This window comes from Peromyscus maniculatus, chromosome 3 (assembly GCF_049852395.1).
Source record: "Peromyscus maniculatus bairdii isolate BWxNUB_F1_BW_parent chromosome 3, HU_Pman_BW_mat_3.1, whole genome shotgun sequence".
NCBI classification, from domain to species: Eukaryota; Metazoa; Chordata; class Mammalia; order Rodentia; family Cricetidae; genus Peromyscus; species Peromyscus maniculatus.
The window spans coordinates 53,955,253-54,531,968 of record NC_134854.1 but is presented as its reverse complement, the minus strand read 5'-3'; the positions used below and the strand labels follow the sequence as shown (position 1 = coordinate 54,531,968).

The 576,716-nt window shown below is 42.0% G+C and overlaps 2 protein-coding genes across 6 annotated transcripts; both read right to left on the bottom strand.

The window, feature by feature from the left end:
* Nucleotides 1-4,290: 4,290 nt before the first annotated feature.
* On the bottom strand, nt 4,291-89,329 carry Ptn (pleiotrophin). The gene is made up of 5 exons (XM_006996658.4): nt 88,934-89,329; nt 25,208-25,324; nt 24,118-24,291; nt 21,288-21,449; nt 4,291-5,092 (listed from the first exon to the last, which is right to left on the bottom strand). Exons 2-5 carry the CDS (start codon nt 25,320-25,322, stop codon nt 5,037-5,039), a joined length of 507 nt encoding a protein of 168 aa, XP_006996720.1. The 5' UTR covers nt 25,323-25,324; nt 88,934-89,329; the 3' UTR covers nt 4,291-5,036.
* Nucleotides 89,330-122,830: 33,501 nt separating this feature from the next.
* Nucleotides 122,831-574,977, bottom strand: Dgki (diacylglycerol kinase iota). Of its 5 annotated transcripts, none has more exons than XM_015989976.3 (34): nt 574,592-574,977; nt 427,557-427,665; nt 411,097-411,192; nt 383,607-383,681; nt 382,290-382,346; nt 373,478-373,543; nt 354,344-354,415; nt 350,802-350,918; nt 344,646-344,720; nt 344,034-344,132; nt 335,048-335,130; nt 332,972-333,032; nt 318,438-318,551; nt 316,664-316,801; nt 313,478-313,556; nt 301,493-301,548; nt 300,260-300,322; nt 295,849-295,922; nt 294,125-294,236; nt 280,939-281,138; nt 275,800-275,862; nt 253,854-253,954; nt 217,911-217,990; nt 215,415-215,459; nt 202,728-202,797; nt 199,469-199,509; nt 198,533-198,660; nt 195,579-195,701; nt 178,663-178,688; nt 150,126-150,163; nt 145,701-145,821; nt 135,710-135,746; nt 134,034-134,133; nt 122,831-130,655 (listed from the first exon to the last, which is right to left on the bottom strand). In XM_015989976.3, exons 1-34 carry the CDS (start codon nt 574,975-574,977, stop codon nt 130,539-130,541), a joined length of 3,222 nt encoding a protein of 1,073 aa, XP_015845462.1. In that variant the 3' UTR covers nt 122,831-130,538. The 5 variants fall into 5 exon arrangements, with proteins under 5 accessions (XP_015845462.1, XP_042128992.2, XP_015845463.1 ...); XM_042273058.2 differs by having other exon boundaries at nt 344,034-344,129; nt 574,592-574,933; XM_015989977.3 differs by lacking the exon at nt 275,800-275,862.
* Between the last annotated feature and the right edge of the window lie 1,739 nt (nt 574,978-576,716).

Here is a 576,716-nt window from a genome sequence, read left to right as displayed (position 1 = left end):
AAAAAAGAGACCACGCAATGAAAGTTTCTTTTTACTTGTTAAAAATAACATTTCACTTCACAGGGCATAGGGAAAGTCAACACTGTGATTGTGCCACAGTGTAATTCATGATGTTATCAAAGCCCTCAACCACTACATACTGTAATTGTTTAATACATTTATAAAATCAAGCTGATATGAGTTCACAGTTTGGAAAGAACAGGTATTCCTGGAATGTGGTACACCATGGGAGATAAATGTGCAAATCTAAAGACGTTTGTGAGAAATGAAGGCAGCCTGACAGCACTCAATAGACCTTAACTATGGTATGTGCTATAGTTAGGAGATCTAAAGAGTTTTCCTTTGTAAGACCAGATAATTTTTTTTTTGTAAATCTTTACTGCTTACTATATGAACTCTCAATGTTTCACTGATATGTCCTCCTCATACACAAACTGCCTGTATTCTTTCCAAAGAGTGTTTTTGAATAATACTAATTCATTGTCATTAGATAGATCTTACTTGACTTGGTGAGCACCATGATAGATGGTAGATAGATAGATGGATAGATAGATAGATAGATAGATAGATAGATAGATAGATAGATAGATAGATTAAATAGGTGATTGATAGATGACAAACAGTTAGAGAGAGAGTGAGCACATCTATTTGTCTCCTTTATTGATTGTTGTGAGGCTTTTCCTTCCCTCTGGAATGACGTCCAGTACTACGCGTTTAGATATAATATTCAATATTTGTGATGCTGGCAATTTTAAAGATAGGCCCAATAATTATGAGCCCCTGCAAATAAGAATAATGTCTACATATCTTCGGATAATACAGTTCTTATGAGTGAAACTGACAATATGAACAATTGTTCTTATATTCAAGTTTGTGTTCATTTTTCAAAGTTAATTTTCCTGATCCCTCAAGACCTGGGATTTGTGACAACATTCCCCCTATAGTAAATAATAAATTAGGTATTTTATAAACCTGACACTAGAAATGTAGCTTGACATATTACAAGCTCATTTGTGGGTTTTTTTTTTTTTGTTTTTTGTTTTTTGTTTTGTTTTGTTTTTTGTTTTTTGTGGGTTTTTTTTGTTTTTTTTTTTGTTTTGTTTTGTTTTTGTTTTGTTTTTTGTTTTGGTTTTTCCAGACAGGGTTTCTCTGTAGCTTTGGAGCCTGTCCTGGACTAGCTCTGTAGACCAGGCTGGCCTCGAACTCACAGAGATCCACCTGCCTCTGCCTCCCAAGTGCTGGGATACAGGCATGCACCACCACTGCCCAGCTGTCATTTGTGTTTTAATGTCAACATATACAGCATTTGGAGATCCACATCTTCCCTATATATCTGTATCAATGAAGGTTCAAATAATTTTCTCATGAAAAAGTGGAGCCTATAACTAGATTTCATACTTGTCACAAGTAGGTAAATCCAGTGATGCTTGGAGATTCAAGTGCCAGAAAGATTATTGTGGAAAGTTAAGGAAGCCCCAACAGAAGATTCATAGTAATGTGTTTGAGTCTCTGTTTCAGCTACAGGTTTACCACACAACAGCTCAGAGGAGCAGTGTATCAAGAGGATATTTCTCAAGGGGTCATACTGTAACCAAAGGCAATCTTTGTTTCTCCTATGCATGAAGAAAGAGGGAGGAAGGGAAGGGGGCATTGATAAAGCACAGAGAGAGAGAAAACCTAATAGATGCCAAGAATTAAATTCTATGGATACAGCTGAGACCTAAGCCTCTCCATCTACCTATTTTACCAAACTTTCCTTGGGAAATACTCAGAGATAAATTCTCTGTTATGTTCCTCTCCAACAGAGCTAACAAGACGTGAAGTCATTCTGGGACGATGTAGTCACACTGTTCTTACAACAACTCTCTTCACACCTGAGGATAACAGTATCAAACCTTCAGGATCTCTTGGAAAGTTGGAGGATCTGCACAATATACTGAGCAAAGAACCTTTCTCTTCCATGGGAAGTTATATTTTTATCAGGGTACAAGCAAGGCGGCTTAGCATCTTCCCAAATATAGGATGGAAATCACTTCTTTAAGAGTTTGAGGAAATGAAGTTGGCTTCCTTGCATTTCTCTTCCCATCTTTCAGTAACAATAAACTTTGAAATATCATTGATAAAAAGTGGGGACACTTAAGGAGAGGGCACTTTCTTGGCACTATATACAGTGAGTGAGTGGCAGTCTGTTGTTTTCCTAGTTGTGAGCACCATTGATTTGGTGAACAGTTTCTTACACCAGTTCAGTGCTTCTGTGCACTTAACATCTTAACAAGATGTTCAAAGTTCTCAGAACGTAAGGAGAGTTGAATGTGTGCGTGGTGAGGGAGTGAGGATGATTAGGACTGCCATTCCTTTTTTTTTTGTTTTGTTTTGTTTTTCTTTACAGTGAATCAGGGAGTTGTTATATAGTATCCTGAGAGTCCTGGTTGACATGGCAGAGAACCCTGCCTGCTTGGATTCCTGCCTTGTCCTGTGACTAAAGGAGCACTTCATGGTTATTTTCAGGGCTGCCTTTCCCTTGGGAGACTCTGTTCTAGTTCACCTTAATTCATTATTGATTCATGGTCTATTGCTTTTCTTACATGATGATGACTGACAGAGTTAATCTGGAGTCTAACAAAACTTACTGCAGACTCTTTCATCATCCCGCCCTTTTGTAATATGCTGTCAAAACCCCACTTGAGACACTGCTTTTCTATCCTCTTTTCCATCCATCCCCATGAATACCTTTTCCTATTAAGGCCAGCACATAAAAGGACTACATTTACTATTCACGTTTCTGTCAGTTGTGCTTTACAGGGTACTCTGATTTTATTAAGCACCAATACCTAAGATGCCTACAAGTTTATCTTTTTTAAGTTCTCCACTGGCAGCTGGCTTTGTCTTGGTGCTGAAATAGACTTTTCAGCATTCCTATGCTGTGGATGTCTTCCTGTATGCTGTGAATATGTGTTGCTCTGATTGGTTAATAATAAAGCCATTTGGCCTGTGGCAAGGCAGCTTTGAGGCAGGTGAAAAATCCAAACAGACAGACAGAAAGGGAAAGGAGAAGCAGAGAGACACCATCTCATCATCCAGGGAGCAGCATGTAATGGGATGCAGGTAAAGCCATGGACATGTGGCAATACACAGATTAATAGTTATGTGTTAATTTAAGATATAAGAGCTAGCTAGCAAGAGGCATGCCATAGACTATACGGTTTGTAAATAATATAAACCTCTGTGTGTTTATTTGGGACCAAGCAGCTGTGGGATATGGGTGCAAGAGATTCATATCAACCACAGGGCTGGGGCAGGACCAGAGAAATCTTCCAACTATATTCCCAGCTCAGGTGGAGTCTTAGACAAGAAGGCCTGCATAGTTTAGCTGCTAATATCATTGGCTGCACATCACAGCCACATGTAATTAGAAGTTCTGTGGCTATCCCATGATATGCAGAACTACCATCTCTGAAAAAGGGTTTGTAATCATCTTGTTAGACAGGTATCTGCTTATCAAATCTGATTATGTCAAGACTTTGTATCACACTCAGCAACTTTCCAGAGACTTTCTTTCCTGAAAGGCAGAAGTGTGGGCTTGTTTACTCAAGACTGCACTTTGATGTCAGCAAAGGAGGGAGCCCTCAAACTCTTCTGGATTTGTGGTACATAACAGAGTGCAAATTCTTGGTTTCTGGAAACCCTCAGTTTGCATTTTGTCCCTATGGTCTTGATCTGTTTTGTATCAAGCTAGCCCAAACTCATTCAATGGATGAACCTTCTTCTCTTGCCTTAAACACTAGACTAATTGAAGCCTTATTGAAATTTGTTGAATTCCTTAATGAATTACTCAATACTGATACAAATCAAAAGTCTCTTATCTAAAGTGTTTGGAATGAGGTGTACCAGATTTAATCTTTTTTTTTTTAACTTCATAATTTGGCTGCACAACATGAGATGTCTCAGGAATGGGATCTGTCACTAAATATTGATTTGTTTCTTATACACCTTGTACACATAATCCCAGGTAAGTGTATGCAATACTTCTATGTGCCTGCATTTCTGCTGAGTCTTCCCCAGAGCCATGGGTGCAAGTTTCCATGTGTGAGGTCAGGTCTGTGCACAAAAGTGTTGAGGCTTTGGTGCACATCAGATTTGGTGTTTGGGGGTGCTCGGCCTGTACAATTTACCAAAACACAAAAGAAAAGAAAAAACACTTGAGTAACATTTGTGCCCATGAGGAATTTAACTAGCTTGCATGATGGACTTTTACAGCATGGCTGACAAAAGGAGAATTACAATATGAAATTACTGCACGCAAAGCACCTTTTATTCAGCATCAATTTGATTTATTTCCCTAGATTTTTTTCCTCGGATGGAAAAATTATTTCATCAAGAAACCAAAGTTTCTGCCAAAGTGAGTTTCATATTTTAATGCTTTTCTTATAAAACAAAAATCAACATTGTACTACATCATTGTTTTGCCTTTCTCCTTCTCTCGATTTGCTAATTTTTAAAGAAAACATCCACCAGCAGAAAACAATGTATTTCTCTCCAATAGAATGATTATATTTTATTGCTGCTTTGTTTAGTTTATATTTTTCTCAATTGGAAAAAAAAAGTTTAGGTGAAAATCTATCTAGCAAGAGAAGTAGTTTACATGGTTGTAACATTTAAATTGCTGCCCAAGAAGGGGAAAATGTAAAAAAAAAAAAAATTTAAAGAAAAAAAGATTTAACTGTGAAACATCACATAACTTCAAAAAACTTACCTCAATTGCCTACCACCTATCACATACTATAGCTCAACTTCCTAAACAGTATTACAGTCCTTTATTATAAGCCCCTATTGGGTCTATGGTATACATTTTTAAAAAAACAAAACAAAAAAAAAAAACGCTACTACAAAAAATTTTCTTTTCTCTGTTTTTTTTCCTATCACATACTTAAGCTACAGATAACAGTTGAATAAAAAGCCTACAGTAGGTATAAATGTAATAGTTAACTATCCTGTTTGCTGATGTTCTTTTCCTGGTCCACGGAAGGTGGCACCTTTTAATCCAGCATCTTCTCCTGCTTCTTGCCTTCCTTTTTCTTCTTCTTTGATTCTGCTGCAATTTAAAAGAAAAAGAAAATAGCATCAAGGTACTAATCTATGAAAGGAACGCCAATTTTCTTATAACTGGCCAAGATCAACACACAAGATGTTTGCTCCCGTGAAGTTGCCAGTATGTGTGCATGTGTACAAACAAGAGTTGGGGGAGTACATATAAGAATAGGCAAGAAGAACACAGCCTATCTATGTGAATAGTTAAACATGCTTGTTACCTTGTTGGTTGCCTCCATTTGGAATGTCAAACATGTTTAAGGGTCCTGCTTAGAAAACTTATGTAGCAGGCTGGCCTCTCTTAGGAATAAACCAGGCCTCTTCTTGATGGAAGGCTTTAGTAGCCTTGCTTAGTTCCAATGCTTTCACAGTCCCTTCAACTGGAAATGTTCATTAACATTCACTTTTTTTCTTTCTAAGCAAACAGTTCCAATGTGCATCTAGTCTGGATCTTGACAGCTACTAACATATTCAGGCAGCTCTTTATAGTAAAACTATGGACCATATAGTATGTAGTCGAAGGGAGCTTTGTCTAAAGGATCATACAGAGTTGAGTAAATCAAACAGAGGGTATCAACCCCCTTTATACTAGATCCACTCATAAACCCATTAGGAATTGCACCAAATGGCTCCATCCTTTTCTTTTCAATCTTTTTACTATCTCTCTTTTACTGATATGAGAACATAATGAGTCACATTTGGAAGGTTAACATTGCTTTCTTATTTTTAAGAATGAGACCTGAATTAACTCTGTGGATAAAGTCAGTTTCATTTCAGTAGTCTTCAAGGTGACCATAAGACAAAGCTTTGGTGTGATCATGAGGGTCCCCACTTGATCTAGGGCAGAACTTCACTTGGTAAAATCAAGTGCTTTATAATGATCATGCAGTGGCCACTGTGCAAAGCATTAAGAGCCAGGAGGATCCAGACAATGATGTGTAACAGTAGGGAACCTTAGTTCACATTGAACAGAACCAAGTGGTATGACATACCAAATGTTAACTCAATCCCCAGGCTCATCATCACTTTCTCCGTCCTGCACTGAGACTGTGAAGCAGACATGCTTGCCAGAAAATGAGCAACTGTGAGACATGCAAGAGGAAGGGCTACCTCCTGGAAGAATGTCTGCTTTGTCCCTTCAGTGATACCTAAGGGACATCCTTGTTCCAGACATTTTAAATGTATTATGGGCACATGTAGACAAAAAGAGACATGCATACATCATGGCTACACACTGATGTTTTAGCTCCCTGGGTTTGTAAACTCTCATCCTTTCCTTAGCCAATGACTAAGTTTATACAGGATAATGCTCAAAGTTGGGATGCAGACACAAGATGATTGTAGCTCTGTAGCAGTTAGCACTATTACATTAGAGATGCTATTGTATTTGCAATGTGTTGGAAAGTGTTTCTAAAATCCTGAGGCTTTCTAACAAAACAGTAAAATTCCAAATGCCTCCTATTGCTATGAATCATGAATATAAGCTTCATCATTATTATGGTCTCCAAGAACCAAGAGACTTATTGCAAAGAATAGCAACTACCTGATGTTGTCTACTGTGTGAAGATGTATTGCTGTGATTGGTGTAATGAAGTGCTGAATGGCCATTAGCTAGACAGGAGAGGATAGGTAGGATTACATGGGAAAGAAAGGAAGAGGAGGAGGAATCTAGGCATGAGCAATTCACCAAGGAGATGCAGAGGAAAGCAGGATGTGCAGTATGGAGATGAGGCAAGAAGTCACGTGGCCAAACATGGATTGAAAAATATGGGTTAATTAAGTTATAAGACCTAGTTAAAATCAAGTTTAGCTAAATGCCAAGCTTTCATAATTAATAATAAATTTCCTTGTCACTATTTGTAAATTGGCAATCTGAAAAAAAAAAAAGGCCAAACTAGAACTATCAGTAGGAAAGACAAAGGAAATAATAAGAATGGGGAGGAATGATATGAGCCATATAGCAATCCATCCTGGGCCCATTTTCTCCATGCAGAAGCACTGAGACTTTTGTTAAGAGCATACCAAAAAGCAAGCGCCAACTTACAGCATTGCTTCCTGTCACTGTCTGACATAGATCAGCCCTGTGTTGGGGAAATCAGTCAATCTGCATTTGTTTTCTGCCAATTGGTAAGAATAAAGCCTGCATCCTCATGGAAGAATATGGGGAGTACTGTGTGAGATGATGGCCTCTGAGATCCCACTTCACTACAACTGCCTCCCAAACATCCATTTATTCAGTGAGAAATAAATATGCATGCCATCTCCACTATAGATCAGATGCAGCTTGAGATTCTCCCATGTGAAAGTGAAAGGTGAAAGGAACAAGCTGCATCTTCAAAGAGTTGACATCACAAAAAATCCAAAGAGAAATGTTTTCAAGATTGTTCTATGTGTATATTTCAAATGTTTAAAGTATTTTAAAGGCCACACTTATGTTAAAGATCATGCCAGGGTTTTAATAACTTTGAGGCCAATTTTCCTTGCTAATTTACTGCAAATGCATTGCAGATTCCTGTGACATGAAATAGAGAGCATCCACAAGGAAGATGAATTACTAAGAAGAAAAATGTTTATGAATACTAGGCAGTATGAAAAAAAGATCATTTCTCCCCTCTGAGTTATTTCATCATTCTTAGAAATATTAATAACTTTCCTGTTTTTAAATGTAGCATGAGCTCATGTAGACAATATAGAAACATTTACATGTTAACAAGAGTTGTCCATCATTTCCCAATATGGAAACAAAATGGTTATTGGTAAATTCTACTTGTATTTCTTCCTATTGTTTTTTATTAGGAATGCACTGAAAACTGTGAGTGCTAGAGAGATGGCGCAGTGGTTAAAAGTATTTGCTGCTCTAGCCTTGGACCTGGGTTATGTTCCCAGCATCCACATAGAACTCCAGTCCCAGGGAATCTGATGCCCTCTTCTGACCTCCGTGGGCATATGTGTAGACAAAACACTCATACACATAAAATAAAAATAAATAAATATTTTAAAATCTGTTGAATCGACTTTCTGCAATACTTGTATAAACCTTGAAACATGACCAAGTAGAATTCCCTGACATAAAATAAAGTAACCCTTATTTTTAACAGTTCTTCTTTTGTAGTTCATTTGGATTGCTGTCATCACTTTTGTTGTTTTTGCTCACAAACCAAGAAGCTTTAAAATTTCTGTCTGAGTATAGATAATAAGGAGAAGATTTCCTGGATAGAAGAATAGAGCATTTTGAAGCTCCAGATCTGTATCACAACTTCACTTCTTGTGAGTTCTAACCTAAATTTTTATCAGCAGTTTCTATGGAATCTTATCACAGTCAATTTGCTCCACAAAACTGAATAATCAAAGAACAGGAGTCATCCCTTCTTCCTCTCTCCCCAGTCCTTTAGGAACAACTGCTATGCAGTTGACGGAGTAACTTCTAAACTATTCTCTATACTAGGAAAATGAGAGAAATGGTGTCAGAAGGCAGCCCTGAGGGAGTAACAGCCATTTAAACACTTTAAGGACCAGTACTTCCGCATTAAATTGAAGAGGTGAGTATTCTGGGGCAGATTTATCTCAGTTTCATAGCAAAAATGACAGGGAAGAAGAGAGGTCATGTGGTGGTTAGAATAGGAATGGCCCCATAGGCTCTTACATTAGAATGGAATGCTTGGTCATTAGGGAGCCTCACTACTAGACAAGGCTTAGGAGGTGTGGCCTTGCTGGAGGAAGTGTGGTACTGGAGGTGGGCTTTGAGGTTTCAAATGCTCAAATCAATCCCAGGGTTTCTTTTGTCCTGTTGCCTGTGGATCCAGGTGTATAAAGTGCAGCTCCTCCAGAGCAATGTCTGCCTGCTTGTAGCTATGTTCCCTCCATGATAATAATGGACTAAACCTCTGAAATTGTAAGCCAGGCCCAATTAAATGCTTTTCTTTATAAGAGTTGCCATGGTCATGGTATCTCTTCACAGCAATAGAACACTGGCTAAGACAGTATAAGAAGAATGAAGAGGAATTATATGAGCCATACTATGTGGTTCTTGTATCTCATATGGCTATTAAATGTACATAAAACTAAAAAGGAAATTATGAGAGAAATGATGTCAAATATCAGCCCTTGTTTCCTGTTGGCTTGAGCTAAGTAGCTTTGGTTCAGTAAAGCAATGGGAGAAATCAATGACAACAACAGAAATAAGTCACTCTATCCTAGTGGATAAAATAAAAGACTCAAAAGTGCATGCTGTGCTTTCAGAGTTCAGGAGTCTACTATGAGTTTGTTTGGGTCAATGAATTACAGTAACCTACCAAATGAATAGGAACCTATCACTACCATATAGAAAAATCATAGTGTAAATACATCCTGAAGGCTGGATATCATCAAAATAGTTAATATATTTGGTAGACCTATTTAAAGTGACTCACTGGCACTTAAGAATGAGCTACCTCATTCACAAGAAATGTATGATTTCTCACACTGCACCTCAAAACTGACAATGAGCTTTGTGGACCCAGAAATGCATGACTCTTTTTTTTTTACCTCAATCCAGGTTCTAGTTGCCTGAGCTCTCCAAAAATGCTGACTTTCATTAAATTCTCACTGAGTTCCACTTGAATTATATACATATACATATACATATATATATATTTGTATTATATATATATATTTATATTACAAACATAAATATTTGCTGTGGAATAATCCTTTATACACTGTGTGAATACATGTCACTGTGATTGGTTTAATAAATAAGCTGACTGGCCAGTACCTGAACAAGATAAAGTTAGGCAGGAGAGCCAAACTGAGAGTGATAAGATGAGAAAGGACAGGGTGAGAGAATCACCAGCCTGATGGAGAATGAGTCAGACATACTAAATGGGACAGAGGCAAAAGCCATGAGCCTCAGTGTGGCACATAGGTTAATAGAGCTAGTAAGAGCTAGTTAGTAACAAGCCTGAGCTATTGGCATTTGTAATTTATATTAAGCCTTTGAGTGATTATTTGGGTGTAGGCAGTTGGGACAGGAAAAATCACCTACAAATATTGTTAAATATTAAAATATATTGATATTAAATCATTATAAAGTCATTTAATAATATATGCTGTTAATATGATTAATAATATATAATATATTAAATATTATACACAGTTGTATAGTACAGGAAGATTATTTATTTCAACCAAATAGAACCAAGTTAATAAAAGTCCCTAAAGAAGTTAAGTATTTTCCAAAGGAACTCACACACCTATCATAAACTTATAAATAAATAAACAAATATCAATAAATAATGTGAATAGATAATAATGACAAATAAAATAATGTAAGCCAAGTTTATTTTCCTTTCTACAAGTATCCCAGACTCCTTTTCCTGCCAACTTACCACATTTTTTGTGTTTGAGGGGAGGGGACGGGCATATTATGTCTTCATTGCTTTCTCAGTAATTTTATAATGTACTTTCTATGTACAGTTGACACAAGAGAAAAGCCAGCCATGTGTTCATGTGTCAGAGTCACTGACTGGCTTGACACTTGAATATATCAGGTAGAAAATGGACAATTTTTTATTATTATTTCACTAATGTAATTGCATAACCCTCATATTTTAACCACCTATTCACACACACAGATTTTTCTGCAAAATTCTCTCCTCTTTCCTGAGTTGGTGAACCACTGCCATGACCTTGCACTCAGCAATGCCTTCCCTACTGACTTCTTCCACCCTGAGGCAACAGGGAAGATATCTAAATATTTAATATATTATTTCTCAAACAAGGACTCAGGTAGAACATTTGCCATATTATAGATGATAAACAATTATATTGATGGGATCTGTTAGAAATGTCACATTTCCACTTAGCTCACTATTGTTTTCCACCACCATACCTGATAAATACTCTAATATAAGAAGATCAGCACCAATAAAAATAATTATGATTCACAAAATGAGGAGAAGCTTGAACTTCAGGATGTGAAGATTTTTGCATCCTAAAGTATAACCCTCTGAATTGTTCCTTGTTTGCTTCCATATGAATTTTTCTCAGGGGTTCAAAAAATCATTGGCATGGATTAAATGAGGGTTTTTATGGGTTAAATGTGTTCTCCAAAGTCCATGCTAAAATTTCAATCCACGTATCTCATAGAGCCAATATATCTGGAGATAGAGCCTTTGCAGGAGTAATTCAGTCAAAATGAAGGCCTAATCTGGTGACTGCTGTCCTCAGAAGAGACAGTTCACACACAGTGAGGACACTGGAAGAAATCAGTCATTTCCAAGCCAAATGGAGAGATGTCAGAAGATACCAACCTACACAGATCTTGTTCTCTTACTTGTAGCTTCTAGAATCATGAAGAAATGTAAATGTGTTGTTTAGGGTGCTGAGTCTGGGATGCTTTGTTATAGCAGGTCTAGTAAATTAATACATCACTTAATTATTACCAAAGCAGCTCATGTATGTATATCCTTAAGACCCACTATAGAAGGTCAAAATATATGTCTCTTGCTTTTTTCATTTGGCCTACGGAAGAAGAGACTATGCTGCAATTGTAACGTACTGGTGTTGAGGACAAAAGAGGCTGGGCCTGGGAAGGTGGACCAGCAGGCAGGATGCTTGTTGCAAGAGTATGAGGACTTGAGCTCAGAGCCCTAGAACTCACGTACAAGGACAAGCTTTGCCAGGATGGTCTCTGCAGTGCGTGTCTGTAACCCAGCATAGGTAATGAGAGAGAGAGAGAGAGAGAGAGAACATAGAGGGTCATTGCCCAGGCAGCCTAACCAAATTGGTGATCCTGGTTCAGTGAGAGATCTTGTCTCAACAGACAGGGTGGAGAAGCTAATGAAGAAGACAGCTAACTTCACCCCCCACCTAGCACATGCACATGTACACACCTTAAAATATAAAGAGGCTTATAGAGGAGGGAGAGCGAGAACCACTGTGTGTCTTCTGTCATATTTAGAATCCAAATCTATATATGTAGGTGTGTGACTTATGACATAAAAGCAAAGGGGGAGACTATCTGAGGGAGGGAGGTGACCAGAAAGAGGTGGAAAGGTGACATGGGAAGTAATGGGAGGTGAAGTGAGCAAAGCATGTTGTCATATGTGTACAAAAATGTCACAGTCCAATCCATTATTTAATTACAAATATTAACACTGGAAAATTTATGTCAGATTTTGTGTTCAATAATGGTCACACAAACACACACGACATTAGTCCTGTTCTCACGTCTCCACACAGGTACTCCTGGTTCCAAGTGGATGAGACCCCAGGACCCATCTTTAACACAGTCAAGACTAGATCTTCATCGCTCTCTCTGAATCTTTCACATTCTCGACAGTAGCTTTTGTAGCAGCTGAATTTATTATTCTTGTGTGTCTAGATGAAAGTCAGAAAATAAGGAGTTTCGATTTTTTTCTAGAACAAAAATAGGTTTTGAAAGTCTCCTAAGAGTGAATACTATGAACACTTTAATCAATGAAAAATATCTCCAGACTTACCCTGTAAGGAGCCCAGGAACACTTTTACCTGCTCCCAGCCTTTGGATTTCTGATGAATTTTCCCATGAATATTGCTTACTCTTCTAGAAAAAGCCTTTGTTTGTTTTCTTTCCTTTCACTGCCTCTGCGTCCTGAGCACCAGCCAGTCTGCTTTGATTTCCCTATGGGCTCCTGCCAGCTCTGCATCAGTGCAGAGCTGAGGAGGACTGCGGGGAGTGTGGATGAGTCAGTCCCTCCTGACAGCCCTTGTTACAGGACAGATATGCTGCAGATAGAGAGAGAGACCAGAGCCTCCACGAAGCTCACAACAGAATCGAGACTATCTGGTTCTGTCTGGGAGATCACTAGTATGGCAGGGTGGCTTGATCTACTATTCCTCACTTTAAAAAACTACATCCTTCTTGTAGGGCCTCAGTTGGATGAATACAGTACTAAAAGTTGCCCTTTGGTTTCAATGCAATTACTATATACAAAGAGAAACTTAAGCCAGGAATTGTCTGATTGGATTCAATCATAAATGGCCCCAAATGTATTTATATGGCTGGCTGTTTTAAATCATCACAAAAGAAAACAAGAACAAATTATCAATTTTATTTTTATAAATTCTTCTGGGCGTCCTTGGTATAGAAATCTCAACTTCAGTTTCAAGATTGGTCACTTACTGGGAGGGTCAACTTATACAAATTACAATTCCTAGACTATAAAATGTGGTAAAACTCCTATAAATTGTTATGAGGATTAAGGGAGACAAGCCACGCCAATAAATTAGCATAAGGCTTGCCATATAACAAATATCCAATAAATAAACTACTTGTATGATGCTCAAGAAAAGAAATAACAAACTACAAAAAGCACAAGAAGTAATTCTTGATTCAGAAATTAGAAGACAGAAATACAAAAGCTTCTGGAGAGGGAATACCCAATATCCTCAGCCCAAAAAGTAATTAGTGTGAACGTTGTTCGATTATGCTGCCTTCTTTAGTACTAATTATTATAGAGCTGCGTTCTGTGTGCACAACTAATGAGCCTCCAAAGTGTGGAATTTACCCAGGGAGATGAAAGCAGACATCGAGTGAAGTAAACCCTACAAATATTTATAGTTCTTCGTTCCTATGTATGCCTTGGCAAGTAGGACCAAAAGTTCTTGACTTAAGGACAAGATCTAAACACCCAGGAGAATCTTCTTCCTGGTGAACTTTTAGCAGTGATTCCTCAGCAGATGCAGGAAGCCAGTGGGTGAACAGTGTACCTCAGTGAGCCAGGTAAGACAGTACAGGTGGATATACCATCCATTCTTTCATCCATCCACTCCAGTCATGTCCCATCCATCTATCTCCTGAAGTTTGGACCTTTGGCTTGACTGGCGCAAAGCACATAGACAATGTGTGGAGCAAAGATCAGGGAAAGTCCAAGCAGGATGATTCTCAGGAAGGCTGGTAAAGATTTAGGATGTGTCTGAAATTCATGACCTTTTTTACACAGGAGTCATGACATCTATACTGAATTACACAGGGAAAAGCTGTATGTGGCACAGGAGATCCCTACTCAAACTACCATGTGTCTAAGTCCACAACTCTGCTGGTTAGGATGGAATCCTGCTCTAAGTGCCTGGCTTCCCTACAGCTTCAGCTTCCTCGGCTGTGAAACCGGAAGTTGCAGGTTGTAATTGAGTGTTTTGTGCCTATTCAGTAGTAGCAGATACACACTACGCTAAGCTGTGAACTACACGAGAAACTCATGGCTAGTTACTACTGCAATCACCACAGGTCTTCTTACACTGGAGGTGTAAATACCCACTTCAACATTGGCCATGGTGGTGCACTACCACGCAATACCACCACTAAGGAAGGTGAGGCAGGAGAATTGTGAATTCAGGATCAACCTGAGCTCTGAGCTATACAGTGACTTCTAGGCCAGCCTGACCTCATTGTGAGACCCGCCTTGCTTAAGAGAGAGAGAGAAAGAGAGAGAGAGAGAGACAGAGACAGAGAGATACACAGAGACAGAGAGAGAGAGGGAGAGAGAGACAGAGAGAGGAAAACAAAGAAAAACCACTGAAAATGCCTACATGAACAGGATGTAGAAAACAGGAAAATAGTGTCAAAATTATTGCACATTTATCAAGCACATTACTTATGGTCCTCATTTTCATTTTTCTTTAATAATATTCTTTGTTTATTTTGGGGGAATTTCATATATATGTATAATATATCTTCATTTCATCTTAACAGCAATGCTATGTTGTATTTACTGTCTGCAGTTTGGAAGACAAAACACATCACTTTGACATGAAAGAAACAAAATCAGATCTTGCTTTGGATATAATATTATATATCCAATAGGAAATAAAGATGTAGGTGCTGTTGAACATTTCCATAAGCAGAATAGCCACAAAATGAAAATCTGAGCCCAAACTGAAAAAGAGGGTTTCTCTCTGACCAAGAAGCATGGAAGTCCTACAATGTACCCATGCTGCCTCTCCTGCTGTCCAAATGGAAGGACAAAGGTCCTCAGCACCCCCTTTTCCAGCCAAAGAATCTCAGGGGTGCAGGCAGGTCCTGAGCCATCCTGCATGGAGATTCTACACCATAGACTCTCTCCACGTGGTTAGAAGTCCCAGAGCCTCGAAAAGTCTGTATGCACAGTACAGCTATGCCTCTTTCTGCTGGATGACAGAGCCTCCCAAAATGGGGAAAATGTTGAGGAACTTCTTTTATCTTCAAAAGAACAAACAACAGAAATCTATTTGATGGAGAGAGAATGGAGAATGCTGGGAATATCACTTTACTGACCCATTTTCCCATTCAATAGTCAGCTGCCAAAAGCTGTGCGCTGCACACAGCGGAGCCTGGCTCTGAGACAGTGGCCTTTCTTTTGATCTGTAAAGATGAATCATCAAACCTAAGAGAAAGCTAGGCAGCTGTGCCAGACAGAGCAATGAGATGGAAAACTTTTAGAAATAGCTGGAGGAAAAAAAAAAAGAATGGGCATTATCATGAGTGGAGAAATTCAACAAGCACCTGGTAGCAGATTGTGGATTGTAACAGAGCTGGCTGACCAACTTCCATTCATTTCCTCAGTCACCTGCAGGACAGACATCTCACTTTGAGCTTGCACCATGGACCATCCCAGAAACATTTTGGACAAGCCCCGGGTGCCAGACAACTTAAAAGCCAATGGCCACCCTCCCAACTAAGCAAGCCCTAAATGAACTTCAAGATATCACTAATGCTTCTAATGTAAAAAGCAACTGCCATATCCAAAATCCTTGAATAGTCCAAACTGGTTAAGCAATATCATTTACAACCCACAGAAAATTCATAGCTCACTGAAGTTCCCACATAAGTCTCAGTTCCAGGCCCCACATGCCTGTGCTAGCTAGAGGATGATGTCTGTTCCATGGGCTGCAGTCCTCACAAAGATGACGCTGGTCGTAGGACCCTGTTTCCCCGCAGAGGGGTCCCTCCCAGGACCCTTGCTTGTCCCAGTCATTTTCTAATTTCTAAGTGATCCAATCATTTAAGGGGACCCTTGAAACACAAGATTCAGGAAATCTCCTGAGTTCTTTGCTGTGGTTCCATCTGAATAGAATAATTTTCTTCACTGTTAATACAGCTCAATTAGTTCCATGAGAGGAAAATAATGGTTTTTTCAAAAAGAAGAGACCTAACCATTTTAAATATGTTCATTGTCTTGAATAAAACCTCTGTAGGCAATGCTGTAGCCATGGAATGGCAGCAATACTTCCTCCACTCCAAGAAAAGAAGGGTGCTAGTTAATGATATAGACTCCAACACATTGCAACACTCCTGCCCACTCTGAAAGATCAGTCCACTAAGTACTAATTCAAGACTCTTGTAGCAGGCCATCCTGTGCTTATAGGTAGAATCTAAAAAGCCAATTATATTTCCCAAACTCCCTTGCAGCAAGATTCTGAGTTATATCTAATATTTACCAAGCAAATATATTTAAATGAGATATGAAGGTATACATGATATGTGAGTAACACACAACAGGGACCAAATTTGGAGATATTGGATACCCTCCCCCACGCATATATACACACAAGAGGGTGGGGGAGGTAGAAGGGTCTGATTTGGTGAGCAAGCTATGAAGCTTTTCAGGCTTTGAGTCATTGCATTGTATGCGCTGAGTAGGGGGTAATTTCAGCAGAAGGGTTTTTGCAAGAATAATCCCACGTTGGGTAGTGAGATATTTTCCCCATATCTGTTGCTTTTGGCTGTATTGTTACTGACCTTGCACTATCCAGGCCAGATCCACTGGGCTCCTGGAGAGTCTTTGAACTATGTAATACCCTTGAATAAACTCCCTTTTGCTTAGCCAACTGGTGTGGATATTGATGCATCTAAAATCACTGGCCAATGCAGAGTTTTCCTGATTAAAGTAAACTTGATTAATTAAAACTCTTTTGTTTCCTAAGCAAATACAAGCTGTAGTCTCCAACACATTTATTCTCTCAGTCATCACTGCTAGGCTGGCAATAATTAAGTAAGTTCTGATTATATCTGCCAGTGCTCAGAGCAACACTGCCTGGCTGGAACCCTAGGAAAGCTATACCCATTTAATGTACCAAGTATATCCCTCTCTTCTTGTTACCCCTCTTTTCTTGTGGGTAGACAATGCTGAAGTTGTCTTTGGTTTGAGTGTTTCCCACATGCAAATTTAAGGAGATTTAAGAAGATACTCGATGCCCTTGAGATTGTGGGCTGAGCCTGAAAGCAGATTTTGCACAATATTGATAAAGCAGCAGTGAGTACCCATTCTACATTTTAGAGGCTGTGTTGCCTGAATGTGCTGGAATGAATTTCAATGCAATTTTTGCCTGAGTGGAATGTTAGCAGTTTTCTAATTGTTTAGATGGGAACTCTAGACATTATAGGTCCCTTTACTTTCCAATCATCTATGCTAATTTTTTTTACCTTACTAGCAACAGTCAAGTCTCAAAGATATTTTCCAGTTTTCTTTCAACTTAGTAGTGAGTATTGAAAGTTCTACCAACAACCATGCTGTATTCTGATATCTAATTACACAGTCTTCATATTAACCCAAGAGAATTTTCTGAACTAAACTGCAAGAAAGGAAGGAGAGAGAGAGAGAGAGAGAGAGAGAGAGAGAGAGAGAGAGAGAGAGAGAGAGAACAGGAAGGAGCGGAGGGAGGGAGGGAGGGAGGGAGGGAGGGAGGGAGGAAGGAAGGAAGGAAGGAAGGAAGGAAGGAAGGAAGGAAGGAAGGAAGGAAGGAAGGAAGGAAGGAGAGTACTAAACAAGCAAATAAAAACAATGTAAAACTAAGCCTGGCTGTGTGATTGATGACAAAGCTAATGACTGAGAGAATGGAGAATCGAGCCATGACCTCAGAGACTCGAGTATTTGAAATAAGTAAATGTGTTTTAATGATTATTGATCTTCCTCAAGACCACAATATCACATGTTATTTATTTTGGAAAGTCTGAAAGTTATTAGAGAGTCCCTTTCAGGTAGGTCTCATGTATGAAAGAAGAAAATAAAAAAAAAATGTACCAAGAAGACAAACAAGAACAAAACTTAGAACTCTGGCTCTGCTGATAGCCACCAGACAAGATGGCTGTGGCTGAGCCATCAGATTTTTGCTGTATTCATTTGTTACATGAAGGCTAGATCAGATAATAGACAACTTCCCAGAAGCTCTGCCACTTAATGCGTCTAGACAGAAAAACAAAATACCTCACATGATAAAAGTTTCATGAGTTGACAAGTGCAACTGAAAAGGCAAGGCATCGCTGTGTCCATCTGATTTCCTGCTCTGTGGTTTACAAGCTAGAGAGCCTCTGGCATTATCACTGAACCTCTCGGAGCCTGTTCTTCCAGAACTCTTAGAAACAATGTCTGTGTGTGGAGGGACAGGTACTGTCTCCCATTCAGCCCACTGGCACGGGACTTTACAAAGATCGCTTTCTCTTAAATCAAAGGAAAATAAAACATCAGAGCTTAGTTCATATTAATGTGATTTCAGTAATGTATAAACAGGTAGAAAAGGGGGTATGAATGCAGAGCTTGCCAAACCCTGACTCTGTCATTCCTAAGAGATATGGCATTGGCCACATCCATTAGGCAGGTTTTTGTCTCCTCTCTAATAATGCTGCATGGGACCTTATGATGTAGTGTCTGTACAGTACATAGAGCAATGTGTGGAGGGAAAACATGATAATCACCATGGAGGTTCTGACTTAGTATCACCTGCTTTTTCACTGATCTGAAGAAAATAAGCTACGATGCACAGAAGGAAGCTGCAGTCTCTATGCACCATTATTTGAGAAACAGTATGGAATCCCAAGTGTCACTAGTTGCATTTTATTTAAACAAAGAAAGACACATCACAGAATGTGTTTGTGTATCCCATTTAATAAAAAAAAGACTCCAGTCTGACACATCTTCCTGACTCATCTTCTACAGTAACATTGATTCTTTGTGCAAAAAAATGTGTAGTGCCAAAAATGATTTTTATAAAATCTTTTACTGTTTTAGATGGGAGAGACTGGTTACTTTTAACTAAGGCATATTAGGTGTAAGGGGAAGATTAGATTTGCATAACTTATGATCTACAAAATGCCTAAAAAGTATTCTGAAGCATGAGGCTAGTCCATTTTAAATAAATTACATACCCGCATTATTTAATATGGATAAACATGATAGAATGTCTATCCACTTGAACTATTTTTAACCACCATATTGAAAACTGAATGTGAAAAACCCATCTAGTCATCAACTATCACTAAGTAACAAAAGGAAACTAGCTGAAATATTCAACAGTCCAACTAAAAGGAAGGCTTCTTGTATTGTGTTTACTGAATACCCTTAAGGATCTTTTTTAGTTGTGGACTACTAAGTTTTTTGACAGTTTTTATATTCACCAACTCCACCATCACCCTAGACTCCTTATTTTTACCCCCTTTTTATCAAACTTCCTCTCCCTTCTTCTTCCACCTCCTCAGGGATGATGTGTGTATGCACATCTTTCCTGGTCACTGGATCTCATACTGAAACAGGACTACCTTTCAGTTTGGGAAGTGTAGCACAATCCTCTAAGGATCATTCATCCTGTTAGAACCACCAGTGGTGATCTGGTGAGTCTGATAAAGTTGGGGCAGTGGGAATTTTCTAGGTTCCTGTGGAAAACTCTTGCATACAGCTCAGGCAGAGAATCTCAATGCTGGAGCACAGAGGACACCTTGAGTTCTCTGCACTTTGGTTCAATTGCTGCTTTGAAATTAGTCTGTCTGAACACTGAATCTCTGAACTTCATTTCTGAAAACACCTCCTGCTTTTTAGCTGGTCTTGTCTAGCTAAGCAACACGTTGGAAGTTGGTACAAACTGCCCTGGAGGCCAGCCAAAATCTCAGACCCAACATCTGAGGTCCCACACTAACCAGCTGCTCTGAAGATGGAGGTAGCCCTTTCCATTGCCAACTACATCAGAAGATGGAAAACTTGGCATGTGGAAAGAACCCTCTCTGTCGTCAGTATAAAACACCAGCCGTCCTCAGTGTCTGGGGGATTTCTCTCTCTTATTTTGGCTAATCATCAGCATTTATCTGAATTTCTCCTTACAATAAATCTGACAGCATGAATTTTCAATTTTATTTTGAGAGTCACATTCAAGGAGAGGTCAAGGGGGTATTTTACTTTGGATTTCATTGAAGCTTACGGGCGTGAATCGTCTGTGGGAGCCACATGAAGCCCCACAGCACAGGCAGCTTAGAGAATAGACATGCACTCTCTCACCATTCTGGGGACTGTAAGTCTCAGATCAAAGTGTTGGACTGACCTGATTTCCAGTGAGACTTCTCTCTGTGGCTGGCACTTCTCCCCTTGTGTCCTCACATGGCTCTCCCTCTGTGTGTGTCTGTTTTCTAATCTCCTCTTATAAGAGCATCAACCATATCAAATTGGGTCCCATTCCTATGACCTCATTTGAACTTAGTTAGCTCTTAAAAGTCCATGCTTCTAGATATATTCACATTCTGAGATACTGGGGGTGGGTAAGACTTTATAGATTTGGAGTAGACAGAATTCAATCTATCTACCCATGAAATGAAAGGATTTGCCACCTCTTTGGCCTCCTCCAGCTGGCATCCCACCTGCATGAAACCATGACTACCTGCTTTACCATCTTCAGCATGAATGCCGAGCCTGGCATTCTGGGAACAAGTACTCTGCATAGTTTTAAAATTCCGTGATGAATTGACTTCGAAAACTGAAACACTTCAAGCAAGTAAAGGCTCTAAAATAATGCAAAACATATAAAGCCTATCATCTCATGCAGTAGAAGAAAGGAATAAATAGCATATCTTTCCTGATGCTGTGAAAATTATATTGTAGATAATCTGAGAGAGGTTTGATTTAAATTTTCTGCATTATGAGTTCTATAAGTTTATTTATCTTGTCCAATTTGAATTTTGAGACAGATGTTATCCATGCAACAGCCATCTCAATTAGCATGTTTTGCTGAGGCTGAATTCCTGTTTAGTTCCTAACCACCAAGGTACAGAGAACTTCAACTTGAAGTCAGAGACCGCCTACAGAAAGTACACTGTGGCACTTGCAAGTGGGCATTTTTTAGTCACTGTCCTACAGTAACTCATTTAACATTCTCTCCTGGAATAATTGGGTTTCGCCTGAGTCTCCCAGTATATTAAAGCTGCCCTAGTGACAGCTTCTTACCTTGAGGCTTGGGCTTGGTGAGTTTGCCACAGGGCTTGGAGATGGTGACAGTCTTCTGGCAGTCAGCATTGTGAAGAGCTCGCTTCAGACTTCCAGTCCTGGTCTTCAAGGCAGTATTCAGATCACATTCTCCCCAGGCCTGGAACTGGTATTTGCATTCAGCTAAAAAGCATAATAGGATGAAATAAATTTTTTTAGAGAGCTTATTATGGTGATAATAAGGGCACAATTATGATGTTAACTTTTTGTATTTAAGCCATTGTACATTCTTATGCAGTTATAAGAAATAACAAAGGGACATTCCATAACTCTTCACCCAATTTCTCCCAGGTTTGGCATCTTGAATGATGGTGGGCCTGTGTAAAAATTGATGCATTCTAAGAGTGTAGTCATATTTCATCAGTCTTATGTGCATGAACACGTATAATTCCATCAAGGTAAATGCATGTGATCAGCACCATCAATGTACATACAATCCCAGTGCAAGGGATCCACTGTCATCTTCTGTGGAGTCACAGCCTCTTAAATTCCTTACAACCACAAATCTCTTCTCCAGCTCATTTCATACTATAAATGAGATTTTAAACTATGTAAACTTTTGTGAATGGCTACTCTGGTGCCCACAGGATTTAGAAGATGGTGTATTATCCTCTTGAACTGGAATAACTAATGGTTGTGAGTTACTATATGGGGGTGGTGGGAACCGAACCCAAGTCCACTGCAAACACATGTGCTCCTAACAACTGAGCCATCTCTCTGGCTCTGGGACTGGCTATTTCTTTACTTAGCATAAATTTCTGGCAATCAGCTCAACTTGTGCCTATCAATAGTGTATGCTTTTATACAACTAAGTAACCTTCCATGATATAGATATATCACAGTTTATTTACCCATTCAGCAGCTTAAAGATGCCTGGATTGCTTCTATATTTTGGCTAAAATATATACATATGTAAATACTATATATTCATATAAGGGGTTTTGTGAATAAAATTCTATTTTCTCTGAGGAAAAATAAAGTCCTAGAAACTGCTGAGTTACATGGTAAGCTCAACTCATGTTTAATTTCATACAAACATAAAATAAGCAACCCCTCCGAAAAGTGATATTCTTTTTTAGTATGGCTGTGCCATTTTATATTTCCATTGACAGTAAATACATGACATAGCATCTCTGCATCTTCACTAGCATTCAATATCATAATGTTTTTATTCCAGTCATTCTGATGGGCACATAGTAATATGTCACCAGGGTTTCAATCTCTCTCCCCTTAATGGGACAGAGAAATTGAATATCTTTCCAGGTGTTTATTCATTACTATATATTCTCCTCAGAAAACAAGTCTGTTGATATTTACTAACTCTCTTCCTGGATAGTTAGGGTTGTTTGTTTGTTTTAATTCTGTATTATTTTTTGAGATTTATATAGATGTTCACGACATGAGTCCTTTAAGATACATCCTACAAACTTTTTACAAGTGAGTCTTAACAGTGCTCCATACTATTTAAAGTCTAATTTATATGAACTCTATTGCTATTATGGCAGTTACTGCCATTCATAAAAATGTACTCCAAAGTTACAGAGGAAGTCAAGACTACACGTGCACATATTCATTCTCTATCTTTACTCATATTTAGGCCATGGTGTGTTTCTGTATGGCATAAGTAGGACTCTGGTCATTATGCTCCATGATGGTCAGGAAAAACACAAAGTGTGTGATGTAGAAGAAAAAGGCACTTGGGATTTTTAAATTGGGATAGGAGCACTCTGGAGATGCTGTGGATAAAGGGCTTGCCTCAAATACACATGAAGATCAGAGTCTTGGTGACCAGAACCCACATAAAAAGCTGGGCAGATGTGGTAACCCACCTGTAATTCTAGTGTTCTGGAATCAGAGAGAGGGATCCCTGTAGCAAGCTGGCTACCTTGACTAGTAGAATCACTGGGTTCCAGATTCAACAAGAGACCCAGCCTCAGAAAATGAAGAGGAGAGCAATGGAGAGAGATATCAACACCAACCTTTGGTATCCACACACATGTAACCTGAACATATATGCACTCACAATCACACAAATGCACATGAACAACATTACACAACAAAAAACGCACACATGCATGTAGATGAATGTATATGGTTAAAGATGGAAATGTTGATTAATGCGTGAAAGATGAAATGCTGAATATTGAATTAAAGTTGGAAGTGTTGAGAAAACTTGTCTCAAGTAGATCTATCAGAACAGCATGGAACTGACTAGAGTTAGTCAGACAAAAGTCTACGAACATGGGCTATGATCATGCCTGGTAGAGTCAGTGAGCGAATCTATAAACATATGCGGAGGATGGGAAGGAGTCAAAAGAAAGAGTAATAACAAGGGACATGAAGAAGGAGAATAAGTACGAAAGGGGAAACTGGAAAGTGAAGTGGAGGAGAAGATGGAACAGAACAATTATTGGGAGGGCACCAGTGCATATTCTATGCCTGTATAAGGATTGATGCTTAACTACAAACAGTTTTGACTACCAAATGACATTTGGCCAGTTTTCCTGGCTGGTAGAGCAGGTTGTATTATGGTTTTAAAAAATTAGATAATAAGGATGTTGCTAAATATCTTATAATGTACAAGAAAGAAAAAAAAAGACAATAAAAATCCAGCCCCTGATATCACTAGTGCTGAATCTGAGAGGCAAGCTCTCTGGTCACCTTGTGTCTAAGAAAATACACTTATTTAATTGAATATAAACATGAGTTGGCCTTGAAAATGAATGATAGAAATATTCCAAAAGTATTTCATATAGTGGATGAAAGGTATAGGACACAGGATGAGACTGACCTCCAAACTGCTTCTTCCAGTTGCAAGGGATCTTACATCTCTGGGTCTTCATGGTTTGCTTGCACTCGGCGCCAGTGCGTGTGCCCTCCCGGGTGCCCAGTCCACAGTCACCACTGGTGGGCACGCACACACTCCACTGCCATTCTCCACAGTCAGATTTTTTCACCTTTTTTTCTGCAAGGAAGGAAGCAAAAGCAATCACCATCCAGGACTGTCCTGAACTTCTAGATATGGCTAAGTTCACTCCTTAGCATCTCAGTTGTGGAGTCTATGACTTTCACCTCTATCTGCATTTTCCAGGAAGACAATTGGAATATGCCAGATGTCTTCTCAATGTTCAAGCCAATGCATGGTTAAGAGGAGAGAGAAAGAAAACATGGGGGTAGGGAACAGAACGAATACTACTAAATCATGTGTGTGATAGAGACTGTTTTAAGTAAATCACTAACGTTTCCTTTTAGAAACAAGTATTTCTGAGTGAAGGCATTGCCTCTCTGCCTGCTTCCTGACCACCATGATGTGAGCTGTTCTGCCATACAAGCTGTGATGGACTTATCCTTCTAGAACGCTAAGTGAAATAAAGCTGTCTTCTTCTTAAGTTCACTCCTCAGGTGTTTGAATGCAGCAACAAACAGCTAAATAACACACATGTACCAGATGGAATCTCGAGATTTGTATATTAAATTGTATAAAAAGAAGGAAATATTTTTGTAAAAATAAACAAGTCTACGTAGCTTATAAAAAGCTTGAAAAAATGAGGAGGAAATGTCTATTAGAAGTAATAGTGGCCAGATTAACAATTTCATTGAAAATTGATGGTCTGTTTTTTTTTTTTTCTGTAGATAAAAGCCATAACAGAAATGTGGTATAGGTCACGGACTAAAAGAGACCTCCAAAACCACAGCCCACTCATGACTATTCAAGGGCATATTCATTCAGGAGTAAAATGGGGCAACATGAGACAAGTCTCACTTAGGGTTTCCCTAAGTCATTAAAAGGAAGTTAGAAATGGTGGGAGGGACTAGAAGTAGGTAGCTAGGCTACTTGGGTACCATCCAAGGAAGCATCTCTCTGTGACTCAACTGCTTACCCGGCTTCTCTTTCTTCCCAGCCTCAGCAATGTCCACGGCTGCCAAGATGAAAATGAATGCCAAGAAGGCAGCTGCAAATTTTCGACGTTGCTGCTGGTACTGTTGGGATGACATGTCTGGGAGGGAAGAGAGAGAGAAGAAGGTGATTTCAACCTAAGTTGAAACAAAGATTCAACCCTCTGATAAAGCACCCTGTAAGAAGCTTCTGGAACACTGGGTTTTATGAAAATTGTATCGATTATTGCAAGTAGAATTTTATCATTTCTGCCCAGCAGCTGCAAAAAGCAATAAGTTACATGGTCATTGACAATATTCAACCATTCTTCATATCGGACTCCACAGCCATTTGTCATGTATGTATGCCTCTGGGTTGTGAAGGCAAGGGAATCTCAAGCAAATTCCCACAATCAATCTTGTTGCTTACATCACTTGGTAATGGCGACTACACTCATCTTTAGGGTGCCTGGAAGTTCCTGGAAACATTCACGGCGTTGCAGCCACAGGACTCTCTGGTATGGCCATGGCAAGTGATGATGTACAGTAACATGTACTGACTGTGTTTTATGTTTAGGTACATTTGCCGGTGAGCAGCATCTCTGATTCTTATCTATCCATGTTCACTCAAACATAGTATCATTCCATTATTTATTAGTGTGAAACACAGAAATAGAGCTGGCATGCTATGATACTAACAATTTATTAACCGACTTTACTCTAGAACCATTAAATCTTCAGATCTGGGGAATGGTGATTATACTTGCTCAGAAATCAAAATGCTTCTCATCAGACATAAATAAAAATCCCTAGATAACACTAGAAAGATCCCTGCTTTATTTAAGGATACTTGTGATAACTCTCTGCCAAGATGTTTGCCTTGCCTAAACACCCCCAAGGAAGCCATTGACTACAAACTTACTTGATAGTCATTTACCTCCATTGGCTGTGTTAATGGTGTTGTGTAGATCACATGAAAGTGTACAAGTAATCTTTGGTTATTATTAGTGTGGCTGTTTTCTTTTTTCCAAAACTGGCAATAGACTAGTTTTTAATGATTTTACAATCACCTTAGTGAATAATAAGACTACTCTTGTGTGTGCACACTCATGTGTGTGTATGTGTATAATGTGTGTGTGTGTGCAATGTGTGTGTGTGCATGCACATGTGTGTGTTGGTGATCACTCTATTCTGTAGCTTGGTTTTCTAATCCATAAATATCTAAAAAACGATACCATGGTTACTAAGCTTGTAGCAATTCCCATGACATTAGAATTGTCACTTATTAGAGTAGTATTTTGTTTTGCTATCAATGACTAGATTCGATAGTATGAATAAGCATATTTTGACTATAAACTAAAATTCACTTTTTGTTCACTTAGCCCTTTAAAACATGAACCCTGCTTTGCTACTCACTCACCATTTCCATCCCCATCTACAATCCAGGATTGGCAGCTTTGCCTTTCCAAATGCTGCATTCTTATGATGCTCTCACTAAAATGTCCCTAGAAAATAAGAGGTGAATTCTAATCTCATGAGGAGATGTAGAAAGCCAACTAGACTCACTGACTTGCAAGCTTGTCAGAGTTCTCAGAGATGAGGTCTCTGTGCACCTATATGATGTACTTTTTCCTAGGACATTCAAGCACCATTTAAAATGGTTAGGCATAAAGTGAGCCAGAGTCCTTGCTTTCCCCAAAGGCTGCCTAAGCACCTTCTTTCAGTGCCTAAGAACTATGGTGAAACTTTTGAGAATTCATAAAAGGCAAATTAACTCTTTCATCCAGGACTTTTCAACATAGATTTCAACTTATATTTTGCTTTCATATGTAAAAATTACCTGTAAATTACTTTAACTATATTGTTATGATATAGATAATTGTGAGAATCTGAACATTCCCACTGAGAAAGCACAACCCTGAAGAAAACTTCCTGACCAAGCAATGGGGTGATGATCCCCTGGTCTTAATAAATGTAGTCAATGAAGAGGTCAGAAGTCATTGTGATTAAACCAATATCTTAATATCTCAGTTTTTATGGGAGTATAAAAAGAATAAAGGTATAAAAGAAGAGACAAAGAAACAGAATGAATAAAATTACCCAAGTGCACCAAACAGTATTTAATCCTATTTGAGTGCTCAAAAAAAAAAAAAAAAAAAAAAAAAAAAACCACTCAGTTAACTTCTTGGCAATAAATATGTGGTAATTAGTATATGTGCAGATAGCAGCTTGCATGTTGTATCTGAATAGTTGACTATTTATTCTCAGCATCAAATAAAAGCAAAACCTTTTCCTGCACATAGCTTCACTGTGCTTGTTCTCCAACATGCTGGGTACCAGATGAACATAGAAATAAGAACAAGCCCCCCTCAGACACACACAGCAATTAGGGAAGCAGCTAATTATTTTTCACACTGAGAAAAAGAAACAATGAAAGGGTAAAACTTACTAAATTGGCTGAGTTCTTTTGAGAAACTTCTTTATGTCTTCCCACCTTCTGCCATCGTTATTATATTTGACCTGACAGCCGTAATTCACTGGGTTTAACAAATTGGAGACTACCATAAATGGATGCTGGGACATAGTATATACTGTTGAGTTATCTCAATGAAGCCTGAAACTCGATGACAAATAAAGGAGCTCACTGGAGAAAAGCATCCACTTGTTACACTTCAGCCTCCTCTGAGACAGGGCTGATTAGAATGCAGGGAACTCCTCCTCTCTAAACCATTGTAATGGGGTCTAAGATTTTGAAAATTGCAACACCTGATGTAAATATAGACAAGGATACTGGACACTGTCCCTACTTGCCCTGTTTAGATAGACTAATGCACTATCTGGAGGCAGAACTTATTATTCAAACTTTAATTCCACAACTGATTTTACTTTTGTCTTCGAACAAACTCAGAATGTCACAACTAATCGAATCGGTTTGGATATCAAGAGAGTGGGAGTAAGTTGTAGGGCCGATAATAAATTAACTGCTGGAGACGCTTCTCATAAAAGCTACCGGATACAGACAGAGAGATAATATGGAATATTAGGAATTACATTATCAGCTTGGCTCACCTCTACAGCTCTGTGGTTTGCATATAAAGTGTCCTTTGCAAATTAGAAGTTTGGTCCCCAAATCTAGCAATTAGGGCTTTGAGGAAATGAGTGGACTGTTAGAAGGAGTCTGTCTCTATCCATGATTCAATCCATTGATGTGTTAAAAAAAAAATATGAGTAGAGCACTAAGCGACAGTAGAACTGTAGAAGGTGGAGCGTGTTGAGATGGTCGGTCATGGGACATGTCTTTGAAGGCCGTATCTCACCCCACCCCCTTTCTGTTACTTCTCTCTGTTTCCCCGTCTCCGTGAAATGAACAGACAGACATGCTTCTTCAATATTCTGTATCACCTTGGCCCCCCAAAATAAAGTCAGCCAACACACATTAAAATATCCAAAGCTGTGAGTAACAGAAATACTTCCTTCTTTAAACTATTTTGACTGTTTTTCACAGTGTTCAAAACTCTGACTAATACAAAAATGCTCTTTTTTTACTGAAAAAAATATAACAGACATCAAACTTGGCATTTTTGTATTATATAAAAGCAAAAATGTCACGAGACGGAGAAATGATTTAATTAAAATCAGCTAAAGTCTCCTTCAGCCTTCACAGGCCACAAATTCATTCTGCCTTTATTTTTTGGAAGCATAATACAAATTCAAGAAACAACTCATGATGTGTCCTTTGAATCCTGAGCCCAGAGTTGAAAATTAGTGACGATGTCAGTACAATTCCACGGGTGTGAAGTAAGGAAAACCCCCTCAGTTTACAATTATATTCTATGCCCTTCCACATGGAAAAACATTCCTTTTCCATCTTTTTATTTGGCTAAGACAAAGAGAGCCCCAGTGCTTAGAAGTTGCTCCTAAAACTTTGATCTTGAAAAAGTCACAGAAATATAACTTAAAACAGAAGAGTGAACTTCTAAGCTAAAATAATATCTTAGCCATCTGGACCACAGGATGTACAACACATTGACTCTGGGCTGGAAACAACCATTGGTCTCTCCAGAAGTGTATTGTAAGTAAAAACAATCAGCAAGCAACTGGAGATGCATCTGTATCCATTCACAACTAGAATATACTAGATATTTTGTGCTCTACTTGCTTTAACTTTTCTGAAGTAGTATTTTTTTTAACCTTGTGAATTGTAAAAATGAAACGTAAGACATTGAAAATCATGCAAAGACACAGACTGAGTGAATTTTTATAACAGAGCACTTTTCAGGCTATCAAGAGACTTAGCACATTCCTTGTCCCAACTACAGCTCATCCCTCAACAAGTAATTCACAAAGAAAATCTTTCCTTGTATTGTTTGAGGGCTTTATTTAAATGTTTTAGATTTACCTAATTAAAAAATCTGAATGCCTTTTAACTTGCTTTTAACATACATGATAGCCATCCTCTGACTTCCAGTTCTTGCTTTTTACATTCTGACAAAATATAAACCATTTAGTCAATATATCTCACATTCTGGATTTTGGTAATTATACATTTAGTTAAATTCAGTATTCCTGTGTTCAGCTTAAAATTAGCAACGGATAAAGAAACCTTCCCAGAATGACTTCTAGAATTCAATAATTATCCATTTATGTCTCCTGTTTGACCTTGTTCTGACTCTACTAAAATCTCTTAATGAGTTTCCCTAAGTTTAACATCATCTACTTGTTAGTTCACTAAGACAACTAATCAAACATAAAAGACTTAACAGTTCAAAATTAAAACAAACCAAATATATTATACATTTAAGTAATTTTTACCTTTCTAAAGAAAAAAAAATGAGGACAACCATGTATTTATTTAGACAAAATACCCCAGGGATTTCTCTCATGTGTTCTGGCTTGGTAATATACTAAGAAATTCCATTTTGACTAAAAATGTGTAGCCTTTCAGCTCTGGCCCCTATCAGTCTCTACAAAGAGTGTAAGTTTCTTGAAAATTGCTGTCTCAGTCAAATTTAGCTCTAAGTACACAGAAGCATGCAATAATAAGGAAGGGAAAACAAGTCGACTACAACAAAAACTCTAGAGAAATGAGTATATTTGATATTTTCTTTATAATATAACTGGTACCTAGATGTGTTTGTTAATTATGTGGTGGATCAAACTAGTCAAATGGCTCAAATTATCTGCATTATTTCTTTACTGCTTTGACTTATATAATCAAAGCAAATTAGAGTTTTTTTGTTTTTTTTTTTTTTGTTTGTTTGTGGTTTTTTTTTTTTTTTTTTGGTTTTTCGAGACAGGGTTTCTCTGTGTAGCTTTGTGCCTCTCCTGGAACTCACTTGGTAGTCCAGGCTGGCCTCGAACTCACAGAGATCCACCTGGCTCTGCCTCCCGAGTGCTGGGATTAAAGGCGTGCGCCACTACCGCCCGGCGCAAATTAGAGATTTAATTTTAAGTTTTTATAATTTTCTGATTTCTTTATGAGCATTTTAATGTTTATCTACTGCAATTAGGTAGAGGAACAATTAAGATCATCTTATGTTCTTTCTCTTTGGAGCACACGGGTCCATGCCCAGTCTAGAAACTCTGACCACAAACAACCCCTGAATGCCATAGTCAAGTGTTATAAATTCTGTGAAATGAAACAGGAAAAACTGGAAAGAAAATGCTGCAAGCTCTCATGACCATTCAATTTAGAAAGAAACACATTTAGGCAAACAAAATATAGCTTATAAGTAAAATAAATAATGTGAAAAAACAACCTGCTATCCACTGTGGCAACTGATCGTGCATCTAAAGCAACACACACACACACACACACACACACACACACACACACACACACACACACACATGTTTCCTCACCTGGATTTGTTTTCCTACAGTACAGAAATGAACTTTTTGGTTGTACTAAAGCTTTATTCTTGTTTACTAATTGTATGTCTATGTCCAGAGGCCATGCTTTGTAGAATTATAACACATGCTGGCCATAGAAGTCACACTGAAGTCTGGAGGTGGGAGTATGCAGACACATAAGAACACATCCCAGGGAATGTGTAGAGGACAGCACTTTTCTGCCAGCAGAGCTAAAATATATCTTATTTTAGATATATTTTTGCCTTTTTTAAAGGCCAAAGAACCTGGACTTTTAAAAAACAAAATTAAATTCATTTCCCCCACTGTGCTTGGGAATCTTTTTGGGACTGGATTATTGTAAATTGAAGATCTGTTTAACAAATACAACACCCTTCTTTTATCTTTATACCTTACAAATTTACTGAACGATAGTTATTTTTATTTTATAATTTGATTTAATTTTATATATCAGCCACAGATTCCCCTGTCCTCCCTCCTCCTGCCACCCCCCTCTGCCCGCCCCCTAGCCCTCCCCCCATTCCCATCTCCTCCAGGGCAAGAACTCCCCTGGGGATTCAGCTCAACCTGGTAGATTCAGTCCAGGCAGGTCCAGTCCCCTCCTCCCAGGCTGAGCAAAGTGTCCCCGCATAGGCCCCAGGTTCCAAACTGCCAGCTCATGCACTAAGGACAGGACCCGGTCCCACTGCCTGGATGCCTCTCAAACAGTTCAAGCTAATCAACTGTCTCACTTATCCAGAGGGCCTGATCTAGTTGGGGGCTCCTCAGCTATTGGTTCATAGTTCATGTGTTTCCACTAGTTTGTCTATTTGTCCCTGTGCTTTTTCCAACCCTGGTCTCAACAATTCTCGCTCATACAATCCCTCCTCTTTCTCGCTGATTGGACTCCTGGAGCTCCACCTGGGGCCTGGCCATGGATCTCTTCCATCAGTCATTGAATGAGATTCCTAGCACGACAGTTAGGGTGTTTGGCCATCCTATCACCAGAGTAGGTCAGTTCGGGCTGTCTCTCGACCATTGCCAGTAGTCTATTGTGGAGGTATCGTTGTGGATTTCTGTGGGCCTCTCTAGTACTTTGGGTCTTCATTTATCATGGTCTCTTTTTCCTTGTTCTCCCTCTCGGTCCTTGATCCAGCTGGGATCACCTGCTCTCCTAAGCTGTCTTTCCCTCAACCTTGCCCTTCATTACACCCCCTCACTTCCAGTTGATAGTGATTTTGTTGTTTCCTATTTTACATATGAGAATTGTAAAATCTCATATGTAAAATCCTAAAGTAGATTTTTATAGTTTGGGTTGTGTTTTTCCTTATTCTTTGGTCACTTTTCTTCCTACATTTGTATTAACTTCACACTGGTCTATTGTAAAAAGATCTGACCATTTCCTTGGAATCATACCATCTCTTAAAGCCGCGTATCTGACTTATGATATTGCTAAGTCTTCACTTACTCTAACCTTCTTGGACTTACATAGTCAAACACTAAGTCTTAAAAGAAAGTGTCCCAAGTCTGAGCCCAAAACCCACGCATAGAGAGGAGCCCAATAGTCCATGCCTACTGCAATCATGTACATATCAATTAGACTGATAAAAACAGTGTGTTCATTTAATTTTATATGACCCATATCCTAAAAACAGGAAACTCTCAGATGAACCATTTCAATGGTAGAATTGCACCTGCTAGAGAGTATGACAGTTTAGGACACATTCATGCGTGATTGGTCCCCAGTTCTCATGGCCTCTATAGGAAGTGGTTGTGTGCTATGTGAGATATGAACAGTGAATGTGAGACACATTTCTCCAAAGTAGCCCTGCAATGTGGGGATAAAGGAGAATTGAACAAATATGATGCTCCCTGTGGTAAATGTACAAACAGTCCTCTCTGAGTACACAAACCCAAGGAGTCACACTGCTCAATAGGATGAAGGGTGCTAGAGAGTTGGGACATGTTTTAGTTATCGATGTACACGTTTACTTACATATTTATTTTGGAAGAAGAAGGGAAATGAGGGAACTTGAGGCAGAAGGGCCACGAAACCAGTGTTTAGAGGTGGCATTTGCAAGGTATTCAGCCATGTAAAGTAGACAGCAGCACACAGCAGAGAATAAACCACCCAAAGGAGACTGCAGCAACGACTAAAATTGATATCCTTTGTGAGATATAAAAGTGCTTTAAAAAATCAAGTGATTATGACTTTAAAAATGTAGTCTGATATTCTTGGCAATGTCTCATTGTGGGAAATTGGAATGACCTTTCTTATTTGGGGTGTTAAAAAGCAAAGGAAGGTATTGACAAGCTGAATCATTATCTGGATGTAAGAACCCCTATTAGTAACAAGTCATGAATAAATGTCTTAGATTGGTTGAAAACCAGGCTCTGCACTCATGCAGCCCAACTCAGTAAAAGAGCGTGTCCCAAATTATGTAACCTCGGCTACACAAGGAAAGGATTACTGTCAGAAGTGTTACTCTGCTTCCATGTTATTCTAAAACAATCAGGGTGGCTTTACGAACTACTGTGTTCAGGCAACACTTCTAATAGCTGGTGACTTTGCTCATTCAGGCGAAGTGACTCAATTAAAAACATAATTAACAAAACAGCATGCAGATTTTCAAGTTCACTGGCATGCCACTAAGCAAAGAAACAGCACCAGACACCATCCTGCATTTGGAAAAAGATTAAGAACATAAATTGTGGATCTGATCTCAGTGATGTGTGTGAGGTAGGGAGTTCTCAAGGCAGAATCGTTCTCCAATGCCAAGAGAAAGCTCCTATCATCTGATACCAGATCAAGAACTACTAAAAATCACCCATGTGAGAAGAATTTTACAAAGGAATCTAACTGTGCTGATTAAATGATATGAAGTATTTCATTAATCAGAAAGGTAAAAAAGTATAACAAGGTAAGACCCTGGATGGCTTTGAAAGCCACTTATTCTTTCTTATTCATCATTTTAGAATAGGTGTTGAATGTGCTAGTAATATTACTTCCTGAGACAAGGAAGAACTGATCAAAAGGAGACAGACTCTGGTCCTATCCCTCCTAGAACATAAGGCCCTGCAGTGCATTAGCCTAGACAGTGCAGTTGTCTATGAGACCCGGGGTAGAGTGAGCTTTAGGGGACCCCCAGATGTACATAGACAAAACTGTGTCTATCCTAGACAAGTGACACAAGCTTTGTGGGACTGGCTTGTCATGGATTCTAAGCCTCTGCTATCCTTTGGTGCCTATCTGTGAGTAAGAAAGTTGCTCTTTGTAACACATGCAGATGTTCTACCTGGAGCATGCTGGTTGATACTGAAGTATACAGGTGATATATTTAGAGTCTTCTAGAATGTAGACAGATGAATGATAAACTTGATTCACAGTTATTATTCAAGCTAGCAAAGAAAGTTTTCCTTAAATATAAAAACACATCTACAATATAATTAATAAATCACCATAATAACTTGTTTTTTCCCTATAAAAAATACAAACAAGTCTACACTAAGACTTGGACAGAAACGTTCCTAGTAGTTTGTTTTATTTGACTGAAAACTTTGAACAAAACTTCCTTTAAGTACTTATTTATTGTATTTGTGTATGTTTGTATCTGTTTGCCATGTACAGCCACATGAAAGCAAGTGTATGAATGCCAAGGTGAGCATGTAGAGGTCAGAGGGCAATTCTTGGGAACTGGTTCTCTCCAGCCATTTTGTAGGATTCATGATTCAAACTGAGGTTATTGGAATTGCATGTAAGCACCTCTATCTACTGAGCCATCTTGATGGACCTATAAAGCATCTGTAGACCTCTAAACAGATATAGATAGACAGACAGATAGATGATAGGTAGATAGATAGATAGATAGATAGATAGATAGATAGATAGATAGATAATCTCCAATGCCTAGATCTCTTTGAATCATTGGCAGAAATAGTGAGACACTTTCTTCTCATTTATTATAGTAAAAGCCTTATGTCTTTCCTCAATGCATCCTAGAAGACCAGATTGAAGTTTTCTTTTACTTCTAGTAATAGGAGCTCACTTAGTTGGCACTTGGTCCCCTTGACTCCTAGGCAGACTTTTCACTTCTCAAAGACCTCCCAGATGCCACTTTGACTATGTTCTAGGTCCTTCTACTACTGTAACTCAGCTGTGTCACATACAGTACCCAGAAATCAAGAAACACTGTCTACACAGATACTATCTTAAATTAATGGTTGTTCATTAAGCAGATATTAACTCTTCAAGCATCATAACTCGATTAAATCTTTTCTACATTAGGCCAATGATGTCTTAAAAATTGCAAATAATTTTATAACCCCCAAGTATGCATTTGTGTGTGTGTGTGTGTGTGTGTGTGTGAGAGAGAGAGAGAGAGAGAGAGAGAGAGAGAGAGAGAGAGAGAGAGAGATGAATTTTTATTTGCACTATCTGTGAAGGCTTTTTAGCATAGGTACCAAAGTGGATGCTTGCTGTCCATACTGCCTAAAATCACTTCTAGTAGTTGACCTATGCTTAGTTAAGTAAAGCAGAAAATATCAGAGTCTCTACCCTGCTCCCTCCCCATACACACAAGTGTTGTAAACTCCTTCCCACACAGTTCCCACAGCACTCAGAAAGTTTCAGAGGGACACTAAGGCACCACAAGGTAAAGATAAGATAGATGTGTATTTCCTTGGTTTAGCTGGCAAATACTGGATTATGAATGCCTGGTTCCATACCAGGAACCAAATCTTAGAACAAATGAACAGTTGCCCAGGGAGCCACTTGGCCTGAAGCGAGCCTCTGCTCCAAGAACGGAAGAGCTGGACCTTGCCATTCTTGATTTGCATGCCTTTCAGCTGCTATTTCCAGTTGATTCAGTTCATCCAACTCTAGCTTTCATTTAAGGCCGAGCTCATTGACTACAAAAAATAAAGACCTAGAGAGGAAAGCCAGAGCACAAGGAAAGGCTTCATTGATTATGCAGTGTTGCTTTGGGAAAGGGGAAAATCTTGTTAGAAACCTGGCAAACTTACTTCATTAGGGACCTACTGACATCTGTAGTCAGAGTGTGCAATGGGCAGTTTAGAACTTGGATTGTCCCAGTTGTTTGGTAGGGGTGCTGGATCCCCATCCACTGTCTAAACCACATTCTCTGAATTCCTCCTCGTTCTTTTAACAATGGCAGAGAAAAGTGGCTATTTTAAAAGATATGCTGAATAGAAATGATATGCATTAGATGTTAGACACATGCAATTAAGGATGATAAGTTGAATTACAGATCCCATTCTCTAAAAACCAGATTACTACTTTCTGCATACGTCGTCACATGGGCTTCATTTCCACCACCCTCTGCTCTCCCATACACAGCCACACTCAGTCTCCTTTCACCAAAGGATCTGCTGTGTGCAGAGCTGGTGAACCAATTTGAGTATTAACATCAGATCTCATGTAGTTTGGGAGAGTCAGCTGCTTCCTGACCCTTGCAGACTCTGAAGAAGGGTAGTTTCCACATTTAAAAAAGTGGGGGGTGAGTGTTTTTCATTCTTACTTTGGAAGCATCAAATGTTCCCATTCACTGACCTCCCATCCTCCCCAGAAATAATCAAGCTTAGGGCTAAAATGACCATTGAAAATTAATGAAGAATGATCAAAATAGTTCCTTCATACCAAACAAACCTTAGTTTTGTGAGAAAATGTCTAAATAACAATGACATCATTGCTTCTGGGTATCTTGGTTTTGGAAAATTACTGGAAAAGAGCTATCAACATATACATCTGAGGATAACAGTTAAGTCTATATTTTATAATTGTAATATAAAATGATTGAGCCTAGATGATTACAGTCTAGAGAAATAAACTTGAGGAGATTAATAGAGATTAATCTGTTCTGTAAAAAATGCAATTAATAATTGGAATGACAACATGAGAAGAGTTCTGGTTCAATGTGCAGGTAATCAATATTGGGATAAATCTGGAATCACATTGGCAATAGAGTCAAGAGTAATAATATTCCAAACAGCATACAACATTGACCTGAAATAAATCAATCAGAAGCTACCAAGGTAACTATAAAATGCTGAAACTGAACACATTTAAATTGATAAATCTAATCAACTTATTTATAGCAACTCACAAGGAGCAGGGATGGGTTTTCTTGAGCACATGCTTAATGTGTACAAATGGAAATGTGAGTGGAAAGCAAAACAAATGGACAATCCAGTCTCTGGTTCTAACATTGTCTGATGTGACTGGGACAGCAGGGAGCCACCTGCTAATGGATTAGAGATTATCACCCTGCAGGTGCTAATTCTAACTCATTTCAAAGGTGTAACAGTTGTCATCCTGGATCTTACAAGCGTAAGATATAATGCTTTTAAATGGGATCTAATAACTTAGCAAAGACATGAAGGTAAGAAGCAACATTTTAAATAATCTTTCTAATCCTATTGCCAGGAAAGCACCTAAGCAATTGATAAACATTGAAGGATTGACTGGCCAAACTCAATACAATAATAGCACATGGCTGATACTCTTAGTTTTATTCATTGTCTTTTGAATACATATGTAAATTCTGTAATTTGGCTGTCCAGTTTCCAAGTATGTATAAATTTAAGTAAAAATAGATATTATACTCAAGTATGTTGGTATCTGCATAAAATTAAAGGGAAATTATTTTTGAGACTGATAGACACATAACTCCCAATAATCCCATTTGTCCTGAAGGGAGCATCTACTGCCTTCACAGTACTGGCATTCCTTATGTCAGTTGAGATCATCAAGAAACACACTTCACAAGCCATTGTATAATTAGCAAGACAAGAAAGTATGCACACTCGAAATTTACAAAATCAAACCTACAACAAAATTGATGGAAGACTTAATACTCAACAACATAATCTCTCTGCTCACTACACCAACCCCAGTTGATTCCTAAAGCCTCAGTTCCATTGCAGTTCTGGGTTATCTGACAGGAGCCTACATGGAGATCTTCTTTAGGAAGATTCTCATTCTCACCTCAGTGATGATGACAACTCAGAGCGATAGCATGATAACATGCTCAATTTATAAATAAGTAAATGAAAATAACACAAAAGAAGCAAAAGGGGGTCATCTGCCCTTCAAACACAAGTCTTGGTTTTTTCACAAAGCCATTTATAATGAGCAAATCCCTAGTGTAAATATAAATTAGTGCATTGGATAATGAAAATATAGATCTATTGTGACCCTTTTGAGAAAAAAATACAGACATAAGAATTTGAAGGAATGGTTTCCTAATGTGTTAAAAATTGGAAGATTTGATGTGTCTTAAATAATATACATATGATTTGATTTTCTTTTTAAAATTGTGTTTCCATATTTTATAGAACAAAATGATCAATAGCTATTTCTATTCACAAAATAGCCTTATTTTACCCTGCTCAATTCCCAATACTGAGATAAACATGGCAGGCATTTGATATTCAGTCAGCTAACTATGCAATTAAAGACATAATAGATTGAAAGACTCAAACCATACACAGCTAGTGAATAGTGAAGATAGACAGGGGTTAGCTTTACTAGAGTCCTAATGAACAATTATTATTTATCCTAATCTGGTAGTGTATTTACAAAACAATATACTGAATAAGTTGGATTTTGCCCCTGAATGGTGAGCAAAATTTGTTGCTTTGCTAGTAAAAATTTTCTGCCTGCCATTTGGAATTACACATACAGAATTCCCTCCACTAACAGTGCTCCTTTGAACTGGCTTTTTCTAGAGGACTTGTACATAGTGATCTATAAATAGCACCATAGGCCATATATCCCATAGCCCAAGTTTAATTACTAATATAAACCTTAAAATTATTATTGGGATGACATGGATATGAACCTTCTTTCCTAGGGTCATTTGAGATTTGATCTAAGAACAAGCAGAATGTATACTCCCCCCCCGCAATGATTTTAGAAAGAAAAGTGACCATAACTTGATCCTTAAGCTTCTAACCCATTAATTAGAGTTATTTCATGATGTAGTGCCAAATGGCACTACAGACATATTAAAGTTTTATGTAACACACAAATATTTTACACTAACTTGTAAAGGCAACTGTGGTATGTGGGATAACATACTACACTGAATTAAAAACTTTACATGATACATATTCACAAAATGTTTACAATACAGTTCATTTTAAAGACAAGGTCTATCAGATTGCTTTAAATATTTTCCATATTATTAAAGGCACATATGACAATTAGTCAACTGTTGATCCTTTTTAGATGGTTAGGTTGATTATGTGAAGCCATTAAGAGTCTGACCTCCCTGGCTGTTATGTCAGGAATACATTAGAGGACATTTACAAAGTTGGAGACTCTCACCTCAATAGTGTAAATTGAGCCTTTTAAGGTAGGACAGAGATTAGAGCTTGGTGAAATTCAGAACATAATGGTAGATTGAGGAGAAGGCTTTGAAATGTGTCTTGATAACAGGGTGGTCATTTAATAACTAAGGAATTGGTTGTTATAATGTTAGATGTATTGGCATTCAGCAATTTTGTGGAAAAAAAAAAAAAAAAAACCTTAATGCCCTATCTTCCCAGCTGACTATTTCCTAGAAGAAACAGGATCCTTATTGGGCCTCAAATTCATTTTTGTTCTATGTGTTGCAGGTGACATGGAATATGGTGGTACTACCAAGTTCTTTTGTGTTGTTAAAACATGATCTGTAATTACTGTTACTGCCTTAAAAGATATTTGACCATGTTCTAGGAGCATGCGATTTCCAAAAGCATACACCTTTCTTGTCAAATATATTCTTTCAATTTTATCTAAAGCCAGAAGCTTTTTAAAATTTAGTGCTGAGACATAACAATCAAAAATACGTATCTGAACTAGGATGGAAGTGTTGCTTATTTTGGGGAAGCAAAGTCTTCCTGTAGAGTTTGGGAACTTTAGACCCATCAATGATGAAGAAAAATAAAACAATGTATAATATATTCTTAAATGTCATTTAAGGTACTAAAAGCAAAGTTAGCCTGTCACCTAGGTTGTGAGTTATTTAAAAGGTCAATAGAAGAAAATAAGGTTAATCTGATAATAACATAAGCCTCCCCATGGCACATAAAAGTATGCATCCCCATGACAATAATAGAAAGATTACTATTTACTTTTGCAGTATAACTAGGTGTTATATACACTCTAGGACTGGGTGTATATAAAGTTTTTTAACAATTACAAAAAGTTTACAAGGCAGGTAATATCATCACCTTTTTGTAGAAAGAAAAGATCAAGCAAGTTACACTTATTGCTGAGCTCATATATACATGAGGTGGTAAAATCGAGGTCTGAAGCCTGTTTACCTCTTTCCTAAGCCTGACTCTGAAGACTAGTAATGGAAGGAAGGGGACAGAGTGATTATAACAGAATTAGAATTTTGGACTTGAAATGTTGTATCTATGCTTCTTAAACCTTGAACATCTGGATGACTTTTATACAAGATCTCTTTTCTTCCAGGAGAAAAAAAGTAGGACTATGAATCATGGAAAGTGAAGCATTCTGACTTCCAGGCACATAGTACACAGAATTCTCTTTCAAAACACTTAAACTTCTCCTCATTATTTAGTAAATCACTAACATAAAAGCTGCTATAGGTTATTCACAGTTGCAATCAAGGTCACAAATCTTTCAATTTAAAAATAGATAAGATATGAGTGGACCTGACTCAAACTCAAGAAGCCATTAAATCTGATTCTTGTGACCAACCACAGGGTAACTCAAAATTTGAAATGTGAGAGTCATTTGGCCACAGACTTTGATATAGAGGGGGGTCAAGAAATGTCCTCTTTCTATCTACTTATCTATCTATCTATCTATCTATCTATCTATCTATCTATCTATCTACCTACCTACCTACCTATCTCTGTTGAGGTCCTCCAGATAAGAGTCAGTGAGAAAGAAAGGACCTGAAGCAACAACTTCAAGAAACTCAATACCAGCTGATCTGAGGCATTGGCATTATTGTTTCAATGTGACAAGTCTCCATAGGCTCATGCTTCAGGCCTGGGCCCAGCAGTGGGCACTAGTGATCAGTGACTGGGGCCTGATGGTGCTAACTTTATCAAAAGACTAATTCATTTCCTCCATAGCAGAATGGACTATTGGGAGGTGGAGCCTAGTTTAAGGAAGTAAGTCATGAGGTCAGTCTTTGAAAGGTGTCTCTTGCCCTGTTTTCTTCATCTCTACCTTACTTTTTCTTTGTCCCTAAGATGAACACCCTCCTCTGTCATGTGATCCTACTGCAGTGATGTTCAACCTCATCACACACACAGCATAAGACCTAGCTCACTGCAGACTAAAAACTCTGAAAAACTGCATCAAAATCAACCATTTTCCCCTTAAGTTGTCTTTCTCAGATGTTTTATTATGGTGGCAAGAAGTAATCCCTGTAGGAAAAGATTATTCTGTATAATCTTGAGAAACCCCAGCAACCGAACCCCAGCCAAGAACCTAATCAACGCTTGACCAAACTTCTAATCTACAGAAATGTAAGCTAATAAAGGCGTATTGCTTAAAGCAACCAACTCTTATAGTAATTGATTACACAGTAATAGCAGAAAGGGAGAGCTTCAAAATATATTCACAGAGCAGCACTGTCAAACCAAGATTAGGATTTAATGAAGTTTCTGCAAGCAGACTGCTAGAAGATGTTAATGAGATATAAACCCATGGCAGGTCCATTAAATTGCTCTGGTCATCTGATCATGTGAACTTCTAGGAAAACAATGATAAACTGGTTAATAATGATAAACTGCCTTAGTGTGTTCAATGTACTTCTACATTGGTTTATCACTTGAGACTTGTTATGACTCAATTCAGTAGAAAAAGCAACTATTATTATCTCTCCTGACAGCAGAAGACAGTGATTCTCAACCTTCCTAATGCTGCAACCTTTCAATGCAGCTCCTCATGTTGTGGTCACCTCCAACCATAAAATTATTTTCATTGCTACTTCATAACTATGATTTTGCTACTGTTATGAATCATAGTGTAAATATCTGATATGCAGGATATCTGATATGCAACCCCTTAAAGAGGTCGCTACCCACAAGTTGAGAAAGAACCACTAGTATAAGACCTGAGTAGGGAGAGCCCATGGATGGTTCAGCCACAAGGATTTGCAGTGAGATGGGGTGACCAGTAGATGACAATTAAGATCTTCTAATTTCTCTTAAAAATCTCATTTTACTTTCAAAGCTGACAATACTTTGACAATACATGGAATTATGTTCCTCTTTCTTTCTCTCTTCCTATTTCAAGAAATAAAAGAATATTTATTAGAAAGTGATATATATGCTATAACAGATCTTGTAATTAAAATACTTGGAATAATTATTTTCTTCCCACGTCAAACATTACTACCACTTGCAAAATATAGAACACTTTAAAGATTCCTTTAAAAAAAATTTGAACGGGTGTTATAAAAGTTTGAAACAAGCTCTGAAATGACTGAAGGAATATCATGAAAAATTTCCTACTGCCAATGAGGAACTGGTTAAAACATCTGTAAAGTGGAATTCCATTAAATTTTATGCATATGAGTGATTTTTGTCTGTATACCATATGGTGCGTGCCTGGTGCCCACAGAGACCAGAAAAGGGTGTGGGATCTCCTGGAAATAGAGTTACAAATAGTTGTGAGCTGCCATGTGGGTGCTGGGATTCAAACCCAGGTCCTCTGGAAGAGCAGCAAGTGCACTTAACCACTGATTCGTCTCTCTAGTCTACATTTTACTTTTTAATATAAAACATTGATTACCAAGAACACTGAATTTGATTTCATTTTGTACAATAGCCTGGCTGAAGTGTCCTTAGGTCCTATATCAGAGAAAAAGGGCTGCTATTGAATATCTAAGAGTCTCTGTGAAGGTTGAGGATTAACTACACTGTAAGGATCTCATTGTCAAATCACTCTTTGTCCTCACTAACACAGCTGGGCACCTCTGCATTCTCTACTCATTCATTCTACACATCTTCAGTTCATCAGTCAAAGCCACAGCTCTCTCAGTGTTCCTGACCACCTGTTTTGACTTCAGTAGCCAGTGCTAATTCATGTCCCTAACAGCACCCAGACTTAATCAGGTATTATGTGGGCTGAAGAAAAACCCAAGAAGCCCTTGTCTTCTCTCTGTTAAAACTCCAACTGAAGAAAGCTGAGACAGATTGCTCTTCATTTTCTCTTGAGGGCTGTGAAAACACCAGACTTTTCGATCAGTCCTTGACACCTTTAAATTTCTAGCCAAAGGTAGTGAAATAAAAACGCTTAGATTCCTTTGACATACTTACAGATTTAGCCACTTTACTTGGGTCATGTGTTGAAGTACCTACCTCTATGTCATTCACTTCTTCATTCCTTCAGGTCTAAAGACCAAAACTAGGATTTCCAACAAGCGGGAGCAACCTTGGTCTGCCCTGAACAGTTACAGTGAATATGAATGTTATTACTTCTGTCTGTTGTCGTGGATGGAAACTTCTATTTAGAGCCTGTGGGTGGTGATTTTGATACAGTGTAATGATCTTCCAAAACAACAAAAACTATTCATCAAAATGTGAAGTAACACAGTTCGTTTAAAATTTAAAAAAGAAAAGAAGGAGTCTTTTGGTCTAATCCTGTCAAAATAATTGAATTATTTCAGTCTTTAACTTACATGCACACTTACTCATTTTGACAAAGCTGCCATTTATAATTCCATTTTGCATTCTTCTTCTCAAAATGTAACAAACCGTGAAATATCTTCCCACACTTCCTTTTAGTGTCTTAATTTATGTTTCTTTTTTTATAACCAAGTGAGGTTGTTTTCAATAGTGCAAAGATTAAGAAACATTTATTTTACTGCACTGATAGAAAATGGAAAAACTAAAATCATGTGAAAATTTTTAATAGCCCTTAATGACTAGTATCTACTGTAATACTATGCTATACACAGGATTAGTGTCTAATAAAATATATGGGAGAAGGTCTATCTATAGATGGACAAGCTGGAGGATTTTGGAGTTTTATTTAACCAACATATCTATAAAATAAAATAGCTTTTTTCCAAGTCCTAGGAAGGAAAAAATAAATGTTCAGTTACATAGATTTAATTTGAAACACTAATTTACACTGAATTCAATAATATTAAAAAATGACAAACAACAATAAGAGAAGAAATAAAGTAGCAGATTTTTTTGGAGACTTAAGACATTTTAAGTAAAAATATCAAGATCTTGCCAAAATCCTGTTAGAACCAGTAACAGCATCTGAAGTGTGCTGAATAAGATATTAACATATAAAGTAGTTTAATATTCCATTTTCAAATAATGAAAAATAAATTAATACCTGAAACCATTTATTAGAAAATTCAATACATTAGTATAAAATTAATGGATATCATTCAAACGTTCTATAAAGAAATAAATGGAATATTATTGAAAAAAATCAAGGGAAGTACAAATGTCATTCTTACCCCTATTCATGTCTGTAGGTCAACATGCTCAATACTGTGGATGACAGTCCTCTCAAAACTGCTTAGTAATTGTTTGTCATTCTCAGTTTTTTTGGGAATATGATAAGATGATTCTAACATGTACATGGAATTTCAAGAAGCCAAAAATGCAAGAAGGTGAAGCATCAGTAATTGAAGCAAAGTGATAATAGTATTCAACAAAAAATACACAGGCAAATATCCTTGAGACAGAAAATACATATGCAAAAATGCATATGCAAATGCCCTTGAGAAAGAAAAACGAGGAGCGAGAAGAAATTCGCACAAAACACACCAGCACAAACATCTACAATTCAGCGGACTAGCAAACAGTAAGTTAAGAGGACATTATGAATTGCAATACTGCTTGAGCTGAATGGTCAGGCTGATACTCTAGAACATTCCTACCAAGTAGATACATCCGATTTCCATAGGTCAGTTATGTCTTCCCCCATTGCACCAACTTCTGAAAAGAGATATTTTAGCCTGTCTGTGGCAACTCCATACAAGCAACCTTGCTGTACTTATAAGTATGTCCAGAGCTGTTTCCACCTCGTGTAAGGCTGCTTTCCTTTCTGTGAGCTCTGTCTGGGCTTGTAAATATTAAACACATACAGGTGCTGTGATGGGCCCAGCAGAGGAATAGAGTTGAGGGGCAAGTGAGAAGGAAAGTACTTATGAATAGATGGAGTAGAAAGGGAATTTGTATGAGTTTGGGCTGGTGTGAGCATCTTCCCCTTACCACTAGAGTGACTACTGAAGAGGAGTCAGAGAGTAGCCAATCCTAAGTACATTTGCATGCCAGCATCATACAACTAATAAAGTTTCCCAAGAGGCATGTTTAAAATGCTAGTATATTTGGATGGAAATTGTTGTGGAGGGGTGCTAAGAAAGACATGTGTTATCTTGGGAGGTAAGGGTTTAGTTAATTCTCCCAAATACAGGATCAGGCATATGTCCTTGCTTGTTCTTTTAATGGACTTTCTTAGGACAAGTTCAGGTTCACTGAGAAAAAAGCAGAGGAATTCCACATATATCTCCCTCCCCATACATAGCCTCCTCCATTTTCCACATCCCTCACTGCAGAGGCTCATTTGTTGCAAACCATGAGCCTACATCCACACAGGACTATCACCCAGAACCCATAGTTTACATTGAGATTCACTCTTGGTGTTGTACCATATAACGAGATGGACAAATTCATGGTAACATGTATCCACCATTATATTACCACATGGCATGGTTTCACTACCCTAAAGATCTTTTGTGTTCTGTCTAATCTGACTTGTTACTATTAAGAACAATTTGTTACAGACATGAGACAATGATAAGGGTAAAACACTGAATCTTATTGAATTAATTCTAAGAATGTTACTTATGACTATAATTGTTCAAAAGCTTATAGCATTGCCAAGTGAAATAATAAAATGCCTAGAACTTGCTCTAAAATACTAAAGGAAAAGTTTTGGCATACCATGTAAGGTATATCGACCAACTTCCACATACTCCATGATCCTGTTCTGCATACACAGTTTCACACTTACAGGTACTACTAACTTCCATTTTTGTTTGTTTGGCTTTTTTTTTAACTTCCTAGGAAGAAGCCAAATGCAGGCAGAGATTAATGGAGGCATATGAAGGCTTCCTGAATTAGCTGTACATCTTTCTTTTCATTGTTGATGGTTTGGATTCCATAGCTAAGTGAAGAGAGTTTCTGTTCACTTTAGCTGAGGAATTTAGCTCAATCTGCTTAGGTTCTAGGGAGAACTGTTGAGTCCATGAAGATGTCCTGTACAAAATTTAAGGTGGTAGCTCTTCCTCCAAGCCAGCATTTCTCAACCTGTGGGTCATGACCTCTTTTGGGGTCAAATGACCCTTTCACAGGGGCCACTTAAGACCATTAAAAAACACAGATATTTACATTACCATTCATAACAGTAGCAATATCACAGTGGTGAAGCAGGATTGGAAATAATTTTTGGTTGCGGGTCACCACAACATGAAGAACAACTATATTAAAGAAACTGTATTAAAGGGTTGCATTACGAAGATTGAGAACCACTGCTCCAAGTGAATCCAAGCCTATTTTCAGGTCCACTGGCTGTGCCATTTTCTTTGCCCTCTCCCATTGGCTTGGGTATGGTGCCTTTGGGATCACAGTGTCCGCCAGGCTTGTTCCTGAGGATGACTTCCCTTTGTAAAGTTAATAGCTGGCTACTTTGCTTGGCAGTCAAGTATTTCATCAAATGCCAACTTAGGATCCCTTGTTTCCCACTGGGACATTTCATGCCCCACCAAGAGAGTTTGGCCTATTTGTGAGTTTCCCTGTCACCTACCCCAGTCATCAGAAAGCTGGCCAAGTTGTAATTACTGAAAAGTCCATTATTGATTGTGTTTGACTTTCTCTTCTTAGTGCTTCTAGGTATAAGACTGTTCATTTGCATATGTGACAAATAAAAATACATATTTAAAACATCTTCTAGAAAATTTGGTAAGCAATTAAAAAATTAGTTCCCCGGGACATTACCTGGTGGATGTTGCTGTTTATGTTAGTCATGTAGCCTAACAGTCTAGATAACTCTTGTCTCACATGGTAGCTACTGGCCACTTGTAGCTATTAAGTACACAAAAGTGAGTAGTGAAAACTACAGTGAAGAACACATCAGCTCTAAAGACAGTGAGAGCAAAAGCGAATGTAGAAAATATCCCAAATATAGTTACTTATTCAATTAATAATGGACTCATTCATTCAAGGGCCAGCTGTAGTGAAGAGTTGAGTACATTCAGTTTTTACTTCAATGGAGCTTAAATACAAATAGATAATATCCAAATTTATCTTCCTCCATAAAACTTGGCCTTTCACACAAGTACTATGAATATATAATATATTATATATTATATATATGTGTGTATTTTTTTCTCAAAGCACACAGTCACAACAATATCCCAGGCAGGGTGACATGAGCTAGGAGCCTGGTTCATTACTTAGAGACTTGCTGTGTAATAAAATAGCCACTGGTCCTGTGAGACTGTCAACACTTAAAATGTGCCAAGTCTGAACCAGGACATGTGGTAATCAACCCGGATTCCAAAGACACTGTAATACAAATGATTGTTTATTATCTCATTTGTATTCATTTATGTTTTAAGAAGTTTAAACTTGAAAAAGATCATGAAATGAGCCAATCAGTACAATTCTGAATGCCTGAATTAGAATCAAAGATGAAACAGTTACATGATATCACTGGATTGTAAGTATTAGTGTTGTCTGCAGTAATAATTTCTAACTCTAAAGTGGTATCTTAAATACCTTTATTTTATATATTGAACTCATGGTGAAAAACATCATTACAATGTATTATTAAAATTAATTTTACCTGTTCTTTTTGAGTATGGTTACAAGAAAAAACATGATCACACATGGGAATTATGTTGTATGTGTAACTGTCTTCTATTCAACTGGTGTTTAACCACACTGAGGAGGATTTTCCTGCTCAGAAAAAAGAAAAAAAAAAAACTTTGGAGAAAATGGATGAAAGGACTTGGAAAGTATGAGATCCCTCAGCCCCTCTCATATCTCTTGTTTGTTCTAGAGGAGTCACTTGTATCTTGAGCTACAAGCATAGGTGACATGATGCTATGGAGTGGTGGCAGAGGTTAACCAGAAAGCCAGATCCCTCTAGTCACAGCGTCCTCACTTACTGAAACATCTGTGGGGCGGGGACATCCTGGAGAACTGCTGCTGTCTCCTTAGAGGTGAATGTCAACATGATCTGTCGACCTGTGCCCTCTCTTTCAGATAGTACTGTAGCATGGAGGCCAATATGGGCCACCCTGGCATACTGTGAACCTTGTTGTCATTATCATTCACACAATCATCATGATAACTACTTCTCTAAGCAAACGAAAAGGGTGAAGATTATCAAAATTCCATAATTTGGGGGAGATTCTAAAACCAACAATAGCTCAAAGAGAAATTTAATACTAATGAAAACAACAGGAAGGCTGACAAAGAAAGAAGAAAGTTAACAAAGAAAGTTCTAGACAGGTTCACATGCAGTAGAAATATATAAAAGAATGAGGACAGTTTGGTTTGGCACTTCACATCTCAGTTGTCTGACACTGGGGGATTATTTTGATATCACCTGTTTTTCCAAGGAACAATCTGTTCCAAGAGTCATTAAAACACCAGTGATTAAAAACCAAGTCCTCACCTGGCTTGTGCTGCAGCTGATTGTTTCGGTGTTTCTATGGTGGCAGTGAGTGGGAGGGGACATTGTAGATTTTGAACAGAGGGACTCTGTGTAGCCTCTGGCTGGGCAATACCAGGCACCACACCACTTATCCCATAATGACACACCATGGAAATATAGAGACATGATTATTCTCCCAAGTATCTGAGCTGGTTCCCAACATTCCTGCCTCCATCCCACACTGAACATTGAGGCAGATCAGAGACCCTGGGACATACCACTTTTGTTCTTTCTATCATCCAGGCTCGAGCCTGGAAAGCTGAGCAGTGTCTTTGCTGTCTAAAATGTGCAAACCAAAAGTGTCCCAAAGCAGCACTTGTTTCTATCAACTCAGACATTTTCCAATGTAAAAAGAGGTTCATACCTCAGGAAAGTACACAGAGTGGCAAGAAGTTGATCAGCTTCAAGAAGCTGCCATAAGATACAGCCATATAGAAAAGTGTTCAACAGCAAAATCATTTGTTGAAATGAAATATGTTACAAAACTGTGACGTTCCAGTGCCCCACACCCCAAGAATGCATCGCCACTTCCCTCAGTGAACATAGTTAGGCTTGACTTGGTTGAGGCTTGTAGGATGCAATGTCATGAGTGTTTCACAGGCAGAGGTGACCAAAGCACAAGAGATTCTAAGAGCAGTGAATGAACACTGGTCTGAATTGGCTGAAAAGTGTCCGTGATAATAGTAGCTTAGGGAGAAGGGTCTTGGCAGAGAGCAGACGTGCATGTCAGGGGATTCATTGATGAGCATTTAGTTGATGTATTGTTCAAAACTGTGTGGAAAGAAGGAAGTGCCACTGGGAAGAGATGTGTGAGCAGACTGAGCAGAGCAAGAGGGGAAGGTCTGATGGCCTTTAAGCCTAAGGTGGAAGCAGAAGGGTGCATTGTTAGAAGTGAGGCAGAGGAGGAATAAGGAGAAACAGCCTGCAGAACAACCTTGGAAACTTGTAAATGTTGACCAAAGCAAATCACTCAGAGTTACCTATTTCCAACTTCTGTTATCCCCTGGCAGTGCCTCCCCTGGCCAAGGCCAAACAGAAGCCAGATGGCAAAGGAACCTGTTCACATTTTTAGTAATTATCAACCTCCCAGTACTCAGAGCAGAACAGAGAAGGTGAGGTTGGTATGCATCAGCATTCACCTAGTAAAGCTAAACTCTATGGAAAGGCGACCTACAGACTAGAAGGGGAAGGAGAGGATAAATACCGCCTGTGCCCTTCACCAGCTTTCTCTCAGACTCTGTTTCCCATTGCCTCCATATGAAAAGTTCACACTGTAGAGGACAAAACAGTTTCAAGCATCCACACTAGTGAATTGTTGCAAGAAATGCCCAAAGCAAGGACTAACAACAGAGATAAGAAAGACACAAGTCCACAGGCAGCTCTAAGAGTACATAAGAATTCAGCAACAAAAACACCATTGTTTGTAACTGTTCATTTCCAAAATCCTGGGATTTGGGCTAATGCAATTTTTGATTAAATTTTGGTTGAACTAATCCTCAACTATAAATTCATTAGATGAGCAAAATATGCTTCAAATTTTCTTTTTCTGACTTAGACACGTACTGACCTGAACTATTCGAAAGCTTACCTAGTCTCTGATTAGCCATTAATCAGAAGAATATGTCCCAGCCACTTACTATAAGTTTCTTAAATGTGAGAATTTTTCCCCAAAATTTTCTGATTCTTCCAGAGGTTTGGATATGAAAAAAATATTGGTAATTAAAGAATAATACACTTTTTTGCTGTAACTGAAGTTTTAAAATCCCCTTGAGTTCCCCGCACCCCAAGGAATTCAGAACAGCCTGTGGGTGGCTCAGCACATCATAATGAGCACAGATTGTTGCCACAGTTTCCCTGCATCTTTCCTGGCCCAGTGGCTTTCAGCTGAGAAAGAAGACTATTTCCCACTATTTCCTGCGGTCCTGCCTAGCTTAGTAGGAAGTACCCAACTCCTCCAATTCCGTTCCAACTCCTTCAGCTTCCTTCAGGCACTTGCGTTCTCTGGAAGAAATTTGAAAAAGCACAAAACAAACCAACACTTGTTTTAGTGTTTGTTATCTAGAACTCAGCTGGTGAGCAAAGAAAGGAGGCAGGATTAGTGCTATATCGAGGGAATGAGCGAAATGACAAGGCTCCAAGCCCAGTTAGGAGCACCAGGCTGGGGCAAGAAAGCAGCTCTGCCTCTCCTGCACTGTCTCCTAGGCTCAAACTCTAGAAAAGGCTCAAGCTTTAGACTGCTTAGAAGAAATGAAGGAAGTCTAAAGGGTGTCTTACTAAACTCTAACGATAAAAAGGGGACCTCCCTGGCCTTGGGGTTAATGAAAAGTTCTTTGGGGGTTTCTTTTTTTTTAACTATTTTTATTTTATAATTAACTTAATTTCACATATCAGCCACGGATTCCCCTGTCCACCCTCCTCCCACCCCCCAGCCCTCCCCCCCAACCCACCTCTCATTCCCTCCTCCTCCAAGGCAAGGTCTCCCCTGGGGGGGTCAGCCCAGCCTGGTAGACTGAGCCTAGGCAAGTCCAATCCCCTCCTCCCTACACCAAGGCTGAGCAAAGTGTCCCAGCATAGGCCCCGGTCTCCAAAAAGCCAGCCCATGCACCAAGGACAGGTCCAGGCTCCACTGCCTGGGAGGCCTCCCAAACAGTTCAAGCTAATCAACTGTCTCACTTATCCAGAGGGCCTGATCCAGTTCCATGGGGACTCCTCAGCCATTGGTTCATAGTTCATGCGTTTCCACTAGTTTGGCTATTTGTCCCTGTGCATTTTCCAATCATGGTCTCAATATCTCTCACTCCTACAATCCTTCCTCTCTCTCGGCGATTGGACTCCTGGAGCTCCACCTGGGGCTCGGCCATGGGCCTCTGCATCTGCTTCTATTAGACACTGGATGAGAGTTCTATCATGACAGCCAGGGTGTTCGGCCATCCAATCACCAGAGCAGGTCAGCTCAGGCACTCTCTTGACCAATGCCAGTAGTCTACAGTGGAGGTATCTTTGTGGATTTCTGGGGACCTCTTACATGCCTCCTCAAGGAGTTTGTGCTGCCTTCTTGAAAGGGCTCCCAGCCACAATACTGTTCATCAGCTGTAGATACAGCTGTCTCCATTCTTTAGTAGCCCCCAGACTATTTGGTGTAGGCATTCAGTACCCACCCTACATGTCTTTAAACTGTAACAAAACCTTTAACTACATTCTTAATATTAGCTTCCTTTTTATGAATTTTGGTTGTTATTTTTGGTTTTCTTTTTCTCTTGGGTGCTGTCATAATACTAAATGTTTTGTTTGTATGTCTGTGCTTTATCTAATCTTTATCAGAAGCCCATTAGGAGGTAAATGTTAAAGCTCAGTCACAAACAGAAGAGCTGAGTTTTTAAGAGCTCGTCTTATCACAGGAGGGTTGTAAGTAACAGCACCAGAATTGTCCATGGATGTTACACTGTGAGCCGTCACACATAGATCGTCAAAGGGCAGTGTGCTGGATAAAGGGGAGTACGCCTGAACTGGGGAGATGCCCAGACAGTAAAGTGCCTGCTGTGCAAGCCTGGTGACCTGAGTTCAGACCCCTAGCACTCACAAAAAGGCTGGTGCCCTGTCACACATCTATAACTCTGTAGCAGGGCTGAGAGTGGGCAGATGCAAACTGATCCCTGGAGCTTCGTGGCTAGCCAGGCTGGTGGTCTCCAGATGAATGGGGAGGTTCTATCAGGAATAAAAGGGGAGCATAGCAAAGGTTGTCAGTTAGTCAACCTGTGTTCTCCATATGCATGCAAAGAGGGGTTTAAAGATAAAATGTAAAGCATAGCACAGCTAACAAACTATTAGAACACACACACACACACACACACACACACACACACACAGTCCCAGAAAAGATCATCAGACATGGTAAGCAATTATCTCCAAAGTGGAAGCAGAAATTTGTCATATGACCACAGCTATGCCCTGGTGTGTAGACATAACCCATCACATCTGCAGCCTTTATCATCAGTAGAGAATCTGCTCTGACTCCTGGTTTCCATGGCTACTCCTCAGGAGGGAAGAGGAATCACAGGAGCACACTTCTAGGATACACTTTCTGCTTGAGAATCAGCCCTCAGAAATGATCAGCTGACATTTCCTAGAGATGATGAAAGGCTGTAGAACCACAGCAGCCCTTGAGTAAAGAGTACTGCCTCTTAAGTAAACCATGAATGCCCAAAGTTGGTGCCCCATAAACAAAACCCCATACCCAAATGTTCACCACCCCTCTCCAGTGAATCTAAGTTTGAAGATCCTGTCATGGAGTACCCATGGCTTTTTGTCACAAGGCTTCTAGGTTACATGCCCCAAAACAAATGTTAGAGACGAGGTGACTGCCAGCTCCATGTGAGCAAAGGGACCCTCTCTTCTCAGTAGATCAAAGATAGGTAAATAAATAGGCAGATGTAGAGACAGATAATTCCATTAAAACTCAGAATTTAAAGGTTTTTTTAGAATTTGCTGTGTTAGGTCCAGAATTTTACATTCATTAAACTAGATTTAAGGCCTAAAGCACAGGTGATTGACCCACAAACACAGAATAATTTTAAAATCCTAAGAATCTTCAGCTCTCTCAGAAGAATACAATAATGGATCCGTTATTTCTTCATGCAGTTATTTTTGTGAATATTTACTTCCTACTTTAGACAGCAGAAACAGAAAAGACAGTGTGGTACCAATCTTCAAGAGGCTCCCTGAGAGATGAAACTGAGAAATGAGTTGACCATACACCAGAAGACACCAGGGCACATACAAAATGGGCCTAGCTCTTCTTGGGAATAAAGGTGAGGTAAGGAAGGCTTTTCAAAGCCTGGTGGGACCTGAAAAGAGGGAGCAAGCAGTGGCTGATGTGCTGGCACAGAAGGACCAGTAGTTTATGGCCAGACTCAGCTATGTAGTGAAGGCAAGGCCAGTTTGGCTTGTATGACACCTTGTCTCGAAACCCAAAACAGAAAAAGAAAACAACAAAAACAATATAATTAATTTCTTTAAAAGAATGGTTTAAAGAGTAATTAAAAATGTAAACCACAACACATCTAGCAAACTACTAGAACACACACACACACACACACACACATACACACACACACACACACACACACACACACACACACACACTATAATTATTTTCCTGAATTACCTCCAATTTGTACATATAGGAGTAAAGAGGTTTGAGGCTAGCTCCACCTTGTTAGATCTTAGTTCTCAACTATCAGCATATATTTGTTCATTATGACATGAAGTTTACTACACTTAGCTTAAAAAGAGTTACCATGTTGTTTGTAAAATAAAAATATCTCAGAGACATAGGAGAACTCAGTATAAGAAATTATACTTTGTGGTTTACATAGACAACCAGAAATCATGCATATTTTCATATTTGACCCCCGCCATTCTATGACACAAGCAGGCTGATTTTTATTATTCCCATTTTCTAGAGGTAAAATCTAATCCTCAAAGAAGCTGAATGTCATCATGAAGTTGACATAGATAATGAGAAACCATGAGAGTAACAAACCATGTCTTCTGATTCTTAGTTGCCAGACTGCTATGCAGAAACATGCTATTTAACTGCTAAAAAGAGGAAAACATCTGCTGCTTTTCAAGTCAAAATGAACAGGTTTAACAGTCAGGTGCAATTCAATGGGAGAAAGAGTCAGGAAGGTCGAGTGGATGAATGGAAGCAGGACAATCAGAAGTGGAGGCCAAGGAACCGAACTTGACACTAACTCACTCAGAGCACCTTCCGATGCCTGCCTGGACCATCAGCAACCGCCTGCCTAGACTAGATTAACATTGCTTAAAGATGTGTCCAACAATGTTGTTGCTGACATTATCAGGACTCTGGGAAAGCAGAATATAGTATTGGTCTCCAATTTGTACTTAACCTAGTTGGTGCCTCTATAATTCTAAGGGACTCTAGTTATAATGATCTCATTGTATTGTTTGGAGGGCCTTAGGATAGATAGGTTGTTATTTAATGGTGGCCTACACTTGCAGAAATAGCCCAGAATAGCTCAAATTGTATCCACTCTGCTCTGCTTTGCCTACTTTTTAAATAAACTATGCAGTTTAGGTCCTTCATGAAACAATAGCTATTGCTTGTATGGCGTCAGTGAAGAAGTGCTTGATGTCTGGGCCTATTCATTGCATTGTATTTATTGTAATAATGTCAATAAGGCAGTGTTTCTATGGGCCAGCTGCATGGGGCATGGAAATGGCTTTGTTTCATAACACCCACACTGTATGTTGTTGTTTTGCTATGGTGGTATTTTGTACGTGGCTCTGATTCTACCAAAAGCTTTTGACTTGAAGAGTTTATTTACAAGATTTATTTCCTCCTTACTTTGCCTGTCCTGTAGCTATAGTTTTTTTTTTTAAATAACTCATATTAAGGTTCGCTACTGCAGAGTCCATGAAGGGAAAATTCTGTTTCCGGGGTAATTCTAATAAGCTACTTGACTTTAAAATGGCTGCTTGTGTATTGTCCTTCTATTTCATTATAAACTCAGGTTGGACCTTGAATTTTAAGGAAGGAATCAGATTGTTATCTCCCCAAATAAAATAAGAAGTCCTGTGAAAATGTTACAGTGTGATTCTGGAGTATACAAAAGTTACCTGGGTTATACTTAACTGTAGCTACAGTAACAAATAATTTGAGGTGGGATTATTTGTAAGGAATCAAATAACTCCCTAAAATAGAGATAGAACGTAAGATGCCTAGAAACAAAATGTTTTACATGTATCTCATTCATCATTCATCCCTTCTACATGTACTTGTGAGACACTGCAGACCATTGTGCTGTGGATAGAAAGAAAAATAAAATGGAGGCCAAGTATTTAAAAATTCTCTAAAAAAACTATATTTGATCTTGATGTTAATTCGTTCCTTGCCAAAATTATATTAAAACAGCACGTACGAGTCCAAAGCAAGTATGTTCTGTTCTCTGATTATTTTGATAGAATTTCTTGCATTTTAACCAGGAGACACAAAACCAGTAAGCTGAAATGCAAATATGTTTTGCCCAGGGGACACATCCCGCTGAGTCTTATAAAATAACTAAGAAGTGATGAAGACTCTCATACAGCATAAGCCTGCCTCATCAGACAGCTTTAATACTGAACAACAGTTTACCCCATACACTGCTTTACATAAAGTTGTCTCTAGAGGGACGGCTTTACTTGCGTGCATCAACTGCACAATACATGCCAAACCCTTGAGAAGATACAGGGTGCTTTCGAGCACAACGCCTCCCATATAAAGTCACCAGAGACCATCTGAAACCACGGCAAAGAATGGAACCTGACCCTGGCGTTTGCATCCCTCCCCTTTTCTCTGATCATCTCCTCCTTTTTCCCCTCCCTCCCTTTGTAGTTTGCCTCCGAAGGGACAAGTATTTGCCCAGTTTCTTTGGGTTACAATATGTTATCCCTAGTGGAAATCAGAGGCTTGAATTCAAAAGGTGATCACTCTTGACCTTTGACCCCGGTGCCTCCCACTCGGCAGCTCTGTCTCCATGGAAGTGAATAGTGAAGTGGAAAAATGGGAGCAGGCAGAGTCTACAGCTATTCACGCACCACCTCACCCCACCCCACCCCCAAAGAGAGTGAGAGGAAGATGAATGAATCTCATTCATCAATAAGCAGGCGGTGAAGAAGAATGGTCTATTGGCTGAAAAGCAAGCTCAAGAAGGGCAAAAAGAGAAGGAATGTCAGGGGAAGAGAGGCAGGGGAGTAAGGAGGTTAGTGAGGAGAGCAAGTTACAAATTCTCAAAAGCAAAAACTACAGATAAAAAGCTGTATCACAGATTTCCCCGAGAGGAGTATCTGCAAGGAGATGGCAGTTTCAGACGTGGAGGTTTGTGACTCGGTGCACCCCTTCTTTAAAAAATAAATTTTCAAGGAGCCACTGAAGGAAAAAGCAGGGATACAGTGGGAGCTGGCTGATACCGGACAGAGGCACCTGCTGAGAGAGCCAAGGCTGGAAGCTGAGAAAGTCCAACACGGCTACAAAGAAACACTTCTACATACCCCAAAACCAGTTAGAGTAGCTAGAGCAATCTGACTGCCACCAGCGCGACTGGACGTTTCCATATGCCTTGAACCGGAAGATAAGAGAAGAAAGTCACCCAAGTCTGGCTGTCCAGATAAACGACTTGCTGACAGCCGAGTGTCTGACAGACAAACAAAGCATCACGTTTCAGTGGAAGAGTGTCAGAAATGCAGTGAAGACTCCAGCATTCAATCAGATGTCACTCAAATCTAGGGAGAGTCCAGTAACTGTTCGGTTATGACAAAAATTCCTCTGCCTCACGAATATAGACATTCCCTAACGCATTGATTATGCATCTTAAAGCCCGTTTCTCTTAAATTTTGCTTTGTTTTGTTTATCATATGAACGCTACCTCTAAAACCTTAAATACTCTCAAGAGTTTTTTCTTCTTTGTAAGTCAATGCAATCGCCACAGGCTCCAGATAAAATATGTTACAGCAAGAAGGTATTTTTACCACTTCTCAGTCTATTTCTCCTACACCAAAAAGACACACTTACATCATGATGGGTGGGTAGGGATTATGCTTGCAAGAAACATGTCCTCCCGCTTCCTCACTGACATATTCCAGTCACATTCATATAGAACTCTAAAATTATTTAGCAAGAAATTTGGCACTGGTCCTAAATGTCTGTTTGCACTCCCCCTTCTCCCCCCCCCACCCCACCTCCCCTTCATCTCTCTTGACACTTTTCTGACTGCATTTTCTAGAACTGTCAGATTTCAAGCATAGGAATACAGATGAAGGAGGTGATGGATTCTGATGGAAGGGAAAAAAAAATAAAGAGGCTGACAATCGACGTTGCAAATTCACAAAAGCTGAACTCAAGTAGAGACCTCACTGAATTCTAGGGTACACATATGCTTATCTCTGTCAGGGGCAGGGAAATTGGACACCCCAAACATTCCAAAATGGGACAGAGCCATAAGTGTGGGAGAATCCACCATAGAAGGAGCCGTCGGAGGCTCTGCCCTTTGTCCCACACTAAGAAGGAGACTGAGATGAACATATAGCCAAGACTTGTGAGTACCCCTTCCTGTGAGTACCCCTTCCTGTGAGTACCCCTTCCTGTACTGCCTCCCCGGCTCCTTCCTTCTGCTCTAAAGATTCCCATGAAGAAACATCAAAATGGGGACTCAAATGCACAGCCAAGTAAACTCAATTCCTTTTGGACCTCGGCCAGATTCTCATTAGGTCCTGGACGTGTGAGCCAGTGCTGATTTCCATAGCTGATCTAGCCTAAATCTGCCCTTCCTGAAACACTAGGCTTTGTGCCTCCCTTGCAGTATTTAAATGGGGATTCGGTGAGAGCTCTACCAAAGGCACCCTCACTGTTCGGTATTATGAAATGGATGGGTTCTAAGTCTTCCTCCCTGAAAGCTCTGACAGGGTGAGAGCACTCCGGGGTTTCAGAATCATTGCTTTCCATGGCAATTCTGCTTCCTAAGGAGAGCTGAAGTTGGGGGGTGGGGTAGATTGCAAAATAAAGGAAGAGTGTTTTTCCTCAAATTCACCTCACTTCATGTGGGAGTGAGAGGCCATCCGTACTCAGGAAAGGCTAATTACATAAATCAGATGCCCTGGCTGAGTTCCCCATCCCCTGGGAGCAGGGAGAGCTAGGAATAAATGAGGTCTTCTAGGAAATGAAAGAGGTCCTTTGAAAACAATGCCAAAGCCAATACAGCTTAGCTTGCCTTTTTTTTTTTTTAATGGAAGCAGGAAAATCTGGACCAAGGATAACAAAAGTAGCTGACTTTTTGTCTTCCAGAAGATTTGGATATCCATGCACAATTTATTTACCTCTTTCCTGGTGTATACTTAGCTTTTCTTGGCTCCATAATTTCTGGACTGTTCAGATACCTCAATACCTCCTCAAAATGAAATCTGGTTTATGGTTTCACAAGACCATATTCGTGAGCAGGATGTCCTAATAATAAGCAATTTTTGGGTAGCCAGGAACATGATGGGAAACTGAGAAGTGGGAAGACCCGCCGTTAGTTCAGCCCTGCCAGTCACTAGCACGAAGTCTTGGATAGGTGTCTTGCTTTCTGGAGCCTTAAATTCCTCCTATGAAAACACAGATTTGACAAACACTAGTAACAAACCCCCCACAAGGACTGGTTCTAGTTTTCCATACAGGTCACAAGCAGTCAGCCCCCAGATGACAACCTGAAATTCAGTCTAAGTATTGCTGGCACATGAGCCAGCAATTGTGAATGTCAAATTTAAATGTTGAGCTTTGATGGAGTTTCATGTTTTCAATATCTTCCTTGTGGAGGGTCTCAGTCCCATGAAGAGTTCATTCCTGATCTTATCCCTCCTTGTTGACACTGTCTCATACGGAGCCCCTAGGGTACAGCTTCAGAGAGCCTCTTAATCCCTCAAATGTAAGTTTCTCTGGGGGAACAGGAAGGGTATTTGTTCATAATGTAGCAATAAATGTATCATTGGTTAGATTCTCAAACTAGGTACTTGGCTCATTGAGTACTTTTGTGTTCCAGTAAATCACCAAACAAACATAGGGAAAACCTTTCCAGGAATGCCTGGATGGCAAGCTGACTTAATTAGACTGGTCATAATTTTCTTTCAAAAGTTTTTCCTTTTCCTTTCATTTCTGACTAGAAGCAACAAATTAAAATGCATTCATGCCTGATTAAGAACCCAGACTAAATACACTTAATATAGGTGTCTCCGTTTGGTGGTTTCTGTGTGTGACATGGCTTGTCACTCTGCCGTTAGTCCTCAGAGTATACACTGATATGTCCCAGGCCTGGCAATATTTCCCAATAAGAAGAGCCCAAAACTACAGACTGAGAGCAGAACAAGGAACAGAACATGCCCCTAAACCTCTCTCCCCGCTCCCCTACATAATTCCCTCTACCCCGGCTGCTCTACGAGGATAGCTGTGTGCTGGAGTGGGAGGCTGATCTGTGCCCTTGGTAGTAGAAAACAGCTTCACCTGACCACCGAAACTAAAGTCGCTAGTATTATACAGTCTCTTCCCTCTTACCCCAAGAGTGTTGCAGGGTCCTTGCTCTGGGACTCAGCAATGCCTTTGTAATTTTTTTCTCCTTTTGACCTGCTTTTCTTACAGCCTATAAAATTTTATCTCATCCACCGGGAGGAAGAGCTACCTCTTACTGAGTCAATTCATTGTTTATTGTCATGAATTTTATGCCCTGAGTCCTCATAGCTTTGGAAGCTCCAAAATTTATTGCTATTTAAAAGTCATGAATTTCATTCTCATTCGGCAATAACCACTCTCTTTTCAAGGTCATATTATCTTTTCTCCTAGCTGCTCAAAAGAAGAAAAGTGAAAGAAACTATTGACAGAGAAGAAAAAGAAAACACAGCCCAGAACCCATCTTTCTATGTCACATGATCATATCACAGACTCATGAATACATAAACCCAAACACATAGACATGCATCCATCCTACCAGGAGTGAGAACTTTCTCAAATCACCTGACCTAGACACACCAGAACATCTCAAAGGACTGATCATCTGTTTCGTTCCTTCTTCATGACAGCTTATACAGGCGGCCTTGGGTGCTGGGATTTGAAGATCAGTAAGGTAAAAAAAATAATAATCATTTATAGACAGAGCATAATATGCACCACATTGGGTTGATCTAGGCACAATTGGAGTCTCCCACACTAAGATAAGGTGACCATGAGGCCTTGTGTGGAAGACAGATGATGACCAAGTATAGGATGGCTCATGTTCATCTCTTATCTCTCTCCAACACAATGACTGTCAGGACTTGAAGCACAAGAAGATGTTTTAACCCATTGAAGGGCTCTAAATGCAATGCCTCAACCTGACATCAGTATTTTGATACCTGATTGGCTTAAAAGAAGATCATGTTAATGCTAGACCAAGAAGTTTCCTTATTATGTCCATTAAAAGGCCACATGTAGCTGGGACTGAAGGAGAATAAAAGGATGAGTCAAAAATAGACACTGAAATGGAGCCAGGAGCAGAGAACAAAATGAAGATGCTATACAGTTTTGTGCATCCTGGAGGGCTAGGATGTGCTTTATGTCATTATCACACAAGAGAAAGAGGCCTTGGTTTAAAATAGCACTGCTGCTGAGGAAAATAAACTTCAATGGTCTTATCCAGTGCAAGATCCTGCATGCAAGATCAGGCAAGATATGCCCACTGGTGGAAGAGTGTCATGATGGTTATGAGGGTAACCAACTGTTTTCTGATTGGAAAGGAGGCCTACTCCAAGGAAGGGATTTATGCCTGGTACTGTAAACTGGTTAAAATTCCATGATTAAGGAGACTATGGGCCCCAGGGGGAAATCCACAATTGCTGTTTACTAAATGGCCATACAGTCAAACTGACTCCTAAATATTTAAGTTTATAACTATGCCCCTCATTAAAAAAAATAATAAAAGCAACAAGTAACAGTGATAAAGAGCTACGGGATCTATAAACCCTGCCAGACATCAAACATGGGAAGTGTTCGCTTCCTAGAGTAAGACGTTGTCTCTTTGATGGTCAACAATTTGAATGAAATTTCAATTTCATTCCAATGAAAATATCTGCAAATTAAGGTGTGTAGCTAAATAACTCTGTCCTCCTTTATTAGGGAGTCTCTACAGCACATGTGGCTTCTAGTTTTGTTTGAAGGTGCCTCACTTGCTTTTCTATCTAGGACAAAGAGCAAGGTTAAAAGATAGGGATAAACAAATGGGAAGTTTACCACCATGAGAATGCTGTGCTGATGTTTTCCTGGGTGACTTACGCCTCTCTTTGCCTCCTTTGCCTGAGGCTTAGTGGTGGTCAAGTTGCTGAGCCAAGCTTCCTTATCTCAAGTCCAGTTTAAATACCAACCTTTTGGAAATTTGTTACTGTTTATTTTTTATCTTTTCTCCAACTACTCCCACCCACATATTTAATAAAAAAAATAGAAGCTATGAATCACTGGATACATTTTTAACATCTAGTCTAACTGAAAACCAAATAATTCAAGCGGAAGGCTAGAAATTTCCATTTTATTTAATAAAAAAAATGAATCTTGACTTTGGAATAGTTATTTTCTAGTTTAAAACAACTTAAGACAAATGTATAAAATGCATGAAATGGATAGAAAAAGAATTATGTTGATATTACCACTAAAAGGAATGAATGACCTTTTAACTTCTTACATGGGTTGCTATGGGAAATCATTTTACATTGATATTTCATATGCTGTGTACCATAGAAATTCATTTTGGAAAACCTCTCTTTTTTATTTCATTTGACTCCCATCTCCTCACCCATCTTGCAGACACCAAACCATCTTGGCAGGCACAGTCCCAACATGTCTACAAAAATGTATTTTTCCCTGATAACCTTCAGACTTCTGCCTCCTGAAGTCAACATGGTGTGATGGTTAATATTGTCTGCCAATTTGGCTGGATCCAAACTCACCTAGGAACTGAGCCCCTGGATAAATTATCTAGTTAACTGAGGTGGAGAGATGCAAAATAAATGTGGGCACAGGATTCTGTCAAAAGGAGAAAGTGAGCTAAAGAAGAGCATCCACTGCTCTCTGCTTCCTGAACACTGCGCATGGAATATGACCAGCCACTTCAAGCTCTCGCTGCCATGACTTCCTCATCATGGTGAACTGTACCCTTTAACTGTGAGCCAGTTTCTAAGGTTGCTTTTGGAAGGTAGCATCCCAGCAGTAAGGATCTCATACCTGGCAGTGGCTGCTCAGACATTCCAACTCCCTTCCAGAAAGCAGCCAGTGAAAAGTAAAGTGCATCAGGAAAAAAAAATGTAATGATCATATGATTGTATTTCTGCATATGACCATATTTCAGCATATAACCATATTTCCAAATATGACTGTATTTCAGCATATAACCATATTTCCACATATGACCGTATTTCAGCATATGACCATCTTTCAGTATATGACTGTATTTCAGCATATGACTATCTTTCAGTAAATGACCATATTTCAGTATATGACCATCTTTCAGTAAATGACCATATTTCAGCATATGACTATACTTCAGCATATGACCCTATTTCCCAGACTACCTGGGAGGAGACTGTGGTAACATCATCCAGTCAGAAGTACCTGTAAGACTTAGAGAACCCAGTGCTGAGGGGACAAAGACAGTTAATGGGAGCTGTGTCAGGGTCACCTAGTCTGTAGGTAGCATTTCTGTCCATAGCCTTGTAATTTACCCAGAGATCCTTCCTTCCTGTGCTTGACAAAACGTCACCTCACTTGAGCCAGCAGCCTTGTGTCTGTCTTCCTGAATGGAGACTTTCTGACTATGGCACAGGCAGCCATTCCTGTGTGAGAACCCAGCTCCTCAATGCATTCCCTTTGAAATGCTCCAGACATTCAGGCTAGAATACATTTCTTCAACTTTCCCAAGAATTCTAGGAACCATTCCATCCCCTGCTCAGTTCCTCAAGGATGAGACTGTCTACATGGGACTTTTCTGTGTGCAGGTTTTAAAAGTTGGTCTGTACTCATTCTTCCCCTTATAAAATTCTGCTCTCAGCCAAATTTCTCATAATTGTCAAAGGGTGAAATAAATTGCAGCTCCTATCTGCATTAACAATTTTGATCATTAGTGAGACACGATTTGCTCTATGTCCGAAAAAATTATAAGATCTGATGGCCTGTTTGCTGGGGTGAAGGCTTTGCTCAGCCCACTGGGAACCCAGGAGGAACCTACACCCTCTTGGAGCAGAACCTTTCCTCCATACAGTCACCTGGGGCTGAGCCTGAGCCTCTGCCTATTACTCAGCCCCTCTCAGTTGGCTGCTGGATTATGAGCAGAAGCTGAGGAATCACATTTGGAAAGCAGGGGGGAGGGGGGAATTATCGCTTATTTTAGCTGTTACTTTATTTTTATCTGGTGTCGTGTTATTCCACAGTCTGAGCAGGATGGAGAAATCTCATTAGAGAAGAAGAAAGAAACTATCTATGGAAGCTCAGCTTTAAGCTGTGAATCATAACCAAACCGTTCAGGAGGCCACATAATGCCCTAAAGGATACAATCCCAAGACCAGCTTTCCTGGAACAGACTGCGCATAAGTATTCTGTTAACTAAAGCACATTCAGCAATATATCATGGCTCATTACTGTGTTCTGTGTGTATTATGGTACTGGGGCACCTGGCAGAGGTGAACAGAAGTCTCCAGTGCCATGCCTATATTCAATAGAATGTAGCACAATTGGAAGTGTACATTGTAAATTAAAATTGCTTTAAGAATGGTCTCTGTCTTAGGATACTAAATAGCCTTAAAAGCCAAAGCAAACTCTCAGGTCCAAACCCATGCTACTCTATGTTACTTTGTGATTCGTCCTCAGTGGTGGTGGTAATGTTTATCCTATATGTAACTGAAAACTTTGCACATTGCTAACTATAATGTATGTTCATCCTCTGTTACAATGATAGCACTTATTTCTTGGCTGGCACTGATAGAAACCTTGGTAGCACAAATCAGGAATCAGACCCCCAGAGAGGAGAGCTAGTGATAGGTTCTGCTGTCCTTTTGACTTGAAAACCTCGTGAAGGACCATCTGCCAATGGAAAAGAGGATGCTAACAACTATGTAACAACTGTGCAAGGAAATGACATCACTGTCAGAGAGATGCACACCTGTGAGGAGCTGTGCTAAGCAGCCCAAGGAAGGACATGCTTTGAGAATAGATGACAGCTGTCCTTGGCCATCATGGAGAGAGTGTCGGGCAGTAGAACAATGGAACCCTTACAGAAGAGAGTGAGAAGCCCAAGCTAAATGCCTCTCAAGCCACAGAAGAAAACTGAGATCGTCACCATAGAGAACTCTCCACAGCTTGTAACTTCAGGCTACGAAAGCCGAAAATCGAGTGCAATGTTTAGGAGTGAGTGTGTGTGTGTGTGTGTGTGTGTGTGTGTGTGTGTGTGTGTGTGTGTGTGTGTGTGCAGACATACTCATCCATGCATGTGTAGAGGCCAGAGACAGACAGCGATGTCTTCTTCTACCGTATTCTTTGTTGAGACAGGGTCTTTCATTAGATCTGTCACTTGTCATTTCAGCTGGACTGGCAGGCCAGCAAGCTCCAGGGATCCTCCTGTATCCACATCGTAGTGCTGGGATCACAGCAGTGGCCTTTTTACTTAGGAGCTGGTATTTCAAACTCAGGGGTCTTCATGCTTGCACAGCAAGCGCTTAACCCGCAGAGCCAACTCCGCAGCCCCAGACAGCACTTCCATTGTGGCCAAACTGTCCAAGCTTTGAATGGAACTAAGGAGAGGACCAGAGCCCTCCTGGGGAGCCCTGCCTTGCACACTGGGCCCCTTAAAGAATTACCTTTCCTGCAGATTAGCCAGCTGCCAAATCTGGTAAATGTCATAAATCTCCAAGAACAGGGCTGCACTCATGAGAAACCCCAGGTGTTTGACCATCTAGGGTGCTGAAATATGCAGGGCTAGCCCTGCTAGTGCCAAATGGGTCACAGCCACCCCTCTGTGCTTGAGTTTCCCAGGCCCCTTAGTGGAACTGCTCACAATTAGCTGCTTTGTCTGTCCCCAAGCCCAGCCTCTCTGTTGGATGTGGGGCTGTTCTCAGGTTGACGGTCTCTCTCTTTCCCTCCACCCCCATTTCTACACATGTACAGCAATCTTAATCAGAAGCACATTCGTCACCTACAGCTGTTCTAAGCATGTCGGTGAATCCACTAGGGCTGAGAGGCATGTTGAGCAGAGACCTGGGAAAACAGGAGAGAGCAGGAGCTGGGTATACAAGCTCTGGTTCTGCTTCCCCTCCACTTATAGCCTCCAGACAGACATCATTCTGTCCCTTGATCTCCTCAGTAAGTACTGAAATCAGAAGATGACTCTTTGTTTCTCCCTGTGTGCTCTGTGAGTTAAATTTGAACAAGGATTTTTATATGTCCAGGTACTTCTAAGTCCAAATTTCTTTTTTAAACTGTCCTAGCTGGACAGTGGGTGTGATTATGTGGGTAGTACAGGAATCTCAGAGGCCTCAGTGTAGTAATTCCTATACCTCAGATCATCTACATACATACCTAGGGACCCCTATTTGGGAAATCCTGGAAACTTAGAAACTTTACTCACTTCCTTTTAATTTTAGAATTCACAAAATATTCCAGTCCCACATGAACACAGGCATGATCAGGTTTTTTTCTTCTCTTTGTCTGTGGATTTCACAGATTCTTCATGAAAGAAAACCTTAATTAAATACAGTAAAGATAATTACATATAGGGCATTCAATATGTCAACAAGGCAGTTGTGAAGGGTGCTATGCGGGAAAGTAAACAAACTCCTGAGAGTATAAAATCCACTGGGACGCTCCACAGTTTCAGAATGGCTAGCCTAACTATACAGGCCATTAAGATGTGTGTGTGTGTGTGTGTGTGTGTGTGTGTGTGTGTGTGTGTGTGTGTGTGTGTGTGTGTAATTTAGCTCTGGTTAATTTTGGTGTATGATGTTTATTTTATTTGCAAGGTTTTTAAAGTACAATTTCTAAAAAATTTTTTTTAAGAAATAAAGTCCTTGTATCAAATAAACTACAAGCCTTGCTGAAAGAAAACGAATGAAGCGAGACCCTGGTTAGCACAGAACATGTGCACAAGGTGAGCATGAATCAGTGCCCTGGGAACTCAAGCAGTGATGATGAAGGGAACTGCAGTACGTAAAGGTATTCCTGATGAGATGGACCCCTCCCTACAGGACACCAGTGGGCGACTGAAGGCTCATGGCAGAGGAAGTGAGAAAAGGGCCAATTGTTTGAGGAACAGATCCTTCTTTTACTCCTGATGGTAAATCAGTGGTTCCAGATAGTTCCAAAAACAGGAAAATCAGATAGAATACTCCATGGTCATCTTCCATGCAGTATTTTATCTCTGTGGCTACAGATATGGACATGTGTAAGTAGTTCAAGCTCTCTCTCTCTCTCTCTCTCTCTCTCTCTCTCTCTCTCTCTCTGAAACAAATGATGGACTCTAGATCACCTTTTGACTTTGTATCCCTAGGCTTTTCAGAGATGGAGCATGTTAATGCGTATGTAGTGAGTTAACAAGTAATTGGACAAATGACCACAGGCTTTTCTGGGTGGAACTTGTCCCTGCCTAGGGGTGTTGACTTTCTTTTGTCATGAAGTTATTAGTATCGTGGATTTTAGAGACAGACAACTTGAATTCAACTTTAGCCATTGCTAGTTACTGGCTGAAGATTTTGAGAAATGAATTTAACTTAAATAGAACAAAGAGAAGCAAAACCCTTGAATTCCTTGTAAAACAGAGGAGTCATGTTTCAAGCAAAATAAAGTACAACATCATAAAATCAATCAGTATGATAACAAAGAAAATTATCCCCCGCCTCATGAGCACCCAGGTTTCCTTGTTTGCTATCTGGCATTTTAACCACAGATGTCATGTCTCCCCTTTCGATATTCCTATAGAATTGCTCTTACACACCCTGGCCACTAATTTTTTCACTCGCCAGTTTAACCCAATAACAGCTAAGCTCTCTTTCCCTTCTGACTTCATGTAATGGGCTACTGCATGAGATCTGAAGCAGCATAAATATTTTCTGAGTATAGGCTGTGTATTTTAAGACCTACAGTTTCTTTAAGTGTCAATGTCCTCATCGCTGACATGGGGTTCATTATCCATGCTTTCCTAAGTTCCTGTAGGGAATAACTGCATCATGTATATGAAACATTTATCAGAGTTTCTGCCCCAGATGTTCACTATTACAAAAAGAGGCCTTGATTCCCTTCCATTGGTTGTCAAGAATCTTAAGACTCCAGAGACAGCATTGCTTAGATCTTTGGAGGAAGTGCTTAAAATTTGACATTGAATCAGGGTAGTTTGAAAAGCTGGAAGCAGATGTCTGTCATTTTCCCAAGGCCTCTGTGCTTGCCCCCCTGTTCAGCTCGCCGTATATGTGTGTGTGTGTGTGTGTGTGTGTGTGTACACATACATACATACACATATATAATATATGTACATATATACACATATGTGTGTATATATACATATATGGGCTATATATTTGTCTTTTTTATCTTCTGGTTGTAGCAACTGAATTAGGAAACCCAGGACTTCTCCCTTGAGGGGTTTTGCTTTGTCTTTTCATCAAAATCTGACTGATTCTCACACTGTCTCTTGGTGTCCACAAAGGGTATGCAAACCTGTATGTATGAGAACACGGACACATTGCCAAGAGCTGGTGATCGGGACATGGGGGGGGGGGAGGCTGCAGACAAGACCTGTGCCTATTTGCTGAAACAGGCCATGCATGTAGCCTGCTCCCCAGCTGTAAGGACTACATGTGCGGACATGCACAGCAGCATTTAAATAGTGGATTTTGTGCCATCCAAGGGTCACATGGAATGTTAAGTGGTCCAGGCCCTGTCCAGTCCACCTTCTGAACTACTGACTTCCCTGGTCTACACCATCTAAACACATTCTACTACCTAAGAGTCCTCATGTCTGTGTCCTGTGACACTTTAAAAACGAAAACCAATGGTCTCCAACTTTACTAGCTGTAAGAGCCCTCTCCACAATTGCATGTGCTCATCATGTTCCGGCTACTTTGGAAAACATAAATGTAGTACAGCCATATTTAACCAAACTCTCAACAGCTTCTATTGTACTGCTAGGATTTATACCATAAGGGAATCACACGATATGAAACAGTCTTACCTTTTCTTTTTCTCCTCATCTTTCACTGAAATTCGCCCACACATGACAATGAACTCCTTCCCCTAAGAAACATGCTTCTCACTTACCATTGAGAAACAATAAAAGGTCCAGGGAGGCGGAGGGGGCTCGGACATCTTAGGATGAAACAGCACAGTTGGGTGTCATGTCATGAATGAGCACTACAGTACGTTCTCTACCCAATCTGCCACATTGCAGCTGTAACTGCATCCTCTCACACTCCTCCAGAATGGAGCACTGATGGCTTTCTCCTAAAGTTCCATACCGGCCTTTGCACATCTAATGCCTAACACATTGTATTTTTTTATTTCATTTATTTGTAGTTTACATATGTGTATTCTGCATGTATACCTGCACACTAGAAGAGGACATCTGATCCCACTATCAATGGTTGTGAGCTACCATGTGGTTGCTGGGAACTGAACTCAGAACCTCTGGAAGAGCAGCCAGTGCTCTTAACCCCTGAGCCATCTCTCCAGCCTCCACGCATTGTATTTTTACAGAGATTAGGAATGTGTACTCGGTATCAAACTTGAATCAATTGCTGAGAGAGGCTTAAAAGGTAGGGGGCATCTTCAAAGGTGTTTAGATAGAAGAGGGCTAACATTGTTGAGAAATATGACTCTGGACACTGCATAGAGAAAGTAAGCAAACTTCTCTCTAGGCTTCCTTTTATTTTCAACTTCAAATTATATACTTTCTATTTGTTTTCTGACCACCGTCACTTGCCAATCGAATTGCAATCCTAACAGTAGTTGCCTTTCACAAACCAGCCTTCTGCTTTCTCTGGTCACGCAGCTCACTGTGGAGCCAGCCCACCGGGTACCTTGTTATCCTTCCCACACACCCTGATGTGGTCCTTCTTCTTGCAGAGCAAGCCGGGCTTGGGGGAATGCTCTCTGCTGTGAGTTCTGGCTGTGTTTTTCACAGACTCAAAGTGAGCTTTGAGGTGAAGGACTGTATGTGCTGGGGCTGTAATGAGTATCCCCACAATACATTTTGTGCCCACAGGTGTCCCGTTCAGAGCACCCAGGCTAATGGACAGTTAAGGCAATGACGACGCGACAGCTGTTAGGACCGGCTTGCTATGCTGTCGGTGACACTCTCCTGCTCTCAGTGGTAGTGAATTATATAATTCAGGCACAGTTAAGCACAGCTAAACAAGCAAAGAAGCTTGGAGGTCACCTCCTGCTCTCAGTCCCAGTCTTGGAGGCTAATACCATTTATCAAACCCTCTTAAGGCCGGGCATTCTACCTGCCCACAGCTTGGCTAGGAGTCAAGGAGATGTTCGCTTTATAAGAATAACATCTTCTCAATCAAATATGGATTGGATTCCTCTGTGGCTTTAAAACTGTTTTTGTTGGGTTTCTTTTTTTCTGCAAAATGCATATATTTTACTTCCCCGGAGGTCCTACTCCATATATAGTCTCCCAAAGTGATAAATCATTGTCTTCGCTCATATCCAGCTGCTAATTATAAAAGGAACTAGTGACTCACAGGGTGAAATTTCTACAGACACTGCTAGTGTTCATCATGGATGCCAACTTCTCGGATGGTTGGAGATAAGGGATATTCTGTAGGTGAATTTATAATTTATCTGCACTGATACTGTTTTCTTGCACACCGACTACTGTATGAGTGGCCTTTGTTGATTTTATCAAAATCAAAACACAGTTCTCTTCTCATCTCAATTGTGCCTAATATCCACATTTTAGTGGAACTATAACCATAGCTTTTGGTACAAAAACATGGGAATCCAGATTTAAATATGTGAAAACAGCAATAATAAAAGACTGTTTTAATGTTTAAATTATGAAAATGTTACCATAGTCTTAAAGTTCTATTTATAATTTAGTTGTTTTTTAAATTTTTACTCAAAATAAGCCATAGGTGAGCAGAACAAATCAAATGATACATTAAATATTAACAGATATTTATTGATTATAAAAAAATTTTAATAAAAATCCAAAATAAGAAGTTTAAGCTCACGTGTTGAAATAATATGAGATTAACACTTGTAGGTTAGTTTTTTTTGTTGTTGTTGTTTTGTTTTGTTTTGTTTTTTACTTCATCCCAGAAATGGAAACATGTTGGACTGGGACTGAGAAGCCTCTCCACACGCCCATGCCTCACCCTCTCCTTTCCCTCACATCCATGGGCCCTCTGTCTCTTTTTTCTCTTTATTCTCTCTATAGTTCTTCCTGCTGACCAGTTATGTGTGTGGTTGTCTTTCATCTACAAAGAATGAAGGAAGGCAGGTACCTTCTATCTTTCTACATCTGTGTCCCTGAGGCTTGGAAGAGCATTCCATAAACAGTTTATGGGTAGATAAATGGATGGACATGTTCTGCTGGTGGTCTCTGAACTCTAATTGGAAGCTATAAAAACCTAAGTTATTCTGTTTCTTTTCAGGAGTGACATATGGACAAATTCACCACAGGAAGTTGTTGATGTGCACGGTTATATGGGACAGCAGAAATGATCATTCAATCAGACACCATGGAACGAAACTCTAATAATCAACGTGAGAAATTACAACTGATCTGTGACCTATTAAAAATTGTGTCCAATCACTATCACTAAAATCCCTCTTCTATTTGTAAAGTGATAGAGAAACTATGATATATAAAAACTAGTATTTATTTACTCTGCTGTCATAAGACAAAAACAGTGAGATTTGAAGGTTTGGGAAAACCTAACAAGATTGATCTGAGTAGATTACTTTCTTGCTCTTGTGGAAAAAAATCTTAGCACTTAAGCGTTGCTGTTTCCTTCCTTGGAAAACTTTCTAGGTTTGAATTAGCTTCCAACATTTCACTCTTCACTCTCTCAATATTGCAAAATAGAACCTAAAATCCCATTAAAGTGATTTTTTGTTGCTAGCTTGAGTTCCATTGGGAACAGCTCCTCTTTTTGTCAGGCCTGTGTCCCCCTTTACATGGATTCGTTTGTCTTCTGTCTTTGTGAAGTGTGGTTGCTGCACACAGAGGATCTCTCCGACGGACACAGTGCCCATGTTCTGACACTTAATCTTACTCCATTTCCTATTTGAGTTCTGCCTCCTGTTGAATTCCTTCCCCTTTCTTGTCTGCACTCGTATTTCTGTTGGCCGATTTCTTTGGATTACCCGTTTCTGAAAAGATGTCTTATAAGTTATCACTTACAACTTATCACTGAAAGGCAAGAAGACAAGCATACCACATGCTTTGTGTTCTGTGCCTTAGGTGAATGCACAGTGGCCAACTCTGAATGGTTACTGACAGGATGTGATTGGCCAGAGACTGCAGAGAGTGTTTGTCTTAGGGAAATGTGCACGTTACTCTTAGTTCAGACACTAAAGTATGAACGATGTCGCGAGACAGCTAGCGTCAATTAATCCAAGCAAAGTGAAGATTTCCAGTAACTAGAAATTTTACTTCTGCCAGAGTTTCCAAGTGATTTCTATCCCTTTATATGTGGAATAAGCTACTTTAGAAACAAGGGAAATCAGTTCTGAGGCTTGGAAGTGACTTTTAGGAAAGGTAAACTTTCTTAATGTCTTCCCCTAAGATACACAGCGACAGACCTTCACTCACAGCTGTAGCTTACACTCGGACAGCTAGCTGGACAGTTATGGATAGCATGCTGGCATTGATGGAACAGCCTCCAATGTTTCAATCACTAGTTCTCTAACTTTCTCACAAATAACACTATGAGGACTAACCAAAACATGGCTTTCTGGCCCCACCTTCAGAGATTGGGATGTTATCGAGAGTCTAAATTTCTAATGAGCTCCTAGGTGACCTCACATTACACCAGGGGCCACAGTTGAGACCCTCTGTTTTTAGACATAGAGAGTAATTCTAGAGGGGGCAGAAAGAAGAGAAAATCAGAGTGCCTGAAGCAGCAGCTTGGTCTGGAAATCAAAGGGCCTCAAGGGACCTGGTGGTCTTTTCACCTGGGTCCATAATTTCATGAGAGAAGACAGGGAGACTTGAAAAATTCATACCTGATGAAGTGTAATCTAGACCTGCGGCCTACTTCCCGTTGTCCTGGAACACTGCTCATATTGTAATAAGCCCTATTTTAGATACAAATATATGCTGAATATACAATGTATATACAATGAATATACAAGAGGCTCTCAGACCTTATTGTTGATGATTCATCTTTTAGCACTAAAAACAAGTATCCGCATGTAACAACAATTAATAAAGAAAAGAAGCCAGGAATTTGAAATAGAGCAAAGAGGGATTATATGAGAAGGTTTGGAGGGAGGAAAGGAAAAAGAAAGGATATAATTATATTATGATCTCAAAAATAAGAAATCATTTTTAAATGAGTATTTCTAAGCCCTCACCTTTAGAAAAAATTGATGTCATAGTGATATATCCTCAGGGATCTTAATGTAGGCAAAATGTTCTTTTTTGTTTGTTTATTAATTTTGGTGTTTGTGGTGGTTTTGTTGTTGTTATTGTAGCTGGTTTGGTTTTGTTTATTTTGTTTTGGAGACAGGGTCTCTCTACATAGCCCTGGCTATCCTGGGCCTCATTATGTAGCCCAGGCTAGCCTCCAGCTCACAGAGATCTGTCTGCCTTTTCCTCTGTCTCCTGAGGCCTGAGGCCAAAGGTTAATGCCACCATGCCCAGCTAAACTGTTCTTTAAAAAGCAGTGCTTTGGGGACAAGTAGGGTGGCTCCGTGGTTAAAGGTGCTTGCTACCCGGGAATGTAAACTTGACGATCCAAGTTCAGTCCTTGGAATTCAAGTAAAGGTAGAAAGAGAAAACTAACTCCACAGAGTTTTCTTCTGTCCTAACCACACACACACACACACACACACACACACACACACACACACACACACACACACATAAATAATATATTTTAAAAAGTACGAATGGTAATGAACTTTGTCAGCCACATTTTTAAGCCACACCCTCTATAGACCATCACAATTATGCCCAGGAGAGCCTATGAAGTAGGCGACGTAACTGCCACACTCCCTTTTTTACAGTAGCTCGGCTTGGACTTCTTGCACTCTCAGAACCTCACTATTCTAATGTGTAGAGAAGACAACCATAACCCAACTAGTCGAATAGAAACTGTTAAGGATGGATGATAATGAGATAAGATATAGGCAGACAATTTTCCCAACAGCAGCATCCTGTATTGTTATTAGTTATGAAGGTCATCAAAGACAAGTCTAAATAGAGTGTAAGTTTCTTTTTAAAATATCAAGGGGGTCACTACAGATAGAAGCTTGATAATTAGCTTCTAGTGGACTCGCCCTGGCGGAAGTTGCCTATTCAAAGGAACCAAGAGGCAAACCTTCAATGAAATCTATTATTTTACCCTCCTCGACCAGAAATTGTTGACTGAAGGCTTTCATCTGTAATCACACTAAATATAACAGATTCCAAGCTAACTGGCTTTCTTACAAAATGCCTTGCCTAATCTGGTTCCCCAGGACACTTCCTGCCCCTCCTGAATCACGATTAAACTGAGGCTTGGAACCCAGACAATTTCTACTTCCTGGGCTTTCTTTTCATTTAACCAAGCTGGACAAATACACATCTGAAGGAAGAAAAATAAAATTGATCCGTGCCCCTGTCTTCCTGCTCTCACGGGGAGGGAGAGGGAGGAACTGGGAGGAAGAAAGTGGGAGAAAGGAAGGGACATCTTTGGTTCCCCACAGGGCATGTGGAGGAGCCAAAGTCCACCACAGAACAAGGACAGTGCTGCTGGAAACCCTCCCGGGACAGGAGCCCTTCAACCAAGAGCATCAGGGCTGCTTCTGCCTTTCACTAGAGCCCCAGACTTTGTTTATCCCACACACTGTAGTCAGTGCTCACTGATCCTAATAGTCTGGCTTTCACCGTCATTTCAGGGCAGGATTTCCTGAGCCATCCTCTTTCCCACACTGACTGCTGAAGTGATGACTCTACACACGACCAGCAGAAGAACATTCATCTGACACAGGAGAATGAAGTGTCGGAGGAGATGGACACCTCCGTGAGTGAATCAGTGAGCACACAAAGTGTAGTCACGGGAATGATAGATGGCTCTCCTCTGTCACCTGGTCTCTTCTAGAAGATTTCATATTCGTCTGGCATCTAGACCTGACTTTAGAGTTTTCTTAAAAAGTCCAAGGATCCAGGGCACCCCTACAAGAGGAGCAACATCGTATAATACATCTTCCAGAGTAAAAATCATTAGCATGCTCTCATCACATTTCTGAGAGAATTCGTTACAAGAGCTTCTAAGGAAGAAGATGCAGCTATGACCCCAGGAAGTTAGAGTGTAGTTGGCAATCAGGTTACCACCAACCAGGGGTCACAAGTCTGAGGCTAGTTCCTCCCAAAACTCCCAGGCATCAAGGATGCCAAGGACGCTCAGAAACACTTGGAGAGCCTGTGTCCAGCTCCCACTCAGTTCTAACGACAATCCTGCCTTTCATAACTGCCTAGGCCAGGAATACTCATTTCTTCTCCAAATGAACTCTCCCTACAGATTCCTCCTTCTTAATGATGGCACTAGAATTCCCAAGTTGATTTTGATTCACCTTTCACTCACTAATATTCCATCAGAGTACTTACATTCCAGATTTTTTCTTTTGTTTTACAGTGTCCGGTAAAAGGATCCTTCCAAACTCCCCACTTACACCCAGGCGCTGGCAATGCATTCCGTTGTCCATTCACTCATTCATCCAATTGTGGTCTTGAAAAACACTAGCTTTACAAGACAAGTTAAGTAGGGAGGATCAATTAAAGTAATTGTTTCCATAAAAGAATGAATTAAGCATTCACAGCATCATTTCTACCTTAAGCATGCTCACCTCAATATTCTCTAATCACAAGTCAAAAGGCACTCTCTTCTGGAAGCCTTCTTTGATCCATACTGCTAACTTAAATGTCTTTCCTATAGGCCTTCAGTATGCATATCTTGACCACAGCACTGATAAGTTATTGATATGCTGATCTGCTGCCCTGTGACTAGATTGTATAATCTGGGGACCAGAAATAAACATTTTTATGTCAGTATTCCTGACATTAACTTAGAGCCTGGTTATATGCTCCATATATAGAAAAGAAGCAAGGGAGGGAGGGAGGAAGGGAGGAAGGGAGGGAGGGAGGGAGGGAGGGAGGAAGGGAGGGAGGGAGGGAGGGAGGGGGAGAGGGAGGAAGGGAAGAAGGGGGGGCAGAAAAAGGGTCATGGAGGGATGGAGGGAGGTAATATTAAATAGAAAACATAAAACCAAAGTAAGTTTTGGAAAAAAAATAGTAATAATCCTTTTCACCAGGTCAATAAAGACAGTTTTCATGGAAAAGATGGTAATTAGGCAAGGGCCTGAAGCATGAGCAATATTTCCAAAATTTGCAAAGATCAAAGGTTTGGAGGGAGGGAGATGGACAAAGAATTCCCTTTCATAACCCACCTGACCTTTTCTACCTCAGCTATACCTTCTCCAGGAACAATCTTCCCTATGTAATACTTTTACCAAGTTCTTCTCCCTTTTAAAGGACATTCAGTGGTTCCTTGATATCTAACCAGAGGCAGCTTAGCCAGCACTTAAAAGGCCATACTATTATTTTCAACATTTTCCTCCCACTCCCCTCTAACTCTCAAAAGCCCACTTCTAGTGGCCTGTGTCCTCAAGCTAGGCCTATGCCAAAGGTCCCACAACCTCTCCAAACAGTACTGCCAGCCGAGTGTTCAAACATACAAGCCTGCAGGGGACATTTCACATCCAAATCGTAACACTTGGTGTGATTTCCATCTTCTGCCCTGCCTTTCTGTAGTGTGCAATTCAGTTCTGGTTTTCCTTTTAAATATTACCCCTGCTTCAGCTTCTCTTTTCTCCCAGAGAAGGTAGGTCTTTCTCTTCTGAAAACCTTGGTTGAATGGCTCTATAATTTTATTTTCTATTTACAAATGTTCTTTTTCTCTTATGAGGTCTCCGCGAAGAATCCACAGTGTACAACAACAGGTGAGGTCTTGTTGTAACAGGGACAACAGATTGGACAAATATTCTGTATGCTGAAAATCCTCTTTACTGGAGCATTCCTCTCAGGATAACCTCGAAGTTCTGTTCTCCAAGCAGATACTCTGTTATACAGCTTCAAGGAGAAAGGGGTGGCATGTGGTAGATTTAAAATTTAATTCCATGACAGGAGCAAAAATGCAATTGTCATTTGGATCTAGAAACCACTGACTTTATCTATGATGTGAAATTAAACCTCCCACTCTCCATGCTGATGTGCTCCTGCCCAATGACGTGAGGATTGAATACAACAAAGTGCTATACATTTCAAAAATTGAAGATAAAGGAACTTGAATGTTTCCACCATAAAGAAGGAATATTTGAAGAGTTAAGTGTGTTTAGCCTGATTTCAATATTACACAATGCATCTGTGTACCAAAATACCACATGGAGCCACATATATATACATATACATACATATATATATACACATATACACACACATATATATAATGTGTGTATGTGCAACTTTTATGTTTCAGTCAAAAAGCAAATTTCAATTTACAGATACTTCCTACTTCCTTGTTCTATTGATTGAAATAAGTCTCTAGCTATTTTTAGCTCTTGCATGCAGCCAGATTAACGATGCCATTAACTGCGTAGTCTTGCCCTTTGTGGTGGGTATATCATTTTCAATGCCTTTGCCCTCTTTCCTGTCATCCTGGGGTTTCCTCACAGTCGCCAGCCCTCCGGTGCTTTGCCCCTCTTCAAACCTCATTAATAATAGTCTCCAACCCAAACCATAAAAGACATTTTGAAGGATAGAGGCCCAAAGCTTCCTGTAATAGAGTGACTTTGTTGCACACCACAGGCTGTAGGGCGTGGAGAATCCATCACCTAACCTTTCCCAGCCTCTGTTCCTCTGTGCCCCACTGTTGGATGTCCAAGCTTGACAGTGAATGCTTTCCAATGGGAAACTGTAGCAGGATTTTTTTCCCATCCTTTGGTCCCTATTGTATGTTCAGCTGCACTGTAGCTTGCTGCTAATCAAAGCCAGGGATTCTCATACACAAACAAACACAGCATTGTGGCCTCCCCCAGGGCTAGAATACAGCAGCCCAACAATTGAGTCAGGTGATAGCAGGCCAGAGGATCAAACAGCAGCTCCTAGACATGCTCCTGCAGCCAGCCCCAGATGAGCCCTCTCTTCAACACAGTCATGGTGAAACCACCATGCCAGGCAAATGGATGCTTGTGAAAAGAACTAGAAATGAAACCGTATGCAATAATATGCAATTAGGGAGGTCTCAGCTAACAGCAACATTCATTATCCAGCACTGTGTTCTACAAATCTTAATGAGTTAGAAATAAATTAACAGTGTGAGAGCCTGTTATTGGAGCTGGCTATGAAGGAGAAGGGAATATTGAACTAAAAAAGAAAAAATACTTCAAATATCTGTCATTGAACGGGGGTGGGGGTGGGGGGGTGGAAGCAGAAAGAGTGTGGTATTGAATGTCTTTGTGTTAGATTAACCTAGACAACCAATGTCAATTCCCTGTCCTGCCACCGTCTATTGAATGGCTAACCTGAGATTCAGCTCCTTTATTTAAGGGGGAGGGTGTATTTATCCCACAGAGTTATTGGAAGAATTTAGCCCAGAACTTAATGCAAAGATCTAATAACATGCCAAACACGATAGAGAAATCAATCAGTAAATACTACCTCTTATTGCTGCTGCTAAACAGGGCTCTAAAAAGAACAAAGATAGAAAGCAATAAAAAAAAAACAAGGTGAAGGTGGTAAGGATTATCTGGTGGTAAGGGACAAAATCCACTCCTGCCCTAGCAATGTCGAGGAGCAAGGCCTCAAAGGTAGTGGTGGACCCTACACCTCTACTTATTACCACATGTCTTCGAGAACAGCAAAGAAAGTAGATGTGGCAATGGCCAGAGTGAAGGCCAGACACAATTGTCTTTATTCAGTAGGAGAAGGCTGGGCTCTGGGTAAGAGCAGCATAGATACTAGACTGGTCCTTTAAGCACAAAGGATAAATCAGGAGAGGAAAAAAATCTAGAGGCCAAGAAAATAAGTACTCTTGACACGATTTTCAGCTTGAGCAGCCAGGGGTGAGTGAATGGAGGAGACAGAAACTACATTAAAGGGTTGATGCCATCCCTTCCACTAGCAAGCATGGGCTGAGTGTCCATATTCTAGTTCAGGCAGTGATATACTGAAAGTAGTCCACACATGTTGCTAACTATGTGGTAGACATGATGCAATGTAGCTTTAAAATACGTAGCCACTGGGACTCGTGCTTAGTAGAGCGACTCCCTTAAATACAAATATTATATTTCAAGATCTGTGAGTTTGCTTTAGCACACACCGAGTCATATTCGTATGCTCCGTCTTTCTAGTGCACACCTCGATCGACTCCCAGTTGCACGTGCCTCTCCTCCCTAGGTTTTCTGTCATCTCCATTTCAGTAAGAGTCAGATGTACCTGATAGACCAGTCTCATCCTTTCTCCACGTACACCTTGAGAAAACTTTACTACTAGCCTTTAAAACCTCCCAGATGTATTTGCTTCTCTAAGTCTCCGATCCCATGGATTCTGGCCTCATTTCAGGCCTAAAAGATTCTCCAATACAACTGCCATGTTATGATGCAGACTACGTACAAATGTTCTAATATTCTTAACAAAGTGTGATTTTGTTTAAATGGTACCAAGGGTCAAGATAAGCCATCCCACATCAAGTTTCAAGGGCAACAAAATCCATTCCTGTTTGAGATAAACAGCCTCTAATTCTTAGGCTGACACTTCTGTCTAAAGAAGAAAACTCACACCTTTCCTGAACCCCTCTCCAGTTACTGGTGCCCAAGGTCCAGTGGACGATGATCACTAAAGTCATCATGCCTTGGTATAGATTTTAGATATTAAATGAGGAAGGAGACAATTTGAAATAGGAAGGTAAAAGAGCCGTATTTGCTTTTCATACTTATATTTGAATTTTTGATAAACTTCCCAAGCATAAACTTCTGAGTAGAAAGAAAATAGCATTATGCACTACATTTGGTGCGTACAAGTCAAGGCATAAAACAAAGCCAGAAAGATGATAGATCAATTTACATTTGAGTCCTGGACCGAAGGGGACCCCTCTGTGCTCCAGCTCAGGGAAGGAGACCCCTACTCTTCTCTCACTTAATTATCCATTAGTGAGTGTCTGGGAGTGCACAGATGAATGAAAAGGATTAGAAGGGGAGCAGTGTTGAGAACCACAGTCTTCAGCTGCGAGTCCTGCACCTAGGACATTCATATCCTGGTCAAGGCAGGAATCTTTACAAAGCTAACACTACTTTGTCTTCAAAGACTCCCTCTGGGAAGATCAAGGAAAAGACCGGGCTGCTCTCCAGTGTGAGCCTGGCTTCATGGGATCGTCGTAGCTAGAGGTACCTGGAGCCAGGAGATTGGAAAAGTGAGCAAAACAAGTCAGCCCCAGAGAAATTTTCCAGCAAACACCGCCACAGCAGACAGACCCAGAGGACGCAGTGGCATGCTTCAGGTCACTTGTCTGATGTGGAAGAACCTTCAACTCTGTTGAGATGGATTTTTTCTGAGTTCTGAAGTTCCTTTCTACAGGCTTACAGCTGCGCTCTCTTCCATTCTTGTGTGTTCCCCTTAGACCTCTGCTCAAATTCACTTTTTTTTTCTTTTCTTTTTTTGTCTTCTTTTGTGCAGCCTTTGAAGTCAATGGCTCCCATTTAGCCTCTTGCAAGAGGATGAAGAAACCCACAGAGCCAGCCTACACTTGGGAAATGTCTGTTTAAGAAGAAATTGGTAGAAATCCACATCTACCCGTTTATTCTGCTAAACTGTTTTTGATCTACATCTCCAAACCAAATTCATTCATGACAGCCTTGAAGTGCATCTTCAAATCCCCAGATATCACATATCAGAAGAGAAACCATCATTTCCTCACCCTCAGAACAACACTCTACTTAAAAAAGAGCGAAAAGCACTTGGGGCTAAAGTTGGTGGGAACCCTAGTACTGGCAGAGACAAGAAAGGCGTTTGACTTTCAGCCCTCGTCTGTGATCAACAATGTGGTTGTCAAATCCCAATTTGATCCAACTCACTTTCAACTAGAGCCAATTGTACATTAGTCACTCCAAATAATAACAGAGCAAATAAATAACTCCCCTGAAGGCTGCCAAGCCCTGGAGCGACAAGCATCAAAGAGAGCTGCTGGCCTTGGAGCTTACCCACCTGCAGTGAGCTAGACCCACCCTGGAACCCTGGAGCAGCTCAGAAGTTTCCCAGGCTCCAGGGACCAGCTGAGGAATTAGATGAGTCCTGGGAGGGACCATGCAGCTTTGTCCTCCCTAGGGAGACTTTCTCTCTTGACTACATGGAAAGGGTCCTTCTGGCAAAAATGGAACACACTGCTTAGACAGCTTGACCTTGAACTGGTACATGCTAATTCTTCAGGATCATTTGTTCCCATCTAAACAAGCCATCCTTTGCTGAGACAGAGACTCTTCTTGTTTACTGCATGGGATGTTGGCTTGCATTTTTCTATTTCCATCATTTTAATAAAAATCCATAACTTCCTAAGCATTTTTTCAATTCCAATTTACCCATATCAAGCTAAACAAATTGAATCTCCATCTTAATTATCTCATTTGGTGGAAACAAATGTACATGTTAATGTGTATATATCCCTATTAAAATATTGCATGAATCAATTACAGTATTGAAAGAAATGAAGGGCATATAATTATAAATATAACTAATTTTTAAGTTATACCAGAAAAACTGTAAAAGTTTATCAGAGTGGTAGTATATGTTATGTAGTCAAAGAACATAAGTTTTTCTCATAAAATTTGATTAACCTGTAGCATGAACATGATTTTCTAGAATAGGACAAACATGTTTCTTCAGGTATATCTGTTTTCCTATTAAGAAATATAGTGAAAAATTCTTTCCTAAGATTTAAATGAATCAGCTTACAAGTTTGACCTACATTGAGCCCTACTTGGTGTCTCACATATTCTCAGACACCGTTCAATAATTAAATATCTAGGGCAAACTGGGAAAGAAAAGAGGAAGGGAAGACAGCATTTATGGTATATCCTTCCAAGATTTAAACACGCATTTTGATTTGAAATTAGTGAATTACCTACCCTCTTTCCTACAGAACCATCAGGCTTCCTCATACAAAGTGCTTCTAAAGAAATACATTGCACATAGAAAGCAGAGTTTGAGTTGTTTGGTTTATGGTAGGGTTTCTTTTCTTTTCTTTTCTTTTTCTTTTAGACAGAATGTGAATATTTAAATAAGGTTCCCCAGAGCTTTAGGTTTTTTTTTTTTAAGCCAAAAATTCTAATAATGGTGTATAGGGCACACTTGGTCAGCTATCCACTATCCTCACATACAGACACTGTATGTTAAACTATATGTTAAAAGAACATTTTTGCAATCAGAAGCAAAGCACTGTGACTAGGACATAGCAATGTCCAAATTCTCAGCACCTGAGGTAGGCTATTATGAAAACATTGTTCTAAATCTTTGGATAATTTCCATTTGTTTTATCCTAAAATATTTTATTGGTTTCCTGGGATTATTACAAAATTATAGTCACTGTTGATTTAAATCTGGGCTGCCATTTCTCTGGGCATCCTAAGGTCTCTTAGGATGTCACATAGAAAGATGATTTTTGCCCTTCTTCTGTTATGTTCACAGAAGAGAACAGGAGAATGTATGATAGGTGTCCAAGCCCAGACGAGAATAGGACCAAGAAAGTCTGGTCTTTTATATACTTTCAATAGTAAGGGCAAAGTCTACCAAACACTTGTAGCAAGTTTTGAAGGACAATCTGGGAGACAACACTTGGATTTTTTTCTTTCTCTACAGAGGAAGACTCCAACAGAAGCAGCGGCCAGGAGAATCCCTGTGCCTGGGATCCGGCTACTTGGAACATACAGTAGCTTCAGCCGAGTCAATAGTAGACTGATAGCTTTTGAGGAGCAATCGAACACTGGAAATATTTGGACATGAAGAGACAGGCACAAGCACATTTTGCATCTAGCAAGAAGGTTTTCACCAAGGATCCTCATGATTTTTATTAAGCTATCGATATCATGTGTAGAAAGTTACAACAGAAGAACAGTTTGTCTCACATGAGATGAGATGTCTTGTTACTCAAAGTGAGTTCCCCAGGCCAAAGAGCTGCCTTCGCCCAGAAGTCACTGGACATGTACAGTCCCTAAGGAGATTTAGGACATCCAAACCTTCATGCTGGGGAAATCCTTGGGCAACTGGCCTGAACATGGAAGTCAGAGTGCATGTACTGTGCCAAGAACTCTAAAGACCTAAACGTGATGAAAATAACCAATTGAAAATGTAGTACATATCCTTCCAGACTCGTAAGAAGGAGTTAGAACCCTGGCATTCAATAAAAGACGCCATGCTGTTTCAGTTGAGTCTTTCAAGGATTGTCTTCTCCCTTTTTTAAAAAACTATGACTCAGATTTCCTTTTTCTGTTTCTGTCACACTCCTCTCCTCCTCCTCGCTTCACTGGGTCAAACTTACCTTCTGGCATCTTTAGCAATCTCTAGGTATCCTACAAAAATGACAGTGAGGGCGTCAAAGCGGAACATGGGAAAGACAGGATTTGCTTCTGTGGGCTTTAGTAACAGGAGCTGTGTTTAGTAGGATGGTTTACAGCTTGTGAGTGTTACACTCACCGAGAAAGCCTGAGAAAGCGGAGTGTGTCATCAGCATTCCCACCCCTGAGCTTAAAAAAATCCCCAAATCTCAAAAAACCTGGTAACACATCCATCAGCACACACTGGGCAACGTACAGGCCAGTGGTGAACTACTGACCTCTGAAACCACTCCTTTATTCTGTCATCTGTACTTCCACAGCAGGGCCCCAGAAAGGACCTGGATTGGGTTATGCCTATGGCTAATGCCAACCATTGGAGACTCTACTTGCAACTGGGAGTCCCCTGTAGGAAAAATGTTCTCCAAAACTTGATGGGAAAAGCCAGTATCTTTGGAGATCTCTGTTGCCAAATCTCCCAAGGATTGAGCATGCTGAATTTTTGAACAGCATTTAGTGAGAAAAGACAATGATCTAGGAAAATAAAAGGGATTATTCTTTGAAGAAGCAGGAAGTATCATGTAGGGAGTGTTGGAGAACAGAACATGAAAAATGAGAAGAGGGAAGGAGTCAACAGAAGGGGGACCTGCATCTGACACTGTCCATTTCCAGACTCCCTATCATATACACTGGTTGTATGAATCTACTTCTTAAGACAGAAACTCTGGAGGTGTGCCCCAGGCACCAGGATGCTCGCACATCAAGTTAATCCAATGAAAACTGAAAACAAGGACTGTTCTGGGTTATTTGACTCCATACACACACACTGTGTGTGTGTGTGTGTGTGTGTGTGTGTGTGTGTGTGTGTGTGTGTGTGTGTCCTATACATCATATAATGTCACATATATAGAGTATATAGGTTATATATTCACATATATGATACACATTGAATATATATACATATATTGGACTTTGGGTTTGAGAGGCTAATGGGAAATAAATTCAATTAATTAAACAAAAAGAGAGATGGTCTCATGTGATACAGAAAAAAAACCTAAACTAGGGAGTTGGAGATATTTGTTCTATTGCAGGTACATTCTTGAAAGGAGCCACATTGCTTTCTCTAAGCATACCCCACTCAGCCTACATGAATAAATTGTTATAGAAATATAGTGGGAAAGTAAAATTTTGAAACTCTGAGAAGCAAAGGCCTCACCGTTAGAACAGAGTTGTGATGAAAATAATACATTGAGTTTGTTATAGAAGAGCAGGAATTCTCTCTCTGTGCTAGAAGTAGTCAAGAGTCAGAAACCATGGCAATGTAAAGGAAGAAGGAGGGTGGAGTGTGATGAGGACTGGACCAGCAGGGCTACAGAACCCCTGAAATAAAAGCAGTAAATGAGACTTGGAGATGGTTCCTCTGGAAGCCTGAGGGCATCAGGAGCAATACGTGATGTTTGTTGTGAGGCAGGGGGAATGGGTAAAGAACATCGTGGGACTGGATCAGCATTGGGACATTTAGAAGCAGGAGTGAAAGGAAGAACAGAGGAGAGAAGAGAGAAATTTTTAAAGTCAATGTCCGTATTTGGAAACTGAGGGGGAGAAATCAAAGAAAAGCCAAGTATCCAAAGAGGTTGGGGGAGAAGTTGGATACGGACACATCATGGGGATTGCAAGGGAGGATGAGCAGAAGAGGGCAGGGCTAGCAGGTAATGCTGGTGCCCGTACTTAGCAAAGGAAGAAAGGCCAGTTGCCACTGGGTGAAATCACCTATGGCTTTGAAAGCATTGTTTGCTCCAGAGTCAGGTGGGAGGACAATGGACTGTGGTTGCTTGGAATCTGTTTTACATGAATTTCTAATAAAGCGTCTCGCCAGTTAACACTGCTTAGCAAATGGGTGTGGGAACAGAAGGCTAGAGCATGCCAATTTGTGATTTGAAGTTTACTACCAGAAAGTCTCAAAACTAGACCCTGATGGTCAGTGACCAGGACTCATGTTGTTCAAAAGTAATACAAAGTAGTCAATTTTTGTTGTTATTGCTGTATTTGTGGAGTTTAAGAGTCTAAGAATTCTACTCTTAGGAAACCTGTATTTTTTTTTTTTCTATTTGAGATGGGACTTTATTTAAGGTCACTATAATAAAATGACTCTAAGCACAAAGAACACTAAGAAAAATTAAATTTTATTACTCAAAATATCTCAGGCATGAACTATTGACTACGTTACATTATTCCTACCTATCCTTAATCCTTGGGGAATTATGGTGAGTGTGAGTTGCACGATCGAATCCACAAGTACTACCATAGTCACAATCTCCTCGAATAGTGTTTGTTCACAGCTACCCTTTTAACCAAAAGTACTTACATTGTCATAAAAGGCGTGTTATAGTTATTGGTCTAGAAAGATTGTAACAACAGCATGCAGACTACTATCTACAAGTCTGGCTTGCAGCACCTAGAAAAAAAAAAAAGGCCCAGCAAATGGTAACTTGGACAGGCCATAAACGCCAAGAATGAAAAGACTTGCCAACGAAAAGCCCAGGCCCAAATTCTCCTTAATTTTCCCGGGATGGAAAAAGCAGGCGCAGCTCCCAAAGAAGAGGCCCATATCGACGACGTGTTCCTTCACCCTCACTCCCAGGAAGAAAGTGTGGCCTGTGCCAGAGGACACAAAAGCTCTTCCATTTGTTCATTAGACAGACCTCAGAGGAGAAACCATTCCTCATCCAGCTCAGCTTTACCTACAAGGCCTGGGTCAGAAGCAGCACAGGGTTCTGCCATGTTGGATGATCCAGTGTAAAGCAGGCTTCAAGGTAAGGCAGGGGAACTCGGGCATGGAGCACACTCGCCGTCCCGCTGTTCTGAGTAGTCTCAACAGGGCCTTATCATCAGTATAAGGGCCAAGGACAAGTCCCTTGTTAGCATGCTGCCGTATTAAGAACATAAGTGTTTGTCAGCTGCCATTTATAACCATAATTCTGGCTCCAACGACTGTTAACATCACAGCATTTCATACAAATCAGGCAAACTCAGTGTCCCAGGGAACACACCACAAATGCTGAGTGGGAATGCCACTAAAGTGAGGAACCAAGAGTATTTCCATGAAAAAAAAAATAGAAACTTTAAACCTAAAATATTTCATCTCTAAGAGATTAACTTTGCAAATTATTCAGGGGTCTTGTGTTATTTTCAGTGACCAGGTTTTGTGAAAATGCAAACCAGATCACTGCATTGAAAAAAAAAAAACTTTTAAGGAAAAAAAAATCAGATATTGTTACATATTGCTGTTTGTAAAGACCAAATAAGAAACATGAAAACTGTCAGGCAGTGGTGGTGCACGCCTTTACTCCTAGCCCTCTGAGGAAGGCAGATAGACCTCTGTAAGTTTGAGGCCAGCCTGGTATACAGAGCAAGTTCCAGGATAGCGAAGGCTATACAGAGAAGAAGAAGAAGAAGAAGAAGAAGAAGAAGAAGAAGAAGAAGAAGAAGAAGAAGAAGAAGAAGAAGAAGAAGAAGAAGAAGTAAAAAGAGAAACACGAAAATAAAACTTTCACTAAATGAGTTTGTTTTTGGTTCCCAGTGTTATAGAAAGCGGTCCAGGAAGACAGACAATTTTATATTATATAGTATACACAACACAATATAATATGCAGTCAAATATATTCTATTCTCATCCCTGTGGGATATCGCCTAGGAGTCAGAGGGTGAAAACATCATGTAAACAGTAAGTCTGTCTCTCTCACAACTCTGCCTTTGAGGGCATAAAGTGTTTGAGCCACAAACAGCTAGAATCCAGAACCTAGAGGGGCTATAGTTTGTATATGAGAGGGGTGGGGGCAAGAAAGGCGTGTGTGTGCACATGTGTGCATGTGTGCGCATGTGTGCATGTGTGCATATACAGGCAGTTCCCCAAATGAGAAAGCTGTCTTGACCTGGGTGTGTGAGCAGCTGGAGAAAGATTGCCTTCTTCTAAAGACTTCAATTCTAGTCAGAGAATTTAAATTTTAAAGTTTCTTATAGTTCAAAAGAATGGTGTTGTGGTTTTAAAATAAAACGATTTGAAAATCTCATCCTCTAATTTCCATGGCAAACAACCACTGCTGCCAGTCTGAAATAACTTGGGTCTCAAAGAGGAGCGGGGGACAACACTTACCCTAACTTCCCTCGAGTTTAACTGGACTGTAAGTGTTTCTAATGACTTGGCCTGGCAGGCACATAATTTACTTTAAAGGGGACGTAATGAATCCGGAAAGCACCAGCCTTCTGTTCTGTGTTGGCCGACTTCTCTTCTGTTTCATTCTCATTACCTTTTAATATTCCCACAAAACAATTCATTCCCAGACGATGAAAGGGCTAGAGCAGCTCCGCTGTCTCATCAGTTCCACATTTGCCTGGGATCATGAAATTGCTCCATTATGGTGTTAGTTCAAAAGCTTTTCTTGGGTAGTTCCTGAAGTGCCTCCCAGGCCCTTTCCTCCAACGCGTGCGCATGCTTGTACACACACACACACACACACACACACACACACACACACACACACACACTCATACACTTTCTTAAACTACTGGAGAAAGAAAAAAAAAAAAAACAAAAAACAAAAAAACTTCTGGCAGTCCCAGGAGAAAAAGTGCTGAACAAAGCGAGAACTTTCTTACTTCCTTCTCCCCCAAAGTGTGCATCGCCTGCTTTCAGGAACCACCCACTCTGTTTCCATGGCCTCACTCTGCCCAGACACCTCTAAAGTCCCTGTAAAAGGGGAGACAGGAATGAGTTAGCTCTCCATGTAAACCAAAAGTGTGCTCTTACATTTCCGTGCCACATCATAGCCAATAGAAGTGTGTGCGCGCACACGCGTGTGTAAGAGGAGAGGAAAGGCCGTGTTTTATGCACAAAGGAGGTGAATACGTTCTTCTCAAAACATAGTATGATAACTTAATTGAAATATCACCTCAGAAATTCTGGGTATTTGCCAAACGAGTCTTTACCACATTCCTGGTTAATTTGGATGAAATTGAAAATGTAAGTGCTTATGTGCCAGTCCGTTAGAATAATTGGCTCCCCAAGAAAAGGTAGAATTCAAAGCATGTCTTTGAAACTTTGGCCGGAACTGTGACTAGAACCATTCCTGAGCTGGCAGGCAGGATAGGGAGTACATCCTGGAGAGAAGCTTTTCTGCGGGCAGGCAGGAGCGGCAGGCCGCCAAGCATGTACCACACCTAGAGCGGCAGCAGCTGGCAGTTGGCAAGCTCTGAGGCCACCTGAGAAGTGGAGGTAGGAAAATGAGACCTGCCTGCTGCAGCCTCTCTCTCTCTCTCTCTCTCTCTCTCTCTCTCTCTCTCTCTCTCTCTCTCTCTCTCTCTCTCTCTCTCTCTCTCTCTCTCTCTCTCTCTCTCTCTCTCTCTCTCTCTCTCTCTCTCTCTCCCCCTGCTGGGCCAGACACACCCACCAGAGCTCCAGGTTTTACAAAGAGCACAAATGTGTCCTCTCCCGCGCTTTGCATGCTCCAGCAGGTAGCAGGAATCCCGTCCCCATGCACTCTCCACAAAACAAAAGCTGCCTCCCTTTTTCTCATTCGAGCACACCCTAACTGACCGAATTCATCCCCCCAATTTTCCCTGGCTTGGTTTGCCTTCAGGAGCAAGTCCGTTTTGAAAATCAGCCCTACTAGCCGACTCCAGGCAGCTTCTCTCCTGCTCCAACCCCCATAGACTGCGGACTGCCAGGAAAGTGGCCTAGGGGTAGGCACACTTCACCAGAGACCCTTTGGAGAAATCCACGGGGTGCTTTGCACTTACTTTGGCTTGCAGAGGTCCTCGCTGACTAGCAGGCTGCCTTTGTTGCACCGTGCGGGCGAGGTTTCTGCAGCGGACTCCAGGTACTGCTGGATGCTGCTTCTGCCTGGGCGGCTGCGCTCTCCCCCCCTTCTGGATGGATGACTCGGTGCTTTCTTTCTTCCCCTCTCTCTACTTTGGATTTTCTTATGCTCTGGGGCTTCCTTGGCGGGATTTTTGGACGGGAAGGCGGGGAACCTGATCCTGCCCTGACTCAATTACACCCTGCCAGGGAGGGAAATGGAGAATGGGAGGGTTGAGAGGAGCAGGCAGGGAGAAGAAGCAGGCTGTGCGAGGGAGGGGGGAGTGCTTTGCCCCCGAAATCTGATTGGGAAGCTTATGAAAAGCAGGCTACTCTGGGGGCAGTCTTTCCCCAAACGGATTTGCACGGAAAGACGAGGGGATATAAAACTGTTTGTTCTTAGCATCCACCCAGCACAGTATTTCTTTCACAAACTCCCAAGCACCATAATTTTTTCCTCGCATGAGTCCATACCTCGGCTTATCAAGTCGGATATCTTAATTGGAAAACTGATGGCATTTTAGACTACAGTTTTGGGCCGGCGCTTTTTTTTTTTTCTTTTTTTCTTTTTAATGTGATATTCGGAGGGTAGGGGGAGCTGTGTGCAAATGCAGCTGCCCCTTGCTCTCCATCCCCAAAGGCCTTCCCTGCAGGGAGCCCAGCTAACTTCAGATGCCAGTGGCAGGCCACCTGCAGTCACAAACCTGCAAAGTTCTTTTCCTGGGTTGTCACTGGGAGTGACAGATCTCTGAAAATTCCCAATTAAATGTCATTTTCCTTTAGGAGATTTTTCCCTTTTTGGCTTCTTTGGTGCCTCTAGAGACCTCTTCTGCGACACGCTTTTGGCAAGAACATGGGGGAATAACCGGTGTGGCTCAAACTCTGGGACTGTAATACTGTGAGGGTGGACATCCCAGCTTTCTGAGATCTCCGTCTCCTTTAACCAAGAAGAGGATAAAGCGACAGACCAGTGTTGAGAGTCTCACATAGAAGCTTATTGCAAAACGATGAAGGGGTAGAACTCTAATTTACCCAAACATGTTCAAATTGTAAAATGGACTCCTATTTCTCACCATTCTGACGTCACACCTCTTCAGCCCAACTTAATTAGTGAGTCTTATGGGTTCCCATGACCTTTGAACCCTCATGTCTTAGGACCACTCCTGTCCTAAAATTAGAGCCGTTCATTTACGGCAAGCTGTTTTAAGGACTGGGGCTCTTCTGTTGCCTGTCACTGTACCAATGCCCAAGAGTGACCTGGGGACAGAAGAGGTGACCCTGCAGGAGCAGAGCTTTTAGTGCATCCGCCTCAGTTTTTTTCAGAGGAGGAAGCAACAGAAGTTCATTTGCACACCTAAGCCTATCTCCCTAACAGACTATTCCCCAACTACCTTTCCACGTGCAAACCACCCATGTCTTCCTCAAGTCAGACTCCAGGTGACTCAGTTTCCTTTTCTAGCCTTCCTTTTTACCATGGAGCAGTCGGTCTGCTTTCACTGGGCTTCATCTGTATCCATCAGGAGCTACTCACAAGGTTTGCTCTTGCCAGCCCCTTTACCGTGAGAAACACCTCAACACTTCCTGCTGCTCTAGAGTGATGGAGTTCTAAGAATATTCTGGAAAGATAGACCCTCTCCTTATTGCCTCTTAACTTTATTTTTAAATTTAGCATATGCTGCTGTCCGTTCAGTGGACCATGCTGGGCTAATTACAGTGCTTGCTGATGGCGTTGGACAAGCAACCATGAGATTCCCATGATGTCAACTCTATTTCATTTACCACTTCAAAATATAACCTTGTATTAGAGAGGTCCATGAGAAAATTAGTTACATCTGTGGTTCTCAAGCCAGAGCAATTTTATCCTCTAGGAGACACTTGGTGATGTCTGGAGACATTTTCAGTTATCACAACTTGGGGGAAGATATGGCATATTCCATCTGTCCCCCACTGAGCAGAGGTCAGGAATGCTACTTAAACATCCTACAGGCCTGTCTCCATGGCCTAGTGAAAAGAGTGCTCTCTGTGCAAATACAGGACTGGAGTTTGAATCTCTAGTGCCCACATAAAAGTCGGTGGCCCGTTTGTAGCCTATAACCCCAGCACTTGGGAAGCAGAAACAGGGGATTCTTGGAACAAAGGGATCAGCTAGACTAGCCGAATCAGTAAGCTCTGGGTTCAGCAAGACACCCTGTCTTAGTAAATAAAGTGGGGAGTTGAGCGAAGCCTCCACAAGCATACACACACATATGCATGCATACTGGCATGTGTGTGGGTTTACACACACATAAGCATGTGTTAACATATGAACAACACACACACACACATACACATACACACACACATACACACACAAATTAGTTGACCCAAAATATAAATAGGGTCGAAACTGAGAAATGCTACTGACATTATTTACCATGGTATTTTGAAAATGTAAAAGAGTAAAGACTAGGCCTTTTTCTAGAAGTAGCAATCTATAAAAAATGCAATAAGTTATAATTTAATTCAACCAATATTTTTACTAAAGCCTAAGTAAAACACTATTAATGCATCTGAGATGCCCGACCTCAAATCCACACATCATAGGCAGATTGACCCCAGATTTCTAATCATTTTACTCAATGTACTATCATTGGTGAGCCCTTAAGTATTTGACTGGATAGGATCCTAAAGAAAAATGTTAAAACTTTCGCATCCAGAAAGCTTATATATTTGTTCTTAATTAACAAATTAAAATCGGGGGCGGGGGCGGAGATGATTAGATTAGTGACATGAAAAACATATGCTGATTTGAGAAAACGTCAGAGATTACAATTGGAGCAGTGATGGCCTAAACGACAATAAAGGAAACTGGCATGTGAGAACTGAAGAGAAGGGCCTGAAGCAAACGCAGAAAGGGCCCCCTCCGGGCCGGCTGGAGTTTAAACAGTAAGGTAGGGGTTCAGTGGTGGGAACTCCCAGCAAGGGGCTTGGGTATTCGGATCAGCTCATAGCGGCCTGTGTCCACCGCAAGCAACCACGGTTCACTCCAAATGACACAAGGGCCACTGAGAATGACAAACCCTGACTGGTTTCACAAGGTCCCTCGGCTGAGGTGCAGCCCCCACAGGAAAGCGGGGATAGACACAGACTCCCCAGTAAGAGGTTCTGCAATTACTCACTGATTGAATGTCTGCTCTCCCACCTCCCGCCCTCATTGCTAGGAGAATAACTAACTCCAAATGCTTCTGTTCTCCAAAGCTCCCGTCAGCAGTTGCTATCACGGGGTTTCTCTGCCCCTGTTCAGCCTCTCCCGGTGAAATTAACGACCCCTGGCATGCATGTTACAAGGCTAATACGTAATTGATGCAAGATGATTTGAAATCAGGGAAACTATAACATGGCCTACAGCCATTTTGAAAATAAGGCCACTGATTCCTCGGTGACAAATCCAAAGAGGTGGATCACCAGCAGGATCTTTGATAATGTGAAGGAAGGAGATGAAAAATTGGGCAACCCGTCTGCTACTGTCTACTTGGCAGGGTGTCTGGATTCTTGGTCACCACTCTCCAATTCTCCCATCTCCCAGGAATGCAAAGAACAATTCATTAAGCTATGACAGCTGGGAGGCAATCCCAGTAACATATCTAGAAAATTATATTCGAGACAGTATGGTTAGTTCCTTCCCAAATTCTGCCTCTTCTTTTCGCTGGCATTGTCCATGTGGCTAGGTGACCATGTAAGCAGATTGTGTGGATCAGAGTTTTGCCCTGTGACAAAATATCTGGGACTAACTACTTAAGAAAGATTTAGTCAAGAGAGAGAGAAAGAGAGAGAGGAAGAAGAGGAAGATAAGAAGAAAAGAGAGAGAAAAGGAAAAAGAAAGATTAGACTTAGTCTATATTTCATATATTTAAAGCATACAAGTCTCTGCTAAATCTAAGTAGCTTGAGTTCATGCCCCTCTAGCCTGTCCTTCTTGACAAAAACTGTGAACACAAGGTACCAGATTGTCAAAGCAACATAGGACAGGATGTTGTCAGGGGCAACACTCAGACATATAGAAAAAAAAAATCAGGCCCAAAATACCCAGTGTGTGCATGAGCGTGTGTGTGTGTGTGTGTGTGTGTGTGTGTGTGTGTGTGTGTGTGTGTGTACATATGCATCCATGCGCATGCACACATGTGCATGTATGTGTGAGTGGTATTTCGTTCTTGTCAGTGGGGTATGTACATAGGAATATGATGTGCTTTCCCGTAAGGGTCCGAGGTCACCGCTGGTGTCTATTCTTGCTTGTGTTCTACCTTTACTTTTAGAAACAAGGTCTCTCATCAGACCTGAAGTTCATCAGTTCAGCTAGGCTCTCTGGCCAATGAGCACCACAGATTCAACTTTCTTCATCTTCTCATCCCGTGTGGGCTGTAGGAATGCACTACTACTCTCAGCCTCCATGTGGGTTCTGAGGGGTTCAAGCTAACGTCCTTGTGCTTTTGAGGAAGGCACTTTACCAAATGGGTCACCTCTCCAGGCCCCAGAGCCCACATTGTAAGACAACAAAATCCACAGAGCAACATCCCTCATGAATATGGACATGATGGTCAAAATAAATATCGTCAGATCAATGTCAACAATTTATAAAGCATATAAAAATATATATCAAAATTTGATTTTATGTAAATTCTAATACAATTTGCCATATTAAAAGAGCAACAAGAAAATGAATAGAAAATTACAAGCTGGACAAACATGACAAAATTCAATACTCATTCAATGTGAAAGTCTCAATAACTTTAGAATATAAACTAATATGCTTATATTGCTGGGCTATAGAAACCTCCCAACAAATGCAATGTTTATTAATGGTGAAAGTGGGTGTTTTCCATCTAAAATTGAGGGTAAAACCACTTTCAACTATTTTCATATAATGTTGTACTAGTAACTCTACCAACGCGAAGCCTTATAAAGAACAAAAAGGATCAAAGGAAGTAGACTTGCTTTGATCTCAGACTGGGGGTGTGTATGAAGTCTATCAGGAGTACACAGAGAATCTAACCCCACAGACTAAGTGAGCTGGAGCACTGACCTTTCTCATCAGCAAGGCAGAGCACTTGACAGAGGCAGCTGAAGTGAGGGAGGAGAAGTCTGTCTGGCCTACAGCTCGGGGGGACTTTAGTCCATCATGGCAGGGAAGGCATGGCAGAGCAGTTCAGTCTGTGTCACCAGGAATGTGAGACAACTGTCACCACATTTCATGGTAGGCAGAAGCAGAAAATGTTCAGGGTGCAGCATTTTCTACTGATGTGGTGTCATCCAAGACATGCAACACCTCTCTAGGAGTTATTGGTCAGCGAGGCCCCAGAGGTCTCTAAAACAACCAAAGCTATTACCTTTACCCTTGGTTACCCACCATGGCTACACAGTAAAACACCATTGCTGAAGATGTCCCATACTCTGGCTACAGGACTTAGAGAAACCAGCCTTAAAACAACCAGGAAACTTCCTCCCCACTGACTAGCTTTCATAGTGCCCAGAGGTGCTATGCAAGTTACTGGAGGAGAAAATACATCAAGGATCTTACATAGTTCGGGATCATACATATGTCATATCAGCCTATCAGGCAAGTTATACCCACAGGTGCAATAACAGAAGAACTATTATAGGATAGCTAACTGCTTTCTGATTGGTTTTGCAGCCTGATACACAGTAGGGAATTTCATGCCTGGTGATTAAACCTAGTAAAAAACCCATGGCTTCAGAGGTCATAGACTGTAAGGTAGAACCTGATGCTGTTATTTTGATAGACGATACTGTCAAAATCCCATCTAAACACTTGGATACCCACAGACCTAGGCTGCTCTGAGCCTTGGCCGGAGAAGCATCTTTTTGCAGTGGGCGACAATCAACAAAGAGACATAGTCAAAGTGCTGAGAACACTAGACTGGGTAATCAGCCCTAAACAAGACATCTGTATCAAATACCCAACCAAAGTTCAAGTAACATCGTGGAAGAGGAGGTGCAGTAAGATGTAAGAGGAAGAAAATGGGTAGGAATGCTGTGGAATGCTGTCTTCTGGACAAGGTGTGGCCATTGCTCCCAAACTCACAGAAGCTATGATTATCTGCACAGGACCAAACCAGGGGTGGATAATCTCTGAGAAACTAGTAGCAATTGGTAGTTCCTGGAAAAGAAAGCATCAGTCTTCTTTAAAGGATGTGACTGCCGATAGGATTCCATGCTCGGGTGGATAACTCCATATCCATGCACATTTGGATAGCACCAACTGAATTTAGTGGATTAGACAGATAGACAGACAGACAGACAGACAGACAGACAAATAGACAGACAGATACATATCCGCATATATATATATACATACATACATACATACATATATGTATACATATACATATGAAATTGATAGGGGAATGTGTTCGAGGGGACATGGGAGAAATTGGATAGGGTAAATGAAGAGTATATATGATTGTCCACTGTATACAAATATGAAATTCTCAATAACAAAGACAAATTTTAAAAGAAAAAGATAAAGAATAATAGTGTGTGTGATGTGATTGGAGTCACAGCTCCATGTCACCTTGCTTGCCAGAGTATGTGTGATGCCCTGGGCTTGATCTACTGTACAACTAACTAAATAAAAAGATAATATAAAAATAATTTTCTCCTATATCATATATAAAATATTTAAATATGTGCAACAAAACTATTAAATACTTAGGACTAAATTTAGTGAAATATACCCAAATCTTATACACCACAAAGACTCAAAACTTACAAGAAAAGTTTTAGCACATCTAAAGAAAAAGGAGAGTCCCCATGCTTAGAAATAAAAAGTTAGGATTGCAAAAAATATAAATACAAAATCTTTCCATACTTAAATTCAAGACAATCAAAACAAAATTCAAATGTATTATGTGTGTGTGTGGTTGTGTTTGTGTTTGTGTGCAGGCACATGTGTATGCACAAGGGTAGAAGCCAGAAGTCAGCCTCAGTTGCTGCTCCTCAATAGCCATCCACTGTGGTTCTGGAGACAAGATCTTTCATTGGGACTTAGGGCTTTTCACTTCAGCTAAACAGCTTGGCCAATGAATACAGAGGTCCTCCTACTTCTACATTCTGAGCGCTGGGATGACAAGTGCTTGCCACCATGACTAGCTTTCATATGGGTACTAGAAACTGAGCTCAAGTCTTTATACTTATGTGGAAATCACTTCTCCAAATGAGCTATGTTCTTAGCTCTCCCATGTCTTTTTTAATGGAAAATAATAACCTAATACCAAAATGTGCATGGAAGGACAAAGAATATAGAATAGACAAAAAAAATTAATTAAAACAAGATTGAAAGACTCACACTCCTTGGTCTTGCTGCAAAGTTGAAATAATCATTAGTATAAAAGTAGATCAATGAAGAAAAATAATCAGTGCACAAATATAATCAGTTTGATGACAAAGGGAGAATATTTGCAACAAATTGTTGCAAAGAACTGAATACACATCTGGAAAGAAGGATGATTTGATACCAGAGAGAAAAATTTATTCAAAATAGACCATGGAGAGTGCTAGGGTGAGGGCTGAGTGGTTAATAGCACATGTTGCTCTTTCAGAGGACCCAGGTTCACTTCCCAGCACCTACATGGTGGCTCAGACCCATCTCTAACTCCAATTCCAGTGGATCTGATGTCTACTGACATCATAGGCATCATACCTGTATGTAATGCTTGGACATACATACAGGCCAAACATCCTTACACATTAAAAACTACCATTAAAAATAACAAAGCAATTCTGTAAGTATATGAAGATGTTCTTAAAATATATGTGTGACAACAATTATAACCTGAGATTTTAAAAATATTTCATAAAACTTAATAACCATAAGCCATTCAATGTTATAAAAACTGAGCAAAAGATTTGGGCACTTTTAAAAGGAAAATAGATGAATACCCACAAGTGCCCCCCCCAAAAGTCTTAATTTTATTTGATCCGTTTCAGAAATGCAAACTAAAACTTCAATGAGCTACCACTAACCCTCACCAGCAAAGAGCTAAAATTTAAAAGACTGTCAACCCTCAGAGTTGATGGGAATGGAAGACAGTATAACCAACTCTGAGAGACGGTGTAGCAGCTTCTCATAAATTAAGCATGAATCTAGCATGTAATCAGGCTTTTCTAGACACATTAGGCTTTATGTTGTTAGGTAGCTGCTCAAGAGAAAAATATGTCCCATGGAAAGGTTTATGTATAAATGTCCATAGCATCTTTATTCATCAGAGCTCAAAACAAGAAGCTGATGAATGTATCATTAAAATGTAGTAGATCCATTAACTATTACTCCACAATAAACAGCTGTCACGTGCAACAAAATGAATTAATTTTAAGAACGCAATGGTTGAAAGAATTTCAACACTTAACACGTGCAATGTGACCCTAATGTCTGATATTCTACAAAGAAATTCCAAGCCATGTGGCTAAAAGAGACATAAGTGTTTGCTTGGGCCTGCCAGTTGGAAATGAGAAGAAACGATCAGAATAGCAATTGGTCTCTTGATGTGGTGGCTACATAGGACATTTGTCAAAATGTCTTCAAGCTGAGAAGTTAAAATAGATTCATTTGATTGTACATGGTTGAGTATAATGGAGCAGTTGTTTATCTTTTCTTTTCTGTTTGTTTGTTTGTTTTACTTTTCAATTAGCACATTAAATTCCTGACCAAACATTGTATTAAGTGGGGACTGCATGTAGAAACAAAGATACACATTATCAAGTAACACGTCCTTTAAGATTCAAATGATTCTGTTTCAACTTCCCAGCTTGATGACTTTTGACAAATGCCCTATGTAGCCATCACTTCAGTGGACTTTTTGCTAATTCTGAATCATTTCTCCTCAGTCCCAGTTGGCAGGCCCACACAAACATTCATGTCACATTGCATGTGCTAAGTGTTGGAGTTCTTTCGTTCTTTACACTTTGAGGTTAAATCATTTTAGGGACATACATCTTCCTTTCTAAACACCGTGCTCTGTGACTTTCAGAAGTAGCTAACAATTCACTTTTATTTATTCCTTTCAAAAACTAGATTTTAATGTCTAACATTAACAGCTAGTGAACTGATAGTCAACCAGGAAGAACGTTACCCTTGTTTGTTATTTGTTTCTGTGAAAAAATGCTTACCAAAATCAACTTGGAGGAGGAAAGGGGTTGTTTCAGTGTATATAATATAGTCCTTCACTGAGGGAAGCCACACAGGAACTCAAGGCAGGAACCTGGAGTCAGGAACTAAAGCAGAGGAATGCTTGGCCATGAACCAGAGGCCATAGAGGAATGCAGCTTACCCAACCTGCATTCTTACACTGCTCACCACCACCTACCCAGGGGTAGCAATGACTGAAGTGGGCTGAGCACTCCCATACCAACCATTAATCAAGAAAATGCTCAATAGAATTGCCACAGGCCAATCAGATGGAGGCCTTTTCTCAATTGAAATTTCCCCCTCCAAAATGGTCCTGACTTAAGTCAGCTTGACATAAAAGCAACTGGCGCAGATATCAAGGGTACAGGTAGCTGACTGTGTTAGACTTCTAAGACCGTGTCCCAGGACAAGTTTATCCTGAGTGACAGGCCCTGTTTGCTACAAGATTATACAAGTAGCGCTACTAACAAATGCTTATGAGTTTAAGCAAAAGAATGCTTCATCAGTTAAGGGGGAAACAAACCATCCACATGGGAGCTTAGGAAAAACGAAAGGGGACTTGTTCCACCTAAACAGAGAGTGCAGAAGGAGGTGCAGACCCGGGTTATCATGGAGTCCACTTTGCAGTGGGTCCTAAAATTGATACCATAAAGACCTGGGAGTACTCCAAACTCCAGATTGACTTAATGCAAATCATATTTAGAAAGGCAGATTTGTCATATGTATAAAACATGGAGGCAGCCTAAAAGGATGAAAATGCAAGAAGTGGCCGCTTTCCTGTCAGACTTCCATTTGTGAATCTAAACTTCAGTAGCATCAAGAAAATGTACTCGGAAAGCATCATTGAAAATTTGGTCCTTCCTAATGCACATATTTCTTTCCAGCCCCTCGTGTGTTATTTCTGTCAAAGCTGGTAACACTTCCCCGTGGCCTGTGAACACAGCAGGTTTTTTTTTTTTTTTTTTTTTTTTTTTTTCAGGCCTCCCAGGTTCTTGCTGTTTTCTACAGTCATAGATCTTTCTGGACCTACATTAACCTAAATGTTGCCTTCAGACAAGTTCCTCACTCACCATGGCAGGTTTCTCTGACCAGCCCCAGAGAGCTGCCTCAGTACCAGTACCACTTCTGGAGATCAGCATTTGTTGACTCAAACAAACAGCTGTCAGTTGGAAGGAATGCAGACAGGGAAATAAGGGGTCATAAGGGGTCAAAGACAAGCAGGAAAGTCCCCTTGCTCTGGAGCTGGAACACATTTCAGCATTGAGTAGAAAACCAATGGTTCTTGGCCTTCATTTTTATCTGATATGTGAGACTAGCAATCTTTACCTTTCTCCTGAATAAGGGGCTTGGAGATTTCATAACTGTAGGGATTTAGAAGTCTTTAAAGAAGATGTATCCACAAGAATACATTTTCTGCCATCCACAAGAATACATTTTCTGCCAGGCGGTGGTGGTGGCGGCGGCGGCGGCGGCGGCGGCGGCGGCGGCGGCGGCGGCGCACGCCTTTAATCCCAGCACTCGGGAGGCAGAGCCAGGTGGATCTCTGTGAGTTCGAGGCCAGCCTGGGCTACCAAGTGAGTTCCAGGAAAGGCGCAAAGCTACACAGAGAAACCCTGTCTCGAAAAAAAAAATACATTTTCCTTTAGCAGGAATCTTAGAAGGTCTTATTAATAAAATTAAACCTGAGGCCAGTTATTGCGGTGAATGCTGGAAGATCGGGGATGCAGAACAAGCCACAGCTACCTCACCTTGCCAGTTCCTCAACTGATCCTGTTTCCTCAAACTGGAAACCTCTGAGTCGTCATCCAGAATGAATCTCAGCTGAACTGCTGCTCCAAAGCCTGAAAGCTTAACCAGCTAAAAGCTTCTAGTTTCTGGTCTTCACGCCTTATATATCTTTCTACCTTCTGCCATCACTCCCTGGAATTAAAGGCTCACTTCTTGGGATTAAAGGCATGTATCACCATGCCTGGCTGTTTCCAATGTGGCCTTGAACTCAGAGATCCAGAGGAATTTCTGCCTCTAGAATGCTAGGATAAAGGCATGTGCTACCACTGCCTATCCTCTATGTTTAATATTGTGGCTGTCCTGTTCTCTGACCCCAGATAAGTTTATTAGTGTGCACAATATTTTGAGGAACACAATACCACCACATTTTCCTTTTATTGTCACCCCTTACATGCCAGATCAAATGTAGCAGCAACACTGTTTACCAGAATCATGTGAATCTGAAAAGTTTGCCCCATATATGTGTTATTTAGCATAGAACACATCATGACTCCTATGAGGATGGTCATCATTGTTCCCACTTCAAAGGAAGCTGAGGTGGAATCTTCTAATGAGGACAAGTGGTAACTTACCATTGAGACAACTGATTTTTATCTGTGGGTTCTTATTTGACTTCCTTTCTCCACTGGTGCCAGAAAATGTCATGCCCTGAGTTAACAGATTTTACACACTAATGGCAATTTTGCAATATAATAAAAACTGGCAAGATTATGATATGTACTGAATTTTGATCTTCTTTAAGTCACTAATATTTTTTCTTGTACCCAAACATGTTTGGGAGAATCAGACAAAGAAATGAAAAGCTTAGTCCTTTGGTTATAGTATGCTAGCACTCTGTGGTTTTTCAAATCAGTTGCTGGCTAGTGATTCATTGTCCCAGTTTGATTTTGGATACAATTTCCAGTTTCCACTAGATATGAATATTTAAGAGCATATTATTATTTGAAACCAAACTGTAGCCTGTAGTGCTCAGCACAGCATTCTGCAAGATTCGACCAGAATATGGCTCTAGGATGTCATTACATGGGTGGATTCTGCAACACAAGAAATCAAGAACTCTCTCAGCAAATGTATTACATGTGGCCTTTTGAAAAAGCTGCAAACACACACACACACACACACACACACACACACACACACACACACACACACGTGCCCGCCGCACACGTGCGTTCACAGGGACTAAAGGAAATATGCCCACAAATTATGTTCACCAAATTATTCTTTGAGATGAAATTTCAGGATAGTTATTAATTCATTAAAGAAGGAAAGGAAACTGGAAGAGGGTGTGGAGAAGGCCAAATATATTGACTTCTTTGTTCATTCAAGGATAACTTATAGTTTCTTATATCTATAAAGCAATTGTTTTTCAAGGACACCTCATACTATCCATTTCCTGATAAATGTTCATAACAAAATAGATACAGATGTTGTATAAGTGAGTTAGAAATGGACAATTTCCTTAGTCCTCGGGAACTCAAGAGCTCAGAGTTTGCAGCAATTTCTGCTTCTATCCCCCACCCGACATGGGTTTGGGTAGTGCATGAAAAGGGAGATTCTGTGACTAATATCAATGAGACAAAGAAATGAAAGTTCTCTAATCCCTGGGCCAGGCGCCAGCCTTTCCACTGTACGGGGCCGTTGGCCAGAAATCCCACTGTATGCTGGGCCCCAAGCCAACCAGGACTGGATACAATGAGTTTCACAGCCACCTTTTCAGAGCTGACAGCAAATGTTGGGGCACCAACAGCCTTTGATAAGAGCTCCAACTTTCTCTCTAACATTTCTACCCCATAATAATACAGCTTTTCTTTCTTTCTTTTTTTCCTTTGTAATTTATAAAGCGGTACTCTCTTGAAGACTGCTTAGTGCTTTGAGAGACTCAATCTCATTCATCTCAGTACTTATAGTGAGAAGAGGTGGGGCTGGTGGCCAAGACTAGGAAATCAATATTCTCTTCCTGTTTTGAATGAAAGAGAGAGTGGGAGAGAACAACACTCCACTTTATGCAACAGTTCATTCTACTGCTGAAGTCTCTAGACACGGTCTCACATGAATATTCTTTCCTTAGATTGAGTGAGCTCCCTTTGAGCTCAGCAAACCTGGCTGTTAGATTCCTAATGAGTTGTTTACTTAAGACATCTTCTGTCCTCTTAAGACCAGGGACTTTTGAAAGGCTAAACACATACACAAACCTGTTAACACTGGTGGCCCTTGTGGAGCATTCTGGCTACTTCACATTTAAATATTGATTTTCATTCATCCTCTCATTCTCCCTATCCCTTCACAATGGGGACAGATGCCCAGGAAGATACAAACTTCATGTCAAGAAGGCACCCAGGAGAATATGAACACTATTAAAATATTTTTTTAACCTTATGGTTTTCTGTTGTGTTCTACAAGCCTTGAGCAGCTAGCTGAATATTGGGTAATGCTCATCCACTGGGAAGACACTGGATCTGACTTCCATTAGAGACACTGAATTATTTAGTAGGAACAAGAGCCCAAAACAGCTATCTGCTGAATGGTTGCTTCTTGTGTCCATTCAGATTCTTCTCTTAAAACAGAGCAGACATAACTTAGAAGTTGTTAATTTTAGTTTAGAAGTGTTTGGGGAAGGACTTACTTCCCAAGAATTAGGTTGGATATAGCACACAATCTTAGAGTACTGAAAAATAAAGGAACTGTGAGGGACTCACCTAATCACAACTTTCTTTGATTTCAAATCTTGTCATGGTGTAATCTGGCGAACAGTTTTTGGATTTTGCTTCTTTAAAACTATAAATGGATATTAATCACTTATAGAACTCAGATTTCTAACACTTCTGTCAGTTTGCTAATGAACTAGTATACCAATCTTTGACGAACGCTGAAGATAACCATAGTAAAATATTATACTGAGTGAGGTAGCCCAGACATAAAAAGACCTAGGCCACATGTCCTTTCTTACCTGTGTTTCTCACTCTGAATAGTCAGGTGTGAGTACACAACCTGGTAGAGGCACAATTTCTCTCCTGTTGAGTTGGCCTTTAGACCAATCAGAGAGCTGATATGAGTGAGTGCCACTGTTGTTCCTTACTCCATGTTGGCTGTCATTGTGGATCAGAGTCATTTCAACTCTACATGCAACAGAAATCAGAAAAGTAAAAAGGGGGTCTTGAGGGGGAGCACTAGACAGGGAAATAGCAGAGTACAAGTGATTTGCAGGGGGAAATGGGTAAAATGGGGGGGTTTAATTGGGGAGGGGGAAGGAAGGTCAATGCAGCAGGAAATGGAGAAGGGTAAAATAAAACTATGGATGTCTAGAGAAGCCCAAGGAATCATTATTTACCTAAAATTAAGTAGTATATAACTTAATTGTATTATATATAATATATATTTATATATAATAATTATATAATATATGATATATATAAAATATGTGTGTATTGTATAAACATATACAGATTAAATGGAGTTATGACACTTAGGCTGACACTGCTCCACCAAGAGTCAAAGACAATCTAACAAAAGCCCCATAACCAAGAAACTCTATAAACAATGTAGGCTATTACTATTGCTCCTGGTTGCCTCCCAGAGATGGAATGTAAATACCTATTTCTGAAGACACCAGGTACTTTTGACTCAAGATGAAGCCTCCTTCTTGAAGATTAGCTTTCATAGTACCAGATCTTACGCTTTCCATCGTACAAGAAGGTGCTAGGCAAGCTTCCAAGGCAGGGAAGCAACCAGTAGTCCTACCCAGTTGTAATACCTATGAACTACAATGACAAAAGGCATGGCCCAAGAACTCTAAGGTACAATAGTGGCACTCATATCAGCTCTCTAATTGGTCTTAAGTCCAGCTCAACAGGAGAGAAATCCTGCCTACTACTAGAAACCTAGACAACTACCCAGGACTAGCGAGGTCATGGATCTAGAGGAGAAGCTACAGTCAACACTTTACTAAACAAGCATAATTCCTGTGGTGATGTTTTATTTGTGCTGAAATGTGATATTTTATTTGTGCATTAATAAAGTAAAGCTTGCCTGAAGATTGGAGGAAAGTCAGCCACTATAGTAAACACAAAAGTCAGGCAGCACACGCCCTTAATCCCTTAGCAGGCAGGTCTCTGTGTGCTCAAGGCCACATGAGGGAACAGAGCCAAGCATGGTGACACATACTTTTAATCCAATTACCAACCATACCTGGAGGTCTGTATAGACAGACAGAAAGTGACAGAGCTGTGCAGGAAGAGGAAGTGAGGTAGCTGGGCTAAGAGAGCCAATGAGAGGGCAGAAAAGCAAGGCATATAAAGGAAGTCATGCATTTGGAAGCTACAGAGTTGGTGAGGTAAGGTTGGCTGGTGGCTTTCCCTATTTCCCAGATCTAAGGCTTTCACCACTATATTTAGCTCTATATTTTTTATCTAACAAGACCTTTAAAGCTTTGTGTTACAAATTCCTAACTGCACTATAAATATTTATCCTTACACACACACACACACACACACACACACACACACACACACACACACACACAAGCATGTGTAGCTCTCACCTTTCATTGAGCAAACTTCTCTTTGCAACAGATGGAGACCATTGGAAAAAACCATAACTGGTCAAAATGCAGAGAAGAAGTGATTGCAGAGTACCCAATCCCAACCAATCCATCTCAAGCACAAATCCAGTACCTGAGACTCAGGGAACATCATTAGAAGAGGGGGGAGAAAGATTGCAAGAGCCACAGAACCAGAAAATTTGCTGTGAGAGTGTGTCTTCTAGAAATGACCGGGAAGCTTCACCCATGATAGCTGAACAGTATAACTATCTAAATAAGACCTGAAAAAATCAATCAAAAGATATGCTAACATGGAAATCTCAAGGGTCCTAACACACACATAAAGAGCTACAGGCAACTAAGGAATGCTGTGAACAGAATAGGAGAAACAGTCTTCTGCAGAGATGAGTCCTCCTGATTGGTTTTTTAATACCAAGTGGTCACACCTAAAATCATATACATATAAATAACACTATATAGACTGAGCATGTCATATTTATACATTAAGCAACATTAAGTATGTGTGTGTATGCAACTAAAGAAGCTGGGTGGTGGTGGCACATGCCTTTAATCCCAACAGGTGGCTCTCTGTGAGTTTGAGGTCAGCCTGGTCTATAGAGTAAGTTCTAGGACAGCCAGGGCTGTTACACAGAGAAACCCTGTTTCAGAAAACCAAACAAACAAAGAAAAATAGGCCGGGTGGTGGAGGCGCACGCCTTTAATCCCAGCACTCAGGAGGCAGAGCCAGGCGGATCTCTGTGAGTTCGAGGCCAGCCTGGGCTACCAAGTGAGTTCCAGGAAAGGCGCAAAACTACACAGAGAAACCCTGTCTCGAAAAAAAAAAAATAGGCCATGATTTTAAGAGGGAACCAGGGGAGCTGGTATATGAGAAGGATTGGAGAGAGGAAAGGGAAGGGGGAAATGATGCAATTATATAATACTTTGAAAACATGAAATAAATAAAAGAACAAAAAAAAGATTGGGATGAAGGAATATATGTGTGTGTGTGTGTGTGTGTGTGTGTATACATATAATGTCTAAATAGATCTTTTTCTACTTCAGCATAGATGCAAAAGATAAATCAAAACTGAAACAACACACCAGGCCTATCTGTACAGATGTTCCATTATTTGCATAGCATTCTTTTTCTTTTTTTTTTTTTTTTTTTTTTTGGTTTTTCGAGACAGGGTTTCTCTGTGTAGCTTTGCGCCCTTCCTGGGACTCACTTGGTAGCCCAGGCTGGCCTCGAACTCACAGAGATCCACCTGGCTCTGCCTCCCGAGTGCTGGGATTAAAGGCGTGCGCCACCACCGCCCGGCTTGCATAGCATTCTTAAAAAGAAATTGTAGGGAGTGGATTTGAATAGATGAACATGGGTCAGATCTATGCCCTTGCAACCATCCTTGAGGAACCTAGTCTTTACTGTATGGTTATAGTCATGACAAGTTTTAAGCTATGAAGTACCATGTATCAGATTTTCTTCTTTTTTTTTAAGTGTAATTATTCAACTTTTGCTGCAGAATGTCATTGTGTATGCTGTGAATGTGTGTTGCTCTGATTGGTTGATAAAATGCTGGCAATTATAATTTTAAAAAAGTTTATTGATACAAATTTAAAGTTAATTTTGTTATACTGTATGTATAGTTCTACTCTTGCTAAAGTATTTTGTTTGTGCAACTCATTTGAAATTGTAGTATGCAATTGAGAAATACAGATTAATAATTAGTCATCTATGATACTCAAACTTATAGTCATGTTGCTTAAGTTTTCTAGGTTACATAGATATATTTCAATTAGGTGAGTAATCTTCAAACACTTCAAAGACCCACAGAATATGGCGTTTAAAATATTTTAAAAATTTAGACTTTCCTGAACAATGAGAAATGTCTGCTCCTGGCAGCACTGATTTACTTCAAAGAGGAAGATGAGCATTGAAGACACTCCATATGGGGTTCAATCTTCTTGGCAAAAATAGCTATATGGGCAAGAAACTGTTCTTGCCTGGACTGCTTAACAAAATGTTGTATAAACTGGACATGCAGGCCCCATAGGAAAGTGTCCACTGAACTTTACAAGGCAAGATGGTCCTTCAGGTTCCTGTTTCACAGATAAAAACTGCCAGACATTCTGCAGGACACAGAGAGAAGCTATTGAGAGACTCTAGATCTATAGGATAATGATGGATGTCCCAATGTTGCAGAGAAACTTTAGATGACTGTCCAGGCAGCCAGCTGTCTCTGTCATTCTAGATTTTTGGAAGTTGCTTATAAATGCCTTCCTGTTTACTTAGGTAATAGTATATCCTTCTGGGGTCTTTGATATAGTTGAAGACTAGATAGTTATAATTTTTCTTGGTTATGATAAAAGATAAATTAGATATGAAACTTTAGACTCAAAATTATAGTATAGATAGAATATTTTCTTTAATTTTGCCAAATACAAATAGACTAGATATTGTAACTGTAATTCTTGCTTGATAATGCTCTATTTAATTTTACTGTTAAAGTTAAAGCCTTCCTTTTTGATTAGACAGAAAAGGGGAAGTGCTGTGGAATACCATTCTGTATGCTATGAATGTGTATTGCTCTGATTGGTTGATAAATAAAATGCTGATTGGCCAGTAGCCAGGCAGGAAGCATAGGTGGGATAAGCAGAGAAGGAAAATTCTAGGAAGAGGAAGGCTGAGTCAGGAGTCAGCAACCAGACACAGAGGAAGCAAGATGTCAAGGCAGAACTGAGAAAAGGTACCAAGGCAGGTGGCTAAACATAGATAAGAATTATGGGTTAATTTAAGTGTAAGAGCTGTCAGTAATAAGCCTGAGCTAATGGCTGAGAAGTTATAATTAATATAAATTTCTGAGTGATTATTTTATAAGTGGGGCTGAGGGACTGCAGGGGGCTTGGTGGGACCTGGAGAAAACTTCCAACTACAAACCTTTTTATTTTGTGCACACTCATGTGAAGGTAATTGGGGTTACAGACAGTTGTGAGCTATCATGTTGGTGCTATGAATTAAACCCAGATCCTCTGAAAGAGCAGCCAGTGCTCTTAACTGCTGAGACAACTCTCCAGGCCCCAGATTTTCTTTTTTAAAAATTTCCACCCCGGGCTAGCAAGGTGGCTCAAGGGGTAAAGAAACATGCTTCCGAGACCAATGACCTGAGTTCCCCATCAGGGACCCACACGGTGAAAGGAAAGAATGAACTCCATCAAGCTGTCCTCTAATCAGCATATGTGCACTGCTACACGTGCACACACAAACATTTTAAAAAGCCCTACTCTTGTGGTGCTGTGCTTACAATAAAAGATGCAGTATATACCAGTTGAGATAATTCCTGTGGGAAATAATGGCAGTCTAAATAAGTAAACAAGAGCTAAGGGACAGCAGATTGGGGACCACAGAACTTATTAGTAGCCGTGGTCAGTTTTCTATGACTGGAAAAGTAAAAAATGATCAAGAATAGCCCATAACTCTCAAGCTTCATAGATGAGAACATTGGTCTTTGAGTTAAGGAGCAGAAGTGGACTATTAGAAACAAACCCACCCTTATGAATCTTCAATTTGGAGGTCTGTGAAAGATCCCTGTGGTGGAGAATGTATTGTTCAGTAACAGTTAGCAGAACTATATACCACAGCACAAATTGGCAACAGAAACACTCCACTTTACACATAAATTCACTGAATGTTTCAAAAACTATGAGCCAATTAGTAGTCCACTCGCAATGTTTCTAAATCAGCTGCTGTGAGAAGCTCTCAACAGTATAATAAAAACATCTTCAAACTGATGTTCACCCTTTTAAATGGAGTAAAAATAAACTTTGCTAAGGGCTGACTTTTAATTACCTCTCTACTGTCCTAGTTGGCTTTCTCTTGCTGTGAAACAAGACTGACCAAAAGCAACTTAAGGCAGGAAAGGATTTATGTCAGCTTATGGTTTGTTGTCAATCATGAAGAAAAATTGGGGAGGGAAACCAGGTGGAGGAACTGATACAGAAGCCACCGAGGAACATTGCTTGCTGGTTGCTCCCCGTGGTTTGATCAGCCTGCTTTCTTATACAACCCAGGACCACCAGCCCAGGGGTAGCACCACCCACATTAATCATTAATCAAGAAAATGCCCCACAGCCTGGCTTACAGGTAAAAATGATGGTGGTATTTTCTCAGTCAAGGTTCCATCTTCCCAAATGATTCTAGCTTATGTCAAATTGACAAAAAACAAAAACAAAAACAAAAACAAAAAAACAAAAAAAACTAGCCAGCACACCAACTTAGGGAGGTAGCCATTCTTTGGTGATTCTTCATGTCTAAGTGAACTGGAAAAAAAAAAGAGAGAGAAACCATGTGTGTGTTCACCAAATTATTTTGGTTATCTTCTACTTCAGGCTCAACGTTGATAGATTCCCTTTGGTTTTCATACTAATTACCTTGCATTCTCTCTCTCATTGTACATGTACTTCTTTTAATAATCTTTATAATAAACAGTGACTTTCAGAGAGATGTGTTTCTATGTTGAAGAGCTGGGGTTTTGATGTCTTTAATTTTACTGGGGTTCTTTTTTAATCCATTGGCAATATTCTTTCCCGTTCTTGCTTGAGTTTGGCTCTCTGTTTCTATGTGGAAGAAGGCGTGGTGGTTTGAGCAGGAACGGCTCCCATAAACTCACATATTTGACAGCTTGGTCATTAAGAAGTGGTCCTACTAGAGAGGAATTAGGAGGTATGGCCTTGTTGGAGTACGTGTAGCCTTGTTGAAGGAAGTGTGCCACAGAGGGATGGGCTTTGGGGTTTCAAAGGCCCAAGCTAGACCCAGGGTCTCTTTCTTTTTGCTGCCTGCAGATCCAGCTGTAGAATTCTCAGTTACCACTCCAGCACCATGTCTGTCTGTATGCTATCATGCTTCCTACCTTGATGAAAATGGACTAAACCTCTGAAACCATAGCAAATCCCAATTAAATGGTTTCTTTTATAAGAGTTGCTGTGATCACGGTGTGTCTTCACAGCAACAGAACACTGACTAAGACAGAGGGTCAGTAGCATCTTAATGGATCCTCTACCTCCAGTGATTAGTAATTATTCTGGTGTTGTTTTTACATGTGGATCACTGGGTATCTGCCTCTAATTTTACACTCCCATCCTGTAGCCTTTGCCCCCAAATTTCCTTGTGCGTACTAATTTTTATTTCATCTTCAGAGAATAGTATAATGAGAATTTGGACATATTCTCTGCCTAATTTAAATAAGAAGTCAGAAAAAAGCACCAATCAAAGTTATGCTAAAAAAAGGAACAGATTCATGTATCTGTAAGGCAAATGCAAGCAAAGTCTGTTGAAACATTTGAAAGTTAGAGCTACAGAGATGGCTCAGAGATTAAGAACACTAGCTACTCTTCAAGAGGAGTAGGTTCTGTTCCCAAAACCCACGGAAGCTCACAATCATTAATTCCACCTTTAAGAGATCTGGTGCCCCGCTTTTGGCCTTACTGGTCACACCACACACATACACACACACACACACACACACACACACACACACACACACACACACACACACACACGAATGCAAAACCACTCATACAAATAAAATAAAATAAAATAAATAAATCTAAAAAAATCCAGAAAAACTTGAAACTGCAACTTAATGTCAAGATTACTCTAAAATTGGATGTTTATTTTTATCAACAAACTCAAGGATATAAATAACAAGAAGTTGAAATTATCCTAATTGTTCAGGAACTGAGGAGCCAATTTATATATGCCTCATGCTACCTTCACAACAAGCCTAAAAAGTAAATGACCTTATAGACCTAGGTTTTTAGATTGAGTCTCAAACTTCCAAGAGGTCAAATTGGGATTTGAGCCAGACTTGATCAAGAAAGCACTTTGGTCCCTTTTATGTATCCCTTCTCAAACTTTTCATTACATTTTTGCCTTGCCAGGTAACATTTTGCATGTAACATTTTGATCATAAAGATCACCTACTAGGGAAGAAACTATTACTCTTTTGTTGATAAATGGACATAATAGCAACCCTCTCTCCAAATGCTTATCTTTATACCCACAGATTACTGCGTCTCTCAGTCCTCATCAGAGTAGCTTTTTTTTCTTTTAAAGGAGATGGCTTAATCCAGAGACCCATAGCTGGCCAATGTGCAGAGAACAAGAGACTGCAGGATGCTCAGCTCTAAATGGGACATCTTTATCATACCCATGCCCCATCAAGGCTCAGGGATCAATCTAGAAGAGGAAGCAGAAAGACTGTAAGAAGCAGTAGAAGAAGGCTGGAAAATGATCTTCCAGACATAACAGAGCCAATGTACATATGAATTCACAGTAGCTGTGCCCACATACATGAAACCTTCAGAAGACCAAGCCAGTGAATCTTCCTAGCTGAGGAGTGATTGGCAGTTGATGGCTGATGGAGAGGGAGCTTCTGCTTTCTTTGGGAAGATAGCCCTGAGCATGTAACCCATGCTCCAGTGGTGGAGAGGCCTGTACCCATACACCTATCAGCAGCACCAGTTGGAGTCAGTGGTTTAAAATAAAGAACACGTGAAGTTGAGAGGAAGACTCAGTGAGACACATTTGGGTAACTGGATGGGAGGAACAACAGAGTGGATTTGATTAAAACCCATTGATTGATGCCTTTAAAAAAAAAAACATGATGGACTTTAGATGATAGATGCATACCCCAAGTATGGCCTCCGTTTTTCCAGATATTTAGAAATGCTTCAGCTCCATAATGTCTGGCATAACCTGACTAACAATGCCTCATATAACAAGGGGTTTCTCGCATTGGTTTCTTTTCTCAAAGATGTGTTGGCTATTCTGTGTAGTTGTGAGATATCTGGGGCAGGGGCAAGGGTGGAAGGTTTATCCTTCAAGGTCCCCTTTTCAAGATAAAAGAAGGAATCTTTCTAGAACTTTCAGGAAGATCCATCCATGTATGGTATACAGCAACAACAGGATTATATGTGTTCTTGCCTTCAAGGATACTGAGTACATTCAAGATGAATTTTTGCAGCCTCTGTAATGGAAAGTGGGCAGATGACATGTGTGCTAAAGGCTTTGATGTGGCCCAAACTCCACATCTGCTGCAACTGGTGCATGACACATGTGTGCTTTCCCCTGCAAAACTATGACTGTGTGCTAATTATGCCATCTCTTCTCAAAGGCCAAACAAATTTTCTCCACCTAAGGTTTATTCTTTCTAATGCTGAGCTCAAAAATGTTTAGCTACGTTTTTTTTATTTCTTTTAACTTCAAGAGACTTAGTAAGCAGCTGTGACAACAGAGGTCAGTCCCATGCAGGCTCCCTGGTTGTCGGTTCAGTCTCTGTGAGCCCCTGTGAGCCCTGGTTATAAACTTTAACTTTTTAATCAGCTGAAAATTGGGGTAAAAAGTGATAGATTATTGCCTAGGTTCTGCTCAAACCTCATCAATAAACAATTTAGGATTATAATTCCCTCTCTTCTACACAACAGCTGACTGACAGCATCCAAGTTACTTAACTTTTAGTGGCTTCATCTTATGCACAAAGAAACTACTGACAACCATTTAGAACATTGTGGAGAGAATCTATAATAAGAAAATAAATATGGGTGCAAGGCTGAAGGCTCTTTGGTAAAGTGTTTGCCACACAAGTTTGAGGACTTGAGTTCAGACCACCAGAACCCACGTAAATTCAGGCACAGTAGCTCAGATCTGTGAGCCCAGCATCCTACAGGAGACAGCCGGCAGAGCCAGAATTACCGGAAGCTCATGGACCAGCCAGCCTGACATACACAGCAGCAAACAAGAGATCCCATCGATGTGGAAGGCAAGAACAGGCCTCCACCTCCTATGTCCTCTGACCTCCTATGATATACATGTGACGACACATATGAACACATACACACAGAGAGAAAGAAATAAATAGTAAATTAATTAATTAAATTAAATAAACACAACATATACCTAGTCAAAAACATAGGATTTAAAGGATGCCTGGTAAGTGGCTTCCTTTTTCTGTCTTTTGTACAAAGATCTAAATGTAAGACATAATGCAACTAATATGAAGAGGAAGGTTTCATCGTCTAAGAATAAATAGAACTAAAAAACAAGCTGGGCGGTGGTGATGCACATCTTTAATCCCAGCACTCTGGAGATAAGGGCAGGTAGATCTCTGTGAGTTCAAGGCCAGCCTGGTATACAGAGTGAGTTCCAGGACAGCCAAGGCTATTCAGAGAAACCTTGTCTCAACACCTCCCCCCGAAAAAATATCCCTGAACATATTTGTAAAGAAAACTAAAATATTTTATGTTGCTAAATAAATTTAGATTTTAATTTCAAATATATACTGATTATTAACCTAAATAAAAATCAAATGTGAATCTATATTTTACATTTTACTTTAAGTTCAGTCCACAAAATTTTATAAGGAAAGATAATATGCCCCACCTCACATTTTGATTCTGCATCGTTATATTTACAATACATGAACCACTAGTCAAATTTCAAACATATTTCTTAGTCATTGTTATTAAAAATCATTCTCATCACAGAGAGTATCTTGTCATGATCCTCTGTCTTTAAAAAGTCTGTAATTTATTTCCATAATTTAGTTTCCTCTTATTACATAACATTGGTAGGATAATAGCACACTGAAAAAGTAGCTGTGATCGACCAGCCAACAGACCTGGATGAGAGAGTGAAGACAGATGGTGGTGTCAGAGATAGGAAGTGGTCTGAATGGAAACTAATTGGATTAGTGATATATTAAAACATGGATGGTTCTGTGCCATGGCAACCTTCCTTCTGACTTCTATGCCTGTTTGCGAATACACAGACTTGTATAATGTTGCCTTGCAGTATTACTGGCCGATTGCCTCGAGTTTGTAGTCATTTTGATGAAACATACATTAAATTGCATTTTTAAACTTCAATAGTCTATCATAGAAGTGGTCCTAGGGTGAGAGAGGGAAGGAAAAAGAGGGAAATATAAAGAAAGACAGAGAGAGAGAGAGAGAGAGAGAGAGAGAGAGAGAGAGAGAGAGAGAGAGAGAGAGAATTCTCTGAAAAACTTAAGAGCAGTTCTCTATATCACCATGACATTAACAGAGCCTTCAAATTAGAGGTTACTGAAGTTCTGGGGAGCAACTACCAAAATAGCTACTGCTTTGATGAGGAGAGACAATATATATGCTATTGAAAAATTCCCCCTTCACTTCACTTCACTTCACTTCATCCCTTTCCTCTCAAAACCTTGGTTATCAGAACAAGAACTACAGATCTAGAACTTTAGATTAATGTTAGTAGAAAGATTCCAACAAATTCATGTTGATTTAGTAGGCTCTATAGTCCACATGTTGCTAAGAGTGATCTTCCTCCATAGCAGTGCTAAAAACCACTAGCACCAACATGGCAGGTACTGGAGAGACCCACAGAACATGACTCACACACCTACATTTGCCTTTCTAGAATTTAAGGGGTTTTAGGGGATCGTTTTGTTTGTCTTTACTTTCAAACTAGTGAGTTTGAAATCAGAATAAGTGCTGTGTGAGGACTTTCCAGTTCAGTCATTCCATGACTACAAAGCATCATTGGAGGCCCTCCAACACCACAGATTAAATTATTGGTTGAGTTAAAGAATGCAATACACTTTTAACATTAACATAAAGGAATGAATCACAAATTGTCAACTCATTTGTACTATCTCCTTCCAGACACTGAGGTGCTGATCCATTAACTATTGCTAGGTGTCTAACTTGATGGCTTTTCAAATCAGGAATCTTGGTAACCCATCACTCAGGAGGCTAGAGTAGGAGGATAATGACTTCAAGGCCAACCTAGACTACACAGTGACGCCTTGTTTCAAATAGCAAAAGTGCGAAAAGAGAAAAAAATGATCTATTTGTGATTGTGCATCATGAACAAGGCTCATTGAAAACTACTCCATGCTGCTATATGATAGAACCTGAACAGCCCATATGGCGTCTTCAATCACTCATATGATTGAAGCTAGGCTGGCAAGAATACACACAGGCTGGCCAGGCATCTTTCTCTGCACCTCTCTGTGAGGCTGGCTTAAACTTTCTCCCAGTGACACTGGGCTCCAAAAAGAATGATATCAAAAGGATCCATCAATAGCTTTATACCAGCTCAAGTTCCAAACTGCAGTTCTAGTTAAATCAATGATAATGGTAAGTGGGGCTGTTAATACTGACTTCTAGAACAGGAGAGAGAGTCACTTAAATCTCACAGAGAATTCAAGCTATTGATTCCTCTTGCCCCATCCTGCATGTAGTCTTAGAAGATGCTAGGGTATATGGGAGGCAGAAGGTTATGAAGCAATAGAACTCCCATTTTTGAGCTTTTGTGAGGCGTCACCTGTTGCCAGGATTGGACTTTGAAGGTGATGGAGTCACCCACCATGATATTTAGTGTTGTCAACTTGATAGAATCTAGAATCATCTTGGAAATAGGACTCTGGACATGCCTGTTGGGAACTGTCTTGATCGCAGTTGAGGAGGGAAGAGCTACCCACTGTGGGTAATGCCGTTCTGAGGATGAGAGCCTGGACTATGTGAGTGAAGAGAAGGAGGTGAGCAGTGAGCACTTGAGGTATCCAAGGCTCTTAATGCAATTTGAACAGATGCTTTGCCTTCCTGCTCTTGCCCTTAACTTGCTTTTGTCAGAATATTTTATCACAGCACCAGGAAAAGAGACTAAGACACCCATGGTCCTCTAAGGCTTCGTCCATACTCCTACAAGTAACTCCAGTCAATCCATTGTTTATAAGCTGCACTTGAGTGGAATCCTTTGTTTTGCCATTGGTGCCCTGTTTTTAACATCTTCCCAGGAAAATCATGCAACAGAAACACAAAACTGCCATCAACCAGAAACACTCAAGTGGAATTTAAGACTCCTGTTGTGCCAGTAAGTACCTACCCTTCTCCAGTTTATACGACAGACTCCTACAGCAACTGCTTCTTTTGAATACAGACAAAACTATAAGATACAGAGTACATTTCTGAGAAATCCCTTTCCTTGAGTGTTGCACCTATTAAATCAAATGACTAATACACTCTTCTTCTGAGACTTTCACAGATGATAATTAACATTGTTCATTCAGCATTTACTCTCTACTTCTTTTTTTTATAAGAAAAACAGAATGGAAAATATTAGTCTAACTTGGGTCAAAGTTAGAAAATTCCATTCTTCCAGTATTACTATGCTGCTGGTGACTTAAACGGGCATTTTGCATTTGATGATTAAGTATGCAGTTCTTACCAGTGGTACTGAGAGTAGCTACAGCCATCTATCCTGATTGCCTGTGTCAGAGGGGAGTGTATCATTGGAAGTAAGAATGGCTGACACCTCTCCCCATAGTGAGCCAACAGCTCGCTGAGCCAGAACAAACTGCTATGAAGATAATTGAAACCAGCCATGAGCTGTTTTTCAGACCAAGCAGTGGCGGCATCCAAAGGGCTTAATTCATATAGGTATACCATGGTCCTCATGGTAAACCTTAGATTTGAGTTGAAGGAGCTCTTTTCCCACTATTTCTGTAAAAGCACACAAAATTGTAAATCCAGAGGAGTCAGACCTCACTCAGAGTCACTCTGAGCTAAGCATGTGGGAAGAGGGAGATTTGTACAACAGGGCAAGGCAGGGACCTGAACCAGCACTGAGCAGGACCAGCAGGACCAGCGGTGAGTGTCACTCCAGCAAGGGTAGGCACTTCAACACTGTGAGAGAAGCATGACAACTTTAGCTTGATGCTCTTTGAAGTTGGAAATATGACCACAGTTTTAACAAAAGAGGACTTTAAAATGAACATATCCAGAGACTTTAAATTGCTAATGTGCACTTTGTGTGTGTGTTCATTCCCCAGAAGCTAGCACAGGGTGGTTTCCCCTCAAATTCACTGTGCCCACATACTGATGTCATAGGAACATAGATTTGGAAGGAGCTAATAATTTTCCATTTACATTTCAAAACTAGGAGGATGTGTATTCCACATTTTCTCTCACTATCTGTAACCGTATTTGTTGCTGCCAAAGTTTACACCTCCTATTCCTTCTCCTAACTCTTCACATATTCATCACCATCCCCAGCCCTCTCGATTTCATGTCCTCCCTCTCTGTCTCACTCTCATCTCCATGTCTCTCAAGGTCTCTGTCTCTGTCTCTGTCTCTCATCAAATCCAATTTGAGCATCTCAGATACTCGGTGTTGTGGGTATATCCACTAGAGTGTGGCAACCTACCAGGGATCATACTCTGAAAAGAAAATTAACTCTCCCTTCCCCCAGAGGCCACCAACTGTCAAGAGCTCCTCACCCAGGGATGGGGACTCATGAGCCTGCTCTACCTCCATCCTGGGATGCTGACTGGTTTAGATATACAGGTCTTGTGTATGCAACCACAGCTGCAGGGAGTTCATGAGTGCAGGGCTCCTGTCAAGTCCAGAAGACACTGTTTGGCCGCAGTCATCTTTGACTTCTGGCTCTTGTAATTTTTCTACTCCCTTTTCTAAAGTGGTCCCTGAGCCTTGTGGGAAATAGGGTATGATTTAGATATCTTATTTATGGCTGAGCATTTCACATATACTTACTCTCTGCACTTCAACCAGTTGTGATTTTCCACATTAACTACAGTCTACTTCACAGAGAAACTTCACTGATGAGGTTCGAGAGCTTCATCATTTATGGGTACGAATTGAGAGGGCAGTTAGATACTATGTCCATTTAGCCCATGAGCCCCCCAAGTAGCACTTCTTGGCCAGATTTACAGTATTAGGCATGATTTTCTTACGGCAAAGCATGCATTAAAATCTAATCAGAAAGTATCTGGTTATTTTTTTGTGTCATTATGTGACATTTGTGTCATTATGTGCCACCCATGGGCATATCTTGCCAAACCAGCTATTATCATAAATCACAATGTTCAGAGCTGGGTAAACTGTTGATAATTCCCTCCTCAACACCCTGGGAACCTACATAGTAACTTCCAGCACTGTGAGAACTAACCAGTAAGGAGGAAACTTCCTGGTCAGTACAGACTTGATTTTCCCATGTCCATGTCCTGTGACGGATGTGTGTGGTGTCTTCAGCAATAGGGTTTTACCATCAAGCCCTGGTTGGCAGTGAAGAACATTGGCATAGTATGTATTATTTGGAGGATCGCCAGAACACTTCTCATGAACAACTTAAGGGGTCATATCCCACACCTGGCACTGTTTTATTGTTGTTGTTTGTTTTTAATTTGGCAACCTATAATAGTAGGACACTGATAATATGAAAAAGGAAAGGTGAATAATGGATCAGGGGCTTAAGGGTAGGATGGATGAGGAGGTAAGGGGATGACCAATAGTGAAAATGTTTGAAAAGCCATATGGAAACCTATTTTTATGAACACACACACACACACACACACACACACACACACACACACATACACACACACACATATATATACTATATATGTATGTATACTACATATATATGTATATATGTGGTTTAATTAGAGTTAAGGCAAAACTATATTCTATTTTTTTTCACCCAATATCATGTAATGAGCACACCAACTCAATTTAATTGATTTTTTTCCTACTTCCAAACAAGGAAACTGAGGCCCAGAAAGCAGAGTTGTGTGCCAAAGTTCACTCAGTTTGCAGTCAGCAACATAAGGGCTAACCCCAGAGCTGTCCATATTGATTCATTAAATGCCAAGCTGAGAAGAAACCCCACTATGTAATTAGATTGATCCTTGAAGGAGAAACATCCTTCCTTGTATCATTATCATATCCTTAATGTAGTTGTGAGACATAACAGCCATTGAACATCTGTGCTCTATGTAAGTTCTGGTCCTTTCCATCTGTATATGCCGAAGCAAATTATCTTCATGCCTTTGAACTGATAGCTTGTAGTGCCAATAACCCAGCAACATTTGGCCCTGGAAATGAGCACACATTAAAAAAAAAAAAAAAAAACCCTCAAGGATTTTGCAGTCAACAAAAAGCCAGGCTTCATGGCTTCATTCCATAGACATCTTGTCCAAATGGCATTAGTATTTAAAAAAACAACAACCAATTATGAACACTATATAACATATACCACTCACAAAGTGGTACTTTAGATGGGATTAGCAGAGACTTCCAAACCGAGGGCTTTCAGTGTAAGCATTTTGAATCCTATCTTCATCTGAATCTCATGTTCAGAGATGCCCGTTGAGAAGGGTTCCTGAGACTGTCTCACACCCCTATAGTCTTTATCTGCAGATGTGGAAAGGAATGAGCAATCCTGGGTCCTTTGCATTGAGGCTGGTCTCCAGGCTGCTCTACACTAGAACAACCTACCCTGCCATACATCCCTTCCCATTTCCTCTTGTGGTTCCGGCAGGGGAATCCAAAGCCTGTGTGCATGGTATTCTGATGCAAGTACAGGCGATTCCCTGGGCTTTGGGGACATCTTCCTATCACTTGGTACCTGTGCCATCTTGAAAACATTTTAAACTCTTTGTAGCATGGTTTTCTCCTTGGTAAACATGAAGTTGTTTGACCTGAGTGGTCTGTTACGTTTTTCTATTAGCATCCACTTTTCACCAAGCACACAGGACTTTCTTCTTTTCCTTAGTCCAGTTCTCTGGACATCTCAATCATAAATGATGCCGAATCCAGAATTTCAAAGACAGATAAATCCCGAGGAAAGGAGAGAGCAGACATTTTTAGACATATAAGAAGACAATCCATTTCACTAGACCTTAGTTTGAGAAAGGAATTTGTGGGTAGACTCTAGAAAATCAAAAACTAAGAAAAAGAGAGAGTTAAACTGGCAAGAAAAGAAAACCTTAAGGTGGCTGCATAGCATTCGTGTGGACATTTGCTAAAATTAGAGAAATATCAAAATTCATGAGGATTTGAATATTGTCCTGTTTGTTTTGTTTACTCGTTTTACACCTTAAGAAAGTATCTTAGACTTTCCATTGTTTAACACTGCTTAACCTGTCATGAAAACAACATCTAAAAAGATAAAAAACTTGTTTTAAATGATTGAACTTCATTATCGTGGAAGAAAATCAAATGTACATCTAACATCTAATACACAGGTTGCCAGAAGCAGGAAAACATGACATTGAAGAGTGAAATAAGTGCCTAATTGTAATCATCTCCAAACTGGTGCAAATTTTAGTTACCAGAAAACAATATGAAAATGCTGTAAGGGTACATGTGCAAGTGTTGGAGCAGAGTGCATGCTCCTATATGTACATGTGAAGGCTAGAGGAGGCTGCTGGGCATTCTGCTCTATCACTTCCTGCCTCCTTCCCTGGAGACAGGGTCTCTCACTAAACCTGGAGCTAGGCTGGTGGCCAGCGACCTCCAGTAAGCCTCCTACCCCACATCGCAGAGAACATAGGTTTATGTATAGCCGCACCAGGGTTTTTTTTTGGGGGGGGGGTTAGATACAGGGGATTTGAACTCAGAACTCAAGCTTGGGCAGCAAGCACTTTTACCTGATGAGCTATCTCCCTCGTTCCTACAGTTCTCAGATTTGCCACCATGACTAGTGACAATTGGCATACTCTCGGTCTAACATGAAGACTGCTGACAATTTCTTTGCATCCTCTCAGATTCCTCAAGCTTAGGCAGTTTCCTCACACACATATGTACAGCAGCCCGCTAGGGAAACTTAAAGGGGAGCTTCTGCAGGTCTATGGAGCTCTTTGTTGTATTCTTTCTTTTCGAAAACTCCTCTGTCCAAGATCTGGCTTCCTTTATATTCTGAACTCTCAGCCCGGTCTCTGCAGCCCGCCAGGCTGTGCCAGAGCTGGTGCTCTCTGAATTACTTCAGTGTGTAAGGTGGGCGTGATTAGAAACTGTGCCATTTGGTTCTCATCTTTCAGGGACCCATGTCTTCCATAGTTCAACATTTTAACAACAATTCTTCTATAATACGTTTTTATTGAGGCTGGAAGGTAAACCTGACATTAGTTCATTGTAAAAGCAGAAGTTTAATTTTTCAAAATATTTCTGCCTTATTTAGGATCCTTTTTGCCAACTCTTCATTTACCCTTTGAGCTAAAAAAAAATCTGATTAAACTAAAGTTAGTTACTATTCTCATCTGTTGTATTGCGCACTAGAAAGAAAAGACACAAATCAATTATATTTCATTTTTTATTCTGTACATTTCCACACAATTCACAATACAGAAAAAGTGTCCAAAAAGTAAGTATAACTAGTCAATTTCTTTTTCAGAGATTAATTCGTCTCCCAAATTAATTCCATTGAAAATCTCTGTAGAGCAACACAGTGATCAAGATTCTTTATATAAATAGGAAATGCGAGAAAATTAGGGAAAAATACTTTATGACTTTATTACAAAAAAACTCCATTCTTCCCTCTCCCCAACCCACCCTTCCCTCCCTCCCTCCCTCCACTTCATAGTATCTGGATCCCACTTGACCTGGAAACAAAATTTCCTCCTCTACTGCCATAGCGGCTACTGCCGGGGGATCCCACCCTGCAGCTGGCAGCTTCGCAGTGGCATGGCTCTGGGATGTAATCAGATGGAGTCGGAAAGCATGAACGAGCCCTTTATAACATGACTGCAACTCTTCATCATACATGTAGCCTCTGTGAGTGACCCACCCACAGCCAGGATGCTCCTCAGCATGCCTGAGGAGCCTTGTCACTCCAGAAAGTCAAGTTCCACCAAACACTTCCACTCTGCTGGCAATATCAGCCACTTAATGCTTCACAGGATCACTTCCTCACTTCCAAACAGCCTTGGGCCACAGAGCTTTCCTGGTTGTCCACTTAACCATCGGCAATTTGAAAAATACAGCTGAGCTGACAAATATGTAGCTGATTTGGACCCTATCTTTTCAATACATGGTTCTCAGAATATCCTACTGCATTGTAACATTTGGCTTTTAAAAGCCCCCAGATTCATTCCCCGGGGCGGAAGCTCACTGTTCCCCAACTCACAACCAGGATATCAGCAAGCAAGAAGACCCTAGCTGTACCACAAATTCCACATATATGTGTATGGGTTAATGCCTCAGTCAAAACAGTGAGAAGTGTGGGGGCAGATATATGCATGGGTTAATGCCTCAGTCCAACAAGTGAGAAGTGTGGGGGCAGGGTGGGAAAGGAAAAATGTCACTGGTAACTAATAAAACCCAAAGGTAGGGGGCATGTGGATGCATTATACAAGGTACAGCATGTATCAGATGATAAAACGTTTTAAACACTATAAATGTGAAAAATACATTTGTGAGAATTGCTCATGAGTTTAAACAAAAGACCAAGTCAATGTAGGGCTGTCATATCTTTGGGTTTTGCAATTTTGTTTTGCATTCATTTAAGAGGAGATTACTTGTAAACAGCTCATATCTTTCATTTTTAAGAGAAAAAGGCTAGGTTTATATCCCCAAATAACAATGTCTACTATCTGCGTAGTTAAGATGAAAGTACATTTAAGTTTGTGGATGAAACTCTTCAGGCTGATCTTTTTCTTCTCAACTTTTATTATGGGCCAACAACACACATCTGTGAAGGAGTCTAAACTATGGGCAGTTGAAGAAAGTCTCAAACAATATCCATCCCTTTGGGAGTTCTACTACAAAGATCTTCCATTAGCTTTCCCCATTTGCCCACTAAATGCCACATTCAATTCATTTCTACTGAGCTGCATAAACTGAAACCCCCAGCTAACACTCCTTGAAGCCACTCTGTACAAGTTTGCTTTCTACACTGGGTTTTCATGAGGACAATGTTTGTTGAGTATGTATGTTACCTGTGAGTTATCAGGAGAGCCTGCACTAATACCAGAGTCATCTTATTGTGCTATACCTGGGAATCTGTTTCAAAATTATTTGTGTCTCTTCTTATCACTCTGCTCTTGTTTTTCTTTCCCAAGCCAAGGACAAGGAGTGGGGCAGGAGAGAAGAGAGAATGGGGTTGTACAAGCTCCTTCAGAGGAGAACTCTGGATACGATACATCCCCTAATTATCTGAGCACTGACACCCCACCCTACCCCAGCCAGAAAACCCGGAAGCTAGGACTCAGGCATTAAACTTATAGGCAAAGGGAAGATGGTCAATCAAGACTATAATCTCCTTCAATAAAAAGAGTATGGAAACACTAGCCTATTGATGTGAGTTTATGTCTTATTTGGTCACAGAGAGGTGTAGAAAAGCTTCCCTGTCTCTTTATGGCCAGAAACACACAGGCATCTTCAGTCCTTTCTCAAAGCCCCAGTCCCAAACAAAAGGGCAAGGAGAAAAAAAAAACATATATACAAACACATATGTGTGTGTACACATATGTGTGTGTGTGTGTAAGAGAGAGAGAGAGAGAGAGAGAGAGAGAGAGAGAGAGAGAGAGAGAGAGAGAGAGAGAGAGAGAAAGACAGAGAGAGAATGCACAAATATTTAAAGTCACAAAATTTCTACTTCTAATGGATTTGGGCTATATCTGTTATAATGTTCAATAATGCCTTTGATTCCCCTAAGAAGCTGCCAACTAATTGTCAGGAACCTGGGAGCAAATGGGCTCTAAGTTTTACTTCAGCCTAAAATAACAGAAACTAAGCCTGGGAAGTATTACATGTTCTTTTTCTCCAAGTTCCCTCACAATTATGGATTGACTTTCCTATGATCCCTGAGCTGACTTTTAATCTTCACATAAGTACTAGAAGAAATAGTTGAAAAACGCGTTGTTTCTCGAGGAAGCCCAACTGATTTTTCTAGATGCAATGTTTAGAAATGAAAAGCCTTACATAATACAGCTACCAGTGCTTCATGCCTTTTTTTGATCTGTTCTGTACTTGGTTTAGAGTCTACACATTGTTTGTCTCTTAGAACTTGGATCTGACATCACCAAGCAGCTAGTCTCCTTTGGACATTTTCTTCCCCTAACCTAACATTGCCTTTTTTTTTTTTTTTTTTTTTTTTTTAGGATCAAATACCCTACTACAAATTCGCCAGTCTGCCCATAGGCAATCCTTGGAGAATATGAGATCAGAATGACAAAACATTATCTATTCTTTTCAGTTCAAGCACAGCATAGTTTCCCATATGTGTCAGAATGTCTATTTATGTGGTTGTGTAGGATAAACTTTACACCTACACCCTCCCATAAACAGATCAACCATGCCTTGAATGATAGGGCCACTCTCAACACCTTTTGGTACAGCATTCTGAAACAATACCAGCCTTCAAAGGAGGTAAAATAGCACTTCCATTTACACACACAGAGACAGAGATAGAGACAGAGAGAATGAGAATCGCAAATAGATAAGTCATCAACCCTCACCTCTAGGTTCTTTGGATGGTTTTACCACAGTTTCCAAATCTTTTGTGTTTGAAATATGTCCACATTTGCATGCCTCTTGATAACAAAAACTCTAGAATTCTAATTTTAAGATCTCTCTTGGTTCTATTCAACTTGGCTGTGAAATTTTAGGTAGACTTTCTTCTTTTTCAATGGAGAAACCTTTGTATCATGGAAATCTGAACAACAGATGTAATACTCCACTGAAGGCAATGGTGCAAAACTATTTTCCTAGAAAGCATCTGTTTGGGGCATGTTGGTATGTTCAACAGATCCCTTATCTGGTGGGAACCCTGTCACTGTGTGAACTGTGCAGGTTGATCACTGTGCTGGAACCTAGTTTAGAACATCTTACCTGCATTATCTTCCTCATAGAATTGTATTAGATACCAAAGCTCAGAAGTGTCAAAATGCATCAAACTATCAAAGCATTGACTTAAAAAAATCTTATGGAAGTTGTTAGTAAACAATATTTGAATTGTTGTTTAAATTCCTTTATACTGTAAACCACGTGTGTGTCTCAGTAAAGAGCTGAGAAACAAGAGAGTCCCAGTTGTTTCCACTACCAAAAGCAGCCAACTTAAGACACCATTGGCCTCCAGACACTGGAACACTGGAAGCAGAGAGAAAACCTATCCCACCATTTTGTTCTGTATTTCCTCCCTTGCAATTACCAGGTTGGTACCAGAAGCCAAGGGATTCTCCATGATGCCTTTCATGTACATTTACTTAGCTCCTAAATGTCCCTGGGGCAGAATTCCCTTCTGATTAGGTTACAGTTAACTCTAAGAATCTCAAATCACAGTTCTTTCTTATATTGGAAGAATGGCAGATTTCCAATAAGGCTTTACTTGAGAATGTCCAAAAATATTCATTAACACCTAAGATGTTTTCAGAAAAATTCTGAATTTTTATCTCCTTATTTTTTTTGAGTTCTTGTATCTGTGCTTAGTTGGTTTTACTTTTTAATTTTTTTTAAAATGAGAACTAAAGACTACCCCCTCCATGGTTTTAAAGTTCCTCGTATATAAAATGTTTTAATTAAGAAATCAAGGTTCTCATTAATTTTTAAGATCAAATGTTGCCATCAGACAAAGCCATCTTCAAAGTGATGTAAAGAAATCAACAATCTAATTTCCAGCCCCTTCAGATCACAAATCCCTGCTTGTGACATGCCTAAAGATGGTCAAATACCCTTCATTTAAGTGTTTCCAGATGTTGAAAGTTTGTAACTCTGTACAGATGCCCACTGCACTATTTGGCAACTCATACTTCATCTTCTTTATATTTAATCAAAACCCACTGAAAATTCTGCTTATTATTCCTGGTTTAGCTCTTGAGGGCTGGTATAAATAAATCTTAGCCTTTACTTAAGTAGGGTTTCTAAGTTTCATCTTAAAGCCAATGTTTCAAATATATTTTTAAGAATATTACCAGGATTCCAGGGAAATGGAAATACAAAATAATACTATTGCATTTGCTTGCACCGAACTAAAATATACTGGCCAAAGAGCAATAAAAATAACAAAGATCCTGGTAAACTTTCAGGGCATGCTGAGGTTCCCTCAAGTCCAAACACATGCAATTTACACAACTTAAACTACTTAAGTTTGTCTCTGGTTCCTTGTCTGCCACTTCCTTGAAATCATTTATCTTTTGCAATCATATATAGCTATATTCTTAGTGAGGTGTCTGTATCACAGTGAGTGATAGATATTTTGAAAGAAATGTTGAAATACTTGCAAATACAATTGGATGAGGCTGATTGAGTGTGTGTGTGTGTGTGTGTGTGTGTGTGTGTGTGTGTGTGTGTGTGTGTGTGTGTTTCCTGGAGGAACACATCATCCAATATCCAAATTTCTATTGTAAAGTATTTGTTTTAATAGCTTTATGATTATTTTGTTTCCTCTCTGGGACCAGAATAACAAATTTCAATGTTCTGCGTGAGTCGATTATCCAGTGTGGTATCCTTTGCTTATTTCTGTTTTTAGGTTTCTCATTAAGATGCATTAACAACCTAAAAAAATAAAAATAAAAAAACACAGATAGCCCTCAAGAGTATAACCCATATATAATCTTGTTCTTTGGGTATGTTAAAAGTACATGTCACTTACACCATTTGAAATGGAAGAAATATCTATAATTGTGACCTCTCAAGTGACTAGAACAAAAAATAAACTAAACCTCAAAGACTGCTTCTAAGAATCAACTTGTCATAATTCTATAAGACGGCTGAGGTCACTGGGCACATACGTACCTTTGGGCAACATAGGTACTTGCCCCAGAGGGAAATTTCATGTTGATATATTTCAATCACAACATCTGGGGAAAATTTAAGCAGCTGTGAAACAAAGTGATAGACAGTAGTGCCAGAAATGTTGGCACAGCCAGAGAACCGGGGGACAGAAATGGGCGATGGCTGGAGCATAGAAAAAGGATATTTTATCTGCTGAATGTGGAGCTCAGTGCTGAGAAGCACCAAGAAATTGAAAGGCAGTGTTTCTGAGATGTGGGCAGAAGGGAATTTATACTAAATACATATTACAGTGTGTTCAGATAGCTAATTTAATACATGGTCTTTCTTTTCCTAACACGTACATAATTTAGTTGCATAGAACAATTAGCAGTCTTAGTTGGTGGTTATGATGAGCCATTTTAACAAAGATCTATTTTTACTTTTCAAGAGCATAACTGAATAAAACACCATGCTGTGCTCAATGATTTAATTAGCTTCTCCTACTGGAAGACAAGCTGCTCCAACCCCCAGACCACACCCAAGTATCTACCCCTTCCTGACAATAGCTTGCCCTAGTTAAACAGCATCAGAAAGTCTGGGTGTTGATCTTATCAACTCAGCTTAAGCAGGGAGGGGATCAGAGAAGAAAGAATTCTCCTTTACTCCCTTGATTTCCAAAAGCAGACAAGCCACAGGGCTAATGTTGGTTTCATGCATCATGGAAGGCAACATATAAATAATCAGAAGACTCATTGGTCATGGAATTTATGACTCTGACAATCACCAATGCTGTGTGCAACTACAGTGATACAGGGATAGAAGCAAGCGCACCAATGGATGAAATAACAATTAGATGAAAATTCTGTTACTGTACCGATCATCACCTAGTAGTGTTAACTATTCACATAAAGATGGTTTGCATGCTTTTAAAATGTCTTTTCTTCTAAACATATGTAATATGTGTATATGGCATATATGTCCATATGTATACAAATAAATACATTTCTATTTATGGATGGATGGATATGTGTGTACATGTACAGGTATGTGTGTATATGAGCAATATATTTCTGACATAACATACAAGCAATCATGATTGTCCACATTGACAGTGTTTCTTGCTGGGTGCTGAGACACACCAGCACAGAAGATGCCTTTCTGCTGCATGTGGTACTTCCCGTGGAGTTAGAACTTTTATTAAATGCATGTGCTACTTCCATAACTAAAATGTGTGTTCATATCATTGCCATGTGATTAAATGAAATGGCCACCTTTCATTTTCTTAGACATAAATATCCTAGGGATTCTATCAAATACATTTCAGAGATCCATTAGGCAAAGGAATCTCTACTAGGTCCCAGTAGAAAGAAATGCCCTGTTGAGCATCTCAGTACCCAGACAAATCTGCCTGGGTAGTTTCTGGGAAGACAGGAAGCAGCAGGGCACAGGGGCCTCCCACCATTTCTTACTAATTTCACAGCAGCTGAATTCTGCTTTAGAACTCCCACTGGGTTTCAATCATCACCTCTATGGAGGTGACCAGAAATCTCAAGGCAAAAATCCCCAGTCACCCTGTTTAGCATTCTAGGCTAAGGAATCCTCTCCTGGTCTCTGTTGTACTAGTAAATGTGGTAAGGGCAAGGCTTGGGCTAATGTTTCATGGTCTGTGTAATACAAGGTTACAAAAAGGATTACCTTTACAGCTCCAGAGTTCTGTCTTTTAATAACACTTCATTTTTCATACTTCTACCAGCCCACTTTAAGGAGGAATTCCAGAGAAGACAGTTCTACAGCACAAGGGACTGGATACAGGAGAGTCAGCTAGGCTTGCTGTTCCTTGTAACATAGCCCCAGCAGGATGCATAAAGACTTTTTTTCTACAGGTACCCATTTTTATGTCTGAGAAAGTTTGCAGGGCCAGGATTGTACCATTTTCTTCTGTACCTCCTGTTGGCTCACTAAATGTGACACTATATACGTAAGCAGGCACTCCTGGACCACACGGCTTTAGCTTTCTGATGCTCAGAACTATCACACACAACAAATAATTTTTAAAAAGTCCTACAGGAGGTAGACTTAATGTTGAAATCATGAAATCTATAGCTTCTCTGCTCACATTGTTTTTGAAACCCTAAGTTTTTTTCCAGAGACAGATCATGTATATTGTTCCTCAACTATAATGCAGAATCTATTTTTTTCTTTTTTTGGAGGTGGGGGGGCAATTTCTACATGTACCAGGACCCTTACAGTAGTCAATACTGCATCTACTTTCACGCCAGGGACTTATTTGTGTCTTGGAGTCATTGGGCACTGGCTCATAGCCACCTCTATCCTAAATTTTCTCTGGGCTGTTTTGAAGCATTCTCACAGAAATGTGAGATGGTGGTTGATGAAAATATAGTCCTGCATCTCAGCAGTGGCCAGCTGGATAACCAACTGCTTGGCCAAGGGTTTGGCTCAATCTCAGAGATGGAAGGTTCCATTCAAAGCCAGGTTCCAGTCCATTCTAGGGATTATATTTGTCATCACAATATTTCCTTGACAGCCCCAACAACTGAAAAATTCCTAACAGAAACTCAGTGACTTCAGCTCCTGGAAACAATCTCATCCAGACCCTTTGCTTTCCCTCCCTATAAAATCCAAGAGAGTTTCAGTTCTGAGATGGATGACTAGAAACATATTACTCTTAGCCAACCCACTTTCCCCCAGCTAGAAACGATGCCAAGTTTGATCTTGAAATGACTATAGGGAGTCTCTGGTAATGGAATCCCTACCTACTCAAAGCTTGCTTACACTTAATATGGTACATCATATCCGACCTTTCAAAATGATGACATGTGATTCTGATAAATGAATTGTCCCCATTGGACTGTGAGATTAAAGGTCACATGCAGAAACACAGAGGAACATTTTCCTTTGTTCAAGGGAAAAATGGAAGGAAGCAGAAAGAAAAGCCCTCACATCCACTTGTATTTGTGACCCACACCTAACTAAGTCAAGGAGAAGTTTGAATAGAAATTGTTTTGCTTTTTTTTCTCCTCTTTATTACCTGATTCCTCCAGATCCACAGCATGAACAGAAGTAACAATTTCATAAAGCGTTTCTGTCACAGTGGTTTATATTAAGAAGTTTGTGACAGGAGAAAATAAAGCCGGGAAAAGAGCTTAATAGACCCCCCAAATGTGTGGAAAATAGGGTCATCAGACATGATCTCAGATCCTAAAAAAAAAATAAATAAAAAAAAAAAAATAGGTGAAGCACAGACTAGGAAGGGCCAGGCATCCTGAGAGTCTGACCATGGAACTGGTGAAATGAGGCTTTGTCCTTGGCCCAAGCCTTCCTTGACATCATGAAAACTGAACTTTTGGAGAAACAAATGTGAACCCCCTTTCACCACTGTATCCATGAGCCTGTAGTAGTGAACCTCAGCCCAAAATGCTGAGGCTGTTTTCCTGCTGAAGTACATTGTTTTAACACACATTGCTACTTTTATTTTTGCTATTTTTTTCAAGTCAATCAGACCGCTTTCTAGTATCACTTTACAAAGCTTAGGATTTGAATGCTCCCTTTCCTATACTACTGTCCTAGACAGGTCCAACCCTGTCACTGAAACAGCACTTAGAATCACATGGCTCTGTAAACTAGCTCTGGGCTTCCATTGACTCCTTGACTCATCTCTACTGCAGCAGAAGGCAAAGATGGCTACACATAGGCAGTACCGAGCTGTACAAACAGCCCAAGCTGAACCAGTCCTTCCTACCACCAACAGCACAGCTGCCTGCGCTGACCCCTGGGTAACCTTCTGAAGTACTTCAAGCACAGACAGCTCCCATACTACTTCACCATACCTCAGAGACAGAGCACACAAGTTGACATTACCCCCATGGCACTTTCCCGGCTCCTATGTGATGAAACCAGACGGGGAGGGGGCATGCAAAGCCACTAACTAGTCTTGGTATATTTAGTCTGCAAATGGAAGTGGTTTTACAGATAGGTTTCTGCAAGACATCCAGGAGGGTTTCAGGGACCTTCAGACAACCTTGTGGTTGGAAGACTGAAAGTAAAGAGAAGAGATAGTATATTTTCTAAATGGATGGGGGATTACAGTAGAATTCTGTGGTACAGGGGAAAGATGAATGCAGAGAGGGAGGAGGGAGCAGTGCCATTTATGTGAACATCCTCGGTATCTTTAAAATAAATTAGACAGGTGAACACAGAAGTTCATGCTACTTGCTGGAAGCAATAAGGATCAAATTTTGTGGAACGTGTACTCCACAAATCTCCAGGTAGCCTGCCTCTTTCTCAATGGGCTATCATGTCCTGTTGTACATCCCGGTAGCCCTTAAAACCTGGTAGTGTGGTCTCAGATAGATCCTTGCAGGAGAGAGGCGGATATGGATTCCATTAGCTTCTTCCAGGGGAGCTGCCCAGTGGCCAGGAGGGTGTAGATGATACCCTTTGCTTGAGTTCTTTTTGCCTGTCAACCAGGGTCAAACAGCAGTCTCCAAGTCCTCATGACCAATGATCTTATAGTTCTGTCGGCTTTCTAGATAAGCAGCCAAATCTGGGTCCCCAGCCTGCTGTGCTCGTTCTTGGGGTGTCTTTCCCTGTAGATAACAGAAGAAAAACAAATAGTTGGAGTGAGATGATATCCGTACATAACAGACACGGGGTAGCCAATGATGAGTCACTACACAGAATCCCTCCATGATTGATGTTTCAGAGTTTACAAGATGCTTTCCCATCTATTTGCTTCTGTAATCAGGGTCATATAAATGTGTGCTGGTAAATGAAAGGACGATGGCGGAGGATGCATCTCAGTAAAACAGGAAGTCATGGAGTCTCCCCGAGACGGTGGGGAGAAACTATGTGCTGTGAGTTTGAAAGCCTAGTGCTTTTCAGGAGGAGACAGGGGAAATACTGAATGAAATGGGGATTCTATTTTAGGATGGAAATAGTTCGGGGTTCCTTTTCACTAAACACTGGGAACTACATCGCAGAGGCTGGAAGGAAGAGTGCTAACTCACAAATCAGCTAGAAGGTACTTCCTTGGCTGGTTTCAACACCCATCTTCCTAAAAGTTCACTCATTTAGTTTACACCTCGTACTAAATTGTTAGCGTAAAGTTCCTATAACATGTTTACACAAATACAGTATAGCACCTTGCCTTCACTTTGATAATAATGAAGCTGACATCCCCACCTTCCAAACATAAAAACGTAGGGGGAAGTGGACCTGAGTGGACCGGCAGTGAGTTCTTTGCTAAGAAAAATCTCCAGGGATATTGCTTCTATACTAAAAATTCCAAGAGAAGCTGCATTCGCAGGTATGTTCAGCTTTGATCTAGCACCGTGTTACAGAAATGGTAAGATTAAAGGATTCTGAAAAAGGAATGAAGCACAGCTATATTACTATGTGGTAAGATCTATAGAACACAATTTTGAATGAAAGGTTAGGGTGTTCAGTAGCATGGTATGACTCCAACTGAGTTTAAACATAAGATCCAAGCAGACATAACTACATGTAAATAGAGATTAAATTTTAATCAAATTTTGGCCTAAGTGAGAGGATTTCAAGTGACTTTTGCTTTTCTTGTGTGGTTTTCTGTATTTCTAGTTTTCTGTGTATGATCATAAAAAATCAGAGTTATTTATATTTTGAAAAAAAAGAATGCACTTATATACTTCTTCAAAATAGGAAGAAGTCTCAAATACCTTGAGTCCATTTGTCTAAGAAACTTGGAGACCTCATGAGTTTCAGTTTGTTTCTGTTTCTTATGTCTCTTCCCTTTGTTTTTGTTATCTGAATGGTGTACAGGACCAGCCTTTGTGTGACAAGTGGGCAGCAACCATACTGTGGTCTGAACTGCCTTCGCCAAGCCAGTTCTCCCAGTGTGGCCAGGACTACTCCTGCCTACAAAGTATGAATTTCTGGATTCAGTGAAACACTGAAATATCTCGGTGAACCTTCATCCTGGAAGGATGCCACATGAAGCATTTATCTGTCATTTGAAATGTGTTGTCTGCTTAGCTAAGCAGGTAACAGATTATCTAGACACCCAGATCCGGTGTGTCTGGTGAACCCGGGGAGAAGCAGGGGCGCAAAGGGTGCCAGGGAATCCCATGTCGTGTAGCTGGCTCAGAAGTGAATGAGAAGAGGTCCATTCATAAGGCAACTTAGCTCACAGGGTTCACCGTCTTTTAAGAAAGGCCCAGGGCCCAAACTGTACATATGCAGATTTTGATCATTTAACCAAATCTAATGGAGTTTGCAACTCCAATGATCAGGCTTCCAAGTTCTATGTGTGTGTGCCACAGCTACAGATACCGGCTCAAACCGGTTCCTATTTAATGAAAGCCTCGCCCACACTTTAAAACTCCTCTTTGAAACACAGAGATACAGTTAGTGGTAGTCCTTTCTTTACTGTCTGCTCCAAGTCCTTCAAAACTCCAAGTGCCTATCAGAACAGAAGATGGACTCCTATGATTGATAGTCTCCCTCCCTCCCCCCTCACCCTCCCTCTCTCTCTCTTTGTCTCTCTGTCGTCTTTCTCTCTCTTTCTCCCTCCTCTGTGTGTGTGTGTCTGTCTGCCAGCCTGCCTGCCTGTCTCTGGTCCTGTTTCTGTCTCTGCCCTTGGTCAAATCCCCTGAGTTACAAGACCCCCATACTCCATTCATCAACTGTCTCTTGGTGGTTCTCTGGGAATTAAATCTTCTGAGGATGGCACCAGATCTGTCCCTCCTAGATTCTTCCTGGTGCCCTCCCTCCATCTATGACCTCTTGCTGATCAAGATGGCTTACACACTCTACCAACAACCTCTGGCCTCAAGACCATTTTAATATGCTTACATACTCTGCAGATTCAGAACCTAACCTAAGAGTGTAATCACGACTCAAGCCTCATTGATATAAGTATCATTGTCAGGTGAAAATCTGGGCTATTGAAGTGATACAGGGCAGTAAACTCTGTTACTTATTGTTGTCACATGTCCTACTGAGGTGGTGGGATATTCTGTCCCAGATGAGGAGGGCTGAGTGGCTCAGACGGTATCAGGCTACAAGTCAACAGAGTTAATAGTGCTACAGCTATTCTTCTTCTGGCTTTCTGCTCCCATCTCTGTCAATAATAGTGTTTTTCATGCTAGTTTCTATGGTTGACATTTAGGGAATATTGTAAAAAAAAAAAAAAAAAAAAAAACCCATAGAAAGACTTTGAAAAATTAAAGGTAACTGGGGTTGGAAAGATGGCTCAGCACCTAAGAGTACTTAGTACTCTTGCAGAGGTCCCAGGTTCAATTCCCAGCACCCATTTGGAGAATCACAACCATCTGGAACTCCAGTTCCAGAGAATCTGACACCTCTTTGGGCCTCAATAGACTCTAGAACACATGGTGCATATCCATATATTCACACACATAAACATATACACATGCACTTAAAATTAAATAGATAGATACAGAGTGGTGTGGATATACCAAGGTTACAACTGTTACCATCTCAAAGTGAAGTCCCACCGCCTGGGGAGTCAGCCAGCAGGCAATCACCTTTGGTACCCATGCATGGAGCAACACAAATCATAGACTTTAAATTAGATTAGATTTGGTGCTGAAGAGGAACCCTAAACATATTTCCTAGTAGGCAGGCTAGGACATGCACTCCACCTCATCCCTATCTTCTGGCTGTGAGTCTCACTTGCCCATTCCTTGCCTGCTGGTGTTTCATGAGAACACCTCGAGTCCCATGTCTTCCTTTAGCATGTATAGAGGTTTATAAAGTACCCAGGCAAACGCACACCCTCCCTTTGTGCTTCTTCATTTAAACTGCAGTTTCTCTAAATGAAGCACTCTATTTTTTCCTCCTTTTCCCAAAGCTCCAGGCCCTTCCATGAGCACAGAAAGGATGCTTGTGCTGCGGGCACAAGTGGAGGCCACAGTGCCTGCAATCTCTCACAGTGGGAGGATGCTTGCACTCACTCATCCTGTTACCTTGGAGTCTGTCTGTCTCAGCGATGCTCCTGCGTCCACCAGAAGCTGGCACACAGCCCGGTTCCGTTGGCAGGCGGCCTTGTGCAGTGCGGTCTCGCCCCTAAATCAAAGATTAAGAAACCAGGCAAGGGTTGGAGACAGATGAGGTGATGGAGGCAGCAGAAGGGTGGAGGGGCTGAGCCTTCCCAGTTGCTGACACTGTGTGCTCCTTAGCCTCCTCCATGGTGAGAAGCTGAGGCCTAGGCCAGCAGAATACGTGCATGCTAGGGAGATGGCTTAGGGAGTCTGCAAATTCCTCAACTTATTCATTAACAGACCTAATATCCAACTTTAACCACTTGTCTAAGATGTGGCTTGGTAATAATTTTTTTTTAAAATAACTACAACTATTGGATTTAGGACACACTGAAAGATACTGAGTAAAGTTGTGCAGATATGTCCAAACTCTTAAGGCAGAGCATGAATTGAGCTCCATGGAGCTCACACAGTCCTGCCCTTCCAACGTGGTAGAAGCCATTCTGACCTTTATGAGTCTATCCTGAGAATTCAACTTTGAAGAGCCAGGCTGACTTCTTCCCTTGATAATCAGCCAATATTGGATTACATCTATCAAGGGGAAGGATATCTGAGAGGCTCTAGAAGACTCCAGCAAAATTCACAGGCCCAAATCCTCCCAAGTATACAACATGCCTGAGACCAGCCCTCAGTGTGTGTGTTGAGGGGAGGAGGAGGAAAAGCAGACAGGCCCCCAGCTGTCTGTTAGGTGAACAGGTGAAGGAGGTACTGCCATTCTGAGTTCCAAGGTATAAAGATGTTTAATGCCAATATGTTTCAGGAAAAGTCAAGTGTCACCACAAAGAGGCCAAACCAGGATGAATGGTGGCCCCACTTACAACCATGCCAACATGCCATCTCTAAGGATGAGTGGCTTGTTTCTGTGACCAGCAGCTCATAGTTCTATCCCTTCTCACTTGCCCTCTACCCCATTTCCCATGTCTACCCCCTGATCACTAGCTCATTCCTCTCTAAACCCGCTCGCTCGTCTTTATCCTTTGTTTGACCTCTTTGAAAATCCCCAGTGGTCCCCATATGGCTTTCTGAGTTAATTATTCATCTTTTTCTTATTCCTGTTAGTGAAAAAGTAGCTATTTGGATGCCAGAAGAATAAGAAAGATGAAAACAAACATTTTCAGTGTAGGGACCATCCCAGAGCTTATAATTGTTTGAGTAACTACATTTCCAGTTCTCCAGGGGTGGTATACAACTTGTTCCATCACAGACTGACTAACAGAAGTTGTGCCATTACATGCCGCAGATGTCTTAAGGCATGGATTCATCATTTTCTCACAAATCCCAGATGAGAAAAAAATGTTGCATATGGTGGAGATAACTATACATGTATTTATTTATTGTCAGCAGTCCAAGTACCATTTTAAAAGTATCTTGCTGGTAGGATGATAGGTAATGATAATGATAGCATTGACTATGTATATAATCATCACAATACAAATTATTGGGTTTTGTTGTGATGTTTTATGAAGCAGATTACCTCTGCACAACCGTTAATACAGTTTAAAGTGGGTGTTTAATCAATAAAATTAAAACTGATATGCCTCATAGACTAGATATGCTTTGAATACAACTGTTCAGATTATATAATGAAAGGCAACACTCACGTTTCACTGTCTGCCATATCCAATAATTCTGCAGGTCCTAAACAACAGCGACAAAAAAAAGCAAGATGTTTAAAAATATATTATAAGACTAACTGTTGACAGAAAATCTATAGGTGAATAATTTAAATGATGAGGAAAGGTGAACTGAAGAGATAAATTTGGTGACAAGGTTAATAATAAGACAAAGCAGGGGTAAGAGGATTCTTTATCACCAGTTTCCCAAACTCCACCAGTCAACACACACACAGATGGCTCAGTGGATGAGAACACCTGCTATGAAAACAGGGGGACCTGAGTTCAAAACTCCAGCACTCAAATTTTTATAAAGCTGGGCATGGCCCTCTGTGCCTGGAACCTCAGCATAGGTGGGCAGAGAAAAGTAGATCCCAGAACCTCCACGGCCAGCCAGCATAGCCAAGTTCAGTGTGAGACCCTGCCTCAAGGAGACAATACAGAGAGCTGTAGAGAAGGACACCTGACACCTTCCTCTTCTGTCCAGGTGAGTGACTGTACCCACCATGCATGTGTGGATCCACCATGCACATGACAGACACACACACACATACACACACAGACACACACACACATTGAAAAGGGAGATTATTTCTCAATGAAGTTGAAAAAATGAAATTAATTTCGGATAGAATAACTAAAAACTAATTGTCTCAGTAGAGAGAAAGGGCCAACTGAATGGCTTTGGGTCTTTTTCATTCTCCAGCTACAGAAAGGGGCCTTCTATAGTACATTGAAAAAAGTAAAGACACACATACATCATCTATTACACATGTTTTGGAGATAGGATAAAAAGTCCACTTTTTGAAATTTTTCATTGTCAAAATGGAATAACTGCCATGCATACATGTCAGATTATTACAGATGCACCATTGTGTGATATTTCTTCCAAGTGTTAGAATATAAACATACAATGAGTTGTCCTTTCTCTTTCTCAATGTCTGCTTACTAATTAATTAATTTCTTCTACAAACATTGTTTGGGATTTTCACCATTCTATCTCCTGATCACTACTTCCTTCCATGAAATTCTTCACCCTATTTACTCTGAAGGTATCAGCTAGACACATTTCTTCCTCAGAGCTCCCTCTAAGTTCATACCACTCCCTACCTACACGACACCTACCCTTTTGGTATCCTATTTGTCATACTTAGATACTATAAATTATCACCTATCCTAGCCAAGTAGAGACTGCTGGTCACATTATTCAACATGACACTTGTCAAACTACTTTCATGTCACCAGCTTAGTTGTATTTCTGTCCCTTGGGACTCTAATAAACCTCTGAGTTTCGTCCTATGCTTTTTCCACCACTGTGTCTTCCTTTGGTACTGAGCATAGAATCCAGTCCCAAGCAAATGCTTAAATGTTTGACTGAATTGATGAGTAAACCTGCTTCAGAGGGCCAAACATGGTTCTGGCACTAAACAGTTTACTCTTGAGAGACATGATCCTTGTGATTTGTGACCTGTGTTGGTGGAGAGCATTATCCCTGAAAATTATTCGTTATGTATAATGTGAAAGGAAATGAAGAGGGTGCAAGTTTCCAACCATGATTGCCATTAGCAGAGAGATGGTTGAGATATTCTAGAACCTTTGTGACACTCCTGGTCATCCAAGAGCTAAGTCACCTTGAATCTTTGTGTGAAATGCAGCTAGCATGTAGAAACTATTGCTAAAGAGACTGTTACATATCACTAAGTTTCCATACATCCCATCTGGTACTTATTCTCAAATGTTCAGATGATGTTCAAGGCCTTCCTCATGGAACTCCCTCTCCTTAATGTGTTGGTAAGGTTATACCTTTTCACCTAAGCTAAACTAGTGATGGCCTACCTCACTAGTATTTCTCAAGCTTTCCCCCACTCTAAGAGCCTGTCTCCCAATCTCCCTATCCATGATAGCCTTCCTCAAAGCCCAACTGTGGCAAGGTCCTCCAAAGAGACATCTGACAAAAGAAATTTAACCCTTCTCTAAATCTGATGATGCTCACAGATTCCACCCTATGGTACATATTTGCTTTTCAAATATATGTCTTGCTTCCTTAAGTGAATTATTCTAAATCTCTGAAATGTAAGAATCACATTATTGTTATAAATTTTATATCAATAAGTATATGGATCAATTAATGGTGACATTTACCTTCCACCTTGAGTTTCTATGAGTCAATAAAATCTGTTTAGCAACAGTGCCTGGTACCCCATAAGTACTTCATAAAATGTAGAGTAACAACTGTAGTGCTTTTGGGCACATGGTAGCTGACCATATTAAGTCAAAACACTGCGACATCAGTGAAGGAAGGTGACATAAAAGGGCCGCTAACTCCCTCTTGATTTTAAGCCACTTGTTGACTCAAATTCTAGAGATCCACGCACTCCAGGCTTGTTCAATTGTTCAGTTTCTGAGAGGAGAGCCTCAACAGGATCAGGAGCAAGAGCATCACGGCACCTGAAGCTCCACCTAAAGAGACCCTGCTATCTTCAGAGAGCCTTTTAAGCCATTTACTTAGAGAGCTCTTCCAGGAGCACAGCAGCACAGCTTCACCTGGCAGCTGTATTCCCATCACTGCTGCTCTCTGCACAGTGACTATGGCAACAAAGGCCTTACAGCATCTTCTCCTTTACTCTTTCCTGATCTTCAGAATCCTAAGGCTCTTCAGTGAGTCCCAAGACTTGCTGGGTCTACGGCTCTGTGCTGGTAAGGAGCTCTTGCAGCATTTTGATTGGGCTAAGACAGTAACAGTTTGACAAGGTAAAGATGAAGAAAAGGAAAAGGACTTTGTTCCTCACAGTGCTGACCTGGAGCACCACAACTGGAGCCCTGAGTTATGCCACAATGCTTATCCAGTCTGATTTGGGTATGCCTCTGGCTACTCAGGGTTCCTCAGCTGTTCCTTCAGTCCACTGCAGCTGGCAGAGGTAAGAAGAAAAGCCACCAATGCTGGAAGCTGGCATGTGTGCTCTTAAATCCTATCTAAAGGGACTCCACTTCAGTGAAGGACTGGAAAGTGATTGATACAATTAACCTAATGTCCCCGATCCTCCATCAAATAGACAGCTGAATGATTGAAGAATTTTTCAAACACTGGCAAGCAAATAGTCAATGAAGGAGAGGGAAGGGCAGTAGCCAGATCATGCCAGGTGGGAGTAGGGAGCTGTGTTTAAGGGGCCAGGGCCTTGGGACCTTTTTCCTCCTACTGGGTTGCCTCACCCAGCCTTGATATGAGGGTTTGTGCCTAGTCTTATTGTAATTTGTTATATTCAGTTGATATCTCTGGGAGGGCTGCTTTTTTTTTTTTAAGGGAAATGGAGGAGGAGTGCATCTGGGGGAGAGGAGAGGTTCAGGGGGGCAGAGGGAGTGGAGGGAGGGGAAAATGCAGTCAGGATGCAATGTATGAGAGGGGGAAAAAGAGTGCTGGCACATTTACTTGTCATTTTCAGAACCAGCTCTTAAAGCAGTGCTTCTCAACCTGTGGGTCACAACCCCTTCAGAGATCACATATCAGATATCCTGCCTATCACACACTTACGTTATGATTCCTAGCAGTAGCAAAATTACAGTTAGGAAGTAGTGATGAAGTAATTTTATGGTTGTGGGTCACTATGACAAGAGGAACGGTATGAAAGTGTCAGCACTGAGAAAGTTGAGAACCATTGCCCTAAGGATTATGTTTGCATGGCAAAGACACCAGAAGAGTTGATGCCAAATGCATCTGAATTCAAGCCATCATTCCCTCCTGGTTTGTACTGTGCTGGCCTATGGGAGATATGCTTTGTTTAACACTGTGCTGACCTATTTAGTAACCTCAGTGTGCAGCTTGGAGAATGGGTAGCTAAAATGATCAAAATAATCAACAAAACCCACACCAAATTCTTTTAAAAGATAAAGTGAATTTTAAAATATAGCACCTAATATTTTTTGTTGATCTGAGTCTCACTAATAAAGGAAAAAAGAAAGACGATAAAAAGTCAACAGAACTGTATTTTTTTTTTTTTTTTGGTTTTTCGAGACAGGGTTTCTCTGCGTAGCTTTGCGCCTTTCCTGGAGCTCACTTGGTAGCCCAGGCTGGCCTCGAACTCACAGAGATCCGCCTGGCTCTGCCTCCCGAGTGCTGGGATTAAAGGCGTGCGCCACCACCGCCCGGCAGAACTGTATTTTTTTTAACGTGTGTCAATGGTTCAGAGTTGGACTTGAGATAGATAGATAGATAGATAGATAGATAGATAGATAGATAGATAGATAGATAGATAGATAGATAGATAGAAGATAGAGATAGATAGTAGAGATAGATAGATAGACAGATAGATGATAAATAGATAGATGATAGATAGATAGATAGATAGATAGATAGATAGATAGATAGATAGATAGATGGATGAATATCCCCATTATGCATGCTGTACTCTTTTCCCCATGGAATTTGAAATAAGAACACTGAACTGTCAACAGACAATTCACAGTTCTTCCCCTAAACAGAAGGACTCTGGGGTGGTGTGAATGAGAATGCCCCCCCCCCATAGTCTCAGGCATTTGAGCACCTGGTCCTCAATTGGTGGTGATGTTTGGGTAGGTTCAGGTGGTACAGATTTACTGAATAAGTCACTGAGGGCAGACCTGGAGATTTAATAAGCGTCTGCCACTTCCAGTTTGTCCTCTCTGCTTCATGCCTGCAGTTGAAGACATGGGCTCTCAGCTCCTTCTACCAGCCACCATGGCTTCTGCATTTCACCTCAGATGGACTCCAACCTAAAACTGGAAGCCTCAAAATTCTTTGCTTTGGTCAAGGTTTTTATCACAGCAACAGAAAAGTACTTAACACAGAATCCTTGTATCTCGAGGGTTTACTCTCTCACACAGCTTCCCTGCACCAGAAAATAAGTGTTTTGAAGTCTTTATTGAAGGACTAGGGTGCAAATTTCTCTATGAAATCTTCACCTTTCTTCCAGAATCCTATGCATGTTCTCACTGGAACTTAACAGAGGACACTAGTATGCAGCTGCCATGTCTTGTGGCTTCTTACCCATGCCTGTGTTCATATCCCCTTGAATGGGGGGGGGGGGACAGAAACTGTATCATACATCATACATGTGCATGAGTTTGGGCACCTCACAGTGCCTCAGGTTTAACTCCCTGTCCAATGGAGATAAGAGAGTTTACTGTGTAGAATTGTAAGAATTTAAACTTAACATCTAGACAATACATTTTAGCAACAATGGGTCAATAATTATAAAAAAATTTTCAAAAGCATCTGAAACCCAAATATCATTTTTAGGTGTTTTTCTTTTTTCCTTCAGAGAAAGACCCATAGATGAAACATGGATTCAAAAAGTTGCAGGATACAGGGAAACATCTGAAAATTGAGGAACAGCGTTAGTTTCTTTTCATGTCTCTGTGGCAAAATACATAACAGAAGCAAAGGAGGAGAGGACCAATGTATGGGCTCACATTTCAAAGAGAACAGACCATCATGGCGGAGAAGGCACGGTGGTAACATGGTCCAGGGTGATGAAAGCATGCGGCAGGTGTGTATTCCATAGAACCAGCCGGAAAGCAGAGAGCTTTAGCTGGAACAAGGCTGACCTTTCACCGTCAAGCCTCACCTCTTCTACCTCCTAAGGTTAACAGTTGCTCAAAACACCAGCACCAACTGCAGACCACGTGTTCACAGAGGTGAAAAATTGCACGAGCCTGTGAAGAACACTGTATATTCAACCCATCACAGGTACAATTCAGACTAAAATATAGGGAATGCAGAATGCAGCAAAATGTCACAAATCTTTCAAAGTGAGAATGTGAATGTTGTGGTAAGGACTGGAACTTTCTGAAGTTCTGCTGCCCAGCACTACATCTGTGAGCTCTTACACTGGCCACTCCAGTTCCTGCTCCAGTGACCTCATCGTCTGCACTGCATATGCATTCTAGATGATGGGCCTTTTATAACGTGCATTCTTTAATTTGCCTCCTACCAATGCCTCCAAATCCTCTCTGCTGTTCCTTCCATTGCCCCAGACTTCCTCCCAGGACCTCTTTTCCCATCAGTCTCCCTGACGCTGCCAGCAGACCATTCCAAATCCTCCCCTGCCGCAGGACAAAGGCTGCACAGATGTGGATCGAGCTGGCACTGGGAATGCTAACAGCACTGTCATCCTGTCTCAGCGGGATGGTAGTCCTTTCTCTCTGGGACCAGAGGCAGAAAAAAAAAGTGGGGGTTAAAAAAAGCAGAAAAGAAAGACTGGGGTCAGAAAAAAGAGAGAAGACAAAATAACCCATTGAAATAAAAAGGAAATGCATGAGTGCAGTTTCTATCTGAGGAAACAGTAGGGGGCAGCGGGGTGGGCACCGGGAGAAGAAAGACAAAAGAACAAAATGCTCTGGGTAGCAAAGGGAGAAAACCACACAAAAGTCTTGGAGGGGCTAAGTAGGGGGAGGCAGCCAGTAAAAATGATGGTTGAAAGGAGCTGAAAGGTAGGAACCACTGAGAGTCCCTGCTGGAGCCCCTGGATCCACAGCCTCTGCCCTGTCTCTGGAATTGTTTCCACTCTTCCTCCTCCCATTGGCTTTTCAGGCCTTGAAATGCCCAGATTCCAGCTTTTTGTTTTCCCTCTAAAAGAAAGCAGTGTTTTGCACGTCTGAGAGAAGTACAGAGGAAGGTGCCTCCTATGGCTTTCTCAGGACACATCCCAGTCCCAGCCCATACCCCACAGCCATCTTAAAAGAGCCCTTTGAAGGAAATGGTATGGCTGGTGCTTCAGATAACTCATCTCTGGGGACTCTGGATCAGAAAGTGTCCTCCTGATTGTTAATCACTCTCCTCTCCCTAAGCACCCAACGAAGGGACAAAGCACAGTGACGCTCAGGGCAAGAAGGATGCTGTGAGCTGAGAACTGACTCAAGGGACCATGCAGAATACGACTTAGGTACCGTGAAAAGGGCCCAGCAGTACCTAATAACCACTGTCAGCAAAGGCTGAGTGCAGTCAGATGACAGGGCAAACAAGCTGTGCTGATCCCTCCATCTTGTGTTCTTGCTGAGGCCATTTCAGATTTAATTAGAATTTGAGCTCCTTGATGGAGAATCGCATGGAAAATTACTCAACTCTATTCTAGGACCTGAGGCCAAGATACCCCAGCTAACTTATCTCAGCTTCTGTTAAACTGCTTGCCTGTGCAAACCTCTTGCTGCAGTTGCTAAGATGTGGTTTTTGCCTTTAAAAGTCCCATTGGTCCAAATGTTTGGGGCTACACTTAGGTCCCAAATGCCTGGGTGTAGTCCCAGCTAGCTGAAATAAAGACTTTCAGTTGGCTCTAAATTATGTCTGAGTGGTCACCCCTGGTGGGATCCCCATAACAAACTCTTTGAAAAACCTGTGGGATTTCTATTATCTGAAGCCATCCGAGAGACTTGAACCAAGCTGATACACACATATACATGAATGTCAAGACATTTTCAGCATAAGAAAACATTTCTGTTATTCTGCAGTACTACCGAGTCAGAAGAGATTATGTTAGTCTGCAGAGAGTTCATGAAGTACTGAGGATAAAGTATGCCCAGGGCAATGCTTTCCGTTTATCTCTCCCTGACCTCAAGGATACTGTGCCCAAGAGGGCTTCCCATCATTTCAGAGAGGTAAATGGCTCTGCAAAGATAGTGTATGATATGAAAATGCACAGGTTAGCTGGAAGTGACAGGCAACACTTCTAATCCCAGTACCTGGAAAACAGAAGAGGGAAGATTGCTGCAAGTTTGAGGCCAGTCTGTCCTGAGAACTCCAGGATAGTCAGGACTGCGTAGAAAGATGCTGCCTCAGATCAGACGGCCACCTTCTGAACTTTGTACAAATCCTGAGGACTTTTCTTAAAAGGAAGAAGTCTCATAGCTGAGTGTGGCTTTAATTGGTGTCCATGTGCAATATTCCAAAATTTGCTTCTGCTCCCCATCAGTCTTTTTGAGAAATCACCATGTATAACAGAATAAACCTGTGGCGTATGTGTGCAGCAAAAATCATGCCACGATTTCATTTGCAAGTCTTTCCCTAAAGTGTAGCAGGTAGATGATAGGGGAGCAGAATGAATGATGCCTACAACAAACTCAAGACCACAGTTCATCTTTCTAGGACAGGTGGGAGTGGAACTACCCGGTCTGCTGGGGAAAGCCATTCTCCAGCACCCTCCTTTCTACCTTCACAGCCCTTCCTTCCATCCTTTTAAGCATAATTCTGGCCAAGAGTTGAAGCAAACTCTTTCTTCATGAGAAAGACGAAGGAAGGAGTCTCAAGTGATTGACAGCCTAATATCTACCTTACAAGGTCTTTGCAAAGAAAAAATTATGTGGTGTGTTCTGTACAGGCATTTGGCATATTATACGAGATTGAAAAATGGTAGCTGTGTTATCTACGTGTGGCTTTATAGCAGGACCTAAAACATCCACATTTAACTGTGATGAATTGATTTGTACACTAATTGTAGTTTTTTTTTTCAGCCTGCTATTGCCTGAAAATATTGAATGTATTTTCTGTTGAGTGCATATTTGAGCGTGTCAGCCTATAGCAGGGATTCCACATGGATTTGTTGAAAGGATAAAGGAAGGGGGGAAAGAACGAGTAGAAAAACGTAAATGTCCCCAGTTGCATAAAAGGAAAGCAAAGGGATGTGAGTACTCGTTAATCTACTCACTGTCTGCAGCCTGCATGCCTGTGCAGAGGAAGGGAGCTTGAAGGGCTGGAGAGATGGCTTGGCGGGTGTGCAAAGGAAGCAGGCTCAGCATCAATGCTCCAAGAAAGTTGCCTAGGCTTTCTGTGGACCCGGGTCTCACAGACAGACTCTCACTTATTTACCCTGAAATGCCTCAAAGAGAGGCATATTTTTCCTTCTACCCCACCCCCCTGCTCTTCTCTATTTCTAGTCACATCATAAACACGTGAAGCTGAGTGGTTTCTGTTCCTTATGTGTAATAATGTTTCCATTGGGCTCTAGAGGCAGATGTTAAGCCATCAGCTCTCCATCTTCGGAATTATCTAAGACCAAGCCAGAAGCGCAGTTAGTGCACCGTCTGGAAGGTGAGGCCCAGGCAGCCACACGGGACATGGCAGCATGAATTTTTCCAGAGAATGAAGTGTGAGCTGGGAGAAAAGACAAATGAGAGCCAAAAAACAAAAACTAAGACACTAGAAAAATGGGGTGGAGCAAACATAAGAATCTGCAGAAGGATCAACCTTCTGATATAGATGACCTGGCTGAGCCCAGAAAGTTAATTTATACAAAGTTCTGCAAAATAAAGACAACTATGTCAGGCTTTATTTGGGTAATAAAAATTTTAATCAATTAAATAAATAAATAAAGTTAGGGGCTGGAGAGATGGCTCAGTGGTTAAGAGCACTGGCTACCCTTGCAGAGGACGAGGTTCAAATCCCAGCACCCACCCAGTGGTTCACAACTGCCTGTAACTCCTGTTCCAGTGCCTTCTTCTGACCTCCAGAGGGACCAGGCACACACGTGATAAACAAGCACATGTGCAAGCAAAACATTTGTACAATGAAAATAAAGATACAAATTTTTAAAAGATTAAAATTAATTAATTGTATCTAATCATTTATTTTTGAAACAGGGTCTTACTGTGTAGCCTTGGCTGGCCTATCACTCACTCTGTAGACCAGGCTGTCCTCAAACTCATAGTATTCCACATGACTCTGCCTCCTAGGTACTGAGGTTGATGGCATTCACCACAGCTCCCAGCAATTCACTAATTTTCAAAAGCTGTTTTAAAATTTTTAAATTAATTACTTCCCCAAAGCCTTCCCTTTTGAAATCTGGATATAAAAATGGTTTATTTTAATTGCTTGGTTAAGATGGCCCAGATGCATCAGTGGGTATCAGAGAGACAATTGGTATTCCATTGTGAAGATCTCCTGGTTGAGTGTCAGTACAGATGATGCTGTCTAGAATCTCAGAGAGAAGTGATCCCTGGTAGATTGCCTACTCACCGTGGTCAAGGATGTACTTCACAATCTCCCCATTGCCAGTTTTAGCTGCGTAGTGAAGGAGTGAACAGTGGTCTGGTCCCTGAATTAACAAGCTGCCTCCGTTCTTATAGCTTTCTATGAGCTGAAAGGAAGAGACACAAGGAAAGAATATCAGCAGCAGCATACAGAACGGGGATAAAAGCTCCAAGGTCACACAGAAAAGTCACTTAGTAAACCACAGATGCTTTTAGCCTCAGAGGATGCAGCGAGAAGTGATGAAGCTCCAACCCTTCATCACTCACATGGATGGTCGATGCCTGACATAACTCCGGAAAAAGTCTGAGGGTATCAAATAGCTCAAGGAAGCAGGAATGTGCTGAACTGGCTTTCTTCCCCCTCTGTGGAGCCCCAGACTCTGAGAAGAAAACTAAAATTTCCTGAGGTTTATCCAGCTTTTGCTACAGCAGGAAGAACCTGGCTCTGGCTCTCTACGATCCTTTCCTGTATCTTTAGCTGTTCTTTGACATGTCATGAACACAATCACCAAATGCTTCATTTTCCTGCACACAGTGCTCGTACACACATATTGTGTGCACACATGTGTGCATGCACACACACTAGGAGGGAAGGTTCATTTTTTTTTCATCCTGATACCTTTTGTGAATCAGGCAGTGTATATGCAACACGGCTAGAGATGATCATGTAATAAAGAGAAGCAAAATGTGTGAAGGTCATTGTTTCTATATGAGAACAGCCAACTGTAGTGGGTAGCCATTCCAGCTTTGATCTGGAAGTTCCAACCCCCATTGAGGCTTCGGCAACTGTCACGCCTATAAGGCGTGGCCAAGGGAGGACCCTGGAGACCTGAGATCCAGATGGGCCAGCTCTCTCTTTGTTCCTGGACCCTGGACGCTGGAGGTTGACTGAGCAGAGCTCCAGAGAACACCACTGGTCTGTGATACACCTTCCCCAGACCCCACGACCTACCTATCCCTTCATTTGTAAATTACCCACTAAATAAATCTTCCTTTTAATTACATGGAGTGGCCTTAATAATTTCACCAATAGCCAACAGCCGGTGGTAGAAGCCAAGAATTTAGCCACCAGCGAGTAGGGTGGGCAAATGAAGATGCAGACCTAGTTCATGAAGTATCAGATGCTCTACAAAGTATAAATGTGTCACTGTTTTCCAAACCGTGGAATGTCAGGACAAGAGGAGCCTTGGTGAAGCTTCTCATAGATTATTTGAAGACAAAGAAGAATCTATCACCAGAGCAGGTCTCAAGAATACTAACACATAAGCAACAACAATATGACTCAGTCACCAGCCTCGCAGGCATCCAAATTCCACAGGAAAAACAGAAGAGTTGATTGCAGGGAGAGATGGTATGAGGCCAGCAGAGGGACGCCAGGGATATAAGCAGAGTTTTGGGAAGGAACCAGGGAAAAGTATCTAGAAATTCGATCAAGAAAGGGGGCTTATCTGAGGTGTCGGAAGGTTGGGAGCTAAGGGAAGTTGTACCCCCAAACTTTAGGGCAAGAGAACAGGAGGAAGCAGCATGGAGAGCCAAAGGAGAATCTTGCTGTGCTCTGCCACAGTCTCTTGTGATGACACTGTTTCTTTGTGGGCAGATCCAGTGACGATGGCAGTACAGACCTGCCCAGGCCAAGTAGGGATCAGCTGTGCTGAACTTGCCTTTTGGGAAGGTTGCATACTATGACTAAAAGTCAGCCCATTAGCAATTTAAGTTATTAAATTGTTACGTATCCCCACCTCATGGGAGCCCCGGAGTCTGCTCTTCTCTCTCTCTCTCTCTCTCTCTCTCTCTCTCTCTCTCTCTCTCTCTCTCTCTCTCTCTCTCTCTCCCTGTTTCATATGTATTGTGCATTCTTCACATGAGGGAAGTAAAAGAAAATTGAGAAGATGAGAGATAAACACACACACACACACACACACACACACACACACACACACACACACAAAGAGAAATGATTGAAAAAGAAAGCTCTTCATTGTCTGTATTTCATCTCATAGTAAATAAAGTATTACCAAGTCATTCCTCAGACATTTAGGAAATAATTATAATGTAGATTGTGCCAGGATAACCAGATAGATACAGTGATTGCTTGTATTTTAAGAAATTCTCTGTATTTTTTAATGTGTAGCAATACATCTAGGATCTGGGGAGTTGTTTTCCTATAATAAAAGCATAAGGAAAGAGCTTCAGATTGCGAACTGGATTAGAAGTGTCCAAGGGCAGGCTTGTTCTTGCTTTCCACAGAATCCAAGGTAAGTAAGTCCTTGCAGGATTGTATACTGGTGCTGGCTAGCCCACTAAAGGGCAATGACCATGAACTTCCAAGAATCCTGTTTAGGGGTGAGACTTCTTCTCTGGGCAACATTCCTCTGGAAATGGAAATGTTACAGTGGAAAACTGTAACATAAATTGGGGTGAAAGCTGAAAGAACAGAGAAGCAGAACAAGCCACAGCCAACCTCACCTCACCAACTCCTCAGCTGATCCTGTTTCCACAAATCCTCAGACTGAAAGCCTCTGAGTCCTCATCTTTGAGGGTCTCAGCTGAACTGCTGCTAAAAGCCTCTAGTTCCTGGTCCTCATGCCTTATATACTTTTCTGCTTCCTGCCATCACTTCCTGGGATTAAAGGTGTGTGTGCTTTCCAAGCAAAGGCATGAGATCTCAAGTGCTGGAATTAAAGGTGTGTGCTATCACTGTTTGGCCTCTATGTCTAATCTAGTGACTGGTTCTGTCCACTGATCCCCAGATAAGTTTATTAGGGTACACAATATATTGGGAGACACAATATATCACCACAGAAAACAGAACAGACAACATGGCCAGAATCATATGAATGAGCCTGCAATTGGCCCATATGTAGGCAACCCTCTCTCTCTCTCATTTTGCTTTCTGCTAGTGGTGTGCAGAAAATATAGAACAGACATACTTTGGTTTGTTCAATGGGTATGCTTCAAAACAGTAAGGAAAGAAGAAAAGGAAAGGAAGAGGAAGAGGAAAGAGAAAGGGGAACACACTAGACAGGGAAAAGAGAAGAGGAAAAAGTTAGTAATTCTCAGCTTCCTTTTACAGACTGGTTTCTCAGCCTGTACTGTACATGGGCTGATGGGAAAGGTACATCACCCACTGTGGTGGTCTGAAAGAAAATGGCCCACAAAGGGAGTGGCACTATTAGGTGTGACCTTGTTGGAGAAAGTATGTCACTGTGGGGGCGGGTTTTGAGGTCTCTTTTCTCAAGCTTCCCTCAGTGTATCAGTCAGTCAACTTCCTGTTGCCTACAAGATGTAGCACTCTCAGGTCCAGCACCATGTCTGCCTGCATGGTGCCATGCTCCCCACTATGATGATAATGGACTGAACCTCTGAACTGTAAGCCACCACCCCAATTAAATGTTTTACTTTATAGGAGTTGCTGTGGTCATGGTGCCTCTCCACAGCAATAAAAATGCAAACTAAGACACCCCTTCAGAGGCAGTCAGTGCCATTCCAGTGCCAACACACTAGCACTGCTGGAGTAACACAGAGACTCATAGGTAGTCATGAGCCCCCAGATAAATAACCCAAGAACAGTTAGATCTTTTAGAATACTCACAGAATACATCATGACAAATATTTTTAATAACTATGTTGTTAGAAAAAATTTATATAGCAAGACTAAGCCAGCTAACATTTCAGGCATCTTTCTATGCAACATGAACAGTATTGGCAGCCTTATCATATGATTACATCCAGTCTTACAACAAACCAAGAAAGAAATAACACTGTTATCCTGTTTTACAGATAAAGAAATCAAGGCACCGAGAAAATGTGCTAAAGGCATAAAACCACACATAGAGTGAATGACAGAGGCAAGATCTTAAGTCAGGCAATCTACCTTCAGAACTGACATTTGCTTTCAAGGAGATGGTGACCATTTCCTTCCTTGTGAACCAAATTCACCAGAAAATACAAGCACAAGTTGAAATGCCCCAGATGGACTAGCCTGCCTTTTTTTAGTCAGCTGTGACTTCTAAAGCAGATGAGTATATCAACAGGTGCAAGCTCTGAGCTGGTTCATGCATTTCTAGGTCTTACTCAGGCCATTCTTATGTATGTATTCATTCACAGATACATCTGAAAAAGAAGCCTTCAGATTCTTCAAAGATTAGTCTTAGATAGCAGGGATTCTAGGCACAATGAGCATTGCATCCTGGGAATACAATTCTTTTTTTTAAGGCACCAAGGCAAGTCCAGGGAATTCTACCACACTCCTTTGCTGTTAGGAGATGCAGAACGTGATGAGTGCTCTCCTCACTCTCTCTGTTCATTCCTCCTTCTCCTCAGCCAGTGCAGGCAAGGGAAGTAGTTTATAGACTGGATCATGAAAATCTGGAGAGGCAATCACCAACATTGTGGTAGGAGAAGAGCTTACCTTCATAAGGTCACCAGTTATTACTGCCTGCAAAATTGCTGTGGAAAACAAAAGAGAGATGTCTCATTAGTAGAAGACCCTCTCACTGAGACGTTAGAGCTGAATGGTTCCATATGTAGGAGAAGTAATTTATACGGGGGACAGGAACCAGGGATTCTTCATTAAACAGACGAAATCCCCTTCTTCAAGTCCTTTCCTACCCTAGTACCAATCATATACATGATTCTAGCACTTTACTGACCCCACCCCACCCCCATCCTGGTACTGCAAAGATGATGTGAAACGTGGAGTCACATTAGATTGAAATGTGACCTGAAGAGGTGTGGAGTGGAACGCTGGACAAACCAATATTAATCCCATGAGCCTCAGTTTCCACAACTGCAAAAGAGAAAGTCTAGAGCTCGTGGGCTAGCTGGACGGGTTAATCATCATGGCTCCTCCTTTCTGTCCTTCTACGTTGTTCTCTAGAGATTCAGTACATCTCCAGCCATTTCAGCTGGGAATACTGAAGCGACGAGCACTCACTGCCACGGATATTGGGGGATTAGAGATATAGAAGAGGAAATCAATGTTTCAGTTGTGTTCTGGGGAGAATAATCATGTTTGACCTTAAATTAATAGGTGGTTGGTCATGATGGAAATAAGCATAAAAGTCTTTGGTAACTTGAGTTATTTGTAAGGTATTTGTAACTTTAGAAAGAAAAATTAAAATTTCTAATGTTTTATGCATGTAGGATATAGAAAATAAATAATAATATTGTGTTAATAAAAGGGAAACAGTCATGCACATCTAAGACAATCATGGTTCACGAAGGGAGATGCTACCTGCATTCTTGTAGAACTGATGCCTGTGGAGAAGGGGATATATCAATTTGGAAACTAGTCAAACAATGGACTTAGCACTTCAAGTCACAGAGCTTCAGAAGAAAAAATAAGCTAAGTTTATTTTACAAAGGACCATTTTGCTCTTATTCAATTAATGTCTCAGTTTGCTTAAATGAAAGTCTAGTAGCATGTATCAAGAAACAAGGGCTACAGAGCTGGCTCCACAGCTCATTCAGGAAAGTGCTTGCTATGCAAGCGCGAGGAACTGAGTTTGATCCCCAAGACCCAAATAAAAGAAAAGCTAGACATGGTGGCATAAGCATGTGATTCCAGCACAAGAGAGGGGAGACCATCAAATTCCTGGATCTTGTTGACTAGCAAGCCCAGCCTACCCTGCAAGTGCCAGGTTCCAGTGAAATATCCTGCCTCAAAAACTAGGTGGATGGTCCTTGAAGAACCAAACCTGAAGTTGATCTCTGGATGTGCATACATAAATCATACAACACACACACACACACACACACACACACACACACACACACACACACACACACACACACACTATGAGAGGGAGGGAGGGAGGGAGGGAGAGAGAGAGAGAGAGAGAGAGAGAGAGAGAGAGAGAGAGAGAGAGAGAGAGAGAATCCTTGCTGCCACTGACTCTCTATTACACATTTAAGAGTCCTGAGTAAACAATGGCATCCAGTACTACAAGACTGAGTACCTTCTCTTTGCCAAAGCAGAAGCTTTGAAAACCTACAGAAAAGAGGGTGGCTGTTTGAACATGGAAGGAAGGAAGAGGCAAGAAGAAGGAAGGGGGAATGTGCAGGACTGGAAAGGACTATAAAAAGCTATATAAGCAATGCACACTTAGCTTTGAGCCGTTCTGTGACCCCAATCTCCCTTCATACAACACAGGGGCTCATCAGTTAGTCTTTGAGCTGAACAAAAAGAAAGTAAGGAAAAAACCCAAAGTGGGCCCCAAAGCAATTCAAAAGGACATGACTGTGGAAAGGATTAGTGGGGGAGACTGACCGTGGGAGGGAGAGGGAGAGGTGAGAGGAACCAGAATGCATTGTAACATGCATGATATTATCAAGAAAGCTATTTATAAAAAAGAAGCAAGAAGGGGAGAGGTATTGAAACAACAGAAAAGAATGACTATGCCTACAGAACCTTTGTTTCATAAAGATCCTGACATGGGGAGTGAAGTGGCCTTGGGGCACAGAGCCTAGCATGGTCTGCCAGCACCATAATGCACGCTCCTACACCTAGGCCTCTGTCCACTGCTACACTGACCTCACTGTGGGTGGAGCTCCACTAGGCACCATGACACCTGCAGAAGGTGGCCGAAAACACTGTTCCCAAGTTTGTAGTGCTGTGGAAACAGTGATGGATAAGGACATAATTCTGTATGATTTGCTGAACACAAACATTTTAAGCCATTTTTTTTTCTCCTTGACAAAGAAGGCCAACAGTTGTAATGTCCGCCTCTGTAGTGAGGGTTAAAGCTTTTAAAAGGCTTTATAAATAGATGGTAGGGGTAGTTTTTCAACACTTCTGTGACTTCACATAAACACACACACACACACACACACACACACACACACACACACACACACTACTATTCAGAAGGAAATTTCTGTTAAGGTTGACCTGACCTTTGAAGTTGCTCATGGGAAGCTCTGTTAATGCATCATATTTCAGGTGGGAAGGACAGATCAAGGAGCCATGAGGTGGTGTTTTCTTTCAGGATAGAAACCCCATAACAGATCACAAGGAAGGGAAGGCTGAGGAAAAATATTAGCAATTTCAGCTTGGAAAAGCAAATAAGTTTGGATTTTTATACGATTGAATGCTCCCTTGGCTGCAGTGGACTGTCCTGATTGTAAAAAAATAAAAAAAATAATAATAAAGGTAAACAAAGCTACAAAATGAACCTTTACACGGTCTTGTAACCCACACTCAGAAGATCAAACAGCAGCTCTGCTTATGTTTTCAAGACTATATAGACCTCTTCTCAGAATGTAAGTGAGCATAAAAAATAGGAGAGAGAAAGAAAGCTATGAGAAAATGAGGTCATTATTTTTAAACATTTATGTAAAATCAGACTTGGCTCATGTACCCAATAAATCCAGACAACAGAAGAAATCCCCAGGGCATATGCCGTGTAAAGATGTGAACCAATCAATCAGCAGGAGAGGGTAGGTAAGACCTGTGGCTACCAGTACAGTCAAAGAAGATTTTGTGGAGGATGGGAAATTTAAACCGACTATGCCTGAGAAGTAAAATTAATTGGTGAAGAAGACTTGGAAAGGCCTTATAAGATGAGGGAAGAATGTGAACAAAAACATGGAACTTGAAAATATAGTACTTGAGGGAAGCTGCAAAGAGTTCTGAGCAGAGGGCAACCCCACATCACATCTGCTGTAGCTTCACAGGCCACGGAAGTGAGTGCTTGTATGCCAAGATTAGGTACTTGGACTGGCTCTTCTTAGGTACCCGTCACCATCTTCCAGGTGGTAAGAAGCAAACAGAAGAGTTAAAATCAGATCACAGGACCATCCAAATGTCCTCTAGCAGGCCAGCCTGCTTCTTCTCTCCTTCTGAAATCAGTCATGACTTGCTTTTAAGTCATTTACCACCAATCCTCCATGCAGGGCCTCTTTCAACTTCTACCTTATTTCATTCATGAGCGATGCTGCTTGCTTCTGAGGCTCTCCAGCAGCCTCTCAGTTTGATATCCCCATAAGTACGTAGAAGATTGTATAACAGAATCATAACCACAAATATTTTCCATTGTGTTGGATATGGAAAGCATGGGTACTTATTTTAAGCCAAGAAACACACCCAAGGGTAGCTATTATGCAAACATTATTAGAAACAAGGCTCTCCTCTCTCCCCTGATTAATGTCCTTCCTTACGAACATTGTTGTCTAAGATCTCTTCTGCATAAAGACAGCCTGAGTCCATTAATATTCAACTCCAGAAAATAAGCTTGTGAACGATCAGGCTTAAAAACAAAATAATGAGCTGTTATGATTACAGCGTTATTCTTTATTTCTTGAACTCTGAGTTTCCTCTTTGGTTTTCACATAGATCCTTCATAATGAAAATGAATGCTTCAAATTTCCAGAAGCAAAGGGAACTTCAATTTTTAATATATCACAAAGGTTACTAGGTTGATGACTAAGTTCTTTGGAAAAATAAATTGTATAAACTTACATAGTAAGATAGGAAAGGGTGGAGAGCATTTTTAGAGGTGAAATGGCTTATTTTTCTCACTATACTGTGCCTTCAAGTAAATGGCTGTCCATACTCACCCCAAGATAGACTATTAAGACTGCCAGGAGGGCACTTGTCTTTCTCACAGCCATTCTTTGAGAACCTGGATTCATAAAAGCTTGGGTGCACTCAGACAGCCACATAGAAGAAAAGTATGACTTCTACTAGAGAGAATCTCCTTCTCTCCAAAAAGAGAAGAGGATGCCTACAATTGGAAAGTTCGTATCTCTCCGAAATTCACCTGGAAACTTTATTGATGTGGCGTAGGTGATAGGAGGTGGTGAGTCCTCCAGGGAAGTGACTAGATCATGAGCCTCTGCCTTTGTGAACGACATTGATGCCCTTATAGAAGACAGGTGAATGAGCTGCCAAGTCTCTCCATCTTCTCTGTCATGGGCAGAGGACTGAGCCCCCATTTCTGTGTTGTTCTAGCTTGTCATGATGTAGAAAGTAGTTATCCCTTGGAAACAGAGAGGGAGCCTGTGCTAGACATGAATTTTCCCAGCACCTAGATCCTAGACTTCTCAAACTCTAGATGGGGAGAATTAAGATTCTCATGAAAGAAAGGATACTGTAATCTTAAGAGCTTATTATGGATGCAACTTGTAGTATTTTGTTATAACAGCAGTAATCGATTTAGAGCCCTTACGTTCCCCTCATGTTAGGCTTTGTTTAAGACAATGAGGATATAGTAATATAAAAGCAAAATTCATTCTCTCCTGGAATTTACATTTAACCAAAAAGTACAAACAAGATCTGACTTTATACAGGCAGGCAGATATGGTGAATGTGTTGTGATTCATATTGCTCAGATATCAGTCTTATGTTCAGCTAGCTATAGTCCTGGGCAAATCTGCTTACCAAGATTCAGTTCTCTCACAGAAAACTGAAAATTAAAAACAGAATATTTTGAGGCTCTGTTTTGCAAATTGTGATGATTAGTCTTTAATATCAACTCACTAGAAACTAGAATCACCTGGGAAAAGTCTCAGCTGAGAAATTACCTAGGTATATTTGGCCTGTGGATATGTCTGTGAGGTATTGACTTGACTGTTAACTGACCCCACCCACTGTGGTGGCACCATTTCATTGGCAGGGCCCTAAATTATAGAAAAGTCAAGAAAGCTAGTTGAGCATATGGAGAAGGCAGCATGGGTGAATTCGCACCTCTCTACTCTTGACTGTAGATATGGGATTCACAGGCGTCTAAAGCACGCACATGGGTGACTGTCCCACAGTGATGGAATTTCAAACCAAAGAAAGTCCATTTTTCCTTCCCTATACTGCTTCTGGTCAACGTGTTTTACCACAGCAACAGAATGAAATTAGAACAGCAAGAAACTCAAGATCAGGGAATCTACTTGACAGAATACTGAGGCTTACTCATGTCTCCAACCTGGCCACAGAGAAAAACATTTTAGATGAAGGAAAATTATAATGCAAGAATTTGGTGTATGGTTACTTCTGAAGGAAAAGTTTAAGTTGTTATTCTTGATTTGCCATCAAAAATAGTTAGGAATAAGGCCGGGCGGTGGTGGCGCACGCCTTTAATCCCAGCACTCGGGAGGCAGAGCCAGGCGGATCTCCGTGAGTTCGAGGCCAGCCTGGGCTACCAAGTGAGCTCCAGGAAAGGCGCAAAGCTACGCAGAGAAACCCTGTCTCGAAAAACCAAAAAAAAAAAAAAAAAAAATAGTTAGGAATAAAAGGTATAAAGAATGTGGCAGGGTGGAGAGATGGCTCAGAGGTTAAGAGCACTGGCTGCTCTTTCAGAGGTCCTGAGTTCAATTCCGGGTAACCACATTGTGGCTCACAACCATTGATAATGAGATCTAGTACCCTCTTCTGGTGGGCAGGGATACATGCAGACAGGATACTGTATACATAATAGATAAATAAATCTTTTTTTTTTTTTTTAAAAAAAAGAATGTTGCAAAGGCACACATATGCATGTAATTCTTTTTTTTTTTACTTTTAATTGTGTGTCTATGTATGTTGGTATGTACACATGAATGCAGTGCCAACAGAGGCCAAGAGATGGCATCAGATCCCCTAGAATTAGACTTACAGGTGGCTATGAACCACACAATATAGGTGCTGGGAACCAAAAATGGTTCTTTTGGAAGAGCAGCAAGGACTCTCAACCTCTGAGTCATCTCTCCAGCCCTGATGTAATTCTTAACAAATCAAATGAAAGACCTGTACATTATATATGGAACAAAATCAAAACCATCCACACAAAAATATTTTTAAGACTAATATGTAATCCCCAACTATTGTTCAGTCTTAAAAGTAACATATAATGACCTAGCTCATTATCACCTTCTCATGGTAGCAACCATCCAAATGCTTAAAAGTATTGTAGAAAAAATTAAAAGGAAAAAGTATGAACAAAGAATGATGTGGGAAAATCTCAAAGATAAGTTAGTTGATTCACTGAGAGTCATAACCATGGATTTGGAAAGCTGTACATAGCTTTAAATCAACACTTCCCTGTCTGGAGCAAGGATGACAACTACCTAGTTAGTAGAAATGTTGTGTCCTCCACCTGTCTTTGTCTGACATCAAACTCCTATTTCACAGATGGAAAACAAAGAATTTAGAACAGGAACTGTCATTTCCCAAGTCTCACAGACAGCAAAAGATCAAAGATAAAGATGAGTTTCATTTCCACTATTTTCTGCCCCTCTCTCTCCTAAGGTCAAGTGATTTTCACCATAATGATCTGGCTGGTTTGTTCTGTACTTGGACCACGATGCCTCCAAATTAAAACAAAAGACCTATTAAACAGTAAAGTCAATGTGTAGTCTTAAGATCAACCTCTTTTTGTGTAAATGGAAACACTGAACGATGAACAGACCCAAGGCAAATGTTAGGTGCAGAGTTTGTTCAGTCTGGTGAGGACTGAAATTTTCAGACATTCCCTGGATGCAGTCATGTCTCTAGAGAGATTTCTCCACATAGCTTTTCCTGGGTTTACTTGATCAGAAACACTGTCCAATTTTTCTGTTTGTGAGCAGCCAGTCATCATACATGAGCAACAAACCGTGCAAGCTTAGCTTGCAACGATGGAATTTAGTATAATCATCAAACACGGCAAAGGTAATCTAACACACGCTTAATGGTATGGACAGCCACTGTGAATTATGCTAATTAGGCATAAATGGGAAGCAGCTCAGGAAAATGATTGCAATTAATATTATTTTACATAGACTCACTGAGCAAGTCCAAGATGGGGTGAGGAAAAGGAGAAATCAGATATCTCTAAAGACCTCTGCATTTTAATCTGGGCCTAAGGGAATGTCTGACAATCAGAACAGGATATGAGACAAGTGATTTTCTTTTTTTTTTAATAGCTAAAGTACAGAAGTTGCACTGAGAAAAACAGATCTATTGAAGAGATCCATGGCTGTTCTTATAATAACACACAGGCCGGCATCAGCTATTATTGCACAGCGGGCGATCTCAGAACACCTTGGTTTAGGACACAGCTGTTTATTTGGTTCAAATCCATGTGCTGTGTGTGCTGTGGACAGAGGTGTTCAGAGCAAGTTTGTCTCTGTCCCACTGGATGCCGCCGGTCTGTCCACTGTCATTGTGACCACACGCAGGGCTCTGACGTGGAGCTGGCTTTATTGGAGCCTATGGTTGATCTCACTTGTCCTCACAGAGGCTGTTCCAGCTTCCTTGGGAAATGATGGCTGATTCCAAAAGCCACCGTGGCAGGGAGCCCATGGGAGGAAGCTCCCCATACTTTGGGGGTCCTGAACCATTCTTCTCGCTGAAGTTCTGGTTTAGCCGTAATCAAGGAGGGAAGACTCGAGTTCACTGGACAGAGTCACCCCGCAAGATGCATGCATAAATGCGGGTGATGCTGACTGCGTTTGTTATCCCACGCTTTCACCTCAGAGACCAGGACTGTGATATGCTTGACTTGGAATGCTGATTTAGACTTTTAACTAATATTGAGAAGTGACTCTAACCTCTGTGGCCCATGTCATTTGTGGGGACATATTACACATCTAATGTCATGTGTTTTATCATGTGTGCTTCGGCGGAAATAAAGTTTAAAAGGCCAATAAATGCATATTTGAAGGAGTACCTTCTGGAGAGGAAGAAAGAATGGCAATAACTGACAGATTTACTTTCCAAAAGTGGTACTAGAACATCTCTCTTCTGGCACATACATCTTGCAATGTGGTTTTGACACTCTTCCTAGTGCGATCTGGGGTTTGTGTCACCCTTCTCTTGAATATGGGCAAGCCAGAACTTCAGCGAGAAGAATGGTTCAGGACCCCCAAGGTATGGGGAGCTTCCTCCCATGGGCTCCCTGCCACGGTGGCTTTTGGAACCAGCCATCATTTCCCAAGGAAGCTGGAACAGCCTCTGTGAGGACAAGTGAGATCAACCATAGGCTCCAATAAAGCCAGCTCCTCGTCAGAGCCCTGCGTGTGGTCACAATGACAGTGGACAGACCGGCGGCATCCAGTGGGACAGAGACAAACTTGCTCTGAACACCTCTGTCCACAGCACACACAGCACAGGGATTTGAACCAAATAAACAGCTGTGTCCTAAACCAAGGTGTTCTGAGATCGCCCACTGTGCAATAATAGCTGGTGCAGGCCTGTGTGTTATTATAAGAACAGCCATGAATCTCTTCAATAGATCTGTTTTTCTCAGTGCAACTTCTGTACTTTAGCTATTAAAAAAAAAGAAAATCACTTGTCTCATATCCTGTTCTGATTGTCAGACATTCCCTTAGGCCCAGATTAAAATGCAGAGGTCTTTAGAGATATCTGATTTCTCCTTTTCCTCACCCCATCTTGGACTTGCTCAGTGAGTCTATGTAAAATAATATTAATTGCAATCATTTTCCTGAGCTGCTTCCCATTTATGCCTAATTAGCATAATTCACAGTGGCTGTCCATACCATTAAGCGTGTGTTAGATTACCTTTGCCGTGTTTGATGATTATACTAAATTCCATCGTTGCAAGCTAAGCTTGCACAGTTTGTTGCTCGTGTATGATGACTGGCTGCTCACAAACAGAAAAATTGGACAGAGTGTTTCTGATCAAGTAAACCCAGGGAAAGCTATGTGGAAAAATCTCTCTAGAGAAGTAGACTATGGGGCAGCAGATGGTATAAACTTCCCATTGGCCAAGCAGGGTGTCATACTGATTGATTAAGGAGACAGTGTGACCTATACTTGTGATCTGATTGAGTCAAGTATGAACGCAGAATTGAGTTTGTCAATCATTCAGTGTTTTCACTGACACAAAAGGAATTGGACCCTGAAACTGTATATTAACTTTTCTTAACTTTATGTCTTGTCATTTCAAGCAGGATAAATTAGTGTACTTGTTGGTTGACTTACAAATTTAGTTCAAGATATGTTCTGGCCCCAGTGTCTTCTTAGTTACCAGTGTGAGATAGAACTTCTCTGATTTCCCCCTTTTTCCTCCACCAAAATTTCCATTCATTATAGTATAATTCAGTGGTTCTCAACCTTCTTAATGCTGTGAACTTTTAATACAGTTCCTCAGGTTGTGGTGACCCCAACCATAAAAGTATTTTTGGTTCTACTTCATAACTGTAATTTTGCTACTGTTATGAATTATAATGTAAAATCTATGTTTTCTAATGGTCTTAGATGATCCCTAGGAAAGGGTCATTCAACCCCCAAAAAGTCACAACCCACAGGTGGAGAACAGTCCTTGAGTTATTTTACTGGTGTGTCCTCCAGTTGAAAAAATACTGTCTAAAATATGCAAGCACATATTTCATGTCACTCATCATCATTTTCATTATAGGGACTAAACATTAGCAGCATCTAATACTTCAGTGATCTTATATCCAAATCATGGCCTGTGCCATATCTACTTCAGAGTGTATAACCATTTATGGGAGACATAGACAGGCTTCGTTTCCCTCTAATGATAGACCTAATCCTCAAATTCAATTAGCTCCTAGTAATTGCATGCATGAGTGTATATGGGTTCTTTCCATCTGCTGTTGCAATCCTTTTGAAACCCCTATGAGAATGGAAGAAGTTTTCTGTTTGGACAAAAATAGAAATGCAACCATCTAGTGTTCCCTCCAGCAGAAAAACTCTACCTTGCTGCCAGGGGACCAGAATGTGCCCTCTCTGGAAGTCCATTCACCCCTTTTATTCACCACTGGAATTGGCTGTAAACAGTGCAGCGACCAGATGTTTCCTAGCAGCATCTCATTTGGTATTTTGTTGTTGTGAAAGTGTTAGTTGTTCTGTGTGTTTAAATCCCAGCACTGCAGTTAAGCCAAAGGTATGCAGAACATGCTTTTATACCCCCTTACTTTTATGATGCCACAGCTTTCTCTGAAAACTTTATGGTATGAGAAATTAATAAAGTACTGAGTGTATATATGGTTGACCCCATAGCCTGGTTATCACTTCTCTTGGTTTCTAACTAGGGACTGTGGGAGATATTAAAGGGAGTAAAAGAAAGACTCCTGGGCTGGAATTCAATTCAGTGTTAGTGTCCATGCTTAACATGTACAAGGCCCTGGGTTTGAGCCTCAGTACCACAAAGGAAAAGAGAAAAGGAGAGAAAGAGGGAGGGAGGGAGGGAGGGAGGGAGGGAGGGAGGGAGGGAGGGAGGGAGGGAGGGAGGGAACATCCTCCACTGGCATCTGATTTTACCTGCAAGTCAGTTTCCCAGTCTACATCCCTTTGAAAATTTAATTGTGCTTATTTGGTGTATCCAAAGATTCCAAGACCAAAAATACCTACATTAGAAGTCAAATCAGAATTCTATATAAAGTCATGATGCATGTTATTTTGTTAAAACATGGGGAGTAAGCCTAATTTGCTTTGAGAGCTGAGTCACAAAAATCTCCATAGGTTAAGGGGCCATTGGAGCACACACCCTTCATCACTCATTGTGTGTTAGCTTCAGTCAGCTGTGTAAAATACGTCACAGCAATCACAAGAGGGATCAGCAGGGTTCTTGGAAATACCCTCTGGCCGACCTCTACAACTCAACTAGCATGTGAATTGAATACTTTCTCTAGTAGTAAATTAATGGCATCATGCTCGGGTATAATGGTCACTACATTTTTTTTCTTCTGTACCACCATCTGATACAATGCCCAACTGCCCCTCAACTAGAAGAGAACATCCACTCATGGCATCAATATCACAGAGTCCCATTAACTCTTCTGTGCAGTTAATTATAAACTTGTACAAACAAGGAGGGGTTTTGTTTTTTGTTTTTTGTTTTTGTATTTTTAAAGGGCTTAACCTGATTATAATACCTTACTTAAGTCCTGAACCCCAAGTAATTACAGTAGACAATAACACTCTTTTCTTTCTTAACATTTGAATGAAGTAATGCAAATTAAGATGCTGAGCATATTGCAAACCGATTTGGATAAGATATGCAACACGAATGCCAGTATTCTCTGAAGTTCCTATCTCCTCCTATAATGTTGAGAGGATTTCATTTAAATTGGCTCACTTTGTTTATTTTTGCTTCTCAATCATTTGGATGAGAAAGCTATAATCCTGAGAGTGAGAGTATTAACATAAAGCCCCGCTCAGCCTCACTAATGAGTGGAAGGTACCACATAGCAGGCGAGTCTGTGCTGACCCACAGCTCCTCTTGGCTTTTACAGAGCCGACAGAAAGCAGAACAGGGGGCTCTGGCTTCACCCCTTCTCTCAGGCTGGCATGCCTTCTGTGATTGGCCTCTGTGAGTTTATTTGCTCTGTTTTAACAGTGTCCTTCAGGACCTCTAGAAGGAATTCAAGTTGAGAAAAGTATACAAGCAGTGCATTCAGAACTAACTGCTGATGGGGCCTGAAAAGGAGGATGGTTTTTGGCTTTGACCATACATCAGCACTGCAGGGGAAAGGAAATAGGGTTTAAGGCCAGGATTCAAGTAAGAGTGTGTTCTAGAGTTCTGGAAGATTATAGGTTTATGGGTCAAATGGCTATCGGGTTGGACACTAAGCACCTTATCAGTCTCTAACACAACTGGCCACTCTCTCTAAAATGAGGCATTTTTAATAATAATAAAAAAGGCAGTACTAAAACATCCCTTAGTGGAACCAAAATGAAGCCAAGGAGGAGTAAATACAGCAAGAGTTACTTTCAGAAACAGATGTCGGCAAAATATATATAAAAAATGTGCAAATTTTGAAAAACAGTAAGGTAAGGACAAATGAGGTAATCAGTGCTGGCAACTGCTATAAAGAAATATATATATATTTTATTTTTCCCATATAAGCACATGACAGATAGTCATTAGAAGAGCAAAAAGATTTAGAATATCTAACCTGAGAAGAGTAAAAATCAATTGTTAACTTTCATTACCTACTAAGCTGTCTAAGCAACAATATGCCTAAGAAACAAGAGTAGTGTGACAAATGGTGAGTTCTGAGTATGCTCACGAGAGAAATGTCAGCGAGATTTCAGTATAGCAGGAAGTCATCAGTGACACTCATGAAGGGCTGGATTTTATAGCCCAGTTATCATAAAGTAAAATAAAGACTAGACCTTCACAGGAATTCAAACATTCTTCAGAAAGAAAAGACAAGGGAGGAAGTTAACCCCTGGATTCCCACACAGCCAGATGTGTCCACAGAGCAGTAAAGGACCAGCCATGTAGGGCAGAGTCACCTGGCAGGATGAAGAAGTTGTGCAGGAGAGGAAAGTTTTCTCCAGCAGAAAAGATGGGAGAGGGTGATTAGCACAGAAGCGTGGAGGAAGTGCATCATCTGAAAAAGGGGGGGCGGCAAGAAACAGGGCTGAGGGAGGGCAAGAAAAGGAATGAGCGAGCAAACAGTATCCAAGGGATGAAGATAAGACATTTAATCAAGTGAGAGGTTGGAGCCCAAAGTTTCTTCTTCCACCGCATCACCACCATGTAGAGCTCCCCCAGGAATTTCATTTTCATAATATAATCTTGGCCAAGAATATAACTTTCCTTCTAAAAGTTAAAAAAAAAAACATACAAAATATATTAAAATATCTAAGTCCAAGAGGTGCTGAGGAAGAGTAGCATTGTAGGAGGTCCGTCCTTTCTGAGGATGGGAAGGCAGAGTGGTGTGAGATGAGAAAGGTAATGTGGTGATATATTGTGTATCCTAATAAAGCTTGCCTGAGGATCAGAGATCAGAATAAGCCACTAGATTAAACATAGAGGCCAGGCAGTGGTGGTACAAACCTTTAATCCTAGCACTCAGAAGACAGAGATCTGTCTGGATCTCTGTGAGTTCAAAGCTACTCTGGACTACATGAGATTGACTCAGTCTAGGAGAGAACACAGAGTCAGGCAGTGGTGGCACACACCTTTAGTCCCAGTACTGGGAAGCACACACACCTTTTAATCTCAGGAAGTGATAGCAGGGCGGAGAAAGGTATAGAAGGTGTAAGGAGACAGGAATTAAAGGCTGAAGCGTCCCTTTCAGCTAGATGCTTTTTCAGCTGAACCCCTTTTGGCTGAGGAAACAGAGGATTTCAGCCAGAAGATTGGTGGAACTGGTGAGGTGAGATGTGGCAGTGGCTGGCTCCTTTGTCTCTCTGATCTTTCAGCATTTACCCCAATATCTAGCCCTGGGTTTTTTTTTTTATTAAGATCATTTAGGAATTTGTGTTACAAGGTCTGATGATTGGAGGGACACACAGGAAAACAGTTCAGTTAACAGAGACACTGGTGGTATAAGATTCTTTGTGTACTCTGATACTTTTGGCCCAATGGCCCAAACAATTTCCTTTACTTGCTAGGATGAGAGGTAACAGAAATGTCTGTCAGTAGATGAGAAGTGAGCAAACTCTATTGGATTATAAATTATCCTTTTAAAAATGAACAGGTTTTACTTTGTCTCGAGAAGGAATGAATATTGCTAACTTGCAGGGGGAAACAACCTGTGGGAAGCACCCTAGAGCATTTACACGCTGGCAAAGCCAGTTTGCCTCTCCGTGGTGAAGTGTTGCAGTGGCATCCTGCTTGCTATCATCAGCCCAGGCATCACCCTGGCACCTGTGTGCAGAAATCCACACACGTGGCTTAGGGCCAGCACACAGGTGTCTGCACAACACTTCTTCAAAGTGTAGGTGTCCTGTTTGCTTTTCCCTCTGGTGTTACAACACTGACATTCTTCCCCAGCTCAGACACACACACACACACACACACACACACACACACACACACACACACACACATACACACACGGAGCTGAAGGGGACTTTCAAGGCAGCCAGTGCAGCCTGATCCATGGAGAAATTAAGAACAAAGAGAAATGCTTTGTTAAGGATTACCCAGCCTATGGAGGGCTCTTCCCTCTTCAGACCACGATACTTATCCTGGCCTGGCCTGCCTTCAAAGTGGCTAGCCATTACTTACAATGACAAAGTCACCCTCTGCCTATTGGGCTGTCACCTGAAAGAAATATCTAGTCCTGGGAAATCTGCAAAATTACAGGTTTACTAATTAATGTTGAAAGCCCATGTAAGTAAGACATTGGAGTTATACTTACAGAAGAGTGTATTCCGGTTTGGCTATTAAGCATTGATTGCCTCTCTCATACTTTTTAAATTTTCTTTCTTTCAATATTTGCAAGCATTTTATCTGTTAGGCTTAGATTTAGATGCTTCACCTTTATTACCTAATCTCATGCTCACTAAGCCTATCATATATACACATAATTATTATCCTCCCAGTTTCCAAGATGGCACCATAACATTAAACATGTTCAAGGCCACATAGCTAATTTGGAATAAAATCAGGGTCTATACCCAGGCTAGGAGAGGCTTACTAGACAGCCTGGCTCCCTAGTGAGGCAATACTCTACTTCCCTTACCTGGCTGCAGAGAGTGCCAAATACCACTACAGTATTGTTAGGTGGTGACACCCGGTTCTCCTAAACGGACATTTTCATGATTGGTCCAAGAAGTTAAAGCTTCAGTAGCTTCCACACACCAAGTTTTTGGTTCTTGTGTGGGAAATGCAGAGAATCAAATTGCCTTTCCGGGGTGAAAAAAAGAGACATAATGGCAAACTATTCCAGCGCAGTGATACTGGCTGGCCAGGGATGCTTTAGGGTATCAAGAAAAAAAAAATCATAAAATATACAACACCCAAACCTACCCAGAGAGGACCTGTAGGAGCAATGTGTAAAACCATTCAAGAAGCATTTAGTTGATATTATGATTTTGGGCAGATGAATCTATCTCTAACCAAAACGGTCCAAGCCTAAATAGTTATAACAGACCACACAGGCAAGAAAAACATCCACTGATTAAAAAAACAAACTAACAATGCTTCCCAGGCTGTGGTGTTACATACATACAGTCCCAGCACTGAGGAGGTAGAAGCAGGAGGATCTGGAGTAGAGGTCCCTCTTAGCTACATAGCTAGTCTCAGGATAGCCTGGGCTACATGGGACTCTCTATCAAAACAAAACGAAGGCTTCCAAAGTACTAGAGCACACTGGTTCAGGTGACACATGTATGAATGACCCATTAGGGACTGACTGAAACCGTGTTATGCATTCGAATATGTTGCAACTGATTATTGTTAGGTTTCAAGCCTGGCAAGAATGGCTGAGCTGCCTATTTAACATATCAAAGGAGACTCTGGCCTCCAGGTACCCCCTGCATCCCTCAGTCCCTACCTGTTACAGGGCCCTCTTGGCTGGCTGGCATACTCCGGCCCCTACCGTGAACTCTCCAGCCCAGGGGGGCCAGGCTGTTCATCCCTATGTAATCCCACCATTTGGGGTTACCCACTCTTTTTGTCCCTTTGGGCCTCCTGGCTGCTGCACCTGTTTCCCCTCCACCCTCTCTTCTCACAGGGCACAGCAAAGTCTGCCCCTGTCCCCTCTGGACTCGCCCAGATGTCTCTACCTTTGATTAGAATACACTATAATATCTATATCTATAATAAACTTTCTTCTCCACCATACCTGGGATCAGTCATGTCCTTTCCTTTCCTTTCTATTTCTTTTTTTTTTCCATTCAATTATCATAATGATTCAGGAAACATAACCATTGCAAGAGGAATGAGTAAATCAACTTTAGGTAGAGAGCCCACTGGAGTTTGAAATCACAAGGAAGAACAGAAATGGAATGACAATTATCCTCATCGAGGAACACATGACATAAACTGCCATTGTGTCAACCCAGCACCATGGCTACACTGGATATTAATATGTCAAATCACATGTTTTCATACAATAAAAACCTTAAACAAATGGCTAGCTTCAATAAATAACCACACTTTAATTCTCCATTTCTTTTCTCATAAATTCGTAGATAGAATCCAAGGCTCAGAGCACCCATGCTTTCTTTTAAAAAGCCAGATTCATTTTTCTATGGGGGTAGAAGACTCTATGGTAACCATTTGTGCCAGGCACATCAGGTCATGTGATGGTCTTTGATCTTATCCTTCCATGTAAACACAATCAGGAGGTTAACTCTGCCCTACCAAACTCTCCATTTTCCTGCTACTTTCTTATTTTTCAGTATTTTCAAATCATTCCTTTAACTGTTCTCTGTGCCAGAAGGCAATCTACAGCACTGTTGTGAGTCAATCTTAGTAGAAAGCACTCCCCTCCCACAGCACACTCAACAATCAGCCTTCACAGATAGTTAGATAATTATCACCAACAAAGCACTCCAAAGAAACCCAAAGGTTCAAAAGGATCATATGCTTACAATCAAGGGAGGGGGAAGAGCATACTAGGGTCAGAACACATACAAAATAACATTAACCAGATTTTGGGAACCCTAGTGGGGAGCTGTTTTGTTCCCTTGCTTTATTTTTAACCAGAAGCGGATAATCTATTTTCCAGGGATTTGGGAAAGAAGACTAATAGGGTGGGTGCGCTGTTATTTCTATTTCTTCCTTTTCACACAGTCTTTGGGGAGTGCCCATTCAAACTACTGCAAAAGGCCATCTTCTCAGTACATTAGTAACTGAATCTCTTTGGAAAAGGACCAGGACTGACCTATCTTCTACCACAGGGAACAGCATTAATGAGGCTGCAATGGGATTCAAAGATGTGCCCTGGAAGTTTCTGTTTGCCAACACCACGGAGTGCAGCAAATTTAACAGTAAGGCTTGAATAGAGGAATTCAATTCTGTGCCAGGGCATGGCAGAGAACAGGGCAATGTCTCTATTCATGGGGCTTAGAGTCAATTAAGAGCAACACCGCTCAAGAGGAAATATTTTTTAAAGGAATACATTTTTAAAAATCAGTAAACGAATAAGGAAGGAGAAAGCCTGAGCATTTAAGTTGTCAGGGAAATTCATCTTCGTTTGTCCTTAGGCTCCTGGAGGTGGCTCCAACACACAGGAATTAATAAAGTGCAGAGGAGGGTGTAGAATAAAAGACAAAGAAGGTGGTCTGCCAGAGGGACAGTAGGAGGTGACGGAAGCTATATGGCTGAATGAACCCCAGGGAATCGGGACCCAGAGGGTTTCTGCAAGCAAAGGAGCAGAAATTACTCACAGAAGCAGCAGAAACTGAACGGGCATCAGCCCTAAATGCAAGCTCTAAAAAGTCTGAACCTAATTAGAAAACCAACGGGGGATTAAAGGGTAAGAAACTGGATATGGGGGAAAATATCCTCTAGCAACTTGGCATTAGCTACCCCCAAGTCTTTGCAAGGTAGCATACGGTGGAGGCCAGTATTGTAAGCTATTCCTAGCAAGCAATTAAAGGCTGCAGATGTTTCCGTCTCTCTCTCCACTCACCACATTTTACTAATAAGCAGCTTACAGGAAAGGGGAAAGTACCTTCCTTCCTCAGTTTATTCCACTCTTCTAGTCATGAGGATGCCTCCTTTGTTGTACCAGTTCCTGAAGGAAAAGCTACACGTCAACAATTTCAAGGGCCACTGGCAGGAAATGGCGCTCCTATTTCCCTAATTATGAACTATGGGAATGGGAAAAAATGGATTTTCTTCAAGGCCAAGTGCCATGAAAATGAGCACTTCTTCATCTTTAAAGTTCAGTTCCCACCAAACATGAACTTTAATGCCTCAATTTTAGAGAAACAGAATCGCGATGATGCAAGCCCAAGAGAAATGACATGCTGCTGAGTCACTGGACAGAGGGTTGATTCAGAGTCAGTCCTGGATCCTGATGGCCTGAGTCTGCATCCTTGTTCTAACCCTCATGAACTACGTCTGGGATCTCGGACAATCCACTCACTAGGTTTTTGTCTTAGTTTCCTTATCTGTGAAATACAAATGGGAGGACAAGTCAGGTCTTCCACAAATAGATGGCTCGAGGGTTTGGTGAAGCATCTCAGAGGTTAGAAAAAGAGAATGCATTTTTCATTCATTTGATAGAACAAGGAGTAGTATATAGTCACTAATAAACAGAAATAGAAAAAATGAAAAGAAATTAAAAGGCCAATCATACCCATGAACACAGATGTCAGATAAATTACTAGTAAATGACATCTAACACTATGTAAAGGAGATAAATGTGATAACCAATTTGAGTTCTTCTCATGAATATGATAGAGGTTTCCACTGGAAAAACCAATTACTGAGATGCATTATGGTAACAGGTGAAGGAATATAAACAAGATGAAGAAAAGAATACTGAATGAAATTCATTGTATATCAAATTTGAAAATGAAGATAAAAAAAGACTTAAAATATCTACAGTCAATTGCCAAGCATTAAAGTGTCAACTTAATAGAAATTACAGATGGCATTCATCTTGGCACCATGAGATCAGCAGTGATGCTGACTGTACTGACATCTATTCATTTCTGCATCCATGTGAATAGGAACAGAAAAGAACATGCATAATGAGAGGAGAGAGTAAAGTGAAGTCCTCAGTATTTGTTGATGATGTTACCTATACAGAATTATTTCTCCAGATCAAGGCCCCGTAAAGTTTATCAAGTTAAAGGTTAACAGGAATCTTGATACAAACACAAGCTTTTAAAAGTCAACCTCACTGCAGTATGCCAGAAAAAAAGACACGTAGAAAACGTAATTTTAAAATCACAACACATGAAGTGTCGTCATTAATGACATAAAATGCCTAGAAATATGCTGAACAGAAGATGATAAAACTATAAAATACTATTGATACCCAATTAAATGTAAAGAGATACAACTAGGAACCGAAGGCTTTTTGCCATAAAGACATTACTCTTCTACATACTGTTTAATAAACTCATGTGATATTCATGAAAAAAATTGAAGATTTATTTGTATTTGTACGTGTGATTTGTGTGCAGGTGACTGTGAAAGCCAGAAGAAGATGCTGGATCTCCTGGGGCTGAAGTTGCATGCAGTGTGATCCAGGTGATGTGGAGGCTGGGATCCTAGCTCAGGTCCTCTGAAAGAGCAGCACTCACTCTTAACTACTGAGCCAAGCCATCTCTCCAGACTATTCATGAAATTTTAATACAGAATATGACAAACTGCTTTTAAATTTTATATAAACAGAAAAGGCTACTATGACTAAGTCACTCTGAACAAATCTGTAAGTTTATCCTCTCTCAGACTTTAGGATCTTTAACAGTGTCAGAACAATTAAAATAGTGTGGTTTTGGTATAAGAACAGTTGTGCTGGGGTTGGAGGGATGACTCAGCAGTTAAGAGTGCTGAGGACCCAGGTTCAGTTCCCAGCACCCACCTGGCAACTCACAAGTGTCTAACTCCAGTTCCACAGGATCAGACATCCTCTGTTGTCCTCTGACAGGCACTGGGCTCCCATGTAGTGTGCATAAATACATGAAGACAAAATACTCATGTAAATAATATAAATAAGCCTTATAAAAAGTAACAGACATATTGCTCAATAAAACAAATGAGAAAATCTATTACAACATTGGCATTTATTTTCTGTGATTAACCAACAGCTATCTAATTAGACTTAAGATCTATGAAATAGGAAGAAATCTATGCCTGGTACTGTAAACCTAGCCAATTACCTGGGGCTGGTGAGATCATGGACCCTATTACTGCTATGTTCTCAAACCAGTATAATATCTAAATTTATTCTTTTTTTTAAAGATTTATTTATTTTTATTATGTATACAGTGTTCTGCCTGCATGTGTGCTTGCATGCCGGAAGAAGGCACCAGATTTCATTACAGATGGTTGTGAACTACCATGTGGTTGCTGGGAATTGAACTCAGGACCTCTGGAAGAGCAGCCAATGCTCTTAACCTCTGAGCCATCTCTCCAGCCCCTCTAAATGCATTCTTAATACTTATCTTAATACCCACAGTTGAGTTTAGCTCTCATTCTTCACCAAAGAAACTTCTCTTTGCAACTGATGGAGACCATTCCAAAAAATGCACAACTGGTCAAAATGCATAGAACAACTGACTATGGAGTGCTCAATCCCCATTGATCCATCCACATCTCAATCCCTAAAGCTAAGGAAATATCACAGAAAGGACAGAAAGATTTTAAGAACTAGAGGACTAGGCTATTGTGAGATGCGATGTCGCCTGCACCCACAAAAATCTCAATGATACAGTCTCCTAAGACACACACAATGACAGCACTCACTGATGTGCCAACATGGATGGGGGAATTCTACAAAGCCCTACTCCTAGGTGAAGACAATTAGTGATTAGTGAAGGCAATTAGTAGATGCTGAGAGATTCAGTCTTCTACAAGGATGAATCACTTGATGGGTTATCTCACCCTAAGCAGTCAGCTGTAAACACATACAAGTAAATAGACTCAGCAGGTTGTATTTATATTATATGTATATTTATATACATATATACAATGTGTGTATTTATACACACAGATACACACATACATAACAACAATTAAAGAAAGAAGAGGTTATAAATTTGAGAGGGAGTGGGAAGGAACAGGGAGGATTTGGGGGAGAAGGAGGGATGAAAATGATGTAAATATAGTACACATGCATGAAATAACCAACAAAATGAAAAAAAAAGATTTATGATAGTAATAATAATTTCTCTGTGACCAGCTGAAAAGTATTCTATGATAACTGAGCCCTTTGATTATAATGATGTATATAACTTTTTGTTCATATAATTTTATGTCATCTTACCAATCCCATATTTATGTGGGTTGGTTTATAATTTCATCTTTGAATTTTCCATAGTTTTTATTTTAGAGATGTATTTAAACTGTATGTGTGCTTATAATTTTGCTATGTAAATTAATCTATATCTAATAAAAATCATTCTACTTTTAAAAAGCAGGTAAAAATTTAAAATAAAAATTAAAAAAAAAAAGACAAACAAGAAGACAGAACAGACTTTATAAAACAGTGAAGGAGGTAGATAATAAATGAAATAGGTGGTCTAACCCATGAACCCCTCCTCTGATAGGCTACCCACGCTCCAGTAAAGGGATATGAACACACTGACGGCACTAAGTGGACCCCATGGACTTTAAAGTGCATACATGAATGTCTGAGATAAAAACGGTGGTAGGGTACTGGAGGAATTGGAGAAGAGTGGGTGGGTTTGATCAAAATACACTATATGCTTATATGAAATTTCAAGTAATTAAAAAAAAAGCAAAAGTGCATCTTTATTTCTTACCAAACCACAAAATCAATAAAGAATGCAGCTATGCTTTTTTCTTATTTTGGAATGTAATAAGGATTTCAACTTTGTGTTATACAAGTCTTTAAAACATCCCAAAGACATCAACTACAGGAAAATACTAATAATTTGAAATATTTTAAAATAATAAACATCTGTCTATTGGATGAAACCCAAAGGAACTTTCAAATGTAACCCACAAGCTGAAGAAAATTAATAACAGAGAGAAGGAAACATGTATCCATAGCACACAAAAATATGTTTTTGGAATCATTAAGATACAGAATACCCAGAGGGAGAGCAGTTGGGCCAATAACAAAATGAAGCATTTCATAGATGAATAGACACGAGTGGCCTATATATACATGAAAAGATGTTCCACAAATGTGTAAATACTGAACACAAATGTGTTCTATCACAAGCTACAAGGTCACACTACCATCAGACTGGCAACTATTTTTTAATCCACTAACGTCAAGCATCAGCTGGGTAGAGCAATGGAGGATCTTCTCCACTGTAGCTGAGAGTGCCTGTTTAAAGGACTGCTTACACTATTTACCTGAAAAGCTGGAGATGTGTAAGCCTACCACCCAACTAGGGCACTGTCATGGAGAGGCTTAAACATTAGAGTAATTCTCACACAAGGACACCAGAAGAAGTCGTGGAAAAGGACATCCATGGTGGTAGTATTTTCCCAAACTAAAACTCTGTAGTCTGTATAAGCATTTATCATTCCAATTTTAGTATATGTGCTGCCAAAGTGAGCACCTGTATAAGCATTTATCAATGGCAGATTATACTTACAAATGCTATGTGTTCATATGGTAGAACATTATAACACATGACAAATGAGCAAGATAAATATGACACTCATCAAAGGTAAATCACAAAAGTGTATACAATCTGATTCAACTTATAAAACCCATGACTGGGAGATTATAGAGCCCTGGAGGGTAATCTATCCCTACTGTCTTGTTAAGTGGTCATGTCTTCTACATATTTATGTTTGTACTCACAGATTCAGCTGCTCTCAATTTTGCTGAGAGAAGTTTCTTCTTGCAGTTGGTAGTGGTATATAGAGTCAAGCTGCTGAGTATGAGTGACCATGAGTGCTCAACTGTGGATGAATCATCTCTATCAACCTCCTTCCTTCTTTCTAAGCCTCAGGAGACATTTTGGAAGAAGGGGCAGAAAGAGTGTAAGAGCTGGAGGATGGGAAAGAGAGCTTGGAAATGTAGTGTTCTGGAGACCACACGGAGTCTGCACATAATAGCTCATAGCAGCTGTGGTTACCTACACAAAGCCTGAACAAGATCCAGCCAATAAGCATACTATCCTTGATAGGAGAGGGGCTCCAGGAACCCCACTTTTAGCCCTTTAGCAGAGAAGCTGTCCTCAGGTGATGGCACCCTCTCAGGGAGGGAGAGCATGGCTGCTGTTGTATTGTCCATAGCTCACTGGATGGTCACACCCACACACCCACGGCCAGCACTAATAAACTGCACTCAGGATTATTAATTATGTTAATAGCAATATAAAGGAAGAGGACATGAAGTTGGGAGGGGAATAGTGGAGAGTACTAAGAAGAGCTGGAAGTGGGTAGTGGTGAGTGGGTATGCTCAAAACACATTATATAAGGGCACGAACATTTCAAAGAGCAAATAAAATACTTTTAAAAATGCAAAGGTTCAAACCAAATCACAGAAAAATATACAGCCTGATTGATCTTGTGAAGATTTAAAATGGGCAAAACTGTATTACACATGTATGTATATACAATTACACATAAATTCACATGTGGGGTACACATATATGTAGTAAAATTTAAAAGCAACGATATGACTGACAAGGAGGAAAATAGAATTACTTTGAAAGGTTGGGGAAGTTAATATAGTCAACAAGGCAGACAACCTGAAGCTCTCAAGTTATACATGTTTTATTTTTTGATCTGGGAAATGGCTCACAAGGGTTGCTTTAGTTAGTATTTGAAGTAAGTGGCTAGATTTTATATATGTTAACTATTTTAGTATATAAACATATGTTTATATTCATGTTAGAAAAAGGATCAAGCCCAATAGCACAGTCTGGCATCCTAGTTGCTCAGGAGGCCAAGACAGGAGGACTGCAGTGTCATGCCTACCTGGATGAATAGAGTCAGTTCAAGGCCAACTTGGGCAAAATAGGATGTAAAAACAGGGCAGGGAATACAGTTTGTGGTGGGGTACTTGCCAGAACACATAGAGGCCCTGTGTTCATTCACAGTACCATACATACAAAGAAAAGAGAAATGAGTTACGGATTCATGAGATGGTTTAGCAGGTAGAGACACCCATGGTCCAGCCTGACAACCTGAGTTTAACCCCTGAAACCCACAAAGTAGAAGAAAAGAACTGACTCCTTCCTGCAAGTTGTTCTCTGGCCTCCACGTGTGCCTTGCAGCATGCAGATATGCACACATGCATACACACATGAATGCACGCGCATGCACACACACACACACACAAATAATAAATGTAAAATTAAAAACAAAAATCAAAACCCAGAAAAATGTGTTAACAAGGGATAGAGTTTGATATCTCAAAGAGTTTGTACCATACAACAATGTGTGTTATTGGCAATACTATGAAGTACAGTCAACTCCAAGCCTGGCCCACAAATCTGTTACTTACGACCACGGTCACTACATTTTACAGATTGGTCACTGCCATTCTTGTCTGCTGTTTACTGTAGCAGCACAAAAGTGACCACAGGGGCTCTCTCTCTCTCTCTCTCTCTCTCTCTCTCTCTCTCTCTCTCTCTCTCTTTCTGTAACAGGGGTGGCCACTCAGATGCTACTGTGGAATCAAGTAGCTTATTGGTGTTCTTTTAAGAATCTAGTGGTGCTTTTTATGGTGTACCACTTTTTTTTCTTCTTTTGTGAATCCTCTGTTCAGGTCCCAGGTCCATTTTTGAATGAGTAATTTCTCTCTTTTAAAAATTCTCTGATACACTTCTTAGTTCTTTATATATTCTGGATATTAATCCTCTGTCAGATGTACAGCTGGCAAAGATTCTCCCCTATTCCGTACCAGGACAGACATGCATTGGAAAGTGCCCTTCAGTATGCTCACAAAGGTAGTGGCTTAAAGAACAGCATTCTTAGAGGCTTGGAAAAATCAACATGTGCAACCTCCGTGTGGCCTCCAGAAAAATCAACATGTGAAAAAGGACCCAAGAGCTTAGGGCTTGAGAAGCTGCCTGGACTGGAGGAGGTGACTCCGGCAGCAACTGAAATGATGAAGTGTGAGGCACTAAATGGAGAGGAAACTCAGAGGACAGGACCATCAATCACTGCCAGGCTTATCTTCTGACGGACTGGGACTCCAGCTTCCAGATGTTGCATTAAAATGTAATGCTCCCCCTGGGATTCACATGGCAGGCTTCCCCGAAGCAGCGGTTTCACTCAGCTAACTAATTATGAGAAAATGTGACATCGGTATTTCACTTTTTCTACAGGGACAAATCATTCCCAGCAGGAGGGAGAAGTTGTTATTTTTTATTCAGTTTTCTTTTGTCATTAAAAAGAAATTACTTACACAGCAGTAAATAAACTCTTGTTAGGGGGAAGGGACTTTCCTCCCTTCTTAATAACTGTCAATTTACCTTAATGCTGACAATCATTTCTTTGTTTTCCCAAAAATGTGGTGGAGTTGAAGAAAAAAAAGGATATTTTGGACATTGAATCTGGGTTTAAATTAACTCTCCCACTTAGTGGCTACGTGATATCAAGCCAGTTATTTAAAGACTTGTGTCCCCAGCCATAAAGTTAGGATGATGCATGCCCTGTAGGCTGTTAACTATTAATAATGAAATGGGAAAATGCAGTTAAAGTGTGTTAGCACAGTTCTGAGTAAGTGTGAAATACATTTTATCTTCTATTCTCTAAGACCCTGATACTGTGCTATGAACATAAAAATAATGTATGTGTCATCTATGCTTGGTATTGCCAATCTTACATGACCACTCATCCAATCCCAACCTCTTCTTTACTTGAAGACTACAAGTCAGATTATGTTTTAACATTTTGTTCTTCCTTGGTCTGATATAAAAATATAGGTTTCCAGTGAAAAGTTAATGTTTATAGATAAAGTTAAAAGAAGCAGATTTCTCTCTGATGATCACTATATTTTTAAACTTTTCTTGTGTTTTGTTGTTGTTGTTTATTTATTTGTTTTGACCAAAAAAAAAATCATTAAATTTTCTGTGCTGGCCCCCAAATTGTAACTTTCCTGCCTCTGCCTCCAGAGTAGCTGGGGTTGTGTGCCTATGCCAACATGCTTAATCTCCATGCTATGTGGAGCAGACATCAGCCAATCTACATTTCCTCTCACACTGCCTGCATGGAGGAACATCACGACATGGTGTTTGGGCGTCTGTAACAAACTGAAAAGTCATTTCTGCAGAAGATGCATAGAGCAGATACGAAGAGCCCCAGTGCACAGACAAGCAGACCAAAGAGGAGAGAAGTAGCTGCACCCACATGGTCTCTGAAGGGCACCTATAAGGATGGGAAATAGCAGAGCTAGGGGACTTTCTAAGTTAGATTTCTCCAAGAATGAATTCTGTTTCAGAAATAGCTGAAGGGAGCAGCTGTTGCTGAAGGAAGTGGGATTACTGGTGGACAGGGAACAAAAGAGAACAGTGAGAGGCACAGGCTTTTATATTCTGGTTTCACAATCCATTTGCCAATGTGCCTCCATTCTTTTAGAATAAATTGGGAAAACCTGATTCACCTCTCTTACAGATGCATTGCAATGTCATTCCAGCAGACAAATGTTATGCAAGAGTGGTGGTGTGACACTGAAGATGTTTTATGACGGCCACAGTAAATAGTAATTCCTACAATGTATAAAGGTAAGAAAACATACAGTGTGGACTAGATAGAAAATCATAGTAACAAAGAAACACGTGAAAATATTTCCCTAAGGATGCACAGACTAGTAAATAATGAATAATTTGACAGTATAGGTAAATCAGCACGCATGCTTAAACTATTTTTACAAGTTGCAGGAGACAAAGAAGCATAAATATATAATGCATTTTTGAATTCACCAAAATATAATACTCATCAAACTTGCATAGTAGTTCCTCAACTAATCACATTTAATAGTTATTAAAATACCAAGAGCAAGTTATTTGGGCAGGGATCACCTTTCAGATCTTCAAAGGACCCTGACATATGCCAAGAGATCTCCTCTAAACCCTTAAAAAGTCCTAGTGGATTGCAGAACTTTAATTTAGAATTCCCTACCCCTTGTGAATAGAGAATGTACTCTTATGGATAGGAAGACAAAAGCAACCAGAGGTTACTAAGGGTAAAAATAGTTCAAAATAAAGGCAAACACACATTTCTCATTTCTCATTTGGACATGGAAGCTGAAGGACTTATAAATATACAATCAAAATCCTATTCATACCAGCAACAATCAGCAAAATAGCATGTGATAACGGTTTACCATTAGGTGGCTGATTACCTAATTCACACTTAATGGGCCTCGAACATAATTTTTCCTACAATTCTTCAGAGAATGTGATACAACTTTGTTCCAATATTAGGACAGATTTTTATAATGTAGCAGCAGGAGAGATGGCCTAAAACTCCCTCTCCATTTCCTTAATTCATTCACTCAATAAATACATTTTTAATGTTTGCTTTTTGTTGGACACTATATCAAAAGAAATTCAGTCTCAAAAGTCAGCTAAGGAAAGCATCAGACTAGTGTGTTCCACTTAGGAAAACATATGTCACTATAAGTGGGCCAGAAAGCTTTCACAAAAGATGAGAAAACAGTGAGCAGAAACCATCTACATGACAAGAAGGAAGAGTCATTCCCCTTTAGGGAATAGCAAGAATGAAAGCAGGAGATGCAATAAACAGATAAAAATTTTAAAAAGGGTGGGAGAGACCGAAACGAGAAACAGAGTCATATGCCTGGAGTGAGGGCTATTGACAGGGAAATGGGAAAAGAGAGGCTAAGACAATGAGCAGTAGGGGACAATGGAGATCCCATTCTTAGCGCCTACTAGACCTTGTTTTAAAATGCAGTATTAAAAAGCCAACCACAATTTTTGATCTGTTGCAAAGTGTCCATGCTATATGTGAAAGGAGCTATATACACTCTGGAAACTGAACAGCGGTGATCTACAGGTGTGGGTTATGTTGATGGGATAATCTCAAAAGTCCAAGAAAGACATCAACAAGCCCTCAGCTAAACCTGAATACCAATATTTGTGAATCATCCTCCTATGATATGATGAACCCATTACAGCCACCTGACGAACAAGTTTGAGTGACTGTAGGAATAAGTGATCAAAGGTTAGAGATGACATAATTAGATGTTTTGTCCTTTGAGTGATGCAGCTATCTCTTAGATAGAATAATTCACCCTGACTGAGTAACAGCTTGCTCACTTGCCAAGCAGCTCCATTTCAGATTTAAGGCACTCTGCCAATGTCTGGAAGGGACTTGGGAGGTAGCTCCTATAACACCTCCTCATTGTAGAGGTGAAAATCAGACTCACAGAAAATACATGCTTACATAAAAAATTATGTGACCATTGTGATGGTTGGACGGAATCAGGCAGAAGACATTAAATGTCATAATGCCTGTCAACCAAAATAGTTATAACAGATTTGAAAATAATACCAACTATCAAATTCGGCTTCTGTGGATCATGTTTTTAAAAGTGTTTGACTTGTCACATTAAAAAAAAAAAACTACAGGGTCAACATCTTAGAGAGACTTTCTTAATAATTTTCTGCTCTGACAGTGAAGTATAAGGACCAGGGATAAATTCTGAGTGCATAATTTAGTATAAAAATGACATATTCTTACCATGATCTTCTGAAGAGACTGGTGACCTAAAAAAGATAATATAAACATGGTAAATATTTTATAAACAATGATAACAATTAGTATAAATAATTTTACAGGAATTATATAGTGAAAATTCAGTTAAGGTGGGGCTGGAAAGATGGTTCAGTGGTTAAGAGCACTTGCTATTCCTGCAGAAGACCCAGGTTTGGTTCCCGGCATCTGCATGATAGCTCACAGCCATCCTTAAACCTAGTTCCAGGTGATCTGACACCTTATGGCCTCCATGACTACCAAGCACACACATGGTACACATACATACATGCAGGCAAAACACTCAAACACATAAAATAAAAAATAATTTTAAAAATCCTAAGAAAAAGTCAGTTAAGGAGAAAGTGAGTTTAGCAGGTAATACAATTAATGTACCTGCTAAAAGGCATATTCTAGTTAATACAACGTCCATATTGTCTGGATTGGTTGAGTAATATCATGGGTTACTATAATGTCAGCAGCTTGGCATGGTGTCACAGGGCTACAATAAATTTAATTAAGTCTGAACTTATCTAGAAAGAATGAGAATGTATTGAAATGTTATCAAACATGTAAAATAAATGCCAGGAACACAAACGTGAGCTAAATTTTATGCATAAAGGAACATGCTTGGATATTTTTAAAATGGAACAGAAGTAAAAATGAATGTACCATTATCATTATTTTTTGTTTCCATTATTCATGGAATTTAATGTTTGTATGAGCTTAAGACAGATCTTCTGTGTGATGGCCTAATATCACCAAATCTATGAGAATCAGAATGAGACAAAAAACTGTTGGAGCCTCACAAGTTTAATTAACCAATAACTTTTATATATCACCTGTAAGTTTAGTTTCAATTATAATAGTTTTCAAATGGAACATCATGTCAACCATAAAAATACTTCCTCCTCAGTTGACACCCAAGTGAGATATCTTGACAAGGAGCAATACCATCTTGAATATGAAGTATTGACTGATGAGCAACACATGCTGTAGAATTCTTAGAAGCTAGAAGGTAAAAGGAAGAAACCCCATGCTTCCTCTAGATATGCTGCATCCTTTTCTCTTAAAAGCTGGTCCATCACAGTCATTAGGGTGGCAACCCATGACAAGTGAAGATACTGGCAAATGTAGCTACGTAATTTATCACTGATATTCCTGAGACACGAGAGAGAAACATTGAAGGGAGTACACATCCAAAGATGTACTAATTGTTGAAGCAGTGTTAAACAGCTTGAGGATGCAACTGCTTCCCTGGATCTACTGATGAGCAACATGGCTTTTGGTTATGTGAGTACACACAATGGTTGCATGCATGGTAGTAATGGGGAAAAAAAATGTAAACATCCATTAGTGCAAAATGCTCACCCACTTCAGGCTCATGAGCCTTTCCAAGTAGAATTCTGCACATGAAAGAGAGAGTCCCAAGACTTGATGGGAAAAAATTGAGTGTCCAAGGGGCAAATAAACTAGATGAATGATGAGCAGAAATTGACAAATTACTAACCCAAGAAACAGTTAAGCCTTCCCTGTTGGAATTGATTTATGTGCCTCTTAAAGTTTCCAGATTTTGTGCTGTCCACACACTGGTCTTTGTAGGTAATTGCCTCCTGGCAATGCAGAAACACATCATAGTTAGAAAAAGCAGGATATTGCTTCACAGTTGTTGAATTGAATGGATTTCAGTACCGCCAGGCTGGTATTCAGAATCAGATACATTTAGGAGAACTGTCGGCTTCTGAGCTATCTAGGAGAAAGGGAGCCTTGGAATGAGCACCCTCAAAGCCAAAAGATGCCCAAGACATCCAGCAATAGGGATATCCATATCTATTTTAGCAGGGAAAAATGAGTGGTGAATGTGTTGAATAGACAGTAAAATGGAATTCAAAGGTGATTCTAAAGAGCATAGACTGGAAATAGCATAGCCTAATGAAGTTGCCGGAGGCATGAAAAGTGAGTCGGTAACAAAGAAACATCTTCACTTCTGATTTTTTTTTATGAAAAGTAAAGCAAAAACATATTTATAATTAATTTCTGATAGAGACTTAGAACAAAGAGAAACCCATGCCCAGGGCCTCCTGCAAGTCTCAGGTGGGAGCTCCAGAGTCTTTTCTCTCTTTCTGCAAAGCACTTAATACTAAATCTGAAAAAGTCCAGATGGCTCCACGAGAGTCCCATGGGGATGCATTCCGAAGTATGTCCAGGCAGCGAGGACGAACTATCTGTTTCAGAGTGTTTTGCAAGGATTAGTCATGTTGAATTTCTGCGGCTGAATGTCTCCCACACTCCTGGCCGTGTGGAATTTGAAGACATATGGAGTATTTCAACCCTCACTCAGCCTTTCACCTTTCACTGCACAGCATCGCTAGATTACACTACTGAGACAAGCACTTCATCCATTTAGGCTGGGACTGGGCATGCGAAGTTTCACAGAACTCGGCTCAAGAGGGAAGAAATATCCACAATGAGCAGTATAGCAGTTATTTTTAAACTAGAGGTTGAATCCCAGGGATGGATCATCTTTCTGTTAGCTGAGCCTGACAGCTGAGGCACACAGGAAAGCTCTCCACTTACTCCCCGACATGTCTGAGCGACATAGGCCTCAGCTTGTTCCAATTCCCTTCCATGTACGCAATCTTAGATCTAGAAGCTGCCTTCACAACATGAATTATTACTAACATTTACTAACTCAACGATGTAGAGTCCCTCTCTATATATTCCTAATCACTAATCCTTACTATAATCTACAGAATATATATGTTTTTGTTATGCTTTATTGAGTGTTTGGCACTATTTATATTCTTATTTCACTCAAATTCAGGAAATTGAAAAAAAAAATAAGAGCAAAACCAAAATAATCCAAGACTACACTCAAAATTTATTATTCTGTTTTATCAAACATAAATTGTTATCATTCATACTCGAGTATTTTAATTCATATTGATTTAATGAGTGAATCAAGGCCCCAAATGTTTGTCTTACATGAAGACATGGAGAAACAAAGGACAATATCAGAAAATTCATAATCCAGTGAAGAATAAAAAACCCTGCTTATAACATAGTGACATAACATAGAAAAACTAATGCTTATACCATAGTGAAAAGTATCACAATAAAGAAACATGTAGGAAGTAAAAGGTTAGCAATGCAGAGAGATCAATCATGTCCCCAAGAATAAAACAAACTCAAAAGGTCAAAAACATCTTGCCCCAGCTTTACAGGATTAATAAGAGCTCATTAATAAGTAAGTGAGAGAAAAATTCTCGACAGAAGCAATAGGTACATAAAACAGCCAGAACTGAAATTTCATAGACATTATCAGAAACATAAATAACTCAGTACTGCTGAAATGCAAAGGGATGATAAAACCCATGACTGGGGGAGCTGGGGCCATTCCATATGGGGCCTATAAATCTATTTTCAACTGTCTGGAATTTACTTTCTAAAATAAATACCAAAAACATGTTTGAAAGTCACATGTTCTGGTTTCCATTTTTGAATGATCCAGAGAGAACAGAGAGAAGATAAACTCTGGGGTCCCTGTCAAGCTTCCATGTCAAGAAGGAAGAATAAAAACGTCTGTTTTTCGATTCTCTTTGAAACCCATGAAAAATAACGGGGAGGCTGGAAACCAGTAAAAACACCTTTTAATAATCTAAATGTTTATAAACTAAACCACCGTATATGAACAAGAGTCACCAAATATCGTAAAAGCTGGTCTACATTTCAGGAGAACAGTCATGATTTCAAAACGCTATAAAGATACAGCTACGTCATATACCACAAAGATAGGGCAGAAAGCCCTCCTCTGAACTGAGATGTCCAGCTCTTGAGACCTTGGATCAAACCCCAGAGGACAGTCCTCACCAAAAAGCATCTGAAAATTAACAACCCGAACTCAACCCTCCTGCAATTATCTACTCCAAGCAAGAAGTTCTGGGAAGAACTTAGCCAGTGAAAATATCACAAGTAATCAAAAAGCCACCATAGATCCACCAAAAAAAAAAAAAAAAAAAAAAAAAAGAAAGAAAAAGAAAAAAAAAGTCAGCCCAACATACTAAAAAGATGAGGACGTGAAGTTATGGATGGTTACTCAATCTGCGTGATATTCGAAAATGGAAAAAGTGAACAGAGTGGTGAGTCGGGAGGGAACCAGAGCCTGTGAGAATTACAGAAAGGAATGTAATGACCAGGAAATCCATGGGGGCAGAAGAGCGCACAGGCTGGCCTGGCCTTCAACTGGCCTCCCCTTTAACCAGAGCATGACAGAGAGAGAGGAGCCTACCTGATGTCACAGGAAAGAGAAAAGCAGCACAAGAGGTAAATAATTTAAAATGTCAGGACATGAAACACTTTTAAAAGTGTTCCACCATTTTTCTGTGTACCTGGTCTTCCTATGTTGAGCAAATGCAAGGCCCTTGCAGCATGTACAACATTTTCTAAATAGAACCTTAAAAGCAATAGAAACAAAAGCAAAGCCAGACAAATGGAATTCTACCACACTGAAAACATTCTACATATCAAAGGAAACAATCAACAGACAGCAGATAACATACAGAATGTGAGGAAGTATTTGCAGACTATCTGATAAAAGAATAAAATCAGGTTGGGGATTTCGTTGCGTGGTAGAACGCTTGCTTGCCTAGCAAATGCAAGGCCCTGGGTTCGATCCTCAGCTCAAAAAAAAAAAAAAAAAAGGAATAAAATCTGCAATATGTAATGAAAAATGATAGCAAAAAAAGAATCAATCAAGAAAAAAATCATAATTGACATTTCTCAAAAGACACAAATGACACACACACCCCCTCAAGAAAAATAAAAAACTGCTCAGAATCATGTCAACAGGAAAATGGAAGGCCAAAGTCATGAGGTCTTATTCCTGTTAGGGTGTCCATGGTCATCAAAACATGAAAATAGTAATAATGACGGCAAGAATGGAGGGAAAGAATACTTGCAGGCTGGTGACTGGAATATCAATTCATAAGTCCATAACCCACATCTAGAGAAGTTATCAAGCTGTGAAAGGGTCATTCCAACCCCAAAGGGATTGTGACTCACAGATTGAGGACCACTGAACTATATGCTTTTGCAATGTATCCTTGTACTGAATGCTACACAATTATTCTATACAATAGGAATCTGAGGGAATGAGACCTAACACACATTCTGACCATTGGCTACTGTATTGGACAGTGCTGTATCAAGACTCTGTCAATTATAAGGCACAAGATCAAAGACCATTCTTAAACTGCCATTTATCCACAAACTTCCATTCAATACTTCCTGCCTTTCATGTAGGTCAGCCACAAGGCCTAAGGGCACTGAAAACTTCATGTCCAATTTCCTACGAACAAAGCATCAAGATGTAATAGCAAAAGACGGTTAAATTCACAAAGGCACATGTTCTTAAAAAGTGTGGTACCTCTTGTGCCATTTCATCATTTTCCTTCAGTGAACTTAGAGCTGAAGTAATAGATGTCATGACTATTCTAGTCATTATAACCTTCAATGATGCTTTGCAATAGGTTCTGGAGCTGTGCATCTGTGGTAGCTCTCATGAGTTGCTCTAAATCTGTAAGATTTATAAATTTATATGTTTTGATAACAGTATCTTAATTCTGTGTTTTAAGTCTAAACATGGTGTTTTGCTTTCTTCTCATCTCATAGCTTTCATTTAATGGCTTTTCTGGTTGGTCCTTCCTCAGGCTCTATGTATCATCTGCTCCCTTAGAAACTGGATGTCAAAGAGGACAGGGTGGATAAATGCTAGGAGCCTGCCCACACATGTCTATTACTTTTTGAAAAGAGTTAGCTACAAAATAATACTTGTCTCCCTTCCCAGCATCCCCAAGTTACATATTTAACATTTACAACCCATCCCATAGCTGAGAGACCATCAGAACAATGGGGCTACCACACGGACATGGGCTTAAAGTAAACATGCACGATAGGTATAAAGAGCCTAGTCTGAGACCCAGAGTAGAAATTATATTCTGAAAATATTGAGATATTCATCTAAGCCAATAGACTGGAGATGGGGTAGAAGGACTCTTAGATATTTATGAACTCACAGACATGTCCAGTATGGCAAAATTGTAATAGAAAACAAAACAGCCACATGTGGCTGGCACCTGCGCTGCTTCTACACACGGCTCAGCACACTGTGAATAAGTACACTGGTCTCAGTGGTCAGATCCTCGTGGAGGAATAAAGCAGAGAATAGACAGCACACATGCCCACACACCGAGAGCTATTGTGTGCATGGATTTTATTAATATTCCTTTCTCGTGCATGCCTTTGCTCCAGGTGAGGTCTATAGTGATTTCTACAGGACTGGGTGACTACACATCCTATTCAGTGAGTGCCTATATTCCCAGCACTCAGGAGGCAGAGGCAGACAGATCTCTGCAAATTCTAGGGCAGCTAGGGCTGTTACACAGAGAAACCCTGTCTCGAAAAACCAATACACACACACACACACACACACACACACACACACACACACACACACACACACACACACACACTAATACATACATGGAGAACCTTCTTATCTGGTTTATCAACTCTCCATGCTCTTGCCCAACCCATCTTTTCTTTTTCCTTTTTCCTTTTTCTGACCACAGCCCTCAGATCTCCCTAGGCTCTCCTCATTTATACTTCTCAGACTTTGGTAGAATGCAATCTTTTTGTAGAAAAGCCCACCACACAGGAACACTCTGTTCCCATGGTGAATTTTCAGACATATTTGGATGTGGTCACTCTCATGCTTAAAGGGGGTATTCTGGTTCCCTGTGAGACACCTAAGAAGTCTTAAATGGAGACCAATTTCCCATGGGACACTCGTTCCAGGCACTTTCAAGCTCTGTCTCACTGCTGGAAAAATCCCCCCTTTGTTTTTTGTCTGTTACCCTGTGAAAGGGTGCTACACACACTTAGCAGTGTCCGGCGCCTGCTGATGGGCAAGAACCTCCATTTAAATCAAGGAAATCTAGGTGTGGTTTAACGTACTTTGAAAGCGGACTATAGATTATCTCTAGGCAACAGCTTTCCTCATTTGAGCATCCATCCAAGGCCCCTATCCCTAGAGAACACCACTCCATGAGATCACCCCCAGGATTTGTTGAGAAACAGTGAGCCAATCGATCTAATGGACAACTTTGCCACCATCACTCCAGCCCCAGAGCATCTATAATTAAAGAACACAGGACCAAAAAGTTTTTGTGCTGAGAATCTCCATCAGCTACATAAACCCCCCTTTGTTGGCTTTTGTCCCTTCTAATTATGCTCATTTCTCTGAGACAATGAACAAAGCGCAGACCGTGGAAGAGCGGGCGAGAAGGAGAGCAGGGATGAAAGTTAAGCACCACACAAAGTGGCATTGAGGGGAGAGAGACAAGCACACTCTATTCAAGGAGTCACAGACCCCTTCAGGGACAGCCAGAGGGCCTCAAAGGTAACATTCACTCCCAACACAGGGGAAGGGCAGAGAGAGAGAGTGGGGTCGGGGTGGGGAGCACAGAGATGGGCATTGTCACGGAGGTAAAAGTCCCAAAATGGGCATCACACACACTGACGGCCCTTCATTTGAAGTGAATATCCACTCATTTGTTTTCCTTCTCATAACTACTCCACCTTGAAGACTGCAAATACATCCATGGATGGCCCTCGTGTGAGCTGTGTTCGAAATATACTATTTTTGAAATAGATTCTTGCATTTACATATATTAGGCTTTAAAAAAAATAGCAATTTTACCATTAGCTTATACAATCTGCTTTTTCCTGCTGAATACCATCCTTCAGTGTGTAGAGTTCCCTAAACGCCCTTTGAGTTGAAATGTTACTGCCACCTACCGTTCCTTTCCAGGAATGTAAACAAAGAGTTTCTTCAAAGTGAAGGGATGAGGAGGAATGGAGAAAAGTAGGCCTTCAGCACGGGAAAGCAATCAACAGATAAAAGAAAGGGAGAGTTGGGTTTACCTACTTAGTCAATATGGAAATCTGACCATGATCACACTACATGCGAACATCTTAAACCCGTGAGGATTCATTACAAGAATCAATCTTTGCCAAAACATCTGTCAGAGTGCTTCCTTAAAAGGAAAAAGGAGAACAGAAAAGATCCAAACAAAGGAGACACACCCACAAGAAACCAGGGGTGTGGCCTTCAGAAACCAGATCATAGCTTTAGCAACACTTGGGACACCCTAAGTAACAGTTCAGGCTGAGACAAAATTCATTTCCATTTTGGGAATACTTAGCTTACTTTATTTAAAAGTTGTATCACAGGAATTTGTGTTGATGGGGGAGGGGTTTGCTGCACACAAGTGGAAGTCAGAAGACAGCTCGGTGAGTTGCTTTTCTCCTTGCATCATGTGGGTATCAGGGAGAAAACTCAGGTCATCAGGCTTGGCGGCATAAGTTTTACCCAGCGAACTACCTCACCGGTCCTTGTGGAGTTTTAAAAATCCCACATCATAGAACTATGAAGCTCTGGGCTATGAAGGCCTGCTGAGGCCTTCAGGATTAGCACTTGAAGTTTCTAAGAAAGGTCATCTCACACAGTCATGCTGAAGATTTTTAATATCTATGTTGGGGTAATTGAGAAAGCCTCACCCAGATAATTATGAAGTTCAAGTAAGGACTCTGAACCCAGTTGTAAAATATGGAGAAAAAATAGTAGGTAAAGCTATAATAGTTTCAGTTCTATTCCTAAAGAATTCTATTATGGAGCTGAAGCTTCCTGTTCCATCTTTTCCATAGGAGACTATGTCCAATGGAGTGGGAATCCTGATCTCAGAAGCCACTGCCTCCTCCTAACCCTTCTGTGTTCAAGAACATGGAGATCTCTCCATCACATACCACAACCACCCACAAAACATGGAGGAACTATGTGAAAATAAGTTAAAGACCCCAAAACCACAGCAATAAGCCCAGCAAAGTGCCCACAGCCTGAGAAGAAATGGGCTCTTCACACAGCGTTATTAAGAATTTAGCCCCACCCACCCATGAGAGGTGCTCAGGACACTTCCCCTGGCACTGTCTAGGTATCTGAGGTGGGTACATGGCATTGAGTGCAGAGTGTGTACTGGATGGCACTGAGGGCTGAGTCAGAAACTTAGAAAAAGAGACAGTCTCCGTCTCCCTAATTTCAAATTGTGGTGTCTCTCTCTTATACAGATAGCTTTCTCCCAGTCCTTTCAAAATGATGGTCTCAAGAACCACAAAAGCTCTCACAATTAGAGTCCCACTCTCATGACCCCCCTTCTTCCTATTTCCAGGAGTGACTCAAGCTGATCATATCCCAGACCACACACTTGAACATGTCCCCACCCCAAACATGCATCACTGGGATGCACAGACAATTCTTTTAGAACTGTTTTAAAAATGATTGGCTATTCATACTCTATACCCATTTGCTGCAGTTTTCCCCAAAGGCAATCAACAGAGAAGACAGGGATTAGGATGAAGTCTAAGGAGGCAGCAGCTAGACTGGTAGCTTACTTCGGAGGCAAGAACAAGGGAGGAGAGAAGGCCATCCGAACTTTGAAATGGGCTTCAGGATAGGAAACTCTGAACTCTGAGAATGGAGGCGAACGGAATGCTGGTGGGTGGTGTACAAGTACAAAGAGGACCCTGGAGCCCCCCTGCTCCCCCAGCACTTCTTCATCCACATGCCCTAGGGATCTTGCCTTCTCTGTAGAGACAAAGGATAGAAGCAGGCCAGCCCTGAGCTGACTCCTTCCTAACACCGAGGGCAGAGAGGGATGGATGCATTGGTAAGACAAAGGATTTATAGCAGAAATACTTCATGGCACAGTAGAGACAACCAAGTCGCATTCGACACAGTTATGACCCCTTTAGGATGGTCAGACTTAACCCTGATTCTGAGTGGTCATCCCCACACTGCCTTCTGTTGCCTGAGTATCCTGTTGCTAAATCCAGTGATGTGGTGGAAATCCCAAAATACTGGTGCGCCCCTGGGTGTAGCTTGGAGAAGAATGACTCAGTGCTGGGTTTGGTTCCCTTTCAGAGAATGAGAAATAATTGTTTTGGACCCCAGTGAAACCGTGCTCACTTTTCTCATAGTGTGGGTGCTGCCCTGAATGCTCTGTAGGGTTATTAATAATCCTAACTAGGGAACTTGGCCTTTTAGAAGAGAGGCACCATCAGTTAGAAGAACTACATTGCTTGTATGGATGGTCACTTGTTTCAGTTTGAACATCATCTTCCTTATGCTGTATCCCTACTCCATTTATCAAACTGAGAAGAGCAGATACCACGCTGTCATTATGAGGCCCTCAGGGATGATCCAGTAACTGGATTAAAAAGAGCTGACTGTACAAAGACCCATGGCATAGAGCACCTGCTACCAGCATAGGGCTGCTCCCAGGGGAGAGCAGGCAGGCTAGGCACACAGCCTCCACTTTTGGCATGCTCTTGCAAAGACTTTTTCTTTTCCTTTTTTTTTTTTTATTGGCCTAACAACATTCCAGCTTCTGCATGCAGGGAGAGATGGAGTTACTATCTAGTTTTAAATGATAATGAAGCAACTTCATCACAAAAAAAAAAATCTCTAACATTTTGCCAGTTTCTCATAATGCCTGGGGCAAACTGTGTTGTGGAAGGCAAAGCAATTGTCTATATTCTGACTTTATTTTTTATTTAAACTTTTTGAGATTTTTTAACTTATTTTTATTTTATGTGCATGAGTGTTTGCTTGGATGTATGTCTATATACCACATACAGGCAGCACCCACAGAGGAGAAAATGACTTTGGATTCCCTAGGACTCAAGTTACAGAAGGTTGTGAGCCACCATGTGGGTGCTGGGGATGTGCTGTGGGATGATCTGTATGTCAAATTGTTCTGATTGGTCAATAAATAAAACACTGATTGGCCAGTGGCCAGGCAGGAAGTAGGTGGCCAGGCAGGAAGTAGGTGGGACAAGGAGAGAGGAGAATTCTGGGAAGCGAAAGGCTGAGGCAGAGAGACACTGCCAGCCGCCACTATGACCAGCAGCATGTGAAGATGCCGGTAAGCCACCAGCCACGTGGCAAGATATAGATTTGTGGAAATGGATTAATTTAAGCTGTAAGAACAGTTAGCAAGAAGCCTGCCATGGCCATACAGTTTGTATGCAATATAAGTCTCTGTGTTTACTTGGTTGGGTCTGAGCGGCTGTGGGACTGGCGGGTGACAAAGATTTGTCCTGACTGTGGGCAAGGCAGGGAAACTCTACCTACAGGGATGGGAACCAGTCTTCTAACAGTCTGAGCTCTTATCCACGAGCCTCCACTCCAGGCCCTCTGCTTTGGTTTTGAAGGATATTCTTACCCATCCCTGGAGTCCTTGCCCACTGTTCCCAGCCTACTTGGTAAGCCAAGAAGCAATGAGCTTTCTGCCCATAAGGGTCCCACCCTTTCTCTTGCTCAGACTTTTCCTTGTCTCCTTTAGTTTGATTCACTTATGAATGTCTGTGATACAGAGTCTTTAGACATTTAGGATCCTATATGCCAAGTCATTTCCTTCTTCATTCAAAGAGCCTCTAATTATTTAGTCGTCAAAGACTAATTAATAAAGAAAACCTCAAATACCCAGGGATGCGGAATGGGGAGCATCTCTTGGTATAGGCTGCCTGACACCACTCTTCCTGGCTACTCCATCTTTCCACTAAGCTCATCAGAGTTGTCTCTAAGTCTCTGTACCTATCATCTGGACTTTCTACTTTTTAACCTGTGAAATATCAGTATCTCCTAGAAGGAATACGCATATGTCTTTATTACTTTGCTACATACTCTTCCTAGATCAAATATATTTAAATTGAAGTTTGCAACATAAAAATGGATTGCACAGCCAGACAAAGCACCCGGCGTTTTAGCCATTATTTTGCTGAAATGTGATTAAGATTAGGTTCTCCATAGCAATACATCAGATACCTGTTTACTTTGGTCTGTAGCCCAGCCAGGCCTTGAATTTGCAATCTTCTTGCTTCAGCCTCCTGAGTAACTGGGAGGTAGGTCTATAGCACCAGGCCCAGCATGCCTTTGCTCTAATAGCCGGCATGCATGCATTCATTCATTCATTCATTCAACCTTCCATCTTTACAACATGCTGCTATTCCAAATACAGCGCAATATGTTGTAGGGACAGAATTAGCAATGCACAATTTAGCCAATCAGGGAACACATAGGATTTAAAGAAGTCTCCAGTTGCTTTTTATGCATTCCAACTACTGTTGCCCAGGTGTGAGCAAGTAAGGCTGCCAACATTTACAAATGAAAAAAAAAATTTAACAGTGATATTCCCAGTGCTGTAATTGTTGGCAAAATTTGGAACTCATAAAACTGGAAAGCCAGAATTTCCTGGCAGCATTTGCAATAAAATATGTGTTTTAACGTTGGAGTATATTTCTCCTAGTCCCCCACCCCCTTTTCCCTTGCAATGCCAGTCAAAACAAGACCTGCTTACAGAAAGTGTATGATGACTATTCTCCTAGGTGAACTTGGAAGCCTGGTTTGATTTCTCCAAGTGGAACAGGACTTCTGTGTGAATATTTTTTTTTTGAGAAGTGGTCATAAAAGGCAAATAAAAATATCTTATTAGGTATTTTTTTTACACATATCACACATAAGGACAGAATATTCTTGTGTGTTTGGCTCTCAAAGGTAAAGTACTCAAGGGTAGCAAAGAAATAAATTAGAACAAAGGAAGATGTGGTTTTTCTGCATTTTTTTTTCCAGCTGGGGTGATTATTCAAGGTGAGGAAGACTTAGGCAAGTCAAAGGTGAGCAGGTAGGGTACTCAAACTATCTTGGCAAAACACATGCCAGGGATGATCTCTTTTCTGACAGTACTGATTCCATCTCACAGCCCAGCAAAGCCCCATACCCCACTAAGAAGATTAATTTTCTACTTCTTATCTGACTGTGATGCTCAAAAGATATTTCCACAGGCCAAATCCTCACCCGATCATTCATCTCCTTCCAGGAACCTGGAGCTTTGACAATAAGTGCAATCCCCATTTTCAGTAGGGTCAGGTCATAACCTACTGTTTCCAGAGGAAACTGGGGAAAGAAAATAGCTGAGAACCAGAAGGGCATGAAGCCATTTCTCTTCCAGCTGAGAACATGTGAATTTTCAAAAATGAGGAAGGACGTGGGACTGTTTTCTTGATATCGTGACTGAATGGTAAACTATGTGGAAAAGGCCAGTTTTTTGGTTTAAAGTGTGATGGTGTGTTTTGGTTATCCCTAAATGGTTTCTCAGTTACAGATTTCTTTAAACATATCCAGGTAAAGTGATGTTAATTATTGGAGTGTTTCCTGAGGGGCATGTCTATTATAAAAAGAAAAAGTTGATATTTACTAGCTCATGGGCAATATCACAATAAAGTATGCTTAAGAATCCTTTAAAAGTGTTCTGCTCTTAAAGCCCATTTTCATTAAATATTCATGTTTTCCATATAAGAAAAAAATAAAAGTAGAGTATAAGGGAACGAGAAAATTCTGGTTTCTAGTTTTTTTTCTTTGCATATATCCACTATGTTATATTTCAGTAAGAATTATAACCAATGGTTTCTGTAAGATTTCCCCATTAAATATAAGCTTTTCAAGAGCAATGAGTTTCTTACTTAGGCTTATATCTCTAGCACCTATCTTGGCTACTGAGGGTGCCCAATAGTAATTGGTTCAGTAGTCCAATGTGTTTCCAACAAGTAAGAAACCATCTAACTAATATATATATATATATATATATATATATATATATATATATATATATATATATGTGTGTGTGTGTGTGTGTGTGTGTGTGTGTGTGTGTGTGTGTGTGTATTTACATACATACATAGACATATCAAGATGCTGCAACTTAGAGAGGAAAGGGTTTATTAGGCTTATACTTCCAGGTCACAGTTCATCATCGAGGAATGTCAAGAGAGGAACTCAAGCAGGGGTTTGGAGCACAAACCATGGAGGAATGTTGCTTTCTGAGTGACTTACTGATTTGCTCTGTGGTTTATGCTCAGCCCAAGCTCGCCTGCCCAGTAATGGTACTACCCACAGTGGGCTGAGCCCTCCTACAGCTACACTACAGTGAGTGCTCTGTGTCTTGGGATCCATAGAGTCAACAAAGCAAAGATGAAAAGTATTTTAATAAAATATTGTTTGTAGTGAACAGTTATGTCTCTTGTTATTCTTCCCTAAATAACACAGTACCACAACTCCTTATGCAGTGTTCCCCTTACACTAGGTAGTGCATAGAACAGAGAAGTGGATTGAGTGCAAACACTGCTCCACTTTACATAAAGCACTTTGGGATCTGCTTGGGTTCATAGAAACAGATGACTGCACAGTCCAAACAGAAACCAAGACCTTATTCCAATATAGGTTTAGAAGCTGGCTGCTACAGAGAGGGCTCTGTTCCTTTGCAATTCTTAGGAAGAACATCCACTACTTCAGAAACCATCACTTTATATGAAGTGTACATTAATATGCTCTCCAGAGAAAACTCTGACCACAGAAGACTAGATTGAGATAATAGTCTACTCTCTGGAAATCACATATACACAGAAACATTCAGCTGGTCTGTAAAGACTTGATATTTATTCTGCCCATAATTAAAACTCTAATTTTCCAATAAGTCTGCCCACAGATAGATGGCCACTTATTTAGCCATTCATGGATGGCTGAGTCATCCCTGGTCACGAGCCCTAATGCTGTACAAAAAGAAAATGGAAAAACACTCTGGATTGTAAGCAATCAAAATGCCACCCGAAACCAACAACACGATTTAATTAAAAAGAGAAAATCCATAGCAATTCATTTTTATCCTTTCTCCTCTTCACATAAGAAAATAAGAGGTAATACAGGGAAGTAATTAAAATGAAGTCTCCTTTTGCCCTCAGGGTGTCTGAGTAGAACCTTTGCCAATGAAATAATTAGCTTTAGATTTCTCATTTTTCTCCCTTTGTCCTGGGGAAATTGCTTCCGGTTTTTCTTTAGAAACAATGCAGTGTCTTGCTTCTTCATTTAACTGTGGGCATCTAAGAAGCTCAGTAATCTTGTTATTCTGTGAAAAGGTAAGATTGAATGTTATAAGGCCAATGTCACCATTTGATTAGGACCCTGGACTGGACTGAGAAAAAAAAAAGCCCAGTTTCATAAATGACAACATAATTCTATAACTTCTGAGATGAGGTGATTGTCCTGAGTTAAATGAGTGACCTCAGATTGCACTCTAGAATGTCTTCCTGTAGCAAAATATGAGCAAACAAGAGGATTCACTTAGCACAAAATACCAATCTCTCTGCAAAACTTCAACTGCACGCTACTTTCCAACCATGATCAGACCCAAAGAGAAAGGATGCCTGCAACGCTAACCTATACACAGGAGTTGTGTTTGTTTACCCATACATGCCACATCCACACACAAATAATACCTTGCTGCCCCAGTTTCCTTCCTGTCATCTTAGAGAAGAAAGAATTAACTGTAGCTCACAATTCCAGGTGACAGGCCATCATTGTGGGGAGGTTAAGGCAGCAGGGCAGGGTAGTGGTTGTCATATCACAGTCACACTCAAGAGCAGAGAAGGATTTATTAATGCATGCACGCTGACTGCTCAGCTACCTTTCTCCACTTTTATAAAGTCCAAGACTCAAAGTCAGGAAATGGTACTACCCTCTGCTAGACAGGCTCTTCCCACATCAATCAACAGAATTAAGAAAATTTCTCAAAGGCAGGCCTACAGGCCAACTTGATCTAGACAATCCCATGTTGAGGCTCTATTCCCAGGTGATTCTAAATTATGCCAAGGTAATAATTATAACTATCATACAATTATAGGAAAAAAAACCCTACTGGGCAGTATTACACAAGGCACACATGCATGCAATTCAGAAATTGAAATAAAGAAAGCAGCAAATCCCAGTGATCACACAACACAAGCATGTGTGTCCTTTCCTAATGATTCACAAGGGACCTGACATACTCTTGTCTCCAGTAACAAAAATACTAGTGAAGGTTAAAATGTTTACAGACCCTGATGATCTTAAGGCAGCTCACTAGGAAGATAACAGAAGATGGAGATCCATCATGCCCCGGCGTGTAGATAAACCCAAGCAAAGTAAATAAAATATCAGGAGTGACACAGACACATGAGACAGCTTGATCACCACTAAAACCAGGTCGTGTTTCAGACCCTCCTTCCCCCCAGCAATCAGAGGGACACAAATGAAAACAGAAAGATCCAGCTTAGTGGCCTCTGGGCTCTCTGCCTGAAATACATGGTGTTTCAGAAATAGGAACTTACCTTCCACCTCAGGGGAAGAACCAAGGGCGGTGACAATAGTCTCTCATGTTTTAGGAGTCTCTTGGGTAGCCCTGACCAACAACTCAAAAGAGGGATTCTCATGTCTAGTGTTGAAGTTTTCCTTAGATAGTCTATGGTTAGCCGGGCGGTGGTGGCGCACGCCTTTAATCCCAGCACTCGGGAGGCAGAGCCAGGTGGATCTCTGTGAGTTCGAGGCCAGCCTGGACTACCAAGTGAGTCCCAGGAAAGGCGCAAAGCTACACAGAGAAACCCTGTCTCGAAAAACCAAAAAAAAAAAAAAAAAAAAAAAAAAAAAAAAAAAAAAAAAAGATAGTCTATGGTTATTCTATAAGCAATATTATTCAGCTCAGCTGGTTTTACACACACACACACACACACACACACACACACACACACACACACACACACACCAATAACAACAACAACAATTAATGAAAAAAGAGGCCACAAACTTGAAAGAGAGCAAGGAGGTATATGGGAGGGTTTGGAGGGAGAGAAGGGAAGAGAAAATGATGTAATCATATTGCAATCTCAAAAAAAAAATAATTACAAAATAGCAAGAGACTCACTGTAGCACTCTGGAGTGACTGAGATCTTTCATATCTGAGTCCTCATAGTGGGGTGTGATCATTCCCAGCCCGCTGTCACTCAGCATGCGTTTCCTCAGGGCAGGGTTCCACCAGTCAGACAGCCTGGGCCAAAAATAGTACCGGAAAGTAATTGCACATCTTACTCTACTTTTTTCTCATAACCATCTTGTTTTAAATGTGAGAAGTAAAATCCATTTTTACTAGATACAACCTTCATATTCATCATTTCTCAACAGTTCTGAGCTACTTGTATGATTTTGTCCTTTTTTTATATTGATGAGGTATTTCATTTTGAAGATTAAGTCATTTTATTACATGTGACATGAGTAAAAAAATTAATGGAACCAGACAAAGAAATTAATTTAGAAAATGAAAAAGCCCAACCTCATTCTTAGGATCTTTGTTTTTGGTTTATTTCCAGAAGGCACTGTTGCTGAGAAATAAGAAATCAAGGATGGATTGAAGATGTAATGGATTTTCAGGCTATTCTGTATTTGGATCTAGGTAATAAAACTATAACCCAGGTAAAGCTGTCCATACTTGGCATGGAAAGAATAAGAGGGGAAAGTCCAAAGTCACCTTAACAGAGGGTTCTATTCCTCATCAAATAAATTTAAGAGTCTTAATTATGTGGGATGGACTCTAGACACCAGCATCTGCCTCTTCTTTGTTAGGATATCACACCAGACTGGATTCCCTCTGGTGAGTACACTTGCTTATGCTCTGTGATTATGGGTACATAATCTCTGTTTGCTTTGAGCGCCTGCATATGCTTTCTTGGCCAACCTATATTTCAGCCATCAGCCCCATACACCAGTAAGCCGCTATCTATTAGACTTCACAAGGACAGAGATATTTGCCTGTTTTTATTTTTGCACTGTTGGCTCTCACATGTTTAAAATAGTATCTGGTGCATAACAACTCCAAAGAAGTATTTTTGAATTGTTAAAATACTTTTTTAAATAACTTAGACATTTTATAAGATGACATTTTAGTAAACTCACCACAGACCAGGCATTCATTACTCTGAATATGATAAATGTAGTGGTATTTGTTTTAGAAACTTCTATGTTATGTGGGAATGCTTTTTTATACTTTTCTAATACTTTTCAATTTTGAATCATTCTCAAATATTTTTAAAGATTTATTTTATTTTATTTTTTCACTTAGATGTAGAAAATGTATTTATATGTGGGTATGTACACATGTGAGTGTAATTGCCCACAATGTCCAGAAGAGGGCATCAGATTCCCTGGAGCTGGAATGTAGGTGGCAAGAATACACAATGTGAGTGCTGGGAACTGAACTCAGGCCCTCTGCAAGAACAGTGCATGTTCTTAACTGCTGAGCCATCTGTCCAACCTCTCAAATAATGTTTTAGTACAGTCCTGTGTAATGTTTCTTTACTGCTGATTAAATGGGGGGGGGAGATAATAGCTGCTTATTTAAATCATATGCAAATAATCATTAAGCACTTGGATAGTAACCAAAAACAAAAAACAAAAAACCCTGAGGGGGAAAAAATTATAAAATGGAACACCTTTTTTTAGCATATGAAAAAACAAAAAATAAGACCACCCAGGCAGTGCTTGTGCACGCCTTTAACCCCAGCACTCAGGAGGCTGAGCCAGATGGATCTCTGTGAGTTCGAGGCCAGCCTGGGCTACAGAGTGAGATCCAGGACAGGCACAAAAACTACACAGAGAAACCCTGTCTCAAAAGACCAAAAAAAAAAAAAAAAACAAACAAAAAAAAAATAAAACCTATTTTAGCTAAAACAAAATACAGGATCTGCATGAAAAACAATGTGCTGCTTAAATCTCAGGTTTTACACTTATTTTATGTGCAGGATTAGGTAAGCAATATAACTCGGAGCCTCAATTTTCTTATCTGTAGATTTAGGATAATCACAGAACCTGGTTGGTAGAGTCATTATGAAATGATATAATATGTCGTGAATGTCTACTATGCGAAAGAAGTCTTCTGAGTATTTTGCCTGTGTCAATTTATCTACTCTACAACCAATTCTCTGAGTAGGTGATGTGCTGGCTGGTTTTGTGTGTCGACTTGAAACAAGGTAGAATCATCAGAGATGGAGCCTCAGTTGAGGAAATGTCTCCATGAGATCCAACTGTAAGGCATGTTTTCAATTACTGATTCATGGGGGAGGGTCCAGCTCATGGTGGGTGGTGCCATCCCTGGGCTGGTGTCCTGGGTTCCATTAGGAAGCAGGTTGAGCAAACCATAGGGAGCAAGCCAGTAAGCAGCACCCCTCCATGGCCTCTGCATCAGTTCCTGCCTCCAGGATCCTGCCCGGTTTGAGTTCCTGTCCTGACTTCCTTCATTGATGAACAGCAATGTGGAAGTGTAAGCTGAATAAATCCTTTCCTCCCCAGCTTGCTTTTTGGTCATGGTGTTTTTTGTCACAGCAATAGAAACCCTAAGACAGGTGATATTATTATAAGTAGTCACAGATGAGGAAAAACATACCTAAGAGAATTAAGTCACTATGAAGTAAGAGAAATAATACAAGAGTGGCAGGAACAATCTAGATACTTTGTGTCAAGCAATTTAGAAACAAGACAAAAAGAACAGGATCAAATTACTTATGTCAACACTTCATCTGGATAATACACCAAATAAAACCCATATAGATGCCCATATGGGAGTATCAGTATTTCTAGCCCCCATACGGAGAGGCTGTGTAATAGTAAATAAGACAAGGTAAGAGACTGGCTGGGCAGGAGGATTCCTACACAGCCATTTAGAAGACAGCCTTTCAGAACTAGATGCTATATCTTACTTTAAGGAAACATCAATAAATCTGAATTCCAAATGTCATTAGAATATCAATACCAAAGCCAAAGCAGATGATATAGAGGTCACACCACAGCCAGCCAATGCTGGCACTGAGTGAGGAGAAACACACTCACCCCGAAGCCTGTTCAACCACTAGGTCAGGCATTCCTGGAGGTGTCCCTGCCTGCTGTGACACCACCATATCTGGGTCCAGAATAAAAATCTCATCGTGAGAAATCTCCATCACAAAGTGCAAATGTTCCTAAGGGAGAGAAAACAAGCCTGTCAGGGTGTTGCCATCACCACCCTCAGAATAAGGAATGAACTGTGCGACACACCGAAGAATTCCACGGTTTCACCAGAAGCTTGAGCACCTGCCATTCCTCCCTAAATTAACAGAGTGGCAGACAGAGGACAATGGGAGAGATGAACCGCCCTGCTTTAGGAGTTGCACCTGACCAGGATCTTGTTAGTGGGAACCAGAAATGACCTTTCTCCTGCTTCTTCCCAGATGCTATAAGATCTGGCATCCGACATGCCACCTGGTTTATACAAGGACATGACAGCTCAGACTTCTGCCCCGGGATGTAGCCAAGGCTAAGTGGCAATGGTTAAGAAAGAGTTGGTTTTCAATGGGTTCCACACTGTGTAGTATTTTCGCAGGAAAATCTCAATAGTGGGAGGAGTTTTTAGACTTGGATAAACATAATTTTCCCTCATTATTAAATATGGGGGGAAATCTAAGTTGTCTAAACCAAAATGCATTTAAAATGTGTAAGCTTCACTCTGGCCAGAGTACAAGTACCATGTAAATGAAAACTTCGAGTGTAGGACTGTGATAATAGTTGTAATTTAAGTTATTATCTATTTTCAATAACCATTTCATTGAGCCCATGAGTCATAAGACAAATGCAGGGGAAAAGCATTGTGGCTTAGATTATAAACTTTATGCTATAATCTGGGAATGCTCTAATCTTTTCATTAGCAAAATCTGTGAGACTAGCTACCAACATAGTAAGTGCACAGATTTGAGATGTTTCACTTTCATAAATAAGCTGGAAAGAGCTTACCTGAGATCTGTCTATTCGATAAAAGCGGTCAGCAGAAGTTGCTAAGGGAAAAAAATATATATATAGGGCATTTAGAGTCATTCATGCTTGTCATCAGATCTACACCTTTCTGCTGCACTATCAATCAAAACCTTTGTAACAAACACGTTACAGAGGTGGCCAGTCCCCAATCGATTACTAAAAAAACATCACTTCCATGCTTTAGCCACTGCTCTTCCAGTGCTCCTCAGCTCTTCCAGCCACACTGTTATCTTCATCTCACTTATGCTTAAACGATAATTCAAATGCTGCAGTCTCTGTGAAACTGTGACAGGGCAAACAGTGCAGGGGTCCATCCATCTCGAATTCTTGCTGAGGCCATTTCAGGCTTAACTAGAATTGGACCTCTTTGATGGAGAAGCCATGGAAAATTACCCAACTCCACTCTAGGAACCCACGTCAAGATGCCCTAGCTAACTTATCTTAGTTTCTGTTAAACTGCTTGCTTGTACAGAACTCCCACCTCCAGCTAACTACTTATCTTTGCTTCCGGCAAAGTCCTACCTGCAGTTGCTGATTGAGACACCAGGATGCATTTTTTGGCCTTCAAAAACCCTGTGCTCTGGACACATGGGGCTATAGTTAGGTCTTGAACACCTGAGTGTAGTCCCAATTGGCTGGAATAGACTTTCAATTGGCTATATATACTGTGTCTGAGTGGTCATCTCTGATGGGCTCCCCATAACAAAACTTTCTTCCATCCCAACTGCCTACAGCAGAAAGTCTGATGCTCCTAAACCCCATGTCCACTGTCATTTTGCTTAAAACCTTTAGAAAGACTGTCTTCAAAGCTGACTGTGAAGCTTAAGCCTGCATCTTTAAAGGGTTCTCTTTCATTTCTTCTCTTCTGTCTCCAGGAATTAGCACAGGGCTTTAACAGAGGAAAGGGCTTAATATCTTATTAAGTAAATAAACCTAGAAAAGAAATTGTAGTCAGATAGACGTCCCAGGAATGTGACTCTCATTTTGGAAAACAACTTGAAGATGCAGGCCAGAGACCACATATGGTCGAAAAGAAATCATTTCCCTCCCACACTCTGCCCCTAGAGACAGGTCTGAAGGAAGCCAAATGACAAAACAAAGATTAATGTTTAAGCAATCTTTAAATGGGATTGGGATGCATCTGTGATTTGAAAACAGAAAAGTTCTGAAGTAAAACATAGGGTGTTTTTTGAAACTAATTGATTCTTAATAAAAAACAAAAAACTATGTGTTTCCTTACTTAAATCTAACAGAGCCCAAATATGAGAGTTTTTACAAATCAGACCAAAAGCAATAAAAATATAGAGCACAACAGAGAAAAGGATGCAAATATTTACTCATAATCATAAACTTAAAATAAAACCTCTGGCTTCCTCCAGCAGCAGATGGGAGCAGGTACAGAGACCCAAGCCAGACATTATGAAGACAGAGAATCTAAATCCAAGGTCTCCATTGTCTCTCCCCTCAGAGCTCAGGGAATTCAGAGAAGAGGGAACAGAAGGATTGCATAAGTTGGAGGGGGATGGAGGACATCAGGAGACCATGGCCCACCGAATCAACTAAGCAAGGCACATATGGACTCATGGAGACTGGAGTGGCAAGCACAGGCCTGCAGGGACCTGCACCAGGTCCTCTGTGTCTGTGTTATGGCTGTTAGCTTGGTGTTTTGCTAACAGTGGAAGGGAGCATATCTCTGACTCTTTTGCCTGCTCTTGGGACTCTTTTCCTCCTTTTGGGTTGCATGCCCAGCCTCAGTATGAGGGTTTTTGCCTTGTCTTATTATATCCTGTTTGGTTGTTTGGTTTTTTGTCTCTTGGAGACTTATTCTTTTCTGATAGGAGATGGAGGGGGAGTGGATCCAGGGAGAGAATAGGTGGGGGTGAGGCATGGAGGAGTGGAGGGAGGGGAAACCTGATCTGGATATATTGTATGAGAGAAGAATCTATTTTCAATTAAAAAAGAAAAAAGTAACTAACTCTCTGAAGGAAACTGGACTCAGAAATAAGAAAATCGAAGTCCTGCTTAAAAACCTAAGTTCAAAGCAGCACAGTCCAAGTAGGACATCCCCTTCTCTCTTCTTTCAGCTATGACTTCAGCCTTGATGTCAACCAAGAATTAATCATAAAGGATTCTTTAATACATAAATATATCATTTTGTATGCTTACTTTAAAAAATTAAAAACAAGTGCTCAAAATAATGAAGAGAGGTTTACGATAGAACTCTCATATAGCAAAAACAGTTTCATAGCTAAAACCATTATCCATAATACAGTTTTATGTAAGCCTATATATATGGAAAATAATGACTTGTGTAAATACTTTCTTGATTTCCTTTTAGATACATGCTGCTTCCCTGTGAGTGACTCTGGGAGTGAGAAATGATTGTGCTTCCCACTGTTATGGATTGACAGAAAATGAAGGGAAGTAATCAGTCAGCTGAGTTAGGAATGGAAGCCTGTATCCTGGTTGATGTGAGCTAGATTTGGTAGATGCAAAGTGACCTTGTGCACTAATCCATATCCACTCTACCCCTACCCCCTGCATCTTCTCAGATGGACACACTAATAAACAAAAAGGTATCAGCAAGGAAACTCTGTCCCATGCAGACAATAGAAACTTCAGCCAGCTACATTGGGTGCTAGCAGGAATGTATAGGGATGAAGATGTATTGCAGTATAGATAATTAGGTGGAAATTGAAATTCAACAACATCTAGGAAAGTGAAAAATGCATGAGATGGCAAGCAGACGCATTAAATGATCACATGGTAACTAACCCCATTATATGTACAATAGGTCACACTCAGCAGAAAAGTTGCAGATACAAGTGAAACTCTCCATTTCTCACAAATGTGTGTACTATACTGAAGTGACAGCCTTATAAAACTAATATGAACATTCCACGGTGTGGAAATAATTCAGGAATTAGTATCCATTTTGTGATTACAGATTCTAATCTCTGGCCCACAGTAATCTGAGGTAGGCACTCAAGATGGTTAGGAAAAAGATAACATTAAATGACAAAGGGAAAATGTCAGTTTAAACAATTTGATGCTAAGGTGCCTTGAGGGGAATTACTCCAGGAAAGGTCCAGTGACATCTGCAAGTCTATATCATTGAAATGTAACTGGCAATCGCAGGAAGGCTCTGTGAACAAACTCTGTGAAGAGCTGCCTTGTCGGTCATACCGTGTCCTGCTGCCTCCCCAGCTCAGGCCCAGCCAGGTCCCCAAACACTCACCATCTAGGAAGCACCACCGAGGGGACAACCTCTGAGCTGAGAGCGCCCTGGGGAAGGAGGGTTCTTGGTCCTGGAAAGAGACACACAAGTTCTCAGGGCTCCCTTTGAAGGACAGGAGGAGCTGCCCCGCCTCCCCTCCCTCCCACTCCATGCACTGGGAGGTAAGCAGTCTTTTCACAAGAAAATACTAGAGCAAAGAACAACTCCCACACAAAAGCACCAGGAGAGAGTCCACTGTTGCATCCAAGAGTGAGAAGGAACCTACGCAGAGGCTCACTTCCGCTGGAGAAAGTGCATTACTTTCTTGCCCTTTGTGAAATGGAGAAGTGGCCTGAATTGTGTTTCATTCTCTGTATCTGTAAAAGGGATGAACACAGATAAAATGGGAAAGGTCTGAACTTTCTCCACCAGGCAGACAGGACGTGGAGCGAGACATGAGAAGCCATGTACAGGTAGTGGTGGGTCTCCAGGGGACTTGGGGAGCAGGTGCTATATGCAGAAAGAAACCCCAGTTCATGCTGTGTTGGGTCTGTCTCTCTGCCCTTAGCCCTTCCCATCCAAGACTGCAGGATGGTAGGAAAGGAAAGAAGAATTGCGTCGGGCTGTCCTCTGGGAAACCTGTCTGTCCCCCACTGACCCATTAGCAATGTGCATCTCTACCTCAGCATTCTCTCGGACTCTCGCTCCAAAGATGGCCAATACTTCATCTTACTTGATCCAAAGGCCATCTGATATAAATGCATTCTTTCCTCTAGTTTGAGATTAAAATATTTCCTCTCCAAAATTAAGCATTTTCTAGTCACTTCCATCTTTCCAAGAAACTTCCTTTCTGTCAGATTATTAAAACCTACTCTGCTACTCTTGAACTCATCCTTCTCTTTGCAATGGTTTCCTCTCTCTAAAAGCAAATGTCCCTCAGCTGATCCCATTTCATCTTCTTAGTCATTTTTCAGTCATCCCTTCTTTGCCCTGCCCAAACTCCTGAAACATGCATCCTGTCCCTCTCCGGGGACACTCCCAGGTACGCATTTGATCATCCCTAGAAATCAATCCTTCAGAATCTTCCCAGAGAGTGCCAAGAGCACCCCCACCTTCATGAGTTAACATTCTGAGTCTTCACACTTCCTTGGAGCTTTGAAGGTTTTGCTTTTTTGCTTTTTTAATTTTTCACAATTAAAAGATACTTACATCATTTTCCCCTTTCTCTTTTCTCCCTCCAACTGTTCCCATGTGCTCCCCCTCTCTGCTTTCTCTTAAATTCATGGCCTCTGGCCTCTTTTTCTTCAACTAATGACACATATAATCTGTCCAATGCATATAATGTTACTTGTAGGTATATAATTTCAGGGATGACCATTTGGTACTAGATAACCAATTTGGGGGCTGATACACAGAGCCAACTATTTCTTAGGCTCTCGGCTGCCTCGAGTTCTTTGTGTAGGGTTGGGGGCCCCTAGTCCATTAGCAAGTCTGTTGGTGTCCTCCAGGTCTTCTTTACTGTTGTCAAGAGAGTATACAGGGACAGAAGAGCACACTGGGGCCTGGCAGCAGCGGGGAAGAGTGAGGATTGTCTCCTCATGCTTCCAGGTGTGCAAAAGTTAAGAAGCACTCCTCTGAAGAGGGTGCTCACTAATGATTCCTGAGGATGGGTGCTTATAGTTTACAACCACAGTCTGAGAGCCTTCTAATAATGGCTGGAGGAAAACTAAACTCATTGACAGAAATGGCACAAGTAATGGTGAGCTGGCCTCTGTGGGGGAGATGCAGGGAACCTGACTGTTCTTGAAGATGTAGACTTTCCATTACAGGGAACATCCGCGGAAGGCAGATGTGCTGAGACGGAGGTAAACTTGGCAATGGAAGCCAAGTGTGTGTGGATAGCCGGTGTATTCTGATGAGACAAGGAAGGAAAATGGAAATGGTACCGGAGAAATGACAAGAGCCCATCAGAGGCCACCTGGACTTCCTCCCAAGGGAGGCTATCCCGCCACCATTGCCTCACTCAGTCTTCAGGCAAAGCATCCTAGGGACAGCGAGCAGCAGCAGCAGTGTGGACGCCTGTTAGAAACAGAGACTGGAGCTCTGCAGAAGGCTGCAGTGGGGTGCAATCTGTTCCCTCACATGCCATTCAGGTGAGTCTGGTGCATGGGGAGCAACCATGGGTTTGGGCAGGGCCAACGAGATCCATTTTACCAGCAGCAGCCGTATCTAGACAGAGTTTTCTGCTCAACTAGATTCTATAAATCAAAGAACTGATAGAGGAGCCACTGGCCCCCCTCCAGGCTGTCACAAAAGTGGATCTTTATGCAGCTGATTTGCTAAAGCCATCGATGCAGCTCTCGAGATGGCTTTGTCAACTCACTGGCTGAGCTAAGTGGAATCTCGGCATTTGCTCAGTTGCCATGTGTATGAGAACTGTGTTTAATGCTTTGAGAATTGTATTGTGACACATGACAGCTGTATCTAAAGAAACTTAAGGTTCCTAATATATTTTCATAAAATGTGTTATGCTACCAACACCTCGTAGGTTTGGGTAAGAGAAAAATATAACTATATGCCAAGAAATCTGAAATGATTTGAAATGTTTATTGGTAGCTGTGAAAGCTAATAAAGACATTAAGCAAAGATAACTATCTCTGTGGTGGTATTGTGTTCCCCAAAATACTGTGCACCCTAATAAACTTAACTGGGGTCAGAGACAGAACAGCCACTAGATACAAAGGCTAGAAAATGATGGCACTCACACCTTTAATCCTAGCATCCCAGAGGCAGAAATCCCTCTGGAATCTCTGTGAGTTCAAGGCCACATTGGAAACAGCCAGGCATGGTGACACACGCCTTTAATCCCAAGAAGTGAGCCTTTAATCCCAGGGAGTGGTGGTAGAAAGCAGAAAGGTATATAAGGCGTGAAGACCAGGAACTAGAAGCATTTGGCTGGTTAAGTATTCAGGCTTTTGAGCAGCAATTCAGCTGAGACCCATTCTGGATGAGAACTCAGACAGAGGCCTCCAGTCTGAGGAAACAAGAGCAGCTGAGGATCCAGTGAGGTGAGGTAGCTGTGGCTTGTTCTGGTTCTCTGATCTTCCAGTTCATCCCAATACCTGGCTCAGGACTGATTTTATTAATAAGACCTTCTAATATTCATGCTACATATCTCCTTAAAGAATAAAGTGGTTTAGACACCCAGGGTGCTTTCTGAATCTTAGTACTATTTTCTGTAAATAACACTCAACAGAAAGAGTATAGATGTACTTGACTTACCATTTTTAAAACATAAGGACATGCAATGTGCTCCCCCCAACACACACATACACTAAATACATGTAAAAATAGTTGTAAAAAAATTGTGTGAATTTGGCAGGCCCATGTGTACATGCATTTTCCAGGAGAGATGAACTCATCTTTCTACAGATTATCAAAGTAATCTCAGATTCCTGAAATGCAAAAATAATCTAAAATTTTAATTTAAATAATCCAAAATTTAGGTAAAAAGAAACTCTACACAATAAGAATATCTGGATCAGTAGAAACACCTTAAAATATCCAAAGACTCAAAAGCAGAAACTGCTGTTTCCAAGTTGCAGGTGATTCAGTCCAAGGTTGTGGCTATTCCCTTAGCGGGGAAGTTGAATCACTTTCTGCCCTAGAAGGAGTCATGGCCTTTTTGTTCATTCCCATCATAGTCCCTCCAATATATTCATGTGTAGAGCCTTAAGTTCTATATATTGTCATTAAATTTTTTTAATTGCATCTACTGATTTTATGTGTATGGGTGTTTTGCCTGCATGTATTTCTGTGCACCATGTGCGTGCCTAGTGCCAATGGAGACCAGAAGAGGGCATTAGATCCCTTGAGACTGAAATTACAATCAATTGTGAGATACTATGTGGGTGCTGGGAATTGAACCTGGTGCTCTTAACCATTAATTCACCTCTCCAGTCTCCTTTATTGTCATTTTTTAAAGGAGGAAAGATTTAGACTGAACACAATAGAGCTTTAATAAACAAAGTTGAGTAGTACATCATTAATGACAACATAAAGAGCTGTGGTAAGAAATCAATTTTACTGAAAAGAAAATGAAATACTTGCTGGGTGAATGAAGATTTGGCTGCAGTTTGGAGGCTGTTAGAGAACAAAGATAGAGACCTAACTTCTCTGGAATGCTGCCTTGAAACAGATCTGTATTCTCTCTAAGTGAGCTCATAAAAGGACAGCTATTAGCATAATGAGGTCTTACACCACAGTCATTAGTATTCCAAAGAAAATGTAATTAATATATTCTTAGATCTACACTGAAATCCAAGTATCTATTTTTTAAAATGTACATGTGGAGGGCAAGGGAGAGAGCTCAGTGGCTATATTCCCAGGCAGACCCTGTGCATGGTGCTGCCTTGGCACACTGATGCACCGGTGCAGTCGAACTCAAGTGAAGAAAGACTCAAAGAAAAGCAAGGAATGTCTCTGAGTAGACACGAAGGAAGCGTGGCACTAAACAAAGGCTGAAACCATGCTATTTGTTGGTTTGATTCTTGCAAGGCTTGTCTCACCCAGCAACCCCACAGTTCTTTCTGCATTATGAAGGGTATACGAATTACTTAAAAAAAAAAAAGGGGCATTAATCCCCAAGGCAAATATCAGCTATCACTGACAGCAATGCTTTTCTGAACACTGTCTACTGTTTCTCTTTCCCATCACTCATCATTCTGATTATTGGATACTTAAGTTTCACAAAAATCAACTTTTCCTGTGCTAACATGGTTATCCAATTGTTACATAAGTATAAAATGATTATTATGGTGATTGATTTTTAAATGTTTATTAACTAAATCCAGCAAGTTATAAGACATGTCTTTCAGAGGCTATAAAGAGTGAAGTTTGGCACACCAACCCCAACAGGATGACCTCTAACCTGAATACTCTCCTCATTCTCATGTGGATCTACTTTGGAATTCCTGTGCAGCCAATACACCAAGTTTCAATTTCTTTTCCAAAAGGAAGGGCATTTTAATTATGGTTTAAACTTATTTCCTGGCTATTGCTACAAAGCCACAAATGTAGGGGGAAAGATTTTTAAGTCTGCAGCCAAAAGAATCAAGAGTCAGCAGAGGACATAAATTAGGAGTGAAACAAAAGGCTTAGCTCACATTTCACAAAGCCCTTCCATTCCGAGTGTGAAATGTATGGCTAAAGTCTTCGGTCTGAGGCAGCAGATTTCAAACAGTTCTGGTGCAGATGGATGATGGGGCCGTGCCAACAGACGCCATCCAGAACCATCTGGTCCAGTTCTACTGAGCTGATGGACAAGGCATCAAGGAGGACAGGCGGCTGCTGACTCCTTCCCTCCTCGGTTCCTCCCTTCTTCTCTTGGTCCTCCACCTACGGCTTCTGCACTGAGCCATCGCCATTATCTAGCATTGAAAGATGGCAAACGACAGCTATCTAGAAATATCCAATCATCTCTGGAGAATTTCAGAGGCTGGTGACTTATCTTATTTCTTTAACGGGGAGTCCCCTGCCTGTGCCCCCAATTATTTTCCTTTTAGTTTTCCAAAAACCTGGATTTACATATATATCCTTTGATGGCTCTAATGAAATAAAATGGAGGCTACTTGGGGTTATTACTAGTCCATATAATGAATATTTTTTAATGGGAAAATGATGTCTCAGCAATATGTGTTATTACCAATTTGATTCACAATTTGAATCTTTAAGTCTTACAAAACCACCCTATCTGGATTTACTTATCTGCTCACAGATTTTATTAGGGAGTATAGGTACATCTCATTACATAGGTTGATTTTTAAGGCTCACGTGCAGGCTACTCACTTTGTTATTAAGAAGGCTGCACAATCTTACCCCCACCTGCCTCTCCTGCCATTCATTCTGCCACTCTGTCTGAACCTCCTCCGTTTGCACCCAAGATCTGGCCAGAAATGAAGAGCCATGGTTTGAAGGACTGAAATACATCAAGAATTACTCTTTGGATAATTTACGTAAACTATTTACAGACCCCCACTTACCAAGTGATAGAGCCCATAGACCTCTTTTCCTTGAGAGTCTGTAATCTTACATGCTACTTTTTAGCTTCCTGGGGACTTAGAGCTATTTGAAGTTTTCAGAGTTGGGGAAAATGTCACATCTGAAAGAGAACTCCCTAGACAATTTAAGCAAAATCTGGAGACAAAAAAAAAAAAAAATCTAGAAGGATCCTAATGGGTATGAAGACTTTCCTTCTACTACTACCTAACATTTTGCCACAGATTCAGCCATTATTAGTGATCAATTTAATCTTCTTTGCTTCTTGTCAGACAAATCACTCCTGGTAACTAAGATCCTTCCCTCTCAAATTCTGAAGTCGAATTCCCTGTCCATTTTCTATTCCATGGACCCTGCTGCTTGAGAGTCCCATAGAATATGGTGATCAATGAATTCACAGAGGAAACATTCCCAGAGGAAAGGAACTGACCACATTCATTGAAAGAGAGTTCTATCCACTATACTTCCTGGATACATACTATACTTGTACTATGCTTAGGGCCTGTACAAGTATGGCCAATTTTAGCAAGATTTTAACAAGTGATCTTGCTATATGTTCATCTTGATGTTTATTGTAATATTTTTCACAAAACAATGTGAGACCTGTCTATCACCGAAATGTTTATCCAGAAAGGGTGAAAATATACGATGGAAAGAAAAGAATGAGCTAGTTCATTGACTAGCAAGGCATAACAGCCATGGTACACTATTATGAGAAATAGGTCATATGACACAAACAGTTGTGCTGTAATATGCATAGTGAGTGCGCAAGGAATGTAAATTCATTTTCTTCTAACAATAAACTTGTATACGTATATTTATGCATCCATCTAATGGGTTTAATTCTATATAGACACCGGGAAGGTAGGGAAGGCATCACACCAACCGAGTGCTATCCTATGGAGTATATGAGGGAGGGAGGTGAAGCTAAGCCTGACTCTGGCTGTGTGTGCAGTTTGTAAACTAAAAGAAGCCAAGATTATGCACCTTCATAGACAACACAATATGAATGGCTCACTTCGGAAAGCCCAGGGAACTATCAAAAGAACCTTGATGATATCAAAGACAAATAAATGTTGGAGCAGTGAAAAATGGAGCAAGAATGAGGGAAGTATGTTGCCAAAGAGGAATTTACAACTTAAGCCATGGTCCTGAAACGGCTTCTATTGGATGTTCTTAGTAAACGATGACCTCACAGGAAGGAGTGCCATCCTTCTCTTCTACTCAGACAGACAATCAGAAGATACCTGAGTGACAGTGATGCTAGAGGAGGGTAACACTGAAGAAACTGCAATTTTGGCTTCACACAACTTTTATGATCAGCCCATTGTGGGCAATGCATTTCCATCAGGTAAAGACCTCACCATGCCCTCGCCAAGTGACTGGCAGACAGGCATTTATGGCTGTCCACCAATGCAATGTGGACAATGACTCCAATTCGAGAAAAAAAAAGTAAGAAAACAAGGGGCTAGGTATTAGTTCTCAGGCAGGATTTAATGTCATAGAAATGCATCGGTGTTCATGTGTTTCTGAAAGCCACCTAGAATTAATTAGATATAATTAATATAGTTCTTCTCTGAACTACTACTTGGCAAGCATATGCAAAAGCTGCTCTTAATTTATATTCAATTATGCATAACTAATGCACACAGCATCCCTGTTATACACTCCAGTAGGTTACCCAATTAGGCAATATTCACCTAGCATTTAACTATACCTTCAGTGTGAATGAAATTTGTCTTTCATAAAAACTGAACAGAAGTCATTTGAGCTGGGAATCACTGCTTCATTTAATAAGGTCCAGTCCATGATCATCTTTCTCTTAAACATTTCTTACCCATCCACTCTTTACTCTCCACCATCTATATATTCGCTTTCTCTTAAAAATATTTTAATTTTATGTTTTTATTTAAAACTAACTTATAAGGGAATTTGTTTGTAGATTACATTTACATGCATATTTTATTTTGGTTGATTCTCCCAGCCCCCCTCTCTCTTCTCATCTCCCTACTCCTCACTGTACCCCTTTGGTTTCAGTGATCCACCCTTCCACTTTGTTCTATTTTTCCCCACTTCCTTCCCTTAGAACTTCTTATCCCACACCAATTTCTAGTTTCCTGGCCTTTACCCATGTTTACTCCTGCCCAGGCACACCGATTTAGCAATGAGAAGCTATGATCTACATATGAAGAAGAACAAACAGTACTTGTCTCTCTGAGCATGGGTTACCTTACTTAATATAATATTTCCCAGTTCCATCTGTTTTCCTGAAATTTCCATAATTTTCTTTTAAGCTAGTTGGTTTGTAGATAAAGGAATCACTTGGATAAACCCATTTTGCCCTTACTATTGAATGCTACAATCACTAAAATTTCTCAAGTGAAATTCATAATATTCAAAGGTCCACAGGGCCTTCCTGGAGAAATGCCAAGACTTAGGGCACACATAAAAACATTTCTGAAACCCTAAGTACACTTGGCTTTAACATGCCCAGCCATAGTTATTGCTGTTTTTATTCTTCCTGGCTGTATTTCTTCCAGTTCCTCTTCCTTTCTCCTTCTGCCTTTCTCACCCAGACTTCACACCTGCCACAGAGCCTCCTCATGTCCCAGCAAAAGACAATGACTCAGAGAGTCTTGGGCTCCATACTGCTGACATTTGAGGACGGGTAATGCATTGCTGTAGGAGATGCCCCTGCTTTGTATTCATATATACTTAGTGATGCCATTGGCTTCCACTCAATAGATTTTAAGAAATATATACAGGCATTGCTAGATGCCTCATTTTGGGACTCAAAATCATCCTTAGTTAAGAATCATGACAATAGTTGAATCATCAATTCTTAGAGTACCATGCACACACCTAGTACATATGCATACATGCAGGCGCTCATACATCTACATGAAAGGAAAACAAACTTCAAACAGAAGTTCCTTCCCAAGCTCTGACTTTTTTCTGGATTCCGATAAATTAATTCTAACTTGCAAGCTAGTTTCAGTTTACACCAAAACAATCCATCCCTTCTTCACTTCATGACTTGGGGTAAAAATGGACATTATTTCTAAAACAAGAGAGGGGAGAAGGAGTGATCTTACGACAGATGGCCTCAGGAAGCATTGTTTATCAAATACAGTCTAATTTATTTATCAATTCCAGTTTATTTGCCAATCTGAAGAAGATCTGAACATGGACACAGTCTATTTGGCAGTTAGAAGTTACACCAGATGCCATTAGCTTGAAAGGGCTTTTTGTATTTTGGCACCAGAGATGTGTATGCCGGACCTTTCAGCAGATCATAAACAGCCAGCACATTCTTGTGTGCCCCACGCTGCCTTGTTAGGTTAATGCAAGGTGTCATTTTCTGAGCCCCCACACTTTGCTGCCCGTTCATTGCAGCCTTGGATAAGGAAGACACGAAATCAAGGAAACAGGGAACTGTGTAGGGGCAGCAGCTGCCATGTGGCTCACTAACAGGGCATCCTGGGCACATGTACATCTCTGAGGGTTTGTTTTGTTTTGTTGTTTGTTTTCCTGACTTAAAAAAAAAGTCAACTAAAACCCCAGCTAGCCATCAGTGGGCTGACAAAAATCTGCCAAGTTATTCTAACTTACTGGTGTTTATTCATTCCCCCTCGCATATATAATCAAGTTCATCAGAGAGGAGTTAAGACATTTTGCAGTCCTGTTTCCTAAAGCTTATTCTCCTACATTACCAACTCCCATTGAGACAGTCCAGTATCCTGATGTTACAGCTTCTGGGTTAGAAAACAAAATGTAGCATTAAATTTCCCCTCGGGTGGTCTTGTCATGTTCTACATAAAAGAGAGTGGCACCAACACCTGTGTGTTTTATCCACACTTTGGGAAGAGGCAGAAGTCAGCAGACTGCTCAAGGGCACCTGGCACTCTTCCCTCTTCCTCGCTCTTCCAAGCAGTCTGTGCTTGGCTCTTAGGTGCCACCTTCTCCTCACCCAGCACTCTGAGGCTAGGGTGGGTTTCCATGGCTCTTTGTGACTGATCAGTCTCCCCAGTCGCATTCCGCCTGTGGCTGGTGAGGACGCACAGAATGGCAGTGAGGCCTCTTTATTATCTAAGCTCGTCCCACATGATCTCCTCCAACCCAGCAGGTCCAAGCACCATTCGTTTGCTCAGGACTTCCCCACATTTTTGATCTCCAAGGTGGGGATTTTGAGTGGGCTTTGCTATTCATATTTCCAGCTTAATACTGCTCACCAAAGTTCTTGGATTCTTACAGACTCATCAAGATCAGTACGGTCCTTCTAATGCATTCCTTCCCTGATAATCCCAATAAAGTGTGAAGGTTTATTTCCTGTAGCCCCTTGCCTCCACCTGCTCACCTTTGCTATTTGGGGGACCCCCCTTTGTGCTGGAGTAATTCTAGAATATTCTCTCTCTGTGCATAGCTCTCTGTCTCTCCCAGATGCACACGTGTTCACACACACACACACACACACACACACACACACACACACACACACACACACACACACGTAAAGAGAAGAGAAGATCCTGGACTTCTTTATTACCCAAAGGCCCCTGATTACTCTTTGTTCCTTCATTTCAGCATGATAAGGGGGAGGTTGGTGATGGTCTGATACTCATCCTTGATCACTATCCTTGTTATTCTGTATGCTCAACACACAAAAGCTTTTGATGTGACATTTATATCATGGCAATGTTGACACCAAAGTCTGAGTTGACTGTAAGTCATCAAAAAGTACAAAAAATACTTTGGAAAAAAGTCATTAATATTTTCCATGTTGTCACTACTTAACAGGAAATGAGACAGATATCCCTATCATACTCTACAGTGTTACTTATCTCCTAATCCAGGTGGATACAAAGTGGCATAAAGAGTCATGATTAAAAAAAGACGCATGTTCAACAGTCTTCCATCAAAATGACAATAGCCTACATGACATTATCAGTACATGAGTTTCATAAAACTAGTTAGTATCAGTGCTTAAAGTATTTTGGCAAAATTGCAAGAGTTCAAAATTTTCAGGAGGAAAAGTATAAACCTTTGTTAAAACAATAGATTTTCTTCAGTCTAATTCCCTATACCAACTGTTAGCTACCAGCTCCAGTCTATAAAAGCTGATAAATTTTCCTTTAAAATGTTGATATAAAGCATCCTAGAGTGATTCAGTGGTTTGTTATCTTTGGGTCACCTTAAGTGGCTTCACCTTTCAGTCACAGCCAGATGTGACTGAGTATTCTGGAATAGTAGAACATGTGAGAGACATAAACACAGAAATAAAAACACCAAGGCCATCCCTGTCTTTTAGTCTAAAGATAAACACAATGCCTTGGCTGAGGGTATAGAGTAGATCTCAACAGGGAAAGACTGCTACTCAGCCACAAATTTCAAGGTCTTCTTTAAACTGTAGTTGTTATTGTTTTTATAAAAGAGATGGCATACTGTAATTATTTGAGTACAGAAAAATAGATACTTAAACCCAAGTGAGCTAAACGGGGGCTTTCACAGCCACAGTATTTCATGACAATGGTCAGCAAAGGACTGTATACACATGGTGGTCTCATAGATTGTATCTCCTGGTGTCACTGGTGCCATACTAGCTAAGCTTGTGTAAGTGCACTCTGTGGTAGCCACATAATTAAATGCATTTCTCCTGATGTGTCCGCATTATGTGACCAACTCAACATTTTAAGTCCCCTGTCATATGGAGACATAAGATGATCTACAGAGATTTTATCTGGAGAAGTTGTTGGAAAGTTATGGCTCTCATACAGCCTCCTAGCATGGAAGGGCCAATGGCTTCTAAGAAAAGCAGGGCAATCAGAGGGAATTGCAGGCTCGCCCTGCAATCTGGGTGAAAACTGTGCATCAAACCTTCACCATATCTGAGAAACTGGGTAGATAAAATGATGGGTAAGGAGATGTGGGCAGCACAAGAAGGTCAGAGAGCAGGGAAGAAACTGCACTTCCAAAGTGGGCAGAGGACAGCTGAGGTTCTCCTGACGAGGGCAGGTAAGAGCCCAGAGATAAGAGCCTATCAGATTCCATCCAAAGGACAGGAATGGGAGAAGCCTGTTACATTAGAGAACTTTGGGGCAATACTATAGGAAGCAGGGTATCTCTTCTCTGGGTGTGAGGGAAGCCACCTGGAACCAGGATAGTATCTAGCCCAGGGGTGAAATTGTTAGACAAAGAACAAATCAGAAAGATCAGCAGACAAATGGAGCATAAACCATAACTGACTGATATGTAAAGCCCACCTTGATCTAGTGTTGTGCCTATGAGACAATATGCACGTTCTCTGCGGAGCTAGCTTGAGTTAAGATTTGCTGGTATATGTGTATATATATATATACATATATATATGTATATGTATATAATTATATATATAATATATAAAATTTTAAATACTTCATTTTTTTATCATTTTTTCCAAATTATCTGAGAGAGTGTCTACAGTCTAGATTTGTACTAGACTACATCAATACAAAATCTGGAAAATGCAAAATAATCAGAATAACAACTTCATGGGGTTCTCTACGGATTAAGCCTATTCCAGGATAATATGTAGACTCTAAATTGTACATGCAGTGAAAGAGGGAATTCGACTATCTGGAAAAAAAGAAACAAGTAGAAGCAATTATGAGTTACCTGGTAATGAACTCTCTGTGACTCAGAAGAAACTGACTGCAAGTCCTAATTGAAAAAAAAAAATGAGAGGAAAAAAATCCATACCTTACAGTTAGCTTGAACAGCTATTCCACATTTCTACCAACTGAACTCCCAATTCAACATCACCATGTTTATCTGAAAGGTTTCTTCATTCATCAAGGTTGGCCAATGAAGTTCATGCCAGAAACAATAATATCATACTAACTTTGATTGAGAGAAGATGGGTCATTTGTGTTTTACAACTCAGGGGGTTTATAGGTTAGTGATATCCAACTGTTGGTTTTGTTATAATAAATGGCAATCTAGTTTCATTTGTATCTAAACTCTCTGGCTTATAGAGAAATCTTTTTGGGCAACCTTAAATGCCTAGAATTTATCTTGTTCTAAACATATATATTACCATATATTTACAAGATGCTTGGCAAACAGGAGTATTCATAAACATCAATCAAGAAAAAGTAACCACTGACCATGTCCATGTCCTCACGACAGGCAGGTTGACAGACGTGAAAGAAAATGGGCTTTTGCCAGCTGGTTCTGAAGCCAGCCTCCCCTTCATAAAGGTTGATAACTAAGTTGTCACCACTGTCATAAGCCTCAGGCATCCTTGCTAATGAGTATGCTAATCCTCTGTACAGAGGATTGTCAGCAGTCCTGGGCACCTCTGTCCTTACACCTGCTTCCCAAAGGGTTTGTCATCTGGCTCCATGCCCACGTCACCTTTGAAACTTCTCTTTACTTATTGAGATCATTTTTTTTCCTACTAAATCTACTTTTAGTTGAATATTAGTGCGATAAGCATGCCAATAACTTGGATAAGTTGATTTTTGACAAAGTCAACTAATTAGCCATGTGTTTTGCCACTGGGGAGTAATGCTAAGTCACTTGAGCATTAAATGTTCTTTAAAATGAAAAAAGATATAGTATTAGTTATGAGTCACTTTTAAAGAAGATTTTATTTCATTTGTATTTACATGTATGTATGTATGTCTTTGTGTGTATGCACACACATGTGTGCTCATGGAAATTAGAAAGGATATCAGATCTCTTGGATCTGGAGTTACAGGTGATTGAGAGCCATACCACATTGATGGTGGGATGTGAACACAGTCCTCTGGAAGAGCAGCAAAGGTTCTTAACTACTGAGTCAACTCCCCAGTCTATAAATCTCCACCCTGTTTTTACTAAGGTTTAATGTATAACAGTCTGCAGTAAAATGAAGTATTACTTTGAAAACTGAGAAACTATAGGTTCTTTAAATTTAGATTAGGACCCAAGTTGCATGCTAAATGTTCACAGATGTTTTATTCTTTAAGTAGTCACCCACACTAAAAATAGCTAAACAAAGCCACAACTATAAAATTTACTGACTTTCTAATTCACACTGGTGTTCAAATTTTGGCATTTACCCCTAAATATATTTTGGTCCATAATTATACCTATACCCTTAAGAATTTTAAGGATGAAATTAATTTTTAGAACCATGAGTATGTGCTTCCTACTCAAATTCATTTCTAGGGAAATATAACGTTCAAAGATAAGTGACCACAAGTTAGCAGGATTTAAAAACTATACATCAGCTTTATTTGTAATTCATTTAGGCTTATTTGGTCATGTATTATGTATTAAATGGAACAGAGATGCTCCTCTAGGAGAATCCTTTAAATCACCTATTAGTTTTCAAATACAACTATTTCAATTAGCACCATTTGAGGAAAGATAATCTAATGAGAATGGGAGTTCTTCATCTGGAAGCAATGATGGAGAGAAATGTTTATGCTTCTACCACTCCTGGGATGGAGGTAGCTGCCCACACCTACCTTCCATACCTACATATACACAATTTTGCCAAAACAACCAACAGTAATTGTAATGATGAGTTTGGGTCTCTTGACTTTGCTGGCTCAGGTCAAACTCATGAGAAGGTCATCTATGAGACTGATTCCTTCCTGTTTTTCAGTGGCAAGACCAGACTAAGGGAAAATTTACAGGCCAACAAATAATCCATTTGGTTCTGGTATATTTCCATAGATAAGTTTCTTTTTCCTGTGAAAGAAGTTTCATTTGAAAAACAAAATCTGTCTCTGACAGAAATCTGTGCTAGATTCAAAACATCAAGTAGCCTCAAATCTCTATGTTCTTTCACTATTTATTAGCTCTTTTGAAGTTTTCAATAGCTAAAAGTATAGAGCTATGTAGCCTGGGAAGAAGGCAGTATTTCCAAGCTAGATGATAGCCATGAATACATCCAGGCATCAGCACCTGTAGTTAATCATTCGGTCCTCTCACAGCAACTGGCAGAGGGAACCAACGGTAGAGTTGGGAGGGTATGTACTCGACAGACAAGGCCATAGTGCCACTTCCTCATACATGTGTCATTTCAGAAATACACGCACACATGCATATACAAATATGTGTACAGAGTTGTAATTTCTTATTTGAGGGAAGATCTAAAGAGAATAAATAACAACTCACCTCCTGTAGGCGGTCTATGTACATACGGCAAGTCTCCAAATCACAGTCTCCACGAACAACTAGAATACCCAGAGGGATGGCTGAGGGAGAAGGAAAACAGAAAATCTAAAATAACATATCTGGTCTTTAGATTGACTTAAATATGTTTTTCATGGGTAGAAAGAATCTTACAGACATTATGGAAATCTGTATACAATCATGAACAGAAGTAAATATACACTCTATAAAACCCCCTTGGTGGGCTCCGGGAGCTTCTTCTCCTTCCCACCAGGTGTCATATATTTGCCCTGTTTGACTCATGTGGTCCCCGCCACCTGGCTTTTATCTCCATGGCCCTGATATGAAATATACTGTCTAATATCACAGTAACAATAGGACTGGAGAATTAGGCAGCTGCTCACTGCCAGCTGATAATAAATGCCCCGCATTTGCAACGGACAGCATGAAGGCACAGCATGAGGAAGTAATTAATCATTCAGGATTCTGGACACTCACCCTTTCCCCTCCTGAACACACTAGCTTCGTCTTTTGGCACATTTGCAATAGCTTGCTATTTCTAAAACGGAAGCTATTCAAATACTGCTGCTGCATGATGGGTAACAGCAGAATTAAATACCTAAAACTGAAGGAGGAGGGAGAGGAGGAGGGAGTAAGCAGGAGGACACAGGAAGAAAGGATCCTTGAAGATAAGTAGTCATAAACCAAAGTGATTTTAAAGCAATTCAGCATTAAGTGTGGTACCATCAAGACCTTGGGTAAGGTTAAGGAGAAGCCTAATTATCTACTTACTTAGATATTCTGTTTAGGTAACAAGATGTTACACTGGTTTTAGTGGGCAGACCTTCCAACTTCAAATATAAACATTGTGATTTCTGAAATATTGAAAAAAATATTCCCCTTCCCAAAACAAAAAAAAAGTACACACTTCTTATTTTAAGGTACAGTTGCAATATTAGATCCATGGCTTAGCACAAGCATGTCAAATCCATCAGAAAGGAAGTAGAAATCCACTATAGCAGTGTGGTGCTCACTGTTTTCAAGTCTTTCATGGATTAAATTTAGTTTTAAAGCTTAACAATAAACAAATAAAATTATAAAGCTGGGGGCTATAAAAAATTTAAAACAGGATAATATACATTTAAATGTATAAAAATGTCTTGAGTAACTCTCAAAGTAGTAAAGGAATAAATATATTAATTAATTAATTAATTAATTAATGCTTATTAGTATGACATAGTTTATACTAATGGTATTGTCTGACACATACAAAGCCCCTTTGGTCTTTTATCTGGAAAAGCAGAGATGGTCCCAAGAAAAAGAAACAGCCCCTTCTTCAACATTGTTCCCTGGATTGACTTCCACTAGGTAGAACAGATCAATACCACTTCTTCCTTCCTGAAGGTTCCTCAAGTCCTGCCTACATCAATCTTTGGAGCATGCATCTCCTTGTTGGACTCTGCAAGCCTGTGGGTATGAATCCTCTGGCATCAAGGACAAAGCCTTTTTCTCGTTACTCTCCACACATGGTAGAGAAATGGTAGGTACTTATAACATGTGTGTAAAAGAAAGACAATGAGTTAGCACCCCTTCAAACATGAAAGAGAAAAGTGCGCCTTTACAACACACATTGTTTTTGAGGTTCTACAAAAGTAGAAGCGGAAAAATAAAGACCATGTATGGGGTTCCAACTCACTTCTGGTTGTTCTTCAAGAAACTAAGTGAGGGGGTCAATAAGCAGAAGTTGAAGATGCCTCTGCGTGCCGTATGTTAGGGAGGATAACCTTGGATGACTACAGCTCCCTTCTTTTTGACAGTAAAGAGAAGCATTACGATGTTTTAGAGTGGTACCCAGGCATTGTGGAAAAGAATGGAAAGGAAGAACAAGCAGCTCTTTAAGGCACTCCTGAAGGGGATCCTCCAGGTATCGTGTGCTCTCACACCAGCATAGCACAGGCTGAGTCACAAATTACAGCCCAGTCTGGGCGACACAGAAAATCCCAGTGTGAGCCACAGAGTGAGACGGCCTTAAAACAAGTAAGCAAACAAAGGAAGGAAACTGTCCCTCAGCTATACTATCAGATAAATCCAACTATGGTGACCTGCCAAGCTAAGAGTTAAATAATGTTTTAATAGTTGGAGAATGGTGAGGAAAGCTACAGGTTTTGGCCTAGGCATAGAAGTGAGTCAAAAGTTGTGGAAACTGAATATAGCTGTAATTCAGGCAGTTTACATGGAAATCTTTCTGACATGCAAAATACTTGCTCTTAATTTCAAATCTGAAGAAGTAAAACTCAATCAATACTTATCTATTTTCTTATATTTGGAGATAAACTTCATAGAAATTAAGAATATGCCGTCCAATACCTCTGATCTCCTTCCATTGTCAATACCTGGAGTTACTCTTATCTGAATATAAACTAACCAATGTACCCTAATTATAGGTATTTTAAACTATAGTTAGATAATGAATGTTTATGGTTGAAAATCCACCAGGAACAACTAACTAGAAAAGCTGTTTTTCAAAGATGTGTAACTCATGTCCACTACATGGATAATCCACTGCTTTTGCCTACTGTTGAAATAGGTGACTAAAAATAACTGTGTTTGACTAAATGGTGCTTAGCTATTGGGGAAAAAGAAAGACAACCTCTCTCGCCACTTCACCGCATGGTTATGCTCAGTGGTCAGGTGCACTCTCAGAAGGTAGCAGTGTGCAGGAGGAAGGGTCCACAGCCACACATGGCCTCTACTCCCAGCACTGTTTGGGACTTGAGAACTGTTCAGCTTAGCTCTTTGTTCTTGCTTGGACATTACTCAATCCCTTTTAGCCTTGGCTTGAAAACTACTGTGTTTAGACAGGGTATTTGCAGAATTTTGTAATGATGAAATTTCACACTCTATTTAAAATTGGATTCAACCATCAATGTTGGTTCTTCTTCAGCACCTTTTGGGCATCTTCCATTAGAAAATGGCATCATTATACTACAAGGGTCAGCTAGTGTTAGAAGTTCCATGATTATACATCCTTGTTTAGGAAAAGGTCATTTCCACTCTTTCTGCAAATGAGAAAAAAAAAATAACTCTACTGCAAAAATGTCAAAGTCACCTTGATTCGAGGCGTATGTGATAAGAAGAAACCAGAAACTTGTGGGAAATGAACGCCTTCCTTTTGCATTATTGATAACCAGCTGCCAAACTTCATTTCAAAGTTTCTTCCATTTCAGTTAAGAATAGTAGAAGGAATGTCTCTGGCCTGAGTCTTAGTGTCCCTGCACCTGTTTGGATTCATCTCCTGATCATCTTGGAGACTCCACCTTCAGTAAGTGCCAGCGAACAGCGATTCTACATAATGGGATGTGTGTATATATATTCATTAGAATTTACGGTTTCTAACTAAACAAAAGAAAAAGGGAAAGCTGCCTTTTTGAATAAAATGACAGATTTAGCAAACTTCTCTTTCCTCAAAAATGTTACTGACTATGGTAAAAATGTAATTTTAAGTTAAAAAAAAATAGGATGTATCATCAAGGAGAATACAGAAACAAGAAGTGCAACAAAGATTAGTGACTGAGCCAGGGTCCCTCAGAGTCTATCCCTAAAAGTGTAAAATAGACACAAAACAGGAAAAATATGCAGAAACATGCAAGGATGGAATCCCATGGCATACCCTCCCTCATCACTCACAGGAGACAAATGCACCTGGAGGTAAATTTAAACAGGAATTCCAGCTCAACACATTCAAGAATAAAAGATTTCTCATAAATGGTTGGATCTCATTCAATCAACCATGATTTTTAGATTCTAAATAAAGTGTTGATAAGTTACTGCAACTTAATTATTGGAAAATTTCCTGATGAAAGAATTTTTAATTTTTTGTATATTTCCCTGCATTTAACTGTATCCTGAGTTTAATTCTTATTTTCATCTTGTTGTTTCATTAGTTTTCATTATGTAAATTAAATTTCCTAATAATTTTTGAAAGACTATCAAAGAGAACTAAAAGCACAGTAGAAAACAGAGAAAGAACTTCAAGTTTGGATGGAAGCTCATATCACAGAGGTAAACAGTATATATGAAAAACAAAACTTCTGCCTCCTGGGCATTCAAAAACTTTCATTCTTGCCTTTGGCTTTATCTGAAGCTATTTGAAATTAAACACGTGAATGCTTTGGGCCTCCAAACTTTCAGCATATTATGAAAGGATTTTCTCTATATCAAGAGACCCTATCTAAAGGGTTATGTCATAATGAAATCACAGTGTGAACACTAACAAGCCTAAAAATCTCTCAACTCCAAGAAGTTTAGAATTCTCTCTGAAAAAGGAGAGGGGAGGGGAGGGGAAAGAAAAGGAGGAGAAGGAAAGGGAGACTCCTCCAAGGACTTGCTCTGAGCACCTCCAGGGATGTTAGAAACCGAGTGGAATAGGGCCGTTGAAGTTGGAGGGCTGCGTGTTAGATAACTAGATCCCTATTACTCCCTCATGTTAGGCACAGTTACTATCTAGAAAATGGGTAATAACTGGAAATTTGCAGAGTACAGTGACCTGGAACTTCATCCCCTCATGGGGCTTGCCAAAATCTGGCACCAAGGGATCTACAGCCTTGGCATGAAGAACAATTCCTTTGAAATCTGATAAACCCATGGGGCAATATGTTAACATGGTGGCAGACCCACCCCTAGCACTTGTTAAGGTCCAAGGCAGGAACATCACACTTTAATTTCATATACCTCTACAGTCATAGTTTTAACATACAATTCCAAAATTGTGAGAGTAGGGGATACTTTCCTACTTTGTAAATAGAACTTTGCTGATGCCTGAAGGAGGTGTCAGAATTCTAGAGTACTGGACCAAAGCAGGGCAGGATGTCTGGGACCCAAAGTCAGAGACCTCTTCTCTTTCCATCACATGCTCTATTCAGAACACTAAGGCCCTCAACATGTGGATAAACCAGAACACACCTCAGGATTCTCCAAAGCTCATGCAAACAGTTCCCTGTACCAGGGCTTGCTTGCATCCATACTAAGTACTGTCCCTTCAAGACTAAATCAGAGGAAGAGGCCTGTAAACATCCAAAGAACAGGCTTAGGGCTACCTAGAACTGTGAGACCCTAAAGCCCAGTCAAGGGAAGCAGTAATAAGTGAAGCCTTTCCCTCAGTACTGACATAATCCAGGAAGCAGGGCTAAGCTGAAAAGGGCCACAGCAGGGCATGCTGAGGCCGGAGCTCTCCTCATCTGAACCTAATGGGAGCACTGACTTGGAATTCTCAAGGATCAATTTGCCTAGTTCATAAAAGAAGCTTGAAGTCCAAAACCTTTACCAAGAATCTTAGCACTCCTGGTCAGCTGTACATCTCTTGCTTATGGTTTTTAAAGATATATTCATTTTTATTTTAATTATGTATAGGGTTGTATGTTTTTTGCACGAGTATGTATACATGAATGTGGGTGCTTGAAGAGACAAGCAGAGGTCATTGGGTGCCCTGGAGCTGAAGTTGTAGGCTACCCAAAGTATGCACTGGAAACCAAACCCAGATCCTCTTCAAGAGCAGTAAGTGTTCTTAGCCACTGAGCCCTCTCTCCAGCCTTGCCTCTCTTCTTTAACAATGAGCAGAAATGTGGAAAATGATCAGAAAATGGGGACATCTGTCTAACATAGAAGCTAGAGAGTAAAATAAAAGAAATAAAATGCAAAGTGTAAGAACGAAAAAGCTCTAAAAATAGTATCTTTAAAATAATTACAAAGTTTTGAGAAAATGGGTCCATCTGTGACTTTGAAGAATAATTTGATGATGTTTGAAGAAGACGAAGAGTTTGAGGGACAAGGCCTCACATAGAAAACAGCCAAATATACTATAAACACTTTGAAAATTAAAATTTCCTGGAATAAAAATACAGATCTCAGTCAAAAGGCCAGGAGATAGAGTTGGTGATATTGTGTTCTCCAAAATATTGTGCACCCTAATAAATTTATCTGGGGTCAGAGAACAGAACAGACAGTAGATATAGAGGCCAGAAAATAGTGGCACACGTGCCTTTAATCCTAGCATTCTAGAGGCAGAAATCTGTCTGGATCTCTGTGAGTTCAAGGCCACACTGGAAACAGCCAGGCTTGGTGACATAGACCTTTAATCCCAGGAAGTGAGGGCAGAAAGCAGAAAGGTATATAAGGTGTGAAAACGAGGAACTAAGCTGGTTAAGCATTCAGGCTTTCGAGAAGCAGTTCAGCTGAGATTCATTTGGATAAGGACTCAGAGGCTTTCTTTCTGAGGAAACAGAACAGCTGAGGAACTGGTGAGGTGAGGTAGCTGGGCTTGTTCTGCTTCTCTGATCTTCCAGCATTCACCCCAAGAACTGGCCTCAGGTTTGATTTTATTAATAAGTACCTTTAAGATTCATGCTACATAGATATATGGAAAACATGACAGGAAAGTAGAATACTAAGAAGTCCAACATCAAAGTGTGAAAAATCTAAAGAACATAAGAAAATAAGGGAATTGTCAGAAAATAAAACCACTGGTTTCCAAACCAAAAAGCTCCACCAAGCATCCAGCACAGGACTAAGATGAAGATACTCCACTGTGAAATGTAAGGGCATTGAGGACTTCCGTTTACACCTACAGACAAATGCTATTCTCTGTCATGATCAGAGAAGCTTCTCTTTGCCTTATACAGCGGGGAGTGCAGAGAATCATGACTAGCCAAGGTCCCTAGACCAAGTGATGGCTGAAAGCTCAGGGCTAAACAGAACAATTATAACATCCCCTCTAAGGCTCGGGGAACATGACTAAAGAGGGAGCAGAGGGCATATGAGAGCAGAAGGAGGGAAAGGCTGTCAAATGTGGTCTTCTGGGTCTGACCCAGATGTAGCATGAATCTTAAAGTGTCTTATTAATAAAATCTAACCTGAGCCAGGTATTAGGGTGAACACTGGAAGGTCAGAGAGACAGAACAAGCCACAGCTAACCTCACCTGGCCAACTTCTCAGCTGATCTTGTTTCCTCAGACTGGAAGCCTCTGTGTCCTCATATCCGAATGGCTCTCAGCTGAACTGTGCTGCTCAAAACCTAAAAGCTTAACTAGCCAAATGCTTCTAGTTCCTGTTCTTCACGCCTTATATACCTTTCTGTTATCTGCCATCACTCCCTGGGATTAAAGGCGTGAGTTACCATGCTTGGCTGTATCCTTGAACAATGGATTTCTGCCTCTGGAATGCTAGGATTAAAGGCATGTGCTACCACTGCCTAAGTATCTAGTGGCTTTTCTGTTCTCTGACCCCAGATAAGTTTATTAGGGTACACAAGATTTTGGGGAACACAACACCACCACACCCAGAGATTGTAATCTTACAGTAGTTTTCCAGACCCTGAGGTGGCCTATCCTGGGCCTTCACAAACTGAGCTTGTCAACAGCAATCACAGACTGGTGAGGGACTCATGTGGCCCTATCCCTCCCTGCTGAACTGTTAGCTTCTTACGGATTCTGGGGGAGGGACTGTCATTATCAGGTCTGTGCCCACTGGAGAGCCCAACAGGACCCAAAGGATAGTTCCACACCCACTGGAGACGGGCTCTGAGATGAAAGGCCATGGGCTACTTCCAGTTAACTCTGTTTTGTCCTGTTATTAGGAGGTGAGCTCATCGCTCCCCGCTCTTACCACGTCTGCTATTTGTGTTATGCTACTCCACCACAATGTTTACCCCTCTGGAACTGTGAGCCAAAACCAACTCTCCCTCCAGTTTCCTGGGTCATGGTGTTTTATCACAGCAACACAAAGTAGCGTCTTACTTTGACTTCTATTACAGTGATAAATATCAAGACCAAAATCAAGTTGGGGAAAGGATTTGTTTCTCCCAGAAGATTACAGTCAATCCTCAAGGGAAGTCAGAGCAGGAGCTCAAGGCAGGAACCTGGAAGCAAGTCCTGAAGCAGTACCATAGAGAAATGCTTCCTCCTGATTGGTTCACCATGGCTTGCCCAGCGGGCTTTGGTGCCACCCTATCATACATCAATCATTAATAAAAAAAAAATGCCCTACAAACTTTCATATAGGCAATCTGAATGAGGCATTTTCTCAACTGAGGTTCCTTTTCTAGCTTGTGTCAAGTTGGAAAAAAAAAGGCAGTAACTGTCTTAGTTAGGTTTTATATTGTTGTGAAGAGACACTATGACCATGGTAACTCTTATAAATGAAAACATCTAATTGGGGCTGGCTTGCAGTTTCTGAGGTTTAGTTGATTATCACTGTGACAGGACATGGCAGCATGCAGGCAGACATGGTGCTGGAGGAGGAGCTGAGACTTCTACATCTTGATCCACAGGCAGCAGAAGGAGACTGTCTACCACACTGGGAGCGGCTTGAGCATAGGAGACCTCAATGCCTGCCCCCACAGTGACACACTTCCTCCAACAAGGCCACACCTCTTAATAGTGCCACTCCTATAGGCCAAGCATATGGGGGCCATTCCCATTTAAACCACCACAGCAACTAATACAGTAATTTTAAAGCAAGAACACTAAGGACAAAGGTTGCATGTACTTCAAGAGAGGAAACATCAGATCATATACAAAAGATCTGCAACCAGAATGCTTTTAATTTCTCAGAGGTAAACACTACTAGGGAAGCAGCAAAGCAGCAGCTGGCAGTCCGGCCTAACTGTTGACACTGCAACAGGACGCAGCCATCTACAGAATTCACGTTCAGAAACAGTACAATCCAGTCACAAACTAAATGAAAACAACCTCATAATTTTCAAGTAAATGTGTGACTTAGTGTTGCTCTGCATTTTTATGGCTGTCTTTGGCTGCATGCCCAGGTCACAAGCTGGACTAACCTGCAAGACTTTGCTGCATAATCTACCCCCATTAAACAAGCCCAAGCATGAATAAAGAATGAATGCCCTTTAGTGAGAAGCTACTGGATTATTTACCCCAGTAAAAGTTGAGTTTTGTTATAGGATGAAAAATGCATAAGATCAAGAAATAGGAACTCCAAGGTCAAAGGATGTGAGCAAAGGGAATCTCCTGATGTTGGCTACAAAATCCCAGGACAAGAGAATCCAGAGACAGATGTGCACAAAATGGTCATCACTAAGACTGTCATATCACTCATAGAGCTAGCTTTCAAACCAATGACAGGTTGTGGGAAAGCCTAAACTAGCTAGATGTGCGAGTGTATGTGCACAAGTGTGCATGTGTATGCAAGTGTATGTGTGTTCAAGTGTGTGTGTGTGCATCTGTGTGTATAAATATACACATGAAATAACGACATTATTGTTCCCAGATGTGCTCTTCCTTAACCCACTCCTGAGAACAAGAGTTAGATCACAATAAATCAGAAAATTGCCAAGACTTCCTCTTCCTAACAGTGCTTCCATTTAATAGTGGAAGCCATCCCAGCACCTGCCAAATGCTTCCCAGGACTTATTTATCACAATACCCCCTAAATCCTCTCAGAATGAACCTTATGCACTCTTTTGGAAGCTGACGCCAGATAGTGACCCGAGAGTCTTTGTAGCAGCCCTGGAAGCATTCATCTAAAATTCATTGCATTGTTTGTTGTAGAGAGAGGATTCAGTTTGCTGACCCAGCCATTATCTGACTTAGAGATGTATGCATCAAGAGAATGACATTACAAAACTCAGCACAATAGTTATACAGATAGAAAAGGCAGGAAGGAGTACATGCGCTGCAAAAACGAAACAAAACCCAATAACAACAACAACAAACAAACAAAAAAACCCACTATCTGACAGATATATTTCTACTTTAGAATTAATCTCAAAACCTTTCCATTTTACATATATAGCATTATGGTACATTATGTATGCAAGTTAGATTGAGCTAAAGGATGCCCATATAAGTGGTAATGCCCTTTCTGGCTGTGAGAGTGCCCAGAAAAGATGAACAGTGTTATCAGTTGACTAAATAAATAAGATCCACTTTTACCAGTGTAATGGGCATCATCTAATCTTCGGAGTGCCAGAAAACAACAAAAGAGAATCCTCTCCTCTCCACATCCCTCCCCTCCCCTTTTCTCCTTCCCCCTCCTTTCCTCTTCTCTCCTTCCTCCTCCCTTCCCCTCCCCTCCTTTCTCCTCCCCTCCCCTCCTTCCCCCTCCTCTCCCCTCCTTCTCCCTTCCCTCTCCTCCTCCCCCCTCCCCTCCCCTCTTCTCCTTCCCCCATCCCCTCTCCTCCTTTCCCTTCTCCTCCCTTCCCCTCACCTCCTTCTCCCTCCCTTCCTTCCCCTCTCCACTTCTCTGCTCCTCTCCTTCCTCTCTCCTCTCTCTCTAAACTGGGATGCACCTCTTCTCTGGCCACCTGATGTCACAGCTCTTAGTTTTCTGGCCTTTGGACTGCAGGCTTTACTGCAGCAGCAGTACTACTTCCACACCAGCTCTTGGGCTGTGAGCTTCAAGCTGGGAGGTGCACCACTAGTTCCTATCTCTGGCTTACAGGTGACACAGGGTGGGACCTGCCCCACATAATCGCACAAGCTATCCCATCTCATAATAAATCCCTCATAGCTTATGTGCCCTGATGGTTCTGTTTCTCCTATGAATCCTCAGTAATATCCATATGTGTAAGGACTTGGAGAGAAGTAAGCCACGTATAAACCAGCAAAAGAGCCTCCAGGCAATGGCGGAGCTTTGACAAATTCAGTTATGGAAACTGAGGAGAAAGTGTGCAGTTAACTGGTGACCCTCAGTTCTGAGGAAATTATGCCACCAATTCCATATTTCTACCAAATGAGTCCTGCCCTGGCCCCTTCTCAGGCTTCACCCAAACTCCATTAACCCTTTCCATGTTGCTACTCATTTAAATCTCTCATGATGTGGAATGTGATTAAATTAGTGAGTCGAGAAATACATCACCCATTTCACGTGTGCATGCTCTGGATTTAATGTTTGAAATAAAATGCCAACGGGAAATACTAATTAATTTTTTTCTTCTATACTTGAAGTTAGGACTACTTGAACTCATTATTCAAATTTATGCCGAATGGTGCATACATTAGCACTAGTCATTCTCAGTAAATTCTAATCCTGCAGCCACCAATCTACAAGAATACTCTTTTATCAACAAGAAACTTCTAAAGTCTCCAGGCACTAAAATCAAGCATGTCAAGCATGATTTCTAAAATATATACATCTCCACAAACAGGACCAGGGAATAGAAGTAGCCTCAACACCTGCCTAAAGGATTGAATTGCTCAAACTAGTGAAAACCAAAGTTGCTAAAGGTTATAAGAGAAGGTGCTTGGAGTTTTAACGAAAATTGAAAACTGTTTTCCAAGATCAAGAGATACGATGCAAAAAACAATAAAATAAATTTGTCAAGTTAATGAATTATTTGGTTGAAGAGATTTTAAAAAATTGCTTGTGTGCTGCCCTTTCCCAGGGTCTCTGAGTGCATTGTTGTTCTGGTGTAACTTGGGGGTATGCTGAGCCCCGAAGAAGACCCTGAGAATTCACAATGGATAGGAACCTACACTTCTTACTGCTCATGTAAGTGATGTGAGTCCCCGAAAGCTGGGCTAACCTAAGCACATCCCTCCACCCAGCCACAGTGCTATGAGACTAGGCTTACCTGTTCAGAGAAAAATAGTGCTGGGAGGAAAAGCTAGGTATCTGACATCATTCATTGTCCCATTTGAGTAAATCATTCTCCCCCTCTAGCAAGGCCAACCAGGCCAGTAGAGACTCTCTGAACATGCACTCTGGAAGCATGACATAATGTGTGCTGTATTAAAGGAACATTCTCTGGAGTCGTGTTATCAGGGCTTTGATCTATAACATGACAGATACAGTGTACATGAGTCTCTGGGTGGATAGGGCAAAACTGAATTAACAAGATGCTGATAGGAAAGGTCATATGCTAGGAGGAGGAGGGACAGGAAATACAGAGAGGAGGGGGAAGGAAGAGCAAAGGAAGTAAAAGGTAGCAAAGAGGCTGAGGGAGAAATAACTTTCATTAACATAAAAATAGCTATTTACTTTGTTATTTTCTCTGCTACAGTGCTGGGAAGTGGAGAACCATCATTCTCAGAAAGATTAGGTAACACACCCTCAATGGTACAACTTCCAAGCAGAGCAAAGCAGTGCCCATACCATATGCCTTTTATTCCTAGTAGCCACTCACTTGTTGAAGCTGTATGTTCAACAAGGTATAGGTACAGAAATAAAATAGAAGTACGGCGTGCTTTGAAAGACAGAATCTCATCAACTTCAACAATGAGCTCAGGAGAGTGAAAGCAGCAATGTGGGACAGAGTGGCCAACGATAGCCTGATCTGTCATCCAGCAAGCTTCACAGGGAAAGCTGTGACTATGCAGGGCCAAATGCAACAATTCCAAGGCTGTACAGAAGAGCAGGACTGGGGGGTGCAAAAGCTATGAGTAAAGCCACATGTTTCTGCAGGAACATACACAGCACATGTAGGGCCCCTTTCAGAGCTGGGAAAACTTGATTTCTGATTTCCAACAGACCACCTTCTAAGTGGCTTACCGGCCATGAATGAAGCTTGCTAGGACTAGATAACCCTCTCTAGAAGGTTCTCTAGTGTTCATGGAACTTAAGTGAATGAATGTGGTTGACTTTATAAAGAAATACAACTATAAATTGCAAGCAGTTGCCAACGATTTTGAAGGCCACAGACACAGGAAGAGTACAGCGGACTTGAATCAAATTTGTGATGGACACTCACATGAGTTGGTTTGCTATTCCAATCCTTACATTTGAATTTCTAACATGGAACTGAAAAGCTGATTGAAAGTTAACAGACTCTAAACAGGAATCAAATCCCACACTCTCCCTTGAGGTTTGGAAAGTACAATACTTCAGATAGGCAAGATATTCAAAGTGTTTCCCTGAGAGTTTTTTAAATGAATGTTTATTAAACATTTGTTTATAGCTGCTATCCTCCGTTTGATAGTGGTGCTGTGATAGATTTCACATACCATTTTGATGCTGAATTATCATTGGCAAATATTAAGAAAACAATAATAATTATAGACCCAGTGAACTTAGCTTGCCCTTCATTCTTCTGCAAAGCCTGACTGCCTAATGTAATGAATGAGATCATGATGTCCACCTCCACATTACCATGAAGATTAAGTAGTGCCTGCAAAGCACTCACAGATAGCAAATCCATCCTATAGTCTCCTTTCAGACTTACTAGAGTCACCACGCTTTTCCCCTAATTCTGTTATCAGCATATGCTGGCCACTGATAAATATTCCAAGCAAATTTCAGCAGACCATATGTGAGATCTTTGATAACAGATAATGGGCTTCACCAAAGTTCATCTAAAGGAAATAAAATAATGTACCAAATTGATAAGAACAAGAGGGATCCGCAGCTGGCAGCCCTGCCATCTAAGCAATGGCCCTTGGGAACAGAGCAAGAAAGAACTGCCTCTGATACCCAGCCTACATGAAACTGATAATGGGATTAATAAAATGGAGGAAACCCATGGCTGTTAATTCATTCTCTGCAAGGTACTGTAATATGTTCAACAAAGTATCAGTGTGGAAGTAAAGGTATTACAATGTTTGAAATAAAAACAGGATTGACTAATCTGACACTTCTGCTATTACGGTATACCGCCCATAGGATGAAATTGCAGCTTACTGGGGCCATTTATTTATTCAGAGAACAAGCAACTATCTTCAAAGGGATCCTGGGAAAAACATGTGACTCCTTAGGGAAAAGCTTCTCAGAACTTTTGCACAGGGCTTGCAGTTACCATAAGTAACTGCAAAGTGACACAGATAAGTACACAGATAAAGACTGCAGAGGTCACCCAGGCTTTTCAAACGGTTGTCACCGTGATGGATGATTGTGATTGTCAACGTGACATGATCTAGAATCACCTGGGAGGAGAGGCTCAATGACACACTGTCTAGATCAGGTTCGTCTGAAGGTCTGTCTGGGAGGGACAGTGGCACATATGCTAATTGAAGTGGGAAGACTCAGTGTAAATGTGAGCAGCTGGGCCCTGGACTGTGTGAAAGGAGAAATCAAGCTGAGTGTGAGCATTCATGCATTCATTCTCTCTCTGCTCCTGACTGAGCATGTGACCTGACTGGCTGTCTGAAGTTCCTGCTAGTGTGACGTCCCCACAATGACCGACTGGAACCTGGGACTGCAAGCTAAACTAAACTAAAACATTTTCTCATGGTTATTTTGTCAAGGCAACGGGAAGTAAAACTAAGACCAGTTTCTAAAAAGCCTAATAAATATAGTTATGGAGATAAAAGGTCATGAACTAGGAAACACTGAACAACAGAGTAAACTATCAAAATACAGATACTAAACACAGAATCAAGGTGCTTCCTGTGAGCACAATGTAGACATTTTATAAAACTTGACATTTCCTTAAGGATCCAATCTTAGACTTACTGGTAAACAACAGGGTTTGTGTCAAGTATTTCCTATGTTTTTAACAACTAATATGCAGCAGCAACAAAGAAAAAACCATCCCTTTGAAATTAGAAATTAACACAGAGGAAAAGCTAGGTAAGCTTGAACTGGCAATGATACCAAAATTGTGGTATATGAAAGAAAATATAACTCCACCAATATGAGAACAGTGCTGTGAAGACACTATTAGGAAAATGAAAAGACAAGGCATAGACTGGGAATAAGTCTTTGCAAAGCATACACCATAGCACCCTCAAAGCATAGATTTCTTAAAATTCAATAAGAACAACTTCAAAAGGGTGCCTTTCTTGCTTCCTGGGCTCTACAGATATTCACTCCAACTTAGACACAGTAAACATAAATTTGAAGCTAGGATCTTTATAGGAGAGAGAACATACAGTCTTTGTCTTTCTGATCTCAGATGGCCTCCTCAGTAGGATATTTTCCAGTTCTATCATTTTCTTGAAGATTTCATATTTTTTCTTTAGTGTTGAATAGAATGTCACTGCATATGAACCATGGTTTTATTATGCATTCATCTACTAGATGGTAGACTGAGTAACAGTTGATGCAGAAACTTGTAACCAGTCAAAATGCTGAGAATAAGTGACCATTGGGCATTCATCAATAAACAGAGCATCTAAATCCTCCGTGCTGGTTTGAAAGAAACTGACCCCCCAAAGGGAGTGGCATTATTAGGAGGTGTGGCCTTGTTGAAGTAGGTGTGGCTTTGTTTGAGGAAGTGTGTCACTGTGAGGGCCGGCTTTGAGGTCTCATACATGCTCAAGCCACGCCCAATGGGGCAGACCACTTCCTGTTGCCTGTGAGTCAAGATGTAAGGACTCTCAGCTCATGCTGCCTGCACACCACCATGTCACACCATGATGATCATGGACTAAACCTCCAAAACTGTAAGTCACCCAATTAAGTATTTTTCCTTTATAAGAGTTTCCATGGTCATAGTATCTTTTCACAGCATAGAAACTCAAACTAAAACAGCATCCCTCCAAAAGGACCATGGACCAGCAAGGAAAAGGAAGTGGAAAGACTGCAAGAATTTGGGGATGCAGATGAATACTATGAAATGTTGCCTTTTAGATATGTCATGGCCTTGAAATAATGAACACACAGCAGCTATCACTACCTACACAAGACTGAGCTCTCCAACATTCCATGGCTGGGGGTGAGGATCATGAGGCCCCAGCCCCCCCTGAGGACCTTTACCATATTTCATACATTTTATCATACAAAGTTAAATATAGTCTTAGCATGCATTCCAATATTATTCCTTTGCAATGAAATAAGCTGAAAATTCTGTCCATACAAAAGGTACACATGAATGTTTATAGCATCACTTAAAAAATAATTTCCAAAATGTGAATGCAACCATGGTGTTCTCCAGTAGGCAAATAGATAAACCAATAGCTGTATGTCTACACAATGGAATAACCAAGCAATAAAAAGAAATGAGCTCTGAAGAAATTAAAGCCACATTAGAATTTTAAATACATGCTGCTAAGTGACAGACATGAATCTGAAAGACTGCCTACGATATGGTTCCAACTATATAATATCTTATTAACCAGTAAAATTATAGAGGCAAAAGAGATGGATAATGGGGACGATAGTTATGAAATATTGTATTATGGGCACAATCTGCCCATGGCACTCATGAACTCATCAACTCATGAACTATGACTGCTTGTATAAAGTCAAGACTTTATATAAGTAAACCCTTAAACATTCTGTCATAGATGTGGAAAGGGCTGATGAGGCCCAGCCAAGCTCTGCCCAGAAGAGCTAGTGGTGTTAGGAGCTGCTGGAGGAGAGGAAGCCAGTGATGTAGTCACTGCTGATTTACCAGTTCTCCAATGAATGGCTCCACATCCATGCCTACATGGGTGGCCCCAGTTAAGCCCAAATAGGTCACAAAATAAAAATAAAAGACAAAACAAAAACATGTAAGTGTGGAGGTCTTGGTTGGAGAAAGGAGTGGGGGATTGAATGAGTGGAAGATAAGGGAAGGTGGGAGAGGAATGTGACCAGAATATGCTATATGTACATGTACAAAGTGATCAAAGAATCAATTATAGGACAATCTAAAAGATGATGGGGTGGGGTATCTGGTGGTAGACATATGCTGAGGTGAAGAAAGACAAACCTGGTACAGCCAAGCATACTTTTAGAGTAACAGACATACTGAGTGGGACAGTATGGTAGTGGACTCATGCCATGATACACTCACAGAAACACGTGGTACACAAGAGCAGTTCCTGGGGTACCACACAGGTGGATGTTAGTAACAGGGGTAGGGGTAGGGGTTTGAGGAGGAGTAGGTATAAAGGAGGGGGCATAAAAAAAAACTCTCTACTCTCCACTCAAATGTTGTATAAACTTAAATTTGCTTTGAAAAGCTCTCCTAACTCTTTAAGCATGGGAAATGCTCCGAGTTTGCTTTGGGCAGGTACTTTGCTGATAACAGATAACAGACTGATAAGTGTGTGTTCCCTTCTGACTCAGCCACTTACTCAAGAAGTCAAAGTGGGGCTGAGAGGACTTAGGGACTGAAGACAGAAGCCCAGAAAGAAAGGTAGGGATGGAGGCAGGGCAGAAAAGCCTGAGAGAGGACAGAGGAGATATGTGGAATCTCTCCACTTTATCTCATTAGCTTGAAATGTGCCAAGGTTTCCAGGGACTGGATTCTTACCTGACATCTGATAATAACGAGACAGAATCAATTGGCGGTATTTCAGTTTTCCCCAACCTTGAGCCATGGATACATTTACTACAACCTGACATCATTAGCAGCCCATTGCTTACCTGGAACTAGCAAGGACCACTAATAAGCAGATTAACATACAAAAGGGATCCAGGCGCCCTATGAACAGTGTGCTTTGCCTTGTCCTGCTACATCTGGGGTCTGTGGAAGATTCCACAACCTCTGCGTCTTATCATTAAAATTTGAATTCTGTAGTTTAAGCTAAAGCAGGACCTGCCTATAGTTAATTTAAGATGTCAGTCACAAGATAACAGCAAGTTTTGTAGTTTTCGTTGGACTTTGTTAGAGGGTAAGTTTTCTAAGGCATGTTTTCTGGAAAGTAGCTAGCTCTCCACAAATCTAGGTTTCAAGTTATACTGAATTCTGCTTTTTATCACAATAGCATTCTACCTGAGAAAGTATCTCTGGGAACATGAACCTTGCATTTTTAAATCTCCCTAAATTCTTTTGGCATTTGTAATTTTTAGTAGCAACTTCTGGATTTCCTTTTCTTTTAATTTGGCAGCCACATTCTATATACAAAGGACTATGCAGAAGTATTTTCAGGCCTCTAAATCATTCAGTGAATCACTTCAGAAAACAGGCTTAAAGCACGTTCTGACACCAGAGGCAACTGTAATAGAAGCCAGGAGTTTGGCTTCTAATATTGAGTAAGGTACACTACCTGCCTTGAAGAGGTCAGTGGACCTTGGGAAGAGCTTTGTATATAAAACGTCCTACTATTGACAGCTTTATGATGGGAATTCCTACGGACAAATATTAGAGTGAGTATTCTGAGAAGCTACACATTACCCAGGACTAGACAGACTTTCACAGCAAATGCTCCCTCTAGTGACAAACTTGAGATTTCAGTAAGTGGAAGAATTTTAGACAAAGGAAATGATAGTCCTGGGCCATCCCCGTACCGCGAGACAGCAATACCTGGGGAAGGAGCTCATGGTCAGGAATTAGGAAGGTCAGCCTGCACAGACAACTAAAGTGAGAGATGAGCTCAAAGACTCCACTGTTTGCCTTAGTTAGGGTTACGTTTGCTGTGATGAAACACCATGACCAAAAAGCAAGTTGGGGAGGAAAGGGCTTATTAGGCTTACACTTTCACATGGCTGTTCATCACTGAAGGAAGTCAGGACAGGAACTCAGGCAGGGCAGGAACCTGGAGGCAGGAGCTGTTACAGAGGCCATGGAGGGGAGCTGCTTACTGGTTTGCTCTCTATGGCTTACTCAGCCTGCTTTCTTATAGAACCCAAGGCCACCAGCCAAAGGATGGCATCACCCACCATGGGCTGGGCCCTCCCTGATCAGTCACTAATTAGGAAAATGCCCCATAGGCTTGCCTACAGCCAGACCTTATTTAGGCATTTTCTTAATTAAAGTTCACTCCCCTCAGATGACTTTAGCTTGTGTCAAGTTGACACAAAACTATCCAGCACATTATTTTACACTATGAAGCCAAGACTTTGTTCTCAAAAAAAAAAAAAAAATGGGGAGACTGAGGTAGGAGGCCATGCATGAGCACAAGGCCAGCATGGACTATACATCTAAGTTCTAGGCAAGCCTGCTCTACATAGCAAGAAATCTGTCTCAGAAAACAAACAGGGTTGGTAAGATGACTCATCAGGAAAAAGCTTGTCACTATAAGTCTAGTGGCCTGAGTTGGATCCTCAGGACCAACATGGTGAAAGAGTACTGACTCTTAAATGTGTCCTCCAACCTACATATACATGTTGTGGCACATACACAATACACACACACACACACACACACACACACACACACACCTATAAAAAAACAAATACCAGAAGCAAACAAACAAGGATGAGTGGATGCCAACAGGTTTTTAACAGGAGATGAAAGTTTCAGATCTACGCCGACGATGCCAACTTTAATGTTCCCAGGTTGACTAAGCTTTAGCCAGTGTCCTCTGAACTCTTATTCTGTAGAGCATTTACATAGCAAACTTACAATGGTAATTTCTTTTCCTGGCACACTGAAATGTGAGCCTTTCTTACCCGTTTTATAACCTAGCAATTAAAAAAGAAGGGAAATCTGAATGGTCCTGAACACCATTGAGATGTGACCAGCATGAAAGAGAGAGCTCTTACTTCGTAATCTACTAGTAGGAAGAACTTCCATTACCAGCAATAAGATACAACCAGTGTCTTAGTCAGGGTTTCCATTGCTGTGAAGAGACACCATGACTATGGCAACACTTATAAAGGAAAACATTTCATTGGGGATGGCTTACAGTTTCAAAGGTTTAGTCCGTTATCATCATGGCAGCATCCAGGCAGACATGGTGCTGGAGAAGGAGATGAGAGTTCTACATCTTGATCCACAGGCAGCAGAAGCAACCGTGTTACACTGACCAGATTTGAGTTCACAAGACCTCAAAGTCCTCCTCCACAGTGACACATTTCCTCCAACAAAGCCACACCTACTCCAACATAGCCACACCCCATAATAGGGCCATTCCCTATGGGCCAAGCATTCAAATACACGAGTCTCTGGGAGCTATACCTATTCAAACCACCACATCAGTAAACATAGATGGACTATCACACTGACCAACTTCCCACCAACATCCTGCATGCTTCTCTACTAGCTTACCCCAGGGCTTCAAAACGTTCCCCATCTTTGCCTTTGACAAAATTTTACAAAAATCATTGCCAGCAACACAAAAGGCAATTTTATGGCACAAGATGAGTAACCCAGGGTAAGTTAGAAAATGACTGCCACAATTGCCATGAGTAAGGGTGATGTCTGGGGTGAGGGAACAGCAAAACACACAGAAGGAGGAAATTAAGAGAGGGAGATTGAAACCTGACAATGTCTCCATGACCAATTGGAGTGATGAGAAGTAGGGGAGCAAAGGTCACTCAGGAACTCAGGAATAAGGACATCTGTTCAGAGGACATCTGCTTCAAGCTGCAGATGTGCTGAAGAAGATGCAGGAGGGTACCACAGGCATCGGAGGGAAAACGGTGCAGGAGAATTACATAAAGTCAAGTAGACATGAATGACGGTGGACTGCAAGACCACGCATAAGGCAGTTTGATAATACCCCAAACATCAGCATACAGCTCTTCAGTTATAAACAGAAATGGGGAAATAAGTATTCTGGTGGCTGTAGAGCCAAGGTCAGAGTGGGGTGAAGGAGGAGGAGAGCCCTTGACTTCCCTGGACACCTCTTAACCTACAGTTCACACTGCAACATCTCTGTTCTTAGCCACCAAGAAACGCTTTAATTTTCCACTTTCCAAATCATTGTCACACTGCACAAGATACATGGAAAAATGGATGTGAGGAAGTAATAAGCCTCAGCTTATTACCTGGACAAAGATGAACAGATTCAAATAGAAGCCCAGTGATGAGCACTATTTACATTTGCTCTCATTTTCCCTCCTGTTTCTGATAAATGTGGTTTCTATATTGTCAGTGGCAATCTGGAAAGACTAAAAGCAATGAATCTCAAATGCCTCTTTCTTCCCTTACACAGTAAAGACCAAGAGTTCAGGTTAAATAATGTTACAAAGTAGCAGCATTTTCAAATTTAATATGAAAGTCTACCATCATAACGCAAAACTACTACTTTTGGTTTATTGACTCCTATATCAATAAGAATTCCTGCTACCATAATGAAAATTATAGTTCAATAAAATGATCAGTAATCCCTTGGAGTTCACATCCAGTATGATGGTGTTGTCAGAATCTAAAATCACCTGGAAGAAGGGCCACTGGGTGTGTCAGTGGGGTATTATCTTGATTAATTTAACTCAAGTGGGAAGGGCTGCTCACTGTGGGTGCCACCATTTCCTAAGCATGATTTCACCACTCTATAAAGTGGAGAAAGCAAGCCGAGCACAAACACGCATCACTCACTCTCCCTACTTTTGACAGTGGATGTGACTTCAAATTGCTGTTGCTGTGATTGAATGATGGACCATAACTAGGACCTGTGAGCTAAAATGAGCCCTTTCTCCAGAAGACATTTTTGTTGGGGTGTTTTATCACAGCGACAGAAAAGAAAGCAAGACATCCAGTGTTAAATCTGGTAAAAAAAAAAAAAAAAAAAAAAAAAAGCCTTTGTCTGTGAGGTCCATAATAACCTGGACAATGGACACTTAAATACGGTATAAGTTATTTTTGTTTGTTTGTTGTTGTTTTCCTCCTAAGTACTCCATCAAAAAAAATTGTATTTGCAAAATTCTTAGATCTATGGAACAACCATTACTGACACTGTACTGCCAGCCCTCAGTGTTTTGGGAGGGAGACAACAAATACTTAACCGTGACATGGAAATAATTAGGCCAGAGCTGAAGTCAGGCAAACAAATGTGAAACTCCAGATGAAGTTCCTAAAACAATGATTCATAACTGTGTCCAAAATTTAAATGCATAAAATGATGATGATCACAGACACACTGGTCCAAATCATTTTCACAATTTCAGCATCTTCTCATCAATTACCCTGTGTGGGGACAGCCAAGGTCACCACCACTAAGTAGATGCTGGAGACTCAGTCATGTAGTTTTGAATTTCTGAACTGATGGGACACGTGTGGAAAATTAATGACAAGGCCTCAAGTCTCTTTTTGGAAGCAAAGAGAGTAAACAAATTATGAACAAAGAGCTGTGTTGAGATGTGGGACAGGGCAGCTGACACCCTACAGAGGCCTCTCATTCTGCTCCTGGGAGACTGTAGGAGAATGGCTGGAACCATCAGATGCTAAGAAAGAGTGTTTCCTTCCACTGTGAACTGTGATGGGCCTGGGGCCTGAGCCACATAACTGGCACACCAATTTGTGGTTCTGAGTCAATCTGCAAAGAGTTTCTTTGCAGAGCATCACATACATTTCTGTCCCTGGCTCTGTTCAATTCAATGTCACTACCGATTAACTTGATGCCTCCAGAAGAAATACCCATTGTGGTGAAAAGTACACTCTGACTGAAGTTGTATCTGCTGACTACGGTGTGAGAGTAGACATCACAGCTGAATTTAGGCTGCCTTGAATTTAGGTTGTAATTCCTCAAATTGCGAATAATGAATGTTGGGTTTGGCAAAAGTTTATGCCAAAAGCAACATCCAAGGTAAGGTCAGCATTCACTTATATTCTATTTTATTTGGCTAACTTGGATTCTTAAGAAAGTAACTGATAGTCTTGTTTTCCTAGGTGGTAAGGGGGTGAGATTAAAAACACACAGAGTTGGCTGAGGGAAGGTTGAATGGTTAGATGCATAGCCGTCTCCAAGCCTGAGTTCCATCCCTTGAGCCTCCAGGAGGAAAAGAGAATTATTCCTGCAAATCATTCTCTGACCTTCACATGCTCACCATGCCACATATGCCAACTCTGCCCACTCGCCCACAAATAAATAAAGCTAATTAAAAAATCTAAAAACAGAAAATCTAGAGACCAGTTCTCAGGTAAGCTGAACCCCAGGATACAGAACAATTCTAGATATATTTACTTTATCTAGTTGGTAAATGATGAACAGACTCAAGGATTCTGCTATGTGAATAGTTCTTTCATATATTACTTCAAGCTTGCTCTGACAGCCAGCATAGTGTTTCTAGACATGAAGTGTCCCACTCAGATCAGCCCCATGAGCCTCTGGAATTCTAGGTATAGCTCATGTCTGAGTCTCCCTCCAGGAAGGAAGTTGCTTTAATAAAGGTTTGTCCCCTCCATACAGGAGCCTACTCAGCATGCAGTGACTCTGGTCTCCTGTGAGGTAAGTCTACGGGCTGCTCCATATTCAAAGGTCGCTATGGGAGTCCTCTGCCACTACTTCATCATATCTCAGCTTCCCACCCTGCCCAATATGTGGTCCTTGCCCTGGACATCTGTGGCTTCCTCTTGGTAATACACCATTAACCCAGTTAACTTTCTGTATATAAAACTCTGTCAGACTGCATTTCCCAGGGAGCCCCAATCTATGAACAAAAATAGTGACACCCCCCCCACACACACACACGTCTCTTAAAATAGCACATTTTTAAATGTGCACAAATGTATTCAGAAGGAAGCTGAGTATGAACTACAAATTGAACTCTGGACTACTGCTCCCATACCAGGCCTGCTGCTGCTGCCATGTTCCCTGCCATGATGGTCAGAGATATTAAGCCTCTGAAACTATAAGCAACCCCCCCCTCAATAAATTCTTTCTTCTATAAGTTGCCTTGGTCATAGTGTCTCTAACAAGTAACTACACTACACTGGTATTAAGCAGGAAAAGTCAACCATTCTCGTGTGAGAATGTCATACAAGATTAAGCCAGTAGAAAGGGAGAGATTGGTGTGAATGGGGCTTGGGAGTGTACCACCAGGATTTCTTGTATTTCCAAAGACTATGTTCTAATTAATAATGCAGGATGGACCAAATACCATTAGCAGCAGTTTAGGACCAGTTGTCTTGTCTGGGACTTTACATTGCTAACCGCTAATAGAATAAGGCTCCTGGCGCTTTTGGACAGTTAATTCAACTATCCATTTCTAAAGTGGTGCACAGCAATTCTATTTGCATCCAGCTTGTCTCAGCTGTTGGATGGGTTATTTCAAACTTTCCTATCTCTTTCAGAACAGTGATTCCTCCTCCCGCCCCATTACTGTATCTGTCAGCAAAACTTTGTATTTTATTGAAAATATTAAATTAATCTGAACAGAACTTATCCCTAGTATGGAATCTACCAATCCACTAGAATACATTCTTCATTCCTCTCTGGAGGGCCTGCTCCAGCCCTCCCCACACCATTATTGCACATAGGTCCATTTCGTCCCTCACCCAAAGGCACTGCCCCCAGCAGCTAACCCTGTGACTCCTGCAGTTTGTTCTTCTTTGTGGTGGGCCCCGTCAGCGTGCTTGGCTGGTGCACTATCTAAGTAAGTAGAGAAAATTCCTCTGTTCGTTTTCCATTCTAGATGCCAGTCATTTGTTCTCCTCCCTGTCAGAGTTAGATAATTACATACAAGAAAGGGGGAAGAGGGGGAAGGAGGGAGGGAAGAAGGGGAGGGAGGGAGGGAGGGAGGGAGGGAGGGAGGGAGGGAGGGAGGGAGGGAGGGAGGGAGGGAGGGAAACACAATCAAGGTTGGAGCGCTTCTTTGCTGCCATTTTCGTATGAGTGTGCTTGCTCACCTTCACCTTTATCAACTTACAACTCCAGGTGAAGTAACTTCAATCCACCCTCCACCTAAATCCAATTATCAGTTATTAGCATGCATCTTTTTCAGCCCTCTAGAGGGAATTCGTAGCTACCTTCTGTATGAGAATTTTTTCTTCTCTTGACTTTTAAAGAGCAAGCGCCTGCTGACTTTCTGGCTCATTGGCTGCTGTTTGCTAGTTCCTCTTCATTTCTCCTCACCAGTCCTCAGGGGCAATCTTCAACCACTGCTCATTCTTAGCAGAGCTAGTTTATTACAGTCTACCATCCCTGCTTCCAGAGTATGTCCAGATTCCCAGCGTTTCCCTTCCACTCTGTTAGCTGAATGCCCGATTTCTCACATTTTTCCCCTCCACTGTCATATTCTCTTTGTATGTGTCCCTATGGCCACTCTTGAAACCTGATGGTCGGCCATGTTCCAAACAATACTGACACTCTCTCTCCCATTCTATTACAAGCCCTTTCTTACAAATCTAAAATCACTCTCTACCTACCTCATTACAGCCATATAGACTTCTTTGCTGTTCATTAAACATACCAAGAATATTTACACCGCTAACCTTTTCCACATCTCATTCCTTCTGCCTGGGGATACTCTTACCTCAAGAATCTGCATTCTCTTTGTGGATAAGTACTCTGCTGAAATGCCAGCTTCTCAGAAAGTCTCGTTTTGATTGATCGCCTTGTGGAAAGGAGGTCTATCACTGCTCTGCTTTCCTTTCCTTTATAGTACAGTCTGCTGAGCCATATTATTTATTCCCCCTCTATAATGGTGAGCACTTTTAGTAACTCTGCCATTGCTTGATATAGTGCTGAAGAATGAAAAGCAGTCAATAAATGTAAGTTAAATGCATGAATGGGCGATTTATTTGGAGCTGAAGATGTAAAACTTGGATTGTTTTCAACAAACCAGAGGACAGTAAACTAAGATAAAGTCAGTTGAATGTGAAAAGGACTTTGTAATGTCTCATGGGCCCTGAGCATGCAAATCTTAACTTATTCTATAAAATACTTTTTATAAGAAAATCAAAAAACACCATATGGAAGACACAGAAAGCACAGTGATTAGAAGGATATTCAGATAGTTGGCCTCCTCCACAATTCCCTTAAGATTTCTACACATCATATTTTCCATGTGAGATGGGGTTAAGGAGCCTACCTAACATCCAGGAAAGATGAGAGTTAAATGCCATGATATGTGAGGGAAAGTGAAGGTATTTCCTAGCTCAAAGCAATAGCACAATATGCCTTAAACTAGAGTATTCATATCAACATTTCACTTTAAACTCGAATAATAAATATAATGTACAGTCAAAGATAAAGGATGGCAGTGAAGGAAACTGAGCACAGACCTCTAGGGAAATGGCGGCCATGGGAAGGCATGGACGACGACTCATAGCCAACGCTGGAGTCACTTAACTCTCTGACAGATTTCAAATTGAATGCCTACCTCATCAAATGAGAGCTAATCTCCACTGACCAGCTCTATTGTCATCGTGTTAAGTGGGGGGGGGGATTAAATTTAGATAAAGCTGTTGATAGAAAAAAAACCACATATCTTTTTTAAAAATCTTGAAACAGAATAGTCTTATACAATTTGTTAATGCTCATATTCTATGGAGCTTTGAAAATATACCAAGAAAATACCTCAGTGGAAAAACTTTCAAGTCTAATGCAATTTCTAGACTTTGATTGTATTATATTCTGTATGAGAAATACTCAATCACTCATTCAGGTGATATTGAAACTGAAGTCTAAAGATCAGTCATTACCATAATTGCATGGCTTGAAGTGAGAGTTGCTTTTCTCATTCTTGTACTAATATAGTTTATCTCTTTCATTCATTATTTATAGGATGCTTGACAGGAAATAGGTACTTAGTGTCTCCATAGCTCACCTACTCCTTAAAACAGACAGAAAAAGAAAAGCAATTCCCAGAATATTTCTGTTTTGTTTTGTTTCCTTTTTCAAACAATGTTTGCTTACAGTCAGAACTCAATAGAGATACTGGAGGGTAGGTCAGAGAATGATGCCTTGACAGCCTTATGAAACTAGCATAGGAAAAAAAGTTGGGAAAGAAAAAACAGGAAATGCCCAGGCTGAGGGACTTAAGCCAGCTGGTGCCTCTGGTACTCCAGAGAGTAACTTATGTCTCATTATAATATTAAAATGTACACCCTTGGTGGAAATTTAAGATGCTAATGAGATACAAGATACACGAACTGTATGCAGAGCTACTCATTATAGAGAGAGTATACCATGAAAAGCCAGCGCTACAACTGTAAGCCAGAAAGCCTGTACTGTGTGGTATGGTGAGAGCACTGAGGTGGCCGCTCTGCTTCAGCCTGCTTCCTACCTCTTAGCAGTGTGCTACCTCCTGACAAACTGTCTCTGCCTCTGCCTCAATTTTGTGTCTCTCTTCAATTACTCGTTCTGGGACACAAGAACACAGAACCTCTCTGGATGTGCCCTCTGAACTGCAAATCCCCCATCACACTGAACGGCTTATACCCCGTCCTGTGAGATGTCTTAGTCTTATCTGTCAAAGCCCAGGACCTTATGTGGGACACAGCTGATGCAAGTATGAAGTAGTCGAAAGCATAAATGCATGATGATTGACTTACTCTGCCAGTTTAGCATACTGAATTCAACCACAGTCAAATATGGCAAGTTGAAACAATAAACACTCCAGGAATCCATCCATCCTTTTTTCTCCCCTTTTACATGTGGCTCAGACTTAGTGACTCCCTTATCTGATTTGACTTAAGGCTCACCCTAGGAGATGGGGGCAACTGATTGGGTAGCCAAGAACCTGAGACCAGATAGCTCAGAGACCTAGGGTCAAACCAGATACCACTATTCTAAAAACAAGAAAAAGAAAAAGAAAGTGGCAATAAAATGGCTAATAACATTCTGCTAAACTGTATCATAGATCAGCACCTTGCTCAGTGATCATCAGAAAACCTTCCTCCTGCGGCAGATGGGAACAAATACAGAGACCCACAACCAGACATTACTCACAAAGTGAGGATGTTTCCATCAAATCCCCCTTAGGGCTCAGGAAACCCTGCAGAAGAGGAGGCAGAAAGAGTGTAAGAACCAAGGAGATGGAGAACACCAAGGAAACCAGGCTCTCTAAGTCAACAGGAGCAAAGCTCATATGAACTCAGAGACTAAGGTAGCATGCACAGGGCCTGCACCAGTCTGCATCAGGTTCTTTGTGCATATATCATAGCTTCCAGTTTAGTGTTTTTATCAGACTACTGAGCATGCGAATGAGTGGGTCTCTGTTTCTTGTGCCTTCTCTTGGGTCCTCTTTCTTCTGCTTGTTTGTTTTGTCCAATTCTGATGTGTTCATTTTTCTTTTATTTATTATATTATATTATATTTTATTATTATCCCTTAGAAGCCTGTTTGTTCTCTAATGAGAGACAGAAAGGTGGTGGACCCAGATGGGAGGGAAGGTTGGGATAACTGGGAGGAGTAGAGGGAGAAGAAACCGTAATCAGGATATAGTATGTGAGGGAAAAAAATCTATTTTCAATAAAAGGAGGAAATACTAAATAAAAATAGTAGTGATGGCAAATGCTGCCAAATCAAATACTATGGCTCGGATATGAGGGCCCTTATCCACCAAGATTACTGCGCTGAGGCTGGACACCCCCCTTGGTAGTGCTACTAGGAGGTAACTGCATCATGAGGCTCTCTCTGTCTTTGTATGGTTCAATCACCTGTTGCATTCATAGCTGAATGGACTTGGCTGAAAGAATGTTTCCCTTAGTATATCTCTCAAAGGTATGTTTGTCTCTGGATTCTTCTCATCACTGGCTTTCTGGATTCCACAAAGTAAGTGGAACTTGCCTCACTCTGACACAATATACTGCCCCAGCATGAGCCTAAAGCAGTGAGTGGATCAGCCAACCATAGACTGATACCTCTGAACCCAAGAGTCAAACAAGCCCTCCTAGCCTAAGTGGTATCCTCAGCCATCTTGTCACCAAGTTTAGCAATGAAAGCTACCAGAAATACCATCATCCGGGATGCCACGTAGTTACCAGAGGAGTCCTAAGATAATGGGTCTGTGGTACTCTTTCCATAACTCATTATTCTGTTCAAACTGAGCAAAACAACTTGGAAAACCAGATTAGAGGATATGCCACCAAACATCATACCAGTCACCTCAAGGTCACTGGGAGTGGGTCTAAGAAACCATAACACTGCAGAGGGGACTGGGTAGACATGCCAGTCTCAGTACAGGTAGTACCCTAGGTTGGACCCTGGAACAGGAAGTCCAAGAGTTAATAGTAGTTAATAACAATAAAGCACTAATCTTTGGGAAATGTGGTAATGGAAAGTTAGGACTACTTGTGGTCTTGGCAATTCTATGAATCTCAAATCATTCTCGAGTAAAAAGTTCATAAAATTTGCAAGAGACTTGATGGAATCGGAAAATACTGAACTGATAAAGTAACTCAGGCCCAAGAAAACAAATACTTCATGTTCCTTCTCATATAAAGATGGTAACTTCTATTCTTTATGTGTGCGTATTAATGTGGACATGTGAAAAAAGAACATGAAAGTAGAAAGAGGGGCGGGGCTTTGAGAAATGGGGTCGTGGGCAGGTCAACAGAGCACATCTACTGTGAATGTGGAAGGCGGAGTACCAGAGACTGAAGAGTATAGGCACAGCACGGGAGAAGGGGGATGAGGGACAGAAATGGGTAGCAGGGGGAGTCCATCAAAAGGAGCTTTGTCTGAAAACGCTGTAAGGAAGCCTGTTACTTTAAATGGTAATTTGAAAATAAAATTAATAAATAAATTTTAAAATTTCAGAGAGGGATGCCAGGTGAAGCACCTAGGAGACTGAACTCGGAGACATGGAGGAGAAATTGTGGTTATCTGGTCAGATGATCACATATGAGCACAGTGCTGACATGCTTCAGGGGCTTAAGCATCTTACCATCCCAGCACACTGCCATTCAGGCACATGTAATAAATGCAACTTGAATGAGTAGAGTTACACTTTCTTCCTGTCATCTTGTCATGATAAGGTTGCCCCTAGGATGGCTATTCTTGGCTGTCAGCTTCAGCTTGACTATATCTGGAATGAACTATAATCCAGAAATGGAGGGCACACTTGTGATCCAGATCTTGAGGCTGGAAGACACACAACTTTAATCCAGGCCTTGAGGCTGGAAGACACACTTTTAATCTGGCCATGCCTTCTGCCAGAAGTCTATATAAGGACAATGGAAGAAGGAAGGATTCCTTCACTTTGCCTGCTTGCCCTTGCCTTGTGAGACTCTGCAGCTACTAGGTTCTTGAACTTTCCATTCAGAACTAGTCATTGTTGGACTGCAGCCTGTAAGTCATTACAATAAATTCATACCCACACATATAGATAGATAGATAGATAGATAGATAGATAGATAGATAGATAGATAGATAGATAGATAGATAGATATTCATTCCATAAGTTCTGTGACTCTATACTCCCGTAACTGAGGGTTCCTGTTCGGAGAACTCAAATATTTCCAAGCCACAGCAGTTAAACAATCCCTTGCAGGGGAAAACTTCACATCATTTAACTCCCCAGATTGATCTTTTGATGTATGAACTTGTAGGGATGTTTTTCTTAGCGATACTCTGTTTAAAATTCATTATAATAATTTACCTATATAGTGTTTGCCCTGTATTTGGTGCCAAATTGTCAAATGATCTAAAGCATATGGGAAAGAGATGCCCAGACCACGTGCAAATACAAGTCCTGTTACTAAGACGACCAAAGCTGTGGGTTTTAGTAAGGAAGGCTAGGGGTCCTAAAGCCAAACTGCTATAGGATGACTATATCAGCGTCCTCCAGGCTGTTCTCAAAGGTGAGAAAGTGAGTTGGAGGGTGGTGGGCTGTACAGTTTGCCTGAGGTCAGACTAACCCCTGACCCTGCTTCATGGCCCTGCAGACTCATGGGTAATGTGATGACTGGCAGTGAAGCTCTTTAATAGCAGCCTCACCTCACAGCACCCACATTTGCAGATTTGCCCAACATGGTGATGTGCTAAGTTCAGCACCGGGGCTTTATATACACGATTATACATTTAAGCCCCTGCACTCTGTGAGGCTGCAAATTACATTCTCATTTTGAAGATGAGAGATTTGATAATCAGGAAAATTCAATTACTTTGCCAAGGTTGCAACTGAGATTCAAACACAAACATTCCTGGCATTCTCCTTTAACTCACTTACCACGAAAATTCCATTAGTGCAGATGCCTAAATGCTCTAATTGGAGTGTGGTCCTGATAACATTAGTCTGAACCAATATACGGAGGAAGCATGCATGATACATTATAGGCATCCACATAGCATCAATTATCCTGAAATGGTGCAGCTAAAAGTTTCTTAACAGTGCATTTGATATACAACAAATGTTACCCCTCCTCTTATCTTTGTTTTTATTGGACCCAAACTGACTTCAGTTATATTTTACACTCCTGTGAATTGTCGTAGCAATTCAAGATCCCGAGTTTCTTTTTTTCATGGCTATGGTAATCATTTCTGTCTCTCCTGAAGATTTGCCTACCTGATTATCCTAGACACATCATTTTCTGATTCTAGGAGAAGCTACTAACCATGCTGGCCATATGACAATGCTTACCACATGCCCAAATGTAATGTTTGGCCAGTGGGGAAACTAACTATAAAAAAAGTTGCAAAATGAAGCCGCACCTGTGTTGTTAGAACTCTAACTGTGGTCAATGAATTTGGAGAGTTAGAATGTTACAAGTCCAAAGTCAGACTTACTGAGTTATCTTAGTCCTTTTAATGGACAACCCTCTACCATCCCCTGTATGTGACTTAAAATTCTTGTGATGGGAACTCCACACTGCTCCATGGGACATCCATAACAACTCTACTAAAACCCATCTTAACTCTCTGATGTCCTTCCCACTGCCTCTCCTAACTTACCTTAAATACCAAAAGCACACCCTTCAGGGCACCTGTTGTCATTAACTCTTCTATTAACCCCATCCCTTCCTCTTAATAAATTCAATTCAAAATTAATTCTAAAACTCTTCATGGACTTTCTGACCTCTACCAGTAAATATTAATTAAACAATCATTTTGATCCGTCTATCTGTAGGTCCCTTGTAGTCTAGTGTGATACTTTAAATTACTCAGACTATTGTTCAACATACTACATGGACTTACATGGACAATGTCTTCCTGATACAGAACCTGAATGCCAGCCTCTGCTGCAGAGACCTACACCTTACAGCACCCTCTGATACAAGGAGGCTTCACCCCATCCTACTGTACTCCTGCTGAGCTCAAAAGTCAGAGACTCGGGTTTGACATCCGTCATCCCCTACATTTCCTCCTTGACTTTCCTTTCCTATAAAATCATGCCTGTACCATATGCCCCTCTCTGTGTGAGTGAATCAATCTCTCTTCTCTCTTCTCTCTTCTCTCTTCTCTCTTCTCTCTTCTCTCTCCTCTCTCCTCTCTCTCTCTCTCTCTCTCTCTCTCTCTCTCTCTCTCTCTCTCTCTCTTTCTCTCTCTCTCTCTCTCTCTCTCGTGTCTGTGTAAATGCTATGAATGTTAAAACATGGACCTGCCACTTTAAGATACTGATCCTCCTAAGAGGTCAGATTTTTAGCCTGCAGAAATCACGCCACACATCCCTGCCAATTTCTCTTGAGATATAGAACTGACAAGCCCTGATGTGAACATATAGATCTCAGTGGGGAAAAAAAAAAAACAGCTGCAAGAGTCACAATAGCCCCTATATTCCAGGAACTTCTCTGGAAGCCTGGTCCTCCGCCTTGCTCTCCACAGAAGTAACTTTCCCTAATGTTTTCATGTCTCTAATGTGCTCCCATGTCAAGTCCCACCAATGCTATGTCAAACATGCTATGCCATTCTCATGCTTCCCCAACTCAAGCCCAGCTATGCTCCCCTTGGTCATAAGACTCTCTCCCAGTGAGGCTCCTTCCATAAAGGTAGCTTTCAGTCAGTGCTTTTCCCAAACCTGCTACTCTTACTCTACAGTCTCTTGTACACATGGACTCCCTGGACCTTTGTCCTATTCCCTGTACATGGTCACAGTTTTCCATTTTGCAGTTTCCAACAGAAACTCCACAGATGGTGGGAAGAGACCCTCTCACACAGAGCCTCACCCTTGCTTCACATCCCTTTAGTCCAAAACTCTGGGATTCCCTTCAGATTGGCTTGAGCCCAGCCCTTTCCTGACACCTTGTGTCTTTACCCCGCCCCCCTTTTCCTCCAATGTCTGTAACATTCTTGTCACCATGCAAAAGTGACAGCTCCCTACACAACACATAGTACCCCGAGTCAGGGGTCTGCACTCCCCAGAAAGCTCGTCTCATTTTCCCTAAGGGTTTTTTTGTTTTTTGTTTTTTGTTTTGTTTTGTTTTGTTTTGTTTTTCAGTATAAATGACAAATAAAGGCTGTGTTTGCTTACAAAATAAAAAAGTGTGGCATTAGCTTGTATCAAAAGTAGAGTATAATCAGCTTGGGTGGGAGACAGGTAAATTTTGGCCTCACTCAAATTATTCTGTACATTGAATACATTGAACTGTATGTCTAGCTAAGTCTTTTTTGTAGCTAGAACTGGAACTGTCAAAAGCTGTTTCTCCATTGCCTGGACTGTGTAATTACATCTGTGCTTCATTAGTGACTCATTTGCATACCTCACTCAGTTGGTGAAAGTGATTTTCTGTTGTCACTTTAAGAGATTTGATGGAACCTTTCCTTTACACTCCCTCTTCCTCTCTTGAAAACCATCACCTTTACCCTGAGAACTGATAAATCATAACCAGTGAAGAGACTGCATTTTAAGTAGCAATTATATTTATCAACACGTGCTGGGAAGGAGACTGTTGAGCATTTATATACCCTATCTGGTATATTAGGAATAAGTTCCCCAGGGGAGATGGAGCTTAACAGAAGGGAGATATGTGTCTCAAACAGTGAAGGTGTATTTCTGTCTGTTGTAATAAGCAGAACAATAAAAGGGCTGCCATGTTGTATTATCAGGGAGCCCTGAGTTGCAGGTGGGAGCAGGGCTTAGTTAGACAACAAACACCAAAGCTTGTAATCTAATATGAACAACCATCCAGACACATGAACAAGAATCAACTAGAGAGTGATGGCAAGCATCCCACACTGCCCAGGCAAATCACTTGATCATGTCATCAAGAAAGGGCACTAATGTTTTTAAACCCAGTATGATACCATTGCTCAAGCTGAGACTTTGTTGACAATAAATGAATCTCCAGGGTAGTCTTAGTTCCTTTGTTCTTCCAGAATGCAGGTCAGAGTACATTTGTGGTGACCCTTTTATCTAGACGTGTTTTGGGAACTTCATTTAATTAATGCTTCTGAAATAATGTGTGTTTTGGCATGCACATCACATATGAACTTGAACTAGCTTTTATTCATACTCAGCTCGAGCTCTGTCAACCATTCTATGTCTCTGTAGTCAGCTGCAAGGTAAACCCAGGCAAAAGAGCAAGGGTCAGCAAATCCATAACCTCAAAAGCTAAGCTTCCCTATGCACCCACAGCTTGTAAGCATCACCACCATTTATTAAAAGTAGAATGACTGACTTAGCAACTTTTACTTTCAATCAATTTTTTTCAGACTCAGATCTTTAATATACTTCCTTTCTGGTCCCCTTTAAGAGTTTATTCATTCTCTTGGGTTCCAAAGATACTGCTGAATTTATCTGTCATGTGCTTATGCCAAGTTACTGTTCCCAATTTAAGAAGTTTGCTCAGATGGAAGTTTTATCATTTCAGATAGGATGAGTCAAGAAAGCACTTGCCAGGAAATGTCATCTTCCTGGAAAAACTCAAATCACAATTACCTCCAGCAGCAATGGAGAGATAGAGGCCCAGAGAAGATCAAATAGATAATTGGAAGTTACAGATAAGCCTCAAAGCTCTTCAAATGTATCCCACCCCCAGCCAGCTTCTTCAGAGTGGATGGTAAGCTGTAAAACATTACTGGAGATGCGTTATCTCTGACTGTTTTTAATAATTTGAAGTTATTAGTTTGGAATCATGAAAAAGGGAAGCAGGTAACGTTGCTCTTTCTGAGCGGTTTCTATTTAATTCAGCTGTGGCTATACCTCATCATACATGTGCACGATTGTCTGCCAGTGGCTTAAATCGGACTTCGTACTAGTCTGTCACTTATACCTCATTTATATTAGAAAACATAATCCATAATGGATTCTTAACAAAATGAAGAAATGCAGAGGTTCAGAGAACCACTTCTGTCCTGTGGTTCATACTTTCCTGCCAAAGAAAATGAGAGTCAGGGACAGAGCGGGAGACTAAAGGTACCAGTGTCTCCAGAAGAGGATGCTTGCTGCAGCAGACAGCAGCTGAGAGAAGCGAGGCAGACTCCCCACAGATCTTCCCAGCAGGCTCAGTGAAGGACCCACCAGGAAAAGGACCCTTGCTCACTGCCCCCTGCAGATCCTAGAAACCCTTACACCCAACAGAAAGACCCTCCTTGGGTTCAGGGCTTCCATTTGCTAAAGCTTGTGGCAGCTCACTGTCAAGGAAGCAGAATCTGGAAGCCACTCCCCCAGGAATGCTTTGCAACCTTTGTCCCCAGCACCCCCACCCCCACCCCATTTCAACTAGTGCTCTCTTCTGTGCTTCCAGTCAGGGCCACTGTGAGCCAATCAATACTGGGCTTGATGAAGCCTGAGTTCTACTGAGTCCTTTCTTTCCAGAGATGTCTGTATTCTTGAGGATTATATGCCTTACCCCATCTCATTGTATCTGACTATTGGTCCCCACAAATAAGAGGGAACCCAGAACCTTAATATCTGCAGCACTCACAATAGCAATTTCTTATCTATTTTACTCAATAACCTCTAAACATCAATCAGGGTGTAGAAACTGATCCAAAATGGTGATCAGAATATAAACAATAGCCCATAAGTACCATTTGGTGACATAAGTGAACAACTAGCTGTGCACTCAAGGTAAATGTAAAAGAAAGGTAAACGCTGACAGATTATTCATAGGTTGACTCAAATTACAACTTCAGAAACAGAACCCCCTCACAATCGATGAATCGCCCTATCACCTCAGCATTCCAAGGTCATGGTCCTTGATGTAACGTCCTCCAACAGCATAGGAGATGAAGGAATGGATGCACCTTCCCAGGTAACTGCTCATGATCCAGAACATGCTAGAAGCGTTTTATTAGGCAAACTTCAAGAAGAGATTTGTGGTGGCTCAAAACTTTCTAGCTGTTTCTGTGTCAACCTTCTGCATTTCTAATTTTAGATAAAGTTGAGACTAGAGAGGTACCTAACCCAAGGGCACATGTATCGGAATGCCTAGTTTCACTGTTTTTCTTCACTGTTCCCATTTTCTGTGGCCCATATAGCATCACCAGAAGCTCCCGTGTTACCTGCACTTCCCCCTTCCCTTCTCCAGTTTCATTTTTGGACATGAGGTCTAATGAATCTACCCATCAAAAACCCATGAGGAGCTGAGACTGAAGAGACACATTCCATGAAGTCCCTTAGGTGCTGGTAACTTACAGGCTTCCCGGAGTTTCTCTTTGTCATAGTGGAGTCCTTCATAGTCTTGTAAACTGATTTTGTTCACTCGGATCCTCAGGCGATCTGGGACAGACTGGGGACTGCAAGACAAGAACCAAGTGGTCAGGTATAGTGGGAGAGATAGAGAGATAGAGAGATAGAGAGATTGAGATAGAGATAGAGATAGAGATAGAGATAGAGATAGAGATAGAGATAGAGAGAGAGAGAGAGAGAGAGAGAGAGAGAGAGAGAGAGAGAGAGAGAGAATGAATGAGAATGAGAATGAGCAGAACTAGGAGTCAGGGTTCTGGACAGACTAGGAACAATTGCATCTCCTGTGGGTTAAAAGAAAAGGTTTATGTACAAACCATAAATACATCCTGTTTACTGAGACACAAAAATTATTTAAAGAGTCCTTTTCTAGAAACCTAGTATACCCAAAATTCAGGAAAGAACACTGGACTAGGAACAAAAGGCTCTGGGGAACATCCCTATGTAATATTGGCTATTAATTTGTCAAAAATTAAATAACATCATGCATTTTGTTCTATCTAGTAAGCTAGACACAAGTAATGAAAAATAATGAGAAACATGTTGGAGCTACAGAATACTAGTAAATATGTCCATAATAGTCAAAACTGGTTAATGATGGCCTTACCTCAAAAGAAATTTTTTAAATGCATTTAAAAATACAAACTAGGCATCTAGAGTACATAGGAAGGACCAAGGTTGAGATTTCTCATCCTATTGAAGAGTCTTTGAAAGTACCACTCAATCAAGGCATGTTGTAATTGACACTGCCGGTAAGGTACCTTGAAATGAGGCACATAATTCATGCTCAAAGAACTAACTCATTCAAGCTAGCCTAGGGTGAGTATTAATTAATTAAACAGGAAGCACAAAATTCTCTGAAGCATCTTGTTCGCCCTCCTAGATTCCTTAATTTGTCTTAAGTCACATCTTCAAAGTGATTTCATCCCAGGCCTAAGTTGAGTGGAAAAAAACTTAGTATTTATCACCTCTAGTGTGGATCAATATATTCCTTTTGGTCTATGAGCATCCTTCAGTTGCATTGGTCGAAAGAACTTTCTCAAATACAAGATTGCTACTTAGTTTATATATATAATGGTAATAAACATTGCTAATAAGAGAAAGAAAGAGAGTTAAAGTATTTCAAATATAAGTATATAAGTACACAAATTCTAAAGAGGGTAATGGGTAGACATTCATGAGGTTCACTGTTTTACACAAAACCATACAAGCAAGCCCTTGAGACAGATGTGACGGCTGCCTGGCCCATCACTAAAGTACGACTGCTGAGTGGCTAATCTACTGGCATTGTGCTGGTCATGGTAGAAGCACAGGATAACAAAGTTGACATGAGTATGTTAGTGATGACAGGAGAGCAGAGATCTAGTTTGATGGAAGTGCTACAATTCAGTAAACAAGACCTTAGTATCATATGCCTACAAGTATCACTTCACCAATAGATAAAACTGTGACTTCCAAATATAAAGTGATTTTAAGATCATATAACTCTATAGTACAGAGGCAGGGGCAGAGATATGATCCCCACATTCTTCATTATGATCTTCCTCCTATATGATATCCCTCTGACGTGCTGAGACCATGAAGCTATAGATAAATACCAAGAGTCCATGCACAAGATAGTAAAGTCACAATATGGTTTAGCCTGGCCAGTTGATTTCTACCTGGTGCCAAGAGGGATTTATTTGTCAGTAAACAATTTACATAGGTTTGTTAAGTGAACTATGGCACATCCTAACAAGAAAACATGAGACAGATATTATAAATGGATGCACAGATATATAATTATTTACAGGGAAGTCTGTCTATCACATACTTTAAAGTACAATTTTAGAAGTCATAGAAAACTCGTGTGTGTGTGTGTGTGTGTGTGTGTGTGTGTGTGTGTGTGTGTGTGAGAGAGAGAGAGAGAGAGAGAGAGAGAGAGAGAGAGAGAGAGAGAGAGAGAGAGAGAGAGAGAGAGAGAGATGTCTAAATTCCTGCATGTAAATTCTGGGACTTAGAAGTTTGTGGATATAAAAGAAATATCTGCATAAAAGTTCATCAATAAGTGATTTCAAGTGGCTGTCTCTAAATTACAGATTGAGGTTAATTTGCATTGAATATTATTATTCTTAAAGAAATAATACAGCTATTTAAAAAGCATATCAATCTATAAATAAGTGATAACTCCACCCAAGAGGAAAAGTAATGATCATGGTAAAGAATGTCGGGTGCTAGATGTAAGTAAGTAGAAAGAACTGATTAGGAGTAATCACACTTGTTTCAAGTGCTTATCCCCATATCAAGGGGTGTCATCTTTTAATTCTCAAGCTCACCCAAGTAATCTTCATAGATTGTAACTGGCATTTTTCCCCCACAAACTGAGCAGACCAGAAGGAGGCTGAAGCCCTAGAAGACTATGGTTCTTCACAGTCTGTGATGGCAGGCCCAGAGAGTACAGGGTAGAGTGAGTTCTGTGTAAACACTCTCTAAGATAACAGTGGATCAAGTACCACTGAGCTCTAGCTGTCTCTGGTGGTTAAAGGCAAGAAGAGCAACCTCGTTAGAGAAGAAGTTGCCAAGTGTAGACAGAATTCAGAGAACTACTGGCCAGTCCTTCTGTCTACTTCCATGTGTAACAACCATCTTAGACCCAACAGAGCCTGTTTCCTCTCTGCCCACTTCCATCTCCTGACTTCTCACATTGCCCTCTGGTTCCACCCGACACCATGCTGCCTCCAGAAACACCGGGCTCCAAACTTCCTCAAAGCTCACTATGATCACACAATAGGACCTAATATTTGAATAGAATTTTCCAGATACCAAGTGAATTGACATCTTATTTCATTTCTTCTCCAGGACTGTGTCACTCACCAGCATTGACTCCTCTTTGCTTCCTTCCTCCTCTCACTTTTAGCTCTCGCCTTCTTACAACCACTTACAACACACAGCAATAGGAACTCTCTTAACTCAAGCCTTAAGCTATCCCATGTTTTGCTTCCTATTAAATGTGACTTAAAACCTTTAAAAATGTTAACTGAAGCCCATTGATATGTTTTAAGGCATTAGAGCATAGACTAAATAATGGAAATCCTCTTTCAATCACTCTCGACCCTTGTCTAAGAAGTAGGTGGAGGGCAGGGGCAACATAGTCAACTGCTGGGAGACACTGGGCTCCAAAGCAGCCTGACTGAATCTGAAGCGGTTCTTCCACCTTCTGGTTAACCTGTGATACAGTCTCCTCCTAAGAAAGACGATGACAACAGGATCAACCTCATATGAGAACAGAATGGGTCAGTGCATGTGACACACCTTGGGAAAGTGCCTGGTACAATCCAAGTGTCAAACAGGCATTTGCTAATATCATTCTGATAATTACCCTCCCCATTTCTCTCCTAAACAAGAATCTCCCTAACCCTAGCATCTGTTACTTCCAGACACTGGAAGAAATTTGTAACTAATACAAGAACCTCCCTCGATATTTCTAACGAGGTTCCTGGGGACACTGTCTCTCTTGGCTGGTGTTGTGACATTCCACATTCATGGATTTTCTCCCACTTGGTTTGTCATGAAGCCAGCTAATGGCAAGGAACCGGACAGCTAAAACACAGGGGACAGAAAGTGCACTGAAATTAAGTGAAAGCCAAGCAATTCAATTTTATTCCTATGTCACATTATATTAGTGTCCCATTACTGGCTGACTGAAGGTGGAGGACAACAGAGCTGTGCCCTGGAGTCTGGGGAATAGCCCTGCATTAGTTTTCTAAAATTACATTTTGCTAAGGAAGTTAACAGAGCACAGAAGAGACTCCTCACTTGAGTATAAAGAAATTTGTCTCCATGCCAACATCTACAACAAGCAACCCATATTGACTTAGGCATTATATCAAGAGTTCTAAACCTGACTTCCGGGAGACCCTGAGTTTCCTAGAAGAGATCCAGAAATCTGTGAGCTGCTCTTTCTATTGAGGTGGGATTGTCAATTTCTCACTAATTTCTTCTGCATCCTTATACAGATTGGAAATTCATGATTCTGGACTTAACTCTCAAATGCCCCCCAGAAGTACTTCCTCAAAAGTCACAGGGTAATCGTCTCTCATTAGTTCACACATGGGTTTTCAACAATCTCTAGACAGAAGTTTCTCTTAGCCACATAGCACACAGCTATTGCCTGGTAAGTTTGGAAGGGAAGGACCACCATCCATCACAACAACTCCCTGGGTATTCAGTGCCATTCAACGTGCACCTGCTTCTCACCACTCTCTATTCCTTCATAAATGCTGGTGGCAATCTGTCTGTCTGTCTGTCTGTGTGTCTGTCTCTCTCCCAGCCCCCCCCCCTGCCGCCGCCGTGGGTGTGGGTTCCTATGAATTGAACTAAATTCGGGGTTTCTTACACACTAGGCAAGTGTTTCCCTACTGAGCTGCCTCCCCAGAGGTGGCTCTGATTACCAGACAGCAGACCTTTGCATGATGAAAGTCTGTTGACTAGGAATACAATTAGAGAGAGTGAATGTTTGCAAGAAATTTTACCCAAAGATGTTAATAATGTAAATCTTAATTCATTTTGCAGACAGGACCCTTAGAGTTATATAATCATTCTACATGCTATACCTTATGAATCTCCTGTTTTAATTAATTGCAAGATGCACCCTTTTTATGCAGAATCACAAAGAAGGTGGGTTTTCTTTACCAAGACAAAAAAAAAAAAAATCACAACCCTGTCTTTTTTCTACCTTCAGGCTTGATTTAATAATACAAATGAAATTCTTTCAACCCATGTAAATAAATACAAGGTTCTACTTGAGCATAATCTAGGTACAACAAAGTGTGTTTCTAACCAATCTTTTTAGTTTGTTTTGTTTTTGAGATAGGGTTTCTCTGTGTAGCCCTTGATGTCTTGGAACTCACTCTATAGACCACACTGGCCTTGAACTCAGAGATTTGTCTGCCTCTGCCTCCTGAGTGCTGGGACTAAAGGTTTGCACCGCCATGTCTGGCGGTCTAACTAATCTCTAATAGAAGTCTTTCAACTAGTCCTTATGTTATGAAGGGTTTGTAATTAAAATGTTAATTATTAGTGTAAAATTCTAGCAGGAACGAGTCACTTCCTTTTTGCAATTCCAGCCCCTACGGTGCCACTTTGCCCGCATTTCCAGTAAATATGTGTGAGTTCTCCTGACCTGCCCATGGCCGTGAGGCTTGAGCACAGGTTGGCACTGGAGTGGCTTTCCAGTGGGCTCTCTCTTTGCAAACCCTAGACACAAGTCTGACATGGCTGTCCATTTCTGTCTTCTGTCTGATCACCATCCATTGCGGGAGGTAAATCCATGCAGAGTTATACTTTTCCCACCTATCACTGTATCTCTAGTGGGATCCACATAGATTAAAAGAGAATCAAGAACTAGAAGTCCTTACCTAAAAGGAAACAGCCCACCTCAGGATGCATGGTGTTCAGTTAAACTATAGTGAGCCTAGATCAACTACCGCCAATTCTTTACATCAGCTGCCAAGCTAGGCTTTATTTAAACACAATTATAATCAATAGCTTCCTTCAGGAATTTTCTAGAAATCGCTGAAATTTTCCTTTGGGTATTTTTCAACTGACACTGAAAATAACCTAAATACAGATGCATCCAAGAAGGCTTCTACAATAAAAACAATTTGAATCAAGGTTTCTGAGCAGAGATTTAAAATGGAATTTTGACACCTGCCAAATTCACACAAAATACTCATCTTCCATTATCTTCTGTCCATAGAAGTGAACAATGCCTGAGGAATCTAAAATTGCACAGAAGTTTTGAATCTCATTAAGAATAATCCAAAAATTATATTAGTGTTAGGTTGTCATGTGATCCCATATCAGATATGTTACTGCAGAATCCTTCATAGGTTATTCATTCTTCTGTACAAGGGTGTGCTGGTAGTTCTATGTCAACTTGACACATGCTAAAGTCATCTGAGATGAGGAAACCTGAATTAAGAAAATGCCTCCCTAAGACTGGGCTGCAAGCAAGCCTGTAGAACATTTTCTTAATTAGTGATTGATGTTGGAAGGCCCAGGTCATTATGGGTGGGGCCACTCCTGGGATGTTGGTCCTGGGTTCATAAGAAAGTAGACTAAGCAAGCCATAGGGAGCAATCCAGTAAGCAGCATCCCTCCATGGCCTCTGTACCAGCTCCCACCTCCAGGTTCCTGCTCTATTTGAGTCCCTGTCCTTACTTCCCTCAATAATGAACAGCAATATGGAAGTATAAGCCAAATAAACCCTTCCCTCCCCAACTGACTTTTTGGTCATGGTATTTCATTGGGACAATAGTAACCCAAGCTAAGACAGCAGGCTATATGTGCTGGTGTGTGTCCAGGGTGCATCACAGAGGCCAGAAGTGGACACCAGATGCCCTGATCTATAAGACTCGGCCTATTCCACTCAGACACTTGGAACTAAGCTGCCAGCCAGCTCCTATGGTCTCCAGTATCTGCCCCTTCGCTGAACTAGCATTACAGACACATGTGTGCTTACACCTGAATTTTTACATGAGTGCCAGGGATTTGTATCATGCTTGCACAAAACTGACCTTGACTGCTGAGCCATCTCCTCTGCCTCAGGCTGTTCATTTTATTTGAAGGACAGTTCTCAGTCTCTACAGCTCCTGCTTGTGAAAGGACTGGAGTACTGTACCAACATACAGATTGATTGATACAGCAGCAATCTCTCTAGATCTTCCTGTAAGATCATGGAAGCATTGGAGTTGAGAGGTATCTTAGATCTTACCTAATTCAATGTTCATTGTTCCATATGATGCTATGTTTCCTATGATGGAATCTTCAAATGGTGACTCATTGTGGGCATGATCTTCATCCAGGAATAAGATGCTAGATGGAAGTGGCCCAGTTTTTGTTCAGGTCATTCTAAGCAGGTGAAAATTCTCTCCAAAGAGTCCAAATCTCCCTCTCCATCATTTCTATATTGGCCATCCTAATACTGCTTTGGTATATAATATGTTTTAAGTCACTGAGAGAATCAGTCACAGGTTTAATGCCAAACAAGTGCAAACATATCAGAGAATTTTTTTTACTATTCTTTCCAAATTTCCAGACACTTTTATAGAATAAAATTTAATTTGTATATTCCCTATAGACCTTCAAGTGTGTGTTGTAATTCCATACTTCTTCAGAAATCTGTAGTCAGTTTCTATCCTTTGAAACTGTGTGCTAAATGAATCTGTTACAGAATGAAATATCTATGTGGTAACTATTCCTTACATGTTTTACCAAGTTTGTATTCATGTCATGGAAGGAGGCAAAGGGGAGGGACAGCAATGGCTTTACTCCATGACACTGGAAAGCAGCTGCCAGGTTTCATTATTTCTTCCTTGAGGAGGTGAAGGGCCAACAGCCTTGATCAATACATCAAAGGCTCCCAATCAGCTGCTTCTCCCTGCAGCCCTGAATGTCATCATTGCTACTATTCAGTCAACTCTAATAGCTTTGTGTGCAGCCACCCCACATCTGCACCATGCCCTAATCCAACATCTGCACCACACCAAACCGCCACACCTGCACCACTCCAAACCAGAGTCACATTGATTTTCGAAGCTATAGAACAGTTGACTGCCAAACTAGTGCTTCCTCTCCACAAGTTCATGCTATCTTATCCTCACCTCCTCCCTCTCCATTTCTGCACGCTGAGTCCATCCTCATTTCTCACCTTAACTCACAATCAGGCAGCATTCCACAATGGTTAGCTCTCCTCCCAGAATTTCTTTTTCTCTTGAATTTCTGTTGGAAGCTGCTTCTGACTTACCACCCACGCCTCTGATAAGTCCCTCTTCCTCTCTTGTGCCTCTCCTTCTCTTGTAAGCATCTTTCTAATGTCCATGCTTCTCTAATCCTTCCACTAAACCTACCACAGACCAAGTTACCACTATCACCCTGAACCCAGAGAAGCTCCCTGCAGCTAAAAGCACATTGCTAAAAGCCCATTGTTTGAAATGCAAGCATGACCAGGACAAGATGATCTCGCTTCCTCCCACCTGTTAAATCATGAGCACTTTGGGGTCAGGAAATCACCTACAGCTGTGCTTCTGTCTCTCGAAATATATGATAAGCTTTTAACATGTTAACAGCTATCATGTAAATGGAGAAGAATCTCGACCTGTAATCAGAGACCATCTACAAATTTAATTCTCATGGGGAGGCGGAATCTCTTGGCCCTGTTATTTGCTATGCTGGCAATTAAAGATGACAACCTTCAAGGAAAAACATCTCCAAGTTCCTGCCTCTCAAGGCCAAATAATGCTCTATGCTCAAAAAGCATGAACACTGAGGAAATGCCATGGTGGGAGGCAAAGAAGAGGAAACACACCAGAAATGAGGACATGTGGGATTTCAATGGAGAAAGAACATTCCTGTTTTTTGTTTTGTTTTGTTTTCTTTTGTTTTGTAATAAAGTTCTGCAGATTTGAATAGCTGGGACGAAGAGCGGTTGAGAACAATACATTATATACTTGTATGTTCAAGGTACATTACACAATGAAGATGTCCTTATGTAACCCAATACCACACACGATGAATCTACACCAGTGGAAATTAAAATCAAAGCTTTGTAATAATCACAATAAAAACAACGTAATAACAGTGGGAACTGAAGCAAGGGCAGAATTAAGTCCCTGTGCTTCTAACCTATCAGGCCAAAGTCATTTTCACATTAAGAAACAAATCCATGAAATAGAGGGTTCCTGGTGACTAAAAAGTGTCTTAGGATTGATTCTAGGATAAAATGCTGGTTTGAGGTACTTTTTAGGACTGTAGCCTGCAATAGCAGGGAATGTTATTTTGTTGTTCTGACTGGAGGGAGAATCATGAGAACAAGGAGTTCCTGGGATGGAGCCAGAGAGACATAATGTGACTCACAAGCCATCAGGATGACTTAGCTCTCCTGTGACAGACATTTTCTATGTCAGGACTCAATGTCTGTTTAGCAAACAAAGATCTCACACATATTTGCTGTCTAGAAAGCTTCACATGGGTTTACAATCCCAGACTGTTTTATTATCCTGTTAAATCGTATTCACAGATGACAAATTGAGTTTCTTTTGTTGGATATGGGTATGGGGGAAGTGCTATGATTTGCACAGCTTTAAAAAAATGTTATTTCACAGAAGAAGATGTGTGGCCTTTCACACATGACAGGAAGAGCGCTGGGACTAAGTTTACAAACACAGGTATGTATGCCCCCCTTCCAAACTCTCAGCGTCCTTGGGTGAACTGAATAGTGTTATTTGAATGAATATACCAAGAAAATCAGGCAAAATAAATTGCCATAGTTATGTTGCAACATTTATTTCATATACAAACCAATGGGGAGATGAGATAAAGAATTAATGTTTGTTTGTTTGTTTGTTTGTTTGTTTATGACTAAAAATAGTCCATCAAAGTAATAAAAGCAATGGTCAAGAAACATGAAGTAATAACAGAGCAAAAATCAATAACTACTGCAACATGTTGTTCCTCCAGAAAATAGAGTGTGGCCACAACAGGAGTAGTTACAGGTCAGTTAAGGGCACTGGCTTCGGAAGGGATCATAGGACTCCAGGCTCCTTGGCCTTTCATGTTTGGTAAAGTGACCTCTCATTCACTCTTGCATATGATACTACCATCTGCATGAAGTAATGCAGCCCAGGTGAGCCCTCACAGAAGCCCATGCCATGCTGTTTCAACAGTTAGCCTCTAAAGCTGTGAGCTAAAAATAAAAAACCATAACTCTTTTCTTTAGAAAGTTACTACCCTGTGCCTTGAAATTTTTGCTATACTAATAAAAGAATGACTCCTACGGCTATGCTTTAAGCCCACTGGGTCAGGAATCTTGGGATGTGTGTACTCCAGTGCCATGTCCCCATTGAAATGAGACACTGAAAATCATGCATTAGACTTGCTTTCCTGGGAAAGAGACTTGATCAGGAGAACAGTCCCTGCTTTATTCTAGATGAAGAAAATAAGAAGTCAGCACTGGCCAGATGTGACGAGTAATCTTCACTGTGCGTTGTACTGGCTTCAGAATCACCTAAGAGACACCCAGCCTCTGGGTGTGTCTGTGAAGGTAATTCCAGACAGGACTGAGAAAGGAGGTCTCCCGTAAAGTGGGTGACAACAGCCCATGGCCAGAGACAAATCTCAATAAAACTGGGAAAGGAGGAAGCCAGGTGACTGCTGGTGTTCTTCTTTTTGTTTTCAATCTGCCCAGATGTGAGCAAACAGCCTGGCACTCCTCCAACCACACCTTGACAGGTGTTCTAGGCACCAGGCCTTCCTCACCATGCTAGGCTGTGCCCTCAACTCTTGAGCCAGAGTAAACCTTCCCTCTGGTAACCTTCCCTCTGGCCAGGCATTTGGCTAAAGCAATGACAAAAGTAACTAATAAAACCAAGAAATTTAACTTAAACACTGCATAAGAAACATTTTTTCTTAAATGGCTTAGCAGTACACATAAACATTTTATGTATGCTTGCCATTTATTTATTTATCTATTTATGTACTTATGTGTTATTGGGTTTGTGTGCATGATGTGTGTTCAGGCATGCGTGCCACAGCATGTGTGTGGAAGTTAGATGACAATTTTGTGCAATCATTTCTCTTTTTCTACCTTATATGGGTTCCAGGGAGTGAACTCAGGTCATCAGGCACACAAGGCAGGGAGTGCCTGTAGCCACTGGGCCATCTCACTGACCCACAAAGTATTTTATAATCATATTTATAAACTTAAAAAAAATCTAGCTCTCAAAGAAACTTCTAGAAATTTATTTTGTCTTGACTAGTTAGGAACTAATGTTTTCTCTTCTTTGTTTTGACTTATTTCTTTGTTTCAGGTTCACAATTGCTTGCCAAAGTCTTGAATGCTCAGTGCAGATGCATCTCCCAGCCTTTTTCCCTTCTTATGCCTTGTAAAATACACGCTCTTTTTATTTCATGCAAGTGTCTCAGTGTGTTATGACAGACCAGGAAAACTCAACTGAATTAGTGTAATTAAACTCAAACTCTCTTACAAGTGAAATGTGCCTGGTGGTTCATCACCACGTCAGCGATGTAACCCAACAAAAACAGGCTCTTGAACTGCTCAAAACAAACTGCTATTGATATGTTCTTGTTGCTAACTGTGCCGGAAGACATCATCTACCAGTACAGTGCTGGAGCAAAGGTGAGCCATGGCTCTTTTGTTCTCAAATGCAGTAACTACAGTGATAACCTCCTACAGACTTCTCTCCTGGGTGGAGAATCTGTTTATAAATAAATGTTGTTCATGGAGATGATCAAAATGACTCCTTCCCTTTCCATTTACAGTCTGAAGCCATTTCATGGTTGTCTTATAACAACCATGCTGTCTTAGGAGTTCATATTTGAACTAAATTGAAAGCATCTCTTGTTCAGCTACTTTATTTTACAGAAAATGATTCTGGAGATGGGCCAACAACCTCACTCTGAACCCATGTAATGAATTCTGAAAATGTGCTTACATAAAAGGACAATTTCCTTCATCCCCCTCCATATCCTTTAATAAAAATTATTTTCAAGAATTAAATGAGTACAAGGCCTAGGCATAAGGCTGTCTTCAACCTGCTAGTGACACACAGAGGAAGACAACGAAAGTCCAAGTCCATTGCAATTAGTAAGTGCTGCTACAAGACAAGTCGTGCCCCACCTCTATATCCCAAGTGTCTCAGCATATGACTTGGAATATGCAGAGAATAGGTATGTCATGAGGAAATTAAGTTAAAATAAGATTGTGATGGTGGAATCAAGCATATCAGACCATTTTCTTTATAGAAAGAAGGAATCTGGTGGACATGTGCAGAAGACTCCATGGAAGCATGTAGAGAAGACAGCCATCTCCAGGTCTAGGAGACAGGGTTCAGAAGCCAGCCTTGGCCTCACCTTGACTTGGTGGTCCAGGCTCCTGAACTACGAGAAAACACAATTCTGTGGCTTCAGCTGCTCAGTGTGCGGTGCTTTGTTAAGGAAGTCCAAGAAAATTCACAGAAGTGTCAATCCCATTGCAGTGAGGGCCTACGATTTGGTTTAACCCCACAGTTAAAATTAACAAATATGTATATTTACACACACACACACACACACACACACACACACACACACACACACACACGCACACACACACACACCACTATATAAAATGACAAAATAAAACATTTCACTCTCCCAAGTTTCAAGAAGGCCCCCAAAGCCCTGTAAACTCCACACAGCCCTGGTGTGGCTTGTTCGGCCCCAGTTTCCACTTCTCCTGATGGAAGATATGCCATGCAGGAGAAACTGAAACCATGACTTGGTGTTCACTGAACTTTTATTGCTTTTTTAAGGCTAGAGTTTTATATGGTTGTCTTCCCTTTTTTACAGTACAGGGGAATCAAATCCAGGCTCTTGTACATTTTAGCTAAATGCTCCTTCACTGAACTACAGCTCCCAATCCTAAATTATTTTATATTTTAAAAATTATTTTTTGTTAAAACCAGCAAGATGGCTCAGTGGCCCTAAGCCTGACCACCTGGGCTCAATTCCTGAAATCTATATTGTGAAAGGAGAAAATTAATTCCCATAATGCCCTTTGATTGCCAAACATGTGTAATAACACATGTGCACAAAAAAATCTCAAACAGATAATGTAAAAAAAAATGCTAAAAAATACACATAAATCATTCTCACCCCTTTTCTGTTACTCAATAAATACACTTAAGAGCATGTTTGATTCACAAACATTTCCAAGGCTTCTCTCTCTCTTATCCCAAAGCTGACTTTGACAATGGTCCCTTATGCCCTGCATACCCAGGACAGCAAAACTAGCCCCAAATACTCACCCTACTCTTGAAGTGAACTTTCATTATATAAAAAGTGCTGAGTCTAAAGATTGTCCATCCACCTACATAGATATGAATAATTCACTGATAAATATAAATTTTAAAAGCAATGTGACATAATTTTCAACATCCAGAAAATCCTTAATGCATTGGGCCTTTACATAAGTGTACTGGTTCCGGAGCCCTGTACTGACCCCTGCAATAGGAGAACACAGAAGCCAACCCTCACTGGAGGTGGAAGCATGGCCCTTCCCGGTAAGCCTGATGCTGACCCTCCCTGCAGGAGGAAGTATGCATGGCCCTTCCCGGTAAGCCTGATGCTGACCCTCCCTGCAGGAAGAAGTATGACCATTCCTGCTAAGCCTGATGCTGACCCTTCTGCAGGAAGAAGTATGACCATTCCTGCTAAGCCTATACTCACAGCACAGTCACTAGCCCTTCTAAGAATTTCTAAATCCTTCAGGTGTGCTAGAATTTAACTAGGTATCTTTCTAAACCATTTTTTTTTAATAACAACGCTTGAAATCTGCAACTTCAAAGAGCCAAACATCTAAAATGTGTAAAACTGAATCCTTGCTCAGAAAATCTCTCCTCTCTCTCATTGATTGGACTCTTGGAGCTCGGCCTGGCACCTGGCTGTGGATTTCTGCATCTGCTTCCATCAGTCACTGGATGAAGGCTCTATGATGACAGTTTGGATATTCACCCATCTGATCTTGTGTTGCTTCCTGATACTGTCTGTCCTTGGTGAAGTAAAGACTTTATCAAAAGAAGAAAAAGGAGAAAGCCGTTTGCAGAACGTGTATCTTCCAATTCCAAGTCTTATTTTCTAATTAGAAGGTTGGGATTACAGAAACAAGACAGGCAGATGTGGTATGATATACCACACAAGGTTAAGGGGATGTCAGGAAAGCTTTGATGTGCCTAGCTGATGAAGACAATTACAGAATTTTCTAATGAGTTGCAGAGACTAGTGTACCTCCCGGACCAGAGGCATGCAGACATTAAACCGCAGGTGGGTGGCCTGTTTGCTTCAGTCATGAAGATTGCAGGCTCTTGGCTCTGCATCTGCAGTTTTTCAACTATGGGACTCTTAAATCTAACCCAAAACAGAACCTTAAAAAAAATGGCATAGTGACAACATTTCTCCTTCTGTCTGTCAAACTCTACTTTTGCAATGAAAATCAATTTATTTTTTACCCTTTACCAAGAAGCCTTCATTTATCAAAATCAGTTTTGCAAAGCTGAGTCACACTCAGCCTGTGGTCAGATATGGCAAGTTACCGTGTCCCTCTGGGTCTGTCTCTAACCCTACATTCCCCAAGGCAGTAAGCAAAACCACAGTTACCATCAGGCAGATGCTGTTTGTGCCTAGATCATAACTTTGGTGTAGGACAGTGTATTACATGTAACATATGCCCATGGTAGTTAGGATGCCCTGGCGTCAGCAGAGATGCTTTGTAGCCCTGAGCTGTATGGCATGTGCTGAATAGCTGGAGTGGGTAATAAGGAAAAACACAGGACAATGGACCTGTGTACTGGAGATGCTCTAGACCTGGGATGTTGGCCCAGGTGATCTTATGGATGGAGAGCTCTACACCATTCTTTCTCTCTAACTAAATAAAGCAATAAAACAGCCATAAGGGAACTTCGGAAAGTGAGAACTAGCAATAGACTGGGGAAGGAGGCCCGAATGCAGACTCTCTTCTCCCTGCTAGTGAGCTTCTTCGCTCTCTGCCTCCTGTAGACCACAGCTGGACTCCAGCAGCATCTATGCTTAGAGTGGATATCAGATGTAGGCAGGGAGAGGGCTTGGAGGAAGCCTGGGCTCTGCTTTGAGTTCAAGAAAGGGATACCTCACAACTGAATCACTGAGAAAAATAATTTTTCCCGTTCATTTACTCACACTTCAGATTTGGGCTGTTTCACTGTATTGGCAGCCACCATGACAAAGGCTCTAAAATAGCTAAGACTACTAACATCAAGAACAGGATTTCCTTTCTGATCTCAGGAACTGTGATGCCCAGAGGGTGCAATCAACCTTCGTTGCTTCTCTCTCTCTTTCTGTCACAGTCCTAGGCACAAACACCATTTCAGGAAACACATATCGTAGGGAAGTAACTGACGCTTTAATTTTCTGGTTGAAGGACTAAGAGAGGAATGACTGCCGAGAAGAAGTTCAGAAAATGACTTCATAAAGGTTTCTGTGTCCTGCACTCAGGGTCTCTCTCCAGGAGGCATTTATGTGAACATCATCCTCAGCATCTGGCCATCAACTTTAAGAAGCTAGAAGACCAACCCTGCTCGGGCTCTATACTGGTGACATGGTATGGACATGATGACCAATGGAAGAACACCAAAAAGCATTTTCCAACCCTGTAGACAATCAGAACTTGTGGCTTAAACTTCATCATGTCATCTGTCTACTAAGGATAAAAGAAAACAACAAAGAAAAAGAAAAACACTCAAATTCTTTAAGGTGCCAGAACAAGATTAAACAAAACAAACTCAACATGAGCAAAAGAGAGGAAGGAATAAAGGGCAAAACCCAACGACATTTCAACAGGGAATCGACCGGGAAGGGCAATGTGACCAACAGACAATTTGAGGGGGTAGGGATGAAACCAAACTCTGCCAAGACTGACTGATACATCAAATTACAAATACCAGGAATGAAAGAGAACTCTCGCTATAGACTCCACAGAAATAAAAGAGATAAGGCAATCCTTTTTACAATCCCATACATATTAATTTCCAACATACAAGAAATGGACAAATTCTTTGAAAAATCAAACAACTATAAAAATTCACCAAGGTAAAGATAAATAACCTGAATAGTCCTAGAACTTCTAAAATATTTGTATCAACTAGCTAAAGGTTTATTACCTTTTTATTTCCTGTGTATAAATATTTGCCTGCATGCATGTATACATACCATGTGCTAGCCTGGTGCCCAGGGAAGCCAGAAGAGACTGTCAGGTCCCCTGGAACTGGAGTCATAGGCAGTTGTGATCCAGATCATCAGGGAGAGCACCAAGCTCTCCTGTTGAACATTCTCTCTCTCTCTTCCTCTCTCTCTCTCCCGCCCCCAGGTCCTTCAATATTTAAAGGTTGAAAGAAAAATCCTGATGCCCACATGGCCTCACTCACTGGCAAATTCTAACAAATAGGGAAATGGTTCAGCAGTTTGGAGTGCTGGCTGCTTTCCCCAGGACCTGGGTTGGAGTCCTAGAGCTCACATGGCAACTTACAACCATCTGAAATTCCAATTCCAGGGGATAGGACATCCTTTTCTGTCCTCAGGTGATACCAGGCATGCATGTGATGAATAGACATACATGCAAGCAAACACCCACACATAACATAAATTGAAATTAACCTAACAGTGGGAACAAGAATGGCTTCCTAAAATCAAGAGCAAAGCAAGGGTGACCATTCTTACTTAATACCATACTAGACACCCTAGCTGATACAACAATGCAAAAGAAACACAGGTATATAGATTGGAATAAAATGAGCAAGCTATTCCAATTGATAAACTGGAGGATGCTGTCAAATTCAAACTAAAAATAGTTCTTAAGCTGGGCCACAGGATATAATATAAAGTCAGTGCATAAGAATCACATTATTCTATAGACTATCACTGAGACACTGAAAACCAGCACCTTTAAAATGTCCAAAATTATCATTAGAAATAGATACAAAAAAATGAAATAACTAGGTACAAATCCAGTAAAACATGCACAAGTCTGTATGTTGAAAACTACTATAATGATAGGCCAAAAAAAAAGCATTTCAGGATTACAACGTTCAACACAACCAAATAAACAAACAAAAATAAAACAAAAAAACCTCATTAGTTCTTATATTGGCCTACATATTCAGTACAGTTCCAATCAAATATCATTAAGATGTTTAAAACCATAGGCAAATAGCAGATGGCTTATCTGTATTAACCACCCACCCCACCCCCACCCATCCAAGGCTCATGGAAAAACCACAGAAGAGGGGTTGGAAAAAATGTGACAGCCAGAGGACTGGGTGGGACAAGTAAAATTCTGTCTTGTGGACAGTACCCAGCTATTGTATTCAAATGAACTCACTCACAGCAGCTGTGGTTACCTGCACAAGACCTGTACAAGATCAAGCCAGTTAAAAATCCAGCAAAGATGGTGGAGCGGATCCTGAGGCCCTATTCCTAGCTGAAGAGCTATTGGCAGTTAGTGGTTACTGGTGAAGAAACAGGCATTTTTCTTTGGGGGTATGGCTGCTGGTTGGTTGTCCATGTCCCAATGGGTGATCCTATAACCATGAATATATGGGCAGCACTAATTGGACTCAGTGGGCTATATAGATAAGAGGAAGGAAGGAAGGAAGGGAGGGAGGGAGGGAGGGAGGGAGGGAGGGAGGGAGGGAGGGAGGGAGGAGGGAGGGAGGGAGGAGAAGTGAAGGGAAGGAGAAGGGAAGGAAAGGAAAGAGGGAGGGATGGACACAGAGAGGGAGGAAAAAGTATTACATGTAGTATTGGAGGGAGAGGTGTTAGGGAAACCTAGAAGAGGAGGAGAGGAGTGAGTGGCAGAGATATGATCAAGACACAGTGATGACGTGGATAAAAATTTCAAAGAATAAATAAAAATATTCTTTTAAAAATAACTGATCACCTAATCATCATTAAAACTTTTTGCTGCACTTTGTTGTCCAAAGGATTATCAGAATATTGAAAACACAAGAGGCATATACAGAGAGAATATTTTAAAGGCCTGGGATCTACAATAAGGACCAAAGTAAATTCAACAGACAGAAAATACATGACCAATTAAAAGCAACCAGAGGGCTACAGACATGGCTAAGTTAATAGAATACTTGCTTTAACAAACACAAAACCCTGGGTTCCGTTCCCAGCATCAAATACACCCTGTCAGGTAGTAGTCAACGATAATCCCACCCCTCAAGGTGCAGAGGCAGGAACACAAGGATTTCAAGGTCATCCTAGGCTATACAGTGAGTTGGAGGCCAGCCTGGGATATATGAGACCCACTTAGAAACCAACCAACCAAATAACTACCACCAACAACCAACAAATGATTTGAACATTTGCAAAGAGAATAAGTAAATGACAAATAAGAATGTGGAAGATGTTCAGTATGGTCAACCACTTGGGAACACAAACGAAACTATCATGTAACAAAACCATACTCCCACCACAGAGATTAATAGTTACAGCTGATGGTGCAACCATCAGCAGAATACCAGATGCAATAGGGCACGATGAGAACTATCATCCATCACTGGTAGAAAGGCAAAATGGCAAAACCACTCTGAAAACCGTTTTCTCTTTGCTCTCCTATTAAGGAAAGTAAATCTACTTGCCATGTGGATCCAACCACCTCATTTCCAGACATTTAACCAAAGTAATAAAAACTTTTTTTTATATATACAAAATCTACTCCTTAATGGTTTGAGCATTCTTAACAATCATTTCAAACTGGCAATAACCCAGGTATCTTTCAGTGGGTGAGTGGAAACAGCCACAGAATGGAAGGCAGCTCAAAAATAAAAACCAACAGATGACTGATCCAGATGACAACTTGAATAAATATCAAAGATGTTATATTCAGCTGAAGTGTGTTACATATTACTTGACTCTCTATTTGTGGAAATCTCAAAGCCACAAATCTGTGGTGATCGGGGGCTGTCAGATGTTGGGTGACGAGAGCAACCGATGACAATGGGGTGAATGACAGGGCAGAACTGTGGAGGAAAATCAGTGACACGCTATCGGTGTCCTGGTGAGGGTGATGGTTATATGAATTTACACTTGCTTTAAGACTCATGACACGACGCCAGAAGAAACAATGTTGCTGCATATTAATTTCACATATTTAGAAAACAAAATCAGCCGTGACAAACACTCGGTAAAAAGTTGCCAACCTAGAAATGCACTTCAGATCTCTCTATTGCTGCCGTGTTGTGCGGTAATTGCACTACAGTCAGCTCAATCAGGTCTGTGGCTGGCATGTTCATTTCCCCAGGGCAGAACTTAGCTTTTTGATCTCAACATCTTTAATAGCCCAGCGTATCTGGTGTCTGAAGTAAATAGTGGTGAAAGATGACAACGATGAGTCAAATGTAAACGGATCACATTATTTTGTTTTTATGCTGGAAGAGCAAGGAGGAAATGGAACCCGGGGAAAAGTGGCTACAAAAGGAGGAAAGAACTCTAGAAAGCCTCACTTCGAGGTTTCATGTGCTTTTTATCAGATGCTAAATTGGAGTGAGTGGCTGAAGGATTTAACGCTATTATTCACAATTTAAGAAATGAAGCTTGCGCACGTGCCCTCCAGTGACTACTTCCCTTTGAGGACACTTATCACATAGAGCTTATTAACACTTGAAGCTTCATTGTACATTGTAGAAGGTGTGTGTATAAATATTCTTAGCTTAGCATTGTTTTATTTAGTGAATGGAGCATTAAACACTTTTGTTTAAAATCCATCAATTCATATGTGGCTACACAGGATCAAAATATTGCATAAGGCTAGTGGCTGGAGAGATGGCTCCATGGTTAAGAACATGTACTGCTTTTGTAGAGGGGAGGGGTTCCATTCCCAGGACCCACATCAGGGTTGCTTATAACCACCTGGAACTCCAGCTTCAGGAGATCCAGTTGTCCATTTCTGAACTCCACTGGCACCCGAATTCATGTGCACATACCCCCACACATAATTTTAAAATAATAAAAATAAACCTTAAAAGTATTTCCATAGAGCTAAAAGTTTGTATGTGTTTGGATTTGAGTTTTATGTCATGACCCCTAACAATCTACGTCTTACCTTCTTATCACTGCATTACAAAAAAAAAAAAAAAAAAAAAAAAAAAAGTCACCAGAAAACTAGAGACAAGGATGCTTTCCAGAAAAGGGTACTTCAGATCATTTCAAGGAGCTTTAGGAGCAGCAGAGGGGCCCCTCCAAAGATTCCAAGAGCATCTATTTAAAACAAATTCTGAGAGAAACAGAAAACCAAGCTATCTCAGTTCAGGATGCCAGGTCTGGACTGTCACAGGGGCAAAGCACCTTTAGCAAGCTGAGAATGTCTAGGCTTCTCACACAGCGTGGGTAGAGGAGGCTAAGCCACCGCCCGTTCATGATGGAAAGGCACAAAATGAATTGCTGGGCTTGGGCTTCTCTCCATGTCCTTGCTCTATTTGAGAGACTGTACCACCACCTGGTTTCTATATGCCACCAAGCTGTCCTAAGTTTTATTACACAACTGTTCCCATCTGTTATTCAAAGCTGTAATATCTGTATGCTGTAATAGTACGACACGGACAAAATATTTTCATAATGCTGTAGTTTTAAAGCAGCCACACCTACTTTCTGCTGTACCTATGGAAATGACCACCATTTATCTTACTGTTACAACCCGCCCCTAGAGTACAAAACAAACATCCCCACTTAAGATTCATGGCTACAGTGTTGAAACAACCATGCTAGGGATAGAAATTCAACTGCTCTCACAACCCACTTCTGTTGCTGACATTCTCATGACTTTGATCTCTGTCAGTGGAGCTGCTAAGAGCAGGATCAGAAAACTGACAGCCAGTTTTTTCAAGACAAGTTTACTGAGGAGCCTACAGAGCGAAGAATTTTACCCTGCAAGCATCAGCAGATTGGAAATGAAATACCATCACCCTATTGGGTCTTGAGTGTTTGATTATAAGCCTCGTGCTCCACATGGGTACTAAGTCGTTGTGCCGGTCACTAACTAGATCTGCAGCATAAAGCAGTACCCAGAACTCAGCCAGGGAAAAATGAAATACTCCTTGGTTAATACATAGTTCTAAATAAATGGGCATCTATAAGATGAAAACAAGGTCGAGTAACTAAGCTTTTGGAAGTACTTTGTAGCACCAGTAGATTTCAGATTCTACACAGTTCCTCATACACATATTTTCCTACTCATTGACCCCACCAACTGTGGCTTGTTTTGGCAATGCTCTGACAAGGTCTGTGGATAGGTCTGGAACACAAAGGCTCATAGGGATATAGTGCCAATCACATAGAGACTTCAGACAATGCAAACCAAATTAAACTTCAGAAACTATTAACAGATTCATCACCAGTGAGCTCCAGTGAGGGATGACAGACTCCAATAACAGGAATCAAGGAAGAATTCTTTGAGGATGCCATCACTCCACTGGGTCTTGAGAAACACACAGACTCCAGCGAGGTGGAAGGCAACATGAGTTTGGAAGCTTGGTTGCCTGAGTTTGAGTCTCGGTCTACGGCTTGTTAGTGTGTGACCTTGGACATGCACACAGAAAGGAGAGTGCTATTACACATGCATAGTATCACCTGGAGAATACATTTCTTAATAGATGAAAAGCATCTAGCAGAGTACTTGAAGCATGATAAACAGTAGGTAACAAATATTATATGGGGCAAAGAAAGAAAGCCAAATCACTGTTTAGCACCAAAAAATGCTAAAGTAAAATCCTAAAACTAATATTTCCACTTATTTAATTTCACCAGAAAATGAAAATCCCCTGAAGTACATTGAGCGTAAACCTCTAACTATGCGTAATAATAAATTTCAGCTGACTCAGTGACAGCTCAGGGTCACTGGTTACTGGATAACAGCTGTGGTTCTTTGGCACAAAAATAAGCTCCACAGACCATGTTAGGGCCATAAGCACTTCCTCAACTATATCTGTAATGCTATGGTCCAACAGTCCTGTCACACTTTGAAAAATAACGATGCTTAGCATAGACTGTTACACTGACCCACACAACCCCAGGCCCTAAAGTATTTCATAGAAGGATGAAGGCGCAAATACATAGTGCTGGGACATACAAAGCACAAAGAACTCTCCTGCTCCATTTCACATTTAAAAAAAAAAAAAGAGGGTTATGAAAGCATCTATGATTAGGTGGTCCCCCTTCTCTGAGCAGCAGACCTGTGGAGGAAAAGGATGCCTCAGGTGATCTAGCCCTGAGGAGGAGGAGGAGTTGGGGAAAGAGTGTCAGAACAGAATGGCACTGTACTCACATGGTCAAGGAGCCGGGGGGAGCTGACACTCGCCGCAGGTCCGCAGCTTGCACCTGATGGATGCTAGAGGCAGCAGGGAATGAGCAGCGGAGACAGGGTCAGCAGGACAGCGTGGACAAACAAGGAACAAGCCGGGGAGAAAAAGAGAGACATACAAAGTTTAAACAGAAATTAAATGAGCGCATCACCAACAGCGATGAAAGAAAAATAAAATAAAAAAATTAAAAAAAAAGGAAATCAGGCCAGCCACAGGGAATAATCCAGAGAAGCCGGTGATAGCAGTGAAGCCAACATGACACATGGAAGCAGCAAGTTCCAGGCAAGCCACGAACTGGAGCACGGGGCCAAGGCGGGAGGGTGGGCTGTGGGCACAGGACGCGTCGTCAACGGCACCTTTGCTCCAGAACAATCAGGACAGCTCAAGGGCAGAGGTACAGGCTTCCACGTCAGAGTGGGAAACCAGCACCACTGACTTCCACTTGAGGAGCTGAGCCAATTTCATCCCTGAACCTGGCCTTTGAGAGCCATCAGAGAACCCTCTTGAAAATAGGGACTCAACTACCTTGAGCTTCACTCAGCTAAACAGAAAAGGCTTCCTGAACTCTAGCAGAAACTCGAGCAATACTTTTTTAAAATTCCATTTTCATCCCTCGGGTGCCTTAGTTTCACTCATATTCTATGTACAACAGTGAAACCATGAACATAAACCATAAGCATCTCCCCTTCCTTCCTTCATTTGTGGTGGAGAGAGCCCACAAAAGCTTTTAGAAAACAGACATTGCACAATGTAACAAGAGGAACCCCCAAACTCACTCTCACTTCTACACTGTCACCCTCCTTCTCTTTCTCATTTAAATTTCTCTACGTGCTAAGCAACAGCTCCCAAGATCCTTCATCTGCTGGGTACATATATTCTCAGAGAAGGTCAGCCATAAGTTTCAGTGTTCTATCCACATTGTCTTCAAAGACTCTCTGTTAAAACCAATAATATGCCTCAGTAGCCAAGGATGGTGAAACCCAGTTGCCCAATCCAAAGGTAGCTAACTAGAACTCTTGCCTGTGTACAAATGACTTGTCTTTCACTGTTGCTAGTGAAGTTAAGGGTAACAGCTGAAGACCTCCCTTGCACATCAGTTATTTTAAGCTTCTGACCTCCTTCAATGGTGCTTCATAATACAGAACATAATGAAATGTATCTGGCTATCATATTGCTAGGATATTAGTTAAAAAAAAACTAGACAAAATATCTGACATTTTGTGAAGAAAATATTTACTGGACTCCATAATCTTTGTAGATTCATATGTTATAATAAAATGAAGTATGTTCCCTTGACAATATGGAGTTAGTGAACATATTTTATTTTGTATATACTAATAAAATTGGCATTATCTTATAGAAAATATTTTTCCTTTCATAATAAATATGGACTGAGTGGCATCATGAAGGCCTACTATTTAGCTGTCTCTCATGGAGGCTCCTTCCAATTATCCATGTAACCATATCTAAATGATCCAATATCTCTCCTACACTTGTAAGAGAACATCTTCAGAACATATTTTATATTTCCTCTATCTATATTCATGAGATTTTAGATTGATGTTATTTTATTAATAGTTTCCAAGAAATGACACAAAAATAGAAGTATAATGGGGTCCACTTGTGAGTCATTGATTCAATATGTGACCATGTCTCAGAGATGCTGACAGGTACCAGAAACCCTGAGAGGAGAAATCTAGGGCCTCCCCACAGAGCAGAGCAGAGAGAGGCCAGCAGGTGATGGAAGCACTATGTTGACAGATGATGCGATGGAAACAGCATCAAGAGATACAACCAACTGCTAAAATTAGCTAAGGGACAGTTCTTGATGGAAGCAGTATACAAGGTGGATGTTGCACTGTGAGCCAGACTGGCAGATAAAAGGAGCAAGGGAGGCCGCTGCGAGAAGAAAAACCAGGGGCAAAAGAGTGATCAAGAAAGGCAACAGTTTCCCACAACAAAGGAGAACAGGACGAAGATGGCAAAGACCAAAAACATCTGTGAAGATAGGAACGTGAGCTTTCCACTTTTAGGAAGACCATTCTAATTGATGTAGAGGAAAAACTGTCTTTCTGAAGAGGGGCAGCCGAGTGAGCTGGGGAATGAATCTGTAGTGAGAACACATTAGCAGTTTCCTAGAGAACAGAAGAGATGGTGTGTATTAAATATGTGAGTGATGAACTGAACATGGGTTTCAAGGAACGTGATAGCTAGCCTGCTAAGTGTAGAAAAGTGGAGGTCAGTGAGATGGCTCCAGGGGCCAGAGGTATGATGAATGAGCACATGGGTGAGGATCAGATTCATGTGGATGATAAGGAGGAAATGCACAGGGAGTAGAGTTAAGAGTCTGGTTCTCAGTGTGCAATCTAAGATTGCCACAAAACCTCATTAAGGACAACACTGTCAACTGCAGTGTTTGAGGAATAGTCTTCAGTTTTGAAAAAGAGTCAAGGCTGAAATCACAGATCTAAGATTCAACATCCCAAAGAAACAGCGGATGTGTGAGACACACCAGCATTCAAGGGAAGAAGAAACAGTTATTCCAGGAACTACACTATTAAAATAGCAAGTCTTCCAAGATAACAAGAATGAAAGGAACTCAATTCCTTAGATGAACCAAGCAGCTACCATCCCTTCACTGGGAATAATATACATATACCCACACACATACATACATGCATACACACACACTTGCATGCACACACATATGCATACACATGCACACACACAAGCCTTTGGGATACAAACTTTATGACACTGTAAACTAGTTTTCTGCCTCTTCTAGTAAGAAAAAATATATAAGCAAATTAAGCAAATGAAATGTGTGGTTTTTTTTTTAGTTTATAAAAAAAGCAAGAAAAAGAGGGACAAAGGAAGGAAGGAAAAGAAGCAAGGAAGGAAAGAGAAACAAGTAGGCAGAAAGAGAAATAGAGTAACATCATACAATGTTGGACAACACAGAGACAAGTTCAAAGGCCCAGAAGGCTAAAGAAAAAGTCTTCAAATCCAGATTGACTTTAAAATCGAAACTCTACTTGGAAATACAGAGGAAGAAATTAGATCTAAAACGAGAAAGAGAGAGGGGACTAAAGAAATGTTTTATAATGAAGTAGAAATAAACTAACTATAAAGATGAAAAAAGATTAAAGAGAGGGAAAGCCAGGTTTAGTATGACCAGATAACCAGGTTTACTCCTTTTTCTTTGAAAAAGTACTGATTTCCTTAAAATAGAGTGAAATAATTTTATATATAGTGATTAAAGTATTTCTTATTCTCCAAATTTTAATTCTTCTTTTGAAAACTGAATAGTGTACTCTGACTCCCATTGCACATGGGTCTCCTGTGTGACATGGGCTGTTATAATGGGAACACTACCCCAGGAAGGAAGTGTCAGTGTTTTTTTAGATGAGGCTGCTCTTGGATACCTGTACAATTAAGTGCAAGAAATACCATATATCACGCATGCTGTGAGGACAAAACAAAAAATTATGTGTATTTATTTTGCATATAAACAAACCCAAATGAACTCTAATCAACAGGATTACCTAGAGAAGACAAATTCTTTGTTGACAGAAGCGTAACAGTTGTTTGAAACTGAGCACCTAGAAACAGTTTTATGCCTAAGAAGGTCATGAGATCGTACCCTTCACTACAGCAATAGCGAACTCACTGAGCTTTAGTCTATCCTTTTTGTAGATGATCTACAGGTGACCTAGGCACCTCGGCCACTGTACAAATTCAGAGGTAACTTTCCACTCATTAGTTCTTAGGTTTCTGCCGAACCGTTGTGTCATGGTTTGACTAGCATTTCTAGAAGACATAAGGAGAACCACATACAACTGCTGACGTCTCATCTTTTTTAACAATATAAACTCAACAATTATGTCTTCAACCTAGATGTAGGAGAAGGCAGCAAGGACAGAAAGCATCAGCAATATGCCAAGAGTTTTGCCAGCTGCAAAATGTAAATAAAGCAAGAACTATCAACTCAGAGGAAATGGAATAAACGGAAGCTGTAGGAAACAACCAGGACAATGTTCCAGGAAGTCCAGACTCCAAGAACAGAGGAAGAGGACTTCTCACGCCAGCCTCCAACTGAGAAGCGGATGCCAAAAGCTGAAGTGCCTGGAGAGCGCTGTCTGGTGCTCTTCCTGAGCATATGCTGCCACAGAGAGAGGTGACAGGAGCTGTGGCACCTGCGTCATCAGCTATTCTGGGAACTTGTGCAGATTCTCACCTTGACTTCATGAACACATGGCAAAGCATGCCCCTGCCTTGCAGGCACCGCCAGGAAGCTAGCCATTCAGTACAATAGGTAACCATGCAACACAGACAGCAAACAGGAGGTGTACCTTTGAGGCCCCTCACTGTGACAGAGAATGACCCAAGACTAAGCCCTGAAATGACCTTAGGCATGATGGCATGATATCTAGAAGATACTCAAAAAGATGACCCAAATCCTCTTCTCTCTCCAGCTACCTCTCCAATCCCAAGCAGACAATTAAGTCACCAATTTGAGTAAAGTACACTAGAAAAAGAACATATGTTCTATGTTACCTATTCTTTATTGTCTTACCTTGAATCGGTTTATCAAAACACCTAAAAAAAAAAGAAAACGTGTAGAGAGGAAGGGACACCAGGTGTTTAAAGTAGACGTAGTGAGTTGACTTAAGTATGGACAGTAGTTGCTGCCTTGGAAGGCAAAACTGAGCTGAAGCATCAGAGGACATGGGACCCCAAAAGGACCCACTCATTGACAGGCAGAAAGAAATACAACATAAAAAGGGGCTAGTGACAGACCTCTCTAAACCAAACTAAAAATTAAAACCAGCTCATCTGAACACAATAGATACCTAAGAGGTCAGCGAAGGAGAGTCATCTATCTTACATACAACCCCAAATTTACCCCAAAGAAGGACAAATAACCATCAAGTAAAAGGTAAATTGGTTGCACGTGTTCCCATGAGAGCAATCTAGGGCCTATGGTGCTTTCTTGACTTCTCTCCCCTTTCCAACACAGTGAGGTCCCCAGACCATGCACATGCTCTGCCATCTGCTTTCCAGTGTCTCCATGTCACCCAGGAAGGCAAGCCAAGACTCACTCATTGAGCAAAGGCATGGAGGTTCTCCGCTTGCTCTTCTGTACCATGTTGGCCTGATTCCTCAAGGAGATCCGAATCATGGCGGGGGCCAGCCTACACGGTTCCCCATCGACTTGCATGGGGATGGACTTGTAAGTCAGAAGCATCACTTCCCGACACTGGTGCAGCCTTTCTCCGTGACCTCCGACCTGCAGGGCAGCCTATCCAAACAAGGCAAAGAGGAGCCAAGAGTCAGCAACTAGGGTTTCGGAGAGTCACACCTAAATCCATGGCGGATAACCAAAAGCCTTTGATAACGTCGGCAAAAAGCCATCGGCAAGAACTTGAAACCACAGCTACAAATGAACTAAATATGCAAAGCTTCTGAGCAACTGTACCATAAATTCCCATAGATGACCACTTTCCATTTGACACACTATAAATCCAAATGTAGCTGTACCAGTAAAAGGATGAGTGAGTTTTTGTATCTTGCATGTTGGGGTTGCATGCTATATGGCACATGTAGAAGTCAGAGAACAATTTGCAGGAGTGGATTTTCTCCTTCTACCATACAGATCCCAGGAGTTGTAATGCCAAGCTTGGTGGCATGTGCCTTCATCTGCTGAGCCATCTTGACAGCCCTCATGCCAAATTAATTAACACAAAATCTTCCCTTAATGTTATCTATTCCCATTAAGTCAATACTATCAGCATAATGAAAAATAAGTAAAAAAGGCAAAATCATCTTTGCCAACTTCTAAATTTCATTTGCTAATGCTTAGGTGTACAGCTATCCTTAGCAAGATTTAAAACTTGGACAAGATTTTTTTTTTTTAACTCGAGCCTTTTCAAACCATTTCAAAACTGTTTCAGTAAATACGGTGATAAAATAAACAAAATTAGTTATTCAACTTAAGACATTCTGAAAGCTTTAAAGTCTAAAAATCTAACCTAGTACATTTATGAAATCAACTCTGTAACTAAGGTTGGAAAAAATGCCCAAATATAATTAGAATAATGTGAAAGAATACAAAGATCAATGGATATTTTACTATTCTTATTAGAGAAAGAATCAAAATGCTGTTGTTGTTTTTTTTTTAAAAAAAAACATGTCATTAAAATACTGGTGTTCATCCACCAACAGAGATAATGAATGGAAATGTTCAGAGAAAAATATACTCATCTTTCTGAGGACATGATCTTATGGATGCAACAATATAGCTTATTGAGTGAATGATGAACAATTTAGCCAGGGGTGTTGGGAATAGTTCCCAGTACATATAGAAAACTATAATCAATATAATATTCCATATCAGATACAAAGAAAAAAATGAAAAAAATAAATACAAAAATTTCCATTCTGAAAGAGAAAGCAAAGTATTTGTTCCATCTTCCATGGTTTGGAGTGTTGTCGTTGTAGATGATGATATTGTTATCATTTCTTTTTATCAAAAGAAGATACTACCATGCAGCTGATTATTCTGACCTTGAAGCATCAATCTTCCTGCTTCAAACTCTTTAGTACTGGGATTACAGACCTCTACTTCCACACTCAGCACTACTGTTTGGATCTCAAATGTCCTCTGAAAGGGGATGTGTTGAATGTTTGTTTTCCAGTCCATGGCATTATTGGGAGATGGTAGAATCTTTAAGAAGTAGAGCCTTGTGGGACTAAGTTAGGTCACTGGTGCCATGCCTTTGAAGGGCTATCAGGACCATAGCCCCTCTTTACTGAGTTTACTCTTTCTATATCGTGCCCCTGCCATGATATGCTGCTATGGCATAAACCCAAATACAATGCCCAAGTGACCGCTGATGGAACTGTGAGCCAAATAAACCTTCCTTTAAAAGCCAATTATCCAGACTTTTGGCCACAGGACTTGAGCCCCTCTCTCTTTTCCAAGCATCCTCTCTGTGGCTAATCCTCCTCTGTGATTCCATTCCCAGGCCACCTCTCGCTCTTTGACTCACACAAACAGCACAGCAATGGACCCACTTCTCATGGAATAAATCACTCCCTTTCAGAAAACTGCCTCCTGCTTTACAACCCTCAGGACAAAGCCAATCAACAGGCTTTTCAGAATGCCATGTCTCCAAAGTTCTAGTGATTATCTGGGCTCCTTAGAACTAATCGCACCATCTAACTCCACTCTCTTTGTAACATTGGAAGTGACAGAGACTGTGTGGCTGGTGACTTATGAGCAGGTAATCTACAGACTATCTTCTTTTCTGTTCTTCTAACATCCTCTAACTAACCTTCTGTGCTTTGTTAGCCTTAGTGAAACTAGCCCATATGGGTTCCTCCCTCTCCAACACACTATGCAAGTCAAGAAGGAAGAAATTCTACCTAGATAACTAGTAGTAGCACCATAACCAGTTAGTTCACAACGTCCCACTCAAGCTTTGGCAACCATTCTCTTTCCACGGAGCTATGTCGTTTAGGTTTTCTTGCTTTCCCCCCATTTCATCAAGAATTAAACTGAACACCAGCATGCTGGAAAGTTCCACTATACTAGATGCTGTAGTAGCAACAGTAAGCAAGAATAATTCCCCAATGAGTGTCCATATAATTAAATACTTACAGAGGAACTAATCCCACATCCCTTTCCTCAGATGGGAACTGATTTGGGTTTATTGTTATGATCTCTTTCAGTGCTAGTATTTTATGGTTCTAGGTTGTGCCTATAATTCAAGGATACTATGTTCTCAAATACAACCTCCCCCCATCTAGAATTATCCCTCTTTCTTTCTCTCCATCTGCCATCTATTAATGTACAGTCATTGTCAAGATAAAGTGGGACAATTAAGAAAGTCAGGGAGTTGATCTGAAAATTCTCCTTCTAGCTAATGCATACAAGATTTAGAACTCACTAATAATTTTACTTATCTTGTATTTGCAAATCCCCTTTTAATGACAAGATAAAGACTTTGAAAAATCTAAATATTCTTTCTCATTCAGAGTATTTATATGCACATGGTGCCCTTTTCACCTTTGTTCAATAGACGTAGATTCTAAGCAGTACTAACGGGTTGTGACTAAGGTCATAACAGGACAAAGAGGAAGAAAAATGCCCACTTGATTTCATAGCCTTTAGAGCAACATTAATCTGAGGATATATGGCACAATTTACAGAAAAATCTCTATGCTTTAGAGTTACTTGAAGAAATAATTGTTACTCTAAAATCTGTAATATCCTGAAAGCTAAAATAGTGACAGAATCAACAATACATCCTGAGAAATGGGCCACGCCAGACATTTTTGAACTCTCAACTGTTAGTATTCATTATTTATATTAGACATGTTTTATATTTTGTAAAGAAAGAATTCAAAAAGGTAATGTTAAAACAATATGTACTGGATAACAATAAAACAGAATTTAGATTACATTCAATAAATTATCTACTCAGTAGATAATCAATGGAACTTGATGTACAAAGAAGAAACTGTGATTTATACAGAAGGAAAAAATATCTCACAGGAAAGCTTAGTAGCAAATTGGATCCTACAGGAAGAAACAGGTCACAGAAGGTGGAAACAGATCGATAGATATTACTGATGTCAGCAACACAGACAGGAATGTTCCACATTATCCCACTGTCTGTGTGACAATAATTAGCAAACTCTTTAACTGAACCCATAGGAAAAGAATAATAGTGCAGACAGTATATGAACAAAGTCAATCTTCAGTTTCATGAGAATCAATGCAACTAAAACAGACTGAATATAAAGAAAACCACTGCAGCGTGCAGAGCAACACCCAGGCCACCATCACCAAATGATGCCCATGTTCTAACTGATCAAAACTATGAAACCCATACACAGCAAAAGCACATTTTCCAGCATGAGTAAACAAAGGATGGGAAGGAAGGACAATTGTCCGGGTTTACTGGAGTGAGTGCCACATACTCACAAAGGCCCTTGCAAGGGAAAAAGTGAGGTGAGAGGAGAGAGCCAATGAGAGGTGACATAAGAACCCACAGCAGAAAAGATGGAGCCATCAGGCAAAGAATGCAGAAGACCATAACTCCTCCTTTCACTACTACAGCTTTGACTTCCATACAAACACATGTAAAAACCACAGCTATGTGATCTAAAGCCACTGTCTGTGCTACGGTCTGTTTACAGAATCATGGAGAAGGGAATCAGGCCTTCATACCCACAAGTGACTCCATCCAGCTTCAATGGACAGTTCCAATCTTTTGGTTAAGTATATGGCCTAGTAAAACCAAAAGTCACAAGCATGTAAAGGGGATAGGTAGAGTTGGAGGATGGCTTTGATAGGGATAGGGACAGAAAGGAGGTACTGTAGGACATGTGAAATTGTCAAAGAACAAAATTACTAGAAAGGCAACTAAGCAAGCAGTGTACACTGACATAAAAATAAGTGGATGGAAGGAAATAGAATTCAAGGAAAGATCTAGGACAATTCCTACAGAAGAGGAAACTTCACTCAGCAATAATACTAGAGAAAACAACAAATGTATTTAATGGAGGAATACTACTTTGTATAATGCACAAAAGCTTTCTTGAGTTCAGTTACTTACTTAACATGAAACCTTAAACTATAAATAATCAAGGAGACAATAAAGGAGAATGCTTTCCCAGGATAACTTGGAATCTATAAAGATTTTAAGTGTGTGTGTGTGTGTGTGTGTGTGTGTGTGTGTAACCCTAACACAAATTAAGCCTAATTTATAAAACTAGAGGTCTCAAAAGTATTCAAAGTGAATCTTAGAGGAAGTAGGTTATTAGGGTGGGGTGGGAATGTTGAAAGACTAATGAAAATGATATAAATACAGTGTATTTGTGTACAAAATTCTCAAAAAAATTATAAATAAAATAAATAATGCTGAAAATGCATGTTCCTTAAAAGAGACATGAAGAACACACACACACACACACACACAAAGTAGATAGGACATATCTGCAATAAATAAATCTTTCAAAAGACTTGTATCTAGAATATATCTCTTGCAACTCAATAATAAAGGGTGAACCACTCATAAACATGTACAAAAATAATGGATTTTTCGAAAGACAAAGTGTAATAATGAAGATGTGCCTGTCCTTACTCATCTGTGTTGTTTAGTAGGCAATAACTATTTGTTCCAGAGTTCTGCAACTTCACAAGGCATACCTAACTCCTTCAGGCATTTGTTCTCCATCACCACTTTTATTATCTGTAGAGTTTTAAACCTACAACAGCTCTTATCACTCAGCACATTATGAGTGTGTCAGTAAATATTAAAGAAAGTGGTTTTGTAATTTTTAGTAAGAGTTTTAAAAACATTTATAGCATTGAATCAATGCCTCCTTCCCTGGGGATTTGTCATAACAACTTGAACTCAGAGAGTTCACACACAACATTAATTACAGGGTTGTTTATGACACCAAACATCAGAAACATGAAAGTTACATAAAGGAATGATTATCATGTAAATTGTGATATGCTTATACAATAAAAACATAGTTTGCCACTTGTAGTGCATTTTTGTGATAATGATTAAATACAAAGAAAGCCACCATGGTATGTAGAACAATGCCTACTGCCATACTGATGTAATTGTGTGTGAACCTCTGTGTGGGTTTCCATTTGCTTTGTTATGACAAATCCCAGGAAAGAAGGTATTGATTCAATGACATTAAAAAAAAAAAAACTCTTAGAAAAATTATACCACTTTTAAAATTTTATGTTTGTTTTCAAACATAAAAACAAAGTCACTGAGAGGAAACACATTGGAATATGAGTAACTATCTGTGTTATGATTAGATCTGTTATTTTCACTTCAGTTCTTACACTTATGCATATCATAAAATGAGCAAACACTTAGCATTTTATTTTCTAAATAGTATAAGAGATCACATAATGTAGAAGAATAAAACCTCAGCCTGGGAATCTGTGTATTTTTTTCAGACTGAACAACCCTTTGCTTTCCTCATTCAGAAATGTAAAAGAACTTATACATTTTAATGTCAATTGACAGAGAGATCAATGTGCTTTCTTCAAAGCTGAGGAGCCTAAAATCAGGCAGAATCACAAAATGAGGGTCCCACTTCCTCCATATGAGTCATGCTTTGAACTGTCTTGAAAAGTTTTAAATTACTTAGAAACAAATTCAACATGAAAGGCCCTTCCCAACCATAATAGCAAAAAAAATTGTGGCAGAAACAAATACAAATTATAATGCCTGATTATGGGTTCTGTAAAACCCAAAAAGGCAATCAGGATACCCAGTACCCAATGAGGAATCATCTTAATTAGCAGGAATGCATCACAACCAACAGAGTCAATTGAAGATTTCTCTTTGAGGTTTGCAATTACAAGATAAACACTCTAAAAGAAATAGTTTTTTTTTTCCCTATTCCAGTAATTCAATTTAAAATCTCTTTCCAAAAGTCAGCCTGAGTTTTCTGTTCTTCGGATGTACTTAAATTATAAGCAATATACAAAAATATTTATTAGTTTATTGCATGACCTTAAAAATATGCAGCCTTTAATGACTTCAGACATGTCAATCTCTAAGAAAAAAATAATTTGCTGCATAAAAGCTTGACCTACTAGTTAAGGTTTTAAATTATATTGAATATATTTTAAGTATGCACACACACACACACACACACAGAGAGAGAGAGAGAGAGAGAGAGAGAGAGAGAGAGAGAGAGAGAGAGAGAGAGAACACATACATTCAAGTACTCATACCATTTTGTTTAGACAGCCATCTTAAGCACAAACTTAGAATTTTACATAATTTACCTTCTTGAAAATATAATCAATAGACTAGCATCAATGAATGGAAAATTCAAGGACTAAACATAAAATTCTTTCATACTAAATGAAAAAAAATACTACAATATTCTACCATTGGATGAGTGATAGAGTTAGATGCATGTGAACATTCAGAAATACTCTGCCAGGGTTATTTAGAGTGCACATGACGTTCAAAGGTATACAGCTCTTAATGGAATACTTAAACAGTTAAGCAGAGTTAACTCCATTTTTTCTAAGGTAGGATTTTCGACCTTGGCAGCAACTACAGTCACTAGAATTGGAGGTTCTCTCACACACTTGACACTACCGCATGAAACACTGTACCGTTCACACTGTGCAAAGAGGACACAATAGTCGGCATGACTTTAGGATTCCATTTCCTCTTCACCAAATCTCATATATTAATTTTCTCCCCTTCCCATCCCCACTAGCAACAGGATGGGAGAGAAGGGGGTTTGATAGACCCACCAACACCATCTAACCTAGAGAGATTCCCTGACCTCCTGTCATGCATTTTCAGTTAACATTTTTTTAAGTATATGCTGCCTTCTTATGGGGATTTCAGAGCTCTGTTCCTTTGCAATGCTGTTTTACAGTTTCTGCCTTGTTTAAAGTATTCATCCTTTGACTAATTGCCCCAAGTCACCTCCTAGGATTCATTGATGCTCTTCTCCCTTTCACAGTGGGTCACTACGTCCAAATGACTCTGGGACTCTCCAGTCCCTTCCATCTTTGTGGCACCTTCCTCCTTCACACTTCCAGGATGGGCATCTTTTCACCTGGACACTGATGACACCACTTGTAGCTCCCCATGCACACGTGCTCTCAGACTGGTTGCCCTGATAGGCCACTGCATTCGAGAGAGCCCGCCTCCCCTAGGAATCTTTGCTGGGAGTGCACCGAGCAGGCACTGTTGCTTCTAATACTCCTCTCTAGTTTTCCCAACTCTTTCCTGGACATTGTTCCTTTATTCTTGGTCTTCCCTCCATCATGGATGGAGCTGTGAGCACCCCGAAGACAGGGCTTTTCTTTTGCCTCACTCCTTAGCCAGTTTTACCTAGTAGCATGTTATTTATGTGTGTGGCCCTTGTGAATTCACTAATATTTATAACTGATGATAGATGGAAAGATGGAAACAGAGGCTTTTTAATTATTCTTCTGAATTTATAAAATTACGATGAATTAGAGGTGGCCATTGTTGTCCACTTCTTAAATGCTTCATGGCCTTTTATGGTTCAACCCCAGAAGTTACACAATATCACATGTGTGTGTGTGTGGGGGTGCGTGTGTGAGTGAGTGTGTGTATGAGAGAGAGAGAGAGAGAGAGAGAGAGAGAGAGAGAGAGAAAGAGAGAGAGAGAGAGAGAGAGAGAGAGAGAGAGAGAGAGAGAGAGAGAGAGAGAGAGAGAGAACACACATGTATGGGTGCATGAATGCACATGGAAGCCAGACATAGGTTCTACTGGGTACCTTCCTCTCTATTTTCTGAAACAGAGGCTTACGTTGAACCTAGAGCTCACCCATTTGGTCCAACTGGCTGGCCAGCAAGGCTTATCAATCCTGCTCTTGCTTCCCTTGCCCTAGAATTACAGGCATGTGTCAGCACACCGAACATTTTACACAGCTGAGGATCTGAACTCCTGAGCCATCTCTCTAGCCTCCCACTCTCCTTGATCCATCAGCAAATTCACAGGCCCAACCAGACTCCAGGAGAAGACCACAGCCCCAAACGCATGATGGGGTGGGTTTCTAAAAATCCATTTTAAATCTACTCTCTGCCCGAGGATGCCAGTGGGCCAACTTGTTATCGGAAAAAGAAATAACGAAAATAAGAATGGGCCATCCTGCCTAACTGTGTGAGCAAGTGACCAAAGAGAAAGTGGGGAGGAATTTCCCTTTCTTGAAATATTCCAGTTGATAGATACAGGTCAGAACTAGTATGCTGTTATTTTGCAAGGCTCAATTATTATTGGATCCAGTATCCACTAACATTAAAAAAAAAAAAAAAAAAAGATTGAGCCATATACTCTCCACTTCTTTCTGGAAGAAAATTATGGCCTACAAAGCAGATTTGGAGTAAATACCTACAATTTGTTGAGTTTATAGACCCAACTCCAGGATGAATTTTCCTGATCCATAATGTTTGGGTCAGAAATGTTTTGAGTTTCAGAGGTATTTCTTTTTCTTATTTTTGGATTTTAGAATATTATGTAGACTTCAACAGTTGAGCAGTCCTGGTATGAAAATCCAAAGTGGTCTGAAATCAAAGGTTTTATTTGAAATGAACTACATTTAGACTCTGAAATGTCTAAATTCAGTCAATGAAAAACATTCAGACTTTGGACATTTGGACTAGGTGCACTTATCAATGCCATTTTGTAAGGACATGCATGTGGGAGATAGGAACCAGAGAGGACAAAAGAACATTTTAAGTGATGCTTCAGGAAATTCAAACTCAAAAATGTCACAAAACACTGACCTGGTTTGATCAATAAATAAATGAGCTATAATAAGAGTTAAGACAGAACTACAGAGACCTGGTAAACTTGTCAACTGGTCATAAGAAGGTAAATACTGCTTGAGAACCAGAAACGCTGAGCACCAGGCAGATAGTTGGTCTTACCTGGATATACTGATTTTCACATAATATTAGTATGGCTTTCATTTATTAAACTACATTGTCAGAAAACATTCTGAGATGTTTGTGGGTTAAATAACATAATGTGAAGTTCATTCCAAATTAAAACTAGGGAGAAGGACTTAAAATTGTGTATGAGTAGCAAATATAAAGGCTGAGTGCTGTGATACTTGGGGCTTTGCCCTATTATTCTGCCTGCTTTTTAGTTTATTTTTATTATGTATATGCCTGTTTGTCTATGTGGGGATATGAGCATGTGAGTGCAGGTACCTACAGAGGTAAGAAGCGTCAGATCCTCCGGGAGCTAGAGTTTATGTGGATGCTGGGAACTGATCTTGAGTCCTCTATAAGAGCAACACATGATCTTAACCTCCAAGGCATATCTCCAATACCTATTTTGTCTACTTTAAACTTAACATCCTTATTAAAATATTTATTTGAAGAACATTTGAGAGTCTGGTAGATGGCTCAGAGACAAACAGTTTGCTATGCAAGTCTAAAGGCCAGAGATCAGATCCCAGCACCCATATTATATGCTGGGGCAGGTGCAGTAGCCTATTGGTGATCCATTGCTCAGGAGACAGGGGACTCTTCAGAATGAGCTGGTTATCTAGAGTAGCCAAATCAAGAAACTCATGAGTCAGCAAGAGACTCTGCCTCAGGAAACAAAGTGGAGAGCAAGTGAGAAAGACATCCAAGGTCAACCTCTGCATTCCACATAGTCATATACAAATGTAAACCCACACATGTGAACACTCATACACACACAGACACACAAACACACACACACAGACACACAAGACACACACTAACACACACAGATACACACACACACAGTTTAAAAATAAATAAATTTAAAAATAACATTTGAATAAGTCCTCAGAGACACTGAATAGAATGAAAACCCAGATCAATTCTCCAGAGCATCCTCTGTTCTGGCCCTTTCCTTCTGTTTCATCTGTTGCCCCCTAACTGCTCATCTATATTTATGCACCATTAAACCATTTCCCCACTGACAACTATGGTTTCTCACATTTTCATGTGTTTATAAATTCCTCTTTTTCCTGAGTACTGAATCCCATTCATTCGATCAGCTGTATTTAAACAGCGGGAGGTATGCAGTGCTTTGACACACACAGGTTAGACCTGGTAAACTGTAGGGGTGGAAATCCACCCTCTATTCTCCCTACTCTTCCTTCTGCCCTATCAAGCTGATACATCTGGATTATTTCTGTGGCTCCCCTATCTTCTACTTCCAGAGAGAACCACTGGGGACAATACAGTGACTGTGACACAGGGGTTGTCTTTATAATACAGCCCTTTTCCTACCTACTTGGCAAGTTGGTATCTACAAGACTTCCCCTTCCTTGGTACCCTGTGTTATAAACGATGCTTATTTGACATTGCATCTTCACCTGAGGGTAAACCAAGGTAACATGAGTACAGAGTCCCACCATTAAACTCCCAGTTAACTACTCAGTTTCTATCTGCTGCATCTCTCCTATTCAGATATTAATTAATTATACAATCATAAACAAAACCACCAAAAAAAAAGAAGAAGAAAAGACTATATTAAGATCCTGATGCAGATAAAGCAGAAGAAAACTAACCATGGGACACTGGAAAGAAAGTCCACACATGCAACGGCTTAGTGTTGCAAAAGAGGCAAAGGATGCTCAAAGCTCTGCTTTACTGCAGAGTTCTTGAGCCAGGAAGCAAGCAAGGAAGGGGACAGTGCTGGAGAATCAAAGAGAAATCCCAGACTCTAGAGGCCAGGTGTGGTGGTTTAAATGTCCCCCAGAGATTCAAGGATTCTAGGACTTGGTCCTCAGTTGGTGGAACTGTGTGAGGGGTTTATGGAATCCTAAGAAAACACAGCTTTGCTGGTGGAAGTATGTCACTGGGGGCGGGCCTTGAGAGTTTGTATCACTGTCTTGCTTCCCGTTTCCTCTCTCTGTTTCCTGTGCAAGGGTAAAAATGTCATACACATACTTTCTGAATTTAATACTGTTTTGTCCTTTTTATTAGCTTAGAAAGCCTTGGTGATAAAGAGCATTCTATGAACACCATCTCTCAAAAGTAAATCCACAGCATACTTTCTTCCTTTTATCCAACTCCCTCCTTCTCAGAAGCTGAATTTTCAGCTTGCCTGCCCTGATATCTTCCCTTTCAAATGCTAATGAAAAGGTCAGTCTCACCTTTAGGGACATTATCAACTGAAATGACAGATTCTTGCGATATAGTCACAATAGGTTATTATGCTAAAGTACTTTAATTTGAGGTTATTGAGGAAGAAACCACTGTCATTCACAAGATGGGTAAAGTGAGATCTATGTTAATTGTCAAGTTGACAATCTATAACCACCTGGAAGACATATTTCTGGGCATGCCTCTTGGGTAGCTATCTTGTGATTACATTAATTGAGGTAGGAAAACCCATCTATAACCAGGGGCACCATTCCTTGGCTGGGATCCTGGGCAACACAAAGTAGAGAAAGGGGTTGAGTAGCAGCATGCATTTACTGCCTGCTGCTTCCTTATTGTGGATGCAGTGTGACCACCAGCATCAAGGTTCTACCGCCGTTGCTTCTCCGCCATGATGGACTTTACCCTTGAACTATAAGCCAAAGCAAACACTTTTCCCTAGAGTCCCTTCTGCCAGGGGGTTTTATCCCAGCAATGGGAAAAGAAATTAAGACAGCTGTGTTTTTGTTTATGAAAGCAGAATGCAACCTTCTGATCTTTCACAGATAGGGGCTAGCACAAGCCCTGCCATCCCAAAGTTACCAGTGGGGGCTTTATTTTGATTTGCTGTACAAACTATGAGTTTATATAATAATTTATGTAATACAACATAAAATAAGTTGTTTTTATAATTCTTAATTGGTCAACCCTAATTGAATAAGTTGAACTGTTTGGATGGACTTACACTATAAATCCAGTTTTTAACATAAATATACAATATTGAAATATGAAGAGATGTGGATACTGTAGCAACTGAAGAGTACTAAGGTGATTTTAATGGTGTCTTTCTTGTCTGTAAGTATTTTGTGGTAATCCACACACTCATCTACTAAATAAACAAGATAAAATTGGATGTAAATAACTAGTTTTTAAGTTAAATCTTCATTTCCTTACTAAGGCAGGAAAAACATCAATCGGTTGCTGTGTGTGTGTGTGTGTGTGTGTGTGTGTGTGTGTGTTAATGTGTAATAGCTTTATAAGCACAAAATGTCATAATCTCTAGAAAGTAAAACAGAGCCAGGCGGTGGTGGCGGCGCACGCCTTTAATCCCAGCACTCGGGAGGCAGAGCCAGGTGGATCTCTGTGAGTTCGAGGCCAGCCTGGACTACCAAGTGAGTCCCAGGAAAGGCGCAAAGCTACACAGAGAAACCCTGTCTCGAAAAAAAACAAAAAAAAACAACAACAACAAAAAAAAAAACATTTAAAAAAAAGCCAAAGAAAAACACAAGAAACAAATACAGATGCAGAGATACACACATTTGTATACAGAGAAATCCCATAAAAACACAAAACCAGAAACCATAATATATAAGAAAAGAACTGTAAGGTTAAAAAAAAAGCTCAGACAAAGTATTATAAAAACAAAAAACCCTTCAAGTACTATTGATTCGGTTTTGTGTTGGCCATCTACTGCTGGGCATGAGGCCTGCCCTCGAGTGTGGTCTGTACAGGCAGTGAGACGCCATTGGAGAAAACCAATTTTTCATTTGTGAGCAGTTACAATATATTTGTAGCTTACACATAAGGGTTTTCAGTAAAACTGAGAAATTTCTCACCAAAGAGGCCATGGTGAATCCGATGACTTCAATGTAGCCGTCATCATGACGCTGGGGTTCAAAATCATGGTGATCTCCAGGGTTTCCCCAAGGCATTGTGCCAGCACAATATCTGCAGACAAGGTCAGCATCAGTTAAAGAGTCCTCATTCTCCTCCTGATCAGCTCTAGGAGTTAAGGTGTACATGCACCAAGCTCTCACACAGTATGCTCATGACTACACGGGGTGGGGGTGGGGGTGGTGGTGTTAGGATTCTGGGTCAGTTTATAAATAAACTTTTAAAAATCCTTTCTTGTGAAGCTCGATGTTTATTAAATATAAGAACAGTTTGCTGTTCTTGACGCATACCTTCAATTATGAAAAAAATGATCTTATCTCCAAAACACCATAACCTTGCAAAAATAAGCCACAATTTTACAACAAAAGCATCCTGTTGCACCCATCTTTCCCTTCCATCATTATTTGTCAACATTTCGCACTCTAGGGTTCATGCTTTCTACGTCGTGAGTTATCTTTAATAATTTAATAATAGTCTTAAATGAAGAAAAATTCATGCTAATATAAAAGAAGACATGGACTAAGTAGCATTTACCACTACATTTACCACTACATATAAAATTAAGATAAGAAATTCCCATAGGAAAAGAATAAATGAAAGTTACTTTAAATAAGTAAATAAAAGATAAGAAATAAAATATGCTAGGCATGGTGGTGTATGCCTGCTCTTACAGCACACAAGAGGCTAAGAGAGAAGGACTGTGAACTGTCTAGAGAGATCCTCTAGAGAGATCCTCTCTCAAAAGAAATGGAGGGAAAGAGGAAGAGGAGATGCAAAGGGTGAGGCGAGGAAGGGAAAAAGTAAATAAAACTGTAAAATAGGAGAAGCAGACACATAAGAGGGGAGGGTCAGGAGTAAAAAGGAAAATATGATAGGAGGCATTACCAGCTAATATTTCCTCCAAATCTGTAAGCCTTCTACTAAACCCACATGGACTCATGCTCCTAAACAGGCTTGGAACTGAGTACTGCCAGGAGTGACCTGGAGACCTTGATAGGTTTTCCTAGACATAAATTTCTATAGATCTCTTATTGTCCTTGAATTCAGCAAAGGTCAGCATATCTGCAGATTGCTGTCTGAGTTGGTAGCAAATAATGAAGGGTGATAGGCCTGTGCCTTCCAACATCTTGGCTTGGGAACCTAGAATCGAATTGTATGCCACTGAAGTAATATGCTTCTTTTTAAAATAGTCAGTCCTAAGTGTTCCTTTCTCATGATGCCTAATAGTTCTAAAGAGCATTTAAACCCTGTCTGTAACATGCCTCTCTGATGGATTCTAGCATCTGGCAGAGAAATCCATACTCATCTGGCTGGATGCATTCCTAACAGCTTTGGAGAGACTGTGAAAGCAGGGTTCTATTCCCATCTGCCTTCCTGGAGGCTGTGGGGTGGGTGTGGGGCAGTTATGAGAATCAAATGACAATGTTCTAGAAAAGGGCCTGAGTCTCTCAAGGCTGGGAGAATATTAATAATGAATTCTACATCATGGGCAAAACCTCCTTCCACAGGGAACAAGTCAAGCAGAAGAAAATCAGCAGACATGGGACCTTTGACAGCACATTAAAATTAGGGATTTCATGGGCTGGATGTTTGACTTATGAAATCTGATGCCCCAGGTCAAACAGAGTTTCCATCAAACAAAGGCACAGGTATGAAAAGAGCTTACCTGGGTATATTTAAAAATACTATACACTGGAACTTCAGGTCCTGGATCTTTGGGGTGAGATCTGTCCCATCACACTGCAGCAACCAAAGCAGAGAAAGCAGGGCTTCTGAAGTAGTCATGAGTCTGAGAGCCTCATCCAAGAAAACTGGGTTGACAACAGCATAGAGCATGGAATTCTTCTCCTTGCCCCCGAGGGAATGCCTGCTACTAGGACTGAAATCTATGCTGAGTCTAACTAGCAGAACCAGGGATTCAGTTGGGTTTTGATCTGATTTTATATAAAATAAAAAACTTCCATTTGACCAGAACAATTTTTTGCTGTTCCAATATTCAAAGTAGACACTGCCACCCATGGCCTGGAACTATTATTATTAGACATTTAGACAGACAGTGCTAACATTTAAAGACTACACACACTTCAAAGATGAAGTGTCCAGTGAAGCCAGCAGCATTCCCACTGTAATCAATTGATCCAAACACAGCATGAACGTGGCCATTTGTTTTCTTCCCTGCCTGAGATAACGTTTATTTTGAAACGGGGAAACATGTTGTGAATACATTATCTGAAAGATTTCCAGAAGTCTGTTCTAAATCGGTATCCCCTGTCCCAGATCCTCTTCTGTTTGCTCCAGGGCGAAGCCTGTGTCCCAGATGCAGGAGTTCCTAAGCTCCTGTACAGATGTGACTGTGTGTATTAACAGTGGGTCAAGAAGACAAAACGGTGTCAAGTGATTTGCTCTCACAAGTCTACTCTCTTACCGAACTGGACGGCACTTCTGAAATTAAACTGATGGAGTCTGGACATGACCTTGGTCTCAAGGGCCCCTTGACTATTGGCCTCAGTAGCCTTGTCCACAGCTTCCTTGATCACCTGGTATTTTCCCCCAGGAGTTCTGTCCTCCAGCCAGTCTCAAAAATGTCTCCATTCCCCTTTCTCCATCTCCACAGGAGACAAGGTCCAGAAGAGAGGGCTAATCAGAGTCAAGGATGCAGTACCACCAAGGAAAGCCGTCTTTTCAGCTGGCTTCCTCCCCACTCAACCCCCGTGTCCCAGAATTCCATTGGTTTACTTTCTTTGGGAAGGGGGACTAAAGCATTCCACAGCTCACCACACTCTGATAAAGATTCGTGGAGCAGAGGTTCAGTCTAAGCATAACGATTTTGCAAGCAGTCTAGGTTGCTTTGAAGCGCCACATCCTCCTCCCACCTGATCTGAGTACACTCCAATGTTCATAAATGGTGTCAAAAACAATTTCTGGGAAATCATATGGCCCTAAATTAAATATTTCCAACAGTAATTTAGAATGAAATAAAGTTCTAGATAGTGACCAAAGATGTTTTAGAGTACCCCCAATAACCTAAAATCTTCCAAATCATTTAAAAGCTTCAAGCAGATCTATAGATGACTATGCCCATGAAGAAAGCAGAGTAATTTTATTTAAATGATCAAAGTTCAAGAGTGTAAACAACAACAACAAAAGCCTTACATTCAAAATACAGGGTGCTATACTCTGCTGCTACATATATTACAGAAAAAAATACTATAGTAAATACTACTGAACTTGGACCCAAACTCATTTTTAAATGTTCTAGCCTTTCCTCCTGGGAAATATGTCAGTGAGAGCTCATCAAATTATTTAAAGATGTATGCCATAAAACATGTAATATTTTACTATTTTTACATATTTATGCATGAAAATGTACAGTTCTCTAGAACATCAGTAATCAGTGTTTTCCCTAATTTAAACACACAGAAGGGAAGACATCTGCTTGCAAAATATGGTTCTGTATCTATTCTCATGTGTTGATAAATCAAACAACGGACAATAAATGGTGTTATATGTAATGTTTTCTAAGTGCTTGGTGCTTTCTTGGTCTAGAATTATAACCACCTGATTTCCATATTACATCCAAGACACTGCCTTCACCTGTGACAAAGATAAGATGGTCTGTTTTCTATACATCTGATATAGTAAGGCTGTGAAGTATCCCTCAAAAAGGCTCATGTGTTAGAGCCTTGTGCCCAAGCTGGTGGCACCATTGAGGTGTGACTGGGTCATGAGCATGCTGCTGCGTTGCTACGTTCACACTGAATGAGGTGTTGGGGGTGGAGCCTACTTGGTAAGAAGTAGTTCACTCAGGGCTTGCCTTGATAGGTGCATCATGTCCTGGTCAGTCATTCATCAGTCAGCATCTCTCTATCCTTCTTCTCCCTCCTCTCTTTTCCTTTCCTTCTTCTTCTACCCATCCTCCCTTCTCACCACCATGAGGTGAGTAGCTCTGCTCCCCCCACCCCAAATCCCGTCCACATGAACAGCTCTGCCCCCCTCACTCTGATCTCTTCCACCATGAGGCTGTGCCTCACTCCAGGACCACGAACAACACTGCATTGTAGAGGAGCTGAAATGCGCTAAAGGGATGCCCAAGTTAGCTAACACCAGCAATACTTAACGCTTGTCTTGGCTGATTTAAGGGATTCGTCTTCCAAGCATATTTTGCTAGAGGTTACAGACTTCGTGTTATGATAAGCAGTTGAAATCATACAATGTACTCCTACGGTTACAATGCAAAGACTTAGAAACTCTACAGTAAAAATTCGTAAGTGTTTCAAAGCAGGGCTCCTATTAATGCTGATACAGCAGCAAAAGCAGTTTTGCAAATGTTTGCCTATCAGGTTTCTGCAATTTTCCCCCTTTTCCTCCTCTTTTGAGACTGGTTCTAACCAAGCTGTCCAGGCTGGCTGCTGGCCTTGAATTTACATCCCTTCCAGCTCAGCCTTCCAAATAGTTGGGACAAATAACAGAAGCCACTGTGTCCAGCCTAGCATTCTGAAAACAAACCTTGCGTCCTATAAGAAAGAGTAAGTCAGCCGGGCGGTGGTGGCGCACGCCTTTAATCCCAGCACTTGGGAGGCAGAGCCAGGAGGATCTCTGTGAGTTCGAGGCCAGCCTGGACTACCAAGTGAGTTCCAGGAAAGGCGCAAAGCTACACAGAGAAACCCTGTCTCGAAAAGCCAAAAAAAAAAAAAAAAGAAAGAGTAAGTCACTTCTACTACATGAGCACTGTATATACTAGTTTATTAACACTGGAAACATCATCAGTGCCCCACAAAATATCATCCTATTACAATCCTTAGTTGTTTTATTTTCAGTGATCATTTCTCTTTTTTTATTTAATAAAGAAGCAGCTAGCATGTTATTTAAACGTTTGCTGGACTTGGCAGTGCATGCTGTAATCTCAATATATAGGAAGTGGAGAAACAGATCAGAAGTTCAAGGCCATTTTAGCTAAATAGCAAGTTGGAGGATAGAATGAGCTACAAAAGGCACTGTCTCAACAAACTATGAAGAACCATCTAGAAGCATATATATCTCATTTTGTAAACATAAATGTGGATATCATGAACAGGACTGCCACTTAAATGCTAAAAACTGCTTTTCATTTTAACTGTCTCATTCTCCTCTACCAATTGTCTAAATCTCAATAACCTAGTATCATATATTTATTTTCATATATATGTACACATACACATGCAGGAACACACACATGTTCTGTTTCATTACCTGCCTGGTGATAGATGGAGTCCCTGCCATATTTCTCCATAGATGTATTTTTTTTATCATCCAGCCTCATTTTCATCCTTACAACCATGCAAATCAAACTATATTCATCTCTTCATAATCTTGGTTATTATAAGAAACAGTTTGTTTTTCTTAACTGATTTATCATATATCAGAATGTACCACCTAGACAAAGATAATTTAATCTCTCTTTTGCCTCCAATGGAGACATAACCTGGGCTAGAGACTTAAAAAGAAATAGCAGGAAACATCCACTCAGTGTGAGGAACCTTGACCAGGCTGGAGAGCAAAGTCAGGATAAAATCATTGTTTGTTCTAAAATGGAGACTCCTCAGAAAGATCTGGAACAATTGTTGGCTAAGCATTTGTTTATACTGGAAGAGCCAGCTCATGGCTTTTCTTCTGGGAAGATCTTCTGAATCCTATTCTAAGTAGGATTACAATTGAAACTGAAAGATGAAGCAGAGATTCCTGGTCAGAATGTGTTTGTATGTGTGTGAGTGGGTTGAATATTGTGCCCTCATGTCAAATGTCTATGATTGTCCAGTGTTCTGTATTATGATCGAATAAGGGCCTATGAGTCTCCAGTGATTATGTATACTCCAAGATTTCCTCAGGAGTTAAAAAAAAAAAAGTCTTTATTTCACTCTAGCACCTAAGAGAGAGACTGATACATGGTGAGAATACATATAAATGGTCAAATGAGCTCCCCTACATGATTTGTAAACTATTTGCAGTCCAGGGATTAATATGCACATCAGCTGGCATGGGGGGGGGGTAGCACCCATATTCACATGCAAATTAAATGAACATATACAGTCAATACTCACGACAACTTTGACGTGTTTGGATAGATCTCTAGAACTTCTCTGTAGGAAATCAGAAAAGGCTGCCTACACCACAAGGGAGAAAAGAAGTCTTTGTTACATGGTTTCTACCAAATCCTTGCTTTAATATGATAGAGTGTTCCTCGAGATTCCACGCTATGAAAAATATATATAACAAATTCTCCTTTGGTTTAACCCAAGGTAAAATAGGGTAGTGTCTGTGAAATTCTGTGTTTTCAGACCATAATCTATAATAAAATTTAAGACTATAGGAGGATACAGAAAAAGTGGGTGGTACCCAGAGTCACTGGGAATCCAACGCTAAGATCACCTTTAACCTCCCCCAAGAATGCTCTACACTGCCCCTTGCATTTTAACTCCTACCCAGTGTTATCCATTTAAGCTACACCTTATTGATACATTCAGTGTCTTCTGTTTTCATCTCTACTCACTCCTAGGAATGTCCCTGAAGAGTAAAGAAACCCCACCCCACCCCTGCCCTGCTGTCTGGGAGAGGAATTTCAGTGAGGGATTGTCTAGATTAAGTTGGCCTGTGCACTCATGGCTGAGGGTGTGAGGGGTTGTCTTGATTAGTGGAAAGACAGGCTCAGTGTGGGTGGCACCTTTCCCTGGGCAGAGAATCCTGGATTGTAAAGGGGTGGAGAATCAGTGTAAGTGTGTGTGTGTGTGTGTGTGTGTGTGTGTGTGTGTGTGTGTGTGTGTGTGTGAGTATGTACTCATTCCTTGCTCTCTGCTCTTGATTGTGGATGTGTGGTGACCAGCTGCTTCAACTTCTTGCCACCTTGACCTCCCCCAGTAACAGAATGTAACCTAGAATTGTAAGTCAAATGAATACTTTCTCCTTTAAATTGCTTTCTGTCCAGATATATTATTTCAGAAACAGGAAACAAACTAAAATGCTATGTTTTTTTTCTATCCATTTTTCCCAATCTCTTCATTGATATCTGTTTCATATTGCTCCCTAAAAGTCACTGACTCTTGTAGCATCTTAGGAGCTTAATATTCAATCATGGTCAACAACACCCCCTTTGCTGACCACTCATTTAAAAAACATTCTCTCTCTTCCATTCCCTGGTGAAGGTTATAAAGAATAACTATATATTAACATAAATGGAAGTGTCTACCATTGCTAATTTTGATGTGCTTAGTTTCTTTGGTATTCAGTGAATTGGCATTAAATAATATTAATGATTATAAAATGAAATGTATACTTACGCCTGCATAGAACATTTTATTTCGAAAACGACTATTGAATTTCTCTGGATTTGCTTCTGTAAAAGAGGAGAGGCAGTTTTGTTATATACAGGACCCTTATGAAAGATCAGCTCTGTTTTCTTCACATCTGGCCTCTACCCTGAAAACCTACTAGATCCAACTCTGCTATTATGATCGATCCCCTCAGTTCCAGGCCAGTTGCTCCAGTTCCCAGTGACACAGGTGTAGCCAGCTATCTGGTGCTAAGAAGGTCAGCTCAAGCCAGTAGCACCGATGCAAATTGGGAGTGTATGTGTAAAGCTGATCTTTAGGTCCCACCTACCCCTGTCTGAGTATGAGGTCCAGGAATGGTGGTTTGACAAGCTCCCCAAGGTGCACTCACAAACATTAAAACTAGAGACTTTTCTTTTTAACTTGTTTTGAATCAGAGGGATTTGGGACAAGGATGGACAGGAAAGAAAGTAAGAGATCTGGGGATGTGATTATTCTCACTGTCGTCTATGACGGTTTGGCTTCTGTAAACTGTGTGTAAAGCTTCAAAATGCAGTTAAACAGGATGGATTTGAAGAAGCATTAATAGAAATTTGTTTTCACATTTTGAGAACACTCCAAACCCACTCCCTTATGTGTGATAAGCCTTGGAAGAAATGGAAGTGAATGAGAGTTTAAAAGGTAGGGAGGGAGAGAAGGAGGTGGGGAGGGAGACAAAGAGTTGGAGAGAGAGGGAGGGAAGGGCAGGGGGCAGGGGAAGCTCCTGAAAAGACTTACCATATTACAGAAAGGTTCTGTATGAAAAATGATTTAATTTTCAGTTTGCCTCTTCTGTTATTTAGCTCAAAGAGCCAAAGAGATGAAATAATCCATATCAGAGAATTTTCACAGGAATTCAGGGGCTAAGAAATGTCTATGTGAAATACAATTTCCTCAAATGTTTCTCACTGATGCAATTCCAGAGTTTCACTACACAATCTACTGGTCTACCTGAGCCCTTTGGCTTTATACCCACCCACCAGTGGTTTCTTCTTAGGCTCGGTCTTCCTCCCAGTCATTTCTCCCTAGACAGCCAGATGACTAAAGCAAGCTCTCCCAGTCCTAACACTGTCTAAAAACAGCATTCAACATTCCCTGTCAAAATGAGGGAACATAAGAGTTCACTCACTCAGACTGGTCCTAATAAAGCATATAGGACCTCGAGTAAAAGTCCTACACAATGCTTATTGGATTATTTTCGAGATTCTTAGAGTCAACTAATAATTGCACGTGACACAGAGACTGGGGAAAGAATTGAAACTCAACTAAGAGGAGAAGGGAGTGTTTGCAGATTGCTTCTCAACAGCTATCTTCAGCTACGTAGTTTTGGAATCACAGAGCTTTCCTAAATGCTGTTCTTCTCTTCTATTCAACAATATTCCCTGATCCTATACACAAAGCAGAGCAAAATGTTAGGAGGAATAATAAACAAAATACAAAATGGTATTAATTGCTCTTTCTCTTGCCCCGTTACACTTTAACCCCTTTTTAAGATTTACTTTATTATTTTAATATTTATTTATTCATTTATTTATTTAGTGTGTATATGTCTCTCTCTCTCTCTCTCTCTCTCTCTCTCTCTGTGTGTGTGTGTGTGTGTGTGTGTGTGTGTGTGTGTGTGTGTGTACCTACAAAGGCCAGAAGAGGGTGTCAGATCCCCTGGAGCTGAAATTATAGATGATTGTGAGCCACATGATGTGAGCGCTGAACTCCAGGGCTCCTAACCACTGAGCCATTTCTCTGTCTCTTGGTTACTCACTTGTTTAGAATCAACTTGCCTGGCTTCCACTTTCTTTTTTGGTTGCATCAGCTTTCTTGTTTTATAAAACTAGAAGTAAAATGAGAATTTTCTTTTTTTGGCACTGTGTCTGAATACATGAGCTCTAGTTTAAAAACAAAACAGAAAACTCCAGTCTACCTATCCAACAAGTTATTAAAAAAAAAAAAAAGGAAATGTCAGCCAGCCACAATTCTAGTGTAGAACTTTCTCAATATACTGATGCCCACAGCTATTAAGTGAATCCTAAACCAACCAGCCACTAACATTTATGTGCTTTATAACTTACAGTCTGGAAATATTCACAACTCTATGTGGTTTTTCTATGAAACTCGATTTTTTTAATAAAACCAAAAAGAAGATTCATTTTCTCCAAAGGTAGACTATTTCCCATAAGACCACCAAAATGGGATAAAATGGAGAAATAAACTGAGTTTTTAGTGACTTAACTCACACCTTAGATGAAAATGGTCACCGCAGATGTAATTTAGCTGGGAGTAATAAACTTTAACAGGTCCATCGAGACACCTAACATTCAGAGAGCTGTTAGAAAGACATAAGAGGAAGAGATGGGGAGTCGCTCATACATCTTGACCTTAAGGGTTTAAGAGGAATCCTGCTAGTCCCAGGACAATGCACTTCCAAAGGCTGCTGGGTAAGCACTCTACATCTACGCCACATTCCTAGTCTCGTTTCCCTCTTTTGCAGCTTCTATGTAAGCAAAGATGAGACTCAGAAAGACAGCTCAGCTCGAGAGTAGAAGAAGCTGAGCCTACTGCTGGAACTGGGTCACCTCCCAGAAAGGCCAGGCCACAGAGGGAGCCAAGGAGGCAGAGGATGGCCTGCAAATGCAAACAGCAGGGCTCAGTCATGTCCATCCCTGTAAGAAGGAAGGACTGGATGGCTGAGTGTGCATATGCACATCATACGGAGTTGATGGACCTTTAAGAAGAACCAAGAGTGTGGACATCCCTCTCGACCTTCCACACCATCAAGAAAGAAAGAGAGAATAAAGATTTGGGAAGGGGCCAATGAGAAAGTTCAAGGGCTGTTCCTTCAGGAAGTTATGTCTGTTATGTGATGTGAGGTAAACATGAGAGGCTAACAGTATCGACACCTCTGCTAGAAGGATCTGGGATTCACTGTTTGAATGCCTGGGTTATCTGTTCTCCTTCTTCACAAGAAGTGGGTGTGAGACAGCAAGACCCACTCACTATCTTTCTAGTTCATTATTTACATGTTTACAATGTGACATCATCAGTTTCCTGTTCCTATCATAGGAAATCATGACCAATTTGGAATATTCAAACGCCATTTGTCGATTTGCTTATAATTCTCCTGGTCAGAATTCTGGAATGGGCTCCCCTGGAGCCCCTGCTGAGGGTCTGGGAAGGTGGCATACTGTGACACCCTCAGTGAGGAGTCCTGGGAAACATTTTCTGGTTATTTGGGTTGTTGGTAGAATGCACACCCTGGAGGCTGCAGAACCCTCTGGTGGCTGCTGAAGGCCGCTCACTCGCACTAATGGAGTGCTCATTCATTGCCTGTGCTCTTGGGTTCTGATCCCTGCCACAGTCAACACAAGTACATCAAATCCTCATATACTGAATCTCTCTGACTTCTCCTTCTGTCCTCTACTTCTGCTTTTAGGAGTTCACATGATTATACTGGGACCACACAGATCATCTAAGAGTGTCCTCTGACACTGAAGTCAGCTTTGCTTACATGAGTAAAGTTCTTCTGTCACACTGGGCAACAAACACAGGTGTGACCCCAGGTGACAACTGCCATGGGAGGCAAAACTGCCCAAGTTCCCCCTTCTAGCCCTCATGACTCACATTCCTCGTAGTTGAAAAAGGCAGTTAGTACCTAAGAGGTCCCCAAGGATCCCAGTTCACTATACCATCAACTTAATCCCAAATCTTGTCTAAATCTGATTATCTCAAACCTTCTCTTTTATCTAAAGTATCTAGATTTGGATCTAATTATAATCTGTTTATAATGTTGATGGAGTTCTAGGTGTAATCCATTAAGCCGATTAGAAATATTAGTCCCGACGCAAACTGATGGGCAAACCGTGCTATAAAAGTTGCCGGCTGAGGGGCCCCCAACTGGATCAGGCGCTCTGAATGGGTGAGACAGTTGATTGGCTTGATCTGTTTGGGAGGCATCCAGGCAGTGGGACTAGGTCCTGTACTCATTGCATGAGTTGGCTGTTTGAAACCTGGGGCTTATGCAGGGTCGCTTGGCTCGGCCTGGGAGGAGGGGACTGGATCTGCCTGGACTGAGTCTACCAGGTTGATCTCAGTCTTTGGGGGAAGCTTTGCCCTGGAGGAGGTGGGAATGGGGGGTGGGCTGGGGAGAAGGGGAGGGGGGTGAGAGGGGGGAGAACAAGGGAATCCGTAGCTGATATGTAGAACTGAATTGTATTGTAAAATAAAATTAAATTAAAAAAAAAAAAAGAAATGTTAGTCCCATCCTTAAATACTTAAATACAGCACAAAGGCAGGGTATGTGCCATCAGACTGGGGACCCTTAAACTCTGCTTCTCTCTGGGACTGGTCTTGCAGGCTTAGTTGTCAGTCCACTGTAAACACTTATTTCAGCCTAGCTGTTACCTTGCATGTCTTGAGCGGGTCTGACGAAAACATGCTAGTGCATTTAGCACCATTTACTCATCCTTTCTAAGTTTTGTGTTTACCCCTCTTCCTGCTCTAGCCGTTAGTAGCCCTTCATACATTGCATCTATATCAAAAAGCAGAGAGTGCAGAAGTGTGATTCCCATGGTGTCCATGGTGCTTTCTGTATACAGACATACAGTGCTGGGTATACAAACATTTACAGAGCATAGAGCCACACACACAAACCATATCTGAATTTCTAGCCAACAAAAGCACATACTTTTAATAATCTTTAGAGTTGCAAAGTGTCTCAAAGATGAGTTAGTTTTCAACAAAATTTCCTACATGCTTATTTCTCGGCAGGCTTGAAGACAGCCCATACCTGTAGTTTAATGGTTCAGAGAGTTATTGTCACACTGTTTTACTGTCACCGATCGCCACTCAACATCACCCCACTCCTCAGAAGGCCTAGTAGTTCCATTTAATGAAAGGGTGCAAATGGAAAGTATACTGGCTTACCTCCTCAGATATTCCATTTATATCTAATTATTATAATGCAAAGACCAGCAGTCTGATAATCTAAACTTACAAATTTGTAAAGATTTTTGGCCACAACTCATTGGTGAAAAGCTTCCCAGGTTACAAACAGATTCCTCTCTAAAATAACACATGAAAACAGAATCACAAAACCATTTCATGTAGAATTCTGCCATGGACTTCCAGGAGAGTGGGAACAGGTTTACAGGAGGGTTTGGAGAAAGGAAAAGGAAAAAACACTGTAATTATATTAATTTCAAGTGCAAAAGAAGAGAGCTGTTGTTCAACAATGCTTTTAAAAAGGCAGTGAGATGTTTTTAGACAATATTTCAGACAAAACTTAGAAGCTTTAGGAATATTTGTTTGTTTAGTTTATGTGTACACTTATGTGAGTTCATGTACAGCGTGTGTGAGCACTTGCCTGTGGAGGTAAAAAGAGGCTACCTGATTCCCCTGGAACTGTTTTTTTTTTTTTTTTAGGTGACTGTGAGCTGCTCAATGTAGATGCTAGAAAGGAAGCCCAGGTCTTCAGCAAGAGAAGTAAGCACTCTTAACCACTGAGCCATCCTCTCTCCAGCCCCCATGCAGTTTTTTTGTTTTGTTTTGTTGCTGTTGCTTTGTTTTTAAATTCAGTATATAGAATAAGAGATAAGCAGCCGAGCCTGGTGGTGCTCACCTTTAATCCCAGAACTCAGGAGGCAGAGACAGGCAGATCTCTGTGAGTTCAAGGCCAGCCTGGTCTACAGAGCAAGTTCCAGGACAGCCAGGGATGCTACACAGAGAAATTCTGTCTTGAAAACCCCAAAAAAGACAAGCTATCTTTTCTCATCAAAATGTGAAATAAGTAATTGAAAATGTCAGTACATTTGTTACTTACATTTCATAAATAATACAATGCAATCCTACTGATCCTAAAGAAAGCATCGAATCTAGAGTTGTTAAACATAAAGAGCCTTAGTCTCCCTTCACTTTCACTACCTAAAAATGGACAAGGACTGGTTAAAACCTGCTCTATGTCTATGTATAATTGGATTCGACTGACCTTACCTCCAACCTGCCTTTGATGACACACTGAAAAGGGAATCAGTTCACACTCAAGGTGGAGTGACGTGAGCCCAGATGCATGTGCATAAGAGAAAATCATCCTGACCGTTCAGAACTGGATCACGGCACTCACACTATCTACACAAACAGTTTTCCAATCGGTTCCTTGGCAAGTAAGGCCCTACACACTAGAGTTTTTCAGCTCACAATCATTACCAGTATCTAAGCACACATATATAGATTCAGTTTGCCCATCCATATCACACGCCTCCTTTGCTCTAGTTTTGAGTTCTTGACGAGCTCATAACCAAATGTAGTTTGCCTGAGGCGCATGAGGAAGGCATTAGCAAGTATAAGTATTACAGCACAGTCCCAAAATATTAGATATAAACACCCTGAGGAACTCACACATCTGGCATACTTTTTCCATTGGATACTTACTCAATTTTGACATTTTTATTATTAGTTATAGATAAAAATGAGCTTCATTATGACATGTTCATAAGTGTGTGTAATATATTTTGATCATACTCACCCTCCATTACCATGTTCCCCTTCCACTGAACCTTCCTCTTCCCAACTAGTCCCTCTTCTACTTGTGTGAATTTTCTTAAAGATGTGTGTCTGTGTGTGTCTGTGTATGTGTGTGTGTGTGTGTGTGTGTGTGTGTGTGGGAGTATGTATGTGTGTGTGTGTGTGTGTGTGTGTGTGTGAGAGAGAGAGAGAGAGAGAGAGAGAGAGAGAGAGAGAGAGAGAGAGAGAGAGAGAGAGAGCGCTTGAGTTTTATTGGTGTTTCTCACAGGATCATGGGTGAGGATTTGTTTATAGGACCCTGAACACCTTACTGGTGGTTACACCAGTGAAGAAAATGTCTCCCCCCCCTCACCCCCATCAACCATCAACTGCCTCAGGGAGGGGTGGAGCCTTATGAGTCTCTCTCCTCTTCATAACGGGATGCAGATGGGCTCAATCTTGTGCCAGTCTATGTGCTCAAGAATGCAATGACCACTCATGCATGCATGCCCAGAAGGCGTGTTCCACAGCACTTCATTCCTTCCTCTGACTCTTGCATCTTTCCCATTTAACTACTCCAGAAATCCAAAACGAAATGCCATAATCTATGCATACAGTTACACGACCACTTTGTAATTCCAATTTTATATACTAAAATTTAAAAAAAATTCCTTCTTTTCAATATCAACTCCCATTGAGGACATTTAAAAAATGCCCTTTACCTTTTAAAATACTGCTTTTCCCAGTATCATTTTTCAAGCACTGTAGAAAAATCATTCATTGTGCATTCTCTTTCCATCTAATTCATGCTGAGGACAAGCAGCTGTGTTCTTGTAGTCTTCCTGCCCGCCTGATACATTTACCTGCATTCATTCTTATCTATTATCATATTTCTCCCTTATCTTCCATGCATATTACCCTGTTAGCACAACTAATCTATGTATTCCTTCTATTGATACTTTTTTATTTTAATCAGTGGGCCTTATCCTCCAATGGAACATTCTGGTACTATAACAAACACTTTCTGACACCATTGGACTGTGAGCTGGTAATAAAATAAATAAATAAGAGGAGGAGGCAGGTCAGAAAATGAAATGTAAGACATCATTGGAAGTGTTTTGGCATGTACCCGGGCTCACTGTCACACCACCTTTAGGTGTGAGCTGATTTCTTTTTCTTTTAAAAACGATGGCATCTCAGGCAGTGAGGGTTAAGATCGGTTGAATCAAATCAGCACACAAACACCAGTGTTTTTATCAGTCCTTCTGCCTGTGTAGTGGTGTGATGACCACATCTTACAGGAGCACACTGAAATGATGAATGCCTTTCACACAGAAATTCAAGAAGGAAGCTTTGAGATGGTGAGGACTTTTCTAGGACAAGCTGTCTAAGCTTTGGTGCCTCAACCAGGGGCCTTTTGCAGCATCTTCAGCAAGGATGAAATTTAGCAAAACTGCCGCACATAACAGGCTCTTAAAGGAAATTTTCTGTGGTATGAACCATGGAAGTCACAGTCCTTTGAGTCACACTATCTGCATGCCTCTGTATATTTAGTGCAAGTAGTAAATTCTAAATTGATTTAAATGCAGCTGCCTCTAGAGTCATAAGTGTATCTCCCGACCTTGTGCATAAGGTTCAGCTCCTCTGAATCATAATTTTAATGAGGCAGTGATACGGAAGCAGCTGATCTCCAACTAAAAGTTTGATGTGTCTAATATCCATGTCCAAAGAGTGACAATCTCATTCCCACGGCTGGTAAAATGAGACCTGAGTTTGTCACTGACAGCTATAATCACTGTTAACATGCCTGAACACTAATGTATTGGGATATTTTCTATGTACTCCCTCAAGCACTGTGATAACCCAGCACTGATGATGGCGTACTAGGCAATACTCCAAGTGAAAATTACATGACCAACCTCATTATAGCTCCAAATCCTCTCCCAAACAGTTTGCTTTCTGATGCAAAGGTAGCAAGCATTCGTCCAGGAATGCTCGGGCCACTTTGGGAAGAATCAGCACTCTATTTCCAACCAAGTGAGGTATACTTTCAATCTCATCAAATCTAAAGACTCAGACTATTACATGTACCCCCTTTATCCAAAAGTCAAACAAAATACTAAGAATTCCTCCACTGCCTGTCTGACTTTCAACTGATAATTCTAAAGCTATCTGCATAGCAACAATTCTAATAAGCTGTTCCGAAATTAAAGTGATTTTAATTGTCCCTTCTAAAAGAAAGACTATGTAAGTAGAAATGCTACGAACTGTCCATTTGATGGGATGTTTCCCATCTATGCCAAAATTTCTCTCTACAGTTACGTTTTTAAAATTCTGCCTTCCTGCAATTGATAGGTGTTATCCATTACAAGTAGATGGGCTGGCATAATTCCCACTTAGAGTAACATATTTTCATGACATTATTCATATTTTTTTTTTCACAATGGCTCTCATGAGACTTTGAGTCACCCTTAAGGTATTTTGCGGCCAATTATACAACTTTTGCCTTGAAGCCTCAAATTGCAAGCAGGTGGAGCTTTCAACATCCCTGATCCTAGCTGAGGAGCTATGGGCAGCTAAGAAAGGGAAAGTGAATCTTCTTTGGAGGTATGTTCCAGGGAAAGCTGTCCACGTATCCATGCATGGCCCCACACTTGTGTGCACATGGCCAGTACTCATCAGGATTCAGTGGGTGAGGAGGAGAGAGGGGACATGAAGACGAAAGGATTGAAGGATATGTTTTGGGCACAGGCGGTCCAGGGGGAGAGAGAGGGAAGAGTGAGGGGTACATATGCTTAAGACGTGTTTGTGTGTGTGTGTGTGTGTGTGTGTGTGTGTGTGTGTGTGACATATGTGTGTCATATATACATATATATGTGGGTGTGTCATATATATATATATATATATATATGCTGTCAAGAATAAGTAAAAATATTTAAAAAATAAAATAAAACACTAAGCCTTATCAATAAACTTCCAAGGATAATGCTTGGAATTTGGCATCTATTAGTCAGTTGGTCTCCTTTCCCAAAATTCTTTTGTAAACCACATTCCTTTGTACTGTGGTGTCTTTCTGTGTTCTCCTCATTCTGATGCATAAAAATTCCTCCTTAGTGCAAAGGTGTATATTATTAGAACAACTTTCAGAATTACTAGGCCCCAAATCAGGTTCTCTTGAATGAGCTTACTCAGGGCCACTTACTCAATTATGTCTCCTCACACCAAGATGCCTGATTTTGGAAATTCTTGTATTTGTGATACTATGTCACTTTAGAGATATTGTTAAGAAATTCAGGAATCTTATTATTAAGAAGTCCAGATGCATAAGACCTTAAAGATAAGGAAATAAAGAGAAATATGCTAGGAACCAGAAAATGCTTACTGTTTACTGGCCAAATAAACTCACTTTAAACACGGGAAGAAAAGCATGTCGCAAACAGAGGCCCCACATAGGGCCCTTGAATAACTCTTTCCCATGACTAGGTGGTGGCAGAATGTGCCAGTTTGGAGATATTTCCAACTTGGAACATTTAAAGTTTTTTTTTTTTTTCCCATCCATTCTGCCTGTGATTTTCTAGCCTTTCAGAGAGGAAGCACAAAGGACAGTTCCTTCTTCACCTGGTACTGATGTTCTTCCTTGATGCAGAATTCAACTCCACGGACACTTTCTCCTAATCGCCTTAGTGAAGCCTGAAGGACCAGACTTGCTGGGCCCCGTGAGGGCTTCACAGGGCTGTGCTTCAGCTATATTTTTAATTCTAATAATCTGAACCTTAGTGCTCCACGGTGGATGTCTAGTGTGTAAGAGTTAGATTTTGCTTTGCCTGGTAACCACAATCTGAAGTTTGGGGTTCTGGTTTTCAGTACTCTGTGTCTCAAGTTTGGGGTTTTGAAACCACCCGAGCCCTGCAGAGCCCGCAGGAAAAGAAGGCATCAGTTCCTCTCTAATGACTTTGACTTTCATCTCCCAAGTTTGAGACCTTACATAACTATGTCGCAGTTACATCTAAACACATTCACGGGGAACTAGGCACCAACACACCTATAGATCGAGGATAAAGGCAGAGCCATGGAGTATACACCCATAGACAGAGTGCAAGAGATGGAGAGATGGAGGGAAGGAGGGAGGAGGAGGGAGAGAGAGAAAGAGAGAAGTGGGGGGCAGAAAGAGATCGTGACAACCTATATCCTAAATTTTCTTTGTTCTGAATGAGAAAAAAATGAAATATTTTACTTTTTCATCCTTTTCTCACGTATATCTAAATTTGTTTTTTATGATATATAATATTGTTTTAATTTTTCAAATACTTTTATCCTTTGAAAATTCATGTGTGTATACAATGTATCATGCCTGTGCCCACCTCCACTCCCCCACTTTGCAGTCCCTAGGCCCTCCCAGCACATCTCTCAAGTTTATGTGTAATCCACTGAGTCCAATTAGTAATTAGTCTGCACATGGATGTGGAACTGTCCACTGTGTCTTGCCCAACCTACCAGGGACCACAACCCCAAAGAAAGTACTCTCCCTTCCACAGCAGCCATCAGCTGCCAATGATCTTACTGGCTTTCAAAACTTGTTCTCCCAGAGTCTTGGGCCCACATCTTCTCATACAGGGAGTTACTACAGCCTCATTCCCACTTGCCTCACCCAGTGAAGGTCCCAGAACCTTCCCCGCTACCTCACCACCATCACACTCCTTCCTCTCAAACGAAAAGTCCCATATTCCCTCTGTTGTATCGACATGGCTGTTTCTTTCCTCTTCCTCTTCCCTATCACATTGCAAAGGCTCTGATATACATATTAAACTTGAACCTCTGGTGGCTTGTGAAGGAAGCTAAGTGCATCCTAGTTAGTAAAGAAATCTTTATCCAAGAATTTTATTTCCTTCAGAATTTCCATTCAACAGATCCTCTGGGAGACTTCGATTTTGGGGATGTGGGGATACGGGGTAGCTTGGGAAGAAGGGCTGAGGGGGTGTGGGAAGGAGGAGGGGGATCTGTGCATGGTATGTGGAGTGAGTAGAAAATTTCTTAATAAGGAAAAAGAATATATAATATTCTTTATATATATATATATATATATTCTTTTTCCTTATTAAGAAATTAATATATATATAAAAGAATTTCCATTCAAAGTGGGAGAGGGATGTTAGTGGTAGGGAACTCGCCTATCATGTGCAAAGCCCTGGTTTGGATCCTCAGAACACAGTATAAGAGTCAAACTTAAAGATTAACATCCCATGACTTGGAGTGGACCTCTGTCCCCACCCTTGAGCTTATAGACAGCTAGGTCTGAGGTCCCTATTTACAGCAAGCTCCACTCTGGTCCAGCTCCCAGGGTCATCATGAAGGAGAGCAAGAGGACATAGTGCAGGCATGCAGGTGATGTGCAGGCAAAGGGGAATGGGTAGAACATGGCTGGAAGCTTCCTCCCAGGGAGACAGAAATGGGACATGTCCTCACCTCGGGATTCGTGGAACTCCAGAGTGACGTGGGCATCAAATCCGAGGCTGAAGTAATTGTTGAAGACATTCAGAGGAAGCTGCAAGATAGAAGAATATGAAGGTGACATTGTTCACAGCCAAGTAGAAGACACCAACTTAGACCCCAAGGCCAGACCCTATCTCTGGGGCAGCCTGTGGGACTGATCAGTCCTATCTCGCCGTAGAGCGTGTTTATAAATAAGACACAGGGGCTCCTGAATTAACTCATTAGTGAAAGCTCAGATCAAGAAATCTCACAACTCATAAATCATAAGGAAACAAGGGACCCAGCACAAATGGCTAAGCAAGAGCCATTCTTGTGCACAGTGCAGTGACAGAAGCTGGGGGGCGCTCACTTGTAATAATCTTGTGAAAGAGAGATTGATTCCGTGAATTATATAATATATATATATATATATATATATATATATATATATATATATATATTACATATTGCTAGATCCAGTCCAATTTCCCTAATCAGTGGATGTGCCCCTTTTCAAGAGTTTTATATCCCACACATAAATACTGCAGCCTAAAATAAACATGTAATCTATTTTTAAGGTTTTTTTTGTTTTGTTTTCACAAATCTCATATAAGAAATAAAGCAGTGAGAGTCAATTTGATTTGTATCAGTCATTGCTGATAGAAAAAGGAAGCAACAGCCATATATATACATATATAATGTGATATATATATATATATATATATGAAAAATATATAAAGACATATAATTCAGATTCCCGCTTAATTGGTTGAACCTGTATCTTTAATAGGACAACCACACCAACCATAGAGAGCACATGTTAGCTCTAGCTTTTTCTCCTGTGCTCTGACCCTGACTTTCCTTGTGAGCCAGCAAGAAGGAAGGCCGTGAAGCCTGAGAGGCCCCACTGAAATTGCAAACATGTTGTCATCTGAAAGCTCCCGTTCAATATTAGAACAACCAGAGAAGCACACATAAAGTGCAAGAAAGGAAAGGACACTTCCCCCACATTTCTTTCCATGGCTCAGGATGCAAGATAAATACTTCATTAAAAGAGGCAATGTCCCTAGACAATTGTCAGGTTTCTGGCCCAAACTGAACTGTACCCTTTTGTTATTAGAAGTAAATGTTGAAGTCTTAAAAGTTCCAAAGTCATTTGTTAAGAGTGTGTCACATACTTCTAACTGATCAGGAAGATCTCCTGGTAAGCTAAAGGGAGAAATATTGTCCCATTAAAAGAGAGAGCAGAGGAGGACAGCCTTGCTTTCTGTCTCGGATGAAAAGAAAGGATGACCCCTGCATCGAAGCCCCTGAGACTGAGCCTTGATGGGTCAGGGGTTGCATTGGCCCTTAGAATTGGTTTCAACAAACCCCAGAGTAGAGAAAAACTCAAGCTACACAGCCATGCCAAAACCATGTCTAAGTCTCTTGGCTTCATATTTGAGACTGTCCAGTCCCTGCACTTAAACAAAACCCCAGCCCCTGTAAGGACAGCACGGTGATCGTGCCAAGAGCACAGAAACGTTCTACCATTTATATTACTTTGGCTACAATTCTAACCCATGTCTTAGCAGCCACTGATAGCTAAGGAAAACATCTGGTCACAATTCCCTAAGCAATATTCCAATTTAGTCTGTTTTAAAGATATTCACATTTTCCAGGAAAATGTGCCCCAATTTTCTACAGATCCCCAAACCCCATTCCCAAAGCCCTTTAATTATCTGGATTGGCGTTCTCTGGCTGCATCAAGATGTCTTTCCATTTCTCAAGCTTTTGGGGAAAGAGTTCAATTGTAGGCCTTGCCAGTCCACATTTAGCAGAATGGCCTAAATTTTTCCATTTCAGTAGAAAGCCCCCCTTCCTTCTACTTTGATGGTTTTTCTATCCAATCTCAATTAAGTCAAATAAACAGTTAAAAGTATCACATGTGTTTATGTTTAAACAATGTTCAATTGTGAACTCAACTTCATGTGAGCAATCCTGATGTCTAATAGAAGATTTATTAATTTCAGGAGTGGAGTTTAGGTGGAAAACAGTGGAGATGAGGAGAGATGTTTAAGCCAAACAAGACGCTTGAGTGTCTAACATAATCATTCAGGACTGTGGTGAACAATAACTTGGGCTCAATGGATGGATCCAAACTAGCAAGGATTTTACTTGAAGTGCAGGTGCAGGGGCCTTACCCCTACATTAACTTATTTCAAATCTCTAGAGAGAGACATAATCTTCATTCTAACAAGTGTACCAGGAGACTCTTAAGCCTACGCAATGGAGGGCACATTATCACAGAAGAAAAGCAAGAAGTTACATGGAGGGCCTGTCTACTCAGTCACATACCAAGTTAATCGGAGATGCAGGTCAGAACTTAGATTCAGGTGCTGAAGTAAGGCTGCACAGTAGTTTACTTGCAATGATAGCCTTGGTTTGGCTTAGGTTGTCTTTACCATAAATGCTCAGTCACCAAAGAAAAATCCCAAGACATACTTATTTAGACCATTTCAAGTCCCAAGCAGATGAGGCAACTGGCTACACAAAAGGGAGGTTTAATGTCAGGCCAGCAAGGTCTGAGGGTTTCCTCCTGCTGGAAGATCGTGTACCTAATGCTTGGGCACATACATATACTCCATCTTCTCATACGCTGTTTGTATCTAGCTCAAGAGATTAACAAATGTTTACATGCTTTCCCAGTGTGGAGCTGAAGACAGAGAACAGGTCCCTGAGCTCTGGAATAAGAATAATATCTGAATCCTGAAGGGTCTGTGGAGCAGGAACAGGGAGGGAGGTGGTGACAGTATACTTGAAACCTTAAGAGCCAGAGTCCCAAAGCTATCCTGTTATCTTTTAGAAGGCAGAAGCCACGAGTGTGTCTTGAGGAATGTGTGTCTTATTGCTCATGTCACTGCCCAGTGCTCCATCAGCAGAAAAAGAATATCTCTTCCCCTCCACCCCCTCTATCTCTTGCTATTTTTATTTATTTGTATACATATGTGTGAGTGCACATATATGCAAGTGTCTACAGAGGTCAGAAGAGGGTGTCAGATCCCCTGGAGCTGGAGTTTCAGGCAACTGTGAGTCACCCAACACAAGTGCTGGGAACTGAACTCCAGTGCCTCTGCAGGACCAGTGAGTGTGCCTAGCTGCCTACTACCTCTCCAGCCCTCAAAGGAGGAACTGTCTAACCTTACACACGCCATCTTCAAGTTCTTCAGGGGGCAAGTCCGGGTTTCTCTCCACATGAAGGTTCCAGCGGTCCAACTGTACAATGGTGCCATCTTCGACCTGGCACAGGATCTTAGAAACAGGCTCATCGGTGTAGCCCTGAGGACGGAATCAGAGCACAGACCCTCACTGTCTGGATCAGAAAGCCACAGTCAATGCCACAGCAAGGCAAGGCAGAGGCGGCCATAGTCCTGCTGGTTTTAAATCATAAAGGCTGGAAGAGTGAACTGTGTTTCCCCTTCTTGGTACGTTAAAGATAATGCTTAAAAGAAAGCGCACATAAGCACCAGTTTTGCCTGATCTGAGCTGAGGAACAACCTGCCCAACAACTAGTGGTCGTGTGCCGGATTGGTGCTTTTACTGGAGTGAACAGCAAGATTCCCTCTTCTTTCATTGTTGGAATTTGGGGTCACACACAAGTGTGTGTGGGAAAGGGAGGGAGCACAAAGGAAGACTGAAGGTCCTCTCTCATTCACCAGTCCTTGATCTTGTGTTGGGAGGCCACCAATCTGAGGCCTGAGGCAAGTCAGCCCGAGGAGCAGGGCTGATGAGAGCAGCGTTCTCCCAGAGAGCTGTTAGTGACGGCATGATTAGTCAAGGCGGTCACGCACTGGATTTGGATAGGAGCAACTGACATGAGTGAGAGTTGAGTTGTTTCATTTAAGTGCCCTTGGTTTTATTTCAGCTACTTAAAAAAGGGGGGGGGGGAAGTAAAGAAAAATATAACAACAAACAATACTTCAATAGATTCATTCTGCTACAAGCTGGATCAATGTCTGCTATGAATCTGAAAGTCACTGCCCTAAAAAACGGAGGCCAGGAAATGACCTGGTAAGAGGGTCTAGGAAGTTGGCAAGCAGACATGTTAGTATCTTTTTAAAATATTTTAATGTATTCTCCCACAATCGCATACATGTATAAAATGCATTTTGATCATACTCACCCCCTACTTCCCTCTGCTCTTCCCCTTTCACTCCCTCTGACCTCTTCTCCCCAAGCCCTTTGCCAATTTTCATGTCTTTTTTTAATGGTCCATTGAGTTTAATTAGAATTTCTTGGATGATCATGGACGTGAGGTTATTAACTGGAGCCTGAGCTGTTTACCAGGGACTGTGTCACTGAAGAAAAATTCCTGCCCCAGCAGCCTTTATGCCAATAGTTCCTGGGTTAGGCATGTTAGTATCATGTGGCTTCTAAATCTTAGTACACTAAGATAAACAGACATATAAAATGGCCAGTTAGTGACAGGAGGGGACTTCCCTCACAACTTCCAGAGAATGGTCCAGCATGGGAAGGGCAATAGTATCATCCAAGCTACAATAACAACCATCAGAAAATCTCCATGTTCAAAAAAAGTAGGGCCTGTCTCAAGCAATAGGTCTGAAATCTAAACCAGATTTGCAATTATGGCCAGGGCTAAGGGTCAGGATGAATGCAAATTTGCAAGATTGTTTCACATGACCACTTGAGGCCAACCCACCCAGGATGTCCCAGTGGATACCTCAACAATCATGCTGTCTGTGTACAAACCATGTGTTTGTCTCATACCCAACCTCCCCCTCCCTGGCTGATTCTAAGTCTAAACTGAAGAAGCTACAAGTAAACAGGCAGTTCAAGTCCCAAGTCTAACTTGTCCCTGGACTGCCGTGGCTTACTGCTTCTAGCAGTGAGCACAGAGTGACCTGGGAGTACGGTTTGCTCCTCCATTGCAGGGGCAGCCACCTCCACTTCTTACCCCTCCCCAGTTGAGTGTCCGAGCCAGGTCATTCCCAGTCCCCAATGGAAGGACCCCCACAGGAGGCTGTGGACTCAGCTGAAGCTCATCCAGGATGGAGAGGATCCAGCCCACCTACAGACACATTGGGGACCAGAAGAGAGAAAAGAAAGACAATAAGTCACCAAGAAGGCACTTACAGGAGGAGGCTGGAAAGGTCAGAATACTTAAAACACATGCTTAATCTAGCAATCAGGAAACAAAAAGCCAACTTACTTCAAGTGGTTTCAAAATGGCCAACCCCTTAATAGGAAAAAGACCGCTTTGTGCATGAACTATTATATAAGCAAATTGGGACCCATTCATCTACATGTTTATCTAGACATGTATTTTAAAATTTAGGAGAATTTAAGGCTATTTAAGGGGTAATATAACACAGCATCAGAGAGAATACAAAACTCAGAAACAGACTAAATTTCAATGCTGGCTCAGACAGACTGCAGAACCTTGATTAAACTGCATTACTTCACAGAGACTTATTCATCTGATTTTCAAAATGAGATAATGATACCCACCTCACAGGACCATTTACAGCTTAAACTGCAATACATATGAAGACCAGAACTTTGCCTATGGCCCATGCAGACACTCATTAGAAGACAACCCTCCATACCATCATTTTGGAAATTCATAGTGTTTTCTTAACTGTTCCTAAATTCTCTTTAATGATTCACTATGAAAACATAATTATGCGTGGACTTAGTGTCTAATATAAATTTAGGCAGAAAGTACACACTTGCACACTAGAATCACATGTCCCACTTAATCTTTGTTCTAGGAGAAATAATGCTTTGAATATAGCTATATTATATTTTAGACAAACAGCTCCAAACTCAAAGATAGCAAAAAGAAACTTACAAATCTTTATGATGTCACAGAGACCCATGTTCCATTGTTCTCCCGTTTTCAGCTATGACTTTCACAGTGGAACTACACATGTCATGAAGAGCTACTTTAAAAGTGATGGCTTCAGTTCCCCCATTGCATACTAACCAATTTTGTCTCAAGCTTAGAAAAGAAAGTCTTGCTATAAACTATATAATCCTTGGCCTATTCTCTGATAAAGGAGCTTTATTACCTCACTGGTTCATTCAAGAGCTCAGCAAAATAGTGGCACATCTTTATACTTGTATGAGTGTCGTGATTTTTTAAAACAGCATGCTAGCAGTGCATTTAATGAACACTGCCAACTACATGCACAACAGAGCAGAGCAGCTGAAATACAGAGATTAATGAGTTGGGCTATGCTAGATAAAACAAAATGGCTGCCCTCAGAGTTCACACCAATAAAAGATGGTACACTGATTATAATCTCCACGCTATCCCCGAGCAATAACAAATCACGTTATTAAAATTAAAAAAAATGCCAGGATGAAGCCATTAATAATATGTTAACATAAAAAGACTCTATAAGATAGTTTAACTTTAGTTTCCACTTTATAAGAGAGCTGAATGGTGAGTGGCATTAGTGTCGCGCCATTCATACATTAGAACTGCCATTCATAATTAGATAAGACTAACACCAGTGAGGATAGTCTCATCACTACTGCAAGGTAACAAGTTTTCATAAAGAGGTGAGTGTAACTGGGCCTGCTGGCACATGCCTACAATTCTGAACTCCTCGGGAGGCTGAGGAAGGAAGATGGCGAGTGAGACTAGCCTAGGCAATGTGTAAGACCCTCTCTCAAGAAAAAAATAAAATAAGGAGGTATCTTGGATATAGCTCAATGGTAAATCACCTGCTGGGCATGCCCAAATCCCCATGTGGAGTTCCTAGCACCACGGAATTACTAAACAAATCGCTAATACCAAACTCAGTTCTAGAAACGGCATGACTAACTTAGAGGCAGAAATATGTGATTCTGGCAACTCTGGAACTAGAGAGAGTCAGAAACAGATGACTCACAGTCAGGCATGGTAGCACTTGTCCGTAGCCCCATTTACCCAGGAGCCTGAGGCAGGGGAATTGCTTGAACCCAGTAGTTCAAGACCAGCCTGGCAACAGAGTGACAGTAACTCCTACCTCACAAAAAGAAAACGGAAAAGGGGGGAGGGATTGTTGAATCAAATCCAGATGACCTGCAGATTTTTCACCTAGACCCAGAAAGACCTCGGAATTTTTCCACAGCAAATGCAAAGGCAGAGCAAGCATAGTTCCAACTTTAACTTCGTCTAAAATCCCTTCTCCTCCAGCGACCCCTCCCCAGGATGTAAGCCTCACCACCTACCATGGAAGCCCGGACACAGGTTCACTTTCTAGAAAGGCACACCACCCTTAGATTGTGACCTGGGTTTCTTGAGCTCTTCTTGCACACAGTCCCAGTCCAGTGTTCCATGCGCTAAGCCGGTTCTCACAGCTGTGTTGGATATCGTTTGGGTACCGCTAAAAGCACTGTAAACACAGTGAGGGCTAAAAGCACTAGGAAACTTCAGAAAGCATGTGGAAGTCACCAAAGAGGGCACAAGCATTCAGAATGCTCAAGGCAGACACAAACAGCACAGAGAAAAACCAGGTCTGTAGATATGCAGTAGAACTCAGATTCAAATTCAACAACTCATCCAGAGAAGAAAACAGGCTGGAGACAGGCTTCCCCAAAACTTCACTGAGAGATGGTCTTTTCCATCTCTAGATTTAAGTAAGAAATTGTTCTTATTTCAGCTGGTCAATGTCTCTGTTTCCTTTGGGAATAGTTACACTAGTTTACCCTTACAACGTCTGATTTTACCCTGAACACAGCAATGACAGACCAAAGAGGTGAGAAAGACATATCTTCTTGGCCCTTCGACAAAACACAAAGTGTCAAAGGTGAGGTAAAGGTCTGGGGCAGCCTGTCTCCAGGTCTTAGAAGGAGTGGAGGAATCCAGGTTGCCCTCATCTAATAATGAGGGACGAACACACCCCCTGCTGGTAGGAGGCTGTACTGGCACCAGTGCCCTCTTGACAGGAGAAAGGATGGTTGGGACAGGGTGGGGATGACCACTGCCTGAGGCTATGGCTGCAGAACTGTGGCTTGCTATGTCTGGTAGAAACCTAGAAAGGCTCTGTCTGGCAAACAGGCCAACCTCCCAGTATCTCAGGGGTGTCTTCCAGCACGGAAGCCTTCACACTTACAGCAAACACTGCTCTTGTCTGGTAACTCTTAAGCTGCTCTGTAAGAAAACTAAACAGAGATAGGAAGTAAAAAGCAAACACCTGCCTCTGAACGTGAGCCTCCAAAGAAAACTCCAAATCACCTGAAGACTCACACCGAAAGGGATGGAAAAGTAAGAGGATTAGCCACCAACTGCAAAGTTACAAATGACTTTGAGAAGTGTCGCCCGACTTCCTGTGATGAGCAGAACAGTTGCCAATCAAGCCTTCTTAGGCTCAGCTGCTGTCTGCTTTCTCAAAAGAGTTTCCCAAGAGCTCTGCTTGGTCTGCGCTCAGCTCCACACAGAGCCCCGGGGGCTTGTGGATTTCATACCTTCGTCTCAAAAGGACTAAGCATAATTCTTCAGAATTGCACACACAAAGACTTTTTCCTTCACAAACTGCATGTGCATGTGTTATGTATGTGCATGCACTCGTATGTGCCTGTGTGTATGTGTGTGTCCACATGCATGTGTGCATGCACCTGTGTGCAGGTGTGCATGTGTATATTTCAATCTCCTTATTTCATTGACCAAATAGTTTTCCTTGACTACAAGCATCCCATCTTGTATTTCCTTGTTATCATTATCACTGAATGGCATCATATACCTCTTACAACACTTTTATTGTCTTGCTATTCTCAGGGACACCCACTGTAAGACTGACAGCCCTCTGGCTGAGGTGAATCAGCATCTCCTCTTGGTGCAGTCCCAAATAGTTTTTTTTCCCCTTTCCAAGAAGTATGCTGTTACTATTCAACATCCAGTTGCCCAGAAGGCAGCACAGTAGTGGGGCAGAGGGCACAGGAACCAGAATGAGACACTGGCACTGAACCAAGCTCCGGTAGGTACTGGAATGGACAAGTCACCTAGCACTTTCTCGTCTGTAAAACCGAAAGCCACTGCGCCTGCGCTTGACTGCCATTTTCTCCATTAACATGTAGACTTTGCATTGAGCATGGCTCACAAGTAAGAAATGCGAACTAACATTGGCTGCTACACCAGCTCTACTTTCATTCCCGTCCTCTTCCTTCACCAGTGAAGGTCATTTCCTAGAAGCCAAACGCCATCTTCCCACTACTCTACTCGAAGAAAGTTGAGCCCCAAACTTGAAAATCAGCCTCACCCTCACCTGTCTTTAAACCACAAAGTCTATTTTTTTGCAAGCTAAAAATAACACCAGAAGCCAAGCTTTCCGGCAACAGTAGGGGTCATCAGAAAGAGATGGACACAAATATGCCACAGTGGCAGGAGAAATGAAGGATCATGGTTAACACCCTAAGTGTTTGTCCCGATGAAAGCAAAACAAATTATATAAAAGATCTTCAGGCCCTAAAGCTCTTTTTTGGGGAGAGGAGGCATGTATTAGGTAGCCATTCCAGCTTTGATCTGGAAGTTCCAACCCCCATTGAGGCTTCAGTAACTGTCACGGTTACAAGGTGGGGCCAAGGGAGGACCCTGAAGACCCGAGATCCAGATGTGCCAGCTCTCTTGTCTTGGTTCCTGGACCCTTGATGCTGGAGGTAGACTGAGCAGAGTTCAACAGAGAATACCTCCGGACTGTGCCACACCTTTTCCAGACCCTGCTAACTATCCCTTCATTTGTAAGTTACCCCACAAAATAAACCTCCCTTTTAACTACATGGAGTGGCCTTAATAATTTCACCAATATCGGGGTGGGGGGGGGCCTCCCTGGTTGTAATCAGAGGCCTACTGTTGCCGTGATCCCAAAGACTACCAGCTTTCAGATAGGTTCCCCATTTTATTGGGCTTTAATGTACCCCAAATTATCTGCACCAGCCCACTAGCAAGCCCTCTTCCAATTCATTATTTAATTCAGCACAACACACAGCACTTAATATATTTTCCCCAGAAAGTCATCCTGATTGAGCCCAAACATTTCCAGTTTACAGAGTCCTGCCCTTCCTTCATTAGGAGCAGCAGGACTGACAGATTGAGAACACCAGGTCCCCCTGCCTCGCCTCATGCCTGAACAGGCACGGCACTGCAGCAGCAGCTGGCCAATGCTGCCACCACCTGCCTGCGCTCAGCTCTAGCTGTCACAGAAGGACACCAAGTAATCTCTGCCTTCCACGGTGCTCTGACATTAGATGGGACCGCGGAGTGTGGATGACAGCGAACTGACATTTTCCTCTAATGGAACAGGCGTGCGGTGACTGCCTGGTATGCAGCAGAAAAGAATGAAGGACACATGTATTGGGAGATCAAGGGAGAATGACAGCAACATTCCTCTACTCTCAAAGAAAAGCAAGGCATGACAATGGACTCTGACAGGTACACAGTCAGCCTTAACCCTCTGTATCGAGACCCTAGATTCTGAAGGTTCTGTATTCAGGAGTTAAAACACTGTGGACTAAAGTTTTCAAGCAAACATTCATATCTATACTGCAGGGACAAGTTTTCTTGTCATTGTTCCCTAAAACTGCAGCTATTTACATGGCATAAGGGGTTATGCATAGCCTAGACATGATTGGACATGTATACACAAATATGTGTAGGTTCCACACAAACGTTACAGCATTTTGCATGAAGGACTGTGCTTCAGGCAAATGGTTATCTATAAGGGGTCCTAAAACCAGTCACCCAGGAAGGCCAAGGGAGAGCTAAACTATCATTTTTCTTTTAATATTTTATATGCTTAACTTTTAATTTATGAACTTCATAGCTTACCACGAAGTCTAAAGAAATTTGATTAAAATTAAACCAGGAAAAAAATCAAGACGAAACAAAGTATAGATTTAGGACATCCATCCACTCCCTAACATGATGAATGCATGCTGAGGACACGTGTTTTCTCATGTGAGGGTGGAATAGAGAGACAGAGGCCCAGGGGGGAAAAGAGGCCCTGTCACGGTCTTGTCTATATAATTTCTGCCCTGTACTCCCACCCACCCAGAAATAGGAGCCACCTACAACTCTTGATCTAGGAAAGCAAAATGAACAAGAAGTAAGTATGAAATGAATGGCAAATGTCGACCTAATTGTAGATATTTAATAAGATTCTAGAATAACTAAAGCTGAACTGATGATCCTGCCTACTTCCCCAAAGTCGGGAGCCAGAAAGGGCAGAGTTCACAGGTCATTGTATAGGGAGCCACAGTTGGGGTGCCTGTGGCCGAAGTAGCTGAGTTCATGTACACTTCCATATGTAAGCCGAGTAACCAGGGCACTGGGCAGTGTGGTATAATCAAAAGTAAAGACACGTATATACAACTTGGCTGAATAGTGATTATTTCTAGTTTCTAAGCATGAAAGTTTCAGAATACTCTTGAGTTATCTGAGTTTTATCTCAGCCTAGGGATCAAAGAGGGAACTATAACCTCTGACACATACTTATGCACCTCTGACTTAGGCAAACCAGTTCAAGGAGACCACGACTGAACTATCCAAAGACAAAGCCACTGGCCACTGAATGGCAGATCCAAACTGGATGGGTTGCCTATCTGCAGTACCAGTCAGATTTCAAAGACACTGAAAACAGCACATAAAATAGGTCACAGTACGTTCACACCTTGCATGTTGGGGTGTTTTCTATCAATCTTAAATGAAATATGAAACAAAATTTGCCAATCCTTTTTCATGTTCCTCTTAAAATGCCTCCTAGAGAAAGTCAAACTACAGATATGGTTTACCCATAATACCCCTGCACAGCAGTGTTCTGAGCTACTGTACCTCTGGCTTAGAGGAACCTTAGAGATCTCAACGGTCTTCTTTGTAAATTTACAGCATCACAGAAATAGTGGAAAAGCCGCCTCTCCCATATCTACTCCCAAGTGCATTTTGGGAGGAGAGATCACTCTCTCTCCCTTTATGTTTTATTATCATACAATCAAAATAACTGATACTGCAGCTTGAAAACCTTTTCCCAAAATAATACAAATTTCACATTACACAACATGTTGCACACTTGACATGGTTAGTTAGTATGGCAGCGGCAGCGGCAGCCAGCAATGTCCCATCTGTGATTCCTCCTTGAGCCTTGTCACCACTCTGCAGAATCCTGACAGCATCTCCAGTGACAGATGTGCTCACTAACTGAAGGTGCATACCTCATGGCAAATATGTACCCAAGAATGCTGGAGAATTAGACTCTACTTGCTTAAAGCTTGCAATTTTCCCTAGTGGATGGACCCACAAGGCTGTCTCATTATATAAATTCTGCCTCCATGCAAAATAAAAAGCTCTACATTCCAGAGGCTGGAGAGAGGGCTCAGCAATTAAGGACACTGGCTGCTCTTCTGGAGGACCAGGGTTTGGTCCCTAGCACCCACACAGCTGCTCACAACCATCCATAACCCAGGTCCAGGGGAGCTGATGCCTTGGCTTCAGCCATCACCAGGCATGAACCATGGTGTACAGGCATACATGCAGGTAAAACATTCATACACATAACAATGTTTAAAATTTCACATTCCAAACTGGTGTTTACATATGATAAACATTTCATAAATCTCCTATGTCTTCACAAATGCCCCATTTTAACATGGAAAGATAAAGTAAAACTGAGTTTATTTAAGGTCGATAATTCAAGTTTTATTCTCAGTGATAGGACCACAGATGTTATTGCTAATAAATGTGATGAGTCCCTGAGGTGCTCCAACCCGAGGGGAACTGTATTGCTTTCCTTTCAGACATGACCATCACAAGTGGCCATGGACCCCAAGCACAAATTATTTGTGTATTGTGCGATACAACAAGACAACCAAAGTTAAAAACACAGACAAAGTCCCTAAGAGGTAAAGGAACCCAGCACATTATGAAATGCTCAGTGTTGTGTAGCAGCCATTAACTGCGCTGTGTATGACAAGAAGATGGCGGGAAAGACCTCACTAGAGCAGTGGAGGGAGCAGGAGACAGCAGCTCAGAAAGGTCGGGACACTGAGTGCCCGGGGTTAATCCGGCTAGCAGCAGCTCCTCACCACAAGACTGAGTTCCACCCATCACTCTGGGTTTGGGTTTGTTTGGTTTGGTTTTGGTTTGGTTTATGTTTCCAAATGCCCTATTGAGATTGTTTTCTTTTCTTTTTTTAAAAAGATTTATTTATTATGTATACAGCATGTATGACTGCAGGCCAGAAGAGGACACCAGATCTCATTACAGATGGTTGTGAGCCACCATGTGGTTGCTCGAATTGAACTCAGGACCTCTGGAAGAGCAGTCAGTGCTCTTAACCTCTGAGATTGCTTTCTTGAAGACACCATTATTTCCTGGTCTCCAATGAATGTCAATTGTTCAGTCTCCTCATAAAATTTAGCAGCTGGCTGTGACTTGAAACTCTTGTTTCCTGGATGGAACAAACTTCTAACTTTCCTTCTATTGTTTTTCAGTTTTCTTCAGGGTTAGCTCAAGGTCCATAACTATCTCAGAAGGGTTGGGCTTGGCTGTCATCCTATCATGTAAGCATTGAAATCCTATCCTTCAAAACATTTACCTATTTGTGGAAAACGGTTCAGTACTACATGACCTGACACTGTGCTTCTTATATGAAACTACAAAGGGGAAGGATGGTGGGGGGCAGCAGGGGGGATATGGGGTAGGGGGGTTGGGATGTGAGGCTCACTAGTCAGTAAGGAGCTGAAGCTCAGGAATCATAAGTAGGCTATGCATATGGATTTGAATTAATAAAGAACTTGAGTCCACATCACCAGACATGTCCTCCAGTTCTATCTGGCTGTCACTGACACTTCAAGGAGAAGAGAGGAGAGCAGGGAGTCACAAAGGAAGATCAGTAGATTCTAAGTTAAGGAAGATAACTGCAGCCAACTCATAATGAATTTCACCTTTCATTAAACATAGTCAACCTGGAAGTTGGTGACACTCAAAGAACATTCTGTATCTAGCACCAGAGGAGTCATCCGGATATAATTCTTAATATAGGAAGCTGGTAAAATTCTATTCTAGTGTCAGAACTTAGAAAATGGTCACCTGGCCTCACTCTGGCATGTAGAGTGCTTTCAAATGAAAGACACAGAAAGCAAAGATTTTGCTCTGACTTTCCTGTCTGTTGACCTTCGCTCTTCCCCATGGTGAGTCATAGAAGTCAGAATCCCTCCTCTCCAAGGTGGCTTGTAAGCTAGAACTGCTTTCCCTAAATCCATAGAGCTTCAAAATACAACTCTAACCTCCCCCTGCCTTTCTGACAGGAGAGCATAAGGGCCACATGCAGCAGGGCTCCTGCCCCACACCTGGGAGGAAGAAAGGCTACAGAGTCCAAGAAGGATCTGAACATGCATCCTTGCTGGGCATCCCCCTTCAGCCCAGAACCATTAGTCCTCATCAAATCTAAGCAGAAAAGCAATTCATCGTCCCTGCATCTTTAAGTCCCAGACTTAATGTCAATGAAACTTGGATTAAATAAATTCACCACGATTTCCCCTGCTGGCTTGTCATCTCTTCTGGACATCAGCTGTGACCCTTAGAATAGAAAGAAAAGGGGCCACAACCTTTTCACTCCTACGCTAACATATCCCTAAACATATCTCTGTAGAACCTGTAACCACTGCAGCTTTAACAGGCATTGTGGGAAGAAATCCATTACAAAATACAATTTGGATAAGACAGGGTGGTTTTGTTATCTATTGCTGTGAAAGACACCATGACCCAAAGCAACTTGGGGAGGAAAGGTTTATTTAGCTTACATATGTCAATCACAGACCATCGTTTAAAGAAGCCATGACAGGAACTCAAAGAGGACAGCAACCTGGAGGCAGTAACTGATGCATAGCCCAAGAAGAAGTGTAGATTATTGGCTTACTCCCTGTGGTTTGCGAGGCCTGCTTTCTTATACAACCTAGGACCATCTATCCAGGAGTGGCCCTGCCCATAGTGGGCTGGGCCTTCCCACATCAATCGTTAATCAAGACAATATCTCACAGACTTGCCTACAGGCCATTCTGATGTAAGCATGTTCTTAATTAAAATTCCCTATTCCCAGACATGTCTTGGCTTCTGTCAAGTTGATGAAAACGAACCAGAACACACACTTAAAGCACATGTGTTTTTCTTTCATGCTACAAGACATAAAGAATTTTACAAGCTAATAATTGCAAATCTTGACGAATGGCAAACACTATTTTCTCTACTAAGCTATTCCACCAAGCATCTTGATGGACCAAAAGAACCACTGATACACTCTATTCCAGTTTCATTCACTAGTGTATACTATGCATCCAGCGTGGTGTCCTGGGAGGGCTCCCAGCCTATGGGAAGAGATTCAGTTGCTACCTTTAAGAATAAAACATCCTAATAAGGGAGATGAAGAGAAAACCAATGATGGCCCATAAATCATTCTTAGATTCTGAAACATTAGACTCTAAATCCAGAAGAAAGGTACACACCGCCCTGATTATCCTCACCTTTGCTAAGTACATGAAGACAGAGGCCAAGTGGAGATATAAGTGAGACATGATAAACATGGGCATCTAAGAATAGAATTTAGACCAGTTCTACACTTTCCTCAAGAATAAATACCAATGAGGTGCTGGGGAGGTGGCTCAGTGGGTACAATGCTTGCTGCACCAGTATGAGGACCCCAGTTGGAACCCCAGTTCCCGTAAAATGTAGGATGTGGTTGGTGGCGCATCCTTTACAATCTCTGCGTTGGGGTGGGGAATGGAGGGGCAGAAAGATCCTGGGGCTCCTTGGCCATCCAGCCAGCCAAAACAGCATGCTGTTCAGTGAGAGGCTCTGTCTTTAAGGGTTGGGGAGGATGAACAGGTGGAGAGGAACTGAGGAAGATGCCTGAGGTTGGCCTCTGACCTCTACATGTGTACCTGCACATACATGAGCATGCACATGCAAATAAAAAATAATAAATGCCAATGAAATGAATTAACCTCTGAGGCAACACAATAAAATCCAATGTTTCTACATTTTCCTTTCAACAACAACAAAAAAAGCACAGAATTTCAATAGAAACTACATATTTCTTCTTATTAAATGTGATGAATTTTTAAGAGCGAACAGCAATATGGCAAGAGATTGGCTGGGTAAAATTCTCCAGGGATCATCTCGTCACCAATATCGCAGTCTGAAAAGCTGTGGTACACCACACTGTCCACACAGAAGCTAACAGCTCTGGTGAGATGTCACAGTATCTGGTCTCAGCTCAAGAAGACAGGAAGGGGTCAATTCCAAGTGCTGAGGGGAAAGCTAGCCTCACTTGGAAGGAGGGGAGGAAGTTAAGATAGACTTGAAACCCAGTATCAGTCTCACCAGAGTGAAACCAGATGTAAGAGAAAGAGCCCCCAACTCCTGCTGTAGGTCAGTTCTCAGGAAGTGAGCTGCTAGTCTGCCCTAGTGAGGAAATGGCCACCTCCACTACTACTCTGCTCTCCAACCTCAGCCAGAAGCAGAGACAGACTCAACCTGTTGGTGGGGTATGAAAGCTAGCACAGGTCTTTGCCTTAGAGCTCAGTACTAAGCCTCCAACAATGGGTTCTAACACCTGGCAAAAATCAAAAGACCCATAACCAGGTCACAGGTCACCAATAATGCCCCATCTGAAACATATCAGTACTCCAGAGGGGCAGACTAAACCTTAGAATTAGTCTGAGATGTCCCAAGATTTCACAGATCCCTATGGCTGTAAGACTCTGGGGAGACCCAGCTTAGTGTCAGTCCTAGTGGACAAGGCACAGTCTCTGACCTCAGATTTAAGCACAGCCCATCCCCAAGCCAGTGCTCAAGGATGGAGCCCTAGCCCTGCATCAGCAACACTTACCTTGAGCCTCACTGTGAAAGACTCATACTGGCCACATCCCTTCTGGCTGTGGTATGAGCCTCACACCTGAGACTGAACTGGCCCTTTGAGCTCGGGGACTTAAGTACAACCCAAACTGCCATTAGAAACTACTTTAACCAACACTACTCCAACCTTGACCAGCATAGTGTGGAGTAAGATTCCAGTTGCTGATGATAAGTTAGTTAGTCCAGCACTAAGTCTTAGAACCCAGTGCCAGCCGTGACACTGAGAAAGATTTAAAAGCTTCCAATCCCAGGCCTGTGGTAGCAAAATGGCCTCTAGACTTACCTACCTTGGTGCCAATGGAGACACACGGCCCCACTCTATCAGACTTCTTTAGCTGGTTCTAGTTGTCTTAGGCCATAAGTCTATGTCAACCATTCACAACTCCTAGCATCATGGACCTTGGTGTTACTTCAGGGCTATCTTGAGGAGCTGTGGGTTCATCGTATAAAGAAGCTTTACAGCATGAGTGCCAAGGGCCTGACCAGTCTCTCTGTGAGCACAGGCAAGTTGCTGTGAATAAGGTGTTTAGGTGAAGCCCAGATCTACAGAAAGGTTTGGGAGTCGCTGACTCTTTTTAGGTTATAATTTGGTTCAAGCTAAACTATGTACCAGGTGAATTGGATGAAACATGGGCTTAGACTGCCCTCTCGTGTTAGAACTGTGACAACGCACTGATGGTGAATGCAGGAACCAATCCTCTAATACTGAAATAGCAAAAGCCATTGCAGAGGCTGGGGGAAGAGTTTCTCCAAAGAAAGGCACAAGCAAAAGCAAGGTGCAAAGCCTGGAACAAGAGCCTAAAGCGTCAATGCTCAGATGATATCACCAACCATCACCAAGAGCTGTCAGGAAATCACAGCCTCACCCACCATGAAAATAAAGCACGAGAGAGTAACCTTAGTAATTGGTGTGAGCAACGTTTCAGATTGCGAATTTAAAGAGGTGTTTTGAGGAAACTCAAGTAAAAGCAGAGGGAACCTTGACAAAGATGAAAAAATTTTAATTTTTTATTTATTTAGTTTGTGAGAAAGTCTGAATGAAGGGGAGGGAGTGGGGGAGAAAGAGAGAGAATATGAATGAATACGTGTGCTCCTTGCATGTGCCACGATTTGCATGTGAAAGATGGAGGCCAACTTTTGAGAGTCATATCTTCCCCCTACCATGTGGGTCCCAGGAACTGAACTCAGGTCATCAGGTTTGGCAGAAAGTGCCTTTACCTGCTGAGCCATCTCATTCATTGGACCATAAACAAACAAGCAAACAGAAAAGAAACAAACAAACAAACAAACAAACAGAAATTCTGAAAATTAACAGAAAAATTAAAAGCTAAATGTTAAATTAAAAATAAAAAAAATAAGACAAGCAGTCAAGGGAAGGGCAGGGTGATCCTGGTAAATGTCTCGGTGAGTAAAGTGCTTGACACACAAGCCTGGTGGCCTGAGTTTGACCCCAGGACCCATATTCTGCTTGCACAGGGAATCTTCGGATTCCTTCATATCACTATCAGTCTATGACAGCATCAGGCACAAACGGAGCAACAACTGGGAGTCTTGTTTATCAATGTTTTATGTTTATTCATTCGTTTGTTTGTTTGTTTTACAAACTATACATCTGACAAAGGATTAATATCCAGACTGAACAAGGAACTAAAAACCTCAATCACAGAAACACAACCCAATTTAAAAGGGGCAATCGCAATAAACATTTCTATGGGGAAAGTTAACCAAACCCACGATGAGGCAGCATTTTATTTTAGTAAGAAACTACTCTCAAGAATGACTAACAATGACAAAGGGCTGGTGGTATTATTTTTGCTTTTATGTATTGGTTTAAAAACAAATTTGATTAATAAACGACAGCTATGAAAGAATAAATAGAAATATGTCAGCATGTGTTTGAAAAAGGATTTAACCATCTGTGAAAACCTTTATTCCAGTGAAAACAACGTCCTTACTCTGCAAAAGAAAACGGTGTAGTACTGTAGAAGGCTGAGTGTGCACCCACGAGGACTGAGAAGGCTGAGTGTGCACCCATGAGGACTGTGGAAGGCTGAGTGTGCACCCATGAGGACTGAGAAGGCTGAGTGTGCACCCATGAGGACTGAGAAGGCAGAGTGTACACTCACAAGGACTGAAAAGGCTGAGTGTGCACCCATGAGGACTGAGAAGGCTGAGTGTGTACCCACGAGGACTGAGAAGGCTAAGTGTGCACCCATGAGGACTGTGGAAGGCTGAGTGTGCACCCATGAGGACTGTGGAAGGCTGAGTGTGCACCCACAAGGACTGAGAAGGCTGAGTGTGCACCCATGAGGACTGTAGAAGGTTGAGTGTGCACCCATAAGGACTGAGAAGGCTGAGTGTGCATCCACAAGGACTGAGAAGGCTGAGTGTGCACCCACGAGGACTGAGAAGGCTGAGTGTGCACCCATGAGGGCAGCTAAGCCCTTCTCAGCTCTAGGTGTGATGACTCTCAGCAGACAGGAATTCATGTGGGGGTGCTGCAAAGACATGGACTGAAGAAAGAAATCTCCCACAGGAAACCCAGTCAGGAAAATAGATGGGTAAGGAAGTGAACAGATTCTCTTTCAAGGACCTACCGTTCCATCCCCACCACAGGCCAGAATTCTCAGATTCGGTACCTTCCTGTACAACTCCAGCCTGGAGAGGAAATGGAGGACAAGGTAAGCACATTGTTCTCTGCAGAGAGGTACCACAGGGCAAAATGAATGGGTACTACCCACCAAGGACACTGTAATCTACCCATTAACCAAAGGACCAGGGCAAACCGACTACCACAACTGGATGAGAAGCAGACACTGGTGTCGCATGACCAGCACTGGGATGGGAGCTGGAGCATCCTCCATGATTCTCCACCATCCTGCCAATCCACATTATCTTCCTCTTCAGTTTTTTACTTTCTTTCTTCTTTTCCATTTCCTATCACTCTTCCTTCTCCTTTCTCAGAGAAACACCTAATTAACTGATCATCAGTAATCTTTATGTGTTTCCTCCTTATTTAATTTTGATTGGCTTTTCCTGGGCTGACTTATCTTTTGAATCCACACTTTCCACTCTTAATCCTGGAAAATTTCAGAAAGATGGAGAAGGCTCACCACTGTCCTTCCTAAAGATGTACCTTAGTTACCCACTCACTCAGCCTTTCCTCCCCAACAGCCTGAGGTAGGGTAAGTCTACGGGCTTGTCTTTACTTTGAATGTGCCTGCCTGGGGGTCAGATCATTTTAACTTTCTGATTGGATCTCAAGAAACATAGTCATTCTGTCTTGCGAAGCCTCCTGCCAAAGGCAGGTGTCGGCAACTCTGCTCTGGAAACCACCATCTACTTATATATAATAGTGTGGGTTTTACTGAGAAGATTTCTTGTCCTGCTATGATCCCTATGAAACATCTACATAAGGTATACCTGAAGTCATATAAAAATCTTAATAAATATAAAATCCAAATGACCACAAGCCAGGGAAGCAGATTTTTACTTTAAAGTAAAGAAGCAGTTCTTTAACAAACATTAAAGAAGTCTTACAGCAGACCTTGGTGGAGAAGAAATGCAGAGTCAGGGAATGATAGAAACTTATCCATGATTCTTATTTCCTTACAAGTTTAAAATATTTAATTTAGCCATTTTGTATAGGAATGCCATTTTCTAGAGACCATTCATATTGACAAGTCTTTCACTCTGTCATCACTGTTTATCAGAAATAACTGCCACCTCGCATCATCAGAACCATCTTAGCAATGTAATGGGTCTAGGACAGGGAAGCAAACAGTAATGCCAACACCCCTGCTCATTCCCACCATGTGGGGTCGTGTCCATCTAGACCTCATCTTCAACACTTCTAACCAAACACATAAATACAGAGAGGGGGTGGAAGAGAAATTAAAATGCTTGTCCCACTAAACTGTAGCACCCAAAGCTACAAGTGGTTTATCTCAATACCTCCTACCCCTTCCTGCCCTCCCTCCCTCCCCCTCTCTCAAGCCCTTCCTCTCTCCCTTCCTCTTTTTCCTCCCTCCCTCTCTCCCTCCATCCATCCATCTACCTATCTATCCATCTTTCCCTCTCTTTCCTTCTCCCCTCTGTTCTTTCTTCTCCTTTCTCCGTTACCCCCACATTAAACATTCTGGATGCATTCATACACACACACACACACACACACACACACACACACACACACACACACACAATCTCTCTAGATCAGATGTTTATTCATACTTATGTTGACCCCTTGGTTATAAACTTATATTTCTGCTAAAATGTATCTCCAAGATTGGACATGAACAGAAGAGCAAGGCCTCCTTCTTCACTCCCTGACTTTCTGAGAATAAGCTTTAGTCACACACACACACACACACACACACACACACACACACACACACACGCACGCACGCACACGCAGCAAGCACTGGAGAAGCGAACACTGACCCCACAATTGATCGGACGGTGGTTTGATGGAAACAAAGGCAGTGGCAGTGGGTGGGTGGGGCATGAGAAGGTTCCAAGCAAAGCAAAATACAGGCAAGGAAGTTATTAAGAGGTGAAGAGGAAAAACTTCAGCAGACCATGAGATGATAAATAACCTTGGCCCCCCAATCCTAGGGTCCTCACTTGCCTAAAATTCAGAAGGCCCATGGGCAGAGGGAGGTTTCCAGACTTACGCATCTTTTGGCCCTTCCTGAGAAAGATCAAAGACTTGCCGTGGATTCAGGTACCACATGAACATCTGAAGGACTTTGGTTCCCTATAAAGGAATAAATAAATAAGTAAATAAATAAATAAGAGTCAAAATTTTCTGAATTAGAAAATAAAACTCAATCATTCACGCTTAAATCTTAACTAAGGGGTCTGGAGATATGGCACAGAGCTTACTGCTCTTGCAAAGGGGCTCCATTCCATCCCTAGAACTCACAATAGGTAGCTCATAACTGCCTGTAACTCAAGCCCCTCAAAGAGGATCTGATGCCTATGGCCTTGGCAGACACACACACACACACACACACACACACACACACACACACACACACACACACACTTAAGCAAATCCTTTAAATAACATTTGATATAAACCATATGGAGCATAGTTAAAATCGTGAGCTTTGATTGTAGATACACACAGAGTATATGTCTAGGTGAGATGGTTGTCCAATCTGGATAATTTCATTAGACCATGTGTTCTCTTTGATATAGAGTGGAGAGTGCCCATTTCTCCAAGGCTCGATTCCAGTAACGTGTGATATGTGTTTAATAAACAGTATTTAAGAGTTTGGTATCACAACATAATAGCAAAAGCCCAGATAGGAAAGTAGCTAGCCTGTGTCAAAACACAGACAATATTAGTTACTTTTGTTAAAATAACTTTTCTCATTGAGGCAGAAGAAATGGAAGTGTATATATTTTATGTGTGCCTGGCTTGGTGACCTGGGCCCATAATCCTAACATTTAAGATATAGAGTCAAAGATTGTGAATTCAAATCCAGTTTGGATTATACAGTAACACCCTGTATCAAAAAATTTGTTTTATATATATAAGTAGAACCTTTTATAAATATAATATATATGCTTTCATTTATTCTTCAGCTTCACAGAAAAAATTATTTTAATAAATTCATAACTAGCTACTATTACCCATAATTCATATAATATGTGGACAATAATAATCTAAACAATAAAGTTTAATGTTAAATGATGTGGACTAGCTCATCAGCTAATACTATCATAGCCTATTTTGACTCTTTCTGATCTACATGTCTGTGTCAGCTTAATCCTAACCCTCCTCAGTCACCTGCAACAGTTTAAGAAACTGTGATATTCATAGAGATGACCACTGGGACAGACAAAAGGTAGTTTAAATGATTCTTAAAGTATACTGAAGAAAAAAAAAACAAATAATCCTTTTTAAATTAACCAGTATCAACAGAGCTTGAAAAACTGAGCAGAATAATTCATTTCCATCAACCCCAGCAAGTAGTATTTTGATCGTTTTATGGTTGTCAAGTGCAATGCTGTTCCTTAGTAGAGCCTTGATCTTTTCATAAACGATTCCTGTTCACATGTCTAATCCACTGCGTTGAAGTACTACCCTGGCAGTGTGGGAAGAGCTTCCGACATGGAGTGAGAGCTAACACGTCTGTTCTGTGTGATGGAGAGCGCTCAGAATCTGGCACAGGTGTGTTATGTAAATGAGAAGGGAGGTCTCCCTTCCAGGGTGATTATGTGAATCATTTGACTCACTGATGGTTCTGCATCTAGCCCAGCATGTGGCACAGAAGAGACCTCAGTACATGCTGGTCCCATTCTTCTTTACCCTTTGTTAATCCATTTGTTCAATTACACATGCTGGTGTGGGGTCACCCTGTGCTTCTAATTATCTGACTACTGTTGGTATAGGAGCTAATGCAGCTCTTTTGTTCCTCAGATTCCCCCAAAGCTGTAATCTAAAAGTTCTGCCTTATCACATGCTTGCTGTAATTTGGGGAACAACATTCCATTCTTAATTATCAGAACACCTCCTTCAGCCTCACCAAATGATAAATAACTTGCTTCCTACCGAACACAAATATGGATTTGGGGACATCATACCAGCAACACAGACATCATTTTCTTTCTTTCCATGCTGGGCCTTGCTACCAAGTGCATTCAGGATTACTTTGATCAGATTGTATGTTAAATAACTAGCATAAGCCTTGCTTTAATGACCAACTAATTTCTAGAACATCTCCCACTAACTGGATAGAAAAGTCAATTTTTCTGTTTCTGATTCCTAAAGCGGCATGAATGGCTGATGTTAATTATGCCTTTCCACCTCTGCTACGGTGGAGTGCACATCTCAATTTCAGCTTCTTCTACTACGCATACAATGTGAGATAATTAACAGCTTTCAAGAAATGAAAATATAAAGCAGAGGGAGGTTGTTTTGCTTAGCCTAAAATTTCTATAAAAGATCTGATCGGCTGCGCTGTTCCACTTTTGCTCATTTTAAATCTGTGTTCACTGGAACACCTAATTATCTCAATGCATCCTTCAAGAGAGGAATGTCTACAAAGCCTGGCAAGTTGTTCTTTCCATGTCCCAAAGAATCTATTCTCGGATCAGTCTCTCGTACTGGCATCCCTGGACTTGAGCAGGAGTAACTTACGCAATGATGCTTGGCTACCTCCACCCATGAATAGACTTAACTTCTGTTAAAGAGTAATGTCAGGCAGGAAGGCGAATGAGTGAAGTACTTGCTATGAAAGGATGAAGAAGCTGAGTTTCAATCTCAAGCACCCACTTAAAAAGCCAGGCACACACTTAGACCCCCAACACCAGGGAGGTGGAGACAGGCATATTCCTGGAGCTTGCTGGCCAGCCAGGCCAGCCAAATCAGTGAACTCAGTTCAGTCTGAGACCCTGCTACTGAAGAAAGACCAAGAGACGTGATTGAGAAGGACACCAGGCATGGTCAGTCTCTCTCTCTCTCTCTCTCTCTCTCTCTCTCTCTCTCTCTCTCTCTCTCTCTCTCACACACACACACACACACACACACACACACACACACACACACACAAGAATCTTATTTCCAAAATGAAGAGAAATGACGAGAATTTCAATGAAAGCATTTCTTTGAAGCAATCCTAGTGAACAGGGCATACAAGCTAGATGCTCACAAGAGGTTAGACACGCCCACATTTAAATGAGATCCACAGATCGCCTCCAGCGCTAGGACAAGCTACTTTCTCAGAGGTCATTTAGTAAATGGAACCCAACGATCACACAGACAGGATTCGCTGAAAATGGGCAATTTGCATCTTTCTCAGGGCTGAGATGAAATCTACTCAGTCGCTTACACCACTGTCACTAGCAAGTCTAAGCACATGACAGCTCTCACCTGCTGCATGCCGAATGCAGTGCCTGCAGCTTTTTATGCAGGAGTCTGGTTTTCTTGAATGGGGAAAAAAAGCGGTGCTCATAAATTCCAGTTCAACTCACAGGTATACTAACCTGTGGACCACTGAGCTTTTTACCTATGATGTGATTGGGTACTCTTGAAGGGCCGGGGGGGGGGGGGGGGGGGGGGGGCTGAAGAATGTTTATCCTTTCCCAATTTGGCTGTGGGAAAATGCAGCTTCTTGGAAAGCAGGTGGGTTATTACAGATTTGGACAAGATGCATTCACAGCCCCACCACCCACTCGTATATGTGTGGCAGCTTTAGGTGGGAGAATGAAGAGTTGAATCAAACAGGGATCCCCGGGCTGCACAAGAAAGATCTACACAATATTCATAAAGCAAAATCTGATCAGGATGGAGAAGCCATTCAGAACAGCTCTGTCCAAAGCATACTGCTCTCCACCAGAGTACTGCCGGGGTATCCTGCAAAAGCATCCTACAGTATCACTAAGCCCCAGTTCATATCATGTAGGCATGATGTAGATAATCAAGACAAAAACAAGACCAGACAATAAGCAAGCTGGAGGAAAAGGATCAGTGGGGAGAAGAGCTTAGGAATAACTATTTCCAGTGCACACAATCCCAAAGAACCCACCACTTAATCAGCAATTGTGGATTTAGCCTCTGTTTTGTGTTCAGGCCTATACTCAAGAGCACAGCCTCTCCTGGAAGGAAACCAACATGAAACATATTAATTCACTGAAGCCAGTAAATGCTGTGCCATAGCTGTCTAGTGAGAAGCACAGCCACCCAGGGGAGATAGTGTCTAAACCCAAGTTCAGATCAGACGAAGGTATCCGAAGAGCACCATTTGAGTTTGGTCATGAAAGTTGAGTAGAACAGTCTCTTTCCATAGGAGCAGAGGGAGGGTGAAGGTCCAGGGTGAAGTCACTAGAGGTTTAAAAGAACAGGACATGCCACAGAAAAACTACATTTGACAACATCTTAGGAGGCAAGAGGCAGGAAGTGGTGCGAGATGAGGCAACTGGAGCCAGCCATAGACTAAGCCCTGTGTGCTGTGGGATGTTCTGTATGTCCTGTGGGAGCTCGTTCTTGGGTTCCTCGTGGCTTTACCCAGTAGGTCCGCATAGAGGATGATTAGGACCACGGGCCTGAGTGCAGGTGTCTGAGATGGTCTGCACTTGGCTGTGCTGTGGGATGGTCTGTATGTCAAGTTGCTCTGATTGGTCAATAAATAAAACCTGATTGGCCGTGGCTAGGCAGGAAGTATAGGCGGGACTAACAGAGAGGAGAAAAGAAAGATCAGGAAGGCAGAAGGAGTCACTGCGAGCCACCACCCTGACAAGCAGCATGAAAAGATGCCGGTAAGCCACGAGCAGCATGGCAAGGTATAGATTTATGGAAATGGATTAATTTAAGCTATAAGAACAGTTAGCAAGAAGCCTGCCACAGCCATACAGTTTGTAAGCAATATAAGTCTCTGTGTTTACTTGGTTGGGTCTGAGCGGCTGTGGGACTCGCGGGTGACAAAGATTTGTCCTGACTGTGGACAAGGTAGGAAAACTCTAGCTACACCTGTGTGCTAAAATGTCTGGCCTTGGCTTTGTGGGAAGCAGTCACTGCGATGTTTTACTGAGGAGAGCCAGACTGTCACCTTTCCCTGTAGCCACTGCAGCTACCGACAGGTATGCTTTAGACTGTCCAAGAACCAGATGGGTTGGTTTGTGTCTTAACTTCCCACTGCGTATGCTCACAAGAATTGGGTAACATAAAAAAGGGGACATTCAGCAAATCTGTGGTGTTTGTGGTTTTCATCTCATCTGTTGAAATTGCTCTGGCAATCTTGAGACTGGATTTTGATGTGTCCCCTCATCTAATTACTGTCTCTTGGCTCTCTCCAAACCAGTCTGACCCCCAGAAGCCTGAATTTGTAGAAAACGATAAAGTTTTATTGATCTCCAAGTTGAAAAATTGCCAGCACTTCAAAAATCTATTTCACTGAGACTGTGCATCCAAGTATTGTGGAGACAGTTTATGGAGTCAGAATTCTCATTTGAAGTCATTTTCTTTATCTGTTCCCCATGTCCATATTGGAGTGACTGACTCCTGACTTAGGAGAGCAGCTTTGCTGGGGGAACACTGGTTCAGAGGAGTGGTATGGACTCAGCCAGCATGAACCTGTCCACCAGCAGCTACCCCCTTGTCCGCATCCTTCTGCTTAGCTGGAGCCCAAGAGCTCTGGTCCGAGAATCAAGCTCCTACCTCACATCTGACGTGGAACTACACATTGGATAGTGCAAGCAGCATCTCAACCCCTCAACTCCCGGGACTATGGAGATCATCTATTCTAGTGGCTAACATCTGTGCACCTTTGAACCCATATTAAATAATACAAAAAGAGGCACTGAACTCAGTAAATGGGGAGAGGAATGGTGTAGGAGTGGGGTGTCCCAACTTCCTACACAGAGGAGGGGACTGTGTTGGAGTAAATCTGTCCCCTACCTCCAGTCCCCCTCCCACAGGAAGAGTAATTCAAAGCTAATGTTTTGGTCCTTGAGCCCAGTACCTGTCTCCTCGAATATTTTTGGTACCAACAGTACAACCAGTGTCTAAACCTTTACAAAACACCAGGTCATGTGTACCCTAATGGTGCTGGAAAAAATAGAGACAACTATTGTGAAGATTAACAGGAAGGGTGATGGAATAATGTGTCATTTAACAGAAACAGCCATGGTGTATGTTTAGCCCAATATAGTCCTTCAAAATGTTGATGTTATTTTTCTTCCATTCCTAAGGAAGCAAGGGGCGGGGAGGGGAAGAAACAGTTCTTTTTCTAGCCACTAGATGGCAATATCATCTAGTTATTTACTAAAGACTAATATAAGTTTTAAAAGTTTTGGAGCCTATACTTCAGAGAGGAAATGAGTCAGAAATGCTCTTTACCTACAATCAGATGAGTGGAATAATTGAATCATTAACTGTTAATTTGCAAAAATCAGAATATGCCCACACCCTACCCCACGTATTGTAGCAGGAAGCCCCGGTCAGGCAGTGAGATCTGTCCCCTAAGGCAGAGGCAGCATCTGGAACATGGGAGAAATAGGGGTCAACCCAGGGAACTCAGGGCCACCCTGACTTACTGAGATGGCACCTGAGCCTTAACAGGCTCTCGAGTGAGTATCTGCACACTAACCTTCGCCATGTCACTTTCTGTTCATAAGCCAGAAGATTTTAAAAAGCAAAGCACTTTAAACCCATTTTTAAAAGCATTTTCCATGGGCTGGTTCTAATCTTTATCCTGTATCATATATCCTGTAGTTTTTCTGCATGGCCTACTCACCACAGCGTCATTGAAATGCAGAATTCCCGCCCCACATCTACTCTGGTTTTTTTTTTTTTTTTATTTCTCACTATACAGTTGTTTGCTTACTATGTACCATGCTCTAGAAATCCAGGATTGAAAGATGTAGCCCCCCAGTTTGCTGACACCTACATTCTAAGAGAACACACACCCAGAGAACACTACCACTATCGTAGATGACAGGTGGGTGCATCCCAGGGTCTTAGAACACAGTGGAGAGGGTGATTGATTTTGATAACTGGTTTAGACAGGCACTCGGGAGCCTTGAAGGATGATCAGAAACTTCCCATGGTTGGGAAGAAAGGGGACTTTCCTCTCATAGTCCTTCCTCCCTGTAACTACACAGCACCCTCTCCTAGTTCAGCTCCTTACAAGACACTATTTCTTTATCATGCCAAAGTCACTGTTTCCCTCTGGAATTCCACAGCTCTTGCAGTATGGTTCACCCAGTTTGGAACACACAACAAATGACACCTGACTTATTTCCCCCCATAGTCCCTTTTATGTCCTTAACAAAAAAGATGTCCTCCAAGTTCACTTAAGACTCCTTGGTCTGTGAGTACTTAATGAACCTGGAAACAGCATTAGATAATGTATGAAGTCTCCATCACTATTAATTTGTAGAGACTAGAACAAGAATATCTTAAATGACTTGCTGGCCTCACGAAGGCAGGCAAAATGAAAAAAACATCTGAGTGTCCAATGCAGGGGGGTTCTTAGCATGGTTAATGAATTCACTTCAGGGCTGGGGATGTAACTCATGTGGTAGAGTGTTTGCCTAGTATCCATGAAATCTTGGGTGCTGTGCTCAGCAGCATTGCATTAATCAGGCATGGTGGTACATGCTATAATGTCAGCACTCAGGAGGGAGAGGGAGAGGTCCGGAAGTTTGAGGCCATTCTTGACCATACAGTGTGCTCAAAGCCAGCTTGGGCTACTTGAGATCCTATCTCAAAAGGATATGCTTTATGTAGGGAGTGCCTTGATAAAATATAGCTGATGCTAACTAGCTTACGATGCTCAGACCACCCGAACCATGAAACTAATTGCATCTACTTTGCTCCATTTCTTGATTCTCAACTGCACCACTCACCCTTGCTAGGTTACAAGGAGACCAGCCCCTGAGTGGGTGTGTTTCAGGGCAAACTGAACATCAGTCCTAAGAAACTCATCACGTGGTCCCTTTCTACTGATTACTGTAGAGCCACATCATTAGAAGAGGAAGGACATCATCACTAACAGACACAAAAATGAAGGTTATGGAAAATAAATTGTTTCTTTGTTATAACATCTGTTCTCCATGGTACTGAGATTGATTTTTAATATTGCAAGTGACCAGGAATCTTGAAGAAGGAGGAGGAGACAGGGGATCCTTTTCAATCATAGGCTCTCATATGACAAGTCTCACTGTAGTCAGTTCATCCTGGGAAACATCTATTATCTGAAAATGACATCACTTGGAGGATCCAGTCAAAACCCTGCTTGCAGGCCATGACATCTTTTCTAATATGGGTGATTAAAGTCTCACATCTCTATTTGTTGATGGTGACCCTCCCAAGAGTCTTGCCTTGAAGTATAAAGTGTAGACTTAATGATCAGGGAAAAAAAAGTATTTTCACATCCAAGTTCCCAAGAAAATAACAGAAAAATCAAAGCCCACAGCGAAGTCTTAGTAAAAAGCCCCAGGGAGCAGAAGAGAAATGGATAAAAAGATAAAGGACTAGATTATAGAGAAAGCCATGTTCTTACAAAGCAAGGTTACTGTAGAAATGCCATTAACGTCTGTAAGGGTATCTTTGTATTCTGAAATGGGGTCAATATTAAGCTACACTGAAAGAAACGGACAGAGAGAAGAAGGAATAATGAAGTCTTTAGAAACAGATTATTTCTCTGGCCTTAAGGTACTTGTTTACAATTGTTGTGACAAATGAACTCTGGTTGCTCTTTTCCCCGAGGACAGGGAAAAGGGAGTCAGGTTAAATTATAATTGGAAGAAATAAAGACAAGTTGGTAAATGTATTCCTAATTATGAAAACTTTCAGAAAATGGACATAGGAGCCACTCAACCCTTCCATTTGCTCGCCTCTTCCTTGGTGTGGCCACACTGAACATGAATAAACCTTTTTTTTTTTTTTTTTTTTTTTTTTTTTGCTTTGCACTGAAACCTATTAACTAAGAGAAATTCTGGAAGGATCCTTCTAGAATATCTTTAGGAAAATGTCGGTCTGGTCTGGCTGTGTATGGAAGAAGGGCAGGCTGCGAACTCTAGGAGTTTTGCCCCTGGTCCTGGCACACCTCAGATGCTGTGCCCTTGGGATGCTCTTTTATTTCGTACTGGGTATTGTATCTTTGACATATCAAAGAGTCAAAGCTAAACTCATGAAAAATGACTCACCTGGTTGCCCCCACTCTTTGGGTTCACAAACACAAGCAAAGGCTTCATGAGAGGAGAGGATATGGGCTTGATCACAAAAGGACGACCTTTGTTTTCCTGCTGGAAGAGGCAGGCAGCACTATTAGGATCAATACCCACAGCTTGGAAGCAATCACAAAGTAAGGGAAGGGTGAACCCGGTGGACCCCTAGGACCCTGAGTCTTATTTCATAAGGCATGAAGATGGCGGTGTGTACACGTCACCTGGGAGAAAGCACCTCCCACTGTAATCTACTCCAGAAAACCGAGCTATGCTTTGCATTTTATTCTGCATACCCTAGGAGTTCTAGAAGTGGCAGTTCTCACTGTCATCTTTATCATCCCCGTCACTTTGGGGAAGACGTTCCAGGCAGGGGCAGATGCTCTGACTCTGATAAAGCAGGTCGGATTTGACTAATTGATGGATAGGTTGGTAGATCTGGCACAGGAAGGATTCCAATGCGAGTAGAATGGACTGAAGGACAAAGGGAGTGTAGAAGGCGCATCACAAGAGTGAGTGTGGCCCAGATCCTCAGGGCTAAGAAGGCTCTGCTGAGGAAGGTGAATGTCTAACACACCTCTCTGAAAGACTTACCTCAGTTCCTCTTTTACTGGCTTTCCTTTTAAAGCTTGTTCTTTTCTTCTTCCGACTGGAAGCCTTCAGGGAGTTCTGTGGGGAAAGAAGCGAGCAGCTAAACTCAGAGGCAGGCAGCCCCAGCGCTTCCACGCACAACCATGTAGAAGAGGACAGCAGCGCATGCTGTTGACTGCATGCTTCTCATGCTTTGACACTTCCAAGCCACTGCTCATGGGTAAGCCACAGACAGAAACCAGTGCTCCAGAGTGAGCAACTGACTCCCCGCCACATGGAGGCAGGGAGTTAGAGCCGCGGGGGCTCTTATGGACTCACATAACAACACATGGTATACCTGCCAACCCTCCCAGTAAAAATGGAAGAATCCCAAATTCTCTGAGGGGCTCCAGTCTCCCGCCCAACCAGGTCCGTCTCCCGCCCAACCAAGTTCAAGTTCATCTCCTGGTATGGAGATCACCTATGTGGAAATGTAAAAAAGGAGGCCATTTTTTTATGTTTTTCTTTTTATTTTTTCCCTTTTTCCTTCTTTACTTTTTATGATCTGCTTTAGTAATAATTATAAAATAACACTTGATCCCAGTAGAACTTCACAATCCAACTATCTTATCAACACTGATATATAGTATTTTAAATGCTTGATGCATAATATTTTGAATGCTTAGAAGATACCTTATTATGATATAATAGCACAGTGGTGAGCATTACTCTTTCTTTGTCTGTCTGAAGATCCATTAATTTAAATGTCTTCTCTTCACTAAGTAGCTTTGAACATTTTTATGGAAGTAACTCCAAGTTGTTGACATATAACCCTTAATTTTAGTTTCTCTTTCTAGAGAGTTTATGAACCACAATTCTCTTAATATTATGAACCATTTTCTCTAAATATTTTCTCTAAATACTTGGAGGAGGAACTCTTACAGGATAATCACACTTACTGGTTAAAAACCAAACATAAATCAGATTTAACTAGTGGACTCAATATCTATTAGACTGTATCTTCACAAATGTAAGATAGTACTGACCATATAATAGATGTTTGACCAAGTGTTGAGAGCCTGAAATGCAGAATTCTTAACTTAGAAGTTGACATTAGAATACACACTTACATTATTTGAGCAGTTAATAGTTTTCAAACTAGCTTGAAGAAATTCAAATAGCTAATTGGCAAGTATTTTCTTCTTAGCAATTCAAAACTAAACATTAGTCTAGAACACAGAAATTAATGCATCAAATTCAACAAGATCCAAATGAGAGCTAGTATTTATTTCACATTTGCTGAGATAAAGAAGAAAAAAGAAAGAAAGAGAGAAAGAAAGAAGGAAGGAAGGAAGAAGGAAGAGAGAGAGAGAGAGAGAGAGAGAGAGAGAGAGAGAGAGAGAGAGAGAGAGAAAGAGGGAGGGGGGAGGGAGGGAGGGGCGGAAGGGAGGAAAGAAAGAAGGAAAGCAAACAAGCAAAATGATGTGTAGCCCATGTTCACCAAGGCTGGAGAAATTTTTGAAGGACCACCATGCATCCCCAGGTTTTCTTCTTCCATCAAAGGAAAAGGTCTTCAGGTTCTCAGAGACTCTCCAGAAAAGAGATTCGTGAAACTGGGTGCTCCTGACTCCAGAGCTTTCTTCACTATTCATTGTTGACTACACTTTGCCTGCATACAGATCTCTTGGTTTCTAAATTCCTAGGCTAAAGGGACTTTTTATCATATTCCTGTCTCTTTTTCATTTTAATGGCCAATGCCATATTTCAATAAATTTCATTTATGTAGAAGGGATGATCTGGAGCCTGGAAGAGCTGAGACCGCAGGAGAAGCTTCCACTGGGTGCCATCAAATGACGCTCCAAGCATTCCTCAACCAGCATTACATACTGGCCTTACTCAGATAGCTTTTTATAATGTTCAGCTCTAGACCCTGTATTAATTTGTTTGAAGTGAAGCCAAAGCAAAGATTAAAAGCTTCCCAAGTGATACTATCATGTATGATGCTGAAAATGTGGGTTTGTAACTGAAAAGTGGCATTAAAGAGACCCCAGTGAAGTAGATCACCAGGAGGACCATGAGCCTGATGGATTTGCAAGAATCCATCATCAGCTCCCTATGATGAGATGCATGCACTTTACTGAGTCAGGCAAATGGTTAATACAACAGGCTCTTAGTTTTAGCATGAAGTGATAATACCTACCTCACAGGACAGTTGTAAAGTTTAAACAAGAAAAGGTATATGTGAAGCAGTTGGTTTTGCATCCATTCCATAATATACATCTATTCACATCCGTTAACCTCACTACCCAGCACAAATCCTTTGTGCACAACCACACCCCAATCATGGTCCAAACAATGAATAAACATTATATAACTAACAGTATTTACTAAGCCTCTTCTGGTTTGCATGATCGTGCCTAGGATATGATGGCTTGTCTCCCCACTACTTTGTTGTTTTAGCTCATTCCTGCCTAGACCGAATAAATACAAATACCAGTTGCTTTCAGGAACACACTAGGGGCCTTGGTTCATGACAGAGTTCAACAATTAAATTCTAAGATGTAGTTCTACTGCATCAGGTGAAGATTTTACACGGCTTTCTTAAACTTATCATAACACATATAGCATTTTGGGTGATTCTGACAGTCAAGCACATTTGGGAAATACGGAATTAGAAACAAGGAAAGAAATCTGAAAACAGGGTAGGTAAGCAATTCACCTTGAGTAAGAAGCAGACACACAAAACAGTCTTTCAACACAGATGTAGCAAGTGCCTCTGAGCCTCCCCAAGACCCATGTATCTGGGGCTTTCTCTACAGAACAGGTATAGTGATTGACTCAGAGTACCCGAGCAAGTCTGAGATTTAAGGAAGTTTATAGCATCAAGAATGATCAAAGAGCAATAGCAAGTACTCTGGAATTTCCCAGTACACCTCATTATTCAGACGGCTCCCTTCTGTTTGAGTACAAATGTCCAACATCACTTCACTTGCAAGGCAGCAGCATCTTGAGAAGAAGAGATGGCTATGAAGGCAGATTTGGAATGTACCGCAGTCATGACAAGCTAAGATACCCATCTGCACTAATTTACGGCAAAGCTTGCCCTGCCTGGGTTGGTACTAGGGAATTCAACAAATTGGCCTGCTTTGTGAGACTACAGAGGCAATGTCTAAAACTTATTGTAAAGTATTGGTGATGAAAGAGTCGAGAAACCTTTCACACTTCTCCAATGTTCTAAAACAAAGCCTGCTTATTCTAGCAAGGGCAGCTAACTCAGGGGCCTGATTCCCTTACAATATCAACACTATTCGGACTGGTTTTCATGGCCTTTTGATATCAAGAGCAGTTGCCTTCTAGGCATTTTATGCCTATCCTTCTATGAAGACATCAGAAAAGATAAAGGCCCTTTGTCTTCTTGGACCAGGTGTCAGAGCAATCTCACCTTACCAAGAAAGTAATCCTATCAACCAAACCATTATCAGAGTTATGACTCCTTCCTGGGCAGTTAAGAAGTCCTTATGGATGAATCATTTAACTGTAAACAAAACTTTAGCTCTTATTACCCTTGAGGGATTTTTTTCCAGGTTATGGGATCATAAATAATTGGTTATATTAAAAGACCTAAAAATGATATATCACTTCATTATAACAAAGGAAGTCTCTCCCACAAACACAAGACAACAGTTTGGCAGGTCATAGACGGAAGAAGGCAGAGCTTTGGTTATTTAAGGGATGCTCACCTCCTGCTCCGGACACCCCACTGGAATTAAGGTGGTTCTGACGACAGTAGATAACAAAGAAAACTTGTCCCCAAAGTTGAGGAGCAGGTCTCAAGAGCTCCAAGTCACATCAAATCATGCGTGCTAATTGATCTTCATAATTCACCCAAGGAAATAGTTTAAGCAAGTCTGAGGGATTGTGTTAGTCACTGAATAAAATCTGTTATTCCATTTCACGGTACTCCGGCAATGAAAGATCATCCAGTCATAATAAGACAAGAAAAAAGAAAACTAGCAAGAAAAAGAAAACCTCATTCAGGAGTAGGAAGGGTTGAACACAGCACTGTTTGCAAACAGGCCATTAGGAACAATGTAAACATCTACCAGCAGGGATGTGGACCAAATGTCTACTGAATGGGAACAGCTTAAATGATTTAGGACTATGTGTACTACTAGAAACATCTACCCAAGATTCATTTTTTAAAACTAAGTGAGTTCTGAAGAATTATTGGTAGTACAGCATCACTCATTAACCACCCTCAACCCTGTACACACTACAGTAGTATATCTAGTCTAATGGTACATTTCTATGCCTATAAACCAGTAATGAAAACATGGGTATGTGATAGAAAAGCCAGCAGGTGTCTAAAATTTTAAATGTTAGTGAAAGGGGACATCTTTTATCTGAAGTTTCTTTTGTACAGGGATAATGTATGTATATTGGTCATTATGCACTAAGCATTAAACTAAAAGACTAAGCACAATCCTCCCTTCACAGACTAGAGTGTCCCAACTCGATCCTATGGGTTTATGCTCCCTAGGGGAGACATCAACATATATAAAACATTATTCGTAGATTCTGGGAAAGGAAGGCTGGCTTACAGGAGGAACTGGATGTTGCGCGGGCCTGATGGCGGGCAGATTCTTGATTCATGCAGACTTTATTCTGAAGCAGTAGGCTTCCTTACAGAAAAGAAGTGATCAAGTAAGAACAGTGTTTTATAAGGGAAACCCAGCCAAAGTGTGTAAGAAAACAATCAGAAAAGAGAACCCAGCCAAGTGGGGATAGTGCTGTTAGCAGGGTCCCGTTATGACAGATGGAAAGATGTTGAACTCCATAACTGTAAAATCAGAGGTTTATAGTCACACTTGAGTTTGTGATCAGATTATGACTGGCAGACCCATAAAGTATAGAGTGCAGCTCATTAGAGGTGAGCTGTTAATAACATGGGGACAAAAAAAGTCAGAAAATTCCTTGGAGTCATTGCGAAGAAGCTTAAAAGAAGGAAGATGGGGGTATAGTAGAGTAGGATGGCTGTCCAACTTTGGGAATCTCTATCATCTGCCTGTCTTTCTATCATCTGTCTATCCACCTCATCTCTCACTGCGAGTGTGTGTGTGTGTGTGTGTGTGTGTGTGTCTACACATCTGTGTTCACATTCTAATGTTCCTCGATCATATTCTTCGAAATATAAAAGGTCAAGAAGATATTAATTAAGTCAGCATTTAATTAGCCATGTTCATGGATGCATTATATTCAGTATGATGGCTAAAGACGAATAAGATGGGATATATACCTCCATAAATATGCTACTTCCTTGGGAAACACAAATATAGCTAAAACATTATTGTGCACTCTGGAATAAGAATTTAGCCATACAATCACCCTTAACAAAGAGTGGCCTCCCGCTGTTTTAGACGTTTCCTCCTGCATGCCTCAGCAGAGACCTAGTATGATCTAACTCACCTCACAGGCCCAGGACTATAATTTTGTACACTGTGTACTATTGTCCTGCCTGCTACTTGTTCTCTAGTCTACTGCCCTAAATCTCATCCACCTTTTAAACACAAGGATAATCCCTACAAGGATAATCCCTACATCCTCAGGAAAGTCCCCCAGACTAATAAAAAGATTGGCTTAAACAGGAAGGCTACTAAGGGCACAGAATGGGATTAGGTACTAAGATAGCAGATTCAATTCACTGTAAGAAAACACTGTGGCTCTCTAAGCAGGCCTTGTATGTAATGGAGGTCATAACTCACAGTCTGCCCTTTAGATTGGCATAAATCTTAACCAACCTATGTTCCTTGCCAACCTTGCTCTCTGTTGACTCCTCTCAGGCTTGGAAGAGAAGAGATCATGTAAGAATCCACTGTATCCTCACTGGCACTCACTGAAACTCAGGAAACCTGCCTTCATAGAGCATCATTACACGTGGATGAGGAGGACACATCCTTGCTGTGAAACTGGGTTTTTCTGAGGATGGGAGTCTGGTTCCACGAGAGAGCCCAATGAGGTCAAGTGATGGGCTGGTGAGATGAGCCTGGTAGCTAAGCACCAGACTACAGGGACAAATGTGTGGAGGTGATAGGCGCCCGAAGACTACTGAAGGAGAAAAGCAAATCTAAACAGTTTCCTTTCCTCTGCACTAGACCAGCAGCACCAGGATCCTGCAGTTACCTGAGGTTTCTTCACCTTAATGATCCAGGTGGGCGGGACAATGACAGCAGCGTGGGCCCCCAGAGAGCAGGGTTCCTCGATGTGATGCAGCATGAAGCAGGTCACCTTATTGTGAAACTGAAGAGAGAAACAGGCTAATGAGCAATTCTGAGTAAGAGGTCATTCACAGCAAGAAGGGATAGCTACACACACACACACACACACACACACACACACACACACACTCACTCACTCACTCACAGGCAGGCTCACAGGCACACGCACAAACACACATAATTACACATTAAGAAACACATGCATCTCATCAGCATTCAACCATCTAACCACAAGCTTAGAGACCAGATCAATTCATTCCAGTTAGACATAACAGTTGTAAATAAGAGCCTAGAAGGATGGCGCCTGCTAAGACATTCTAACTGTTTAATGGACTATGTATATAAAGATGCCGAGTCTTGAAGGGCTCTACTAACCTTAACTACACACAACTGTTTCTATTATATGACATAGAGAAGAAAATGACAATTGGGAAGGCAATGGCCATCTCCTTGACTTTTTGCTTCTACAACTGTTGCTGTAAATCCTCCCAAGTAATCTTTCAAGTGTGGGGAGCCAGGAAGGAAGCAAGTGGTCTCTTCCAGAAAGCTATTAACCTCAGTGGTAACAAAACACAAAGAGATCGTGTCTACTGGGCTTATCTAGAGCCTTTAAAAATACAGTGGTCCTATTACACTCTGCAGGCCTTCGGAGCTTGTTCATTACAGGAGGGAAGAAAACATGAACTAGTAACAGTCACCAGAACACCCCAGTGTGTGTGAGCGTGGGGGGGGGGTGGCCCACCACTCTTATCGTGAGGCTGGCACTGTGACCTCAGTCTAACCATATTTTCAGTCACCTTCTGACTATGAGGTGATAGTCATGTGTGGGGATATTTCATTTCTAGTGAACATAAAAATCAGCTATGCAATAATTAAAGGATTTAAGTTCTAATCATAGTGACTTTTTATTTATACTTGAATTATACTTATTATAACCAACACACAATACACAATTCACATTTCAACCGAACTGGAGCTAAAGAGTGAAAGAAACCACTGATAATAACAATGTCGGGAGAACAGACATCAATTAGGACTGTCTGAGGAAAATGGGCACACACAGCTACCCTAATTTTATTCTACACTATCACAAAGACTTGGTTTTCACTTCTGCATACTGTCAAGATCGCCTGTGATCCAGTAGTTCATTAACATCAATCATGGATAAAATACTGGTTAAATAATTAAGAATTCTCCAGGCCACCCATTATTTGGGATCCACAAACAAACTGAACCTGAAGAATGTCACATCAGAAAAATATCCTTTGAACACCTCCTTTCAAATTTGATTGTTTTTTAAGCAATTCAAATTAAACCTCAATGCATGCCCATTGCATATTTACAGTAGTAAGGGTCTCAAACACTGTCTAAGCAACTCTTTCAACTTACACTTGAGTGATCTCTAAGCTAGAAACTAACAGGTACACTCAGGATTGCACAGCCTTTAAATGTTGGAGCCAAGACACACACACAGGAAACCCAGCTCCCTAGCCCAAGGTTTTCCTCCTGTATCATAGAGGATCAGTTATTTGTTTATTTATCTGATATCGAATTTCCTGGAAGGAATTACTTGTACTATTAAGAATATATTAATGCTATAATTTGTGTGACTATATTCTGCATATAAGCTCTTGTAAAATTGATTGCCATACTTTCTGGGACATTAAAAATCTGTGAAATTGGCCAAAGCTCGGCCACAACAGTAAAGTGAAAAGTGAGTCTCTGTAGTGAATCAGTAAGATGGCAGATTAACGAAGAAACTATGGGTGTTCACTGTAAAGTAGGATCAAGGCTTCAAATTAATGGACCCTGAATAAGACACCTCACCCCAGGGTCACAGGAGCAACAGTCTATCAGAACAGGCTCTTCCCAGCTCAGGAGAGCCAGCAGCATGGGAAGCATTAGGGACTAGTTGACACCTTAATACCAGAGGGAGAGCCTGTGTTTATGATGTAAAGTTTCACTATAAGTAGGATAGCCTTGTGCTTCTGAACATGTTTTTAAACAGAAACACAAAGTTTGCATGTATGATGACTGGGATAAAATGGAAATGCCAAGAAAAAAAAAAAAAAAAAAAAACACGGTATGATGGTGGTACAGCAAACACTGAACCTTCCAGACCAGTGGGTCTGCACCTGATAAGCAGAGGCTCTCGACAGAAGGAGGCCCTGGGGAAATTACGTTAGTGAGACTATTGGGTTGAATCTTACAGACTTGCTATAATGCAAAGAGTTTAACCCACAAAAATGTCAACTGCAATTGTTTCAAACTGCATCTGTTCCAGCCCCTTTGCTAGTGTTGAATCTACTGTGTGTAGACCTGTGAACCTTGAATCTAGCTAACACACACAGATCTTCTTTCCAGGCCTCCTTTGAACTAAACGGGTGATATCTTTTCATCTACATGGTCACTCAAAAAAAAAGCAGATGGGAAGCTGAAATGCTGTATCATATAATCCAAGCATCCAGGTGGCTGAAGCAGAAGGATCACAAATACAAAGATAGCACACTCTACATAGCAAGACTCGACCTTGAAAAACAAGTGTAGATAAGTTGAGAGACTTGAGGGGGTTGGTTAACAAACTGTTTCTGTAAGGGCCTGGGTGTGTTGCAAATACTCAACTCATCTCTGAGATACAAACAGAGCTACAGATAACCCATAAACAGTTGGGCACAGCTGTGTTGCAATAAACTATTACATAAAAATAGGTGGCAGCCATACTTGGCCCTGGATGCCATAGTTTGACAACTATGCTAGAGTAAAGTCCAAAAGCAGCCACAGAGGAAAGCAAACAAGCAAGTGCAATATCTGTTTTGGATGGAGGGGTCAAGTGCTTTTAAGAGTAGAAGAGAATGAGACAGGGGATCAAGAAAAGTAGAGTAAGTGGGAAATTAGTGCGGGATCTTAATGAATGTACATGGTCAAATATAAGGAAGCGCTCTGTTTCAGTGGGCATGTGGATGGCTAGCCAAACATCGAAACCTAAAGAGCAACACCAAAGGCACTCATTCTCCACAGCCCCGCAACAAAGTCTCTCACATCGAGACCTAGACCCCCAGGATGCAGAGTTCACTCAAGGCTCCCCGTGTTGGACTTTAGTATGAGGAGGAACCCTTAGCAGTCTCGTGGACAGGGAAGACATGTGGATGAACTAGGGGGAAGGAGCTCTCGAGAGTCTAATCCCAGGGTGAGAATCATGGAGGGTTTCCAAACTTTCATTCCAGGCTTCAAGTTAAATGAAAGAAGTATAATTTTTCTCTCTGTTTTTTCCCCCTACTTATATTTGCTATTGATCTATAATTTTACTCGCTTCTTCTAAGGATGCTGTATGAGAAAACTGAATATTTTTAGGGTAATCTTCCACATGTAGGCAGGAACCCAAGCATTGTTCCCAGGCCAGTCATGGTCACACGTGAGCCCACAACGCTTATTTCACCCCACACTTACCGCCTGCTTGCACCAAGAACAGCTGATGGCCACGATCTCTTTACTGTGGAAGGAGAACTTTTGCTGGAAACCCTGAGACAGTGGGACAAGAGACAGAGAGTTTCAAACCTCCTCATTACGGCCCACATTTGCCCTCCTGAGGTTCACTGAAGCGAGAGAGGCCGGAATTGTCCTCCATTGCTATAGTAACCATTACTGCAAGTGCCACAGAGCACTCCTCTCTCCACCTTCTGCCATAAAATCATTTTCTATTTCTGAGCTGTCTGGAGCATGAAACAAAGGAGGCAGTGGTGTCTCCCACACCACAAGCATCTGCAAGCTAGCCACACTAACATAAGAGAGTTTCCTTTAAAAACATGTCTCATAAACACATGTATATGTGTGAGTGCACATATAGCATATGTACACACACATATTTATCATAAACTATACATATTATAAACTACACTAAATATTTTTATCTAAAATAAAAATCATTGCTTCACCTAGTCACATACTATTGAGGCTCTGTTCAACTTTAGTATCTGAGAACCCAGGAAAAGATAAATTAAATACCAAAGGCAGTACCTAGATGCCAGGGTCTTGGAGAAGTCCAAGCTTAGAGTAATAAATCCGAAGGCTTTCACCCTCCCCTCAGGATGTTCCCTCTCAAAACAAGCAGCTTTTCAGTTTCATTCTAGCCAGCAAGCAGTAACAAAGACAATGCAATGGCCAAAGAGTCTCCTCAGACTAAAAAGCAAACCGACTCTCCCATCAAGATCGGTAATCCCCGAAGGAAGTACACATCAGTGTTCAAAGAATCTTCTCCCAGATTCAGCCACTTCCCTTTTCCTGTGTAGTTTCCCTGTCAAATCTAAAAGATTCAGTCTTGCAGCAGACTTCCTGGTCTTCTGGTTCTTATACTCTTTCTGTCCCTCCTTCCAAGACGTTCCCTGAGTCTTAAGTGTAGGGGGATGTGTTGTAGATGTTTCCTTTGGGCCTGGGCACCCAACAGTGAACTGTACTCTGCATTCTGACTAGCCATGGCTTTCTGTAGTGGTCTTCATCTCTCCTGAAAAGAAGTATCTTTGACCGAAAAGAGAGCTACACTTCACTGTGTATATAAGGATAGGTATCTAGATTGCAGTTAGGAATTACCATGGGTTAGGAAAGTGACAGTGGTAGACTCTCCTAAGAGATCTCTGACCTCACTCGCCCCTGGTAATTGGCTAGGTTTCCAGTACCAGGCATGATTTCCCTCCTGTTCAATAGGCCTTAAGCCCAATTTAGGGAGCTATTGGCTACCACCAAGATAGACGACAAGCCACTATTGTACCGTCATGGCTGTCTTGCTGTGCTGACCATTATTCTGGTTCACAGGTGTCACAGCTCAGTAGGACTAGTGAATGTTCTGCTCCTTTGGCAGATTGATTAGTACCTTATGATACTGCAAAAGCTAATCCTAGGGGAGGAGCATTTGGGGTCAGATCCAGCTCAAGTCTTCTTTGTCTTGTGTATTCAGTGTCTTCAGCAATGGGAACTTACCTTCAACTTCTGGGGATCAACAGAGGGCAATAACAATAGCCTATATCATTTTAGGAATCTTTTATACTCCCATGATCAACAACTCTAAAGGAGTTTTTTTGTGCCTGGCACTGGGGAATATATTAGAGTCTCTATGGTTCTTGGGTGAAGTATTATCACCTTAAGTACATAATTTCATTTAAACTGTGTGTATGTGTGTGTGCACATACATAGACTCATATGTACTATATGTAAATTTAGATAAATATAAAATGATTCCTTAAGGCTTTTTCAAGCATCCTTAGTGTTATTGTGTTATTCCCTCTTCATTCCCTTCCCTTCTATATTGACCTCCCTTCCTCTCCCCAATTAAAGCCCCTCCCACAGAGAGGATAGAAGGGAAAAGGGGAGAAACTGGAAACATGACTTCTTAATTTGGAATTGGAACAAGCCTCTCTTGGCTTTGTAGCAGCTTCTCCATAACAATCAACAACAGAGATAATATTTTTACTCTCTGTCCAGGGAAGAGTTAACCGCCCTTAGAGAGACTCCTATCCTTAGGATAGGTGCTTGCAAAATTGGCAGAGGGTTGGCATCTGGTATCTCACCCTTTGGGGAGACTTTGTTCAGCTCCCAGAACAATCTGAATGGCTCCTGGCCTAATGCTGCTTATGCTGAACCTCTGCTTTCCTTCTGGGAGTCCAGGATTGTGTTCTGTGTTATGTAAAAGATACTTGGGCAAACAAGCCTCAGTGAAATTCCTGGGCAAGGAGTCTTAATGAGACAGATAAATAATATTTCTATGTGTTTCACAGCTCACTACTGGAGGGACTCTGCATAGTCTGCAGGACTCCCAGTGGAAGCTGGTGGTACCTGGTTTCTTCCAGGCTTTCCCCTGTGTTTCCTTTGTGCTGACCTTGCTCTGTGTCTTTGTGTCACAAGAAACCATAGACAGGAGCTCCATGTGCTGCCTCCTGCAAGCCCTCTTGTGAAGCACTACACCCTGGGTGAACTCCAGGACCCCTGACACAGCCTCTCGAGCGATGTCTTGCTCAACCTCGCTCTGTCAACAGCAGGGGCTTTTCCCCCAGGACAACACTGCTTCTGTGTCACACATTAACTGAAATACAGGGTCAGCTTTGACATCCATATATCCACAGCAATCACCGGCATTTGATGAAATGTCAAAACCACTTGACAGGGATATTACTGAGGGGACACAAAATCTAATGGGTTAGAGGATGAGGTGTGGAAGGCTTTTCAAAAATGATAGCAAACTACTCAATGTGTCCCAAAGAGGCCAAAATGGCTAGCGTTGGAGACACTTGAAAAGTTCATTCAAGTCAATTTGGAGGGAGTAATAAAAGAGAGAGATGGCACATGTCTTCAGAGCTAGAGCAGAAATCTGTGACACTGTCTGATCAAATGAACAAGCGTCCAAGAGAAAGTATGATGGAGCTAATATAGGACAGAGCCCATGAATTTCTCAGGCACTAGACCTCATGCCTACCCAGGCATCCAGGTGTGTCTGCTGCTCATTGTACATGTGACACTGTTCATGTTATGTCTCGTCTCTTTATCAACAGTCTTTCCCCCCTTACTCTTTACTGCCACAAAGTAAGCTGGAATTCTTTCAGTGTGTGCCTCCTGATCAAAGGCTTCAATGACACCTCTTTCATTAAAGAATAAGCCATCCATCCAAGCATTTGGTACTACCCACAATCCTCCCAATCAGCTTTGGATATCTCTCTCTCTCTCTCTCTCTCTCTCTCTCTCTCTCTCTCTCTCTCTCTCTCTCTCTCTGTCTGTCTTAACTCAGCTATGAACATAGTGTTATACAAGATTTAATATCTTACCCCAAGTTTTCCAATACCATGCCTCCTCACAGGACCTTCACATCAGTCAGGCAGATAACCAGCCACTATAGACACGCAAACATGCTAGGTTTCTAAATTTCACTAATAAGTGCTCAATATTGCAATGCTGTGTGAGGGATCAATAGGGTAAAATGTATGGCACGATATCAACTGTAACCTCATTGAGATGTCTGCTAAATGTTATGAGTCAGGCACCAGTTCCTCAATTCATACATATCATACATATCATACATATCAGACAGCTGTACGTCAAACAGAAGCACAGGGATGGGAAAGCTGAGAAGAGTTCTTGGATCTTCTTATTGCCTAAGTGATTTTAGGCAAACCACGGACTTCTAACTTCTCTCTGAACCCAAAAATGGGAACAATTCAAAATCTCCAATTCATGATAAGTATCAAATGAGACAATATATTAAGAGGGTGTTATAATATCACGTACACACATATGTGGGGATGTCTATAAATATATATATGAAAGAGTACTTTTATTGAAAAATCCATCAGCAGGGACCTCTTCTACTTCTTTGCCAAGAAAACCTTCTTCTTTCTAAGATAAGACTGGGTGCTACTCTATTCACTGATTCAACTTGTGCACACTCAGTTGCCTCCTCATTGTATTGCATATTAGCCTTTCAGTTTCATGAAGAAAACAGTCTATTGGGGTGCTAAAGCCAGACTGATACCCAAAACAAATAAGGCCAGTCACAACTAGGGCGCTGAACATAATGGTTATATAGAACTGCAGGTCCCTGGGAATTGAGCTTCGAGATAAGCAGCTTGGTGTTTTATTTTGGATTCTATTCCAGCTGAGTCACAGAGACCATGGCTTCAGAGTTATCCAATACAAGGACATAAACAGAGCTTCTTCAGAGCTTTTATGGACCAAGTTCCCATAGACTACCTACTATGGAGAGAGTTTGGTCAGTCTCTTAAGTGTAATAAAAAAGGGCCAGATCCTAATCACTCAGCTTAATTCTGGTCCAGATCTGCTATTATGGTACTGACAGATGCCCTGACTGAATTTTAAATGGCTCTGTGGTTTTTCAGGGCTATTTTGCTCGGCCCTATGAAAGAGGAAAGTAAGGACAAGAAGCCAGATGCTTTGGATCTAGCTGACTTTAGACTAAAAATACCAACCAAGTGACTCTGCTGTCTCTTTGGAGATTTTTTTTCCAATCAAATTGAGCTTTTGGAATAAAGTTGAAATAAGAATTACTCTGAGTGGCTTCAAAGTCTGTTGCCTCTCTCTTCTACCATGTAAGAAATGGCACTCAGCTTTACAGACTTGGCTGAAACCAGAGAAGGGGGCTCTATGTGAAATGGACTGAAATTATTTTACTGATTTTATTTTAACTGAGGTTGGAGGTGGGAGAATCTCTTGGCTAGAGGCCAGTCCTTGTTTGATTTGATCCAACCCAAGAGTAGATATTCTACATGTCTCCAAAACTTTAAACGGCAACAACAAAGTAAGTCTCTCCAATGTCCACCAACATGCCTAAAGGCTCATAAAGTGACTAAAAAGTCCAAACCTAGTTGTGACTAGCCTTATTTGTTTTGGGTATCAGTTTGGCTTTAGCACCCCAATAGACTGTTTTCTTTATGAAGCTGAAAGGCTAATATGCAATACAATGAGGAGGCAACTGAGTGTACACAAGTTGAATCAGTGAATAGAGTAGCACCCAGTCTTATCTTAGAAAGAAGAAGGTTTTCTTGGCAAAGAGGTAGAAGAGGTCCCTGCTGATGGATTTTTCAATAAAAGTACTCTTTCATATATATGTTTATAGACATCCCCACATATGTGTGTATGTGATATTATAACACCCTCTTAATATATTGTCTCATTTGATACTTATCATGAATTGGAGATTTTGAATTGTTCCCATTTTTGGGTTCAGAGAGAAGTTAGAAGTCCGTGATTTGCCTAAAATCACTTAGGCAATAAGAAGATCCAAGAACTCTTCTCAGCTTTCCCATCCCTGTGCTTCTGTTTTATGTACAGCTGTCTGATATGTCTGATATGTATGATATGTCTGCTATGTATGAATTGAGGGACTGGTGCCTGGGTCATAACATTTAGCAGACAGGATTCACTGACCATGCCCCATGACATTTCAGAAGGGCACAGCTCAGCTCAGGACCTTGAAACTCAGGCAGAAACCTGTAAGAATGGCTACCAGCTTCTATGTAAATGTCTGTATGGATGTATCTATCTAGTTATGATACTTGTATTTAATCTTTTATGGCCATCCTAATTTGAGGATGAAAAGTGTGTGTCTGTAAATGTGTTTACGTATATGTGTATGTACGTACATACGTGTGTGTGTGTGTGTGTGTGTGTAGTACTTGTGTGTATGGTGTATGTATGTGTTCACATGTGTGTGAGTGTAGTAAGCTGTGCCCTCCTCATTTGCTCTCTGCCTTATTTCCTTGAGTCAGGATTTCCCACGGAAGCAGAAGCACACTATTTCACTGGTGTTCTTCTGTTGTATTCCCCACCCCCTGCTATGATGGCTTACCAGAAAGCTCCAGATAGCATAGCGCCTCTGTCCACCCTCTAGTGAGGGAGTAACTGGTGCGTGAGTCCACACTAAGCTCTTTACACTGGTGCTGGGGACCTGCCCTTACATCCTCTTGCTTGTGTGGCAAGTTCTCTTACCCACTAGCCTCTCCCCAGCCCATAACAAAAACATTTTCTACAGAGAGTGAGCATTCTGTTCAATAAAGACCAAGCTGTATAAGACTTTGAATGCTGGGCTTAATTCTTATCCTAGAATTCCCATGAGGTTTCTTCTTCTTTCTTTTTTTTAATTGTTTTTGGTTTTGCAAGGTAGGGTTTCTTTATGTAGCTCTATTTCTGAAACTTACCCTGTAGACTAGGTTGGTCTTGAACTCACAGAGATCCACCTGTCTCTGCCTCCTGAGCACTGGGATTAAAGAAACCTCCTGGGGGCCACCACCACCTGGCCCCCAGGAGGTTTCTTAAGCATTTTCCTATCAATGCAACTGGCTACAATTATTATAATGCTCCTCTGAGGAAACTTATTTCTACCTGATTGACCCATAATTGATACCTTTACCAGTAAAAATACCATTTTATCTTGATACTATTTTTTAAGCAGTTGGGTTCCAAGAAAGAAAGAGATTGGCTAAAATAGTTTAAATTTTAAGCTGTAGAGCAGGATTGATGTTAACACAGTTATCAACAAAGAAATCAGGACAGCTTGAACAGAATCATGTAACTGATAATCATGCCATCTGTATGATTGTGCAAGAAATAACTGATTGTACTCAACCCCTAACTACCAACTTGAAGAAAATACACTTCCACTAGTGGGACTAACTACAATTTATTTTTGTGTGAACTTGAGTGCTGTTTATATATATATGATTCAAAACAATTTTGACACTAATTTGAGAAAGAGACTTTTTAAATTTTCTGAAATTAGTGAGACCCTGTCTCTCCTGGATTAACAAGTTGTGTTGAGGGTAGTGGGGGTGAGTAGGAGATGTCTTTGGGAGAAATAGTCCAGCATCTAGAAATAGTTTTGACTTCGTTTGGGGGTTGCACTACATATAATCTTCTAGGAGGCATCTAAAGGTATCTTAGAAGCTGCAACTCAAAAGGCCTGGCTCCACATCTCACTAATGCCTGTAGGAGAGTGAGGTCACTGAAGCCTAGGAGCAGGAGTAGGAGAGTACAGGATAAAGAGGGGCAGGACTCAAAGGTGTACAGAGCTTCTCTGTGTGGGAACATTCTTCTATAACATAATGCATTAGTTATGAACATAACAATGTACAACCCTAGTTATACTATACATATTAGACATGATTTTTGAACCAATAATAGATGAATTATCAGGAAACACAGAAGATAATTCTAACACTAATGCCAGAATGAGAACCTGAACAAAAATGTGATCCATGCTATGCACAGTAGAGATGGCTGAGTTGTAGTGATGGAGGCAGAGGCAACTGAAATTTCATAGAAACTGGCATGCTAGGGAGCCACATTGGGTACAGAAGGAAAGCCCAGTTGACTAGGATCTCTAAGAGATCCACAGGACACAGCATTAACCAAAGCTATAATATTCATGTTGCTGGGAAAGTCACCATTGTGTCAAGAGATTCACAGACAGAACTCCTTTGAAGCTTAGTCCTGATGGGAAGAAATGCCTCACAGAGTGAGCAGTCTGATAGGAATCAGAATTACAGAATTACAAAACCATAGGGATAATGTGGCAGCACTCAGCCATCAAAGTACAATGATAGGCTTCTGTGGACTAATGCTTCAAAGGAATATGGCCTAGAGAGAAAACATAACCAGTTAATATGCCCAACATGCACAGAAGCTACAAGACTTCTGATACAAATCTCAGTCAATAGAATCAAAAGAAAGCATGGATAAAGGATCACAAAAGTGGGGAGGGAGCATATAGTCCAATAAAGAGTCACAATATTCTGCTCTGTCCCTTGTCAAATGTCAAAGATGGAACCCATGGACTGAAGGATTAGGTAGGATCCCTGGGCTGCGGCAAGGTCCATGGTAACATTTCACTGTTTCTAACTAAGAGGACTTGTGACCTTAATGTAGGTAGTTGAAAACTGAGGAGAGAGAAGTATTCAAACAATTTGAGGAAAATTGGATAAGTGTTCAAGTTAATGCATCTATCTTTAGAGGTAGGCAACACCATTGTTCTCTCAATGTAGATAACAAGGGTATAAGAGGCCCAGGGTTTGTTTGTTTACTTGTTTTGTTATTGTTGTTTTAGAGGACACAGATTCTGGGTTCAATCTCCAGCAAAGAGAGTGAGTGAAAGGAAGGTAGGAAAGGAAGAAAATAAAGAGAAGGATGGAGGGGGCAAGGGTAGTAGGAGGAAAGGGAAAAGAGAAGAAAAGAAAAAGAGAAGAGGGAGGTGAACGGGAGGGGGAAGAAGATGGAAAAGGAAGTCCACCCTGGACCAAGGCTGATTTGTCCACTGGTTCTGCCTGTTCTTATATATTATTATATAATAAGGAAAGACATGCCTGATGACTGGCAGACCCCAGTGCTGTTTCCTGGGTCTCTTGTGAAAGGACTACCATAGCAACAATACCCAAGGGAACCTCATGAAACCCTCCCAGCCATACATAAATCAAAAGTAATAAATTCTCCAAGCACTGGTGTTAGATGACTTCCAATGGTTGACCTGAGTTATGACAACAGTATTGTTTTTCACATTTACTTATTTTCTTCTGTGGGTGTATGTATGTTTGTATGAGACTGGTGTGTGTGTGTGTGTGTGTGTGTGTGTGTGTGTGTGTGTGTGTGTGTGTGTGTGTGTAACACCAGTTCCAGCACTACAAAAACAAGATGCTACTGAAGAAAAATGCTGAACCATAGGGAAATGAACCAGCATGCTATGATTACAGCTGCCAAGTTCAGGATCTTTCAGCATTTAGAATAGGACATATGGCTCTTGATTTGTCAGATCAATTCTTTTCCAGACTTTAAAACTATTTGCATTCATGCTCATGGTTAGCAATATGTTTTTCTAGGCTTGTAACTCCCTTGGGTGTTATCCAGGTCCAGTGACAAGTACCTGAACCAAAGAACACTGCCCATCACTTCTTCTGCAATATCAGTGACATTGTGTTAAAAATGGCTGAAGAGGAAATGCCAGGTAGACTGCAGGATTTAGAAAGGGAGAAAAAGTGGTCAAGCCCTCCAAACAATCACAAAAACTTGTGTGAGTGAAGCCAAGGGGCTCAAGCATCCAAGGCATGCGGAAATATTCTCTCCAACACAAAGAGCAAATGACTGCATTTCAGCATTTTTGTTCCTTCTTTGGTTTCTAGAGACAGTGTATTCCACACTCAAGACTATTGCCATGACCGCTTAGTGGATGGTATGAAATGCTTCTAGTTTACCATATGATTCAAACCAGGAAAGAGCTTTCCCACAAGCCCTCTCTGCAGTAAGGGTAGCCCTGCCACTCCAGGTACTTAGGGGGATAGGAGAGGAGAGCTGATCCTTATGACACAAGAAAAATTACAACACAGATTCTAGGATTCCAAAACAAGCACATGTCCTCTGCAGGAAATGACTGTACACCTTGCAAAAGCAGCTAGTGTTGTGTGGTTGTGCGGGACTACCTGACCAGAAGTCACCAAGCTGTCATGAGCTGGGTTCTGTCATAAAGACTGTATGGGCTCTGGCATGAGCAGGACCAAGGATTCACTAGAAGCCCCGTATCATCTCCTGTTACAGCATCATGTCATTCACTACATTCACATGGATAAATATATAGAAGACTGTGCTGTCCATTAGGAAGGGCAGGGAGCATCTAAGATTGGGATGTGTGTAACTTAGTGTCTAAGTGCAGGACAAAAGTGGATTATAGCTGCCCAAGGTCTGCTCTGAGTCCTTCGGAGACACAGGTAAGAAGAACTCTTCACCATGGGCATAAATTCAGGCAGAACAATTGGCTGTGCTCATCATCTAAAAAGATAGTGGCCTGACATTAAGATACATTAGGACTTACAGTGATAGTGAATGGCTTGGCTAGTTGGTCAGGGGCCTAGAAAAAAGAAAGAAGTCTGGAGAAGAGTATTGTGGATAGACATATGAGAGTAAAAACCATGAAGATCATTGTTGTGGATGTAAATGCCCACCAGAGAGAACTCACCTTGTAAGAACTAAAAACACTGCTATAACTGTTAATGCCACAGCCTGCTATTACTGGCACCATTTGGTTCTAAGTGGATCACCTGCTGTAGCAGTGAGAGATGCTGTTTAGGTCCAAAAGTGTGGGCTTCCTCTCATCAAAAATGAGCTAGCTACTGTCACTGCTGAATGTCACTTGCCAGCGAAAGACACCAAATCTGAGTACCAACCATGGCATCAACTCTCAAACTGAAAAACCAGTTACTTAGTAGAAAAATGATGCTGCTGAAGCCTTTCCTAGAAAGGGCATCAACTCACCTGGACTGGAAACAACACACCTACAGCATCTGGCATGCCTGTGCCAGGCCAGCACAACGCTGTACCAGTCCAGAGAAAACACTTCAGAAGCGAGAGTGTGACCAGGAGATACACTGGTCCTGTCATGTCACATCCAACCCAGAAGCTCCTCAACTGAAACTAAATGCAACAGAGGTTGAGAAGGATGTCCTGCAAGCACTGTGCTCACAAAGCCCACGACCACTTCCCAGAGCAGCATGCAGGTGCCCTGCATACACCTAATCGCGCTGTCCCACTTTGGGAATTTGTCATTCTCACACTAATAACCGTGGGTTCTAAGAAGCTGAGGTCCATCATGAGACATAGCTGGACGGTTTCAAACCCTGAACTATTGCTGCCTCTATTCACTGAGGATTTTTGTGTCAAGAGACCAGCAGACACAGAAAGGTGTCACTGCTGAGAGTAATTGAACTTCGTTATTGGGAGGAAGGTAGTTGCTATAACAATGGAGACTTGAAGACTACACCTAGTACCTGGGGAATCCTCTGGAACTTTGAACATTTTCCATCATAAATAGAAAATTACAGAAGGCAAGAGCTGGCTGGGATCAGACCACCCAAGGGAAGGGACACTGTTCCCAGATACACACCAGGCAGGCCATCTACACCAGAAGGGCTAGTTAAGAGTGAGGTAAATCTACAGTGGCTTCTTATCAGCACTGGACTAGTTCATATCAGAATGGAGTGCTGTTTTACTATAAATGCCTCTAGCCAGCAGAAACTGATACATAATTAGGAATTACTAAGACCTACACCTAAACTTTTACCAAAGTAATCGACCAATATTTCCTGGCCAACATCCTAGCCCTCTTGGACATTCATTCAGACGTATCCAACTTGTTTAAACAGATTCAGGTATGAGTTTGAAGTAGTTTTTCCCTAAGTTCCATTTACAAGGAGAACCTGGACTCCTGCTCCCCAGTTAGGAAATAAAGCAATAGCTTTCTTGCTGTAGAGACTGGTTTAAAAATACATGAGGGAAGTTCCCTTTAACAAGTTAATTTATCTCATATGTGATTTCTTACCATATTTTATCACACCTTTTTCTTTTTCAGTACTGGGATGGAACCAAGTCTTCAAGCGTGCTAAGAAAGCCACCTTTCACTGAGTGCCAGCATATAGTTTATTTTTTTTAAGTTGTATACCTTTTTATTTTATGGGTAAGAGTGTTTGCCTGCATGCATGCATGTGTACCATGCTTGTGTCTGGTGCCCACAGGAGTAGAAGACGCTGGATCTCTGGGAAGTTGAGTGACAGGTGGTTGTGAGCTGCCATGCAGGTGCTGGGAACTGAACCTGTGTTCTCTGAAAGAGCAAGGGCTGCTAACCACTGAACTATGTCTCCAGCCCCACATTGCTCTATTTTTAACTGAAGGGGACTTTTCATGGCATCACTGTCTGAAGTGCCTGACGCTCTTAAGCTCTACACCAAGGCAGGGTAGGAAGTATGTTCCTCAGAAATTAGATCAAGAAAAGTGACTTGATGTTCTAGGGACCCTTTCCTCCTACTGGGTTGCCTCATCCAGCCTTAATAGAAGAGGAGGTGCCTAGTCTTACTGAAACTTGATATGCTATGGCTGGCTGATATACATGGGAGGCCTGCCCTTTTCTAAAGAGAAAGGAGGAGGAGTGGATAGGGAGAGAGGTTTAAGGGAGGGACTAGGAAGAGAGGAGGAAGGGAGGGAGGGGGGAATGTGATCGGGCTGGGGAAAAATTTTAATTAATTAACTAATAAAAAGTTTTTCTAAAACACCCACAACATAAAATTAAACCAAAGTTAAAAAAAAAAGGAAGGAAAGAAAAATGACTTGAAAAGGTGGTGAGCATCCAAGACCATAAGCATGTCTTCCACAGGTGGCTTCTTCCAAAAGCAGAGCCATGGTGAATGGTGACTGAAAAGCTGCTGTGGTGGCCTGGGGAGCCAGCAGACTGTCCCAGGATGCCCCGGGGATGTGCACAGTGCAGCTGGCAACAGTCAGCTTGGTGGTACCAGAACTTCTTTCCATTCTCCGGGTAATCTTGTTCGTTTGCTGGCTACTCCTATGTTCCAGCCCCTTTTCCCCTCAGCTAACGTATTCCTGCCTTCTTTCCTCTCCCTGAAAACCAGGGATTGGACATGTTTGGGATATTTAATCACTCCCTTCTCCTTTCTCTTAAATATCCTCTCCCTTCCTTTCCCTCCAATTCTTATTTCCATTTCTGCCCCTCTGTGGACTTCTAGGTGTGTGGTTACTTTTCCCAGTGCTTTAACTAACTGCCTGGCAATAACGTAAGGAGGGGAGGATTTACTGAGGCTCACAGTTCCGGCCTATCATGGCAGAGAAGGCATGAGGGCAGGAGCCTGGGGCAGCTGGGAAGCAGAGAGGAAGAGGGGAGAGCAGGGGAGAAAAAGAGAGGGAGGGAGAGAGAGGGAGGGAGGGAGGGAGGGAGGGAGAGAGGGAGGGAGGGAGGGAGGGAGGGAGGGAGGGAGGGAGGGAGGGAGGGAGGGAGGGAGGGAGGGACAGGGAGGGGAGGGACAGGGAGGGGAGGGACAGGGACAGGCAGAGGGAGAGGGAGAGGGAGAGGGAGACATGGGTGCTGGTGCTCAGCTCACTTTCCCCTTTTTATCCACCCCAGGACTGGAGCCTATGGAATAGTGCTGCAAGCATCCAGGGTGGAGCTTTCTTTTTGGAAACACCTCACAGTCACACTCACAGTTGTGTTTCCATGGCGATTCTTAATCTTGTCAAGCTCACAATCAAGGTTAACCACCACAGAGTTCTGGTAAGAACAGCAGTGTTTGTAAATATGTTATGTACCTTATATGCAGACACATGTGCAGATACATACATATATACACATATATACATATATATATATATGGATTTTTAAGATTCTCAAGACTGCATATTTTATCAACTTAAAGAGCAAAAAAGTTATATATTTCTTCTTCTGATACATATTAAATTGTTTTTATTGTTATTTGGATATAGTTTGCAATCAATTTTTCATGTACAAAGGGGAAATAATTCTTATCAATTAATATCTGAGTCTCATATTCATATATCTTGGACACCCAGAGGACTTTACAAGCATTTTCTTATAATTTTGTGCCTTTGAATGAGAGAGAAATGCAAATACTTCAAAAGTAAGAAGAGGGTTTATATGAGCGAGAATTGTTGAAGCCAAGGTTGGATAAAGCACCGGGACAAATAACCAAATGAATGGAAGCACAGGATCTATGAACCAAAGGCTGAGGGGCCCCCAACTGGATCAGGCCACCTGAACGGGTGAGACAGTCATTTGGCTTGATCTGTTTGGGAGGCAGCTGTGCATTGGTGCCAGGTCCTGGGCTCGTTGCATGAGTTGGCTGTTTGAATCCTGGGACTTATGCAGGGACACTTGGCTCGGTCTGGGAGGGGGGAATGGACCTGCCTGGACTGAGTCTACCAGGTCAACCCCGGTCCTCGGGGGAGACCTTGATCTGGAGGAGGTGGGAATGGGGGGTGGGCTGGGGGGAGGGGTGGGCGAGAGGGGGAGAACAGGGGATTCTGGGGCTATTATGTTGAACTGAATGGTGTTGTAAAATAATAATAATAATAATAATAATAATAATAATAATAAAACCAAAAAAAAAATAAAAAAAAAAAAGTTTCTCGATGAACTTTTTTTTGTTTGCTTCTCAATTACTGCATTTGAAGTGGTCATTTTATGAAAATCTTTTTACTTGAGAAGTATCCCATTGCATTTTGATAAGACTCAGAAGGGCAGTGCACACAGGATCATGAAAGGTTATAAATCAAAAGTGAAGATTTATTACCAGGCTTATGCCTAGCGTCAGATTCTGGGGAACAAAGACAGAGAAAAAGAAGGGGGTTATGATGTACAGCCACAAAAGGAAGGAAGTAGAAAGGGGACTTTTGTCTCAGGACCATCTGCCTTGGGATCAGATGAACCACAGCAGAAGGGAAGCTGCTATTGGCTGAGACATCAGGAAGGATTTCCAGTCTGGCCCTGCATTTTTGGACTCCGTTCCACACGTGTGACTGGAGTTCACCTACACCAACAGCCCCAGTGGCGGCGAGTGTGGGTAACTGCTGAAGGGAGAGCAAAGAATTCTGGGGTAATTGTGGTACTTCATGTGCTGTGTCCATGAGGGAAGTGACAGGTCAAAGACAGAGGAAGAGGAGCAAGCGCAAAGTGGCTCTGCAGGTGCAGCCAAAGGATGCATTCACTGGAGGGCTCCAGCAAAACCCTGAGCATCTTGTCTCCTTATTTTTAATGCTTTTGTGATGCAAATAAAATGCAAAAGGCTGTAGGTTTTAAATATATAACTTGATGAGCTTGGAGATAAGCATATACCTGTGAAACCAGATCCACAAACTGTGCCAATAACATAGTCATAGCCTCCAAAAGCTTTCTCCCACCTGCTTTATTTTCAGAAATAAGAAAGTTTACATAAAGGCTGGGGGTGTAGCTTAGTAGGACAATGGCCGGCTAGCAGTTCTGAAGGCCCAGGTTCAATTCCAAGCACCACAAAAAGCAAGGAAGGAAGAAACAAAGGAGGGAGGCAGGGAGGGAGAGAAGGAGGAAAGGAGGGAGGGAAGGAGGGAGGGAGGGAAGGAAGGAGGGAGGGAGGGAGGGAGGGAGGGAGGGAGAGAAAACACGGTGAGAAAGAGGGAGGATGTAAGCCAGTTTACATAAGATCAAACCTCTTAGCAAAATGCCATGTATCCAAGACAACGCTGTTGACCCTAGGGACCAGACTACACAGTAGATCTCTAGGACTTACTGGTCTTGCATGACTGAAACTTTGTCCCCTTTGACTGAGACCTCCAACTCCTCCTCCCTGCATGAACTCAGATGAGATTCCAGTAAGTGAAATAATCAGATGGCAAGGAGAAGTGAAATGATCAAATGGCGAGAAGGACATCATGAAAGCACCTCTAGGCTGCACCTAATGTAGTGAAGAGTGAAATGATGGCCGTCTCCATCTCTCTTGCTCTCAGCCACAGATGGGAGAAAGGCCAGGCTTCTAACAGTTCTCTTGGAAGGGCCGCTCGGAGAGCTCAGGCAGCTTATATGGCCTGGTTCCTCTCCATGACTGCCCCACAGCTAGTGGTGAAAAGCCACTCTGTCATCACAGGACAAACACACAGGCAGGCGAAGAACAGAATCTGCCCAAGCAGTGCACACAGGCTCACCCAGGTACTTCCATATCTCACCCAAAGCCAGCAGTGCATGGAAAGTCGATTCTGGTGCACACACCTTTTCAGATCACTATAGAAAGGGTCTTTCGTTTCTTTAATGGAATGTCCCCCAGTGTTCCAGGGGAGTATTTGCCATTATTTCTCAACCTATAATCCCTTTCACTATGATGTCTCAACTGTACCCCCCACCGAATGTTTTTAATTACCTTCTCATTTATCTATTACAAAAGCTATTATGGATAGTTTAAGTGTGTATTCTTACATACTACTCCTCATTCATCTTAAGTTACTTTTTTTTAAAACAAAATCCATTACAATCAAAGAGTTAGATTTCACCTTTTCCTGTTATATATACTTAACTATTTGAAATATATACATGTGAAAGTATATGTTCCATGAACAAATAATTCATACTGATATGTCCTGTCTAGTTAGGGGACTGAAAAGCATCAGAACTCCAGACCCAGGTTTTATGAAGTATCGTGGTATGAAAAACTGCCTCCAAGATTTGATGTCTGGGGGCTGGCAATGCGGCTCGGTGGGCTGAGTTCCTGGCACCCACACCAGGGCTAACAGCTGCCTGTAACTGCAGTTTCAGGGAAGGTGAGTGACACCCTCTTCCGGCCTCTGTGAGTGGGTACTTCATGCGTGTGGTGCACAGACATATGTGTAGGCAAAACATCTATACACATAAAACATAAATAATATTTTTAAATGCTATAAAGTGTGCTTAATACTTCAAAAATATTAAATATCCAAAAATTCAACTTATGAATTTTAAAAAGCAGCTGCTTTGTTTTGCAACATTTTTATGTTCCCAGACAAAAAAATGAAAGATATGTTTTCAAACTGTGATTGACAAACATGTTTCTATAGTTACACTAATGAGTAAGTAAGTAGGTTTTAATGCCTGGTATTCTGAAAGAATGGAGGGTCCAGTCAGCCGGAATCATTACTATACTTTTCCTCTGCATTTTGACACTTTAAAGAACTTTTGACAACTAATTACTGAGTGCATTTGGGTTGAATGAACACAGTGGACTATCGTCATGAATAATTAGTTACAGGCAGACTTAGCATTGCATCCTAGCTTTTACCATAGATTGCAGACCCTATAATCCCACAGTACAAAGTTGGCCTTTATGGACTGGCCTTGAACTCTAGTTTGCATTGGCTCTGGCCATTATTGACTGGAAGCAAATGGGGATATGTATGTCCCTCTCTGGCAGGACATCTCAGCTGGTGAATCATGTGATCCTCACAGGCTCTGGTCTCTTTGGGTCCCCCGTCAGCAGTCATCTTTGTGACCCCCACCACACCATTTTAAATATTTCCTTTATGTATCAAAGCCTCATCAGATTGGATGACTTGAGTGTGAGTGTCTCCTCTCTTTTCTGACTGCACTCTGCCTTGCTGATAACACAAAATATAAAGTACAATGTAAAACTATGCACAATGGTTCTACACTTGGTAGGCTGGAGTCCAGCTCATGTTAAAGAATTATGCAATTGCACCAAGGGCTCTCTCACGAGATAGCCACTAACAGTCATACATACACAGCCAAATGCACAGTCAAGGCTCAAGAGATAAGCCTCCAAATATTTATTTTATTGTTGAATTAAAAAGTAGAAATTGAAACAATCAATAACTCACTAACATTCCTTTAAAATCCCCAAAGTTTACAAACCACCAAAAAACACAAATAAAATTATATACACATAAAGAAGTTTTCCTAAGTGAAGTACTTATTTTTTAATTCTATTCCAATGAGTAAGTTACAGAATTATGGAACACACACTCGCTCCTCTGCTCTCCTCTGAGAGCAGTCTGTCTCTCTCTCTGTCTCTCTCTCATGTGTGTGCATGTGTATGTCTCTCTGTCTCTCTCTCTGTCTCTCTCTCTGTCTGTCTCTGTCTCTGTCTCTGTCTCTCTCTCTCTCTCTCGTGTGTGTGTGTGTGTGTGTGTGTGTGTGTGTGTGTGTGTGTGTGTGCGCGCGCGTGCCTGTGTGTGTGTGCCTGTGTATAAGGGAGAGGCTAGGTAGGGTTTAGAATCTAAGAAAGTGTAAGACTGGGTAACAGTGCTAACAGAAGTTACATAAAGCACCTGGACTTGATGTGACTTTGCAATCTCTTCCTCTGTAAATGGAAGCAGAGTCATTAGCTGGCCTCCAGTCTAGGGTAGAAGCTGGGATCCAGTGATGGTTATTTATTATCCAACAAAGAGGCATATATCTAAAAGCACCCATCTCATAACTGCTTGAGTCTAAGAATTTATAGGCAACAGGAATATAAATGCAGGAGATGAGTATAACAGCACTATTTTTATGGGAACATTGTGTGATGAGCCAGGACATGTCCACTGATACCCGTGGTGTTCAGCAAGCTGTGAGCATTTGTGGATGCTGCTTAAGAGCAAGGGCCAGGGAAGGAGACAAGGCCATAGCATCATAGGGTACAGAGTCCAGCACTTCTCCCTAGCTGACTAAGCCACCATAAAAGGAGGCTACAAAGAAGGTACAATATGGCTGCAGGGAATATTCCTCACAAAAGACATTGTGTTTATGGCTTCTCATTTAATAAAATGCATCCAACTCTATTATGGCCTGAACTGCTAAGTGGTGTGACGTACAGAGTTCTCCAGGATGGTGTTTTTTCCCAAAGAAAGGAAAGTATTCACCGGGGTGTCACCACAATGACATCCTTGCCTCCAAAACTAGCTACCCTGCCATCAACCTCTTCTTCCACATCCTCTCTCTGTTCTCGAAAATTACATTGTTCTCTGCAAAAGCAGAACTCGCCTTGACTGCCCATCTGCTTCTTATTGACAGCATTCAGTAGAATCCATGCTGAGTGCTACAGTGTCGTTGCTGCAGCAGACCACTGCATCTGTAAAGTCAGCCGTTGTACACTGGGGAAAGCTATGTCTCAAATAAGTCAAGATCAGCTCAATGGAGAATGTACAGCACCTACAACATTAGTCACACTGCCCACCACCCTTGCCGCACCTCACTCTTCCAAGCATCCCTGAGTCCTGGGGGGCGGCGGGGGGGGGGGTGAACAGAAACACCACTGAAGAAAGCATCTTTTACCAGAGACTGGACAGTGTCTCAAGAAAGCAACACTTTTCTAGCTTCAGACCACGTGGTATTCTAGACAGTTCTGCATCATGTTATGCATCATGATATACATGTCCACACTCGTGTATCGGCTCAACCACCCTCTTTTTTAATTTTATTCTTTGATATTTCTGATCAAATGAATAGAATGGGCCAGTAACCTTCATGAAGGACTTTAACAAAATAGGCAAACTTCCTTTCCAAAATTCAATGGGTCCTTGCACCAATGTAGCCATCTCTTGGGGGGGGGGTCATAATTTCCTTTTATTTAGATTATCATTGATTGTAGAGACATCTAGAAGAACTGAAAAGGAGACCTGGAGAAAGAAGGCCTTCCAGGAAAAAAAAAGGATTCAAGGGACATCACCTTTAGAGACAGGGCTCATCTACCTTGGGAGCTTGCCAAGGCCTGAGGAACCTGCTGTGGTGGCTGTGGGTGGCTGGGCCCTTACCTTACCACACTGCTTACATTTTCCCTCCTGCCGCCGCCTGTGGACCCAGTGGTGACGCACAAAGTTCTGCAAGGAAACAGAGAGAAGTGAGTAAGTTTTCATTTGCAGTCCTCAGCATTCATTGTTTGATGTTTTGGATTATAGATTTCTATATGCTATAATCCAAACCGGGAAAAGCACAGAAGTAAACATGTGTAGGTGTGACTTATTCAACAATAAACATGAATACAGTCAGAACAAATGAAGTTCCTTCTCCACTCCCAGCAATCTTCTGCACTGTGCATTCTGCTCAGCACCTCCTCCAGCCTTGCCTTTCCAGTGCCTAGGACACTGCACTTTCTTACTAGAAAAGTCCACGCAGATTTGTGAGTGGGGGGAAGGATCTCCAGCTGGGAGGTAGCTGTGGCTCATAAAAGAAAAACCCAAAGAGGGTTGAACAGTCAAAGGGAAGAAGCTGATGGGATTATCTCCAATTGGACTGAACAAGTGCACACGAAATGCTTCATATGGCGGATGTGCCACACCATACTAAACCTTATAGCCACAAGGAATTCCCAAGATCATATTCTCAGACACATCTCCCGATATAGGACACTGATTTGAGACACTGTCACTAGATAAAGTGAAGGAAGAGAAACGTTAAAGAAAAGAGATGTCAAAAACAAGAGGATTGGCGTATGGACAACAGCTGTTCATACACCACCCTTGGCCACCCTGAACTAGATCAGCTTTCAAGGTTGATTCTTGTCATAAACTTAGGAAAGTATTTTTCATGCCAAGTAGATGATCATCACCGGGGTAGACTCAAGTAATTCAATCTCCGCTAGCTGTATATAGCAACAAGGAGTGTCATCTACAGCACTAAAGGTAAAGAGGAGCCTTGGTGCACATCATCCCTCTTACACCAACAATATAAAGTGCTTCCTTTCCTCTGACTCCTGTCCTTTCCTGAGGAAACACACGTTGCCTCTTAGAGAATTTAGCCACAAACCACAGTCTCCCTTTAACAGTGCCTTTAACGGATGTTGCCAGCAGACTGCCTGTTACATACATACCATAGGCACTGTTCTACGTGGAGACAGACAAAGAAGGCAGATCGGTCTAGAGCCACACCACCTTGAACATGCCTAATGGAGAAGCTAAGCAAAGTTGGGACTGGACAATACTTGGATGGGAGAAAATAGACCACTGTGAAGGGAATGAAGGGAGGGAGAGAAGGAGGGAGGTAAAGAGGGAGGGAGGAAAGAATGGAGCAGAAGAAGATGATAAGAGAGATGGGGGAGGGAAGAAGAAGGGGGGAGGAACAGAAGATTGGTTGGTTGTGTCAAGGCATGAAATTCTAGGCATGAAATGACAAGAAGACCTCCAATAAACATTAGCACTTTTAATACTGAAATATCACCTCTATTGCTCTTTTATGTCAAATCAATTTAAAATAAAGTAAAATATAGTCCCTGGAGGGGTAACGGTCTTTTGATGATAGTAAGATCTGGAAACAGGATAATCCCAAGAACCAGTACGATTTTCATCTTGCTTTTCCTACTGCCCCCATTCAGTAAAACAAAAACACAGTTTCACACTGTTCTCAGAAAGAAGATAATAAGAATAGCTAACCCTAAGCAGTCTTTCACACTTTTAATGATATTTTATATATAGCAATTGTTTTAATCCTCATAAGAATAATAATGGATAGAGATACTTCTCAGTAGGAATGTACCAGAAAAGTTCCAGAGCTGTTAAAATACTGAAATGTCTTAATTTGGGTCATTAAATTGTAGTCTAGTGTCCTCACAACTCCCTGCCTCCTCTTCTGCTGTTATAACAACTTCTGCCACACCTCCTTTAGCCCTGGAAACCATGCCTACCTCCACATTAGTAAGCAATTAGAATGCAGTTGCCTGAGTTAGCTAGTATCAGGATCCTCTTCCAGGGAGAGCACCTCGGGTTACCTGAACAATACTAATGGCTTTCCCTGAAGAAGTTCAGAGGACTGGGCTGGCACAGGCAATGTCAGATGCCTGTGTAAGCTTCAACACCCACATGGACAGTGGCTGTCTGTGATTGTCAAAACAGCAACTGCAAGGACATGCAGGCTTCTGGTATTTATCCCATCAGTTCAATGCAAACCCTACACTAAATGGGAATAAAGGTCCCGGGCCACCTAGCGGCTCACTTGGCAGTTGACATTGATGCTGAGCCCACAGTCTCTTCTAGAGATCAGTACCTGCTTACAAAGAAAGATTGGGAAGAACAGAAGTCTCTACTAACTTCAGTATGTTCCAACTCACTACTGTAGAGCCCCCATCCCCAAAGATCTGATTTTACTTACATATAGAGAGGTTACTTAAAATGTAAGCATAAAAGCAAAATTCCCACTCTCGCTGGCTGGGAGCAGGCTCTCCTCCCACTGGGTCCCCACCTCTCTTCTCTGAAAGATTAGATTCACTACTTCCTCATGACACCCTGATAAACAATTGCAATGACAGTCAGGTGTGGAAATGTTGAATACATAAAAACGTCAAATAATAATTAAAAGGCATAGAAACATTTAATATAATAGCTGTTAGTTTAGCAAAAACTGAAGGAAAATGAACACTGTCACTGATGTTAAGAGAAATTCTGTACTTGGTGAGATTACAAGTCACTCAGTGACTATCAATTTAAGAAGAGAAATGTTGGGAGAATTGGATGCAATTATCTATGAGAAATCACAACTGACTCATGGGATCATTTAGCTAGTGACAGCTCCATTCAAAAGATTAAACCAATAATTCCCACAAGTCAACAGTGACTTAGAAATGAGGTGGCTCACTTGATCATTTGTGCCACAACACAGACCATTTGGCAAGCAGATTTTTTTTTTCACGACAGTGTTTCTCTGTGTAGTTTCAGTGCCTGTCCTGGATCTGGCTCTGTAGACCAGACTGGCCTCAAACTCACAGAGATTCACCTGGCTCTGCCTCCTGAGTTCTGGGACTAAAGGAGTGGGCCACCACCATCTGGTTGGCGAGCAGCTTTATGGCATCCCAAAGTTCAGTCCATTTATGATATAAAAAACCCAACTTTATGGAAAATGTTTATATGAACTTAGGTGACTCTACCATTCAATATTATTAAGATTACCCTTCCAAAGAGTACAGTACAGAGGAAACTGAAGACATGAAGGCCCAGATAAAGTAACTGATTAAACTTATCCAAACTGCTATTGCAGGAGAAGCTGACAATGTTCCTGAAATCTTTAGCTGTATAATTTGAGATGTCACACAACCTTGTGCTTAGAGTTCTTCTTAGGCCTAATACAAATTTATTCTGCAACTTAAGCATCATTGAAACTAAGTAAATAGTCAATAAATGTTTATTGAGTTGAATAGAATCCTAAACCTTATTTATTTGACAATTAAACCAGGTGGTTACCACTTGGGAGAAGGAGGACCATCATCTGTCTTCATCAGTAAGGAAAGGAAAGCCATCAGCATCAAATCACTACTGTTTTCTAAACCTTTTTGCTCAGGGGCCCTCAATTTTCATACCATTTTCTTCTGACTGTTATTCATATCTCCTAAATTATTAGACCAAAATCAGATTCTTCATACATTTTTCTTTAGATAATTATCCAGAGCTCCTGAGTTGTTGGGCTGAAATGAGATTTCTCACACTGTGTCCTTTTGAGTGTAATTCATATATCTTACATTGGTGGACTGGTATTAGACTTGAGATCCTTACACTGCATATGTGACTGTCAATAGATTGTTGTTAAGAAGGCAACGAAAGTTTCTAAAACAATATCACAGTTTCTGAATTATTTACATACCACTTCAAGCACTGGCCAGAGAAAAAGATATTACTTATAGGTGTTAAAACATCAGTGATACATTATTTCAAGGCTCATAAGAAAAGCATAATATAATTGTTTAGTTACTTTCAAATGCCTAATTCAATTCAAGAGATTATTCACTGAATACTTGAAAAAATTCTTAGAAATCATAATCCAATCCATAGATCATGAGTAAGAAACCTGACCTCACAAAAGCACAACATAGAAGGGGTCCACAAATACTTTTTAAAAAACTGCCTTAGAAAAGTAGGACTTGGTAACCAGCATCTTGAGTCTCCAGACTCTCACCAATTAGTAGGAAAATAGTGGCGGTGGATTTGAGCCAAGGTCAAACTAATTCTAACAGGAATACTCCTTCATTTACATTGAATGATCAACTTAAAGTCCCTTCATTAAGAGACTTGAGTGAGTCATGGTCACAAGTTTCATCTTCAGAAGCCCTTCATCAACCAAGAGTTCTAATTAATTTTGCAAAGAAATGGATCTTCTTACAAATGCATCCAGGCAGCACATACTCATTGATTTTGGTCCATCTATGTCCTGGCACAATTATTTTGGGACAAATTCCATGCATAATCCTTAAGGTTTACACTAATGGAGAGAGATACTCTCAGACAAGCCAATGACAATGAGCATAAATAATTATGACATACAGCATGACCTGAATGAACAGGACAAGGTATTTAGCAAAAAAGGAATAAGCTCTCTCTTCACAGGGGTCAACAAAGAAGAGCACCACAATGGGCTAATGGGTTACACCAAAATATTCATATGTTGACATTCTAAACCCATAATCATGGCCAGGAAAGGAGACCTTTGTAACCTACTTGGGTCATGGAGAATGGAGCCCTTATCAATAGGGTTAGTGCCTTATAAAAAGAACCCAGGGACCCTTTGCTTTCTTTCTTCCATGCAAGGACACAAAAAGGCAGTAGTCTGATACCTGCAAGAGTGTTTTCACCAGCACCACACCATGCCGGCACTCTGATCTTGGACTCTCCAGCCACTAAAGCTGTTAAAAAAAATAAAAAAAAAAAAAAAACAAAAAACAGCCTCATTGCTGATAATGAAATGGTCAATGGTATTTGGTTATAGCAGCCAGGACTGACTAGGACAACCTCTGAGGATATGATGTTTGAGCTGAAAATATAAGAAGCTAAAAGATCTGAAATATTGCCATGGAAGACAGAAGTATCCAAGAGTGGGGAATACCTTGTCACATGCCTCTGGAACTTAGAGAATGTCCCTTTGGCAGCTGGAAAGGGCTGAGATATATGCAAAGTCAGATTACACAGGTCTTTCAAAAAAAGAAACCAGTGGGAAATGTCCCGGTCTGACTGTTAGTAAAAAAAAAAAATGACCATGTTCCTTAAATCATGGGTACATTGGAGGAAGTAACTGGAAAATCATGGAAAAGCTACTGCAGTGCTTAGGATGGGAAACATCCATACCTTAGCCGAAGTTGCTAATAGCAGACATGCAGGGAAATGGATGGATTTGAAATACATTTATAAATAAAACTGACTGAGCTAACAAATGAATTTGAGGTTAAGAGTTCTAGAGAGTAAGAATCAATATGACACTCCCCCAGTGTCTACAATTGAACAGCTCACTTTGTAGGGTAAAAATAGATTGGGGAAAAAAGTTCCATGGTCACGATAATAGCTTGGGTTTTGATCTATTGTATTTCAGATGACCGTGACATATTCAATGGACATGTGAAATGGAATTTCAAGAATGTAAACTGGAAAAAATGTAAAGGCAGCTGTCAGCTATCCTAAGGACAGCTATCCTAAGGACAGGATGGAGGCTAGAGAGAATACAGATAAACCCAGGGGGGCCTGCAGAGATGCAGAGGCTGGGGGAGGGGCACTGAAAGCAGACAGAGATGGCCAAGGAAGGGGAAGAGTCCCAAAGAGATGGAAGGGTACTGCTGGGAGTCAAGAAGAATGGACTGTGTGAATGTTCTGAGTATTTTTGAGAGAAAAATACCTACTGGATTTTCTATGATCATTAGCAACAGTGACAGACAGTTTCAGAAAATAGCCTGAGTAAACTAGACAAGAGCAGGTTAATGTGCTAGAAGATGACATACTAAACATAATCCATCCAGATAACAGTTTCTGGAAACTTATCCATGAACACAGAACTGAAGATCAGAGCAGCCGCTAAGACACAGTTGGTAGGTGAGGAATGCTAGTGCTTTTCTTTTTAAATTTCAGTTGGAAACTGTTACAACACACATTTGCTGCTGGAAGTGCTCTAGACGGGGCAGGTAGGGGTCGAAAGGCAGGAAAGGACGAGAGATCAAGTCCTTGACAAGACTTTCAGAGGAGGTCCAGTTTTAGAGCAAAGGAGTATTATAGCCAATGAAAACCATTTTTTGAGACTGGCAACAGAGACATTTTACACACAGTTATAACTGAGAGAGAGGCAGAAAGAAGGCAGAGAACCAATGGTAGACATAAATATCCCTTGGTTGGAAATTCAATACCTCCAACTTAAGAACACAAAAACGCCCCTGCAACCTTCATAAGGAAGACATCTCCATTTGAGCTGTCACTGAGCGGCCTTTCAGCCTCCACTGCAGCCCATCAGGACAGCACCAAAGGCAGAACGACAGCACCATGTCTCTACACGTCCCTCACCCTGTGTTGCCACACTGGACAAACCGCGGGAAAAACCAACTCATGGAAGGGTGCAATTCTCCTCTCCCATCACTACCACCTCCAGCCTCCCACCTCCCCTCTCACCCTGCTGTCTCTCAATCCTCTTGTTTTCATTATAATAAAACATTATTCTTCTTTTTACCATTTTCTTGTTTTTGAGACATCATCTCACACATTGTCCAGACTAACCTCAAACCCCTAGACTCAAGGAATCCTCCTACCTCAGCCTCCTGGATGTCTGACGTCACATGTGTTCCCCACCTTGTCTGGCCTATACAATGTCTTTCTTTCTTCACTGTGTTTCAAATGGTTGTGAACTCCTCTTTGCTCACACAGGTTCTACCCCTGCTCTATGCATTTTTCTAGTCTCACAGTACAAGTAAGTCTCTGTATGTGGTGGCCACTCACAGATAGCTTATTGTTCTTCTTTACAAAACACACTCACACGGGTATGTACTGGGCAAATGCATCTGGGGGCAAAGTGGACACCTCAGTCCTGATGCTTCTGTAAGTAAAGCCATCAGATGTCCAGTGCATTCTCAGATCAGCCTCATCCTCAGGTCATCTTCTTCCAAAACCTAGTCAGTTTTGCTCAACCAAAGCCTGCCTTATTCTAGGGACCACTGCCTTCACATCCCAAAGCCATCCTCTACTAAATCCTGCCAATCTCTGTCTTTAAACTCATCTCCCTGTAGCATGTTTCTCTTAGCTCAGACACAATCATTTCTTTTTTTTTTTTTTTTTTTTTTTTTTTTTTTTTTTTTGAGACAGGGTTTCTCTGTATAGCTTCGCGCCTTTCCTGGAGCTCACTTGGTAGCCCAGGCTGGCCTTGAACTCACAGAGATCCGCCTGGCTCTGCCTCCCGAGTGCTGGGATTAAAGGCGTGTGCCACCAACGCCCAGCCACAATCATTTCTTAACCAGTCTATGGCAAGAGCTGATCAGATTGTCTCCATGCCCCCAATAGAATCAGCCCTGAACTACAGGATGTTCCCTCCACATGGCAGTCAGCATAATATAGTCTGCTTAAATAGAGTAATACCTGTTTCCAAATCCCTGATGACTTCTAGCCTGGCTTCCAGAGACTGCCATTGTCTACCTCGTATTCATCTCCCAAGTCATGCATGTTACTAACATCTCTCATCTATGCCTGTGTGCTGCTGTGGTTTCTGTCTAGAAGGCTGTCACTTTGTATCTATCACATCTCACCCCTTGCCCTAGATAGCTCCTGAAAGAATCAGCCAGTGCCTGCGCCTTCCAGGAAGCCCTTCATCTGACCAATTTGCCCTTCCTCTCTATTACACAGGGCTGATTTGAGGAGTACATTGGCTGGGAAGGTTTCCAAGGGGTAAATCTCTAAGTGGATCTGAAACTTCTCTCACTAGGAATGTAAATAAAATGGAGAAATCACACTTACCAAGAATTCTTATTCTTAAAGAGAAAACATAAGCCTCTGGTGCTTGGCGGACAGTGGACAGCACCAGAGCATACCACACTGCCTTCTAAGGAGAATGGGTTGTGTAACTTGAAAGCTTTTGTTTTGTGGATTACAAAGTACAATTTGGAGCTTGGTTCTAGACTGTCTAGAATAACACACACACACACACACACACACACACACACACACACACACACACGCCTCTCGCTTTCTCTGAATTGTGGTAGCTGTCTCCTCCACACAAAAGCAGTAAAAGCAGCCCTATCTCCATGCTGCCTCCTCCCCTCACACTCCTATAATCAAACAAACTGCTCTCCATCCCAGTCTATCCTCACAGTGACCTGACTATAAGGAGATGTTCTGAGCACTGAACCTAACTTCCTCCTATGATGACTGTGTGTATTGCTTCACAGGTCAAGGGAGCAGCGGAAGCAGAACTGGCAAGCTGCCCTGGGTCACAGCATTAAGGCTGGCTCTGGAAACAGCAGCCCGGCTCCAGCATGCACACGGGAGACCCGTGACTGCTGTGCCTCACCCCCAGAATAGCTTAGACCCACCCCAAAAGAAAAACTGGCCATAAGACAAGGACAGGATTTTGTTTCCTTACCCCTTGAGTTCTACCATTCCCCCATCCCCACTTTTCTGTCCCATTCATTAAGACCTTGGTTCCTGAGCACACACCAGTGGCAGGATGAAGTGCAGTGTGCTGAAGGGACTTAGAGAGTCCTTGTACTTATTGGTATATCAGGAAGAAACTGCTGTTTATAATGAAGAAAGAAAGAACTCATTTGTCAACCTCAGGTGAATCCCTGGGGGTTCGCTGTACCCATGAGAGTTCAAGGTGGTGTTTGAAACAACTCACAAAACTCACTTCTCTTGGTGATCTGGAGCCTCCTTCCCGAAATGTTGGTTTACATCTGAAATTAATCTGTCATTTGAAAGGAAAAGCACATTATGTTACTGATAAGCGTCAGGTTGAACAGAATTACAAAAACAAGCAATAGCGGTAGATATCGAGACTATAAAACAAAACCCACAGGGAATAAGCAATCTATTTTAGTCTATTCCTCGTCTCCTGAAAGCATCTCCCTAGATAATCCACAATGGCGAGGAGTGATTTCACACCTCCCGCCAGCGTTCCTGTGTTCTCATTGATGAACTCTAACTTTGAACAAAAATGCTCTTAGTCCATGAATTTGAGGAAGAGCTCAGAGCCAAAGGTAAAGCATGCGGCTGCTGAACCCATCGGTTGCATTAGATTTTTTTAAAAGTGGAAAAATGTAAACCTGAGAAGTCCTAACGGCTGTGATAACTATTCAGCACGTGCATAGATGTTCCCTGTCAAGGACTCAGAACTGCCTTGCTTTCTGAAGAGGAGATGTCCTTGTGGTCACTTTTGCTCCTGTATAAAGTACAACAGAGTGGAGACGAGAGAGGATGTATTCAAAGTGTCAGGCATGGCTGTAAGATTGGCAGCAGCTGGCGAAGCTAAGCAAACACTGCATGAGGCTAAAATGGCCCCACTGTGTTTGTGAAGGGTAGCAGGAGAATGCAGATACCACAAAGGGTCTTGCCTGGACACAGAGTAAGAATTATAAATGAGAGCAGCAGGCAACTCTCTATTAGAGATCTTCCCGTCCCCTAGTTGATAAATAAACAGACCATTCAGAATCCACTTCTGAAGACAAGACACCACCCTTGGGATGCCACTTCCAGCTCAGCCCCACATTTATGCTGCACCAGCAAAAAACGCTGCCCATGAGGTCTGCAGTGGAGTCTGAGAGCTGCTTTAAGCTGTCTTGGCTCTCTCCCTTAGAGCTACTTTAGGAATATGGGAACTCACAAAGAGAAACATATGGAAGCTACGATATTAAAAAGCTCATTGCATCTTTTTTTTTTCCTTAAAGGAAACATCTTGTGGAAGTAGAGACAGAAAGAGAACTGTTGTGTGCTAGGCTTTCCCAAAAGTCAACACAACATAATATCAAATTAAGCTAAGGAAGACAACAGGATGAATGACCTTTATATTTTTTCTTTTCATCGTTACTCTGGTAGTCATATTAAACTCACAGTTTTCATTTTTGTTTTTGTTTTTTAAGGCCATTGTTTTCAAAAAATTAGAAATTGACACCCGATCTTGGCAAGTAAGTACAGTGAATCCATTCCTCAGCAGGTGGCGCTCTCTTACCTTCTCTAGTTGCTCAATGCAGGCAGCGTGGACCACGATTTTGCAGACTGCACACTTCCTCCTGACAGCGGATTTCTACAACATTCAATTCAAAATACAGGAAAGATATGTTAGCACGCTATTCTGGGCACTTCTCTGGTAAGAGAGACTCCAGAAATCAGGCAAAATTGTAATTACTTCTGTTACTAAGCACATTGAAAATCCCTAAACATGTCAGGGTAGCTACCTACCCACATACCAATGACCTAGATGGCTTCTTCCAAATATGACGTCAATACTACCCTCTACTACTAGGGCTTGTAACATAAATCAAGCTTTTTATTCTGTTACATCAGTTTTAAGTGTTACAGCTGAACAACAAAAGCATTGTCCTTAAGTTTTCTAACTTTTTCACACTTTCTTTTACATTTCATTTGCACTAATGAGGGACAGAGGCAACCTTCTTAACTTCTGTCTTATGTACGAATCAAGCATTCTAACCTTACTCTCCAAGGCTATATCTCAATGACTGGCCATGTTACACTTCCGTTCTAGGTACAAATCGAAACTGTGCTATTTGGGTTTCCACCCATATCATCAGGAAGGAGATTACAAGTCTGAATTCACACCCAGGAAACAACAACAACACAAACAGGAACAGCAATAATAAATAGCAACAAGGACAGCAGGAGCCGCTAGTAAGATTACTAAGGTCTTGCTCTGTCCTCATGGCACTTCACAGATGGTAATTCACTTCACTTTTACAGTCCTATGAAGTAGAGACAGCCCTATCCCTGCTTCACAGATGAGAGAACCCACACAGAGTGAGTGACTTGTCCAAGGCCTGCCAATTGGGGCACAGCATACCCAATCTGTCTGGCTCCTAAGCATCATAAAATGTGGCCCTGATAATCTTGGATGCATGTGTAAATTCACAGTGCAAAGCTTTCTGTGGTCTAGCTCAAGTCTCCAACAATTAAAAACCCAAACGTGGTGGAATTAGAGAGAGGACTAAGTGGACTCCCGATGTCATCCATGCCAGCATCATCTAGGGGCACCACTAGGGGTGTGCAGAGCCCTCTACACAGACATGCCTGAAGAAGAGCTGCCTTGATAACTCTGGTGGTAGTAACCAACGTGACAGGAAATGCATTGTGCTACATGTAATGATCTTAGACACTCTAAGTACTGTACATATTTACTTTCCCCAACAGATCATCTTTAAATTAGTGTTTCCTCCCCTAAGATGATGAACTGGAGTCAAGTAATTAACACATCATTTGGTGGGTTAGTTGTTTTTATTGTTCATGTTAAGACACAGTTGCTTTTGAACCTAGTTAAAATATATATATATATATATATATATATATATATATAATTTTTAAAAACTATTACCTGAGACATCAAACACATTTTGAGCACAGAACCTCACAATAACAAGAGACTACCAAAGAGCCCAGGTGGGAAAGGCTGGGAGTCCCTGTACATTTGGAAAGTATCAACATAGACTGCTGGTGACCTGTGTCTGGTGAGTAACTTGCTGAGGAAGGACAGCGGAGCCCAGTGGAGCAGGAAGGTGAGGGATACACATAACACTGCTGCTGTGGAGAAAGGGCCCAGGAGGGATGGACTACAGACAGCCCTGGGGATGCTGGGGGAGGCAGAAGGAAAGAAATGATCACCCTTTGTGTCCCATTATTCCTCTATAGTCACATCAGTCAACAATGCTGGACATCAGCCTCTGTGAACAGGAGTGGTAACTGTCACCAGCTACCACCGTAGTGCACAAAACAGTGCAACAATAACACTGGTAGCTGTGTTTGTGGACTGTAAACGTGTGACCCCTCTCTTGGCTTCGATCCTCCTAATATGATATAGAACAATAAGTATGTTTGGCAATTAACTGACTTTTCAAACAACAAAGGATTAAGGGAAACCAAGACACCTAAGGATGCTGTTCAAAGTGTCTTGTTCTACAACCAAAAACAGAAGGAGGAATAGGGAGGAAGAGGAGGAGGAATACACACACACAGCCATGATAGGAAGAGTATGAAACAGTAGGAGCATCAACCGTAGCAATGGTAGTAGTCACAAAAACAGCAGCAGCAGTAATAAAATTTGATTGCAAATTTTCATAACTAGAATGCTCATAAACAAATGACCACTGCTCCCTCTTTCCTATGGATAGCCTGGTCAGATCTCTGCATGAGCACCACCTGCAGAAAATGCACGTGATACCTGAGTCAAGAAGCCAAGGAAACCGGAGCTGATACTTGTCCGTGCCCACCCCAATCCCTAACAGATTACACCACACATGTGCCAGGCAATGCTACTCAAAATGGGCTAATACTTATGGACTTATGACATCATACAGCCTGGAAAGCATCCTCCCTATCAATGACTCCTAACTCCTTCTGCCACTGTGCTCTACTGCTCTCTTTATTTAGTCCATAGAGCACCAGGAATTCTAAGAAGCCACCACATCTTAGAGGAATTAGCAGGCTCCTAGGCCACTGGGGTTGGACTCCTTCCTCATCATCCACTTTGGACACCAGAAACATCACAACCATCTCTCTTTAGCTTCGATGTTTGGAATAGAGACTACATCCTCTTCTCTCTACATACTACATAGTCTTGTATCCTCTCTTAAGTGTTATTCCACCTGGGTCCGCCAATCACCTAGCTGTGAGTCCACCTCCCAGGAAAACAGATTCATCTGAATGCACGCTAAGGAGATGGGAGGAATAATTATCCCTTTAATGAGATAATGTACTTCTCAGAAGCCTCTCCTCTGATACAGCTACTTATTACATGGCACACTACTAAGCCGGTGCACTTTCCTGAGTTCCAAAACTGTAGCTTTTTCTTTACTTTCTGTCTTTTTCAGATCCTGTCCAGAAACATAAATGTGCTTTCCCTAATGCTCTGGGTTTTCTTTTTCTAAAGTCACTCACTCCTTCCACCATGCAGCTGCTTGCTGACCTCTACCGCAAAACAGGCTGGTTTTTCTCTCTTCCTAGTCTCCATCTTCCTCACCCAGGCAGTTGCCAAGGTTTAGAGTTTGCTTGTCCTATTGTTTTTCACACAAATTCTAATAAAATTGTCCTCTAGTTTTCTTCCAATTACATTTCTGAATTTCTTTTTATTAATGAGACTAATACAATACCCATACAAAGAAACCCTGACTTCTCTAGCAATATGTGGAGGGTAGGAAGGAGAACACGGGCTAGACTCAAGAAGTCATGTGTTGTACTCACTGAAACCAGAATGCACACCCGCTTCTTTTCTCGCTTTTCATGTCACAATGCTTAATCAACATCATTTTTAGAGCAAGGGATCCTGGTTTATGTTGGGAGGCCCTGCTGCTCAGAGGTTGCAGTCTACCATGGCCTGGCAACTCTCTCCAAGCTAGGCAATATGGAGGAATCTCTCCAGGTGGAGGGCTTCCTGCTCTCTATCTGACCTTATGTGGAGAATGTCTCTAGGCCCAGATGTCTGGTTTATCTCTAGTGTGACCCTTGACACAGTTCCCTACAGACGCTGTCCCCTTGCTGCCCATATGGTAATTAGACATTGGCGAGGAGCTTTACGATAGGACCGTGCTTCTGCGTATAACTGAGACTTGTACTAGGAGCTTTCCGACAGGAGGGTGCTGTTTAATGCAAACTGGATGATGCCCCAGCCACGGTCCCAAGCCTTTCTGTCTCCCCTCACTCTGGAGTAAAGTTGAGCTGTCTCCCAGAAAGGTTTTGCCACCCTGTTCACAGGCCTTACAGAGCTCTGTCTCTGCTTCTGCCCCTCGCATACTGGTGGCCAACGGACCATGAGGAAAAAGGGGACCCCACAGTTTACAAGAGCGTAGGAACCACAGGGTTAATGTTTATCCTCACTCAGCTTTCTGGGTTATGTAAATACACTAACATTATTCATTTCTCAATTAATTCAAGCATGAAAGTCCATGGAAGACAACACATAAAATAAAGTGCTCTAAGTCCTAAGGCTAATTTCATTTAAATAATACAGAATATTTAAAGACCTTCTTAAAATACATGACATGCTTCTGGGTCTTTTGATGGAGAATACCCAAGCCATGATCTGAACTCCCATTCATGAGAACAGCATAATGCGTCGTACAGCAAAAATCAGCCCGTTTGCCTTATCCTCTGACCAGAGCTCCCTGCAAACCAACCACTTCTCCTGCTGCAGCCAGCTTCCTAAGTGACAACCTCTAAACAGCCGTAAAGTGGAATAGTTCATCTTTCCAGCCCTGGCGGTTGCTCCTCCCTATCATCTTGATGGGATGTAGAATAAACCTGGGAGGTGCACCATGGGGTGTGTCTGTGAGGATGTTTACAGAAAGGACAGTAGGAGGCAAAAGCAGAGGTGACTGCCCGACTGCCTGCACCTTCTTCTTCCTGAATGCATGTGTTCTGAGCTGCTGCCACCATCCTCTTTTAAATTCAGATTCCAGATTCTTTGACCTTCTTGTGTAGACAGCACCAGTGACTCTCCAGGGAGCTTCTAGGTCTCTGCACTGTGGACTGTGCAGCCACTGAGAACAGCATCCAGGCAACCAGTGTCAGACTACCCTACCCCCTATCATGTGAGCCACTCTAATAAGTCTCCTTCCGTAACACATATGTAAGAGAGAAGACAAGAATATGTAGTGTACACACACACACACACACACAGAGAGAGAGAGAGAGAGAGAGAGAGAGAGAGAGAGACATGTTCTATTGGTTCTGTTCCTTTAGAGAACCTTGTCTGATATAATAATCAAATACGAAACCGAGTCAGTAAGTTCTCAATCACAGTCCAAGGTCTTTTTCCACAGTGGTAAAGAACACTGTTTTATTTCCTCCACTGGTAGAAGCTGTTTCGGTGAATCCAACATGTTGACTGCCTACTTTTGGTTTATGTGTTAGACTTTTCCAGGCAAATATCTGAGAGAGATAGTTTAAAGGAGGAAAATTTTATTTTGGTTCGTGGCTTCAGAGCTTGCATTCCATGGTCCCACAGAGAGCTTTTGCTGAGGCAGGAAGGTTTGCTGAGACACAGCTGCTCACTTCACAGCAGCCGGGAAGCAGAGAGAGGAGGAGAAACATACACTCTTTAAAGGCACCGCCCTTAAAATCTGCTTCCTCCAACTGAGCCCTACCCACTAACAGCCCATTCGACAAGCACTCTCACAGTCTAACTGCTTCTCAAAAGCAGCTCTACGTTTGGCACTTGAGCCTTTCAGTGGAATACCTCACATCCAGCCTGCAACAGTTTACATGTCAGAATGTTGGTGTGAGGATTGTTGAGGCTCACTTGACAGAGCTGGAGAGCGAGCTGCTGGGCAGACACGGCTCAAAACATAGAAGTCTTGCTCAGTTAGGCTGAACTTCTTTGTTTGAAATTTTAAACGGAATACAGGAACACAGTTTGAATCTGAACCGCACTCCATGGCTCATGTGTTGGATGCTCGGCCTCCAGTTTGTGGCTCTTAAGGTTGTGGAAGGTTTCCGAGGTAGGACCTGGCTGGTAGAATGGAATCACTAGGGTCAGGCCTTTGAGTCCACCTCTGGCTCAAGTCTGTTCTCTCTGGTTCCTGGTCAGCCACCAGTGTAAATAGCCACCAGCACAGACTCCTGCCACCATAGACTGAGACCTTTCACTGACAAACTGAATATTTTTTTTGAAACTTTTAACCAAATCAAACCTTTCTTCCCTTATTTCTGTCAAGCACTTTTTGTCACAGCAACACAAAAAATATCCACACAACGGGAAATATAGCATCAGTACATCACATATAGGAATCTAGATGCCTTCCAAACATATTCACACTCCCCTATCAAAAATCTTATTGAAGTCAATATTTCTTTCACTTTGAGAAATGATGAATTGAATCAGGCATAAATAATTAACAAAGGATGTGAATGTTTTTTTTTTTTTATATTGGGGTCCATTTGTTATAGAACCTTGCACAAAAACATGACTTACAAACTAAAGGTTGTCTGAGACACTAAACACTTTTTTTTTTAATAAAAACGATAGAGAATGTATGGATTTGTTCTCATCTGTGAATTTAAAGGCTCTATGGACTTGCTGATCTAAACATCAAGTAGGTAACCTCCATGCTCTTAATAAGGGTTTCCTGATTCTGTCCTTGTTGGTATTCACATGAGGCCCAGTAACCTGTAAGTGTGTGGCGGCAAGTGTCAGAACTGCTTCAGGTATGACAACGTAAGTCCAACAACAATTATGTGGTTTATATCCCCTCGAATCTCACTTTGGCCTGGGGGGGGGGGGCATGGTAGGATGACCAGAAGGAAAGACGCATGCCCAGTGCTGGCTTGACACGCTATCCATTCCCATGCAGCAAGCTCTGAGGCCACTCTGTGTGGGAACAGCAGCTCCTCTTGTCCAGTCAGGAGGAAAACTGCCTGAACCCCAGCGGCTGGTCCCCATCAGTTCCTACTGGATTAGAAGCTGAGGGAGGGTCGGAAATCAAAGAGGAAACAGCAAGACTGCCAAACAGCGGTTCCCACGCCCCACCCCGAAGACCCGGACGCCTAGCAGTGGCAGCACTGGTGTGAGCGGGAGCAGACTCACACTCCCAGAAGGCTGGCCTGGTCCTCTTCCTCTCTGCGGCAGAGGCTAAAGGAGGCCTGGTAAGTCTTTAGAGTGTCGGGAATTCGGTATCCTTTAGGGGAACGCCGCACCTCTGGGCAACATAAACAGAATTTTGTGGCTGTATAATGCAAGGTAAACGAAAACAAGAGTTCTCTGATTTATTTTAAAGTCTAATTAGAAGAAATGACAAGCGTACTTGGCAGGTCCTGTGTCTCTGGGGAACCTGGGATGCAATCTGTGAATTGGCATTGGGAAAAATGAAGACGAACATTAGCGGAGCCCAAGCTGAACTTCCATCAGCCCTCATGATATCTCCTCCTTTTTACTCACACAACCCAGGACATTTTAGTCCAGCCAGGAGGGTGGTCAGCTGGATTTCCAGCACACCCTGATTAGAGGAGCTCAGGCCATCACTTTGTCTTTGTGTGACAATGGCACCTCAGGACCTCAGACGAAGGACCACTTTTCCTCGGGAGTCTGACTCATGTGGCAACTCAGAGTGCCCTAGAAGTTTCCAGATGACTGGCCCTAAGTTAGTGGTTTCCATGACTCATCCTGAGTCATACTGGCCATGTTAAAGAAGTGGTCTTCATCTATCATCACTATTAGGAAGTGTTCTCTAGTGAGGGACTGTGAGGGCTATGTCCCCCAGAGACAGCTCTACCAAATACCACGGATCTTAAATGATACCCCAAGTACCTCAGAATATCCGAAAGAAGGGGCAGCAGGGGCAACTGATACTACGTGGGGAACTAAATGGGTGCACCAAATTCCTCAGGCCATGTCCCAATATATAACAATGTACCTGAATCCCTCTGTGCCAGTTATTGGCGGCCATGATGGTCTAATATGCCCTAAGGAAGCAATTTCCCCATGTGGCTATCTATATCAACCTGTTAAATACTGACTTTTGACTTTTCCAAACAGATCATCATAACCATCATCGTGTCTTCACAGCAGTGAAAGGCTACACAAGCTCTAAAGAGAAATAAATCCCCATCCTCTGGGAAAAGCTGGTGGTACACAAAAGAAGAAAAAACGAACTTGAGAAATAACGTTATCTAACAGAACAGAGCCATACTGTGGCTAAGTGTTAAAGGAATGGCCCGAATAATAAACGCTGTCATATAGAAGAGAGAAGGGTCTCCGAGGCTAGATCTCGGAGAAGGAGCCAAAGGAAGCAGTGGAGTCTTAATTTCAGCCTTAAAAAGATGGAGACATTTGGAAACTCCAGTAGGGGAAGACCTTGTCTTGTTGTATAGGAGCACCGTTGTCTCCTAACAGGAGAAGGGGCCAGACCTGGTGTGTCTGCTGGGTACAGTTGCTGGGCTCATGGGGATCCATTTCCTTGTAGAATCAGACACAAGGTTTGGTGGCTGGGTATGAAGTCGGGGGAAAGGGCTAAGCAACCCAGGTAGGGGAACAGCAAGAGGGAAGAGAAGCTCAGAGACATGAGGACATAGGGATGTTTGAGGAGAGGCCAGGGTACCAGTGTTAGGGAGCAGAATATATTCAGTGGCCATGAGTCCAAGCACCAACAGCAACCAGACTGTATGGGGTCATTCAGATTATAGTTAAAATATTGTCCTTATTTCTTGATGAGAAAAGTCACCGGGAGTATGGGGATGAGTGGGAATAGGTAATCGGGCCCTGGTCTAAAGAGTTAAGAATGGAAGAGAAAAGCAAAACAGAGGGGCAAACACTGTGACAGATACTTGTGATAGTCAACTTAATAAAGAACAAGGTTTCTTTTGACTCAAGATTGCAGACTTGTCAGTCCTCAGGCCTCTGGCCCTGCTGCTTTGGACCATGGTATACACAGTGGCGTGAAGGTGGCTTCCAGGGAACAGAGAAGACACAAAGGGGCCAGGACTCTTCAAAGCTACATCCCCAGAGACTCATCTTCCTCCCATTAGAACCATCTCCCAAAAGTGTACCACCTCCCAGGAGAGGCAAGGGCTGTGGTCCAAACCTTGAACATGAGCTTTAGAGGGAAGTGGTGAATTCAAGCCACAGCCATGATGGGGCATAAAGATGCTTTCCAGTCCACCCCAGGTCTCCACCCAAGTTGACATTGACCTCTCACACTTCCACCTTGTTTTTCAATAGAACAATCGGCAATCCAGGATGGCCTCATCCCACACCTTGGTCAACTTTTCTATGAAGTACACCTAGCTGACTGCCCATTTAACAGTTTCCTCCTAGGCTGTGGCCGAATCACCTTGGAGTACTGTAATAAATCCCTTTCCTATGCACTTCCTGCACAGCGCTTTGTTCTGAGGAGCATGAGCCAAAGCACTCAGCTTGTGAAGTGTTTGTGTTCCCAGAAGCGCTTCTGAGTAGCTTTAGGTGTCCTCAGAAACCCTGAGCTAAGCCTGGAGCCCACCTGAGCTGATACACAGAAGGGCAAACTGCATGGCCTCCTAAGAGACACAGAGAAAGAAGAAAAACGCCTTCTGGACATTGTTTGGACATATGAAAGTGCATCGTTTCCACGGCACCCAGTATACTTCATAATACTCATCTGAAAAGAAAACAGCCCAAATCTTAGAGCAGACAGCCAAGGGAGTCAGGGTGCTGACGGTGAGGAAAAAAGGGGGTACATTTCTTCTTCCTAGAAAGCAACCAACCCAGACTCACTCAGGAAGCAATAATGGTAAGGACCAAGTTCCTAGAACCGCATTGATTCAAAGCTGGAGCAGACAGTTGGTTAGAAAGAGTGGCACCCCATCCTGTCTTCAGTACTCGGTGTCAGGAAAAGCTCCCGTCAGGACAGTGGAGAGTTCTTCAGGATGGGGAAAGTGGGATGTGTGTCTCAGCAGCTGATCTTGTATTACAATCCTCACTCTTTGAGGAATGATTTAGGAGTGATTTGTGTTAGTGGCAAAAGAGTGATAAGTACATTCACGCACTGCAGAATATTTTGACCAGTAACAGACCTCATTTTTTACCATGTGATGTAACATACATGTATAGTAGGCCGTACCACATTTTGGATAAGCACATTCTTTGACGTTTATGAACTTGCCTAATGATTCGTTTATTTTCAGATCAGATCCCCATCATTAAACAAGACAAAACTGTGGTGCAGCATTTCCCTGGTAGGATTTGGTAGAAAGTCACCACACAGATCCCGGAAGTCTCTATTGTGGAACTCAGTCAGGTAACTACTGCATACCACTGTCATTTTTGTAAACCCCTACCAAAAATTTAGTCTAGTCATGGAGACATGGAACAAACATAGACTTGTCATTGTGATCAGTGTAGAGTGGCCCTTAACTGTGCGTGAGCTGTCACCTGAATAGAGTGGTGGTGACAGAGATGCAGACGACTGAAAGGGACATTGCTTTGTGCTCCCCTTCACTGGCTGGTTCTAGACGCTGCCATTCTTAGTCCTTCTGCCTCCTGTCTCACAGTCACGACACAAGGAAAGGGATTCCAGCCCGAGGAACTCAAATCCCCAAAGAGCATGGTGGTATTCCTATTTCTTCTCCCTACCTCTCCCCTTACCAAGGGCATCTCACATTCAATAACCACGGCTGTCTCTGGAGGTTGCTGCTCTCTGCTCTTGTTTATCCCCACAGCCTTGGATCTGCTTGTTCTTTCTTTCTCTTCCCATATTTGCTTCTCTAGGCTTCCCAGAAGATCCTAGTTTACAGGGCAATGGACAGTCATCAACTTAAACGTTGGCACATGCAAACTTTTACTGTGTCTCTGGCTCTGTCACCACTGGTTTTGTGGCTTTTCTGTTAGAGTTGGACTCTCTATTCAAAGTTATTTGTGGTATAGAACAAAGCTGCGATGTAGATTATAGAGAGTCAAATGAATTGATGACATATGCACAAAATGGTGTATGTATATATACACACACATATATGATTATGATATGCAGACACCAATAAATAGGCCTGACAGTTAGAGCCCCCAACACACACACACACACACACACACACAGAGAGAGAGAGAGAGAGAGAGAGAGAGAGAGAGAGAGACATTAATTTAAGCACATTAATTAAAGATATAATTGATGGTGGCTACATGTATGTATTACAAAAGTCATAAGGCATAGAAGTTAATGGGAAATGGTGTCCTGAGGTCATCTCAATGGTTTTCTCCCTTTCCAGGGCAGTGGGTTGTGGACATAGCAGAGATTTGAGGCTTACTATCAACCAGAAAATACAGAACTCACCTTCAATCCTTGCTGACACGAAGCACCATTTATACCACTTTCCTTGTTTCACAGTCCCATTATCTCCTTACTTTGTAGAAAAAGTTAGGTATTATTTTCTAAAGTTCCCAGGCAAATGACTCCAACCACTATTTAGAGGTATTTGTTTTACTAGAAATTACCATGTCTACTTAAGAAACCATACCCAATTGTGGTCAAGAAGCTACCCCTAAACTGCTGTTTCCCATATTCCAAGCTATCAGTGACATAATAAAGGCAGGGTCTTCCACCTGATCTAGCTCAAGAAGATCAACATCAAAGTCATGGGCCACCTCACATTGTTGTCACCAACTAGCAATGCTGTTTTCACTGAGACACATACCTGCCCACACTAGTTTGAATGAAGATGTCACTTCCAAAGGTTTATTAGAAGCCTATCAGTATGACATATGCACTAGATGCACTATAAATAGTGCCCCCTTTCAGTCACTTTAGAGATAAGGGAATTGAGACAGAGTGGGATTAGGCAACTGGCCCAAGGAGGACTAGGTAAGGATGGGTCTCAGTTCATTGCCTGCCACTGTATTAGATCCCAATTCTTAAGTTTCCTTGACAGTGGTCAATTGAGGAATTAAGACAGATCAGGATAAATATATATGATTTGATGAAACTAGTTTATTTACTCTGCTGTTTAGGGGTGAATGAATAGCAATCACACTGTGACCATCTAGAAGAGTGATGGAAAGCAATCTCCCATACCCAGGAAAATTAAGTAAAATGGTTTTTAGTAAGCAGAGCCCTGGCCACAGTGGGCAGCGGTAAGTGTGGAACCTCTCTCTCAAGAGCCTTAAAGATAAGGCAGGAATTCAGACATTCCAGCTTGTACATGTGGTGACATTTAAATGTCAGAGTTGACCTAGTGACAAGTGTCTGTGTGTGCGTGTCTCTCAACAATCACATCACGGCACTCGTTCATTCATCCTCGGGAAACTCTCTGGGTACCTGTGCAATGAAGACACTTGTTCTCAGCATTGGAGAGTCAAAAATACAAAAACAAAATCCCCAAGCAAAATAGAGGCTACAGCCTAGCAAAGGGGAAACACACCTGAGAATAGCAGGGCAAATATTAAATATGGGGGAAAGGTGGGGAGAACAGGGACGGGGTTGAGTCAAAGGACAGCATGACTTTAGCAATGCTGGTTATCTCAGCATATAAAAACTTGTCCTCAATTTTCCTCCATGACACAGAGCTGGTGACACGGTCACTACAAGCCTGTTATCCTATGGGTACCTAATAGCCACTCTCGGTATATTTGGGGGGCTCAAAGTCTTTGAACCATGCCATCCAAGAAGGAATGACTACAGTGATTCCTCTCATGGAGTATTCACCGTTCTAACACCAGACCATTAGGGAAACATTATCTTGTGTAGTTGTCATGGGAAAAATAAGGAGCCAGTTGTATGTGATCCATACTGTCCAGATGTGAAACTCAGGCTTAAAGAAGTTGAAAACAATACAAAATATTATATTACTTAAAGCCTGGAAATCTCAGAGATTCAAAGCCAGGTCATTCAATTCCAAAATTCACCCACCTCAACAGCACCCTCCTTCTCTTAAATGAAGCTATCAAGGTATGCTTTTCCATTTCCTTATGTTTTAAAATAATTTCCATCCTGGTCTAAGAAACAGGAATGACAACATCAAAATGTTGCTATAAAACAGAGATAAGGGACGAGAGAGACAGCTTAGTGGGTAAAGTGATTGCTGTAAAAGTCTGAGTATCTGAGTTCGGTTCCCCAGCAGCCACATAAAAGTCAGGTGTGATGGTGCATGTCTTCCCCCAGCACTCCCCAGGAGACAAGCTGATCCTGGGACCTCACTGGTCAGCCACTATAGACAGAACAGCAAGCTTCGGGCTCAATAGGAGACTCTGTCTCACAAAGAATCTAGTGGGAGCTAAAAGAGCACTAGAGGAGACACCAGTGTTGGCCTCTACACATGCTACTGTGCCCACACACACAGGAATTCCTGCCTCCGCCACACACACAAACAACAACTCTGGAAGCAGGTAACAATTTTCAGTAACAGCAGATCCAAATGATAAGCCAAAATTGAGTCTCAGAGCAACAAAAACATGCTTTAATTATTTTATTTAATATTCAGACATGCATATAATGTGCTTGGATCAAATCTACCCCTCATTCGCTCCCCTTCCATTCCTCCTCATCTCTCATATCACTTTTCCCTTTCAATTTCATGTGATTTCTCTCTCCCTTTTTTTTAAACATCCAGTAAGTCCACTTAGCACTGATTGTAAGTACAAGGTGTAGAACCATCTACTAGAGCCTCTCCAGGGTCATTTCCCTGAAAAAAATGGACTCCATCCCTCCCCCACCACCGCCACTACCCCAGCAGCCATCACTTGCCAACAGTTGATAAATAGGGGTGGGACTTCATGAGCCCCTCCACCATCCATGTTGGGAGTTTGGCTGGCTTGATCTTGTACAGGTGTTGTGCATGCAACCCCAGCCACTGTGGATTCGTGTGTAACTGAGCTGCCATCCTCAACAAGTGCTGTTTTGCTGTAGACATCAACTTCCTGTCTCCCTTACAATTTTTCTGCCCCTTCTTCTACAATGATCTCTGAGCTTTAGTGGGGGGTGGTGTATGATATAGATGTCCAATTTAGAGCTGAGCACTAGCTGAGCTGAGCACTCCAATGCACTCTGTACATTGACTAGTGATGGTTTTCCGTGTTAATCACTTTCTAAGTGGAATCCATGACTAGTACTATTAACGGAGAGAAAGATGGTATCTAGCTACTAGGCCCTAGTATTACTGTTATATTAAATGACATAGTTAACAAATTGCCCCCTAAGTTTTTGTCTTCATAAACATAGATTGGTACATTTCTCAATCTTCATCAAAGAGGTTTCTTTTTGTAGCAGATGGTGATAATGCAGAGACCCACAACCAGTCCATATGTAAAGAGTAAGAATATTGTTTACAATCTACTGTTCTGTGCCATTGGCATAAAGAAACTCTGGAAAAGGGTAAGAGCAACTCTGTGCACTTGGCCATTGCCTGAGTGACATGCAAACACAACACTGAGTTGGATGCAAGTTATCTGTATCATCAAGGGACAGTACTATATAATATCAAACAATAACAGAGCTGATTCATGTAAACACACACCCACATACAAATACAGATGTAGTCCCAATCTAAAATTGTCACTGCAGGAGAGATGGCAGCTACTTAGAGGCTCAAACTACACACACACACACACACACACACACACACACACACACACACACGCATGCATGTGGTTCAATATAAAAGTTTAATATAAAGGTATAATAGCTGCACAAACATACAAGATGAAGAGATTTCGAAGCTGTGAGTATGCTTAGGATGTGGTTTTTACTTTTACCTTTCAGTGCATGAAGACTTCCGGGTATGACCATCCTACAGGGTCATTGTTAACGATCAGAGACAAGCATGAGTCCTAGGAAAACCGCAAAGTATCGTGGGGCCATCTCTCAAGTAATTTTCTATGGAACACTGAGATCCCGTGAGACACTGACACATGTTCTGAGGGGCCAGCCAAGGGTCCCACAACCTTCCCTCCACTCAGAGAAGAAGCAGCTTTAAGCTTCCTAAAACTGATATACGTATTAAAGGTGTTTTGTGTTTTATAAACAGGAGCATTTATGCAAATAGCATCCCCTATTATATTTGCATGTGACTTTAGTGTTCTCTAGAATATGATTTGGAAGTAAAATAGACTGTGCAAACGGACAATGGGACTCCTGATCTGGTCACCTAAGTGACTAAATCTTAACGTACCCCAGATGTCACATCCTACTTATCCTGTGTGAAGCAGGCTGATCAGCAGTACATATGGGGGATATTCTGTACAGACAACACTCATCGTAATAGCTGTGGCAGTAACAATGGTTGACAGCCACTGTGAGAGGACCACCCCTGTGCTATTCTACACATGCAAACAGATGATCTCATTGAAATGCCCAGCCATCATCCACCAGACACACAAAGGACAATGTCACTTCCACTCATGGGGGACTCCACTTCCTTTTCCCACACATATCCACTGCCAAGGGTAATCAGCAGCAGAGCGGCTGTCTATGAAAATCTTTCTGTAAACCATTGTTGCTGCTGGCTCTGTTTTCCCTGAGTCATTTTGATTCATTAGACCCTCGGTATCCTGATAGAGGAGCAGCCTCTGGCAGACAGCAGCTTTGGCAAGTCCCTGGATGAGCTGGCTTCAGACTGGCACCCAAACAACCCTGAAAGCTGGCTTTGCCTCCTGGACACTCCTGCCGCACAAACACATGACTCCTTCTGACAGCTTGCACCCACTGCAGCCGAGCTGCCTGCCATCTGGGTGTGGATCATCAATCTGCCATGCTGGACAACCCAACCTTTGTGTGTGGATCCCAGAGCAGGGCACATGCAGGTGAGGCTTGGTGCTCTCCTAGCAGAGTGGAGGTGCTCAGTGGTGAACACCCGCCAGACCTGAATCCATAGCTGGAAGAAAAGCTCCCAGCCATGTGGGCTAGGCTCTGATTCTATCATGCTTCTTACTGGTAACATACATGCATAGCAATAGAGCAGGAGCTCTCTTCTTCTTGAGATGAAACAGGCGGGACTGGGCTCGTGGTCACTGGTGTGTGTGTGTGTGTGTGTGTGTATGCGCGCGCGCATTTGGAGGCCAACTTGAACTTCAGGTATCATTCCTCAGAAGCTATCCATCTTGGTTTTGAGCCTCAGATCATACACTGGGACCCAGGGCTCACTGATTACCAGAGATTGGCATGCTGGCAACCTGGAGGATTCTGCTTGTTTCTACCTTTTCTTTGCTAAGATCACAAGGGCATCCACCACACCCACTTGGATTTTTCTTTTTTTTTTGCATGAGTTCTAGGGATCAAACTCAGGTTCTCCTTCCTGCAAGGCCAGCCTTCTACCAACTAAGAGATCACCCCAGACTACTGACTGTATATTTTAAACACCAGAAAGAGAAAAGTCTCCTTTACATATGAGAGATGGTGGCTGCCCTTACAGTCTTCTTCCAAATCTATTCCAAGAACCCAAGGCCATCCCTGTGCGCAGAAATCACAGTACCCCGTGACTGAAGTGATGAGGCTTCTGACCCTCTCCCAAAAGACACACTTGATGAGATATGTCCCGTGATGGGACACTTTGATTGTTGCACATGGTTGGCTCCACCTATGGCCTAGTGAAAAGACAAAATCACACATGAGAACAAAATGAAGGTGTCGCAGTCCCAGCGGGAGGGCCACACGGACTCACGTTAAACATCAGACCTTGTTAAAAGCCAAGTCTGACAAAATACCCAGCTCCTGTATTGAAATCAATGGCACTGAAGGAGGAGCAGGAGAGGATGGGGAGAAGGAGAACAGGGACATTCGTTAACTCAGCCATTCGGTGATTCTGACACTAGAGGCAGACACTACTGCTTCAAAGAGGAAGCCAAGACTCAGAGGAGCCAAGCAGGTCTTAGGTCTCCATCCAGTTCTTCTGGCACAAAGACCTGTGTGCCGCAATCTCTCAGCCAAGCGCGTGTCACACAGCCTCCCCAGTGCAATCTAGTCACTTGTCAAATTATAAGGAACAATGGAAATGACTGAGAATGAAGGTCAGGTGTCACGAGGCGTATCCCTTTTCACCAGATCTTACACATTAGGAAAGAACAGAGGAAGAAAAACAGCACCCATTAGCCACCCCACAAAAACAGGGTGACATAAGCAGGCCTAAAAATAGAGACGATATATCTGGTGAGAGTCTTCTGAAGTCTGACAGTTCCTTTCCCTTCTCACTCAACCTACGTGCACTCAGTCACCTAACCATCCACCTACGCCCCCTGTGGCTCACACCGACCTGCCTATCCGGAAGCTCTCTCCAAAATCATAGCCCCTCCACCTAGATCCTCAAGATTGCAAAACTGTCTTTCTTGGTGAGTACCTGTGAGCCTGCGTGCTAGAGGAGGTGTTTGTCTAGCTAGACTGGCTAACAGCTCACGGCAGAGCTGTAGTGTTCATTTTGAGCAGTGCCCTTAGTGCCACAAGATGAGTGGAACACACACACACACACACACACACACACACACACACACACACACACACACACAAATGTTTGCTCTCAAAGTCCCGGAGGTCACAGTACAAAAGTCAAGGTGTCATGGCAGGCCAAGGCCCTTCTGAAGAGGAAGCCTCTGCGCATCTCCCTGAGCTCCTGACAGCAGCTTAAGACCTCATTATCCTTGGCTCACACCTCCATCAGCCCAGCATCTACCTCCATTGTCAAGTGGTCCCCTCTGTGTGTGTGTGTGTGTGTGTGTGTGTGTGTGTGTGTGTGTGTGTGTGTGGTGTGTGTCCTCCTCATAAGGACACTCTTCACATAGGATTAGTGCATTCCCTCTCCTAGTATGACCTTATTCTAAAGGATTGCCACCTAGCATCACGTGATTCTCAAATAAGGTCTCATTAAGGAGTTCTGGCCACTAGGACATCCCTGTAGCTCGCAGGAGTGTGCAGCTGAATGCATAACCATCTGCCAGGTGCCAAAGGCAGTCTCCCTGACTCGCTCTGACCTCTATGAAGTTGCCGAGTGACTCTCTACCCTGACAGTGCACAGCCTGCAGATGATCTGGCTACTCTATTCCATGCACTGAAGACTCTCACGAGGCAGATCTGACCTGGGAACCATGACTCCAGAAGAACATAAATAAAAATTAAAGGGCCATAAGGGACGACACAGTTCATCGTATCAGTTACTCTCTGCTCCTGTGATCAAATGTCATGACCAAAGGAAACTGACAGAGGAAAAGGTTCCTCTGGGCTGACAGTCCCAGGGAAAGAGTCTGTAGTGGCAGTGGAGGCATGGCAGTTGGTGGCCAGGGCAGAGAGCTGAGCAATCACACTCCACACGGGGAGCAGAGAAAGCGAACCAGATGTGGAATGAGGCTATAAACACCCAACGCCTGTCCTCGGTGACATGCTTCCTCCTGCAAGGCTCCGCATCCTAAAAGTCTCATAACCTCCCCAAACAGTGCCGCCAGCTGGGGACTCGGTGTTCAAAAACACGAGCTTATGCAGAACATTTGTTGTTCCAACTGCAAGCATTCCACCCTTGTCCTTGAGAGGCTCATGGACATACCATAGAGCAACACATATTCAGTCCAACTTAAAAGTTCCTGTCGTCTTTTTTTTTAAAACAGTCTCAATACTATTTAAAAGTTCAAAGTCTCTTTTGAAACTAAAGATCATCTCTTGATTCTAACTTTCCTGTTGTTCTGGCTAGTCTCATGTCAACTTGACACAAGCTAGAGTTATCTGAAAAGAGGGAACATCCATTGAGAAAATGCCCCCCTAAGATCCAGCTGTAAGGTATTTTCTTAATTAGCGATGGGGGAGGGCCCATCCCCTTGTGGGTGGTGCTATCCCTGGGCTGGTGGTCCTGGGTTCTGTAAGAAAGCAGTCTGAGCAAATGATGGGAAGCAAGCCAGTCAGCAGCCCTCCATGGCCTCTGCGTCAGCTCCTGCCTCCAGGTTCCTCCCCTGTTTGAGTTTCTGTCCTGACTTCCTTTGATGATGAACAGCAATACAGAAGTGGGAGCCAAATAAACTTTTTCCTCCCCCAATTTGTTTTTAGGTTATGGTGTTTCATCACAGCAACAGAAACACCTGTAAAAAAAAATTACTTACTTCCAACAGACAAAAGCACAGAATATACACTTCCATACCAAAAGGAAGGAACATGGGCATAATCAGAACCAAAGGAAGACCAAAACCCAGCAGGGCAAACACCAAATTCTGTAGCTCCATGTCCAGCAGCAGGAGCTTAGTTATCAAAGAGTTTAAATAGCTCTGCCACTTCAGCTTTGTTGCCCACCACTTACACCTATCTCTTGAGCTGGTTATACTCCTATATAGTTCTGTTTGGTATACATCACACAGATCTGGCATTTCCAACATCTTGGGATTTCCACTGTAGCCCAGGCTTTACCTTCACAGCTTCATGCAATGGCATCTTACAGCTCCTTGCAGGGATTCCATTCCCTGCCATATGTTGCCTGGCTTTAGTGGCTCTCTGAAACCACAGAGGAAGAATCCATGACCCTCTCATTCTTGCATCTTTCATGACTCAAAAGCAAGTGCTACGTGGAGGGCACTGCCAAGTTTGGATGACAACTTGGGAAGAACTCTTGCTCCCCTGGATTGTATTTATAGGAGTTTTATATTGTTTCTAGAGGTGGGAAACTCCTTAGGCCTTTTCCTTTCCCAAGTTGGAAGGTTGGATGGGTGGGTCTTTCCCTGGGAGCACCCTTCCTATGCAGAATAGGAGGTTTTTCTTTAGTGACAATAATCTCCTCAACAATTACAACCTTTTCCTCGGCACATGACCCAGTTAGAACATAGTGCTCTTTTCCTCTGAAGTCTGCACATTTTATATTTCCTTCTTCCCCACTTGCTGCCTTCTCATTGTAGACTTTCATAAGACTAATAAATAATAACCACACTAAAGACTCAATCTGATGCTGTCCCAAAACTTCTTCCACCAAAGAAACTGGTCCATTACTTTTCATTTAACTTCATGCAAGTTCTTAGGTCACAGGCAGAAGGCTAAAGTATCAGGTGAACGGCCTTCAGCCCTGTTGCTAGTAAATCCTTGCTCCCCTCTGAGACCTCCAGTCCAGGCCTCCATAATCCATTTTACTCTCAGCGCTATGGTCTTCCAGGCTTCTGCAAGGATGAACCGTTAAGCTCTGCTTATAGTTTTCTAGTCCAAAGTTCCAAAAATTTCCACATTCTTCCAAAAAAAGAAAAAAGAAAAGAAAAAACAAACAAACAAAACACAGGGTCAAGTTCTTGACAGCAAAAAACCCATGTCTGCATTAGTTACATTTTTGTTGCCGTAATAAGATACCACAGCCAAAGGCAACTTAAGATAGATACTTTGGCTTCTGCTTCCAGATGACTAGAGATCCATAATGGCGAGGAAGGCATTCCTGCAGGAGGAGCGGGAAGCTGAGAGACTACATCTCCATCTTACCCACAGGAAGCAGAGAGTAAGCTGGAGGTAGGGAGGGGCTATAAACTCTTAAATCCAGCCCCAAGTGACATGCTTCCTCCAGCAAGGTTGCACCATCTAAACCTCCCCCAAACAGCGCCACCAACTGGAGACTAAGTACTCAAGTATATGAGCCCATGGGGGATGCTTCTTGTTCAAATTACAATACTCACTCATAGGAAAAGAAAAAAAAATAGTGAAATAATGATCAAAGTTCAATCAGTTCATGAACCTAGAGCAGTCTATCTGGAGTTTTCCTCACCACCCACACTACCTCTTTGTGCTTGCCCAGCCCCACATGTTCAAGGTTGGTGTTTAAGCTTACAGATGGATATACATGAGTCTCTTTCAAGTATAGAATTAGGTGTGCACTAGTGTGTTCTCTACGGACTGTTAGAGCAGAGCTAAGATCTTCTAGGAATAGACACAGGGCTGGACATCTTTGCCTATCATCACCACAATGATATGTTGCTAGAGTTTTCCTGCCTTGCCCACAGTCAGGACAAATCTTTGTCACCCGCCAGTCCCACAGCCGCTCAGACCCAACCAAGTAAACACAGAGACTTATATTGCTTACAAACTGTATGGCTGTGGCAGGCTTCTTGCTAACTGTTCTTATAGCTTAAATTAATCCATTTCCATAAATCTATACCTTGCCATGTGGCTGGTGGCTTACCGGCGTCTTCACATGCTGCTGGTCATGGCGGAGGCTGCAGGGTCTCTCTGCCTCAGCCTTCTGCTTCCCAGAATTCTCCTCTCTCCTTGTCCCACCTACTTCCTGCCTGGCCACTGGCCAACCAGTGTTTTATTTATTGACCAATCAGAGCAATACAGACATACAGACCGTCCCACAGCACTTCCCCCTTTCTTTTTTTAAAAAACGAAGGTTTTAACTTTTACACATCTCCAAAGCCAGCTTGGTATATTTGGGAATTTGGGCGTAGCTTCTCGTAACTACTTCCTGCTGGAGGGGGGCGCTGTATCTTATGGGGACACAAAGAAAATTTTAGGATCATGGAGTAGTCCGTGACTTGAAACGATTCTGTATGTTGCATCATCTGGGCCATGGTGTCATCGGAGACCTTTCAGGTGGTCTTGGCTGGTCAAACCTGATGTTTCTTAATCTGGAACAAATCCATAGCCTCTGGCTTTCTGTGGAAACAAAAGCAGAGCCTCCTTTCCAAATCAACATATCCTTACATCCAAATTTTGAAGTTAAGGTACCTTTAAAATACACATTTTGGCATAACTCAACAGCTTTTGCAATCAAATGTTTCTCTTCAGTTACGAATATCAAAGAGAACATAATCCAGATTCTCTGTGTGGTAGCCATCTTTATGTGGCTTATTTTTTATGTTACCTTGAGCCTATTGCTTTAAACTGCAGCCTTCTAAGCCTGAAACAGCGCTGTGGCTGCTGGCTCCTCCCACTTCAGCTTCCCAACATGGCGGTGGTACGTTTTCCGCCAGCTCTGGGAGCCATCGTGGGTCTGTGCTTTTATCCAAGCAGCGTGTAGCCCAGAAACCTCTTTTGGTTTTGTACTAGTAAAGGCTAAATCCACCACGCAGCTTAATGTGCCACTTGCAGAGGCCTCATTCCCGCCATACTGCAGATCAAGCACACAGGCCAGGAACCCACCAGTAGCTCAAACCGGCAGCTGCCGCTCATTTGAGAGAGACAATTAGGAAGCTGTTTTTTAGCTCCATTTTAGAATCTTTTGTCAGGTTTTAGGTAGAAACTTTTGCCAACACGTTGGGCGCCATTTGTTGCTAGAGTTTTCCTGCCTTGCCCACAGTCAGGACAAATCTTTGTCACCCGCCAGTCCCACAGCCGCTCAGACCCAACCAAGTAAACACAGAGACTTATATTGCTTACAAACTGTATGGCTGTGGCAGGCTTCTTGCTAACTGTTCTTATAGCTTAAATTAATCCATTTCCATAAATCTATACCTTGCCATGTGGCTGGTGGCTTACCGGCGTCTTCACATGCTGCTGGTCATGGCGGAGGCTGCAGGGTCTCTCTGCCTCAGCCTTCTGCTTCCCAGAATTCTCCTCTCTCCTTGTCCCACCTACTTCCTGCCTGGCCACTGGCCAACCAGTGTTTTATTTATTGACCAATCAGAGCAATACAGACATACAGACCGTCCCACAGCAATGATAGAATACATTTCTATTACAGTTACCACTGTACAATGAAGTTGTCACATAGTAACAGTTAACTAGCTTGCATTCCCAACGCTCCTCAAGTTCTCTGGTGCTGGGTCCTCCATGCACATATAACAAGAGAATAAATGAATGCAGAAAGGTATGTCAAAATAACTTTCACTAGCATGGCAAGAGTGCTGATTTACCACAAAGACTCACAATCTGAGGTGGATCTAAAAACCACATGGGGGAAGGGAAAGACTGACTCTTACCAGTTTCTATTGCAGCCTCACAACAGCATGCTCTGTTGCATATCCTCCCCTAAATTAATTAATGTAATTAAAAGTTTTTAAAGAAATATCACCAAACTAGAGTGGAATTTTACTTCAGGTTCTTCTCCCGACGATCACCCTGGGAACCAGAGAGGTTTCCGCACCAGTTTCCTTCTATTTCCATCCCTTTCTCTTCCTTAAACCAGGAAGGAAAGAAGGAAGCCAGGAAGCCGGGAAGGCAAGATGACTGATTGGGGAAATCTGATTACTTGGGCATAACTTGACTCCCATTAAATGTTGGCACAGATTCTACAGTACTGAATGCTGCTACCAGAGATCCACGAGAAAAATTTCAGACCAGGTGACTCAGTACTGAGGCTCTGGAGCAATGCTCCCCGACAGTCAGTCCTCAGTCATCTGCAGTCACTGCCTTACTTGCCATACTCGTAGCAGCAGCTAGAAGCATCAACCTACACAGCGCCAGGATGCCCTGCCCTTGAGACAGAGTCACATGTAACCCAGGCTGGCCCTCAAAACTAATTATTCCATCAAGGACAATCTTAAATTTCTGATTCTTTGGCCCCCACCTACAAAGTGCTGGGATTACATGCTTGCACCATCATGCCTGGATGTAAGCTTTGCAGTGCTGAGGACTGAATGAGAGCTTTGTGCACACTAGGCAAGCATATGTCAATTGACCGATATCCCCAGCCCAACTTTGGTTTTAAATAGATGTTCCAATATCTGTGCAAATTTGGGTGACTGTCTCAGTATTCCTGATAGGACTCTCATTCACCCCTCTGGCCTCTAGTACCACTGATATCAGCAGCCATGTTCACCTTTAAATTTGCCGTGGTTTAGACAGCACAGTATGTGGTCATGCTTTGTGAGTCCACTGACCTTTATAGCATGCTCCCTGTTTTGGTTCAGAATCATAGAGACATACCCAAGCCCATCTGTTCTTTTCCTCTTTCCCATTCCTCCTGATAAACATCTTTGGTGTGCTCACACACCATGACTCTTGTCTTGCTCCAAAGAGCTTACTTCTGCCTCTTAGCTTGCTTGTGTTCTCTCTGTCTGAAAAATTCTTTCCTCACCCCCACTTGCATGCAATGAGCATTATTTCCATGTCTGTGAAACAGCCTTTGTCTACATCCAGCCACATGGATGTAACTTCACATGAACTTTGCCTTGATAAAACAGGGTAAGGTGGGAAAGGTCTGTCTTCACAGATGTGTTCCTTCGTCCCCAAGAACTCTGCTGTAATTTGTTTAGGAGCTAGTGGTGGTACCTGGCTACAGTAATGCCTACAATTCTTCATTCTTCAAAGATGGCACATGAATGGAAGCATAAATCTAATGTGTAATCTACATGTGCATGCTTTCTCACAAAAAATATGTATTCACTTCCAAGGAAGTTGCAAGTAGAGCATCTTCCTTGTCTGAACTCTTGGAAGCAGGTACCCATCACCATTTTCCAGCATCCTTGAAAGAGAGCTGTCTACATCATGCCCAAACATATCTTTTGAGTCCACTTCTCAGGTACCTAAGTACCCCAATGGGACTCTGTGCTACAATAGTTCTTAGACTTAGGTTTGTGTACCACCTGCACCAGAGTATGTAATATGCCTCTTAAAATCACTTGTTTACAAGTCCAACTCCAGACACAGCTGAGTCAGCACTTGGACCAAGGAGGGAGACAGTAAAAATGCTCACAAGTGCCCCAGGGGGCACGTCATGCCCACTGGAGGGTCATGACCACTGCTAGAGACACAGGGTCTAGATCTAGAGTACTGCTCCATCTTCCTGATGGATGGAAAAATCACTTTCCTTTTATTTAAAGCAGCTCTTGAAGTAACAGGAGGTCTTTCTCTACACACTCCCTCTTTAATACTCAATTGTAATCATGCTACTGAAGTTTTCTTTATCAAAAAGTTTTAGATTCTAAACCAACTTGGTCACTCTCCTCTGGACCTTTCATTGCTTTTCAATGTCTCTCCCAAAACATGGCATTCAAGATGGCCATACATCACAATCTGAACTGGGTGGAGGGCTAGAAGGTACTGAATGCCTTCACCATATACTGCCAGTTACGTGCCGACTATTCATTTACATCCCTACCAAAGGATCATGTGACAAGCCATCTCAGCCTAAACCAGCCATCAGGAAGGCTCATCACTTGATAAGCCTCTGCTAATTAATAGGGCCCATGAGGCTGACTCGTCCCTAAGAGCTGTTTTCACTTGAGTGGCTTTGCTTAAATGTCCCATATATAGATTGGCAATGTATTTCCTTTTGTGTATTGCCCATTCCCGTTCTGTTTGACTTTAATTCACTTTGGCAGTCCTATGCCAAATGCATCCTGCCTGTGCACTGCATCAAATTCTCACACAGCATTTCCCCACTTCACAGGGGAAGACACTCTACTTAGCAGTGAGAACCTTGCCATGAGGAAACACAGGGGCATTTTCTACTTCCTTATTTATTTGTGACTTGGTTTAAACAATATCTTTTTGGAAGACAGCTCCTCATCTTGCAGACGTATTTTAAATGGGGTTGAAAGAGCTAAGTCCCTGGGGTAAAATCAAAGCTGAAGGTGAAAGGACACAGCATTCTCACAGCTCTACCCTGGATCTCCTGCTAACATTCTCCTTATTCTATTTGGGTTTCTCCTGGCCTAAAGGCCAAACAAGGATGGATAGAAATGCTCACTGTGGACACAGAGTAGGAGGAGTGTGGAGCTGGGTGTGATGGCACACCTGTAACTGCAACACTAGGACAGTTGAGGCAGGAGGATCTCGGCACCGCTACACAATCAGTTCAAGGTCAGCCTGCCCTACCTAGTGGCATGCCAGGGAAAGGAGGTGCCTGTATTAATTCATGTATTTGTCAGGAGAAGTAACAAGCAGCTGTCCCAAAATGACTGCCCATAAAATGACGAAGGGGAGCAATTTGGAGAGAGGCAGGACTAGGTAATGAGCCAGTCCACCTGTTGACAGCAGCATCCACATAGCACACATGCAAGGCAAACTAAGCTGGCCTTCATTTCTTCCATTTCATACTTACTATCTGATATCCCAAAACCAATGTTTATACAATTATCTAAGACCTTAATGTTAATTCATTATTTATAGCATTTTAGTCCAAACAGCTGAGCTTCTTACAGATTTGGTTAATTTAATCAAACTCCACGCAATTATACTTTAATTAAAACTACATATGCATAAAGTTGAAATGCTGGTATTTAAATCAATTGAATTCACAACAAGATTAGAAGAAATGCAAACGATTAATTACAGATCCAAATTAGAAACAAAATTAAAGACAATTTTAATCCTTTTTCTGTCTAGAAGGTAGCCATGACCCAAAGGTCATGAATCTTCAGTGTCACACAGTGGGTGGAAACACAGAGACTCACTGACTTCAGATGCTCAGACTGTTCATCTAGGACATTCTAGGACCTTTTGCTGTTCCCTATATCCATTAAACAAACTGGACTCTCACCCAAAACAACAACAGTTTTTCTAAACACTTATCTACCAATGAGGGGATCGAAACTGCTATGGTGATGGAAAGGTCTTGATGTTGAGACTTGGTCATTTTAGCACTCTGACCTCAGGTTAGGTTTAGGTGACCTCAGGTTCTTTACTCCGTTATAAGCTCTGACAGAAGTCCAGTGTCTCCCTTGTTACAGAACACATTCATGAATTATTTGACTGCCCGACATTTTGCTCAAACCATTTTCATACATTATTAAAAATAATAAAAAAACCTGTAAAGCTCTCTAAGTTATGACATCATTTTCTTAAATGGGAAGGGAGCCTTCTCTTCTTTGTTCTTCACTATTCTAAGTTTTCTGCCACTCTATTTTTAGGCTGATTTTTTAAATGTAGGCAAAAATTAAGCCTGCTTTGTCAGCATTAAACTTTCAGTCTCTCCATGGCTTATTGTATGGTCACTGATCCTTCTTCATGATTTAGTTTCTTTTTTCAGCATTGGGAATCAAACCTAGGACCTTATGCATGCTCAGCAAGTATTCTACTACTGAGCTACATCTTCCACCCATAATTTTTGGGGATAGCGTCTTATTAAATTCAGTGTTTAGTTGTAAGTATTACCTTGGCACAATCTAGAACTGAGAAGAGAGTACATCAATAAGGGATTGCCTACATCAGGCTACCTGGTGAGCTTGTCTATGGGGGTTGTCTTAATTACCTTAATTGAGGCAGGAAGATCTATCCCACTGTGGGTGACACCATCCCCTAAGCAGGCGATCCCAGACAGTATAAATGTAGAAAGGAGGCTAAGCACAAGTAAGTATGCATGTGTTCACTCTCTCTCTACTCTCGATTGTGGATGTGACTAGACATTTCAAGTTCCTGCCTTGACTCCCCTGCAATGGTAGACTGTGACCTGGAATTATAAACTTAATAAACCTCTCCCCCTAAAGCATGCTCTGTCATAGTAACAGAAAAACGAGACTATTTAACTATGTAACCCAGACTGTTCTCAAATGTGTCAACCTACACCTTCCACATTTGTGTTGTGATTTTAGGTATGTGCTCCCATGCCTAGCTCCTGAAGAGAAGTTTAAACCCTTGAATAGATTGTTCTAAATAAGGGCACACAGTGATTTTTAATAAGCAAAAGCCACTCCGACTCACCCAGCTGTTGATTTATCAAATCCTTCCTGGAACTGTGTTCTCAAGATCTCAGTGTGGAAATAGGCTAACCTCATCCACATCCCACAGAGCTGTTTCCACCCTCACCACCAGCATCCCACCCTATAGCGACTGCCCTGCAGGTAGATTACCCCCTTCCTCTCGACAAAGCCTCCTGCCCCTCCACAGCCTACCGTAAGTGACATTCCCTCATCTACATTCACCCTCTCTCTGACTCTCAATGAAAATAACACCCCCATAGTCACTATAATGGTCAGCATCACATGACATTAATGTGTAGCCTCCCCAGTGAAACCTTAAAGTTATCAAAACTGACAGCCTGGAGCCATGTGAACTTGGTACACAATCTGTAAACCTTAAAAGCAAGTGGGAAGCTCTATGTCATGAGGATAGAGCCATTCCAAGCCCATCCTGGGAAATTTGGGCACAACTTTCCTCTCATCCCCACCATTCACAGACATATAGGCTGTTTCCTGAAAAGACTAAATGGGCATTGTGGGACATACTCACTGCAAATCGGACTTGGCAGTTCTCCTCCCCCAGGTAGCAGAGGTCGCCCGAGACGTTGGTCTCCAGCCATAGGTGTTCCCCATTCACGGCATTCTCCTGTAAGGAAAAGACCCACCCACTTCAGTTTTCTCTTCAGCATCAAGGGAGGAATTATGCAAGACAATTAGTGATTCCCAGGAGTTTAAACACTCTTCATAGGATCTTCAAAGACACTGCTGGAGTTGATCCTATGGAAATTCTGGAAAGGGAAAATGGTGTGGAAACTTTGATCGATAACCAAGATCAATATAAAGTCTATGAAGGACTTATCCATGGGTGTGTCACCTTGAAACATTCTCAACCAATGAGGAAAAGACAACACTGAGTGGTTCCACATGACGTCTTGTGTATCCGGACCCCAGATGTGATGACCCAGGAGACCAAACTTAGATAAAAATTTGCCTCTACTTAGTGAATTAGCTGAGAAGAAGGGTGAGAGTATTAAAATACTTTAGGTGAGAATGGCTGACAATGCATCTACACTCGGCTTGCTTCTCTGGGACTCAAAGCACAAATGCATTTCTACTAATCTAACCACGTTGCTAATTTGGCAAGGCTTCCCACTCAATTCTAAATTTTACAAACTAAATAATTTGTCTGCTTCCTAAGAATACACACTATATTTTGGTGGCAAGCAGAGCTGCTGTGATGAATGCTACAATGAGTAACAACCCTGTTCTATCCATAAACGTGCAGTATACAATGGAGAGGAGGACAGCCATCTGGCCTTTAAATATGGCAAATAGAATTCTATGATCTTTCTTCTGATACACCACTTTAAAGGTGTACGAATTTATGTACTGATTGTATATTCTGCTTATTTGCTTAAAGGATAAAATACTGGAGAAAACACTGTGTTACATTAACTATAAAGGAACATAAGACTAAGCCTGCAGTTTATAGGAAAAGTCCTGTTGTTTTTATCTTATTCCATGTCAGAAAGACAAGGACTAGCAGCTATCCTTTGATGGAGGATGCTGTGGGCTGAACTATGCCCCTGTCCTCAATTCATATATTAAAATCTAAATCACAGTGTGATGGCATTAGAACAGGCCTTTAGAAAGTAATCGGGTCATGAAAGTAGAGCCTTCACCATGGAATCAATGCCCCTATAGGAAGTAACTCAATAAAGTTCTCCCTTTCTATACATGCATGCAACAAGGAAAAGCCACCTGAGTTCACAGCAAGAGAACAACTACCTGCCAGACAAGAAGAGAGCTCTCACCAGGAACTCCAGGTGCCATCACCTTGCCCTTGTACCTGCTTGGCTTGGAAATGATGAGAAATCAATGTCTGTGGCTTAAGCCACCCAGTCTGTGACATTTTGTGGTAACATCCTGATCAGACAACAGAGGACAGCTTCAATAAAGAGCTTTTCAGGCTAACCAAGCCATTTAAAGTCCATCATGCATTTGAGCCATGCTTAGGATAACTCGTCCCAGAAGCATCCACACAACAGCCTTCTCAATGCCAAGGCTTAGTAGAGAGAATCAGAAATATAGACCAAATGTTTCTAGCTGGAAGCAGGGAAGAGAGCACCAATTGTCATGCTATTTTTTTTTAAAACACTGGATACATTTCTTCAGATTCAAATATAATACACTTTCCTTTCAGGGTGAATGATCTCAAATGATTTCAAGCAAGAGAATCCATTGACCTCGGATCCAGATCAGCAGTTCTCAACCTTTCTAATGCTGCGACCCTTTAATATAGTTCCTCATGTTGCAGTGATCCCCAACCATAAAATTATTTTCATTGCTACTTCACAACTGTAATTTTGCTACTGTTAAGAGTAAAAAGTAAATATCTGTGTTTTCCAATGGTCTTAGGTGACCCCTGTGAAAAGGTCATTTGACCCCCAAAGGGGTTGCGACCCACAGATTGAGAACCACTGCTCTAGATGCTTCAAGATCCAAGGAAAGTGAGGAAGTCTCAAAACAGCAGAAGTAAGATGTGAACACAGGGGAAAAGTGATCAGGTATACAGATGACAAAGGCCTCGAGTGCCTTTTTTTTTCCTTCTCCCCAGTAATATTCTCCTTTGGTGAACAATGTTCAATTTGTACATAAATAGTCATGGGAAAACCGACCTCTCCTCACCTTTTGGAACACTATCAGAAGGAAGGAAGACTAGACATAGGGCTGGAACCTAAAAATCTTACAAACTGATGACATCATTAGAGAATAAAATACAAAGGTTTCTTTACAAGGTAGCCAGAAGAAATTGTGCTCACCATCTAAACCACTACAGAGGGGTTACCTACCATCCAACTTGAACTTCTAACCAATTATACAAAAGCCATCCCTTTTCACTTTATCATTGGACTCACTCAGCAAACATTTGTTCTTCAGTGCTGGCACAAGTCCTAGGGATGCTGTGATATCTCACAGTGGTAAACTGACTAGCAAAGTTGGAAACTAAACATGACAGAAAAACAAGAAATCCTAAGGGGAGGACTTCAGAGGAAATCTTGCCAATATTTTAAGGGGTCCAATAGAAAACTGTTACAGTGGAGCAAATGCCAAGAACCTTTGACAGTCACAAGCTAGGTGTGCCAACAGTGAAGTCCTGAGAGGGCAGGTAAGGCAGGCAGGGGCGGGTTAAGAACCTGGGAGTCAGACTGTTGCAAGCACCACATACCTGACTTATGGGCCAATAGCTCCTAGGCCTCAGACTCCTTTGTTAAATGGTATACCATTTGCAAGCTTTCAGAGGCCTGCAGGTCAACCTTGCCTCAGAGTCATCCACAGAAGACCACTACTTTTAGTTAGCCACAGTTTTTGATGGGAACTTGATTTAAAAGAGATGGACCTTTGGAAGGTAAAAGCAGGTGGCTTTACTGCATCCTGTCACTATCTAATGGGTTGGTTCTCAGTTTGAGCTATGTACTCAATAACCTGGTAAATTTTTAAAATATGTATGATTCCAGAGAGTCTGTGTCAGTGAATCTCAGTGAAACTTGTGTATAGTAATTGTTCAAGGTTCCAAGGTGGTTCCAATGTGCTTTGGAGTCTATGACCCAATAGACCACACCCTCCTCTTCAAGTGTTTTAGATAATAGATTTTAGAACATGTCTATGAGCCAAAGTACTATATTGCATTCTTCTCTGTTTTGTACAATCACTAGCAAAGATAAGTGTAAGAAAGACATGTCATGAAGCATCTCCATCAATTTTAAGAAAAGACACAAAGCTATAAGCATATACCCATAGACCTGGAGTTCACCATGAAAAGCCAGGAAGTGATAGGGAAGGAAAGCAACATGTACAGACATCTAAAGAAAACACAGAGTAAAGCATTCATTCCCTAAATTACTATGCTTACTTTGAGAAGTAGTTCCTGAAGAAATAGTTCTAATGGAAGGAAAAGGTAAGTATACACCTGACTAGGTTGATCTAAAATTCCTTAATGGGAGAAAAATGGTCACAAGAAGTACAACACTACAAAATGTTGTAAAATCAAGGAGTACAAATGTAGAGTCTAGTCATATAGAGAACTTCATAACATAGAGTCACAGAAATAAAAAATAAATTCAGAACTGACTTGCATCATGGTCATAGATACACAGAAAAATCAGAGTTGAAAATAACATGAAGTACATCGATAGTTGAATTCTTGACACACATCTGTTTCCATTCTTCTCCCCCAGGGAAAGCTCAACAGAGAATTCTTATATTTTGTCACTTCCTTTGCACACCATTATAATTTCTTGAGCCCATTCCAGGTGTTCTTCTTTCACATGACAATACTATTTTCCATATCACCAGTGATGTCACATGGCTGAAGCCAATGGCCAATGATCAAGCTCCACACTCATCAGCAGCTTCAACACTGATGATCGCTGTCTTCATCCAGAGTTACTTTCTTCTCCTCCACTGTTTACTTTTCCTAGCCTCTGCTGTTGGATCTTCTTTATGCTCATATTTTTAACACTAAAATGTTCTGCAGCTCAACACTCCAATCTTTACATTTTCCATCTACATTCAGTCCTTAGATTACTGCGCTGAGTTTTCTTGGCTTTAGCACTCATTGAGTAGTTGTTTCCTTCCAAATTATTTATTCAGGATGACTCTCTTCTTTGAGCTTTACTCATAAACAATTGCCAACAGCATCTCTCCAGAAGACCTAATAAGCATCTTAAATCCTTACATTTGCAAGAACCGAATTTCCTCCACTGATAGGTTCTTCCTTGTCTTCTCTCTGGATTTTCAGTAAATGGCATTACCATTCTCCATACTTAGGCTAAAACTCTGGAGTCCTTCTAAAGCTCTCTCTTATTTACAACTAATCTCATTTCATCGTGATTTTAAAATGCATCTGAGGTCACCACTTCTACTGTTACCACCAGCTCTGGCTCAGAATATCTCAACAGCCAACCACAAGTGATATCCCTACTTTTGTCTCCACCCTTCATGGTCTACTTTTCAAACTGCAACATCGGCAGTAGTTGAGGTGAAAGCCTGAGACTTTCTCCTGCCCTATTATTACCTGTGGCAGCCTAGGGAACCCTATTTGGAGACCTTTACTGAGGTAAAGCGGAGGTTTGCTGCAGTAAAGAATTTTAGGGTACACCAATATGAAGCAGAGCTGGAGTGCAGTAAGAGACTTTTGACAGATTTCAGCACCGAGGTTAACAGCGTAACATTCAGGGGCAAGATAAAACACACCCAAGTGTAGACAGGCTTCTCGGGAGATGTTGGAGTATCAGTATCTGAGCAACAGCCATAAATATGATTTGACTGGTTTATTTGGTTTTGGTTTTTTGAGACAGGATCTCGTGTAGCCCAGGTTGTCCTTAAATTTGCTACACAGCCCAAGATGAGCTTCAACCCTTTATCCACCTGCTTCAATCTCCCCAGTGCTGGGATTACAGGCATGAGCCACCAGGCCTTGTGTAGACACATGGTTTTGGTGGCTCTCAACTTAATCTCAAATAGTTTCTAAGGAACTTGATTCTTCCCTTTTCCCCCTTTGCAATAAATGACATGACAGGGTGAGTCCAGAGGTGCCTTGGATAGGACTGCAATTTAATCAGGCAAACCATGGGTCAATCACAGGGTTACCGAAGAGGATTCTTATGAGATTTCATAGAAAATCGAAGGTCTGCTACTGAGAAAAGAGAAAGGCCATGCTCAAAGGTCATGTTCGCTTAGGCCTTGGTACATGATTTACTGTAATGTTAACATCTGTATTTGTAGCATCTTCATATTAACAGAACATTGTTTCTATGTCAGCAACCTTCAGAGCAAATGTTAATTGTGCTGGAATTCTTCACTCTCAGCTGGAGAGAGACTACAACCACATTCCTCGGTGAGGAGCTACTTTTCCTTCCCATCATGTCTCCTTAATTTCCCCTTCCTACCTAGCTTCAAAACAGAAATCTGATCAAGTGGCTGTTCTGCTTATCAGCTGCTCGTGCTGGTGGAAGGATATTAAGTCTTCCCTTGCATAGCCCTCGGGTGGTTTCCTGTGTTCTTTTCCTATCCATAGTCTCCCAATTCCTGTTCTTCTCACCTCCTTTCCTGTTATGCTTCCATCCAGTGGTTGTTAACTTACAGGCACCCTGCTCTCCTTGCTGCTTCTCCAGCAGAGTGGAAGGTCTCAAGTCAAGTCCACTGAATTTGCTGCCCCTTTGCTTGAGCCTTGCATGTACCTGAGGCCAGTATTGGGTGCTCCTCACTTCATCTAGGTTTAATGGTTCACTATGCATTTTTTTCTTTATTCAAATTCCTTACCCCTCTCTGAACTAATTTATATGGCTAATTTCTATTTATAGTTTAGTCATCAAAGCAAGAGTTATTTCCTCAAAAAGTCCCTAATGCCCCATAATCTGAGTCAAGTTGCTTTGCTAGTTTCCATCATAAAATCATGTTTCTATCCCATTATCTACCTCAACTGGCACTTATTCATATATTGGCATAATTATTTAATTAACATTTCCTTTCATACAAGATTCTAGGAGCCACAAAAACATTAAATTTACAACCAATTTATTGCATGATCAGCATTAAATCTCAACAAATTTTAAGAAATAGAAAACCTAAAAGTCATTGAATAAATGAGTAAATACATATCTTTGTCATGTCTCACTGCTAGGGGCAGAAAGGAAAAATTACTGTTATTTTATGGCCGCTAGTTTGACATCATAAACTACAACACTTGGAAAACCAACATAGTTGAGGAGGCATGCAAAAAATGATGACACACTTTCACCTACACTACATGCTCCCGCTCTCTCCTTTCTCCTTGTACATCTATCTTGTTTGCATGGTGATACTCCAGAAGTGTGAGTTTAACAGCTTTCGGTGACTTACACAGTTTGCCTAGTGAATTCTCCAACCTCAATATAGTCTTAGAGATTCCTGAGTCACAACGAACATTGGAAGTGGGAGTGGTCCTGAAGACTCCTGAATTCTGCATAAAGGATACCTGGGTGGTATCAGCACTAGGGGAGACTAAACAGATGACTGACTTTGGCTTGCTTTGGACATTTCTCCTGACTCCTTTTCTACCTGTGAGCTAATCCCCTGAGCTCTGTTTTGAAGTAAATAGGCTACTTAACATATGATTTAGGACCCTCTCATTTCCCTAAACCCCAGGTCATTTATCAGTAAAATTATAAAAAAAAAAAAAAAAAAAAAAAAAAAAAAAAAAACTGTTCCTCTATCCCAGGATCACTGTGAAATTTCAGTGCAAAAATGAAAATATGTCAATAGTATGTACTTGATAAGGAGTCAGTAGATTTCTTATCTTTTTTTAAATCATGTTGCTATCTCTTTCTGACTTTCCTTCTTCTCCTGATTCCATAGATGCTGGCATTTTTCAAACTCTTCTCCTTGGTCATTGTGACCATTTTGCTCTTCTTCTTGAACATATAACTAGGTGATTTCCCAGCTCTCCTTGCAATTAGGAGTGGCCATGAAACCGAGTTCTAAGCAAATGAACAGGAGCAGAGGTTCCAGGAAGGGTCCTTCAGATCAACCAGAAGCAACTCATGTTTGCTTCTGCCCCAGAGACTTATTGGGGTGATCAGCCTTGGGGGTGATTTTGGAAACCTCTTGATGAGATGTCAGCAAAACAGTCAGTGTCTATCCTTGAACAACCCTCAAAAGAGTCTAGTTCCCCTCCAACCACCCACACTAGGCCTGGTCTGTGGCATGGGAGAGAGAAAAACAACTTCTCTATTGCCACATTACACATTCGAGTCTCTTATTCCAGCAGCCTACTTTATCCCCAAGGAGTGCAGACTTTCCTCTTGGTTCTTACTTTTGTCTAAATTTCTTTTTATGTCCTAAGTCTGTCCCCGAGTTCCTTAGCATACACTAGACGGCAAATCCAATCAAGTCCCAGTTGCTTCTTTGAACTCTGACATCTGCTCTGACTAATTTTCCATTGTTGTATACTCAGTTCCCTTAAAACACACCTATGATTGTGCCCCTCCATGGCTCTGAATGCTTACCTGATTCTGTTACACATGAAATGAAGTCCACTTCAGCCTGGCACTCTAGACCTTCCACCAGGCCTGCCATCCGACCTATCCTTATCTCATTTCCCTCCCTTTCTACTGCTCTTTAATCATATCTTATTTCTGGTGCCATGCTTTATTGATTATCCTTCCCACCTGGGAACATCTTTCTTGCTTCTTCTCTACAAATCTACCTTGAAATGACATCTCAAATAATATGCATCTCAAAAACTGTCCATTTCTAGAAAACAGAAAAATAACCACACTATTTCTAAGCGATGACATTTTTTTCTAGTCTTTGGAATGTGGGACAAATCCCCTTGGAAGGACACAGACACACACATATGTACTCACTCACACCCACACTCATCTGTGATCCTTGCATGCATATTTGCACAATAGATGTAGTTACTTATGACCCTCATAACACATATACATACACACATCCACAAGTAGATATTACTAATTGCCAAAGTTAAGCAAAAACCCCAGTAATGGTTATACATTAAAAAAAGGATAAAGATAGGGGAGTGATACAGATTGATAACATGTTTAACAAGTGCGCCGGCAGGAGCCAGGCATATAGATACACATATGCAATTCCAACACCCAGGAATCTGAGACAGGAGAACTGCTAAAAGTTCAAGGCAGGTCTGGGCTACCTAATAAGTTTCAGGTCAGTCTAAGATACACAGACCCTGACTCAAAAAGGGAGCCAAAGAAGTAGTATATATGTACCAGAAGCAAATCACCCAGAGAAACAAAGACATGCGATTAGAAAATGGTTTTTAAATAATTAGAGTTACAAATGATATCTCTCTTACAAATATCCACGTAAAAATTTTTTAAAAAAATTAAATGTGCATTGCCTGAAAACCTCCAAGTAAGTAATAGGTGACAAATTGCCTTGGATGGTCTCCACAGGAGCTGTGTGGAAGACGGCGGCTGAACACCGGGAGTGTGGTCAGCATTGATTGAGCTGTGCCAACGACACTAAGGCACAGTTTAGAGACTGCGTATGAAAAAAGAGTGCTAATGTCCTCATAGAGCCACCATCTGTTACTTCAATATTGAATGAGAGCATTTGGGGACAATCAGGTGAAACAAAACATGGGACGAAAACTGGGTTTCCCTACTTATTCATGTTGTTTTAATGTGAATCCCTAAATAACTTATATTTAATCTAGGGCTCGCATCTGTTTCCACTAAAGAGTGTTAAACAATCACTTCCCTGGCGTCAGAACATTTGGACCAAGACACTTACTCACTGCAGACCCATGGAGCTAAGGAGTCTGTGAGCCCTCTGGGACACCAACCGATTTTGGCTGTTGATAAAGATTGCCAAATTGACACAGTCTATGATCACCTAGAAGCCTACCCCTGGGCTTGTCTGTGAGGGAGTTTCTAAACTGGATAATTGTGGTGGGGAGACCAATCCAAAGTGTCAATGTACCATTCCATGGACTGGAGTCCCAGACTGAATTAAAAGGAAAAGTGAGCTGAGCACAGAGTTCTCTCTCTGCTTCCTAGTGTAGGCACAGTGTACCCAGCTGCCCCACTGGCCGGCTACCAGCCTTCCCTGCCATGATGGACTGGATTGCTTCTTAAACCACACATCAGAATCAATCCTTCCTCGGTTTGCTTTTCTGAGGAATGTTGTTGCAGTAATGATAAAAAGTAGTTAATATAGGGCTATATCTTCATTACCCTGAACTCAGAAAATAAAGAGTGAGAGCCAGTCATAGTAGATCAGTCCCACAATGACATCATGGCTATCCAAGACCAGAGGTATCATCGAACTGATCTCTATGAGGTGTTTTTCTCATTTTCTCACATCCTAAGATTTTTGAAGTTTGAGTGAAGAGACATGGGAGGCAGGCTGGGCTGTGGCGATGATGCCAACCCTGACACACAGCACAGGCTTCCTAGGCTCACACTCAAAACAGGGCTGGCAGGAGAACATATGCAGAAAACACTCACATATGTATGTGCACACACACCCATGTTGGCATACACACAGGCACACACGTGCCCCCAGCTGCTTCCTGGCTTTTCATTCAGGGTTTCTAAAGATAAAGCGACCTAATTTCGTAACCTAGTTTAAAGCAACTCCATGTGAAGACTCTGGTTCCCCAGTCTTGTCCCTGAACTGAACTGTGAGGCAATGTACCAACTGTGCTGTCTCTACCTGCTGGGGGAAAGCACTTCCTCTCTTAGTCCTCCACTGAAGAAAGGGAAAGCTGGTGTGGATGGGGGAGGGGGCTGCTTTTGTCCGAGCTGAAGTTCGGTTTTCCAGGGAACACAAGGTGGAAGGATGTGGTCCAGCAAAGAAACGAAAGAAACTCAGAACTGAAGATGTTGGGGTAGAGATTGACACGAGCTTTAAGGAAGAGTTTCTGGAGCCCCAGCCCTGTTCTTCATCTCCCACACTGGCCTGTGGCTTGCTCCAGGCAGCTTAGGAGGCAAAGCATAATTACAAAACAGTATGGACGGAAGAGAGACCCACTCCGGTATTACTGGCTACGATCTTAAAAACAGAGGCGAGCTCTAATTGTAAATTGAGTCACCTCTGCAGAGAGAAAGCATGTGATATTTAAGAAGACACATATTATCTGTGGCGCTGACACACTTCTAAATGGGCTAACTCACTCTAAACTGAGAGCTTGGATTCCAGCCCAGGAGACGAATATTTTTGGTTTCTATTTTGAACATCACTTCCTTCCCATTCTAGTAATTTAGCTTATTTCCTCCCAAACTGGCTTGGCTGACATGTGTCTTAATGGTATCAGAGGGAACAGCCTCCACAGGTTGTCACTAGGAGGGTGAGGAGAGCCACTATTAGGAAAGAGAGGACAAGCAAGCCTCTCCAGGTGCATGATAACCTACTACAGGAGGAGGAACCTGAAAGGGGACATTAAAACAGGTTGTGTTTGTTTCTTTTACAAGTTGGCGTTGGAGTCGTGTTTAGCAAGCCTTTCAGGAACTAAAGATTATCTGAGTGCCCATCAGTTTCCAAGGATAAGTCCGCTTCTCATTAATGGAACAGAGGGGTTACAATCAATTCATGCCCTGGCATCAGTAACGGGGCAGCCCTCAGGCTGTCATAGGCTCTCCACTTTGAAGAGAAAACAGGCAGAAGACACTGCCTGGCTCTTTGGGTAGCTGGAGACCTAACAAGACCTCCAGAAAGTCAAGCAAGAAGCATTAACTTGGTTCTGTTTGCAAGATGGGTCACTATGAGCAAAGGAATGCACACAGGAAATGGGATGATTGAAATGGCATGAGGAAGAGATGATCAGAGCCTAGGGGAAGGAGGGAGGGAGGGAGGCAGGAAGGAAGGGAGGGAGGGACAGAGAGAGGCACTGAGAGAGAGAGGAGGGAGATAGAGGGGGGAGAGAGAGGGGGGACTACAGAAAACAGCCACCTTCATGCGGGTTGAGCCCAGGGGCCACTGCTAGGATACTGGGGCACCTAACTGAAGGCTGTCTTGAACACCTCCATGTGCCATCACTGAGGGGTGACATGCATGGGAGGAAAGCCTGTGCACAGGGAGCAAGAGCAAATATTGGCAAAGTTATCAAAGAAGTAGGCTGTCACCAGTCACAGTAAACCACAGGAGAGAAGAGTTTGAGGAGGAAGTTCCAGGGGTGTGGGGGAGTGAGTTCCAGGGGTGTGGGGGAATGAGTTCCAGTGGTGTGGGGGAGTGAGTTCCAGGGGTGTGGGGGAGTGAGTTACAGGGGTGTGGGGGGGTGAGTTCCAGTGGTGTGGGGGAGTGAGTTACAGGGGTGTGGGGGGAAGGAGTTCCAGGGGTGTGGGGGGAGTGAGTTCCAGGGGTGTGGGGGGAGTGAGTTCCAGGGGTGTGGGGGGAGTGAGTTACAGGGGTGTGGGGGAGTGAGTTACAGGGGTGTGGGGGAGTGAGTTCCAGGGGTGTGGGGGGAGGGCTGGAATTTGTGTCACCAAGGAGGGGAAAGAGAAGGGGAAAATGGAATCCCTGAAGGATAAGCTCAGCTACACAAAGTCTGAACACTGTCTCCCACAGCTGTCCAGGCCCAGCCATGCTATACAATGCTCCCTGTGCTCACTCAGTCAGCCTCAGGACCCTCACTACCCTTCCCAAAGCCTGTAGTCATTATTCTGAAGGGAAGAATTGTGTTCTCTAGAAGACTTTGACACATATACCAGGTTCAGAGTGGGGTCCTTTCTACAAAAAGTAGGAGTCCAGGCCCAGAGATCCCAATTCCAGGTTGACCCTGACCTGGCCTGCCAGGTGCACCCTGAACAGCTTTTGCATCTGTTTTCTCATTGGTGAGCTGATGTGACCAACGGTACAGAGGCAGGCTGTGGGAGCAGTCGCAGCCTCTGAAAGGATGCCTAGTCTGCTGAGCTCAAGAGGCAGGAAGCAAAGAATTTCTCCCGGAGAGTGGAGGGGTCTGTGAAGAACAAGGGTTTCCCACCAACCCTGCTCCCCATGGTGCTCCCGGAGCCAAGACCCTCAGGGGTGCCACAGAGCACTCTATGGAACCAAGGTTCTTAACCAAGACCAGTGACCTGAGTGCCTGCACTTGTTCCTTTGTTTGTTGTTTGTTTGTTTGTTTGTGGTGCTGGAAACCCAACCCAGGGGCTTCTAAACGCCTGTCAAGTGTCCTACCATTGATCTATACCCTGACTTTCTACTACCCATCCCCCATCTCATCTTTTTTTTTTTTTTTTAATTCTTGCTATTCTCATGCTTACTTGGGGGACTGTTAAGAAGCTCTAAGCCTTATCAGTCTTCAATAAACAACACTACCAAGTCAGTCAGTCTTATCGTTAGCACATGCAGTCCAGCGGCCAGTGGCAGCACATGTGTCATCAGGCCGCTGTGCTGCAGGGAACCGAAAGTCAGGGTTGTTGCAGAGTGATGCTCGAGCCTGAAGACCCTTCCTGGGCTTTACGGAAAACAAGGAAATTCCCCAATTCCTCATTTGGTTTCTTGAGCAGAAGGGCTAGTTAACACACAGTGTATTTGCAGAAAGAGGCCAACGTTTTAAAACCAGTGTGAGGCATTTAAACTCTCACAGAAAAAGTCAGGGGACACTGAACTACACCTAGCCCTCTCCTCCTTCCTGAACATTCTGTGCGATTGGATAATGGTGCGATTGGTGCTGGGTACCGGTACTGTGTGACTGGTCTGTGCTGGCTACTTCTGTCTGCTGACACCAATAACAGACAAGAGAGGGTATCTGTTCCAGAGCCACATCTGAGTCTCCCAGAAGGGAGTACCCACCTGCCTTAGCTTCCTACTGGACTTTCAGCGGACAGCCATTACAGGGTGCCCACAATCACCAGGGAGGGAAGAAAGAGGAACCAAAGACCACACACACACACACACACACACACACACACGCCCAGCCTGAGGTCCTATTTGTTCAGTCCTTATCGTGTATCAGAGCCTCCCACTAGTCAGAAATACTATATGGATGAATACTATAATGTATACCTCTCCAGGGGAATCAGAAAATAATGCCTGCTAGCCTAATGCTGGCTTAGGCAGGAAACTTACTAAAAGCATTTGTTGATAACTATTCCCAACATCAGCCATGACTAGAGGGTCCTTTCTTATACCCCAGTGATGCTCCCCACCCACCCCCACCCCTGTGAACTCTTCTGGCCCAGACATCACTGTACTATGTCCTCACTGTTGATTTTTTTTTTCTATCCATGGGTTTTAGTTTTATAAACCACATCTTTATCACCCCCTTGATCCTAAGGAATCCACCCAGAATGCAAAACATTCTGGGGCAGAAAACAATGCCTTAATGCCTAGGAACAACACACTTTAAAAACAAATCTATAAGCACCTGGGTTAAGCAAGGGTATGGGAACATGTGCTGGAAAAATGACAGCCTTTTCAGTAATGACACTGATCAAAATGATGTCCACAAGCAGAGAATGGCGTTAGCTAAAGACGGTGTCCACAAGCAGAGAATGATGCTGGACAGCTATTTGTCACCAGCTTGAACAGACCAGTACTTAAATATAAGACCCGACACTGTAAGATATTAGAAGAAAATGCAGGAGACATGATTCAGAATACTTCGATGGGATGGATTTTCTAAAGAGGGCCCCAAACAAGAAACAAAGGAAAAATGGGCAAACAAAAAACTGAAACACTTCTACACAGCAACGACAGCAGGCAACCGAGTTAAAGGACAAATTACGGAGTAGGAGACTCTGTATTTCAGACTGCATTCCTGATATGGGCAAATACCCAGAATTCATATCTACACCAAAACTTGAAAAACTCTATAACCAACAAATACCCCATAAAAACAGGTGGTAGGTCTAAATCAGCTTGTCTCAAAAGAAGACATGTAAGTGACCAGCAGATATATTTTAAAAGAGTAAACCTCACTAATCATCAGGGAACTACAACTCAAGAAACAGCCCCTCCTTTCCTAAGAGTGGCTCTCACCACACAGGAGTCAACATGTACAGTGGAGGCTATTGAGAAAGAGAACCCTTCGTGCTGGTGGTGGGAACCATAGCGGGCAGAGCCACAAGAACACAATGGCTGCTCCTAAGGAATCCTAAAACGTCAAGAATGGCGCCACTGTCTGACCCAGCACACTCTCACTCCCAGGTCTGTATCCAAAGGAGAGGAAACTCCTTTGATCTGCATAAGTAGGAGACACATCTGCCGTGTTCATTGAAACACTGTTCACAACAGTCAGGAAACGGAAGCAACCCTCGGAGTCCATCAACATAGGAATCCCAGGGCTTGGGAGGGAGAGACAGGTGGATTACTGGGGCTCCCACGGTGGCCAACAAGCCTAGCCTATTTGGCAAGTCCTGGGTCAAGAAGAAATATAGTTTCAAAAAAAAAAAAATCAAAGTAGATAGTACCTGAGAAATGATACCCAAAATAGACCTCTGGCCTTCACACTCATGTGCACAAGCACCCCTCCTCCCACAAGAAAAACAAATGTGACATGTCTGTCTGCATGCTTGTATTTACTGGTAAATGGTGAAAAGGGTTATGGATGCAACGAAAATGCCAAGCAACCTAACTGAGAACAGACACAAGGTCAGTGGAAGGATGTGAATGTTCTTGTCATATAAGAAATCGAAAACTTACAGAAGGAATTCACATCAGAAGTAAAACACAGACTATTATTTTTGTTAAGGTTTGTTACATTTTTGGAAAGGCTGATTAATAAAGAATCGTGAAGCTGGGCTGAGTGGCACATATCTAGAATCCGGCTCTTTGGGAGGTTAGATTAGGAGGCTCAGGAGTTGAAGGTCTGCCTGGTTTACAGAGTGTGTTCTAAGCTAGCCTGGGCTACTGGGAGATACCTTTCTCTCAAAATGAGTACAAGTCAGGGTTTGGGAATGCCTAGCTCACGGGAGACCCTGGGTTCAATACCCAGTGCTCTAAAGAGAGTTTGAGGCCCTTTCATCTTTTTTTTTTTTTTTTTTTTTTTTTTGGTTTTTCGAGACAGGGTTTCTCTGTGTAGCTTTGCGCCTTTCCTGGAGCTAACTTGGTAGCCCAGGCTGGCCTCGAACTCACAGAGATCCACCTGGCTCTGCCTCCCGAGTGCTGGGATTAAAGGCGTGCGCCACCACCGCCCGGCTGAGGCCCTTTCATCTTATATTCTTAAAAGTCTTGTGTGACTACATATGTTACAATGTTGTTTAGAAGTGGAAACTGAGGCAGGAAGATTTTGCAATAGCTTCTTTCCCTGGTCCAGCAAACATTCAGATGACTTGGGGCAAGAGAAAATATTCTAACATTATGTTTGTACCAATACTCTTTAACTATTGTTCCAAAAACTTTAGCTATAAAAGCAGCAAAAATGAAATGAATGTTTCTCATTCTTCCCCCAGGGGAAGCTGAGGCCAAGTCACACTTGCTACTGGGCAGCGCTTTTTCTATTTGTGAGACTGTGCCATTGGCTTATGGGAGAAGCCATATCCCCTGACAGTAAGTCCCTCTAAAGGATTTCAACTCTGCCAAGTGGAAAGAGTGTGGAAATAAGATTTGCCCTTACATACACAGGCATCGAAAACAGGCATGCCTTTAAGTCTTAGTTCAAATTAAAAACCCATTTACGGCAACGTGAAAATCGGAGCTTACTTTTTATAGCCCGTGACCTTTGCTAAGGGTGTTATTTTTAAATTCAATAAAATGTCATATTATCTGTCAGAAAAAAAAATGTGGTGCCTATGCCGAGTGGAAGATTATTTATCTGTACAGAAAAAGAAGAACCTGTCATTGGCAACATGAATGGAATTAGAGGCTTTGGGGTTTAGTGAAATAAGCGAGGCACGGGAAGTTGAGCACCATGCCACCAAGCCCTGAGCCATCTCACTTACATATAAGTTATCACAAAGTGTATTGTATACTAAGAGCAAGATGGTGGTTACCAGAGGTAATGGTGAGATAATCAAGGGAAAGGTTCTTCAAAGGATAGTAAGTCACAGATACCATTTCACAGTACAGTGACCATAAACCATGATAGTGTAGTGCACTTTTCTTGCAGACGGCTAGAAAAGAGGATTTAGAATGTTTGCAGTACAAATAACTGATAAAGGTCTGAGCAGATATACTTTGTGCTGACTTAAACATTACACATTGTGCCCATGTGTCAAAACACCACATGGCACACCATAAATACATATGATTTTTATGTTCTAGTTGGTTAAAAACAATAAATACTCCCCTCCTTTCTCCCATGACTTTCTCCCCTACGCAGACAAGGACATGGAGGAGACAGCGGGAAGGAACTGAAGAGCAGCCCTGCACATGGCTTCAGGTGGCAACAATGGCTTTCAGCCCCCAGCTAGTGAGCTCACGGACGACGTGACCACTGAAGATGTGTTCTGACTTACAGAATCCTGAGGGTGAGTTGAGAAAAACACAGCATGCAACTGAAATGAACTTGAGATAACAAACAAACAAACAGCAGACACCTACGCTCCAGTCCAGAGTCGCTCTGGGCTCCTTTGCTGGACCATTCGCCACAGGAAGGCCAAGAGGATGTGCAGGAGCCAGGTGCTGGAGGCCTGTCCGGGAGATGGCTTTCCTGCAGCAAGAAAATAAATATATAAATAAATGCATACATATATATACATGAACACACAAACATGAGAGTCTTGTACAGAGCTCATAGCTCCATGTGGGGTAGAAACTGTACCCAAGTGACCTGAGTGAATCTCCAACATCTGATACCCCTTACACCTGTGCTGAGATACACCTTTGCTAGGATACAGAGGGATAAATCTCCCCAAATCAGGACACTTGAGGCAGCCGCTTTGTAATGGGGATATAAGGACAGAATCTGAAAGCTCAACTTCTTTTCAGGGTAGAGGGCAAGAGTGGAGCCTCTCCACTTACAGAAATGGACATGGTGTGGATACTTGCGATACTTGGAAAGTAATTCAAGTTTCCAGAGACAACATGTAAGCAAAGCCCTCTCCTGCAACCCAACTTCCCAGAACAGCACTGCGCAGGCTGGTTACCAATGGAAGTCTGCTCTTCCTCTCTTCTGAGAGCATCCTCCTTCTCCATGCTGAGGACCACTGTCCACTGAGCTGAAAGCTCTCAACATGAAAGGACTGACTTGCGTCTGCCAAGGAACAGCCCACATTCCTTCAGCACCCCTCAACACAAGCAAGAGGACCCACAGCAAGAGAAGCAGGGAGGGGAAGAGCTACTGTGAGTGCCTCCCCACCCCCACCCCTCCACCCCCACTCCCCACCCCCCCACCCCCCACCCCACTCCATGAGAGTCTCTGAGGGAAAAGGTGCTTATACCAGAAAGATAAAGGACTAGGAGCAGAAGCGGGGAGATGTGTTACACCCTAAAGGACAGGTGGCCTCTCTGCATGTTCATTGACCTATCCATACTCCACCCAGGCATGGAATTGGTGTGGTTAGGCAAGAACAGCAGTTCTCCACACCCAAGGGTGGACATGTGCCACCAGTGGTCTCTGTGTTTGTCAGAGAGCTCAGCAGGTGTCCAGCTCTCTGAGTTTCTTTTAGGGTCCCTTGGAGTCCTAACCAGGAAGTTCCAGAAAAAAGGTCTTCAGTAGCTGGAAATTATCACAACAAGCTTGCTGGCAATTTTCCAATGCTCCCGCAGAATGCAGGCAACATATTTGATGTCTGTAATCCCCCAGACTCGTCATAAGGGTGGAAGCCTTAAAGGAAGACAGATAATTAACCACATCAGTTTTGGCTCCTCACACCAAAGTGTGTTCCACAGCCTCCAGCCATATTCTTATGAAAGAAACAGTGGTTCAGTATGGTGACATGGGCCTGGAACCCAGCACAGCTAAGGACACAGGAGCAGGAAGTTCTAAAGAGAGGAAGTTCAAAGCTAGCCTGGGATACATAGCAAGACCCTGGCTTGGAAAGTAAAAGGTAAGTAGACATTCGAAGGTGCTAAGACAGTCTAATAAGATAACAGAAGAAACAAAGGGGTGAGGATGGATGACGGAGGGATAGAGAATCTTTTAGGGCAATCCTTCGCTCGCAAAGGTTTTCCTCCAACATTGAGGGACTTTCTCTGGCATGATTCTTAGTTTTTTTTCTTTCTCTAGATTCAAAGGCCTCCCCACCAATGCTAAACCAGTTTACACTGTTAATAAAAAGGTATTTTTGTGGCTTCAGAAACTACGGGTTGTTCTGCCTTTGGGTCTTCAGGAATCTCCACAATGTAAAGTTACACGTTTAAAAACTACCACAGCTAGAGGCTGGGACAGGAGGGTTATCATTTCAAAGCCTGCCTGGGCTACACAGCAAGTTTGAGGGTAGCCTGGGCAACTTAGCAAGACTTAAGACATAACTCCATGTGAAAGGCCCTGGTTGAAATATTTGGGGGATTCGGGGGGCAAGAAGGAGGGGGAAAAGAGAGAAGAAAGGGAGCAAGGGAGGAAGGGAGGGAAGGAGAGAGGGAAGAAAAGGAAAAACAACCTTGGGTCTAGGCTTGATCCTCAGACACACACACACACACACACACACACACACACACAACCCTAATACACAAGCACGAAGCCTCGGGATGGCTGAAGAACTCTTAAATTTGAGATAAATGAGAGGAAAACACATCTTTCAGAGTTTCACAAACTATCTCAGAGACTTATGACCAGAAAATGGAAGAGGGGGGGGGGAGGGGCGGAAGGAGAAAAGGAGATCAAGGAGTTAAGGAGAAGAAGGAGGAAGAGGGGGAAAGAAATAGAATTTCACTGTCAGGTCCTGGCAGAAACCTGAGCAAATGATTTCAGCTCCTACGCACCGGCAGACTGTGACAGCCAACCTTTCATCACCCTCCAGGACTAAGAACCAACCCCTGACCCAGCAGCAAACGACCCAAACTACCGACACAGGAGGCAAGGCAGCCATACAACACAGAACACCATTGCGCAGTGAAAGATCAACATGGTATTTCACTGGAACTCTGGACAAAGCATGCCCTTTTCTAGTCTGTGCACAGAAGCAATGAGGTCTTTTTATTACTTCTCATTTATTCCTCATTATGGACCGAATGTAAAGTTGAATTTGTAACATTAACAGAAGAAAGCAGTATATGAAAATGAGTAAGAGGCATCAAGAGCATCTACCAGTCTGTGACCAAAAGCACATCTTAGAAAAGTAGATAAATGAAACACAGAATAGAAAAATCATTATTAGGAAATATTGGGGCCTGAGAAGGTGCTTCTGATTTCAGCTTTCTACTCTTCTAAATGGCAGAAAATGATTTTTTTCTAGCAGTTCATACATGTACAGACATTTTCATTCAAAGAGCACAGGATTCTCATTATATCTGAGACCTCAACTAAAATCAGTGTTAGTTTTCTATACATCCATCATGGTAGTGGAAGATAACATGAAATTCTAGCAGAGCCTGGTGTGTGTATGGAAGGGGTGAGGTCAGTTGTTTTATGTGACAATTTGCTCCAATAAAACAATAAATGGGAGTTCAACATTTCGTTCTTTCTTCCTGCTCAGAATCCTCCCCAATGCACAGACTGCAAAGCGTGAAATGCCAACAATTCTATTAACTTCACAACATCACTTTGTGGGGAGTGAATATTCTCACAAGAGCATGTCTGAAAAGAACTGTGATATTAACTGTGAAATAAATATGAAAAGAAAATACTTCATAACGTGGTTCCCAGAGCATAAAGTCACAGTTAATGTCAATTACCTGACATGAAAGACCACTAACACATTTCAAGTACAAAAGCCATCTTACATCTTAAATAGCATTCTATTATTCTCTTTCCTTCACTCAGTAAGACTATAAACTCCTAAAGGACAGGGCTCCATTCATCCACTAATCCTGTTATGTCTAGCCCAGGGGTAGACTCTGCAAATATTCAATAAATGCTTTCTGAATTAATGAATGAACTTGACCAAAAAGCTAAGCAAAACAGCTTGCTGATTAGATCAGGGCTTGAGAAATCCAATTAGGATGATTTGAATAACGACCCAGGCTTTACCTCAGAGACGCTCTTTGCTGAGAGGGTCCAAAGTCCTTCAAAGGAGCTCTTTAAAAATAAACGCAGCTGGCATGGTGGCACGTGCCAGGGTTTCAATCCCAGCACTCAGAAGGCCAAGCAGAGCCGGGAAGGCCGTATGTTCAAGGCCAACTTGGACTGCATACATAGGGAGACTTTTCCAAACACCAAAAAAATAAATACATGCAAATGAGGTAGAACTCACCCCTGAGAGGTCTAGGGATCAATCCAGGCCTGAGAGTGCATGCCTGTGATACTACAGTGGGGAGGCAGAATCAGGAGGATCACCAAGTGAAGGCTATCCAAGGTCTGGACCAAGCCATCTCATAAGAAAAGAAAACTGAGAAAGAAGGGAAGGGTAGGAGGAAGGGAGAGGGAGAGGAAGGCAGGGAAGGAAGGGGAGAACCAAAATCTAAATAATCAAAAGGGGGGAATAAATCTAACCTTGGAGACACTGAATCAGCTCATCTTCTTTGTATGACTACTGAAATACCATCCCATTGTGCTATTTATAAAGGACATATTACTAGGGTATTAATGATTTTAGACAAGGTCTCACCATATACCTCTGGCTAGCTAACTGCCCTGAACGTACTATGTAGACCAGGATGGTATCAAACTCACAGAGATTCTCTTGCCCCTGCCTCCCAATTGCTGGGATTAAAGGCATGTGCCATCACCTCTGGCCAGGGTATTAACTTTTTGTAATGTACTCACCCAAAGAAACATGTAGCATAAATACTTTTCATAAACAAAATGGAAAGACATGCAGGACTGATTATTCAGCATGTTACCCTCTTGGGATCCATTTCTAAATTCCAATCTACTCTCATTTCAACTCATTTGTATGACTCCCAGATTCAAGCCATGCGCCCGACCCACCACTCTCTGAGGAGTCTAATACATGAGGATGAGATTGAACTTCTATGGAATGAGTGGGAAAGTGCCAGAGAATACAAAGCGTGGCTTGGCCAGGATACCTAAAGACCAACAGGAGATACCGATGCATTCATCCCAACATTCTAGAAAGGAGCCAGATACCTAAAAAGTTACTCTGTTCTTTAGGTTTATTTCCCAAGTGCCTCAAGAGACATCCGGTGGGGCTGGCAATACAGCTCGGTGATAGAGTACTTGACTAGTATGTGAGGCTGTGAGTTCAATACCCAGTACCTCAAACACACACAAAACAGACATGCTATACAGTGTGAGTGTGAGTGTGTGAGTGTGTGTGTGTGTGTGTGTGTGTGTGTGTGTGTGTGTGTGTGTGTGCGCTGGTGTGTTTTTCCTTATGTCATGGAGACCGTAGTCACTTGTATCCAAGGCGGCCCATACAGCTTCTCAGTTAACCTAAACAAACAGCCTGAAATGCTAATAGTCCACACAGTGAGAACCAGTCCCAAGCCCCACATAAATGTAAATATCCCACCCGTGATTTATGTAGGGGAACAAGCTGTGTAATTACTTGAGTCAAAGTCTTATTCCACATTGCATATAAATCCAAAGTCATTTTTGACAATTTTAAATGTGCATCAACATCTTCAAGGATGTAATTATTAGTAACAAAGGTTGAGTGTAGTCCCCTAAGGTGTGTTCAGCCAATCAGAAAATCACTTCGGAATTGAATCTTCAAAACCATACACCTGTGGAGTCTGGACTTTGTTATTCTGTGGTGATTCCTTCCAAAACAGTAAGACTGCGATGCTGAACTTCTGGCCACAGTAGGTCCCTTTAAAAGCCTCCCAGGAGACTGAAGCATAGCTCAGTGGTAGAATAAATACATGCCAAGCATGGGTAGGGCCTCAGATTCAGTCCTCAGCACAAGGAGGAGGAGGGATAAGGGGAGGAGGGAGAGGAGGAAACAAAAAAGGAAATGCAGGCTTCTGAGCATTTCTACTGTGTCCTCAAGCTGAGCACCACTCTTGCAAAGCTGTGCACGCTCTGACTGCTGTGCCTACTAAAGTGGCTAAGCCTGTATCCTTATTCATTCTATATTTTCTCTATAGAACGTTCGACATTCATTCACATACTCATTCATCCAACAACACATTTATTGAGCATCTATTTTATGCCCGGCACTGTCCTAGATGGGTAGACTCATGAATGAATGAAACTGACATGAGCTGCTGCCTGGGCAAAGCTCACAAAACGTATTTTACCACACACTGAATCATTTTACATACCTTACAGATCCTTTACAACAATGAGGCTTTCATTATCCCTACTTTGGAGTATGAACAGTTAAGCTACTGGCCCAAGGTCATGTGTATAAAAAGAGAGTCAAATGAAGGTGAACCAGGGAATTTAACACCTTCCTGTGAATGCCTTATCCTGTTATGCAGTCCCACACTTGCATGGCCCTGACAGCACACATACACACACATCCATACCAAATGACATACTGTAGAACTAGCATCTGCTATACTTGTCTCCTAGTTGTCTTAATTATGTCTTAAGGATGTAGGCTTCAACAAACAAGAGAGAGGCCATGTTTGAGAGGTACTAGGATGCAAAGATTAAAAACAGAACTTGGAGGAATATGGGAGAGAAACAACCCCTCCTCAGAAGAGCCACTCGCCTCCTGCCATAGACAAGAACTAACATGGAGACCCACAACTAGACAATATGCAGAGAGTGAAACTTTGGGTCAGTTAGTCCTAAATGGAATGCCATCATCAAAGCCTGCCCCTCAAGGCTCGTGGATCTATGTGGAAGAAGGGACGGCCCAAAGATTATGAGTCAGAAGTGGCAGATGATTCTAAGGATGCAGGTCTTCCAGACATAACAGGGTTGATAAACATATGAATACACAGAGCTGTGACATCACACACAAGACCCATACAAATTCATACTGGACAAAATCCTAGCACCAAGAAGGGGATGTGGACACAAAGCTAGGATGTGGACTCCTAACCAGGAAATATTTGCAACTGATACGTGCTGGGAAAAGGAAAATCAGTTTTCTCCAAAGGATCAATGGACTGTCGCTACATATATCAACTGCAGACCAGGACAGAGATAGTTGAGCAATACAGAATGTACTCCATTTTCTTGTGCACTTTTTTTGTTAATTTTTGAAGTATTGGATGTTTATTCTGATTTTTGTGTTTTTGTTTTGTTTTGTTTTGTTTTGTTTTGTTTTGTTTTGTTTTGTTTTGGGGGAGAGAGAAGTGCAGGGAGAAAGAACATGAAATTGGGTAGAGAGGTGGGAAGGATCTGGGAGGAGTTGGGAAAGGGAAAGAATATGATCAAAATATGTGAACATTTTTGAAGAAAAAGAAAAAGTGTAAAAACATAAATAATATTTTGAGAGCAGAGAAAGGATAACAATTTACCTTACCAACAGGTAAATCTTTTTTTTCTTTTCTTTTTTTTTTAAATTAAGAGATTCTCTATTCATTTTACATACCAACCACAGATTCCTCTGTCCTTCCTCCTCCCGCCCCTCAGCCTTCACCCACAACCCACCCCCATTCCTACCTCCTCCAAGGCAAGGTCTCCCATGGGGAGTTAGCAGAGCCTGGTAAACTCAGTTGAGGCAGGTCCAAGCCCCTCCCCGCTGCACCAAGGCTGCTCAGAGTGTCTCACCATAGGCACTAGGCTCCAAAAAGCCAGCTAGTGGAAACACATGAACTGTGGACCAATAGCTGAGGAGCCCCCATGGTACTAGACCAGGACCTCTGGATAAGCGAGACACTTCTTTAGCTTGAACTGTTTAGGGGGCCCCCAGGCCGAGGGATCGGGACCTGTCCAACAGGTAAATCTTAACCTTTTTTAGTTTCACTGTTTATATATATAATGTGTGTGTGTGTGTGTGTGTATTCATATATAATATATATATATATATATATATATATATATATATACACACACACACACACACACACACTAAAACAATCATGGCCAAGTCAGAGAATAGTGAAGAGAAATTTTTTATGTTGCAGAATTCTAAGCACACACTGTTGTTCCTGGCATTATTACACATTCATCATTCCCACAGCATCTAGCCACAGCTAGGCACTTGATAATCGCTGGATAAGCATGCTCTTTTTGTTGCTTTCAAATATTCTAATTCCCCTGGACACATCCACTCCTTCAGTAGAGATCTGTCCAGCTTCTGCTACATGTCAGGGAGTTCAAAGGCAATTATTCAAACAGAAGTTTCTTCTAGTCAGGGAGTGATTGTCTAGTTGCCTACAGAATCACTCCTCTGCCCTAAGCTGCCTGTCTGACTTAGGCACTCTACTCCCCTCAGACCAAGTCAACATTTCATAAATAAACATGCAAACCAAATGCCGCAGGATTTCTTTGTTGTGCTGTATTCATGTGAATGAACACAACAGCAGAAAGACGTGTTTAATTCATAACAATGGACTCACTATCAAACACAAGCTCGTCGGCTAGGCAGTAATTATCTCCAATGGAGAACTCATCATAAACACATCCATAAAGCGATGTTGGCATGATGGAGGCTATGATAAGAAACCTCCTTGTAAAATAAAGATTTCTTAGCTAAAATCCTCTCAGGAACCAATAACCTTTTCTCTTTAAGGAATTATGAAGAAGAAAAAAGTTACCCTCTGGGATATCGAACAAGCAGTGATACGGATGGGCTGAGTTGTGTCTCCCAGCCCCTGTTTCTTATATAGAAACCTAGTGTTCAATACCTCAGAATCTGACCTTAGTTGAAGACTGGGTCTTTAGAGAGGGGACTGAGTTAAAATGTCCATCAGAATGGACACCCGATGCACAGGAACTGGTGTCACCATGAAAAGTGGAAATACGGACACAGACTCACACTTAAAGAAAAGGCTACATGAAGACAAGCGTCAAGATGGAGGTGGTGTGGCTGCAAACCAAGGGTGGTTACAGATGACCAGTAGATGGCCAGGGGCTGTGAGAGGGTCTTGGAGCCGACTCTCCCTCACAGCCTCAGCATGTTAGACTCGGTGTAGAGCAAGTTTCTAGTGTTTGAGCTGCTTAGCCTGTGAAACTTGGTGAAAGGAGCCCTAGAAAACCCTCCCCCTTCAAAACTGGACCCCCAAGCTTAGAGTGAGCACAGCGGGTTTGGTGAACTTCAGATCTCTGTGTTGTCTCTTCCTATTGCCCCGTGAGACTTCTGGGACCACCTTTTCATAATTCCACCCTCGGAAAACAATGATACTTAAAGATGGACACTTTCTAATGAAACTTCAAGGCGAAAGACACCTTTCTCATGCAAACATCAGAAAATCTGATAAAGGTTTAAATAACTCATTAATGAAGGAAGGAATAGATTGGATGCAAAGTCAATAAAGGGATAAGAAATCGAAAATTCTAAAAGGACAGAGATACTCAGAAGAATAAGTTAGAAGTGAAAGTAGACGATTGTGTGCATGTTTAAAAGATTACAATTCAGAAAGAAGACTTGGGAACGCTTGCCATATAAACATGAAGACCTGAGCTTGGATCCCCAGCAGCCCAATAAAACACAGGAACAGCAATGTATGCCTGGAATCCCAGTGCTGGGGAGGCGAGACGGGGGAACCCCTCACACTTGCTGACCAGCTGGTCTAGCTTCATTAGAGAGATCCTGATTAAGTACGAGACCATGTTTGAAGGTGAAGAGCAATTGAGGAAGACACTCAGCACCATCCTCTGGCTCTACACACATATATGCATACACACATATATACCACACACACATGCATACACAAACACAAATACGCACACAAAAATTAGCTTCTCTTTTACTCAAGAAAATAACATCTTAACTTTGTACAAGTCAACTGCTAAATTTATGGGAACAGGATCATTAGCCTCTGTTTCCAGTTAATAATCAAATATACAGAGACAACAAAATCACCACACACAGAGTGTGAGATGAGAGTCAATTACTGAATGACATGGCTCTATTTTTATTGGGGCTAATTAGAATAAAGCTGGATTAAAATAGTATTTAAAACACCAAGCAATATCCATTTTCCCATAATGTGTGGTAATTTTATTCTCACTACTCATGGTTCCAACTATGACATGGAATTCCTGAAATAGCTTTATGGCCATCTCAAATATCCCAAACAATTTCTTGAAATAAATTCTTCTTCTTCCCAAAGAATAATTTATGACCCATCAGGAATGCACTGGGCATTCTTGTGATCCTCTTCACTTGGGTCAAATCTAGTCTGAGACAGAGCATTGCAAGTTTTCTGCAGCATGCCTGCCAGGAAACGAGGGAAGCAAGCCTGGCAAAAGGAGGAGCTGAACCATGCTTTGGTAGAACAGCAGTTGAGGTCACCTCACGAGAGGAGCTGGTGATAAGCCAGTCCTTCAGAAATGGCACAACTGAGGTAAGGACACAAGCCTTTGAACCTCCACAACAACCAGTGTTTGGACTTGGGACAACCCCTGGGGAGGAATTCATCGTAGGCAAGAGATTCTCTTATGCCTGGGGCTCAGCTGTTTAAGAAAGATATCCAAAATTGAACAAACTTAGGAGAAAAACATTAGCCTGGGAACATAAGCCATTTGAGACTTGATGAAAATTTAGGAAAAGATACAAATCCACAGAGTTGTTCCCAGTAAAAAGATTGGTCCAGCTTCATTTCTGCTGTTGTTATAAAATACCCTGGTGGAAAGCAACTTAAGGATTGGGACATTTATCAAGCTTACCATTTCAGGTAACAGAGAATCATATGAGGGAAGTCACAGCTGCAGGAGCTTGATGAGTGCAGGTATACCCACTTGTTGGTTTAGTCTCAGCTGCATGCCTCCACTCTTACATAGTCCACGACCCAAACCAGGGAATGGTGCCACCCACAGCGGGCTGTATATTTCTACATCAATTAACATTACTAAGAAAATCCTCCACAAACATGCCCATGGGCCAACCCAAAGTTGACAATCCTCCATTGAGGTTCTCTTGCCTAACCAGCTCAACCACCAACTGGAGAAGTTTATCTTTAGGAACCCTTTCCCGTTTCCATTCTAGCACACCGGTCCTGACCCCATTCAATTTCCCATCACCACAGTACAAATTAGGGTAGATCCCTTATATGGGAACCTGAATCCTCAGAAGGCGCTCGTCAAAGTAGGAAAGCCTACATGATGGAAATAATTTTCCTAAATAACAATCCATAAAACCATACATATAAACCACAAGGTTTGTAGTTAAATTCAGAGGCCTGTCTAACTATTTTGAGCCAAGCCCTAAACACAGGAGCTAAAGGGATGGACTCTTAGCACTCCTGTAGTTAGAAGAAACATTGATGCTTTAGATCTGTGAGGGGAGGATAATGGTCTCCAGCTCAACAGATACGTGCTAAACTTACACAGCTAATGAGTCACAGACTTCAGGTTTCTCACTCTGGTGGGTCACCATGAGAAATGAAAGCCTCGAGGTTTTTCAGGTAGGAGGGGAGAGAAAACAATCAGAAATCAGAAAGCATTTATTTCCAAGCATTTCTGGTGTGTTCTCTAACAAGAGTTTAAAACGGGGGTGGGGAGAGAGAAAGAACCTAGACCTCAAAGAGGCTAGATGCCTGAAATCCCACAAGAAAAGTATCTGTCTTGAATATTGACACAATATGGGGGCGGGGGAGCTTTCCAAGGCATTTGACTATGCTGGAGCCTCATGTTTTTCATGCGCACCCAGTCTTATGTCAAGTATTCAGTAGGAAGTAGTTACTGTTGGTAAGTTTTCCTTAATATCCAGGAAGCAAATACAAATTCCTCCAGAGTGGGGAGGAAGTGAGCAGATAACAGCTCCCAACCTGGGTCTCCAGGAATATTTTTAAAGTATCAATATCTATGAAATCTACATTAAAAATTACTGACATGGGAGAAATAAAGAGATGGCCAGCCAAGTCTACGAAACTGAAATAACCATAAATAGATAATAAAACAGCATGGATTTCTTTAAAGGAGCAAAGAAGGGATTAAAACTAAGCAAGAGAACACAAATGCTTTAAATAACTTTTTAAAAATGTGTATGGGTGTTTTGTCTCCATGCACGTCCACATGTGCTCAATGACCACAGAGGCGAAAAAAGGGCATCGGAGTCCCCCAGAACTGGAACTACAGGTGGTTGTGAGCAGCCTTGTAGGTAACTGGGAATGGAGCTGGGGTCCTCTGGGATAGCAGCTGGTGCTCCTAATTGCAGAACTATCTCTCTGGATCCACAAACATATCTTTTAATAAGAAAAACAATAATTACATTTAACATGTCTACTATGGCTTCAGAAAGCAAAAAGAGAATCAGAGACAGAATGGGGTCAAAGGAACATTTAAAGATAGATTAGAAACCTACTTTAAAAATCCAGTGGAAGGGCTACATTCATGCAGTGGATAATTCAATATTTTGAAGATGTCAATTATTCCCTGAATTACTTATATATTTACAAAATCTCAATCAAAATTGCCATTGATTTTAGGATCACATTACAAGCTAGCTCTAAATGTATTCAGAAGAATGAAGAACAAAAATAACCTAGACTCCAAAAGAAAAAGATTAACAGCAGGGCTCAAATGGATCTGCTAAGACCTAGAAAGCACTGGCCACTGCTACAGCATAATACTGAGACAGGAGCAAACAAAATGAACAAGGAAACAAAGGAGAGATTAAGAAATGGACCAAAATACATATGGAAATTCAACCAATAACAGCACAGACATAGAATAGATGGAAATGATGAATGCTCTGGTTTGAGTGTGAGATGACCCCCAGAGGTTCACACATTTGAACACTTGGTCCTCAACTGGTGGTATTCTTTGAGAAAGCTGGGGAACCTTTGGGACATAGAGCTCTACTGGAGGAAGTCAGTCACTGGGGGCAGACCTTGAGGATTTATAGCCCAGCTCTACTTCCTGTTTACTCTCGACTTCCTGAGTGCAGTGGCAATGTGACCAGTCAACCTCCTGCTCCTGACACTATGCCTTCCCTGGCTGCTGTCCATCTTCTGCTCAATGGTGCACTGTACCATCTGGAGCTACAAGTCAAAATAATCTTTCTTTCTCCACCTACTTTTGTCAGGTCTCATTATCACGGGAATGAGAAAGTCACTAAGACACTGCATTTCCAAGAAATATTCCCAGAATAATTGCTTATCTTGGAAGAAAAAATGAAATTGGATCTTTACCTCAAAACAGATATAAAACTGATTCCCAGTAGATTAAAGATGAAGATGTATAATGTAAACTGTAATTGTTAGCAAATGATATAAGAAGTATCTCTCTTTTTTAATGAAATGAAAGGAAGCATTTAATAAATAAATGTAGCCCCAAAAAATCTACAAATTCTGAGAATTACAAAATTAAGAAATTCTGTTAGTTAAAACCACTAAGAAGAGAGTAAAAAGACAAGTAGAAATAATTGATTTGATTTTATTTTTGGATATTCTCTAAAACAATAGCAGTGTAATGATTAGAAGATATAAATGAGAAAAAAACATAGTCCTACAAAATGGTGAAGCAAAAGTTCGAACAGGTGCATTACACAAGCAAAAACCCAAATAACAAAAAAAGATAAAATGAAAATGAAAATATGCTCAAATTCATCCAAGAGACATGCCACCATCCCCATCCCCTCCTCCCTTCATTTTTCCTCCCACCCCAACATTTCTTTTCCTGGTGATTCAAATACAAATGATGGTGAAAGTTTTTCAAATTTGACATAGCTTCTTGGAAAGATGCAGAAATCACATAGGATCATAGCAAGCACATGGAGCCTAATGAAGCTGGAATACAACTTGATATCTTGTAGAAATGAAGTAACGCATAGCACAGGAATAACTAACTACATGCCAAAGTCCAGAGCCCACATAATGTCTGTCAAACAAACAAAACACTAACAAAAAATATAGTAGCATTATTGATTACCATAGGAAAAAAAAAAGAAGTATCTCAAATGTCCAAATCAGAATATGTCACAGTATATTTACATGGTGAAATAGTCTATAACCATGATCTCCAATTCTACCAAATAAGATAGATGAAATTCAAAAAATCAAATGTGACTGAGAAATATCAACTGTAGAATCATTGCCTTATTTTATTTAAATAGCATTTAACATCCACATAGAACAAATGTACATGTACATGAATGATAGCATGTGGGTATGTCTAAACTTTTCACACTGTAACATAACATTGTCATCTACGAAGTTTATGTTCCACAACCACTCAAGCTGTCAAAAAAAAAATCTCCTAATGTTTTTAGTAACCTTACAATTTGTGTCAGACCACATGGTTCCGGGACTTGATTTAAAATAGAGATGCCTTTTTCAGACATGTTTTCAGAATCTACTGCTTTTCTTTTGAACATTCTAAATGTTGACAGTTCTCATCCTTTGAGCATAGATTTTATTTCAGTAGCAACAAGTTATTTGAATGCAAGTTTGATGGATGAGATGGGTGATTCAGCTCTGTAATAGATAATTGAAATGATCGTTGTTTCATAAAACAGTTTCTCAAAGTAATTCTGAAGGATAATTGACTTTCGGGGTTTCAAAGTAATCAAATCCAACCTTCTGCATGACTTAAAAACCAGCTCTGCCAAGAGCCCTGATAAATGGCCAGGCAGCTTTTCAGCAGCTAGTTCTAAGGAACACAGAACCAGACAAAACACTCTAGAGCACAATAGGGAAGGGACCTAACAGTGACCTAATTTAATCTAAGTGCCACAGTCTATATAATCTTCATAACAGTTAACACTGGACCATGGTTCCCATGTATACATACTCACACCAATATCGATCATCATGTGTTTCTAATCATTGCTGTTTGACTAATTGATTAGAGCAACAACCAGGACGTGGACAAATGCTAACTCCTTGCTCAAACAGATACCTCTTCCATCTTGGAATTAGTATCCATGGGGTGTGGGAAGGGTTGAGATGCATCCACTTGGGGGTTGCCTTAAGTTTGCCTTTTTTTATATCGTGACCAAAGGGAAATCATAAAAATTATCAGCTGCATTGATGAAACCTAGACAAAATTTATTTATGGAATTCCCAAAGCAACCAATACTGCAACCCCATTCCATAAATGGAGTGAAGCAAGTTGCATTTTTTCAGGGAACCATCCCATCCCATTACAATGACTGCTTCCTTTCTACAGTTTACAAAGAACATCTGTCTATGTCACTCACAGGTACTTTGTAGAGGCCACTACCAAACAGACGGGGCTATAAATCCATCCTCTCAGATCTACCACCCTGGAGGTAGGAGGACAAAGAGTTCAAGGTCAGTCTCAGGTATATAGGGAGTTCAAGACTAGCCTGGACTACATGAGACTCTGTCTCAAAAACAAAGAAAAAGAAAGAGCAAAGGAAGGAATGAAACCAGGAAAGAAATTAGAGTGCACCAAACTGTTGGTTTTTAATGTTCTATTATCTTGCACTTATTTTAGGTATTTGCATAGTTAGAAGACCAAGACATATTGAGCAGAGAATGACAGGAAGTACAAGGACAGGAGAAGCTAAGATGGCAACAGGAAAGACAGTGGGTACCCGGGCTCCAGAGTAGATCGTGCTCCATCTAATTGGACATGCACTGGAGGAGGCATCTCCTACTCAGCACACAAGTTGTTGCTGTAATCATCTCTTTTCTGTGGCTGGGATGAAATAACCTCACAAAATGCAAGTTAGGGGAGAGTTTATTTTTGGCTTATAGGTCCAGAGGGGATCCAATCCTTCACGTGTGATGCTGGCCTGGCAGGCCAGAAGCAGACTGATCACACATCCACACAGAAGAAGCAGAAAGAGCAGGAAGTGGGGCTAAATGACCAAAGCTCCAACTTTCACCCGTGACATACTTGGTTCAGCAAGCTCCATCTCTAAAGGTTCCACCATCGTCTCAAACAGCACCACCAGCCGGGGACTAGTATTCTAATACATGAGCCTATGGGAGATATTTCACATTCAAACCACAACAGTCCTTAAGAAAATCCTTTCCTGTCCACATTTATTTCAATCGTGCCTCGTTAGAACCATCAGCTATCATATAGAAATTAAATGTTATCTGGAAAATGACTCCCTGCTTAGAAATAAAGTAACTCCCCAGGATCCCCAACATTAAAGCCTTAGTTCCTCTACCCACCACATCCCTGTGGTCGTCTAGGCAAAGGGCTCCCTCGTGACTCTACCTGTGTAGGCTTCCTCTCGGCTGAGGAAATTGCTCATTTCCGTGCCTTCCCAAGCACCAATCCCACCACTGGAAATGATCTCGACTTTGCTTTCTACCGGTTTCATTCCTCCTTCTTTCAAAACCAAGACTGAAACTGATCCCCATGCAAATGATTACGATCGAACCTTCTCTGTGATGTCTCATAATGCGATCATGCTTCTCTGCTCACTGCCCTGTTCTTTCACGTCCTGCTCTTAGGAGAAGATCAAGTAGGAATGGAATGCAGCTCAATAGTTTGAAAGCCTCCAATTTAAACGGTGGGGTAGGACCCAGGCCTTGATCTTCAGAAGACCTCCCTAGGGGGATAGGAGTGCACAGTCAGGCACAAAAATTACTGCAGAGTTGATGCTTCTCTGTCCAGCTGGGCAGTCACTCGCCAAGCTTTAGAAACATTTTCTTAATTAGAAGTCATCCACAGACCAACCAAAGTAGACATTTTGAAACCCAGACATTTGTATTATGAAACAGCTCCTGCCAGCCTGAATGGAGAAAACCCAGACCTAACGGTGTGCCAGTCTGATGGTGGAGCCTGTCATTGTTAACCTCTTCAAGTCTAGGAGTACTACGCCTTTTAATGTCACCAAAATATCAGCTGGGTAACTCTGACAGAGTCACTGTTAAAGTCAATGCTTCATTTAGTGGAGTCCTGTGATCTACGGTAACAGAACAGGCAAGTGTGAGTACACAGGCCAGGGCCCTGTTCTGTGCAGAGGACAAGGAGTATGCACAGAGCAGCAAAGAGAAAGGTATGACTCCAACATACTCCGTGCTCCCTGCAAATAAATCTTACGGTTATGAAACATCCCAACTCAGCATACCAGAGAGATGGCTCATCTTTGGTCCCAGAGAAAAGGGAGTAAATTCTACGTGAAGGAGGAAGATGGGGACCCTCTGCAGAGCATAACACAGGAGCCCAGCCAGTAGAGAATGGTACAAGGGGAAGAAGACAGGAGAACAGAGCCAGGACCCAGGGATATGGCAGAGAACGTTCTGTGCTAGTTACAAAAGGCTGTTGCTGTTGCTAAAATGTAAGGAGCCTGAAGGAAAGAAACGGAATGTGAAACTGGATCACCAAGGGCAAATGTACAAAGACCCAAAGGGCCCCCAGGAGGACGGACGGACACACACACACACACACACACACACACACACACACAAGAGACCTTCCATAAGAGACCCCCGGGGCATTCTGGTCTCTGCAAAAGCATCTTATTCACAATTTTAACAGAGTCACAATAGAACCCTCAATGATAGATACAGTTCTCTGGGAATCATGGAATATGCCTACAACTGCTGTATTATAATTCTGTAACATCTTCAGACAATCTGAACATTGGTGAAAAGATTCATTATCAGAATAAAAGCTGCAAGCAACGTCTTTAAATGACAGTAACATTTCCTAAGCAAAGCTTGCCGACTCTTCAAACTCAGGATCAATCCCCACAGGTATCACAAGCTGCTATCAGATTCAGTTGCTATAACAACCTGCCACTCACTTCCACTTTATACCACCAGTTACCCGAAGACAGCTGGATCCAAAATAGGTTTAACTCAACATAAAGCCGACAATGCCAGTGGAGGAGAACCCAGCAGGGAGGTAATTAAAAATGAAATCACTACTCTCTTAATGATCTTTAAGAGCAAATAATCATGTCGAGTCCATAGTGTGCAAAGTGTGTGTTGAAAGGCTAAAGGACACACCAGGAGGAAACACTACTTCATTAACCACAGATGGTTGTCTGGACTCTCAAGATCCAGCTCTACCTGCAATCTACCTCTTCCTTCCTCTCTCCCTTCCTCCCTTGTCCTCCCCATGGATAAGTTTTAAATCTCCGGTTGGTGGGTATCTGCCACCACCAATATAATAAGCCAAATCAAACTGAATTAATAAATCCAGGCTTAATGAACAGAGCAAAGCAATCCTGGGTAACCCTTGGGAAGGCAGGGGAAAGGTCACATGGAAAATATGGCTACTAGGCCTTAAGTAACCTGTGGAGTTTTCTTGAGCAGCCCCAGGGAGGGGCTGGCTTTTGGTGGGCTTTGAGTGGACAGGGGTCTGGAACGGGAGGACAGCTCTAGAGGAAGGGCTGCTGTTTAGTGGGCTTTGAGGGGGTGGGTTTGGGGAGAGAGGTGGGGAAGGGGAGTTGAGGTAGAGCTTCCACCAGAACATTCCAGACTCTTTGGGTATATGGGTGCCAGGGACTGAGTGGAGCTTTCATCAGGACACCCACCACCACAAAGGATCCTCCTTAGATCTAGTTGCTCCTTGATCTCTCTTCCCTTATAGGTACACCACCTTCAGTACTGTAATCGACCTGTTCTTCGGCCTCCTCTGAGAAAACACAGCCACTCTCCCGGTCTCCCAGTCAAACCAATGCCCCATCACGCTGTGTTTACCCAACCCTACCCGCCTCATAGAAAATATGAATTAGCACCCTTTATGCATTTACTAGGTTTCCTCCTTCTTCCCAGACTCCTTTTACTTCTGCCAGTACAAGATCTTATCCTGCTTGGACATTCCACCAGCCCTTCTTCTATGAAACACTCAAGACTGTGTCTTCTTTTTTTTTTTTTTTTTTTTTTTCTTTTTTGGTTTTTCAAGACAAGGTTTCACTGTGTAGCTTTTGAGCCTATCCTGGAACTCACTCTGTAGGCCAGGCTGGCCTCAAACTCACATAGATCCTCCTGCCTCTGCCTTCCAAGCACTGGGATTAAAGATGTGTGCCACTACTGCCCAGCAGAACATGTCTTTCTTATCCGGGACCACAAAGTGGCCAACACATAACGGTGGCCAGTGATAATCGCTAATGTACTGCAACTGCATGAAGAAATTTCCCTAAACAAAGGAAAGAGTCACTGTCTTTGGTTTGGTAAATGAGAGCCTTTGTGATGGGGAGGTTGTATCTGACCATGAGCAAAAGTGGTTCTCACATGCTCTTTTTGACAGTCAAGAAAAAAACAGAGGAGTGAAGACATTGGTTTGCTTTGTTATTCTTCCTTCATGATTTAGAAAAAAATTACAACTTGATAGTAAAATAAATAGTTGGCATTTTGGCTGAAGGAGACAGTGCTCAGGGAAATGAAGGCTGAAGTAAAGTCAAGGAGCAGTCAGACATGTTTTAAGTGACAGCATCTTAGAGAATGCTATGGGTCTTCTCAGCCAAATGTGTCTGCTTTCTCACTGAACATCAAGCACGAATACTATTCAATAACAGCCACAATAGGTGTATATGTGTGCACATGCTCAGATGAAGAATTCTTATTCACTTAGATATTTAGAAGTGCGGCCAAACTAATGAACTTAGACACTAATAAGAAGAAGACTCACTTGTGCAGTAAAGGGGAGGTATAAGATAGCATCTGCACAGCAAGGTAGCTCAGGCATCACCTTCATGGGAAGGTTTCACACATAAGCACATGGTTAGTTCCCACATACAATCCCCCAGTTGATTTAATCTTCCTTTTAGCATCATTGTCAGAAATGCCTCCGTCCACCCAGGAAGACTGGAAGGAGCTTCCATGAGCCCTGTTCTCCTCCATCAGGCAAGCTAAGTGTTCTTTGGAAGCTGATGGGTCAGAATGTGCTTAACGTCATCCCACCTAGAGTGAGGAACAGTGACTAGCTCCAATAGTGTGGCCCCCTCATAACACCCCAATAAAATTACAACAGGAGCCACTAGACTGGTTGATGACTTCTAGCCTATGAGGAGGACTGTGGGAAAACAGGGAGCATCTTAACCTTGCTGTCCCCAAAGACTACGGCCATAGGTAGTAATTTAAAAAGTCCAAAGAGGGGGAGGAGAAGGGGTGAGGGGGAGAGGGGGGAGATAGAGATGAGGGAGAGAGATGAGATGAGAGAGAGAGAGAGAGAGAGAGAGAGAGAGAGAGAGAGAGAGAGAGAGAGAGAGAGAGAGAGAGCACATGTATACCATGGTGTGAAGTCGAAGGACGAGTTACAGGAGTCCGTTCTCTCGTACCCCCATATAGGTTCCAGGGCTCAGACTCGGGTCATCGGGCTCAGCAGCAAGCGTCTTTACCCACTGAGCCATCTCTCCAGCCCTGCATTACTTTTAATGTATATTTATATATGCATCGAAATCGATGGCTTGAGTTAGTCGTTTACTACAAGTGGAAGGGGAGGGGAGGAGCTGTTCTCTAACTGAGACTGGCTTGCAACCCTATCGCTCCATGCACCCAAGACATTCAGAAAACGCCTAAAACGAAATTCCTTACTGAAACTATAAAATGGTCCAACTGCAAGCACGCTGAGAACCCAACACAGTTTTTGAAAGAACAAAACAATTTCCAAGCTGATCCTGAAGCCTTTTTGTGGACACAGATCTAGAAAGGTCCAGAGTAACCTAGTGTTCTCACAGCACCATGAGCCGTACAGAGTAAGGGCACAGAGGCACACTCCATCCAACGGTCCGAACCTGTCCCACTCTGCTTCCCTTACACGATGCATTCATCTCTAGAAAATGTAACTAGGAAACCACTAGCTGTAACTAGCAACCTGCTGCTCTACTCCCACTTGGTTAATCATTTAACTGTCACTCCGCTATCAACTTCCTATAATTAATTCTATAATTTTCATTATTTTTAATAGTTAATTCATATAAATTTAAAAAATAGGAAGCACAAAAAATTTCTATTCCTACCATTATCATCCAACCCTCACCTTAGAGATATAGCCTTGCTGCCTCCGAATTTTACTTATCTTTTGAGAAATACGTTATGCATGATTATTTACATAGGCAACCAGATTGTATAACACAGACCACAACATACTTTTTTTTTTTTTTTTTTTTTTTTTTTTTTTTTGCTTAATGATATATCTTGAAAATGGTTACTTCATCAAAACTCTCACACCCTCCTTGGGAACTGCTGCATTATATTCCATTGTTTAGACACAATGCAAATTGGTAATTAACACTTCCTGGTTGCACAAATTCAGGGAGCCCTTCACATTGTATCTTCTGTGAAAAGCAGCCCCAGGGTTCTGCAAGTCCCAAAACTAACATATTTTTCATGTTTCTACAAATTCCTAAGGTGAGTATCCTTGAAAATAGGGCCTTCTATGCATTCACTGAAACCAAATCTGTCTATATGTATATGATGAAATCCTAGAAGCGCACTGTCCAAGTACTGGTCCCTCGAAATAATAGCATCTTCCATTGCCTTCCTTAGTCAGGGATCTGGGAGTCAGCCTCACAAGCTATGTACATTCATAGAATCCTGCTGCGTTCTCTCTCTCTCTCTCTCTCTCTCTCTCTCTCTCTCTCTCTCTCTCTCTCTCTCTCTCATCTATCTCTACCTCCACTTTAGACCATGGCAGCTGGACCTTTTACCGGCCTACCAGGTCTTCCTGATCCACTCACCTGTCTTCCTGTCTATCCTTGACAGATCACAGTGTGACTACATAAAGCAGGTGTCTGCAGCTCACCTTCCCGGTAAAAACCACTGAGTGTTTCCCATTAGGCCACCACACTCTGGTCCTTGCTGAAGAGCTAGGTTCAGCTTCCCCTCTAGCACATCCGCTTTCTCCTCCAGCCACACTAAACTTTTATCACAACTGTGGAACAAAGTATGACCTAGCCCTTCACGTGGATGGGTCCAGTTGCACAGAACACTAATTCCTACCCAATTCCAGCCTTCCATGTGGCCAGCTACACTTCTACTCCCAAGCCTCAACTTCACTACATAGCACAGTGAGGAGTTAGAACCCAGCTCCAGGACCAGACTAAGTAGATTTACCTCTACCATTTACTAGCTTTAGATCCCATATATGCTTTCCGGAGCTTCATTCTCCTCTCCTGTACAATGGGAGCATGATTTAGTATCAACTTCAGGGCACACTGTGAGTCTTACAGGTAGCATGCATGCAGAGGCAGTTGAAGGTTCACACATGCTCTTTGCATATGGGGTGCAATACTAGCCTAAACCTTCCTCACAGAAGCCTTCAAGGAACCATACATAAAGTGGGGCTCCATTGTATAACAAAGGGATCTAAAGAGTCGGTGAAGGCAAGCCAGCGATGAACATGCAAACCTGAGAGTACACATTCATTCATTCCTTTATTCAACATATATCAGGTACAAACACATGTGAGGAATGGGCAGACTCATTCCTGTTCCCAAGACTGCTAAAATAAGAAAGCAGACAGCTCAAAATCGTTTCTCCTGTTATGGCTTTTGATAATGACTGAGCTAATATTTACAGAGCTAATCGTCATGGACCATGCACAAGTAGCCTACCAAGTGCTAGGCACTGAAGAGAAAAAGTCCAACAAACCCCTACTTGAAAGAATGTGCTGCTTGTTAAAGGGGTCAAAAGGCAAACACACTTCCAATCTAGAATTCAATCATAGCGGCAGAAGCCAATAACAAAAGCCAGAGGACATTCTTTTTGATAAGGTGTTATGACATCCTTTCGGAATAGATGACACCTGAATGAACCCTAATGAAGTGAGAGTGAGCTGACCATTGGGTGGAAATGAGTTCCAGATGAGGGGGACTCCAACTGCAAAGACCCTCTGATTTGAACTTGTTCAGAGAAGAGACAGAAAGTAGGTGACATTGAATCTCAATAACTGAGGGACAGGAGATGAGGCTGCAGAGGCGTCCAGAGTCAGAATGGGCAGGGCTTTAGGTTACAGTGACAACCTGAGATACTCCAAGTATGGAAATGAGCCACTAGAAGTTTTTAAAGCCAGGAAGTGACACAAGCAATTTGGGTTTTGTTTTATTTATTATTGTTAGTGGGGGTGGGGGTGGGGGTGGCCGTCTTCAGAATAGATAGTACTGAAAGTGTCAGAGCCAGATGAGAGCCTACCAGGGAGCAGTAGGGAATAGAGTAGACAAGAGGTGCTTTACATTAATATTGTACCCTTGGGTTCTCTAATCATGGATTTAGAAGGTAAGAATGTTCTAGAATACAACAAATAAATACACAAGTACATAAGGAACCACCAACAGTGGAGGAAGAAAATTAGAGTGAAAAGGGGTCTACTTATGTTATGAGTAAGAAATAGGAAGGCTTGAGAGAAGGTGAGGGGATGCTCCTGGAGGGACCTGGTCTGGGGACTCCATGAGCACTCTGCCCCTACCACTCCTCCATAAGTCTCCCTCCAAAAGCCTGTAGCTTCCTCTCTATGCCTTCACTGTATGCTTCCTTATTTGCCCTTCAATTTTCCAAAAGATATTTAATCTAGAGAAGAGGGGATACATTAGTGGAACTTTTCATTTTCTTGCTTTTAATTTTTAAGAAGTCTATAGCTCAGTGCGTTTGAATAGATTACTCTGAATGGAGGCACTCACTTTTAAGACCACCTTGATGAACAAACAAAATCAACAAAATTGCCCTGGAACAATCAGTCTTCCCCCAACTCATTAAATTATCAGTCTTCTAATATTCTCCCTTTAGTTTTCCTTTTAACAGCACTCTGTTCCCAAGGTGACCTGAGAACATCACAAGGTGACATGAAAACTCTAGAGTCTGCCGGGACAATTCCTCTCAGCTTGTACATTAGTGGCTTTTGCATAGCGTGATCAGAATAACTGGGATAGCAGCTTAAAAGAGAAGATTTATCTTGGCTCAGTTTCAGAGGGTTCAGTTCCTAATTGTTTGGGCAGAGCATACTGGCAGTGGGGGTATGTGTTGAAGGACAGCCATCTACCTTGTATAGAACAGAAAGGGCACATGATAACACATAACCCCCCAAAACATCCCTGTGGCCTACTTCCTGCAATTATTCCTACCTTCTACTATTCATCTCCAGCCATGCTATGATTCCATCAAGGGTTTAATGCACACATTAATGGTCAGTGGCTTCATCTAGTAGAGGGGCCATTGGCAACTGATGGCAATGGGGGAGGGAGAGTCAGTGTTCTTTGAGCATTCAGCCCCTGATAGGCTGCCATACTCCAGTGGTAGCCCCCCACCCACCCATGCACACACCAGCAGCACTAGGGACACTCAGTGCTGTGGGATGGTCTGTATGTCAAATTGCTCTGATTGGTCAATAAACAAAACACTGATTGGCCAGTGGCTAGGCAGGAAGTATAGGTGGGACTAACAGAGAGAAGAAAAGAAAGAACAGGAAGGCAGAAGGAGTCACTGCCAGCCACCACCAGGACAAGCAGCATGTGAAGACGCCGGTAAGCCATGAGCCACGTGGCAAGGTATAGATTTATAAAAATGGATTAATTTAAGCTATAAGAAGTTAGCAAGAAGCCTGCCACGGCCATACAGTTTGTAAGCAATATAAGTCTCTGTGTTTACTTGGTTGGGTCTGAGCAGCTGTGGGACTGGCGGGTGACAAAGATTTGTCCTGACTGTGGGCCAGGCAGAAAAACTCTATCCACAACTCAGTGGGTTTTAAAAAGAGTCTATGAAGTTGGACGAGAAAAGTGGGGGAGGGCAGGGAATGTGGAAAGAGTTGGAGGGGAGAAAATAGAAGATGGATGTAATTAAAACTTAGGTATGTATGAAATTCTCAAATGCAAAAAAATATAACTCTGGAACACATCACAGACTCATCAGGAGGTGTGTTTCATGATGGTTCTCAAGCCAATCAAGTTGACAATTTACTTCAACCATCTCAACTTGAGAAAGTGTAGAGTTATCTCTATTCAAATAACTTTAAAAGGTGAATGGATGCATTTAAAATAACTTTTGTGAGGTTTTTCATTAACATCATCATCATCATCATCTTGTGTTGTTTTCTTTGTTTTTGAGACAGGGTCTCATGTAGCCTGGCCTTGAACTGGTTATATAATAGAGGTTAGCCTTAAATCCTTGATCTTCCTTCTCCATTTCCCAAGAGCTGGGGTTACAGGCACATCCCACCTCACCCACCTCTCAATTACAAAACATAAATAGGAGTAGTTAGTATTGGGAAATTGATAGTTCAAATAAAGTAATGGCACTTTACTCTTCTTCTCCCTCTACCTTTGTTTCCTGCCTTTTGTCAATGGTCTCTATTTCACTTTCAAACATAAATGTCCATGTCAATTATCCCAAAAGAAACAAAGGGTGACTCAGAAGAATTTGGATAAACAAGGACCTTCTCTGTGCCCTCTGAAGGACTGCGTTTCCATAATGGCAAATGAACAGAGGAAATGGGTGGCGGAGGCTTGCAAATGACTAGACTCAAAATGCTGGCACATTTGTGAACCTCTCAAAGTGGACATCAAACTCTCAAGTGACTAATTAAAACAAACATTTCTCCCAGATGCCATCCCATGATTAGCCTTGAGCCTTCTGGGTATGATCATTTATAAACTGGGAAGCAAGCTCCATGTAATGTTTCATAGGAGAAACTTGAAAGAAAGATAATTATTTGTGGTCAGAGTTGGGGGTCTAGAGAACAGTCTTGCTGTTGAATCACATTGTTTCAGGGTTAGCTTAGCACCCCCTCTCCTATATTAAGCTATGCACTCCAACACCCCTTTCCCAAAAAGCAGCTCTCCCCTAGCAATGCCCTTCTGATGGTTATGCTCTGGTCAGACACATCCAGGAACACACCTGTAAGTGGAAGGAAGTAAGCCAGTCTGAGCCGATCCAGCGCACACACAATGAAGCAAGCTGTGCCCTTAGAGTGAATGGAGGGAAGTATCTCTACTCCCCATCTTAAGCCTAGCTACCTCTGGATATACATATGATTAAAACGGCAGGGTACACAACCCACACCTGTGCAGAAGGCCCAGGTTTCTACTTGTCCATCAAACAAACAAGACACAGCCCATGCCCTGTCCTCTGCCAGGATCCGTGACAGGGAGCCCCCAAATGTTATCTAGTGCTCTTGGCCATCTCCCTGTCTCCAAGGCTCCCTTGCAGTCTATATACCTTGCGCCTTCACTTTTAAATAAATCCCTCATTCCTTTGTCTTGCTGTTTGTTTACTTCTTCAGTTCTTTGAACAAAACACCAGGAACCTGGGATACTAGGGCTCTAGGAAACAGCCACTGGTAACATCACGACTCTCTCAAACTCTTTCAGAATCTATGTAACAAATAACCCACAGTGTATAAATAAAAATAAAGAAAGAAAAGACTCAGAATCAGCCTTCCAGGGCTACACACCTATGAGAAGGAAATTGAGTATATAATTGACAAAAATTTTGTGCAAGGAACAAAGAAAATTTTCCAACTGGCTGAAAACTGCTTAATGAAAAATGGCAAAAATTATTGAGCATGGTTTTCTACAGATGTTTGATATTTCCTTTAAAATGGTGCACTGGATGGGAACACTGAATGAAAAATTATAGCTAGTCATAATGTGGTCCAAATAATAGCAGTGTCAATGTTTATATTTACCTGGAGACAGTTTCCACCTTAGGGTCCTCCAGCAGAAATCACATGAGTCTCAAGCAGGACTTTGCCCACAGGCTCAGCAACCTGACTGTTAGCACATTAAAGAGTCCTTCTCTCAGAGCTGAGACAATAGGGTTAAGTCCAGAATGCCAGCATATGAATTTCTGTTGAGAAACAGTCCACACAGGGACTTGGACCCACCCTGAATGTGTTCACGAAGCAACCTGGCTATGTTATACCCAGTACAACTGAAATTTCTTTCTCTGGGAAGCCAAATAAAAGCAGGAAGTATGGAAAGAGGTAGAGAATGAATGTAGTAAGTGGCAGGGTGTAACACAAATCTTAAAAGGTCTTATTAATTAAAAAAAAAAAAAACCCTCAGTGCCAGTTATTGGGATAAGTTCTGAAAGATCAGAGAAACAGAACAAGCCATAGCTAACCTCACCTCAATAACTTCTCAGCTGATCATGTTTCCTCAATCCTCAGACTGGAAGTTTCTGAGTCCTCACCAGAATGGATCTCAGCTGAACTGCTGCTAAAAAGCCTAAAAGTTAAAAAACTCCAGTTCCTGGTCCTCACACCTTATATACCTTTCTGTTTCCAGCCATCACTTCCTGGGATTAAAGGCGTGTGTCTTTCCCAAGCAAGACATGAGATCTCAAGTGCTGGGATTAAAGGTGTGTGCCACCACGCCTGGCTGTTTCCAATGTGGCCTTGAACTCACCGAGATCCAGATGGATCTCTGCCTCCAGCATGCTAAGATTAAAGGCGTGTGCTACCACTGCCTAACCTCTATGTTTAATATAGTGGCTGTTCTGTTCTCTGACCCCCGAGATAAGTTTATTAGAGTGCATAATATATCAACCACATTTCCCTTTTTTTTTTTTTTGTCTAATAAAAATTTTTTTAAAAATAAAAAAGTTATAACTAATATAAGAAAAACTATATACAATAAGTACAATAACTATATACAATATATACAAGCAATAAATACATCAGGCCCACCTGGCCTGGCCTCTAGGGCACTAACTGCACTTGGCCTGTGCCAGGGTAACCTGGCTAACAAAACGACCTGAATTTCCCACGATTCCCTATTAGATAGCCAGCACTCAGGTGCACAGCACTGGCTTCACCCGCTGGCTTTTCTCTGTTGCATGACAACCAGCCTACAGATCATCAACACATTCTCTACAGATCAACATCTTCTGTCACCTTCAAGTTGAATTTGGGTGGCCAGGGAGTCACTCTGGGCCTTTAAGGGGACTGCCTTGAGGCTGATTTTGAAGTTCAAGCTGAGGCACTGTAATCTCTTTGCCATCACAATCAGAATCACCTCAGATCCTTCATTTGGAAGTCCTTAGGGGTTAGGCTGCAATTCTGTAGCTCCCAGGGACTACCAATAATCTCACTGACCCTAGCAGTTCATCTCCCCAGATTAACAATGTCCCAGAGAAGACAAAAATTTAAAACAACAATAAAATGAAGGCCGTTTATAATGAAAGCTATACTGCATTAGTCATTGAAGATGTTGAGGTAATTTTAAAATCTTTTATTGTTTTGTTTCTGCTAAGTAGACATTTAAAAAATTATATTAGTTGCTTTTCAGTTGCTGTGATAAAGCACCATTACCAAAAGCAACTTCCAGAAGAAAGGCTTTATTTTAGCTTATGGTCTCAGAGGGATAGAGTCTATTATGGCAAGGAGCCACGGCAGCCGGAGCAGGAAGCCATCTAATCATATTTGATCCTCATACAAGAAGCAGAGTGGGGAGAGGGAGGGAAGGAGGGAGGGAGGGAAGGAGAGCAGAGGAGAGTAGAGGGAAGGGAGGGGAAGGGAGGGGAAGGGAGGGGAAGGGAGGCAGGAAAAGGAAAGGAGAGGAGAGGGGAGAGGGGAGAGGGTGAGGGAGAACAGAGGAGAGAAAAAAGAGGAGAGGACATGAGTTTGCGCCTTTTAATGCTTCCATAACCTCCCCAGCAGCACGATCAATGGGGGATCAAGCATTATGTGTTCAAATATATAAGTCTCTTGGGAACATTACTTATTCAAACCACTAATGTAAAGGTACTTCAACCCAAAAGGAGAAAGGACCATCTGAGGATAAAGCGGTGCCCACCCTTCACAGTACTAGCTTTCCTTGAATCAGGAGCACACCTGGTCATTCCAGGATGGATGGGGTAGATGCAGGCTGTGGGCAGCACTTGGGAAAACCTCCTCCTCCCAGACCCCCAGTGAGTATATGGTCCAGAAGAAACCTATGTGCTCTGGGTTCAAAAGTATCCTGACCAAGAGGTTTAAGAAACAGACATGACAGTCTTAAAAATATGTACCATGATCATTGGATTTGGGAATAATTTTTCAAAAATTACAATATTGTTATAAAAATTGTAACAACATAAGCTACTCAATGAAATGCTTGCCCTTTTTGCAGCTTATGTCCTAGAAAATACAGTCCTCAGTGTTACACTCCATCCACTCTTTCTCTTCCTTCCTTCCTTCCTTCCTTCCTTCCTTCCTTCCTTCCTTCCTTCCTTCCTTCCTTCCTTCCTTCCTTCCTTCTTTTGTTGTTGTTTGATTGATTCTTTGATGTTTTTGAGACAGGGTTTCTCTGTGTAACAGCCCTGGTTGTCCTAGAACTCTCTTTGTAGACCAGACTGGCTTCAAACTTATAGAGATCCACCTGCCTCTGCCTTCTGAATGCTGGGATTAAAGGTGTGTGCCACCATGCCCAATTTTTAATGAATCACTGTTAACCTTCTAACAGCTAAATCCAATGCATGCATGCCATTGCTTATAGGACTAAGGTCTATGCTAACCACATCCTTTTTTATTTTTTAAGTTTGGGCTTTGGAGCCATGATTACTTCCCTGGCCTCTGCTAACTTCCAGAGACAACCTTACATCTACTTAACAGTTTTGTGCTCACTGCTTAAGTCATGAAGAGAAAAGAGAAGTCATCTTATTTATTGATGCTCACAGTGGCCTCCACGAACACTGTTGAGACTTCTCAAGACAAAATGCTGTGCCTGGCATACTATGTCTCCCATGAGCACAAAAGGCTGCATGGGGCAAAACACGTGCCATGGTTTCTTTCTCTCTGTCTCATTTTACATATTCCCCATGCTTTCACCCACACCTGAATCCTCAACCACCTCCTATCCACTGACTCCCGAAGCTCTTTCTAAACTGGAAGTCTCCCAAGTGTGAAATAAGCTCCCACAGACACCCCACCTCACGTGTCGGCAACTGCAGAGCCCACCACTCCTCAGAATTTTATAGTGTCACTCATGAGACCCTGGCGCACTTCTCACCAAACTCTACCTGGGATGGCCCAGCGATTCCTTCTTCCTCCCACAACTCACATTCATTACCCTCTGGGCCTTGTTTGTCTGGCATCTGTATCCTGCCTACCTTCCTCCTGACACTGCTTTCACTTGGCTCCTTATCAATGCTTTTCTAGATGCTATAATGGCTCTCTAACAGACCTCCAATTCATCTCACAAAATATCGATATTATTTATGTGCTTCAAAATTCTACAAGATCTCCCTCACTTTAAAAAAAGAAACAAAAACAAAAAAAAAATTGACATTGACTACAGCTGTTCTAAGGCATGATGACTAATACATGAAAAACTGCACATATTCAAAGTATGAAGCTCCAAGAGTTTTAACACACATATGCATGTGTGAAATTATCACTACAGTCAAAATAATGAGCATAGCTACATCCCATATTTCCTTGTGTCCCTTTGCCTCTCTTCCTAGGCAATCTATGTGTGATCTAAATTCAGACAGAGTTAAAATGCTTGTGGGAAAACCTCGGGGCGGTCACTCAACTTCTCCTGGTGTCAGTCAGATCACTAAAGTAGAAGGCAGACAGTATTTGTTTCTTATCTCCTGACAGTTTGGTGATAATCACTCGGGTGTAGCTAGAGTCTCCAACCAACCGCTCTGCTTTCAATGGCTTTCCACTGAAGGGGAATCCATTAGGTCAGCTCTTAGCAAAGGCACTGTACTGTCTTAATACTGCTCCACCCCACTGGCCCCTTGTTCTCCCTTATCCTTGCCAAGCAGCTGCCTGCCCTTCTTTCTTCACACCTATTCTCTACCCTGTTCAAAGCCCCCTCCCCTAACTTTGGATATCTGTTCAAAACACCACTTCCCCAAATATCCCATACAAAGTCTTTCATCCCCTTCCAACTGTCCTTCCTCCCTTCATTCTTCTGTTTTCCCAGGGGTTCAGTACTCCCACTTACAACAGATTCACCTATGCATTTACAACTCTTCTCCTTCCACTTAAACTTAAGTTCTCTGAGAGGAAGAACCTTGCTTGTTTTGACATTTCCCTCGCTCTTTGTAGGTGATGTACACACTGGCTGAAATCCCTCTGATTGATGCTCAACAAGGAACAGGGTAGTAGACATTGTGTGCACTCCAGCATGACCAACAGGCATGCCAGTTAACTTCCAGCTGGAAAAGTAGACACAGAACAAGACTCCCCACCTCAAATCAGGTCCTCCTCCATGCTCTGGTGGCGATGCCTTGTTCTGATTTACATTTCTCCTCAGAATCTCCCTTTTTTTTTTTCCTTACTTATTTTACTGTGTGTGTTCGAGTGTTTTCCCTCCAGGTTTGTCTGTGTGTCACATAAGTGCCCAGTGTCAGTAGAGGTCAGAAAGGGGGCATCAAAGCCCCTAGAACTGGATTCACAGAAGGGCATGAGCCATCTGGGTGCTGGAAACCTGAACCCAGGTCCTCCAGAGCGGCCAGGGCTGTTAAGCACTGAGCCACCTTTCCAGATCCGCTCCCCAAGTTCCTGCCTGACTTGGATTTCTATAATTCACTATTCCTCATGTCTGATTTGTCAGTTTCCTAAATCTGCTCTCATCACTGAGTGCGCGGGCGCGCGCGCGCGCGCGCGCGCGCACACACACACACACACACACACACACACACACACACCTCCTATTTGGCACACTTGGTCTACCTCAACCTCAGGAATCTACCAAAATTAACCCCACAGTTGCTGATTCTCCAAATCAAAACATACATACAGCTCCATCCATCCTGTTCCCTGCCTGACACTCCTGTAGTGAACCAGGGAGCTTCAGGTGAATTTACTTAGCCACCTTTAATTTATAACAATGCTTTTGTGTCTTGGGAATATTTTCCGCCTCACAATGATGGTTTAAAACTTTTTAACTCGAAGTTCTTGAGAAAACCTGTCAGCTGTAACAACAATTCATTTGCCTAGACAATCACCATGCTAACACCAGTTAAGCAAATAGCAGCTTGAATACCAAATGGGGCTGGTTCTGCAACAGAACGTGCAAGCAGCTTTCAGCATGCATTTGCATATATGTGTTTTGTGCACTTTTCCTACCAAGGAGTCTCGTGGTAACCAATGAAGATTATTGAATTGACTTTGCCTAAATTATGGAACCTGCAATACTGGCACTTTCATACATAACCTTGGGTCACTAAAACCTTGACTGACTTAAATGCAGTGCCTGAGTGCTCTGCATGAGATATTTTTAATATAATAAAGTATTCAAACCCGAGTCCCTGACGACTACAACGTCCTGTAAGAATCACCAACAGTCTGTGTCTCAACGATGCCTTCCCTGGAGATTACTAGAGAATCTGTGGTCCTAACTACCCTAAACCTTTGGGCAGTTCAGCATACTTCAGTCTTACAAATCTCACCTTGAATCTGGTAAACACTAGCCTGAAAGATGTCACCAAATGATTGCTCCAAGTTACCCGGGTACCACACCTTTGTCTGTTTATGTTGCTCTTACCAGAGAGTGGGCATGAAGGGCTACGTCCGTAACTGAGTTCCTCACTGTCTTAGCCCACTGTTTCTGCTACCGTTCATTTATGATTTAATAGTGCATTGCCAAGTAGCCTCCTCACCCCTGTATTGAGTCTCCAACACACACACACACACACACACACACACACACACACACACACACACACCACATACCACACACACACACACCACATACCACACACACACACACACACAACACAATCACAAACACATAAAAGCAGAGATAATGCATCAATACTGAAGAAGAGCTGCCATTTAAACAGATTGGTCAAGATATGCAAAGGATAGCTGCTAGGCAATGTTTTGAGGAAGTAAGGGAGTCATTGCTTAAATGGCTTCCTATAACAGCTGGAAAACAGCTGCCCCAATCTTCCTCTCCAGCTATACTTCTGCTGCACATGTTCACACTAATACTATGTTAGTTATTTCTTCCTGTTGCTATAATTAAATACCATGACAAACGCAATGTAAGGGAGAAAGTATTTATGTGAGCTCACAGTATGACGGTACAATCCATCACGGCAAGGAAGCCCTGGCAGACTTGAGGCCTCTGGTCACATTGCATCCACAGTCAGGATGCAGAGAACGATGAATGTCAGTGCTTAGCTAGCTTCTTCCTTTTTGTGTGGTCCAGAACACAACCCAGGGAAGGGTGCTGCTGCCTCAGGGTTGGTGTCCCCACCTCAATTAACCTAATCAAGGTAACCCCTCACAAACACACCCAGAGGTTAAGCCAATCTCAATAATCTCTCATGGCTTTGCCCGAAGGGTTATCTTCTAGGTGATTGCAGCTGCTGTTGAGCTGGCAATAGACAACAGAAAAAAAAAATAATTCAGCAATGCCCTTCTGTTTCTATTTTGTGAAATAATTTGAGGAGTATAACCCAGCTACAAACTCTCTGATCTACAATGACGACCTGCCTGCCAGATGCACTAGCGCAATTATGGCACAAAGCTTGTGGGAGCAACCAACCACTATCCCTGACACTGCTCAGGTGGCCAGAACCTGAAATGACGTAGGCCAGGGATCTAGGGGAAAACCAAATACTACCGTTCTGCTAAAGAAACATAGCCATAAAATGACTAATAACAACTTTCTGCTCTGTTCATGGATCAGTGCCTTGATCAGCCATCATCGGAGATGATGGAGGAGTTGCCTCCTCCAGCAGATGGGAACAGATACAGATACCCACAGCTAGACAATGTGCAGAGTGACAGACCTAGGAAAACTCAGTCCTAAAAAGGATGTCTCCACCAGTTCCTCTCCTCAAGGCTTAGGGAACCACATGGAAAGATAGCCATAAAGCATAGAGGACCTCAAGGAAACAGACTTTCTACCACAGCAGGACCAACATCCATATGAACTCATGGAAACTGTGGCAGCACACAGAGGGCCTACAGAGGCCTCTGACAGGTGGGGTTCCAGCACTGAGGAAGTACTAACCCAGAAGTTATCTCCAATTTATAATCATTCACAAATGAGAAACTTGTTCTCTTCAATGGTAAACCACTCTACATCTACCCAGCAATAGATGGCCAATACAAAACAAACTCAGTGACATGCTTGGAGGTTCTTTGTCTCATGATGCTATGATCAGGGCATTTTTCAACCCTACAGTCCTTTGTAAACGTATTACGGCTTCTGGTTTTGTGTGTTGATGGGATTCCTGTGTGTGTGAACATTGTGTGTTTCTGAGTCTGTGTACGTTTCTTGTGTGTTTGCTTTGGCTTTGTCTTCCATTTGTTTGCTTTCTCCTATTCTGGTTTGTTTTTGTTTTATCTTATTTTATTATTAGTCTTTAAATGTCTGTTTTCTTAGGGAAGATAGAAAGGGGGTGTATTTGGATGGAAAGGGAGGTGGGGAAGATCTCAGAGGAGTTGGGGGAGAGGAAACTGTAATCAGAATACACTGTATGAAAAAAATCTATTTTCAATAAAAGAAAAATAGAAAAAACAAACAAATACACAAAAGTTTCTGTCTGAAATGAGACTCTTCATAAAACATCTAAAATCCACTCTTTCAACTCTATTTCTGATTCTCCTTAATCTCCTTGGCCATGCAAGCACGATAAGCTGCCTCTTAGAGAGAGGCCCAAGGACTCCTGTGCCCTGGCACTGGTGCCATTACGTAATGCTTTCACACATGTGTGTATAAGCTGGACTTACTGTCCAAGTGCACTAGCTATTCTTCTCAACGTCGAAGTCTGTAAAAGAACATAGTTCTCCACTTATGTCGTCTTTCTTGGGAAAGGCGAACCCTGAAGAAGCACCTGTGACACATGACATCCATCCATCTTAGAAGTCCATTCCCCAGAGCCAGGTAAATCTGAACATGACAAAAGCTTTAGTATCGATTGGGAACCTGGGGTGAGACCTCCAGCCCAGCCCCTCCTCCCTGACCTGTAGATGCTGGGGGATGTTCTGTATGGCAAATGTGTTGCTCTGATTGGTTTGTAAATAAAACACTGATTGGCCAGTAGTTAGGGGGCACAGTTTCTTATACAACAGTAGATATCTCATTCCTAAGGAGAGACTTCAAAGATATTGGGATGCCAGGCTTCCCACCGCAGAGACATTTAGAGGGTCTTGCACAATATATGATCAGTAAATACTTGTCAATTATTCTCTTTCACGTCACCAACCACCCAAACCTGCCAGTCTTCCCCTCTGCATAATCTGTATCTTGTCTTCTGTCACGCCAAGTAGGTCCTTTCCCACTTCACACTCATACCATGCGAACACATCTTCACTGGCCTCCCTGCCTCCAAGGTAGCTATCGCCTCTGACGTCCATCCCTTCCACTGTGATTCAAGTAATTTATAGGAAAAACACATCTGCCCCATTTAAAACCTTCCAGCAGCATCCTGTTGCCTAAAATAGACTCTGCTCTCCTTGGTGCTGCATTTCGGGACTTCTCCCTGAGTGTGTATCTTGCTCAGGTCCCTCTCTTAGCTTTCTGCTTCGGCGACTGGTATCACCTATTGCTTCTGCTTAACAAACCATCGGTTAATCCATCCCTTGTTCAGTTTGCTGTTGTTTGTTTCCTGAGACAGGGTCTCCTTCTGCAGTCCAGACTGCCTTGGAGCTCACTATGTAGGCTAGTCTGGGCTAGCCTTGAGTCTGTTGCCATGTGCCTGCCTCTGCCTCCTGAGCTGGGGTTTCTTCAGCACTTGGGTGCACTCTACCAAACTCAGCTCATCCCTGGCTTTGTTCATCTGTGTTCTTATTTGAAACTCTTTGAATTTATTCATGCTGGTTCAATTTAACTTACCCTGCAAGACTTGGGTAAGAAAGCATCCCTCATAATTTAGCCAGCTGATTGTCTTCTGTGTTCCCAAGGACCCTGAAGCTACCAGCATAACCTCTTATGTGCTTATAATATATCTGAGGCATCAGGTGAAGTTTGAATTTTTTTAAATAATTATGTTAGTTTTGATTATGTATGTGTGTGGGGCGGGGGTGGGGGGGTGTTATATGCATGTGTGAGCACAGCTGCTCAAAGGGGCCAAGAGCCATGGGTCCCCCAGGGCTGGAGCTACAGGAGGTTGTGAGCTACCCTACATGGATACTGGGAGCCAAAGGTGGGTCTGTGTCCTAATTACTTTCTTTTTTATTTTATTTTATTTTATTTTACAATACCATTCAGTTCTACATATCAGCCATGGATTCCTGTGTTCTCCCCCCTCCTGTCCACCTCCTGTCCCCCTCCTCTTCCCCCCAGCCCACCCCCCATTCCCACCTCCTCCAGGGCAAAGCCTCCCCTGAGAACCTAATTACTTTCCTACTACCGTGAAGAGACACCATAACCAAAGCAACTTACAGGAGAAAGTTTCAGAGGGTAAGTTCCTGGGCATTGCTGTAGAGAACATGGCAACAGGCTAGGCACTGTGCAATAACTGAGAACTTACATGTTGAAGCAGCAGCCATGAGGCCAAGAGCTAAGTGGGAATGGCATGAGCTTTATGAAACCTCAAAGCCACCTACAGTGATACACCTCCTCCAACAAGCCACATGCCCTGGTTCTTCCCAAAACAATTCTACCAACTAGGGACCAAGCCTCAAATATGAGCCAGTGGGGGCTGTCCTGAATCAAACCATCACATTCTGCAAGGGTAGTATAATTCCAGAACCATCTCTCCACCCCCAAGATGTTTTCTTTAAAAAAGAAAAATAAATATATTTGTGTACAATAAATTAACTTTTTGGTGATGCAACAGAACACTGTTAGATGTAGACATGTCAAATAGGAAGCTCTTTTCATATGATTTGAAAGTAAAAACTGGTCACTATAAAAAAAATGGGTCAGTTTGCCTAGGAAGCTCAAGGTAATTCTGGGAAGGAAACAAACCCCAGCTATCAGTCTTCTAAAGTTTAAGTTAATAGGCCAGTGAGATGGCTCAGCAGGAAAGGAACTTGCCACTTACCCAGACTGGTGACCTAAGTTCAATCCCTGGAACCCACATGGTGGAAGTAGAGGACCATCAGCAACAAACTGTCTTCTGACCTCCACACACACCATGGTATGCATGCATGCACACACACACACACACACACACACACACACACACACACACACATGCCATGGTATGCACACACATACACAAACACACACATACACTGTGGTATGCACATACACACACACACACACACACCATGGTATGCACACACACACAGACAAACACTACACACATGCCATGAGATGCATACATGCACACACACACACAAAAAGCACACATATGTCATGGTATGCATACACATACACAAACACACACATATACCGTGGTATGCATACACACACATACACAGACAAACACACACACACACACACACACACACCATGGTATGCATGTTCACACACACACACATGCCATGGTATGCAGAGAGAGAGAGAGAGAGAGAGAGAGAGAGAGAGAGAGAGAGAGAGAGAGAGAGAGAGAGAGAGAGAGCACAGTAAAATAAATGAATCACGTTAGAATAGCAACAAAAGAAAGATAGGCCAGAATGGGCCCATGAAAAGCTAAACCACAGGGAAGGACAGAATATTTGCAAAACACCACTACCAGGAGGAGTTGGGGCTAGACTTCTACTGGTGGCAGCCACTATCAGTGACATGGGATGCCCCTCTGACACTCTACCCAGGGACTGCACCAGGGAACAACAGGTGGCAATGAGCATGGAGAGCCTGAGCACTGCCATCCATGGGTCACTCAATAGCAGTTAGCTCAGATTCTGTCTCTCCAGACCCACACAGACCACTCTTCCCTTCCACTATCCCAGTCCACTCTTACGCCTCCTAAGACAAAACCAATGGGAAATCCGGACATCAAAGCTCCTTTGGCTCTGTTCTTTTCCTCAGTGTCTTAACACATCTGCAGTCCGACCACTACAAACACTGCCAAAGCCAATGGTCTACTCGCAATATTGAAAATGAGACACATTTAGCATGCAATAGCTCTCCAGTTTGTACATAAGACATATTGTAAAGCTAAGACAAAGGTTTGGCGCTTCAAATTTAGACCTGAAACAATGTCTTACTAGCTGTATCACAGTGGACAAATTATTTAGTTCCTGGGTGGCTTATTTTTGCAAAGGCAAACTGAGATTAATAGCAGTCCTTATCCCATCAAGTTACTGTGAAGAATAAATGAGAGAATGCATTAGAGTACTTAGCAATCGATAAATTTAACTTCTAAAATGGTCAGCTAAATGAGGACACACTTAAAACCTTTTTATGAGAAGGTCAAACAACAACCCCACAAATTGCCTCCTGTTTGTGGCAAGCAAAATAAACATCTAAGAAAAATACTGGAAGCAAGAGAACTTGAAATGACCATGTGGGATCTTCCTCAGATTATATAAACAATATAATTTAATCAGAAGCTCCTAGAGTCCAAAGGGCCTGAATGAATCTGTGGAGGAAATAGATTTTGTCAATCAGGACCTTATTGCGGGCCTACAACATAAGACACAGAGCCTCAATTACGCCAATCAGAGGTCATATGAACTGGGGTAAGAGATACACAGTGTGTCCATTTCTTTGTATTATTTCCCCTACTGGCTTCCATGACAGTGGCTTTAAGTGTAGATCTCTGTTACCTCTTATAAGATAGGTAGAATTGGAAGACTGGGGAATCTTTAAACCAAATTTTAGCAAGCAAAGCTAACAGGTTTCATGACTGAGAACTATGATAGAGCTAAGTGTGATTGGATGACATGAAACATAGTAGGCTTTTAAAAATGGAATACTCCCATATATGCAACACCCTATGATGGGTCTGTGTCCACTCACTAAGGAGCTATCTTCTCCTGCAAATATTCAAATGGGCCTCATTTTACCAAAACAAAACAGGGCTTTACTTGCTGGCAAAAGTATGGCAACTTGAGTTCAATTCTCCAAAATTGATATAGAGAGGGAAGAGGGGAATTGAGCCCTGAGCATTCCTCTGACTTCCACACGCCCACCATGACAGCGTGCACTCACAACACATCATACACACAGCAACACAATAATAAAAATAAATCAAATTTTGAAAAAGAAAACAATATGCACAAATTTTCAAAACAAAGACATTAGTAGACAACTGAAATGTTCATGGGGGGGATTCCTTTCAATAGGCAGTGCCTGGTGTGATGGTGCATGGCTATAAATCCCCAGGACTCAGGAGGTGTCAAAAGTTCAAGACCAGCTTGGGCTACATAGTGAATACCAGGCCAACCAAGACTACAATTGTAAGACCTTATCCCAATTTAAAAAATAGCAATAATTCGAGTCTCTAGAATATAAAGAAGCGCTATATGCAGATACTAATCTGTGTCTCTATCAAAACATTTAAGGAATTTGAAAATATAACTAAAATGTAAACACAAGAAATGATAGTGAAGATCATGTAGCTTAACCCTTGCATTTCATAGAGTTGAGTCTAAACAGGCAGCATAACCTCTCATTTCTAACAGATGTAGGACCAGAACTCGGAACCCTTGGCGGGTGACTTCCTGCCTCCCAATCACATCTCCTATTCCCCAAGTATTATTTGAAGTGCATTTCGGAATATCTCTAAACATCCATTCTCAGTTTTGGGTGAAGCTGAACACTAAGACCCCGTTAGGTCCCCATCGTTTTGTAAAAGTAGATCAATCTGGAGTTTAACAAAGTATAGCAGAATAGAAACACCACACTGAAGAAAATCCCCAGCCACAAGGGACCTCATTTCACACATGACACCCTTGGCAATCTGAGGCTTAAGCACACTGGAGCTATGAAGAAATGGGGGCATTCAACATTTGCTTTTTTGTCTGCATGCCCTCAGCATTCAACAAAGCACTAGGGATAAAACAGTCAGCCCCTCACAATATGTGACAGGGTCAGCCAATATTGTTTCCATGTTCTAGGCATAATGCTTGGCAATCTACATGAATTATCTCATTAATACATCCCATCTGAAGCCCTTGAATTGTGCTCTGTGTTTATTGGCATTTTGTTGACACTGAATGAAGCACAATGAGCTTAAGTAACTCAGACATTCTCATGTATCTACCAAATGACAAAGATAACATTTGAAGCAAGATCTCAAAGGCCCTTCCTACTGGGCCATGCTGATTCCCAGCTACTAGAGGAGACATATTAAATGAATCCTTGCAAATGATATGTAACTTCCCATTGGAATGGCATGCACAATGGAGAATTTGGAAGGCTCAAAACACATTTGTGAGAAGGGTAAGTCACTACAAAACTATGATTATTAGACCCAGAGAGATGTCTGAGCTGTTAAGTGCTTACCATACAAACCTGGGGATTTGAATTTGATTCCCCAGAACCCTCATAAAAACTGGGTGTGGCAATGCACATCTTTAATCCCAGTGCTGAGGAACTGAAGTCAAGAGGATCCCTGGTGCTTGTTGGCCAGCAGGTCTACCTAGGTTGAGTAGTTACCCTGTCTCAAAGTAAGGTAAAATGTAACTGAGAAAGATGCCCTTTGTCAACCTCTGGCCTCCCTACATAGGTATACACATGCATGCATGCATGCATTTACAAATATGTGAACACACACACACATCAAAAAGGGGGGCTCTATTTTTATCACCCATTAATTATTCATTACTTGACAAGAGTAAAGTGACAATATTTTTTACTTCAATATAAAATCCCATATTAACAAAACACATTTGTAGTGATGTGGTGGGGGAATATTTTTTTAAGCTTCGGGAATTAACTACTAACACAAATCTGGCTTTGTCTCTTCCAATTCTGGGTGCCAGAGTAAATTTCCTCTTGTACTATTGTGAACTTGAAAACATGGCTCTTCAAACTATCCAGTCCTGTCTGTGTGGACACCTTTTTATGTAAACCAAAAATGGTCTCTTCGTTTTCAAATTCAATTCACTATCCGCTCACTGAAGTTTGCCAGACTTCGTTACATCTCTTTTTCTTTGCTGTAATTTTGAAAATTTCCATCATCAATCAAACCAGGACATGCAGGTCTGGTTTTACAATAATTATTCATACCCATAACTATAAAAAAAGAAAACAAGATACACCCCAACCCCTCAGGTCTGATTGATCTGTGCCAAATGACAGCAATTAGGAGACATATGGACACTCTCCTCTACCTAATGGAAAGCTAACTGCCTCACGCCATCATGTTTTCCGTCCAAATCTGTTTTAAATGAACTGGGAAAACCATGCGGGGCCACTTCACACACAAGGCAATTTGCAGATCACCAGCAGAGGGATATGAGGATGGACTTGTATCAGGCCTCAGCCCTGTGCCCGGGCGTGGAGATGTACCCACAATCAGGAGGGACGCTGCAGCTAGCATGTGTCCTCAAATGCCACACGCTGGAAACTGAATTCCCAGTGCAAGCCACAGTGTTGAGAGGCGGAGCCTCTAATAAGCAATCAGATGATGAGTGCTCCAGCCTCACAGGTGATTGATCCTATTCTCGGGGCAGTGGGGTTGTTACAACAGGGAGTTCAGCAAAGCCTGTCACTCTCTGGCTCGCCTTTCCCTCTCACATGGAGCATTAACAGGAGGAAAGCCCTCAGCACACACTGGCATCTTGGTACTGGAACTTCAAGTCCTAGACCTACGAAAAATAACTAACTGTGTTGCTTTTATAAACCATCCTGTCTACAATACTGTTCTATCAGTATGAAACTGCCTGAGACAATGGGTCACTCTTCCTGCTCACAAGGGCACTTCAGATGACCAAGTCATGTACCTGCAAAGGCTGCTTTCTCATCTGACGCATTTGGTTTGTTGTTGTTTTAATTGCATCAAGCCTGCCCTATAGCTGGGACCATGGAACTATTGCACCCTGTGAAAGTCATATCTGTGGATCCCATCTCATTCATTCCCAAATGAAAAGGCAGACAACAGGATTCTAAGCTTCCTCCTACATTGAAAACTCTATACAAGAAAAGTTTAGGGTCCCTCGGCTTTTTCAGAGTCGCAGTACAATTGGTGTATGAATAAAAAGAGGATGGGCCTGGAGGCCAGAAGGTGACCCACTAGACCTCAGGCAAGACCTGTCTGGAACTCCAGCCCTGGCTCCTTCATTCCCAGGGGCTGCCATGGGTCCCTGCTCCTCCCTCAGGGAGAGACAGAACCTACTCTCTGACACACAACATGGTCAGGATGGCCAATGAGAGCGGCTACAAAAGGCTTTGGCCAAGGTCAAAAGTGCTATGCCAGTGTGCATGCTGGGTCCTCCCAGTGCATCTTAGCTCCCAGACAGTCTCCGGGCAGCTATTTTTGTCCCCACGCCCTGAGCTCCTCTTTTCTACCTTTCTTATTTGTCAACAGAGTGTACGAGATGGACCATCTGCTGTCCGGTCTATTTTTGCCATCTGTAGACAGAAGCTGGCAGTCAGAGTAGGTTGAAACGAAGGTCTCTCTCTCTCTCTCTCTCTCTCTCTCTCTCTCTCTCTCTCTCTCTCTCTCTCTCTCTCTCTCTCTCACACACACACACACACACACACACACACACACACAGAGAATGACTATAGGTTGAATTGTTCCTGGTATTGCCCAGTGATTTTGCTCTATGACTCCCACGGTTGTGGAGGGAAGGGAAAGCATCTCACCACCACACAGAACATCACTACTCGCTCACTTGAGGATAAAGGTAAAGAGAGCAAGCCTGCTGCAGCTTTTCATGATGAGCCAAACCCAGGCACCACCTGCCCCTCTACACAGCTGGGCTGAAGCAGTCACTCGATTGCACAAACGGAAATCCACATTCTCAGGCACTGAAAGCATTTGGTTTATTCGTTTGAATTGAAAAAGCTGCTTCCTCTGTCTCTCACTTTGGATTGTATTCCCATCATTCTGGTCAAAAAGGGGAGAGCCAACCAGTGCTGCCTGACATGGGCTCCAGATGCCACGTTTAAGTTCTTTCCCCTGGAAGATGCCTGAGGTCCGACTCACAGGAAGCCCTCTACAGTGGACAGTCTGGCTGCCTGGGGCTCCACTCTGGTCTCTATTCAAGAATTTCAGCCATGCCAGGTGTATAGGGTCGTCCATCAAGCAGTCTCCCAGAGTTTAGCACCATGACCCTATCTTTTCTCAAAACTACAGAAAGAGAGGAGGTCTCAGTACCTGGAGTATAAACTAGGAATTTCTCAGGTCATTCTCATCCTTCCACCTGACCCAACACTTCCTAGATGCTTGGCATGTTCAAAAGCTGCACAAATACTGAATCAAGAGAACCTCTGGAAAGCAGTTATGACTTGTTGGTGACTTAGTGCTCAGACTATGACCACAAATGTAAATGACTCTCAAACATGAACAAATGAACTCTGTGTACAATGAGGCCATGAAAGCTGAACACTCTTTGCCAAGCAGCAGGTGGCTGGCTACAAGGACTGAAGCAGAGCCAAATTCTGAGGTGACTCTGGACCAAATCCTAATTCTACAACACACCGGATGACAGGGGGAACCCTGCCTCAGTTTCCTCATCCATGAAAAGGGTTAATAACTTTTTATTTCAAAGTTATTCTGAGAACTAAAATAATGTAGTCACGCCTGAGTATCTGCAGGGGAATGGTCTTTTGGTCCTCGGATGCTCTAGAATAATAAAATCTGTGGGCAGGACTAAGAGAGAGTGAGATGGCTTCAGTCGGTAAATTGCTTGCCTTACTAGCATAAGGACCTGAGTTCAATCCCCAAACCCCATGAAAAAAAGAGCAGCGGCATGGTGGCACATGCTTGCAACCTGCAGTGAGGTAGTGGAGATAAGCAGGATGCTGGGGCTTGCTGGCTAGGCAGCCTAGCCTAATCAGCAAGCTCCAGGCAAAGGAGAAACCTTGTCTAGAGAAATAAAGAACATAGCACCCAAGGTTGTCCTCTTGTCTCCAAACACATGTGCATACATGTACATGTGTACCTGCAAAGGCATGCATACACATATATACATGCACATGCATACCAATGGATACTCAAGTCCCTTATATAAAAGAGTATGTTTTTACATGTATCCTATGCACAGCCTCTCATACAATTTAATTCATCGGCAGATGAATTGCCTGTATCACCTAATACTGTATAAATGCTATGTACAGAGTTGTGCTCTATTGTCTAGGGTGACAAAGGAAAGTCTGTGCCTGTTCAGCACAGATGCCATTTTTGGAGTAGTTTTGAGTCATGCCTAGTTGAATCTGTGGATACAGAACCTACAGATACAAAGGACCAACTGTACTTGACATGAGCCAATAACAAGTCTGTCCTTGAGTCGGGCATCACAGTTGTCACTTGCTACAAACCATTTAGCCCCCCTTTCTTGCCTCTCCACCTCAACCAGAAACACCACAGGAAGAGACACAATCCAGCCAGGTGTGCTCTTCTGGGCATCAGCATCAGAACTGTTGTTCATCCCAGCACTGTTTTACAGAGGCTTCTTCAAGCAAACCTGACAGGTGGACACATGAAACACCTGGAGAAGACACGAGTGAACATGGGAAGTGGTGAGGGTGGGGAGGAGAGAATACAGGAAACATCAACATCTAAAGAAGAAAGTCAATTCCACAGTGTCCCTCCTGGCTTATCCCAGCTTCAGGTTCCGAATACACCACGCCCCTCTCTGCATACTGCTGCCTTCCTTTTCAGATCAGTGAGAGGTCGTGGTTTCTGCAGTAGTATTCCGTTAGAAGGCAAAACGCTATGCTCCCAGGGGCTCCTTCGCATGAATGATTAGACTAAACAAAACACAGGTGCAAAACTTATGCCCAAACCTGCTTGCCAGACGTGAGCACCTGCTTCCAGATATCAATTTGAATCACAGAGAATGACAGCCCCTTTAAGGTAATCTACCTACCCATATAAACTTGGATGCTCATGAATTCACAACATTGGGTGATTCCAAAACCTCAGGCAGAAACAAACATGGGAAAGTTCTTGATTCTACCATGCTAGTTGCTCTCATAATAAAACTCTGTGTTTCTGAAGGCTCTGTCATTTATAAACAATGTGCCCATGTAATCCTGACACTTAAAAAGATTCCTATCTTAAATTTGTATTTGTCTCCTGGATAGCTAGTTCTTAGTGACCCAACTCATGGGGCCTCCAGGCCAGTACTAATTGAAAAATCAAATGTCTATCCTTTAATAATGATCCCCCATAAATAGTTCCTGGGTTGAGTCAGAGTTACAGTGCACCTCCTTCCAAGGAGACAAAGAGACAAACTCATGCTGTTCTCACACGCCAAATGCATTTCTTTGGCTCAGAGATTGTTCCCAAACTAATGATTGCCAACCTCTTGCCACCCCCATCCCCTGCGCCCACCTACTGCCATTCCCATTCTGTCAGCTTTGGCAGCGGTGGGTGAGCTATTACATCCAGGGTGGGGGGAGAAACAACTTTTTAATCCTTCCTAGTTTGGGCACCTTTTGCGTTGGGAGCAGAATCAAAGAAGCTCCCTAGGCAGAACCAGAGCCTCAAGTTTAGAAGTAGGAGGTGTCTAGACAAGGTCCCACTTCTGTGAACCAGCTGTGCACAAGACAGACCCTGCGCTCCCCTGCAGACACGGTGCACCCCTAAGTCACTCTAAAGGCAAAAACAGGTGCACACATGTTCACACGCATACACTCAGGAATGAAAGCCAGGAAGTGTAAACAGCCCATGTTTTATTCCATGTTATAAAGACAATACACTTTCTCAGGGAGGGGAACTGAAGTTGGAAAGGAAAAACTGAGTGAGTAAAACCCACCTATCCCAGCAGTCAAGTGCAGCCCAAGGTTTTATGGACAGCAGAGTCTGTTATAGAAGATATGGAAAGATGAATATTGGAAGCCATAAAGTGTCTCATTACCACCTGAGTAAGGAAGCTTTGGTAGGAGAGGACATCAGACTGTTGGGAAGCTGTAACAACACTCACGTGTAGGTTTCTGCCCTGCAGAAAGCAGAACGTTTTTTTTTTTCATTTGGGTAGAACTAGCCTGAGTCATGGAAAAGATGACGTTGGTGGGGCTTCTATTCATGTAGCTGGAAAGCAGCATGCATTTCTTCCCCTTCTGGAAAACTTGAATCCAAAGAAGTAACTCGGGGTACCCTTTGCACCAGGGTATTATCTATTGAATAATGGAAACTGGCTACATGAAGTGCACTGTGTTTACAGAGGTAGGATTCTGTTTTGTATGTTTTGGTTTGGGGTTATTTTAATTCTGCTTTTGTCATGGTCTAACTTGGGACTGACACTTCTTGACATTCCAAAATGTCCTGAGACATTGTGCTCAAGGTGCCCAGTCATCTGCTCTTGGGAGATGGAGCTGAGCCTATACTCTCGGGAGGAAAGTAGAGTTGACTTCCCTCCTCAGCTCTTGGAAAAAAGGTTACACGAAGAGGACATGGTCTTGACCAAGACCCCACCCCCACGAATAGGCTATTACTGGTCTCTAGTGTGGTATGATCTGAGCTTGAAGAACCAAGGTATGGAGCGATGTATTTTCAAGCACTGCATTATATTTTCATAGACATATTAGTCCAGCCACACTGTGAAATCTCCATGTTGGTGGTTCACTGCCAGTTATCTTGGGATGAAGTAACCCAAAGGTTTAGAAATGCATGGAAACAGGCAAAGTCTAGGTTCTCAAGCATGCAAAGGCTTCAAAGTTCCCCTTTGATGAGGCAACATGGGGCTGAGGCAAGAACATGCAGGGCAGGGGGCTCTGTAGCTGGGTCCAGGGCTGTGACTCTGTAAGGATAAGACTGTAAGGGATGACCTGCAAACCACTGCTCATCATGTCCTTCCCTTCTCACATTCAGTCTGTTACAAACGAGGCCTCATGGTGGTCACTCTGATGGGGACAAGGTAGAACACAGAGGAGGCATTCTCTGGTGGCCACCAAAGGAGGACGGACAGACAGACAGACATAACTCAGAGCTCTTAAAAAGCAAAAGCTCAGCATGAGCAGAGTATCAAGAGGACAACACCAGAGAGTAGGATACCTAAATATCTCTTAAAACTACCCTAGAGGCAGGACTTTGGGAACACTGCAAAATAACTCAAAGATGCTGTAAGAGAGATTTACTTTGCAGTGAAACCCTTTTCATAATAATTTAAGATGAATACATAAATAGTCATCTTACTTTTTTTTTAATCCTAGGCTAGCAAAGGTTTGGATCATACCAACACATGGTGTGCTTTCTATTATAACTAGTCCCTGTTGTATAAACTACTGGTGATTACTCATTCCAAGAGTTCTCTATCTTCCTAAGCATATAGAAACTTCATAAAGCATTTTTACACACGAGAGGGGTCCTGTGCTGCTGTGGTCTACACAGTAAAATGTATACAGAAGGCATCTACTATGCAACTTCAATGTCAAGGCAATGAGAGCTCATGCCTTGAAACAGAACATTAGAGGCCACGTGCTAAGGTCGAATGGCCTCACAAAAAGAAGGTGCCCTGTTCATCCCCATCCTTCCCCCTTGATTCAGGCTTCTTATGAATGAGATACTCTTCTCTTGTGCTGAATCAGTCAGATTTCCGAGTATATTTGTTATGGAAACATGTTCTAGCTAGCCTCTCCTAGCAAATGCACACCTAGTTTACAGACAAAGAAATATAAGATGTATAGTGCAAAACATCTGTGTGGAGTTATATGATGTAGTATAGGGCTGTGGGAAAGGAAGGTTTTAAGGTCCAGCATTCCTGGGTCTAGTGTCTAAACTCTGAATTCTGACTTTCATCCTCTTCTTCTTCACCATCAGGACCACTATCACTGAACATCAACTCTGTGCATTGAAGTCATAAAGACAACAAAGCAAGATACACAAGGAAAAGTCCAACTTCATAGTTCTTATTCACCACGAGCTGAAATAAAAATAAAACACTCTTAAATCACTTCGGTGATAATGCCACTTGCATTGTCTTTGCTTCTGATCCTTATAGTAACTTCTAAACCTAAACGTATCCAGGGTCAAGAGAAAATAAAAGCAACATAAAGCTGGGACACAGGATATCGTGGGAAGCTACAAAGGTCATCAGAAGTTGACTTTCCCTAGAGAAGTATGAGGACTCAAATTCCAATCTCCAGCACCCACATAAAAAAAACTGGGTAGGATAGCATACAATCCCAATGCTGGGAAGGCAGAGACAGAGGATGTCTGAAGCTCACTGCCCAGCCAGCCTGCACCAATCAGAGAGCTCCGGATTCAGAGAGACTTTGCTTCATATATAAGGTAGAAACTGAAAAAAGATATCCGAGGTCAACCTGCTGGTCTCCAGCACTGATTGTGCTAGTCCCTAACCAAAGAAAGTGGGGAAAGATCCACCAGCTAGCACACTGCTGAGGTACTAGCCTGCTCTGTTGTGAGAGATTTCTGTGAATGTGAAAGGAAACTTATTCATGCCTTTGAAAATGTAGTTAGGAAATGAGGAACAATGTTTCCTGATGTGATTTCATGAAAAAAGTCCATGTGTTTCTCAGAATTCACAGACCATCCACATGTAGGCAAGCATGCACGGGCACGCGCGCGCGCGCACGCGCGCGCGCGCGCGCGCGCGCACACACACACACACACACACACACACACACACACACGAAGCAAACAACAATAAAAACACCATCCCCAATTTTATGCCATTGTATAAATCATGATGCAGTTATTTAAAAAAAGAAAAAAAACTTCAGGATACTATTGGCTAAGGTTAAAAGAGGATGTCATAAGGGATCTGGTAAGGGAAATAATTTGTAATTGGGATTATTATCTACCTCTTTATGATCTAAAAATCACTGGTTCTTTTTTAATGACCCAATTTTAAAAAAAAACTAAATTGGATGACAAGATAATGTAACATAATGCCTTGTAGACAATATTAGCAACCACGGTGTACACTTCCTCAGCATTTAGTGACAGTGACAATTTATGGAGACAACAGAATGCATTATTTGAACTTGGTACTGATGGCTATCATATCCACAGAGTGATATCTAATATCTATAAATTTAATCACCTTTTCTTCCTAGCTTTAGCCATTGTACTACTTATAAAACAAGGATCATTCAATATAAGATAGACCCAAATGGCTGTTTTGTATTGTCTTTCCATAGCACAAACTATCTGGGATTCCTGCTTCCAAATGCTGAAAATGGCACAAGAGCAGAATCTTAAAGAGGGGGAGCTGGACACTCCCAGCCCTCCTTAGCTGTTCCTATAAACACTGGAGATCACCCACACAATCTCCTGGTGACCTCCAGGACACAGATGCCAGGGAGCATTCCTGTCCAGTCCTACAGAGGTCCCCTCCCCCCACCTCTCACAGACTTCCTTGGAACTGCCTAAGAAATACTGGTTGTTTTTCTAACCTTCACCTATCAATAATAGGCAGAGGATGTGGAGAGAGGTAAGGTGGGAAGAGACTAAAAAAGATTATAGGCTCAATGTTGGAGCTAAAGAGACAATAAAGATGCTCCAAATTCATCACTTTGCTGGTGAGGAATCAGGATCCCTGAGTTCGGCCAAATTCCACCCCAGTGTCTATCTACTGACGTCAGAGCTGTGACTGGCTCTTTTTTCATCATTATGTCCCAATCTGGAATTGAGCTCAATCAAAACATGGTTTAATAAAGGGATTAGTATGCAGTGAATAAATCCAGTCAGCGACTTGGAAAGTCCCGATGCCAGGAGCAGAGCTGTCCTCTGCTGTGGCTGGGCCAATAGGCAGGATCCCTGGGGTCTGGAGCTAGCCTGTTCAGCTGGATCTGGCAGGAAAACAAGAGGGGAATGGACTGCAGAGACTGGGAAATGCAGCACACAGAGCAGTGCTGTGAGAGCACAGAGTACAGCACGGCCACATTCAATGTCGGCAGCAGACGTCAGAAAAGCCGACACACCGGAAGAGCTCAGCGGAGACTCGAGGGTCAAGCCGGAGAATCAGGGGAGAAGACAGGCAGCTGCAAGGTGAGGAAGACACCTCCATCACAGAGAGCCTAGGGGGAGGCGGATCCTAACTCTCTCTAGAGCCAAGAAACACACAGGGCTGCTGAGCTGCTAAACAGGCTGCAGCTCAAACCCAGATCTCCCCACTACAGGTTTGGGTCCCCAAACACCACTCCAAGCGGATCAAGCCCAGGCTCCCTTAATGAGGCACACACAAGGCAGTAAAAGCCAGCTGAGGTCACAGTTGGATCTCAAGTAGCCCACAAAGTCTGACACACAGTAGGTACTTAACTTGTTAATTGAACGAACAATTCACAATTAAGGATCAACGGTATTGGAGCTTAAATCATGAAAGTGGGGGCCTCAGAAGCAAATCCTCTCTGACTTTGTCCAGCCCTCCTAATTCCCATGTTTCTCATTCTTGCCTAAGACAAGCCATGGAGACTAGGCTTTCCCTTTCTAACTGATTGCAATCATAAAAGCAAGCAAGAACCCCTTTCTACAAAGCCAGCCACAAAAGCTAAACACATTTCTCTAACATCATGCCTTTCTATGGAAGAGCTGATCATAAAGAAGTTTTCTCACTGCCATATCTCTAGTTGGTTTTGAAATGCCATTCCAAGGCAGGCGTATTAGCTGAGTGGTAGAGTGCTTACCTAAGATACATGAGGCCCTGCGTAGGATCTCTAGCTCTGGAAAACAAACAGAAAACCCCAGAAAAGGACCTGGCCCATACCTGGAGGAAGGGATGCTGAAAAGCAAAAAAGAATCTGGACAGGCCTTGCTCAGCTTCCTCACCCAATCTTTTTCCTACAATTTCTGCTTAATTGCATTTCCACACAGCGTCTTTGCTTCGTTGAATCTGAACATAAAAATAGATATTTTCCTTGGGTCTTTAAATCTTCATTCAGAAGGCCTCTGTGCCACAGAAAGCTGTGATCAAGTGACTGTGTTAGTTTTTCCTTTCCAACCTTTCTTTTGTTATATTTGTGCTAGTCGTGACTCATATGAGGAAAGACATCACACAATCCTACCACAGCTGAAAATTCAAAGGCAGCCTGAGTCCTAGCCCATCATTACTTTATCCCATCTACCTCCCTCCAACAAAACCCCTGCTGTAGATCATCTAGTAAAGATCCATGGAAAAATGGAGCACATCCTACCAGAACCCCAGCCTGTCTCCATAGCATCTATCCACATTAGTATCCCCGCAAAACTTCTAGGAGAAACAGGTATCTCATTCCGTGGATATCTAGAAGCTGCAGATGAGGATTTCCCTCGATGGTTAAGAAGGAAAGAAGAAGGAAAGGCAGGAAGGAGGGAGGGAGGGAGGGAGGGAGGGAGGGAGGGAGGGGAGGGGGGTCATAACTATAGAGCAGTGGGTCTCAGTCTGTGGGTTACGACCCCTTTGAGGGTCAAACAACACTTTCACAGGGTCACCTAAGACCACCGGAAACACAGATATTTCTATCACAATTCATGGAAGTAGCAAAATTACTGTTATGCAGCAACAAAAATAATTTTCTGGTTGGGGGTCACCACAACATGAGGAACTGTATTACAGGCTCACAGCATTAGAAAGGTTGAGAACCACTGACATGGGGGGGCTAAAAGAGATGGCCCCAGTGGCTAAGAGCAATGGCTGCTCTTGCAGGAGACCAGTGCAACTTCCAGCACCCACACGGTGGCTCTAAACCATCTGTAACTCTTAGCAGAGGATCTGCTCTCTCGGGCACTACACACACATAGTATACAGACACACAGACAGACAAAGTATCCATATACACAAAATAAGAATAAGTAACTTTTTTAAATTCGTCACCATAGTTTCTTCATATCATCCTAGTTTTTACTCACTAGACTAGACTACAGAAATCATTTTAAATCCTTCAAATTCCTAACTGCATGGTTTCCTGCAGCCAGTGTCCACAATTTCCTCATCATAGTGGAGTTCTCCCACTTGCAACTCTGAAGAAAAAAAAAAGACTATGTTTCATTCCTCAGTATCCACCACAGGGTATCCAAGACAGGTTACCCTGAATTTGGTCAGACCTTGTAAATATCTATTGAGAAATAACTATTGAGGACCCTTTCAGAGATTGGCTTCCCATCTCCCACTCACCACCTGCCACCCCACCCCACCCCACAGCCATCTCTGTCTTTCTCTCTCTTTCCTGCTCTACTAATTGGTTGACCATCTCCAGGAGAACAGATAATGTGAGGACCGTCAGCTTCTCCAATTGTGCCTGACTGTCCCCGACTCCTTACTCCAAGGCTAATGCCATCCTCTTTCTGGGGCAGTGTCTAGGTTCCATTAAAGACCACTAACCATTCCCTGATGCTCTAGCCCCCTTGAAAAAAATCTGAAGGGGAAAAAAATGTAAGCTAAGTTAGAGAAAGCATCTTGCATCTGTTAAGAGTCAAACACTAAATATTTTAAGCTTTATGAGCTATTAAATCTGCACCACCGCTGCTTAACTCTGCAGTTAGAGCTCAAATGCCCATCAACAATAAGCCACAGCCCACATTTCAATCAAACTTTATTTATAAACAAACAACAAAAAACATAGACAACAAGCAAATGAATGAGCCAGTCCACATTCCAATACACTTTTTATTTATAGAAGTCAGTGGAATCAACTGACCTATGGATTATAGTTTTCCAAGGCTGGCAGTAAATCTTGGAAGAAATGAAGAAACATACACACAATTTCTAATCATTTTTCCAGCTAAAAGGAGCAATACACAGTCACATGTGGCCTCTTTAGGAGCAAACTAAGAAAGAATAATAACATGAACTCCAAAAGCCAAAGCCAAAAATCATAATGCTTGGCTTATTGATTGTCTAGTCACTAGGCAATCATTAGACTTCATTTAACATGATGCACATATGGCTGGTTATATATTTAAATGCAAACTGCATGTAATCAATCTACCAATATGCTTCAAAGACATAAATCATGCCACAGGAGACTTTAGACTAAAAATTATGGTTATTTCCAAAACTTGAAGCCTAGAAGACACATCTTTCTAGCCTGTTTCAGAAAGATTTCTCCCGGGACAATAGTAGCCATGAGAAATAAAGGGGAAGAGGCTGTAAGCATCACAGAAACGCTATGGGTGCTGAACTCCCCTGACTCAGGGATGACATCATTGTTAGGTGCCTATTTAACACATCAAAGTGGATCTTGCCACCAGGTTCAGCCTACATTTCTCAGCCCTACCCTGGGAGCCCAGGGAGTTGGGCTGCTCTTCCCCATATAATCCAACCATTTTGGTTGCCTGCTCTTTTTTGTGCCTTCCTGGCCGATACACCTGGTTCCCGTCTCTCCCCTCCCCCCTCTTCATTTGGCCCAGCTCAGTCTGGTCATGTCCACACTGGACCCTCCCAGATGTCCCTTCCCCTGACTGTGCTCTCTCACACATCTACAATAAACTTTCTCCTCCACCATACCTATGAGCAGTCATGTTTCCTTTCTCTTCCTTTTTTATTTCCTTTATTCATTCAATCATCAACAACACAAAAGGAAGGTCAAGTCTCAGACCCCAAAGGTATCAACAGAGGGCCTTGACTTCCAAGCTCCAGTCTACAAGGTGAGGAAGGAAGTCTGCAGGGTTATAACCTACATTTTTGGTTATAACGTAAAAGAGAAAAGCAAATGACACTTCCTTACCAGCACCTGAAAACTCCGACACAGGCATTGCACCTCTGCTTTGGATCCTGCTGGTTCTGCAGAAAACATCCCCACCCCAGCCCCACATACACAGTCATCCTTCCAAGAGAGCCAGGAATACTTACAGATACCCACATGTTATTCAGTGCACACAACCCACGTGTGCAATATACGTATTTGCATGAACATGCACACACAGACATGTACATGCATACCTGAACACTGGTTGTTTTACACTCAGGATAATCATTTCAGCTCCTCTCCAAGCACTTCCTAAACAGGAAAGCAAGCTAGATTTGAAAGGTCTGACTGTAGAGAAGAAAAAGACACACAGCTCTGCCCCAAAACAACAAAGGCTGCAAATGTGTCCCCAGGCACTTGGAGACTTGCACAGATGCAGATATTCTCAGGCACTAGACACTGCCCCAGAAAGAGGATGGCATTAGCCTTGGAGTAAGGAGTCTGGGACACTCAGGCACAACTGGAGAAGCTGACGGTCCTCACAGGAAGCCCAAGGCCTTTCAGGTCACAGCTGCTCTGTCCCCACAAGTTGACAATGGCACACACCTTCAGGGCAGCTGGATCTTTACCACCAAAGGAAGGAGTGACCTGAGGAGGGGAGGAAAAACAGAAGCGTGGTGGGCTGAAGGGATGAGCCAGTTCCTAGCAAGGCTCTCAGAGGTTCCATTATTTCACTTTGTACCCTGGCTCAATCTTCTTCTCTCTCTTCAGATTCAAAGGCCACAGTAAACAGAGGACATGGATAGGAGGAGAGATACTACAACAGGCTGCAGATGTGACAGAAGAATCCGCCACCTCCCTGCTCAGGGGCCATTCAGTTCTAGGATCTTCAACAGCAAAAACAGTAGCATCGTTCTAACCGCTCTCAGAACAAACCCCACCACGTCCTCCAGTGCAGCCCCAGACTGATGACAGATAAATGAGACAATGACTGGAGGGTAGCCTGTCTCACACAGTGATAAGTGCTTCTGCTGAAACATGGAGAAGCAGGAGAGAGAAGAGAAAAGAGGAAGAGGAGAAAGGGGAAGGAAGAAGGAAAAAGAGAAGGGGGAGGAGAAAAATAGAGAGGAGAAGGGAGAAGAGAAGAGAGAAAAAGGAAGATAAAGAATGAAGAGGAAAGAGAAGGGAAGGAGGAAGGGGAAGGGATGAAGGGAGAGAAAGGGGAGAAGGAGAGGAGGAGGGGAAGAGGAGGGAGATGGAAAAGGAGGAGAAAGAGTAGAGGAGGAGGGAGGAAGGGGGAGGAGGAGGAGGAAGAAGAGAGAAGAGGGGGTAAAGGGAAGAGGAAGTGGAAGTAGAGGTTAGGCGCTGTTTCCAAAAGTGGCATCTTTTGACTAGTCAGTGAGAAGATGAACAAACAAGTTAGTAAAGGTTTCTGGGGGCTGAGGAGGCACTGTGGGGGGAGGTGGTAAGCCACCGAGCCATGGCAGTGGGATTGATTGCCGCTGCAACATCCAAGGACAGCCTCCTTGTTGGGCCAGAGAGAGCAAGCAGCCCTCGAGCACCTCCCCACCCTCATACAAAATGTCCCCGGTGGAGGGAGGACCAGTGTGCAGTCCCCGCCACACCCACACTCCATCCTCAGGGTCCTACATGGGCTTCCAGCACACTGTTTTTCTAGCTGGAGAGGATAACACAGATGGCCTTCCTAGGAAGGAGGTCGCCATCTTTGTGTCCTGTTCCCCACCTTTCAGATATCAACAGACACATGGACGAGGGGCAGAGTGTAAGACAGCCAGCCAGCGGCTTGGGATTGGCCCTGATCAGTCTGCAGCCATTCACCAGCTTAGGCCAGCAAAGAATGTCTCTTTTACCCTTCCCATCTGGAGCTGTTCCCATGTGACCTCCACCACACCCCCATCTGTCACCTCAGGGCACCTCCTCAAATAGCGTTCCTTCTGTTGTCATTCACCTTATGGATAATTGATAGCATGTCAAGCCGATGCTAAGAAAAGAACAAGGTGGTTAGACGTGTGCTTGCTATAAATAGACCCACGACATGACCAGCATTTGCCAACTTTTGAGCAAAGGCAGGCAGAAACCGCAGCAGTGGAGGCTGCAGCTTCCCCTGGGTCCTTAGGCGAGCTGGCTTCAGACTGCAGCCACCGACCTGAGTGAGCAGCTTCCTTGAAGACTTAGGGGCTGGGAAAAGGCCTGCACCATTTGGGAGCAAACTTAAAAGACCAGATACTCTGGAGTTGCATGGCTGTGGCGAGGGGTATTATGCAGCATACGCACACAAACACCACAGCCTGGAGAGGACCTGACTTCATCCTCCCATTAAACCTTTCTCTACAGGCTTCAGGCAGCTTGGCTGTCAATTTTGCCCTCAGGAACGTTTCTGTTGCTAGGTTTTTATACATACATGGAATAAAGTATCGATTCAATACTAATTCTTATCTACATGGACTGGTTTGGGCTCACAGTTGGGCTGTGCAGGTACAAAGAGGAAAAGAAAGAAAGATTTCCAGCTTTGTATTGCACTGATTACTTTTGTGACTAGCAGGGAAAATGGAAAACAAAATACAAATGGAAAAATCATAAAGATGGGAGCCTTTCTCAAAGCTTTCCCCTAGGAAGCAGAAACAAGTGAGATTTTTTAAGTTTAAAAATCACTCTTCTATCAGAGTGAGATCTTTGGGGCAAATGCTCTGCCACTGAGCCGTGGCATAGGGAAACCTGAACGTCTGGTGTTGGTGCATATGCCAACAGGAGGAGCTGGGAGTGGGTGAAGCCTATGAAAGCAAGCAGGAGACCATTGGGGCAAAAAGATGCCGATAGGAAGTGAAAAAGCAGCTACTGGGAGTGGACAGGCACAGGGTGGGCAAGGAGGATGGGCAAAAAAAAGAGAAGACCACGCAAACAAACTTTGAAAAATTCCATCATGCTACCAAATTCTTTCTATATTAAAAAAGAAAACTACACGTGAATTCACCGGCTTGGTGGTTCACATATGGAATAAGCTGACTGCTTTTAAGAATATGAGAGGACTGGTTTGCCAAACAAACCTAAAGCCCACTCTGAGGAGACTTACATGTGCCGACCCCTCACAACCGCCACTTCCTGAGAAGGCCCCCACACAAAAAAGAAGGGACCTGTGAAAGTTATGCAGGTTGAGGGAAGGCCACTGCCTACTGTCCCCACATCAAATACAGCCTGGAAGATTAGGGATAAGGAAGACAGGGAGGCAAGGATACAGCCAACAATGAGGACTGTACCGCACCATTGTTCCATGTGTCTACAGGGGACACAGCTGTAGAACGGGATGTCCCCCCACAGGCTCATGTGATGTTTACTGACAGACTGAATCCGTAGATGGTGGCGACTAGCTAGAAGAGGTAGGTTACTGGGGACGTGCCTCGAAGGTGATACTTGGTCTGAGTCCCTTTCTCATTGTCCCTGCTTCCTATCACCAGGAATTAAATGCCTTCCTCCTCTTATGCCCCGCGACTGGTCCAGGATCAACAAGCCAAGGAGCATAGCCTGGAACCCCTGCAGTACGAGCCAACCTACATGCCACTTCCTTTAAGACACTGCCAAGCACTTTGTCCCAGCAATGTGAACAGCAGCCACTGGGGAACATTGAAGAAGTAAAAGAAAAGGTGTGTGTCCATCATTCACTTTCCAAAGAGTGAATGAGACAGCCCTTGAACCCATCAAGAGAAGGCCAGCCACGGCAGGCTCTTTGGAGAGAGGTGTGTTTTGAACCAGGCCTTCACCGAGCACATCACTTACACAAAATTAACAGTCCTACCTCGGCCAGTCATCAACAACAGCTGACACAGAAGAATCCGAGTTGAGAATGCAGCAGACACCAGTGCACATAGATCACCAATAAACCTGCTTCCTGCAGAGGCTTTAATAACCAAGCAGCTAGGAGATCTCCCTCCTCCCTGCGGCCACACTACACATCTCATCAATAATCCAGGCAGGAGATAATGTGCCAAGACCTGCTGTGCCCTCCCAGCCAAGCGTGACCTCGCAGGTTCCTGGTTCTGCACGCTCTGAGTTCACGCCTGGGAAATGATAGAAATAAACCCTTGGCTGCACAGGCCTTTTCTGATTCATTTGTAAGCTACACTAATAATCCCAAGATGCAAACCCAGGAGGGGGAAGTCATTCGGGAACTGTCAGAAAGGTTATTTTTGCAAGACAGAAGGGAATGATTATAATGATTTATTAAAATCTTACAATGTGAGAAAGTAAGATCGGCAAACAAAATCCAATTAAGGAATTCACCAAATAAAAGGGAACTGAACTCCCCCAGCCTGGGGCTGACAAAGACGCCATTCAGGAAAGAGTTTTACATGCTAAACTTAGCAAGGCAAACCTAGTTATTTTCCATGCAGTGCTGTTCTTAAAAGAACTATTTAACTTCATCCATCTCTAGGACTAAGTATTTAGACTTGTGGAGTTTTAAAAAAAATTAAACTCCAATTTAAAATGCATTTGCTTCAAGAACTGCATTGTGTAGGTTTGAGCCGATTAATTCAGTGTTCACAAGGCTAACTCAATTTATTTCCTTTCCCTCCCCAAAGCCTTTGCAAATCATACAAGAGCCCCTAAAACCTGCTCATTTAGTTTTCAACTACTCTACCCAGATACATTAATCTACTCTTATTCTTTGCTCAACCTCGTGGGCTCTGTGCTTTTTAGATGCATGTTTGTATGTGTACCATGTTTGAGAGTTCAGTGGACAAAGTATTGAGGGCCTGAGTTCAATCCCCAGCACCCATGTAAAAAGCCAAGTATCGCGGGGTACAAACTTATCCCAGCACTGAGGAGGCAAAGACGGGAAGCTCCTCATGGCTTGCTGGCCATCAAGCCTAGCCTAACTGTTACCTCGGGTCCCAGTGAGAGACCTTGACTCAGAAAACAAGATGGTGGAGATGGATAGCTCCTGAGGAATGACACCCAACACTGACCTCTGATCTCCACACTTATGCTTGGGCAAGCATACCCACACACATTCAAACATGTGCATGCACAGAAACATTCACACACATACAAAGACCTCAGTACTTAGTTTTCTCTTCGGTTTCTACACAAAAATTCTCCCATATCTAAAAATCTCTCGGAGAAAAAGGAATCAATGCTGTCCTTGACTTTTAAAGTTGGGCTTGCCCTGGGTTCCCACGGTTCGGTCTCACTCTGTGTAATATATTCTTCACATGTTCATTCTCAAGCTTCAGATTTTACCTCTTACTCCAGAAAAGCTTCCTCCTAAACTCAAAGATGGCATCCCAGGGCCAGGACCCTTTCTGGCTCTGCCCTGGAGCTCCACAGAAGACCTTCCCTCCACACCACTGCTTCTTCTCTTCCTTTCTAGCATTCGACTCAGTCTGGGTCCTTCCTGGCCCTTCTCCTCCCCAAGCATCTCATCTCCCCATTCCTTCACTGCCATATTACCTCCCAGAAACCACCCATGTGTGTCCATACCGAGAGAGTGAACCATCTTAGTATCTCTCTCCGTTCCTGACCTCTCTCTCTCGAACACCAAGAAATGGGCAGTCACATTCAAAATATCTAAAACTGTCCTCATTACCTGCCTCTCAGTGTCTGTTTTTCCATCTGTACCTTCTTCCAGAAGAAATCAATCAAACCAGAACCAGAAACCAGCTCGATACACTACTCCACCCGACATGCTGCAACCAACAAGCAAGCCCAGACTACCCCTCTCTCTCTCCTCTGTAGTTCTCCCTCACTTGGGACATTCTGGCTCTCCCCTCTGCTGTCCCACCTCCTCTGGTTCTCCAGGGAGGCTAGACATACTGTTCCTTCTTTCAAGTTTAGTTAGTGACCCCACACCAACTGTGCAACAGGCCTGAGCCCCTTGACATACAACACTCGTGTTTCCTCTTTCCATCCCAGCTCCACCAAATGGGTTGTAGTCTCCCATCGCATGAAGGCATGCCGTCCCATTCCTTCCTGTGGGTTCCTTTCTGGCAGCAAGCATGCCTCCCCATGTCCCATCACGGGGTAGCTCTTCAGGGTTCATTCCCACTGTTACTCACTCTGTGAAGCCTTCTGTTCTACGTGAATTTCTGTATCACCTTAAAATATGCTCAGCTGGAGCACTGACCCCAAATGTGGCTGGTTTTGAAAAAGGAGGATGTTGCTGGTTATTTTTGCTCTTTGAGGGGCCCACCACCCTGCTCCCAAATAAATCACACACAGAGGCTTATTCTTAATTATGAATGCCAGACCTTAGCTTGCTTGTTTCTTGCCACCTTTTCTTAACTTTAAATTAACCCGTCTGTCTTTTATATCTGTGCTGTGGGATGTTCTGTATGTTAAATGTGTTGCTCTGATTGATTAATAAATAAAACACTGATTGGCCAGTAGCCAGGCTGGCAGTATAGGCGGGACAAGGAGAGAGGAGAATTCTGGGAAGTGGAAGGCTGAGTCTGAGAGACGCTGCCAGCCACCACCATGACAAGCAAGATGTAAGTACCGGAAGGCCACGAGCCATGTGGCAACTTATAGACTAATAGACATGGGTTAATTTAAGATGGAAGAATTAGATAGCAAGAAGCCTGCAATGGCCATATAGTTTGTAAGCAATATAAGTCTCTGTGTGTTTACTTGGTTGAGTCTGAGCGGCTGGGACTGGTGGGTGAGAGAGATTTGTTCAGACCATGGCCCAGGCGGGAAAACTCTAGCTTACACATCTGGGCTTTTACCTTTCTCTATTTTTGCATGCCTTTCTTTCTTACTCCATTGCTGGTTGTGTAGCTGGGTGGCTGGACCCTGATGTCCCCTCCTTCTCTCACTCCTAGATCTCTCCTCTCCCAGATCTTTCCTTTTATTAATCCTCTCTGCCTTCCAGCCCCGCCTATCCTTTCTCCTGTCTTGCTATTGACCATTCAGCTCTTTACTAGATCATCAGGTGTTTTAGACAGGCAAAGAAACACAGCTTCACAGTTAAACAAATGCAACATAAACAAAGTAACACACCGTAAAATAATATTCCCCAACAGGAGGAAGCTCTAAGGAAGTAATGAAGGTTAAAATAAATAATAAGAGAAGAGCTTTGGGAACATGAGACAGCTCAGTGAGAAAAGTTGCTTGTTACCAAGCCTGACAGCTTGAGTTTGGTCTCTGAAAGCCACAGGGTGGAAGGAAAGAACTAAACCCCACAAGCTGTCCTCTGACATTTTCATATACAGTGTGGAGCATCCCCTCTCCCCATACCACCTCACCACCAAAGTAAATAAGTAAAATAGATAAACTGATTAATGTACAAAATTTTTAGATAGTGGGACTCTGATCTGACACGATTGGACATTTCTAGAAAAGACATCAGAAAATGTGTTCATGGGTTCCATCACCTTTCTCCTCTCTCCTCTTCCCTCATGAGAGAGGTAGACCTCTCCTAGTTAGGAAGACATCTCTCCAGAGATCCAACCCTATCAGAACCTTGGTTTGGGATTTCTAGCCTCCAGAACAGAATGATGGCATTTTGTTGATGCAGCTTCCTAAATGATACTCCATCGTTACCCTCTTGTCCTCGTCCACTAGAGGGCTGGCCATCATGTCTTGTAACTTGCTCACAGATCCACCCATCAGAGTGCCCATGAACCTATAACACAACTACCCAAGTCTGTGCTTCCCACCCAATAACTGCAAACTCCTACAGAGGAGAAATGGTGTCTTATCTGCATCATTGTGTTATTTCTCTTGTTCTGATACAGCACCTGCCCAGAGACAATTTGTACTTAATAAATTAACTTATAAATGAAAAGACTAGAATTGACTTTCATTGCCTCAGAGTTTACACAGGGACAGTCATGTATGCAGTAGTATGTGCTTGGTGTTGTCTTAATTAGGGTTTTTATTGCTGTGAAGAGACACCATGACTATGGCAACCCTTATAAGGAAAACATTTAATTGGGTTGGCTCACTTACAGCTTTAGAGGTACAGCCCATTATCACCATGGTGGGGAGCATGGCAACAAGCAGGCAGATGTGGTGCTGGAGGAATAGCTGATAATTCTACATCTTGCAGGAAACAGGAAGTAGACTGACTCACTAGGCAGTATCCTGAGCATAGGAAACCTCAAAGCCTGCCCCCACAGTGACATACTTCCTCCAAAAAGGACACACCCACTCCAACAAAGCCACACCTCCTACTAGTACCGCTCCCTGTGAGATTATGGGGACCAATTACATTCAAACTACCATAGGTATCTACATAGTTCAATGGTTTATTCACAAGGCTGACTATTGGAAATCAGTATGTTTTACACATCAATATAGAGATTTCTTCTATCCTCCAAATCCTCTTGAATTATCTTACTGCAATTCTCACACAAAAAGAAACTCCTTATTCCATTCTACACCTATATCTTCCTTTCTTTTTCTTCCCTTTCGGGCACTTGGTGAATGACCTCCCAACAAGTAGTTCTGTGTCAGACCCCGTATGTGCCGACAACAAAGAAAATGAAAGTCGATATTTCTAGAACTCTCTCTCTCACCAACAAAATCTCAATGCACAGCCTGGCCCCCAGGGTTTTAGGAACCCTGTATAACTGCTGAACAAAACTGCATGCTTCCAATTCATGATGGAGCCAAGAAATAAGATGGCTATATCCACCGGAGAAAAGCAGGCTTGAGAAAAGAAGAAAAAGGAAATGTCATTTTAGGCTTCTAACAAAGTGGTCACCTCTTTCCAAGTCTGAGCTGGCTCCCCTCTGCACTCAGGGGAAATCAGCTACCGTCGCTTCCTTTCTCTCTTCCCAACTATTTATGACAGTGTACAACAAAGAGCTTGGACCTGTATCTCTTTTGAAATTTTTCTTTCTTCATATGCTTGGGCTACACATGCTTCCAAGAGGAAGCCATTTGGAGATGGCTATGAATCCATTTTGCCACCCTCTTCCTCAGTTAAAATTGCAAAGTCTCAGAAATGTTACCTGTGATTCCTAAGCTTTCAGCACGCATATGGTGGCAAGGTCCCAAGGGATCATGGCCTTCAGGCTCCCAAGAGCTCATTCTACACCCCAACTCCACCCCCTGCCCAGGCAATTTGTAGCTCTGGAATCTGCATCTACAGAAAGACAATGTAAGGGTCTCAGTGTGGTTGGGAAGGGAAGAAAGAAGCAGCTGACCTCCAGAACCACTTTTGCAAAGCTCTTTACATTAGACCAAGGAGAAGTCTGTGTCCCTCTCCAACAGTGCTGGTGCTATTCTGGGATAGATCATGCTGGGCATGATGAGGAGATACTTAAGCCAAAACGCACGCCGTTTATTTGTGATGCTGCCAATGTCTCACTGCTCCCACTCAGGTACTTTGATCTTACTCAGAAAAGAGCGATGGCATTCACCTATCTTTTTAAAGCACCTCCGTTCTTACTGACACACTCCCCGGGCAGTTCTAGAAGAGGCTGGCGATATCTCAAGGGCACAAGACTTCTAAGAAATTCTTGACTACTTCTAGACATAGGCTGGGTAAAGAGGCCGCATCAACGTGAACACTCAGTCTCTCTCCCCTCTCTCAGATACACACCAACTTGGAGCATCCCCAGAAAGGCATTCCTGGCAGGCTCATGCCTCTTTGTCCACGAGTGAAAAAGGTGACATCCTAGAACTACAAATAGAAAAACACACTTGTTGTGGCACCTTCACTACCAGAGCACACGTGGTAAGTAGGACCGATCAGAGGAACACCAGTACCAGAGGTAGACTGAGGCAATGCACCCTGAGTTCCTGGTGTCCCTGAAGTCACCATCCCTATTCCCAGTCCCAGGTTCCTCCCTTTCTGAGTCAGCGAGGCCCAACTTACCTACTAATCTCCCCTGTCCTCCCTACCCTCCCTCCCTCTTTTCTTCCTTTCCAGTCACCCTGGGTGACTATGGTGATTGCTGTAACAGCCAACAGCCTGAGGGAAGAAATGGCATTTTCCAAAACTCTGGGCTTTTACCCAGCCAACTCATTCCACCTCCCTCCCTCTGCCCCAAACCCCAGTTTTTGCCAGCAGCTTGTTGTCATGGTTACTCTAATCTTTATCTGCTTTGCTTGTTAAACAAGCTGGCTTTACCCCAACCCACCTCCTGGCTGCCCCCACCTCTGTGACTTCCCTTTGCCTCTATCCCTTTCTTCTTTTCCTGAGATGCAAACATCACTGCTCCCTTTTCTCATATCCATCTACCAGATTTCATCGCAACAGTTTCTCTTACATCCCTAATAGAAAAGCACCACTCATGAGAGAAACCATACATGGCTGGAAACTAAGGTTCTACACAGGCTCTAGAAATAGAGGAAAGAGAATATGGTGGGATAAGTCCACTAAGAACTCTCTTGGTTGGCCAAAAAATTGATTGTTAAGTTCTTTAACCAACCTGCTGGAACATGCTGAGACCACTCTGCCCAGGGAGCTATCTCAGTCTAAGGTTGTGGTGGTATTGTGTTCCCCAAAATATTGTGTACCTTAATAAACTTATCTGGAGTCAGAAAACAGAAAAGCCACTAGTTAGGCAGTGATAGCACACGCCTTTAATCCTAGCATTTCAGAGGTAGAAATCTCTCTGGATCTCTGTGAGTTCAAGGCTACATTGGAAACAGCCAGGCATAGTGACTCACGCCTTTAATCCCAGAAAGAGAGCCCTTTAATCCTAGGGAGTGATGGTAGAAAGCAGAAAGGTATATAAGGCGTGAGGACCAGAAACTAGAAGCATTTGGCTGGTTAAGCATTTGACTGGTTGAGCATTTGGCTGGTTGAGCATTCAGGCTTTTGAGCAGTAATTCAGCTGAGACCCATTCTGGATGAGGACTCAGAGGCCTCCAGTCTGAGGAGACAAGACCAGCTGAGGATCCGGCGAGGTGAGATAGCTGTGGCTTGTTCTGTCTCTCTGATCTTCCAGTGTTTACCCCCAATAACTGGCCTCGGGTTTGATTTTATTAATAAGAACTTTTAAGATTCATGCTACATAGGGTGTAGGATATTTCTTCAACAATACAGTCCTTCTCCCAAAGTCTCATCATCACCAAGCTGGTCAATGGTATTAGATGTCTGCACTCCTTCTTCTTTCGATACCATTTACCACCTTCTTCTCCTTCTCTTCCCTTGTCCCTCTTGAGTTCTGTCATGAATACCTCATCAGTTCTCTTAGAGCTTTCCACAGACTTCTGTTCCAGGCATTCCATTATTCTCAGTCTGAATGCTCCGCCCCTTTGTAATCTGTTACACACAGACTTTAAGTACCATGGTAGATGGAAGCCTACAGACTCTCTCACCTAGACTCCAGGCCTTCTTATCTTGCAATCTGTTAGAGATCTCCACATGAAAGCTGACTAGGCAGCTTGAATTCAACTTGAAAAATCGATCCCAAGGAATGATAGCATCTATTAGGTCCCACCTAAACCTGGCACCATCAGTCATTTCTTCCTCACTTCTTATGATCTACAATTCATCTAGTTCATGGCGAAGTACAATTGACTTGACTTCAGTTTCCCTTAAGACAACCTAAGCTTTTTGCTATTATCTTTTCTTTGGCCCACATTATTTATGACACAGATTGTCAAAAGTATTTATCCTTTTCAAATCATCCCTTATCAGTATGACATCAAAATGATCACAGTTCTTCTCAGTTTTAAGCCTCTACAGCTCTCCCTGGTCTATAATTTCACCAACTTAACTATGGCTCTTCTGAAATAAATCCCTGAGTCCCACCTTAGAACAGAAACAAGATTCTTCAAAGGAGTGGCCTACGAAGGGATTCCAATGATCAGATGAGTATGAACATGATCTTCTCTGAGTTAAGAAGGCATGCCCTTCATGCTACAACTGTTCCTCCTTGGGGTATTCCATGGGTATTCCTCTCATTGCATAATCCAGAGGCACAGAACCATAAAGTAAGGGAAATATGTATCATCTCCTCCCCCCACCCCCCAGCCCCCCCACCCCCGCTTTAGCTCTCAATCATTGATGACCACTGCAAATTGGTTTTCCAAGTTATCCAAGGTTTTACTGCTCCTGTATATTGTGATATCATGCATGCCCTCAATCTGTGATGCCAAAACTCCTCCACATTCTCCAAAACTATTCAAATTTAGCCTTTGCCAGTGCTTCATATGAATATACCTCGCCAGTCCCTCAAGTCTTCATATGACTCATTTTATCTATGCCACAGCATCCTAGGCTTACTTCCATCAAGAATGCTACCCGTCTCTTGTTATCCCACCATGACCGATGCATCTCCTAGCCTCAACATCTAATCTAGTTTCTGACAAATAAGGAGTTTTTAATATTGTGGCCTGAAGGACAAAGAATGAGTACATTAAAATATAGCTCAAAACCTTCTGGCCACATCCAAGGTATTCATTATCCTCTCCCAAATTTGTGTCATCTAAAGCTTTGATGCCTATGTTCTCTTGAACCCTATCTAAGTTGCTTACTTAGACACATTTACAGAAGGGCACAATGTCCATCTATGAATTCTCTGGTGAGGCACTAGTTTCTCCAAGAGAGAGATAAATGTAGGACATTTTTATACCTTAGTAAGCACACTAAGTATTTCCACATGCATTTCTTGTCCTTTTGTAAGCACTAATGACCACAGTCAAAACTGGCATGTTTATGAGGCACTGGAGAAGTTATGCACAGGAGGGTGAAACTCTAGCTGCTTTCATACTATCCAGTTTTGCCCAGGACGACTGGATGGGAAGTGAACTTATACAGAGAGGGTGTCAAATGGCTAAGGCCCAGGTAGACCACGTCTACTGTATTTATCCCACATAAGGCATTTTGGCTTTCAATTTCTTGAAAAGAAATCATACCACCTGGACTAAGCATTCTCAGTGGGCCAGTGTTTGAATTCAGGCATCATCTGACTTCTGTCCAAGAATCCACACGGTGTTTCATAACCCACCCAAGGCCATCTTGATGGAAATGATGTCAGATTCTCTCATCATCTTCATTTGTGAAATCCACAGACATCCAGTTCTTGAAAACTTACAAAATATTTGCCTACCTTAGTAACTTTCTGGCTGTTATATCCCCTTTATCATCCTTGATTCCCCCCAAAGAACCTCTATTGTCACTCAGCAGTTTTCCTCTGTCACTTAGGGTACAACTCATCCCCGCAAAAAATATCCTAAATCATGGGCCTCAGGTTAGTGTGTGCAGAGACTCCCCAGAGTTCCAGAAAGGAACAGTGCTCTTTCCCCCTGGGCTGTAGGGATCTAGGGGTGTGCCCTAATGAATGAGTGAGTCTCCTGTCTCTGGTGGAATCATTACCTCTCCCTCTCCAAGAATGAAGTGGGTAGGGGGCAACGGTGAACAAAGGAGGGGGCTTTATTTACATGGGAGTGACAGCTCCAGCAAGTAGAGGGTCGCCAAGTGGGGGTTGTACCCCAAACAGGAAAATGCACGGTCTGAACTCAGTAATGGTGGGATGCAGCCAGCAGGCTGCCAGCAGGTGATAGAACTCCAGGCTCAAGACCTCGAGAAATTTCCACCCTCCTGTCATAACTGTAATGCAACACGAGTGGCCTGGACCTGAAAATCAGACACAGGAGGGAAGTGGCAGGTTGCCACCCAGAGCTGGCCTCTCTCTGGGGCATGCCGAGCATGGCTACATCTGCTTTAAGACACTGAAGGTGTCAGGTCATGGCTGGTGAGATGCTGTCACTGATCCAGGCCCTGGTCCGGAAAACATTGAATAACTACATTTAGATGAATACTTCAGCTGCAACTGGGGTCATTCAAGAATATTCCAGGATATGTGTTTCCCTAAACAGCACACCCTAAGCTGAGGACACCATTGTTCTAATAAGCCCCCTCGAACACACACCAAGATGGACTGTCCTGATAAACAGTTGGATTCTAGATTAGTTTTATCACTCAGAAGGAACTCTGATAGGTGGTAAAAGGGTAAGAATTCTCTTTATTGTTTTATTTTTGTACTTGTAAAATACGGTAAAGAAGGCTAGGGTAGCTGGCATGTCCCTATTTAACTCATTTTACATGCCCCCTCTACCTAGCAGAGTATTTAATAAGAACCTCCAAGTTCATTCAGCACACTCTACCCTACCAGAAACCCAGACTTGTTCCTGCAAGCCCTGCTTAAATGCCTCCCCAGATAGTCAGTCCATTCACCAACTCCATGAGGTAGCTCATTCCTACACACTGCCCATTCACAAGACAGACTTTCCTCCAGCTTGACTGGCACACTATAAGAGTTCCGTTTCCACCTGTTGGCCTGGGCACTTACTAAGCCCCTCACTGTGATCTGAATGCGTCACCCAAACTCATGCTGAGGTTTAATCCCCATTGTAAGGGAGCAAGAGGCAGACACAAAGCAGAACTCTCAGGAGGTGGTAAGGAGAGAGTGAGACTGTGTCCATCTATATGTCAGGATAAGGCGTGTGAAGTCCGTCTTCTGCAGTGGTAACTGACATGGCCACTCTCATCTGTCTTCCTAACCAAGACATTAAGAGTGAAAAGAGATGACATAGTCTGGTGTTTGTTGGTGCTATCTCAGGATACCTAAAGCTGGGTTATTTATAAGGAATAAAGGTTTATTCAACCTACATTTCTGGACTTGGAGAAGTTCCAGGGCAGACTATTGTTTCTGTCAAAGTCCTTGTGGCTGGTGCTTTTGCTAGAGTCTTGAGCTAGCACAAAGTATCACATGGTGCGAGAGGCATGTACAAAGGACAGCGCTTTCACAGCACACCAACTCTGGAGAGACTCACTAATCTGCACACAGACTAACCCATCTGTGAGAGCAATGCCCTCATGAGCTCCTACCCTGTGGCATTTCCTGCCACTCCTCCCTGCCACCACCACATAGAAATCACCCCCTCCCCATTTTACTCAGTGAGGCCACAGAAGCTCAGAGAGTAATAAGTAGCTCACCTAAAATTCCACAGTTAATGAGACAATTTTGTTTTGCATCTAAATACGCTCAGTTCTCTCCGTGGTTTCTCTTGAAACATGCCTCCAGGCCCTAAGGCCCCTTGCTTCTCTGAAAAACTCTCATCTTCCACGTGCAATAAAAGGTTCACCAGTCAGCAAACACAAGACACCAGGTGTAGCCTGCTGTGGGATGATGCTTTTGTAGACTGGTTTAATAAAATGCTGATTGGCCAGTAGCCAGGCAGGAAGTATAAGCGGGATAAGCAGACAAGGAGAATTCTGGGAAGAGGAAGACTGAGTCAGGAGATGCCAGCCCACTGTCCAGGGAGCAGCATGTAATAGCACACAGGTAAAGCCATGGAATACACGGCAATATAAAGATTAACAGAAATGAGCTGAGTTCAAGTGTATGAGCTAATCAGTAGTAAGCCTGAGCTAATGGCTGAGCAGTTTTAATTACTATAAGCCTCTGTGTGTTCACTTGGGGGAAGTGAGTGGGAAAGATTTGTCCTGACCGCAGGCCAGGAGGGACACAGGAAATCTCCCAACTACAGTAGCCTAACCATTTCAATGGGGAGGTGTGATGCATATGGCATCCATTATGGTTCCATCACCTCAACTACATTTGTAGTGCTCTCGTTGAATTCACTGGCTCATATTGAGCTTCTAGTCAGAGGAAACCTCTTTGTTTCTTTCTCTACTAGGAATTCTGGCAATAGATGACCCCACCCCATCATTACCATTGTTTTATTATTATTATTATTATTCCAAAATTAGATTTTCCACCTATCTTTTTGAAATGTCTTGTCATTTTTAATCCAGCAGTCCAGCCCATCCAAATCATTTTGAGATATATTTTTTGTCACCAATCACATGGATCATTCTTTACAGCTTTGTGCATGCTGCCAATGTGATAAGCCCTTCACATGCATCCTTTAGTCTTGCTGGAAAAGTTACTAACCAGAGCAAAGCATAACTGAGAATCCCAGATGACTCAGCCTTCCAAAGCACCTTCCCACCACAGTCAGCCCTTGTCAGGGTTTAAAGCTATTGCCACATTGGCCCTCTGAAGAAGGAGTGAACCCAGAAGTCTTTCTAGAGATTACAAGACTGCACACTGCATTATTTATTATACAGTGCAGCAGAGGATACCTCAGGCTTGCAAGTACCAAGGAAAGGGAGAGTATGATATCCAGGTCCCCAGGAAGACTGTGAAGCCCCAAACCACCCTGCCTACTACTACTGGCTAAGGAGAGAAAGCCAATGGTCCATTTCAGAACTCACCCCAGAGCCTCAAACTGGTTCCCCAGAGAAGCTATGCCCACACTTAAGGCTTGAAGTCAGCATCATGAGGCCGAGCACAGGTGTTTTTCCAGAGACTCTGAGAAGAAAAGGCTAAAGGAAACCTGGCGGGATGAGAGTCCCTGGACAGGGAATCCACTTCCTGAAACCTGACTCTTCTTCTTTGCTTGACACATCCAGACAGGAAGAGAAAGGAGCTGGAGAAGGTCACTAAAGGCTGAGAACCGTGAGACAAAAGGAAGGAATAAGGCCGGCATCCACTACCAAAGCTCAAGTAAGACGACAAAGGGCCCCATTCTGAGACCATCATCCCGAGGTCTCCAACCCAACAGGAAAATGGAGCCCACTCCAGGAAATAAATCTCCTCTGTGATGATGTGATCAGGCTTTCATTAACTATCGGCTTCTTGTTTTTCTCTGTTCCCTTCCCAAACTCCAATCTAATGAACGTAATGAAGTTTTTAAAATGTGACATTCCACACAGACAGAGAGAAAAGGACAGGTGACAGTGACCTAAAAGAAATTCTAGAAGGGGGAAAGTGAATAAACAAGACCCCACTCACCTATCAGCACAGGAATGCTGGAGTCTCAGAGGAAAGAGTGGGGAATGGCAGACTGGTTCATGGCAACCAGGTGAGAGAACCACCCTTCCTTCTCTCTCAGGACAGGAGGGGAGGGACTATAGGTCATGAAAGAGACTACCACAGAGGAAGAAGAGATCTTAACGGGTGGAGGGGAATGGAGAGCAACTGAATACATTGACTAAAAGCAGAAGGGAGGGTTTACTTGGGAAGAGGAAGAGAAGCAGCAAGAAGGGAGCCAGGGGAAAGCAGCGGGGGAGGCGGCTGAATAAGAATGAAGTGCAATAATGATTGAGTAGGGAAATGCCACAATGAAACCCGTTACTAACTGAATCAAACGATTATAAAAAGAAAAGCCGGGAGAGTGGTCTCCAGGAAGTGGAACACACAAGCAGAGAGAGTTTGCAGGATGATGGGGGAGGAGGAGGGGTAGATAAGATTCTAAAAAGGAGGACCTGAACTGGGGAGCAATAAAGCACTTGCCCGGCGGGTATGAGGACCCAAGTTCATATCCCCTACACACAGGTAAAAATCTCAGTTTGGCAGCACACACTTACAATCCCAGCACAGAGGAATGAGCTGGGGGATCCCTCCCTGGGGCTCACTGGCCAGCCCGGTAGTCAAATCAGTAAGAGAACCTGTGTCAAAACTAAGATGGCTAACAACCAAAGAAGAAGAAAGCCAACGCTGACCTCTGACCTCCACATACACATGTGCATACATATACAAACATGTACACCACACCCCAGCTCAAATGTCACTCCTACAACACCTGCAACAGGTACATAGCACCAGGAACAAGTCTGGAAGATTCCATAACAGGAAACAATTACGATGATTGCCTCTGTGGTCCCTTTGCAGGAGAACCAGTACCAGTACCAGAACCAGAACCTCAGGCCATCTGCAGAACACCTGCCAAGTCCTGGAACCCCATCACAGCTGTGACTGACAGCAGCGGACCCCAATACAGGCGGGAAGCCACTTACAATGAAAGGCAGGACCGCATCCCACAACAGGGAAGAAGAAAGAGACAAACAAGGCAGGCCAGAAATAAGAAGTCACTCTTGAGATGGGGAAACAGCACAGAACAAAAGCCATCAGGAGTGTGAGGAAAGGTCGGGTGGTCTTTCTGCGGGTTAACCCAAAGAGCTGCAGGGTTAAAGCAAAAAAAAAAAAAAAACCAGAACATCCCACTAGCAGGGATCCTAAAAGAAATAAAAACAAAGAAATGATAATATCTATGTGACTTCACTAAAAATAGCCTTTCTAAAAATCATAATAATTACCCACATGTCTGTAATCCCAGCACTGGGGCTAAGAAAGGAAGATCATGAGTTCCAGGGCTACACAGATAAGACCCACCTTAAAAAAAAATAAGTAAGCCAGATGTGGTAGCTCACATCTGTAATCCCTCCACTTCAAATATCTGAGGTAAGACTGCTGTCACAATTTGTTGGTGAGTTTGAGGTGAGTACAGACTACAGAGTGCAACCCCATCTCAAGAAACAAGCAATAACCAACTAAATAAATACTAAAAATAATTTAGATTGCCATGGTTAAAAGCAGGCTCTATTGCTGTGAAATAATCCTTCTATATACTGTGTAAATTGTGCTGTGATTGGTTTAATAAAGAAGCTGACTGGCCAATAGCTTCAATAGAACAGGATAAGGTTAGGTGGGAGGGCCAAACTGAGACTGCTGGGAGGAAGAAGGGTGGAGTTGGGAGTCACCAGCATAGGCAGAGAGAAACAAGATGGACATGAGAAAAGGTACCAAGCCACAAGGCAAAGTATAGATAAAATACGGAGTCATTGAATGTAAGAGTTAGCTAATAACAAGCCTGAGCTATTGGCCAAGTATTTATAATTAATATTAAGCCTCTGAGTTGTTATTTGGGAAGTGGCTGCTGGCACAGGAAAGCTCTGCCAACACTCTGGAGTCAGATTTACTACAGTAAAACACCACCATTATTCCTTATGTGGCTTTAGAACAACCATTTAAACTGTGTCTGTGAACAGGAAGAAAGCAGTTCTATATGTTTGCTACGGAGTTCATACATGTCTCAGCTCCTCAACACTGTATTACATTTGCTCATCTAGTACTTAATATGTCACAAAACAATACATTCCAGGTGACTGGTCACTAACTCCCCAAGTCTGACTGATGATGCTACAAGGAAGACAGAGAGGAACTGTGATGGGTAGACACGAGGATGTTGGCTTCAAATCTTGCCATGCATAGAAGGAAGACAGATCATACATGACGTAATTATAAGACAAACAGGATTTAGAAACACAGAGCTAAGTCAATGCCAAAGGAGGAGAAGGGGGAGTTTGCCAGGGAGAACAAAGCCCCATGGTAGGGAGAGGATGGGCACGTTTATGTGAATTGTTTATTTTTATAGCCATTTAAAAACACACATATTTAAGCAACCTTCTCACACAGAGCTCCAAACCAGGGGGTGACAATAGATGACTTGCATCAGACAGCCTCTGCACAAGCTAAGGTCTGACTCAGAGCAAAAAATATCCTTTCCAGCTGCTTCCACACAAAAAAGTAAGCAAAGGGCATGTTTCCAAGGAAAAAGAAGCAGGTGTCTGGAGTGAGCGTCCCAGCTCGGGCAGAATGGAGCTGTGTCTTCTGGCACAAAGTGCCCTAAATTTTCACTCCTTGCAAACTCCTCGGGACCTTAGAGCCTCCTTGCCTCTCCTATTCCACCCCCCTTCCTTGAACCATCTCCTTCCTGCTGGGGACAAAAGAAATTGCTACCGCTTGATTGAATGGCTGCTAAATTGTGTTCTGAAGTCTTTTGAGTTTTCTATTAAACGGCCCATATGCTGGTTTCATCAGAAAAACTAACTCTTGCAGAAAAAAGCATTGCTTTTCTGAGATGAAATGTTGGCAGTCGGTATTCTGTCTGAGGCATGCTGTCATGGTCTTTGTGAGAGGTAGCAGAAGAGGAAAATGCCAATCACTGTGAGGGATTTTTGAAGAAGGCATATTGGAAAGAAAGTCGATTTTGTCATCTTTTAAAAAAAAAAAAAGAGAGAGAGACAGAGAAAGGGAAATGGGTCAGGAAATTCTGAAAAAGAGACAGCATTTGTGCTCAGGGATTTAGAATTTTGATTTTGGAGTCCTGATTCATGGTGGTAATCGCTCCTTCTGCTTCTATTGCTTGCAAGGGAGAAACAGAGGCAATGCAGGATGAGGCAGAGGATGAAAACGCTGGGGCCTGGAGGGAGAAGTGGTGAGGCAGCCGAGAGCAAAGAGCGGCAGCACCATTTTGTCCCTATGCATGCCTGAAAATTCAGAACTAATGTGAAGACTCTTTGAATCAAATAAATAGGTTTAATGTGATCAAGAAAAAAGTATTTATCAATCGAGGAAGACAAAATTTTTTTTTAAAAAAACCTGCCACCAAGCATTGACTACTAAGAAATGTTACTTTTATAATAAAAATATAATAATAAATAGGGCTAGGGCTAGAGTTGTATAGTAGAGCACTCACCTAGCATGTATAAGGTGCTGAGTTAAAAATCCCACTATAGAAATATGTGTATGTATGTATATATATATATATATATATACACACACACACATATGTGTGTGTGTTACACCTTTTAATTCATTTAAAATATCAACATCAGATAGTCCTAAGGTAAACTAAAGACAAAGGGGCTAGCCACCTCTTTTAATCAAGGCCTGTGAAGCAAACCTTCAGTGCACAAGTAGTAACTGGACCTTTATAGGCATCAGCTTCCATTTTGGTATAATCTGGTTTTTTGTTCCCAGAGTTTATGTTGATTTTTCTAAATACATTCCATATTTTTGCAGAAGTCAGATGCTTTATTAAGATCAGTAGTGAAGCACTCACCTACTGGTTAGATGACTCATGCTGCATCATATGGACATGAGAATCACAGACCTAGCCTGGGGAGAGAGCTCAGTGAAGAACATTTGCAGCTTTCCCAGAGGACCCAGGTTTTGTTCCCAGCACCCTCATGGCAGCTCACATGCACATCTAACTTCAGTTCCAGAGGATCTGATGCCCTCTTCTGGATTCCACAGGCACCAGCACTCATATGTGCATACTCCTACACACACACACACATACACACACACACACACACACCTAATTAAAAGTAAAGCATGGGGAGCTGTAGAGATAGCTCAGTGGTTAAAAAGCACATACTACTCTTCCAGAGGACCCAGGTTCAGTTCCTAGCACCTCCATAGTTATTCATGACCAGCCATAATTCCAGTTCTAGGAGATCCAATGCCTCTTCTGACCTGCTTGGGTATTGGGCTCTCTTGTAGTACACATACATACATGCATAGGACACTTACATATATACAGGCAAAACATCCATACATGTAAAATAAAATAAATGACTCTAAAAAACACTTCAAAAAAATCCCAAACCCATAAAATTAAGTAACCCAAATCGCACTTCATAGACACAAAAGTAAATAGTCTCCTAGGTGAGAGAGGAATTTCAACAAAGTTTTGATTTGTTTTAAGGCAGATTCTCACTATGTATGTCAGGCCAGCTTTGAACTCTCAATCCTTTAGCCCCAGTCTCCAGAGTGCAGGGCCTGGAAGCAGGCACCACCATACCTAACTCTCAGCAGTACTGTAATGATATGACTGCCTAACAATTTTTTTTAAACAAGCATGGTTATTCAGAATGGCAATACTATGATCCTTGAAGGAAATGCCCTTACCACTGAACCACCTCAACAGATTGATTGGCTTATGTCCACCAGACCTAACTGAGTCTGGAAGTCTTGTTGGAAAACCCAAAGGTCTCAGATCCACAGAGAGACACCTGAGTTGAGCTAATGCCAGCTCAAATTGAGGAACACTTTCCAGGAAGGTGAGGTTGCTCCTGGGTGCTCTGCGATTTGCTGAAGGGTGGGAACCTCTTGGTGTGGACACAGGGCTTGCAGCTGTGGGCTTCTGGAAATAAACATTTGTCCAGTACCTTGCTTTGACCTGTGGGTTAGGGAAGCTCACATAGCTGGGCGCTCTTTTAGGAAAGGAAGCAACAAAATAAAATGGCTGGTTTTCTTGCCCACTCTCTGCTGTGTTCTTTATGAATGTTGGAAAAATTAAGAAGATAATAGAACCTCACCTATTATTTTCCCACTAATTAGATAGAGAACACAGTTGAGATACAGTCATCATAAAGGCAGAATTTTAAGAACTCAAGTGCAGATACTGGAGAGAGATGGCTTGGTGGCTAACAGCACTTGTCCCACTCACCTAGAGCCAGAATTCAGTTGCCAGCACCAATATTGAGTAGCTCATAACTACCTGTAACCCCAGCTCCAGGGGATCTGATGTTGTCTTCTGGACTCTACAAGTACACACACATGTGCACATCTAACACACACACACACACACACACACACACACACACACACTTTAAAACTGAAACTAAATCTTTTTTTGTTTGTTTGTTTGGTTTTCCGAGACAGGGTTTCTCTGTGTAGTTTTGGTGCCTGTCCTGGATCCCTCTCTGTGACGAGGCTGGCCTAGAACTCACAGAGATCCATCTGGCTCTGCCTCCCCAGTGCTGGGATTAAAGGCATCCACCACCTGGCCTAAATTTTTTTTTTAAAGTATGAAAAAAAATGTCCAAAGAGGAACAGATTTAACTCCAAGGTCATCATCCTCTTAACCATCCTCATATTAGACACTATCTTCTGATGGCCATCTCTAACTCATCTACTGAACTATGAACCCCTTAGAGGGAACTGTTCTCACTGATTCCTAAGCCTGGGACAACCAGTGCACCACCCAGCAAGATGCTCAGAGATTTCCCCAAACCAAACCAAGACTATTCAAAGAAAAGTAGACACACACACACACACACACACACACACACACACACACACACACACACACACACACCAAAGCACTACACAAATCTGTGTAGACAAAAGCAGGCAAGCAGAATGATTTCTAAGGATGAGTTCAAGCCCCGGACCTGTGCCCTCCTCTCTCCACCAGAGGCAACCACTCTTAACTGTGAAACTTTGTTTTGAAGGTTTCATCACATTTATTGCTAATGCAAAAAAAAAAAAAAATGAAAAAGGATGCCAATTCCAAATTATTCATGTCTCTTTACTTAAATAGGGCCAAAATATTTGGCAACACTGTCAGTGGTTATTCCAAGTTGTTGTATTCATACCGGCAACAAACAGAGGCTTCTGTTCTCAGACTCCACCAACAGGGATGAGCTTTCCTTCCCCCTGCCTGGGATGGAGAGGCAGAGAGGCGACGTGACCCTAGAATTAGTGGGGACAGACACATCAGAAAGAGACAGGGGGTGGGAAGAGGAGGGCTGAGTCAGGGTCTCTGGTGGAAGAAGCTGTTTTGCTGAAGGAGAGGGTGGAGCCCCAGGACAGATCTGTCCCTCTTCCCTTCCTCTCAGCCGAGCAAGATGGGGCCCATTTTCATCCTGTAATTGGCACTGAGCAGCTCCACATTCCTCAGTAGACTCTTCTCCTTCGAACCAGTAAAAATAGTCTGTGAAATACTCCTTGTGATTACTTATACTAAGGCATTTTATTGTAACCAAAGTCAATTTATAAAATGATACATAGCAAATAGTGGTAAGAAAATCCTTGCAAAGATGTGACAATTGGGGAAGTCCTCACAGAGCTCAGGGTGAGTAAGTACAGCCGATCACTGTGATGATGTCAGTAAACTCTTTGGGAAGAAAACTAATACCTTCCTTTGGAGAGCCGGTCTCTGAAGGGATGTCCTGACTACCAGAAAAGGTTGGACCCCTAAGATGCAGAGCTTGAAGGACACCTGTGATGAGGCCCCCATAGACTAAGAGAGTACCCAGGAGATGCTGAGCAAGGAGCTGTTTCAACAGGCAGCTCTCAGAGAAAGAGATCTAGGTGTGCTGGCTCCCACCTGAAACCCCAACACTCAGGAGGCGGATGCAGGAGCATCACCTCTACTTCGAAGCCAGCTTTGGTTACACAGTGAGTTCCAGGGCAGCCTTGGGTACAGTGAGATATTCTGTTTCAACTCCTTCCCATCCCCAAATGAAAGAAATCAGTTCGGAAAAATTCCACTGGCAAATCCATAGTTACATACTTCAAGAAGATTGCATTCTGCTTAAAATAGCAGAGAAACCCAAGGCCTAGAAAGCAAAGTCAATAAACCCAAACCTTAGAAATATGGACATAAGACCTAATGCTTTTCATTCAAACACTTTAAACCTTCTACTGAATCTGAGATCCCCCTCACTGCAATACTATTTTAAGCATCATTTTCACTCTGTAGATAAGGACACAGGGTCACCGAGGCCACATGCCCTGCTGCAGACCCAAAGAGTAAAGTGGCTGCGTACAACAGTGCCCAACTCTAAGCCCCCTCTTTCCATCTTCACAGGGCGGGTGCCTACAAAGAGGGGAGGTCTGCAAGTCTAAGCCAGTCAGCATTGGCTACAGAATACTAAGCCTGAACACTAAGTTATTTTGAGAGAGAACTGTCTGAACTCTGTTACTTAAGCTTTTCTTTTGTCTCTTTTTCTTTTCTTTTCTTTTCTTTCTTTTTCTTTCTTTCTTTTTTGGCTTTGAGACTAATATTGACAAGTATTTTAAAATATTACTAAATTCTACTTAAAGGGTCCTTAAAAATTCAAATGAAATTCCACCGGTACTCTCCAATTGAAAAAAAGGAAGGAAAAAAAAGTCTTCGGAGTGAGTCAGTGAGAAGGTGCCAATGAGTGACCTGCCTGTGGAGGAGGCAAGTCTGTGGTCTAAACTGCCTCCTCCAACAGCCAGTCCTTGAAGGATTAGGACACAGGCCCCTCACCCAATCACAGAGCGACCCTAAGAGCGATGACCCACCACACACACTCAGCAGATGCGTTTCAAGGCGGGAGAAAGGAAAGTTACCCCTACTTTAAAACACAGAGAACAGAGGAGATGGCTCAGCTGGGAAAGGCACCTGCCACCAAGCCTGGAGACCTGAGCTTGAGTCCCCGGACCGACCTCAGGAAAGTCACCCTCTGACCTTCACATGTGTACCAAGGCAGGTGGTACACACACACACACACACACACACACACACACACACACGTACACACACACACACACACATACACACACACACACACACACACACACACACACACACAGACACCACATACACTAAACCAAACGAATAAATGTAATAAAATACAAATACTACATTTTTCAAAAAGGAAACAGTGAAGTCCCAATCACATTCCGTACAGACCACAGTGGGATACATCCGAACTCCTTAAAGGTTTCGCTATTGACTCAAGAAGTTACAGTCATAATCTGAGCAACATGAAACCACATTATAACTATTTTCACATTGAAAGAGGGAAATCACATTAGCCGCTGTTTTCCTGACTGGTTGGTCAGTCAAGGGGAGATTTTCTCCGACAGTTATGTTGGTGAGAACAGCACATCTAGGAACCTCCACACAATCCCCATAGACCACACCTCCAGCTCTGAAGTTTCTCCCACTGTTGGAAATAAAATTTACTGCTTTCTGCATGCACCAGTGAAGCTGCACATCCTTTCCTGCTCATGTTCAGGTGTGGGCGGCACACACATTGACCCTTCCTCCCTACCCGCTGCAGAGAGAGACAGAGACCAAGAGAACAGAAGTCAAACCTCCGCCCAGTCCAGGGGTGTTTTTCCTTCCAGCGGTCCCACATGTCTGACTTGTCAGCAGCAGCAGCAGAGTACTCCAGGTCCCTTTACCAGGTGGCACCTCGTCCAAGACCGGTGGGCAGACACGCTGCCAGGTGGGACCACAACTCCAGCTTGCCTCACTCCCTCCTTTAAGTGATGCTCTTCTCTCCCCCAGGTCCCTGTGCTGCAGACCCATAGGAAATGGAAGTGGGGTGCTAGAACCAAATGGGAAGTAGGACAAGCAAGAGTCACAGTTTCTGTGACATCATGGGACCGTTGTTATTGGTGGCTGCTTCTTCAGAGACATGCAAGTCCATCCACCACCAGCATCTCTGAACTAGTCTCAAGTGTTCCACTCAGCAGGTTTTCCGGGCAGGTCTGTTTAACACGCAGCTGGCTCGGACTCACAAGCAGACGTTCTCTGACTCACTTGGTGTTTTGCCTCGCCTCTCCTCTCCTCTCCTCTCCTCTCCTCTCCCCTCCCCTCCCCTCCCCTCCCCTCCCCTCCCCTCCCCTCCCCTCCCCTCCCCTCCCCTCCCCTCCCCTCCCCTCTCCTCCCCTCTCCTCTCCTCTCCTCTCCTGTTAATGCTCATGTGTGTCCAAAGAGCATTATCTCATCTCTTATACAGACGGGAAGCGGTTCCAGGATTAAGTTGAGCAGTCTTGACCATGAAATCTCAGGGAAATGAGCTACAAGCTCATGAGGACAGAAAGGAAACAATACTCGAGAGTTCTTTCTAAGCCTGACAGGCACTCCTCACTCTGGGCGAGCAAGCACTGGCCCCTCTCTGACTCACTAGCCTTTCCTCACTGCCCACACAGACCCCTCAATGGTACCCTTTCTTGCCTACAAGCTGTCTCTGACCAGAAAGTGGGAGTACGTACATCCATGGTACCCAATCTCCAAGTGAACTGTAGAATTCGCATGAGTGTGTTCACATTTGCCTTGGAGTTTCAATCTCCAGGAGATACTAAAGCTCCTATCAGTGCAGGTGACATAAGATGTCTGTACAGTTCCTACAGGTGAAGGAAATACTGATCACCCTGTACACGGTGAACTGGCAATTGCTCCCCTATAAATCTATTCTATAGCAGTATCCACTGAGCTACAGAGAGATATTAAGATGATATGTGGGCACCATTACTTATAACATCAAAACGTTAGAAGAAGTTAAATAGTAAAGAGCTTTATAAATAAATACAGTGTGTGTGTGTGTGTGTGTGTGTGTGTGTGTGTGTGTGTGTGTGTGAGATGGTATAATATCCTGACATAAGGAACAATGAAGTGGATCTATTCTGTTCTCATATTTTAAAAAAGCATCAAGTGGAGCTGGAGAGTTGGTTCAGCAGTTAAGAGCACTGACTGCTCTTCCAGAGGACCTGGGTTTCATTTCCAGCAACCACATGGCAGCTCACAACCATCTATAACTCCAGTTTCAGGGACTCTGACTCCTTGTCTGATTTCTGTAGGCTCCTACATATACAAGGTGCACATAAATAATTCAGGCACACATGCATACACACAAAATTAAATAAATAAACATTGTGTAACCAACACAAATATATTTTATTTTGTGCGTGTGAGTGCGCATGTGTACGCACACATGTGCACAGGTGCCCCTAGAGGTCAGAAGAGGAGGCCAGATCCCCTGGGAGGCTAGGCAGCTGTGAACCACCCAATGAAGATGTTTGAGAACTGAACCTAGGTCCTCCAGAAGAGCAGCAAGCGCAGTCAGCCACTGAACTCTAACCACCTCTCTAGCCCCCAGAGTGCATCCTTGAATGAAAGGAGCAAAGAACAGCTCAATATAGAGCCTGGGGCTTATTAATGCAATGCATGAATCACTGGTGCAGATTGATATGTTTCCCTGTTTTAAATCATGCTTGATATGGAACTATCAATTAGCTAGAGACAGCCACATCATCAAACAAAGGACCGAACCAGCTAAGAATTTAGAATTTATCAGACTGATGTGGCAGGCTTGTTACCTTTAACTTGGTTCCCCCTGGTAGGCAGTTAAACTAATTTCAGTTTACTTAGACAATAAAAAGTGTGTATTTTTAAGTGCTCAGTTTTCTATTTACATATTTCAGCATTTCAGTGTCCAATACTTTCATAGTCACCTTACTGTGTGTGTTCATTCATAGAGACTTAGAGAAAAATATGGAAAGATACACAGCATATCAGGGTCCCCCCTGCCTCTGGTGCTGGGAAAGAGGTATATTTGGAGCAGATGTAGTTAAAGAAAAAGCTTATATTTTTCATTTTATATTCTCAATTTCATATGAATACAGCACTTATTATTAATATATGTTATTACTTAATAATAGTTAAAAGAGTGCTTATGTCTGGACATGCACATTTATACACCGACATGGAAGTCAACCATGATTATTTCAAGTTGACCTGCATTAAAGAGGTCAACTACAGTGTTTTTTAAAAAATGGTAAGAGAAACCTTTGAGGTAAGTGAGAAGTTGGAGAAAGCAGGTGTTATGTGGGTGAGGTTCTAAGCAATGTTGTAGGGATACTGTTTAAGGCAGTGGTTCTCAACCTGTGGCTCACACACCTTTGGGAGTTGAATAGCCCTTTCACTGGGGTTGCCAAAGACTATTGGAAACCACGGATATTTACATTAAGATTCCTAACAGTAGCAAAATTACAGTTATGAAGTAGCAATGAAAATAATGTTATAGTTGGGGGTCACTGCAACACGAGGAACTGCATTAAAGGTCGCAGCATTAGGAAGGTTGAGAGCCACTAATTTAAGGGAAGATGGAAAGGAAAGAGAAATAATGAGATAATCATCAGTTATTATGGAAGGCCTTAGCCAAGGGTGGTGGTTCATGCCTGCCACTTGGGGAGATGAGGCAGGAGGATTGCTGCTAGTTCAAGGAGAGGCTGGCACCCAGCCTGAGTTCCACCATGAGAACTGCCTCAAAAAGCTGAAAAAGAATTAAGGTGTTTAATTCTATGGAAAGATGTTTGTGCATAGGACTCCAGACCTGGTATATTTTCTGAAGTGTCTGAATGACCTGCCTCCGGGCAGCTGGGGTACTTCTAGGGGGATTTCATATTGGTATTTAATATGCAGTGACATAAGTGAAAAGAATAAAGAAAAACACTTGGAGATTATTGGACACTTAAATTTGCAGAGTGTCCATAGCTTGACCATACAGTCTGTCAGACAAGGACACATATCCTTGGAGGAGGTATGCCGCTGGGCATGGGCTTTGAGTTTTCAAAAGCCCATGCCATCCTAGTTTCTCTTTCTTTTTCTTTCTCTTTCTCTCTCTCTCTCTCTCTCTCTCTCTCTCTCTCTCTCTCTCTCTCTCTCTCTCTCTCTCTCTCCTACAAGCTTTTGGTTACTGCTCCAGCACGATGCCTCCTTCCTGCTGCCATGCTCTCCACCATGATGGTCATGGACTCTACTACCCTCTGGAGCCATGAGCTCCAAATTCAATGCTTTCTTTTATAAGTCACCTTGGTCATGGTGTCTTATCATAGAAACAGATAAGTAACAGCTAGAGATCCTACTCATAAGAAGAGGTGGTCCACAAGTTATGGGGTGTAATAATAAACTACACAGAGGAGGGAAAATAAGAAATTGGGAATAACCCCATAGCAGACATTTCCTCCAATAAGCTGATACTTGGAGCTGACTTCTGAAGAACTGGGGAGTTAACTAGGCACAAAGAAGGTGAAGGTACAAGAACTTCTGTCAGGATCCAAAATACAGGCAAGGAAGGGGAGATTTGCAGGGCAGCGTGTGTCTCAAGAATACAAAAAGATTGCAACCAGAGAATACAGGAGAGAAGAATGTGGGTCCCGAGGATCTGGATTCAGGCTGCCATGCTTACACAGTACATCCTCTATCAGTTAAGCCCTCTCCACAGCTACAGATATTTGTCTTTAAAAACTGTTGAAGGCATTGGGAAGTGGCCATAGCCAGGCAGCAAGCAGAGCAGGAACTACCATCAAAAGAGACATTACATGGGACAAAATTTGTAAGTTTGCAAATTCTTGCCACGGGACACTCTTAACCCACACATAGTTGGGGCTGCTGTAGGAGCCCTCTGTTTCCTGGGTTTATTAGGTGTACAGCGAATTCAGAAAAAGCAGGAATGCAGAAAGTTAGAAGGCATAAATGTTAGCAAAAACCCAGAAAGGGAATGAGCTCTTAAATCTTTAATAAATCTTTTCTTTCAACTTCTTTAGAAATCAGAAACATGTATGTGCACACTTGGAGTTAATACGCTCTCAGCCTAATCCCAGTACAACTTTTAAAGTAAAAGCTGATTCTCCCATGTGTATATAAAACAGTACTCATCAGAGAAAATGGGTTGTCAATCTGAGGGGCATGGGAGCGAGGGAAGGGAAAGGAAGAAGTGGTGTCATTATATTTTAATTAAAAATATACTTAAATAATAATAAAGTAAGTTGACATGCTAGTTTTCAATACTAACTGGAAATGAAAAGGATGAAGGAAACTTAAAACAATCTTGAAAAAAAACAAAGGTAGAGAGTGTGTACCACAGAACTTCAAGACATCTTATATCCAGTGTGGAATTGGCATGCCCTCTGCCATTGATGGGTTTTTAGCAAAGTCACCAAGTCAATAAAGCAAGAGAGAACTTTTCAGCAAATCATGTTAGAATCACCTGATATACATTAAAATAATGTTCCTCAATCCCTATTTTTGCAACACATGCAAAAAACTTAATTCAAGGTGGATCATGGATTACTTGCAAAAGTTAAACTGTAAACCGTTTTGGAAAAAAACCATGGGAGACTCATTTTGTGGCCTAGGAATATGTATTGATTTCTCAGAGATGGGTTAAAAAAACAATGTGATAGAAGTAAAACATAGTAGGTTGGGCGGTGGTAGCACACGCCTTTAATCCCAGGACTCGGGAGGCAGAGCCAGGTGGATCTCTGTGAGTTCGAGGCCAGCCTGGGCTACAGAGCAAGATCCAGGATAGGCACCAAAACTACACAGAGAAACCCTGTCTCAAAAAAATAAAATAAAATAAAAAGAAGTAAAACAAATTTTTTACTTATTAGAAAATAACATTAAGGAAGTTGATGGGAATGCCTCAGATTGACAGAAAATATTCAGCAGATACCCACTTCACAAAACATTTATATATAGAACTTTTCTTATTCCTGAAACTCACTAATAGTGAGTTTTAAACAATTTAAATGCCAAAAATCAGGGCAAGAGAGATGGCTCAGTGGTCAAAAGCATTGGCTGCTCTTGTAGAGGACTGAGGTTCAATTTCCAGAACCCACATGGAAGCTCAAAGCTCTCTGTAACTCTAGTCCCAGGGGATCCGATGCCTTCTTCCGGCCTCCACGGACACCAGACACACATTCGATACACTGACACCTATGCAGGCAAAACACTCATACTCATAAATAAAAACAATAATTTAAATTTTAAATTAAAAGACCAGCAAAAAAAATCTTGAGTATTCAATAAAAATCAGCTTGAGACACTAGGAAATGAAAGGTGAAGCCGCATACTTTGAAGACTTGTGACTCTTTACACTGGCTAGTGAGGATGTGGCCAGCACAAGCCAGGCCTCTTACACCTTTCCAGTAAAATGGAAGGATTTAGGAATTTCTTCTCAAAGTAAAGATGCAGATCAAACTCTTTTAGCCCCAGTCTCACCTCAGGGAAATTATACAAGTGAAATGAATACTTACGCCTGCAAAAGCTTCAAGAGTGTTCAGGTCAGCTTCATTCACAATAGGCAAACAGGACAACCAAAACGCCCCTCTACAGGGAAGTCTTGAGTAGCCTGAGTTTGCTCATGTAACAGAACACTACCCGGTAGGACTAGGAATGGACTACTAATTGGGAAGCGGTATGAGGAAGTTTCATGCTATTATATTAGGTGAAGGAAATTAGACACAAAAGAATGCCCATTGCCAAGGACTAGGGAGACGGCTTGCCGACCAGCACTTTACTAACCGAGCATTCTTCCATGTCTAGTTAGTCAAGTGCTCGCAGGCAAGAATGAATACTGGAGTTGATCCCCAGAACCAAAGTTTTAAAAAAAAAAAAAAGCCAGATGTAATGTCAAACACTTGTAATTCCAGCTCCAGGGAGACAGAAAAAAAAAGCTGATGCTAGGGCTCCCTGGCCAGCTAGTAGAGCCTAACTAACAAGGACCAGGTCCCAGGGAAAGACCCTGTCTCCAAAAATAAGATGGATGGCTTCTGAAAAACTTTACCTAGAGTTGACTTCTGACCTCCACACACAGGAGCATGCAACACCCTCCCCCACCCACCCACACACACAAACACCCAGACACATACATATAAACACAGAGGGAGGTGGGGAGGGAGAGGGAGAGAACACACAACCATTTATTGTAAATTCTAGAACACACAAAGCTAATGTGAAAAACCTGAGAATGTGGCTGCCTCTAGCTGCATGGAAATGAAGTGGAAAGGCACTTCTAAGGAAAGAGGAAATCTCTGAGGAAATGACATGTTTTCTGTCTCTGAGGGGCATCAGACTATAAAGTGGGTTTGTGATCCACATATCAGAAATGCTATCTCAGATTTCCACATGTCAGTGATCATGCTACAGTTTGAATGTCTATGTGGTGTTAGTCCCTTCCAAAGCTCAGTTGAGGGCTAAGGAGATGACTCAGTGGTTACAGCCATTGCTGCCTAAACATGAGGACCAGAGTTTGGATCCCCAAAGGCTGCATAAATGCCAAGTGGGAGTGATGGCCTATCTGCAATTCCAGCCTCAGAAGGCCGAGAAAACGTTTCTCCAGAGCAAGCTGGCTATTGAGACCAGCTGTATCAGCAAGCTCTGGGTTTGATAAAGAGACTCGGGATCAATGAATAAGTCAGAAGAGCCATTCCCAATATCAAGCTTGGGCCTCCATGTGCTGACACGCCCATGCACATGTGCACACACCCATGTAACTGGGTTGGAATTTACCTGCCGCTGTGAAAGCACAGAGTTGAAATCCCTGAGAGGTGAAGAGGCCACAAGGGCTCCCTTCTTAGAGAAAGGGGCAGAAAGGGAACCTGGCCTCCTTTTATGTCTTTACCTCTCTGACACGTTACCACAAAGCAAGAAGGCTCATAGTTGATGTTGGCACCTTAGCCTTGAATTTCCCAGCCCTCAAAACTGTAAAAAAAAAAAAAAAAAAAAAAAATTCTGTTCTTTATAAATTATCCAGCCTAAGGGGGTTTGTTATAGCACAACAAAATGGGCTAAGATGGAATATAAGTTTTATTTAAAGCCTATAAAGTCATCAATATCAAAGAGTATGGAGTGGGAAGCAAGCTGAGGCGTTACCTTGAGTCTCAAAACTAGGTGACGATGTCACTAACACTCATTTTGTTACTTTCTTATGTATTTGAAATGTCCCAGGATATCCATACTCTCTGTCTAATTTAGGTGCATGACTTTAAGCAAGGGATGATGAAGGCCTGAATGAAGAAAGTAACTGCGAAAGAACATACAATGGAAGGAGTCTGAGGGCTCGCCAATGATTTGTGACTGACAACGGCAGTGCTGAGAGAGAGGGACACTTCATCGACCTCAAGTCATCCGTGATAGACTGTTTCTGTCCCACTGCGTTCCATAGTAGCCTTTTACACTTAAAAATAAAACCACTGTTTTGAAAGGTGGTCATGGAAACCACCAAACTGCTAACAGGTCAAGGCATTAAGAGTTGAATAATACAAGAGGTGATGCCCTGGACTCTGATTTGAGCCACTAAAGGGAATTTCTAGGGAGCAATCATTAAGCCTGAAGAGAAATGATATGAAGATGAATGGACATTTGGGGTGGGGAGTGGTGTCTAGATCAACACTGCATGTTAAGCTTGTGATATTTTAATGTGAGAAATCTATCAGGCTGTCAGATAAAAAAAAAAATGTGCCCAGGAAGAGGTCTGGGCTACAGAGTCAGGCTGAGACTCATTACTGGCATAGGCAAAAATCAGTCATTGTATATTGAGTATTTGTGGCATGTACGACTGCTCATGCAATGGGGCCCAAGAAGGTAAACATGTCTCTGGTGAAGGTAGACATACAATCTCTGTCAAGATGCCTACATCCACCCTTGCCATTCAGTGCAACCCATCCCTGGATATCACCAATCCTGAACCCAGGGAACAAACTTCCCCAAGTAGATGGAAGTGTTTTAAAGAAACAAAGGCAGGAGGATTGTTCTTGTATAACAAGGTGTCCACGAATATCCTCTCTGAAACTGATATATTTTCAGAAAAGAATGAGATCATTTTCAAAATTTTACAAAGAAGATGCTAACTGAGTATAAAACTCATAATTTCTTCATCCCATAATGGGCATAAGAGGATAAAGAATCTGATGTTTGGGGCAGGAATATTTCAAGGGGGTTAGAAATGTGGGTGAGAGTTAATAGCCCTCAAGCCAGGGAGCATAGTGTAAGAGCGCTTACCTCTTCACTTCAGATCAAGAGACAAGAGTTTTAAAATGGCAGAGAAAGGACTTCTCCTACACCCTTGGCAGCTCATGAAGCTTAGAAGTCAAGCCAATTTGCATCTGATTTACCTAACACGAGAAATGGGCTTGCTGACTGATTTGAAGTAAAACCAGAGCTTGAAGAAACCAAGTATGCTTAGCATCCCCCGTGGACAAGGTATAGGCTATACCCAAGAGGCAGTCATCACAAGACTGCCCTAGAAAGTGTTGTCAGACGCCACAGGATTGAGCAAAGTGCAGCTAGGATAGCAATGTATCAGCCTTGTGTCAGGAAACCATAGCTATGAAGCCTTCAGCAATGTGGAAGAAGGAAATCAGCAGAGCAGCCCGAGAAGTCAACTCAAATGCCTACTGGATTCAGAGAGCTCCGACACCAGATCAACAGGTCGGCAGTTGCCAGGTAAGAACTCTACAGTTTCCCTTTTCTTTGATTCTTCTTCCCCAGCCCAACTTCAGTTCCAAGGGGGTCTGCAACAGAGGCCAACACATTAAGAGAATGGGTGAGATCTTCATAGAAATGGATAGGTGGGATACCCTTCACCTCCAATGGTGGGATCATAGGAACTCACAGTAAGGAGGGAAGAAGCCTCAAATCTAAATCAGCCTCAGAGCTTTTACTGTTGTAAAACACTGGATATTTCAGTTGCTGAATTAGTGTGATGTTTTCAAAGTGAATGGTTTCTATTACCCAAATGGCCAGAGTTGCCTAGGCAGGGCATGCTTCACTGTGCAGGTTAAAGAGAAGGAGTGGAGATCAAAGTGGTCTTGTGTTCTACATTCCACATGCCAAACCTGGTTATCTCAGGGATTGTTGATCACAGTTCTAAATCTTAGATCAGTCAAAAATAACTCTAATTCTTTTAATCCCACCCATACCTCAGAACCTCGTTCTTTAAAATTATGGCTCAGTGATCACAAGTGCTTACATGAAGACCGGAGTTCAAATCCCTGGCACCTATGTAAAAGCTGGGCATGGCCTCACATGACTGCAACACTAGCATTGTGGGACAGAGCCAGGCAGACCTTGAAAGCTCACTGGGAGACCCTGTATCAATGGAATAAGGTAGAGCATGTCAACAAAAGAAACTCTTCTAGCTTCCACATGTGTGTGCATGGGTACACACACACACACACACACACACACACACACACACACACACACACACTATCCTTGTTTCTTTTCACTTCTATTCCAGGATCTTTTCCAGTGATGTAATAAAGCACTCTAACCAAAAGCAACTTGGGGAGTCAAAGGTGACTCCATCTTACATTTCCAGGTAACAGTCCATCACTGAGAGAGAGAAGAGCAGGAATTCAAAGCAGGAACCATACAGCAATATTTCTTGCTGGCTCACTCTCAGGCTTACTAACTAGCTGTCTTATACTGCCCAGGACTACCTGCCCAAGGATGCTGCCATTCATAGTGGTCTGGGCCCTCCTGTATCAATTAATAGCCAAGACAATGCCCCCACAGACATGACTGTAGACTAATCTGATGCAGGCCATACCTCAAATGAGGGTTCCCTCTTTCCAGATTGTGTCCAATTGGCAATAAAAATTAACCAGGGCACACATATACACTAAACACATATAAAATATTAATCTCCTATTAAAAGTGAGATAGCAAGTTAGGCAGAGTAGGGTATGATAATCCACTTAGGCTCTGGGCCTCCCCTCCTCCAAGATCACCAGTTTCCATCCACACATCTTCTTCATTCTAGACCCACATTTCTAGCTTCTTACTATATAGCTCGGCCAGAGGAGCTGTACTAAAACGGAGCTTGCCATCTTCTCCAAATCTTCAAATGCAACCCAAGGGACTCCCTTCCATACCTTCATTATTAATCTATCTTATATATCAGCAGCAGAAAGCTCTTTCACAACAACAACAAAAAATGCTTAAACTATTCTCCTGCTCAAACTTTTCAGTGACTCACAATCAAACGTCTAGTCTCCAAGACATGATGGGCCCAGCCTATATCTCCAGAATGTTCCATCATTCATACACATAGCTCTTTAGTCCTCTTGCAGGTAGCCAAGGACTACCTCCCTCATCTTTGAAGTTATTGGTCCAGATTGCTTGGAATGTGACATACACTCATGCCCACACTCACAGCCCTAACTGTACAATACCCATCTGTCTTCAAACCAGCCCAAATGTCACCTCTTTGCAAAGTGGTTTTCCCCCTACGATTCACAGTCTAGAGTGAATCTAATCTAGAGTGTGGCTTAATGTCTCTGTGTTAGCATCCATAACATTTTATTTTAACCATCTCTGCATCACTGGGAGCACTCACTTGTGCTGCCCAAGACAACCTTCTTCCATAAAAGCTCTTCTCCTATGAATTTCTTTTTTTTTAATGCTAGTATAGAGCTCTACACACAGCATGTGCTCCATAAATTTTCTTGAGTGAATTAAAGGGAAGCAAATGAATGACTTTTGAGTTGTTTGCAATTTAAAGGGGAAAATAAAAAATAAGGGTTCTACCTTGTTCATCTCTAATAGAAAGTAGGCCTCAGTAAAAGTTTGGAAAAATAAATCAATATGTTGAATAAAAGAACAGATACAAAACAGGGTATTCCTTCAGAGTGCATAAAGGACTATGGATATTTAACAAAAGACTACATGACACTTTTTTCACATTTTGTGTCTCAATCCAGTACCCTTTGCTATGGAGTTTAAAATAAATAAATGCAAGAGGTTGGAAGTGGGAGAGGTTTTCTTTAAAAACTAAAGTAAAAATAAAAAGACTACCACCCACTCCCCTTTCTGCCCTCCCACCAGAATGACTATAGTTTTAGCATCCATAATGGGATTGTTGCAGTTTTGAGGGTGTTGCCATAGTAACCAACCTCAGCCCTTCCCCTAATATAAGATAAAATTTAGCAAAAGGCATAAATAACAGACTCCCATTAGAAATATTATCAGACCTTTCCATATAAATAACTTGGGTAATTAAATGTTTCAAAACAGAATATTTAAAGAGTCGTGAAAAAAAATTCCACCAAGTTTATTTTTAAATGAAGGGCTGGGGGGAATAGAAAACATCAGCTGGCACACTTGGCTGCTGCGTGGCTGCCAAGAGTCACAGTCTCCAAACTTGGCTGGATGAGCTCCACAGTCAGATCAGAGAGGCAAGGCTCCGCACTTGAACACCAAGGCCACATTCCTACCAGGAACCTCTCTCCTTACCCTCGGGAGTCTTTTCAACATGTAAGCAAGAAAACTCTCCCTTCTAGCTTCCCAAACACAAAAGACACCTAGAAAATATTACCTCCTGTGGACTTCCTAGTCCAGTTGCCTGGGTGACACCACACTCTCCCTACATCCACGTGCCTGGTTTCTCTGAGATTCTTTTTGGTGACTACAGCAGGGGGTCAACAAACTTGTTCAGTACAAGGCCAGAGAACAAATATTGTAGTCCTTGTGAGCCTCCAGGCTTTGTCCCGATGACATTCTGCAGTACTGTTCAAAAGCAGCCACAGGAAAGACATACATGAATAAGCATGGCTACATTCCAATACACATTTATTTACAAAGGCTGACGTCCAGATTGAGCCCAAAGGCCACAGTTTGCTGATTCTTTACTCAGGTATATCTTGTAGACTCACAGTTTCTACTGACCACAGGAAACACTGGACCACCATCAACCCAGCAGGAAAGTTAAATGCACAAGACACTTCAGGCTTCAAAACAGCCTGAGATGCACTCTGGAAAAACCTGCAATGATCTACTGAGAGAAACGAGGAATGGTCTTATAGAAATCTAAGCTTCAGCTGAAGAGGTGGCTAAATGGGTAAGAACACTTGCTCCTCAAACAAGAGGAGCCGAGTTCAGAGCCTCAGCACCCACATTACAAACAAAACAAAACAATAACAAAAAAAAAAAAAACCATGCACGACCACCTGTGCCTGTAATCCCAGCCCCATGGGGGGCATCATTGGGGTTTGCTGATGGTCCAGTGGAAAAACAGTGAGTTCCAGGTTCAGTGATAGACTCTTTCCCAAAAGGATCAAGTGACAGACCAAGGGATCTCTCTTCTTTCTCTGACCTCTGTGCAGAGGCCACAAGCACATGCACCTGTACACACACACACACACACACACACACACACACACACACACACACATGTGAAGCCTGAACAGAAAGTCATGTATCACAGAAAATCAAGTACACGATTACCCAAAACCAACCAGGTGCTGCTCCACTTTCACCAACAAGCTGCTCGGGTGCCTGGCACCAGGCCCGGTGACACGTCCCCCTATGACACGTCCCCCTATCCAGCAAAGCAAATGATTGTCACTCTAAAGTCTGGAGGAGTTGCAACACATTTGCAAACTTCACTGATTTTCTGAAGTTCCTTCGAGTTTTAGAAAGAGACTTGGATGGACGGCTGGTGAAATCTGAGAAACGGGCCTCAGGGGATGGAGGACGTGAGGACTCCCAGCCCCCTAGTTACCCCCTATCCCTGTTATCTGGCAAAATGGGGGCAGCGATGCTTGTTATTTTGAGTTAAATAACCTATAGAAGGCATCTGCAATGAAATAAAGACTGAATATGTATCAATTCCATTTCTCTCCAGGAACCAGGCAACCCCCAGCCTAAGGCTTGGTTTTATCTGCTTTCTCAAGGAGGCATCTCTTAGGGCAATGCTGCTACCATACAAAGAATATGTCAGGTTTTGAGGGTTTTTTATTTTGTTTTTTTGTTTTGTTTTTGTCATTTTTTTTTGTTGTTGTTGTTGTTGTTTTGTTTTGTTTTTCCCTTCCGGCAAATGGCTGTAGAAGGAGCTTCGAGCAATGCTTAAGCCACTCATTAGTGAGAAAGCCAGCCCACGTGAGCAAGAGCCTGCACTAAGCTCCTTGCTTTGGCAGCTCTCACCTCAGCGCTCACAAGCCTCCTCCCCTGTTCCCAGTGCCACCGACTGCCACTTTCCTCTGCTGACATCCCTTCTGTGTCTTCCTCTGCATGTCCTCCCTCATCTCCTGCAATCCGTCATGACACGGACTTGAAGGACACTTACTGGTAGCTTCCCAGTTCCTCAAAAGTGACCTAAATTAGGCTGTTCTTTCTTAAGTGTGTCTGATTAATCTTGCTGGTGAGTCAGTGGTTCTGATACAGAAAAGTGCCCCAGCCCTGTACAAAATCTTGGTAGTAAATCTTCTCCAAAAGACTCATCATTATTAAGCACTAAAGAAAAGACTCAATGGCAAAAAGCAAGCCAATGTTAAATTAAAAGACCCAAAGTTATCGGAAAGACTGGTGGCACTTCAGGTTTCCACAAACTTTTCCAAATGAGACCAAGCAACTTAAAATTGGTAAGGCCCTTCAAGATGTCTTAAGTTTTAAACGCAGTGGCAACTGTTTAGAGATCTTCTCTTTATCATTGCAGGAATGCCCAAGTGATGGATGAAAGGCTTTTAGCCATGTGGGAATAGAGGTCACCTGGCAATTTTAATTCCACATGGCTGCTTGCTATCACATGGTGGCAGGTGTAGGGACGGTTCCTGATTTTTTTATATTAGTGGCATGTCTATTCATATTACTCACCCTTTTGAACTGAATTCTCTGTCTTCTTATTGTTGAATCATGCATTTCTTTTTATTAATTTTTAAAGCTGGCATACAAAATAATGGGTTTCATTGCAACTTTGTCATACATATATGTCTTTCTAAGTTTCTGACTTCTACTTTAAAGAATATTTTATTTTAGTGATAGATAAATCAACAGAACTAGAAATACAAACCACTTAATTCTTCCTCTATTTTCCAATAATGCTGTCTATAAATATCTAGAGTTTGAAGCTCATATATAAATGCATTTGAATATATTCAGCCACATAAGATAAAGACATTCAGACACAGCTCATTAAATTGGTTGTATCACACATCTTAGCGGCCATCCAAAGATGACCAACTATTTAAAAGAGATGAATTAACATTGTAGAGAAGAGAGAATATCTCTCATGGATAGCACTGCTCTGAGGCTGGAGCCATAGGCCTCGAATCCATTGCTTCAGCAATTAATACAGGTACTTACAGAGCATCTGCTGCAAGACACACATGGGAGCTGGCTTCCAGGAATCATGGATTGAAATCAAAATCTCTCAGAATGGAAGTGGGAGAAGGAGGAGGAAGAGGAGGAGAACTGATGAAAGCTCAATAACTGCTTCCCTTTAATTCTCCACTAGGAGATCATATTTTAATAGAAATCAAAAGCAAAATACAGTTCTATTTAGAATTAACATATTTGGTTCCAACGCTGAGCTATCTTCCCATTCTTCCATTCACTGATCATTTACTAAGCATCTATTACAAACAGAACCTGAACTGGGTGCTGGTTGTAAGGAACAGAGAGGCTGTTGGGTAAAAGTGGGAGGTCCTCTTTCCAGGAAGCAAAAGCTATTCACTAACACTTATTGAGTGCTTGCCAGGTACCAGGCATTTTGCTAGGCAGCTTCCAAGAATTAGCTCATTTGGTTCTCACCGGTGCCTGAAGAGATTAGTAAATAGTGCTATTATTAGGTTCTCCTTTCTCCTCTCTTCTTTCTCTTTAATATAAAAGCCAGAGTGCTTGATTAGATGCCTCTCCTTTATCACACCAGGGATTTCCAGGCACAACTGTCCTCCCTCAATCTGCCTTCATCTCAAAATTATGAACACAGGGGCCAGCAAAACGGCTCAGTGACTTAAGGCTGTTCTAATTGATAACTCAAGTTCAGTCCCTGGGATCCACATAGTGGGAGGAGAGAACTGACCCCTGAAAGTTGTCCTGTGACCCCCACATGTGTGCTGTGGCACAGGTTCCCCCTGCCAGACACACACAAACAAATGAGCACAACCTTCTGAATTATAAAACAACTCCTTGTTGGTCCACCAACCCGCTCCTCCCTTCCAGCATACCTGATATAGTGTAGTCGTGCACATAACCATACATCATCCCTGCTCTAAGGGCTTACAATATAGGAAAAGGCTAAATGTCTTGCTGTTCCTCATATTTTTTCTCCATAATGCCTAGTTCCTACCATATATTCTCATTCAAATGATCACATATAAGGTACATGGAAGAAACAAGAAAATTCTCAAAGGATTAATTTTTCTGGAGTCTGGACATGACTATTTAATTAATCTCTTAGTCATTTTCTAAAAACAACCTCAAATAACCCATCCCCAAGCCAATGTGCTTATTGAAAAGTACCCAACAAGTGTAAATATAAACTCCTCTAAACTCTCGAGGTTTCCACCATTGGGCCACATTCTAGTCAATTTATATCAATTCCTATTGTCTTAAATAAACTCTCACCTTCAATAAACTCATCTTTTCACTATTCCACTTGCAAGAAACTTATATATCAATCCCATTGCTGAAGATAGATATTTAAGCAAGACAGAGTCAATCCTCTCAAAAAAAAAAAAAAACTGGCAATTTAGAAATCTAGTGCATGATCAACAATTCCTATTGTGGTTTTATGAGCCCATATTTTTCACTTGGCTGGCATACACACATCCTCTTCACTTCCTTTTCTCAAAACACAAGTAATATAATGCCCTTTCAGACCACTAGAAATGCACAAATTTTCCCCTCCTCTGATACTCCTGAAGCTCAATTATTTATCTTCATTAAAAAGGAGGACAATATTCTACAAAGATTGGTGGTCTCTGGTGTTTTAGGAAATCGGGTAATGTATTTCTGAAATTTGAGTAGATAAAAATCAACATTAGACTAAACAAACTTTCCTGATCACAAAGAGATGTCAATAAGCTACAGGCATGTACCTATCAAACCTGACAGTACATATAAATCTACTTGTTATAATACATACATTCTCATGTGCTGATCTGCAGAGGAGCCTGAAATTTTGTTTCTAGCATGTGCTTAGTAGTACGATACTGCACTTCATGAGCCACAATTCAAGTAGCAAGTTGATACAGGACATATCTTGAGTCCAAGCCATGAGCTCAGAACTCACCGGCCAGTCCTCGAGCCTCCGTGACACAGTTCCTTCTGCTCTACTAGCTTCCCCAAGGTGCTAAGGCTGATACACTCACTCAGACTTTGTTTTCAGCAGCAAACACCCTTCCTTCCTCACTGATCTCAAGGCTTAAAGTATCCAGGGGCATTCCTTGTTCACATGAGTGTTAGATACAACATTCCTCCAGAGGTAGCTATCAATCTCTGCAGAGAAGAGACAAGCGCCAGATGGTTCAGCCAGATCATTTCAGCAACACATATTTCCACTTTTCTGATTCTGTACCCACTAGCAATGTTCTGGTCTAAAGCTTTTAAGTCAAAATCGGCGACAACACCTGCCCAAAGTCAACCGTTTCAGAACCCTGGGAATTAAATAAAGGGCTGGGGTAGCCAAGAACCCATGCTTTGGAAGAGAGTGGGGGCCCCACAGCACTGAGACGGACATCCTGGTTTCTTCGCCTGTTACTATGGGGAAAGCGAGGAAGGGTTTGTTCTAACTCACAGTTCAAGGGTACAGTCCATTATGGCAGAGAAATCAAAGAAAGAGGAGCTTGAAGAACTGGGTCACATCACTTCCACAATCAGGAAGCAGAGAGTGATGAACGCAGGTTGCTGCTTAGTTCTCTCTCTCCACTTACATTATCCAGTATCCCAGCCAGAGCCCTGACTCCTGTCCTGTCCCTGCTTCCTGGTTTACTGAGACATGAGCAAAGAGCTGGCAAACCCTTCGGCCCCCACAGGACCACCCATCACTACGCTTTCCCCGCCATGAGCCATGGTGGACTATAATCGCTTACACTGTGAGCCAAAATAAATCTCTCCTCCCTTGTTGCTTCTCCTTGAGTGACTTTTCCTGGAGAAACATGAACAAACATGGCTTTGCTCAGATAGAGCACCATTGACCAATCAAAGAAAATATTCCACCCACGTGGAGCTTAGTCAGCCAGTGAGTTCATGGGGTTACTTACAGAAGTATGGGTGACTCAAGGCCATCTATATCACCAAAAAGCTTATCCCAGCATGAGTATGAATGCTTCATCAGAGGGTGTGCCTGCAATTTATCTAAGCTGAGTCACCTCAGCAACTGTTACTATCTACATGAACCAGGAGAGCAGCCTTGAAAGTCTTATAAACTTTGCTGGCCTTCTGAGCCTTCTAAGTTTCCTTTACTTCTGAGTCTTATGAACCTTCCTTCTCCCACTGGAGGGACATGTTTCAATTCAGAGGAAACAACTGTAAAACACTTCCTGTGAGATATTTGGTCACAGCAATGAGAAAAGTGACTAATGCAGATATTTATGCATTTATTATTTTACTTTAACAAATCTAATTTTCAACAACAGGAATGAAACACACATATAAATAAAGTAGAAAGGCTTGTTCTAAATACAAAGAAAAATAAACAGTAGAAACTGCCTTGAAGAGAGCCAACATATTGATCTCATATAATTTTAAATTACTTGTTCAAAAACCTAAAGGTATCTGTGTTAAAAAAAAAAAAACCTAAAGAAAATGCCTGTAAATGATGTACAAAAATAGCTAATTTCAACAAACAGATTTTTGTTAAAAGAGCCAAATAGAGCCAAATATAAATTATGGAGTTCAGTGATCTTAAGATCCTGTTGCTGAAGATAACACACACTTTGATCAGAGGACAAGGAAAAATTAAGCTGGTACTTGACCTGGAAGCTTCATCCCTATTGGCTAACTTTCATAGTACTGGAGGTGCTCTTCAGGCTTGAGGAGAGAAAAGTCATCAATAGTCTTACACAGATGTGAACCCTGAAAGCTAGAATAATATCCAGCCAAGAAAGACAGGTGTTGTGGAATATTATCTTAAGATGTATTACATTTTTTTGTGCTGTGGAACATTTGTTTAATGACACAAAGATGTGTTGCATTCTTTTATGTTGCATTTGTTTAACTCTCTGTGAAGCTGTGTTATTTTGCCTGTCTGAAACACCTCATTGGTCTAATAAAGAGCTGAACAGCCAATAGCAAGGCAGGAGAAAGAATAGGCAGGGCAGAAAGAATAAATAGAGGGAGAAATCTGGGAGGAGGATGCTAGAAACCAGCCACCCAGCCACAGAGCCAACCACGGAGTAAAAGTGAAAGTAAGATATATCGAAGTAAGAAAAGGAAAAAGCCCAGAGGAAAAGGGTAGATGGGATCATTTAAGTTAAGGAAAGCCGGCTAGAAATAAGGCAAGCTAAGGCCAGGCATTTATAAGTAATAAATAAGCCTCTGTGTGTGAATTTATTTGGGAGTTGGGTGCCCCCGCTAAAGAGCATAAGAGTAAAAAACAACCAACAATAGATGGGCCCATAGGTGCAATAGTGGTGTGAATATTATGGTAGCAACCAACAGACTTGGTTTAAGGTCCACTCCAAGGAAGAACTCGTGCCTGATACTTTAAATCTGGACAAGAACACATGGCCAGGGACCTCATAGGCCCTGGAGGAGAACTAACTACTAATATTTTTGTAAAAGGCCACAGCATCAAACTGTACTGATATATGTATCTTTATGTCCATAGATTTGTACATCTCTCAGCCTTCATCAGAAGCTTCTTTGTATGATGGATGGCAGCTAATTCAGAGGCTCACAACTGATCAAACTATAGAAAATAAGTGCCTGTGGCATACTCAGCCATAAACAGGACATCCAATTCCCACTACCACCCTAAGAAGCTCAGGTAATGTGTAGAAGAGAAGGCAGAAAGATTGTAGAAAACAAAAGGTCGAAGAAAACGGGGGAGAAACAATGTCTTCTGAACATGGCAGGACCATTGAACTCATGAACCCAACGTACTATGGTTGCACAAGACCTGCACAAGATCAAGCCAGTTAACATCCCTGCATGGAGGGATGCACATAAGCTTCCACTTCAGCTGAGGAGCTAACCGTCTATGGGTGCTACAAAAGGGAGTCAGTTTTCTATAGTGATGTGGCCTCTAGTAGTTCAACCATCAACCATCCCCCATCCTCATGGTTTAAAAAAGAAAATTAAAGGACATTAAGTTTGAAGAAGGATGGAGGGAGAGAGATACATGGAAGGTATTAGGAGGGGAAAGAAGGAGGTGAATATGATCAAACTACATTGCACACACATGAAATTCTCCAAGAATAAATACAAATTGCTGTATTTAAAAATTCTTAAAAGACATTAAAACTATCTCCATCTACTAAACCACCTGAGTTCAAATCCTCAGTACCCATGTAAACTGTCGGGCAATGTGACACACACCTGTGGTCCTGGACATGGGCAAACAGAGACAGAAGGATCCCTGCGGCTTTCTGCCCACCCAGTCTAACTGAATCGGTGAACCCCCGATTCAGTCAGTGTTCCTGTCTCAAAAAGGAAGACATCCAATGTCAGCCTCTGACTTCCATGAACACCCACACTCAAAAGCACATACACATACATGCTGCACAAACACAGAGAGAGAGAAAGAGGGACAGAAGACAGAGAGACGGAGACAGAGAGTTACAAATGGTGAAAGACTGAATGTTTCCACTCAGATCAGGAAGATGACAAAGCCATATTCTCTCACAACTCTGTCCATCATCCATTATCCTTACTGGTATACCCAGACATATAAATATTATAAAAACAATTGAAAGGAAGGCCTGATACATGCTCCAACATGAATAAACTTTGAAAACATGCTAAATAAAGAATTAAGTTATAAAAGACCACATAGTATGTGATGTCTACTTTAAAAAGTCCAGGCCAACAAATCTATAAACAGAAAGTGGATTGATGTCTGCGAGGGGAGATGGAGAACAGAAAATGGAAAGCAGTTAGTCTTGGGTACAAAGTTGATTGGGAATGATTACTCCAAAAATACACAGTAGTGATAACTGCTAAATTCTGTGAATATACTCAAATCAAACAAAATGCACACTTTACAAGGACACATTTTATACCACATGAATTGTATCTTAACAAAGTTATTATTTAAAAAAAAAAACAGTCCAACTGCTCATTTAAGACCATAATGAGTTCATCTGGTTTATCTTGAATCTATTCCTTGAAAAGCAATTGTTTGGGAATTATTGTTCATTTAATTTGGGCTAGGCTAGTTAAGTAATTAGTCATCTACTTCCCTGTTTTGGTTTGCCTTATGTAGCTGTGATAAACACCATGACCAACAGAAACCTGGGGGAGGAGAGGGTTTATTTGGCTTATTGGTTAGTCCATTGGAAGCGAAGGCAGGAACTAGAGGTAAAAATCTGAAGATAGGAACTGAAAGAGAGTCCACAAAGGAACACTGCTGACAGGCTTACTTCCCTCTGGCTTACCCAGTTACTTTCTTATACAGCCAGGGCCCACCTGCTTTATGGATAGCACCACCCCAGCAGACTGAGCCTCCCTACATCAATTAGCAAGTAGTAAAACTCCTTGCAGACATTCCCATAGATCAGTCTGGTGGAGACAATTCCTAAGATTCCCTGTTCCTGGACTGACTCTAGGTTTGTATAAGGTTGATACCTGAAGCTATGACATTTCCAAAAGAAAATCTGTCGAATCCTGTTTCTGAACCTCCAGGAACTAAAGCCAGAACACACAGATACCTGATCTCAAACAGTAAGACAATGAGCCTTGCCTAACCATCAGTCAAAGAAATGCTTGGAGAAAAGAATAGCAGAGAGATGGTTTCCATCACACCCAGAGTTCAGGCATCTAGCTCTACCAGTGGTGTCTGGGTGGCTCAGTCTTTAGCTGTCAAACTCACTGTGGTTGTGAACCAAGTATTTGAATTTTTTCACTTCCTTCTGTAACAATTAATTCTCTGAAACAATGTAATATTTGAGTGATTCAAATTACCTGCTTCAACTCTTTAGTACTTTTTAGCTCAACACTTCCAAGACCATCTATTTATTTTTGTTTTTTGTTTTCTTTTTGAGACAGGGTCTCATATATCCTAGTCTCAAACTCCTTTTGTAGCTGAGAATAGTCTTGAACTTTTGATACTCTTACCTCTGCTCCCGAGTGCTGACTTCCTGCTGAGATTACACGTCCATGCCTAACACCACACCTGTTTTGTGCAATGCTGGAGACTGCATCCAGGGCTTCTGCCAAATAAACTAAAGCCCCAACCCTCTGGGATCTTTAGAGGATGATATATACCTGGTGCCCAAGGGATCTGAGAGGCCCAGTTTCCCACGCTGTATAATGTGACCGGGTTGGGATCTGGGTCAAACTGTTGCCCAATAGAATTGGCAAAGACCTACTAGATTTCCGGGACCAACTGGGCTGAGTTATTAGCCATATGACTTCTCATTAGTTTCAGGAAAAGAATAAAAATGGCTTAATATCATTTTAACACGTTTAAAGGTAGACCTAAAGGAGGTCGGCAGGGCAGAGATACTCAGCTCAGTTGTCCCTAATTGGTGCTCAGGTCTTATCTCTGGTTGTAGATTGTTCGATGTAATTTCTATCATTTAATTTTTACAACCCCCTGTCTGATGCTTGTCAGGTCTGACCAAGTACTTGCTAGCTGAACCCCAATGACTAGCGACTCAGTGAAGTTCAGCCATTTAACCAATTCATCATACTCTGAAGCAAGAATTTTGTAGAATTTAGAACAATTACTTCATTACCTTAAATAATATTCTTCAGGGATTTCACATGGTTCAGTTGTTCAGAAGTGTCTAATGCAGACATCCTTTTAGAAGGTTGAGGGTGAGCATTCTTCACATTGGCTGACTGAACAGTGTTTTAGGCACGGTGTCTAAGGGAATCATGTGTTCTCTCTCTCCCTATCTCCCGCCTCTTCTTCCTCTTCCTTTCCTTCACTTCCCCCCTCTCTCCTTCCTACTATTGCCTTATCACTTTGGGTGCTAGGAAACTTCTGATGAGGCATGACTCACAGCTCAGGCAGAACGGAGGAGGTACCAGATGATCAAAAGAGCCGGAAGGTCATCTGTTCCCCTAATTACCCAGTCAGCACCCAAATGCCTTCTCTACAGACTTACACCTTGCTAGTCTTGTTCATTCAGGGAGCTCTTCTGTGATTTCATTGATCTTCAGGCATATTCTTAGTGTTGTCTTGACCACAAAAGAACCGGGGGAAGATGAGAATAGAAGGAGGAGAAAAAGAAGAGAGGAGACAAGAGAGCGAGGGGAGGAAAGCACGCAGACAGTGATAGAATGAGTGATAGTGAAGGCTACCACCCCGCCCCCACCCACCCACGTGGACTTGCCTATGTTTCTACTCCCTGGATTTGGTAATGGGAACAGCTTTTCTGGATCCCATGACCCGCTAAAAATAATAAATAACTCAAAGCTGTGAAAAGACAAGGCAAGGGTAAATGGACTCTAGAAAAGTAAATGACAATGTTGGTGCTATCTTTATCATCATCATCATCATCATCATCATTATACACAGTATGAAAATAAACAATGAAAGTATTAGACTGTGGGAGCCCATTCTCGGGTTCCTCATGGCTTTACCCAACAGGTCCGAATAGAGGATGATCAGGACCACGGGCCTGAGTGCAGGTGTCTGAGATGGCCTGCACTTGGCTGTGCTGGGGGAAGAGGTCTTTTGCTCCACCCCTTGGCATCTCTATAAAAACCCTGGGCCAGAGACAGTCAGGGCCCGTTGGAATAGGTTCCAGGCCCTCTCGAGGCTATCCTTTATTTTCTATCTGTTTATCTCTGCAAGCTTCTCCACAATAAATCCTTCTATCTAATATTTCCTGTTGCTCGCACTCAAGAAAACTCTGGGGAACTGTGGGGTTGGTGAGTAAACGCCCCACATTAGACCACTACTAGTTCTGTAGAACTAGAAATAACGTAAAACTAGAAAGTACTGGGTTTTCAACCCCAGCACTTACATAGGCTTCGGCTGGTACTGGCATCCAGTTACCTACTGTGTGCCTGACTGTAGTCCACACATCCACTCTATCTATACACAGCATGGGGGTGACAAGTTTCTTCTACATTGTATAGACAACTCCTGGAAGGAAAAGAATAAGTGTGTTTGTTGGCCCAGGTTTGCACTGTGGGGTGAGGGACAGGCAAAGGAATTAGCGATGCTGAAGAGGCCATGAGGGGTCTGAGGCTGGAAGAGAGTAGTCTGGAAGAGTGGGGGACTCAGCACTCTTCAGGCCCAAGATCTTGCTTCCAGATGTGCTCCTGGTCGCTTTACAGAAACTTCATGCAAGAATGCCTTTCCGGAAAGAATTCTGTTGCAACTTTATGCATGTGATATCTTTCCCATGTGTGGCTGACCATAGTCCTTTGTCCCAGCTGTTTGCACAACTGAAACCATAAGCATCTTGTGTTTATGACACCTTTGTTGTTGCCAAATAGCCAAAAGTGATGTCATTAGTATGGCTTTTTGGAGGGTGTGAAATGTGTTCATTGGTTTGTAGCAGTTCTGCCTAATAAGGGGGCTAGTTAGTTACTCTCGGGAGAAGGGCAAGGGTGGCTTGTGGAGACACGCTTATTCTCCAAGGCAGATTTGTGATTAGTGCCACATCACAGAGGTGCCTTCCGGTGCTACCTGCCTTTCTCTCCAGCTCTCTCCCTTGGGTAAAAGCAGTTAATCCCAAATTCTGAGAAAGTCTGAAGCTTGGCTGTTCTCACCACACACTGTACTCTGGCTTTTATTCAACTAAGGTCTACCAACACTCATTAGTACAACTCATGAAGCTCTGTACCGAATATTACAAAGACTAGAAGAAGATGACCAAAACCACTGTGAAAATTATAGCCTAGACGGCAGAGCAGTACAAGCACCAAAGATTACAACTATAAGGCAAAGCAAAAGACCCACAGGTAAATGCCGCTACTGCAAACAAAACTCCTAAGGAAAGGTGGGCCAGTTAGTTACATAAGCCAGGGGCTGAAGAGATGGCTCAGCGGTTGAGAACCCAGACTGCTCATGGCAGCTCACAGCCATCTATAACTCAAGTTCCAGGAGATTCCATCCTCCTCTGGCCTCCAAGAGCACTGCACACAAACGGTGCACAGACATATAGGCAGGCAAAACACCCATGATCATGACATCAAATGGGAAAAAAATGAAGAAAATGGATCAACAAGGCATCTTGCAGAATCGAGGAGGCACCAGGTGATTCTCCACTTGTGTACAGAAAAGCTGGAGGCTTGGGGCTGAAACGGAGCAGATGTGATAGCAAACAGGACAATGTGGGGTCCGGTGAGGACAACAGATTTATTGCCTGCCCAGGTAAAAAAATAGAGATAAGACTGAAAGGGGCATGATGATCAGCTCTTGGGGAGCCTTATACTCCAAGATAAATACTTTACACAAATTACAGAGTCCACGACAGAAAGCCAAATAAGGTTTCTGTACAAGACCAGAGCTGTGCTTTATGATCCTAATATCAGCAAGGGTGTAAAACAGATCCTCCTAGGAGCCCTGCTCACCAATTTCAATTTTTTGCAAGAGTTGTGTTTATCACTTATATCACCAGAAGTTTATTTGTACAATATTTTATTACTTCCTGACATTGTTCTTCTCTCTTTTGTCTGCCGGCTAAGCTAAGCAGCCCCTCCTGTTCATGGAGAGGCATATGCACAGGACATTGATTTAACCTGTAACATCAATCTAAATGACTATTTTCCCTGAGCAAAGTGAACACCCCCCCCCCACACACACACACACATGCATACATTTATCTACAAATTTCCTTAGTAATGTCGTTTAAGTCACAGGGGCTGTGGTAGGAGTGGAAGTGCTTCTGCAGATGCAGTATCTTATTTCCGTATCAAGTATCTCGGAAAGTTATAATAATAGAGATTACGTATGTGTTGGACAAAAAGCAAGGGTCTGCAGGCTCTTTTGGGAGTGGGTCCAGACCCCCAATCACTTGCCAGATGATCTCAGCCCTGTGAGGTCAGCAGGCCAAGCATGTGTTTGTCATTATCTAAAGCATGAGCTACTTACCGCCTGTGGCCCCTCTGCTCAGTGATCTGCTCTGCGACTTGACTGCATTAGTGCCTTGGTGAGAGCAAGCGAAAACGGTAAGCACTCAAGGCATGCTTTGTGAAGTACTCAATAGTAAACGCACGGTTCCTTTTCTCGTCACATGCCCAGCACCCAGCACCATGGCCAGGAATACACTAGGTGCCATACGCCCGAGTTAGACGTTGTTGAAAAAAACAGCAGGAGATATTGATTTTTGGACACCATCAGTTTCCTCTTCAGGACAATGAAGACAGTTGCCACTTTATAGTTACTATAAAAGATCCTACAAGGCAAGCACTCCCAGAATTTTAGGTAGACAGATCTAAGCTGGCGTTCTGGGTTGCTACAAATTAATTATGACCTCTGCTCTGTTTCCCCGACACAAGATAAGTCCTTCCCCGGTTCTGCCTTCTCTATTTGCAGCTGCAATGTTGAGAACCAAAGCCAGGTTCTCACGCATTTGCTCAGCCTCTCCCACTGCACCTCATCTCCTCTGACACGTCCTTTTAGGAAATTTCCTTGGTCCTTGTGCATCCATTTAACATTAATAAAACTACATCAGGCACTGATCATTATCTATAGGGACAAAGGTGGCTTTGAATTCTTTAAAGATAAATAAGAAGATTTCAACTTTGGGGGGAAGATATGTTAGCTAGGAGTGTTCAGCAGAATCTTTTTGACAAAGGTTTGGTAGGCAACAGAGGAGGAGAGGAAAGAAGCCCACACTAAAGATGCAGTTCAAGTCAGGCATGTGCCACCATGCCTGCAATCCCAACACTCAAGGGGCTGAGGCAGGAGAATCACAAGCTGGAAACAAGCCTGAGCTACAGGTGACCTTGTCTGGAAAAAAAAATCTACTCATAGCTTTAGCCTACCCACAAAATGAAATGAGAATGGTGCAAACATAGTATAAAATTTCTATTTAGTTTAATCTTAATTTTTAGGTTATAGTTTGAATGGATGGTTAGCCTGTTTTAAATTGTGTATATAAGTACATAAGATTTATGTGTATAGTGCTTATATGTATATGCATGTGTTAGAAAGAATAGGTATGCACAGGCCATAGACATGTGTGAAGGTCAGAGGCCAGATCTGAGTGCTATTCCTCACCTTCCACTCTGTTTGAGACAGGGTCTCTTCTTCACTGTTGCATGTGCCAGGCTAGCTGGCCTCCGAGCTGCAGGGCTGCTAGTGTCTCAGTCAGCCATCTCACTGCAGGCATGCTGGGATTGCAGAGATTTAGAGACCCAAACTCTGGTCCTCACGCTTGTGAGGAAACACTTCTCCACTAGCCAGCTCCCCAGCCTTTGAACGGGGGTGTTCCTACTAAATCCTAACTCCTCACCCAGGAACCCAGGTTAATTTAATTAATTCCTCCTCATCTAAGAGTGTGCTTTTCGCTGGTTTTCTACCCCTTCATTCTCAAGTGAAGAAAAACCCCAGCTGCAGCTGGGCTGTGCATCACCTTCTTGTTTATACATCCCTGTCATTAAAAACTACAGGTTGACACACATGGATGACTCTGCTATTGTACTGATGTTTATTGAGTGCTATTTTGCCAAGATGCTTTAAAAAGATAATTTTGTTCTGTGTGCCTTTCCCCTTCTTTTATTTATGTTTTTTTAATATAATAGGCACTAGTTTGTGTTCTTCTCTGGTAAATCCATTTCTTTGTCTTTTCAGCTGTGCTTGGGGGAAGCTAAGGATGACTCATATCGGGTCTGACATCTCTATTGAGTGTGACCGGATTTTCTTTACCTGCTTGGTAATCACCATCGCTGATCCTGGTGAGGAGTGAATGGAGATAAAACACCTACTGTCACAGCTGGTGTCTAGGGAAGTGGAGATGACACATTCTTAGCCAGAAAGGAGCCAGCCTGGACTCATCATGAATTGTTCAGGCAAACTACTGGCTTCAGAACTTCCTGGACATAGATGCAAAGAGAAGCAGCCATGGGTGAGTTCCACAACAAATGTGATATGTAATTGTGACGATATAGTATTGTCTCCACAACAAACAATAGAAAAAGTCACATCTTTCAAGGGCAAACAAGGGCAGTTCATAAGCATGCATGTGAGCATGAGTACAAACATCTGCCACAAGGTTCTCTCAGCTCAGAACATCTGTGTTCACAGCTGTCCTTGCTACCATGTTAAGCATTCATGTTAACTCCACTTACGCTCAGATAGGCATCACCTCTTAGAATTGTGTCATTGAAAATGGCTTAATGACTGCAAAGGTCCATGCTCTCAAGACAAGAAAACAGAAGCTAAGAGGAAAGAAGGGATGCAAAAGCTGAGCCAGTGTCGTATCTGTGGTCCTGAATGGTACTGATCCAAGCACAAGAGGGTCACTTCTCTGAAGCTAAATGGTAATACATGTGGCACTCAGCTGGGGACTGGATATTTTATTTTCTCTTCCCAATCTCATCTACCATGACTCCCGTGTGAGCCCAAACCACTATTCAGTCTTCTTGTTTATTTCCACTCTTCTTTAGCATTCTAACCTACCAGAGGAAGTTCCCCACCTGAATGACAGGTGAAGGGGAGGGGGCTTTAGCAGATGGCAGATGAGAACAATGGAGACAGTTGTGTTGGCTTTAATCGACTGTAGATGTACAAATGACTTGCAATGACGCTCCATTCTTAGAAGAGCCCAGGAAGTCAGGTGTTATTATCCTGTTACAATGAAGAAACTGAGTCTGGGAAATAAGGGACAGCCCAATGTTATAGAGCAATTTGATGCAGTCCTAATTTAAATCCAAGTCTAGCTGATCCCAAGGTCAATGCTACATTAGAAGAGAGGAATGAGAAACAACATAAGCATCTATACTCAGACCTAGACTAATAACATAGCCAGCCTTCTTGTCTGCCTGCCTCCCCACCAAATGTGACACCATTCAAGCCAGCAACCCACCTGAGGCCAAGAAATGGAGTGAGAACTCCACAAAATATTTAAAAGGCTCTTTTGCCACCTCCACATACCAACTATCATCCCCAACCTAAAAAAGCAGAGGATCCAGAGAAGGGAGAGAACAAGGCCAGCAAGGTATTTGCTTCCTCCGCCCAGCATAGGTTCTAGGAACAGGAACTGATAGTGTAAAGCCGTGAGTTTGAAAATTACACCAGACCTCTATGTCCTGAGTCACTGTAACAGCTTGCAATATGCTAATGATTCGTTCCATTTAGTAAAGACACATATTTCGCTTTTGATCCAAACTCATCTATGAAAACCCAAAATATGTATATGCCGTGCTGAAAGAAAGTACACTGCTTTTCAAATATAATGCCTATTTCAAAAATCTTCATCCCGGACCTGTTTTTTTGTTTTACATTTGCATGCCTGAACAAAAGATATAATGACGACCAAAAAAAAAAAAAAAAGCTTCTAGGAATAGGCAATGCTTCCAAGTGTATGTTGTGTTTTGTCACAGAAGAATCTAGGTAAGCTTGAAATAAAGAAATATTGCATTTATTTTGGAACTCTATAGACTATGCTGTCTCAGGCTGTGCAGGATGTGAATGTGGATTTATGATCCCCCTATACTGACACCATAGCTCAGAAGAGAATCCTAAACAGTCACCATCACTAAGGCCAAAGTACTCAACATCCCTGGACCAGTGTGTCTCATACTTGCACACACACTAAGTCATCTGCAGACCTTGTTAAAATGCAAGTTTGAATTCAGCATGTCAGAGCCAGGCCTGATATTCTGTGGTCCCAGCAGACTCTCGGGTGACACTGCTGTTTTGAAGGGACATGCTTTCAGCAGCATAGCCTCAGTACTCACACCAACTCTTACACTCATCCACCTTCCTACTTGTTCAAACTGTATTTCTCAACTGTCAAGTCATATAGTCCTTTGTTATCATTTGTGTGTGTGTGTATGTCTGTCTGTCTGTCTGTGGTCTGTGTTTTTCTATGTGAATGTGTCTCCTAAGAAAGTGGATCTCATCTCTTAGATCTTACTTATTCCCCCTTCCATTCCTTTGCCCCACAGACGAGACTTACTGTTATGCAATGAATCCAACTCTCTAGTATGACTGGTTCACATCTGTCTCATAATTGTTGGTGCTGATGCTGTTGGTCAGTAGTTAGAATATCCTTAAGTTCTCAAAGACAAAATAGTTTATATTCATCACAATAACCAATATTTGTTCCATAAGTACTTGCTAAAGTATGAATTATGAATTATACAGATAGGAAAGATAGATGGTGGAATAATTAATAGGTAAATAATTCAGTGTTTGCACAAAAGAATTACATATACAGATTAGCCAACATATATTTATTTAATAAAACTGGTAGGTGCCATTTCTTGAGCACTCCCTAGGAATCAGGCATTGACTCTTGTGTTGTGTGCCTGTTATATACCAAAGCTCAGTCTAACCTTACAGATCACAGGCATCTGCCTATTCGCCAATGGTTGCAGGCACAAAGAGTGAGGCTGAAATATGCCAAGAATAGCAATGTAGGTCAGTATATAAAGCGCCATGAGAGGTAAAGAATGCTCATCTGGGAATGCTGGAAAACACCTGTCTTCATTAGGGTTCCCATCGCTGTGACAAAACACTATGACTAAACACAAGTTGTAGAGGAAAGAAATTATTTCAGCTTACAGTTCTACATCACAATCCATCATCAAAGGATGTCAGGGTGGGAACTCAATCGAGCACGACAGAAACCTGGAGCAGAAACTGATGCAGAGGCCATGGAGGGGTGCTACTTACTAGCTTGCTCCTCATAGCTTGCTCAACCTGCTTTCTTATACTATCCAGGACCATGGGCCCAGGGTTGGCTCTGTTCCCAGTGGGCTGGGCCCCTCCAAATCCATCATTAATTAAGATAACACCCTATTGACTTGCCTACAGGCACAATCTTTTTTTTTTATTTTTATTTTATTATTAATTTAATTTTACATATCAGCTACGGATTCCCCCTGTACAGGCCAATCTTACGGAGGCATTTTCTCAATAAAGGTTACCTCTTTCCATTAGGTCTAGGTTTGTGTCACACTGATACAAACCAAAAGCCAACCAGCACAATACCTGATAGTTGACTGATATTTAAACTAACTCCTAAAATTAATATAGGAGGAATCCAAGCAGAGCTAGGAAGAAGAGCATAAAGTGAATGGGAAAGCAGATAAAAAGCATTGGGTGTAAGACAGTTTAACAAGATCAAAGAGCTCTGGCAGTCTGGTGCAGCTACAATACACTGACTGCACAGTGTCATGGAAGAACCAAGTGGGTTTGGTCCAGGAGAAGCAGAATGGCTAGATAAGGAACAAACGTTCTCAGAATCACTGAGCCTCTCAAGGGGCACCCTCCCACCCTACCCACTTCTCTATCTACCCAAAGCTTATTAGAATCTCAAGGAAAAGAGAGGTGGGCGTGAAGAATTGACCGAGCTGTCCCGCAGACTCAGGTATGGTTAACACGGCGGGTGAGAATCACAGCTGATGAGGCAGGTATGAGCTCAGGATGTGGGGCTTTGTCCCCCAAGCAGTAGAGACAAGAAAGCATTATACAAAGGGAAATGACAGAATCCAGTCTATTTTTAAAAGATGCCAAGTATGGATCCGAGTGAAGAAAAGCTGGAGAGAACATGAGGCCGCAGAGACAGCACCAGTAACGATAATAATAGCTTATGTGTATCGATGTCCCAGGAACCATTCTAATTTAATAGTGTAATCAACGTATTTGAGAACCTGAGCCCAACCAATGATGGCAGGAGTCGGGGGAAGGAATTGATTCCAGAGAGAACTCCAGCAGGGCTGGGGAAGTGCTTAGTGTCAGCCTGAAGTCTCAGGATGCCCTAACCCCAAGTCACTGCCCCTCTCAGCATTTAATGAACAAAAAAGCAACGCAGGTCCTCAGGAGAATAAGCTTAGAGGAGAGACAATCTTTGGAGCCAGAGAAGTTTTCATTTCATTCAAACTGCCTAAGTTATTAAAAAAAAAAAAAAGAAAAAACCTAGAAGTGAAAATTTCTCAGGAGCCCGCAGCAGTTGACTGCTCCGCCCTGTTTTCCAGTGTGACTCAGAAGGGACTCTGCTACATTCTTGGGCAAGAGTCCCATCTATCCCTCTGTTTGCTGAGCTCAGAAAGTAAGGTGTCCCAAAGAGGATGCTGAGAGGCAGGAGTTGTGTCTCATCAGAGAAGCTTTGAAAATGGAAAATATTATGACCTAAAGTTGAATTAAGCAGAAGAATAATTGGTAGCAATGAATTGAGGGAGAGTAAAAACCCTTGTAATGGCACATTTCCTTCCTGTCAATCAATGGCTTTCTGTATGAATTCCTTCATCACTCACTTACTGCGTGCCCGCTATGTGCCAGGGACAGCATTAAGGGCTAGGACAGAAAGCTACAGGAAAAGATTTTTGGAGGAAAAGAGAACTAGACTGTGGACACTCCTGAGCAAATTTCACTGCCCCAAGACATCTATTATTAAGCTCTTACATTTCCTCAGACTGCTAGACGGGCTTTATGATAATAATAAAGCACAGAAAACTGCCACCATAGTTACATCGTGACTGCTCACCAAAAGAACAAGTCCCTGTCCAGAGATAACTGCGTGAGAAGGGAATGAGCAATTTATACTACAAGAAATAAACTATATCTCATTTACCAAAATCACCAGTTTGTCTAGCCAGCGCTGCCTATGAAGGGTTTGCTGGGGCCCTCTGAGACCAAGCTGATAACGAAGCATGTATAGTCATCGTAGAAGGAAAAGAAACCCCAGGTGGGGCTTATGTTGACACACGCACATCCTATCCCACCAGCAGCTCCCATCATTTACAGTCACAAAACACTGTGTAGAACTAGCCTGTGGCCCTCGCTAAACACAGGGGCACCAGGAAGTACAGCCAGCCCATGTTCCCAGAGTGGAAAGAACTAGGGCAACTGGCAACAAGTGGTTAAAAAAGTCATCTCTCTTGAAAACAAAAATCACTTTAACTGTCTGTAATCCCAAAGAGGGATACATGCATCAGCCTGGATCAGACAGGCTGATATGTTCATCACTGACAGATAACCCAAAGTTGCTGATGAACCCTACCCTTAAAGCTGCAATGTACTGTCAGAAGATACGGTGGCAGGGACTAGAAAGATGGCTTGCCACTTCAGAGCACATTCTGCTATTGCAGAGGGCGAAGTTTGATTCCCAGGACCCATGTCAGGCAGCTCACAACTGTCTCTAACTCCAGCTCCAGGGAACCCAGTGCCCTCTTGTGGCCTCCATGGGCACCTGCATTCATGTGCACACACATAATTTTAAAAGAAAAGAAAAAGATTCAGTGATAAAGAACGAGAGTGTCTAGCTAAGCACACATCACACAGTATCCATAAAAATGTGGGCCAAAAGCAATTAGACAGCAAGACCCCTGAGCTTCCCCTTGCCCATCTCTGCCAGAAAGCTCTTCAATGGTGTGACATCAGAAGTTATTAAGCACAAATCTGAAAACAGATTACACACACACACACACACACACACACACACACACACACCAGAAACAAAATCCAACTTCTTCAGTTTTTAGAATTCAGTTTAAGAAAAAAAGTTTGAATATATACATATACATATATTCACACACATACATATATACACACATATGCTATTATAAAGTCTAGGAAATAGTGAGATTTGTCAAAAACTGTCAAAAAGAACCAAAGTCTCAGGGCTGAGTTCAGTACCTAGACCGAACAGGTTTACGGACAAGAGTTCCCTGCATGCCCACTTGGAGACAAAGCTGTTCCCCAAATCACAGGGTAAAAATGAAAACCTACCCCACAATCTGATCTGAGAAGGAACTGTCCACCCTCTGTCCTGTGTGTCCATACTGTATACAGTAGAGTAAACCAAGGAAACACATCCACAGTCTCACTTTTCCAGATTTTAATTAACAAAAGTCAACCACAGCCCAAAATTATTAAACAGAAAATTCTGGAAATAAAAAATGAACACATTTTAATCTATGTGCCATTGGAAGTGTTATAAAGCCATGTTAAGCCTTCTTGGCCTGCACTAGCTTATCACACCACGTTCTCGCTGCCTGCTAGAGGCTCGGTGCTCATCTTGGCTACCAGATCAACCATCATGGTATGACAATGTCTGTTTTCAAGTAAGCCTCATTTTACTAAAAATTCCTATGTAGTGATGCACCAGGGTGGTAGTAGAATATTATTTTAAGGTGTGTTACTTTTGTTTATGTTGCATTTGTTTAATTCTGTGAAGCTGTGCTACTGTGCCTGTCTAAAATACCTGATGGTCTAATAAAGAACTGGCCAATAGCAAGGCAGGAGAAAGGATAGGTCAGGCAGAGAGAATATATAGGGGGAGAAATCTGGAAAGGGAGATCTAGAAGAAGCCAGAGAAGGGGAGGACATCAGGGGCCAGCCACCCAGCTACACTGCAAGCCACACAGTAAGAGTAAGATTTACGTAAGGAAGAGACCAGAAAAAGCCCAGAGGCAAAAGGTAGACAGGGTAAATTAGGTAAAGCTGGCTAGAAACTAAAACAAGCTAAGGCTGGGCATTCATAAGTAATAATAAGCCTCCATGTGTGAATTTATTTGGGAGCTGGGTGGTGGGGCCCCAACCCAAAAGAGTAAAACACCAATAACAACACAAGGCGCATAGCACGGAAGGACAGATGAACTCTGGAATCATGTGGAAACACCGAAGGCCACCAAAAGAAAGCAGTATATAGAGGGTTTGGTACTTCCCTTATTTCAGATATCCATTAGCAGACCTGAACAGATTCCTTGTGGCCAAAGGGAGCTATGGTACATACAACTGAATCTTCATGACTCCTGATTTCCCCACACAAAACAAGGCAGGTCACCACTCTCGAATACCTAGGCTTGCTCTGTCACATATTTTCCTTTGTGTTGTATCTATCACCGCAACCTCTGGGAGAGCCGCCACCTTTAGTTTACAGATGGAAACTCTAAAACTCAGAGAGTCTGTGCGGCTTGCTCAAAGCCCTGCATGTCTTCTTCAGTCAGTCCCTTCACATCTCATCCTCCTAGCTTTCATCTTTTGAGGAGACCCATGCTATCATTGCCAAGAAACTCTTGCATAAAGGCAGCTAACACACAGGCGTGGGTGTGAGTCCAGCACCAGGTCTCGGTGTCACAGTTTGAGGGCCGTGGCTTCCTTAGCTCTAAAATGAAGACCAGCCTCCTTCCTGGGGTATTTATAAGGAATGAATATGATTTCTGTATGGTGCTTAGAGCAGTTCCGGTACACAGCAAGAGTCCCTGAGAAAAGAACACCGGGATGGAAAGGTGATTTGGGTTCAGAGTTGCAGAGGTTGAAGTACACAGTGACTTGCTCCACCGCTGTAAACCTGTGACAAGGCAGAGAATCACAGTGGACAGGGTATAGTAGTAGATCAGCGCTGTTCAGCTCACAGCAGCCAGGAAGGAGAGAGAAAGAAAGACAGGACAGGATGGGCCATGATAAGATAGAGCGTTCAAAGATAGGCCCCCAGTGAGCAATTTCTTCTAAATAGGCCCCATCTCTGGTCTTAACTCATCAGTGGTTTAATCTACTTATCCAATCACCTCTCAGTGATTAGACCCACCAGCTAGGACCATATCTTCAACACACGAGCATTTCGGGGGGGACACTTCAGAGACATACCATTAGAATAAATGCTCAATAAATGTTGGCTATCATCATCACCATTGTCCAAGTTGTAGACCCTAATATGCTGAAAGGCACTCAGCTAAGGAAAAGTGACACTCTTAAGAGGTTTCATGTACATTTTCCTGGTGTCATAATGGGCAATAAAGTACCCAAGCAGAATGACTAGTGTAATGGGGGTGAAAAAAGCCAGCTCTTTGCAAGGTCACTATACTGTGCCCCCAGCATCACCACCATGACTAAAACCTGGTGTCTTCATGTGGAAAAGACACTGTTTCAAGTCCTTTGCACGTGTTAATGCATTTAATATTAACTCACAACACTGTGTGATAGATTCTGTTAACACTCCCACTTGACAGGTAAGGAATTCAAGGCCAAGAATTTTAAAGAATTTGCCCAATAGGATACCACTAGGGAGTGCTGGGGTGGAGATTTAGGTGGAGGAAGACTGACTTAGAAGTCTATGTTCTACCCACCTGTGAAATAAATTAGATGGACAGAATATTTGAGGCAGTGACGATTCAGGATGTGTGATGTATACGGATACAAGACATCAGTCTATCTAGTCAGTGCTTCTCGATGAAATAAATTGCAGTAATAAACAATAAATAATAATGTATACAGTAATAATAAATAAAACACAGTAAACGGAAGTGAGGAGAATGGTAAGAACAGCCAAGAAGTCAACAAAGCAGAGTCTCGAATGAGAATGCTGAAGATGTGCCTGGGACACGGGCTGGCACAACAGGAGGGAGGGGGTTCATCTTTCAGAACAAAACAAATAGGCCCCTGACAACACTCAGAGGAGCTGCTCCTCCGGTGGCCCAAGACCGGTGGGTATCACAGGAGCGGTGCTGACGCCAAGTGATCAGTCATTCACTGAAATAATCAATAATGGGAGTCAGTTAGATGAGGGGCTAGAAACCACCTCTGGACCCAGCCTCGGATTTCCTACTTGGCTTTGGCAAGTCTCTGCGTGTGTGAGAGTTGGGGAAGCAGGATGTATCCACTGTCTGTGTTCTCAAAGCAGAGGAAAGAAGGAGAAGGGACCACGGACATCACCAAGGGTACTGCAGGCTGGATGTTTCAGGATCATGGGTGCAAAGAATGCTTTGTGAACCAGCCCCTCGAGTGTTGAGTAAGTCAGCGCTGACTTCACACATTGGGGAGCTAACAACACAAAGATTGATACCTAGCACACTTCACCTTCAAGGGCTGCTCCCCAAGACCAACAGTCTAGAACTCTCCAGCCCTGAACATTTCACAAAGATGGTTGTGAGGCCTTTCAAGTCTTTCAAACGTTCTCAGCATGAAACAGATGGAAAAATGAGGGGGCTTTTGGCAAGATTCTAACCCACTCAAATGTAGTGATTTGTCTCCAAATTAAATCTCAGCATTTCAAGCTGCATTTAGTACTGACAAAATGCAACCTCCTGGTTCAGGGTATCTAATAGCTCTAATGGTTATTGAGTGAGATGCGGGCAAATGTGACTAATCTCTGGGTAAAATTCCCTTGAAATAACCTCGGAAGTGAAAGCCAAAGGGAAAATATGCTCATAATGAGGCAAAATGGATTTTTTGCTAAACATAAAGATAATGCAGGAAATATTGGTGAACCTCAGAGAACAGCGTCAGTGCCTCTATTGATCACTGCAGTCTTTCCTACTCTTGTTCCAGATCTCCAGGGTAGAGTGAAGGAGGCTGCAGAGGAACTAGAAGGGGGAGAGAGGAAGGAAGGAAGGAAGGAAGGAAGGAAGGAGAACTGGGTGATCTCATCCACAGAAGCCCTTCCTGGTAACTGAGCTCTGCCTAGAAGTTCTGAACAGCTCCACAGCCCTGGAGTGGAGTACTGTGAATCACTCCCATAAGATGAAAAAAAAAATGCCAAGAAGGACTTAAATTCCACGTCAACTCTTCTCTTGGGAGAACTAAACCTCTTGTGCTCCTGAGCATTTGACGGCTTCTGGTTTCTCTGACAACAGACACTGGGGGGGCTTCTGTAATCTGGCACAAGAACTGAGGTTTGGAATGAGACTACAAAATGCCTCAGATTCTGTAAATATTACTATTATAAGGCTCGCCAGAGCACCAGTGTAAAGAGAAAGCGCAGCTTGTAAGCAATCCAGAAGTGCATGAACTTTATGTGCATCATATACATATAAAAAGAGAAACTATATACTGACGTTAGACAGGGTAGGTATATAAACTGAAATAAAATACACACTTGGAGCAGCAATTTCCTGGCCCTGAATTGTTTAAGCAATCGCCAAAGTCTGGGCAACAAAAGATTATATTTTTCTTAGGCTAATTTGAATCTTGCTATAAACACACAATCAATAATTACCTTAAAGATGTGTTCTTCTTTTAATTCCTGGTAAAGGACAGCACTAAACCACACTGGCCTTCAGTTCATAAAAGTAGAATTACTAGCTTTATTATGGTTTTTCTTAAACATGTATAGAATGTGGACTCCTTGCCTATGAGTCTTTCAAAAAGTTACCCTTCTCTTTCTCCCTGGAAGAGCTATAAAAGAGCTGTAGGACCCCAAGAGCAAAGCAAGAGCTCCAGTCTCTGTATGAGATGCCAACATATCTTATCACTCTCCACTTCAGAAATCAGCGAAATAGTTTGTTTAAGAAATTGGGAGCTTGAGTCTATTTTTGGAATAGAAGAAAAGCAATCAAAAAGCCAATAGGTCTAAAATGTTCTTCTGACATGGGTGAAAAACAGCATTTTTTAAAAATTAAAATAGCATATTCATTCTCTTATTAAATACTTCCCAACTGGTGCATTGATGTGATTTAATTATGTTTTGGAAGCCTACTAGGTGTTGGCTACTGATATTGATACAAAGGGCACAATATGGGAGAAGAGATGAATATGAAGGCTTTAAGACACTTTGGGGGTTGCACAACACTCATGACATTGGCCATTGTCTAATGCCTCTATGGTAGCACTTATCACATTGAAAATGCTAAATATGGTAACTGGACCTATAGAAAACCAAACCTACAAGAAAAAGGAGAGATGTCAAACAAGAGTGGTATCTAACATAGACTCTACTGCTCCTTCTGTTTCTGGCACAGATTCCATCTTGTGGGTTCTTATATCCTGGTATGACCTGGGGATGTTCTCTAGGTCCTCTTGATTTCACACCCTACAGCCTATCCCTAGAAAAACTTGTTCTATGTCATGAATTCAGTTCCCTTTTCCAAAATCCACACCTTTTGCCCACAGCATCGTCTTGAATATCAAAAATCCCTTTAGTGCCAACTTTTATCATCCAAGAATAGTCAAACTGCCTTGGATGCATTACCAACATGGAGTTCACGATTTCTCCCGGCCAGTGCGGCTCATTACCCTCTACTCTTTATCTGAGGTGTTAGATAAATCACAACACAACCAAACCTGAGACACAGACATCATCCTTTATTCTGCCTTTATCACCTGTGCTTCATCAGCAAGTCCTCTCCTGTTTGAAATTCTGAGGATATCCTCCCCACTTCTAACTCCCAGTTCTGCCAATTCCATTGCCTCTCCTCTGGACTGACATCCAGGTGTCTGCCGCCCTCTCTCCTGCGCAGTCACTTGAATAACATGATTGAAAAGTAAACCTGAAACTTTTAAGTGCCTTGTCCCAGGAGCCATAAAACAGCAGCAAACCCTCCACTTTCACTCCAAATCACTGCTTGTAGCATCCACATGCATAGAACCCACAGCATCCCCCATTGAGGAACCTCTCCTGCATGATCTGCTCACTACAGCATCCCAGGTTTCAGCTCCTCACATCCACCTTGGGGCTTCCGATCTTTTTTTTAAGTCTACCTCAGGGAGGCCTTGCTTTAATCTAAAGCTCAGACTGGAAACTTCCCTTCCTACCCATTCCACTGCTAAAGCTCAGCTACAGCCCGTCCCATGGGAGTTTCAGTTTCAGGAAACCCAGCTAAGAAAAGAGCATCAAGCTCCTATTTTATAAGTAAAAACATCAGGTTTCCTCCCCCCTTCTGGTCTCAGCCTTAATATGCTGGTCCCAGGATGCTGTCCCATCTGCATCTGCTGCTCTAATTGGACTTGTCTTGGCAACATGTGGAAGGGCTTTCTCTGAATTCTTTAGGTCTAACCCCCCTCTACCCAGGCATGCATGTGTAGCACCTTCCCTCTGTAGCCCACCCCTCAAAGGTGGACAGTACACTGCAGCATCACATGAAACTGTGTACTCAGAACCAACCTGATTTGCCTCGTCTCCGCTAAGTGAGAAAATGTACCTCCGACCCCTTTTATGTACACCAAGACTAGACAAGCTCCAACTTGCAGCCCTACCACTGAGCAAAGGGAAGAAGGAAGAAAAGGAAATGGGGCAGGTATCTTTCCTGTCTCCAGATAGCTGATGTTAGTAACCAACTGATTCCCCACAGGACTAAACCAGACCAGAAATGTTATCTATAGGCTGGAATGAACCAGCTGTGTGGTTTTAGTTCGGTGAACTGTGAAGTCCCCAGGGCAGGAGGTCTGAAGGTCTGATGCTGTGCATTTGTGAAGTAAGGAGAAGCAGAAGCTCCATTGCCTGCCACAGAAACTCTGCCAAGAGACTGGTGACTTGTGATCCCACCCTGGGCTATCTCAGCAGCTCATCCCTGATGCAAAACAGCCAGCAGAAATGTCAAATGGGCCATGTCCAGATCGTTGCTGAACATAAACCACAACTTAAGACACAATATTTCAAACCCAAGACTGACTTGAAGGCCCACAGCATGTCATATCCCCAACAACAACAACCAGAGTACTTTCCTTGAATAAGAACACCCCAGCCATCCTCTTTGTCCCCATCAGGGCCATTAGTCACCCTTACCAGAACAGCACATTCAAGATTCTGCAAGGCACTGGTCTTTCCATTGCGGGGTCTTCTTGTTTACAAACGACTTGCTGGCTGGATTTCTACTCAACCACCTCATCTTGATGGTAACATTTTGTGGTGCTGAGATTTCTCCACATCCAATTCTCAAGTCCCTTCCCTGCTCCTCCACAGTATTCTCAGACCACTACAAAGAGCACTAGTGGACACCCAAAGATCACCTGATTCGTCATTCATCTTAAGCACTGTCACTTTCTAGATGTACACTCTCGGGAAAATCCTTAACATCTCATTCTCAGTTTGGAATGAGAATAACCACACTCTCTACCCCTGTGGGATTATTTTGGGAATCACATGCATCGATATACATAAAATTCTTAGAAATGCCATGAAGCAATAGTGGAAACTAAATGCCAACTGCTGCTGTTATCCCAACACCATAGACTCTGCATCCAGCTTGCACCCGTCCAAAGAGAGGCTCCTGTACATCAGACTTCTCCATGTATCACCTACACAGCCCACACTACTACAGGGAACCAGCAAGGAAGTCAAAACCGTTAAGATATTTATATCTTAGAGGGACGATACGGATAGCAGAAATTAATGAATATAGTATCAGATGGTATGGAAAGGCACGAAGTCAATAAAACAGGGTTGTGGAACAGAATGTAACAGAGTAAAGAGGGTAAATTTATGTGTAAGGTGGAGATGGGCAAAGATACCGCTGAGGATTTGAACTCCATACGCATTCAGACCTGAGTGATGCAAACTGTAAGGGTGGAAAGAAGAATCTTGTTGCTGGCACCTGGATACTTAGGGCAGGGTAACCTCTGCCAAAGGTCCATTCTGTGCCTAACAAGAGTCAGCTGACCTCCAGCCACTGGATACCAGTAGTATCCCAGGAGTGGTTACAAATTTTTCTCATTGAATCAACACATTGAAGAATGAAATTTTAAGTAATAATACTGTTACCATATTGGTTTCATTTCTTGACCCAGACTTGAACACACATTTGTTGTTGTTGCTGTTGTTGTTGTTGTTGTCCATCTAATCATGTCTGTGCTTGTGTTGAACTCTTGACCTTTGTGACAGTGCCTTCCCACCCCACTTCAGTGGAACAATCTTCATCCCTTGGTTTTTTGGTGGGTTTTTTTTGTTGTTGTTGTTGTTTTGTTTTTGCTTTTGAGGGTTGTTTGTTTGTTTGTATGTTTGTTTGTTTTGAGACAAAGTTTCATATATCCCATGCTAGCCTCCAATTCACTCCATAAACTGAGAATGATCTTGAATTTCTGAGTCTCCGACATCCACCTCCTGAGTGCTGGAATGTCAAGTGTACACCTGGTTTAGGCAGTGCTGGGATCAAACCCAGAGCTTCATGCATGCTAAAGAAGCACTTTACCAAGCCACATCCCCAAATCATCTTCATCTTTACTACTCAACAGTCTAATTCTTTTGGACTTGGTGCCTCAAACATATACTAGGCACTTGATAAATGTCTGTTGAATTAATTAATTAAATTGCTATGCCTTTGAAGATTTAACCATCATTGAGACCACAAAATATACCAGGACATAACCCAAATTATGCTAAAAGTGTTGTATAGCATTAGGTAAATAACAGAAAGGCATTGTGAGAATTGACACTCAGGAAAAGTACTTTCTAATAAACATTATACTCTTTAAAATGGAACAAAAATAAACAAATGCCATTTGTGACAGTCGCATGGCTCCCCTCCCCCAACACAGTCTCATAGTCACAGATCTTGGTCACAGTCTCACGACTCATCAGCAAACACCTCACAGGCCAAACACAAGGACGTTCATACTGACTATTGATCCTTCTAGAAAAACAACCTTCTAGGTTGAGCCTGGTGGCACAGACCTATAACCCCAGCAATTTAGGAGGCGGAGGTAGGAGGATCAAAAGTTCAAGGCCTGCCTGGCCTACAAACTAAATTCAAGGCCAGCCTAGCCAATTTGGTGAGATTCTGTCTCAAAATAAATGTAGACAAAGGCTGGAAACACTTGCTCAGTGACAGAGTGCTTGCCTAGCATATATGCAAGGCCTCAGATTCAATCCCTAGCTTTTAAAAATAAAATCCTGCAATACCATTGGATTATTCCAATTCTGTGATTCCCAAGTATATGGTAGACCCAGCCATGTGTGGACTAACCTAGACAATGCTGAACAGTACCTTCCATGCCTTTCTCATGTCTACTCTTTTATATTCCCTTGCACATGTGGTCCAGTTCTGTCTACCCAGCAGAGCCAAGAGCAGCCAGTGCACACATATCTAAAGTTACCTCCCATTCACTCCCAGTGCCATGTCCACCCTTTACTGGCTGTTCCATAATTTGAATATTCCTCTTGATGTCTCCTATGTCTGGCTGTCAACACAATCAATGGTATGGGCTCAGAGCATGAGGAGCCTATGGAAATTTAACCCTTTGATTACAAAGATAAGGTAATAGAAGAGAATTTTGAGAAGATGGTAGGCTACCAAACAAAATCTCCTGAGATAAGCTTCAAGAACAAACTCCTCCCTCAAAAGCAGACAACCCAGAGATTGAGAACTGTGTTGGAGTTTTGACAAAATGCTCGCCAGAGTCTCCTGTGTTGAGGGGTAAGTTGAGAAGTAAGTACAAGCTAACACTCAGGAGTGTAAGAGTGTGACTTCAACTACACAGGTGCATTCCTAGTGTCCCAGCTGGAAACTAAGGCTTTTGTGTAACACTATTTTTCATGCCTATTCCCATTTCCTAACCCTGGTTTGATTCTTACTCCAAAGATAAATAAAAAGTCAGGAACAATGCATGAAGATATCACACACACACACACACACACACACACACACACACACACACACACACATTTTCCTTGCTTGCTGACAGTCACAATACAATTACAAATGATGCAAAACTTTAAAATAATATTTTCACGTCAAATTCTCTAAATAACAAAGCCATTATCAAATAAATCTGCCCACTCTACCACACCACAACCCAGTCTCCCACAAACCCACCCCCAGCTTCACAGAATTGAAAATCTCCATTGTATAAGTGACAATTTTAAAACATAGTCAGATAAAAGTGCTTCAGTCAATGTCAAAGTTCAATCAAAGGGTGAAACAAGTCTTGGGTAGTAAAGCTCCAGCTTAACTCAGAACCCAGTGCTCTTGGTGTTATCTTTTAATATCACTATTGGACGCAGCCCACATGCAAACACCTACCCACAGATGTTACAACAGATCAAACTCCTCAGCAAAGCTGTGTTCCCAGACCCACATCCCTGAACCCACACAGAAAATCCCAGAATTTCAGATGCCACGGGATCTGAAAAATCGTGTAGCCCATCCTCCGAATTCAGCAAATTATCAGCTCTTCACATAGTTCATCAGAAAAGTGGTGCCCAAATTCCGTATAGCAAGTTCTCCATCATCCGTTCTGGTCCACCGCAAAGCCCACACCTTGCCAGGCCCTCAAGCACCTACATGCCAGTATCAAAGGACAACTTGCTTGTTCTGGGCTACGTGATGCTTGCTCCAATCCCATGATGATTCTGTCTACCTACATGATAAATCTTCAACAATCTGTTAAGCATCACCTCTGCTGTGGAGTGCTCTCCGACCCTCTTGGTGTGGAGTACCACTCTCCCTCCTTTATCGTCCCCTGATGCTTCTTGCATACCTCTAACGGAGCATCTCTCCCCACTTCTAAATCTGTGCTGTTTATGTATCTGTGTCCTTTTATTCTTAGTTGCCTGCTAGCTCTTGAGCTGGGAGTTTGTTCTGCAAGTTTGTCTTAGAAGGTTTTTGCTTAGTAGTCTGTCGTTTTCTCAAAATACTCTCCCACTGAGTCATCCTTGTAATGAAAAGGATAAACAATGCCTACATGGTTCTCACGCTCTGAGACAAGGTCATTGATGGTGTGTGACAGGCAAACATGTGAGACACCACGAAGGATATCCAAACCACAAAGCAGCTGGCAGAGTGTGGGCATGGGCATCAGTTGTGTGCAGTAGACAATACCATGCGTGTGCATGTCTGCGTGCCTTTAAGGCAGCACCAGTATTTCAGTTGCCTCTAGTATCCTTGAAGATGAGGGCACGCACTCTTTAAAGGTTAAAGGAAACAAAATGAAGACAATAGAAGAAAAGAGAGATGCTGAAGCACTCTTAAGAGATCTACCCAGGATCTCCAAATGGTCACAGACTATACCCGGGAAATGCCAAGCAGCATGCTTTGCCAGACAAACCAGGAGCCACAGAGCCATTAACCGCCTGCACAGCATCTCCCAACCTCCTGCCTTCTCATCTCCTTTCACAGGAGCATGGCTCCTTGTTCCACCCACTCACTGCTCGAATGAGGACAGCCACAAGTGACAGTCCCTACGGTCAGGCTTCCAGAAGTCAAAAGAGCAGCTGAGGCAGGCCCTCAGGTGAACAGTTTAATGAGCAAATCTCTTCCATGCAAAGCAAATGCTCATGGGAAATGGTCATGCTCCCCTCTGCAGTTTCCGTCATAGCAATTCTTCAGCCACCAATCCCTAACCTCTTAACCATCTGTCATGCCAATTGCAAGGACCGTGTCTCAGGGGAGGGGGCTGGAGGTCTTCCTGGCTGTTTCTGCAATTACTGGGAAAGCCCCATGACTGATCGAGGCCTCTCCTACTGGCAAAGGAAACCAGCCAGCAAAACTAGCCAAGAGATTAGCCAGCTGGCAGGAGCTCTTAGGGTGAGGCTGCATGAGCCCAGACCAGCCTCCTAGCACTATGCAAGGCCTCCCAGCCAGGAAGCAGGCCATGCCAAAAGGTGAGGAGTCACCAGTTCCAGCCTAAAGCCAGCTTTCTCTGAAAATGTCAGAACCATACACTGGGCCTGGCCCCTCCTGAGCCTCTGCCAATTTGCACCTTATTAGCAACAGCCTGTCCCCAGTGACACTCCCTCAGAAATCCCACACCACGCACCTCATTGGTGCTCAGTGAACTGGGTGTCTGGGGAGAAAGACATCTGAGCTGCTAGGAGAGTGACAAGCCTCAGGGCCTCTCAGAAAACCAGGAGAACGTGTGGTCTGACGCCCGTGTCTCAAGCTTGGCAGGTGCTGAGAACCCAAGGGCTATGAAGCCGGCCGATGGGTACAAAGTAAGGGATGAGCCTGGTGAACCGGGCAAACTGCCTCTGAAAGCCACCGGAAGTCACGGTGGTCCTTCTTTCACTTGGATGCCTTCCCCACAAAACAGTTGCAAAATTATCTGTCTTTTCCTCCCTGGTCACAGAAAGAAACTATAAAGACGGAAAATCTCTGAAACTCTTTAGAGTCCTCTAAACGAAAAACACACTAGAAACATTGCTTTTCTGTTCAAAAATTCCAAGGAAGCTCATGAATATGTTAACTTTTCTATCGTCCTCACTGTAGAAAATGAGAATAAATCAAAGTCTCGATGGAGAGCTGGACAGAGGCCTTTATTCTGACTGCCTCTGGAAACTCTCATAGGTACCACAGTCAAGGCAGCCAACAGGAGAATGTCACAAAGACAGAAAACAAGAGGTACGTACAGCAGTGCAAAAGACAACAAAATCTTCAGACGCTGCAGAGTACATTGCAAGATAGGCAAGATAGAGACACTTGAGGGTGACGGTAAGAAGGGAGAGACAAAACGGTGGGGGGGGGGAGGGGTTAACACCACAGAGAAGCAGAAATGCTCCGGGACCAGAGAGGCCAGGTATGTCTGAAGGTGAGTGTGGGGAGAAATCAAAGAGGAAAGATGTGTGTGTGTGTGTGTGTGTGTGTGTGTGTGTGTGTGTGTGTTCATATACGTACAAGTGCGTGTGCACAGATGTGGGAGACCAAAGGACACCTGCTGTGTGTCGTTCCTCGGAATCTATCCACCACACTTTCTAAGGCAGGGTCTCTCACTGTCCTAGAGTGAGCCCCTGGGATGCCTCTGCCTCGCCAATGCAAGGATTAAAAGTTCCACCAAGCCAGCATTTTTTTTTTTTTTTTTTTTTTTTTTTTTTTTGGTTTTTCGAGACAGGGTTTCTCTGTGTAGCTTTGCGCCTTTCCTGGGACTCACTTGGTAGTCCAGGCTGGCCTCGAACTCACAGAGATCCGCCTGCCTCTGCCTCCCGAGTGCTGGGATTAAAGGCGTGCGCCACCACCGCCCGGCAAGCCAGCATTTTTTATGTGAGCTCTAGGGATCAAACTTGGCTGCTCATGCTTACAAGGCAAGCACTTTACTAACTCCCCATCCCAGCATAGCCTTCTGTACAGAGCTACCCAGACCCCACTCAGGGACACCTATGGCTCTCCTATCACACTTGAGCTTGAAACTGAAGGTTTCATTTGCAAAGGAGCTAACCCAGGGAAGAACTAGAGATACCCGCCATAACCAGGTTTGAGTGAGACCCTCTGTTAAGGGCAGACATCAAATGCCAGTATACAATCTAAATAATAAAATACAGCCTCAGAACTGGATGGTGGTGGAACACACCTTTAGTTCCAGCAATCAGGAGGCAGAGGCAGGCAGATCTCTGTGAGTTCAAAGCCAGCCTGACCTACAGAGTGAGTTTCAGGACAGCCAGGACTGTTTCACAGAGAAACCTTGTCTCGAAAAATCAAGTGTGTGTGTGTGTGTGTGTGTGTGTGTGTGTGTGTGTGTGTGTCCCCTCAGAGTAAACACAGTCAAGTATAAAAGGAAAGTTGAAGGAATCTCCACTAATAATGTCAAACAGAAAATACTAATAATTAGGGTTTTTCCAATGAAAGAATCCAGGGCCCCACAGTGAAGCTTAAGAGCTCATGTCACATATGTGCACACACAGATTCTACACTGCCTCTTCCTGTCTTGCTTGGCCTTATATAAAATTGTGTCATCAGACATTTGAATCACCCAATATACAAAGAAGATACACAAAGAGAAGAAAAATGTGCATGCGTGTGTGTGTGTGTGTGTGTGTGTGTGTGTGTGTGTTATGGTGTGCATGCATGTGTATGTGTTTACATATATGTCGGCACATATGTAAGGCAGTGTATGTGCACATGTGTATGTATGTGGAAGCCTGAGGTTGATGCTTCGATGCCTTCCTTGATCACTCACTACTTATATATCGAGGCATGGTCTCTTGCTGAACCCAGAGCTCAAGAGTGCCAGCTAGGCTAGCTAGCCAGCTTGCCCGGGATCTCCCATCTCTGCCTCCCAGGCATTGGGATTACAGGCCACCACCATACCCACCTGGAGCTTCATGCACTTCCTTGGCTCTTTACCCACAGAGCTATCTCCCCAGGCCCAAGAAAGAAATGTTTTAAAGAAATTAAAATTTGAGTATAGTGGATAAAACATGCAAAATTATAATTAATATTGTTGGTGAGTAAAAGAAGGAGCTAGTAAGGCATGACACAAAAGAAGGGTACCTTTACAGAAAACAGAGAATGTCTGGGAATTAAAAGTACAATTAAAATGCAGGGCGATGGTGGCACGTGTCTTTAATCCCTGCACTCTTAATCCCAGCACTCAGGAGGCAGAGGCAGGCAGATCTCTGTGAGTTCAAGGCCAGCCTGGTCTGCGGAGCAAGTTTCAGGATAACCAGGGCTATGTAGAGATACCCTGCCTTGGAAAAGAAAAGAACATGCCAATTTTTAAAAACCTTCAAAATCCTACTAGAAGGATTCAAAATAGAGAAATGATCACCCCTGTTCCCAAGAAGCAGAATAAGAATAAAGAGACATGAATAGAAAATTAGAGGAATACCGTGGTGGGTGCATTATCTATATAATATAAAATGCACTGAAACAAAAACAGTTGATACGATGGAAAGAAAAGAACCTTCTTCCAGCCCCCAAGAAAGAGCAAGTATCTAGAAATAAAATTTTCCATCTGAAAAAGTCTAAAACATCTCCAACATCATGGATATTTGTATCCACAATGTGACATGTGAGTTCCAAATGTTCTAAATAGGAAATATAAAGAAAAGATGTTTTAAAAACACAGGAAGGGAGAAAGAACAGAGTTAATGGGAGTCAGAATGATGCCAGACTTTGCATTTAAAACTTTGGAAGTCTGTTTCCCATCTAAAATGCCACATCCTAAAATTTATCAATCAAGAGGGAAGGTAGAAACATAAGATAGGAATTGCTCAACATCCCTAATCATCAGGGAAATGCAAATCAAAACAACTCTGAGATACCACCTTACACCTGTCAGAATGGCTAAGAACAAAAACACTGAGGATAACTTATGCTGGAGAGGATGTGGAGCTAGGGGAACTCTCCTCCACTGCTGGTGGGAATGTAAGCTTGTACAACCACTTTGGAAATCAATATGGCGCTATCTCAGAAAATTGGGAATCAATCTCCCCCAAGACCCAGCTATACTACTCTTGGGCATATACCCAAGGAATACTCAATCATACCACAAGGGCACTTGCTCAGCTATGTTCATATCAGCATTGTTTGTAATAGCCAGAACCTGGAAACAACCTAGATGTCCTTCAACTGAAGAATGGATAAATAAAATGTGGTACATATACACAATGGAATACTACTCAGCAGAGAAAAACAATGACATCATGAGGTTTGCAGGCAAATGGATGGATCTAGAAAAAATCATCCTGAGTGAGGTAACCCAGACTCAGAAAGACAAACATGGTATGTACTCACTCATAGGAGGATACTAGATGTAAAACAAAGATGACTAGACTGCTACTCACAACTCCAGGGAGGCTACCTAGAAAACAGCACCCTAACAAAGACACAGGGAACGCCCAATGACAGAGAAATGGATGAGATCTACATGAACAACCTGGACGTGAGTCAAGGTAATGAAGGGCAAGGTTCGAGGGAAAGAGAATTTAGGGGAGCGGGAGATCCCAGCTGGATCAAGAACAGAGAGGGAGAACAAGCAATAAGAGACCATGATAAATGAAGACCACATGAGAATAGGAAGAAGCAAAGTGCTAGAGAGGCCCACAGAAATCCACAAAGATACCCCCACAATAGACTGCTGGCAATGGGTGAGAGACAGCCCAAACTGACCTATTCTGGTGATAGGACTGGACCTGCCTGAACTGAATCTACCAGGTTGAACTCAATCCCCAGGGGAATCTTTGCCCTGGAGGAGATGGGAATGGGAGGTGGTCTAAGGGGAAAGGGGGGCGGAAGGGGGGAGGACAAGGGAATCCGTGGCTGATATGTAAAATTAAATTATAAAACTGAAAAAAACATAAAAAATTAATTAATTAATTAATTAATTAATTTTAAAAAAAGAAAAGAAAAAAGAAACGTAAGATATTCCCAGACATGAAAGGGTTCTAAGTATCTCATCCCATACACTCATTCTGAAAATCTGCTGCAGGGTGCTTCATATCCTGGGAAACTTTTACAACTCAGTCATCTAAAAGTATTACAGAAGTTCCTAGAAGGAAAAAAAACTCATTTAGGATGCTGTTGTTGCTATAAAAATTATATGCTCCACCAAATAAGGTATAGACAAAAATGGCAAGCTGTGAAAAGCAGAAATAAATATTAAAAAATAAAAAACACAGAGGACCAAACCAAGCAAAATGGCAATGGGAAATCAAGAAAATGGGGAAATGTAAGAGCTGTGTAAACACAGTCCAGAAAGGGCAAGATGAGGAAGAGAAGCAGAAGGGATAGCAAAAGAAAAATAATAAAATTCATACATCCTTCAATGTGACTGAATACTGTAGATTCAGGGTCCTGTTAAGGATTTGTGGACAAGCAGTATGTGGTGGCACACAATTTGCAAGCTGAGCCAGTAAGAATGGGAACTCAAGGCCAGCCTGGGCCAAATAGCAAGCTCCTGTCTTAAAACATAATTAATTAATTAAAATAATTTTAGGGGTTGGGGATTTAGCTCAGTGGTAGAGCACTTGGGTTCAGTCCTCAGCTCTGGAAAAAGAAAAGAAAAGAAATAATAATTTTAAATGTTACAAAATATTAGGAATAAGTTTCATAAGATAGCTTTTGAAATGAGGCCAATGATACAAAAATAGGAAGTCTTCATAGTGTACCACATGGCTTAATTATGGAGATTTATATATCCTTAGCAATATGAACATTTATTAGTGATTTCAACAAACATATTATAAAAACACATTAGATGGATGGAGGACATACTAAGAAAGTAAGTCTTTACCTTCTCAAACAAGAAAAAAGAACAACCAAGGAAAATATACAATGGCACTTAGTGGGATGTTACATATAAATATAACTAAGGTAGAATCCACATAAAACGAAACTGCCCTCATCTGGTTTCTGCTGCTATGTTAAAACAGTGACCACACATGGAGGGATTCATAAGGGAGACTCATGAGGCAGGAACTCAAGGCATGTACCTGGAGCCAGGAACTGAAGCAGAGACCACAGAATTCTGCTTACTGGCTTGCTTTCCACAGCTTGCTCATCTTTCTTACTTATACAACCCAGGACCATCTGCTCAGGAGGGACATTGGCCACAGTGGTCCAGGTGAGTCCTTTCACATCAATCATTAATCAAGAAAATGCCCACAAACAGTGCCCACAGGCAAGTCTAATGAAGGTGATTCCTCAGGCAAAGTTCCCTCTTCCCAGGTGGCTAGTTACTGTTAAGTTGACAAAAACCAGCCAGCGCATACACTGTCCAAGCTTCGTGGAAATGGAAATGGCAAAGAGACATGGAAAAGGAGTGTTAGAAGCCCTTTAGTTCTGACTTGCATATTAAGCTTTGCTTGTTACTTTTACTATATTTTATTAAATAAATATAAGATATTATATTTTAAAATGAATGACACACCTGCAGGTGTACATCCCCAAAATGATACAGACCAATAGTAAACCTATATTCCTGAGTGCCCTTAGGAAATGTAATCACCTCAAGAAGTCCAGAGTCTTCACAAGGGACGATGGCATGAGTTGATGTAGCATGAACCATTTACACCCGACTAGACCATTTGCCGTGTGCATACTCTCCTTTAATCAATCTCAACAACCATCCTGGACAGGAGTTTCATGAGCCTCACTTCTCAGGGAAGGATACTGGGTCTCAGATAGAGAAAGCGATGCCCCATGTACACACACATGCACCCCCACAACACATGCAAACTTGGTAGGAGGCCATAGTGTTTTGTAATCTGCAAGGACCAGCGACACGTTGGTAGACTTATTTTCCCAGTATGTTTACCCCTTTGTCTATGGAATGAAGAATAGACATCTTAAATAGACTATCAGAAGCGGGGGGGAAATGTGGGTCCCTAAAAGTAAATTCTTTTCTTTCTTTCTTTTTCCTTTAGTGCAGTACTGAGCATGAAACCAAAGGCTTTGTGCATACTTCTGAGCTTCACCCTCTGCCTTAAAACAAAACCAGCTTTATCGGCCTGATTGCATCTAAATTATCAACCATTATCAACTAGTTTCCTCTTACTCCAGAATTCACTGGCAGGGTGCATCCTTGCAGCAAGCACATCACATGGGCCTGTGGAGGCAAAATTGCTCATCACTTTGTAGGTGGCCTTAAACCAAGATTGGATTTTTTTCCTGCATGCTAATATTACTTTGATCTCAACATTACTCTTTCTTCCATCCTACTTTCCCCTATTTTCCATTTATATGAGAAAATGATGATTTTCTAAAATGCAAGGAGTAAGCCAGCTCTCGGGCAAGGCAATGCGATGTACACAATGCAGAGACGGTGCTGGGTGTTGCCCTAATCCTTTAGGAACAGGCATGAAAGCCAGCAGACAGAATTGCTCACACAGACTTTCCCCCACAATGTCGCAGTCCATTTACTAAAGATTAGGTCTGGAAAGAGTGCACGGCCTGCAGCTGAATGCAAAGCTCTTCTCTCTGTACAATTATCTCCATTTCTACTCACTGGCCCAGCTGATCTCTGTTCGCGTAACAGCATTAGGCAGTCCCACCACCATCCCCAAAAGTGTGAGCTGCTTGGCTACTCTTTCTTCACCAGTTCAGAACACACGAGTCTCTCATTAATTTGCTTAGTAGTCTCCAGGCATTAGAATCAAAGATGGGGGACAATCCACCTCACTGAAAAAAACAATCCACAACTTGAGACTTTCTCCCAACTAGTTTGGAGGGTAACCCTTGGCTCAACAGCACAGCAGCTCCCCAAATTTTCCATGTGTTTAGTTGTTTAGATCTTGAGGCAATGCTGCTTTGCTGAATTATGAATAAATGGCATTGACTCAGAACAGTGACTATTATGTGACTTGATATAGAAGTGAGGTCCCTGTGATGGAGGACAAGACACATTCTTTCTCAAATCCTCCTGTAAGACTGGATTTGCCCCGCCTAGTACCTCTGAAGCTTGAGAAGAGCCTGCTTCTCCACTCCTGGTCACTCACAAAGATCTATCTCTCTCTTCCTGCCCAAAAAGGGCAGGAAGAAAGTTCTGTCCACAGTGGAGTGTTGGGGATAGAGAGAGCTGGAGGCATCACTTCTGCAGCCATGGCTTCCGTGGCAGGAACAGTGGTTCCAGAAGCAAGGGAACCAGCACCAGCTTCAGGGAGAGCAACAGCTTGCCCTCATTTGGAGGAAGGGATAAGACCTCTCTGCCCAAAAGCCTCCAGTTACTTTCTGCGAACTAGAATTCTTGTGATGACATCCCTGTCGTGACTGCCTTGCTTCCCATTCCACACTCAAAGCAAAACCGGGTCCACAGTTCACACCGTTATGCCAATATATCCCTGCATTTCCACCACTACGCAATTCTCAATGCCTGCAGTGTCGCCTTGCTCTGCCCCCTGTGGCCCAAATGCTTCCTGCTGGAGTCTTACCAACTCTTCAACATCAACAGCCCAAGAAAACTTCTCCCAGACAGGACTAACTTTCCCCTCTTTTGTGTCCATGAAACTCAAACAGGAGCATGTCCGCCACTTGATGCCTGCTGTTTACCTTTGTTCCAGCTTCTACTGTCTAACAAGTACAAAGGAGCCAGGGCTCCTAGCGAAGAGCCTTTCCTGTGTGGATTTCTAGGTTAAAAAAAAAAAATCAAAGGGTCTATTTTGAGAGATCTTCAGAGGAGATTAGAAGTCAATGGATTGTGTTTCAAAAGATTGTTTCTACCTTGCCGTCTGGAACCTAGGATAGGTTTTCTCCATTGCATCTGTGATATGAACGAGTCATTTGACCTCTCCTTGACCTAGCCAAGTCTTCGTCCTCTTTCAAAGCATCTGTGTCCAACCCCAGCTCCAGAGTCTTCAGTCTGAAACAGGCACATGTCATCCAGGTTCCTCCACGTTGTCCCCTGCATGTCCCTTTCTTGGTGTTTATGATCCAACATTAATATAATGGCAGTTCAATGCTTTGCCTCTTTCTCACTAAACAGCAAATTGTTGATGCCAGAGCTTCTAAGTTCTCTTGCATTTCTATCAGCATAGATTTGCACAGTGTGACACAGAGTGGGCATCCTGTACATTTTTATGCAGCTCCATAGTAAGTTATAAGCCTTGAAAATGTTTAAAGAATAGGCCATATACTATTCAATTTTGTATCCCTTACTAAGCACTGCACATGTAGCATGTGAGCATCTCATAGCTATTCCTATGGAGCAGCTAAGCTTTTATCTAGGGGATTGCTCATACCATAAAACACAGGTAAGAAAAAAAATAACAATAGGTCTCACAGAGATCCTTTTCATCGTAAGTACTTTCCCCCATTTTCAATATCAAGGCTTCAAAGGAGAGGCTTAGTACATGGGAGAGCCTGAGAGACCATTGAAATTTGTCTTTCATTTCTCATCTTTTAAAGCTTTTCTCCTTCCCCATTACTCATCATCCTCACAAATTATCTCGCTCCCTTCGGTGAAGGATGCACATTACTGAAGTTATTTTTAGAACACCCTTGTGTGCAGTATTGGCAGTTCAAAGCACCAGAGAATCCACACAAACACACACAGATTTTCCTGGGGCTTTTTCTCTCTCCTTGCAGCCCTTCACAGAATGTCCTCAGGTCTTTTCTCCAGGCACCAGGTGAGCCACATGAAAGGTTTAAGTCCATGCATATACTCTCATGCCTCTCTAGTGAATTTAAACTAAATATTTATGGAGCACAATAGAACTAACATGAAAAACAAAACAGACAGCATAACAAGCAATCTCTGTGACTAACACAGACTGAAGCTACAGGTCCCTAAATCAAGCTTATGCCTCCATCTTGGACCACGCTCTTGTTCAAATTTCAAGAACCTACGATGGAGGGTCCTCTTTCACACTATCCCCACAAGCGACCATCACAGACTGAGCTATCCTAGATGGCACAGTTTCCAGGCTATCCAATCGTGTTCTCTTATGGCTAGGCCTTCAGGCGTTGAGTGAAGTAGGAGGGAGCGTGCTGTGCAATAATGAGAAGGCAGAGTCCTTGACCTTATCCGTCGGGAAGTGAGTCACCACTGCAGTTTGGAGGGAAGGAACACATGGCAGGAAGCATGATGGGAAATGCTAAGAATGACTTTCTCCATGCCCTAGAATGATCTCTCCCTTCCGCTTACATCCTTAACATATGACATCTTAGCTAGCGAGCTAGACGTCTTAGCTCAAGAACTATACTCTTCAAGGTTACCGTTCAGGGATGGCTGGCCAGAGGTTTCTACAGCTTTGGTAAATTAGTGTCTTGGCGTGTCCCTCCAATCACCAGCATTCAGATGAACTCTCTACAGTGTTGTCTATCTGTGCTACCTGGTATGGCAGCCACTTGTGCATGTGGCTGCTGAGCACGTTGTGTGTAGCTGGTATGACTAAGAAGCTGCGTATTGCATTTAGTTCATGTTCATTGGTTTCAAGAGGCAAAGGAAACCAATGCCTACTGTATGGGGACAGCACAGTCCTAGTGCTGAGATGGTAAAAAGCTACGCTCAAGGCAAAGTCTTTTTTTCCCATGATACTGGTGACTTTCGCTGCTGTGATAACTGATCATGTCTGGGTAACTTCCCAAGAGTTTATTCCCCCCAGGGTTCCACAGAGGGGAGGCAAGACAGTTGCAAGCCAGATCAGAAAGCTGAGAGAACACATCTTCAACAACATGATATGAGATGGGGAGGGAGGGGGAACAAACAGGAAGTAGGGAGAGGCTATGACCTCTCAAAGCCTGCCCCAGAGATGTACTTCCTCCCACAAGGTTCCACCACTTCCCAAACAGCTTCCACCAACTGGAGATAAAGTATGGGGGAGCATTTCTCATGCAAAACACCACAGCCATCAATTATAGGTAATTTCTATTAGACAGTCCCTAAAAAAATAATACATTTGTTGTTCCTCTAATAAAATCGCTCTAACAATCAGACCCAACCAATGGTGTAAGTATCTCCCCAAGACAGCTCCCTGGAATAGAAGACATTCACCAGGACAGGCTGAAGGACCACATGCCAATGACATTTAGTTGTTTCTATTTTTCATATTTTAGTTGTAAACAAAAAAAAATACAACCGTTGTTAATGTAGTCAATAAGGAATTCAGTAGAGGAGGCTGGTGATCTGTGCTGAGGGTAAAATAAGGGTGAGGAACAACAGGAATTTCCCCCCCCCTAATGTGTTGCTGATAGACACAGACAAGCTGGCAGGTGAGCCCCATTCAAAAAAGTCTGACTGCCCAAGCACAAGTCTTAGGTATGCCCTAAGGTGGGATCAGTGGCGAGAGTGAGGCTTCCTACCCCACCAACAGCTTCCAGAAATCTCATCAGTACTCCAGGAGACAGACAGCCACCTTGATATTCAACCCCACAAGTAGTGCAGTGTGAAACAAAACAGAGGTGATTCCCTAAAGATCAGAATTTCTACATTTATACAGGAGTGAGGAATAGAATCACACCTAAGGGCACTGGCCAGAATGTTCTGAGATTCATATCCCGGCTTCATTGCTTGCCGGCTCATGTGCTATTTTACCATCTTATGCCTCGGTTTCCTGTTCTATACAGCTATGGATAGTAGAAGTGTCTCCCCTATAAAAATGCTGTAAGAGTTAACTGAAATCATATGCATATGGCACTTAGCAAAGTGCCTTTCTTAGCACACAGTAGGGCTCAGTTGATGTTACTGGTACAGCTCTGAGAGGTGCCAAGGGTAGATCACCGAGCACCTCCCAGACATGCCTCTCCTGACACCTGAATCTGTCTTCCTGGGGTTCATACCAAGTGGGAGTCACTGGTCTCCACCCTCTTTTCCTCAGCACTGCTTGATTGATTCCCCTCTCACAGGCAATGGGTTCCTATAACCAGAGCTGCCTCACCAAAGCTCTTCCAAGTGACTGTTAAGAAGTACACAGGAAAAATCTGTGAGTGGCATCAGTTGCTGGAGAGATGGGAATAACCGTCTACCGTTTATGAACTTGTCCATGTATTACTACTTCCAGACACTACTTTTAGTTCCTGGAAGAGATACTCTGCCTTAAATGGGAGGGGAACTTACTGGAAGGTAGAGGCAGTTTCTAAGCATCCCAGCTACTCCAGAAAGAGGCGTTTTCTGTCAGGTGGCTGGGTAGGTGGTAGGTGGGGGGCAGTCGTGTACAGCGCACTCTTGGAAAGCACAAAGTGTGATCACTCCTACAACCACCACGGAACAACCGTGCCTCCTGACTATGCCTAGAAGGAAGTTACAGGCCTCCTTTTGAACTCATGCTCTCTTTCCTCATAAAACTAAACCATGTAGAGCATTTTATTTCTTTTCAAAAATCTTCAGTTGCCAGAAAATATTGACACAATGAAATCATAGCCATCATCCTACTTCTTGGCAGCCACCAAATTCTGTTCTAGGCCAAGTTACTTCAAACAACCTAAACTATCCAGAATACTCCTTTGGGATGGGACCTCTCATGTGATATGACATGTAGCCTCAGAACATACCTGCATGTCAGCTATCTTTCCTGGAGAGGACTCCGAGTCCTTACAGCTGCTCTCGTTGCCTACAGCTAGCCATGAACAGAAGGTGAAAGTCTGTATTAGGTAATCAGCTACACTGAATTTCCTCCATACATTCCACAAAAAAAGTTGGGGTGGTTACTTCTTCCCCTAAAGTCACTGGGCTGCCAGAACATGTGCTCTGCGGAGACCTGAAATGCAGCTGCTATAAAAACGACATGCTATTCTTGGAAAACCATGTCGTTACTTGAACTGGAACTCTCTTACAATGAAATGGCTGCTGCTTAGCAACTAATGCAAAGGAAGAGCCCAACTCCCTCCCCACCCCCCTCCCTCCACACCCCATCTCATTTTCTTCCCTCTCCTAGTAAGAGGTGTACTAAACGGAGACCAGAGAAGGGTAATGGGATGGCAATGAGGTCATCCTTGCTGTCGATGCCATATGGATTTGGTGTGTGCCAGTGGGTAATTGATTCCATCTCTGGCTATTGTGATTAATAATGAAGATAAATTCAAGTAAATAAAACGAACAAGAGGGCAATGTTGCTAGCTGTCTTTCCATGGAGTCACTTGAAGAAACAATGCCTGAAATAAAAAGAAAGTGGGACCCGAGATTCAAACTCCACCGTGGATCTGGTAGCGCCCCTCACTGGCACACGGCCCTAAGGAAGTCACTGAGCTGCCGTGGCTATGTTTCCTTCCGTCTACACCGACTGTGCAAACAACACAGGGAGCCTTGGATTGTTTTGCCGTTAAAATGAGATCACTGATGTGAAAGGGGCTTACTAACGCTAAGCCTGAAATGCAGCACACACATTTTTATTATTATTAAGTAACCTAAATTTAGTTGGTATTAACAGTTAAAGAAAGCTCCAGAAATTGGTCTTAAGAGAAAATCCCTTAGATTCTGTTGTAAGTAGTCTCATACTGGCTCATAGAAAGCTTCAGTTTTAATCTTTAAATAGCTTCAACATTTATTTTCCCAAGACATTCTGAAGGTTTCTTCAAATGTGAAAATGACTCAGGTTTTTTGACGTGCTGCTCTGGAACCTTCTAGGTGTCTGTAAGTGCACACATGAACATACTCACAAACTCTGAAGAGTGCCGCTGTGGAAAAGCTAATGTAAACACAAGCAGCCTGAAGAGCTCACTGGTTAAAAAGGAAAGGCCCACCTCTTCTAAGGATGGTGGTGATTACCAGTCCAGCCCCAAAACATGCTCATACGATCACTAGTCCTAACTTCTTGACTCCATGACCATCACTGACTTTTCTTTAAGTTCCACTCTGATTACAAATCATGAGGTCTTACCCTGCAGGTCTAATCCCCACAATCATTTATGAATCCCAGGAAGCTAGATTTGCCTTCTCCATTCCTTTGGAGTGGAAAGTTCACATTGTTTTAAAGGAGCCAGCATGGAAAGTCCAGCCTTATCCTCCCTACAACTGGAAGCAGCAGGTATCCACCCAGACCTGAGTCTTGTGCTGGGGCACAAAACAAACATGCCAATGGTCCCCGGGGAAGGCCTTTCTCCAAGTCCTGGGTGAGGCTTATCTAGGCCCGCTGAAATTTAATGCATGCCACACACACTGCCCTGGGGGAGTTGGGTCTACTAAGACCAAACTCCATTGTGAAAATCTGACTCTTTGCACACCAAAAATGGGCAAAGAGTTAAAAGTAACCAAAATGAGAAGCTGCACTTGGGAAGCGGTGTGTGGTGAGAAGTATGTAAATAGAAACACAGATCTTAGCCTGCCACTTAACCAGCTGTGTGACCGTGGGAAAACTGCCAACACTGTAATTTCGATGTTCTCATCAATACGATGGACACAGCAGTAGCCCCTTCCTAATCACAAACTCAGCGAAATGCTGCACACTCGATGTCTAGCAGCTCCGGAGCAGAGCCGCTAACTGGGGTTGGTTACTGTTCCTGGGTGGGGAGACATCTTAGAGTAGATGCTTAGCCCTGCACCTTACAAGGAGTTTGAGAAGTACATAGGTTGCCTTTGTTGCCTCGAGAATGGTTCAGAAACCACGTGGACGACAAAAAATAGGAATGTCCGTGACTTCCTAAGGTTCTTCAAGAAAACATAAAGTGTGCTGGTGTTGCAAGCTCAATGTCTGTGCTTACCCCCTACCCCCAGAAAATCCACATGGTCATGACTATGTCGTTTCAGCCCTATAACATACATACATGAAGTCCTAACTAATTTTTCTATGGAGGTCTAACATCTCCTTTGTATGTTGAAATCCTAACCTCCAAAGGGATAAGGGGAGGGGGTGATGATTAGATCATGAAAAGTGACTCCCTCTCATCAGTGAGACCGGCAGAGGCACACCCCATTTTGGCTCTCTACTCTCAGCCACATGGGAACACAGCAAGATCGCAGCCATAGGCAACCCCGAAGAGAGCCCTCTCCAGAACCTGACCATCCAGGCCCCCGGGTCTCAGACTTGAGCCTCTAATGCTATGTTGTTTACAAGCCATTTAGGCTACGGTACTTTGTACAGCAGGTGCAGGTGACTCCGATGGCTGAGAAGGCTGTGTGGCCTCCACGGTTTTTCTCCTTCCTTCAAACTTCAAATGCTAGAGATTGCATTTCAAGTAGAAAGAGACAAGAGCATGCCACAGCTCCATCTCTACAAGGACAAGGGGTCAATTTAAAAGAGAGAATCTATTTTTAATCAAGCTTTTCCATCAAAAACCTCTACAGGGAATGCTCTCCATCTGAGTGCCTTGCCTCAAAACCTGTCACACACAATGATTAAATCTCCAGTCCTTTTGGCCTGAGAAATGTTCCAGAAGTTTTCCTCAAAATGATATGTGAAATCCCCTTTTAAAACCGCTTCCACACAAGCTCATATACAGCTCCTCTTATCTCTAAACAAATTGCCTTCGAGTTTGTTTTTTGATTAAAAATGAACTTTACAGGAGGCTGGGGAGATGATTCAATCTGTAAATACCTGCTGTTAAAAGATGAGGACTTGAATTCAGATCCCCAACACCCACATAAATGTCAGGTCAGCATGGCTTATAATCCTAGTGCTCAGAAGGGAGAGATGAGAGATCCCTAGAGCAAGCTGCCAGCTAGACTAGCCGAATCAGTGGGCTCTGGATTCGAGAGGGAGGCAATACTTCAACATGCCCAGTGGAGACTAAGTGGGAGAGACCCCTGACATCAATGCCTAGACATACATACACGTGAACATGCACCAGCACACACACGGGTGCACACACTCGTACATGAACTACATGAACACACATATGCACATACCACACACACATGCAAAAAAATAATTTTTCCAGAGATCTGACACATCTCACACATACACACTTTAACAAACATTAGCCACTTTAAGGAATCCACTTTCTATTTCCTACAAATCTACAAAAGTATCCATCTACCTTATCTTTGTCTCCTGAGGAAAATAAGTCACCCATACACACCCAAACACTGACGTCAAAATCTTGAGCTGGTTTTATGTACTCAACAATAAAGCCATCTAAAGTTCTTTAAAAATAAATGCTATTCTTTGACCTGGTTGAGCTGACTGATAGAACATCCCAGCAGGTTGGGTCTCCTATTTCTGAAATAATCCAGACCAGGGAAGTTTTTTTTTTTTTTTTTTCCCATTCTGATTGTCAGGATATGCCAGTCAGCCACTGTCTGAATTTAAAAGGAGACATCATCAGGACAAGGCGGGGGAGATGTTTTGTGTCCTGCAGTCACAGGCAATAGCTCTGTCCTTATTCCCGACACTGCAGAGCTCTGCCACCCCTGACCCAGCTCTCCAGGTCAGGATTCCTACTCTCAGAGGGCCAGATGGAAGCCTGGGTCACTGCACCCTGACTCCTACACACTGATGCGGCCTGGCTTCTCTGCTCCTGGCCTTCTGCCTGCTCCAGCGTCCAGACCTCTCCACAGCAGAATCCTTTTTCACTACCTGGTAAGGACGAACTACATTCTAATCCATTCTGGAAGTATGCTACTAGAAATCAGTAGAAATTCTACATTGCCATGAACGCCCAAACCTATAGGTTTTCACATCTCAGTGTATGTCTACCTCATTTTCATATTATCTGAATCATGCTACTGTCAGTCATGGACATGGGACAGATGTTCAATAGTTTGAAGAATAATACATTTTCTGCCATGTCACTGAATTTCCACATAGATAACACCACCTTTGCAAGCACACCTATGACATTTGCTTTGTAGGATCCAGAATTGTATCAGCTCATTTAAACTAGAAATATCCCCACAGGGTGAGTACTACCGTAGTGCGCATTTTACAGACAGGGAAACTAAGGCACACCAAAGCCTTAAGGAACTTGCTGAACAACACACGGTGAGTAGGCAGAACTAACTATTTGGACCTCGGTGATGAGGCTCAGAACCAGGGCTCTTAAACGCCAACTCAGCGAGTAATCAATGGGTGAAAAGGAGATTATCACTCTTTAAACTTCAGTGTTTCCCTCACACCCAACAAAAGCCAGAGTATTTGTGTAGCAAAGCCCGAACCAGTTCTTACCAGATAGCTATTTGTGAGTCTAAAATGTAAAGGCAAATCTCCACTTGAGCAAATCTCATGGAAGTTTGATGCAAGAACCATGAAATTCCTTTTAAGCACTGGTGTTTGCTCCATTCCAAAGTTCACAAAACTCAGGACTAGAAAGAGCATCAGCAGCCGGGCAGTGGTGGCGCACACCCTTAATCCCGGCACTCGGGAGGCAGAGCCCGGCGGATCTCTGTGAGTTCCAGGCCAGCCTGGTCTATAGAGTGAGATCCAGGACAGGCACCAAAGCTACACAGAGAACCCCTGTCTCAAAAAAAAAAAAAAAAGCAAACAAACAAACAAACAAAGAGCACCAGCATTTACCTGCTAAGACCTTTCCCTATGGCTTTCCGTGTGACGGCCTTCTCCTTCAGCCAGTGTGCATACATCTGACACAACGACTTACTTTTCTCTAGAATAATCCAAGCTTGGCCAGACCACTCCTCTTTTGAACAGGAGGGATGTTGGCAAACTCACAAGCCATTCTCTCATGCGGTACAGGATACACGAGTATGAAAAGCAGCTGTCACTCTTTTGAAGAGTTTATTATTAAGCAAATTATAAACAAAGGTTAGAGTCACAGAGTGAGCTAAAACATTCTTCAAGTAATCTTACACACACACACACACACACACACACACACACACACACACACACACTTATGCACTTCAGATGGGTGAAGTAACATGTAGCCTAGGTTGTTGGAGTAGCCAGACAGAGTGGACCCTAGTCAGGACAGACAGACCTCAGGAATGCTGGGTTAGAACGTCTACTCACAGAAAGAAACATGGACAGAAAACTTTCTCCCTGGGGAGAAAATCAATACTGGCCCTTGGAAAGGGATGAGACAGACAGAAGGAGAGCAGAGAGCTAATTAGTGCTGCTCCGAAGGCAAATTAAGGCCTTTTCTCTGACAAGCTGCGAATGGATGGGTAAGGAAGAGCTTCTGCCGCCCTCCTCCGGCCTCCAACAGCTGGCTAGATGGCTAGAGCAGGTACTCCAGAGGACGTTGTAAACAGAAACACAGCTCTGGGCTGCTAAGTGGAGTGTCCGTGAGAGAAAAACAGAAGACGGGAAAAAGGTAGCTACAATGGATTCCAAAGAGGCAAGAGTAGCTGCTTATTAAAAGTTGATGATTAAGTTTATTCACTCAACAGATATTCATCGTCTATCTACCGATCAAGAAGAACAAGACTCAAGGCAGCTAACTCAGCTGAGGACCCACATGAGGACCACCTGAACGCAGACCCTCAGCGCTCCCACCTTCTGAGGAGTTTGCTGGCACACGAGCAGAGAGACCCTATGAGAGCACTGTGCTCAAACAGGACTAGCTTGGTATTTTATGTCTTTCATCTTGCACATTACGCTGGTTTGCTGTGGCTGGCAGTATGTTCCAGCCAGGTCAAACAATGAGAAATTAGTCTGTTTTATCATTATTTTGTGCACATTCCACCTTCCTCTGGTATCCATCAGAAGAGCCACACGCCACTGGATGTAGCAGCTCTCACAAGATGGAGCCTCAGAAGAAACCATCTGTCTCCATTGGATTAGCATGACCAAGGCGAACCCAAGTTAGAGAACAAATGTCTAGCCCAAAGGTAACAGTGGCTTCTCCAGGTGCCTCTGGTCTCAGAGGGGTCTCAACCCCAAGTATGCCTTGGGGTGGCAGAGAACACATGTACCCCAGATCCTAGCCCAGAAGAATGGAGAGGTGCAGAAACCAGGTTGGGCCCCCCTGAGAGCCCTCATTTTCTCAGATTAGAAAGTAGAGTTGGAAAGAGCTTGCTCTCCTCTAATTTAATTTGGCCCCATGAGGCAAGGCCACTGTTGCCACAACAGAACTGAAACACCAGCAAAGCGCTGTTCCATTTCTCCAGCCCCCAACTCCGCCAGGCTCAGCGTGAGAACTCTCCCAGGCAAAGGGAAAAAAGAATCAAGTCTAACCTCTCCACGATCGGTGTCAGCACACATGCTCCGGACAGCAGTTAGTGTGCAATCTCACCTGGTATGTGTCCCGGGTGAGGAAGCCAACACTCGGTGGTCCCTAACTAATGACTGGAGGCAGACATTAAATCACAGGCCGTGTTTCTGCCTCATCCTGAAGTCTTGATCTAACCAATGTATGAAACAACGCAGATGTTCAAAGCTGCCTTCATAAAGAAAAACGCTACACTCTGATGCTCAGGAGAAGACAATGTTCTCTGTATGCTACTAACTCCAGAGCAAAGAAAAGCCATGCCCGTGCTTATCCTGTTTAGCATCCAATGCCTCAGTTGTCGTTTAATAATACAGTCTTGTTGGGGGGAACAAAACACAACATGAGGGTGCAGTGAGCCCTCTGTGTCTGCCAGTTCTACCACTGTAGACTCAGCTAATCATGGACTGAAAATATTTGGGGAGAAAAAAAGAGAAGAAAACTCGTTGTTTCTGGACCGAACATGCCATATTGTCATTACTCTTTTTAAAATAGTATCTGACAACTATTTAGATCGCATTAACATTGTATTGGGTATTTTAAGTAATGGAGATGATTTAAGGTTTATGAAAAGGTGCAAATGGGTTATATGTGAATGTGATGCTGTTTTACCATAGGGGCTTGAGTGTCTGCAAATGTTCATGTCTGCACAGTAGTCCTGGAACTAATTCCCCCACAGCCACCAAGGGACAACTCTACTCTGTTGTTGTCCACACAGTCAAGGACTGGGACCCCCCTTTCCACCAGCTGTCTACTCTAAGAAGTTCCATGTTCCTTGCCATTGCTTCTATATTACACTAGAGACTTCCTGTGAGAAAGGTCAAGTGTGACCACCAAGGCTTTCAAGTGAAGAAGCTGAAGCCTGTGCATAAGCACTGGTAACTACCAAGGCCTCCTCACAAGCAGGCCTGTACTTTCTCCTTCACCGCGTGTTGCCCAAAGAGGAAAGGCAGCAGCTCTGCCACAAGCCCCGCTGCACCTACACAGCACCTGTAGGAATTATTTTAAAAGTGCATAAACTTGTAACATGGGTGTCTTGGTGGAGATAACAGGTGTCTCGGAGGTGGTTTTGTTCTCAGAAGCAAAACCAAACAATTTGCTGAGGATCATGAATTTATATTCATTTCCAATTCTGAAATACTAGAGGGTGTCTGGAGGCACTAACCATAGAGACAAAGGCAAAGAGCTTCAGCCCAAAGAAAGAAACATACAAGGAGGCGCAGGGAGAACACACGCCTTTAACCCCAGTGCTCAGGAGGCAGAGGCAGGTGGACCTCTGTGATTTTGAGACCAGCCTGGTCTTAGAGTGAGTTCCAGGACAGCCAGAGCTATGCAGAGAGACACTGTCACAATTTAAGAGACAGAGAGAGAGAGAGGGAGAGAGAGTGTGTAGGGAGACCTGTAGCATCTTGTGGGTGAGATAAAAAGTCAGCACTCGCGCACACACACACACACACACACACACATCCACATATACACACGGAAAGAGTTCAAACCTAACACAGACACTTGAGGAAGCAACCAGAAAAATGCAGTCTAAAGAGAAAGTCCTTTAGAGTCAGATCTGCCTCCAGCCCAAGGCCCATGCCTCAGGTTCCTTTTCTACAAGACAGAAATAGTCCAGTCATATCACAGGGCCACCCTGAAGCTCAGATAAGACTCAATATACAAGTCTGGTGAGAAGGCTCGGGAGATAAAGCTCTTGTCCGGCCAGCTTGGGGAGCAGAGTTCAGATCCGAGATCTACTTAGAAGCTGAGCTGGTGTGGTGGCCGCCTGTAATCCCAGAGCTTGGGAGTCAGAGACAGGGCATCTATCCCTGGAGCAAGCTGGTGAGCTCGACTAGTCAGAATCAGACAGCTCCAAGTTGAGTGAGAGACCCTGCCTCAATAAATAAAGTGAAGAGAAATTTAAAAAAGACAATGTCAACTTCAGCCTTCCATGCACACACACACATATACACACACATCATACATGCATACGCACACACATGCACACACGTGTGCCCACACACATTAGCATGTACATGCACATCTACACACATGTACCCACACCCATGCTTACACACACATATACACACATGCACATAAAAAAGATACAATATGCTGTAATACTTCCCACAGTGCCTGACAAAGAGAACACAAAAAATACCAACTACCTTCTCTCTCTTTCCCTCTCCTTCTCTGTGTCTTTCTGGGTTTTCCCCCCTTTTCATTTTACTGACTTAAAATACTTACAGCAGTTTTAAAAAAGCGTTCCTCCATATTACACAGTCATTTACACATATGTATCTGTTGCAGCACCATAATTTTCAAAGAAAAAGGAAGTAGTAATTTTAACAGGAAAGTGCCAGATCACTTGCATTGCCTGCTAAAACCTTTAGCTCTACAGTCTATGGGTACTATTTGCTCTTGGGGTGCAGAAATAAAGGAAAAATTCTCATGGGAAAAATCATCCCCCCAAAAAGAACAGCCAACAAAGAGAAGATAATGAGGGGAAGTCTAGGGGTACATAAAGGAGTTTATTTTACTTAACAAAGTAAAAGTCAGCAAAATGAATAATCTGCCTGCCTCCAGAAATGGTTATTTAAAGGCTTTTTGTAAAGGGCTCTGGTTCCTAAAAAGACAGGAGTCACTGCATATGCCCACCCACTCTCCATTTATTTTTAAACTCTAGCTTATATGTTCCTTAGCAACAAGAGGAACAGATGAGACCCTCCCTACACACACACACACACACACACACACACACACACACACACACACTCCTCCAAAGCCCCCTTCTCTCACACCAACTTTCACTCTACAAATATTCATGTTCTTCAAGACATTCCCACCTGCTCAAGAATCACCACGTCACCACCTCAAATGATCCCCTTACATGGAAGCTGTACCTCCTACTCAGATACACACTTCTGCATAGACTCTGTGCCCCAGGGCCGTCCTGACTCTTCCCCATCCTAAGCTGAACCCAGAATCCTCAGGATCATATGGAGGCAGTGGGGTACACCCTGAGGAGCCAACACCAAATCCAGACCAAATTGCTCCTTGCTTACAGATCCCTCATCCGCCTTTCGTCAGAACCCTCAGATCCAGCCCCATCTCTGAGTTCAGCACAAAAGGCCACCATGGCAAACAGGTAGAGCATTATTAGTTCTGACTCTAAAAAATAAATAAATAGCAGTGACCAAAATACAGAGCTTACTCAGGATAAACACATGCCAGGGGAGATCACTACTCATTGCCCTTCGAGACTATCTGGCTTGGTTTGGCTGGGCAGTTTATGGGTTCAAGGGTCAATTGTCGAGCCTTTGAGACAGCAACTCTCAGGTAGTGATATGTAAGCATCACATAAGGAGTGTGAGAACCGTCCTCACCCACAAAGAGTGGAGGCTGTACACTTTGGGACGGCCACCTGAGGTGCTGTGTGTGCCAAGTGTCACCACTACCTTGGAATCGGTGAGGCTTTATTTAAAAAGAAATAGCATCCAAGAAATAAAACCCACTACTGTGGGGTTCCAGACAGGCCAGTATCATGTGCTATTCTTCTCTTGCTGCTGTTTGCACGGCTGTGTTTGTGTGTGTACACACGTCCACGTGCCTGTGGGAACATGCCAGCCAGAGAGCTGCAGTCCCAACAGTATGCTTTTCCAGGAGAGAGGCTCAGAGAATGACCCCTGCCAAGAGGCAAGCTGAAGAGATTTCCCTTGCAAATTCTGGCTTCACAGCCCTACCCAATAAGGAGTCTCATGAATACCAATGACCCAGGAGCCTCTCTTAGCCCAGAAGCCCAGACCCACAATGTACTTCACATAATAACACCACCCCCTGCAACTTACAGATCCTAAATTAGGCTGAATAGAGTCCCTGTTCCCCTAAGAGCCAGACAGACCATCAGAAGTAGAACTGCCTGTGTCCTAGCATACCTCCCTAGAGCTACCCCCACTCCCCACCACCTGCCTATTTTTAGAAACCGAAAATATAAAAAGAAAGCTCCATTTGGATCTGATCTGTGTGAGTAACTAAGAGAACAACTCAGGTGGGAAACCCCCTCTTCGTGGAGAAGAAAATGCAAGCGATGGGTGCAGCAGCAACCACCTGGCTAAAGACCATTTAGGAAACAGCAGAAGCCGGCAAGGAGACACAGAGCACATGCCCTGGTGACAGGGCCTCCTCCGGTCCAGGCAATGCCTGTGGGGATCCCAATGATTCACACACCTGCCCCCATAAACAGAGCACACCCTCGCAACCCACACACCTCTGTCATCTGCTTTTGCTTACATAACAGCACATGGTGTGACAGGCTTAATACTTTGGATGGTTTTTCTAAAAGGGACTGCTAACCCCAAGAGGAAGAAGGCTACCAAGATGCTTTCACCGACCCCTTTTCAAGTATTACTCTGAGACCCAGCAAGTACAAGCCTTCGTAAATCTCTGCCTGATTATTGCCTAAACTTTTTTTTAACCCACCAGTGAGGGTGGTCTGGGCACCTTCTCTCTTGTTTGGGAATGGGAGAGGAGTGTAGGGAACCCATTCAATCCTCACTTTGGTTCAAACCCTGACACATCCTGGGCTTCTTTAAACATAATTGGGTGGACATTCATCCTCCACTGACATCCATCCTCAGGTGCCAGTACGGTCTCTTCTCACCCTCACCCATAGCTCGGGAGTAGGCTGCCCACATCCTCTGCTGGGCACACTGAGAGAGGGAAAAAACACAGGTGCACATAATCCCAACACCTACTGACAGACCTCCACGTAGAGACCCATATCTCCCTGGTCCCTAACAGGAGATTTCAAGACAAGCACTTCCTTAAGGATTTCTCTTTTGCATAGGGTTGTTCTTTCCTGCCTGTCAGAACAGATCTCAGCTATCCAGTTAGTGCCCAAGGCTCACCCAGGGAACTCTGAAAGGCAGGGAGAGTGCTGGAAATGACACCAGCCTAGGGGCAACTTTGACGACTTTTCTTTAAACTGGGCATGTCTGGGTCTGTACCCACTACCCATACACTCACAGATGCGGTTTTGATCTTGTTCTGACCTTAGCGTTCTCTCCTGTTACGAATGCACACCTCCCTGGTGTTGCAGGGACAAGCTGGGGGGCATCCCGCTTCTTCCCTCCAGCCCAGAATAAAGGGATGACAAGAGAACAGCACATATCCCCAGGAGAGAGAAAGAGGAGAAAGACAGACAGACAGAGATTCAGAGACAGAAAAAGGGAGGGGGAGAGGCAGAGACACAGAGAGAGTTGGGAAGAAAGAAAAAGACGGAGATACAGAGAGGGAGCGTCCTAACTCCACAGAAGTACCTCTCTGGAGCTAGAGCAAGTGTCCCCCGCCCTGGGCGGCACCTGTCTCGCTGGCTCCCGCGCCTACCTGTAAGAGACCTGCTTCCGGAAAGTTAAGTCCCTCAGCTTCTCCTCCAGCGCCTCTTCCTTCTCCTTCTGTCCGGCGGCCCCGGGCTCCTCCAGGGCAGCAGCAGCCGCTGCCCCTGCACCCCGCGGGTCCACGCCGCCCTCGGCGCCTAGGCAGCAGCTCCCGGCGCCGCTTCCGCTGCTGCTGCTGCCGCCCGTCGCCCCTTTCTCCTCTCCCGCCGAGGAGCTGGGGTTCATGGCGACCGCTCCGGCGGCCGCGGAGGAAGCTGAGGCGGTGCGGCTGCAAAGGCCGGGCGGGCTGAGGGCGCTGGAGGCAGCGGGAGCGCGGGCAGGTCCGCGCGCCGCTGGCAGGGGCAGCAAATGGCAGCCCCTTCCCGCAGCATCCATCCGCGGCTGCACCGCACCGGGGCATTGTGGGAAACTCCGTGCCTCCACTCCCCCTCCCCAACCAATCAGAGGCCACCTCTCTCCGCCTCCCCTTGGCCTCGCCCGACTAGCCGGCTCCCTCCAATTCTCCCACCCCCTCTCCTTTTTCTAAATCCAGAGCAAAAGCCGGGGCTGAACTTGAACTCTGCCTGCAGGCAATGGACTGCAATGGAGCAGAGAGAGGAAGGGATGGGGAGCCACGGGGCTTCGAACGAACGCTGGGGACGAACACTGGCCATCAGGAAAGGAGAGTGTCCTGGGAAACTTGGAGGCAAGCCTGCCGCGCCCTGGTTAGCGCACAAGGAAAGCGGACTCGGACCCAGGAGCTACTATGCCCTAGCAGTGGCTGGTGAGCTGCTGGGCACGGCTTGGTCCCAGTCCACTGATGCCAGATTCCCAGGCAGCATTTTCTCCGTCACCTCCTTGCAGCATCAGAGCTGGCGCCAGGCAATAACCTCCAGACGTGGGGGACTTTTGGGGGGATGTATCTGGAGCACTATTGGTAGGAACCTCGGGGGGAATTCGTTAATCATGTGAATTATAGAGGGGGTTAGATTAAAGCGCCAGTTTCTTCTTCTTAAGGAGAGGGTTGGGATGTCTTCATCCGTGAACGCCCTCGCCCAGAACCTTGCTTGATGCCTTCCAAAAGCTTAGAAGTGCTCCCTAAACAGCTGTTAATTAGATTGAATCGGATCACAGGATCCTCGGTGAAGCAGAAGTCTGAGAGCATCCCTGAAGCAGAAGTGAGGACCTGAGATGCCTCGTGCTGTGGTTTCCCATGCTGTGGATTCGCAAGAGGAGGAGAGGGGGGGCTCGCCCAGAAAGGGGTTTCTACCAGTTCAGAACCCAAGGCTGAAACCAACTGCGCTGTAGGAATTTAACGACTGCTCCTCTCTCTCTCTCAGTTTTTGTTTCTAAGATTATTGAAGTCTGTGCAATTTGAACGATGGGCTGCAAAGTGTTTAAGACAGATCATTTTCTAAATTAGAGGGTTTTCACCCAAGAAATCTCTGCTGTCAGCAAACACAGGAAAGATCTATACTCAACAGTAGGTGTGTGTAACCAAACTACGTACGTAGATGTACGTGCTAGTAAAGACGGATGTGAGAGCAGTCGCCGTCTGACTTTGCCTGAGCAGAAACCAATTCTTAAATTTCTCTGCCTTTCTTTTGCCACGACTAAAATCAGGAGCTTAAGCAGAGGTATCTCAAACCTCTTCCAGCTCTCACAGTCTGCAATTCCTCTCACATGCACATTATATAAGACAGAGAGGTAGGGACATTTCTAGGGAGAAATGAGGAAAGAATACCTGTTGGGGGTCAGCACTTCACACACACACACACACACACACACACACACACACACACACACACACACACACTCCTGCATTTCTGTAGCACCTTTCGAGTAACTTTCTTCACAGCCAGGCTTCTTGGTGGTGACTGGTCTTTCTGCCTCTCTGAAATAGTGTACCCCCTCTTCAGAAGGGACCTTTAACCACTTTTATGACAAGATCCACAAACATCTAGATTAAATGTCAACCACTCTAAATTCCTGGACCACTTTCCTCATTAACCATATCTTCCCCAAACCATTTCTGCCATGTCACCCTTCGACTTTTAAGTATTCCCAATGGAATATCATCCTCAAGGTAAAGTTCACATTGTTCTTGAGGTAGGTAGCTGATCTTTCAAGGCCAT

Excerpts from the sequence above, each read along its gene's own strand:
- Dgki (XM_015989976.3), bottom strand. The coding sequence starts at position 574,977 with ATGGATGCTGCGGGAAGGGGCTGCCATTTGCTGCCCCTGCCAGCGGCG. Across the intron at positions 354,416-373,477 it reads AATGTAAGCAGTGTGGTAAG|GGTTTCCAGCAAAAGTTCTC; the intron begins GTAAGGGCCCAG and ends CCACTGTCTCAG. Across the intron at positions 199,510-202,727 it reads TCGGTGGTGCTTCCTAGATG|CAACTTCTGCTGACCGCTTT; the intron begins GTGAGTGTTTGG and ends TTTTTCCCTTAG.
- Ptn (XM_006996658.4), bottom strand. The coding sequence starts at position 25,322 with ATGTCATCCCAACAGTACCAGCAGCAACGTCGAAAATTTGCAGCTGCC. Across the intron at positions 24,292-25,207 it reads TGGGAAGAAAGAGAAGCCGG|AAAAAAAGGTGAAAAAATCT; the intron begins GTAAGCAGTTGA and ends CCTTCCTTGCAG. Across the intron at positions 21,450-24,117 it reads CTGGAAGAAGCAGTTTGGAG|CTGAATGCAAATACCAGTTC; the intron begins GTCAGTCTCATC and ends TATGCTTTTTAG.